General features: G+C 49.2%; 16 protein-coding genes across 53 annotated transcripts in view; 9 read left to right on the top strand and 7 right to left on the bottom strand.

The window, feature by feature from the left end:
• MYO9B (myosin IXB) overlaps positions 1 to 31,497 on the top strand; it is a 56,125-nt gene extending 24,628 nt beyond the window's left edge. The window contains exons 4-43 of one of the 12 annotated variants that reach the window (XM_064733964.1): positions 1,394 to 1,488; positions 2,752 to 2,814; positions 2,937 to 3,036; positions 3,168 to 3,268; positions 3,474 to 3,603; positions 4,546 to 4,635; positions 4,879 to 4,995; positions 5,261 to 5,395; positions 7,174 to 7,295; positions 7,831 to 7,972; positions 8,214 to 8,409; positions 11,197 to 11,272; positions 11,670 to 11,759; positions 12,775 to 12,885; positions 14,024 to 14,063; positions 14,523 to 14,645; positions 15,083 to 15,163; positions 15,278 to 15,388; positions 16,233 to 16,355; positions 16,832 to 16,981; positions 17,099 to 17,265; positions 17,787 to 18,743; positions 19,256 to 19,322; positions 19,651 to 19,781; positions 20,401 to 20,558; positions 20,666 to 20,844; positions 21,304 to 21,402; positions 21,892 to 22,068; positions 22,548 to 22,589; positions 23,114 to 23,225; positions 23,309 to 23,379; positions 25,488 to 25,686; positions 26,261 to 26,389; positions 26,960 to 27,065; positions 27,698 to 27,829; positions 28,873 to 28,996; positions 29,441 to 29,488; positions 29,960 to 30,096; positions 30,339 to 30,466; positions 30,615 to 31,497. In XM_064733964.1, the coding sequence (XP_064590034.1) occupies positions 1,394 to 1,488; positions 2,752 to 2,814; positions 2,937 to 3,036; positions 3,168 to 3,268; positions 3,474 to 3,603; positions 4,546 to 4,635; positions 4,879 to 4,995; positions 5,261 to 5,395; positions 7,174 to 7,295; positions 7,831 to 7,972; positions 8,214 to 8,409; positions 11,197 to 11,272; positions 11,670 to 11,759; positions 12,775 to 12,885; positions 14,024 to 14,063; positions 14,523 to 14,645; positions 15,083 to 15,163; positions 15,278 to 15,388; positions 16,233 to 16,355; positions 16,832 to 16,981; positions 17,099 to 17,265; positions 17,787 to 18,743; positions 19,256 to 19,322; positions 19,651 to 19,781; positions 20,401 to 20,558; positions 20,666 to 20,844; positions 21,304 to 21,402; positions 21,892 to 22,068; positions 22,548 to 22,589; positions 23,114 to 23,225; positions 23,309 to 23,379; positions 25,488 to 25,686; positions 26,261 to 26,389; positions 26,960 to 27,065; positions 27,698 to 27,829; positions 28,873 to 28,996; positions 29,441 to 29,488; positions 29,960 to 30,096; positions 30,339 to 30,466; positions 30,615 to 31,051 (5,796 nt within the window). In that variant the 3' untranslated portion in view covers positions 31,052 to 31,497. Of the gene's footprint in view, positions 1 to 1,393; positions 1,489 to 2,751; positions 2,815 to 2,936; positions 3,037 to 3,167; positions 3,269 to 3,473; positions 3,604 to 4,545; positions 4,636 to 4,878; positions 4,996 to 5,260; positions 5,396 to 7,173; positions 7,296 to 7,830; positions 7,973 to 8,213; positions 8,410 to 11,196; positions 11,273 to 11,669; positions 11,760 to 12,774; positions 12,886 to 14,023; positions 14,064 to 14,522; positions 14,646 to 15,082; positions 15,164 to 15,277; positions 15,389 to 16,232; positions 16,356 to 16,831; positions 16,982 to 17,098; positions 17,266 to 17,786; positions 18,744 to 19,255; positions 19,323 to 19,650; positions 19,782 to 20,400; positions 20,559 to 20,665; positions 20,845 to 21,303; positions 21,403 to 21,891; positions 22,069 to 22,544; positions 22,590 to 23,113; positions 23,226 to 23,308; positions 23,380 to 25,487; positions 25,687 to 26,260; positions 26,390 to 26,959; positions 27,066 to 27,697; positions 27,830 to 28,380; positions 28,564 to 28,872; positions 28,997 to 29,440; positions 29,489 to 29,959; positions 30,097 to 30,338; positions 30,479 to 30,614 lie in introns of those variants that run through there. The other 11 variants (XM_064733972.1, XM_064733963.1, XM_064733970.1 and 8 more) reach the window with 11 other exon arrangements.
• A 427-nt stretch (positions 31,498 to 31,924) lies between these two features.
• Positions 31,925 to 37,365, top strand: USE1 (unconventional SNARE in the ER 1). Its single transcript, XM_064733975.1, has 8 exons — positions 31,925 to 32,094; positions 32,253 to 32,302; positions 32,831 to 32,909; positions 33,583 to 33,735; positions 33,917 to 33,935; positions 34,631 to 34,661; positions 34,900 to 35,062; positions 35,246 to 37,365. The coding sequence occupies exons 1-8, from the start codon at positions 31,957 to 31,959 to the stop codon at positions 35,426 to 35,428; spliced, it is 816 nt and encodes a 271-aa protein (XP_064590045.1). The 5' UTR covers positions 31,925 to 31,956; the 3' UTR covers positions 35,429 to 37,365.
• A 5,889-nt stretch (positions 37,366 to 43,254) lies between these two features.
• INSR (insulin receptor) lies at positions 43,255 to 106,455 on the top strand. Its single transcript, XM_064733994.1, has 21 exons — positions 43,255 to 43,532; positions 51,679 to 52,230; positions 77,612 to 77,927; positions 80,782 to 80,927; positions 81,705 to 81,849; positions 82,090 to 82,304; positions 84,581 to 84,707; positions 85,389 to 85,639; positions 86,486 to 86,653; positions 87,282 to 87,483; positions 93,117 to 93,385; positions 93,952 to 94,094; positions 95,003 to 95,162; positions 95,470 to 95,569; positions 95,814 to 95,881; positions 96,857 to 97,086; positions 97,308 to 97,418; positions 98,292 to 98,451; positions 99,442 to 99,571; positions 99,775 to 99,909; positions 100,959 to 106,455. Exons 1-21 carry the CDS (start codon positions 43,448 to 43,450, stop codon positions 101,311 to 101,313), a joined length of 4,068 nt encoding a protein of 1,355 aa, XP_064590064.1. The 5' UTR covers positions 43,255 to 43,447; the 3' UTR covers positions 101,314 to 106,455.
• Positions 106,456 to 111,037: 4,582 nt separating this feature from the next.
• ARHGEF18 (Rho/Rac guanine nucleotide exchange factor 18) lies at positions 111,038 to 161,021 on the top strand. Of its 5 annotated transcripts, none has more exons than XM_064734086.1 (31): positions 111,038 to 111,164; positions 116,237 to 116,373; positions 116,672 to 117,171; positions 118,722 to 118,923; positions 119,560 to 119,674; positions 120,305 to 120,362; positions 120,563 to 120,607; positions 120,891 to 120,971; positions 121,317 to 121,422; positions 121,935 to 122,109; positions 135,480 to 135,547; positions 136,968 to 137,031; positions 139,852 to 139,996; positions 140,704 to 140,816; positions 140,976 to 141,116; positions 141,577 to 141,827; positions 142,573 to 142,698; positions 143,914 to 144,031; positions 144,872 to 145,120; positions 145,912 to 145,988; positions 147,682 to 147,860; positions 148,199 to 148,290; positions 148,595 to 148,783; positions 149,786 to 149,917; positions 150,872 to 150,987; positions 151,378 to 151,434; positions 151,930 to 151,977; positions 152,555 to 153,022; positions 154,039 to 154,363; positions 156,059 to 156,181; positions 156,274 to 161,021. In XM_064734086.1, exons 1-31 carry the CDS (start codon positions 111,089 to 111,091, stop codon positions 156,432 to 156,434), a joined length of 4,737 nt encoding a protein of 1,578 aa, XP_064590156.1. In that variant the 5' UTR covers positions 111,038 to 111,088; the 3' UTR covers positions 156,435 to 161,021. The 5 variants fall into 5 exon arrangements, with proteins under 5 accessions (XP_064590156.1, XP_064590157.1, XP_064590159.1 ...); XM_064734087.1 differs by having other exon boundaries at positions 111,065 to 111,164; positions 136,971 to 137,031; XM_064734089.1 differs by lacking the exons at positions 111,038 to 111,164; positions 116,237 to 116,373; positions 116,672 to 117,171; ... (5 more) ...; positions 121,317 to 121,422; positions 121,935 to 122,109 and adding an exon at positions 129,007 to 129,064.
• A 6,038-nt stretch (positions 161,022 to 167,059) lies between these two features.
• On the bottom strand, positions 167,060 to 171,570 carry LOC135458932 (ectoderm-neural cortex protein 1-like). Of its 5 annotated transcripts, none has more exons than XM_064734422.1 (3): positions 171,482 to 171,570; positions 168,919 to 170,713; positions 167,060 to 167,531 (listed from the first exon to the last, which is right to left on the bottom strand). In XM_064734422.1, the coding sequence occupies exon 2, from the start codon at positions 170,696 to 170,698 to the stop codon at positions 168,929 to 168,931; it is 1,770 nt and encodes a 589-aa protein (XP_064590492.1). In that variant the 5' UTR covers positions 170,699 to 170,713; positions 171,482 to 171,570; the 3' UTR covers positions 167,060 to 167,531; positions 168,919 to 168,928. The 5 variants fall into 5 exon arrangements, with proteins under 5 accessions (XP_064590492.1, XP_064590493.1, XP_064590494.1 ...); XM_064734423.1 differs by having other exon boundaries at positions 171,508 to 171,564; XM_064734424.1 differs by having other exon boundaries at positions 168,919 to 170,708; positions 171,482 to 171,521.
• Positions 171,571 to 174,343: 2,773 nt separating this feature from the next.
• On the bottom strand, positions 174,344 to 177,962 carry PEX11G (peroxisomal biogenesis factor 11 gamma). Of its 2 annotated transcripts, none has more exons than XM_064734418.1 (5): positions 177,831 to 177,962; positions 177,051 to 177,227; positions 176,759 to 176,937; positions 176,168 to 176,218; positions 174,344 to 175,322 (listed from the first exon to the last, which is right to left on the bottom strand). In XM_064734418.1, exons 1-5 carry the CDS (start codon positions 177,894 to 177,896, stop codon positions 175,097 to 175,099), a joined length of 699 nt encoding a protein of 232 aa, XP_064590488.1. In that variant the 5' UTR covers positions 177,897 to 177,962; the 3' UTR covers positions 174,344 to 175,096. The 2 variants fall into 2 exon arrangements, with proteins under 2 accessions (XP_064590488.1, XP_064590489.1); XM_064734419.1 differs by having other exon boundaries at positions 174,344 to 175,319.
• Positions 177,963 to 183,127: 5,165 nt separating this feature from the next.
• On the top strand, positions 183,128 to 193,505 carry ARRDC2 (arrestin domain containing 2). Of its 2 annotated transcripts, none has more exons than XM_064734396.1 (8): positions 183,128 to 183,429; positions 190,214 to 190,280; positions 190,372 to 190,519; positions 190,858 to 190,960; positions 191,200 to 191,456; positions 191,599 to 191,758; positions 191,988 to 192,139; positions 192,225 to 193,504. In XM_064734396.1, the coding sequence occupies exons 1-8, from the start codon at positions 183,174 to 183,176 to the stop codon at positions 192,276 to 192,278; spliced, it is 1,197 nt and encodes a 398-aa protein (XP_064590466.1). In that variant the 5' UTR covers positions 183,128 to 183,173; the 3' UTR covers positions 192,279 to 193,504. The 2 variants fall into 2 exon arrangements, with proteins under 2 accessions (XP_064590466.1, XP_064590465.1); XM_064734395.1 differs by lacking the exon at positions 183,128 to 183,429 and adding an exon at positions 188,671 to 189,042 and having other exon boundaries at positions 192,225 to 193,505.
• Positions 193,506 to 204,797: 11,292 nt separating this feature from the next.
• On the bottom strand, positions 204,798 to 209,067 carry IL12RB1 (interleukin 12 receptor subunit beta 1). The gene is made up of 13 exons (XM_064733981.1): positions 208,902 to 209,067; positions 208,670 to 208,818; positions 208,173 to 208,215; positions 207,964 to 208,062; positions 207,792 to 207,886; positions 207,488 to 207,713; positions 206,532 to 206,702; positions 206,346 to 206,453; positions 205,862 to 206,002; positions 205,644 to 205,787; positions 205,450 to 205,546; positions 205,305 to 205,377; positions 204,798 to 205,190 (listed from the first exon to the last, which is right to left on the bottom strand). Exons 2-13 carry the CDS (start codon positions 208,793 to 208,795, stop codon positions 204,798 to 204,800), a joined length of 1,716 nt encoding a protein of 571 aa, XP_064590051.1. The 5' UTR covers positions 208,796 to 208,818; positions 208,902 to 209,067.
• Positions 209,068 to 213,483: 4,416 nt separating this feature from the next.
• MAST3 (microtubule associated serine/threonine kinase 3) lies at positions 213,484 to 243,679 on the top strand. 3 transcript variants are annotated; one of them, XM_064734538.1, is made up of 28 exons: positions 213,484 to 213,586; positions 217,060 to 217,091; positions 227,561 to 227,649; positions 227,883 to 227,955; positions 228,125 to 228,145; positions 229,871 to 229,949; positions 230,896 to 231,053; positions 232,514 to 232,589; positions 233,427 to 233,636; positions 233,722 to 233,823; positions 234,319 to 234,451; positions 234,948 to 235,015; positions 235,338 to 235,423; positions 235,544 to 235,752; positions 236,035 to 236,173; positions 236,380 to 236,512; positions 236,614 to 236,779; positions 237,013 to 237,114; positions 237,356 to 237,478; positions 237,794 to 237,903; positions 238,047 to 238,192; positions 238,513 to 238,733; positions 239,645 to 239,845; positions 239,929 to 240,155; positions 240,238 to 240,360; positions 240,471 to 240,607; positions 240,900 to 241,084; positions 241,192 to 243,679. In XM_064734538.1, exons 1-28 carry the CDS (start codon positions 213,548 to 213,550, stop codon positions 242,211 to 242,213), a joined length of 4,410 nt encoding a protein of 1,469 aa, XP_064590608.1. In that variant the 5' UTR covers positions 213,484 to 213,547; the 3' UTR covers positions 242,214 to 243,679. The 3 variants fall into 3 exon arrangements, with proteins under 3 accessions (XP_064590608.1, XP_064590606.1, XP_064590609.1); XM_064734536.1 differs by lacking the exons at positions 213,484 to 213,586; positions 217,060 to 217,091 and adding an exon at positions 220,615 to 220,841; XM_064734539.1 differs by lacking the exons at positions 213,484 to 213,586; positions 217,060 to 217,091 and adding an exon at positions 220,615 to 220,841 and having other exon boundaries at positions 241,449 to 241,956.
• Positions 243,680 to 244,755: 1,076 nt separating this feature from the next.
• On the top strand, positions 244,756 to 265,326 carry PIK3R2 (phosphoinositide-3-kinase regulatory subunit 2). Its single transcript, XM_064734108.1, has 16 exons — positions 244,756 to 244,911; positions 251,794 to 252,517; positions 256,646 to 256,738; positions 257,108 to 257,170; positions 258,101 to 258,232; positions 258,423 to 258,624; positions 258,893 to 258,978; positions 259,249 to 259,354; positions 259,441 to 259,539; positions 259,667 to 259,847; positions 260,034 to 260,159; positions 260,402 to 260,544; positions 260,749 to 260,925; positions 261,148 to 261,219; positions 261,416 to 261,586; positions 262,148 to 265,326. Exons 2-16 carry the CDS (start codon positions 252,178 to 252,180, stop codon positions 262,338 to 262,340), a joined length of 2,184 nt encoding a protein of 727 aa, XP_064590178.1. The 5' UTR covers positions 244,756 to 244,911; positions 251,794 to 252,177; the 3' UTR covers positions 262,341 to 265,326.
• A 776-nt stretch (positions 265,327 to 266,102) lies between these two features.
• Positions 266,103 to 269,115, top strand: IFI30 (IFI30 lysosomal thiol reductase). The gene is made up of 7 exons (XM_064734247.1): positions 266,103 to 266,300; positions 266,916 to 267,095; positions 267,535 to 267,609; positions 267,684 to 267,779; positions 267,856 to 268,008; positions 268,849 to 268,917; positions 269,001 to 269,115. Exons 1-7 carry the CDS (start codon positions 266,166 to 266,168, stop codon positions 269,064 to 269,066), a joined length of 774 nt encoding a protein of 257 aa, XP_064590317.1. The 5' UTR covers positions 266,103 to 266,165; the 3' UTR covers positions 269,067 to 269,115.
• A 1,054-nt stretch (positions 269,116 to 270,169) lies between these two features.
• Positions 270,170 to 274,068, bottom strand: LOC135458868 (la-related protein 6-like). Its single transcript, XM_064734294.1, has 5 exons — positions 273,950 to 274,068; positions 273,688 to 273,865; positions 272,718 to 272,916; positions 271,440 to 271,735; positions 270,170 to 271,036 (listed from the first exon to the last, which is right to left on the bottom strand). The coding sequence occupies exons 2-5, from the start codon at positions 273,852 to 273,854 to the stop codon at positions 270,451 to 270,453; spliced, it is 1,248 nt and encodes a 415-aa protein (XP_064590364.1). The 5' UTR covers positions 273,855 to 273,865; positions 273,950 to 274,068; the 3' UTR covers positions 270,170 to 270,450.
• Positions 274,069 to 280,161: 6,093 nt separating this feature from the next.
• RFX2 (regulatory factor X2) lies at positions 280,162 to 369,723 on the bottom strand. 6 transcript variants are annotated; one of them, XM_064734227.1, is made up of 18 exons: positions 369,594 to 369,723; positions 318,051 to 318,160; positions 311,011 to 311,100; positions 309,210 to 309,289; positions 306,880 to 307,156; positions 301,369 to 301,443; positions 295,743 to 295,924; positions 294,411 to 294,530; positions 292,530 to 292,645; positions 291,265 to 291,383; positions 290,877 to 290,989; positions 288,478 to 288,629; positions 287,173 to 287,270; positions 285,071 to 285,220; positions 283,961 to 284,169; positions 283,004 to 283,157; positions 281,535 to 281,577; positions 280,162 to 281,230 (listed from the first exon to the last, which is right to left on the bottom strand). In XM_064734227.1, the coding sequence occupies exons 2-18, from the start codon at positions 318,153 to 318,155 to the stop codon at positions 281,139 to 281,141; spliced, it is 2,175 nt and encodes a 724-aa protein (XP_064590297.1). In that variant the 5' UTR covers positions 318,156 to 318,160; positions 369,594 to 369,723; the 3' UTR covers positions 280,162 to 281,138. The 6 variants fall into 6 exon arrangements, with proteins under 6 accessions (XP_064590297.1, XP_064590301.1, XP_064590298.1 ...); XM_064734231.1 differs by having other exon boundaries at positions 307,054 to 307,156; XM_064734228.1 differs by lacking the exon at positions 301,369 to 301,443.
• Positions 369,724 to 386,401: 16,678 nt separating this feature from the next.
• ACSBG2 (acyl-CoA synthetase bubblegum family member 2) lies at positions 386,402 to 410,390 on the top strand. 6 transcript variants are annotated; one of them, XM_064734571.1, is made up of 15 exons: positions 386,402 to 386,500; positions 392,187 to 392,319; positions 394,282 to 394,361; positions 394,903 to 395,144; positions 397,331 to 397,419; positions 397,964 to 398,084; positions 398,522 to 398,602; positions 401,244 to 401,393; positions 402,706 to 402,882; positions 404,020 to 404,201; positions 404,912 to 405,145; positions 405,612 to 405,829; positions 407,052 to 407,191; positions 408,007 to 408,253; positions 409,152 to 410,390. In XM_064734571.1, the coding sequence occupies exons 2-15, from the start codon at positions 392,216 to 392,218 to the stop codon at positions 409,262 to 409,264; spliced, it is 2,178 nt and encodes a 725-aa protein (XP_064590641.1). In that variant the 5' UTR covers positions 386,402 to 386,500; positions 392,187 to 392,215; the 3' UTR covers positions 409,265 to 410,390. The 6 variants fall into 6 exon arrangements, with proteins under 6 accessions (XP_064590641.1, XP_064590637.1, XP_064590640.1 ...); XM_064734567.1 differs by having other exon boundaries at positions 394,900 to 395,144; XM_064734570.1 differs by lacking the exon at positions 386,402 to 386,500 and adding an exon at positions 389,602 to 389,667 and having other exon boundaries at positions 394,900 to 395,144.
• Positions 410,391 to 410,748: 358 nt separating this feature from the next.
• MLLT1 (MLLT1 super elongation complex subunit) lies at positions 410,749 to 449,429 on the bottom strand. 5 transcript variants are annotated; one of them, XM_064734574.1, is made up of 12 exons: positions 449,271 to 449,429; positions 443,599 to 443,779; positions 440,718 to 440,800; positions 428,491 to 428,634; positions 426,897 to 427,022; positions 423,864 to 424,408; positions 419,153 to 419,250; positions 418,175 to 418,286; positions 416,681 to 416,780; positions 416,418 to 416,489; positions 415,083 to 415,154; positions 410,749 to 414,429 (listed from the first exon to the last, which is right to left on the bottom strand). In XM_064734574.1, exons 1-12 carry the CDS (start codon positions 449,280 to 449,282, stop codon positions 414,301 to 414,303), a joined length of 1,674 nt encoding a protein of 557 aa, XP_064590644.1. In that variant the 5' UTR covers positions 449,283 to 449,429; the 3' UTR covers positions 410,749 to 414,300. The 5 variants fall into 5 exon arrangements, with proteins under 5 accessions (XP_064590644.1, XP_064590645.1, XP_064590642.1 ...); XM_064734575.1 differs by lacking the exon at positions 449,271 to 449,429 and adding an exon at positions 446,980 to 447,094; XM_064734572.1 differs by lacking the exon at positions 449,271 to 449,429 and adding an exon at positions 446,666 to 446,946.
• A 19,909-nt stretch (positions 449,430 to 469,338) lies between these two features.
• On the bottom strand, positions 469,339 to 482,810 carry ACER1 (alkaline ceramidase 1). Its single transcript, XM_064734462.1, has 6 exons — positions 482,718 to 482,810; positions 474,374 to 474,488; positions 473,531 to 473,669; positions 471,850 to 471,987; positions 470,552 to 470,689; positions 469,339 to 469,507 (listed from the first exon to the last, which is right to left on the bottom strand). The coding sequence occupies exons 1-6, from the start codon at positions 482,808 to 482,810 to the stop codon at positions 469,339 to 469,341; spliced, it is 792 nt and encodes a 263-aa protein (XP_064590532.1).
• Between the last annotated feature and the right edge of the window lie 19,957 nt (positions 482,811 to 502,767).

Here is a 502,767-nt window from a genome sequence, read left to right as displayed (position 1 = left end):
GAGGTCTTAATTTTTTTGTATTTGTTTGAGGCTGATTTGCACTCTCTACCTGTGGTCGTTTTCCTGGGTTTTTTTGAATACACAACTTTGAAATTCCTTATATAAATAACTTTATCAATGAGATATTGATGTGCTGTCTCTCTTGAAGAAAAGTTGTGTTTAATGTGAATTATTTTCTCTGGTAGCAATCCATGGGGGAATAGCTTGTGGTTTGTGACTTTTGTATGGAAGAGGAGATTTCATGGTGGTTGTGCTGAATGTCTTCTCTGAGGTCTTAATTTTTTGTTATTGTTTGAGGCTGATTTGCACTCTGTACCTGTGGTCATTTTCCTGGGTTTTTTTGAATACACAACTTTGAAATTCCTTATATAAACAACTTTAATATATAAATTCCTTATATAAATAACTTTATCAATGAGATATTAATGTGCTGTCTTTCTTGAAGAAAAGTTGTGTTTAATGTGAATTATTTTCTCTGGTAGCAATCCATGGGGGAATGGGTTGTGGTTTGTGACTTTTGCATGGAAGAGGTGATTTCATGGGGGTTGTGCTGAATGTCTTCTCTGAGGTCTTAATTTTTTGTTATTGTTTGAGGCTGATTTGCACTCTGTACCTGTGGTCGTTTTCCTGGGTTTTTTGAACACATAACTTTGAAAATTCCTATGCTAACTTCATAAATGAGATATTAATGTTCTGTCTCTCCTGAAGAAAAGTTGTGTTTAATGTGAATTATTTTCTCTGGTAGCAATCCATGGAGGAATGGGATGTGTTTTGTGACTTTTCTATGGAAGAGGTGATTTCATGGGGGTTGTGCTGAATGTCTTCCCTGAGTTCCTGATTTTTGTATTTGTTTGAGGCTGATTTGCACTCTGTACCTGTGGTCATTTTCCTGGGTTTTTTTGAATACACAACTTTGAAAATTCCTATGCTAACTTCATAAATGAGATATTGATGTGCTGTCTTTCTTGAAGAAAAGTTGTGTTTAATGTGAATTATTTTCTCTGATAGCAATCCATGGGGGAATAGGTTGTGGTTTGTGACTTTTGCATGGAAGAGTTGATTTCATGGTGGTTGTGCTGAATGTCTTCCCTGAGTTTCTGATTTTTGTTATTGTTTGAGGCTGATTTGCACTCTGTACCTGTCCTGTACCCCTGAAAATATCTAAAATTGTTATTCCCTTCCCTCAGTCCCACCAATATTAATGCAGGGGTGAAATAACAAACACAGTTCTGTGAGAAACTTCCTAGGCTGCCTTTTTGTGCTGCAATTCCCCCAATATTCTGATTTATTCTGGAAGCCAGCAGGAATCTGAACAATGAACACAAGAGCTTGGGAAGCTGTGCATTGACACATTCAGTTTGATTGAAAATGAATTTATTTTGCTTTATTGCAGGCATTTGGAAATGCAAAAACAGCACATAACAATAACTCCAGTCGTTTTGGGAAGTTCATTCAAGTCAACTATTTAGAGAATGGGATTGTCAGGGGGTAAGTACAGGGTGAGCTGGTTCTGGGGTGATCTCTGGGCTTTTAGGAGCTGGGGAGCCTCTGTGGGACACAAAATGCTGCCTTGTTGCTTATAGGAAAATAACTTGGTGCTGTGGAGTTGAAAATTCTGTAAAGTGAGCTGTGTGGAATTGTCAGGTGATGCTCAATATTCTGATTTTAAATATTCTGATTTTGAATATTCTGATTTTGAATGTTCTGACTTTGAATTTTCTGACTTTGCTGTACAGCTTGCCCATGTTAAGGATCTGCTGCTCTGTCTTTGCCTTCATGGTAAATGAAGCCTTTCTGCCCTCTCCATTTTGCATTTAAAAACAGAAGATCTGGATTTTTAAGAGGAATGGAGAGAAGTGAAATAGATTTGAGGAAGCCATTTTAAAGAAACAGTTTAAACATCAGCTAAAGAGATAAAGAAAACGATAAAATTACTTAACCAAATGTGTGTGCTTATATCTGAAGGTCTTAAAACATGAGATATTTAATGCCTACATTTGCTGGTTCTGAGGGATTGTGGAGAAATCCCTGACCTTGATGCTCCAACGTTTCTTTTCTTTGATTTCTTCTCATTTTCAATTTTTTGAGTGACTGGGAGCTCTGTGCCACATGTGCCTTGAGTTTTATTCTGAATAAATTTAACATATTTTCAGACCCAGCCACACCAGCTCAGCAGATTGCTCCAATTTGAATAAACTTGTTTTGTCTTCAGCCTGAGGAAAAAATGCTCAAACTTTGTCCTCAATCCTTGTGCCCCTTGTCAAGGACTTGGAATTCTTGTTTAGGTTACTTTGTCACCCTGGAGGGGTTTGCTGGCTGCTTCCATTCCAGGCTGATGTTTTCACTGACATAAAAATAAAAAAAGCAGATTTATTGGGGTGAGAATCAGGCAGATATCTGGGATATTTCTGGGGTTTTGCCTTGGCTTGCCTTGTCAGATAAGTGTTAATAATTCAGGATAACACATTGTTACCACTCTGGGGGTCTTGTTTCAGCATTTCCTTGCTTGGTCTGCCTGTTTTAAGTGATCTCCATTAAACCCAAGCACTGCAGAGAGGAATTCCTTGGATATTCCTTTCTTCCAGAGCCTACTGAAATTCTTGGTTTAGATTTCAAGCAGTGTCCAAGCTCTTCTCTTGCACATTCTAGTGCAGATCTCATTGTTTGAACTCTCTTGGCAGTTGCTGTCTGATGTTTTTGAGGTCTTTTCTCTTTGCCCTCATGGTTATTTCATTTGCTGTGCCTCCTTAGGGCTGTGGTTGAAAAATACCTGCTTGAAAAATCTCGTCTGGTTTCTCAAGAAAAAGATGAAAGGTAAGAGAGAAATGCAGTTTTCCAAGAGAGTTAAAATCAATTCAGCAGTTTGAGAGCATTTGAATTATACAGAATAAAAGAAAATCCTCTATATTTTCATGAGAAATGCATTGACTTTGCAGGAACTACCATGTCTTTTATTATTTGCTACTTGGAGTCAATGAGGAGGAGCGTAAAGAATTTCACCTCAAGCAACCTGAAGATTATTTCTACCTCAACCAGGTAATCTGTGCTTTACCAATGCATTGATAAGGGTTGGTCAGAGATGAAAGGAAGGAAAATAAATTGTGCTGGGCTTTTTGTGATGTTTGGGTTTCGCTCTTTGCCTTTTTTTTTTGGATTTCTCTTTGCAGCATAACTTGAAAATTGAAGATGGGGAAGATCTCCGACATGAATTTGAGAGATTAAAACAAGCCATGGAGATGGTTGGCTTCCTTTCAGCAACAAAGAAACAGTAAGTGCAATTCTGTTAGCTTTGTTACTGGCATTTATTGCTCATGGCTTGCAATGTAGGGATCAAAGTAGTTCTGTAGGGAATGAGGAGAGCTGAGTGTTTGAGATTTTACAGCCTGATTATTGAGGCAGAATTAGCTCTGCTAACCTGTCATAATGAACTCTCTTAAGAAAAATTCTGACATAATTCAATTTTTCTTCCTTAGGATCTTTTCAATCCTTTCAGCAATTCTGTATTTGGGCAATGTCACCTACAAGAAGAAAGCCACAGGTCGGGATGAAGGGTTGGACGTGGGACCTCCTGAAGTGTTGGACATTCTCTCCCAGCTGTTGAAAGTAGAGTATTTCTCTTTAGCATTAATTAATTAATGCTGTTAATGCTAATTCTCTGTATTAATTAATACACCTGTTTGTCATGTTCTGCCTCAGCATTTCACTCAGCTATCCCCATTGCTGTATCTAAATCTCCTTTGTGATCCAAAAAATTGATCTTGTGGGATGGGAAACATGAAATTAGTGAGATTAATGCTAGATCTTTTTAGTATTAATTAATTAATACACCTGTTTGTTATGTTCTGCCTCAGCATTTCACTCAGCCATCCCCATTGCTGTATCTCAATCTCCTTTGTGATCCACAAAATTGATCTTGTGGTAGGGGAAACATGAAATTAGTGAGATTAATGCTAATTCTCTGTAGTATTAATTAATTAATACACCTGTTTGTCATGTTCTGCCTCAGCATTTCACTCAGCCATCCCAATTGCTGTATCTCAATCTCATTTGTGATCACAAAATTGATCTTGTGGGAGGGGAAACATGAAGTTAGTGAGATTAATGCTATTTCTCTGTAGTATTAATTAATTAATACACCTGTTTGTCATGTTCTACCTCAGCATTTCACTCAGCCATCCCAATTGCTGTATCTAAATCTCCTTTGTGATCCACAAAATTGATCTTGTGGGAGGGGGAACATGAAATTAGTGAGATTATTTGGGTTAGAGATGGAATATAACCTGCAGCATGGAAATAGAATCTGTTGACTCACCAATCAGAGGTGAGCAAGAACAGATTCAGTGTGGGAATGTGACCACAGGGAAACATCTGAATGAGTGAATGTAAACAGGATAATTTAAACAAGTTGTAGGACTTGTAAAGCTGCTGATGGATGATAAATGTGGCTGTGTCAAAGAGCTTCTCTGGAGAAGTTGCATGTCCACTGCTGCAGTCAGGTAACTCCCTCAGGATGGTGACAGCAGCTCTTGTTCTCTTGTTTTGAAGGTTAAACGTGAAATCCTGGTAGAAGTGCTAACAAAAAGAAAAACTGTGACTGCTAATGATAAGCTTATTTTGCCATATAGTCTCAATGAGGTGAGTATAAAAGCACTTGTGGAGTGATTTTAAATAACTGAAATTTGCTTTTTTGGATTAAAAAAGCTATTATGGTACACTTTAATTTTTTTTAATTTTTTGTGAGGGATGGTTGGAAAGTTTGAATTAAAGGCAAATTGTGGTTTATTGATCTCTGCTGGGGTTGTAACCTGTGAGTGACACTGGTTTGAAACAGAAATGATTATTTTTTAAACAAAGTCCTGAAAATTGTTTGATCTGCAGGCAATAACAGCTCGAGATTCCATGGCCAAGTCCTTGTACAGTGCTCTGTTTGACTGGATTGTTCTGAGGATCAATCATGCACTCCTCAACAAGAGGGACATGGAGGAATCTGTTACAGTAAGTCCCTCACAAACCAAACCTTTGCAGGCACCTAACAGTCCATCCTAGACATGATATATTGTGATATCTGGGATCAATTTTAATACTTCTCAAGCTCATGGTAAATTTCCTGGTAATATTTAATCATCTCTGTTTTCAGAGTACACAGAACTATTAAATATTTAAAATTTTTCAGCACAGACTGCAGTGCTTTCTGGGCTGTTTATCTGTTTTAAAGCACTGGATGACAGATTGGTAACTAGATTTCCACATCTCCTTTTAGTGTCTGTCCATTGGTGTACTTGATATTTTTGGATTTGAAGATTTTGAAACCAACAGTTTTGAGCAGTTCTGCATAAATTATGCAAATGAGCAACTTCAGTATTATTTCAATCAGCACATTTTCAAATTGGAGCAGGTAAGAAATAAGAGTGGCTGAAGTGAAACCTGTTTTTATCAAGTGTTTGTGTATTATGCAAACTTAGCCTTTACTCTGCAATTGCTTGAATATTTCTGAAAGTCTTTATTTTTAAAATTTCTTCTTTCACTGCTGCTTGTTCTTTTACTAATGGGGTTTTTCTTCAGAGGGCCAAGTTTCTGCTTGACTGCAAAAACTAAGATAACATCCAGGTGATCCCAGACAGAATTCAGCTTAAACTGTGAACTTTGGTACTGGAAGTCTGTAGGTGAGGGGTTGGATTTGGGTGTTTTTGTTTCAATGGTTGGGAAACAGCTTCTCTTATTTTTAGCAGTCTGGAAGTGTTTAATAACCAGTTTTTGCTGCCTCTCCCACCCAAGTGCATTTAGGGGGCCCAGCTGTGATCCTGGCTGAACTCCTGGCCTGTGGGGATTGACTGGTTTGCAGGTGCTGTCACCTGACAGCAGATCCTGTCCTGGACTGGGTTTTGCAGGGTTTTTTTTGCTCCAGATTTGTTTTATTTCTGCTTTGTGCAGAAGTGAGGTTCTCAGGTCACTGCTGAAAGGACTCATTCTCTAGTATGTGGTACTTTGTCAACAACTTTAGGCAAGCATTTTAAAGAAAATAAAATTACCTAACATCCAAACTCTGTGTGTAAACATGATGTTGAGGTCCCTGTTTTGTAACTTAGGACAGAATTGGTTATCCAGGCTGCCCAGAGTAAATAGTTACATTGTCTTCTTTTTTTTTTTCTAATGCCATTTTTCCAAATAAGCTTAATCCTTGAATGACCCATTTCCTGTATCTCTTGCAGCCTGAGGGCCCTCAGGGAGATCTCTATATCTTTTTAAAGAAAGGCTTTTTTGTCTGTGCAAAATAGCATTTCAGTTCTGTAACACGGTGTGCACTGTGCTGGGCAGACTGAATTCCACCTACTTAAAAATAATGCATTTATCATCATCATCATCCAGACCATGAGAGGTGCTCTTTGTCCTTTGTTAAACATAAAACTTCCTTAATTTTCTGTGTGATTCTTATTTTAACTTTTTCATTTTTTTTTACTTTATTACCTTATCATTAGCTTTTTCCTGTGGGTATTTGCAGCATTAAGAAAATCTGATATTTTGCTTTTGTATCTTAGTGGGAAGATTGTCTTGTCAAGCATTTGAGGGATTGTCATTTCAGCAGGAGAGCTTCATGTTCTCTTGTCAGGGAGCTCCAAATGCTCTGAGCCTCAGCAACATCCATTGCTTCCTGAGGGAAGTTCTGGTGCTGATGTTCTGCAGGCCTTCACTGCCTGTTTTGAAACTTCTTGTTATTTTCTCTGAGTGTGCAATATGAAAATTCTGGAACTTGATATTTAACTACTCTCATTTCCCATATTACAAAAACCATGGAAGAGCAAATAAACTCAAGCTCCTCCTCTGTGTGTGCCCAGTTTTGCTGGAGTGCTGAGGATGCAATGTCTGACTCCAGGCCCCTGGGCTGGTTGCTGGGAAGGCAGAGCACAGCACAACATTCCTTTCACAGCTTTGGTTTTGAAATAGTTTCACCCCAAACAGACCCTGCTGGGTGACGTGCCTGAGGACCTTTGATCTGTGCCACTGTGCCTGTTCCTCTGTTCTTATTTATAAATTCTCCTTATTTTTGTCTCTGCTGCCTGAACTAACAAACTCCACTGGCTGTGCCTGTCCAAGGCTGTGTTTGAAGCACTTAAACCACAGGACATCAAAGGTCAGGGCACTGTACTGACAAAGGAATTTTCTTGAGCCACACAGGAGGAATATAAGAGTGAAGGGATCACTTGGCACAATATTGACTATACTGATAACGTGGCCTGCATTCACTTAATCAGCAAGAAGCCCACTGGTCTCTTCTATCTTCTGGATGAAGAAAGCAAGTAAGGAACAAACATCTGCAAAAACATGTGGCAGGGAGGAGGGAAGGACTTTGAAAGGACAAAAATACATTGTGGGAAGCAAAGGGTTATTTATGACTCTGATTTACTCTGGAGTTTGCTTCTAATGACTCCAGTATGGTGGTGAAATACATTGATGCTAAAACTGAACTTTGGTCTATGCAAACTTAGGAACTTCCATGTTTGTGGTTTACCATGGAACTGCAGTTACAGTAAAATGCATGGCTGTAAGTCTTTGGAGCATTAAGTAGCAAGTGTGGTAAATAGTTAATGTGGTGCAAACTAAATTTGGCTGGTGAAGTGGGAGGAAACACTGAATTACACTTGAAACCTCAGAATATTCTATGTGTATGGAGCTGCTTGGTTTGGGTCCAGAAACTGAGCCCACCTTTAAAATTCAAAGCAGGTGGAAAGATCTTGGACAATTAATACTTTCCACAAGCAACAATAGATGTTCATTCTAATAAAAATACCTGTATTTGAGAAATAGCTGACCTCTTTTGTCTTGTATTCCCAGTTTTCCACATGCCACCAACCAAACTCTGCTGGCAAAATTCAAACAGCAGCACGAGGAGAACAAGTTTTTTGTTGGAACCCCAGTGATGGAGCCTGCTTTTATCATTCGCCACTTTGCTGGCAAAGTGAAATACCAGATCAAAGTACGTGGTGGATCTGATGGGCACGGAAATTCCTTGTCTTTCTGGGAGTTTTTTGTCAGGATGTAGAAAATTTGGGAATGGGCTGGATCAGAAGGGTTCTTAGAGGTACTTTGGGTTTGTTTTTTGGGGGATGGCGGTGGTGAGTGGATGGTAACGCTGACTGTTATTCTGAATAAACAGAATAACAGTCAACCCAGGGAGCTTCTGGGAGCTGTTGTGGTTCCATGTGGGTGTTTTTCAGGATTTCAGGGAGAAGAACATGGATTACATGAGGCCTGACATCGTGGCCCTGCTGCGCAGCAGCGACAGCGCCTTCGTGCGGGAGCTGATCGGGATGGACCCGGTGGCCGTGTTCCGCTGGGCCGTGCTGCGCGCTGCCCTCCGTGCCGTGGCCGTGTTCAACCAGGCCGGCAGGGACAGGGCCCAGAAAACTGCAGGTGGGGCTGGGGAGAGGCAGGGATGGACCAGGGAACAGCAGGGGATGGGCTGGGGAATGGCAGCTGGGGCTGGGGAACTGAGGAAGGGAAGGGGTGGGATGGGGAAGGGCAGGGATGGACCAGGGAACAGCAGGTGGGGCTGGGAAGGGCAGGAATGGACGGGGGAACAGCAGGTGGTGTTAGGGAGCAGCAGGGATGGAACAGGGAACGGCAGGTATGGAACAGGGAAGAGCAGGAATAGACCAGGGAATAGAAGGTGGGGCTGGGGAAGGGCAGGGATGGACCAGGGAACAGCAGGTGGGGCTGGGGAAGGAGAGGGGTGGGACAGGGAAGGGTGGGGATGGACTGGGGAATGTCAGGGATGGACTGAGGAGTGTCAGGGATGGACTAGGGAATAGCAGGTGGGGATGGGAAGGGCAGGAATGGACTGGGGAACAGCAGGTGGTGTTAGGGAACGGCAGGTATGGAACAGGGAAGAGCAGGAATAGACCAGGGAATGGCAGGTGGGGCTGGGGAACTGGGGTGGGATGGGGAGAGCAGGATGGACAGGAACAGAGGTGATGTGCTGCTGGAATGGACAGCTGGCTGTGGGACTGAGGAATGGAACGGTGGTGATTCGTGGGCAGGCTGCGGCGATGTGACCAGGACAGCAGTGGGGCGTGGGAAGGACAGGGCTGGAGGGATGACGGGGAAATGGCAGGATGGACTGAGGAGTGCAGGGATGGACCAGGGAATAGCAGGGGGCTGGGAATGGGCAGGGGTGGACAGAGGGGACAGGGCAGGTGGGCTGGGAAGGGAGGGATGGACCAGGGAATGGCAGGGATGGACCAGGGAACAGCAGGTGGGGCTGGGGAAGGAGAGGGGTGGGACAGGGAAGGGTGGGGATGGACTGGGGAATGGCAGGGATGGACTGAGGAGTGTCAGGGATGGACTAGGAAACAGCAGGTGGGGATGGGAAGGGCAGGAATGGACTGGGGAACAGCAGGTGGTGTTAGGGAACGGCAGGTATGGAACAGGGAACGGCAGGTATGAAAGAGGGAAGAGCAGGAATAGACCAGGGAATGGCAGGTGGGGCTGGGGAAGGAGAGGGGGACAGGGAAGGGTGGGATGACTGAGGAGTGTCAGGATGGACAGCAGCAGGTGGGGCTGGGAAGGGAGGGTGGACAGAGAGGGACCAGGAAATGGCAGGTGGGGATGGGAAGGGCAGGGATGGACTGGGGAACAGCAGGTGGGGTTAGGGAGCAGCAGGGATGGACGAGGGAACGGCAGGTATGGAACAGGGAAGAGCAGGGATGGACCAGGGAAGGGCAGGTGGGGATGGGAAGGGCAGGGATGGACCAGGGAAGGCAGGGGATGGCTGGGGAAGGCAGCTGGGGCTGGGAATGAGGGAATGGAAAGGTGGTGGGATGGGGAAGGTCAGGGATGGACCAGGGAACAGCAGGTGGGGCTGGGAGGAAGAGGTGGAGGGCTGGGAATGGCAGGATGGACGAGGAGTGCAGGATGGACCAAGGAATAGCAGGTGGGGCTGGGGAAGGAGATGGACAGGGAAGGGGGGGGACTGGGGAATGGCAGGGATGGGTTTGGGGAATGGCAGGGATGGACAGGATCAGGAGGGTAGGACACAGGGGAGGAGCAGCAGGATAGACCAGGGAATGGCAGGTGGGGATGGGGAGGATGGACCAGGAAGGGAAGGATGACCAGGGAAAGAGGTGGGCGGAGGAGGGTGACAGGAGGGATGGTGGGAAGGCAGGGATGACAGGAAGGCAGGATGAAGGAACAGCAGTGGGCTGGGAAGAGAGGGTGGACAGGAGTGGGACTGGAATGGCAGGTGGAAGGAGTGTCAGATGGACAGGACAGCGTGGGTGGGAAGGAGGCTGGAAGGAGGAAGAACAGTGGTGGACAGAGGCTGAGGAAGCAGGGTGGAGGAAGGCAGGGATGGAAGGTGGCAGCGGGTTTGGGAGCAGGATGACCAGGAAGCAGGTGAGGACGAGTGGACAGAAAGAGAAACATGAGTGGGGTGGAAACAGAGGAGGTGACCGAAGTGATGGAGATGATGGACCAGGTGGAGGAGCAATGCAGTAGGGGGCTGAAAGCAGGTAAGGCATGGGGAATGCATGCTGGGACTCAGGAACTGGCAGGATGACAGGGAATGCAGTGGGTAGGAATGCAGGTACAAAACAGGGTGGGGAACGCAGGTAGGGCACAGGAAGGTGCTGGTAGAGCTGGGAAGTGCAGGTTGCAAGAAATGCGTCTCTGAAAATGGTTAATGCTCTGCATATGCTCTGAAAAGGCAAAATTGAGCTGTGGGCAAAAACTCATCAAAGGAACTGCATGTTGGTGCTGAAGGCAAACTGAGTGTGGAAAATGTTTAAATGGTTAATTAATTGGAGGGAGGTTGAACATTGGTTACTATAAATGAGCGTTCCATTCAGCTTTCTTTCCCCAGTCAGTGCAGCATTTCCAGCAGGCTGGGACAGACTTGAGGGCCTATTTTTGAAAGTTGGAGGTGGTAATTCTGATATTCTCATCTTATCACTAATTTTGACCTTCCTAGACCTCTGAGAAGTATCAAATGAGTATTCAGGGTTAATAACTAAATTTGAGCAGCTGCAGCTTCCTGTCTGGTAGATGGGACCTTGAACAGCCAAGCACTGTGGCTTGATAGAGGACTGGATAAAACTCCAGGCCCTTGGATGATTCTTTCCTTGCTGAAGTTGGTGGTTTTTGGGGGGTTTTTGCCTGCTCATATCTTTGTCAAAATGCAGGTTTTTGGTTATTTCCTGACAGGAGTGGTACGTCAAGGACCCAGAGTTCCCCTTGGAGAACTCCAGAGATCCAACACGCCGGTAGAAAAAGTTTATCGGTGAGAAACAATCCCTAACCCCTGCAGGGAACAGCTGAAGTGCTGAGCTGGATTTTCATAGATCTAATCTCAACTAGATCTTTCCACAAGGAAAGCAAGCTTTATTTCTTCTGTCTTGTTTTCTTTGGCCTTTTTAATACCATCCAAACAACACTCTGGCTTATTTTATGTGAGACCCAAAGCCACCACATGTTGGGGACAGCCTCACTTCCATTCCCCACTGGGTTTTTGAGTTCTCTGTGGTTGCTGTGTGCAGCTTTTAGCATTGTGTGCTCCTCTGCAGCCAGTCTGGGTCACTGGAGGGGGCAGAGGCAGGGCCAGTCTTACAGAACTGTATCTCTGTAGGGAGATTTGCCTTTCCATGGATATTTAGGCTTTGTACATGTTCCTTTTGCAGCCTCTCAGTGCTCGATTTCTCATTTGATTGTTCTGAGGATTTCGATATAAATGCTTTCCAAGACATCATTTCTTTTTGTGAGAACAAGAAGTAAGTAGCAAAAGGCCTGAACTGCCAGGCCAGGGAGGCACATTTCCAGGACACAGTGACTTTCTCAGTGTGCTCTGGGTGACAGTGAAGCCATGGAGCACTTAAAGTAGTGACTTCATGCTGCTTCCTAATTTCTGCATCCTGGACAGCCTCCATCCCTTGGGGAAACAAAGAACTAAATATCCAATTTGTGTGAAAGGATTGGTCACAGCTTACCAGATCTGTTTCCTTGGGATGTCTTAAATATTCAGAAAAGTTCAGAGGTACCCAGGGAAGCCACAACCCTGTGTAACAATGCTGCTGCCTCTGGGAGCAGCTCAGAATGGGGAGAGCACCTAAGAGTCAGAAGTGATTCTCACACTTCTGTTATTTTTGGTTTGTGCCTCTCTGGAGAGTAAAGAAGGTAAGTTCTGTGCCAGGACACAGCACTTCACAAGAGCACAGTGCATGCTTGAAGAGTGGGACATGCCATGAATTAAGGACCATCCCAGGCTTACTTTGAAAAGCTAAACATGAATAAGTTTGGAATGGAAATGGAACCCAAAATTTCTTCAAGTACCCCTCTAACAGTTTGTTTATAACTTACTTTTCTGCTGTAAGTGTTTAAGTAGCCTCATTTTAGTAGTCTAATCTCTGTGTAAAAATGTTTACTCTTGGTTATAAAGAAGCTTATATTAAACTGAAAAGGTTCCTTGGCTTAACCATAACCATTAACCTCTCTAAATTTCCCTTCATTTTTTGAATTGATGGCTCAAGAATTGACATTAGAAGGTAGAATCAGAGAGTAAGTTGAGTATGAGACTGGCAATTAAAATTTAGAGCACTGATGGAGTAGAAAGTGCTGACTTGTCATCCAAATCATTCATGTTTAGGAAAAAGTAGCCTGGGATTGACCTGCTGCATTTTGGAGCACACTTGGTGATGGAACCTTTTGGGGTTTTAACTCCTTTTTTCCCCCTCTCTCACGGCTGTGTATCTCTGTTTGCCACCTGTGTTTTGCTGTGGATCATTTTAGAGACATGCATGAACAAATCATCGCCAGTATTAAAGGACTGCCCTGGCAGGGTGATGATCCCTGCGAGCTGCTTCGGTCCCTCAGTCAGCTTCAACACCGCTCCCACCTCCTGTGAGTGCTCTGCCTATGGCTTTGCAAGTGCAACAAGAACCAGGCAGTTTCTCCACTCCCTAAAAGTGATGCTTGTGCCAAATTTGTCTTTTGAAAAATGCCAAACAAGACAATTAAAAAGAAAACATCCCTTCTGGTAGAGAACGCCTTGCTTCATTGCATTAGCTGGAAGTTAAACCCATTTCTCATGTGAACTTGCTTTAAAAGCTCCAAGTATAATATGTCTATAACATATTATAGACATATAATATTAGACATACTTGGAGCTGTTAAAGTATATGCTTTATATACTTAAAGCTTAAAGTATAAGCTTCCAAATATGTCTATTATATGTCTATAACATATTATGTCTATAATATGTCTAATATGAGCTTATTGTTACAAAATATTCAATAGTGAGATCTCCCTCAAGGTGTGACAAATGTTTCCTGAAATTCAGGGTGCTGGTGCTGGATGTATTCCTGGGTTTAGAGCCTTTACATCTGCAGTTCTGTGTGTGTGTAAGGAAATTAATCTGTGCTGTACAAGTAAATGTAAACTGGGTGGTTCAGAGCAGAAACCTGCCCTATATCACAGAGTTAATGTGCTTAGAACCAGCATTTGAGCTGCAGCTTTCTTTGTGAGAGCTTCCCCTGCTTCACCTTCTGTGTGTGTCCTGCTCAGACATTCCAGAGTCCCTGTCCTGGGACATTCATTGTCCAACTGGGAGCACTTGGGTTCTTCCACAGAGCTCCTGGTGCCAGCAGCTGTAACTTCTGAACTGAGCACTTCTATTTGCTAGGCCTTGTGTTGTAATGAGTTTAATGACCATACTAAAGAGAATAACTCACTCTAGAGTCACCTGTCCATCAATGCGGGTTTGAATAGCTTTAACTTCAGATGTAATGTTTCACTTTTGAAAGCTTCCAATACCTACAGAGTTTATTTAAGAAAAAGAAATTGTTCTTGTTGCAGAGCAGTTTGCATTTCTTGCATTGATGACTTGTAAGAATAATGCATGAACACACCCTGGTGCTGTTGTGCTCATTTTCTTCTGTCCTTTACCTTGCCTCATAAATTGCACCAATTTATGGCTTGCTGAAATAATCAAAAATCATGTGCATTTTTTTTTCTTAAATTATCTTTAATATTTTCACAGGAAAAGTAAAGGTGTCAAGCAAAAGCAGATCATTCCCAAGGTAATCAGAAAATTTAGATTTCTCTTGCGTGTGGGCTTTTTTGCACTGTGAATTTCATTTTGATTGACAGAACTCACTTCACCACTGTTTTATAGTGTAGGAAAGTTGTGTAATTTATCCTGACAAGCTGAAAAGTAGGTGAATGTTCTCTTTAATAAGAATTGTTTAATTAGACAGATATGAAGATGTCATAAGTGTATAAAGTAATTTCCAAGTCAGGGAAGCAAATGCAGTGATTGTGTGATTCCCGTTGTTCACCTTACACTCTTGGGACAGGGCAGTGAAACAGTTTCACTCCTAAGAAATGTTTTGACCCAAAATAGAAATAATCATGAAATATAACATGTCACTGAATGTGGAACTCTGGGTAGCTGGTTTCATTCTGACTCATTTCAGAGAAAATATTTCCCTTTTAGTTGAAAGACTTGCAGTTTGTTGATTATGAAAACTTTTTTGTAGAACTTGCTGGATTCCAAATCTCTGAAGCTCATCATGAGCATGACTCTGCATGACCGGACTACAAAGTCCCTTTTGCACTTGCACAAGAAGAAGAAGCCCCCCAGCATAAGTGCCCAGTTCCAGGTGGGTGACAAACCTCAGGGAACAGCCCCTGCTGGGCTGATCTGGGCTGGTCTTGCTTGGAAAACCAAGTGGGTTTTATTCTTGAGGTTTTTTGAGGTGAGGTTTATGCTTGATGAAAGTCAGAGTACATTTTGAGATGCCATTGATGCCATGAAATGTCAGTTCTCTACACTGATCATCCTTATATACAGATCTAGTGCTACTGTGAGAGCACGAGAGGATGTTCAAACCCTGCTTGAAATTCTCTTGAGAAAAGCTAAAAGCAAATACCAAACACAGGGATGTGCTGAGCAATATGGCAGAATCTGTTTGGATTTTGTACAGCCACGAGACCTGAAACAACCTGATTCCTGAGGGAAAAGCTATCCTGCTGTCAAACACCAAATCACCATCAAAATGCTATCCTGAAGAAAAACTTTTGTGACTTTTCATTTCAGTCTTCACTGAACAAGTTGCTGGAGACCCTGGGCAGAGCTGAGCCATTCTTCATCCGCTGCATCCGCTCCAACGCAGAGAAGGTGAGGCTGCCTCAGGCTGAGCTGCCTGCTGAGATCCAGGCCTCAGCCTTGGAATCTCTGTTTCTGCTCAGGCTCCTCAGGCTCTCACTGCTGTTTTCTGCTGGTCCTTTACAGAGGGAGATGCTCTTTGATGAGAGCTTGGTGCTGCAGCAGTTACGGTACACGGGCATGCTGGAAACTGTGCGGATCAGGAGGTCTGGCTACAGTGCCAAATACACATTCCAGGTACGTGGGAGCTGGAAGGGAGTTGTGCTTTCAGGAATGTCACAGAGAAAAAATGAGGGCCTTTGTTGGGGCCGAGCCATTTGTCGGTGAGGGGAGACTCAGACACTCAATATGAGTGATAAGCAAATTCCGTTTATTGAAGAGAGCATCAGACACTTATACAGCGAGTAATAAGCTTATGAATATTCTGTAAGCTAAGCAATCTATTGGTTAAACTATACCATCAACTCTTCCTCATTCCTTAGGGGGGTTACATGTCTCTTTTCTCATGCCTCTTTCACTGTTTGTTATCCTACCACAGCTAGGCCCAAGGACACTGCTATCTGTGCAGGTGCCGGACTTGGAATCAGCCACGACTTTGTACTTTTCCATTTTCTAGCAGCTAAATTCCCAACACAGGAATATCTGAAAACACATCTTGAGTGTCTCTTTGTATGAGGCTCATGACCACTTGGGATGAGCTGTAAAAATGCACTGAAGTTTTGAGAGAGCCTGCATGGTAAAAAGTCATAGTTAAACTGTTGTGGGTTGTCTGCCAGTAAATTCCCTTCACACAACCAGGAAGAAACATTCTGAGTGCAGTCATGCTGTCTAATGTGGGAATTAGTTTTCTGTAAAAAACTCTGTAGGTTGAGAGATCACATCCAGGTGATCTTTCCCATTAACAGAGGCTGACTGTAGCCTGCATTTTACATGGAGAAATAGCTCAGTTTGTAGTGAGAGGTGAGTATTTTCAGAACCCTGTAGCTTCATTGTCTTAAATAGATTTCTATTTTAGAGCTAAAACTCCAAACTTGGGAGTTGCTTTCTAACTTTGGTCTCTTGCTGTCTCTGTTTTTTACAGGAATTCATTGACCAGTTTCAGGTGTTACTGCCCAAAAATGCCAAAGCCTCCAAGGAAGACATTTGTGCTTATTTGAATAAACTAAAACTGAATGAAAACTACTATCAAATAGGGAAGACCAAGGTCTGTGAAACTTTCTGTAAGGCAGTAAGAACCACTGCTGTACACTCCAAATTCAGTGCAGTTCATTTAGAAATGTTACTCTTCTCTGTTTTATGTACCCAGATTGGCTATTTTACCTCTTGCAAGTGGTGACACAGAGGTTATACCTGACCCCTTGGTTTTGATGCCAACCTGGTTTTTTGACTACACTACAAATCCATGTTATATAGATAGTTTGGGAAATCATTGCTGTTGGCATTTGTCAAACAGATCAATGTTTACATTTTGAAAGGGTTCTGTGATTTGAAGGCTGTAAGGACAGGTACAAATTTTAGAATCCAAACTCTGAAATTTAAAAGGATTTTTATCTTTTGGGCAAGCTGTCAGCCAGTAAGGTTTGGTGCAGTGGTACCAAACCATTACCCTATCTGTTATTATAGTTCCAGTGGGGGCTGAAAGGAGTTAACTCCTTGATGAACTTTCCTTTAACTGAACAGGTTTTTATGAAAGAGGCTGAACGACAGATACTACAGGATACACTACACAAAGAAGTGATCAGGAAAATCATCCTCCTTCAGAGCTGGCTCAGGATGGTTTTGGAGAGGAGACGCTTTCTCAGGATGCGGCAGGCAGCCGTTGTTTTACAGGTATCTTTGAGAACACCAATAACTGTTGTTATTTTCCTAATAACAACAAACCAACCCTGTCATGGGCACTCCCCACCTCGAGGCAGCCCTCCCTCAGCTCAGAACGTCCCTTTGCAGGCGTGCTGGCGCTCGCGCCGTGTCAGGATGGCCCTGCAGAGGAACAACGCTGCCATCGAGATCCAGGCGGCCTGGAGGCGCCACCGGCAGAGGAAACGCTTCCTGCAGCTCAGGAGGAGGATTTGTCTCCTGCAGGCCCTGGTCAGGGGGCACCTGCAGAGGAAGAGGTAAAGGGGAAGGAGCAACGTGGCATGAAAACATCAATTCATCACCTGGCTTCACCTGCCAAGCTCAGTTTGTGTGGTGGGGTGACTTAGTCAACAACTTGGTAAATTGTTGCCCAAGGAAGTTGTGGTTGCCCCTGGAAGTGTCCAAGGCCAGGGTGGGTGGAGTTTGGAACACCCTGGGATAGTGGAAGGTGTCTCATCCCCATGGGAATGAGATGATCTTCAAGGTGCCTCCCAAGCCAAACCATTCTGGGATTGTATGAACTTTAAGGCAGTTACTGCCTTGTGATATTTCAGTCAGTATCAAGTGGTCAGTGGAGTGTGGACACTGGATAAGTGCTCAGGATTTCAGCTTTATTCAGCTCAGCTGCACTGGTGCTGCCAGTCCTGCCACCTCCCTGCAATCCCAAACTGTAGTTTGGGTCTGTGCTGCTCTTTGAGCTGCATTTAAGCAGTTGGTGGGGTTTTTTTGACCCCTGGGCATTAAGGATTTGTGTTTTCATATTAAAAATTCTTAACAGATACCAGAAGATGGTTCTAGAAAGGCAGAAAGCTCAAGAAGAGCAGAAGGAAATGCAGGAAGATGAAGACAAAGAGCAAGATACGAGCAAGACGTCCAACATAGATGAAGATAAGAGCAAGGATGAGCAGAGTGAGCCAGCAACAGATGTGAAACACGAGTCAGAGACAGATCACGCTGTTGAAGATAAAGATCAAGCTCAGAATGAGCAAGCTGAAAAGCTGAGCTCGTCTGAGAAAAGCCAGAAGCACACGGTGGAGGGCTCGGAGAGAGTGAGCAACAGCCGGGAGAAGCGGGAATCCCGTCGGCAGAGGGGGCTGGAGCACAACGACTTGCAGAACAAGCATGCGCTCCTGTCCGTGGAGGGACCGTCTGCATTGTGCCACGAGGAGCAAACTGTTTCTGAACAAGCCCTGGAAAGTGCTCCAGAGACAGAGAAATCCACAGCACAAGAAGATAATGCCCTTCAGGGAAGCAGTGAGGGAGAGAAAAGTCCAAGTGAAGAAAAAACTCTTTCAGATACTCCACCATCAAGTGAGATAAAAGAAAGTGATTCTGTTCCTGAGCAACCACCTGGATCAGAGGCAGAGGACAGGGCAGCTGATAGAACAAAACCACAACAGAATCAAAATAACCAAATAAAAAGCAGCCAAAGCTTTACCTGCCCTGAAAGGCCCACAGATCTTGCACTGAAAGTTCACAGCACACTGTCTGCTGGTGGCAGCTTTCATGGCCCTGCTGACTGCTGGGCAGAGAGAAACAGGAGGCAGAGGGCAGCCAAAGACCTGGACAGCAACACTTCTGCAATCCAGAGATATGTGGATGACCCAGAGAAGCTAAAGTACAAGAGAGAGAAGTGGAAAGGCAAGAGGCAGTCTGACTCTGGCCAGAATGATGTGCTGAGTCAGTCTCTGGATGGAAGGATACGTGTGGATAAGTCTCCTCAGGATCAGCTAGAGTAAGGGCAGCTTCCTTTTTTATCACTGATAAAACAGGTATCTGTAATGTTTAAAAATCAATGGAGGACTCCTGAGAGCCTGTACATTTGGGCCATGTTGTGGGAGCACATGGAGCTGTGAGCAACTCCTGCTTTTCCTTGGCTCCCAGCCCTGCAGTGAATCTGGATGGGCAGAATGTTTTCAGAAGCTCACAAAAGCTGCAAAGCCTGCCTGGCTGTATTAAAAGAAGGAGTCAGGGCATTAGTTGAAATAGTGTCTGGAGTTTATTTTCATGTGTCTTTTACCCATTGAAAACAAGGTTTTAGTGACCTGCAGCTTGCAAGCATCATCCCTCTGATATGGCAGGAAATCTGACATTCCCATGCTTTTTCACTTCTCCAGTACATTTTGCATGTAAAAGTAAATTGCAAGGGCTGACTCAGATGTAGTGTTGATATGTGGGTTATTTAAAAGATGTGAAGAGTCCACAGACTTTATTAAAATATATATTCTGAAACTTCTCTTACTACAGGAAGAAGGGGAGTTCAGCTTCGTTAAGTGACCTTTCAGCACTGGCCCAGACTGTTGCCATGAACCAGGTACTGATGCTATTGTGCATATTTATACTTAATTATTGTTTATAAATATTAAAGATTTGTGAATAATTGTCTGTAGTGTATTTGTGTGGCTTCAGGTTGATTTTGGTTTTGTTTGATACCAATGTAAAAACAATCATCAGGAAATATTTGAAAATATATTTTTTAATAAATGGATCCTTGATCAAAGCATTGGCTCTTGTATTAGGAAGCTAATATTGGATAAAGTGTTTTGTCTTGATGAAGTAAACTTCACCATTCTAGCTTTTAAACCATTTAAAGAATCTGTGTCACTCAAAATGCAGTTTCTGACCCCTCCTCTCTCCTGTAGCTGTCACCAGAGCCAATTGAAGAAGAAAAAGGCAACAAGAAATGCCCTGTGCAGAAGAAGCCCAGTGACCACTTCCCCAGCTCGGACACGGCCATTCCCATGCAGCCAGCGAGTCAGCAAGGGGATGCCAAGTATGGCTTGTGTGTGTGACTGACCTGGCTTTCAGAAAATGGAAAAAAAATAGATTTTCCATTGATTCTTGAGTTGGACACCTTGATTGTGCAGAGCACAAGCTGGGATCAGCTACACCAGTGGCTGTGTTGCTGCTTCGTGTTGCCCTGAGTGTGATATCTGAGCCTGCTGAGGAACAGATTCTCTGCTTGCATAACACTTTCTGTGAAGTGGTTCTTTTTAAAATAAGAACCAACTTACAGCTGGGATTAAAGGTTCATGTAGTGTAATACAACACTAGTAGAAAAGCTGAAGAGCCCATCAAGCATGTAATGCTGCTTCCCTAGCCTGCTCCAGCCTCTGGCATTCTGCAGCCCAGAGACTTCCTGAGCCAGAAGTGATGTTGTGGATATGTGAGGGGCTGTGTGTGTGCTCTGGTCTTGTAAATACCAGAAACTCCACGAGTGCTTTCACATTGTCTTTCCTTTTTTTTGTGCTGCTCAGTTTTTCTGCAGGTTGGGCCTTAAATATTCCCCATAGTTGTGAATCCTGTGGTGGGTTATTGTTAAGAGCCTGTTCTTGTGGCAGAGCCAGCTTCCATTCCTAACGGGACAGACTTGTATCTGCTTTTGTATTCAGGTCTGCTTTCAAAAGCCCTTTGCGGAGACTTTTGGGGAAAAAGCCAGACAAGAAAATTGCAAAGGAGAGTCCTGATGTGATTGAGGAAGGAGATGGCCTCTCCCTGGTGTCTTGTGTCCTCTTTACAGACACAGGAGGTGTCCAGAAAGTTTCAGAGGGTGAGTTTGGTGGTTTAACCCTCAGCACAGTGCATCTTCCTGTGAGGAAACAAATGCTGCAGAGTTCCCTCACCCTGCCTGAGCATCCAGATCCCTTTCTTTGGCAGGTTCCTCGGGGCAGCCAGGCCGCCCCCAGGCTGGGAAGGAGAGCAGCAAAGCCAAGAAGAACAGAACCATAAAGATCAGCAAGATCTCCAGCGCGTCCCAGAACTGGCGCGCGTCCATGGTGCGGGAGATTGCCAACGCCAACGAGCTCAAACACCTGGATGAGTTCCTCCTGAACAAGGTGAAAGCTCCCAGCCATGAAAATTCAGACCTTTGTTCATTGCTTATATAGTATTTTCAAGCCTGCTGGTCTAGGTGCAAGTTGTGTTATAATTTAAAGAAAAGGGAATTGATTGGATGGTTTGACTGAGTTACTCTGCATCCTTCTGTTCTTTTCCTCAAGTCACTGAATGCATAATATTGCATTAAATACAATACAGGGCATTCATGTTAGTTCTTTGTTTACAAATGAGTGGGCAGCAAAACTTGTATTAAAAAACCAGCAAAAGTTGTAAATAGAGAGTTCTCTAATGCCCAGCTATCCAACTCTACTGTTTTGTATCATCAGCACAGGGCATTAAAAAAATGTTGTTTTAAATAATTGGACTGGTCACAAATGACTAAGCCCAGCCACTGAAGCTTAACTCTGTTCAGATGTTCTTTTTTTAACAAAATCTGATGCAGATGTATTTTTTTCTAGATCAATGACTTACGCTCCCAGAAGTCTGGTGTTGAATGTTTGTTTTTTGAAGCCACAGAGAAGTTCAGAGGAAACATCAAGACCATGTACTCTGCTCCTGTAAGTAGTAAGTCTCAATCAAGGGAAGTTGGCAGGCAATAAATGAGTTGAGTGTGCAGGTTAAAGGCTTGGCCTGCAGCTCTTCAACAAAGCACTTCAGCAATTCTCAGCACAGAATTCAGAGCTGAATGTTTGACTCATTTTACAGCTCTGCTGTAATTTCAAGCAGCCTGCTTTGTTTTCCTTTGCTCATTCACTCAGCCATAAATTTATTTTTAGAAATGGATGGATTTTGCTGTCTTCAGCCTCCTAATGCTGAAGAGAGGAGCCAACAGCTTTTCCAATATTCTTCTGACACTGCCTTGTGTCAGCCAAGTGCTGTTGGACAGTGCAGGAGGGAAGTGTGTTAACTTGTTTCTGTCATGGGCTGTTATCTTTGTCTTTGATCATGGCTGTGCTTTTTCACCTCTGAGCTTAAGTACATGAAAATATGAAACTGTCTCAACAGTATTAAAAAGGAATGTCTGACAAGTATTTTTCCTTCTTTAGAATGGACAAATCCATGTTGGCTATAAAGATCTGGTGGAAAATTACCAGCTCCTAGTTACAAACCTGGCCAAAAAAAGGGAAGAGAAAGAAGTCAAGCTGGTTTTGAATCTCTTTCTATCCCTTCTGGATGAATTCATTAGAGGATATACAAAGAAAGAGGAACCTGAGCAGCCCAAGGTATGAAAGTTGTTCTGTTGCTGGTTTATGGTGTGATGAAACACTGTTGCTCTGTTAATTTAGGGGACCTGTGTTATCTCAAAAACCTTTTCCATGGCATTCTTAATTATTTGGGAAACACTTGCCATACACACATCATGTGTGTAACAAATTCTGATTGCTGTTACACCTTTATGGAATTGTTGTTTTTTAAACTTAATATTTTCAGAATCTGAAAGTGTGCATTTTCTTTGGTGAAAACATAGGAGTTCTCTGGAGGTTTGAGAGATGGAGTTGCTTTGTCATCAGGCAGTGAGCTCAGTTGGTTTTTAGGAAGTTGATAGTGTGAGCTCAGACAACCCTCAAACCCAGCTGAAGCTGCAGGATAGTGTCTCAAGGTCTGGAGGTGAAGTAAAGCCTGGGAAACTCAATAAAGGGAGAAAAAAGGAATGGGATGTCTGAATTTCAAAGACTAAGGCCAGTTTTGTTTCCCTTTGCAGCAAACCAAAGCCCAGAAGAAGAAACGGAAGCAGGATCGTGCAGTAAGTGTTTTCTTTCTGCAATAACCCAAGTCCTCAGGTGCACTCACAGAACACAAACACCCTCTGAAGAGCTTGATTTTGTACTGACATTCTGGTTTGTTTTGCATGCTCATTCACTTACCTCTTTTATGAAGATGTGACAATACAAAACCAGTTTTCACAAAGCAGAGATCTTTCTCATGCAGTGATAGGTGGGATCAAGCATTTTCTTGCTTGTCCATAGCTTCTTTTAAAGTCTAAGGCTTTTTCAAGCATGGGTTGTTTAGAACAAATACTAAATATTTATAACAAAACTACTACAGCTCTTTTACTGATGAACTTTAAGGCAGCAAGTCAATTATGAAATGTTCCAGCAAACTTAAGTTCCTTAAGATAGGGTGAAATTTGGTTTCAGGGTGAAATGATTGTAAAATAAAAGGTGGAAATGGATGGTTTTGTTAATAATAATAGGCTTTTATAAAAATAATAATAATAATTTTTAAAAGGCAAGAAGAGTTCACTGGTTCCTTGCTGTCTCTCACCAGATTGAAGAGCACAATGGCCACGTGTTCACAAATTACCAAGTGAGCATCCGGCAGTCGTGTGAGCACTGCTCCTCCTACATCTGGCCCATGGAGAAGGCCTGTCTGTGCAGTGGTGAGTGAACAGGCCATGTAGAAAAGGGGATTTAGGGTACAAAGTGTGATTTAGATGCTTGTAACAATTGCTCCTTTCTCTAGTGTGCAAGCTGACTTGTCACAAGAAGTGCATGTCCAAAATCCAGAGCAGCTGTACCTCTTGTGGGAAAAAGGTAAGGCCTGTGGATGTGGGATGGGGTTCTGTGCTACCAGAAGTGCTGCATGTAAAATCCTGCATTTATTTCTCAGTAAATGAACAGTGGATGCCCAGATACTGAATAAAAATGGCTTAAACAGTTCCCTCCTCAGTGAGAGAGGGACCCTCTGCAGAAGCAGCATTCTCCTAGGAGGTGATGCTTGAGCTAATTTAGGAACCCTTCTCACAGAGTGTGTGTGCAGTGTTGGCCAAGCTGATAAAGCAATCCTGCAGTGTGAACCATAAAGGCTCTTTATTGCTGCAGCTCAGCAAATCTGCCTTCTGATCCAAGGCAGAATAAAGCACTCAGCTGTAGCTTCTGGAAGCATGAGGGGGTTGTGGCAGGAAGCCATGGGGCAGGGAGGGGGCAGTGAGCTCACGGCTGTGTCACCCCCAGGGCTCACAGCTGTGTCACCCCCAGGGCTCACACTGTGTCACCCCCAGGGGCAGAGGGCTCACACTGTGTCACCCCAGGGCTCACACTGTGTCACCCCCAGGGCTCACACTGTGTCACCCCAGGGGCAGAGGGCTCACACTGTGTCACCCCCAGGGCTCACACTGTGTCACCCCAGGGCTCACACTGTGTCACCCCAGGGGCAGAGGGCTCACACTGTGTCACCCCCAGGGCTCACACTGTGTCACCCCAGGGGCAGTGGCTCACACTGTGTCACCCCAGGGCTCACACTGTGTCACCCCCAGGGGCAGTGAGCTCACAGCTGTGTCACCCCAGGGCTCACACTGTGTCACCCCCAGGGCTCACACTGTGTCACCCCAGGGGCAGTGGGCTCACACTGTGTCACCCAGGGCTCACACTGTGTCACCCCAGGGGCAGTGGCTCACAGCTGTGTCACCCCCAGGGCTCACACTGTGTCACCCCCAGGGCTCACACTGTGTCACCCCAGGGCTCACACTGTGTCACCCCAGGGCTCACACTGTGTCACCCCAGGGCTCACACTGTGTCACCCCCAGGGACAGTGGCTCACACTGTGTCACCCCAGGGCTCACAGCTGTGTCACCCCCAGGGCTCACACTGTGTCACCCCAGGGCTCACACTGTGTCACCCCCAGGGCTCACACTGTGTCACCCCCAGGGCTCACACTGTGTCACCCCCAGGGGCAGAGGGCTCACACTGTGTCACCCCCAGGGCTCACAGCTGTGTCACCCCCAGGGCTCACACTGTGTCACCCCAGGGCTCACGGCTGTGTCACCCCCAGGGCTCACGGCTGTGTCACCCCAGGGCTCACAGCTGTGTCACCCCCAGGGCTCAGAGCTGTGTCACCCCAGGGCTCACACTGTGTCACCCCAGGGCTCACGGCTGTGTCACCCCAGGGCTCACACTGTGTCACCCCAGGGCTCACACTGTGTCACCCCAGGGCTCACACTGTGTCACCCCCAGGGGCAGAGGGCTCACACTGTGTCACCCCCAGGGCTCACACTGTGTCACTCCCAGGGCTCACACTGTGTCACCCCAGGGGCAGAGGGCTCACACTGTGTCACCCCAGGGCTCACACTGTGTCACCCCAGGGGCAGAGGGCTCACACTGTGTCACCCCCAGGGCTCACACTGTGTCACCCCAGGGGCAGAGGGCTCACACTGTGTCACCCCAGGGCTCACAGCTGTGTCACCCCAGGGCTCACACTGTGTCACCCCAGGGCTCACACTGTGTCACCCCCAGGGCTCACACTGTGTCACCCCCAGGGCTCACACTGTGTCACCCCCAGGGCTCACACTGTGTCACCCCAGGGCTCACAGCTGTGTCACCCCAGGGGCAGAGGGCTCACAGCTGTGTCACCCCAAGGGCTCACACTGTGTCACCCCAGGGGCAGAGGGCTCACACTGTGTCACCCCCAGGGCTCACAGCTGTGTCACCCCCAGGGGCAGAGGGCTCACACTGTGTCACCCCAGGGCTCACACTGTGTCACCCCAGGGGCAGAGGGCTCACACTGTGTCACCCCAGGGGCAGAGGGCTCACACTGTGTCACCCCCAGGGCTCACACTGTGTCACCCCAGGGCTCACACTGTGTCACCCCAGGGCTCACACTGTGTCACCCCAGGGGCAGAGGGCTCACACTGTGTCACCCCCAGGGCGAGCAGGACACCGAGTCCCTGCGGGGACACTTCGGGGTGTGCGTGAGCGCCCTGACCAGCGAGAGGAACTCGGTGCCCGTGGTCATGGAGAAGCTGCTGGAGTACGTGGAGATGCACGGGCTCTACACTGAAGGCATCTACAGGAAGTCAGGATCAGCAAATCGCATGAAGGAGCTGAAGCAGATGCTGCAAGAAGGTCCAGGCAGTGTTGACTCTTTGCATGTCATTGCATGATATCACTTTTCCCTGCAATTCTCTTCTACCTGAAAGTATCTGTCACTTAGTGTTTAAAAGCAGCTTTTTGCTGACTGTTCAGCTGTATTAGTTTTGTTGGCTGCCAAAAGCTGTTTAATACCTTTAAATTACTATCTTCTGCCTATTTTTAACTTCTGAATTGTCCACTTAGTAGGTATGAAATATTTGTAAAGTTTCTTTGCACTGCTGTACATACTGAGTGTCCAAGAGGCCTCCTTACACGTCATTTGGGAATTTATGATCATGGTGTTTGTATTCTAGCAAGATTAAAATCTCTTTTCCTGGATGTTGAATTCCAGAGTGGCTTTGATAGAAGCTGTGAACCTCATGTTCCCCAACACCTTGGCCATCATGTTATCAGATTTATCAATTCAATTCAGAAGTTAAAAATAGGCAGCAGATAGTAATTGGGATTCTGTGAACAGGAGATTAGAATGTTCCTAATCTCATTTCTATGGGGTCTCATTGTGTGCATCAAAGGAATGAACTGCTCTAAATAAAACATTTCATTTCAGACCCAAACTCAGTGAAACTGGAGAATTACCCTATTCACACCATCACAGGGATCCTTAAGCAGTGGCTGAGGGAATTGCCAGACCCACTGATGACCTCAGCACAGTACAATGATTTTCTCAGAGCTGTAGGTAGGTTTAAAAACCATTCTTCAAACATTTCTGCTTTAACTCATTGTGTCCTTGGGAAAAGAAATTCTTAAGATGCTCATGCTGACTAAACAGCTCCTTCCAGTGCACTTAAAACAATGATTTTAGACATTTTACATGAAACACTCCTCAGGGAATTTCTCCTCTAGCTTCATCTTGGATTCTTTTTTTATTTTTAATGTGTCACTTACAGCTGCTCTTTCTAAAAACAGAATAAGGATGTCAACAAGTTTTCTTTCAGGAAGGGTTTTTCTTGTTATTCTGAACGAGATCTGGATATACAGATACTTTTAATACCTAGATTCTTTTAACTTCAGTGGGATTAAGGCACCCTAGATGGTGTTGGAGGTCTTAGTGTGACACTTGATGATTGCTAACAGCAGCAGCTCCTGAAAATGCAGGATAATTGCAGTGCCATGAGGGGGACTTTACCAGTCAGTTATAATAGTTGCTAAATGAAATGACAGTAAGACTTATCAGAATTTAGGAATTTTAAGCTTTCCACTAGCCTAGCACAGCAATTAATATCTTGTGTTTTCTCCCTTTGTGCAGAACTGCCAGAGAAACAGGAGCAACTCTGTGCCATTTACAGTGTCCTGGAGAAGCTCCCACAAGCAAATCACAATACCTTGGAACGACTCATCTTCCATCTTGTCAAGTAATGAGTTTAATTTCTTCATTTGTAGAGAAACTGTGATTCTGAATGCTGCTTGAAAACTTTCTAAAGTGTTAAACACCTTCAGTGTCAGTGTGGGGATTGTGCTGCTGCTTTGGAAATGAAGGAATTGAAGCTGGTAGTTGTGCTCACAAACAGGTGTGTGGTTACTTCTACACCTGGTGTATTTGGATCAAACCAGGGAAGAACAGCTTTGAGGACAAGGTAGATCTCAAAGCCTTGGTGAATCATCCAAGCACCAGGATTTAGACAGAGAGCTTGTAGTGAACTGAGCATGAACATAGGCAAGTCCCAGGAGCAGGGATAAATGGTGCTGGGAAAGGGCTGCTCTTACCCAAGAAACCTGGGGATTTCCAAGCAGCCCTCTGAGCATGGGCAAAAGGGGTTTTTGAAGAGAAGATGCTGAATCACCAACATACTTTTGAGAAGCTGCCAGACTGGCTTAGCCTGGGTGACTTCCTGATAGTAGAAGGTATGAAATAATTGTAAAGCTTCTTTGGGCTGCTGTACATACTGAGTGTCCAAGAGTCCTCCTTATGTCATTTGGGAACTCTGGCACGGGTGTTTGTATTCCAGCAAGGTTAAAATCTCTTTTCCTGGACGTTGCATTCCAGAGTGTCTTTGATAGAAGACGTGAACCGCATGTCCCCCAACGCCTTGGCCATCGTGTTTGCTCCGTGCCTCTTGCGCTGTCCCGATACCTCTGACCCCTTGACCAGCATGAAGGATGTCTCAAAAACAACCATGTAAGTTTTGGCAGCTGCTGAGAAGCAGTGTTTTGGAATGGGATGGAAGGTCAGCACCACTAGCTGGATTTGCTACAACTTGATTCGTATCACGCTGAGATGCTGAGGTTCAGGAGTTGTTGAATTCTGGCTCTGCCAGTGCTGCCAGCTCATACACCCCTCTCAGACCTTCCACCTGTCTCTGTTTTACTAAGCATGAAGTAGCATGATCTATAAGTCTTTACTATCAGGTTTGTGTTTTACATCAAGAGAATCTATTTTTTGGGAGGCTTGGACCCTAATTATCTATTTTGCTGAGATACAAGCAAAATAGATAATTAGGGTACAAGCCCCCCAAAAAATAGATTCTCTTGATGTAAAACACAAACCTGTGTTTGTGTTTTACATCAAGAGAATCTATAAGTATAAAAATCTGTAAGTATAAAAAAATACTTACAATATGATATAGAATTAAGCTGTTTCCTGCATACTTAGAACCCCTGATGATCTCTTTGTTCTTTGAATTGAAGAAGGTTCTGTCCTTGACCCTCTCTGTTCTCCTCACCCTCCAGTAACTCTGGCTGTGAGAGCCCCTCACCATCCTCACTGGCCTTACCTCTGCCTCCAGTGGAAACAGAGTTTGAAAAATGGCAGCTTTTTGTAACTTCTTACTGACCCTGGGGCCATAGAGCTGGAGAAGGGCAGTTGCAGGCTCGCTGTGTCTCTGCCAGCCTGTGCCAGCCCAGGGACAGCAGGTAGAGGCAGCTGTGGTCATGTGTGTGTGCTCACCACTGTGTCCAGCCAGCATGGGAGGCTCTGGTGATCCCAGGAGGAACATGTGCCATTGCCTGTCACCATTACCTGTCCTGCTGTGCCTGCTGTGTTGGACTCTCACCTGTTTCCATGCAGTGCTGCTGTGAGGGGTGGGCTGGGACACTGTGTGACACTCCAGCCACGTGTGTGTGACAAACACCCCCAGCCAGGAGCAGCATCCCACCCCACCATGGCTGTTTCACAGCCTTCAGGGTATGAGGCAGCTCAATAACACCTTGCCTTTCTCACAGGTGTGTAGAGATGCTCATAAAGGAGCAGATAAGGAAGTACAAGATAAAAATGGAAGAAATCAATCAGCTGGAAGCAGCAGAGAGCTTTGCTTTCCGACGGCTCTCGTTGCTTCGGCAGAACACGGTAAGTGTTGAAATAAAACTTCCAAAATAAATAAAAATTCCAAATAAAACTTCCACCAACTTCTTGGGGAGGGAGTGCTACTTCTCCTGTCCATCCATTCAGTGAGTCAAAAATCAGCTAGAAAAAAGCAACTGCCCAAAGCTGTAGGTAGGAGCTCATATTCAGCTGCACTGAAGTTCTGATAAATGAAGGGTGCAGGGGTGGGAATCTGTTTTGTACTGGTCAAAATCTATTCCTATGTAATTCTGTCAGTGGAGCTAAGATTGAGTGTCTGATATGGCAAAAGAGTTCCTTCACTCCAGAGTTGGCTGGGGTGCAAAAACATGCTGGATTCTAGGAGGGAAAATACACTTACTCTTTGTTTTCGTTGTACTGATTAATACAAACCAAACTGTGTCTGATCAGAGGCTGCATATAGTGAATTTGGTCTCCATCTCTCCCTAGCTCTGGCCTATAAAACTTGGGTTCTCTTCCCCTTATGAGGGGAAGCTGGTATGTACAACTGCCTGGCTCCAGTGCATGGGTGTTTCTTGTGGTACTCTTGCATGACTAAAATACTTACACAGGTTGTAACTCAGTTTTAAACACTCTTGAACAATCAGGACTGCATGTACTGGTGCAACTTCCTCCCCAGACTGCATGCAGGGCTGCTGGGCTCTTCTGTCATCACCTGATATTTTATAAACACTGTGTGTAACTTACATTGGATGTCATAATATTACTCATTAAGTGACTACTAAAACTAAGCTGAGCCTCACAGCTCAAAAAAAGGTAACAAAATCCTGGATATCAGGTGAATAGGAAATTTTCTTACTTTTTGAAACATTTGTGTGGGTAACTAACAGCTCTTCATCAATTCCATCAGCCTCTCCTTTGACCCACTCATTTGTCTTCCACTCTGAAACTTGCAAGTGGGTGTAGCTGCTTGTGACTGACAAGTGTTAATGTGAATCTGTCTTGCAGAGTAAAAGTTCTCAGGTCAAAGGAAGTGACAGTGGCACCTCAGAGCTGGACTCTGTGCACGAAGAGGAGGATGTTTCTGAAGCCAACCGGGAGAAGGAGATTCTCATCGATCGCATACAGTCAATAAAAGAAGAAAAGTAAGTCCCCTTTACCTGGTCAGGCCATGCCCTTTGCATGGAGGTAAAGCAGGATACCTTTTGTCCAAAATTATCTAACTCTGTTCTGTAAGGCCTTGATGAGGGGGAAAATGAAAATACAAAGCATTAGCTGAGAGAGAGCACCATGAGCATTAATAGTTAATGGCTCCATGCTTTAGCTCTGAACACGAGCTGGGTGAAGGTGCTGGTGTCAGAGGTGCTGCAGCCTGTGTTTGGTGCAGGGAGGACATCACTTACCGCTTACCTGAGCTCGACCAGCGAGGCTCTGACGAGGAAAACGTGGACTCGGAGACCTCTGCGAGCACAGAGAGCCTGCTGGAGGACAAACCAGGCCGGGTGGATACCGAAGGTCAGTATTAAGGTAGTAAGTGCTTTTTTTTATTCTACATCTTTCATTGCATACAGCCAAGTGACCAAGCATTATCTGGTCACAGTGGCTCGTATTGAGTTACATTTTAGGCCTGCTATCAGTCTCTAAGTATCTTCTTTCTTTAAAGCAATTATTGGATTAGACTGCTGTGCTCAGAGCTCCAGCGTGCCTGCCAAAGACATTTGCAAAGTGCCTTCTCTCCCGCAAACCTCTTCAGATTCTTACTCTGCACCCCTGGCTTCAAGGCGCAGATACTCCTTAACACTGTCCAAGATTAAAGTGCCCCGTCGAACTCCAGTGATGCCAACAGCAAACATAAAACTTCCTCCCGGGATGTTCAAATGTACAGAATCCCAGGACGAGGCTTTCTCTGAGGAAGAGTGTCAGAGGGTGCAGCGGAGGGAGCAGCCAGCCAGGCGGACTGACAGCATCCACTCGGTGTACATTGCACAAGGGTCTGCACTGGCCCACGCTCAGGAACTCGGGGATGAATACGAACCCACAGCAAAACTCAAGCGCAGGTTCTCAGACCCCTACTCTCACATTCCCTGTGTGGAGAAGTGAAATTCTTCAGCGCTCTGGACTCTTCTTGAAGTTGACCACAGCTTTGGCTTTAACCCTTTGAGGGCTGTGAGCTTGTTCATGGTCTTTTAAGGGGCTGCGGGGAAGGCAGCCCAGAAATGTACAGTACTGTAAGGGTTAAGCAAGGTTGTTTAAAGCAAATATTCTCCACTTTAAATTAAAACCTTGCAAAGAAGGTAAAGCATCATGTTGAATAACATGGATCGAGTGTACAGGAACCAAGCCCCCCCATTCCGCTGCTGTGCCTTTTCCATTTGCCTTACAATGGGTTCTCACGGGACCAACAGTCAGTTTAGGTCAATGTGTGTTGCCTTAATGTTTTGTATGGTTTTATGACAATTTTCTCTATGGTTTACAGAGCTGGTAATAGCCTTAATTGAGACCAACATGTATAAAAACGTTTATTAAAACATTGCACTTTTAAAAAATACATGTGGTAGTTGATCGATGTCTGTCTAACAAGTAATTTAGTCCGAAGGAAGCCTTTACTCGGGGTACTGTTTTTATTAAGTAGCGAATAAAGACGGGGGAAAGGGAAGCTCTGACGCTGCTGTGGTGTCACAGGGGAGGGTTTTGGTGCTCCTGGAGCAAATGCTGGGTGTGCTGTGCGAGCCGCCTCACCTCTGTTCGGGGACACACCTGAGGGCGAGCTGCCATCCCACAGCAGCGCCTTGAGCCCACGGCCATGCCCCGGCCCCTCACGGCCTGCACCATCTTGGAGTGAGGGAAGAGCTCAGCTCGGCCACAGCGCTGCCCCGAGCCGCAGCTGCCTCTCCATGCTCGTGTGCACTCCTTAGATTTGGGGGAGGTTTCTGGGTTTTTTAAATAAACCGGGGCGGTCACGGCCCGCCCGGCGCTTCCCGCCCCTCCCCGCGCTCCGCCCCAAGATGGCGCCCGGCGCTGAGGGGAGTTCCGGTGCCACCATGGCGGCGACGCGGCTGGAGCTGAACTTGATTCGGCTCCTGAGCCGGTGCGAGGCGCTGGCGGCGGAGCGGCGGGACCCCGAGGAGTGGCGGCTGGAGAAGGTGAGGCCGCCGCGCCCCGCCCGCCCCTCTGCCCCGCAGCACCGCGTCCGGCCCCTCAGTAACCGAGACGGGAGCGCTGTGGTGTTACACCCACAGCCTTTGCCGGACAGGGGATTTCTCCTTAATGCTGTCACTTAAAATCTTGTTTTTGCCCTCAGTATGTGGGTGCTCTGGAGGACATGCTCCGGGAGCTGAAGAAGCAGTCCAGGTGAGCGCCCTAGCCCCTGGGTGCCTGTTGTGGGTTTGTGCCAGGGGGAGGTTTAGGTTGGACACCAGGAAAAATTCCTTCAGTGAAAGTGGTTAAACACTGGAAAAAGCTGCCCAGGGAAGTGATGGAGTCACTATCCCTGGAAGTGTTAAAAAAGAAAGCAGATGTGGCACTTTGCAATATGGTTTAGTGGGAATGGGGGGATTCAGTGGGAGGTTGGATCTGGTGATCTTGGAGGTCTTTTCCATTAATGACACCGTGATTCAATAATCTCTTACCTGTAAGTCAGCCATAGCTCACAATCACTACAGCAGTGTGTCTTCCCTGTGGAAATACATATTCCTTGAGCCCTCCCTGCTTTGGAAAAGGTGATTTGCAGAGGATTTACAAGTGTATTCCCAACCTGAGGCTATTTCTGCTTCTTTGAAAAACCATGTGGCTTTTTGTTATTATTTCACTTGGAAAGTAGAACACTAGAAAACGCTGATAACTTGTGATTTTGATGTTGTTATCTTTCCATTCCAACAGCAAGCCAGCCCCTGAACTGCTGAATGAATACTCTCGCAAAGTGGACTTCCTAAAGGGACTCCTAGAAGCTGAAAAATTGGTAAGATTTACTAGTTCAGCTTGAAAAGAGACATTGGTAGAGGATAAAGGAGCCGACTCTTAGCAGGGATTAATCCTAATTGGGAGCTCCCACACCTCAGGGGGCTCCTGCTGATAGCCCCGGGAGAGGTGCCAAGGTTACATTTAAAGGGAGCTGGAAACCTAAAGTAGATAACATTTTACTGACCAATAAGATAAATTAAGGTGTGAATACTAGGAAATGGATATTTAGGAGAAACACTTGGGGGGTTGACCTCTGGCCTCTGGCTGATCACTTGATGTCCTAGACTGAAAGTTCTAGATGGAGAGGATGGGATGCTGAGTGAGTGACAGAGAGCCAGGGTGGGGATTTGGGGAAGGGAAGGGATTACACGGGTAGAGGGAGGGGATACAATCTGGGGTAAACAATTTGGGAAAAATACGGGGATACAAAAACAAAACTATTACAAAGTATAAAAACACACTACAACAGGGAAGCAGCTGTGGGATACAAAAACAATACTAATTAGAGAGTGGGATAGAAACCCAAAACTAATTACAAAATATTACAAAGTATAAAAACACACTACAACAGGGGAGCAGCTGTGGGATTGCACCCCCGTCCCTGTGGGTCACACCCCAGCTGCCTCACACTGCACAGTGTCACATCCATGACTGCTTTTCCCCACTCCCAGTCTTCATCCACAGAAAAGGCTCTGGCCAACCAGTTCCTGGCCCCGGGGCGCACCCCGACCACAGCCAAGGAGAGAACCCCGGCCACCAAAACCGTGCACCTGCAGACCAAGGCGCGCTGCACGGGCCAGATGAGGAGCGAGCTGCTCGGCACAGTATGTTCACTGCTTCTTTACAGGCTGTCCTGCTTGTGTGCAGCTGCCTCACAAGTGTCCCAGGCTGGGTGGGGAGGCACCTCTTTATCTCTAAATCCTGGGCACGGGCACTCTGCCAGGCCTGTCCTTTATCACTGACCCTTTGTAATCTGCTCTTTTGGTTCTCTTTCTCCTCCCCCAGGACCCCCTGGCTGCTGATGGTGAGTTCAATCTGTTGGTTCCTCCAACTGTGTATTACAGAGAGGGGAAGAGGGAGGTCAGGTATTCAGTATTTCCCCAAGTGTACTTTTAATTTAGTGCCTCACTTCTTTTCAAGACAACAGATTTTAAAAACAAAACCCCTGACAGATGAAAGCAGAAGCGTTGTTATCAATGGTGGCAGGGACTTGCAGGAAGCTCTTTTTGTAGCATTCATGCAGAAACAGACATTCTAATTACAGAATTAGCAGGGGCAATTTATTTTGTGCCTGTTCCCTTCTGCTCTGAGCAAACCATGTGATCCTGGGTGCTTTGAGTAGGTGTTGTTCAGTTCCTCTGGAATACACAGCCATGTTATTCACGTAGGGAACTGGGAGGAATTAATTTGAGGTTTCCATGGCTACTGTTAGAGCGGCTGGAGCTGGGCCAATCTAACGTGTCCTGAAAGAACACCGAGACACACGGGCTGAAACCCTGCCCTCAGGGATGTGATTCAGCTGGGGTTTTTCCCCTCTTTTGATGTTCTGTGTCCTCTTTTCCCTGCAGAAAGCAGGTAGGCATTTGCCACCCATATTCCTTGGGGTAGAGGCTAAGTAGGATTTGGATATCCAAAAATCCCTTAGAGGAGACTTGTTTTTTCAGTCTGTGATTGCATGAGAATTTATAACATGCTAAGCACTTTTTATTTTTTTTCCAGATTCTGAGGAGTTGAACATAAGGAGGCGAAAGTAAGTCAGAATTTCTCATTCCAGTGCTCAGGGTTTTGGGAACTGTTTTCCCAATGACCTTTAAATCCCTGATTTGCTTTAAATTGGGTAAAGTGTCTGCTTATAGAGACCAAAATACAATGGCTTCAGTTGACTCAATGGGCTTTGTTGTCTTGTAGAGATGTAAAACCTGAGGAAAACCTGTGAGATCAACCCACAAGGAAATGTAAATCCCTTTTTTCCCCTGGTGCTCTTGCAGAGGCCTCCCATCAGACGAGAAGCAGTCGGCAGTGGAGCTGGATGCTGTGCTGCAGCATCACCAGGACATGCAGGAGAAGCTGGCTGAGGAAATGCTCAGCTTGGCTCGCAGCCTCAAAAACAACACCCTGGCTGCCCAGAACGTGATCAAACAGGACAACCAGGTAGTGCACGTTGAGCTGTGGCCCCTCAAGTTTTGCAACCCACAAGGTTCAAGTGCTGATGTGTGAAATCCTGCAGCTTGATTCCTGGTGGGATCAGAGTGGATCTGCAGCTGAATCTTTTCTGTGTTGGGGGAAGCTGCCAGAGCTGTGAGGCTGACCCTGTTTGCTCTCTTTGCTCCACAGACACTGTCACACTCCCTCAGGATGGCAGACCAGAACTTCGAGAAGCTCAAGGATGAATCCGACCGCCTGGAACAGCACGCCAAGAAATCTGTCAACTGGCTGCTGTGGATAATGCTAATTGTAGTTTGTTTTATATTCATCAGCATGATTCTCTTCATCAGGATTTTCCCCAAACTGAAATGAAAATTTTATTTTACTTAAAGCTGGCTGTAGTGCAGTGGGAAAGCTCAGCTGGTGTGAGAACTGTCACAGTCTTAGAGGCTGTGCAAGGCCTGCCTTGCATCTCCCAGTGGAGGAAGGCTTTCCTGAGGAAGGCTTTCCACACTTCCATTCTTGTTTACTTGGTGACTCTTGTTGCCTCTTGCAACAACAGTCAACCTGGGAGGTAAGGATGAGAATTTACACTGAGCTGCTAACAAGTTCTTCAGTGGATAAATACATTTTTAATGTGTTTGTGACAAATGTTATGGCTCCTAAAAGGCATTTAGTCAATACAAAGTTAAATAACAGTTGAAGTCTTACATTCTTTCCTGTGTTCACAGCTTTTCTGTACTGACCTAGGAGCTTGCTGCCAACAGGATATTTAATTTCAGTTCTGTACATACACAGCTGCAGTGTAGAAAGAGAATTCTGCTGTTCAGGTGCTTGCTTGGCTCAGATTCAGAGGACCAACAGGTAAAACTCTTCTCAGGCTCACAGTTTGCCCAGATGGGTATTTGGGACTTGGGACTTCACCATCATCTCCAGCTGAGATTACTACAGGACTGGAGCTGCTTTCTGTGCAGTGTTTGCCTCCCTTTTGTGTGTGCAAATGTTCTCACTTCTCATTGTGGTGTTGGTGCTGTTCCATGAAGGAAACGCCGTGACCCTGCCACCTTCCAGGTGTACACACAGTGCTGCAGGTGGCACAGACCTCACCTGTGCAAACATGCTTGTGCTGCAAGATGAGGGCAAAGGAAGGTGGTGTCTTCAAGATGGAAATAATAATTTTAAAATATTCAGCTTTTCTTTTTCAGCAAATTATCCCTGTTGTCTTAAGAGTTCACTAAAATAAAACAGAGAAAAAAGAAACTCATATTTTTCAAACACTGCTGCTGCTAGAAAAACTTGGAGACTGTAGTAAAGCAGGGTTTGTGTGACAGCACAATGTAGTATGCCACTCACTCATGGATTATCAAATGGATAATTATATTGTGAAGTAACAGCTTTTAATTCCAGGTACTCAGATATCTGCAATGTACTCCTGTTCTACTTACCTTGAATTTAGAGAAATTTATAGTTGTAGCAGTCAATTTATGGACATTTCTGCTTTTCCCAGTTGTTTTCCTTCATCTGTATGTAATGGTTGACATTTCACTGTGCTTCATTAGTCAATGCTGTGTCACCAAATTATTTTTTCAATTCTGATTGTTCACTACTTTCCCTGCAGGCATTTCAGTGCCAAGCTCTTCTCTTAGAGGCTGAGTGTGATGCTGGAATGGTTTTTGTGTGTGAGATTTTGGGATGCAACATTAATGCTTCATTGTCCATAACACTGTCCTCTTTATTACTTGAAATAAATTATTTTTTTCCTATTTTACAAAAGATTTGGTGCATCACTGCAGACAAGTTTAAAGCTGACTTTTGCTATCAGCAAAATGGATTGCCTGTAACTTTTTGGCACTTATAAATTAGGAAATTTTTGATTGGAAAGACATGAAAGGGAGCTGCTAGTGATAGCTTGTCTCCAAGAAAACATCCTCTACTCCAAGTCACAGATATTGATTTACAAAGAAGCCTGCATGGAGTGAGTTCAGAAACCACTTAACTTTGCCCATTGACATTTCATGGGTGTTTGTTGTGTTGAATGAGCACCAGGAGTGAACCCTGAACACTTTTTGTTATCTCCAGCAGCCGTTGAGCACTGAGCCTCTGCTTCCTGGGGCTTCTCTCCCAGGTGGAAAAATGTTCCCTTCTCCTCCCAGCCCAACGGATCCCTGGCCTGCACACAAAGGCTGGGTTGTTGTCTTTGCTTTTCTCGAGTTCATTTAGCAATTGCAGTCATTCAACACCACTTTGAAGATGGGAGCCGGTGCTATTTAGAATAAACAATGACTCAGGGCTTTGTGACATTTCCCAGATGAATGACAGTTTTTATTTTTGACTGACCTGTGGGGGGTGGTGGATGCTCTGCTGCTCCAGCCCTCAGCTCCATTTCGTGGCACAGGGCTCTGTGCAGAATAATACATCTAGAATATGTATAGAAATGGCCTTCTGTGAGAGTTGCTTAACTTTCCCAAAAGCTTGGGAAATCCAGATGGGCAGATGTTTATCAGGCACAGGGTTGGGCCTTGCTTGGTTTCTTGGCAGACTACCTGCTTTGAGAGAGCAAGGAAAATTAAACCAAAACCCTTTTGGAGGCTTGGGTCACGTCAGGCCAGTGGATGCAGAGGTTCAGAGTCTGCAGCAGTGACTCTGGGTCAGTCTGAGCTTTTCTGGCAAACACCCTTGGTGGCAGAGGCTGTGTCACAGTGCTCAGTGTTCAGCAGCGTCCTCAGCACAGATGGGATGGGCTGGAAGGATCCTTCACAGGAATGGCAGGAGCAGAATGCCATGGCTCCTGTGGCTGGGCAGTGCCAGGTTTTGGGCACGTGCTCCCTTGGCTTTTCTTTGCAGCCTGAGGGGCTGTGAGCAGCTGTCCTGCCAAAAGGGAATATCCCATGGAGAGTGAAAAGGAGGGAGTGGGCAGAGCAGGTTCTGCTCTGACTGTTCCCTGTGTGACACCCAGTGTCACCTCATTGTCTGCTGTAAACCTGCCATGAAAGCTCAGAATTGAGTCTTGTGATTTCTAGTTACGATTTAGTTTATTTTACAAAGGAATTGTTCCCTGTGAGGGTGGTGAGGCCCTGGCACAGGGAGCTGTGGCTGCCCCATTGCTGGAGGTGTTCCAGGCCAGGCTGGACGGGGCTTGGAGCAGCCTGGGATAGTGGAAGGTGTCCCTGCCCATGGCAGGGGTGGGATGGAATGGGCTTAAAGATCCTTCCAACCCAAACCATTCTGTGAATCCAATCACAAAAACTGTAATGGCAGTGCTAGAGCAGCTCGGAGCAGATACTGAAATGTCACAGTCTGCAGCAGAATTCCCAATGTAATTCCCGAGTGCCAGGGCCTGGCATGGGGCTGGCTGGGAGCTCCTGTCCTGACCTGCCCCACTGCTGGGAATCTGGGAGCACTTGTGTCCCACTGAACGGGAGTGACATTAAACCCAACGGCACTAAATCAATACCACCTGTCACATGATGCCACCGTGACATTTCTGGCATCAGCTCTCCCTCTAATAGGAGCTGGAACTGGGAAGCAGCAGCAGTTAGTGAATAATGGATCAGATACGCCTGATTTGTAACATTTACAGAGGGAGGGCGTGTCTCCCAGCGACAGAACAAACCGGTTATCAAACGGGAACTGGGAGTTCTGACTCGTCCAAAACACAAACCCTGAGCAGTGCAGAGCACACAGCAGGGCTTGGGAACCCTGGTGCTCCCTCCAAATTAGACTCTGGATCAACAAAAACAGGCATTAGTGTCAAGGAATAACCGAGGAAGGAGGGGCTGGGGTGCCTGTGGCCGTGCTGTGGTCACTGCCCGGCACAGGGTGGCTGATGGAGAGCAGGGAGCCTGGCAGGAGGTTGTGCCAAACACACCTGGGGCTGCCTGAGGTGAGCAGGGAGGCTGTAGGGAAGGATGGAGGTCACATCTGTCTGGCTGTCTCACATCTGGGCCCTGCTCGCCAGACCCAGGTTGGGAACGCTGACAGTACTTTGGTTTGTTCAAGCTGAAAACTTTGATGCTGAATTAGAACGAAAATATTCTTACAAGGAATTAAAATTAAGTTGAATATTGCATCTGCCTCTGTGACACCCAAAAATCAAACTCACAAAAGCAGAAACTGGACAAAAAAAAAAAAAAGCTAAAATGAGGCAGTGCTGCAGTTGGCCATGAAGAGCTGGAATTTCCATCCTTCATCTCCAGGGTCTTTGACCTGCATGTAGCAGAGAGATGCCCTCTGCCATTTTCACCCTGGCCAAAATTTGTATTTGCTCATGTAACAATAGAATTCTCCAGAAGGATCTGACAGTGTTTCCTGTTCCAACAGTAAAAAGCTGAGAATTCTGTCCTCAGCACATAAAGTGACCGGATCTCCATCCTCTGAGCCTTCTCCCTGACAGAAGTCACTTATCGGATTTGGTGTGGACGGAAGGAAGGGTAAGAAAGGAACTCTGTCAATCCATGACGTGAAATATTTTATATTAAAAGCTTTGGCCGAGGGTTTTGTGTGACTCTAAACAGGATGAGATAATTTTCCAAGGTCAGCTCTCCTGTGCTCTCAGTGTTGGGCTTAGTCACTGAGAAGTCAATCCTGTAAACCTTCACAGCAACATCCTGCCAGTGATGCAGAGACTTGGCTGTTGTTGGCTTCTGCTGCATCTTCAAAGGGCAGGAGGCTGCAAAACGTGCAAATTGCCTGGTGAGAAATGTGTGAGCAGGAAAAGGGCCTGGCAAATCAATAAACACAGAGCAACCCCAGCCATGGGGTAACTCTTCACCCAGGCAGTTGCAACTTGTTGTTAAGAGAAGGCCACAGTGAACTGGTGGAGCAGAAAGGGGGAATTGTGCCCTCAGCTCAGCCCCAGGCTCCTGTGTGGCTTTGGCTCCTGAACTGGTTTTAAGCAGTTTAGTTCTTAAACCAGAATTGGTACCAATGAACCTTCTTGGTGAGTCAGCTGCTCCAAAGCTCCTTTTGGGCACAAAGTTTGGGCTCCTTGACTATTCCAAAGCTGGTTAATTAATGAGGAACTTTAATTTGTATGGTTTAAGACACACAGCCTGAAACCCACCCATGTGTTCCAGTATATAGAAAAAAAGATGTGTTGGTTCTCAAGGTGTGAAGCTCTCAGCAGCTCCATGAATTGGTACCAATGAACCTTCTTGGTGAGTCCAAAGCTCCTTTTGGGCACAAAGTTTGTGTTCCTTGACTATTCCAAAGCTGGTTAATTGCTGAGGAACTTTAATTTGTATGGCTAAAACCAACCCATGTGTTCTAGTATATAGAAAAAAAGATATGTTGCTTCTCAAGGTGTGAAGCTCTCAGCAGCTCCACGTGTTGGTGGTTGGGAGCTGAGCTGGGTTCTCTCTCCACAGACACTTGTGACAGTACAGGGATGTCAACATTGAAGCTGCTTCACAAAGTCATTGTCCCCACCTGTTTGTGCAAATGTGGCTCCTGCTCCAGGGATGGGCTGCCAGTGCTGAGCAGCACTGATCTGCAGGAGGATCTGGTGGGAACTTGGTACTCTTAGGATGGTTTGATGTGGAGGCATCTGTAGGACAGAGCAGCAGACTTTGGACAAGGCCTGCAGGGACAGGACACAGGGAATGGCTCCCACTGCCACAGGGCAGGGCTGGATGGGAGATTGGGAATCAGGAATTGTGGAATCCATCCCTGGAATGGATTTCCCAGAGCAGCTGGGGCTGCCCCTGGATCCCTGGCAGTGCCCAAGGCCAGGCTGGGCAGGGCTGGGAGCAGCCTGGGACAGTGGGAGGTGTCCCTGCCATGGCAGGTGTAGAACGAGATGGTCCCCAAGGTCCCTTCCAACCCAAACCATTCCATGATTTAAGTAAGGAATGGATCAAACCAAAACAAATAAGTCTTTGTATGGTCAAACAGATGGATGCACTCTATGGCAAGTCTCTCTGTACTTATTTTCTCAGGAGGATTCAGATCTGAACCCCCATGTCTGTGATTGTCACAGTTCATAGCACTTATCCCTGCTTATTTCCAAGCTATTTTAACCAAACCATAAAACATCTGTAGTGAAGAGGAAGAAATGTGACTGTTGCCAATATTTAATATACCAAACTGGTGATTTTAGTAGCTTCTTGAATCAGGAATAAAAGAAGAGCCTGCATTGCAGCTATTAGAAAAAAAAAAAAAAAGAGTAAGCAGGTGTTGGCTTAGTTTCTAAGCGCCCACATTGCTCCTGTTGGTTTATCTGATTGCAAACCAAGTGCACTGTAGCATGATGAATATGTAGCAGTGAATGTATGGGAAAGATGCTGGAAAGGTTGCACCCTGATGTTCTTAATCAGTAATTAGAAACTAAAAATAGTATTTTAAGGAAAGATAATAAATCTGTAGCCTTTAATCCTCATGTGCCAATGCGTAAGCTGATATCATTATTACATGAAAGGCAATGAGAACAGAAGTGAGTAAGCAAGAGCAGGTTGCTGTTACAGTCCCAGTAAAAATTCCACACAGCCCGAGCTGTCCAGGTGATGTTTGGCTCTGTCTGTTTTATGCAAAGTCTACACTCATAAAGCAGGTTAATTTGCAAACAGAGAATGCATACTTTTGTTGTTTATTTCCATTCCTTAACTGCCCTTACTTCCTGAAGCAGTCAATGAGTGGGGTTCCAAGTCTCTCTGCACTTGCCAGCTGGAGGCAGCAGCATGGATTGGGAAAAAAGGACAGAAATGGGGGAAATGCTGTCCCATGACTGTGGCTCTGATACGTCAATGGGCTGAATCAACAGCTCCTGTGCTGTGCAGACACACATCTGCTGTGCTGATGACAGAGAAAGCATCCCCACTTAAGCAGAGCCTTTCATCTCAGCATTTAAATAGTCTGCAAATGCCAAGATGTAGTTATTGCTGCACAGGTACCATCCCAGCTCATCCTGCTTCCTCTGCTCGAATCAGGCTGCCAGCCTTACCCTGTCCAACAGGGAAACCTCAAACAACGTCAGGGGCTGAATCACAGCAGCACAGCCACGGTTCCACTGACCAGCCCTCCCCTCATCCACACTCTGTCGTGTCCCTGGCACAACTGCAGGGATTCTTTACCTGGAAAAGCAATGCAAAGTATTTTAAATAGGGTAAACTCAAGGTGCAATTCAGTGTCCAGACAAAGGGACTGAGGCACAGCGACCTGCTGGTCACCACTGGCCTGCCCAGGGGCTCTTCATGTCAGGCAGAAATGAAAGATCTGTTGTAAGCCAAAGATGGTGGGATAAAAATGTTAAAAAATGTCTATTTGCCAAGCATTTTTGAATTAAAAAAGGCTTTTTTCTCCAGCAGTTTAAAACTCATTTGTCTCGCAGAAATGGCTGAAAGCAAGAGCCAGATAAAATTACTGGAAGTTGCCAGGAAACGTACTGTCATGGCTTAGTGCGAGTGCAGCGCAGAGATGATTAAAAAAGGCACCAAATGGTGAATCCCACTGGAAACAGAACCAGAAAACCAGAAATCTACAATGGCTTTTTGGGTTCTGTGATACTAAAAGCAGTGGCAGTGGTGGACGGTATCCTCATCCCAAGCTCTGTCCAGCTCTGTGGCAATTCATCCTTTCCAAGAGGAGGAGAAGGGACATGGGCACAGCCAGGGCAGCAGCCTGGGCTGTCAGCATTGGGGACAGAATCCCGGAATGGTTTGGGTTGGAAGGGACCTTGGGGACCATCTCGTTCTACCCCTGCCATGGCAGGGACACCTTCCACTGTCCCAGGCTGCTCCCAGCCCTGTCCAGCCTGGCCTTGGGCACTGCCAGGGATGCAGGGGCAGCCCCAGCTGCTCTGGGCACCCTGTGCCAGGGCCTGCCCACCCTGCCAGTACAAATCTTTCCCGTAATCTCAAACCTAACCCTACTCTCCTTCCATTTGAACCCACAGCGAGCTGAGGCTCCTCAGCTCCTGCGTTTCCCTCATTCAGCGCTACCGAGGCCACAGCGGCTGCTCGGGCAGCGCCAGCAGGGCTCACAGCCGGCCTGCACGGGTGGGCGGACAGCAGGACGGACGGACAGATGGCTGGTTGGACGGACGGATGGCTGATGGGTGGCTGATGAAGGGTGCCTAGAAGCCGCTGCCGCCGCTGCTCCTCCCCCGGCCCGTCCCGTCCCGTGCCCGCGCTCCGCGCCGCCTCTTGCGGCCGCCCCGCTCGGCTCGCAGCTGACGGGGGCAGCCCCTTGTTTACTGGCCGGGGCGCCGCCGCCAGCCCGGCCTGCGCTGGAAGGGGCCGCCGGGCCGGGGCCGACACCGCGGGCAGGGAGGGGCCCGGCGCTATAAAGGGGCTCCGCGGGGGCTCCACCGGCGATGCTCGGCCGGGCCCGGCCCCCGCGCCCGCCCCGCGGGCTCTGATTCGCGCCGGGCGGCGGCGGCCGCGGCAGCGGCGCGGGATGGGACCGAGAGCGGCGGCGGCGGCGGCGGCGCTGGCCGTGGCCGTGGTGCTGGGAGCCTGGTGCGGCCGCGGCCGCGGCGAGAGTGAGTCGGGGCCCGGCCGGGAGGGTTGGGGGGCGGCGGCGGCGGCGGCGGCGGGGAGGGCCCGGCCCCGCCGTGCCCTTTGTACCTGCGCGGGGCCCGCGGGCAGCGCGGCCGCGGCCCGGAGCGCTCCCGGGTCACCTTCACCCCCGGCCCGGGGAGGGCCCGGCGGCGGCCGAGATTGGAGCGGGCACGGCCGCGGGGAGGGAGGGCAGCGGCTGCCCCGGCGCGTCCCGGCCCGCGGGGCCCCGCGCGGGCGGGCGCTGGGCCGGGGTCAGCGGGGGCCGCGCCCGGGGCAGGCGCGGGGAAGGGCACGGGCCCCTCTCGGTGCCGCTCCCCGGCTCCTTCCGTGGGCACTTGCCCCGTCCCTTCCCCGATTTCCCCGATTCCTCCCCAGGTCCCCTGCCCAGTCCCCTCCCCGGGCCCTGACAGGGTCTGTTCCTCGGTTCCCTCCCCGGTCCCTTTCCCGGACCCCTCTCCGACCCCTTCCCTGGGTCCCCTCCCTCGATCCACACCCCGGTCCCTTCCCCGATTCTTTCCCGTGTCCCTTCCCCTCTCCCTCCCCGGTCCCTTCTCGGGTCCCTTCCCTGATCCCTTCCCCGGTGCCCTCCCCAGCCCTGTGCCCCCGCCGCTCCTCGGCTGCCTCAGAACCGGCTCCGGTTTCAGGAGGGTTTAGTGTGGCCAGACGCGGAGGTTTTGTCTTTAACCACTTTTAGGTAGTGTGCCAAATCCACAGGTATTAAGATGGGAGAGCTCCGGGGGGAGGCTCTGTGTGTACACAGGGGCTTGTAAAATACAAGACAGGGGAATAAAGATGTTGTGTTGGAGGTCACAAGCTTGTTAAACCCACGGCTGGCTCGAGGTTAAGCCTTACGAGCTGTTTTGATGGGCTACGTTAAATAAACTTGCTCAGGAAATCCTTTTAATGAGAGGTTCTTTAATTTAGGTGATTCTTACAATTTTTTTGACAAAAGGAAAATATTTATTTAAAGACAGCTAACTGGATCCGTGGGTCATGTCTCCCATAGAAAATCTACCTGTTGGCTTTCCCATCGGAAAAGGCAAGAGCAAGAGAATCAGTTCAAGTAGAGACAACACAGTGATGGACATTATTGGGATATGTATAGGATCCAGGGAATAAAGCAGCATGTTCCTGTAAGACAACCTCTTCTCTCAGCAATAGGACAAGTCATATATTTCAAAAATAACCCAGTTTCTTCCCTGACACGTTTGAAACCTCACAAGAGGCCGGTGACACTGTGTTACCTTGGGAGGGTCAGCCCCAGCTGCTGTGGGCAAACCTGCCCTCCTCCAGCAGAGATGGAAAAGGCAGTTGACATATAGCACTAATAATAAATAAATACGTGTGCAACTGGAGTCCAGCAGTTCCTAATTTGAAAACACTATTATTATTACTGCCACAGCACAGCCTGTGATTTGGTTATTTATTTAAATCATATTTGCTTTTTGGGGTTCAAGCGTGTTTGTGTTCTAAACTCCCTGATCTTTGCTGTGTTACAGCGTGGTAGGAAAATGTACTCTTGAGTTCATGGATGGAGGAGTAGGGGCACAAGACAGCAAAGCAAAGCGTGGGCTGGAACATTTCCGTGTCATTTTTACCATGCAAATACTTGATGAAGTACTCTACAGACAGGGTTCTGATGATTGAAGCTGATTTGAAAGGTTTTGTGCTGTTTGATTCCATTTTCTGCCTCAGTTTTCTGGGAATGGTGAGATCACGGAGCAGCGCGGTGGGGACGGAAAACAGAAACAAAAAACCAGGGGGGGAAATGCGCGTACGAGAGCTGCATGAGCAAACAGGTTGTTCCCTGAGCAACGGGGCTGATGGAGGCAGCTTTCTTGGAGATCTGTGCCCTGCGTTCCCTCTGAAAGCCTCTCCAGGGACAAAACTCCCCCCATCCATGGTTTTTCCTTGTGCCCTGTGAATTCCTCTCCCCTCTGGTGCCTTGAGGCAGAGCTGGGGGCAAGCAGCAGGTGGATGGAGGTGGTTGAGCAGAAAAATGGGGTGGATGGTAAAGTTCACATTGACAGCCAGATTATGAGTTTCTCCTCCTCAATCCATCCCCTTTTCCTAAATATTTTAGGAATACTTCAAGTGAAAACACAATATTCACACTAAGCACTCTTCCTCTCCTACATGTGGTTAAGGGTAATTGTTGAGTTCAGGAATTACTGACAGGAGAGGGAGAAAGGGTTAAGGAAAGAAAGCCTGACTTGTGCATAAAATGAAGATCCATATATCTCGTTTTGGGAAGAAAGACAGTTTTGTGTATTTTTTTTTAATGACTGTGTAAACATAATGCAACTTCTTGAAATAAATCTCGCACATGACTCATGCCTGTCAGTTCATTAGCTCTGGTATTTGGGGTGGGATTTACCTCACCTAGTTTTAGGCATCTGCTAATGGAGCAGCTTCCTTTGGGCTCCTTTTCTGGTTAATAGAAAACTGATCAATGCAATCATGGATGTTTGGAATGCTCTTCCTCCCCTCCTGAACTCTTCCCCTAAATTTGGGTGCTGCCCATGTGCTCCAGTACCTGCTGCTGATCTGAGTTGGGAATGCAGTTGAGAGATCTCTGCCTAAATCATCCTGTGGGACAAATTTCCCTGTGAATTGCTGTAGTAGCACACTTCTAAAATAGGTTACTTCTTAGTTAGTATCATATCTGGCTGATACAGATATTTTTGTGCTCGTAAACTCATTAAGAAACTGTTCCCTTGTCCCACCTCAAGCCTGTGTTAGAGACTCAGTCTAGAATGAATTTTTTATGAAAATAAAAGTAGAAATACAGGAGAGAAAAGTAGGAGAATAAAGTAGGAAAAGTGAGTGCAGAAGGGCAGGGCTGTACCAAACCCAGCGTGTCCTGTCTCTTTTTGGGGACAGGCAGCACCGTGGCCGTCTCTGAACAGTGTAAATAAAACCCCAGAGCTTTCTGGAGGTCATTTTTGGGGTGAGTGCCTTGTGGAATATCAGTGGTGCTGATATGGGCGAGGTGTAGAACCTGTTCCTGCTGCCTTTGGAGCAGGGAGGATCCTCAGGAGCGTCAGCCCCAGCACAGACCCCGAGTTACCCCGAGTTACCCCGAGGGTGCTGTCCTGGTTATCTCTGCGTGGAAATGGGGCAGGACAATCCTGTTTGCAGTTTGGGTTCTGAACCAAATGAGGGGAGCACAAACACAGCCCAAACCAGGCTATAAAGGGCAAACTTTGAGGGGTTTGCCCTCGGTTTGGGCGGTGAGAAGCTTCACTCATTTCTTTTTAGATTCACCTTTAGCCAACCTTTGTTCCTTAACACATCTTTTCAGAATATTTGGGGTTGTTAGCCTTTGGTCACCTTTTCTGTGAGGAATCTGTGTCAGGATGGGAGAGAGGGAGGTTTGGACCCTGTGGGGATGCTGAGGTGGTTGAGTTTTGTGGAGATTGGAAGATCTTTGAGGAAGATCTTTGAGCAGCTTTTGGGCTGTTTGGAGCAGGAGCAGCATGGCTCATGTCAGTGGTGATGTCCAGAATCTTGAAAGGTCCAGGAGCAGAGTGATTTAATTTGGTTTTGAGGCAGGCAGTGTGTCAGGCACCTGAGATATTCCCTGAGGTTTACAGGGGCTCATTTTGGAGTCCATATCCAGTTTGTTCAGCTCCAGGTATCTGAGGTGCAGAACTGAAGCTGAAAAAAAAATCCATATTTCACAACGGTTTTTATGTGTATTAAACAATTGCTGCAGGCTAGGAGCTGTCACACAGTCCTTCCCTCTAACCTGGTACCAGGATGTTTTCCTGTCTCAGCAGTTAATCCCAAACACCCAAAAAAGTACAAGAAATCCCAAAAACCACCCAAAATCCCAAAAAAGTCCTTCTCCCAGTTCCCCAAAGCCACTTCTAAAAATCAGCTTTATGTAGAATTGCAATGCTTTTGACCCAAGCAAGTGTAAATTTTTTTTTTTTGCAATAGTTTGTTTATTCAGTAGGCAGCAGACTACAAAAAAGAAAATCAGAATGAACCAATAGTTACCTCAAATGGTTTGTGATCCTTCTGTGCCAGATTCCCCTGATCTTGATTGTTAAAGGCCAGAGCTCTGAAGCAGTGAATCATTAAGGTTTGCTCTCCACATGATTTACTATAAACAAGGTTTAAGTTCCAGCTATTCCCCTGCTTAGACTCTATCTTGAAAACTTAACCTCTGGCATCAGATCTGGTTTCTTCATTCAGGACTTGGAGGTTGTTACCAAACCAGTTTGTCCGAGAGGCTTTGGCATCTTGGGATTTATTTGTTTGTTTGTTTGTTTTTTGAAGAGCGTGGCTTCAGCTTGGTTTTCTGGGGGGGCTGGTGGAACATGTGTAGGATGATTTAGTAAATTTATTTTTTTTTTTGGTAGCAGGGATGGAGCTGTGCTTCCTCTGGCAGCTCAGAGCTGTGCTGCTGTTTCTGCTGAAATTTAGGAATTTATGTCTAGTGGGGGTTTTGCACAGGAGCAGCTTTGGGCCTACTACTGGAGAATCAATTTGTGATTTTTTTTTATTTCCCTGAAAGCTGATTTATGTGTTTTTTTGAAACCAGGTTGTCTGTGTTATAATTGATGGCTCAACTTTGCTCTCCTTCTTCTGGGATCAAACCTGCCTTGCCTTCCTACTGAATGGTTGATTAATTCCCCTGTCCTTGCAGAAGAAATACTATCAAGAGAAGCTGTGGAAAAACACTTATTACTTTGCTTAAAACTGCTTCTTGTTGTCTTGGTAACAATAAATTTATGGGGTGACTTAAGCTGCTACTGCATGAACAGGAGATAGAAACTGCTGAAAATTCAGAGGCATGAAAAGATGGAGAAACCTCCAAGTAAAAAGCCCATTTTGTTTCAGATGTTCTTAATTCCTCATTATTCTCTTTGATCTTTGAGGTGTTAAAAAGAAGGAGCTTAGATACCATTTATCACTTAAAAGCTAAATTGAAGTAGAACCTGAAAAATAATTAAGTGTGATTTTTCTCTAAATGTGGGAAAAAGCAGCTGATGAACCATGGCTGTTGTACTTCCAGCTCTGCTAGATCTGTATTTTTATTTCTTCAAAAGCTTCACTCATTTCTTTTTAGATTCACCTTTAGCCAACCTTTGTTCCTTAACACATCTTTTCAAAATATTTGGAGTTGTTAGCCTTTGGTCACCTTTTCTGTGAGGAATCTGTGTCAGGATGGGAGAGAGGGAGGTTTGGACTTTGTGGGGGTGCTCAGATGGTTGAGTTTTGTGAAAATTGGAAGATCTTTGAGGAAGATCTTTGAGCAGCTTTTGGGCTGTTTGAGATGCTGAGGTGGTTGAGTTTGGAGATTTGAAGATCTTTGAGCAGTTTGGGGTGTTATGGGCAGGAGCAGCATGTCCTGTCGATGTAGTCCAGCTTGAAGGTCCAGGAGCAGAGTGATTTAATTTGGAGTTTTTGAGGAGAGGAATGAGAGCTGGGAACTCCAGGGCTGCAGTGACCAGCAGTGCCAGGACACAGGGAATGGCTCCACTGAAAAAAATGAAATTTAGATGAGATCTTGGGCAGGAATTGTTCCCTGGCAGTGCCCAGGGCCAGGCTGGGCAGGGCTGGGAGCACCTGGGACAGTGGGAGGTGTCCCTGCCATGGCAGGGCTGGCACTGGATGGGCTTTAAGGTCTTTCCCAACCCAAACCATGCTGGGGTTCAGATCATCCTCTCAGAATCCTTGCTGCCTGTGGATCTGTTCCTCTGCCAGGCAGGACCCTGAATTTCCTCAGTGCTGGGCGCCCACCATGGGTGGCTCCTCCACACCAAGTTCCTTCACTCTGTTCCTGCACAAAAGGAAAATTTCCACAGCCTGAAAAAGCAGCCACAGCCCTTTTGTTCTTAAGTGGGGAGGGAAGACACTGAACCAGCTGTAAACAAAAGAGAGAATCCTTTGGTGGATGCAGTCTTCAAAAAGGAAAAATTCAGGGAGAATCCACCTGGATTTGAACATTGACTCTTTCCTCTTTGTGTGAAGCTCACCAGCTACAAAACCACCACGTCACAGCTCCACGGGATCACCCAGCCCTACAAAACTGACGTGGACACAAACATTTCACAGCAAGGATTGTCTGACTCCTCCTGGTTTAACACAGGGGTTAAAACCGAATTCTGTGGTGTGGTTGATGTTTTTATGAAGTTGGTTTCAAAAGCCAGGCTTTTCCTGGCCATCCCTCAGTGCAGATGCCCCCAGCCCTGCTCAGGGTGCCACTGAGGGTGCAGGGTTTGTGTCCAGCCCCTGGGAGTCACCTCATTCTGCCCAAATTGATGAAAGGCACAGGCAATTGTGCTCGGGGCATTCATGCATCCCTTCAGCCACAGCCTCGAGCTCTGACTCTCACAAGTAATTCCTGCTCTGTATTTTTTGACCTTTCCTTTCCCTGTCCATTCCAGCAGGCAGTGCATTTATCCTGTGGTGGCGGGTGCCACCCCAACACAGCTGTGCACCCCAAAAATAATAATTATTAAAAAAAAAAAGAACCAAGATGTTGCATTTTGAATTTATCTGGTAATTTTAGCTGCACTGGTGGCTTCAGTTGAATTCAGTCTTTCAGTTTCTTACGTGTCCCTCTGTTACTTCTCCTTTCACTGACCTGACCTGCCATGCACTTGCCTCTTTGGAAATACCAATGTTATTTATTGCAAATAAATATCCAGAGCATTTAAGCTGAATCTGTTGCTCTCCCAGGTCTTTAATCCCAGGTTGGGATGTGCAGCAGTACGTTTTGGGGCAGAGATTTGTTGCTGGCTGGTCATCAGGTTCCTTTTCCCACTTTTTCCAAGTACATCCTTAATCCTTGAGGCACCGTGTGCATTGGCTTTTTTCTTCCAGAAAGCAATTTATGAAATGGCTTGGATATAGTGCCAAAAAATCCCATTGGGCAATAGCGTTGCTGCAAATCCCATATTAGTATTGCCGATTTTTTTTTTCCTTGCAGTCAGTGGAGCAAATTTTTGAATAATTAATTAGATATTTGCATAGAATTTGGTTTTAACCCTTGTGTTAAACCAGGAGGAGTCAGACAATCCTTGCTGTGAAATGTTTGTGTCCACATCAGTTTTGCAGGGCTGGGTGATCCCTTGGAGCTGTAATGTGGTTTTATAGCTGGTGAACTTCACATATAGTGACACAAAGGGGAAAGAGCCTGAGTTTTCTGTTCTTAAGTGGGGAGGGAAGACACTGAACCAGCTGCAGACAAAAGAGAAAATCCTTTGAGTGGATGCCATCTTCAAAAAGGAAAAATTGAGGAAGAATCCACCTGGATTTGAACATTATGGTCTGGTTGATGTTTCTATGAAGTTGGTTTCAAAGGGGTTGTCACAAAAGGGTTTTTGTTTTGTTTTGTTGTGCTGTAGGGGCGTGGGGCTGCAAATTTCCTTCTTGATTTCTTACCTGTGCTTAGAGTTGAAAAAATATTTCCCTATTCAAACTTTTTCCTTTTGCTGGTTCCTGGATTCCTATTATTGAGTTTACCTTCTAATTTATGCTCCATGCATTTGTTCACTTTGCCAGTTCTTTGGTTCCTGCTTCTATGAAATAAACTGCCCAGGTAGCCAAGAGAGGGAGATTTGCACCCTTGAGAAAATAATCACCAAAAAAAACCCCAACACCTCATCTGAAAAGAATGCTCAGGGCAAAAATTACTAATGTAGTAAATTACTCCTGTCAGCAGAGTCTGGGCAGGAGCGTGGGCTGTGCTCCTGTGCATTTCCAGGTTTTTCTGCTCCCTTCCCAAGCTCTACCGTCTCTGGCCATTATTCTTTCCCATCTTCCCCTCCCTGCAACCATTCTGAATGCCTCCCTCTAATCCCCTGGCATGAATTGCTCAATCTGAGATGAGGTAGGTGTGGAGAAAACAGCCCAGCCATCTCTTCCCTTTGTGATGTCCCAGCACTGCAGTCGTGATAGAGGCAACAGGCAGGCACTCAAGATGGCAGAAAAAATGATGAAATCCTCTTGTTTTGTAACTTTATACCAGGGAATGTTCCCCACTGTGTATTTCTTAACACTTAAAGCTTGAGGGCCACAAGTCCCCAGCGGAGCTCGGTGCGGTCGGACAGAACCGAGAGTTTGGAAAACTCCAATAATTTAATAAATGAATTCTCCTTTGCCTACCAGTTTGCAGGAGCATGGACATCCGAAACAACCTGACCAGGCTGAACATGCTGGAGAACTGCACCGTGATCGAGGGCCACTTGCAGATCCTGCTGATGTTCAAAACCAAACCCGAAGATTTCCGCGAGCTCAGCTTCCCCAAGCTGACCATGATCACAGATTACCTGCTGCTGTTCCGTGTCTATGGCCTGGAGAGCCTGAAGGGCCTCTTCCCCAACCTCACTGTGATCAGAGGGACTCACCTGTTCTTCAACTACGCCCTGGTGATCTTTGAGATGGTTCACCTGAAGGAAATTGGCCTCTACAACCTGATGAACATCACCCGGGGCGCCGTGCGCATCGAGAAGAACAACGAGCTCTGCTACCTGTCCACCATCGACTGGTCCAGGATTTTGGATTCTGTAGAAGACAATTACATCGTGGCCAACAAGGATGACAAAGAGGAGTGTGGAGATGTGTGCCCAGGCACTGTGAAAGGGAAGAGCAACTGTCCCCCCACGGTGATAAACGGGATTTTCATCGAGCGCTGCTGGACGCACGATCGCTGCCAGAGAGGTCAGTGCACGCTGAGGGGTCTCAGGTGGGGCTTTGCTGTCAGATTTTGACCTGTCAGGACCTGTGAGGCCCTGATCCAGGCTGGCCCTGGATCCCTGGAAGTGCCCAAGGCCGGGTTGGACAGGGTTTGGAGCAGCCTGGGATGATGGAAGGTGTCCCCCCATGGCAGGGTGGCACTGGATGGGCTTTGGTGTCTCTTCCAACCCAAACCACTTTGGGGTTCTTGGAGGCCTGACAGGTGCCTCCTGACCTGTAAGCACAGATTGGGCTGAAAATTGACCTTAAAAGAGGAACAGAAAACCTTTGGGATGGGTTTGAGCAGTTCTTCCCTCTGTGTTTATAAGGCATCCAGAATTCTGGGTTTGGTTCTCCTGCAGAGTCAGGAGCTGCCCAGAATTCACCATTTTAATGGACTGTGAGTGTTTTGGATAACACTTGGTACTCTGAGTGTCTTTATTGAGGTTTGGGGAGGGAATGAAAGTCCAGACTGACTGAGAGGCTGCAGCAGGTGGAAGCACAACAGTGGGGAAAAGTCTCATTGAAATAAACCCCATTCTGCAAAGGGGCAATTCCATCTTCACCAAAACCTTCCTGCCATAAAAAGGTGTAAGATGTGGGGATGAGTGAGCAACATTTGCTCAGAGAAGAAGCTGGAGTCAGACCTGAAGGAGAAAAGAGGACCTGGATGGGGTAGAGGGTGAAATAACAGAGCTTTGAGCCCAGGGCAGAAGCTGTGTTCAAAAAGCTCACTGCTGTTGCCACCCCAAATGTATTGGAGCTGCTTTTAATTTCATACAGATTTGTTTTTTTCCAAACTTGGAACTGACCTTAAGCTTAGCTTTAATTATATATTGGCTTTGATTTATGTTCAATCTGACTTGACAGGGAGCAAAGTGAATTGAGGTGAGAGTGACACATTTAGGGTTGTCTGCCTTTCTGGAGGTCGTGCATCCAAACGAACCAGTGTGTCCTGAGACGAAATTAGGAAACTTGTGGGCTGCACAGAAATTCTTGCCAAGCTTTAAAGGGCAGCTCTGAGTGCTAAGTGCCAAATTTGAGGAGGAATTCCTCCCAGTGTGCACAAACTAATGCAATTAATGTGGTTTCCCCTCTGCTACTCCTCACCCCAAAATCGTCCAGCTTCCTTTTAAAGCAAGTGGTTATTTTTTGTGGCCAGAATAACAGGGTATGAGCAAGAAGATGCAAGTGTGTACGTGTGTTCCTTATTTTAAAATGAAAAATAAGATTGTAAGGCATTTTATTTATAAACCTTCAGGTATGCAGTTACATCAGCACTGAAACCTGGTTTCTTATGCATTTCATGTGCTGTGTTTGCTGCTGTTTCATAAGGGTAAAGGTCTAATTGGCACTTTTTTATTGCCTAGAACATAATGCCCCAAAATTCCTGTGAATTTTCTGGGGCTGTTTTGGAACAGACCGGAATGGATGGTTTTCTCTTCTTTAAAAACTACCTATTTCCATAAAACCTGGAGAAATGTAATATTTTAATGATAATATTTTACCATTGGGGCAGAAATGTGAACTCCTGAGCCTCTGATGCAAGAGTTTGTTGGAGGGCACCTGTCCAGTACCTGCCTCAGCTCAGACTGTTTGACCCAGAAATTGAGATTTTCATCAGAAAATGGTTTCAAAAAGCAATATATACAGATGCTCTGGTTCTATGTGTCCCTTGCAGAAGGAACAGTAGGGAAGCCACGCTCCTGAATATTCCCAAAATCCCTGTGAATTTTCTGGAGCTGTTTTGGAGCAGAGTGGAATGGATGGTTTTCTCTTCTTTAAAAAACTACCTATTTCCATGAAACCTGGAGAAATGGAATATTTTAATGATAATATTTTACCATTGGGACAGAAATGTGAACTCCTGAGCCTCTGATGCAAGAGTTTGTTGGAGGGCACCTGTCCAGCACCTGCCTCAGCGCAGTCTGACCCAGAAATTAAGATTTCAATCAGAAAATGGTTTCAAAAAGCAATATATACAGATGCTCTGGTTTTGTGTGTCCCTTGCAGAAGGAACAGTAGGGAAGCCACGCTCCTGAATATTCCCAAAATCCCTGTGAATTTTCTGGAGCTGTTTTGGAGCAGAGTGGAATGGATGGTTTTCTCTTCTTTAAAAACTACCTATTTCCATGAAACCTGGAGAAATGGAATATTTTAATGATAATATTTTATCATTGGGGGAGAAATCTGAAGGAATAGTAGGGAAGCCATGCTCCTGAATATTCCCAAAATCCCTGTGAATTTTCTGGGGCTGTTTTGGAATGGATGGTTTTCTCTTCTTTAAAAAACTACCTATTTCCCTGAAGCCTGGAGAAATGGAATATTTTAATGATAATTTTACCATTGGGACAGAAATGTGAACTTGCCTCTGATGCAAGAGTTTGTTGGAGGGCACCTGTCCAGTACCTGCCTCAGCGCAGTCTGACCCAGAAATTAAGATTTCAATCAGAAAATGGTTTCAAAAAGCAATCTATACAGATGCTCTGGTTTTGTGTGTCCCTTGCAGAAGGAACAGCAGGGAAACCATGCTCCTGAATATTTGGGCAGTGACTGGAATGCACTTCCCAAAGCACTTAACAAGCCAGGCTTATCTTTGTTTGAACGCCGCGATTTGGACTTTAGTTTTTTTGGTGGCCGCTGTTTTGCACAGGCTGGGATCTGAGCGATCCCGTGCCTTGTGACACCTGCCCTGTGCTTCTGCTGCTGTTTTGACAGCCTGAGAGGGTTTTTAAACCTTTTTTTGTCTGTTTGTGAGCAGCCTTTGGACTCTGAGCGCACGCCAGTGGTGGAGATTAAGTGACATTTATTTAGCCAACCTGCAATCGCTGCCTCTCTGTTCTCCTGCCAGCCCTAATGTATCCTTAGCATGTGTAATTGTTTTGTCAAGATTATTAAAAGCTTGTGTGAATTGTATTTTGGCTTTCCTTAGCCTGAAGAGCCTCACAGCAGCTCCCAGTTGTTGCAATGTATTTGCAAGGGTGCAGAGGATGCACCAGCCAGGCTGCTCCTGGGTTTGTTGTTAAAGCCTCAAGAATTGGTCAAAGCTGTTAGAACAAAAATTGTGCTAAATTAAGAAAGAAGAGGCTGAGAAACTGAATACCAACACCACAAAAACGAGTTAGCAGAAAACTGTAAAACACCTAAACTATAACCAATCATATACTCCAAAAAATGCAAACAAAACCCAAAACTATTAGAACATAAATTGTGCTAAATTAAGAAAGAAGAGGCTGAGAAACCGAATACCAAGACCACAAAAACTAGTTAGCAGAAAACTGTAAAACACCTAAACTATAACCAATCATATACTTAAAAAAATACAAACAAAACCAAGTGAAAAAGGAAAAACACCAATTGAAAAATATGTATTTAGTAGTTTAAAAAATCTATAACGATATTATAGAAACAATAAACAGTAAACAGCTTCTACTTGACCATATTAATTGTTTAAAATTCCTAAATTTCCTACAATACCCAGTACCCAGGGTATTAATGTAATGAAATCTTTCCCTCTTTGTTTCTGCAGCTTATTTGGGGATCTTCAGCAGCTAATGCCGTGCTGAAGTCTCCTGGCTCTTTGGATTTAAATGTATTCTCTTTAATTTTTTCTGTAAAAAAAAAATTGTAACCAATCATATACTCCAAAAAATACAAACAAAACCCAAGTGAACAAAACAAAAACACCCATCAAAAGGTGTATTTAGTGGGTTAAAAAAATCTATAAAAGTGTAATAGAAACAATAAACAGCTTCTACTTGTTCATATTAGTTGTTCAAAAGTCCTAAATTTCCTACAATACCCAGAGTATTAATATCATTAAATCTTTCCCTCTGTGTTTCTGTAGCTTATCTGGGAATCTTCTGCTGTACTCAAGTCTCCTGGCTCTCTGGATTTAAATGTATTCTCTTTAATTTTTTCTCTTTATCTTCTAACCAGAATGAAATGCAGCAATTTCGGTATCATTTTCAGAGGGAACTTTGGTTTTGTGTGGAGTTTTTAACCCAGGTTATTTGTACCCCTGGTTTGTTTAATGAAACTTGGTGTACAATCTCCTGGTTCTGCTTTGGTTTTTTATTTTTTTTTTAATAATTTTCTTGCATCTCTGGATGGGAAGTTGTTGCACTGGGACTGGGAAAAACCCTTCAAGGATATGTAAATATTGATTGTTTTGATTTTACAGAGTGGGTGTCAATTGACAGAGACAAATCCCAAGCTGACTGGCTTTTCCAGCTTGCTGAGCTTGGAGTCTCGCTGGAAAATATTAGGAAATGGGCAAGAAATTTGGGAGAGCACCTGTGGGAAGGCTGGAAAATGAATTCCCTGACAGGAGGGGACAGCCAGGTGGGGATTGGTCTCTTTTTCAAGGGGTAAGGGACAGGATGAGAGGAAATGACCTCAAGTTGCTCCAAGTGAGGTTTAAATGGGAAATTGGGGAAAAATTCTTTGTGGAAACGGTTGTGAAGCATTGGAGGTGTTGGAGTTCCATCCCTGGAGGTGTTCAAAGGCAGTGAGGGTGTGGCACTTGGGGACAGGGTTAGGGATGAGAATTTGGGATTGGGGACAGGGTAAGGATGAGCATTTGGGGCACTGGGGTTAGGGGTGAGCATTTGGGATTGGGGACAGGGTAGGGATGACAATTTGGGATTGGGTGACATGGAGTAAGGGTGAGCATTTGATGAATTGGTTGGGGACAGGGTTAGGGATGAGCATTTGGGATTGGGGACAGGGTTAGGAGTGAGCATTTGGGATTGGGGACAGGGTTAGGGATGAGAATTTGGGGACAGGGTTAGGGATGAGCATTTGGGATTAGGGACAGGGGTAGGGATAAGCATTTGGATGTGGCACCTGGGGACAGAGTTAGGGATGAACATTTGGGATTGGGGACAGGGTTAGGGATGAACACTTGGATGTGGCACTTGGGAATGGGGGTTAGGGATGAGAATTTGGGATTGGGGACAGGGTTAGGGATGAGCATTTGGGATGTGGCACCTGGGGACAGGGGTAGGGATGAGCATTTGGGGACAGGGTTAGGGATGAGAATTTGGGGACAGGGGTAGGGATAAGCATTTGGATGTGGCACCTGGGGACAGGGGTAGGGATGAACATTTGGGGACAGGGTTAGGGATGAGCATTTGGGGACAGGGTTAGGGGTGAGCATTTGGGATGTGGCACTTGGGGACAGGGTTAGGGGTGAGCACAGTGCTGCTGCTGCTGCTGCTGCTGCTGAGGATTGGATTTGATCTCATTTGATCTCAAAGATCTTTTCCAGCCCTGAGGGCTCTGGGGTTCTCTGAAGGGTCTGGTGTGTGTGTGGGAAGTGGCACATTTGGGGCAGGATTGGGGTCCTGGTGTCCCCCATCTCTCCACACCATTCCCTGCCCTTCCCCTGCCAGCTCTCTGTGGTTTGCTCCACATTATCCCTCCTTTATTTAATTATTCCTTTATTTAATCAGTGCAAATATCCCAGTTGACTCCAAAACTAACTTTTCAGTTCTAGCATGGAATTATCTCCAAGGCACACATCCAAGCCTCTGAATCATCCCTGTAGCTACAATTCCAGCCTGGAATTTTTTTTTTTTTTTTTATTTTCAGTTGGTGATAACAGTGTTCAGGACAACAAAGTAAAGGATCCTCTTACAGACACTGGAGCAAAGGTTGGGGAGGAACTGAAATCATTTGTGGGCAGCTGCACCCTTGGAAAAGGCAGTGCAGTATTGAGAATTCTGTGTCTGTGAGCAGGGATGTGTAGGTGGATGCACCATGGATTGAGATCCCTCAGGATGTGCTTCTTCAGAGTTTTCTTTTTTTTTTTTTCCTCCTCCTAAATCACTCATGTTGGTGTGAAAACCAAGTCAGTTCAGTTAAGGCCAACTCATGTTATATTTTGGGTAGGCAGGCAGGGAAATGTGTAGTCTGTTTGGAATTTGGGTCTAGCCTGATGCTGTTTATGGCAGCCAAGTGCTGTTCCTGTTCTGGGGGTTTTGTCCCTCTTCCCTGACATTTTTAACAGGGTTTTTTTTCACAAACACATTCATTTTATTGCCATCAAAATGTACTTCTTGGTCCTGCACTGCAGAGAGCGTCTTTGCTGAAGAATGCAGACAACAAAAATGCTGCAAATGCCACGTCCTAGACCTCGCTCTGGATCTGCCAAACATGATTTTCATATTTCGCATTTTTTCCACGTCTTTTTTTTTTTTTTTTTCTATATGTCTGTCACTCCTCTTGTGGAAGGAACAATTCCCTCTGAAATAGGATTTCCTGCCAATTCTCCCTGCAGTCAGGCTGCTGTGTCCATACAGAACTTGGAGCAGGCTGATGGCTTTGACAGTCTAATTATAAAAGCTGGTTCAGCCTTTTATTGCTTTTTATTGGTCATGTGGAAGTGGAGGAAAGCAATAGGAAGGAAAAGTGGAATGGCCAAATAAAAATTACCAACAAAATTATCTGCAATATCAGACAGTGAAGGGCCACATTCCTGGGATGTAAGGATGGATATCTGAAATAGTTTTTACGGGGCCAAGAAGTGATAGGAAAAGGGGGAATGGTTTTTAAAATAGAAGAGGAAATATTTAGGCCAGATGTTAGGGAGAAATTCTCTACTCAGAGGGTGCCCAGAGCAGCTGTGGCTGCCCCTGGATTCCCTGGCAGTGCCAAGGCCAGGCTGGAGCAGCCTGGGATGCTGGAAAATGTCCCTGCCATGGCTTGATGGGCTTTCAGGTCTTTCCCAACCCATTCTGAGATTAATTTTATTATTCTGTGAACTATAGGTTCGTTCATTAGAAGGTAAGAGAGAATTCAAATTCTCTTGTTCATCCTGAATGAAACCTTTGGAGGAATCTGTTACCTGCTTCATCTTGGGGCTTCTTGCCACCAGGAAATTTGAGTTATTATCAATGTGTGCCATTTCAGGTCTATCAGTAGATTTTCCATCTATTATCTCATTTTTTAATGATAAAAACAAAAGTTGTTTCTCCATTAGTGCAGTTTAGAATTTGTGGCAAAATATTGACTTTGTGGAAAGTAGATGAAGCATTTTGTGTCCATTGAAGAGGATGTAAAGCAGCAGATGGAAAGGATGACAGTGTGGAATAATTGACATGCAAAGAGCTGCTAAAGAAAGGTTCTGTGTGCAAATAAGAATGTTCTTCCTGGTTTTGAGTGATTTTTGGGGTTGTTCTGTGCAGAGCCAGGAGCTGGACTTGATCCTTGTGTTTCCCTTCCAAATCAGAATATTTTACGATTTTTTTTTTTTTTTTTTCTATCATGTTGGGAAACAGGTCTAGAGACAAAGGAATACAACAGGATCTCTCTTTAATTTCCCTGTGATTTATCTGGGGAGAATTGTGGGACAGATAAGGGACAGGTAAGGAACGGAGGAGCTGCTTTGTTCCCAAGCACAAGCAGCACAACAAAGCCCTGAGGAAAACACTGAAAGCCTGAAATGTCTTTCAGCTGCTGTGAACCAGCACCGAGCACTCTCAGCCAGACCAGTGCCAGCAGAAATTCTGCAACTCTGAACTTCTTCAAGGCAGGTTTGAATAGCAAAGTTCAGAGGTGTGTGTGGGAAACGCTTTGTGATGTTTACTTAGGTAGAAATATTACTTAGCAACAGCTTCCTGTAATTTTTATGTGCTGGGAATTTCTGTAACCACCAGCTTGGTTTTTATTACCTTTGTATGGGAAAGGGGTCTCGAAGCACTGAGCACACTCAGCCAACCTCAAGGGCAAAGATATTTTTAAAGCTTCAAACACAAAGGAAATTTTTCCAGTTGCTACTACACGAAGTGGAAGTGCTCCTTTTATTTGGAGATCTGATAAGGGTTGCCTTTTTTTTTTATTTTTTTTTTCTTTTCCCTTGCTCTGACAAATGCCAGATGGGAACTGACACCGGATAATCTCACTGGGGTGTCTGAGCTGACCCTGCCAAGCTCCACTTTTATTGAGGGCCCACGGCTGGGGCAGTGGTGATGCTTTGCCAGCACTGAGACATCCTCAGCTAATTCACTTGAGCTTATTAAGAGTAGTTAAGAGATTTATGGTGCTTGGGGGTTGTGATACAGCCCAGAGTTGGGGGAGAAGGGGCGGAAACAATCCCTCCTATAAATGAGTGTTTAAGGATGTGCTGCTTTGGAAACAGCAAACAAAACTGGGGGAAAACTGGAGCAGCTTTTCTGCACTGAGCTGGGTGATGCAAGGCTGTGGGATTTTAAAATAAAATCCTTTAATATAAAGGATTTTAATATAAAGGGTGAGAAATCCCCACAGGTGCAGCTGAGCTGATGTTTCATCAGGTTCCTCACTGCTGCACCTTTATTAAAATTGGGGTGGGAAGTGAAGATTTCCTGCTCCTGCCCCAGTTCCAAACCAGCACTTCAGAAGGAACTGTGTGACCCATGTCATCTTTAGAAATGTAAATACACAGAGGATTCCTCCCCATAGCTGAGAGGTCTGAATTCCTGTACAAAAATCCTGTCAAGGCAAAGGTTTTTGAGGAGTTAAAAAGGAGAATGATATAAAATATCATATTATATATATATAATATATATATATAATATATAAAATATATAAAATATATTATATATATAAAAATATTAAAAATAGCTGCTATTTTAATTCTTTCACCTTAGCCTTTCCCAAAACCACTTGTTCTTTGGGTTGGTGTCTGGGCCCTTGAGGAGTCTCAGAGGAGTTCCGTGCAGTGGTTCAGCACTGAGGATACTCACGGTGTTCTTAAATCTCTGTCTGATCCTGGCATTGGCTCCTTGGCACTTCCAAGAGTGCTTTAGGAAGAACTTTTTCCCCCTCAACAACAGTTTTAAGTTACCTTTTTTTGCTTAAACAATGGAACCTGCACTACCCCTTGTTAGATAAAAAGCAGGAGACCTGACAGACACAAATTTTGGAAAATGCTGCTGGCTTGGGTGCAAGGGGAAAGTCAGAGAATGTAAAAATAAAATAAAATAAAAATAATAATAATAGTGAGTGACAGAGTTAACATGTGCTGGTAGTGCATGAATGGGAGAGCAGGAAATGGTTCACCTGGTGTGATGTGTTTGCTCAGGGAGGAGGAGGAGATGTTTCATTCAGAGCAAATCCTGCTGATGTTCAGGGTGCTTGTGTGTTCTGTGTGTTTTCTTTCCTTTACACCTCCTTCATGAAGGCAGGGCAATGAAATTCTGCATTTTAAATCTTTTCATTAATTGTAAACTATTCTAAATTGTAATTCAGATGTCCCTTCCTGGATTTAGGCAAAATGAGCAGAATAAATGTAATCTGTGTGATGGGACAACAGTGTCTGATTTCACAGGGAAGGGACTGGAAATCTTTGTTGTTCAAGGCTGTGAGGGGATTGTGAACTGTTGGGTCTGTACAAAGAAGTGCATTCAGAGTGTGTGAGCAGACCAACTGAAATATGTCACTTGGCAAAGCTCTCTGAAACATCTTTTCCTATCAGGAATTGGATTTGACAGGGATTGCCTCTGTAAATAATTGCTGCGCTTAAAAAAAAATCCCAACAAAACACAAAAAAAAAAAGGTCAAAACCCCCCAGGTGTGACCAGCACAAAGATTATTTCTAACTGAAAGGTTGAGGATTTCAGGACCTTTTGATTAATTACAGAGCTGGGGAATAACCAGCCGTGTCCTGGAGGAAGCAACACTCACCCTCCTCTCAGCTTCTAACAATAGTTGGGTACAAGTTCAATGATTAGGCTTCCCAATTATATCCTATAATTGTCTGCAAATTCCCATTGAGGGATGTGAATGAACTTGCTGGGATGTTTATGCTGCTTAATTAAGGCTGGTGGTAGGTGGGAAAGAAAAGAGAAGAAAAGAAAAAAGAAAAATAAAGAGAAGATAAAAGGGAAGGGAAGAGAAGGGAAAGGAGGAAGGAGAGGAGAGGAGAGAGAGGAGAGGAGAGGAAAGGAGAGGAAGAGGAAGGAGAGGAGAGGAGAGGAGAGGAGAGGAGAGGAGAGGAGAGGAGAGAAGGAGAGGAAGGGAGAGGAAGGAGAGGAGAGGAGTTGAGTTGGGTCAGGGGAAATTGTGGCTGGGATTGCCTGCTTGGGATGAGCCTGTAGTTATTCCAATTCCTGCTTTGAGCCCAGTTTTTGTCTGGCATTGCATAAGAGTGCAGGGAGATATGGATCCCAGCCATTGCCTTGTCTTTATCTCGGATTTTTGGCTGAGGGTACCGGGGGGCACGGGCTGACGTCGCTGCAGGTTGTGGGCCTGGCTTTCCTTTTGCCTTGTGACATGGAAAACAAACACAGAATTCACTTTGGCTCCTGCAGTGCTCCAGTGCTGGCTGAGGGCTTTAATGGATTTGTGTGAAGAGTCTGGATTCCTTGTGAATCTGGGTTTAAACTGACAAAACAGGGCAGGACACTCGGCTCCTGTTCTTGTCCAGAAAGTTTTATGGCTGGAATTGGATGCTCTGTACTGAGAAGCTTCTGTACCCTCAGTAGGAATTCCTTCATTTGAGATGGTGTTTATTTCCCTGCCTCCTGGGCACCTTGAGGGGTGCCTGAAGGCTCTGAGGAAGATGATGCTTTGAAGGAAATCCCACCTAAAGGATGGAAATAAAGTCCAATTAGAATAGCACTCAGCAGAAAGTTGAGATTAATTCTCTTCAGTTTGTTCCTGAAGAACTCAGGGTGTGCATGCTTTTGGTGCACTCCAGAAAGAGAAATGTGATTTTAATGGTGTGTTTCAGGCCAGAGGTGCCCTTTTCCAAGGATGCCAAGAGCTGCTGCTCCATTGGAATTGTAACTCAGGCAGTTTCAGCTTTTGCAGAGCTCAGCTCCCACTCTGCATTTGCTGATGCCCTGGGTGAGCTGTCAGGAACTGTGACCCCTCTCAGGAATTATGCCTCATTCATGGGCATAAAAGGGTGGCAGATATTTAGCAATATTGGTCTGATAAACAGTGTGTAACTTTCAAGGTCTTTTTAGTCAGTTTTCAGTGCAGTTTGGAGGCTTTTGGACACATTGAGTCACTTTGGGATCAGTGCTGCTGTGTGGCCACACTGGAATCTCAGGGCCCTGATGTGATGAGCTGAGCCTGAGCTCAGCTTACAGCACAAGACTGATGGTTTTAAGTCAAAGGAATGGTTTTAAGTGAAAGGAATTTCGGGAGCAGGTTTGTCAGAGGTCAGAGCAAACGCCTGTGACGTCTGTGGTTCTGCCTTGCTGCTCCCTCCTGCTCCTCTCAGCTCACTCTGCTCTCACCCCTGGGCACAATTCCTCGTTTAGTGGCTTTTAAAATGTGAATTGTCTGGGATAGGGAGGGAGGAGCTTGGTCCCAGCGTGTTCATCAAAGCAAAGCCTGTTGGGCTGCAGGGTGTGAGGAAGGGAAGGGAGCAGGCAGGTGTGGAGCTGTGCAGCCGTAATTTCCAGCCCGATTTTTGGATGTTTTTCTCTGGTTTTGTGGCTGTGGGAGTTGAATTATGCTGAGGGCACACGGGATTATTGCACTGCAAGGCTCTGACCCCATCAGCTGGGGTCCAGGGCAGGAGTTTGGGCTCTCCACAGAGCAGACACTGTGGAGAGGGAGGAGTTGGGTGCTGGGATGTGATGTTCTCACACAGCATTTTGATGACACAGAATGGGGCTGGTTGCTGGCTGATTTTTGCTGGCTGATTTTTGCTGCCTCATTTTCCCCCATGGATGTGAAGACCCCAATTCTGACCCAGGTCTTGCAGGGATGGATTATTTGGGGTCTGTGGCAGAGCTGCTGAACTTGGCATTGACGCTTTCATAACGTGAGTGACACAACATCAGTTCTGAGTTGTTTGCTCTGAAATATCTGCAGGAACTGAGAGTTCACTCAGCAACCTGCAGGGAAAAAGTCAAGTTCCAGCTCTTGCACTGACCTGGGCACTGGGAAATCCCTCACACAGAGGCTGCAGACAAACTCTGTCCTATCAGCAGCGTTTTGTGATTGATAAAGTACATAAAGAATGTTTGCACTTGAAGGTGGGCTTGATTAGAAAATCTCAGGAAATGTGCAGGAGGCTTTATCCCCGTGTGTTGGTTTTCCAGGAGTAAGGCATGTGCAATCCCACAGACATCACAGGATAGCAAAGCATTTTTCTGTTTCCATTTGCAACTTCATTAAGCACATCCATGTTGCGTTACGGCACTGCAAGGATTTTAATACTTCATGAGCAATGAAAGGATTCATTAAAATTTGAATATCAGACAAATGTTCTTCTTGTCTTTTCTGCAAAGACAATCCAATTATATTCTCTGGGTAGTGCAAACATAGAGCAGGGATTTAATGAAATGAACAGGATTGGTTTTTTCTGGTCTTTGGTCTCTTCTGAATGTCATCTTTCTGAAGTCAGGCTGATGTGTTTACATAGCTTCAGTTTGGGATGGAGGAGTCCAAGAGCTCCCTCTAAGTACCCCTCAAAAGCTCCCAAAAGCCAGAGAGGAAATGGAGCTCCTCAGTGTGATGTCTGTGTCTGAAAGTCTCGCCCAGTGGAGCCTTAACAGGGCTTAAAGGAATAAAGCTTTTGTTTTAAAACAGTACTTGAAGGGAAGCCTTTAAAGCTCAATAAACTATTTCTCTGTTCATTCAGTTCTGTGGATTTTAGGCTCTGGGAATCTGAGCACTCTGTTTCTGGCAAGGGGAGCACAGCACACAGGACAGTCTCACGTGGAGACTTAAGGATAAAACAATTTATATATGAACTGGTGCTTTCTATGACACAACTTCTCACCTCATCAGCATCTTTACGATAATTAAATTAGCAAAATAAATGCCATGAGTAGATTTTCCTTAGGCTTCTCCTCCACACTCCAATAACCTTATCTCCAGAGCTGCTTAAATAATTTGTGTAGTGTTTGGCTGCTCTCTCAGCGCTTGGATATCGAGTTTCTACTCCACAAAACCAGTCCATTGGAGCTGGGTATCTGCGTGGAGTGTCAGTTTTTGTTCTGGGAAACATGAAATGTTCTGCTTTGGGCCTGTACAGTGTGTGAATTTGGTGGGTGTGATAAGAAAAACGTCCCCGTGTTTTGCATGGCTCCAGTGGCTGAAGGAGGAGCAGCCTCGTGATGCTCTTTGCTCATCAGCACCAGGGAAGAGTTGTTTTTCCACATGCTCTAATCTGTGATAACAAAAAGAACTTCAGATTGTGTTTTTCAAAGGCGCTGTGGGTCTCTCAGCGCTCAGATTTGCCTGTGGCTCTCTCTGCTGTGTGTCTGTGCACCCAGAGCCTGATTTGCAGTGGCTCTGGTTCAGATCCACGCCTTGTTCTGCTGCTGGAGGAGGCTGAGCAGGACCCAGCAAGCAGCTGGAACCATGGATTTGCTTTCCTTTGGGGGGTTCTGCAGAGGATTTGAGTGCTGGATGTTTTTTGGGGTGCTGTCAGTCTCTTCCTGGCACTGCCATAAACCTCAGCCAGATGATGCCGGAAGGGATTCAAGGCAAAATTTAACTTTAATATAGATTTAGACAAACAACCAACAGAAATATCTTAGGTAGGGTATTTGAGGTGGCCTTGGACCAGGTGGATGGGCTGGGTGGCATCTCCAAAACTCCTTGGGCTCCCTTCCATTGGCAGATTGATTCCGGAGCCAGCAGCTCCGAGCTGAGCCTTGAAACCTCTGGGGTTTGGTGAGGAAAAAGGCTCTTTGTCCCTGGAGAAACTGATATGGCTTCAGGTTACTTGTAGAGGAGAGTCCCATCTCTTTTTCTTGCTTGATAATGCTGATTTGTGTCATTTTTTCTCCCAGAGGTCTCTCTCCATTGTAAGGTGATTTCCCCAGTCCCTACCCCATGAGGGATCTGCAGGTGTGTGGCTGTGGCATCAATTAGGGAGCTCTGAATAATCCTAATTGCTCAGCAGTGGACAATGCTGATGGCAGCTGGTGATTAGACCATATCTGAGTGCTGTGCTGATAAAGTGAAGGTTTTTAGCACCGTGGCACACGCCTGCAGGGGTGGGGATGTCAGCAGATCCTGTTCCTCCCGCTGGCCCAGCATGGATAATGGGATTTTCACTGCTCCTGCACTTCCCTGTGACCTCAGTGACAGTCACTTTTATTTTAAGAGCTTCCCAGGTTGTGAAATAAAGCAGAATTTGTGAAATAAAGCAGAATTTTCACAATTCTGACCATTGACAGTTGGACCCATCAACTGTTGTAGAAGGAGGATTGAGAATCCAAAATCTCCTGAGTTCAGGGTAACTCTGGATGATTCAGTTCCCCTGTTGTTGGCCTTGTTGAGATGGCACAACTAGTTTGGCATTAAATGCCTTCAGATTACAACTTTCTCTTGCGTAATTCACAAGGAGAGATAGATTAATGGCCTCCAAGGGTGGCTTGTGCAACGCAGCTAATGGTTTTTGTACTCATCTCCAGTCGTTTGGTTTTCCTCAGGGTTGTGTTTGTGTGACTTTTGGTCATTTTGATCATTTCTCATTTGGCAGCTGGGTCAGAGCAGCAGAGGGATGTGGCACAGTCACAAAAAACTCCAGGGATCAGTGTGTTTGTAAGGAGAAGCTCTGGGAAGAGCCAAGCTGGAGAATTTGTGCAGTGCCACATTGGTGTACAGTGAATTACTTGAAAATGGGCATTGCTGGTATGCCAAGGATGACGAGGGCGAGTAGTAAATAAAAATACATTGCACATTGCTTGGCTCTGCAGGCAAACAGTATCTATTTCAGTCCTGCTAAGGAAATTCTTATGCCTCGAAATAAACTGTGGCAAGCGTGCGTGGAGCTTTGGGCAAACAGGGGAGGGTGTGCAGGGGAATGGGCAGGAGGCCACAACTTGAGGAGACAATTTTATACAGAATTGATGGATTTGATACTGGTTAACAAGTTACTGCATCTGTTTCCCCTTTCCACAGTTCGGATTTGCTTTGGGAAGAATTACTGTGGGGTCAGGGGAAGCTGAAGTGACACCTGTAGATGTGTGAAAGCTCAGGAGGAAATCAGTGGAGGATGGATTTGTCAGTGCTCCTGGTGAGCTTAAATTTGGGCAGTGACTGTGCACTGAACAGTTCGTGCACCCTGATAATTTCAGAAAAAAATCAAATATTTTTAGTAGAGCCAATTAACTCTGCTTCCTGGTGAAATTCACTTTTCTTTGCACTCAGGTGCTGCTTTGCCTTTCTCTCCTCATCCTCTCTGGAAGGTGAGGCAGGAATGGGGATCTGGAGCAAGGAAGGAGGATCTGGAGTGATCCCCTTCCTTTTCTCTCTTTGTTTTCAGTCTCGTCACCCACAAACACAAATTTGGTTTCAGTATCGATGTTTACAATTCATGACTGCGCCATGAAATCTGCCCAGATTAAAATCTTAACCTCTGCCTGACATTTCTGTGTAGATCATTAGTTATCAGCATAATCTCCTTGTGGTTAATCTTATACTTCCTCCCATTCCATTGCCTTTCTCAGTTATGGACAGCTCCATTTTTGCTGGAAGCTCTGCCTCTGTTTTGGTGTAGATTTGTTGTTTTCTGTGCTGGGATTACGTTTATATAACGTATCTAAAATTCCATCTTTCCTCATCCCCACGTGGCAGCATAGCTCTCGTTCTTTCATGCCTTGTTTACTACAACATCCTTCCCCCTGGCCTTGAGGAAAGGAATCTTGTCCCTCCCTTATCTCTGCAGAAAGCAGAGCTTGGATGTTTTGCCTCGTGCCCTGATCCCATCATCACTCCTCATGTTCAGGACGGGCTTTGTAGGTTAAAGTAATAACCTGGGTTTGGAAAAATCAGATGGACCTTGCTCTTAAACCATCACCAAGCCCTTGTGTGTATCTCAGTTTGTCTCTTTTCTCACATAGAACCGTAGAATCATGGAATATCCTGAGCTGGAAGGACAATCACTTATTTTTAGGACATTCCTGGATCACTTTGCTGTGATTTGGGGCTGCAGTGAGTGAGCAGGTTTGGCAGGAGCAGGTTAAAGTGAACAGGGATGTTTACAAGATGCTGTACATAGGAGAGTAATAAATAGTTAAATATTAACAGGAAGTTTTCATGAGGCTCCCAGGTGGCATCAACCGTTGGATGATAACACCAAATCCTTGGGTTGTAATAAAGATTGAAATTTAACAAACCATAACAACAAAAAAACCACAACATTATTGTTGTGAGTAAAATTACAATCAAAGCTTTACAGGGAAATGCCCCAAATTAACACTAAAAATTCTGGTCTTGGTATAAATTACAACTCATCTCTTCTGCTGTACAGAATGAAATACAATATTTTGCCTGAAGATGTGGTGTCAGTTTTGGGGCAGGCATATTAAAAAAACCCCAGCTGCCAAGCAGAGGTGGGTGGGTGGTTATTTCTGATCCCTTACACTAAGCTCCCATGTCATTTTGAACACAAAGTACAAGGAGCAGGCTTGACCTGCTTGCCAGAGAATGGCACAACAGCACTGTTGTAGACACTGGGTGAAGTATTTACAGCTCCTGGTCGCTATCCTGGTGTGCACTTTGTGACACTTGTCCCACCTCTAACAGTTGCTGCTGTGTTTTCAAATCAAACTCTGTGTTTTGGCACTTGGGACTCAACTGCCAACAGCTTTGCTTGATTCCTGCAAGTTGTTTGTACCTGCATGGGGAATCAGCTCAATTGAAAGGTGCCAGAGAATGAAAACATTGAGTTTTAATTTCTTTATTCTTTTTTTTTTTTTCAGTGTGAGGTGCTTTGCTCTGTAAGTCCAGGTTTGCAGCCGTGGTGTGAACACCACTGCCTAAAAAGGACAAAAGGAAAATGTTTCTTTGATCTTTGTTCTGTCTGGGCAATATTAGGGATACTTGGGTGGGAAACATCCAGGTCTCTGTGTAAATAGTTGGGGTGACAGAGCAGAGCAGGAGTGGAAACCTTCAAGGGAGAGAAACAGAAAGGTCTAAAAAATCCATGAAAGTGAGAGCCTGTCCTGAGGGTGCAGTGGAAGAAGATGAGGGTTTTCCATAGCTGACGTTTGTAGCCCAAGAAGTTCTGTCCCCAAAAATAAGAGATGATATTGGTGTTCCCTAAAAATAAAAGATGATATTGGGCTGTCAGTCTCCATCCATAAAATCTGAATTTGCACAGGAATTGGCGCACCTGTGCCCTGTGCCTTGGTGTGCAGCTGGAGAAGCTCATTTGCAAAGGTTTTCACTGAGAAGATGAAGAATGCGTGACCAAAGGTATCATGGGTCCATTGAGGTTGCTGACTCCTCCAAGTTTCACCATATTGAGATTATTTACATATATTATATATATTATATAAGCAAAATGTGTGTGTTTATGTATGTGAGAGCTCCTCTTACCCCGTTTCCCATCTTGCTTGTCATAACTCACATAGGAGCAAATATGTATTTCCAGAGAAATGCCCCAGCAGCAGGTGTAGTGCAGAAGATAATAAATACTCCTCAGTTTAAACAGCAGAAGGTTGGCACAGAGGAGGCTGTTTCTGGAGAGTTCTCCTGTTATCTGCCCCTTTCCTCTGTAAACAACTGAGCTCAACCTTTCCCGTATCTCCATTCAGCAACTTCTTCCACTATCATGGCAGGACAAGGTGGCACAAGGCTCCAAACTCTTTTATCTGGTCTAAACTCACATTTGCTGATCTGTGGAAACCCAGGACATTGGGAATATTTCTCTGGCTGCTCTGGAGTGCCCTAACCCTAGAAGAGCTCTGACTTGGACCCTCATTCATGGATAAAGTTTCCCAGACTTCAAGATAGACCAAAATCCACAAAAGTCTGAAATAGGTTACAGAGAGTAGTGTAAGTGCATCACTTGGTGAGAAATTGAGGTTTTGGGATTTTTAGTATGTTGTGGATGGAAGCAAGATGGAGGGCATAGGGTGTCATCCTTCTCCATGCTTCTTCTTCCTTCTTCTTCATGGGCTTGGGTGGCACTGTGTAATTGGGCAGAAATTCCACATTGCGGGCTCTTTGGGATCAGTTATTGGGTTAAAAGGGAAAATAATCCAGGTGTGAGTTCTTAATTGGATAGTTTAGTCTTAAAAGCCTTTGTAACAAGACATTGTTGGCCATTTTGTGCCTTGCTGCCGAATTCACAGTTGAGAGACTGTTTTACTGATAAGAAACAATAAACTCCTGAGTCCCACCATGAACTACCATCTCAAGTGCCTTCACTGATCCTCACGGCTCCAGCATCCCCATGGGTTTCATCTGTTCCTGGCTGGAAGTGCTGGGTTGGAATATCTGAGGCATTCCGTGTAGCTCCAGTTGAGCACGTAATTTGTGCAAGGCTTGGGAGGAGAAACTTTTTTTTTTTTTTCCTTGTCCTTACTGATAGATGAGATAAGAGGTGTAATGTTGTCCTGAGAAATGTCAATGGGAAGAGTTTCCTTGACGTTGTAGTAAGTGTGTTGTTTTTGGAAGTCACTGTCCATGGGAAGGGAGGCACCTGCAGTTAATTTTATCTGTTCCTGTGTAAATACAGACCTCCTAACGTTCCCAGCTCGCAGTTCAGAGGGGTCATGGCATTATGTACTGTAATATCTTATTTTATAAATAACACTTCATTTTAGTGCTGATTGTAAAATCTGGGATTTATTTGGCACTTGCTCCTTCCCGACCTGGTGCTGAGAGCTGCAGCCCTTTGTTGTGGGTTACAGCCCTTGAGTCAATGCCTTTTGGAAGGGCTGTTCCTTGGTTGTTTTGGGGAAAAGGAAGGGATGAGTGAGTGTTGTTAGAGCAGCTGAGCTCGGGGAAGAAGTGACATTAAATTTGCTTGAGCATCTCGTGATTATTTCCTGAATTTTGCTTGGGCGTTGCCGGCAGGATTTTGGTATCACCGTGTCAGCTTCCTATTTTTTGTGCTCTTCGAGTTACTCCATTTATTTTGTAGGCTCAGGAAGGGCTGGGGGAGCTGCTGTTGTTTGTCACCAAGGCGATCTAAAGTCCTTGTGCTTTTTACAGTCCACTGGAGCTCTCCGGCCCTGTCCCTCCCAGGCACGTTTCTGCTGCTCCTGCTGGGCTTTGGGGTTTAGGTTTCTGCCTCTTTGGCCTCTGTGACATTAAGAAATAATTGAAGGAATAAGCCATAATGCAGTGGGCTTTGGGGTTTAGGTTTCTGCCTCTCTAGCCTTTGTGACATGAAGAAATAATTGAAGGAAAAGCCACAATGCAGTGGGGTTTGCAGTACACTGGTTTTCTTGCAGCAATCCTCTGTCTACCCACTCCGCTGTGGGTTTTAGGTTTATTTTTTTACTTAGTCTTCACCAGACACAGTTTTGCTTAATTTAATAGCTGTTTTCAGCTTTATGATACATTGATGCACTGGGATTAGGTGTTGTCTTTTTTCTATTGTTGTGAGTAAAATTACAATCAAAGCTTTACAGAGAAATGCCCCAAATTAATGTTAGATTCTGGTCTTGGTCTAAATTACAAGTCCTCTGCTGTACAGAATGAAATACAATATTTTGCCTGAAGATGTGGTGTCAGTTTTGTGTTCAGAACAAATAAATGCTCACAAGAAAGTAGATGATCATGAGTGAAAAAATTAAAAATAGGTTTAGGGATAAAAATTATGTTTACAGGACAAATGGCACTTAACAACTGCCTGAATTAGGGGTCTTCTTGACTGGAAAAGAAAGAGTGAAACAGCAAAAGCTATAGAGTAAAAAATACAGTGTAAATACAGCAGGATTTCATACATGATTTTCTAAGGAGTAAAACCCATATGGATTTCCATAGCAGCAGTGCTGCTCAGCACTTGCAGCAGGAAGCAAGCCCAGGCTCTGTAGTACTAAATTAAGATCACATGCTTGCAACACACTGAGGAGTTGCTGCCGGGGGTGATTAGTGCTTGGGTTTCCTTTTTATTTTTTCTTCCCCTTTCCTTGTTGGTTTTGTTTTTGTTTAGAACCACAAGAACCCATTGCTGCAGAGGTCGCTGCTGGGACTGTACCGTTAGGAAATGAAATTACAGTTCCCTCTGCAGCCCTAGCTCAGGCAGGACTCTGTGTGTGTGTGTGTGGGGATAAATTTATGTGTCACATCTCGCAGCCATTTACAGTAAGAGGGGGAAAAAAGCCACGGGGACGTGCAGATCCTGTTTCTGTGGGGCTCTGTATGTGTGCCCATCATCTAACATGACACCAACCCAGCCCTGGCACCAAGGCAGATGTGGCACGGCCAAAAAAAGCCATTTTCAGCCCAAAAAAAAAACCATTTTCAGCCAAAAAAAGCCATTTTCAGCCGTGGCAACGCCACGCTCCCCTCCAGCTTATAAACACCCCGTGCCAATTAAACACCACAAAAGCCACGGCAGCCCTTCAGCTGCATGAAATGGCATGAAATGCATGGGGCTGGTGGTGCTTTGGGTGGTGGTGGCAGGCTGGGGAGCTGGCAGGGTTAAGGCTGTTTGCCTTGTGCAGATAGCGGGCGGTTGGCTTGGATGCCTCCCCTGCTCAGGCAGCAAATGCATTGGCTGAGGTTGAGGGCGGTTCTCCTGCCGCAGTTGTTTTGTGTCCTGGACTCCCTTGGATCTGGAGCCTCCTAATTGCCTTGTCTGTAATCAAAATGAGAGTTTGTGTGAGCCAAAGGAGAGGAGTGGTGCGAGGAGAGTTGGACGCCAGACACTCACAGTGGCCCAGCTTGCCTCCACTGACCCCCATCCACACACACAAGGCTTGTTATTTCACCCTAAAAAAATCACCTTTATTCACAACAAATCAGTCCCAAACCCATGTGGTGCCTGGACAGCACATGTGCAACATCTTGGTGTTGATGTGTGTGGTTGAGAATTTGTCCTTAATGAACCATATTCCTCTTACCCAACCCAAACCTGTGTAAACACCCCCTTCAGCTCACCCAGGATGTTGCTATTAAAACAATCCCAAAGAACAGCAAAATCCCAGAGAAGAAAAAACAGAGAATCCCAAAGGAACAGCAAAACTTATCCTGAATGGTGTTTTCCCCCTCTTTTTCAGACAACTCACCATTTTATTAACAGAAAACAAGAAAAAACACCAAACACCAAAGTTTTTAACAGCTTAACGCTTAATTGACTTGCCTGTTAAATACCTGGTTACCTGTGCTGGCTGGGGAATGTGTTTACAGTCTCGGGGAGGGTTGTTTCCACCTGGAGCACGGGGAAGTGGTGAAACACTGAGAGATCCATCCGGAGGTGGAAATTCCTTTGCGCTGACTCCACGGCCGCCTGTCCCCCCCAGCCGGGCCCCAGCAGCACCAAGAAATGTCTGTTTGAATCTCTAATCAGAGAGCTTGGGGAAAGGCATTGTTCCCTCAGTCTTGGGAGCCACTGCTAGCAGCGAGTTAAATATTTATACACCCCTGGAAGGCTGGACAGGTTGGAGCTCCTCGTGTCGCTGCGTTTCTCCACGGGTTTGTTCATGTCAGGCTCTTGGGCAGATTTGGGATGGGCTTTGAAACACCCAGATCCTACAGGTGTGGTGAGGAGGTGTTGGGGTCTTGGGCATCTTTGGGACAGGGGTTTTAAGCACCCAGTTCTTACAGGTGTAAGGAGATGTTGTGGTCTTGGGCAGCTTTGGGACACGGGTTTGAAGCACCCAGATCCTACTGAGGTGGTGGTGAGGAGGTGTCATGGCTGTGCTGGGCAGCTTTGGGATAGGGTTTTTAAACACCCAGTTCCTCCAGATGTAGTGAGGTGGTGTTGGGATCTTGGGCATCTCTGGGACAGGGGTTCTAAGCACCCAGTTCCTCCAGATATGGTCAGGAGGTGTCATGGTCTTGGTCAGCTTTGGGGAGGGGTTTTAACACCCAGTTCCTACAGGTGTTGTGGTCTTGGGCATCTCTGGGACAGGGGTTTCAACACCCAGTTCCTCCAGAGGTGGTGAGCAGGTGTTGTGGCTGTGCTGAGCAGCTTTCTCCTGGTCCGTGGCCCCACAGCAGTTTTTGTGGTGCAGCGTGGTGGCTTCTGCCCCTACCCAGAGCAGCTGTTCCTTTGTCCCCTTGCTTGGGCCTGTGGATTTCCCTTTGGACTTTCTGTGAGGAATGGAGGGAGTTGATTTTTTATTCCCTGTGCTGATTTTCCAAAGTCTCCCACAGCCTTAACCAGAGGCTGGGGGCTGTGGATGTCATGTCTGAACCTCTCCTGAGCCTCCCCACATGCCAGAGCTCCCAAAAGCCACCTTAGAGTCACAGAATGTCCTGAGTTGGGAGGGACCCACAAAGATCCTTGAGCACAAACACCCCAAAAATCCCACCCTGAGCATCCCTGGGAGCATTGTCCAAACATTCCTGGAGCTCTGGCAGCCTTGGGGTTGGAACCATTCCCTGGGGAGCCAATTTTTTTGTGCAAAAAATCAAATCTCTGTGTGCCATAGCAATTATTGGGGTCTGCAGACCTTAGTGGAGAAGGGTAATGAGGTGCACAAACCTATTCACTGTTGACCTGCAGTGAAAGCACAAAGTGGCAGCAAAATCTCAAACAAAATCCGTGGTTTTGGCCCATCTGAGTGACATAACCTGGAGTAAGAGTTGTAAGAAGATGCTCTGGAGAGGTTTTACACAACTTGAGGTGCTCTCTAGCATGCAGACTTTGATAATGTCATGGCATCTGTTCAGGATCTTGGGTAATGAGGATTTGCACAAAATGGTGATTGAATTTCTGGTCTTGAGCACTTAATGGAAAAAGAGCTGTTGCCTTGGGTGCTTTGCTTTCTTCGAGCTGTCTTTGAGACATCAAAAGCTGGCGGAACAGGAAAAAGAGAAACGTTAAGAATGGTTTAAAAATAGTTTAATTGTATCTTCTGAAAACCTTTGGAGTGGGGACTTTAGGCGGTTTCTGCCCCTGTGAATACTTGCAGCTGAGTTCAAAATGTGTAAATAAGCACAGGGCTTTGAAGATTAGTTTCCATAACAAATTAAATAAAAATATTGTGTGACAGAATGTTAAGTAGGTGCCATGTGTCACCGGGTGCTTTGCATGAGGGCTGGCTTTTCCCAATTACCTGGCTGCTCCTTGGGAAACAAATGCTGTCTTTTGGATACTTTAAACTCTGAGCTTGAAAGAGGCAGGGGAAAAGTCCCTTTTTGAGGAAGTGCTGGTGAGGAACACTGAGAGCAGGATTCCTTGCAGGACATCTCTGTCTCAGTGGAGATGTGGGAGAAACAGCCCAGGCTTTCCCCCTGCTCAGAAACCTTGATATTCCAGCTGGAATTAGTAAATTTGATAGTGCTTTGGACTAAAATCTGGAATTTTCTGTTGCAAATATTTCTAATAAACTGCAGGCAGGACATCTGTTGCTAGACTCTGTTTATCTGTGTATAACAATTTCGAATATCCATGTATAACCATTTAAAATATCCATGTATAACCTGGCTTTTAAAGCAAGCTTCTCATTTTATATTTAGTCTAATGCAAGGTGTTACCTGCAGGTTGCTATTTGACTGTTGCATTTCAATCAAATACTGCTTGTGACAGGTTCACAAAATAAGACCTGTTGCTAGAAAAGTGCAAAAAGTTGGAAAGGAAACTAATTCGAAACACATTCCTGTGCTTTTTGTAATGGATGAGTGATGCACAGAGAAAACACCTGCACTGAAAGACAAACACAGAAGCAGTAAGATGTTTGAGATTTGTGGTAGAATTTCAGCTTTATCCATTTTGTATTTCTTCAAGGGATTTATCAGGCTGGAGGAGAGCAGAGGTTGCTCATCTTTACTACCTCATCTAGTCCTGCTTATTCCAAGAATGGCATTAACAGCTTTAACACACTTAATTCTGCAATCCCCTGACATGGGCTGGAGGGGGATTTTCTTCTTAACACAGCTGGGGGTTGGATCATCCCAACATGTTGTGCTGTGGCTCCCACATGCTGCTCCTTTGGCTGGATAAAACTTGACCACATTCCACTGCTGGTCTGCTCAGGTGCCTTAACCAGAATTTAGAGATAATATTTCAGAAGAGAGATAATATTTCACCTCTGGACATCACTGGGTCAGGATAAAATAAATAATAAATAAGTTAATAACGCCCCTCCTGCCTGGACACTGAGTATTGGACAGAAAGCTGGGGAAATGTTGAGGCAGATGGTGTTAATTCAGGATTTATTGCTGTCTCCCTTCTCCAGGGGGGCTCAGGCAGGACATCAGGAGATGCTCAGGTGTTCCCTCAGACAGAGCACTCTGGTTTGGTGAGGACAAGGAGTGTCTTGATCTGCATCTTGGCAATTCACAGCCGCATCTCAAAGGCTGTGAGGATAAATCCAGGTCCCTGTCCCCCATCTAAAGCCCTTCTTCCTGCTTCTGAAGCCCTGCTTGGCACTGGTGTTGGCTCTCGGAGTGCTGATTTCAGCTCTGTTCTCTTTCCTGACATGGAGTTCTTGGTGTGTTCTGGGTTACAGAGTTGGGTTTGATCATTTCAGCCTCATTTGGACCTCTCAGACTGAGCGTGGAGATGCTGAAGGACAGGACTGACCTTCCCCTGGAGCTTCCCTGGCTCTGTTCATCCTGCCCTCCTCCTCCTCCTTGAGTTACTCATGAGTTGCTCTGCTTGGTTTGGAGTTCAAAGCCCGAACCGCTCGTTAAAGCTGTTGTGGGGTGCTAAGTAATGAGTAATTAAAAAGAAAACCATAAAAACCTCAAGCAATAACACTCGTGGGTGCCCTTCTATGTGGACCTGTTGGGAGAGCTACTGAAGAGTTCGTGTCGGTGCCAGGGCTGCCTCCAGGAAACCAGGGACAGGGTGATAGACAATGGGAAGCAAATCCTGATTAACATGAAGGGTTGTGTAAAAGTGCTGTTGGACATGTGTTATTGGCAGTACTGCTGTAGGAAATTTGGTTTTTTAAACTGAGAAACAAGAATTTTCTGGCTGAAACTGGCTGTGCCAGGCTGGGAAGCTCTTGGTGTGGTGTCTCATCACTCCTGAGCTTCAGAAATGACACCAGGGATCTCCTGGAGGTCTTTGCTGGACTGAGGGAGGAGGAAAACTTGGTTTTTTTCTTTTGAAGATGAGCATTGATGGTTGTGAGGATGAATGGTAAGACTCCTCAAAAACATTCTTGAAATGTGGAATTTACACAGAAAGGTGGAGATGAGGCAGAATTTACACTGTCGAGTGGAGATGGGGCAGAATTTGCAGTGAAAGGTGGAGATGAGGCAGAATTTGCAGTGAAAGGTGGAGATGAGGCAGAATTTACACTGAAAGCTGGACATGAGGCAGAATTTTCACTGAAAGGTGGATGAGATGAGGCAGAATTTGCTCTGCCAAGTGGAGATGGGGCAGAATTTTCGCTGAGAGCTGGAGATGAGGCAGAGGCTCCGTGGCTGCCCCTTCGCACAGGAAGCTCCCAGGACAAGCAGGACCAGGTGCCACCTCTGTAACCTCTCAGGTCCCACGTGGGCAGGCTCTCAGTGACACTCACCTGCCTCTGGTGTTTCTCCCCAGTGTGTCCCCCTGCCTGCAAGTCCCAGGGCTGCACGGGGGACGGGCAGTGCTGCCACAGCGAGTGCCTGGGCGACTGCACGGAGCCCAACGACCCCACCAGGTGTGTGGCCTGCAAAAACTTCTACCTGGACGGGAGGTGTGTGGAGAACTGTCCCCCTGGGCACTACCGCTTCGAGGGCTGGCGCTGCGTCACCTTCAGCTTCTGCCAGGAGCTGCACAACAAGTGCAAGAACGCCCGCGAGTCCGGCTGCCACGTCATCCACAACAACGAGTGCGTGCACGAGTGCCCCTCGGGGTACATCATGAACTCCAGCAAGTGAGTACCTGGGCTGCTGGGAGAAAATTGGGGCTTGGGTGGGCTTTCCTCCTCTTTGGACACGGGGTTTGGGTGGTGTGTCAAGAGCAGGAGTGTCATTCTTGTGCTGAGAGTGACACAGTGTCGTGGTTTGACACAGTGCCCCCATGAAAATATATTCTCCCCAGTGGCTGTTGTGAGATGTGACCAGAAATAGAGCAAAACAGGCTCCAATTCAGGAGTAAAGGACAAAAACTTTATTAACTTACAATATGTAAAAGAAACAAACAGAACTCAGAATGAAAATTTTCCAAAAACGTTCCTCCTCCCCCCACCAAATTCCCAGCACAGCACAGTGAGACAAAACCTTGGATTCTCAATCAATTTACCACCCCTCAGGTAACCAACTCTCAGTTCATCACCACCCTTCATATAATCAATTCTCAGCTCATCAAGAAGAGAGGAGTCCCTCTTGTACCATAGGCTTCCCCAGGAAACGCAGTTGAAACTTCTTTATTCAAGAGAACCACGTGGTTTTTATAGAATGATAGCATACATTCTATGTGATTGGCTAATTAACAAAAAACATCTTCTGTAAGTAGAGCTTGAGACTCTTAATCTCATGGTTGTGGGTTTGAGCCCCACGTTGGGCACCACCTGTAAGAGTTCAGAGTTGTGGGTTTGAGCCCCACGTTGGGCGCCAATGTAAGAATCCATGTCTGGATGAGCTGTCTGGGTCCAACCCGGCTGGCTGGAGACCCCAGCCCACAGGATCTTACATAGGTGAAGACAAGAAGTGCTCTTCTCCAGGTGGGGATGAATTTACAGTAAAAGCTGAAGATGAGGCAGAATTTGCACTGAAAGTGGGAGATGAGGCAGAATTTTCACAGAAAGGTGGACATGAGACAGAATTGGCACTGACGAGTGGAAATGAGGCAGATTTTGCACTGAATGGTGGAAATGAGGCAGAATTTGCTCTATCAAGTGGAGATGAGGCAGGGGATGAATGTCCTCTATTTAGATGGAAAAACCCACATGGGAAGCACTCGTGACTCATGGCAGGAGACTTTTATACCTGGGGGAGTGCAGGGCAGAGGAAGAGGACCACAGCCAATGGGATACCAGTGAGGAGGGGTGAGAGAGGGACTGACCAGGGAAGAGACCACCAGTGCTGATAATTAGTGGGGGGAAAAGGGGAAGAACATGTGGTCATAGGATACAAATCATGTGAAAAGCAAAAATTACCAAACACCCAGTGCAAACAACTAAATAACTGTTTAGTGCAATACAACAATCTTCCTCATACACCATCCTTGAGAAGAACAGACAGAAGAAGTAGAAGAACACCACCTGCAGATTGTTTATACATAACAAGTTATCTCATCCTTACAACTCCCTAAAAATTCTCCCAAGCCACTGTGAGAAACGCTCGCTGTTTTTCTCTCTCTGTCCCATGGCATCCACACAGGAGTTGGAGCAATCACCTGGCCTGCTTTAATATGATTTACAAACTAATACCTTGCTAATTCAAGCCATTAAAAGCTCTCCCTGCCATGGGCTGGTAGTTTATTCTTCCCTTGCTTGCTGTCAAGTTTGGAAAAAGCGAGAAAGGGAGATGGAGAGAGGACAAGGAAGAGCATCCACAGCGTGGGAGGAGGGAGCTGGGCAGTGGATTTAGCAACCCCGCTTCCCTCCCCTCTGGAGCAGCCTCAGGCCAGGGAGCCAGGCTGGAAAAGCACAGCAGGGAGAGGCCGTGGCTAATGAAGAGAGCACAGCGTCCTCGGAGTGCTCGTTCTCAGAATATCAGTCCCTCATCCCTGTAATTACTTTCATTGAGCAGGTTCAAGCTGTGCCAGACATAAATGCACAATGTAACAAACAAGTGTAGCACGAATCAAAGCAGGGAACAGCCATTCTGCCTATTCCCAGGGGGTTTTGACAAAGGAATTAAATAATTTATGGTGCTGAGCTGTTTATCACTGAAAACTTGGTTGTTTGTCCCGCATTACCATTCTAGATTGTGGTGAGTCAGATTTCCTATGAATATTGGTCTCTTTGTGCTTGCATGTATTTGCTCCTGCCATCATAATTTCAGGGAATTCACTCTTAACAGGACTTTTTATGCCATTTCCTGTTTTGTTTTTCCAAAGAACCAACAAGCAGCCCCCAGAGTGGCTGTGCTGCTTGTGCAACAGCCCCATGGCCCCTCCTGTGCTGTTCCAGGCTGCTGCCAGTGGGACCTCACAGCTCTGCTCCCTGCTTTTCCTAGAGCATTTCTTTCTCTGAGCTAGTTGGGAACACATTCTTGTGGTGGTGTGACCAGGGCAAGCCATCAGCTCGTGCTATTTAAGCAGTATTTCCCCAGAGCACAAAGCACATTCTTGCCTTTTTTTAAAGCAACATTGTGTGCAGTCCTCAATCAGAGGATTCCCAGATGCAGGGCCAGCTCTGCACTCATCAATTACACGTTTGGTTAATGATTTTGAGATGAATGCTGGGCTGGGATTTATTATCTTGAAAGCCCTGGGATGGTGAGCACTGGGCAGCATCCTAGCCAGTTGCCTCTTCATAATAATTCAGGTCACTTCATTTTGTTTTGTAGGGAGGGATGGAACAATTCATGTTTGAAGTGACAATTTAAGACCATTTAAATTTATCAGCAGTTATTTTCAAGGCCAGGTTGGATGGGGCTTGGTGTGGAAAGAGGTTGGAATGGGACGAGCTTTAAGATCCCTTCCAACCCAAACCATTCCACAATTCTGTGCCTCTCTTTGGAGTTCCTAAAAGCGAACCCCACGATGATTGATCACTCAGCTTTTGGGCACTGCTGGGGCCATCCTGCCTGACCCTGCTCCCCTCCTGTGCTGTTTTGCAGCCTGCACTGCACGCCCTGCGCAGGGCCCTGCCCCAAGGTGTGTGACTTTGGCAAGGAGAAGACCATCGACTCGGTGACGTCGGCGCAGGAGCTGCGGGGCTGCACCGTGGTCAACGGCAGCCTGGTCATCAACATCCGCGGGGGAAGTAAGTGAGGATGGCTGGGCAGCCAAGGAAACCCCCTCAGCCTCAGAGGGACCCAGAGCAACCAGCACAAAGCAAAGGCTTTCATTTGACTGTTTTTGTTAATTGATTGTTGCCGGTTCTCCTGAATTAACGTAAAGAAATTAAATATTAATGTTTATTAATTGTCGCGTTCGCGTTCTCTGGAAAAATCCCTTCGCCCAGGATTTTTCTCCTGGGAGGCTGAGAAGCCTCAGAAAAAGGAAAACAATTCTTATCTCATTTGCTTCTCCTCTGTTTTGCTCATGTGGAATGTGTTTGGGAATTGTTTACCCACAGATGATTGCTTAATTGGTTTCTGGTGTGAATTATTTTTATTCTTTGGCCAATCAGTGCCAAGCTGTCAGGACTCTGGAGAGAGTCACAATTTTTCATTATTATCTTTTTAGCATTCTTTTTAGCATTTTAGCATAGTAAGTATCCTTTCTGTATTCTATAGTATAGTACAGTATAGTATAGTATAGTATTCTTTAATATAATATAGTATCGTAAAATAATAAATTAGCCTTATGAGAACATGGAGTCAGATTCATCATTCCTCCCTGCCATGAGGATCTCAGCAAATACAGTAATTAATATTGTTAAATATGAATGTTTGGGCTTTAATTGTTTCATATGAATGTTAATTGTTTCATATTAATATTGATTAATATTCATGTTAATTGTTTAGCATTCATGTAATATGTGGGTGTTTCTCTCTGTGATACCAAATAACTCTTCCCAATGTTTTCCTCTCTGTAGATAACATAGCAGCTGAGCTGGAAGCAAACCTTGGCTTGATAGAAGAAATCTCAGGTTACCTAAAAATCCGCCGCTCTTACGCCTTGGTTTCCCTTTCCTTTTTTCGGAAACTCCATCTGATCAGAGGAGAGACACTTGAAGCTGGGTGAGTTCTCTCAAAAGATGCTTTATTTGAATGTTTTGAAGAACCAGGAGTGCCACTTCTATCAGGGTGATTTGTATTGGGAAACAATTCCCAAGTTGTTTTTAAATGTTCTTCTGCCCGTGCCTTGTGCCCTGCCAGGGCAAACAATTTGCATTCATTTTTCTTTGGTGCCTGAATTAGTGCAAAAAGAGTTTTCCATGCATCCCCTCCCAACCCATGTTTTCATTCTTCTGTTTTCAGGAATTATTCCTTTTATGCCTTGGACAACCAGAATCTTCGCCAGCTCTGGGACTGGAGCAAACACAACCTCACTATTGCACGGGGCAAACTCTTCTTCCACTACAACCCCAAGCTGTGCTTGTCAGAAATCCACAAGATGGAGGAGATCTCTGGGACTAAGGGGCGTCAGGAGAGGAATGACATAGCCCTGAAGACCAACGGGGATCAGGCCTCATGTAAGAGCCTCAAAATAAAGCTTTGCTTCCCTTTCCTCTCCCTCTGCCTTGCTGTCCTCATGCTGCTCCTTCTCCCAGCCCAGCCCATGAAGCTTTCCATCCCTTTCCATCCCTTTCCATCCCTTTTCATTCCTTAGGTAAAGCAACAGATGTGCCCCTTGCCTGTGCACTCACTGTCACTGTGCCACAAGTAAAATTCCCCACAGGATCTCCCTCTGTCACCCTTGGTCCCACAAAACCCTGGAAGGTTTTTGGGGCTGGGAATGTCTTTATTGTGTCTTTTTGAAGAGTTTAACACAGTGTAACCTCAGCCCAGGCTGGGACTTTGTGTTACTGCTGAGTACCTGATTAATAGTCATAATCTGCTTTTCCCATGTCATGAGGCAACATGGAATAAACACAGGAGAAACAGGATTTCCACCCATCCCTGCAGCCACGTGAGGCAATTGCCATGACAACAGGCAGGGAAAAATTTCCAACCATTTTTGCAATGCCTCTCTGAGGTTTTTCACCCAACAGCTTTCTTCAGGAACAACGATCAAACTGCTCCTGTGTCAGCAAACAGCACAGGGTGGGCTTTGAAGTTGTGCTGCTGAAGATGGGGTTCTGCAGACAATTATTTTGGCAGCAATACTGCAAGAAATGCAGTCCTTCTGCACCCTCAGTCCTGCTGTTTGTTCCCTTTTTGTGCCACCAACAATCCCCTTTCCCTGTTTGTACCAGGGCTCTGTTGTGGAAGTAATCAGGGGTAGGAGAATCCAGCTCTGTTCTGAGCTGGTGGTGTCTCTCTGCTCTGATTCATTCTCAGCCCCACAGAGATTCGCCTGCCCACAGGAGCAGGAGCATGTGCAGGTGGTCATGGGCCCCTTGGAGCTCAGGGTGTTCTGTGCAGGACATGGGGACAGAGGCAGTGACCCCTCCATGCAGCTGGGTTGTGTCCTGGGAGATGCTGGGGCAGGTATTGCCACCAAAAAAGCCCAGCATTGACTGAACTGGGATTTCAGACCCTGGCTCACAACCTGCAGTACAGCTTGGGCATCCTGTGGCTTCACTGTCCCTCTGCTTTTGGGGACAGCCCTGGAAGAAGAGCCCAAGATCCTTCCCCGCTCAGAACATTCCAGGATTCTGTGATTTCTGATCCTGTCCTCGTTGCCCCTCGTTGATGCAGCTGTTTGTGAACAGACCTAAAAAGTGAAGATCTTTCAGTTGACTCAGTTTCCTGCTCTGGTTTCCCACATTTCATCACCACAGGCAGGCAGGCCAGCACAGAGGGAGAGGGGAATGCAATGGCTGTGACCTGAAACCTGGCAGGAGCAGTGAAAAACACACACGGAGCCTCTGGGGCACCACAGCTCCAGCTGGGCACAGGCAAGAGCACAAGGAATCAGCTGTCTGTAAAGTTCATCTCCTCCCATGGGACACTGAAAGACTCTTCCCACATTGGGGATGAACCTGAATTTGGGTAGATGCAGCTCTGCCTGTGGCTCCTGGGCTGGTGTTTGGTGTGAAGGCAGCTGGAGGAGACAGTTTTGCATTTCTCTTTGCCAGCTTTACCCTCACCCTGCTGAGCTGGTGTCTGTGCCACCCCCACCTCAAACCACAGCTTGCCAGGTTGTTTGGCTTTTTGTTTGCTTTTACATTTCAAGCTCAGCTTTCACGTTGGCAGCATCCTGTTTACTAAAAAAAAAAATAGAAAGGGGGAAAAAAACCCGCCCCTGTTTGTTCTGGATGTGGTGCCAGTGAAATAAATGTTCTTCCTCCTGTTGCAGCTATTGCAGGAATAGCAAATTCAGTCAGAGCCACTTGAGCTGGGGGCACAAAACCTGTCATACCCTTGAGCTCCATCCTCCTGCAAACACCCTCCTGTTTGCAGAGGGACCTCACTGCTCCTGGGCAAGGCTGGAAATTTGTCTGCATTGTTTTTGTGGCCTCTTGCCTTCTGTGCAAACCATATTGCTGTGCAGATCATCATCAATTGTGAAATGTGTTGCCTTTAGATTTCTCACTTTGTAGAATTTAGTTGAGCTCTTCTTCAGAGTCATTTTCATGAAATCATAGAAAAATTTAACCTTAGGAGGGCATTGATACCAGCCACTGATTTGAGGTAGGAATGGCTGCCAGGTAAGATAAGGTTTTACTGGGCAGCTCTTCTCAGTGCCAACATCCTCACATTTATCTTAAACTTCTAAAATAATTAAAAACAAAATTTAAATCATGTTCGATGCTTCATTTTCCAGCATCAATAAAACTCTTGTCACTTTTCTCACTTGTTACAGGTGAAAACGAACTGCTGAAATTTTCTTCCATTAGGACTTCTCATGACAAGATCCTGCTGAAGTGGGAGCCCTACTGGCCCCCTGATTTCCGTGACCTGCTGGGGTTTATGCTGTTCTACAAGGAGGCGTAAGTGACCCCTCAGTGGCCTTGCTGGGCTGCCACCAGCAGCAGCTGCCATTCAGAGCTGGATGTTCAACCTGCTGGATGGGCAAAGCTGTTCAGTCTCTGATTTTGTGGCTCCTGCATCAAAGTTTCCAGTGATATCCTTCTGTAAAAGTGTTCATTGAGATCCCTGACTTGTGCACACAATTCCTCATTTAAGAACAATCCAAACTTTAGTTATTCCTGGTGTTCTAGACACACATACTCAAACCATGGAGTTTCTCATCTCCTCACAGTTCCTCATTTAAGAACAATCCCAACTTCAGTTATTCTTGCTGTTGTAGACGCACATACTCAAACCATGGAGTTTCTCATCTCCTCACTCTCTCTGTGGAATGCTGAGGGTTTTATCCCCTTTGAGGTGGGAAAGATTCTTGTAGAATCAAGGTAACCAAGCTGATTTTCATAAAGCTCACAATAATCAGTCTGGATTTGGTTGTTGGGGTCATGTTGGGCACAGATCCTGCTTTGTGATGCTGTTGGAGGCCCAGGTGACAAAGCTCCCAATGCCTCCCTTTCAGAATAAATACAGTGAGATAATTTTACTTTCTCTGAAGGGTAAAGGGTGATAACTTCCATGTGTCTTTAGAAATTTTAAGAGCTTGATTGAGGATTCTGTTAATTGGAGCCTTCTCTTTCCTCAAGTCCCTACCAGAACGTGACGGAGTTTGATGGCCAGGACGCCTGTGGCTCCAACAGCTGGACAGTTGTGGATGTGGATCCCCCACCTCGCTCCAACGAGCCCAAAGCCCAGACCCAGCCAGGCTGGCTCCTGAGGGGCCTGAAGCCCTGGACACAGTATGCAGTGTTTGTGAAAACCCTGGTCACCTTCTCCGACGAGCGGCGCACGTACGGCGCCAAGAGCGAGATCATCTACGTGCAGACCAACGCCACGGGTCAGTGCAGCACCCCTGGGCTGAAACCAGGCCTAACTGAGCCTGCCTGGGGGTTAGACAGGAGATTTCCCACTGCTCTGCTTCGGTGGGGAGGAATTATCCAGAAAATTTCCCACTGGCCTGGAGGAATTATCCAGGAAATTTCCCACTGCCCTGCTTTGGTAGAAAGGAATTATCCAGGAAATTTCCCACTGCCCTGCAGGAATTATCCAGGAAACTTCTGACTGCCCTGCTTTGGTAGGAGGGAAATATTCAGGAAATTCCCACTGCCCCTGCTTTGGTAGGAAGGAATTATCCAGGAAACTTCCCACTGCCCTGCAGGAATTATCCAGGAAATTTCCCACTGCCCTGCTTTGGTAGAGAGAAATTATTTAGGAAACTTCCCACTGCCCTGGAGGAATTATACAGGAAACTTTCTTCCCACTGCTCTGCTTTGGGAGGGAGGAATTATTCAGGAAACTTCCCACTGCCCTGGAGGAATTATACAGGAAACTTTCTTGAATTATCCAGGAATTATTTAGGAAGTTTCCCACTGCTCTGCTTTGGGAGGGAGGAATTATTCAGGAAACTTCCTTCCCACTGCCCTGCTTTGGTAGGAAGGAATTCCTAAACCAGGGGAGTGATTCCAGATGGTGCCAAGGGGCACCTCTTCCATCCAATTTGTGTGGCCTCGTTAAGATAAGGCTGGAAGAGGCTCCAGGATGATCCAGCCCAGGCTGGAGGAGCCTGCTGGGTGCCAGGGAATGCTTGATTGCCATAGAAAGGGGAATTTGCCATAGAAATGGGAATTTTCCTGTCCTGGCTCTGAGGGCAGTGCAGTGACCTCTGTCTCTTGCCCACCCCCAGTTCCGTCGGTCCCGTTAGATCCCATCTCTGTCTCCAACTCCTCATCCCAAATCATCCTCAAGTGGAAGCCTCCCTCAGAGCCCAACGGGAACATCACACACTACCTGGTGTACTGGCAGCAGCAGGCAGAGGACAGTGAGCTCTATGAACTCGATTACTGCCTCAAAGGTGAGTGCCTGCATTCCCTCCAGCCCTTTCCCTCAGTCTCTCCCACAATTGGGGTTTTCCCTTGGGGGTGCTCTGGGGTCCTGCTGGATTCAGGACTGTTTTTCTGGAATCAGCTTTGTCCCTCCCTGTTCTCTTACATTAGGTGCAGCTGCCAAGGTATGTACAAAAGGTCTAAAAATGTTTTTAAAAAGTAATCACATGTTTTTTCCTTTGGGGAATGTCCCTTCTGCCCTTGCTCCTTTTAAACTGAATTATGAGTTTAATAGCAACAATGGAGATAATAAAAATTTGGGTGCTGTTGGAGCTCAGGGCCAAGTTAATTTCTGAAGGCAGCTGGTGCCTGGTTTGGAATTCCTTGAGAACACAGAATTGCACTGAGGACTTCCAAAATCTCACCTGCTGCTCTGTGTTACCTGAACTGGTATAAAGCAGCATCCAAGCTCCATTGCAAAACCAGCATTTTTAAATTAAATTCCTGTCAGAAAGGAGGGAACTGTTCAGCCCTGGATGAGAAAATGGGATGCCCAAATGTGCCATGAATCCTGTGTACACTGGTTTGGGATCTTTGTGTAGGATCAAACATCTGCCAAGACAGGCACAAGTGACACTAAAGCTGTTTTGTCCCCAGGATTAAAGCTGCCCTCAAGGACGTGGTCTCCTCCTTTTGAATCTGAAGACCCCCAGAAGTATAACCAGAGTGAAGCTGAGGATGTCAGTGGGGAATGTTGCTCCTGTCCTAAAACAGACTCCCAGATCCAGAAGGAGCTGGAGGAATCTGCTTTCCGCAAGACCTTCGAGAATTATCTCCACAACGAGGTTTTTGTGCCCAGGTGAGAACATCAAACAGGGCTCAGGGGCAGGGAAATGTAATTGAGGATTAAATAAAAATACCAGCTTGGACACAGCAACATTGCCAGGCCTCCATGAGCCAGCTGGATATGGGTGTTGGAATAGGGAGAGCAGAGCACCTACCACACATCTTCCTGCAGATTGGGAAGCTCCTGCTTTCATTTCCTGTCCCTAAATTCTCCTCAGCTCAAGAATAAAGTGAGAATCCTTAACAAATAGCCTGCAGCTCATCTGGCATCAGATGATGCCAAAAATAGCGATTTTCTTTTCCTGTCTTAAAATTTTGTGGTCAGGTTTCTCATTGAGTTGCAAAGAAAGGAGAAGGGCAGTGTACCAGGCCACAGCCTCGTCCTCCAGCGTGGTATTTGTGGTCTCCCTTCACTTAGTGTGGGAAATGCCTCCAATACCATGAGGAATGTGAGTGCCTGGGTGGTGAATGTCCTGTTTGCAGTGGCACACTTGGTGTCACATTAAGTGGTGTTGAATGTCTTCACACTTCATCTGCAGCCTTGGGGAGGAAGTGCTGGGGAGCAGGGTAGAATCTGTGGTGATTTACCCTCTTCCCTCTCATGCCTTTTGTGTTCTGAATTTATTCTCTGCTTGCTGCCCTCAGCCAGCAAAGCTGCATTTGCAGCTGCCTGACGAAAGCTGGGTCACTGCACTGAGCATTTTCCCTGGGGTTCCCTGCCCTGGTGCCTGCACTCCTCACATGGAAGCTTGAGCAGAACCCCTCATTTTGCTGTTGGTGCCCATCAGGATGAGCTGCAGTGTGCCACAGGGTGCCAGGACATGACACACTCCAAAGCAGAGGAGAACCAAGCCAAATGCAAGAGCCAAACTCCTCCTGATGCAGGCAGACAATTCTGACACTCTGATTTCTTTTTTTTTTTTCCCATGCCCAATTTTATTGTGCAGCCAGGCCAGTTTCTGGGGTGTATATTTTAGGAAGAAACCAATCACCAGGATGTGCCACCTTGTCAGCCTCCTGAGGAAGAAATCCCCACATCCCATGGCCAGCTAATCCTCTAAAACAAGGCAGTGCTGGAGAGGCCTCTCTGCTGCCACGTGCCCTGCTTGTCCTCCCTGGCAGGCTCCAGGCTGTCAGCACATAAATCAGAATTCTTCTTCCTGTGAATGCTGTGCCATCACCTGCTCACAGAGCCTGGCAGGGAGCAGGGAGTGGGGTTTAATTTACTTCAGGTGCTTTTTTTGTGGCTCCTGAGAGTTCAGTGACCTCTCCTGAGGCGCTGTGTGGCCTCTCCTGGAGAGCAGGAGCTTGCCAGCCACGGGAGGAATGTCAGGGGTGAGGCCAGCAGGGAACAGGAGATGCCAGGGCAGCAGAATCACAGCAGTTTCTCCCTGATATCTTCTTGTTTTCCATGTGCCATTTGTGCCCTCCTGCCCTGCTCCCAGCGATCTGATCCCTGGGCAGGATCCAGCCTCAGTGCAGGGCTGATCTCACCCTCTGGAAATCACAGTTCCTTCCCCCTGGGCACGTTGATTACCCACTCCAGGAGCCACTGTCACACCTCCTGGGGCTCAGCTTTCTCTGGCGGTGACAAAAAGCCAAACTAGAAGTTCAGGAATGTTCCTGTGCTCAGGCAGAGCTGGCAGTGCCTCACTCCAGGTCCCCTTTGGGGCTGAGCAAAGTGGCCATCTTTGTTTGTTTGGTGCTTTGTTTCTTCTTTCCTGGGTTATTTGCTCTCATTTTGGAGGAGTTCTGCTCAGGTTGGAGCTCAGGGATGGATGTGTGGAGTCTCCATCCCTGGATGTCCAGCATGGCCCTGAGCTACCTGCTCCAGCTGCTTTGGGTCAGGAACTGGGCTCAGACAATCTCCTGAAGTGCCTCCAGCCTCAGCCCTCCATGATTCTGTGGGGAAGATTCAGAAAAAGCCTTGAGAGTCAGAGAGGAGCTCAGTGGCTGCTGTTCAGGGTGTCATTCCAGGTATTCCCTCCATTCCTTCACCACTGCAGCAAGAGCAGCCCCAGTTCTCTGTCTCTCTCTGTCACACACATTTGTGCCGTTCCCAATATTCTTGGGGAGCAAGATCTGAGGAATGACTCACTTTAAAAGTTATTATTTTCCTCTGTGTTTCCCAATTCGGTTCATTGTACAGACAAATCTACAATGCTTTGGCTGGGCCAGCAGACCTGGGGCAGTTTCAGGGCTTTGGAAAAGCTTGGCTCAAGGTTCCAAAGGCATTTTTGGAATCCCCCAGCACAGGCCATGCTGTGTGTGCTGAGGTGTCACTTCCAGCCCCCTCACACCTCCTGGTCACCTGTGAGGACAGGAGGAACCTGGACCTGAGGGTTTCACCCTGGAGCTGCTGAGATGGCCTCAGTGCAAATTACACTGGAACAACTCTGAGAAAAATCAGATGTTTGAAAACACAGAGAATTTGGCAAGAAAATTGCTGCAAATCCAGGATAATAAATATGGGAAGATTGGGGATTTACAGCTTCAAAAGCTTTTCTTAACTTACTGTGACTTGAGAAGGAAGGAATTCTTGCATTTTACTCTGTGTTGCATCAGTGGTCAAATTACTGTTTTACTTGTGAAAAACAAAATTCCCTTGAACACGAGGATCAGCTGAATTCACACTGGATAAACAGAGGGTGTAGCTTTGCTTTTATGCAAACCAGGTCCTGTTTGACCATAAAGAATCCTTCCCAAGGAGGGAGGTGGCATGACCCAGAGCTGGGTCCCTGAACTCTGCCCCATCCTGAGGGGACACAGCACCACACAGGCTGAGGGAACAGCAGCTCCAAAAGGAGTTAATTAGTAATTAAGAAAGAGAAAACTTAAAACTGGAATGTGTTTGTTGAACCTGCCTGTAGGATTGATGGGGGTAGCATGGTGGGGACAGACAGAGATGAGAGATCTCTGCAGGCAGGTCGTGGAAATTGCATTTATTGCAAAGGGCCTGGGTGCAGGGCCCTGCTGGGAGCTGCAGCCACAGCTCAGAGCAGGCCCCAAAGAGGGAGAGAGAGATAAAGAGAGTGGTAAAGAGAGAATGAGAGAGTAAAAGGAGGATCAGAGGGTGAGATTCGTTACAATAAATCTTCTTCTGGCCTTGGAATTTGGGGTTTATTGCAAAGGGCCTGGGTGCAGGGCCCTGCTGGGAGCTGCAGCCACAGCTCAGAGCAGGCCCGAGAGGAGAGAGAGGTAAAGAGAGAGAAGGCAAGAGTGTGGTAAAGAGATGAGAGAGTGAGGAAGAGTAAAGAGGGTAAAGAGAGTAAAAGAGGATGAGGTTCCTGTTACAATACAATAAATGTTCTTCTGGTCATGGAATTTGGGGTTTATTGCAAAGGGCCTGGGTGCTGGGCCCTGCTGGGAGCTGCCAGGCACAGCTCAGGGCAGGCCTGAGAGGAGAGAGGGGGAGAGAGGATGAGAGGGTAAGAGAGTAAGAGGGGTAAGAGCTAAGAGAGCAAGGTTCCTGTTACAACGCAATAAATCTTCTTCTGTGTTGAATATTCTAATTCTCACTAACCAGTCTAGTACAAGATTCAAATCTTACAGCATTTACATACAGCTTATAAGAATCATTACATTGCCATACTGTATTACATTTTAAACCTTAAAAACTCCTCTTTGGGCCCCTTCTGTCAGGCTGGCAGGGTCTGCTCTGACCCTTGGGCCTGTCTGCAAGCAGAGGGTGTTGTTCCATCAAAAGGGGATTACCTTCAGCCAGCCTCACCATTGTTTTCCAGACATTTGCCTTTTGCTATAGGAGGAGAAACAGCTCCAGAGAAGGTGGCAGAGACCTGTGAGAGCAAATCCCCGTTGGGACTGGGGCTGGCCATGGCCTGGTGGTCAGAGGTGGCAGTGGAAAGTTCAGTTCAGCAGCAAAGATTTGCTTCAACAGCTTGTTACATTTTTAGAGCCTGGAGATGCCTCAAGTGTGGGTTCAGATCAGGTCACTCTTTGTACCCTTTAATAGCTGCACACACATGCACACACACACACAAAAAGATCATCACCCCCTTAAAATACATGGTCTGGATTTCAACTGGCATTAATTCCTTTTGTGTAACTGAATACAGTTACTGATTCACCACCTTGGTTAGTTCCTGACCTGGAATTCCCCGTGGCAAATATGTGGCAGCACATAAGAGTGTTAGATTGAGCACTTTTGGAACAGTGTTAAATTGAGCACTTTTGGTTTGGTACTGATCCCTTCTTCTTTTTTTTTTTTTTCTTGCCAAGAAAATGAAATTTTTGCATGTTTCTTAATTCTCTTGAATTTATTCTGTTTATTTGCTGGCAAAACCTGGTATTAAAGCTGGCTGGTGGCACTCAGGTGCAGACAGGGAAGGTGACATGGTCACACTGCAGGTGCTGGTTTTGCAGGTGAAAAAATCACATTTTCAGACTGAAATGCAATAACCTGAGCAGCAACATTTGGTTAACAAAACCACACAGTGAATATGTAATCAGAATAATGAGTTCTAAATGGATGCCTTGAAAAGAACTTAATAGATTTGATCTCTTGGGGAAAATTTAAAATGCTTTGTGTATCCATCGAGGTTCAGCCTTGGAGGTGAGAGTGGCAAATATATTCCAGAAAGCTGGGACAGTGGCCTTTTGCTTTATAAATGCAAGTTGGTGGCACTTGGGACATGTGGCACATCTGAGGTCACTGAATGGGGCCGTGGTGTGACCTGGTGTGCTCAGGCTGCAGCTCCAAAGCATTGCAGCCCTGCCTGAGGCATCTGTGAGGCAACCTGGTAACGTTAGACCCAGCTGGGAGACCCAGGGGAACTTGAATTCTCAAGCAAACACTTGAAGCTTGGGTTGGTTTATTTTTATTTTATCTCCCTGTGTGCAGTTGTGCAGATACAGAATTTTGTAAATGTGACGGTGTTCACAGGGGTTTTTGGATTGGGGAAGAGATGAGGATCTGACTCCATGTTTCACAAGGCTTGATTTATTATTTTATGATATATATCACATTAAAACTATACTAAAAGAATACAAGAAAAGGTTTCATCAGAAGGCTGGCTAAGAATAGAAAAGCAAAGAATGATAACAAAGGTTTGTGGCTCGGGCTCTGTGTCCGAGCCAGCTGACTGTGATTGGCCATTAATTACAAACAACAGCATGAGACCAATCACAGATGCACCTGTTGCATTCCACAGCAGCAGATAACCATTGTTTACATTTTGTTCTTGAAGCCTCTCAGCTTCTTAAGAGGAAAAATCCTGAAGAAAGGAATTTTCATAAAAGTTGTCTGCGACATGTAAAGATGCATGTCTTGGTTAAAAAAAAAATATCCTGAATTTCTTTGTTGCTTTGCAAATATCAGGACATCTCAAACTCTGCTTTCTGGCTGGTGCCTTTTGCTGTAGGAGGAGAAACAGCACAGGGAAGGCAGAGGGAAGCAGGGAACGTGGCAGAGACCTGTGAGAACAAATCCCTGTTTGGCCATGGCCTGGTAGTCAGAGGTGGCAGTGGAAAGTTCAGTTCAGCAGCAAAGATTTGAGTTTGGAGTTTTCAGTGGCACTCAGAGTTGGTGTTTTCAGTGGCTCAGCTCTCCCATTCGGACCCCTCCTGCCCAGCTGGATGTGTTGGCACTGGCTGTGACACTGACCTGGTGCCCGTGTTGTCCAACAGGCCATCGAGAAGACGCAGAGACCTGGGCTCCGTGGCCAACGCCACCGTGGTGTTCCCCACCATCCCATCCTCCCCCAACAACTCAGCAGCAGCTGAGGGTGCAGAGGAGCAGAAACCCTTTGAGAAGGTGCTGTCCAAGGAGTCGCTGGTGATCTCGGGGCTGCGCCACTTCACCGGGTACCGCATCGAGCTGCACGCCTGCAACCACGATGCCCAGGAGTCCCGCTGCAGCGTGGCAGCCTATGTCAGTGCCAGGACCATGCCTGAAGGTGATTCTGTCCCTCAGCCCTTGGTGGTTCCTCCCAAAATGCTGCTTTTCCCACAGGAGGCAGCTGCAATATGTAAAACAGGGCTGTCCGTGTGTCCTGGTGTGTGACGGTGTTCACAGGGGGTTTAGGATGAGGGAAGAGATGAGGATTTGACTTTATGTTTGAGAAGGCTTGATTTATTATTTTATGATGTATATTACATTAAAACTTTACTAAAAGAATAGAAGAAAAGGTTTCATCAGAAGGCTAGCTAAGAATAGAATAGAAGGAATGATAACAAAGGCTTGTGGCTCAGCTCTCTGTCCGAACCAGCTGACTGTGATTGGCCATTAATTACAAACAACCACATGAGCCAATCACAGATCCACCTGTTGCATTCCACAGCAGCAGATAATCATTGTTTACATTTTGTTCCTGAGGCCTCTCAGCTTCTCAGGAGGAAGAAATCCCAAGGAAAGGATTTTTCATGGAAAGATGTCTGTGACATTGAAGGGAAAGGAGGATGGGTGAGGTGTGAATTTTGCCCAAAGCCATAAAACTAAACCTGATCTTGAACTTGGTTCTAGCTAAGGCTGATGACATTGTTGGCCCAGTGTCCCATGAGCTGGTGGAGAAGAACACTGTGCACCTGAAGTGGCAGGAGCCAAAGGAGCCCAACGGCCTCATTGTGCTCTACGAGGTGAACTACGGGCGCCTTGGGGACACCGAGGTGAGAGTTCTGTCACAGCACCTTTGGTGAGGGGTTCTGGGGTCACAGCACCTTTGGGGGGAGGCTCTGTCACAGCACCTTTGGTGAGGGGTTCTGGGTCACAGCACCTTTGGGGGGAGGTTCTGGGTGCTGCAGGAGCCTCGAGAACCTTACAAGGGAGCACTGGATGCTGCAGGAATCTTGGGGAGCTGTCGGGGAGCTGTCAGGGAGCCCCAGGTGCTGCAGGAGTTTTGGGGAGCTGTCAGGGATCCCCCAGGAGCTCTCAGGAAGCTCTGGGTGGTGCAGGAGTTTTGGGGAGCTGTCAGCGAACTCTGGGTGGTGCAGGAGCCCGTAGGAGCTGTAAGAGAGCTCTGGATGTTACAGGGGCCCCCAGGAGCTGTCAGGGAGCCCCAGGTGCTGCAGGAACCTCCAGGAAATTCTCAGGGGTCCCCCAGGAGCTCTCAGGAAGTTCTGGGTGCTGCAGGAGCCTCCATGAAACTCTGAGGGAGCCCCCAGGAGCTGTCAGGGAGCCCTAGGAGCTGTCAGAAAGCTCTGGGTGTTACAGGAGTTTTGGGGAGCTGTCAGGGAGCCCTGGGTGCTGCAGGAGCCTCCAGGAGCTGTCAGGGAGCCCCAGGAACTGCAGGAGCCCCTGGCAGCTCTCAGGGAGCCCCGGGAGCTCTCAGGAAGCTCTGGATGCTGCAGGAGTTTCAGGGAGCTCTCAGGGAGCCTGGGATGCTGCAGGAGGCCCAGGAGCTCTCAGGGAGCCCCGGGTGCTCTCAGGGAGCCCCAGGAGCTGTCAGGGAGCCCCGGGAGCTCTCAGGGAGCCCCGGGTGCTGTCAGGGAGCCCCAGGAGCTCTCAGGGAGCCCCGGGAGCTGTCAGGGAGCCCCGGGAGCTGCGGGCTGAGCCTGGCACTGCCCTGTCCCCACAGGAAGCCCATTTCTGCGTGTCCCGCAAGCACTTTGCCAGCGAGGGCGGCTGCCGGCTGCGGGGGCTGCAGCCCGGCAACTACAGCGTGAGGATCAGAGCCACCTCCCTGGCGGGCAACGGCTCCTGGACAGAGCCCACCTACTTCTACGTGGCTGATTACTGTGAGTTCAGTTCATTTGTGGCTTCTGATCCCTGACAGAAACTCGGTTATTGCTGCAGGATGGGGTGCAGCAAGCAGGGAGTCACTAAATGTTTACCAAATACATCTGTTGTCAAGAACCTGAATTACTTGGAAACACATGGCTTTTGTTTATTAGTCCTCATGCTGACCAGCCCCACATTTTGATGTGAAATTGCTTCTAGTTTTGTATTTGTTCCAATTTATTGAAGGGGGAGATTTTATTGAGGAAAAAGTTTGTATTTTGGACTTGTATATATAATATCTCCAACTCTCTCTTTCTCTCCTAGTGAATGCTCAGCCAAATATTGCTGTTATCATTGTTCCTATTATTTTTGCCATAATAATTGCTGGAATTATTGGAGCTGCTTATGTGCTTGTGAAAAAGAGGTGAGTGCACTTTCCTCTTGTTTTCACCATAAACACCAAAATTTACATGCAAAAGTTTTGCTGCTTTGTTGGGAGTCAGTTTTTGTTTGGTTTCTAATTTCCATAGTGATTGCAGCATTAATTTAAGTGCAGGAAATAGTTTGTGCCATATGGGGACAGTTTATTTGCTGCATGCTTTGGGGATTGATCAAACTGCCCTCACCTCAGAGGCTGCAGAGTGCTGAGGATTTTGTGTCTCTTCCAGACAAACTGAAGGACCAACAGGACCCCTGTATGCATCCTCCAACCCTGAGTACATCAGTGCCAGTGATGGTGAGAGCAACCAGGGCTTCTTTGTTGTGTAATCGTGCAGTCAGTACAGCAGGATGGGCTGGGAGTTGTTTTTGTGGGGTTTTCTGGTCCTTTTGTAGAATTCACCCCCCCTCAATCTGGCAGCACTACCCAGAGCTGCTGTGAGAGTGTCTTTCAGAAGATGCTCTGTCACTGACATATTTTATGAAAAATCCTTTTGCTAAAATATTTTCTCCTGAGAAGCCTCAGAAGCAAAATGTAAACAATAATTATCTGCTGCTGTAGAATGCACCAAGTGCATTTTAATTAATCCATGTAAGTTATTTTTACTTGATAACCAATGACAGCCACCTGTGTTGAAGCTGTGAGCAGTCACAAAATTTTCCCTTTCCTTTCCTTTTTCCTTTCCTTTCCTTTCCTTTCCTTTCCTTTCCTTTCCTTTCCTTTCCTTTCCTTTCCTTTCCTTTCCTTTCCTTTCCTTTCCTTTCCTTTCCTTTCTCTTCCTTTCCTTTCCTTTCCTTTCCTTTCCTTTCCTTTCCTTTCCTTTCCTTTCCTTTCCTTTCCTTTCCTTTCCTTTCCTTTCCTTTCCTTTCCTTTCCTTTCCTTTCCTTTCCTTTCCTTTCCTTTCCTTTCCTTTCCTTTCCTTTCCTTTCCTTTCCTTTCCTTTTTCCTTTCCTTTCCTTCCTTCCTTTCCTTTCCTTCTTCCTTTCCTTTCCTTTCCTTTCCTTCCCTTCCCCTTCCCCTTCCCCTTCCCCTTCCCCTTCCCCTTCCCCTTCCCCTTCCCCTCCCCTTCCCCTTCCCCCTTCCCCACCTTCTGATAAAATCCTTTCTTCTATTCTTTTAGTCTAGTTCTAATATACCATTTTCTTTTAATATAACATATATCATAAAATAATAAAGCCTTCTAAAACATAAAGTCAACATTCCCATCGCATCCTGAGCCCGCTGCAAGCAGCCCCACAGTGCTCAGCTCAGGATGTCCCCCTGTGCCCACAGTTTATGTCCCTGACGAGTGGGAGGTGCCTCGGGACAAGATCACGCTGCTGCGGGAGCTGGGCCAGGGCTCCTTTGGGATGGTGTACGAGGGCATCGCCAAGGACATCGTCAAGGGAGAGCCCGAGACGCGCGTGGCCGTCAAGACGGTGAACGAGTCGGCCAGCCTGCGCGAGCGCATCGAGTTCCTCAACGAGGCCTCTGTGATGAAAGGCTTCAGCTGCCATCATGTGGTAAGTGCTGGGCGCCTCAGCACGCAGCTCTGCAGTGCCTGCAGAGCCCAGCCCTCAGCTGGCTTCAGCTGATCCATCACAGCTGGGATCTCTCCCTGCTGGATTCGCCGTTCTGCCCAAGTCGTTTCACTGCTGCTCTTTTTAAACCTGTCAGCCTGACAAGGCCTGGTTTCACCTCTGTTTGGACACAGCCTCAAGGGAATTTCTCACTCCTTTTCCAGGTTCGCCTCCTGGGAGTGGTCTCCAAGGGACAGCCTACTCTGGTGGTGATGGAGCTGATGGCACATGGGGATCTCAAAAGTTACCTGCGCTCTTTGAGACCCGAAGCTGAGGTAAAGACAGGAGAGAGGGAGTCTGCTGTGGAACACGGACTTGATTTGTCTCGTGGGCTTAGTTGTGAATTGCAGCCCTGAGATATGCGAATGAGTCAGAGCTCTTCAGTTTTCAGTCTTGAAGTTGTTTATTAATTCTTATCTATAAAATTTTCTTTCTGCCCAGCTGCGATCTGCTCAGTAGGGCAGCCACAGGCACTCTCTGTGTTGTCTTTTTATACTGCAAACTACCTATAACATATTTACACTTAATTCCCAATACCTATCACCTGTGTTAGACAGTGCACTTCTACTCTAAACCAATCCCAAAGTGCCAACATCACTGCAGAAAATGGAGGTAGAGAAGAAGAATAAGAAGGACTGGACACGCCCAAGTCCCTCCATCTTGTCCCCAAAACCCCCATTCCAAAAATCCTAAAATCCACCTTTTCACCTAGTAATAATTTTATTATTATATTGTTTAAACTTCTGTGACTTTCAGGTCCTTATACAAAGCTGGTAATTTGCTCCACAGGTCATAATCAAATCCCCAGGTGTTCTGGGCTGTGTGCCAGGGTCTCTGAGCCCCCTGGTGGGGTCCCCAGCAACTCTGGACACCCAGAGGGATGTACTGAGTTCTGACAGATTTGGAGTTTAATACTTTTTAATGTAATGATGTTAAGCTGAAAAAGGGTAAATTTGATGTGATTTTGGGAAGACATTCTTGTCTGTGAGGGCAGGCAGGGCCTGGCACAGGTTGTGCAGAGAAGCTGGAAGTGTCCAAGGTCAGGTTGGAAGGTTGGAGCAACGTTCCCTGCTCATGGCAGGGAGCTGGATGCTGTTTAAGGTCACACCTAACCCCCACCTTTCCGTGACTGTGATTTTTCCTGGCAGAACAACCCCGGGCGGCCGCCCCCGACGCTGAGGGAGATGATCCAGATGGCGGCGGAGATCGCCGATGGCATGGCCTACCTGAACGCTAAGAAATTCGTGCACAGGGACCTGGCAGCTCGCAACTGCATGGTGGCAGAGGACTTCACTGTGAAAATCGGGGGTAGGTGCTGCTGGTCCCTCCCAAGCCAGGCCATTCTGTGATCAGGAGATGGTTCTGTGCATTGTGTTTGATGTAAAAGCAAATTGGTAAAACCAAAGTGTCGAACATGGGTGATTCTCGCTGTCTGCCTTTGGGAAATTGCAGCACTTTTCCCTCTGTTTCTTCCCTGTGACAGAATTGTGTGGACTTCAGTAACAACAAATCTCCTGTAGAGCCAGAGCAGCTTTTCTCACCTTCTCTATTCTCCCCTTCTCTATTCCCTGTACTTTTAGGACCTCTGTCCTAAAAGTTCATTACCTTTCCAGCTTAAACTACCTGGGCTTGTCTCACTAGTCTTTGCTTCTGTGAGAATTAAGACAAAGAAGGAGTTGGGTACAACAAACCCACTGCTGATAATCCTGTCATTGGGTCAGGTGGCTCTTAAAAGTAATTTAACCCAGTTTTAAACCCAAACTCTTTTAGTAATAAGTAAATACAACATTTCAGAATAACCTGGAACCCCTCAGTAGAAGATGATTCCTAATCCTGGGAGAATTAAGATGTAGACTTCTGGATGGCTGAATAATCAGAAAAGGTGCTGGTATAGAACAGGGTCTCCTCCCCCTGCAGGGTTGAAGAATGTGGTGTTAAGGTTACGGTGATTTTATGCAGCAATTTTTTTATGTGGTGATTTTTCAGAGCTCTCTGGAGTTAAAGCCAGGGCAGTGTGATTTCAGACAAAGGGAGCTCTGTTTTACTTACAGAGGATGAATAAAATAATGTTTAGAATAGAAGCTGTCACCAAAAAATTTAACTCTGGAGTCTCTGTTGTGACTCCGTAGAAAAAAAATGCAGGAAAAGGGAAATGTTTTGATCATTAATCACGAGCTGACAGATGACTGCAGGCTGGGCTTTGGCAGTGGGGGTAACGCAACATCCATCTGGAGATGCTGCACAGGAGAAGCAGGATGGAGGGAGAGGAGTTTAACACATCCCCATTGCTCCCCTCAGACTTTGGGATGACCAGGGACATCTACGAGACGGATTATTACCGCAAGGGGGGCAAGGGGCTGCTGCCCGTGCGCTGGATGGCCCCCGAGTCGCTCAAGGATGGGGTGTTCACCACCTACTCCGACGTGTGGTAAGTTGTCTCTGCAGTCCCAGATGCATTCCAGCTCAGGAGCTCCTTGTTTTAGTTTAAACTGACTCGCTCAGAGCACAGACAAAACAAAGCCGTTGTTTTGAAACACTTCCATGAAAATATAGCCGTGTTGTTTAGAAGTTCGTTTTCCAAAATAACTCCAGGATGTTTTGTTCTCACCAGGAGATTTCTCTCTCCCTTAGGTCATTTGGTGTTGTCCTTTGGGAAATAAGCAGCTTGGCAGAGCAGCCGTACCAGGGACTCTCCAACGAGCAGGTGCTGAAGTTTGTCATGGATGGAGGATACCTGGATCAGCCAGACAACTGCCCAGAGAGGCTGTAAGTGCCAAGCAGGGACAGCCAGCCCAGCTGCACTCTTTGCCTGGAGTGTGGCCCACTAAGATGGCCTGACCTGGGCCACCTCTTAACCCTCCTTGATCAGGGAGGACAAAACCAGACTTTAGTGAGGCATCTCCACAGAAATTCCACCAAAGTGTCCTTAGTGATCCAGGGAAGGGGCTGCCCAGGGAGGTTTGGAGTCCCCATCCCTGGAGGTGTCCAAGGAGGGCCTGGATGTGGCACTCAGTGCTCTGGGCTGGGGCCAAGGTAGGAGTGGATGAAAGGTTGGACTTGATGATCTTGGGAGGTCTTTTCCAACCCCAGTAATCCTGGGATTCTCTGTGAGGAGTCACACTGGAGCAATTGTGAGGGAAAGCAGCTCTGGCTGGGAAAGGGAGCACAGATGGTAACTCTCTGGTTCTGGTAGCCTCTTCCCCCAGCTGCTCCTGGCCAAAACAGCACTCCCAGAGTCATAAAATAAACATGTTTTGTGAGTATCCCTATGAAAAAAGCCTGCTGTGCAGGACATTTGTCTGATGGCCAGTTACAAGCTCCAGTTTGAGACTCTATTTGTATTTGTGAGTTGTTTCTCCATGGTGTCTGATAACGTGACCTCTTGCTGCAGGCCTTTCTTTTGGGTGGGATGTTTACAGGACCTCTGTCCTCTGCCCAGCCTCCCATTTTCCTTGAAGTTTTAGGAGCTTTGTTATCTTTCAGGCTGAGTTAAAATTAAAAGGGAATTAAAAAAGGATGACCTGGCTGTAAGTGCATGTGCACACACACACACAGAGGCTGCGAACCACAGCCCTGTTTCCTTCAGCAGCCAAGTTCAAAACAATTGAAGGAATCGGAAGGAATTTTTAATCTAGACAGAAATAGAGAAAAAGGAGTGTCAGGATGCACAGGCAGATGTGGAGGCTGGAAAGAGAACAAACAACCTGGGGTGTCAGAGGTGTGGTGTGGGTGGAGGGGGGTCTGCCATGGGTGCCAGGCTTGCTGTGCACGTGGGATTGTTTGTGCTGCCCTGACTGTGCTCTGTGCTGCTGCAGGCACAGCCTGATGCAGATGTGCTGGCAGTACAACCCCAAGATGCGCCCCACCTTCATCGAGATCATCGAGATGCTGAAGGAGGACTTGCACCCCAGCTTCCACGAGGTCTCCTTCTTCTACAGCGAGGAGAACAAACCTCTGGAGACCGAGGAGTACGAGATGGACTTCGAGAACATGGAGAGCATTCCCCTCGACCCCTCCTCGTACTCCCAGAGGGACAAAGCGCTGGGGAGGGACAATGGACCCTCCATGGCCCTCAAGGGCAACTACGAGGAGCACATCCCTTACACTCACATGAACGGTGGCAAGAAAAACGGGCGGATTCTCTCCATGCCCAGGTCAAGTCCTTCCTAACACTTCCTGTTTGGCCCAAGGGTTGTGTCTGCTTTTTTCCCCCCCTCCACAAATCTCAGGACTCTTGTTATTGCTGCCACAGTGTATGACACACATCTACAAACTCTTCAGATTTTTAATCATCTTATGATTAATTTTTTTTTTTTTTTTTGCCAAGTTGACTGGTTGTCAGTGGACTTATCTGTGAACATAAATGGAAGAGGTTTCCATGGCTGCTGTCCCTTCTGTAACCATGGTTTCACAACAGGAAGCGACCGTGTGAGTTCAACTGAAGGAGAAGCGTCCGCGTTTGCCAGCAGAAGACGTGAAGTTCTCTGGTGCCTGAGCTCCAGCCCAGCAGCGCGGAACAAGAGATTTCCAGTAGAATTCCAGGCTTTTCAGGCAGCCTCTCCACTACAGCTGAAGGATTCAGCACATCAGTCAGATCCTCAGATTGACCAATAGCTGCTGCTTTCATACTTTGTTTTTTTTCAAGGGGTGAAAGCCCCGGGGTGCGTGCGTGGGCGTGTGTGTGTGCGTGTGTGCAGTATCAACATGTGGGGTGTACCCGATAGCAAAAGAGACATTTCTGGTTTTGTACACAACTTACAGCGCTTTCAGGCACATGGTGGGATTCTCGGGGTGTCCTGCACAGGGCCAGGAGTTGGATTTGATGATCCTGGTGGGTCCTTTCCAACTCAGCATACTCTATGATTCTCTGTTCTCACAGGAGCTTTCCTCTTCTTGGAAGTGTGTACTTATCTTTTTTCCCCATTTCCCTGGAGGGACTGAATCCTAAACAGATTATTTTTATACTGAGGACTCTTGAGAGCAGGTTTTCTCTCATTAACAAATGAGGAAAACGTGCTGGGAGCTAAATGAGCAGAACTCTGAGATTTGTGGGTACTTTCAAGACCAAACGAAGTAGGAGTCCCCTGACCTGAGACACGGAGTTTTCTGTCCTTACAGCATTGAGTATATATATTGTTTGTTGTAACATATTTAAAGATGTCTTTAGTTTAAATTTTAACTTCATATAAATTATTGACTGTTTATGATCCTTTTGGGGCGGGGAGAGTTTTTGGGGGATTGTTTGGTCTTAAAGTGGTCCAAAGATTTCAGAATGAACTAATTTTAGCCTTGCAGGAGCGATGAAGCACATGTTCAGTTCATACTTGACAAGGCTTTGTAATAGTTTCATGATTTATACAACACAGTCAGCTGGCTCCAGTCGAAGCCCCATCTTGGGTGTTGGGAGCTGAAGGACACAGAACATCCTGGCCTCAAGTCCTGCTCCTCCTCTGCCCCCGTGTCCCTCGCTTTGCCTTCGTGCCGCAGCTGCAGCCGGCGAGAGAGGACGAGCACGAGCTGGAGCTGAGGAAGGGACACTGGAGGGGAGAAGCACAAAGCTCTGGGCTCTGCATCCTGGAGGTGACTGTGGTTTGGGGCCTCTCTGCTGCTGCCAGGCCTCTCCAGCCTTGTGTTCCCCAAGATTCCCACTGCACAACTCCTGGGATGTCAGCGCTCGCCATCGGGACTGTGCTTTGTCGTGCTGGTGTTGAAGAATAATGGTGAAACTCAACCAGGGCTGGTAGCATGGAGCTGACAGGAGCAGGGGAGGAGGATGCTGGATGTCACAGGCCCGTGGCATGCAGGAGGTGCTGAGAGATGCTCAGTCCTTCACTTCTCCTCGGGGAGAAGTCCTGGATGTGTTTTGTGCTCTGTGCCAGGACAAAGGAGGTGCTGTGGCTCGGGAGGGCAGAACGCTGGGCTGGGCAGTGCCTCCAGCCCGGGCAGTGCTGCTGCTGTGAGCGAGGCAGAGGGGCTGCAGTCCGTGGGGATGCAGCTGGTGCTGGAACCTCTGCCCCCAGCTGCTTCTGGCCAAAACAGCACTTCAGGGTCGTAAAAGGGGGCACAAGAGACTGGGCAGCACCGGGAGCTGTTGGGCCCTTTGCTGCTGGAGGCTGATGGGTTTGGCCCAGGTGGAGGGTACAGGTTGCTCCACAAATTTGGGTGGAAAACACAGTCCAGACATGGGTGAGAACCTTTGGATTTCAAAAGGCCTCGTTTACATTTCTTCTGCTTTACAAAGTTGTAACTGTTTAGCAGCTCTATACTACACTGCAGGAAAGAAGACATATTCTCACACTTTTCTAAGGAAGAGAAGTTTTTCTTATTAGAATTTTTTATTTATTTTAATATATAAAACACTGTAAAAAAAAAAAGCAACAAGCAATTAGTTTTCTTAAACACACAGAACATGTAAATTTGTATCCGCAAAATCTTGGCAGGTGGATGTGGTGGGATTATTTTTGTCCTGTTCTGGTGCAGTCTACCTCAGTGTTTCTTAAGGATATTTTTTAATACTACACACCTCTAAACCTGTTTAAATATTCTGGTCTGGACCTATTGTGGATCAGGGAAAATCAGTATCAGCTGATTCCAATACCAGGGACCATTCATGAAGGGAATGGGAAGGAGAATGGCCCATCACTGTTGATCCCTAATCTGAACAGTAGTGGCCAATGAACCCATTTACAAATTTGGATCTGATCTCATCCCTTAGTTCTGTTGTGATAAAAAAAAAGAAAAAAAAAAAGAAAAAAAAAAAAAGAACAAAAGATCCATTTAAATGTTTGGACTTTAGTAAACTCATGACCTAAAAGGAGCAGGCTGCTTCCTCCTGGATCAGCATGTGCCAGCATGGAGCAGGGACTGGGACCAGCCCTTGCTGTTGGGGTTGCATTGGGGTGGCCTGGTCACTGCTCTTCTTGCTGTGCACAGGTGACCCAAGGTCCTGCCAGTGACCTGAAACAAACCTTTCCCAGCACACCCTTGCTTTGATACCATTTCCAAGGGCAGTGATCATAACTGTGGGAATAGAAGAACTTTTACCTGAAGGAACATTGGAACCTTGTATTGGTGTGGCTTTTCCCCGTGGTTGATACTGGTTGGCCCTGTGAGTACACATGGTTTGAACACTCGGATGGCTGAGCCAGGGGTGTGTGCTGCTCCATGGACAGGCAGCCCCCTCCCGTGGCTCAGTGTCACCTTCACCCTGCACCAAACGGAGCAGTTGTTTGTACCCAGCACTGTGTGAAGGTCACTCATCCTTCCTACCTTGTGCCCAGGGGAGGGAAGGCGTGTGGTACCGGTGGGGAGGGTATCCTGTTTCTCCTCTGTAAAACAAATAACACTAGTGGTTGCTGCTCGTGGCTGCTACAGATCACATTCAGCTGTAGAATTAAGAAGAATAAATGAACATCACCCGCAAAGCCCAGCTCTCACTGCTAGAAAATCCTTCCTTGGCTCACAGCCGACACTTCGGTCTCTGCTGCTGGAAGATCCTCGTCCCAGGGATGCCCAAATGCCTCACTTGGATCTCGCTGATTCCTGCTCAGAGAACTCCTGCAAGTGGAGACTCAAGTGCTATTGAAACCTCTGGGGCGCTGCCAGGGCCCCCAGCCTGGGCAGGGGGGCTGTGCTGAGCCTTCCTTGGGGGAGCTGCTGCTCTCTGCTCCAGCCACATCCTTGTGGGGCAGGATTCCCCAGCTGCAGAGGAAGCTCCACACTTGCTGCTCCTGCTGCTGCTTAGGAGGAACCAAACACTGGTGCAGGAGGGCAGGTGGGATGGCTGGAGGAGGGCAGCCAGCAGTGGGAAGCTCTTTCTTTCCTTGCATTAATATTTGTTGGAGGGTTGGCTCCTGCCCTTTGTGGGCAGAGAATGCCCCACTCACAGCATGAGGCAGCAGGACAGACCCCTCAGCCTGTCCAGGAGCAGCTGGAGCCTCCTGGGCACAGTCTGGCACCAGAAATTCACTCTGGTGAATCAGGCAAAGCAAGAAGCTGAGCTCTGCTGAGCTTTCACTGAGAAAACGTCTGAAGTGCGAGGCTGGAGAGGTTTCTCAGAAAGGTTTCCACATTAAACTCAATTGCCACTTCCTGAACGGCTCTTGCCAATCTGGAACTTCTCTGGCAGGCCAGCACAGCACTGCAGAGCTTGGCTGCTGGGTTAGGAACGTGTCTGTCTTGGCTGCTTGTAAATACTCTATTGTGTTGTAAAATAGAAGAGCTCAGACATAAACTCTGTGCCAGCACTGGGTTGGGAAAGGTGATGGGAACTAGACCACGCTGCAGCGATGATGGTAAAGCAGCTGTGTGGGTATCAAGAGGCTGCTTTTAGGTTGCTAAAGGGTACTCTTAATTTATGGGTAGTTTTATCTCTTTCCTCCTAAATTTGTATTATAGCGATGGGACACTTTGCTTAATTTTAGTCTGTTGGCTATAGTGTTGGTATCTCTTTGGAAAAAAAAATATCTCAAAAGTCGCTTCTTGTGTTACTGAGCTGACTGTGCTGAAGGCAAATAGGAAATGACAGGAGGGAGAAAGGTGCTGAGCCTCTGCTTTAGAGGAGGGAGGGAGGGAGGCAGTCGAGTTCCCTCTCAAAACCACTGTGACACAAAGACGGACCCTGAGGTGTCCTGGGCCCTTCCCGCTACCAAGACTGGAACCTCGTTTGACAAGCCAGAACGTGAAATATCTTTGTGCCATAAAACCTTACTGTCAAGGCTGTGCCAGGTGCTCCCGTGTGGGATGGGCTCAGAGCCTGAGGGAGCTCAGAACTGCAGATGAACCCTGAGATCCTCCGGAACCCCGGCCCTGCCCAAGGAGCCGCCGCCCCTCGGAGTGTCCTGTGGTCCAGGGAAAGGAACTGCTCAATGGGTTGGAATCAAGAAATAGTTACTTCGTGAAATTCAACGTAAGATTAGTTTGGTATTTGTATGAACTTAATGGAATTTGGCCTTTTTATTACCTTCTGCTTGGCTCTGTGTTCCCTCTGCTTGGATTCTGTCCGTGAGTGTCGGTGTAAAGCCTTGACGTGTTCAGCCTCGTTAGGAGCATCACAAGAGTGAAGCCAATCATCCAGCTGACTTTTGGAGGAACCTGACTGTTGAAAAGCAACTCTAAAGTTAACCATTTTTAGCAAACCTGCTGTCATTAAATGTGTATTTCTTTTTAAAATGAATTTGCTTGTCCTTCTCAGAAGGAAGCACTTATTCTTGCAGTTTGGGCAAATTCACTGCAGCACAATGCAAGCTGTAAGGGGACAGGTAGAGAAATGACTTTTTAAATATTGTATAATAAAGTTAGTATTAACTCCTATGGTGTTGTTACTTTTTTGCCAAGAGATTTGCAATCAGCTAGAAATTCTGTTCCTGGTAGTGGTTTTGTGCCCACTCCCAACTGGTGGTGTTAAATAATTTCCTTTCTCAGCCCAGAAGGATCCCTTGGGAACAGGGTCTGGTGGCTGGGAGGACCTGGAAAAGTCCTGGCAGCTGAAGAGGAGCCATCAGTGGAGGTTAAATATGGACTCTCAGCTGAGCCCCAGCCCCTGGTCAGTCCCAGCAGCACCAGTAAATCTTGAGCTGAGGGCTCTTTACCTGAGAGCTCTGAGCTGGGCTCAACACCAAAGCTCTGTAAATCCAGACTCTCCCAGCAGCATTCCAACGCTTCCACCATCCCCACTTCCAGGTCTTTTCCCTTAACTGAGTCCCATGAAAACTGATGGAGAATTTTAGAAAGGCCACTTGTAAATCTGCAGAGGTAGAGTGTTGTTTGAGCAGGAAAAGCATTACCTTTTGCTGTAGTTAGGGGAATGATTTTATTTTTGGATTATCAACACTGGTTTGTATTTGAGGACCCTCAAGGATGGGGGAACTGGACATCAGCTTCATCCAACACAGCCCAAAGCAAACGCTCTCTGCTTCACTTAAATAAACCACAGATGGTTTCAGTTACATGTTAGGTGATGTTCTGTGAAGTCTTGAGGTTTTTATTTTTTTCCCCAGTTCATTCTTGCTGCTCCCACCTTTCTCTCTGCGTATCTAAGGTTCCAGAAAACAAATAGTACTGCAGATACCTCTTGTTTGAAATAAAGGATCAAATGTGCCATGATTTTTTTAAAAAAGGAAGAAAAAAGAGAAAAACCTTCCCCCTTGATTTATTTTTTCAGTGTTTTCATATCTAAGAGCCAAGCAGTGACATGTACAGAAAATCTTTGAATAGTAAAAAAAAATCCTTGCTGTGTGTCGGAATATTGAACAATTAACTGTTTATATTAAAATTCTGAATAAATTATCCAAGAATAACTGTTCATTTTGTGTCTGCTGTCTGTGCAGCACTGAAGGCTGCTTTGCTGTGGAGAAAGCAGTAAATTCATACCTTGGAATAAGTTGCAAAATAAATGGTGTTAAGGAAAAAACCAAAACCCACAGCTCAACCAACTGTAGGCTTGTAGTGTGAAGGCAGTGGAACTGCTCTACCTGATGGATCTGGTGATCCCTGTCCTCACCTCGGGGCTCTGGGGTGATGCCTCTGATGCCGTCAGGTGAACTTTGATGCCAGGATTCCTTCTGGAGCATGGAGAGCCGAGACTGTGATGTAATTTGTTATTTCCTGGGCACGGAGCAGGTGCTCCCTCCTCGGAGGGAACAGACTCCTCCCTCCCTGCCGGTTTTAAAGCATCAAAGGCAGAGGATCGGCCCCACCCTGCCCTGTGGTGGAGCTGCTCTAACCGGGTGTGCCCCAGGAGCCTCCTGTCCTGCCCAGGCCCCTCTGGGGGTGTTTCTGACTTAAACCTGGTTTTATTTCACCAGAGCCAAGATTTCCCTCCTGATGGGCTGCACCAGCGAGGTGAGGGCTGTCCCCTCCTGTCAGGGAGTTGTGCAGAGCCTGAAGATCCCCTCGAGCCTCTATTTCTCCAGGCTGAGCCCCTTTCCCAGCTCCCTCACAGGACTGACTCTCCAGCCCCATCCCCAGCTCCGTTCCCTTCTCTGGACCCCCTCCAGCCCCTCCATGTCTCCAGTGAGAGGCCCAGAACTGGACATAGCACTCAAGGCCCCACCAGTGCCATTTTTTTTTCCTAAGCCTATCCAGGATTCTCTCACTGTGAGAATGATCATAAACAAACTGGTATTTTAAGATGTTTCGGAGTTGTTTGTTCTGGCACAGGCTTGTTCTCTGGGGATCCTAAAATGCAAAAATAAACAAAGCCACAAAATTTGAACTTGCTGTCCCGGGAGGTTTGCTTCCCTCTGGGCTCTCTGGGATGCTGTGGGGAGGCTGCTGAGGCTCAGACTGTCCTGGTGCCATTATCCCTCATCACTCTTGCAGGCTGCCTGCACAGCTCAGCTTTGGCACCCCCCAGGCTGTGTCAGACACGTGGCGGGAGGGAAAGAGCTCTTGTCCTTGTTTGAGCCAAGGACAACTCACCATCCCATCAGCCAGAGCAGCTGCCTGGTGCTCAGGAGCTGCCCCGATCTCTGATGCTCATCGAGCTCTTGTGGACTTCAGAGAAATTAAACCTTAATTCCTCTTTGCTCTTGTGGTTTCCTGGAGCACAGGGTAATTGCTATTCTAAATGCTGCCAAAGCTGCGGTCTCTGAGTAATTGGAGTGTGAGTGGTTCTTGTTCTGATTAGGGTTTGGCTGGGGCTGATGAGTGCTCGGGGCTCTGGGATGAGGAGCGTCTGTGCCTCAGCCCACGGGGCTCGTTGGGAAGGAGGGAATGGCTGTGCCAACAAACCCGAGCCTGGACAGAGCAGGGGCTCTGTCTGCTGGCCAAGAGCAGGGCAGGGGCTCTGCTTGGAGCTGAAGCCTTTGTCTCTGTCCTGTGCAGGTGAATATGGTCAGTACAGGCATTTCTGTGCTGTGCTATCACTTCACCCTGTGTAAAACAAACCTGCCGGGCTTTGTGGTCCCTGTTGCTCCACAAGGTCAAACCATGACAGCAAAGACCAAGGACTCGTTAAGAGGAGCCCTGTGTAGGAGGCTAATGAGCCATGGAGCCCAGGGGCTGGGCTGGGCTGGGTGTGCGGGGTTCTCAGGGCACACACAGCGGTTTTTCCCCGAAGGGAACAGGAAGCTGTTGCCTCAATAGCTGCTCCTCGCAGCCATCGTGACTTCAGGGCTGCCAGGGCCCCTGCAGCGGCTGCCTCAGGGTCCAGAGCCCTCCTGGTGGCTTTGCTGGACCCTTACAGAGCCCTGTGAGGGTGGGTTAAGCAGCTCTGGGGCACGGCGGTGGGAAGGGCAGCATGGGGGAGGTGGGTTTGTTTGTGCTCTCAGAAAGGGGAAGCGGTGAGAGGGCTGAGCCAGCGGCCCCCGTGAGCAAACCGCCCTCATGGCCGCTGCTTCCCCCGTGAGGCTCCGCTTCCCGCTCTGCTCCAGCGGCTGCAGGAGAAGCCACGGCTGTCAGATGTGAGGATCCTGCACGAGGAACCCGCCACAGAGATGCCTCCAGCCCTCAGGGTAAGTGGCTCTGTGCACAAGCTCCATCCCACAGCAGCGGGCTTGTCACTCACCTTCCTCAAGGCCTTGTGAGGAAGCAGCTTGTCGTGAAGCCAAAAGTCCCAGGGCTGGGTTTGGTGCAGCTTCAATGCAAAACATGGGCTGGGGAGGCTCAGCTGCACGGGGTTTTGCTCTGCTGTGAGTGAAGAGGAGGAGATGAGGTCAGGGTTTAACCCCCAATGCCATCATGGTGGGCTCTGCGGCAGTGCTGGGCTGCCTGGGCACCCTTTGGGTGCTGCTCTTGGCTCCTGCTGCTGCTGTGCCACAGCTGAACGTTTGCAAAGATGCCCTGGCACTGCCCACAGCTGGGTTTGGGCTGTGCACAAGAGGGGTCCAAGCCCAGGACCCCCAAATTCCACTCAGGACTGGGCTGGTCCCCAGTGTTATCAGGGAGATGGAAGCACAGGGGATGTAGACAGGGCTGTACTGGGCAGGTGACACTTTGGGGGTTGTGGCCAGGCAAGAAAAATGCTTTTTGACGCCTGCTTTTGGGCATCACCAGCCCAGCCTGGGCTTCAAGCTGTGGAGGTACCTGTGGGCATTCCCAGACTGGCTGGGCTCTGCTCACCAAGGCCACAAGCATCAGCTGAACTGCAGGGAGGAGTTTTGGCCCAGCCCCAGAGCCCAGCAGCTGCACTGGGGTAAAACCTGGCTTCTTCAGCCTAACTGAGGGGTTGGGAGCAAAGTTTGGAGACTGGGATGTGGGACTGGTGCCAGCTGGGAGTAATGGGTTTGGAGGGTAGGGAGTTGGGTCTCTTGGGGCAGTTTGGGACTGGTCCCACCTTCCTCCCTCAGGGAGAGCTGAGGAGGGCTTGGAGAAATGCCCTTGCCAGGGACTGGGACTTGCTGTGAGCTGCAGGATGATGCTGATGTTGCAGATGGACAGGGTTTCTTGCAGTCCCGTGCAGAGGTTCTGCCACAGCACTTGAAAATGAGAAAAAAGTGTAAATAATGAATCTTCATAAATGTCTTGGAAAGACACCAAGCCCTGTCGGTATCAACGCTGACCCTTCACTGAAGGTGAAAGCGACTCTTAGCCAGGTGAGAAGTGCCTGAAAGTGCTCACAAAGCGTCTGTCATGCTCGCAGCCATGAATGGAGCAGGGAGGTTTTGGCAGAGGGGCTGTGCTGTGTTAACAGCTTGTTTTCTGTTTCTGTCTGCAAGCCTGAGCAGCACTCGGGGGCTGTGTGTGCCCCGAGGCCACTAATCCCCCGGCCCAGCTGCAGGAAGTCCCTGACCTGCCACACAGGTGGGAATGCCAGGGACCAGGAATGCCTCTCTGGCTACAGCTTCCATCAGCTGATACTTCTGACAAAACACTTGGCTCCTCCGCTCCCCCCTTGGCAGCCCCTGGGCTGCAGCCTGCAGCGCTGCCTTAGAGCGCGCTGAGCTCTGCCGTGCTCCGTGCCGGCGTCTCCTGCTCGGGGCTGGACCTTGCCCGGGGCTCCCAAATGTCAGACTCGCTGCTCAACCACTCCTGGCCATCGTTTTCCAAGCGCTGGAAGAAGAGATGGTCCTTTAAGCGAGGTAATGGCCTGTGGGGACAGGGGCTGAGGGGGCTGTGGCAGGGACAGCTTGTGCTGGACTGAGCAGGTACCACAGAATCCCAGGGGCACAGGCAGAGCTCGTCTGGAGGTGCCCCCACTTATCCCTGCAGGGGACACTGCCTTAAGCGGTGGTTAACACTTTTCCTTGCATTTAATCTTCTTTTCAAGGCACATAACTGCCTCCAGGAGCTGGGTAATGGGTTAAATATCAGCCTTTTGGTTTTGTAATAAGTTTGTTTCGTGGCTGGCAGTGAGCTGGATGTCCCGGTGCTTGCAAACAGCTGTCTCTGCATGCTGCCTGGCCAGAGTTTGGTGTTTGAGCAGATGTGGGGGAAAAGATTTCTTCAGTCTTTCAGTGAGCCCCAGTGTCCGGAGCCCTGGCGGTTTGGGTGGCCCTGGCTGGGCTTCGCTGTGTCCAGCAGCAGGGCTGGGAAATGGCAGCAACTGGTGTCAACTGGCCTCATTTCTGCATGTGGTGCCGTGACTTGGAAAGAGGGAAGTGAGAGCCCCAGGAAGCAGGACATTTGCAGTCCTGGAGGAGCCAGACACTTGTGTGAGCAAACACTGCCTTCAGGCTGATGCTTTTGGGTACCGTTACCTGCAGCATCAGAGCTCCTGCTCCTCTTTCTCCTTTGTTATTCCCCACCCATTCCCAGTTCTCTTCTGGTGTGGATGTGCAGGAGACCAAGATCCAAAGTGAACAGTTTGGGGGAAGGTTAATTCAGAGCAGGACGCAGGGGGTCCTGCAGGCTCTGATGTGTGGTGAGCCCCAAGCCCCAGCTGGGTGCCCCGCTCCAGCCATGCCTGCTGGGGGGGTTGTGGGCTGGCTGGGATCACTCAGGTGAGCTGATTTCACTAACAAATGAATCAGCCTCACCGTGCTCCCGAGCACTGAGTGCTTTGCAGACAGCCCGGGTGCAGCCGGCTCCCTTCAGCAGGTGCTTGCAGAGCAGTTTGTCCTGTTGGGGTTTGTGCTTGGGCACAAAATGCTCAGGTCTCACTCAGCCCCTCTCCCACACTGATATTCTGTAGTGTGGCACTCGCTGGTCCATGTGGGCCCTTCCCTCAGTGCCCGGGAGGGAATCAGAGGGGCTGCAAATGCCCCCAGCCCTGCTGAGAGACAGCAGGGAACTGTGCCAGCCCCCTGCTCCTCTGCCCTCCGTGCCCAGGAGCCTGGCCCCAGCAGTGTGGTGATAAGGCAGTGCCTCTGTACAGTGTGTTACAGTGTGGGACAGCTTATCTCCCCCTGCTCCTGCCCAGAGCCAATCCCACAGCTGCCAGGGCTGGCCAGGAGGGGCCCACACCAGGCAAGGGGCTGCACTTCAGCCCATCTTGGCACAGGGAGTTCAGCACTTGCTTTCCAGAGGTTTCTCCCTACAGCTCTGCACCCCCTGCAACAAGATACGTGAAGGGCAGCTGGTGCAGGGCCAGGAGGGCAGGGGTGGGTCAGGGGAAGATGGAATCATTTTTATTTCATGTCTGTGATGCTCTCCATGGTTTCCCAACAGTCTCTATCCCTGACTGCTGGGAAATGCCCAGACATTCTTGTCTTTCCTTCCTCCTGGGATTGTTTCAGGGAGCAGAACTGCCCAGTGCCTTTGTCCTGCCACATTTGGTGTGGTCTCTCCCCAGTGGGAATGCAGACAGTGTTTGATGTTGGAGGATGTGACTGGTGTGGCCAGAGCTCACATCCATGTTTTCCTCCACCGTGTCCCCTCCCAGCGCCAGCCTGGCTCCAGGGTCACTCGGGGACATGCAGCATGCTGCCCCAAGCCAAGGGACAGGCAGGTGAGGGTGGCACACTGCTGGCAGGGCTTGCTCCAGTGCTGGCTGCCCTGGTGCTGTCACCTGCTGTGACACTGGTGGGTGCAGCTCCAGTGACCAGCCTGCCTGAGGGGAATCAGCACAGCCAGCTACAGGAGGGAGGGTTTGACCAGAGGTCCGAATTGGAATGATGAAAATCTCTGTTGGGATCCCAGCGGCCTTGGGCACGGTTAGAACAGCATGAAGCCTTCTTCCTTGAGCCAGAGCAGCTCAGCCAGCTGATCCTGCTGTCCCCACAGCACCAAACCCCCTGAGACCATCCCAGAGTGTCACATGCCGTGGATGCCTGTCACTGCTTCCTTCCTCCCCACACAGCAGCCCAGAGTCATCATGTTTCACCCGTGGGAAGCTCTGGCAAAGTGCAGGAACCATCTCAGCCCAGCAAGCGATGCTTCCTCTCCAGCTCTGCCCTGGGAATTCCTCTGAGGAGGCTGCTCCCTGCAGCAATAACCTTTTATGGTTTCCAGCCAGGGACGAATTAAGCAACTGCAATACCTAATCTGCTTAATGTTCTCCTAAAGCAAACAGCATTTGTTCTTGAAAGTGTCATTTTGTTATCCCATCTCCAGCTTCAGCTGAGGAAAGGTGACTGCTGCTGTCTGCCAGAGCCTGGGGGGCCAACATTCCCTGTCCCCTTGCCACCATGCTGGAGCCTGGCTCCTTCCAGACAGATTCAAGGGTGGAGTATGGGAGACTCGAGGTGCTCCAGAGTTTGCCACACTTGCTGGCACATTGGCGACCACCTTGACCATTGACATGGGGATGTCCACAGCCCCCAGCCCTGCCTCCTTCCTGTGTGCTCTCCATGCTGACTCAAGGTGCTCCAGAGTTTGCCACATATGCTGGCACATTGGTGACCACTTTGATCATTGATGTGGGGATGTCCACAGACCCCAGCCCTGCCTCCTTCCTGTGTGCTCTCCATCCTCAAACTTCCTCACCCACCATCCCACAACCCCGACACCTGCAGGCATTTCTCCTCCATCACCCCCTTGCCCACGCACGGTGCCAGCCCAGCCTGTGAAGAGGGAGCCCAGCAGTGCCTGGTGCTCACACATTGCCTAAAATGGTGTCCCCAGAGCAGCCACCGCCCGCCCGAGCGCCGCTGCCCCGACCCCGCGCTCGCGGCGCCGCTGATTTATCGCGTGTTGAACCAAGTGTCTGAAGCCTCCGAGCAGGATTTAAGTCCTTTGGTGGGTCTGGACCGGGTCTGTTGACTGCAGCCCAGGCCTTGGCCAAATCCTGAGCCCTGCATGGCACAGGCAGAGCTCAGGGAATGTTTTCCAGGCCTCCGAGGAGCTGACTCTGTTCCAGGGATCCACTTTAGGGCTGCACGGAGCTCGGTGCCGGCCCAGAGTAGCCTTGGCGGGATGGCTGGACACTGCTTGGGAGGAAAAAACTCCTTGTTTTAGTTAAACCTTCAGCCCAGGGCTCTGGCCTGTGTCAGGCCACAGCCCTTGTCAGCTCCTGCTGCCTCCCAGGGCTTTGCTGCTCTCCCTGTGGGTAGCTCACTGCTGAAGGGATGGAGAGAGCAGGGAATCTCCTTTTTCTTCCTTCCTTGGATTTGTAGGAGGGGAAGCACCCTCTGTCCTGGCCTCCCTGGGATGTTCCCCACCTCCTGGTTGCTCTCCATGGGTTCATTCTACCTTAGCCATCATCCCAGCCTGTTTGGGGGCTTCAGTGGTTTTCACTGTCTGCTGAGAGTTTTGGCTGCTGTTTCCTACAAGCTCATGCCAAAATCTGTTCTCATTCAAGGGTGTATTAACTTCAAAATCCTGATTTTAGGTTGCAAGCTGAATCCAGGTGCACTGAAGAAAGCAAAAGGTGATGTTTAATAGCTCACTAAATCTCTGCCAGTTGCAGATGCAGCTCAGGGATATCCTGGGCAAGAATTGGTCTATTCATAAAAAATGTCATGTGAAGTAAATTTTACAGCCTTGCTAGAAAGCCTGTTTCAAATTTTCCCTGGTCTTGTAGCTAGAAACCCCTTAATTAAAATAGTGCCTTCAGAAGTGTTTTCTTTCTATATTATTTATAGTCCTTCACTTGAAACCATCACACACATTTGAACACACCAAATGCTCCTTAAAACAGAAAATCTGGCATCTGCAGTGTGCAGCAGGATCCAAGGAACAAACCTCCAAACTCTCCCTCACGTTTGCTGCCTTTTTTTAGTTGGCACCACGCAATTCCTGGCTGAATTGTGTAGCTTTATAATCCACAGCAGGATGCAAGCCTTCCAAGAGTGTGTTTTTTAACAACGTCTTCCTTACATTAATGTTTTTATGCTGGATTTTCCTGGAGTGTGATGGGTTTCTAGCAGTTTCCTGCTGGTTTTTCCCATTGGATAGATACGGCTGCTTACAGCCTCTTGCTGTTCTCTGCATCTTCAGAGATCCACCACAGTGCTTCAGCCAGCAGCCTGGCTTTTTTCCCTTTGCCTCAGCCTTTTGCCTCAGCTGTGTGTGTCTCCAAGGGATAAAAAGGCTCCATGAGTAATGCAATGGTTCAGGGATTGTGGCTAAGGTTTACAGTGTGTCTCGCTCCACAGGAATGTGCTTCAGTCAGCTGCACCATCTATTGTACCACAAACACATCCAGGCCTTGGTTTGTTTCTCAGTGAGTTATCAGATGGAATATGGACACTCAGGTTCACACTCCTTGCCTGGGGAAAATCCAGAGGAGTGATCCAGAACCAGGAGAATGATGTGCTTCTGGTATTGCTCTGCATGTTCAGGGTTGTCTGGAGCCACCAATTTGCCTCCCAGTATCCTTTATTACCCACCCACCCAGGCATCCTTTATTCTTTATGGATAAAAATAAAACCACCATCAGTATTTTTATTCCTAGATTTCTGATTCAAAGGTCCATAATGTCAATAACAGACATCAAAATGTGATTAATTCTTTTACTGTGGAAAAAGCCTCTGCAGCATAGGACACCCTATGAGGGTCTGGCTGGGACAGTGCAAGCCTGGTCTGTCCCACATGCTGCAGGGGTGAAGTTTCTGTAGAGGGATGAGGTTTCTGCTGGCAGGAAATCCCTGCACCAGGTTCCTACAGGATCAAGGCTGCTGTGATCTGGAGATTGCCTGGCACTGCCTGTCTAGGAAGGAGCAGAGGGCACGTGGAGCATTTCAGTGCTGCCTGATGTCACCTGTGGGTCACAGCAGGTTTTCCATCCCTAACAGATGTCTGGTTACCTGCTGAGACCTTCTCTGTGTTGCAGGGTCTGACTGCAAGCCGTGCTTACGGGAATTCACTGACCACCACAGCCCTGCCTTGGAGTATCCCACCCCCAAAAGCTTCCTCCCATCCCTGATCGCTGAGGATGATTCCTTCTGCACCAGCATGGCCAAAGAGAAGGCAAGTGTCCTCTTTGCTGCTGCTACCACCGTGCAAGGCAGAGGCCAGGGGCAGCAAACTGGGTGGTCAGCACCACATGCAGAGGGGTTTGTGGTGGAGTAGGAATGGGGGAAAGTGGCACTGATGCAGATTGTCAAGGAATACAAGGTTATGTTGCTGTGAGGGACAGCAGGGGAGGGTGACTATCAGAAAGTCACCTGCAAGTCTGGCTCTGCTCTGCACCCCAATTTCTGCACAGGGGGTGTCCCCTTTGCAGGGTAGGTGTGGGGCTCTCAGAGGATTTGTGCTGCCTTTGCAGGAGGACTCGTCTTCCACAGAGCTGGATGTGCCAGCAGCAGACTTGCACAGCAGCACGGAGGATCTCCTCTCAGACTCTGCTCTCCAAGGCACAGAGTATTACAAAGATCTGGGACTCCTGAGCCAGCCGTCTGCCAAAACAGCACCAGACACAGCAGCACAGCCAGAACAAGGATCCCAGACTGTGTCTGCCCTTCCCTCATTGGAAGAGAGACCAAGGGCTGTGAGCAAACTGTCTGTGGATGTTGCTTTTTCCAATCCCGTTTCCTGCTCGGTACGTTATGGCGAGGCCGACTGTCGTTTTCTGAACAAAGGCCACCTGTGCTCCTGTGCAGCCATGCCAGAGGGTGGTACCAGCACTTCTGAGCATCCTGCAGAGGCAGACAACGAGCTGGACCTGCAGGAGGCCCAGGATTCCTTCCCCACGCTGGTGAGATCGATGTCCACGTCCCGCAGGCACAGCTGGGAGAGCCCTGTGTCACCCGTGGACTGCAGGCGCAGGTACGGCGGGACTGTGAGTGGTATTTGATGTACACGGTGCAGGGAAGGTGAGAGGCTGAGCATCACAATGCCCACAGCTCCAGATGCTGCTGGGCGGTCTCCTTCACCTGTCAGCATCTGCCAGAGCAGCTGGACACCCACTGCTCATGTTGGGGGCAGCAAGAGGCTTTAATGTCTTCTTGGAAGCAGGAAGACCCTCTTTTCCTGGTCTTTTCCATGGTGTTGGGGCTGAGAATCTGTTCAAAATTCCCTCCCTCTTTTCTGTCTGGAGGGAATATTGAACAGCATGAGTTGCCCCGATGACCTCCATCCCCTGGCTCAAAGGGAATTTTTCCCATCAAAGAGGGATTAAAAGAGCTCTGTCAAATCCTTTTTCTTCTTGTCTGTGAGGTGGCTTGGTGGGGCCTTTGCCAGCCCTCTGCCCTCCATGTGGCTGCAGAGGAGGTTGTGTTTGTAGGCTGTGCTGAGCCCTGGCTGGGAGCAGAGGCAGGCCTGGCATTCCTGCCATCCTCTGCCCCTGCCACATGAATGCCTTGAGCTCCAGGTTCCTCCAGGAATGCTTTCCCTGCTGACAAATGTATTGATCTCCCAGCTGACTGGGATTTAGGTGCAAGCCAGCAAGGACTATTTTTATCTCTCCTCCTTATACGGTACCCTAAAATTATCTCAGCCTGAAATCTTGGCAGTCCTTTATCAAGCTCAGACTTTGGTTCTCAGACCCATTGTTGTGCCATGGATCATTCACAGTTTATGCTGTAACAGGCACTGAGTAACGGTGGCACGGAGTGGCTGTCGGTGTCGGGGACACGTTCTGTCTCCTCGCTGGGTGATGGAGCACGTGTGAGCAGGAGGCCAGGGAAGGGGAATACACCCCACTGTTCCCTAAGCAAACATTTCCTGAGCTTGCCTGTGGCAGCAGAATGAAGTGACAGTGATCTGCAGACAGAGCCCATGCAGAGACTAAGATTTTCCACTGAGCTTTATCCATCATTTTGCTTCTGTGTTGTCACTGCAACAGCACCTGGTGTGCAGGACACTGAGGCACTGGCCCACCCCTCATTTCCTAGAAAATAACTTTTTCCTTCCACAAATCTGGGCCCTGGTGGGAGCAGGATTTATGGCATGATGCCACATGGTGATGTGATAAACATCATCTGCCACTTCTAAATGCCCAGAGGGACTTTCCTGGATGGCAGCTGACAGGGCAGCAGCTCTGGGACAGGCAGGACAGGCTGCTGCCAGGGTGGCTGCACAGTCTCAGGGGTTGCTAAGAGATGAGTGTGAGCCATCCAGCACCAAACATCCTGGGTGACCAGGGAGCTGGGGACTCACTGGTGGCAGCCAGAGAAGCTGTTTTTAACAGGCTCAGGACTTGGTGTCCAGGCTGACATTTCCTGCCAATTCCTTTCCCTCTGCCTGCTGTGGGGAGCCTCCTTGTCCCAGCTGCATGAGGTTGTTAGGACCACTCAGCCAGGCGCATTGCAGGGCTGTGCCATGCTGGGCACAGTGTGCCAGGTCTGCTCTGAGGCTTCTTCCTGCCCCCTGATTAGGTTCAGCCTGGATGTGACAGAGCTGGGCAGTGACCCAGAGCAGGACGATGTGGAGAAGAGGAGCCTGCAGCCTCATGTGTCCCTCCAGCTGCCCAGAGGGGAGCGGGGAGCCTGGAGCAGCAGCCGGGGTGGCACAGTGATCAAAGTGGAGATAGAGCCGCTGCGCCCAGACCTCGTGGCCACCCCCAGCCTGCAGGAGGTGGTGAGTGTGGAGGGCTGGGCACGGGGGCTGCAGGGCAAGCTGAGGGTGCACAGAAGCAGCACACACAGGTGTCAGCTGCAGGCTGGATTCCTTCAATGCCAGCGTGGAACCAGGAGGTCTCAGCAAGGATGGGCTTTTTCAGATAAACTGCCCCATCCTGTGGGATAAAGGCCTGGGAGCTGCCTATAGTACAGCCCTCTTTTCCCATATATTTAGCTGGAATTTCCCTTCCCTTGTGCCTGCTGCCTCTTGTCCTGTCACTGCAGCTCTAAGAAGAGTCTGTCCCCATCTTCTCTCTAATCAGGTAGTTGAAAACAGCAGTGCCACACACCCCCACACACACATATCCCTTACACACTGCTTTGCTCTGGTGAATACCTTTAGATTCAATTAATATTAAAAAGACAATTGCATCACAGTGCTGCATGTCCAGTAAAAGTGAGAAGTGACTAAGAAGGTTTCAGGCACGAGTGTCACTTGTTCCAGCCTTCCTGGAGCCAACAAACAGCTGGGCCTAATGGGCTGCTGCATCATAACTCTGACAAAACAAGAGGGAAAGGCTGAGGAGTCAGCTGGGATGGAGGCTCCCTTGGTGCACAAAGCACCAAAGATTTCTGTGACTTTTTACTTCTCCAGAAATGTGTCAGCAACGGGAAGAGACTGAGGTCCAAGTCTGTCCCATCAGCCTGTGAGACCATTGCCTCCCCCCAGATACCTCACAGTTTCAACACTTCTCTTCCAGCTGTGGAAGGTTGGTATAGACTTTATGCCATTAAATGGGTTCAAGGTGTGATTAAGAAGATAAAAAACTGGAGCTGTAGCCTCTGGAAGTGTGGACAGCCTCTGCTTTCCCTTCCACATGGTCCCAGGAGCTCCTGAAATACAAAGCCAAGCTGGTTCTGAGTCTGGCCCTGGTTAGCAGCACAGTCTCAGCTCAGACATGCCCATCCCCAGTGACACATTGCCACATAACCTCCCTGTGCCCAGTGCATTGGTCACTCCCTAATCAAGTCCCACCTGAGAGGACTGCCCCAGAGAAAAGTGTGGTGATTTCAGAGCCTGGGAAGTGGAGGGGAGGCTGGCTGTCATGGGGAAGGGCTCTGGGGTGGTACCATTGCTCCCCTACTGCAAGCAGGACCCTCAGGAGCAAATATACAGACTGGGGAGGGGAGAAGTAACACAGAAAAGTGATCTGGCCTTCACTTCCCTCACAGAAATGTAGAGCAGAATCTCCTTCCCTAACTGCTCCTGGCATTTCCTCCTCACCAATCAAGGCAGAGTGGGAGCCCAGCACAATTAACAGGATCCAGTTGCATAGGTTGCAAGGTGGTGCTCTGCAAAGGCAAACCAGGATCCCTGCTGAGAGCATTTTGTGTTTCAGGTGTTGAACCCCCTGCTCTGGAGATGCTGGAGAAGGACCACGTGTCCCCAGACCACGTGTAGGTATTGTCAGTCCTGGCTGGTTTGAGATGAGGGAGATTTTTGAGTGTATTTGAGCTATTGGGAATGCAATAGCAAAGGAGATCCCACTCTGTGCTGGGCCACAGCTGGGCAGTTGGTCATAAACCAGCACCTGAGGCTTTGTGGGGTGCAGAATGTCTGTACAAGGATATTTTCTAATCCCTTACTTTTCTTTTAGGCTAATTGTCCAGAAGGTACTTCAGGAGCTGAAACATTACCATGGGTAAGTGTGTTTGGGACAGAGATGTGTGGGGAGGTCACAGGTGTGACTAAGCCACGCCTGGAAAAGGACATTTGGTCCCTTGAGGGGCAAATCCCCAGGGTACCTGAATCACTGATTTATTCCAGTCAAACCAGGGTAGAATTGCAAGGAAAAGGGGCACCTTATGTACCTCCTCAGTAACTCTAAAAATGTTCCTGCCCCATCCAGAAAATAAGAGTTTCAGCTGACCCAGAAGTTCTGCTCTTGTGTTCTTTGCTGTGTCTGATGCCTTTTCCCTGCCCAGGGCGAAGCAGAGAGCTTGTGTGCAAGAAGGCAGCGATTCTTCCCAGCAGAACCTCACTTGGTTTGAGTTCCTGTCTAATGAGTAAGTGAGACAGTGGGTGACACACACTTTGTGTTCTGAGAACAGACTGATTTCGAGTCCTGTCCATCTAAGCTCTACTGCCCTGCTAACCCTGTGTGCAGGACACTGGTATCTGCAAGGGTTCAGCCAGGAGTGTGGTGCTGAACAAAATTGCACACATAGCTTGAAAGTTCAGCTCCTTATTTGCAAGTGACATGGCTGATGCCAAACCAGATCCTCCAGGAGATGGAAAGCTCATACTTGGGGTCCTAAAGTAATGCTTCAATGAACTTCATCAGTGATCTCCCTAAGCTGGGCTTGGTCAATGAATTTCCCCTTTTTTAAGGTATTTTGGTCTCCTTTCAGAAACGAGGACAGTGGGAAGAGCGATAAAGCAGAGAAAGGCACAAAGGTGATGCGACGTCTGAGTTCCCTGAGGAGCCGAGTCACTGGATCCTGGCAGAAGGATAAGGTGAGAGAGAGAGAGATGTTGAATTTGTGGAAGGAATTGTTAAATTCTTCAAGTAGAAAAGGGGATCTGACCCTATGGAACAGTTAGCTGGATGGCTTTGAGATGGCTGAGGCCTCTATGTTGGCCAGCAGATGCACTGTGACCCCTAAAGCAGTAGTAGTGCATGGAACTGAGTGATCCCTGAATTCCAGCCCTCCTTGCTCCTGGGCCTGTTCTGGGTGCTCTTATGTTGCTCTGGCACTGCTGTGCACAGCAACGAGAGTGCCTTGGCTGGGTGACTGCCTGGATCTCTCTTTGTGGCAGGAGGAGCCTGCAGAGGGACAGCCAAGTGTGCCCTGCCCTTCATCACAAATGGACTTAGACTAGAGGGGCTGGCCTGAGGCTTGGGAAGGCATTTGGGAAAAGCACTGCCATCCCACTGTACCTGCTGCCCACCAGCTCTCTGCTCATTTGTACAGTGGGGAAAGGAATGTGTGGGCCTGTGACTGAGCTGTGTTCTTCTCTCCTTCCAGGGTAAGAACAAAGAGCAGCTCAAGGAGAGAGAGAAGGAGAAAGAGACAAAGGAGACAAAAGAGAGGTGTAAAGATATCAATGGGCACCAGCTTGTGCCAGGGGTTTTCTCCAGTTGCACCAGCTGCTCACTGTGTGCCAAACCTCTTGGGAATAAAAGTGGTCTGCAGTGCCTGAGTGAGTATGGCTGTCACTGCCTGGCTCTGCCCCAGCCTGCACTCCCTGCCTGCCCTCCAGCCCAGGCTGTGCTCCTGCCTAACCACCCCTGGATTGCTTCACTTCTCTGCCTGCCTCCACTCTACCCACCACTCTGCTTGGCCTGGCTTGGTTGTTTCTCCAAATAGTCTAAATGATCTCTGAATCTTGCCTGGAAATATTTTTCCTCATTTTCTTTGACCATTTCCTGCCCTTTTCCCCCAAGGAGGGCTCTAGATCAACTTTTCTTTTACTAATTTTTTTTTATCATGAAGTTCTGCTTTGCCTGAACAAATATCCCAACTACCTGAGTGTATCTGGATCTTTTAGGCTGTTTTTCACAGCCTCGGTGATGTCTCAGCTCAGCATCTGCCCTTTGCATGTGCACAGGGATTTCTAGAGCATCCAAAATTTTATTAACTAACAAAAAGTCGAATGTTGCCTCCCAGGATGTGCATGGGTGAGACTGGTGCTTTTCAGCTCTAAGCAGTGCCAGCATGCATGGGCCTCTGTGCTCCCACTGCATCCACTGAGGCATGGCTTTGGCTGACAAACCCTGTCCTTCCTCTTTGGGGCAGGTACTCAGGGCACTGAAGAATGTTTTAATTCCCAAGGGATTGTCTGTGGGCAGAGAAAATTTTCTGGAAATGAAAGGATTGCTCTCTTTCTCCACCCTGTACCCTCAAGCAATGCTTGCTCTCTCAGAGGCTCTTAAGGTCAGTAAAACCTTTCTGGGCCATAAAGGGACTGATTGCCCTCGGACATGTGTGGTGAGAAATATATTTTCCTTTCACAGCAGCTGGAGGGAAACTGAAAAGGGGCACAGAGCTGGCTATTAGTGAATATTTTTCAGGCATCACAGCAAAAAGTAGGAAGCAGGGAGCTGAATAAGAATTTTGTGGATATTTAGAGAGAACAGAAATTTAATGGGAGGAGGCAGAGTTGTGCCTTGTCATTCCTGTGTGAGGAATCTCCCAGCCAGAGGCTCTGTTTGCAGTCCTGCATGCTGCTTTACAAAAATACCTTAACCTGGGAATATACAGACAGCCCTTGATACCCATGAGCATGGAGCCATGCTCTGTATGGCCTTGGGAACTGTGAGGGCATTTAGTGAGTGATTCTCCCCTGGACAGCCCTATGGAGATTTGTGACCTGGAGTTGGAGCTAGTTGTTGAAACAAGAGTGTGGCTCAGCATGGCTTGTCCATCATAAATACACAGGGACTGTACATGAGTTATGGCAACTTTCACCTTGTTTTCCAGCCCTCCCATAAGGAATCTGTGTTCTGTCTTGTGAACGTTCAGGAGAAAAGCTCTGAGGTGGCAGAGGCACTGGTTTGTGTTTGGGACTCTGTGACATTTCCTTTGGCTCTTGGCTGCCCAGAGCAGCACAGCTTGTTTTGTAATGTTCCCTTTGCAGTGGTTTGAACCGAGGCCGAACAATCGGGCAAAGTTCTGAGGTGTCTGTTAAAATTAATGGCCTGTCTGTGGTGAGAGATGGGCTGGGACTTGTGGTGTGACAGCTGATGGCCTGAGAGTGCCTATATTTGGATGATGCTGAGCTGAAACCTTTGCGAGCTGCTGCTGAGCTGGTAGCTGATATCAGCAGCTCCCGTTACTGCAGCTCGGAGCAGTGTGTGGGCTCCTGAGAGTCCCTGACAGAGCTCTGGGACAGCCAGCTCCGTGGCCACCGGGAAGGCAGAGCAGCAGGATTTCAGAAGTGTGAGCAGCTCTGTCAGGCTCAGCCTGAGCCGTGGCTGCTGCCAGGGTGTGAGGGCATTGGCAGCGCCTCTTGTTTTCTCCTCGTGGGCTCACATTTGCCCATCTGAGAGCCTTGGCCCCCGGCCAGCCCTCGGCCCATCGCTGGTCAGGTGCTGCTGTTGCTGTTGTTGTCTCCGTGGTATTTTTAACTGCAGCACCACCACGTGGTCCGAGGCAAAACGGGCTCGTGGAAAACACAGGAAAAGATGGTGCTTACAGCAAGGGATAAGCTGGAGGGGGAGGAACGATGGGAGAATCATTGCAAGCCTGAGATCTTTTCACTGTCCAGTAGACACAAAAGGTCTGGTGACTTTCCCTGGCTGTGACGAGCTGGAGGAGTGAGAGCTCTTCCTATTAGAGATACTAACAGTAGGAGGAATTCTGCATTTAAGTCAGAACAAAAAAACATTGTTCTGTTAGAAACATGTGTGAGCTGTGAAGGAAGTGGGCAGTTCGGATAGCCTGGTACATGGTAACTCATTTCTCTCTCCCACTGATTCCTCCCATCTATCCTCACCCCACACAAGCAGAGTCTCCCAGGGGAGAAGAAGGCTGTGCTGTGTGCTGAGAGTAGCGATTCAGGAGAGTCTCTCAGAGTCTCCCAGGGGAGAAGAAGGCTGTGCTGTGTGCTGAGAGTAGCGATTCAGGAGAGTCTCTGCAGCTCACAGATGTGCAGTTAGGAGCCTGCTAGGGATGAAAAACAAAGAGGAATGATTGCAGACACAGGGATCTCGACAGCAGTGGCCACCCAAACTCTGCTGTTGCGTAAACTATGAGCTGAGTCCCGAGGTTTATTGTTCACCTGGAAATGAGAAAGCTCCTCTTGAGCCTTTGCTATCACGGGTGGAGAAGGTTCTGTGCCTAAATTAATCCTCTGTTATAAACACGCTTCCAGAGTTTATGCAACAAGAGTTAGACGAGTCCCAGGGAAGCCCTGACAGGAGGAGAGCTCTCCAAGCAGGCTGTGCCATGGAGGAGAGCCAGGGATATGCTGTGGAATACAGATGGAAGGAGGATTGCTTCCCTTGAGCTTGAGCACTGGGGTGGAGGTGGGACTTCTACATCTCTAGCTGAGAATCAATCTCTATTACTCATGGGAAAGACAGAGCCCAGGCCCCCACAGGGGTGACAGATTACCATCCTCTTCTAAGGAAACATAGCTGCGAGCAAACTTTGGCCGGCTTCAGACAAACTCCTCTTCTTTAAGAGAAGGTGCTCAGTTTAATGAATCTTCCTGAACAATACAGGCTGTGCTAGACTGTCCACCTGTCCTAGGCTGACCCTTGCTGGCTGCTTCAGGGCACTGGCTGATCTCTAACTGGTTGCTGTAACAACTGGTGTCCAGGATTTATTTAAGGCGCATTGTGAAAGAGGTTTAGGAAACCATTTCCTTTCTCACAACGAGAAAGGGAGAGGACACAGATTTCTGCAGTTTGTCAGGCAAACATCCTCCACCCATGGCGAAGGAGAGGCCAGAATAGCTTTTGGTTTAGACCTGAAATTTGGGGTGAAATTCACCTTTCACTTGGCACTTGTGCCTGCAGGGTTTTGCTTTTGGACTCCCAATGCAGTAACAATAAGGTGGTACTAATAGGTGAAGGATAGTTTTGGCTTATGGTAAGGAAGAATCACTTGATTTCCTATCCTGAAATTTCTGCTCACAGCCCACACAGAGTCCTGAGAAATCTGAAAAGCAGCAGACAACCTGGAACTCTGCATTTCCGTACAGCGGCACAGCTGCCAAAAATCTTCTGTTTTGGGGGGAAAAAGGAGGTTTGGCTGCTGTAACATGATGACAGTGATAAATGGACTGGGAGTCCCACTTGGAATAAACTATTACTGACAGGAGTCCAAATAAACAGAGGCAAAACTAGAGTGGCTGTGGGTTTAGGTGGTTCTGAGCCAATGGAGCAGGATCTGAAGCAAATGTGAAAGCGGCTGCAGCGCTGGTTGCAGAGGAAACACTGACTGAGCTGAGTGTCCTGACACAGAGCTGGCTCAGCCGGCTCCAGAGGGCTTAGAAAAGGAAACCAAAGTACATCCTCTTCTCAGTGCTTCTCCTTCTCGGCTTTTCACTTTCTTTTTCTTTCTGGGCAGTAGTACCTCGATCTAGAACATCTCCAAATGCTGCTCCTTCCATTCCCTGATAAAACCTCAAGATCTTGTACGCTCAGACTGACAAAAGGACAGTAATCAATCTGAGACACATTCAGCAAGAAATCTTTTGCTATTACAGAATTACAGAGGATTAGACAGCTGGTACCCTTCTCTTCTTTGCAATCCAAACCTTAGCTCTAAGCTACAGTCTTGGAGCTGGCTGCTGTGCCAGATTTTGCACTGATTTTGTGACGATGCCCTGAGGCTGCACAAGCACAGCACGTTCTCTCCATGACAGCTGCAGTTGGGCAATCTGCAATGCTTTACTTTTATATTACAGCAAAGCACGAAGTTTGAAGTGCCCAAGGATTAATCAGTCACCAAGTGACAGCCAGCTGTTTACTCCCAAACTGCTTTGTGTAATGATCATTTCTCTGTAGTGGTGACAGGCCCCAATAAACAATTGGGACTGCAGTGTACTCAGTCCTGTAGAGAAGCAGCACAAAAGGGAACATTTTGGAAAAGCTTGCAACTATGAGATGAAGATAAAAATAAAATCGATTAAACAGGTGGCAGGGTGGGAACCAGAGATCACATTGGCCCCATGGCAGGATTTCATCACATCTCCAGCCCAAAAAGTGGCAGGTTCTTTCAAAGCAGTATGGGGAAAGCTGCAGGGTAGATTTTGGGAGGGAAATTTGTTTTGTAATCATGAATATTGTGTTTTCAAGCTCGACAGGCAAGTAGGAAATGTGTGATTTAAAATATGACAAACTTTCGATCAGTACTGTAAATCCTCAGAGTGAAATTGGGAGGGGAGGTTGGGTGAGCTCTTCCCAGTTTTCCTGCCTGCGCTGAGTACTCCAGCAGCCCTGTGCTAGTACATCAAACCTTATTGGTGTCAGGGAAAAGGTGTTTTTTCCAGCAAGCAGTTTGGTTCTATGAGTCAATGCATGGATCTCCTGCTAGGGAAGATAATTCCCCTTTCCTCTCATCATTTGTCTGTGCAGGGGTCACTGACAAAGGCCTGGGCAGGCACTGGCTGTTGAGAGGCAGATAGGGAAGCCAGCACCTGCCAACCCTCCGGGCACTGCAGCCTTGCCTTGGCAGGGTGTTCATAAACACTCCAGCACGTTGGGATGGCAAATCCCACCGGGCTTTTAATAACAAATTATGTATTTCAAGTCGCAGGCGATATGCAGAAACATACGAAGTGCCGTGCTGAAGGTGTCACTGGGGTGTCACATACCGTCCATTAGAGGCCTCTTTAGCCTGGGAGGAATTGTGTGCCCTCCCTGAGGGGAAAGTGTGGGCTAATAGTGGTGGCTATGTGCCCTCCCTGAGGGGAAACGTGGGTTGGAGGAGGCATGTGTCTTCCCTCAGAGAACTTATGGTTTCTGGGCAGCCATGTGTCCTTCCTGAGGGGAAAGTGTGGGCTAATAGTGGTGGCCATGTGTCCTTCCTGAGAGGAAAACATGAGTTAGGAGGGCCATATGTCTTCCCTCAGAGAACTTATGGTTTCTGGGCAGCCATGTGTCCTCCCTGAGGGGAAAGTGCAGGCTGAGGATGCTCATGGTGTCCCTGAGGGGGACATGCAGGTTGGGGACCCTGTGCTCTTCCTGAGAGAAAATGCAGGCTATGGATGGCCATGCCCTGCAGTAGCAAGGAGCAGGCAATGGATGGTCGTGTGCCCTCCCTGAAGATGAAGCACAGGCTGAGGATGCTCATGCCCTCTGTGAGGGAGATGTGTATTGGGGCCCTGTGCCCTCCTTGAAGGAAAGTGAGGCTTGTGGGTGGCTCTGCTTCCCCTGATGGAAAGCTCGCAGCTGGAAGGACTGTGTGCCTTCCATGAGGGAAAAGGACACGACAAGGGAGACATGTGCCCTCCCTGAGGGTAAAGCAAGAGCTGTGAGAGGCTCTGCCCTCCTGACGGGCAGGAGCAGCTGCAATGGCTGTCTCCTCCATGGGGGGAACGAGGGCATCAAAGGATGGCATGGAGGGACCCGTTCCACCCTGAGGAATGTCCTCCCTCATGGAAGGCAGAGGCTGTGGGTTGTTGTACCCATCAGAAGGAAAATGCAGGCTAAGTGTGTCATCCCTGAGGGGAAAGCGTGGGTCAGGGCTTCGTGTGCTCTTCCTGAGGGAAGGAGCAAGCTAAGGGCGGCTGTGTGCTCTTCGTGAGGGAAGGAGCAGGCTAATGGTGGCCATGTGCCCTTTCTGAGGGGAAAGGGTGGGTCAGGGCTGTTTCTGCTCTTCCTGAGGGAAGGAGCAGGCTAAGGGTGGCCATGTGCTCTCCGTGGGGTGCAGGCATGGGCTGCAGGTGCTCATGGCATTCCTGAGGGGAAAACACAGATGTCCGTGTGCCCTCCTTTAGAGAACCTTGTGGGCTAAGGATGCTCATGCCCTCGCTGAGGGGTAAGAGTGGAATATGAATGGCCAGTGCCTTCCTTGAGGGAAAAGTTCAGGGTTAAGAGTGTCAATGTACCCTGAGAGGAAAACACGGGTTAAGGGTGTCCGTGTGCCCTCCCTGAGAAGAAAACACGGGTTAATGGTGTCTATGTGCCCTCCCTGAAAGCAAAACACAAATTGAGGGTTTCCGTGTGCTCTCCCCGAGAGGAAAACACGAACTGACGGTGTCCATGTGCTCACCCGGAGAGGAAAACAGGGCTTGAGGGTGTCCGTGTGCCCTCCCTGAGAGGAAAACACGAACTGAGGATGTCCGTGTGCCCTCCCTGAGAGGAAAACACAGGTTAATGGTGTCCTTGTGCCCTCCTTGAGAGGACAACACGAGTTAAGGGCGTCCGTGTGCCCTCCCTGAGAGGCACATGCGGGCTGCGGGTGCTCTCCCTGAGGGGAAAGCGCGGGCTAATGGTGTTTCTGTGCTCTCCCTGAGGGGAAGGCACGGCCCCAGGCTGTCCCTACGCCGTCCCAGAGGGGCCGGGACCCTGCCCGGCCGTGCCGCGGCGCGCAGGCGCACCCTCATTCCCATTTTTCCTTCCGGGACACGGGGGCGTTTCCTGTGTTGCTGTGGCGGCGGCTCCCGGGACCGAGAGGGAACCGGCGGCTCCCCGGGGAGTCCGGTAAGAGACCGGGCTGTCAGCGCGCCCGCCGGCCCCTGGCTCCGCTCCCCCGGCCCCTGCGAGCCCCCGAGCACCGGCACCCCCTGTCCGGGCCCGCGGCGCGGGGACCGCCCGGCCCCGGTCCCTGTGCGGGCAGGGGGGCTCAGACGGCTCCAAGGGGTCCCGGCGTTTGGCCGGGGCAGCGACTTGATCTTCGCTTTGCCCCAGTCCCGACCTGTGCAGCTCAAGGCTCCAGCTGCGGGACGGGACGCAGCTTGAAAGATGCAGTGTTTATCGTAGAAAGCTCTTTCGAGGGCTACGGAAGGAGTGAAAAATGTTGCTGTGTGCGGTAGGGAGGCGAGCGGCTGGAGCCTGTGTGAAACTCAGGCTCTCTTTATGCCACAGCTTGAGTCTGAGCATCCTTGTGATCATTATATATCCCGCACCTCGTCCTCTCGGTTATTGCACACATTGTGTGTGCTGGTGCTGCAGCAGCGAGAAAAGTCTGGGATTTGCGTGAAGAGACCTTAAATGCGTTAGGGAAAAAGTGGTGAAAACTTAAAATTGCGAAGACTGACCCATTTTAAATATTCCGCATCTCTGGCTCCTTGGGGAGAGGAGCGGGAGATGGTATCAGCGTAGCTTTTGTGTGCTGAAAGGAAACGCCAGCAGGAGCCAGGAGTGGTGATGGATTTTGGAGGAGGAGCAGGGAAACAGGCAGTGATTCGATCAAACAGCTTTCTGAGTGTTTCTGCTGCTGTGTTTGGGTTTGCTGCTCTGATAAAGAAGCATAATTTCTGAATATTATTTGGAGATTTGGTGTATTACCAAGAGAAAAAAAGGCTGTTTCTTAGTTGCTTTTCACTCCCCTCTTAAGAGTGTTTTATGGCAGGCTTGTTTATTTGGCCCTTTTTGTTTAATTTTATAAAGGTAATAGTTTCTCTTTGGCAAGGTAAAATAAAAGAAACCCGTGAAACATGGCTCTGAGACAGAAGCCATCAGACATTTTGTGTTGTAGTTCCACCTACTGTTTACCTATGAAATATTTTAAATACCTTTTATGATTGTCATAGTTGCTGCTTCAGTTCTGTAGCGTAGACTGGGGGAAGGGTTCAGCGTGAGACAATTGAATTGAGACTCTTCTTTCTTTTAGGATAAATGCAGGTTTTACTTGGCAATGTTTAAAAAACAGAAGTATCGGTTGTTTGTGTGTTTCTGTGCCTAAAGAAAACCCTGTGGCCACCAGAATTTGCACTGCTGGGAATCACAGAACCCCTCTCTCTGCTTCATCCGACTGATATTTTGACAATAAAACCAGATACAGTGAGCAAGTAATTATAGGTTGTTTTGGAGACAAAGAGGAATGCTCTAACAGGGAGGCTGAAACTTGATAATTTAGTGCTGTTGCTCTCTGGTGTGGACTGTCTCTGTTTCAGAATGTGAAGTATCTCATCTCCCTGTACCCTTCCAGTTTTTGGTTTCTGCCTCTGCATATTAGACAAGTGAGAAAACAAGTAAACACCGACCACTGGAGCCACTAGGACAAAAATTAAATCTGCTCCGAGTTCCTCAGGGTACCTGACCTGGATTTACCCAACACAGAAACTTCCTTGTGTTCCACTGAAACTCCTCCTCTTTCCTGAGAAGTTTGATCCCAGTCACTCTGCATTTTCTGGAATGCTGTGGTGGTTTGAGATGTTCCTTGGCCGTCATGCTGTGCATCTCTGTTTATAAATGCAGAGTTGATTATGTTCAGTGTTAATCATTCATATCATATCAGGGTTGTTTCCTTTGTCAGTTCAAGAGGGAGGAGTTCCCTGTGTGGTGTAAGGATGAGGAAGGAGGGAAGAGATTCTTTTTGATCCCTGAAGCATTGGACAGTTAAAAAGAGGGAAAAAATATTAAAATTACTAATTCATAAGGAAGTAATTAATAAAATTACTAAAGTTTCATAAGGAAGCTATTTAGTCCTTGGCTCTTTTCAGCTGATTGGATTTCATAGGTGGTGAATATCCTTGAACTCCTTGTTCATTAGAAACACTCTTAAAGTCTGTCCCTGTTTGAACTTAGCTGCTTTAAAGTGGTTTGTTTTTAATCTGTCATTTAAAAAATAAACAAAAAAAATAATCTTTGAGATAAAGTCAATAGATGAATTTTAGATTAATCACAGCATTTTTGTCTGTGAGTTGTTGTTTGCAAATGGTCTTTTAAGAGTTATTTTATTGGGCAGTACCGTTCCAGACCAAAGGTCAGGGTCATAGTGCTCATAATGTCTGGTGAGTCATAGATTTGCCCTGGAAGCCAATTCTGGAAGACATTTATAGGACATTGGCAGTGTCTGATCCCCTGGAAGATATTCCAGCTGGGGGAAAATTTGTCTTTGCCTGCCCCTTTCCAGCCAGGTTTGTTGCCCTCTCCTGCTGTGAATGGGGTGATGCTTTTGGGTGTTGTAATGGCCAATAAAATGCTCCTGGGCTGTAAATGACTTTCTGTGAGCCATTGGGAAAACATCTCATTAATAAGGGAAATGTTTTTTATTATACCAGATTATAAATTCATTACCCTCAGCCATGAACAGGATATTTTCTGATGTTTATGAGCCTTTTAGTCTTAAATATTTCTTTTCTGGTTGGTCCTTGCTTTAGTCACTCATTAGGTCATCTTTGGCACAGAGCCCTGCAAAATGCTTCAAGTGAGTGACAATCCCTGTAGTAAGCAGATCTGGGATAATGGGATGCTCCCAAAATTCTCAGCCTTGATTCCAAACCTGCTGATTAAAGGCCAGGAACAAACCTGGTGGGTTTGCTGAGTTTCCTGCTGTGGGGTTCAGGTGTAGCAGGGGTGCTCCTGTCGCCATCCAGTCAAGGGGACCCAAATCCTTGGAGACCTTTTTCAGGTGTTGGCACTTTGGTGTTGGCAGCACTGGCCAGAGCTGCAGCCCTCCTGCACAATCTGTCTCAAGATGAAATTCTTCCTTTGGAGGGGCTGTTTTTCCCTGCCAAATTCATCTTCTTGCTGTTCTGTGAGTGATTGAGGGAGGAGAAGACAAGGAAGAGCCTGGCTGCAGTGCTCTGAGTTTTATCTCTGCCTTTCTCAGGAATATCTTCTGTGCCTCTCCCATTTGGGAAGAGCCTGCTGACAGAACCATTCTTTTTTATTTTTCTAATTTTTTTTTGGACCCTCCCAAATTCTTGATCTAAATAAGACCAAATTCTACTAATGTTAAATGCAAAAAAAAAATTTTTTGTCAGTTTGAGTTTACTGATGCTGCTTTACTCTGGATGACTGGAAAATACAGAAATCTGCTATTTCTATACACCTCTTAGAGATCTGTTGTTTCTTTACACCTGTAAACAACCCTTCATGTGTATTTTTGCTCTTACCTCCATGTGTGCAGGTTCCTGGCCCTTTTTTGCTGTCCCTCATTCTTCTCTTTGCTGTTTTTTCACCCCTGCAGTTCTCTGATACCATTTTCAGAGAGGCTTAATAAGAATGCAAAGTAATGATCATGAATGCAAAGTAATAATAATAAATGCAAAGTAATAATAATAAATGCAGAAATCTTACATGCTTTAAAAGGAAACCACAGCCACTGGTATTCAGAAGCTCCTCGTCCTGAATTAGAGTGGCCTCCCTTCAGCACTGCAGAAATGTTGAATAGAGGAAGCTGGAGCATGTTTTAGAAAATGAATTATGCTTATAAAACAGTCTTCTGGCAGGTTTCAGATTTCTCTAACGTGGGCAAAAATAATGCCACTTTGAAATCATTAAATAAATGCATTTCAAATAGTCTCAGGGAGAAGCAGGCCCTTGGATTCAGCTGCAGCTTTTCTGTAGCATTTTGCTGTTTTCTAGCAAGTTCTGCACTGTTGTGTAAAGAACCTTTAGCAGTGGAGGGAAGTCATACACAGCACTATTAGATATGTCAGCTGATTAAGTGAAAAATGCCTACTGAGAGTGCCACAAGCTGTTCTCTTTACCAGAGCAAGGGCATGATTTTAAAATTGAAATATGTTTTTAAGTGAGATCCCTGTTACAGTTACCTTAACAAGGAACTTGAGCTTTTCAAGTGAAATTTGTCCTACTAATCATGGATAGGAAAACAATTACTGAATGCAATCACTGAAAATGGGTAAATGTTGGGGAATATGAATATCTAGTTGAAATTTATGTTTCTAGATGATTATATTAAAGAATTCTAGATGAGTTATGATTTCAGGGCTGTGGGAAGGCAGTGGCTGCAGGAACCTGGGGCATCCATGGGGCTCCTGTTGTGCCCTGAGGGGACCCCATCTGTGAGCAGCTCTTGAATCCAAGCCAGCCTGACGTCATGGAGAATTTTCTCTGTTTCCTTTTGTGTGGTGATTTTTGTCCCACAGTTCGTTTCTTTGTCTCAGGAGAAAAGGGATTTCCATTGTCACCCCCTTGTTTGTTGTTGAGGCATGTCCTTTTACAAGCTCTGCGTTCCCTCGTGGTAGGTGGAGGCCTTATCATTGCTGAAATAATGAAAATATTTGTTATTCTCTACACAGTTTTAATAAGTGATAATTTTGATACATTTTTTCTCCTGCATTTGCAGAGGCACATACATTTGAAATTAGATGTGGTGCCTTTTGGTTTGTGGCATAGGAATATCCCAAATAAGAGAAGCTGTGGGAGGTGGGAGTTTTTGTGGAGTTTTTTTTGTGTGTGTGTGGCAGAACTCTGCACTTCATTTCCCACACTTGGGCAACTTGTATAACATGTGAGCATCTTGCAGGTCTGTGCACTCAGTTTTGTTTTTATATCTTTATTAATTTATTTGTGTTTAAAGCCAAGCAGGTATTTTGGTCTTCTTCTCTGGCTTTTGCTGAAATTATGGAAAACACAAATGAGCATCTCTAGGTTAGCCAGGAGCCTTAAAGCAGATCCCCAATCCTGGCACCAGGCAGGGGTGGTTCTGAAGGAACCTTAAATAGTTTTTCCTCTGTGCTTTAAACATAAACTGGATTTTCTCTAACAGATATGATGTTCATCTTTCCAGTTTTGCTCTATTTCTCTTTTAAAGAGAGAACACCATGTGTCTGGAAAAGGCAAATCCTGGTGTTCTTTACTGAGTTTGGTGTCTGGAAAAGGCAAATCCTGGTGTTCTTTACTGAATTGTTGGTGTCCTGCTTTGCTTTTGATGAAGGCATATTTTATAGATTGGCAAAAATGCTGCAGAAAATATTTGGCACTATCAGTTTCCCTTCCTGTTTTCCCAATAAGTAGTTATCAGGAGGTAAAAAAAAGGAGATTGGATTTTATTATACTAGTATTATACTAGTAATACTAGTAATTACTAGTATTACACTAGTAATAATAGCAAATCCTTTACTGAGTTTGGTGTCTGGAAAAGGCAAATCCTGGTGTCCTTTAGAGTTGTTGGTGTCCTGCTTTGCTTCTGATGAAGGCTTGTTTTATAGATGGGCAGAAATGCTGCAGAAAATATTTGGCACTATCAGTTTCCCTTCCTGTTTTCCCAATAAGTAGTTATCAGGAGGTAAGAAAAAGGTGATTGGATTTTATTATACTAGTATTATACTAGTAATAAGTATACTATAATATATATAATATATATATTATATATATATATATGTATAATATATGTATAATATTACACTAGTAATATTATACTAGTAATAGCAAATCCTTTACTGAGTTGTTGGTGTCTGGAAAAGGCAAATCCTGGTGTTCTTTACTGAATTTGGTGTCTGGAAAAGGCAAATCCTGGTGTTCTTTACTGAGTTGTTGGTGTCCTGCTTTGCTTCTGATGAAGGCTTGTTTTATAGATGGGCAGAAATGCTGCAGAAAATATTTGGCACTATCAGTTTCCCTTCCTGTTTTCTCAGTTATCAGGAGGTAAAATAAAGGAGATTGGATTTTGTTATACTAGTAATAGTTTTATGGCTTTTGGGTGAGAGGGCTGCTTTGGTGCCTGTATCTGGGAGCAGTTCCTTTGTGCAGCTGGAAGGGTGGTGATGCTTCTTGTGCTGGTAATGCTCTGATGCTTCTGGAGGATGTTTTGATCTTTAATTTACTGCAGTTGCTGCAACAGTCCATGCAGAGAGGCAGCTCTTCCTGTGGAGCCAAAGAATTGCTGCCCCCTTGATTGGAATCAGTTCTGGATGGAGGGACATGGAAATGTCCTGTGCAAAATGAGGAGAGCTGCTCCTGCATCCCAGAGTGGCTCTGGGTTCTTGCGTGTGGGAATTGCACTCAGTGCTGCAGTCTCAGTGAAAAAACTCAAGTTTGGTGTAAAATCCAGAGCAGAGCATGCACAGCAAGGATGCTTGCCACAACACCTGAGCTTACTCTGCCCCTCTTCCAAAATGAAGATCCTTTGTGTGCCATTATTCCTTTCCCTAGACAGGAAAGAAGAATAATTAAGACTTTTTTGTGTGTGTGTGCATTGCAGATTGTGCAGTGAATGTCCACAAGAACTGCAAGAATTTGCTGACTGAATGCAGCAGCATCAGACCCAAGGTGGGCTTTAACATTTATTCTTTTATAATAACAGTTATTATTTGACATGATAAGTTCAATTTATTTCAGTGGTTTGATTTACATCAGTACAGGATCTTGCCCTACATCTTTGAGGCATTGAGTAGTTACTAACTTGTTATTATAGTAATTAATGATAGAGTGTGGAGGGAAATTAAAGTGAAACATTTTACTGCTATACTGTGAAGTCCTTAGCCTGTGTCCCAAACTGTGACTAACCCTAAGAGTGCTCAAACGTTTTGAGGAATATAATTGAATTATATGGTACCTTTAAATGTTCTGTCCTCTCAAAAAACTGATGGAAGAGCATGAAGGGTGGAGGGGAATCTGGTTGTAACAGTTGCATTTTATTTCTAAGCTGGAAAATGCAGAATAAGTGATTTCATTTGGGAACTATGATGAACTTGGTCTTGCTATGCTGTTTATTTTTTTATCTCTGTCACCATGGTGCCTGTGATTGCATGCAAGGTCAAGGTTGTTTCACATAGATGTCTATCTGTTGGGTTTTTTGTTCTGCTATTGGTTTTGGAAATCATTTCCTCCTCCTTATAACTAATAATACTTGAGGGAGTTGTAGTTTGTTTTAACCTGCAAGTGCTGATGATTTCAGAGGCTGATAGCAGATCAGGGAGTTGTGAGGGGGGAAAAGAGAGAGCAGAGCAGCTCAGACCTGAGCAATCAGAGGTTAGAGGAAGTGTGTTCAGCCATTGGTGATATGGAATGGAACTCTTCTGAGGGCAGAAATGTTCTTGTGGGGGTTTTGATAAATCATTTTAAACATCTCAGGGCATTGTGAATTTTCCTTTTAAAACAAAAACTTCACTTGCTGTGCTGCTTTCCTTTCCACTCTTCACCACCACCCAAAACTTCATGCTTGAATCAGCCCTGACAAACCACTCCTGAAGAGAGCAGGGAGGGAGTGGTGGCACAAAATGGGGTATTAAAATGGTTTTTAATATCCTAGTGTTGCAAGAAGGACAAAGTTTAGCAAAGATTACCAAAGACACAATTTGAAATGGACAATCTGAATTTTGGTTGAAAGTGGCTGGATTAGTTTAGTCAGTATTGCAAGAAACTAAACTACAGCAAAGTGAAGGCTGTCAACATGAAGGGGTTGCTTTCATCTCAGAAATTAATTATCATAGCTTTAATTCAGCTGTACTTTCAGTTTTGGTTCTATTTCATTCAGATTTATACTTTGTGGAATTTAATACAAAGTGTTAATGTCTCTATGTCATTCATCTGACACATGAAAAAATCAAAGCTGTTATTGTGTTAAATCTTTTATATTCTCAGTGAACATCTTCACTTACAGTTAATGCAATGGGATGGGAAAAATCTGATTCATTTTGCACTGAAAGTTTGGTGTGGATGTGTAAGAATATTGTATTTTTTCCTATAGCAGAAAGATTTGCAGCACAGACCTTCTGGATCTCCACAAAGTTCGCCCCAGTGCATTTCCCCAGGTTTGTACTAAAGAATGATTTCTGTGCTCAAGGCTTATCTGTTCAATTGCATTTTTTTTTTCTTTAATATGTTTTAAAGGCTATACACGGTGTGTTATTGAAGTATAGAGAAGGTCTCTTTTAATAAGATGGTTTCATTTTTTTTTCTATTGGGAATGGCTTAGAGGCTCCTAGCAATCTCCTGTGTGTTTTTATCTTTTTATCTTTTTATTTTTCTTTATACCTTCTTGCTGTGTAACCTCAAAATATCATGGTGAAAAGGGATCAATAAGCTCGTTTTTCATTGATTGTCTATTCTCTGGCCTCTGAAAAGACTAGAACTGTGAACTTTGTTTTACATCAGATTTTCATAATTGTCTATTTAAAACTTGCCTGCAGCTAGTGGTTGCTAGAAATCTCTAAGACAAGCTAGCACTAATGGTCTAAACATAAATCTTTGTTGAAACAAAATGAGGAAAAAGGATCTGGGAGGAAAAAAAAAAACCAAGAAGAAAGAGCATCTGTGCAGCATAGGCTTTGAAATATCTTTTTGCTCCTGGAAGAGACCATCCCAGTCACAGGTGTATTAAATGGCATTTTAATTTTCCAAGATGTTACATTAAGAGAGGAGGTGAGTGTCAAACACAGCTGTCTTGGATGTCTGAGCACCACTCTGGGTGTTTTCAGGTACCATTTGCATTGCAAGGTCTCCTCTTCATGAAATGACTCTCCCCAAGAGGCAGCACAGGAGATAATTGTTATGGAGATAAGTGGCTGCTTGCATTACCCAGAATGGGTCTGTGCATTCAGGAGAAAGGGCAGGGACTAAAATAAGAAGCAAGGGCTGATGGCAGTGGGAAAGTTGTCTGTAGGGCTGGAGTGTGTGAGGGGAGCAGCGATCGATGTGGGCACAGCAGTGTGCAGACAGTGCTAATTGAACTCAGAAAATGGCTTGTGGGCCAGGCAGCCTCTGCTAGGCAGCCTGTACTCATTTTCCTTGCACAAAAGCAGGAGCTGGAAATTAAAGGAACAGCTAATAGCCTGGGCATTGTATGTTGTTGGCCACAGCATAACCCTGCAGACTGCAGTGGCTAGCAAAAAAACCCCAAAGATATTGTCTCAATGGAAAAGAAAAATTCATTTTTAGAGAGGTATAAACTGTGCTGTGTGTCCCCATCCCTGTCCCCTTGAGATTTTTAGGACTGGCCTGTCCTTGTGTAACAGAACTTTATGTTCCTGACTTGAGGAGCACAGAAAGAGAACTTGATGGCAAATAATTTCAATATTTCCCCAAATGGAAACACAGGGACATTGGTTATTAAGCCTTTGTTTAAGAAACCTGACTGGGCAAATCTTTCAGATATTTAATTAGTCTCCTTTTGGAGATGGAAAGGACTCAGTTTACCCAGTTTGTTAGACTGATAACATACTGTAGCCAGGAGGTTTCAAACCCAAATTGGTTCTGGGAAAAACATTTCCAGCAGGAAAAGATGTGGTGATATAATTTCTGTGAAATGTCATTGATGAGACCTCCCCTGCAGCCCCAAAACAATTCCTCTGTCAATGAAGATTAAATGAGAGAGAAGCAGGTATAGAGCAGGGATATGAAAAAATGTGGAAAAACCTGTTTCATGACAAGAACCACAAATACCTTGGTTTAACTGTGCTTCACTGAGGAGGCAGAAGTGAAAGAGAGAATTCTTGGTGAAGGTACACCAAGGAGGGCAGGCTGGAAAGGGGAACTTTTGGGGCTGGGTGGACAGGAGTGTTTTTGCTAGAAAAGTGAGTCATAATCCTTATTTGGGAACTGGAGACCCCTTGAACTGCTCCAGCAGCAGCCCCTGGTCCAGGGAGAGGAGCTGGGTCTGTCCCTGCAGTGACAGAGCCCAGGGATCTCTCAGATCCCACTCCCATGTCCTTAAAAGCTCTCTGAAAAAGGGCAGCCACAGACCTTGGCAGGGATCAATTCTAAAGATTGTCTGGCTGAGTCTTCATCTTTGACTCCCCTGAAGCTCCTTTTTTAAAAGGATGTATTTTGTCTCCCGTTCCTTATCATTTATTACAGACATTAGTACTAAATAATTGTATCCATTTTTTATAAGTCTATTACAGGCTCCCACATATTGTGTAATAGTGATTAAAGTTTCAAATATCTTTCCAGTTCATAGTCTGTCTAGATTTAAAAAGCATTAAAAAGCTGCAGTATTAAAATTAAATTTAGCTCAGGTATCTATTATTTGCAGTGTGTGTGCATGCAGATATAAATTGCTGTGAGCATTAAGCATTGCAAAGAACTTGTGGGTTTTTTTCTGTGATCTCTGATTTTCCTTGTTTGCCATGAAATGTTCTGTGCCCTTATACGGTGGGGTGTGAATAATTGTGTGTAGGTTCTGGTGTTTTACTAAAGGAGAAGATACTTTGCAATTTCCACACTAAATGGGCACAGTAGGGACCAATTTCCTGCACTTCAGACCTGCTGATTTAGCCAATACAGTAAGTTAAGTGGCAGCTTTACATTTCTAGAAGGATCACAGGTAGTATAAAAACAGAGCATCTCTGGGGCCACTTTACTGTGCCAGGTCTGAGGGCAGCCAGTGGCGAGCATGGGGAATACAAATTCAAAAAGCAGCGGCAGAAGCAATGCCATTCCAGCTCACCCCGAGCTGTCTTTTTGTGGTTCCTTTTCAAGAAAATGGAATGAGAATGTTTTTTTGGACAACGAGCTGCTGACATCCAAGATCCTGTCAGTTCTGCGGCCGCATTCCGAGCGAGGGCTGCGAGCAGGCGAGCTGCAGTGCACGCCTCATTTTCTGAGCACCAATTCCATTTTTGCCTCTTTAGCCACTTCTCTGAAGGAGCAGCCCCGAAGTCTCCTCCTGGGAGCGGATGGCACCCCAGCACTGTCCCGCAACCTCGGGATGACTATCGCCCAAAGGGGACATTCCCAGCCTTCACTGAACGCTGCTGGAGCTGTTAACAAATTCGGGTGAGTAAAATGCTTCTCTTCTAATCCTCTGGCTTCACATGTCCCCCACCTTCCCAGTGTAAAAAGAAAAATGAGAATTCACGTTGTGTTTTCAAGCTCAAAGAGTTTTATTGAGTTTTAATTCTGAAAGTTTTTTTTTTTTTCCTTTCTTTTTATCTTTAATCCCTCTGTCCTGTGTAAAATACTGCAGTATTTGAGTGTTTCTGTCCTGGATGTATTTGTCTTGAGAACTGCTGTGAAATTCAGTGATCTCCTCCGAGTTCAGCTATTCTAGGCTGGGCTGGTGCTGGCTGGTGTAGGAGGCAGCAGTGTTTTAAATTGCTGAATACCTTCATTAAAATAGTAGGCAAACTCAAGGCTATCTGCTGTTTTAAGTAGCTATTTACTTTTGATGTGCCCCAGTTATACTCCCTTCCCAGTGAAAGTGCCCTTTGTACTCTGAACTGGCTGTGGCTTGTCACCAGGTGATGTCCTTGTAAACTGTCATACCAGAAGTTACAAGCTTTGCTCATGCTGCTCTAATTAAACTGCAGTATTTCAGCGTTGGAGTTGCTAAATTAATTTCACTGTTTGAAGAGTGCAGTGATATCTCTTATTTATTTATTGTAAGATAATTGCACTGTAGTTTAGGGAAGATGCTTGTTGAAGAAGTTGGACTTTTTAAATTTTATTTTAATTGTTCTGGTCTAATTTTTTTGGCCATTTAGGCTAATTTCAGGAGACATGGATGAAGGGGATTCAGGCTTTGTAAAATTTAAGCAGACTTCAGATGACGTTATCTCGCTTGCACCTTCAACAACAGACTCCATTTTTCTGGAAGGTATGGAATTTCTGTGCTTTTCAGGATTGTTATGCAACTTCTCCCATGGGTTTGAAAGCAGCATTGAGGTGTTTTTCCCCTTGTTGTTACTGATGGTAAACAGAGATATGGTGAGAAACAGTTGAATAATAATTGAAATTGAATGTGCTTTTGGTCTAGATGCATATTCTGTGTCCCTCCGGAGTGAAATAGAAACAGATGCTCATGAGTTTGAGGCAGAGTCTTGGAGTCTTGCAGTGGAACAGCCTTATGCAAAAAGGCAAAGGAAAGATGTTATCAAAAGGCAAGATGTCATTTATGGTAAGAGTATTTGTTATTCTTAAAGCTTTTTCTGTTTCGTAGTGCCACTGTTGTGATACAAAGCAGAAATCATTTTTGTTGGTTCCCATTTTGACTTGTGCTGGAAAACTAAAACTGAGTGAGGATTTTGGAGTCTGTTACCTGCATTAAAGTGTGTAATTCCTTGTGTGAGTGCCTTTAAGCATGCCATGGGTTTCAGCAGGGCTCTGTAAGCAGCAGAGCCCAGCTGTACAATTGGGGAACAGCCCAGCTGCCACTGGGAGATGTCCTTAAATAAGCAGGGTCAGTCACTGCTGGGCTGGGACATTAGCAAGGCAAATTTAAGAGCTTCACATGAGTGATGCAAAGACTGTAGTGAGGAAGATGATGGTGGCTTTCAGACTCTGCTCTTCTGTCTCCCTGCTCACTGCACAGCTTATAAATGACTTTTGATTTTATTTCTGTATTTCACTTTGCCCAGAACTAATGCAGACTGAAATGCACCACGTTAGGACACTGAAAATAATGCTGAAGGTGTACTCCAGAGCCATGAGAGAGGAGCTGCAGTTCTCACATGCAGTCATCAACAAGCTCTTTCCCTGTGTGGATGAGCTGCTGGAGATGCACGGGCAGTTCCTGCTGCAGCTGAAGGAGAGACGGAAGGAATCCTTGGAAGAGGGCAGTGACCGAAATTATATAATCCAGAACATTGGAGACCTCTTGGTAAAACAGGTGTGAACTCAATCCTGCCAATGATCTTGACACTCTAGAGCTTCTAAAAAGCTGCCTGTGAGGGTAAAGTTGTGTGATGCAAAGATTGATTTCATCCTGGTTTATGGTTCTCTTCCCAGTTAATGTGGGAGCATGACTCTCAGGAATAATTCTAGTCACAAGTAACATGAAATGGTCATTAAATGTTCTTTGGGCATGCATATATATACCATATACCTTGTGGGATATGTGGCTTGTTTGCTTCTATTTTTCATCTATTCCAAGAGTAAAATAATATATTCCTAGTGTCCATTCCAGATTTGACTCTCCTTCAGATAAAGCCAAACTTCTTCATTCTGATCTTTTAAAAATGCAGTCAGGATCCTTTGGAATCATGGCAGTTTTAGTCAGGATCCTTTGAAATCATGGCAGTTTTAGCACCATTCTGGCATGGAGTGGGTGCAACAATTTCTGTCATATATCCTGACCATTTTTTTTACCCTTCATATTTTACAGTTCACAGACTTTTTAAGTGCAGAGATCCAGAAATCCTTTTTTTGAAATTCTCATAATTACAACCATCATTTAATATTTGGTTATCTTGTGGTATTCCAAGCCCTCACATGTCACACTGCATAAATGTCTCATTTCTGGTACAGAAGAAATTAAAATAAATGTTTTAGAAACTATATTGGACCTGGAGTTTATAGTGGAGGTTAGTTTGCTCTGCATGATTCATGTCTTTCATTCTTCTATTTCCAATTAGTTTTCAGGTGAAAATGGGGAGAGAATGAAAGAAAAATATGGTGTATTCTGTTGTGGGCACAATGAAGCTGTCAGCCATTACAAAGACCTGCTCCAAAGCAATAAAAAGTTCCAAAACTTAATAAAGGTAAACAATAACCAGAAGTCTCCTATTCTGACTATGCAAAATATACTTCACTGCTTTGGGCTTTGTTTTGTACTTGAAGTTCCCTCAGATGTGAATGAGCAGGGTTAGAGGCATATTCTCATTATTTGGTGGGTTGTGAGCTTCTTGTATTTTAGATCTTTTGAGCTACTTGGAGACAAAAGCACAATTAGGAAGTGTTACATTTGAGGCAGGCTCTTGAGAGCACCCAGGACTGGGGAATAGAGTATTTGTTCAATTCAGGGCTCTGTCCTGCTGTGTGGCCATCAGGATAAATTGCTTTGTTAATAAATTAAATCAAATCAATGATAAATGCTGTTGATGAGCTGCTGTAGGAAAAGCAGAGACTCTTAGTCAGGTTTTGCTCACGCCATCATCTTTCCAAAGGCAGAAGATTCACTCCAGGGTGGTTTGCTGCACACTCTGATGTGCAGTTAATAGGAAGGGCTGAAGAGACACAGCCCAAGTGGAAGCTGTAACCTGAATCTCAGGTGGCTTTACAGAGGCCTAAATATTCTCATTTTCCAGTCACCAGTAAGTGATACTGTGTGAACTTTCCAGCTTAGCTCTGTACTTACAGCTCGTCTTAGCCTTTAAAGTGAGAGCCCTTCACTTCCAAGGAGCTAAATAAGTGACCAGAGTTTTAAAACATTTAGCCCCAATGCTTGTAGAGAAAGATCTTGGTGCTGTGTTCTCCTGCTGCCAGGTGTGTGCTGTACCTGCAGTCAGATTAACTGGTGCTTTACAGTCCTCCCTTTCTCATCAGGAGTGTGCTTCTGTAGGTCAGGCTATAGGGGAGCATACAGTGGTAAAATAAACACTTAATTCCTTCATTATTGATCTAATTTGACTGGTAGGTGGTTAGGTCTGATTTTAAAACCACAGAACTTTTCTATGTATTTAAGGTCTGACCCTGTTATAAAGTGTGATCAGTTAGCAACAGGCAGACAGTTCAGATTTGGAAGTTTCCCTAATTGACTCCACATTTACTTAACAGTAGTTGAAAACAGTACCTGAGATATTTTCCAGTAATAAAGACAATTTTTGAATGTTATCAGGATTAGTAGAAGAGTGCAGCTAATTTCATGGTGCTGTGTCTAAGGTGCAGAAGTGTTTTGGGGCAGAAGGCATGAGAATGGAGAGGGAGTTAGAAGAGCTCCATGCTCAATGGTGTGACGAGTTTCTCTTGTTTTCTAGAAAATTGGGAACTGCTCCATCGTGAGGAGGTTGGGAGTGCAGGAGTGCATCCTCCTGGTCACCCAGCGCATCACCAAGTACCCAGTGCTGCTGGAGAGGATCATCCAGAACACAGAAGGTGGGATGGCTCCTCACAGTTGGCTCTTGGTCTTTTTTCTGCCATGTTTTGCATGTTCTTACCTCAGACAGGCTGCTACCTGCTTGCTCACTTCTCTGTTGGCTGATGATGCCAGATCAGTCTCACCTCAGAGGGTCAAGAGAATCAGAATGGTTTGGGTTGGACCTTGAATTTCTTCTCATTCCACCCCCTTGCCATGGGCAGGGACACCTGCCACTATCCCAGGTTGCTGCAAGCCCCATCCAGCCTGGCCTTGAACACTTCAAAAATAAAATAAATGACAATGACCTGCCACAGCTTCTCTGGGCACCCTGTGCCAGGGCCTGCCCACCCTCACAGTGAGGAATTTCTTCCCAATATCCCATCTAACCCTGCCCTTTGTCAGCTTAAAGCCAACCCCCCTTGTCCTCTCACTCCAGGCCCTTGTTAAATAGTCTCTCTCCATCTTTCCTTCAGCTCCCTTCAGGCCACACTTAGATCACTCTGAAATTTCTCTTCTCCAGGCTGAACAATCCCAATTCTCCCAGCCTCTCCTCAGAGGAGAAGAGAAGCATTTAAAGTCTGCAGCCACAGATAGTAGTGGAACAGCAGGTTTAACCCACAGTAGTTAAACCTGTTGGTTCATTAGCTTTTCAGAGCTTTAGGTTATTACATTTTATTTTTAAATAAATAAAAATTTTAATAAAATAAAATGAAATTTTATAATAAAATAAAATAATAATTTTTAATTAATTTTTTTTTCTTAGAAAAGTCCAGTATGAAACCCTTATGCTAAAATACATTTGGATGGCTCATGTCTTGTATTCCAGAGTTGAAAATGTGGCTTCTCTTTTCCCTTAGCTGGAACTAGAGATTATGAAGACCTGACCCAGGCCCTTGGTTTGATTAAGGACACCATCAGCCATGTAGATGCCATGGTAAATGAGTGTGAGAAGGGGCAGCGCCTCAAGGAGATCATGCACAAAATGGAGCTGAAATCATCTGGGAAATGCAAGAATGGGCTTTTGTTCAGGAAGGATGACATGGGCCAGAGGAGGCTCCTCCTGGATGGGATGCTGTACTGGAAAGCTGCATCAGGGAGGCTCAAAGGTACAGCACCAGCAAGGGCACAAACACAACTGGGAAACAAGATTTATGTTGGGGTGGTTTTTTTTAGTAACTGTTTATTACTGATCGATTGGGTATAAAATAAGATGACAATAACCTGCTTGTTTAATAGGATATTGGAGGAAATAGCACTTGTTCTATTCTTGGCTTGTCCAATAAGCATCTCTGTAATGGTGCATGATAAGTTCCTTATGCTGCTTGCTTATTATCTGGCTGGTCTGCTTCCCAATTCAAGAGGGAAGTCTTCAGATGGATGACAAAGCTTTGAGTCATCCTGACTTAGTCTCCTGTGGAAAGGCATTATCTCTGCTTCACACTTTGCAAAACCTGTGTCATGTCAGCTGCATGACACTTAATTCTGCATTTGCCAGAAAATCAAAGCAGTGGCCATCAGGGAATATTTGAGCAGCTTCATTGCTCAAGTGTTCAAGGAGAAGCTTCAGTGGCACAGTGAGTGCAGCCAGGAGTAGGTGGGACCCTGAGTGGCTGCATTTCCAGAAGAATCTGCTGTTTGGAGAGATGTGTTCCCTCTGGAGTCCATGTGTAGGATGTGTGTGTGGGTGTTCTCAAGCTTTAAATGGGCTCTGTTTAAATCAGCTGCTGCTGCATGGTGCAGCCTGACTGGGGCCAGCCCAAGTGGAAGGCAGTAACAGACCCAATATTGAAAATGTGACATGCAGGAAATATAAATTAAGTGATTTTTGAGTCTGGACTGGTCTTCCTGCTTTGAAATATCACTTTCTTTCCTTTTTTTGTCTCTTTTATTATTGTAGATATTCTGGCAGTCCTGCTCACTGATGTACTGTTGCTCTTACAAGAAAAGGACCAAAAATACACATTTGCATCTGTGGTAGGTATTGTTCTCTTTATTTAATACAGGCACTTAAAGGATTTATGAAAGTGACAGTAACTACAGAAGAAACACAATTAGGGATGTTAGATACTTGTTATAGGAGGTTCAGGAAGAAAATTAAATGAATAAACCAACCAAGTATTATGGAATCATTTTTTCTGAAGGAGTTCTGGTATTTGTTGAATCTTTCCCCACTCTCCCAGTGCAAACCAGTATTTCCTTGCTTTGGCCAGTTGTAGCTGCCACATCTCCCATGGTTTTCACTGTTCCTCTTCTTGTGCTGTGACTTTCACTGAACTTTGTTAGGCTGAGACTTTGTACACAATGTCATGGACGTTGCACATGCTAGAGCTGTGCTTTGGAAAACTTGCAGATAAATCCTGCTTCTGTTCAGTGTGCAGGGAAGGAATCTCAGTTAGGGACATGGTAACTGTGGTCACAGTGCCCTGAGATTTACTCTGGGCAGAGAACTTTCCTGAAAGACATGCAATAAGCACTAAATGCAGAAGTTATTACTGCAGGCTCCAGAACATTCAGTGAATTCACTTTTCTAGGGCATTTCCACAGGTGTCCTCAGAGCAGTTAATTTGTACATTTTGTCCTGATCTAGTTCACTGATGGCTGTTGTAGAACCTGTAACAGAGAAATTCTTTTATGTAATTGTTTTCTTGGATGTATTTTTTTTTTCCAGACATTAACATTAGAGCTGAATTCTAATGGCAAAAGCTATTTTGGTGACCTCAGGGCTGTACAAACAACTGCTTTTCAATTACCCTTCTCCTAATGCACAGAACAGGGTGCTGTGTGGTGGATGGTTTTTTTTCTTCTGGAAACATGCTCTACACTTAGTCTGACCAATTTTTTTGCATCTCTGTATATATGCAGTTCATTTGAAATTTAATATCAGTTCTCCATAAATAAATCAAGTGAGAGGGAGCAAATGGATCTGCTCAGTGATTCTGTTTTTCCAGTGAGCTCTGTTTGTGGCTGGAGTTGCAGCACAGCTGCTCAGAGGAGCTGGCAGAAGCTGCTGCTCCTGGTGTTTGCTTCACACTTCAGTTCTCTTATCATGGCTCTAGATTATTCTGTGAAGGTTCAGCAGTCACAGAGAGCTGCTTTATCCTGGGAAGGAACTTTCTAGGCTGCATATGTTGGAGCTCTGCTGTAGGAAGCCTAGGCAGGTTTTTAGTAACTAATATCCCTCCTGTAAATGTGTTTTCACTGCGAAGGCTGACAGCTAATCCAGTTAATCCTCATTATACAATACACTACCTGTCACCTGGTGTCATTTTATCAGGGTCTGACACTCTCTAACACCTCTGGTTTATTTCTTTTAAAACCTCTAACACTTCTCTCCTTTCAATTCACAACGTGTCATTAAGGTTTTTGTTTTCTTTTTCAAATTTTGGGGTTGCCTCCTTTTGAGCAAAAGTTTTTGAGCCTGTTCTTGACTTGTGGGAATCATTAAATTGACACAGGCTTTGATGTTCAATCAGGTATCAAGACCTCTTGTTTCTGACATGCATATTCTTCATGTTTTCATTGATCAAATGACAACATCAGAAGTGTCATGTGAAAAAGTCAGAGTTATTCCATGATGTTACAGCTGCTAGTGGCTCTGGATAAATAGGAAGGAAACACAATTCCTAAAGAACACATCTAATGTACTGCATTGTATTTTATTTTACAGGACTCTAAGCCACCAGTTATCTCACTGCAAAAACTGATTGTGAGAGAGGTAGCTAATGAGGAAAAGGCAATGTTCTTAATTAGTGCTTCCTTAAAAGGACCAGAAATGTATGAAATTCACACCAGCTCCAAAGAGGAGAGGAATTCCTGGATGGCACACATCCGCAGGGCTGTGGAGAGGTAAGGGAGGGGGAAAGCAGGACCCTGATTTCTTGCTTGTCTTCTACTCACAGGTGTAACTTTATCTTTAAAATCCATTTAACTCTCCACAAACTTCCTTCCTGTGTGCAATTCTGTTTGTGTTCATTGAGAAGAAATCACTGGTAAAGACGAAATAAAAACTACTCAAAGACTTTATCACTCACTGATGTCAAATACAAGAGGGCTTTGGAAAAGGGAGGGAGTTTGGCAACCAGGATAAACCACAACTGAGGCAAAAGCTTCAAGTTGAATCCTCAGATGGTTTTAAATTATCTCACATGCAAATCCAACATAAATCTGTCTTTCCCTTTGGACAGCTGTCCTGATGAGGAAGGAGGTTCATTTAATGAACCTGAAACAGAGAGGAGACTGGCTGAAGCAAGAGCTGCAAAGTTAAAAGATTTTCAAGGTAATGACTTAGTTACATATTCTACAAGCTGCTTCTCAGCATTATTTGTGATTTATGGCTGTCTAATTCTTTATCAAGATCGAGTTTCTCCTTCATATGTCTTTCAAGGTGGTGTAAGATTCTGTAGAAATAGTGACTAAGGAAGTCTAATAAGCTTTGTCTGCTCCATAAGTTTTCTCCTTAACTATTAATTACATCTCTGTGTTTGATGCTCTGGCCATAAAATCAAAGATAATCTCCCAAATTGAGCACAGTCCTGTGACAGTGACAAGAAAGGCAGGACTGAATTTGTTTCTTCCTTCAGAGCGTTTGAACATGAAAGATGACCTGATTCTGCAGAGTCTCACTGAGAAACAACAGATTTATCTGGAAATGTCTGAGGTGAATGGCTTTGAAGACCATTCCCAAGGATCCCGAGCCAGGCTGCTCCTTCGGGGGGATATCTCAGAGAATCTGCAAGGAGAGGCAATTCTGAAATCTGCAGTGACTGAAGGTGAATGGAATGTGGGAATGTGTGGGCATTCACTCAGGTGCTGGGGTGGGGATAATCTAAGTACAGGCCCTGAAAATCATCCTGTAATAACATAATGCTTTTATGTAACACGGTGCAGACTTCCTCATTCTCAGAACCAACCTGCAGGAAAGGTGAAGTGCATTTGTGGCTTTAGGTAGAAGACCTGCACAGCTTGGATTGTTTTATTTTTAAGGGTCTGTGACAGTGTTCACAGGGGTCTTAGGATGAGGTGAGAGATGAGGATCTGACTCCATGTTTCAGAAGGCTGATTTATTATTTTATGATATATATTACATTAAAACTATACTAAAAGAATAGAAGAGAGGATTTCATCAGAAAGCTAGATAAGAATAGAAAAAGAAAGAATGATAACAAAAGCTTCTGTCCCAGACAGAGAGTCTGAGCTAGCTCACTGTGATTGGCCATTAATTAGAAACAACCACATGAGCTAATCCCAGATCCACCTGTTGCATTCCACAGCAGCAGATAATCATTGTTTACATTTTGTTCCTGAGGCCTCTCAGCTTCTCAGGAGGAAAAATCCTAAAGAAAGGATTTTTCATAAAAGTTGTCTGTGACAAGGGTCAACCAATGGAATCTTAGGACAAGTCTGTTCAAAAAGGGTAACAGAGTGCTCTAATAACACACAGTCCTGAAATGTAATATTATAGCAGGGTTATCTATTAAAAACAGCCTGTCTAAAGATAGTGTGTTTACAAAGAAAATAAGCCCAAAGATAGTTTCTACTTAAAAAAAGGAAAGAAAAAACAAACACTCAAAACTTGATAATCTTAACTTGCAATTAAGGAAGAGCTCATGTTCATATGAAGAGTCTGTCATGCAGAGCTACTCACAAAGGAAAATTCATCAGTACTGGAGGATATCTCAGACTGCCTGAACTTACAGTGGACTCATTAGCTTGATAACTTGTGTTGCTGCATAGACATGGCTGTTTACATGACATGTTCTCCTCTTCCCCAGCTGAGAATCTCCAGGAGTTCATCTTCACTCACTTTGGCAGTGCCTCCTGTCAGCCTGAGGATGGCTCAGCACTCCCCCGGAGAGCAGAGACCTTTGGAGGATATGACAGTAGTCCCTCAATTTCAAGTAAAAGTAAGAAAGGGAACACTCAGAATTTTTCTGATCTTTTTACTGTGATTACTGTACAGAGAATAAGAACAAGGAATTGAGGCTCTCATGTAAGGAGGCTTCACCAGGCTCTAAAAAGGAAGATCAGAGCAAATCTCCAGCGTGTTTTACTCCTGATCCCAACACTAGAGAGCAGAGTAGGGCTCTCAGTGTTATGCTAAGGGTGTTACTCTAACCCATTCTTTATAATTACCACAATTCCACACAGAACTTTAATTTTGTTTAAAAAAAAAAAAAGCCTGGCCTGAAAACCTAGAAAATTTGAATTCAGCTGCCTGCTTTCATTATGTCATCAACACTTTTTCCCACTTTGTATCTGCACAGTCACAAGAGGTTTGCTGAATCCTTAATAATATAAATTGTTCTTTTGACACAGATTTATCAGTTAATTAATGAAATAAGAGGAAAGACCAGCTACTATTTTTCTTCATTTTTGCTTCATGCGTTAATTGAAAAAGTGAATGGCCCTTATTTCACTGGTTGTTAATCTCTAGAAGTCTCCATACAGCTGTCATGTACTTTTTACAAGAGAGGGTCTATCTCTCCTTGCCTCCTTCCACACTCACAGTGGTGCTGCAGTGACTGCAGTGTTCCTGCTGACCAGTATTCCATGTCATGAACTTGCAATTCTGGGAGCTGATTATTTTCATGCAGACATTGTGGTTGCTTCGCTTAAAATAGTGTAAGGTAATTTGAACTGACCCTCCCTATTTATCTTAACCCGCTCTTCTCAAGTTTTTAAACTTTTTTGAGCAGCCCTGTGTGTCAGTGTAGCCTGATCTTCCACTTGGGATCAGCATGGAGAAGCCATGCAGTTGCATTTTGGTTCAAAGTCACCAGGTTTTTCTGTTCTGGCACTCCCTGAGTTATCCCTGAGTTGTGCTGGTGTGAGCTCCTCATACTCCTCTCCTCTTTCAGGTGGCAGGAAGAGCAGTGGAGGTGACCAGAGGCAGTGGGACTGGAGAGGCCCTGCACTGAGTTCAGATGTGCAACTCCATGACCCCTCTTCTGATGCAGAAGAAGGATCTCAAACTGTATGTTGAGCTTATGAGGAATTTAAATGCTTTTTTTTGTGTGTGTTTCCCATCATAATAGTGGTGCAGAACAGATCTCACAAAGTTAAAGTCATAGCTGAAAGGTCTGGACTGGAGCAGCTTTGTCTGTAAAATTACTTAAATCTAATAATAATATTTTGTGGGGCAACTTGGTAGCTCAGCACTTGAGAGGCAACATAATTCAGTTTTCCATTTGCTCATTTGATGCTGTCCCATTAACACAGCTTTAATCACCACACTGCTGTTTCAGCTTGGCTTATGAACTCAATATTTTTGATGATTGTCCCAGCAATCCCAGCCCTTTCTGGCAGCACTGCCAGTGCCCAGCAAGTGTCCTTAGCACAAATGTTGGTTTTGTTTCCCTTTCAGAGTGATGGGACAAGGCTGGATGACAGCAGTGGTGCTCAGCCCACCGTAGAGTCTCAGGTATGTTATTTCTGCTGTGAAGAAATCCAATGGCAAATAGCCATAGTCTAACAATAGCATGTAAAATCAAACGAAACCACCTCCAAAACTCAGTGTTTGTAACGTCTGTGGAACCCAGCACATTAACAGCTCACTGGCCAAACTTGCCTCTGAATCCCTGTGAGGTTTGTGCCTGTGCTGTGATTCAGTGCTGGGGCACAGGAGGAAGTGATGGCTAAACAGTTCAGGTGAAGAGAAGATAATGAAGATGTCTCTGTGGAATCCCAGGGAGATTTGCTGGGCACTGATTCACATATGCACAAGGATAATAAACTGAAATTCCTTGTGCCTGCATATTAGCTTTTGCTATGCTAGAGTGTTCTGGTGGCCATGCTTCCATTGTGTGTCTTTTTATATGGATACCATGAATTTTCACTGCTAAAAATTTTTTTTAAAAGTCTAAAGCCTCAAAACAGAGTTCTGCTCAAGTGCCTAATGTTTTTTCCTCCTCTTCAGCTTGTCCATAGGATACAGACACTGTTGCAGTTGCTCTTCAGTCTTCAGGTAAACCACTATTTACTATCCAAGAGATTTGTTAGGCACTAAATGTAATAAAATTTATGCAGGTATGGAGAGGAGCTACCTTGAAAATATCCCCTAAAGCTGCAGTGAAATGCAGAATTTACACCTTATACTCAAGGAAACTGTGCCTGATATTTTGGAGGAAGTGTTAGAGCTGTTGTCTTAAGTAATTATTTCCTTTTTCCTGCTCACTTAATTCTTTTCCTGCTTTGAGCTTTGTCTGCTCTCTGTGCTCATTGTTCATACAAGTGTGTATGAATTAGTCATTTTAATGTTACCTTGCCTTGTATGTTGCCTTAATGATACAATTGCCTTGTGATCAGCAATATTTTGACTGGTTTGATTCAGAGTAACAACTCTAGGTGCAAGGAATGTTCCGTTTGACATAAATCAGCATACTTTATTTGCTTGGCCATCTTCAATATCGTGTCAATCAAAGCTAGAATTAAGATATGCTCTGGGAGAAAAAGCCTCTCTAACCATACCTGCTAGATGCTGTTGTCTCCTGCTTAGCTGTGCCTGTTTTTTGAAGCTGAAGCTGCACTTTTACCCCCTGCAGGCTGTGATATCTCAGCAGGACAGCTACATCGAGGTGCAGCGAGCCACCATGGCCGACCGGGAGAAGCAGTACCGGCTGCAGTCCACCCGGGGCAACCTGCTGCTGGAGCAGGAGAAGCAGAGGAACTTTGAAAAGCAGAGGGAAGAACTGATGAACGTCCAGAAGCTGCAGAGCCAGCTGAAGCTGGAGCAGCAGCGCCTGGAGCGGGAGAGGAGCCGGCAGCAGAGGGAATTTGAGCTGAAGGAGGCGCAGCTGCAGGAGCGCGCCGAGGAGATGCGGCAGCTGCGGGAGAGGCTGAGCCAGGACAGGGAAGAGCTGGAGAGGCAGAGGGAGGCCTACCAGCACGACCTGGAGAGGCTGAGGGAGGCCCAGAGAGCTGTGGAGAAGGAGAGGGAGCGCCTGGATCAGCAAAAGAAGCTGAAGAAGCAGAACACGGTGTCAGGCACCTTCTCCCCAGAAATGGGCCAGGTGAGGGGTTGGTTTTCTCAGCTTTATTCCTGTTAACCTGCTTGATTCTGGGTGAAGGTTGCACTTGCTGCAGCACCAGCCTGTTCTTGCTTTTTGCTGGGCTACTCAAACCATCACCTGAAGTGGCTGGTGATGGTACTCTCAGAGAGACCAGTGTCTGTGAAGTTCCACCCAGATGTCTGGCAATGAGAATATATTTTAAAAAGATAGAAATGAAGAAGTTATTTTCAATTGGGGCTGACTGAGTAGTTTTCAAATTCAGAAACTGTCTGATTGCTGAAGCTGTGCTGCATCAACAGCATTTTGTACAGTTGATTTCTAAAAATATTTCTTGTGTTTTGAACAGAAACTTGGAGGTCTGATTAAATTGATTCACTGAAACTTTCTGTGAAAGTCCTGCTTTCACTCTCCTCTGTCATCACCCCATGCAGTCTGCTCTTTCCTAGGTGCAGTCTTAAGCAGTTTGGAGCTACTGATGTTCTTTTCAGTGTCCAAAGTCATCTTGCTCTTCTTCCTGTTCTCCAAGAGCCTTTAGGCTTTGTCTGTTCTGCTCTGCACTAGGAAATGCTTTGTGTCCTTGGGGCTGGGGATGGTCTCTCCTTGTGCAGCTCTGCTCTTTCCTAGGTGCACTGTTAAGCAGTTTGGGGCTGCTGATGTTCTTTTCAGTGTCCAAGCACTTAAACCTTGTCTTCTTTCTGTTCCCCAGAAACCTTTGGGCTTTGTCTGTCCTGCTGTGCACTAGGAAGTGTTTCGTGCTCTCGGGGCTGGGGATGGTCTTTCCTTGTGCAGGTCTGCTCTTTTCTAGGTCCAGTCTAAATCAGTTTGGAGCTGCTGATGTTCCTTTCAATGTCCAAGGACTTAGACCTTGCTCTTCATTCTGTTCCCCAGAAACCTTTGGGCTTTGTCTGTCCTGCTCTGCACTAGGAAGTTGCCTTCGGAGCTGGGGATGGTCTCTCCTTGCACAGGAGAGGCTGAAAATCCCCATTTGCCTCAGAGTGCCTTTTTCCCTCTTGCAGAGCCAGATGATCAGTCACTCCATCAGCTTCAATGGAGAAGGGCTGGAGCCCTCTGCAGCTGGCTCCAAAGCCTCAGTGAGGGTGAGCTCGGTGGCCGGGCTGGAGTTCCTGGAGCGGCCGGAGCTGGCGCGCAGGGACAGCACCACCCTGGAGACCCGGCCCTCCCTCAAGAACGAAGTGCCAATCCATCTCCTGAGTGCAACCAACCAGATCCAGAAACCAGCTGCAGTCCAGCAGCAGATCCCCACCAAGCTGGCCACCTTCACTAAAGGAAGCAAGGAGAAAGGTGGCAAGAGCAAAGCATCTCATAGGACAGACAGTTCGGGTATGTGTGGTTTTAAGTCCATTTAAATGTTTCTGATTTCCACCAGGATCACAGAGAGACTGAACCCTGCAGTTAAACCTCTGTATGAAACCCAGAAATTAATATGCTACAAGTTATTAGTGTGTTTGCTGCAGTTAAAATCTCTTAAACTCCTAAAATCCTGTTAGCAGTTCCATGTCTATATTATCTGAATTGGAAATACAACCCAAAGGGATGATGCTGAAAACAGAGCTGTGTATTCCAACACAACAGAATGGTGGTGAGAGGTTCTAAACCTGGATGCAAAATCTTCTTGTCTAACTGTAGAGTTAAAGAAAAAGAGCAAAACCAAAAAACCCCAAAAATAAATAGGAAGCTGTTGTGCATGAGTGAAATGTTTTGAGGCTGGCTTAGCCTTTTCTTGCAGTCTGTCCAGAGTTGTAGTGACATTGAATGCAGTGCTTTTCTTAGCACCAGTCAGTCATTAAATACAGACCTCCAGGCCAAAATTGAGATGCTGTGTGTGTTGTAGAGTTGAAAGGGGCTAATTTTGTCACAAATAGAAGCAAGTAAAAATGCAGTCACCCTGTCCTGGTGTAATTTCTGCTTCTAACTGCTGGGTACTGGAGTAGTGATCTTTGCCAATGACAAACACACTAAAAACCCTTTTATCTCTCCCACTTAAAGTAGCCCCACTGCCAGCTTAGGGGAAAGGCCTGTAATTTTAAGTTACAAAATTCTCTTTTTAGCATTGTGCTGGATTCAGAATTGGCAAGCTTGTCCATCACTCTGCACTGCCACAGAGGAGTCAGGGCCAAACCTGACAGAGATCAGGGAGAGTGGGTTTGGCCCATTGCAGAAACATCTGTCTCTGTCATGCATAAAGTTTAGTGCTTTTGCAAACTTGCTTATGGTTTTGCACATAAATGAAGCCTGGATCCTCTTACCCTGCATACCAAATGCTGGTAATATAAAGTTCTAATGCCACATCTCCCCAGTTTATTTCTAATAGCTCTTACATAATGGTCTCTGCACTGGAAATGGACTTAATGGTGTTTTTCTGTAGTTTATATGAAAGGTATAAACCTCTAATATATTGGTCTCTGTTCTCTTGTGAGCATTAGTGGGCTTCATGCTTGTTATGCCCATGTGTTGATCTTAGAATAAAATGGAACAAAACTTTCTGTACCAGAGGCAAAAATGCTGTATATTGAATTTGGGTTTTGTGACATGCAAGGAATGTGTACTGAAAGAGAGAAGTTCTTTAGATCCAGAACAGCTATTTTATGAACTGCTTTCATTGTTGGAACTGAGGAACTGGGAGGCTGTAACACCAGAATCAGTGGGCTGTGCTGCTGAGCAGCTGTGAGACAGATGGAGAGCAGAGACAAAAGTTCATCACAGCTCTGCGTGTTAGAAGTAGCACAAATGGCCATTTGCTCTTTGAATTCTACAGACAAAGATTTTTTTCTCTCTGCTGTGCTTGGAGATACTGGGTTTTAAATCTGAGATTGTCAGTAACTGAACCAGAAGTATCAAGGAAAAGTATTCATTATTTAAACAGCTGAAGAGAAAATTTCAGTAGGACCAGCTCTTTGTTGTTTTGCAGCTTTCTTGGGTGTGTAAAGGTGTCAGTACAGTGGCCCATGAATTCAGCAGTGACATTTGTGAAGTGCTGCTTGTCTCTAATGCTAATTTATGAAATGTTTTCTTCAGCCTCTGTTGATCAGAAGCAGCTGCTTCCCCCCAGGCTTGCAGGACGAGAGGAGGCTGTGCTGAGAGGCAGGAGGTCAGCGAGCCCGTCCCTGCCGAGCAGCCAGAGCTCTGCATTCCAGCCAGGTATGCCTTGGCCAGCCTGCCTGTGCCTGGAGGTGCCTCAGGCTCTCTCTGCAGTGTCATCAATGTGTCTTCTTCCATTTTTTCCCCTCTAGAACTGTATGGCCCTACAGATGCTCAGCCAGAAGCACTTTCATCTGCCTCAGCGACCCTCTTCAAGCCCAACAACGTTCAGGTTCAGCCCCTGGTGCCCTCTCAGCCCAGTCTGTTGAATGTGCAAGATGATACCAGCAAAGAAGATGTCATTTTCTTCTAATTGTTTGCATTTGAAGAAGAATCACCTGCCACACTGGTTCAAGAACTCAGGCCCCAGTGTGCACGGTGGTGGAGACCCCACATGGATGGATGTCTTCTGATCCCTGCCCGGTTACTACATCAAGGACCAGACCAGGATTCCTGTCCTGCTTTGAGGGCACAGTAGTAACAATTTGCTTTTAAATTCTCCAGTGTGTTGACACATGGCATGGCTATATCAATTCAGAGCATGTTAAAATTCTGACATTTATTGTAATGTGCTCTTTTTTGGAGAATGTAACTGCTCATGGGCACCATCTTGTAAATTGTTATCGGTGATGTTGAACCAGCCAGATTTTTATGTAAAAAAGTTTTAGTAGTAGGCCCCAAAATGGCTGCAAATTTTTAAATCTGTTTTCCCAGGTCCAGGTCAGTAATGGGTTGTGTGTTGGTAAGCAGGTGACAGCAAGCCAGTCCCCTCCCTGCCAGGTGTGCCAGGCACTGTGAACCCAGTGGTACAAGCCCTGTGGCCAGGGACAGTGGAGCAGAAGGTAAGGTGAGCTTCTGGCAGCATCCTCAAGGGGCAGGAGCTCCACCTGTTTGTGGAGGAGAAGGGTTGGACGTGTGAGAATTCACAGTGAGGATGAAGAGTTGGACTGAATGCACATTTCATTGGCCACCAGCATCACTGGGATCTGGCTCCCTGTTGGGGACAGCAGAACAGGTTCCCAGGCAAACTCCTGAGTTGGTTCAGAATGAATTTAGAGACTTGGATTTTGTTCTTTGCTGAAGACATGTCTAAGAAGTGTTCAAATGCAGTAATTTATTGTCTTGTTTAATCCTGTTTTCTGCATCCTTTGTTTGTCTGTTAATTTGTTGGGACTTTACTCCCAGTACCAGAAGATATCAAAGCTGCTGTTGCTGCAGAGGCTTCTCTGCAGCATCATGTTAGGAATGAAGGGAATAAGAACTGTTTGGTTTTAGAATTAAAAATAATTATAATAAAAAAGTACTCTTAGCTAAACCTGTGTTTAGCTGCTTTCAGCTAAACCAGCTTTGATACCTCTTGTGAAATGGGTCAGTTCTTGATCGTGGAATGGTGGTGACATTAAGTGTTCTGCTCAAAAAGGCATTATTTCCCTTTGTAGTAATTTGCACAGTCAGTTTGTGTTGTGTTTTTCACTCTGTGTCCCGGATTCTTTTCCCACCCTCACCCAAGGATGTGTGTTCTGGTGTGTGTTGAGTGTGACTGGTCAGATACTGATGCACAGGAGAGATTGTTACAGAATTAAAGGAATCAGGATCTCAAAGCTTAAAATCTTGGATTAATACCTGTCAGGACATGATTGTTAATAGCTTTTTTAAATACCTTTAACTGATTTAAAGTGATTTTAGCAGCAGTGGATGGAAGGTCTGGTCAGTTCTCCATCCAGTCTCATGGCAATGGATCTGGTGGTGTTTGCCAGTCTCCTCTGAGCTGTCCCTGTGTGATGTTAATGATGTCTTCAAGGCCATAACTTCTCCTTGCTTCAGAGTTTTAAAATTATTTCAGTAGTTGCAGTGCAAGAAACGTTATCAATTTTCAGCGGAAAACAGCAGCAGTTTATATTTTCAAGTGGTGATAATTTGGGTTATTGCCTTCAGACAAGAACTTGAAGAAAGGGGAAAGATAAGCTACAAAATTCTGAGTAGGTCTTAGGGACAAGCACTCCTGCTGGAACAGTTCTTGGATTTAAGGGTCTTTTTCTTTGCTGAGTGGTGCTGGTACAAACCTGAGTTCAGTGAGAGGAAGCTCCAAACTGAATGGCTCATTACAGGATTGGGGATGCTCCCCCTGCCCCAAACAAGTGAAATTGGACACATTTGGCTTTAATACCAAAGGACTGCTTGGTAAATCAGCAGCATTGCAGAACCTGGAGTAAATCAGCAGGAAGCAGAGTGGGACTGCTCCACTGGTGATTTTGGGATACCCTATGTTTGATGATTAGAACAGAGTTCCACTCCATATTCAGTTTTTACATCCCAAAAGCTAGTTTGGAATGGAGGGGAATTCTTAAAATCAGTGTAACTCCTGATCCATGCAGCAGTGTGGGATCCTGCAGCTCTGTAGGACTGGCACTGATTTTTCCACTGGGTAATTGAATTGTGCACACTCTGGCCCCCTGTAATTTCCCCTGCAAGCTCACAGGGATGTTCTCTCCTTCATGCTGTGGTTTGGGCCACTCCTAGTGAAAACTCAATGCCCCCACTGCCTTAAATTACCAGGTTTTCAGGAGTTTTAGCCCAAAGCTAAGTTGCATCAGTGGAGTAAATCACCTCAGCCAAAAAGGGATGTCAGTTTGGGTGCTTGGAAGCAAATTTTGGAAACATTTATTTAGGTTTATTTTGTGCCTGTCCAAAAGTATGGGAGGGAGTGTTGGAAGGGCTGGAGGAGTTCATTGGCTGCTTTCTCCTTCTGTGCAATGAACAAATTTGAGTATAGAACAGTGACACGTGCAAAATAAAGTCTGCAGTGAGGTCCTATTTATTTTAATATTTTATCTTTAACATTAAGTTTTTGAATACTTCTTGTCAGCAGTGCTTGAAATAAGTTTTGGCTGTTAACAGATGGACCCAGGCCTGTGACAGGCCAGGCTGTTGGCTCAAACTCCAAAAGCCCCTTGGAATATGGGACCTTAGGAGTCATTCTCTGTCCTCAGTGCACATGTCTGGCTGCAGCTCCTTTGTGAAACCTGTTTGCACCCTGAGGTGGTGGCTTCTGTCACCTGGCTCAGCCTGGAGAAGGTTTTGGAATCAGCAGGTGCTGGGATACCTCACTGCTGCCAGGGTGTGGGCAGGGATCCATGCAAGGCTGAGGGAAGCAAGGGAATTATTTTCTTTTAATGAATCGTGGGTCTCTTCCCTTGTGCAAAGCTGAATCTGTGAAATTGTTAACAAATCACTCCAGTTGAGTGAAATGGTTTTGGACTCTTCACTCAAATCTTCTTCCTAGAAAAAGAACTCTTCTAGGTGAGTTAGTTTGCAAAGTACTGCTGTGTCCTGGGCTCAGTAACCTGCTATTGATTCTGAGTTACATCCTTCCTATTGGACTTTTTGATCACTTCAGCTAAAACTTTCCTTTTAAGTGATTTCTGAGGATTAGACAGTTCAAAATTCTGTGCCTCCCAGGTGCCTTTTGGCTTCTTTCTGAGCTGGGGTGTGGAGGAAATGCCAGCACGAGCTTTGAACTGCCGCCCTGTTTGCTTGGTGTCCCAGCCTTAAAATTTATCAGCATGTTTGTCCTTCAGTATTGTGATGTTGCAATGTAGAGGCCGTTTCTATGGTTCTGATTTCAATTTGAACTCTGGTGTTACGGAGGCTTCCTCTTCCTCTTCCCATCTGGAACGTGGCTCCGGGCTGAGGACGCCTCCATGGCCACTAGTGCTGAGCACAGCTGCCCTGTGTGTGTTGTGGGTGCTTCCCTGGTTTTTCTCTGTGCTGTCTGTGCATTGTGGCTGTGGCATGTCCCACGAGTTGAGGTCGCTGCTCATCCCCCAGCGTGAGGCAGAAGATTTGGTGTTCCTAGAGACGCTTGCTCACCCAGGTACTCGCCTTCCTGCACAGCTAGGAGTCATTCTAAATCATTTGCAGGCAGCTTTGTCTTTCTGAGTAGTGGTCAGATGATTCTGCGTACATGGAGCTTGGTGTTTGTCATTTGCATTTACAATGAGAGTTGAAACTTAAACTAGGAAAGGATTAAAAAATACTTCTTGCATTTTACTTCTAACTCTGCGGAATGGGAGCCGAGGCTCCCCGGTGCTGCTCAGTGGAGTCCCTGTGTGTTGTGCCCCCCATGCAAGGGAGTTTGGAGATTTTGTTGTCTTCCCCAGCAGTTCTCACATTTACCAGGAAACAGATCTGCATGCCAGGTTACACAAGTGCTGTAGGCAAAGCAAAGCCTTCCCCCTGCTCTCTCTTCGAGACCAGACCCAACATCTTCGTAACCACTGGCGACTTCATCATCCTCCATCATCTTCAAACAGCATGTGTGAGCTCTGGTTCATAACATTTGTGCCATGTTTATAAATCAGTTTTTTATATTTTTGTACTGAAAGAAATTGGAGCACTTTAGAAAAGTTGATTTCAAATTCCATTTCTGTCTGTAGCCGGAAGGAGATCTCTCATGGGTGTAGATCCTGTTGGCATAACTGCGTGCATCTCACTCAGAGCTGTGAACTCTCTTGACACTCTTTAGTCTTAGGTCTGGTTTCTAGGCCCACCTTGCACTGTAAAGATTTAATAAATAATCATGGTCCATGGTTAAATTGACCATTTTGTTGGGGAAGAGTTTGGTTTTGTTTTTTCGTTAGGGTGTAAACATTGTAAATATTTCCTTTACTGTTGATACTGCAGTAGCAACATCTTTGTAGTCTTTATTTTATTTGTAAAGTTGATGGTTAAATGTTAATATTCTGTTGAATTGTGCACTCTTGATTAATTGTAAACATGATCTTAGCACACCAAATGATGATTTTTACAATGATTGCAATGTTTCTCCACTGAAGGATTTCAGAGCTGCAATAGGACTGAAACCAACTTCTAGCAATAAAAAAAAAGAACATTTAAAAACTCTCTGCCTTTATATCTATATAATTATTTATTGTTGTTTTCTGTTTGAATGAAGATCAAAGCAGCTGCAACTTCTCACGTGCTTCTCATTTGCCACAGGAACAAAACTGTGACGTTTTTCCAAAGGAGAGGACAGAGCACAGGAGATATTCAGTGCAGAAATACAAATAGCTGCAGCCCTTGGCAGTGAGTGAACACCTGAGGGAAAGATCAGCTGCTCCCAAACATCTGAACTCTGCTGGTTAAGTTGCTTACATTAGCATGGAGGTGCTTTGCATGGTGCCAGCCTGAGAACATGCCTGGCTCTGTCCCAGGCAGTATCGGTTCCCACTTGGAACAAGGAGAACAAAAATAGAAACTTTCTCCCCGGTGCTCGTGCCAGTTTGGCAGCCCCATCCCAGAGCCTGGGGCTGCTCTTCCCAGCGCTGAATTTCCTGCTGAAATCCCCACTGCTGGCACAGCTGGCAAGCAAACCCAAGAGCTGCAACCTCCAGTCGTTTCTAGAGAGCAGAACAGATGTAAAACCAGGGAGACAGTGGGAGAACAGGGCCTTGGATTGGTGCTCTCAGGGAGGAGGGAGGGTGTGCCATTGGAATCCTGCTGCAATCAGGGCTGAGGAAAACCCTGAGCCAGGGTTTGATCTGCCTGTCCCTGCCTTTGGGGCTTATCAAAGCACTTTGGGGGTCCCTGGGCCTTTGTGTGCAGGAGCAGTAAAACAAGGCAGCGTTTGTCAGCCTCTGAAGTGCTTGTGACATCTGGGTTCTGACGCACACTGGAAAAACAAAATTTTTTTCTACTTTTCCACACACATAAATAATCAAAGACTTCTAGACAGACCAGTGTTTAAAGTTTGGTCTTTATGGGAGCTGTCATGTGAGAGAGAATGACGTCTCAAAGTGAGTGTGTGTAGAAGCTTTTGCTTGTGCTCTTTTTAGGAAAATATTTCTTCCATCTGTGGAGCTCCTGGGAGTGAGCCACAGTGCCTGCTGGAGATCAGGCACTGCCTCTGTGCTCCCAGACCTCGTGTCTGTGCCACCACAGCAAGGCCAGCCACCTCAGGTCCATTTCTAAATACTTTTTGGCAGCAAGAAGTGGAATCAAAGTGGTTTTGTGGGGGACAGCAGGGAGGGAGAGCTTAGGAGAGAAGCTAAGAGGAGCTGCACTGCGCCTTGTGCAGTCAGAATTGCAGGAATTGTTTCCAGGAAGGCAAGAGAAGCCTGGATCAGGGAGATGCAGGGTTAACACGGCCAGGAGGGATCCCTGCAGCACCGATTCCCACTGGGAGCTGCCCGGCTGCAGCAGCCAGAGCTCAGCAGAGGCAAGTTTAAATCCCGGGCAGAATTTGCATGTGTTAGAAGCTCGGTGCTGCTGCAGCCGTCCCGTTCCAAGGTGTGTGGGTGTTGCTGGCTCGGTGTTTGCCCCAGCAGCAGGGCAGACACGCCTTGGGCATGGCAGACACCTGGGGTGGCGCTGGTGACGCTGTCGCTGCCGTGTGACACGCGAGGCTGTGGCTCCAGGCCGGGTGTGACCTCAGGACACACACAGCGCCCTCAGAGCCCTCACACCCCGCTGTCCCCGCCCTGCCGTGCCTCCTCCCCAACCTGCAGCTAATTAACCCGAAACCCAAACCGCATTCTGCTGCGGATGAATCACGCCGGGGCCATGGGCAATGACCAGCTTTATGCTAAACCTCCCCCTTTCATGTGGGTGAGACGAGGCTGATGGTTCCCATGCGTGCATCTGGGATTCATCTGGGAGCCAGATGCTGCAGGACAAACATGCACAGGGGATGTTGGCTCCACAGTGGGAATGTGCTGCTTGCTGCCTTCCCCTTCCCTCTGTGACTCAAATCCGGTTTCGTTTCTCACCCCAGCCATGGGGCCAGCCCAAGGCTCGGCAGATGGGGGGTGTGGGGCCTGTCCTGCATTGTTTGCTGCTGCTGTGCCCGTGGGATCTGGCAGAGGATGAAAGCCAAGCCCTGCTGGAGCTGGCAGTGCTGGAGTGTGTGACACAGGGTCCCCACTCTGGGGCTGTCACAGGCACTCAGGCTCAGGCAGAGGAACATCACTTTGTTCTGGGGCTCTTTGTACAAGGGTCTGGAGTGCCAGGACACAGGGAATGGCTTTAAGCTGAAGAAGGGCAGGGATGGATGGGATATTGGGCCAGAATTGTTCCCTGGCAGGGTGGGCAGGCCCTGGCACAGGGTTGTTGCCCCTGGATCCCTGGCAGTGTCCCAGGCCAGGCTGGACAGGGCTTGGAGAACCCTGGGACAGTGAAGGTGTCCCTGCCATGGCACTGGATGGGCTCTGGGGTCCTTCCAACCCAAACCATTCCATGATTCCCTGTGCACAGGACCATGGAAACTCCTTGCAGACAGCACAGTGTGGATGTGCCTCTCCCGTGTCAGAGCAGCAGCTGATTCATTTCTGTGTGGAGCAGTGTCTGGCCAGACCTGAAGCCATCCCAGAGGACTACACATGAAATGCAGATCTGCCAGGGAATTTCAGGTGTGCAATGTCCCTTTTCCCTTCTGGAACATTGGAAATCATGAACAAAACCACATTGTGTGTCATTATGTTTTTCCTGGGCTGCCATTAATTATCCTTGTAAGATGTGAGGTGGGTGTGCTGCAGAACATTTCCATGATCCATATCCCATCTTAACCAGGAAGGGGAATTTCTCAGCCACTGCTGTGCTTGGAAGGGAGAAGAAAGGCCACAATGCTGTCTTGGTTCTTGAGCAGGAGGCACCTACAAAGCCAAGCAGCAATTCCCTTAAAATCAACCCTGTCTGTCTGTCTGTCTGTCTGTCTTGTGGCCAGGAGGGAGCTGGATCAGTCTGTTTCTCTGGTTGTGGTGGCTTCTAGGCTTTGTGTGAGAAGAGGAGCATCCCATGGGACAGTGATGTCCCACTTGGAATGTTTTGCCTTTGAGCCTCGTGATGCCCACGTGGCATCACATCTTCCAGGTGTGACTTTGGGCTGGGGTCTAACTCCTGCAGCTGGAGGTGCAGACACAAAGTGGGGAATCTGAGCTAGGAGAGGTCTAGGTTTGAGATATGCTGATATTCTAAATGAATTTTATTAATGGGGGATGAATTCTATTAGTGGAGGAATTCTATTAGTGGGGATTCTATTAGGGGGGATCTGAGTGGGAATATAGTGGGAATTCTATTAGTGGAAATTCTGTTAGTGGGGGATCTGAGCTATGATCTGAGCTAGGAGAGGTCTAGGTTTGAGATATGCTGATATTCTAAATTAATTCTGTTAATGGGGGATTAATTCTATCAGTGGAGGAATTCTATTAATGGGGGATCTGAACGGGAATATTTTGGGAATTCTATTAAGTGGGAATTCTGTTAGTGGGGGATCTGAGCTAGGAGAGGTCTAGGTTTGAGATATGCTGATATTCTAAATGAATTCTGTTAATGGGGGATGAATTGTATTAGTGGGGGAATTCTATTAATGGGGGATCTGAGTGGGAATATTGTGGGAATTCTATTAGTGGGAATTCTGTTAGTGGGGGATCTGAGCTAGGAGAAGTCTAGGTTTGAGATATGCTGATATTCTAAATGAATTCTATTAATTCACGAGGATTTCTACCCAGCAACCAAATTCACCTCTAAACCAAATTCACCTCCAGCTCAGCTGGCCTGAACCTTCCTGGCGCTGGCACTGAAGCAGATCCAGCATGGAAATGTCAAACTGGGAGAACAGGTCTGCTGGGACAGCTCAGGCACGCAGCAGTGAAGCTCCCTGGTTTCCCCAGGGCACTCCTGGAGCTGGGAGCTGGTTCCTGCCAGCAGGAGGAGGAGCAGGAGGGACAGGACGGGGAGGGTGAACCCAAGCAGAGCAGCCCGGGCTGGCTGTGTTGGAGCTGCCCAGGTGTGCTCAGAGCTCTGGTTTTCCCTGACAGGGGTTGGATTGAAAGGAGGGAACAGCAGCAGCAGAGCTGGGGCTCCCTCCCTGTCACGATCCATCCTCACAAACGGGGTTCACGATGGTTCGTGGATTGATCTCAGGGTGCAAAGAACCGACACGGTACAAGGGGGTTTGCAGTGATAATCAAAACAAATGCAGCTTTATTGAATGACCACAGCAAAATGGGATAGAGGGATAAAGGGAGAGAAGAAAGAGAGAAAGAGAGAGAAAAGAGAGAGAGAAAGAGAGGGATATAGCTACCAAAAGTAGAGACAAAGTCCTTTGGTCCAGTCCAGCCGAGGATCCGCCTATTATGTTGGGGAGATCTCAAAATCTCCAGCTAACTCAGAGATTTTTATTATGATAATTCTATTGGAAATTGTGAGAGGGTGGGGGAAAACAGATACAGTAAGGAACAGATATAACAGGTAGTCCATGCTCTCAGCAGTAAATGAGAGCCATTGTCTTCTTGGTCCCGTGGTCACAACCTGCAGGCAAACATCTCGCTTTGGTCAGCTTGCCTCCCCCACACACCTCCCCGGGCTGGGGTTTCAGTCCCATCCTTGGAAGGAGCAGAGGGGCCTTTTCAGACGGTGGTTCCGTGTCTCAGTCCTTGATGGAGAGGCTCCTTCCATCTCAGTCTGTCTGTCTGTCACGGTGGGTGTAAAACAGGTGAGGGTCTTCTGTGGGGAGACCACCTGAAACTCAGGAGAATCCAGCCAGGCCGAGAGGTGGGACAGCCCCAAAGCTGTTGTTGCAAAAAGGGCACAGTGCCCCCCTTCTTCTTCTCATTGGGTCAGTGTAGCACACAGCAAACAACAGCAAAAACAAGAACTTAACACTGAGCTCTCAGCTCTCAGGCCTTTGGCGTGTGACTTTCTCCTTCAGAGCCAGAGATTTTAGACAGGGGGTCTTCTCTTCAGTGGTCCCCAATGCCAATGGTGAGGCAGATGAGGGATATTTCTGACAGACTCTCACTCTCCCCCAGCTGAGAACGCCCTTACCTGGCTGAGGGGAGGCCCAGCAGACGGATCTGTGCTGCTGGAGGCTGCTCCATCCCCGAGCAGGGGGCGGCTGTGGCGGGCAGCCAGCGTTGATTGCTTGGCAGCATCAACCAAACAAAACCAAACCAAACAGCTGCTGATGAAATGGCCATGAATGAAACCTCCACTCCTCCTGCTCTGTCCAGCCCTCGGGAGGAGCTGGAGGTGTAACAAAGGTGAGGCAGCTCCTGGCTGGATAACAGGGCTGGAGATATTCCAGACAGAGTCCCGTGCTGTGATTTTCCCTTCTTGGAAGGTACAGCCAGGCTGGGAGCTGCTGATGGTTGGATTCCATGATCTAAACAGCCTTTTCTCATCAAAATGAGTCTGTGTCCCTGCTGCTGCTGCCTGTGGGCTCCTCTCCCTGCAGCCTGACAGCTCCTGTTGGGCTCAGACAGCCATGGAGAGGAGGCACAACAAGGGTGCAGGAAAAAGGCCCAGCCTGGGGGCTGAAAATGGCAAAAGAATCAGAGAAGGGGGTGGAAATGAAGCTGATGCATCTGCTCCAGCCCCCAGCAGCAGGGCAGCTCCCTTCCTTCCCTTCCTGCCAGCTCTTGCCTGTGCAAGCAGCTCGGAAGAGTTGTGACATTGATTTATTTAATTCTGAAATAATGGATCACACCCAAACCGTGCTTCTGTGGTGAGACAGTTGGTTGTACCTTTGGTGCCTGTTTCCTCTGACCATGCTGGTTCCTGTCTCACCTCCTCCCCTTGGCAGAGCTTTCCTTTCCCAGGCACTGAAGCACACCTGCCCTTTGGGACAGAAGGAGCAGCACCTTCTCCCATTCTTTTGGATAATGAGGAAACCCCACTCTGTACACAGTGACCAGGAAAGGGCAGAAAATACCTTAATCTTTGAAGTTTCGAAGAGATTTGTGTCTCCTTCAAAGCCAGAAGGCAGTGTGAGATCTGAGCTTTCCTCAGTCCCAAGTTACAAAGGCACAGGAAGATCTGAGCCCTTGATTTGCACTGCAGCAGGGAATGCTCCTCACTCTTCTACTAAATATGGTCTCAAGTGTGGGCTGGGAAAACTGCACCTTAAGCACACAGAACAGGCAAGGGACACGGTGGATTTTATTCAGATTTATTGAAGCAGCTCCAGGCTGAGTAATAAACACACAAAACTGCTGTATAAAAAAGAAATAAATGTGCAGAACCAGCCCTTGGGCAAAGTACTGTCACGTGTTCTGACATCCCAGGCTGCTGCTTGGCTGCTGTGAGTGCCAGCAGTGCAGTCCTGCAGCTGGCCAGGAGTCTCCTTTCTCCTTTCTAGCATCTCTGAAACCAAAATAATCCCTCTGAGATCACACGAGTTAGGAGAACGCTTGGAAACCGTTTTGCTGTCTCAGGGGACAGCACAAGCTGCCAGCCCAAGGAGGTCCTGTCCCCTCCCTGGCCTGACCAAGGGTTTGCAGAAGCAATTCAAAGCCAGAACTGAGTTTCCTGGAGCCCTGCTGGTGGCACCCAGCTCACAGAGATGCTCCTGCTGCCCGTGTGTTCCATCTGGGTCCTCATCAAGGGAGGCACTTGGCAAAATCAGGTGAGAAACCTGTGGTGCAGAGCAGAGCATTGTGAGAGCAGGGCACAGCCACCCCAACCCCTCTCCTGAGGCCTCAAACCCCAGAGAAATCCCAGCCGTGCCTGCCGATTCCCCTCCACAGCCAGGAATTTTCTAAAGGTATCACTGGGTATTTTATTACAGTAAATAATTTTATTTAGACAGCACGACTCCTGCGAGGAGAAAAGGAAAACCCTGCAGGGTCTGTGATTCACTGGCATAGTTTCTGCCAAAAGCCTTTAGAAAGATTTAATTCCAGTTGCAAATGTTGAAAGTCAATCTCTGTGTAGCAGGAAAGCAATGGCATGAAAGGGACACCAGGGAATAATTAGAAGCAGAGAAACCCTGTGTTTATACATAGACAAGGCTTGTCTTATAAATGCAATTACCCACCATTCTGGGACTAAGTCCCAGCTATAATCTTGTTCTGGCACCAGCTCACAGCCCTGGCGTCCCACAAGACATTTGGGTGCCACTGGCAGATTAAGTGTGGCACCAGGAGGAGCAGGCTGTGCTAAAAGCAGCAGCTGGAGCCGGTGGCACCACGGGGTCTGTCCCAGCTCCTGCAGACAGCCTGCCTGCACAAACACCAGCTCCTGCAGCCTCCTGACCCAGCCACGACACCCAATCCCTGCATGCAGCATTCCCCAAAATCTCTGCACGGGGCAAGATGCCAGGTTGAGAGTCTTGTTATTTACACTGATCCTTCTCCCTGCAGCGATTCAGCACCTAGAGAGATCTTCTCTCTCCTGCAGGGCTTTTAGATCCCACCATCTCCTGCAGGGCTTTTACATCCCACCATCTCCTGCAGGGCTTTTATACCCCACTGTCTCCTGCAGGGCTTTTAGATCCCCCAATCTCCTGCAGGGCTTTAGATCCCACCATCTCCTGCAGGGTTTTTAGGTCCCACCATCTCCTTGAGGGCTTTTAGATCCCCTAGTCTCCTGCAGGACTTTCAGATCCCACCATCTCCTTGAGGGCTTTTAGATCCCACCTCCTGCAGGGCTTTTAGGTCCCACCATCTCCTACAGGGCTTTTAGATCCCACCATCTCCTGCAGGGTTTTTAGATCCCACCATCTCCTGCAGGGCTTTTAGATCCCACCATCTCCTGCAGGGCTTTTAGATCCCCCAATCTCCTGCAGGGTTTTTAGATCCCCCAGTCTCCTGCAGGGCTTTTAGATCCCACCATCTCCTGCAGGGCTTTCAGATCCCACCATCTCCTGCAGGGCTTTGAGATCCCACACTACCAGCCTGGAAGTTTAGGAGCCAATACTCATACAAGGCTCTTCTTTAGGACAACTCCAGTCCAGAGCCACATGCATCTTCCCCTCAAATTTTAACCTGACACGGAGGAGCTCTTGACCCACAGCTATTTACCTCGCAGGTCTCAGGCTGACAGGTACTTCCAGGTGCTGACGAAGGCGGTGGGGATGAGCGAGTAGGGCACGGTGGTGACGCTGCTCCACGTGTCGGACGAGGGGTCGTAGCAGTCCAGGGTTTTGCAGCGCTGCGCCCCGCAGTAGCCGCCCACCACGTAGAGCCTGTTCCCCGAGGTGACGGCGCGGCAGCTGATGCACTTGGCGGTGACGTCCCCAAACTTGGACCACTGGAAGGTGTCGCTGTGGAAGCGGTAAGCGGAGCTGGCCGAGAACTCGGTGTCACCGCCGATGACGATGACGTGGCTGCCCACCACGGCGGCGGCCGTGTAGCGCCAGGGCTGGGGGCAGCTGGCGGGCACCGTCCAGCGGTTCTGGCATGGGTCGAAGCACTGCACCTTGGGCAGCTTGTTCTGGTTGGCGCTGGTGCCCCCGAAAACAAACAGCTTCATCTTGGCTCCCACCACGGCGGCGTTGCTGACGCCTTCCCGGAGAGGAGCCACCAGCGACCACTTGTCCAGCTGAGGGTCGTAGTGCTCCACCTGCTTGAGGGACACGGAGGGCGAGGCCGGGAAGGCCCCGTTGGTGGCCGTGTGTCCCCCCACCACGTACAGGCAGTGATCCAGCTCGGCGGAACCGTGGCCAAACCGCGCCACCAGCATGGGAGCAGCTTTGGCCCACTCGTCGTGGAGGGTGTCGTAGACCCAGACGTCCCTGGAAGCGCCGTTCTCGGAGCCCTTGCCGCCGGTGATGTAAACCTTGCAGCCGATGGCGCAGGCGCTGCACTCCTTGCGGGGGCTGGGGATGTCGGCACGAGGGATGATCTCGCTGCTTTTGTGGTCCAGCATGTAAATCTTGTCGCACATGAAGGTCTGGCCGCCGAGCAGCAGCAGGGCCTGGCTGACCTTGCGGGGCCGGGCGCAGCAGCCCGTCACCAGCCCGTCGTTCTGCAGGATCTTCATTTTGCAGCGCACGGCGTCGGCCACGATCTCCTCCCCCAGCTTGTGGCTGGTCACCAGCTTCTCGCAGGCCACCTGCTTCCTCAGGTAGGACTCGGGCAGCAGGGCCAGGCGCACGGAGCGCAGCAGCTCGGGCAGAACTTCGTGGCGCCGGGGCAAATCGTAGCGGATCCAGCCTATAACGGCTTCGTAGACCAGAGTCTCGTCTTCCACCTCCAGCTCCTCGCTCTCCACCAGCTCCAGCAGTTTGTCTTTGGGCAGCCGGAGGAAATCCTCAGTCTTGCAGAGCGAGGTGAAGTTGGCCAAGGCCATCCTCCAGGACAGCTCCAGCAGCCGCTCACAGCAGTGGGCATCGGACAGCAGCAGCATGTTCAGGCAGTTCCCAGGGTAAAGATTCTTCTCCAGAAAGTCAGCAGAAGCATCCCGGATATCCTGGAACTGCAGCATGTCCCCGGCCTCCAGCAGGGACTCGGCGTTCTCCTCGTTGATCAGCACCCGGGCTGAGTAGGCGTAGTCCAGCAGCAGCTCCAGCACCTCGGGGTGCAGCGAGTCGTGGAAGTTGACCTCGGCATCCCTGCTCTCCTTCAGGCCCCCGCTGAACATGGCGTTGAAGTAGCGGCTGCAGGCGGCCAGGACGGCGCGGTGGCACGGGAAGCTCTGGTTCCCTGCCCGCAGCACCACGTCGGTGAAGAGGTTCTGCTGGCGGAGCAGGTTCAGCTGGGTGAGGAGGCTGTCGGCGTGGCCCGGTTTGTGGAAGAGGTGGATGTTCATGGAGCCCGAGCTCGAGCGGGATTTCCGGTTCTCGTGGCTGCTGACGGACATTGTGCTGAGGCTGCTCTGCGGGGCAAAAGCGGCGAGTCAGCACGGGCAGCGCGGCCGCGGGGCCGGCACAGCACGGCCGGGAGGAGCGCGGTACCGGCCGGTAACGGGAGCGCGCTGGGGCCGTCCCGGAACGGGGCACCGGGAGCGCCGGTCAGCTGCGGGGCACCGACCGAAACGGGGTACGGGGAGATCCCGAACCGTGCAGCGCACGGGCCTCAGGTAGTACCGGGGAGGGGGCGATGTGCGCCTCCGGTGATGCCCGTGCCCAGCCCGCCCCGCGGTCCCGCACCTGGCTCCTCTGTCCCGCATCCGGACCCGCTGTCCCGCGCCTGACTCAGTTATTCTGCACCCGGCCCCGCGGTTCTCACCTGGTCCCGCACCTGCCCCCGCGGTCCCACACTTGGTCCAGGTGTCCCTCACGGTCCCCCCTATGCCGTACCCGGTTCCGCGCGGTCCCCGTTACCCCGCACCCGGTCCCGCACACGGTTCCGTATTCGGCCCTACACGGTCCCTGCTATCCCGTACCCGGTTCCCTACCCGTTCCTCTACAGTCCTCGCTGTCCCATACCCGATGCCGTACCCGGTTTCTCACTGTCCTTGCTATCCCGTACCCGGTCCCCGCTATCCCGCACCCGGTTCCGTACCCGGTCCCCACTATCCTGCACCCAGTATCTCGTACCCGGTTCCGTACACGGTCCCGCCCGGTCCCCGTTATCCCGTACCCGGTATCCCGTACCCGGTTCTGTACCCGGTCCCCGCTATCCCGTACCCAGTATCTCATACCCGGTTCCGCACTCGGTATCCCGTACCCGGTTCGGTGCCCGGTCCCGCCCGCTCCCGCTCCGCTCCGGCTCTGCCGCCGCCCCTCCGCCGCCGCCGCGTGGCCGCCCCGCTCCGGCCCCGCCCCCCCGCCTCGCAGCCAATCAGCGCCCGCGGCGCGCGGCACTCTCTCTTTGTGAATGGGAGGCGGGGTCAGCCGCGCGCATGCGCAGTGCGCTGATCCCCGCCCTGCCCGCGGGCAGCGTGGCCGAGTCCCCTCCCCACGTGCGCCGCTGTCCCCCGGTGTCCCTCGGTGTCACCCGGTCCCAGCATCGCAGCACGGCCCGGACATCGCAGCACGGGGGCCAGGCCGGAGGATCTGAGGCTCCCGGGTTTGCCAGATGGAGCCACCCCGCCATAAAGGGCCATAAACGGGGCAGCGGCGCCGGGACCGGCAGCGCCCTTTGGATCCCGGCTGCTGACAAAGGCAGATCCCGGCCGGAGCAGCCAGGCCTGCTCAGCAAATGTTCATGCGTGGAGCATGTGAACAACGCCAAGCAGTTGTTTGTAAATTTTTAAAAGTTATAAAAATAGTAATAGAATTAGAGTAATAACAATTTGGACAATTTGAATTAGGACAATATGAGACAATAGAGACAAAGAGTTACAGACAGTCCGGGTACCTTTTCTGGGCAGCATAAGCCCGAAAAAGGACACAGTTAACAAAGGATTAACGCTTAAAAATAATAATCTGTTGCATATTCATACACCTCATACATGATGCACAAATTCCATTCAAACACAGGATTCTGTCTGGTCATCATCAGCTACTTCCTCTGAATCATAACAGCACCTTCGAGGCAGGAAGAAGTTCGTTTCTTCTGATAAGAGAGCAATAAATTCTCTTTCTCTGAAAGATTCAGGTGCCCTGTGGCTGCTATCTCACTGCGAGTCCTTTCTTTAATAAAAGTATCTTACACAGCATAGTTTCTATTTTAACATTTTGTTATAACCCAAAACTATATTTACCACACTACTTAAGAGAATTAATACGGCATAACTTTCTAGCACAACACATATAATATTTATTTTAATGTTTGCAAAAAGCCCATCATAAAATACATGCATTTTTCACAGGCCACATTGGAAAAGAGAAGAAAATCACCAAGTTTTGGGAGGATCGGGTCTGCCTGCACAAGTCCTTTTGCTAAAAATGAGTGAGTGCTGCCCTGGAGAAGCAGCAGACACCACAGGTGTTTAAACCCTGTGTGTCAGCAGGGATCAAAACCACCTCAAGAAAAAAATACAAATCCCAGAAATTCTGAATTACCCAATTTTGATTTATCTCTGCATGTTCCAGCTGTAAATTAAGGTCATTTGCTGAGGAATGGATGAAGCAAATGCACTGGAAATGCACTGTAGACTGCACTTAGAGCAGTTTACAGTTTCCTTTCTCTACATTAAAATTAATGCATGGTTAAGATGTTTATTAATTTGGCATCAGAGGTTATTCAGGATTTCTTGTTTTTTTTTTTTTTTTTTAAATTGGCAGAGCTACAATTGTCCTGTATAGCATTAGTATTAATAGTATATGAATACTTAATAGTATTGTCCTGTGCTGAGCAGTCCAGTGAGTCCTGGAGGAATGATTCAATGGGGTTAAGAACACCAAGAGAAATCTGATTTATTAACTGCAGCAGGAATCACCACAGTGGGTGACAGGACCAGCAGGGATCCCCCTGTTCAGACACAGGACTGAGAAAAGGAGAGAATAAACAAGAATAAACAAACTCCAGGTGAGCCCTGAGCTGCACCAAATCCTGCCAGTGTGGCAGCAAATGCCCAGCACAGCCACATCCTCAGGGACACTGCAGGGTGAAGGTCCAGATAAACACCAAGGGCAAAGGATAAAGAGTTTGCAGGGCTCCCTGTGCTCTTTGAACACAGGCAGGACACAGCTCCCCGTGCCCAGCCAAAAGCAGCCCCACACAGCAAGGTCACAGCTCCTGGAAGTGCAGCATGTGCTGTGCTGGGGGCAGGGACACCACAGTAAGCACAGCTCCTTCCAAAGGATGCATTTCCATGGCAGGCAGGCAGGGACTGGGAATTACTGCAGCAGGAGTGTGAAAAATGCATGTATTTTGTGATTGGCTTTTTGCAAATATTCAAATGAATATTATATGTGTTGTGTTAGAAAGTAATGCTGGATTAATTCTCTTAAGTACTGTGTTAAATATAATTTTAGGTTACAACAAATTGTTAAAATAGAAACTAGGCTATGTGGGATACTTTTTTTTAAAGAAAGGACTCTCACTGAGATGGCAGCCACAGGACACCTAAATCTTTACACCTAAATCTTTCAGAGAAAGAGAATTTATTGCCCCATTATCAGAAGAAATGAACTTCTTCCTGCCTCGAAGGCGCTGTTAGGATTCTGAGGAAGAAGTTGACACTGACCAGACAGAATCCTGTATTTAAATGGAATTTATGCATCATGTATGAGGTGTATGAATATGCAACAGGTTATTGTTTTTAAGGGTTAATCCTTTGTTAACTGTGTCCTTTCTCGGGCTTATGCTGCCCAGAAAAAGGTACCTTGCCATCCATAACTCTTTGTCTCTATAGTCTCATCCAAATTGTCCAAATTATTATTACTCTAATTGCATTACTATTTTTTATAACCATTTTATTACTATTAAACTTTTAAAATTTAAAAAAAACTGATTGGCGTTTTTCACAAGGAGGAAGGCTGGTGGCACATGTGGAGTTGCAGCTCACACAGCAACAATGCTCTGGAGCTTTCCAGAAGCAAAGAGAAAGAACTTCTCCCTGTTATCAGGAGGAATGATCACTCAGGGCCACCTTTGAAGCATTTGTGTCGTTTATTATTGGCAACGCCCAGAACTGGAACTGCAAACCCCAGCTCGCTTTGATTGCTCCTTTGAAAGGTGATTTATTAAAAAGAAAAAAAAAAAGCAGGAAATTTATGAAAACAGCTCTGTTGGAGGCTGCTGGAGCCTGGTGGAAGAGCTCCACCCGGTGGCATCGCACAAAGGCACAGCTGGAACGGGAATTTCCACTCCCAACATTTCTCCTCAAACGGACAGGCAGGTTAGGAAGGTCCACGCTGCTTCCAGCAGCAATTCCTGCCCCTCTCACCTCTGAGGAAACACAAACAGCACCCTGCTGGCTCCTGTCTGAGCCCTAACACCAATACCTGGAGAATTCCCAGCACAGGGGTCCCACCCTGGCTCAGGTGCAGCCCCCAGCCCAGAGTGGGAGCTCCCAGGGTTCTTCCCTTACCAGTTCTCTGTGACAGAACCGTGGCCACTCTGCTCCTTTAAGTGGCAAACAACACTGGCAGGTTGCATTTATCTTTTGGGACACATAGAAGCAACTTTCCCCCTCAGTTTTACCCATTGTTGATTGTCAGAGGATTCACCTGAATTATTTTTCTGATGAAGAATGATAAAAATTATCAGCTGCAAAAAATCTCCTCTGCAACAGGTATCTGGATTCCATCCCAATTATGGGATATCTGGAAGGACAATCATCAACCCAGGAAAGTTAAACTACACCCTGCTTCACCAAAGGCACTTTTACCATGTGAAAACTGAGCTTGTGAAGCTCAGTTCTGGCTTATGCAGCTTCAGAATTTGCTCCTCTTGATGCCTGGTAGATTCCAATCAGGGAGGAGATGGTGCCCAGGAGTCCAACCAGCCATGGGGGGAACCTTCCTGCCCAGAGGAACCCTGGAGGCAGCCAGTGGATGGCATTGCAGAGATCTGCTGTGTCCATGAGGATGCTCAGAAGTTCAGCCTTCACCTGGGCTCTCAGCTTCTGCTGCCTCTGAGGTGAAGGGCTGCTGGGAGAAAAGGTGGAGTTAGTGACAGTCTGTCAGATTAAACCTTTTCTGACCCAGAGAGGGGGTACTGAGAGGTGTTTTAACAACTTTTAGTCCATTTTCAGTCTCATGTGAAGGGTGAGACAATACAGATGTTATAATTCACACCATCACCATCAGAAATTAACTATTTCCTAATTACAATTTTTTATAAACATTTCTTGGCCTATCAGCTTTAGCCACACCATGCTGTAAATGCCTTAAAGCCAATCAGCCAAAATTACCCCTCATGGGTCTTACTACAATGCATCTTTCATAGTTCTATTTCTCCAAAATATCTAATCTTATTTACAAAACCATCCTTTGAAACTTTCTAGTTCCATTTCTCTCTCAGCAATGTCTGTGCTGTTCCCTGGCATTTCAAAGTCAGCATTTCTTATCTCAAGGTTTGACACTGTGTGAGCCTTCTGTCAAGCTTTGAGAATTCCCTCCAAATCCATTTCCCACATTAATCCAGCGTGTCCTCAGAGCTTGTGATGGCCACAGATGAGAACTGACAGGAAGGATGGAGAGGGACTTTGGGACAGGACACAGGGAATGGTTTCCACTGCCAGAGGGGAAGGGATGGATGGGATATTGGGAAGGAATTGTTCTTGTGAGGATGGGGAGGGGCTGGGATGGAATTCCCAGAGCAGCTGTGGCTGCCCCTGGATCCCTGGCAGTGCCCAAGGCCACGTTAGAAGGAGCTTGGAGCAGCCTGGGATGGTGGAAGGTGAAAGGGGGTGGGATGGGCTTTGAGGTCCCTCCCAACCCAAACCACTCTGGGATTGCCTGATCAGCTCTACAACCACAGAGGGAAATCCTACCACTTGTGCTGCCTCAGTTTTCTTCTTAACTGGAACAAAATCCTCAGCGATCTGAAAAGCACAGAATTATTTCTCCTACAGCACCAAACACGAGGAGTTTTTATGTTTCCCTTTTTCACAACCAGTTCCAGTGAGGAAGAAGAGCACCTCCCCCAGCTTTGCCAGGGCAGGATCACCCTGGTGCCCATCCTGTACTGCAGGATGCCCAGGGCAGGGCAGGATCACCCCCCAGTGCCCATCCCATACCGCAGGATGCCCAGGGCAGGGCACAGTCCCCAGGATGCCCAGGAGCAGGGCACAGCCCCACAGTACCTATGCTGTACCACAGGATGCCCAGGGCAGGGCACAGCCCCCAGTGCCCATCCTGTACCACAGGATGCCCAGGGCAGGGCACAGCCCCTCGGTGCCCATCCCACGATGCCCAGGATCAGGATCACTCCCCAGTGCCCATCCCATACCGCAGGATGCCCAGGGCAGGGCACAGTCCCCAGGATGCCCAGGAGCAGGGCACAGCCCCCAGGATGCCCAGGGCAGGGCACAGCCCCCAGGATACCCAGGAGCAGGGCACACCCCCCGGTGCCCATCCCGTACCGCAGGATGCCCAGGAGCAGGGCACAGCCCCACAGCGCCGTGCTCCGTGCCCACCAGCGCTGGGAGGCGGCTCTGACGATGCCGACATCGGCGGCCCAGGCCAGGTGCTCGCAGGGGTAGTACAGCTGGTTGGCCACGTTGGAAAGCACCGAGAGCCCTCGGACCAGCGCGTCCTCACCCTGCGGGAGGGCACAGAGCGGCACATGGGGCACGGGAGCACCGGGAGCGCCCCGGAGCACCGGGGCCGCTCTCACCTCGGGGCCCGGCCCGGGAGCACCGGGGCCGCTCTCACCTCGGGGCCCAGCCCGTAGCTGCAGCTGTGCCGGAGCATGGCCAGGTCGTCGAAGAGGCGCAGGGCGGTGCGGCAGGAGCTGAGCTGGGCAGAGGCGGCCAGGAGCCCCCCGGGCAGCCCCCCGGGACCGGGCAGCGCTGCCCCCGCCAGCTGGCAGCCGTAGGACAGAGCCCGGACCTGGGGACGGCACGAGAGGGTGCTGGAACCGGGGCTGCTCGTCCATCCATCCATCCATCCATCCATCCATCCATCCATCCATCCATCCATCCATCTTTTCTTTCCCTTTCCCTCCCCTTTTCTTTCCCTTCTCTTTTTCCTTCCCTTTCCTTTCTCCTTTCCTTCCCATTTTTCCTTCCCTTTCCTTCCCATTTTTCCTTCCCTTTCCCCTCTCCTCTCCTCCCCTCCCCTCCCCCCTTCCCTTCCCTTTCCTTTTTCCTTTCTCCTCTCCTCTCCTCTCCTCTCCTCTCCTCTCCTCTCTCTCTTTCTCTTTCTCTTCCCACTGTCCTGTACTCCGGGACTCCCATTCCCGTTTCCATCCCGTCATTTACCGATAAAACTCGGATTGTTTGTGCCCCCTCCGCCTTCGGTCATTCCTTTCCACCACCAGCACTTAGGAATCCCTCAGGTGCTTCATTCCCGTTAAAGGTGGGTCACTACAGTCCCGCTACCGGCGGGCTCAGACCCCTTCCCTACTCACTGCTCTGTACCGGGGGGGGCTCAGACCCCCTCCTCACTCACCGCCCGGTACCGGGGGTTCAAACCCCCCCTCCCCTCACTCACCGCCCGGTCGCGGCCCCGGTGCGTCTCCAGCGCGGCCACGAGCCCCCAGAGCGCGCCCGCCGCCATGGCAACACTTCCGGGTGTGAAGTCACGTGCGGGCGCGGGGCACGCCGGGAAGGAGGAGGAGCTGTCGCCATGGCAACGCGGCCTGGCTGCCCCGCGGCCCAGCCGGGCCCTGCCTGTGAAAAATGCATGTATTTTATGACTGGCTTTTCGCAAATATTCAAATGAATATTATATGTGTTGTGTTAGAAAGTAATGCTGTATTAATTCTCTTAAGTACTGTGTTAAATATAATTTTAGGTTATAAAAAATGTTAAAATAGAAACTATGCTATGTAGGATACTTTTTCTAAAGAAAGGACTTGCAGCAAGAACGCAGCCACAAGAACGCAGGACACCTGAATCTTTCAGAGAAAAAGAATTTATTGCCCCATTATCAGAAGAAACGGACTTTTTCCCACCTTGCTCAGTTAGGATTCAGAGGAAGAAGTTGACACTGACCAGACAGAATTCTGTGTTTGAATGGAATTTATGCATCATGCATGAGATGTATGAGTATGCAACAGGCTGTTGTTTTTAAGGGTTAATCCTCTGTTAACTGTGTCCTTTTTCAGGCTCGTGCTGCCCAGAAAAAGGTACCCGGACTGTTGGTAACTCATTGTTTCTATTGTCTCATATTGTCCTAATCCAAATTGTCCAAATTATTATTACTCTAATTGTATTACTATTTTTATAACCATTTATTACTATTAAATTTTTAAAACTTTTTTTTCACACAGCTGCTTCAATGGGTCCAGAGGCTGGGCACAGAGTCACACTCACACTGCTGCTAATTAAAGCTGTAAGAACCACCTGGATATTTTGCCTATTTATAGGAGAGTATCACAGAATCAGAACATCCAGAGCTGGACCGCACAGGGATGATCAGTGCAGCCCCTGTCCCTGCACTGACACCCCAACAACCCCACCCTGAGCACCCCTGAGAGCTCATGGAGCTCTGGCAGCCTTGGCACCATTCCCTGGGCAGCCTGGGCAGTGCCCAGCAGCCTCAGGGGGAAGAACATTTTGAGTAAATCATCCTTTGAATAAATAAATTTGATTTCATGAGACAGGATCATGGCACTAAGCAGAGTCACTCCCAGCCAAGCTTTTGCTGCTGGACTTGAGATCCTTGTGGGTCCCTGTAGCTGTGATACTTTCTGAAAAATCTTTTCTTTAAGATTTTTCCTCCTGAGAAGCCTCAGGAACAAAATGTAAACAATGATTATCTGCTGCTGTGGAATGCAACAGGTGCATCTGTGATTGGTCTCATAGAGTTGTTTTTAATTAATGGCCAATCACAGTCAGCTGGCTCAAACTCTGTCTGAGACACAAACCTTTGTTGTTCATTATTTCTTTTTCTATTCTTAGCTAGCGTTCTGATGAAATCCTTTCTTCTATTCTTTTAGTATAGTTTTAATATAATATATATAATAAAACAATAAATCAAACCTTCTGAAACATGGAGTCAGATCCTTGTCTCTTCCCTCATCCTAAAACCCCTGTGAACACCGTCACAGGTCCCTTCCCACCTGGGATATTCAGTGATTCTGGCTGTTCCACACTTGCTGTATCCTCAGATGCTGCAGTTATCCCACCTGGTGCACCACATCCTTGTCCCAGTCTCGTGACTCACCTCACTGCAATCTGCTGTCAATCCCTTTGCCACTTCCTTACGTAAAATGAATAAAATTAATTATTTCTGGGACATGAATCAGTGTCTTGATCTTTCATCATCGCTGCATTTGTTTTTAAAAGTTGTTTTACATTTATTTTTGGGAGGAAGGAAAGGATTTTGATCAAAAGCTGGGCTTATGCAACCTCAGGAAGGGATGTGGTTAGAGCTGGTCATGGAAGGCATTAAGAAAATCCTCCTGTGACGCTGCCTCCTGTTTGTCCAGCAGTTCACAGAGAGGTCCCTTCATGCCATGGATCTGTGTTTGAGCCATTTGATTTGCTAAATGTGGAACAGATCACAGCTGAATTGGTCTTTTCCTTGGCCCTAAACTTCTGGAGCAGCTCCATAACTGCCATATGGAGTGACGTTCCCATAACTGCCATGTGAATTCCTTCATTTGCCTCCTCACCCTGAGAGTTGTTTTCTGTTTGGGCGAGGGTTTTGAGCAAAGTGCTGACAACAGAACTGGCCTTTTCCTGTCACCAGGGGAAATGCACACAGGTATCTGTGACTGCAGAGCTTTCCTGGTGCTGCCTCCTCATTTACTGCCTCCAATTTAAGTTTTGTTTTGATTCCATCTGTCAGCAGATCAAAGTTCTGTCAGAACCACGCCAGCCATGCTGCAAAGGGACTTCCCAAAGATGTGCCACAGCAGGCCCAGCCTTACCAGGCTTTGATTAACCACAGGAGAAGTGAGTTTATACCCAGCAAAGCTCCAGCCTCCCTTTAATTCCCCTTGGAGTGTGCTCCTGAGCTGCTTGAGATGGACCAGTGAGCACCAAACCTGTCTGCTCCAGCCTCAGGTGGGAGCAGAGTCATAGATGAGAAATATTTTGAAGGCAGAGGAAGGCAACCAAATCCCTAAGGCTGGGAGTGCTGGAGGAGGTAGAAGGGACTCAAGTCCCCCCACAGAGGGTCAGAGGAGGAAAATTGTCATGGCTAGAGGTGTCCAGGCAGGGAAAACACCTCAGAGAAAGCTGAGCATGTGCCAGGTACCAGAGACAGAGGATGCTGCAGCTGCCCTGGTGGGGTGACCCTGTAGGTGACAATACTCAGATCCTGGGGCTGCCAGGCTTAGTGGTGCCACCTGCCCCTCTGTCAGCCCCATCCCAGTGAATTGAGAGCTGTTTTATCTCCTCAGGTGAAATGCTCTGCCCAGGAGGGCACAGAACCTCTGTGGGGCTGAGCAGAGAGGAGAGTTCACACCCAAACCCACAAACCCACTGAAATCCAACAGGCAAACTCCCAAGGGAGCTGTGTCCCCATGGGGACCCTGGAAGGGCCCTGTGTCCCCATGGGCACCCTAGAAGGGCCCTGTGTCCCCACAGGGACCCTGGAAGGGCCCTGTCCCCAGAGGAAGGTGATGTCCTCCCTCCTCCAGCACATGCTGACGCACTCTGAGCTGCCCACACGGCGTGGGCTCTCAGAGCCATCCCTGAGCTCTGCTCTTGGCCCGGCTCTGTGTTGTCACAGGGAACATCTATTTCTCAGCTTGAATGAGGACACAAGGAGGTGTTGTGACAGCAAGAATAAACACGAGGAGATTAGCCCAAAGGCGTGGGTGCCACATCCCTCAGCATGGCAGGAGCCACGGAGAGCCTCTGGGCAGGCCTGGGGTGGAACAGAGCAGTGAGGACATCAAACAGAGCCAGAGGCAGCACCAGGGCTGCCTGGGGGGTGGGATATTCCCTTATTTTCTGTTTGGATTTTGGTGTCAAGGCCTGCAGCCAAAGGTCAGTGAACAGTAGGACAGCGGGGCTGTGATGAGCAGGCTGTTTTCCCAGAGGTGAGCCCTGTGTTTTTGTTGAGCTGCTCACTCACATGGATTTCCTGAGTGCTGAGCTTGCACTAACTCTGTTTGGGATCGAGGTATATTCCAGAGGGATCAGTGGGGGCTGGCCAGCCCTGTCCCTTGGGGTTTGAGCGAGCAGGGTGGCTCACCTGAACTTGAGAAGCTTTTCTCAGCCTTTTCATGCACATGGCTTTGATTCCTCAGGACCTCTGAGCACTGGGTGGGGAAAATTTCACAACTGCTTCACTCTGTGTGTGAGCAGTGCCTGGGCCCACGAGCCTCGTGCTTTCCTGGATGGATTTGACTCTATTTTTCAGGAATGAGACAATCCCTGCTCCACACGTGCTTCAAAGGAGCCGTGCACTCACATCTTCCAAGTGCACACAGGCACTCCCATCTGTCCCTAAACACCTCCAAACACCTCAGTTGCAACATTTGGTGGAGTAACAGGGACTTGCATCTGCTCCAGCTCTGCCCCATTACTTTGATGTGACCCGGAGGTGGCACTGCCACCTGTGCTGCTGCAGGAACGGGCACGGGGAGAAGTGCTGGAATCACCCTTGGAGGCACCAGCTGGCTGGCAGAGCTGTTGCTGGGAGTCCCTGTGATTATTCACATTCTTTTTCACGTGGATTTTAGTGCAACTTCAGACAGGGAAAGCAAAGCTGCTTTTTGGAGCTTTCTAAACTCCTCTCCAATTCCAGCAGTGCCCCAGGAATGCCTGAAGCAGGAAGGCCAAGCAGGCTTTCTTTGACTCCTCACTGTGTGAGATCTGCCAGCACATGATGATCATCATGTATCTCCAACTCCCAGCCAGAAACACCAGACTTATATTGGTAATTCTAAAGTTGATAAATCTGACCTTATATTGATAATTCTAAAGTTGATAAACTTGACTTTCAAGAGCTAGAAATCCTAGGCTCATTAACTATGGATACCTGTTATTTCTTTCATTTCCTAGGAGAAAACATTTAAATGTTACTCCTTATCACCCACTTTATAGCAATATGACTTCTTGGTGTAATCAAATTAAGCTTCTTACATATGACAAACCTTGCAGATCGTTTTAGCAAACTTCCAATTTGATTTCCTAAAGGAATTTGGCTCATCTGTGGAGACAGGGCCTGGCAAGGTATACCCTCAAAAATTTGATTTCCTAAAGGAATTTGGCTCATCTGTGGAGACAGAACCTGGCAAGGTATACCCTCAAAAATAGATGGTGGCCCAGCTCATCTGTGGAGACAGAACCTGGCAAGGTATACCCTCAAAAATAGATGGTGGCCCGGCTCATCTGTGGGGACAGGGCCTGGCAAGCTATATCCTCAAAAATTTGATTTCCTAAAGGAATTTAGCTCATCTGTGGAGATGGGGCCTGGCAAAGTATACCCTCAAACACAAATGGTGGCCCAGCTCATCTGTGGGGACAGGGCCTGGCGAGTTATACCCTCAAAAATTTTATTTCCTAAAGGAATTTAGCTCATCTGTGGAGACAGGGCCTGGCAAGATATACCCTCAAAAACAGACAGTGGTGGCCCTTGTGCCACCCCTGGGACAACTTTGCTGGCTGTGCGTGTCACCCCTCCCAGCACGTCCCCGTGTCACGTCGCCGGTGTCTGTGACTCAGAGATAAGATGGAGGCCTGTTTTTTTCTCCCTTTAAAAACACATCCCTCGTCACTACAGGACACGAGTCCAACGCTGCAGCGCCGCTGCAAAACAGGGGCTCGGTCCAACCCCCAGGGAGGCCTGCAGTGATAAATTCAGGAATTTTGGTGCAGCTTTTTCTGTTCCTCCTTCCCCTGGGCAGCTCCTGGAGCAGTGAGGGCAGCAGGGATGCAGCTGCCGGGGCGCGTGCGGAGGCTGGAGGTGCAGCTGGAGCAGGGCAGGGCCCATGGCGGTGGGGAGCGGCTGCACGGGCGGGTGCAGCTGGAGCTGAGCGGGGCACTGCGGGTGCGGGCGCTGGAGGTGTGTGCCCGCGGCCTGGCCACCGTGCACTGGCTGGAGAGCCACAGCATCGGCCTCAACATCGTCTACCGCGACTACACGGCCTGCCAGACCTTCCTGTACCGCCGGCGGCAGCTCATCCACGGTAGGGCCGGGGCACGGGGCGGGGGACTGTGAGAGGGTGTGGGGTTGGGATCTCCTTGAGTGGGTCTGTGTGCCAGGGTGTGGGGTTGGGATAGTCTTCGGTGGGTCTGTGTGCCAGGACATGGGATTGAGACCTCTTTGGGTAGGTCTGCGTGCCAAGGCATGGGATTTGAACCCTCTTGGATGGGTCTGTGTGCCAGAACACAGGATTGGAACTCCCTTGTGTGAGTCTTGGGTGGGTCTGTGTGCCAGGAGGTGGGGTTTGGATCTCCTTGAACGGGTCTGTGTGCCAAGGTGGGGATTGGAATCCTCTTGGGTGTGTCTGTGTGCCAGGGTGTGGGGTTGGGACCCTCTTGGACAGGTCTGTGTGCCAGGTGTGGGATTAGAACCCCCTTGGATGGGTCTGTATGCCAGGGCATGGGATTGGAACCCCCTTGGGTGTGTCTGTGTTGGGTTGGGACCCCTCAGGCTGCAGGTGTCCCCTCAGAGGCTCCTCTGCCCTGTGGGTGTTGCTGACCCACACAGAGCTCCTTGCCCTTCTTCTCACCTTGTCCAAGGGTTGCTCTCTCTCTGCTGCTGGTTTCCAGGAGGCCGATGGCAAAGCCAGGGCTGGGGAACACCAGGGATTTGTGGCTTTTGTTGTGTTTGCACAGGGAAGAGCAAACACGAGTGTCTGTTCACAAGTGTGGAAAGAGCACTTAGTGCCTCAGCCAATGTTTGTTTTCGGGTCCCTGATGCTGGGGCCGCGTGCCCAGCTGGCACGTTGCTCAGATCTGCTGCAGGAGGACAAGCCACTGGCATGCCACAAGCCATTCTTTGTGTGCTTGGCATGAAATGATCCAGAGCTCAGGGATATGGGATGTCTCACTGTCCATCCACTCATTAACTCTGGCTTTTCTTAGGAACATGCACGTCTTTTATCCTCCCCTCCAATAACAGGGTCACAGCCATCCCTCTGTTGCTTTTCCTCCCTCTTTCCCTGTTTCTTATGGAGATGGCTGTAGGATTTATGCTGAGGGCATTTCAATGTGTCAGTGGCCAAGTGCAACCCAGAATGGTGTCAGCCCAATCTGGCAAATGTAGATGTTACAGGAATAAACTGGAGGGATGGAAAGAGGACTTGAGTTGGCTTCCTGGAGGTTTTCCTGTCTCTGGACTGTACTGTAAAGGTAATTTTCTCTATTTCTGGATAACTGTGCCATGCCATCTGCTCCAAACACCTGCACTGCTCTGGAGTTTGTGTCTTTTGGCAGCAGCTCTTCCATGCTGTGCCTAAGGATGTCCCCTTGGCAGCTGCACCTGTACAAAGTGTCCAAATCACAATTAATCCCTTCTCCAGCAGTGAAGCTCCTGAGCACTTGGTCATGCAGTTCTTGGTCTGTGTCCCATTAGCTCTGAGGTGACAGGGTGAGTTTTATCCCCCATTATCCCTGCAGAGAGTATCTGTAGGGAAGCCACAAGCTGCTGCCAGCACATTTGGATTTTGCTGCTGGGGCTGTGAGCTCCAGGAGCCCCTGGAGCCTTCTGGGGAAGGGCACTTGGCCAAGGGCTGCAGGAATTGCAGGAACTGCAGGAACTGCACCTGTACAAAGTGTCCAAATCACAATTAATCCCTCCTCCAGCAGTGAAGCTCCTGAGCACTTGGTCTGTGTCCCATTAGCTCTGAGGTGACAGGGTGAGTTTTGTCCCCCATTATCCCTGCAGGGAATGTCTGTAGGGAAGCCACAAGCTGCTGCCAGCACATTTGGATTTTGCTGCTGGGGCTGTGAGCTCCAAGAGCCCCTGGAGCCATCTGGGGAAGGGCAAGGGCTGCAGGAATTGCAGGAGCTGCTCACAGGCACCCTGCACACCTGCAGCCTGGAGCTGGTGGCTCCTGGCCCTTCCTGACTGCACAGGGACTGCCTGGAGAGCAGAGAGCCTCACCAGAGCTTGGATTTTATTATCTCTGTCCGCACACAGATTCCTGTTCTGCCTTGTGAGAGGGACACGTGCGATCACCGGGGTGTTTTATGGGAATGAACAGCAGAGAGGGGCTGTCCTGCAGCCAAAATAACTTCCTTAGGATCCTGCTGTCCCCTGTTCTGTCCCCAACAGCAGCGTGAGGGCCTTCCCGATGTCAGCTGGTGAGAAACGTGCCACCATCCGCCAGCCAGGCCCTGTGACTGCTCCTTTCTTGTTGCTTCTCCACGAGATCAGCCGTGTGTGCGTGGTGTTTAAAAAGCGCAGGTTTTGTCATGGTAACGAGGCAGTGCAGAGGAGGGGAGCTGGGCACAGATAAGCGCCCTCCCTCCTGCTCTCCCCTCAGCTGAGTTTATCTGCAGTTTCCTGGCAGGGTGGTGAGTGCTGGCGCTGGGGTGCTGCGCTGAGAGACAAGAAAAAAGTGTGCAAGGAGGATGTTCAGGCAGGGCCTTTAAACGTGTGTTGTGTAATCCTCTGAGAGAGGGAGCAGGGGGAGAGGAACACACGGGGTTTAATGGGCAAAGGCAGCACAAGGAGAGCCCTGGACTCTTCTGTGTGAGATGATGGGAGGATAGAAAACATAAATAATTGTTATGCAGTGATCTTTTCTCTCTGAGGATCCTGCAGCACTTCCCAAAGGTGTAGTTCCTGCCCTGGTGAGAGGCAAACATCCAGAAGCCATTTTATTTTCAGAAGAGTTCTGGCATCAGGGCTCTCCTTCCTTTGTGGGGTGGTCTCAATCAGCACCTTAATCCTTGTTCCTACACAGCAATCCCAAATCTGGCTGGTTCCTCAGCCTGGCAGCACGTGTTTGTGGCAGGCTCTGCTCTGTCCCATCTCACCCCCATACTGGGCTGCTGCCTTCTCCATTTACCTGCTGCATTGCCTTCTCCTGTGACTCCGAGAGCCACCAGGTCGCAGCAGCGTTTCAGGGAAGGTACAGCCCCCCATGAGCCGGGCAGGCTGTCAGCTCCTGTCCTGCAGGGAGCAGCTCCAGCCTGGCCAGACTCTAGATGGGGCTGAAGAGTTGGAGATGATGCCCTGAGCGCTGTGCCCGGCCTGGCTGCGCTTGCTGTGGGCACCTGAAAGGAAAGTGCTCCCCACCTGGGGATGGCAGGAGAGAGGAGAGACCCTGTCTGGGTGTGGGGGTCCCAGAGGGTCAGTGAGGGGCTGCCCTCCCTCCCTACATGGCACAGCTGAGGGCATCGCGTGCCACGGGAGGGAGGTTTGGTGTGGTTTAGTTTGGTTGGGTTTAGTTTGGTTTGCAGGGATCTGCATCCCGTGGGCGAGGGCTGAGTCACAGCCTAGGGGTGTGTGCCGGGAGGAGGAGGAGGAGGAAGAGCAGGATGCCAAGCGAAGAGAGGGGCCCAGCCAAGGCTCCAGCCCCTCTCAAGAGCCTCCCCAGCTCTCATGTCACTGCAGGGACACCAGGCTCTTTCCCAGAGCTGGTGTCATCAGTGAACTCTTGCTGTGACGTGCCTTCCTTCCTCCTTTCCCTCTCCCTCGGAGCTTTTGCTATGATTCATGTTTGCCCGTGGCAGCAAATGGCCGTGCACATAAAACAAACCACAGTCCCCTTCCCCTGGGGAGGGAGGCAAACAATTCTAGTTCGGCCTTGGAAACAGCTAAAAGCAGTGCCAGGCTTCAGCCCAGCTCATTTTTTCAGAGGCTGTGATCAGCCGAGTTCAGCACAGCAGGTCCTGCCCGGCATGGCTGGGAGCAACTCAAAAATCCCCAAAACTCAGGCGGCCAAATGCTGAGTAACATTTTTAATGCCTGTTCTGTCTCATCCCTGCCCTGTGCTGGGGGTGCAGGGCTCTGGTGCTCCAAAAACATGACATTCATCCCCAAAGTGGAAGTTTCTAAGGCATAGATTCCTTTCTCTTCCCTTTTTACAACATCTCAGGGTGCTGCTGATGGTGATGTCCCCCCTGGGAATCCCCAAAACTCAGGCAGCCAAATGCTGAGTAACATTTTTAATGCCTGTTCCGTCTTATCCCCTGCCCATGCCAGGGGTGCAGGGCTCTGCTGCTCCACAAACACAACAGCCATCCCCAAAGTGGAAGTTTCTAAGGCTGCATTAACACTTTTGGGGGCACAGATTCCCGTTCTCCTCACTTTTACAACATCTTGGGGTGCTGCTGATGGTCATATCCCCCCTGGGAATCACCAGTTCCCAGTTTCCACTGTTTTACCCCAGCTGAGCACCAGCATGGAGCTGCTCCTGCCCATCAGTGATTCACTGGTTTGGGACACATCCCAGATCTGTGAAACTGCGGCTGTTGGGACACCAATCCCAGCAGGATCTGGTGGAAAACTGGCGCTCGCCTGGTTAACAAGCGCAGGGATTGCTCACCCTGTCGTTGCACAAGCTGAACCCCAGCCAGTTCTTGATTTCTTAGAACTGAGTGATGTCCCAGGCGTGTGTCAGGAGCCCAGATCCAGCTGGGGCCGGTTCCCAGCCCTGGGAATGGCTCCTGGGGAGGGAAGGATGTGGGTCAGGGTGGGGTGTGGAATCCCCCCTGACCACAGCCCTGGGAATGGGGATTCTGGACAAAGATGGGCTGGGATGTCAGGATTGGAGCTGCAAGGGGAGTTTGAGGGGCAAGGATGGGAGCCAGAGAGGAGTTTGGAGGGCAAAGAGGAAGGTGGAGGGGAAACTTGGGGGACTAAGATGGAAATTTAGAGGAAGGTTTGGAAGTCAAAGACAGGGTTTTTGATGGGCAAGGAGGGGAATTTTGGTGGGCAAGGAACGGGGATTTTGAGGGGGCAAGGTTAGGAGCTGGAAAGAGTTTGAGAGGCAAGAATGGGAGCTGGAAGGGGATTTTGAGGGTCAAGAATAGGAGCTGGAAGGGAGTTTTGGGAGGCAAGGGTGGAGTTGGAGAGGGATTTTGAGGGCCAATAGGAGCTGGAAGGGAGTTTTAGGAGGCAAGGATGGAGTTGGAGGGAAAATTTGGGAGGGGGCAAGGATGGAGCTGGAAGGGAAATTTGTGAAGCACGTAGAGAAGCTAGAGAAGGGTTCAGGGCAAGGATGGGAGCTGCAGGGACTCTTGAACGGCCCGGCAGCAGACAGGGAGTCTCCCCCGAACCCTGCAGCGCTCAGCCCCTGCCCAGCCCCTGTCCCGCGGCAGTCTCGGTGCGGCCCTGGGATAAGTCGGGGAGCCTGGCTGGGACCAGCCCCGGCCCCGCACGGTCCCACCCCGCCGGCGGAGCTCCAGGGGCCGATCCGCACATGCTCCCTGCCTTGTTTTGCTGAGCCCGGCCCGGCCCGTCCCGCCCCGCCGGGGCCGCCCCCGGCCGCGCCGGCCGCTTAAAGCCGGGCTCAGCCGAGCCGAGCCGGGTTCAGCCGCATCGCGCCGGTCTGGGCTGAGCAGCGCCATGATTTTCGATCGCCTCAAACGCTTCTCCATCGTGCTGGAAGGCGCCGAGCGGGACGGCCCGGCCGCCTTCAGCCCTGGGCAGGCCGTGTCGGGCCGCGTGGTGCTGGAGCTGGCGGCGGCCGCGCGGCTCGGGGCGCTGCGCCTCAGGGCCATGGGCGCTGCCCGCGTCCACTGGACCGAGTCCCGCAGCGCCGGCTCCAGCACCGCCTACACGCAGAGCTACAGCGACCAGGTGGAGTTTCTGAGCCACCGAGACACGCTGATGGCACCGCCAGGTACGGCAGACCCTGACCCGGGGAGAGCTCCGGGTGCGGAGCCCCTCGGGTGGGTGAGGGCAGCGGGCACCGCAGGGCCTGGGACAGCGCGGCTGTGGGGCAGCCTGGGCTGTTGGGGGCTCCAGACACCCCCACCAGATGAAGTCGGGGTGCATGGCACGCCAAAACTGCAGGGATTTGGGTGCCTGGGCTGCTGAGGGCTCAGACACCCCAACTGGCACAAACCGGGGTGTATGGCACCCCAAAACTGCAGGGATCTGGGTGCCGGGGCAGCCTGGGTTGCTGAGGGCTCCAGATACCCCAACCGGCACAAATCGGGGTGCATGGCATGCCAAAACTGCAGGGATGTGGGTGCCTGGGTTGCTGAGGGTTCCTGATACCCCAGCCAGATAAAAGCAGGGTGCATGGCACCCTAAAACTGCAGGGATCTGGGTGCAGGGGACAGCCTGGGCTGCTGGGAGATCCAGACACCCCAGCCAGCACAAATCGGGGTGTATGGCACCCCAAAACTGGAGGGATTTGGGTTTCAGCCTGGCTGCTGAGGGCATGACACACGGACAAGCTGAAATTTGGGTGCCTTAGGGACTGAGTGCTCTGTGGAGGTCCCTGCAGACCCTTCACCTTCTGGTGCACCCCGAAATCTTGGGGTGCGCAGCTGGATGATGCTGCTATGCAGGGCACCTCGGCTGGGGACAATAGTCCTCCCTTTCTCTGAGCTGTTCATGGCAGGGAAGCAGCATTGGGAAAGTGTGGAGGCTCAGGAGCTTGTTTTGAGCAGCCTTAATGAACCCTTCAGCCCTGGAGTGGAAACTCTTGAGGGGCATGGGGGCTTGGCTCCCTCCAGCTGGGCATCTTGGGCTCTCACTGCAAAGCTGTGGGGTGAGGTGGCTGAAGGTGAGGATGAAGGCTGTGGGCTGAGGGTGAAGCAGAGCCCACCTGGGGAAGCTGCCCAGCTCTCCAAGGAGGTGCCCCTGGGCCGTGCCCGTCTGCAGACGCACGGAATGCAGACAGTGCCCAGCTCTTGTGTCACAGCTGCTGCGGCTCAGCCCTGGCAGAAACTCTGCTGTGCCCTCGTGCTGCTCCTTGCTGGGTGCTGCACACCTCTGTGACCTGCCTGGGGAGGAGGTTCTGGAGGAGGGAGCTAATCCTCCTCGATCTGTTTTGCCCACAGACAATGGTGAGGCCACAGTGCTGCAGGCAGGAAAGCACGAGTTCCCCTTCACCTTCCAGCTCCCTGAGTAAGTTGGCATTTTTGGGGGGAGAGGGTATCTTGAAAATGTGGTTGTTTTGAGTAAAACCCTTTTAAAATTGTTTATTGCTCGTGCCCAGGACCTTGGCCACCTCCTTTGAGGGGAAGCACGGCAGTGTCCGCTACTGGGTGAAGGCCAAGCTGCACAGACCCTGGTCAACAGTGAAGAAAGCAAAGAAGGAGTTCACTGTGATTGAACCCATCGACATAAACACCCCTGCACTGCTGGTGAGCTCCCCCTGCTCCACCCCAGGGCTCTGATATCCAAAACTTACCCAAGGAGCCCACAGGGAAGGTGTCTGCCTCCCCTTCAGCATCACAATGCAGGCCTGATTTGCAGAGGGAATATTTCCCCCTGTAACTTGTGCCCTCCAGCCTTACCTGGGCTGGGGAGAGGTCAGCTGTGCCTCTTTGGTTTTGGAAACTTTAATGCATTGCAACAGCTTCTTGCATCAGATACCTGAGAAGTTGCTGATGCTCCCCAGCAGGTTCTTGGTGCCAGGGAGGTGATTGCTGCGAGTTTCATCCTTAGTTACTAAATAGGCAAAATATTTCCCTTTCTCCAGGCTCCCCAGGCAGGTGCTAAGGAGAAACTTGCTCGTGCCTGGTACTGCAACCGTGGCCAAGTGTCTGTGACTGCCAAGATTGACCGAAAAGGCTACACCCCAGGTGAGACAAGGTGCTGGGGCCCTTCTCCACCCTCAGTGAGTCCAGAGGAGGGGGTTTGGGTCCCTGGGGGCTGCCAGGAAATCAGAGAGCTTTAGTGTGGGCAGCATCCTTGGATGAACCCACGTGCCTGCCCTGTCAGACAGCGTGGCCAACCCTCATTTGGGGGTTGTGCATCAATTCTTGAGGCAGAACTGGGCTCTGCCTCCCCTCCTCCAACAAATGTGGGTCTGTTTTGGCAGGTGAGGTCATCCCCATCTTTGCTGAGATCGACAACTGCACCAGCCGGGCCGTGGTGCCCAAGGCCGCCATCATCCAGACCCAGACTTTCATCGCCCGGGGCACCAAGAAGCAGAAGAAGTCAGTGGTGACCAGCATCACTGGGGACCCCATTCCAGCCGGGAAGAGGGAGGTGTGGCACGGCCGGGCGCTGAAGATCCCGCCCGTGGGGCCGTCCATCCTCCAGTGCCGCATCATCCAGGTGGAATACTCCCTGAAGGTGAGGGAATTCTGCAGGGATCCCCCCTCTGCCCCTCCAGACTGGGAAAACACCACCAGGCTGAGCTTCCCTGCTCTTCCCTGTCTCCAGACTGGGAAAGCACCACCAAGCTGAGCTTCCCTGCTCTTCCCTGTCTTGGCAGGTTTGTGTGGATATTCCTGGGACGTCCAAGCTGCTCCTTGAGCTGCCTCTGGTCATTGGGACCATCCCCCTCCATCCCTTTGGGAGCCGCACCTCCAGCGTCAGCAGCCAGTACAGCGTCAACCTGGACTGGCTCAGCACCATCCCAGAGCAGCTGGAGGGTGAGCATCTCCTTCTCCCTGGTCAGGAGAGTGAGACACAAAGTTCTCAACTGGGCCAGTTTGGCTTTTTTTTAACCTAATTTTTTGGTTGTGGTGCTCGATTTCCTGGGTTCCTTCCTCAGGAAACTGAGAGGCTTTGGGCAATAGTGGGTTTGAAGCCCTTTTACCTGAGTGTCCCCTATTTATGGAGAGTGTTTGCTCTTCCCTGATGGCTCTCCTTTCTCTGCAGCCCCCCCTGAGTACTCAGCAGTGGTGTCCAGCCCCGAGGCCGAGCAGAGCCTGGCTCCCCCGTGCCGCAGCGAGCTCGGGGACATCCTGGAGGGTCCCTTCTTCGCCTACATCCAGGAATTCCGCTTCCGACCACCCCCGCTCTACTCAGAGGTGATTCATCCCTCTGGGCTGGGAGGCTGCTGCAGCCTGGCATGTGCCACTGCTCAGGGTTTTGACTGTGGCCTTGGCTCTGCAGGTGGATCCCAACCCGGTGTCGGACGGCATCCGCCCGCGCTGCATGACCTGCTGAGAGGGGCGCTCCGGCTGCGTGCGGCAGCGTGACGATCCCTGGGGATGGCAGCTTGCAGCCTCACAGCACTGGGGTCTGGGAACGGGCACGTGCCACCCCGACCCTGCTCACAGCTCTCGGCCACTCCTGTCGTCACTGTCCCCAGGCCCAGAGCCAGCGCGGGGCCGTGGCCCCGGCACGGGTAGGAGAACACGAGGAGCCGGGTGGGACACGCGGGGTTCAGAATTGCCCTGGGATTTTGGGGTTAGAACAGGGAATTCGAGCCCAGATTGCTCTCCCCTTGCCTGCAGTGCCGTGCTCTGAAAACTTCTGTCAGCTCCTGTGTGGAGAACAGGAGCTTGGAGGTGTTTCTCAGGATTACTGGAGAGTGTTTGTTTGGATGGTGCTCAGGGCTGGGCCCTGGGGTGATGCAGGTGCTGCCCTTTGCCTGTGGCTCGCCAGGACTGCAGGTCCCCAAGGCAGTGAAAGGTCCTTTCCTGACTGGATGAAATAGAGGGCTCAGCCACTGCTGATAATCTTTGCCACAAGCCTGTGGGTACCTGTGGAGTGAATGGTTTGAGCCACTTAACCAAACTCTAAAGGCCTCCAAGGGCTGATACAAGGACTTGGGAGATGAATTTAAGATCTGTGGCAGTGTTCTGGTGCCATTTACTAAGAACAGGAAAGCGGGTTTGTGAGTGTCAGCACCAAACCTGCACAGTGTGCTGGTGCCTCCCCCAAGATGGGGCTGAAACCAACCCTGAAACTGTGGTACCAGCACAGGGGGCTGGAGCTGTGCCTGGTGGCCAAGGAAGAGAGAGGGAAACCCAGTGTAAGGCTGGTGGCAGCCACAGGTGCTGATGGAAAGTGTGGAGCTGGGATGAATCCTTCAGGGCTGGGAGTCCTTGAGGCATCAGAGGCCCACAGCAGCAGCCTGTGCTCACTGGGTGGGAACCAGTATGGGAAGGGTGAGCTGGGTGTTGTGGTCAGGAGCCAGGGGCTGCCCCTGCTCACTGCAGGAGGCCCTGAGCAGAGTTTGGGGGCTGAGGACCTTTGCATTCCCTCACTGAGACAATCCCTGGCCGTGCACAACTGATGCCAGCGTGCCTTGGGCTCTGTGCTGGGGTTGCTCAGATGAGTCTTTTGTATCTGTGAACACTTTTGTAATGACCATTCTTTGTCTCTACTCTTTTTGTACGACTTTTTGGTGGGGAGATTTTTGTCTGAAATAAATTCTTTAAACCAGAACTGTTGCCTGGATAGTTTTCTGTTCTTCCTGTTGTCTGGAGCCATGCTGTGGCTGTTGGGATTTGGAAGTCCAGCTCTACCCTGTGCCCAGTCCTGCACTGGGATTGACTGGGTCACTCAGCCAGCACTGCTCCCCACAGGTTTGGTCCCTTGAACCTCCAGCTCCTCCACATCTGGGCAGTTTGGGCACTTTTCCTCTTACCTGCAACACAGAGCTGCGAGCAAACCTGTTGTATTTTTCCACACTTGCTTCCTGTTTACGTCCAGGCTCTGGGAGGACAGACACATTCTCCTCCTTCCTGGAATCCTGGCAGGGACCCAGCAGGTCCAGCTGGGAGCTGGGACACTCCTGCATTGGCTCAGCCAGTCCCAAGGAGGGTTGGGATCAGCCCCATGCTGTGCTGGCTGGGAAGAGCAGGGAGGCTTCACCTGCTTCCTTGGGCTGGAATTTGGTTTTTCACAGCATTTTTGTGCTCCACATCCCCACTGGGCTTAGCAAATCTTGGTGCATGCAAGGCAGGGTTTGCATCAGGCCTTTAGTTTTGTCTTCCATGGATTGTGCTGCTTAAAAATGCTGCCACTGGAATGTGATTTTTCTCCCCCACTTTTATTTATTTTTTTTATTTGCTGAGCTGCTCAGCCCCGCAGCTGCATCAGAGCACGTGCTCCTGCCCTGGGCCAGAGGAGAGAACTTGTCCCTGTGTTTGCCTGTGAGAACCTGGTGCTCCTGCAACCTTTATTCAAATCTGCTTTTTATTTGGCATCCCTGGCGCTCTGATTAATTTTCCCCGGGGGAGGATTAACCAGCCTCGCAGGGAATTTGTTTGCATCCCCGTTTGGGGGGATCGTGTCTGGATCTGCCGCTGGCAGCAGCAGTGCCTGGTGTGCTGTGGCCTCTCGGGGCTTTCTTGGTGACATCAAAGGGGACACGAAGCACAGCACTCCACCCCCCAGGTGAAGATGGCCCCGAAGGCAGCCCTGTGATCCCAGCCTGCCACAAGGGAGCCATTCTGTGCCATCAGGGGGCTGCTGGTCAGCCCTGCATCATCTGCCCCGGCTGCACAAGGGGCTGTTTATTCCCGGGGCCCGAGGGGGAGGCGAGAGCCCAGCCCCCCGTGCCTGTCCTGCCGTGTCTCTCTGTGAAATGAGTCACACGGTGACGGGGACAGGCCAGCAGGGCCGGTGGGCAGCGCTCCCGGTGCCCGTGTGGCAGCAGCGATCTGTCCAGCTGGGATTCTTGTCAACGCCTCCAGGCTTTTCCGTACAGTCGGGCAGTAGCGCAGCGAGGTCGGGGGGCGATGGCCAAGCTGGGGCTCCTGCCAGGAAAGGGCTGCACTCATCCTGAATCCTGAATCCTGAACCCTAGAGGGGCTAAAAATACCTCGTCTGGACGTTTGGAGCCAGGGCACGGTGCGGACCCTTCCAGGCAGCGCTTTCACAACTGCTGGCAGCGCTGCAGCCTCCTGTTGTTTATCCGCCCCGGCTCCAAAGTCCTGATTGAGCAGCCCGGGCCGATCCAGGTTTATTGGCACGGGGGGCTGGGGCTGCCCGGGGGGCTGCGGAGCCGGAACGGCCCCGCGGCAGCACCGGGACCGACCCCGGCCGGGAGGCGCGTGATGCAATTACAGTGCCGGGATTATTTATAGCTCTTGGCCCCGTGCGCTGGAAAATGCTGCCCGGACCGTCCGTCAGAACCTGCTCCTTGCGAGGAGCACGGAAACCACCCCCAGCCCAGCTCTGCTCCTCTGGCTTGTCAGTTTTGCTTTTCAGTCCCAAAACTGTGGGAGACTGAAATCCCAAAATTCCGGGGGCCTGAAATGCCAAAATTCCCCCGCAGGGCTGCTGGGAACCCCCTCCCCAGTGCAGCTCACTGCTCTGCAGGGACACCCCGATCCTGCTGCCCCTTTCTGCAGCATTTTGGGGCTCCCCCAGCCCCCGGAGGGTGCTCGGTGCCATCACGGTGGCTGAGGCTGCTGTCCGGTGACCGGGGGTCGGTGGTGGGGGGACAGTGACACGCCAAGCCTGTGGCCGTCCCGGCGCTGCCAGGGACAGAATGTGCCGGGGCTGGCTCAGCCCTGCGAGGGCCGGGATTAACTGAGCCGCTGCTGCCTCCGGCCCGGGCTCCCGTCCAGCTCCCAAAACAAGCACAGCCTTCCCCATCGCAGCTGGGCTGAGCCCTGCGGGGTGCAGCTCACCCCAGAACTGCCCAGGGGCACCCACCGGGGGCTCATCTGTTTGTTTGCACGGGAATGATAAATCCAGGTTTTGGCTGGAGTGGAATGGCCATGCACTGGGGTCGAGGTTCAGGCACTGCCCAAATTCAGCATCAGGGATGCTGGGCTGGCAGCAGGAGGCTCAGGAGCGCTGGGACCTGCCCAGCCCGGGTTACAGGGGACTCCAGCAGCGCCAGGCCTTGCTTTGGGTTGGCTCCAGGGCTGAGCCTTGCCCTGGCAGCATCTTTGGGGTCGGGGCTCTGAGGTTCCCCCTTGTGCAGCGCAGCTCTGCCAGGGCTCCGGGAAGCAGCCGCGCACCCGACATGCCGGGGCGGCATCGCTCTGCCCTCCGCCCGCTGACTCAGCCGCTGTTTGCCGGAGCTGCTCCCGCCCACGGAAACCGCAGGCAAAGTCCCCGCATCCCAGCACTACCGGGGCTTTTCCCGCCGGCTCGACAGGAATCGCAGCTTTTCCCCAGCCTGGTGCAGGCAGAGAGCCCCTCTGGCTGGGGAGAAATGCTGCAGAGAAGACGCAGGATTTTTTTTTTTTTATTCCGAACCGGTTTTTTAATGGCAAAAAAGGGGGTCTGGAGTGGCCTGGTGGCCGTGCTGCACGTGCCACATGCCCCCTGTGAGCATGGTGCCAGCAGCATGGTGACATCACCGGGCCACGCCACAAACCCCGATAGTGGCCGGTGTCGTCTTTGCAGCAAACCGCCACTTTTATTCACTATATCAAAACCAACCCCTTGGGTTTTTTTTGGGTCTGACCCCTCATTTGGGGTCCCTCACTGTTGGCACTGCCCGGCCCCTTTGCACAGTCACTCCTCGCTCCCTCCCTTCCTCGGGCAATGGAAAATTTTTGTGACTTTTTGACTTTCCTCCAGTTGTTTGGGAGCGAGGAAGGGGCCGGTGCCGCGCACAAACATGTCTATGTATAAACACCGGGGACCGTGCCAGGGCCGGAGCCGCCGGCACCGGACCCTCCCCACGGAGCCGGGTGTCCCCTCTCCTGCCCGGACCCCAGACTGGCGTTCCATGCTCGGTGACCCAGAGCCGTCCCCGAGGGGACGCAAATATTTTGGCTTTGTTAAAAAAAACAACAATAACAACGCTTAAAGAAAATAAATCTTCCCCTCCGGGGTCATCCAGCGGCGGCACGTGATGTGTTGGCACACAAACAGCGAGCTTGGGGATGGGGCACGGCTCCCACGCCACGCGTGAGTGGCACGGCCGTGCCCTGTGCCAGGGATGTGGCACCATGGACTTTGCTCCCAGCGCTGCTCCACACCCGGCTGGGGCTGCCAGCACTCCCAGGAGCCGCTGCACAAACCACAGAGGAGTCACCGAGCAGCCACGGGTGGGCTGGCATGGCCAGGGGGACGTGACGCGGTGACATCCCCCACTGTGTCCGATGTGGCACAGTGACATTTCCCTTCATGGCCAGGGGAAAGTGGCACGGTGACATCCTCTGCCATGCCCAGGGCTATGTGGCACGGTGACACCCCCCAGCATGCCCAGGATGTGGCATGGTGACATCTCCTGCCATGCCCAGGTGGATGTGGCACTGTGATACCGCACGCTGTGTCCAGGGGAACGTGGCATGGTGACATCCTCTGCCATGCCCAGAATGTGGCACTGTGACACCTCCCACCATGCCCAGGGGGATGTGGCATGGTCAGTGACATCCCTCGCCATGCCCAGGGGGATATGGCACGGTGACATTCCCCACCTTGCCCACAGTGACATCCCCAGCTGTGTCCAGGATGTGGCACGGTGACATCCCCAGCCATGTCCACAGTGACAATTGCCATGCCATGCCCATGGGGATATGGCACTGTGACATTCCCCGCCGTGCCCAGAGGGGATGTGGCACGGTGACACCGCACGCTGTGTCCGATGTGGCACGGTGACATCTCCACAGTGCCCAGGTGGCTGTGGCAAGGTGACACCCCACACCCTGACCCCTCAGATAAACCCTGTTCGTGTGGCACCAGGGGCACCTCAGTCACTGCTCTGTGTGTCGGTGGGGACACAGCTGTCCCCAGCTGAGAGGCCGGGAGTGCGTGGCTGTCACCCTCGCTGTCCCTGTCACCTCAGCCGTGACGGGACAGCCTTGTCAAACCCCACGCCTCTGATCCTTCCTCCCACGCCCCAACCTCAAACCCTTCACAAACCGGGTTGAGCTCCTTTTTTCTGTCCTATCACCCTGCAAGAAACAGCAACAAAAAACCCAACTCATCCCAAGCTCAGTTTCGGGAGGAGAAGGCTCCAACCACCACCAGCATCCTGCAATGAGCCCCCTCCCCATTTCCCAACCACCCGAAGGCGGTTATCTCTAAATTCGCGGGGTTATCTTTAAATTCACGGGGTTTTGTGAGCAGGGAGAGGGATTTTCCTGCTGAGCAGCGCTGTAAATGCCACCGCATCCCGGCCAGCGATGGAGCAGCGATAGCCCGAGGGGTCCGGGCTGGTTGGAGGTGGCTGTGCCGGGCAGTGCCGGCTGTGGTGCTGCGGACAGACCCGGAGGGGCTCCAGCCGGTTCCCTCCGCTTTCCCGGCGGTTTTGGCGTGTGAAGAAATGAGGGAGAGTGAATCTGCCTGCAAAGAGCTGGTAAACACCCTGCGAGAAGGGAGGGCTGCTCTTGCTCCTGTGTTTATCTCTGCAAAGCTGGGATGAGACAGATGGGGGAGACTGCTGGAAAAAGGCGATTTTTGGGGGGGCTCGCTGGTTATCGGATTGTCCTTAGCTCAACTCTGGCCGTCTGCTCGAGCAAAATATGTTTGTGCTGCGAAACCTCCGGCCAAGGGGGCAGGGAGGGAGCGCGTGTGCGATAAGGGCGCAGCGTCCTCCCCTTCCCGATCACCCGATACCCGCGGCCGCCCGCCTCCCGACACCCGGAGTTTATGATTCCTTTTACTACTATTGCAAAGTTCCCGTTGAAATAAAAAAGAAACAAAATGGAAAAAAAAGTAATATCCCGTAATTCAATAGCGGCTGCCAAAGCCTGGAAAGCTCCGGCCGTGCCAGGGGCTGAGCTGGCCATGCGAGAACATTGAAACTGCAGGAAAGAAAACGCTTCCTGCCATGGGCAGCCGGGGAGAAGATGGTTTTGGTTTATTAACCACTTCTCCCCGCTGGCATGCTGCGGCTCGCAGCATCCCCGAGGGGTTTGCACTGATCTGAGCATCCCCCAGGGCAGCTCCGAGCCCCTCTGGGTGCGGGGGGAAGATCAAAAATTCACTTTCGCTGCTGTTTGGAGTCGTTTTCCGTGGCTGGGTTTGGAAACAGCCGCGGCCCGGGTGAGGCTGCTGCAGCTGACGCGAGCAGGAAAGAGCCGGGGCGGCCCCGGGGCCTGTTTGCGAGGCAGAACCGAGCTGTTGTTGTTGTTGTGACACCGGACTGGTTGCAAAACGCCGCCGCTGAAACCCCCGTGACTTTCAAAACAAGCTGAGCCCAGCTGTCTGTCCACATGTGTCCGTCTGTCCAGCTGTGGGTCCTGCAGCCCCTTCCCCCAGGGGAAATAACCCAAAGAATTGCCTGTACCAGCAATTCTTGGGGTTATTTTCTGGGAGAGAAAAGAATCCCAGAAGCGTTTTTTTAGCGAGGAAAAAACCCCAATTCCCCAGCAGCAGAAGTTTCCTACCACAGAGCTGGATATCCTGCTCAGAGGGGCTTTGCAGTGCTTGGGGATGGACGAGATGAGCTGTCAGCAGCCTTTGAGTTCTGCTTCAAATAAAATAATTAATAGAAAAATAAATCCCAGGGATCAGTTTGTTTACTTAGGGATTAAGTCAGCTAATCTGCCTGGCAGCGGGTGGCATTGTGGAGGTGGTGGCACTGGTGGCTTTTTGCCCAGCAAATAATCCTGCCCCTGGCCATGGCTGCTGGTCAGGCTGGGCTCAAACTTCTCCCTGGCATCAGCTTTTCTCCAGGATGGGGTTTGGGGAGCAGGAAATGGTGCTGGGTGCAGGGAAAGCGTTGGGAGAGGGATGGATGGATGAGGGAAAGGGATGGATGGATGAGGGAGGGGGTGGCAGGATTGTGACCTTCTCCTCTGCCCCTGTTGAAGCCAGGCTGTGGCTCCACAGGGCTGCTTCCCCGAGGCTGGAAAACAGGTTAGACTTCTCAACCTGGGAGCAAAACAACTTAATCTGGTGTTAAATTATCAGTCTGGGCCTGCAGGGATGGACCTCTGCTCCTGCAGGGGCTCAGACACCCCAAGAGCTGATGCTGATGGGGCCTCAGTGAACCCCTGTGGTTATTTCATGCTCCATCTCTGAGATCACACCCCCAAAATCAAGAGGAAATGGCTTCAAGTCACACCAGGGAAGAAATTAGGAGAAATTTCTTCATGGAAATGGTTGCCAAGCCCTGGCACAGGCTGCCCTGGGCAGTGGTGGAGTGACCAGCCCTGGAGGGATTGAAAAGCTGTGTGGCTGTGGCACTTGGGGACATGGGTGAGTGGTGGATCAGTAGCTGGAACTCGATGATCTCAGAGGGCTTTTCCAGCCTTAATGATCCTGTGATTCTATAAAATCTGGGAGCCAAGAGCAAATCCCCAGGCTGCCCAACCTCCCTGCAGCTCCTTCCCCAGCTGCTCCTTGGGATGCAGGGCTGAGTTTTCCACTCCACAGGAGCAAGTGAAGCCAGGTCAGTCCATGTGCACATGTCCCTGGTGCCATTTCCTTTTGGGAACACAGCACAGGGACCCTGTGAGAACAGGGAGAAAAGGGTTTTTCCTTTTAGGACAGGGATAATTGTCACCAGTGGTGTGTGGGCACTGCTGGGTGTGAACAGGGGACCCCATGGAGTGATTTTGGGGTGGATGCATCCTCATGGCACCGGGCTGAGCTTTGTTTTCCCTGCTGGGATGGGTTTTGGCTGCTTGTCCCAGAGCTGTCCCCTGTTGGTGTAATGAGTGCCCTGCTGGGTGTAATGAGCTGTGGGTGGCAGTGGCTCCTGCCAGGCCTACCCAATGCCCTGTGGCACATCTGGGTGCTGGGCTGGGGTAGAGGAGCTGGCAAAGCCACATCCTGCCTGCCAAAGCTGGCCTTGGGTCACCAAGCTCAGTGTGGCGCCTGGGGACTCATTTGGGAACCAGTGCTGTGAAATTTAAACTAATTAGCAAGTCCTGAGCTGCTTTCTAGCACTAATTGGCAAGCCTGGCTTGATTAGCTTTCCCTGGCACGTCCGTGGCTCCACGTGGCAGAGCACTGCCCAGCATGGGACACTTGTGGGGGAAAATGGCACAGGGACACCGGTGGGGACAGAGCCATTGGTGGGGACAGGGACAGGGCCATCCCTGAAGGGTCAGAGGGGATGTGAGTGGCACCACGGATGGGATGGGACCCCATGAGGGGGGTTTTGTGTCCCCTCCCTGCCCTGGGTGTTTTTGATGCCTGGCTGTCCTGCTGTGACCTCGTTCCATGGCTGCAATGATTAACTGGCACGGCTGGCACCGAGCCTGGCCATGTGTTTACTGCTGCCACCCGAGCGTGCTGAGCTGCCGGTGACCCTCAGCGCTTCTCCTCTTCGCTCTGACCCCCAAAACCCGCTGTAAACAGGGGCTGGGGCTGAAACCCGAGCGTGCCTCCCTGTCTGTAACCAGATACTTCCTCCACATGAGCCTGGTGTGCTCTGAAGAGAGCCTGGCATCACCCAAATCCCAACAAAATCCCTCAATCTGATCTCTGTGCTGGGTTTCTGCCTGGCAGGATGCCAGAGCTGCCCCCTCCAGCCCATCCCCAGGGATTTGGGGGGCTGGAGAGGCACGGGGGGCTGGCACAGCCTCTGCCACACAGGCAGGGAGGGAGCGGTGGATTTGTTCTGCCGAGAGGTTGGGAATCGCCCTGGGGACGTGGGGCTGGTGCCACCTCGTGGCTCCACCGGCAGCTGAGCCGGGCAGCGGTGACACGGCACTGGTGACACTGCACTGGTGGCACGGTGATGGTGACACTGCCTGGTGGCACTGCATTGGTAACACGGTGATGGTGGCATGGTGATGGTGACACTGCACTGGTGGCACCTCACTGATGGCACTGCCCTGGTGACATGGCCCTGATGACACAGCCCTGGTGGCACGGCACTGGTGACACTGCACTGGTGGCACCTCACTGTGACATGGCCCTGGTGGCACAGTGACTGCACTGGTAGCACACTGATGGTGGCACTGTCCTGGTGGCACTGTACTGGTGGCACCGCACTGATGGCACTGCCCTGGTGACATGGCCCTGATGACACAGCCCTGGTGGCACGGCACTGGTGGCACTGCGCTGGTGGCACGGTCATGGGGTCCTCTCGTGAGCTTAGTTGTTAATTGCTGCCCCAAGATGTGCAGGATTTCTCTGTTTCAGCCCGCGCATCTAAAGGATGAGTCAGAACTCTTCAGTTTCTGGTCTTGAGGTTGTTTATTAATTCTTATCTATAAAAATTTCTTTCTGCCCAGCCGAGATCTGCTCAGCAGGGCAGCCACAGGCACTCTCTGTGTTGTCCTTTTATACTACAAACTACATATAACATATTTACACTTAATTCCCAATACCCATCACCTATGTTAGACAGTGCACTTCTACTCTAAACCAGTCCCAAAGTGCCAACATCACAGCAGAAAATTGAGACCAAGAAGAAGAAGAAAGGCTGGACACACCCAAGTTCCTTCATCTTGTCCCCAAAACCCCCATTCCAAAAAGCCTAAAATCTACCTTTTCACCCTGTGATAATTTTATTATTACATTATTTAAACTTCTGTGACTTTCATGTTGCCATACAAAGCTGGTAACTTGTCCCAGGGGTCACAATCAAATCCCCAGGTGTTCTGGGCTGTGTGCCAGGGTCTCTGAGCCCCCCGGTGGGGTTCTCAGCAATTCTGGACACCCAGAGGGACTCACTGAGTTCTGACAGGGTCCCATCTGGTGTGACGGTGTTCACAGGGGTTTTCAGGTGAGGGAAGAGACGAGAATGTGAACTCTATGTTCAGAAGGCTTGATTTATTATTTAATGATATACATTACATTAAAACTATACTAAAAAGAATAGAAGGAAAAGTTTCATCTCAGAAGGCTAGCTAAGCTAAGAATAGAAAGGAAAGAATGAAAACAGAGGTCTGTGGCTTGGACAGAGAGAGAGAGAGCCAGCTTTTCTGTGACTGGTCATTAATTCTAAACATCTGCACGAGACCAATCACAGATGCACCTGTTGCATTCCACAGCAGCAGATAACCATTGTTTACATTTTGTTTCTGAGTCTTCTCATCTTCTCAGAAGGAAAAAAATCTTAAAGAAGGATTTTAATGGAAAGATATCTGTGACAATCTGGATGGGACCCCAGCCACGGGAGCTCATGGCAGCCCCGCATCCCTGGAGCTCTGGGAGTGTCCCCACAGCCGAGCCCCCATCCCCGGGCAGGTCTGGCTGCAGGAGCCGCCCCGGGCTCCGTCTCCACCGGGCCCCGCCGCGGTTTCCGCCCGCGGGCGCCGCTCTGCCAGCGCAGTTTGAGCGAAACACTCTGCAAAAAGCACGAGTGGAGCCACGAGCAGCAGCGAGGAGGCCGCGTGTCGGTGCCTCACACACACACCCCACACTGTGAGCCTGGAGTTCCCCGTGTGACCAAACCCACGGCGCTCTTGGGTTTTGAACATTTCTTTTCTTTTGCTCTGTCAGCAAGTAAACACCGCCGCTCCAGGCACAGCAAACCACAGATCGCTTTTCATCTCCTTTCTGTCCCAGATAAGGCCCCGGGCGGCGGCGTGGCCCCACGGGAAGGGGCTGGGGGGATCACCCCCATCCTGGCTGCCTGGCTTGTCCTCCCCAGCCCCGTGCATTGAACCCCGGCTCTAAATCCTTGCTGTAATCTGCTGGGGTCAGGCGAGGAAAAACCATCTCAGCCCTGCTGTTTGGTGCAGTTATTTTAATTTTTTAATGTTTGTATTTAATTTTTTTCTGGTTTTTTTTCGCAGTTATTTTTTTGCGGGTTTTTTTTTTTTGGGTTTTTATTTTTTGGGTTTTTTTTGGTAGCTGGTGTTTAGTGCTGGGTTTTTTTGCATCCCCACCAAGATGCTGGTTTCAGAGGCAGCAGCCACCTGGGATGAAGTTCTGCATCTCCTCCCAATTCTGGCAGGGAATACCCTTGATCCCGGCCAAACTCTGCAGCCAAACCTTTGCTCAGGTTTTATTACCACTGAAAGGTTGACACTGGAAATTGCGAGGCAAAAACCAGTCCTGGTGCAACGCTGCATCCAGAGGTGTCACCTTCTGTGCCCTGGAAACCAAAAACCCCCCTGGAAGTGCTGGTGCCACCCTCAGTGTCCCACACAGACACTCAGCACTGCAGGGATCACCCCGTGCCCGTCCCCGCCGCTCCAGCCTCCCAATGGCTGTGGCACCTCCTCTGGCCTGGGATCCCATCCTTCCTCATCCCTGATGTCTTGGTTTGGAAAGACAGGAGTCTGCTAAGGAAGGCAGGAGCCTTCCCTGAAATGGAGAATGTAAACCCTCCCCACCCCTCTGAATTGCTGTAAATTTTAACTTAAGGGGCTCTCAGGCAAAAATATGGGAGCAGGAAATAACAGTTCTTTAATAGGGAAAGGAAAAAAAATAAAAGGATTAAATAAACAATGCAGTACACTAGAACAACACTGACAGAGTCAGAACACAACCTGACACCCTGTGGGTCAGGGTGTTGGCAGCAGTCCCATTGGAATTGTGGCTCAGCCCTCCTGCAGTGTCAGGGCTGGTTCTGCTGGAGCAGGATCCTGTAGGAAGGTGCAGTCTCTTCCTCTGAAGATCCAGTGGCAGAGGCAGCTGCTGTTCCTCTGGGGAATCCAGTGGAGAAGCCGTGCTGGTGTTCCAGAATCTCCAGATTATATCCAGGCAGGAATGCTTGGCTCCTCCCTCTGGGCTCACATCTCCCAATGGGATGCTGTAGTTCTTATCAGCCATGCAGTGACATTCCATAGTCTGTTATCAGCAATGTCCTCTCCCGAGGGAGGAGTGATTGTAGTTACTCAAAGGCAAACTGCCCACTTGACAAAGATAATCTGCCATACAGATGGTAATGGAAAACATCTTGCCATGCAATCTTCAACACCTGATGATGATGGGCTTGTCGGAGATGAGCAGGGCAATGGGGACCAGCGGCTGATGCAGCTCCTGCCTTCCCTCTTCTTCCTCCTCCTCCTCCTCTCCAGGTGGGTGCCCAGTGCTGCCGTTGCTGCTGGAGGGGGCAGATCCCACCGGGCTCAGCATCTCCTGCCTGCGGTAGGTGAAGGGCAGCTCCTCCCCGCAGCCCAGAGGGGACATCACCACTGTCACCGGCTTTTCCACCGCGGGGCCGGGCTGTGACACATCAGGGGGTGGCACTGCGCTCTGGCTGCCCGTGTCAGTCCTCTCCTCGCTGGGATTCTGCTCCATCAGCAGCAGCTCGGCTGGGCTGAACCTCTCCGAGGGCTCCAGGAGGCCGGTCCGGGGCTGGCCCTGAGGGTTGGGTGGGTGTGGGGTGGGACATCCCATGCCAGGGCTGTGCATGGGTGTTTGGGGGTGTGGGATCTGCCCCTTCCTGCACCTCCCACCTCACCTGGCCCATCTCACCTGTTCGGCCGAGAACTGCGTGGCTTTGGTGCCCACGGGCTTGGGAAGGGGTGGGAAGAGGAGGCGGCGAGCCCTGGGGAGGGAGCGGTTGGTGAGGGGATGGGTGATGCTGGGGGTGGCTTTGGGGACAAGGGGATCCTGTCACCTCCTTTTGCTCAGGTGGTAGATGGCAGCTGCAGCGGGAACACCAAGCCAGATGCCCAGGTAGCTCAGGTTGCCTCTCCACGGTGCTCCCTGGGGACCTGAGGGTGGGGATGGCTGGGTGGTGGCATTCCTGCCCCCACAGGGACACAGGAGATGTTTTGGGGTGAGGAGAGGGGATGAGGTCTCAGCCATTACCCAGCACCCTGGTCTGGAAGGGCCACCAAGCCCTGCAGGCGCTCTCGCTGTCCTCTGTCACCTCCCAAACCCCCACCCTGTAGCCTGTGCCAGGCTGGAGGTTTTGGAGGGTGTAGTTCGATGCCGTGGCCTCCACTTCACTGTCTGGGCAAACAAAACCCAATGTGGGGCAGTCTGGCACCTCCTCCTGCTCCGGGGGATCTCAGGGTGCCACTCACAGGTCACATTGTCCCCTTCAGCCACATGGCACACGAGGTACTTGGCCAGGGCGCCTGGGCAGGCAGCCCGTGGGGACGGCTCCCAGCGGAGCACGGCCTCCCTCTCCCCCGTGCTGATGTTGAAGGGCACATCCAGCGAATCTGCGGGCAAAAAAAACATTTTTGAGGGTGGTTTAACAGTGGGGATTATTTTGGGAGCGCCCCTTCTGGACCGCAGCCAGGTGCGGATGCTCCCTGCTCGGATGCTCCACGTTTGGAAGCTCTGTGCTGGGATGATCCATGTCCGGATGCTCTGTGTTTGGATGCCCCATGCCCGGATGCCCCATGTTTGGATGCCCCATGTTTGGAAGCCCCATGCCCAGGATGCTCTGTGTTTGGATGCCCCGCACTCGGATGCCCCATGCCCGGATGCCCCGTGTTTGGATGCCTCATGCCCGGATGCCCCATGTTTTGGTCCCCCATGCCCCGATGCCCTGTTCTCCACGCTCACCATTGCCGCTGTAGTGATGCCACAAAGCGAAGGTGGCCCAGCCCCTCTCCGTGTCCCAGCCATGCACAGCCAGGCGGTGACATCCCTGCTCTCCCAGCACTCCTGGAGGAACCAGGGATGCTCCTTAGACCCTCTGACCCCAGCTGGAGTGGACAGCGGGGTCTTGGGGCTCTCCCTTGCCTTTCTGCGTGTGGGTGCTGTTGGCAGGGAATTCCTGCGGGATGCAGACTCCCTGTTCCGGGGGCTCTGGCAGGGTCTGCTGCTCGAAGCAGAAAGCCTCGCCAGGCACCGGCGCTTCCCAGTGCGCGGTCACGGTGCTGCCGGCCACGCTGATCTCCCTGAAGCTGAGATCTGGTGATGAGAGCCCCGTTATTTAGTGCAATACAACAATCTGGGGTGAAACGGGGGATATTCGGGGTAGTCGGTGTTATAAGTAAAAAATCTGCCATTTTTTTTTTAAAGGTTGCAGAGTGAACCAGTTAAACCAGTTACTGCCAAGGTGGAGTTCTACCTGTTTATTGTTGTAATCACCGGTCATTTTCATTAATTGCTCCTTTTGTTTCAGTATAACCCTGCCTAAAGCTAAGTTGATGGCCTTTCTCTCCAAACAGTGAGAGAAGGGGATATGGAGGGGGGATCAGAGGGCATGCAAAATTACCTCGAGACCAGCATGCCATGGGAAGCCACCCCACCAAACTTACCGAAAATACCCCAAAAACAATGAGCCAACACAGAATTAAGAGATCAGAGTGATGTCTGGAAGTGAGGAACAAAGTACCGAGCCTGCCGAAATGCTGAGACCCTTTGTTGCCCCTCATCCTGAGCAAAGACCTCAGCTGGAACCAAGACGCCGAGACTACAAAACTAAAAAGTTGTAACATGGGGTTGATCCCCACTGTTCTTGTGAGGATGCGACCCCCAGCTCTGCTCTTTAGTGGACAGAGCTGCACATTTCTCCTCCGAACTGCTTCTGGGAGCGATAATGGACAAGATGTGGACCTGTTGAGCCTCCCAACCTAAAGCTGATCACTTCTAATAGAGGCATTAAAAAGGAGCAAAAGCCTCCTGCCCTGTTTATTTCAGTTAAGAATAAACAGCGCCCTGAGGGCAGCCGGGGGAGCTCAGCATCGCTGTACCTGCGCTCTGCCCTGCCGGCACACGGAGCTGCCGTGCTGGCCCGTGCCCCGCGGCGTTGTTGGCGCTCAGCAGGATCTGGTACTCGGCCCCGGAGAGGGTGAGGTTGTGCTCTGTCACCTCCCTGCCCAGCTTCACCGAGCCCTCCTCAATGGACTCTGCACAGCCACACCCCACCATGGTGATGTCCAGCTTGTAGGTGACGTCCTTGTGCTCCATGAGGACTGGCTGGGGAGGAAAAGGGGGTGACTCGGCGGGTGAAATGGTGGGGGACACCCAGGAGAGCCCCCAGAGATGCTGCTGTACCTGCCAGCTCAGCCTCAGCGCCCGCTGCCCGTCTGTGCCCAGCTTGCCCAGCTGATGGCTCAGCACCGGCCTCCTCAGGATTGCTGCAGGAGGAACAGGCCTGACTGAGCCACCAGCATTTCTGGGAGCTGCTGGGATCCCACCAGGCTCCTCTCCTCCTCCTCACCCTCAGAGATGTTGCTGCTCCAGTCGCTCCAGGGGCTGCTCCAGTGGGGAGGCTTGTGCCGGAGCTGGACCACGAAGGTGCCATTGACCCCCAGGGCACAGGTCACTGGAGAGGGGTGGCAGGGTCAGCTGAACCCTCCTTTCCCCAAATTTTGGCCTTCACAGGCTGCTGGTAACACCCCCAGGGGATGCTTGTCCCCAGCAGGATAAACCAACCTGAGTTTTCTTTAGTTGTCACCATCACTGTCTCACATGTCACCTGCAGAGAGAACCAGGCATGGGGACACCCTCCCAGTAAAACCAGTACTTTACTGGGGCATCAGTGCTGCCCTGTGATCCCCAAGCACCCCAGGGGCTGGGAGAGCCAAACAGTGCAGGGGACAGGGTCTCCTCAATCCTGGGACCCTCCTGGCAGCAGCTGAGAGGGATGAGGGGTCCCAGCTGTGACAGCTTCATGGGGACAAGCATCTGGATTTGATCCATTGTCGTCATTACTATAATCTGGGGTTTTGCCTGTGTAATCCCTGAGAATCCTGTTATGGGCAGCAGCAGGATCCCATGGCCAGGCAGAGCTGAAACCCAGGGAAACAGATGGGACACAGCTGGGTTTGGGGGGGCACAGTGACATCACTGAGCCCCCACACTCCCCGTGCTGCCGTGATGCTCCTGGCTGTGCTGTCAGCCACTGCCAGCCCCAGCAAACAGCATTTTACCTGTGTCCAGCCGCTGTCTCCCACCCTCCAGAAGCGAGCCTCGTGCTGTGGTGGCTGCTTCAGGCTGTCACACTGTGGCTGTGGCACCCTCACCCTCAGCTGGCCACCGCTCTCGGAGAAGGACATCCCAGTGAGTGGATCCAGTTTGACTGGAAAGATGAGGCGGTTTTGGGTGGTTTTGGCAGTTTTCAGTGCCAGCACTGGCTGCCAGCCCTGCCCCTGGGGCACTCACCAGCCCCGTTGAGGTGCAGGGTGTGGTTGGGGGTCCTGCGGACCTGGTTCCCCCATCGTGCCTCCACCCAGGCCGTGGTGTTATCAAAGATGTACACTTGGCTCCACGAGAGGATGTAGCTGGTGGCCGTGCCCGCCTCAAATCGCCTGCACTGGCCGTGCTTCTCAAAGCTGGGGAGGGAGCGGGCACAGGGTTGGCACAGGGTGGCACCCGGGGCTCCCCCCATGCGCTCCCCCTGCCCGCCGCTCACTCACCAGAGGTTCAGGATGTAGGAGGTGCTGCCGGCGGGGCCGAGGGGCGGCCAGGAGCAGTGGAAAGGCTTGAAGGTGTTGCATTTCTTCCAGCAGGAGACGTCGTGGGCTGCCAGGGTGCCTGCGGGGCAGGGCAGTGCCTGGAGGCTCCTGCACCCCAACTCCATCCATGCATGGAGGGGAGCAGCGGTGTGGCTTTGCCCATGTTGCTCAAATTGGGAATTAAAGCAGCAACACCAGATATTCTCACCCCAAACCCCCGTGTTCCCGTGGTGCTCAAACTGGGAACTAAAGCAGCAACACCAGATATTCTCACCCCAAACCCGCTGTGTTCCCGTGGTGCTCAAATTGGGAATTAAAGCAGCGACACCCGCGATTCTCACCCCAAACCCCCCATGTTCCTGTGTTGTTGCTTGCCGTGTTGCCCAAATGGGGATTCAGAGCAGAATTAGAGCGATTTTTACCCCAAGCCCCCCGTGTTCCCCCTCCCCGGTGATGGGGCCCTGGTCGGTGCCGCTCGCCCCATTGGGGATTCACCATCTTTACTCCATCTCTGTGGTTTTGGGTGAATATCTCCATCTCTCTCTCTCTGGGAGCTCCCCAGGTCTTTATCGCCCCCGAATCATTCATTGAAAGTCTTCTGAAGTTATCTCTCATCTCCCAACACCGCAGGAGCACTTACCCTGCACCAGCGCCGCCAGCAGCCAGCTCAGCATCGCCCACCGAGCAGGGCTGTGCCACACCGGGGCTGTGCCACACCGGATCGGGACTGTGCCACACCGGGGCTGTGCCACACCGGGGCTGTGCCACACCGGCTCCGGGCTGTGCCACACCGGATCCAGGCTGTGCCACACCGGGGCTGTGCCACACCGGACCGGGGCTGTGCCACACCGGGGCTGTGCCACACCGGGGCTGTGCCACACCGGGGCTGTGCCACACCGGATCGGGGCTGTGCCACACCGGGTCCGGGCTGTGCCACACCGGGGCTGTGCCACACCGGACCGGGGCTGTGCCACACCGGGGCTGTGCCACACCGGCTCCGGGCTGTGCCACACCGGATCCAGGCTGTGCCACACCGGGTCCGGGCTGTGCCACACCGGGGCTGTGCCACACGGCTCCGGCTGTGCCACACCGGGACTGTGCCACACCGGATCGGGGCTGTGCCACACCGGACCGGGGCTGTGCCACACAGGGCTGTGCCACACCGGACCGGGGCTGTGCCACACCGGACCGGGGCTGTGCCACACCGGCTCCGGGCTGTGCCACACCGGATCGGGGCTGTCCCCACACCGGCTCCGGGGCTCCGCTGCCCTTCCCGGCTCCCCAATCCCCCCGTACCCTCGGCCGTGCCACAGCCCCGGTGCTCAGCGCTGCTTCCCGCCCTTGGGGTTTCCTCTTCTGCCGAGTCCGCGCCGTTCCCAGGCGGGGCAGCGCCCTAGACGTGAGTGCATGCCCCACTTTTAGCAAAAACAAAAGAGAAAGCGACCGAAATATCCCCCTTTTTTGGGCGGCACGGCTGCCGGGATGGGGCCAGCCCGGCGTGTCCCGGCCGCACCACGTGCCAGAAGCGCAAGGTAAGCGAAAGATGAGTCTTGGGGGTTTTGGGTTGGGTTTTTTTGTGTTTTTCATTTTCTTTTCTTGCACGCAGAGTGTTTCTGTCTGTGAAAAACGCCAATCGCTGGTTTTTAAAAGTTTAAAAGTTTAATAGCGATAAAATGGTTATAAAAATAGTAATACAATTGGAATAATAATAATTTGGGCAATTTGAATTAGGACAATATGAGACAATAACAACAATGAGTTATGGATGTCCGGGTACCTTTTTCTGGGCACCCGTTAACAAAGGATTGGCCCTTAAAAACAACAGCCTGTTGCATATTCATACACCTCATACATGATGCATAAATTCCATTCAAACACAGGATTCTCTCTGGTCAGTGTCAACTTCTTCCTCTGAACCCCAACAGCGCCTTCGAGGCAGGAAGAAGTTCCTTTTTCCTGATAAGAGAGCAATAAATTCTTTTTCTCTGAAAGATTCAGGTGTCCTGTGGCTGCTATCTCTCTGCGAGTCCTTTCTTTAAAAAAGTATCCTACATAGCATAATTTCTATTTTTTATAACCTAAAATTTTTAGGTTATACATTTTATAAACTTTTTCTACAATATGGGTTATACATTTTATACAAATTTTTATACATTATAGGTTATACATTAGGTTGTACATTTTATACAAATTTTTAACATTTTTATACATTTTTAAACATTATAGGTTATACATTTTATAAAAATTTTATACATTTTTTATACATTTTTGTACATCGTAGGTTATACATTAGGTTATACATTTTATACAAGTTTTATACATTTTTAATACATTTTTTACAACCTAAAACTATATTTACCGCACTACTTAAGAGAATTAATGCAGCATCACTTTCTAACACAACACATATAATATTCATTTGAATATTTGCGAAAAGCCAATCATAAAATAAACATTTTTCACATGGTGCTCTGCCCGTAATGGGGTGAATCTCCAGGTTGGGATTCTCTGTGTTTTTTATTTTTGGGGTGTTTGTTGTGTTTGTCCCCATCGTGAGAACAAAGCCGCAGTGAGCGGGAGGCGGCAGCGGGGCCGTGTGACGGGCGGGTGACCCGGGCGGCGGGGCCGGGTGGCACCGAGGGCCGGGCACAGAGTGCCCTTGTTCCCGCAGAAAGCGGCTCCTTGTGCGGCCCTGCCCGGGGCCGGAGTGTCCCTGAGCTGGGACAGCGTGGGCACGGCCGGGGTGGGGCACACAGGGTCCCCTGGCACCTCCGTGTGCCCTCCCTGTGTGTGCCCCCCTGTCCTGCCCCGGGTGGGGGTATGCAGCAAACTGGGCCGTGCTGGGCTTTGCTGTGTGTGCAAGAGCACAACTGGGCTGTGCCATGCTGTGCCATGCCAAGCTATGCCATGCAGTGCCATGCTGTGCCATGCTAAGCTATGCCATGCAGTGCCATGCTGTGCCATGCAGTGCTGCCCCAGGCCACACACTCTGTGCCAACAAAACCTGACCTGGGCTGGGCCACATCAAGGTCTCCACCCCGGCTGTGCCAGCCCTGGGCTGTGCCATGCTGGGCTGTACCATGCCAGGCAGACTGTGCCAGCTCCAGGCCATCATCTGTGTGCCAGAGCTCTTGTGCTGGGCTGGGTCAAGCAAAAAAGGCTGTGCCAGGCCTGGGCTGTCCCATGTTGCTCTAGGCTGTGCCAGGATGTGGCAGAGTCTGCAGTGCCAGGATGTGGTGAGCCAGGCAGACTGTGCCAGCCCTGCCAACACCATGATGGGCTATACTGTGCCGTGCCATGCCACACTGTGCCACACTGGGCTGTACTGAGGCAGGCAGACTGTGCCAAATCCAGAATGTACCATGTCCTGTCAGCCCCACACCCTGCCATGCCGTGCCAGGCCTGTGCCATGCCAGCCTCATGTTGTGCCAGGCCCATGCCATTTCAGCCTCATGCCTTGCTGTCTGATGTTGTGCTATGTCATTCCAGCCCTGGGCAGTATGGGTCTCATGACATGCTGTGCCATCTCCAGGCCATGCCAGCCCTGTGCCATGCCGTGCCAGCCCCTGCTGTGCCATGACCAGACCATGCCAGCTCCATGCTGTGCTGTGCCACTTCATGCTGTGTTGCTCTGGCCCCATGCCGTGCCAGCCCCATGCCATGTTAGCCCTGTTCTGTGTTGTGCCAGCCCCATCTTGTGTCAGTGCCGTGCCATGCCATGCCATGCCATGCCAGCTCTGTACTGTGCCAGCCCCATGCTGTACCGTGCCAGCCCCATGCCACACCAACCCCATGCCACGCCAGCCCTGAGCCGTGCTCTGCCAGCCTCATGCTGTGCCAGCCCCGTGCCAACCCTATGTCGTGCCAGCCCCATGCCGTGTCAGCCCCATGCCATACTATGCCAGCCGAGTGCTGTGCCATCACTGAGCCGTGCTGTGCCAACCCCATGCCAAGCCAGTCCCATGCCATGTTAACCCCGAGCTGTGCCATGTCAGCCCCGTGCCATGTCAGTCCCGAGCCGTGCCATGCCAGCTGAGTGCTGTGCCAGCCCCGAGCGGTGCCGTGCCAGCTCCATGCCATGCTATGCCAGCCCTGAGCCGTGCCGTGCCAGTCCTTGCTATGCCAGCCCTATGCCTTGTCAGCCCCGAGCCATGCCGTGCCATGCCAGCCCCGTGCCGTGCCGTGCCGTGCCGTGCCGTGCCGTGCCAGCCCCGCGCTCGGCGCTGATGCGTGTCCGGTGACGCGGCGTTGCCGCTGGGCGGCGCCCCGGGCGCACCGGCGGGGCGGACCGGGCGCACCGGGCGGAGCGGCCGCAGCGGGAGGCGGCGGCGGCGGCGGCGGCGGCGCGGCGGGATGGACGAGCCCAGCATCCTGCGGCGCCGGGGCCTCCAGGTGAGCACCGGGCACCGGCAGCGCGGGCGGGGGCGGCGGGAGCGAGCGCGGGGAGCCCCCGGTGAACCGGGGCTGGGGGCGCGGGAATGCGAGGGGTGGGCGCTGCGGGGGCGCGGGGGGCGGGAGCTGCGGGTGACACGGGGGGTGCTGTGAGTGAGGGGTGGGTGCTGTGGGTGAGGGGTGGGTGTTGGGGATTGGAGGTGGGTGCTGGGGGTGACACGGGGGTGTTCCGGATGCGGCTCTGCGAGGGGTGGGCGCTCTAAGTTGGGAGGTGGGCGCTCGGGGGTGGGTGGGTGCCGGAGGGGAGCTGTGGGTGCTCAGCGTGAGTGTGAAGCCCCCATCTGAGCTGCGTGTGCAAAGGTGGGTGCTGCGGGTGAGAGGGGGGTGCTGTGCGTGTGCCAGGGGTGGGTGCTGTGGGTGCTGTGCGTGTGCCAGCGGTGGGTGCTGCCGGTGGGAGTTGGGCGCTCTGCAGGAGTGAGAGGAGTGGGGGGCTCTGCGTGGGGGCTGTGGGTGACAGGTGGGTGCTGCGTGTGAGCGCTGTGGGACAGGGACAGGAGCCTGGCAAGGTCTGAGCCCCGGCTGTGCCATGGGATGTGGGTGAAGGGTACCCAATGTGTGGGGGCTCCCTCCCGATGCCCAGCCGCTGTGCCAGCCCCTCTCTGGGCCCCTCTCTTGCCTGGCATTCCCTCAGGCAGAGGGACGCCCACCCTCCTGCCCACCCTCCTGCCCATCCCGCAGGATGCCCGGCGCTCGCTGCCACGCTCGGAGGGTGATGATGACCGGGCACCCCCCGGCTGGCAGAGCCGAGCGCTGAGCCGGATTTTCCGGCTGACCTGACGCCTCCATCCCCATCTGCAGTATCCGGGGGGCCCGGGCGGAGCTGTCGGCGCGCTTGGAGGATGGCACGGCGCTGCCTTCATCCGAGCTGGCAGCTCCGCGGGCAGCTGCGCTCCGCTGGGGGAGAGGGAGCCGAGTGCGGGAGCTGCCTCCCCGCGGCTGCCGTGGACAGAGCCACGGCCCTGGGCTGCGGGACTCGGGGCTCTGAGTGTCGTTCCTGGCAGTCCCGGGAAGGGCAGAGCCGTGGGACCCGGCTGAGTGCCCACATGCCCATGGCAGGAGGGGTGGGAAGGGGCTCCCATAGGGGCTTAATCCCAAAGGGCTGAGCAGCAATGCTGTCCCTGATGCTGCCCCAATGCCATCCCAAATGCTGTCCCTGATGCCATCCCTGATGCCATCCCAATGCCATCCTCGATGCTGCCTCAATGCCATCCCCAATGCTGTCCCCAATGCTGCCCCAGTGCCATCCCTGATGCTGTCCCTATGCCATCCCTGATGCCATCCTGGTGCTGTCCCTGATGTTGCCCTCACAAGGATCAGCTGCTGGTTAATCCTGGCTCCCACTGAAGGCACAGGCACAGTGCTGTGTGTGGGGCACCCTGTGGGTGCTGCCTCTGTGACATTTCCCCCACAGGGGCCCTCAGTGCCACCGGGGGGTGCTCTGGGTGTCCCTGGGGACACAGAGTGGCCAGAGAGCCCCTGGCAGTGAGGGATATTGGCTTCTCTGAGCTCTGGCACCCAGAGATGGCTGTGGGTGAGCACTGGGGACAGTCCCCTGTCCTGCTGTTCCATCTGAGCAGTGAAACCCCAGCGTGCCCCCACTCTGCCCCCTGCTCTGCCCAGGGGCTGGTGGCCTGTGGCACAGCTCCAGGGGTGACTGGGGACCAGGCTGGGTGACAGCAGGGCTGGCTGAGGCTGCTGGGGGCTCCCCTTCCTTGTAAAGACCCCAGATCCCTTCACTCTGCCCAGGCCTGGGTCAGCCTGTGCTGGGTGCACAGGGACACCCACACCCTGTCCCTGTCCCCATCCCTGCACCCACAGAGGTGCCCCATGGCACCCCAGGGCTGACATGCACCCGTGGGCCCCGGGGCTGCCGCGTCCCTGTGCACCCAGGCATGATGTCACCCGTTGCCATGGCAATGCTGCTGCATCACTGCGTTGCAGCGCGCCCCAATCCCGGGATTTCCATCCACAGGGGCTGCGTGGCGTGGGCAGCAGGATGGGGCACGGCTAGCCCGGGCTTTGGGGGTGGGTGGGTGCTGCTGGGGGCCCCCACAGGGGTGGCAGCAGCTCCAGCCCGCAGGGAGCTCCGTGCCTGTGCCAAAAATGGGTCCGGGCTGCTCAGGGGTGCCCACAGGAGCAGGGCAATGATGGGGCATTCACCAGCACCTGCTGCTGCCACACATCCCTGCATGCCAGGGTGTGCCAGGGCACACATCAGCCTGTCCACGTTGTGTGCTGGCAGAATCTGTGACGCTCTGTGGGGTGACAGGTGGCACAGGGGTGAGGACAGTGCTGGAGCAGGATGGTGCCCAGCACACCAGGAGGATGGCACTGTCATGGGTTCCTGTCCCCAGCACACCAGGAGGATGGCACTGGCATGGGTTCCTGTCCCCAGCACACCAGGAGGAGGGCACTGCCATGGGTTCCTGTCCCCAGCACACCAGGAGGAGGGCACTGGCATGGGTTCCTGTCCCCAGTACACCAGGAGGAGGGCACTGGCATGGGTTCCTGTCCCCAGCTGCCCTTTGGCCCTTTGCACCACCTGTGAGCAAACAGATCTCACAAGAAATATTCCCAGAGGCTGGAAAAATAAATAACCCAGGGGCTGCTGGCTGCTTCCCACTCCCGGGCTGGGGGGACGAGGTGGGGACAGGGTGAAGCACTGGGCCCATGGGTGCTGCTCCAGCTGGGCCCATGGGTGCTGCTCCCACTGCACCACCCTCGTGCCATCACTCCTGGGCCTGCCCATGGGACCTGGGGACACTGGAAATGTCCTCTTATGCTGGCCTGGGGTGATTTGGCACCCTCACCCTGGGCAGAGCTGTGGGACATGGCAGAGTGCCCACATGCGGGAGGGGTGGGAAGGGACTCCCAAATCTTAATCCCAAAGGGCTGAGCAGCAATGCTGTCCCCAGTGCTGCCCCAATGCCATCCCTACTGCCACCACTGATGCCATCCCGGTGCTATCCCTAATGCTGTCCTCACAGGGATCAGCTGCTGGTTAATCCTGGCTCCCACTGAAGGGACAGGCACCGTGCAGGACCAGCAGCCCTGGGGACACTGGGAGATGTCCTCTTGTGCTGGCCCGGGGTGATTTGTCACCCTCACCCTGGGCACTGCGAGTGGGGATGGATCCTGTGGTGACACTGTGTGGCAGTGGGGGTGCTGCCAGGTGTGTGGGGTGGCTGGCAGGGCTGGCAGGTGGCACCCCGGGTGCTGCCAGGTGTGTGAATGGGGCTGGCGGGGCTGGCAGGGCTGGCAGGTGGCACCCCGGGTGCTGCCAGGTGTGTGAATGGGGCTGGCAGGGCTGGCAGGTGGCACCCCGGGTGCTGCCAGGTGTGTGGGAGTGGCAGGGGTGACAGGTGGCTCCCAGGGCCACATTCTGACCCCACCTCGCGCTTGTCTCGTTGCAGAAGGAGCTGAGCCTGCCCCGCCGAGGAAGAGCGTAAGTCCCGGGCTGGGCCACACGGGGCAGGGGCGGTGTCACCGGGAGGGTCACACCTGGGGACACAGCGCTGCCACCGTGCTGTGGGAGGGCTGCAGGGAGGGCTGGTGAGTGGCACCAGGCAGGGATGGCTGGTGAGTGGCACCAGGGCTTGTCGTCCCCAAATCTGGAGGGGCACCATCATGTTCTATGACACTGGAGGGAGCTGATTGTGCATATCTTGGGGTGTACTGGGATGTACTGGGGTGTACTGGGATATGCTGTGGTTACCTGGCATGTACTGGGGTGTTCGTGCTCTGCTGTAGGTGTGTTGGGGTTCTAAGCAGTACTGGGGTGTACTGGGGTGTGTTGGGGTGTTCTGAGCAGTACTGGAGTGATCTGGAGTGTACTGGGGCATACTGGGGTGTACTGGGGTGTACTGGGGTGTGTCGGGGTGCTCTGAGCAGTCCTGGGGTGTACTGGGGTACACTGGGGTGTATTGGGGTGTGTTGGGGTGTTCTGACCAATACTGGGGCGTACTGGGGTACAATGGGGTGTGATAGGAGCTGCTGCAGAGCTGCCCTGGGTGTTTGTGCTGGGGATGCACGGCAGGAGCACCAGGGCGATGTTGGGGATGCACTGCAGCCATACCGGCACGGTTGGAGCATCGGGGCTGTGCCGGGGCTGTACCGGGGCTGTACCGGGGCTGTGCAGGCATTGCGGTGCCTCATCAGCGGCACATCCCGGGAGCGCTCCGGATCGGTGCCGCCGCTGGACCGGGTTGAGTGCGCGGGGGTCGGGGGCTGCCGTGCCGCGCCGTTCCGTTCCGTTCCGTTCCGCGCCGTGCCGTGCCGCGGGGGCGGGCCCGGGCCCGGCGGGCCGAGCAGGGATCCCCGTCGGTGCCGCCGGTGCCGCCCGCCCGCCCCGGGAGGAGCCGCCCAGCGCGGGGGCCGCCGGGGCGGCGGGAGCGGAGCGGGAGCGGGGCGATGGTGGCGGTGTCGGGATGAAGTCGCGTCGGGACAGGCTGAAGATCCCCTCGCTGACCTTGGAGTGAGTGGGAGCCGGGGCGGGGCTCGCTGGTACCGGCACCGGCACCGGCACCGGCACCGGGGGAGGGCGGCGGGACCCGGGGCCATCCCATCCCGCTGCTTCCGTGTCCCTACACCTGCCCCATCCCTCTCCGCTCCTATCCCGGTGCATCCCCACCCCGAGCCGCCGGTCCTGGTCCTTCCTCCCGCAGCCCCAGCCCCGGTGACAGCCACGCCGGAGCACCCGCTGTATCCCCATCCTCAGCCCCCGCAGTGTCCCCTCTGCCCTCTGAGCTCTGCCTCAGTTTCCCTGCCTGACCCTGTCCCCAGCCCTGTCCCCTCCGCTCTGGTGTCACCCCCAGCGCTCTCCATCAGCGCTGATCCCCCGCCGGCCCCTCTTGCCTTGCAGCCTGTCTCCGAGCAGCCAGAGCCCGACGCTGCTGAGCCCCTGCAGCCCCTGCAGCCCCTGCAGCCCCTTCCTAACCCTGCACCCCTGCAGGTAAGAGCGCCCCAAACCCGCCCTGGGAACCGCCAGCTGCAGGAAATGAGGGGGGAGAGGTGGAGATGGGGACAGAGAGGAGGGTCCCCTCCATCAGGGATGTCCTGGGACACCCCAAAAAAGGTGTGACTGTCTTTGATGGGACACACGGAGTGATGTGGTTGGGGTCTGTGCCAAGCCCTGCACACCCCAAAACCAGCCTGGCTTTGTTCTGCTGCTCTCTGGTCCGTTTTGGGGGTGTTGTGACAGCAGCTCAGGCTCTGAGCACCCCAGTTGTGAACGGGGACTTTGAGAATGGAGCAGGGTGGGACCGGGGATGGCGCCTCCTTTGTCACCTTTTCTGCTCCGCCACGTGTTGAAGATGAGGAGGGGCTGCCTCGGGGCTGGGTTCCCCTCTCTACTCCTCCCTCTACCCTCCCCCAAATGCCCCAAGCCCTTTGTGGTGCCCTGCGGTGCAGGCGGTGCCCGTGCCCTGTGCCCGGGGACAAGGTGCACCAGCTGTGCTGGCACTGCCGGGCACAGCCCGCCCTGTGCCCCGTGGCACCCGCGGCACAGAGCAGCACCTGCCCGGCACCCAGTGCATCCGTCCGTCTGTCTGTCCGTCTGTCTGTCTATCGGGGGGAGCAGCTGGTGGCGGCAGGGCGGGATCTGGCAGCAGCTCTGGCGCTGCTCAGCAACAGCAAAGCCGTTTGTGGGCAGGAGGGCAGGAGGCTGGGGCTGCTTGTGCCCTGTCTGTGCCCAGGTGTGCCCTATCTGTGCCTTGGTGTGCCCTGCCTGTGCCCTGCCTGTGTCCTGCTTGTGCCCTGGTGTGTCCAGGAGTGCCCTGGTGTGCCCAGGTGTGCCATGCCTGTGCCCTGGTATGCCCTGCCTGTGCCCTGCCTATGTCCTGCTTGTGCCCTGGTGTGCCCTGCCTTTGCCCAGGTGTGCCCTGCCTGCTGGCACGCTCAGCCGAGGCCCTGAGGAGTTTTTGGGGTGCTGATGGTGACAAGAAGGGGGATGAGGATGGGGACAAGGCCAGGCAGTCTGTGCTGTTGTCTCATGGCTGCAGGGCAGGAGCTAAAGGGAAATGTGCTGCCCCCCGCCCAACCAGGATTTCGGGCTGTGGCACTGGTGAGTGTGGCAGTGCCACCCCACACAGCTAGGGAGGTTCTGGTGGCCCTGGTGTGCCACCACGCAGGAGGGTGAGTGCCACTGGCCCTGAGCTGGCATCTCCCTGACTGAACTGTGGGCAGGAGGGTACAGGGCACTGCCAGCACCCTGTGGGTGCCCTCAGAGGGCACATCCCGTGGCTGGCAGGGGGCTCTCAGGAACCCCCAGGCTTTGGGGCTGCCCTAAATGCCTTAGGGGCTGATATTTGTACCCCTTGAAGGCACCAGGAGCAGTTGTTGAATCTCCATGGTAATCCTGACCCCATTTTGGGGCGCTGCCCCATCTCTGGGCTAATCCTGACCCCATTTTGGGGTGCTGCCCTCTCTCTATGGTAACCTGAAGCCCATTTTGGGGTGCTGCCCCATCTCTGGGCTAACCATAACCCCATTTTGGGATGCTTCCCTGCCTCTATGGCAATCCCAATCTCCTCTTGGGGTGCTGCCCCACCTCCAGCCCAACCCTGACCCTATCTTGGGGTGCTGCCCTGCCTCTGTGGTAACCTGAAGCCCATTTTGGGGTGCTGCCCCATCTCTGGGCTAACCCTGACCCCATTCTGGGGTGCTGCCCCACCTCCAGCCCAACCCTGACCCCATTTTGGGGTGATGCCCCCTCCCTCCCGTAACCCCGACCCCGCTTTTGTGCCGCTTCCTCCTTCCCGTGCTAACCCCCCCCACCCCCACTTCCTGTCCCTTTTTGGGGGGTGATCCCCCCCATCTCCATGGCAACCCCGACCCCGTTTCGGGGCGCTGCCCGTTTCCATGGTAACCCCGTCGCCGCCGGGCGGGAAGGGGCGGGAGGCGGCAGCGGGAGGCGGCGGCGGCGGCGGCAGCGGCGGGAGCGGCGGGAGCCCGGCCCCGCTCCGGCCCCGCTCCCAGCCCCGCTCCGGGCCCCGCACGGTCCCGGGGGGAGCCGCTCGGTGCCGGGGCGCCGCTCGGTACCGGGGGAGCCGCTGGGTGCCGGGGGAGCCACTCGGTACTGGGGGAGCCGCTCGGTACCGGGAGGGGCGGCAATGTCGGACCCGAGCTGCTGGGGAGCCGCCCCGCCCGGTTACCGGGGCCAGCGGGCGGCCGGAGCCCTCCTGCAGCGCTCCAAGAGGTACCGGCGGCACAACCGGCACCGGGGGAGGGCACCGGGGGCAGGGGATCGGGGCGGGAGCGGAGCCGGGGCCGTGGTTTGGTGGGGGGGATGCAGCGGGGTCCGTGGTTTTGGGGGGGGGGGCGTTCAGCGAGGGGGATCGGGTCCGTGGTTTGGGGGGGCTCAGAGGGGATGCACTGGGGTCCGTGGTTTTGGGGGGTGATCGGGGTCCATGGTTTGGGGGGGTTTCAGAGGGGGTGATCAGGGTGTGTGGTTTGGGGGGTTCAGAGGGGCTGCACCGGGATCCATGGTTTTGGGGGGTTCAGAGGGGGATGTACTAGGGTCCGTGGTTTGGAGGATTTCAGAGGGGATGATCGGGTCCGTGGTTTGGGGGTGTTCAGAGGCGGTGATCAGATCCATGATTTGGGGGGGGTTCAGCAGGGGATGCACTGGGGTCCGTGGTTTGGGGGGGCTCACTGGGGGATGCACCAGGATCCATGGTTTGGTGGGGTTCAGCGGGGGTGATTGGGGTCTGTGGTTTGGGGGGCTTCAGCGAGGGATGCACTGGGGTCCGTGGTTTGGGGGGGATTTGAAAGGGGGTGATCAGGGTCCGTGGTTTGAGGGGGGTTCACTGGAAGGGACTGGGGTCCACAGTTTGGGGGGGTTCAGCAGGGGATGCACCGAGGTCCGTGGTTTTGGGGGGGTGATCGGGGACCGTGGTTTGGGGGGGTTTCAGAGGGGGTGATTGGGGTGCGTAGTTTGAGGGGGTGGATGCACCAGGGTTCGTGATTTGAGGGGCACAGGACACGCCACCGTGCATGGGGGGTGGGCACCGGTGTTCGTGACTGGGCGGGGGGGATGTGGGCATGTGTCTTTGCACACGTGGTGTGTGGGTTTGGGGGTCCCCACACGGTGGGGGCTGTGGGTTTGGGGGTCCCCACACGGGGGATGTGTGTTTTTGGGGGATGGAGCACAGTGTATGGTGTGGAGGAGGCCATGTGTGGGGTTTGGGGTGGTGTTTTAGCACCTGGGAGGAACAATGGGGTGTGTGCTTTAGGGGGGTCTGTGTGCATGGTGGGATGCTTGGTTGGGGAGGTGGGCACCAGGGTGTGCACGAGGGTGTGTGGTTTTTGGGGGGCTCTCAGCACTGGGGAGTTTGGAGGGGCTGTGCATCACAGCTGCATCTTTTTGGGGGGTGATGAGCAGTGAGGTAACACCCTCCAGTTCCCCAGTGTGGCAGGGTGGGTTGGTTGGGACCCCAATGCCACAGGGGATGTGGGGTTTAGGGTTCCATGGGATGTTGTGGGGTGCTCTGTGCCCATCCTTTGTGTGTGTGGGTTTGGCAGGGCTGTTAGAGGGAGGACCCTTGTGATCCCCTGTGCCAGGGTGGACACTGCTGATGGGATGGATCCCATGTGGCAAATGGCCCCAGCCAGGGTGAGGGGTCTGGAAGAGTGGGAAGGGTCCAGAACCCCCACCCCCTTTGTTATCAGGGCTGGGGAGTGCATTAATGGGGTGCATTAATGGGAGGCAGTGGGGCTGCCCCATCTCCCCAGCTTCAAACCAGGCCTGACCCAGGCAGGCTGGTCCCCAAGGAGGGGGACAGGAGGTGCAGAGCACCCTCTGAGCCCCCCAGGTGTGGGTGGTGGAGGTTGGGAGCTGCCCCCAGCAGGTTTGGGGTGCTGCAGGTGGCCCAGGCATCAAACCCTGGCGAGGCTTTGTGTGCTGAGGGGTTTGATGGGTGCGGGGGCAGAGCAGAGAGGTTCCCATTGTTGCTGTCTCTCAGTGTCACCGTGAGCTGGCACAAAGCAGCACGGTTGCTTAGCAAAGGTATCCATCCATCCCATCCCAGGCTCACCTGGGCTGTGGGAATTCCTGCTCCCAGTGCATGAAGACAGCCAAAAAGGGCCTTTAATAATTAAGAAAAAATGTTGGATGGGGTTTTCCAAGCTGGGATGGCTAAGCTGGGGGGGCTCAGGGGGAGATGTGTAATTGGAAAGATGATCTAGGCAGTCATCTGTCTCCAGCTGAGCATGATGAGGCTGTAATTCTCGTGAAGGGCAGAGGATTTGCTCTTCTTTCATTGGTATTCCTAGAATCCACGGTGAGGAGCGCTCTGGCCTATTTAACAGAAAGCATATGATGTTATTTAGTGAGATTAAGAGGTTTTGAGGGATCCTAATTTCCCGTGGGGGATGTGGAGATGGCCGGTGCAGGGCAGAGGATGGTGATGGGGTTCTCCTTCTCCATGGATGGCTGTTCTCACCTCAACCAGCACAGGAGCACGGCCCAGCAAAGCTAACAGGTACAATTCCCTCCCCAGCACCCGGAACCCGCGGAGCAGGGATGGGCAGGGATGCACCTCAGGGTGCTGGGCAGGTTCTTGAGGCTTTTTGTGCAGTGCAAAGAAATAAATAATTCTATACCTGTAGGATTGATGGGGGTAGGATGGTCAGGATAGACAAGAGATCTCTGCATCCAGGTCTGGAATTTGGGGTTTATTGCAAAGGGCCTGGGTGCAGGGCCCTGCTGGGAGCTGCAGCCACAGCTTGGAGCAGGACTGAGAGGAGAGAGGGGTAGAGAGGATGAGAGGGTGAGAGAGTAAAAGGGGTAAGAGCATAGAAATGTAAGAGAGCAAAGTTCCCGTTCCAATACAATAAATCATCTTCTGTGTTGAATATTCTGATTCTCACTAACCAATTCAGTCAGCCACACCATTGTTTTCTCATTCAGTAACTAAGGGATCTCAAAGCTTGCTTTCATTTCAATCTCGCTTTCAGTTTCCATATTCTCAAAATCTTTTGCCAGGCAATCATATTTATAAGGCTTTCCTGTTTCATCTTCCCCCAACACACACCCAACTTGTTACCCTGTGGTTCCCTCTGAGGATTTAGGATTTTGCTCTTGGGTGTTGCTTGGTGCTCCAGGGTGGGTTCATGGGAGCACCTGCAGTGGTTTATGCTGGGGTGGGATGAGGGTGTGGTAGGATCTGTGCCATCCAGCATGTTCCATTTCTCTGTCCAGACCCTGGTTCTCACCCCAGCTCCATTCCAGCCCTGTCCCAGCCCCATTCCTGGAGGCAGCAGAGTTCAGCACTGACACAAGTCATGGAGGACAAATGTCATGAAGAAACTTTGGATGCAGCTGCTTGCTTCAGCAAGTTTCGAAGTTAAACATGAATTTATCCCACTGGAAAGCAATTTCTTTTCCAGGACATGGTGATCCATGGCACTTCCCCAAATCTCCAGCTCCACACTGGAGCTGTTGCGGGGTATGGAGCCAGCAGGGAAAGGAGCTGGGAGCACAGACACGTGCTCTCGGTCACGCAGCAGGAGCAGAGCCTGCTCTGCCCTTTGAGATTGTGCCTGCTCCCTTATCACCGTCAGACCCCGCCCTGCTCCCTCCACCCCGCACCCACTTTGTCCCAAACTGGTTCTTTTCTGCCTCGGATTCACCTGCCTGCAGTGCCCAGCACCGCACTGGTATCTGCCGTATGTATCTCTGGCAAGTTTTAGGGACAGATCCCATGGGAGATCAGCAGGAACTGCTGTCCCTTTGTGATTTTCCCTGCCTCACCCATGGTGTCCCACAGCCCTGGCCCCGAGCCACCCATCCCTGCTTGCCCAGCTCCTGTGCCAGCTGAGTGTTGTGTGTGCAGAGCATCCCAGGAGCTGCTCAGGGCACCAGCTCCAGCTCAGGGAGTGCTTCGACAGCACCCTCAGGCCCAGCATGGTGTCTGTACAGAGCCAGGAGTTGGGCTGGATGATCCTTGTGGATCCCTTCCCACTTCAGGGTATTCTGGGACCCGGAGGAGCTGCCAGGTTCTGCTCCATCCCCTGCCCCTGCACATCCCATGGCGCTGCTGCAGTGCCCGTTCCTCCTCCCAATGTCTGACACACGATTTTACCCCAGCCTTTGGGGTCACACAGGCTGTCACACACTTTCCACACCCCCTGAAACAACTTCTGGATGGCAGCAGCAGCGCCAGGGCCAAGGCAGCCTCAGCCTGAGCGATGCTGACAGCGATTTTCCACTCCATTTTTGGTCCCAAACGTGCAGCGAGGTGATGGAGGCAGAGCGGGCAGCAGCCCCAGCAGCTGTCTGTGCCCCGGGGCTGGTTTGTAGGCCGAGGTTTCTGTGCTGGAGGGATGGGAAGCAGCTGGAGATGATGTGTCAGGCGCAGGGGGGGTGACAGAGGCGCAGGATGGTTGTGGGAGCGAGGGTGGAGCGCGGAAACAGGAAACGCCGGCCGCGCTCTGTGTCACCCTGACGGGAACTGCCTCCACTAAAGGTTTGTTTTCACTTCCAAAATGAAAGCCAGGCAGGAGAGGTGAGCCCCTCACCCCCCAGGCTGTCCCCTCTGCAGTGTCAGAGCTCTTGGAGCCCTCCTGGCTCCTAAACCTCTTCCTGTGCCCCTGCGGTGCCGGGGCAGGGCTGCTCACCCTGCCTCAGTTTCCCATCCAGCACACGGGGCTGAGGCTGTGGGTTCTGGCTGAGAGTTTGCAGCTCTGCTTGGGGTTCAGGCCTGTGTTTAAGTGAGAAAATGAAACACTGAAAGCAGGAAGGAGAGCAGGGTTAGATGGGGTGTTGGGGAGGAATTGTTCTCTGGGAGGGTGGGCAGGCCCTGGCACAGGGTGCCCAGAGCAGCTGGGGCTGCCCCTGGATCCCTGGCAGTGCCCAAGGCCAGGCTGGACAGGGCTGGGAGCAGCCTGGGATGGTGGCAGGCATCCCTGCCCATGGCAGGATGAAGTGATCTCAAAGTTCCCTCCCAGCCCCAACCATTCTGGGATTCTGTGATTCCAGGAAGGGGGAAATAGGGAGGGGAAGGTTCTGTCTCCCCCCAACATCTCAGCTCAGCCCAGGTGCTGAGAGGGAACCTCTGAGCCCTCCATGGTCACTGCAGCTCCAGGTGAGCTCAGAGCAATCACAGGATGTGTGTCCTGGGGGACACCCAGAGACCCCTCGTGCTGGGGCAGAGGAGGGGTTTGGGTGGCCCCAAGGACCTTCCTTGGTGGCCAAGACCTTCAAAAGAGTTTGGGGCTCCTGGGTTTATCTCCACTAAAACCTGAGCAGGAGGAGCCCTGCAGGGGAGAGATGTCAGAGGGAGGGGAGGGGTGCTGGATGTCAGACCTGGAGCTTTGTCCATCTGTGGGGAGCTCTGTCCATGTGTGTGGAGCTCTGTCCATGTGTGTGCAGTAACCTGTCCATGTGTTTGGAGCTCTGTCCATGTGTCTGGAGCTCTGTCCGTGTGTGTGCAGCTCTGTCCATGCATGCAGAGCTCTGTCCACATGTTTGGAGTTCTGTCCATGCATGTAGAGCTCTGTCTGTGTGTCTGGAGCTCTGTCCATGCATGTAGAGCTCTGTCCACATGTCTGGAGTTCTGTCCATCTGTGTAGAGCTCTGTCCATGTGTCTGGAGTTTTGTCCACATGTGCGGAGCTCTGTCCGTGTGTCTGGAGCTCTGTCTATGCATTTGGAGCTCTGTCCATCTGTGTGGACCTCTGTCCATGTATCTGGAGCTCTGTCCATCTGTCTGGAGCTCTGACCACCTTGCCTGTCCATCAGTGTCCTGCACACCCACCTGTTGGTGCCTGTTGTGAGTCACTGTCCTTTACTCCCTGGCTGCCCCTGTCACTCCCTCCTGTTTTTGGGATCCATGGAGAATGCCCTCTGTTCCATCTCACCCCTGGCTGCTGTGGCTGTTTGTGGCCGTGGGGTGATGTTAAAAGCTGCCCTTTAATCAGCAGCATCTCTGTGGGTTCCTGTTCCCAGCTGGGTGAGGAAACTCGGTGTCTTTGAGGAGTCTGCAGCCTGAGGAAGCGGAAGGAGGGGAAGGGGAGGCTCCTCCTCGTGCCTGAGCCTCTGCTCTGGGCTGTGGATATTTGCAGCTTCCTCTTGGCAGAGTGGAGGAGAACTTAAATGAGCCCATAATGCTTGAAATGTGGGAGTGGGGTACAACAGTGGGGAGCAGCAGTGGGAATTTTAGAGGCTCTTGCAAGGCAAGACTCAGGGCTGAAAGGAAAGGAAAACCAAAATCCCTGTGAGGATGGAAACCCTGTGAGCTGGGAGGGTGGGAATGGAGATGGGGATGTGAGGATCCAGCACTTGTGGATGTGGCCTTGCAGAGATGCTGGGCTGTGATGCCAGGATGGGATTTTTGGGGAGTTTTGGGGTGTCAGGTGCTGGTGCTGCTTTTCACCTGGTGCTGGTGCTCGTGGCTCCCTCCTGCTGCCAGACAGGGGCAAAATTCCCACAAATTCCTGGAGACTCTGGGGCTGTCCTCTCTGCTGTGACATGGGGGCCACCAAGGGCAGGGGGATTTATGGGAACTGGGGGCATTTTCCATGCACTGGAGAGGTCAGGCTGTGGCTGCTGGGCATTTCCACTGCTTCCTCCTTTTACATCCCTTTTTCTATTCCTGCCTGGGGCTCTTGCCCAAGGAGCCTCCTTCCTCTGCCCTCCCCAGTGAGCCAAAACCAGAAGTGGGACCTTGTTGGGACAGTTCTTTGTTAAAAATAGCCCTGTGTGCCCATCTCCAGCAGCAGCCCTGGGCCTGGGGTGGATCTTCCCTGTGGCAGGAGATCTGTAATCAGTGGGGTGACAGCAGCAGTGTTCCCTGGCACAGAAATTCATGTGCAAGCAGATATTTATTTATGTGCCTGAGCCCATCCAGCTCTGGCTGTCATGGATTCCCTAAATTTTTTTAATTTCCTAAATTAATTCCCTCTCTTTCTTCTCCAGTTGCCGAAGCAGCAACAGGAAGAGTTTAGTGGTGGGCACCCCCTCTCCGACCCTCTCACGGCCTCTCTCCCCTCTCTCCGTGCCAACAGGTAAGGGATTATCCCAGTGGATGATCCAGCATCTCCCAAAATTACCCAAATATCTCAAAACTAACAAGATGCAGGGCTTCAGCACCTTGTTAGCAGCAGTGGGCTGGCTCCAGGTGCCTTTTCCAGGGTTGGGAAGTGCTTTAAACACTTTCCCCTGAAGGAGCAGCCTGAAGCACTGTGGACATGGTCCTGGGGTGGGTTTTGGGATGAATTTTCCCCTTTTCTCCCTGCAGCTGGGAGCAGCCCCTTGGACAGCCCACGGAACTTCTCTGCCAGCACCTCCATCAACTTCCCCTTCGCTCGCAGGTGAGCTCCCAGCCCCAGAGCAGTGAATATTCACTGTAAAGATCATTCCCCCTCCAGGGAACTGTTCTGTTGATCTCAAGTGACTCGTTTTGCCTTTGTTTTTGCTTTTCTTCTGCCTGCTTTCTGGCCTGGTGCTGTTTCCTCTGCCATGTTCCTCCTGCCACCCCAGCCATGCTCCTCGGACTGACAGGCAAGTACCAGGGATGGGCATGGGCTGCATTTTGGGGAGGTGTCTGCTCCACATCATCAGGGACCTTCTTTTCTAAGCGTTCAAGGCCAAGCTGGGCAGGGCTTGGAGCAATCTGGTGGAGTGGAAGGTGTTTCTGCAGGTGGCAGGGAATGGGACTGGTTCTTTGAGGTCCTTTCCAATGCAAGCCCATCTGGGACTCTGTGATTCTTTATTTGCATCCCTGTGTGGGGAATTTTGCACCAGGACTGTGCTCCCTGCAGCTCTGGGAGCAGAAATATCTCTGTTCCCATGGCTGGGTGTTCAGCCCCATCTCAAACTCCTGCTGGATTTTCAGAAGATGTCCAGGGATCTCTCATCCAGATCTCCACAGAGGCAGATCCTGCTGCATGCCCTCTGTTTAACTAATTAATTAATTACACATGGAGGGCGGGTGGCTGATTTTAAGCCATCGATTGTCACTGGAAACAAGCCTGAGGCTCTGCTGGTTTGCACACTTGTACCAGAGGGAGCAGCCAGGCTGTGGGGTCAGGAGTTTGCTGGAGCTGCATGTGGCTCCCTGCCAGCTCCTGCTGTCCTTGACCCCACAAGGGAAATGGCAGTGGGAGGTGAAGGGCCTTGTCCTGACCTGGATGTGTCCCCATCCCTTGGAAACATCTCCAAGAGGAAGCATTTGCCTGCGTATGAGCAGTTCCCTTCCTGTTTATGGGCAGGCTCTGCTCCCCGGCGCCTGCTGTCTCAGGATGAGTCTTTGGGAATCCCAGTTTGTCACTGAGAAAACTCCCAGCAGGCTGAATTTTGCTCTAATTAAAAATCAGACTATTGCAGGCTTTTTTTTTTTTTTTCCTGTGTGAAATGAATTCAATGGAGCCCCAGCTCTGTCTCTTCACAGTGACCCTGTCCTCACCCTATGCCTATGCCTGGGGGCCCTGTCCACACTATTTGCAGCCACATGCGCCCTTACCCAAAATGACATTAAAAAGATCATTGCCTTCTCCACTTCAACTAGGGTTAATAATAGTTACATTTGGACTAAACTTCTCTGAACTAGCCTTCCTTCACATCTCAACTCACACATTCTTCAAAGCCATGCTTTTCCTGTGCTCAGGCTCCATCATTCATGGCCTAAATGGTGAACAAGATATCTGAAAAATAGGAGGACTCCAAAAGATACTACCCACAACTACTGCATGCCTTACCATGGGCAACCTTGCCCTAATAGGAACACCATTTCTAGCAGGATTCTACTCAAAAGACTAAATCATCCTACCTAAACACCTGAGCCCTATTTTAACCCTTCTAGCCACATCATTCACAGCAGTGCACACGATCTGCATGACCGTATTAGTGCAGACCAGCTTTGTTCAAACTCTCAGGATGAGTCTTTGGGAATCCCAGTTTCTCACCAAGAAAACTCCCAGCGGGCTGAATTTTGCTCTAATTACAAATCAGACTCTTGCAGCCTTTTTTTTTTTTGCCCTGTGTGAAATGGATTCAGTGGAGTCTCAGCTCTGACCCTGCTGCCTGCCACTGTCCCTGCAACAGCCCCCTGACCTGCAAACCCCTTATTTCACCCCATCTCAGTCCATTCTGAGCAGAGATTTCAGGGCTTTATTCCTCAAAACACCCCTGTGTTCTGTTCCCTGGTTTTTGGCTCTGCTGTTGTTGATTTGCATTTCGATGTTGGGTTTTTTCCCCTGTGTGTGATTGCTGTGTTTGCTCTGGCAGGGCTGATGGCAGAAGGTGGTCACTGGCTTCGTTACCCTCCTCTGGCTATGGGACCAACACCCCCAGCTCCACGGTCTCGGTAACATTTGCTTTCTCATGCTAGCAGATGATAAGATCCTAAACCCCTCTGATTTTTGGTGAAATGCCTCCAAAGCTCCACGGTGCTGGGTTCTAAAGGGCCATGTGCTTTAGCTGCATCCTGCTTCCCAAATGAGCTTTTGAGAAACACATAAGGCTTGGCTGTGGGCTTGCAGCAACCCTGGGGGTTATGGTGTCCCATTAGGGTTAACTTCATCCATAGTGGGGTTACAGCATCTCTGGGTGTTACTCTGTCCTAGGGTTACAGTGTTCCTGAGAGTTACAGCATCCCTGGGAGTTACAGCATCCCTGGACATCAGAGCATCCCTGGGGTTACAGCATCCCTGGGCATCAGAGCATCCCTGAGAGTTACAGCATCCCTAGGAGTTACTGTGTGCTAGGGTTACAGTGTTCCTGGGCATCAGAGTATCCCTGGTGTTACAGCATCCCAGGAGATCTGAGCATCCCTGGGTATCAAAGTATCCCTGGACATCAGAGCATCCCTGGGAATTACAGCATCCCTGAAAATTACAGCATCCCTGGGTATAAGAGCATTCTTGGGAGTTACTGTGTCCTAGAGTTACAGTGTTCCTGGGGTCACAGCATGCCAGGATATCAGAGCAATCCTGGGAGTTACAACATCCCTGAGCATCAGAGCATCCCTGGGAGTTACAGCATCCCTGGGTGTGACAGGACTGAGCTGCCTGGGATGCTGGAGTTACAAGGATTGGGGCTCAGTGGAGCTTTGAGTGGGAGAATGGAGGATTTTGGGCTGGCACTGAGCAGTGCAGACCTCCCCAGCCTGCTCCTGTCCCCATTCCACACCCCCAAACCCACCCCATGCACTGCCTGTCAGTATCCCAACCTCCTCAGAGATTTCCCTCACTGCTGGGAAGCACAGCCCCATCACTGATCTCCTTCCTCCCTGTCTCTCTCTCTGTCCCCAGTCATCTTCATCCTCCCAGGAGCGCCTGCACCAGCTGCCGTACCAGCCCACCCCCGACGAGCTGCATTTCCTTTCTAAGCATTTCCGCAGTACGGAGAGCGTCACGGACGAGGAGGGCCGGCACTCGCCCTGCCTGCGCCCACGATCCCGCAGCCTCAGGTGGGACACAGCTCCCAGGACAGGGCTGGCTTGGTTTGAAACACAGGGGTCTGCTAAGAAAGGCAGCAGCCTCCCCTGGAATGGAAAATGTAAACCCTGTCCCTCTGAGTGATCATATCTGAATTGTCATATCAGATATCTGAATTATCTGCACCTGTAACCTCAGGTGGGACACAGCTCCCAGGACAAGGCTGACTTGCTTTGAAGCACAGGTTGTTGCAGGTGTCTGCTAAGAAAGGCAACAGCCTCCCCTGAAATGGAAAATGTAAACCCTGCCCCTCTGAATGATCATATCTGAATTATCATATCAGATTATCATATCTGAATTATCATATCTGAATTATCTGCACCTACAATCCTGCAGCCTCACGTGGAACAGAGCTCCCAGGGCAAGGCTGGCTTGGTTTGAAACACAGGAGTCTGCTAAGAAAGGCAGGAGCCCCCCCTGGAATGGAAAATGTAAACCCTGTCCTTCTGAGTTATCATATCTGAATTATCATATCTGAATTATCATATCTGAATTATCTGCACCCACGATCCCATGGCCTCAGGTGGGACACAGCTCCCAGGACAAGGCTGGCTTGCTTTGAAACACAGGAGTCTGTTAAGCAAGGCAGCAGCCTCCCCTGAAATGGAAAATGTAAACCCTGCCCTTCTGAGTTATTTTAATTTTGAATTTTTTTTTTGTTAAATTGGGTTTTTTTTTGGTTAAATTTGGTTAAATCCTCTTTTCCCTCTGAAAAATCTCCCGACCCTCTTTGCTACCAGAGGCATAGCTGCAGCCTTGCATGCTGCTGGCCGAAATTTCATTAAAATCAGATTAATTATCTGACAGGGGTTTGTAGGTGGTGAGATTTTCACCCAGGAGATGCCAGTTCTGCAGTTGGCACAGCACAGGCTGGGGCAGGGCTGGGGCTGGTTTTAATCACAACATTTATTATTTTATAGTGGTTAATGAGTTGCTGGCTGCTCCTGTGACTTGCTTTGCATAACGGGATCACCAGGCAGAGCCCTGGGAGGGGCAGTGTTGGGTGAGGGAAGGAGGGAAACTGTGTTTAATGAAGGTTGCTGTGTCCACCAGGAGGTTTGGTTGGTTTTTTTGTTTGCTGGTGAGCTGCAAAAATGGTAACAATGGCAAGAAATTGTGGGATCCAGAGGAAGGGAAAGATGAGCTCGTTCTTGAAAGCTGAGGGGATGGTGGAACATCCAGAACCTCTCAGTTCTGGATTTCCAAGTGACTTGTGTTTGGGGACCTGATTAAGCCTCTCTAGACCACATCCCAGGGACCTCCAGTGTCTGGGAGTGCTGGCCCAAGGCTGGTGACTCCTCTTGGATGAGTTTTCACCACTTGGAGCCAGGATTTAGGAGGAGAGACCAAATTGCTCTCCAGGGGCAGTGACCATTTGCACAGCTGTGAATGACCTGACCCTCGTAATGCTGCCCTTCTCCTCCCTCTGCAGCCCTGGACGGACGAGTGGAACGTTTGACAATGAGGTGGTGATGATGAACCATGTCTACAAGGAGAGGTTCCCCAAGGTAACAGCCAGGACTTGAGGGATGAGCGTGTTGGTGCCTCCATGGCATCCCGGCAGCGCCTTCACCTCCCTGTGGGTGTGTGGAATGCATGGGTAGATCATGGGGGGTGTTGGGGACACTGGAGACACAACAAACCTGGGGTTTGTTATCCACACAAGCAGGCACAGGGCTCTGGAGACTTTGGTGGAGCTTTTGCAGTCTGTTGGAAGCTGGTTCCCAGGTGGGGGCCTTGATGTGCATGTGGATATTTGAGCTGCAGGAGGTGGTGGGATGAGATTCTGGATGGCCAAACCCAGTGCAGGAGGTGGGATGAGATTCTAGATGGTCAAATCAAATGCAGGAGGTGGTAGGGTGAAATCCTGACTGATAAAACCCAGTGCAGGACGTGGTGAATTGAGATCCTGGCTGGCCAAACACAGTCCAGGAAGTAAGATGAAATCCTGGATGGTCAAATCAAATGCAGGGGGTGATAGGATGAGATGCTGACTGATAAAAACCAGTGCATGAGGTGGTGGGATGAGATTCTGGATGGCCAAACCCAGTCCAGGAGGTAGGGTGAGATCCTGGATGGTCAAATCAAATGCAGGAGGTGGTAGGATGAGATCCTGACTGATAAAATCCAGTGCAGAAGGCGGAAGGATGAGATCCTGGCTGGCCAAACCAAGTGCAGGAGGTGATAGGATGAGGTCCTGACTGATAAAATCCAGTACAGGAGGTGGTAGGATGAGATCCTGAATGGTCAAACACAGTCCAGGAAGTAGGATGAGATCCTGGCTGGCCAAACCCATGGCATGGGGACGTGTGTTCCTGGCCATCACCATCCTCTCCACCTTGCAGGCCACAGCCCAAATGGAGGAGCGCCTGCAGGACACCATCACCAACTTCTCCCCGAGCAGCACCCTGCCCCTGGCTGATGGGGTGCTGGGCTTCATCCACCACCAGATCATCGAGCTGGCCCGAGACTGCCTGGCCAAGTCCCAGGGAGCTCTCATCACCTCCCGCTACTTCATGGAGCTGCAGGAGAAGCTGGAGAAGATGCTCCGAGACGTGAGTATGGAGGGGCAGTTCCCTGTCTGGTGCCACCTGGTGAGGCCACCAAGAGACACCTGGATTCTGTCTCCACTCCCAACAGGCTCAGGAGCGTTCTGAGAGCGAGGAGGTGAAGTTCATTGATCAGCTGGTGAGGAAGCTGCTGATCATCATCTCCCGGCCTGCCCGACTTCTGGAGTGCCTGGTAAGACATGGAGGCTCCTGTCTTGTCTTTCATGGTCTATGCCAGCCCAGAGAGGAGGCAAAGCCTCCAGGATGCCCCCAGATCTCTGGAAGTGTCCAAGGCCAGGTTGGATGGGGCTTGGAGCAACCTGGAATGGTGGAAGGTGTCCCTGCCCATGGCAGGGGGTTGGAATGAGATTATCTTTAAGTTCCCTTCTGACCCAAACCATTCTGTGACTCTGTGGTTTTCAGGTTTTTTGGTTTTTCTTTTTGGTTGATTTGCTCAATTTCTAAAGCAGTGACCTTGTGCTGTGGTTCCTGATGAAATTTTCATCTCCATTAGTTTTCCTTCCAAGGTCAACTCACAGAGCTACATTTTTTTTTCCATCACCCTTGACCTGGGGAATGATGCATCCGGGGCCTGTCCCCAGTCACAGGTGTCACCTGCAAGGCTTAGAGTGATAATTTAACTTTGCAAAATCTCTCTCCTCAACTGTGCTTGGTTTTCCCCATCCAGGAGTTCGACCCAGAGGAGTTTTACCATCTCCTGGAAGCTGCAGAAGGACATGCCAAAGTTGGACAGGGAATAAAGACTGATATTCCCCGATACATCATCAGCCAGCTGGGGCTCGTCAAGGACCCACTGGAGGGTAAGGAACCACTCTGAGGTCTGCAGGAGGATGTGGACTCCCAGTTTGGCCACTGGTGATCCCAACTGAGCACTGGGGGGTGTCAGGGAGACCTGCAGGGCTGAGCTGGTGTCATGGCAGGGAGGTCACAGCAGGACCAGGACGATGGCCAAGTCCTTCTGGCCAGCCCCACATCCCTTATTATTGCTTCCAACACGTTCAGCAAAGCAGATTAAGCTCAAAAACACTTAATCCATGGCCCTGGGGGGTGAATCATAATCCCTGGAGAACGCAGGAATGACTATCAAAAAAAAAAAAAAAAGAATTATATAAATGTTTAACCTTGTGTTGAACCTCTTAACGTCATGACCTGAATTTCTCCATAGGATAGTTCAAGCAAAGCATGTGGCCAAATCCCCATGGGGTCCCTGGGTTTGGGGGGAGAGTGGTTGGGCAGGGGGTGATTTTGGTGGGTGTTGAGCATGAGGAAAGTGAAAACCACCCCTGTGATCTGCAGAAATGGGGCAGCTGGATCACTTCGACAGTGGGAACACCATCACACCGGAGAACGATGACACCTGTGAGGTGAGCGTGGTCCCACCTGCTGCTTCCAGCTTCCTCCCACCTCACCCCACACCAGAGCTCCTGGCAGCTGTCCTAGACTGGGAGCTGTTCATTTTGGATTGTCCCCAGGGGCGATTGATGTACTCAAGGGGAAGATCTCACAGTCCCTCATTTGGCTTCTTGAGTGGACAGAGCTCAGAGTGGGCTCGATCTGCAGACCATCTCAGGCTTCTGCTTTGGGGTTTGACACTGGGGAGGGCTCTGGCAGAAAGAAGCTTTTGGAGGTGGTACATGATGGTGCTGGGTGAATTCCTCCTTCATTAAAAACCTGTGTGTTCCTCAGAGCCAGCCTTCAATCCCCGTGCCACGGAGGAAGCCCTGCGAGGGGGACTTTGAGACCATCAAGCTGATCAGCAATGGGGCTTACGGGTGAGTTGGGGAGCTCCTATCAGTTGTCTCCATCTGTAAATGACTCCAAAGCCTTTCTTTGTCCATGCCCCACCGAGTGGTGGCTGGAGGATTTGGGTTGAGGTCCGGCTGTTCCTCCAGGGCCGTGTACCTGGTGAGGCACAGGGAGACGCGGCAGCGCTTCGCCCTGAAGAAAATCAACAAGCAGAACCTCATCCTGAGGAACCAGATCCAGCAGGTGTTTGTGGAGAGGGACATCCTCACCTTTGCTGAGAACCCCTTTGTGGTCAGCATGTTCTGCTCCTTCGAGACCAAGCGGCACCTCTGCATGGTCATGGAGTACGTGGAAGGTGAGAGCAGAGCTCGGGGCTGAGTGGTGCAGGGAGCAGGGGAGGATATCAAAGCCTGAGCATCAAGGACACCATCTGGACATCTCCTACCCTGCTGTGCTCCAGGAAAGCACAAGGAGATGATTTTGTGATCCTGATCTCCTTGATGAAGGTGGTGACCATGGTCACCGATGGGAGTATTTGTGCCCCGTGCCAGGGGATCAGCTGCTCAGAGGGGCTGGCTGGGAGCCTGCTGGTCCTGCTGAGCTCGCTGCCTTCCCTGAGCCCCCTGTGTCCCCACAGGGGGGGACTGTGCCACGCTGCTGAAGAACATGGGCCCCCTGCCCGTGGACATGGCCAAGATGTACTTTGCCGAGACCGTTCTTGCCCTGGAGTATCTCCACAACTACGGCATCGTGCACCGGGACCTCAAACCTGACAAGTGAGCCTGTGGGGCAGCTCTGAGCAAGGGTGGGGCTTTGAATGGGGAAGGGAAAGCCAAGAGGGAAGGGCGGAATGGGTTTTGTTCCTCAGAGACTGGTTCTGTGCTGTTGCATCAGGACCAGAGGCCCTGGGGTGCGGCTGGTCCATCTCAGGTCTCCCCAGAAGCAACCAGCAGCATTGTGGGGTGTCTGTCTTCTCCTGCAGTTTGCTCATCACCTCCATGGGCCACATAAAGCTGACAGACTTTGGTCTGTCAAAGATTGGCCTGATGAACATGACCACGAACCTCTACGAAGGGCACATGGAGAAGGACACGCGGGAGTTCATGGACAAGCAGGTACGAGGTCCTGCTCCACGTGGCTGACCTGCCATCCCTGATAACCTCAGGATTTGTTGCAAAGGTCACTGCAGAGGTGTGAGCCCCTGCTTCCCTCACAGGTGTGTGGCACTCCGGAGTACATTGCCCCTGAAGTCATCCTCATCCAGGGCTATGGGAAGCCCGTGGACTGGTGGGCCATGGGCATCATCCTCTACGAGTTCCTGGTGGGCTGTGTCCCCTTCTTCGGAGACACCCCCGAGGAGCTCTTCGGGCAGGTCATCAGTGGTGAGTGCCAGGGACACATTTGTGCTCCCAACAGCCAAGGATCCTCCTTTAACACGTGGGAAGCTCCATTCCTTCCTGTCACCCTCGCTGAGCAGCGAGGAGGCTCCTCAAGCTTTGACTCCCCACTTTGGGAGAGCCCTTCCCCTGCTGCAGCTCCTGGGAGACTTTCCTGCTGCCCAGAAGTGTCCAAACCCTTCCAGCCACCCCAACCCTCTTTTCCTGTTTCCTTGCAGATGAAATTATGTGGCCAGAAGGGGACGAGGCTCTCCCTGCAGATGCCCAGGACCTGATCACACGGTTGCTGAGGCAGTGTCCCCTTGAGCGCCTGGGCACTGGTAAGCATGGCAGCCCCCTTAGGGGCACCTTGTTTCCCATCAAATTTATATGGCTTTGAGTCCAAAGCATGTCCTGCCATGCTGAGGGTGCTCAGAGGAAGTGTCCTGCTTCACAGGGCTCCTGTCTATCTTTTTTAAGCTGTTTGCTCTGTGTGGAGGGCAGACTGTGCTGTTTAGGGTGGCAGTGGGAGCACTCTGGGTCTTGCCCCATGCCCCTGACATGGGTTTCTCTGCCTGGCAGGAGGTGCACACGAGGTGAAGCACCATTCCTTCTTCCTCCATCTGGACTGGAACGGGCTGCTGCGGCAGAAGGCCGAGTTCATCCCCCAGCTGGAGTCGGAGGATGACACCAGCTACTTTGACAGTGAGGCCAAATCCATCCTTCTTCCACCTCTGCCAATCCATTATCCCAGCTGCACTTTGGATGCTCCCACAGGGGATGAAAATCTCCTGGGTGAAGCTGGTCGCTTTACAACCCAAATCACAAAAGAGATACAATCCTCTTTGCAGGCTGCTCACCCTTACCTGCTTCATCCCCCAGAACTCCCCTGGGGTTTGGGGCTGGGCTGTCACCCTTTGGGGCCCTGCTGCAGGCAGCATGTGGGGTGTTTCAGGCAGGGTGACATCCCTTCCCCTCTGGCTGCAGGCAGGGTGACATCCCTTCCCCTCTTGCTTTCAGCCCGCTCTGAGAGGTATCGTCACTTGGACTCAGAGGATGAGGAAACCAACGATGAGGAATCATCAGTGGAGATTGGGCAGTTCTCCTCCTGCTCCCACCGCTTCAGCAAGGTGCTCCAGCCCCTCCTGCAGCATCCCAAATGCTGTGGCACCACAAACAGCGTGGCTGTGCCGAGCATCGCCGTCTTAGCTGACACCACAGCACCCAAACTCCCAAATTTCTGCTCCTTGCTGATGGCTCCTCTCCCTCTCAGGTGTACAGCAGCTCAGAATTCCTGGCGGTCAACTCCACCCTGAGCCTCTCGTCCTCTGACCGGAGTCACTGCGATGACAAGGAGGAGCGGTGGGACCGGCACTCGGGGGATGAGGACAGGAGCAGGCCAGCGGGCACCGAGCCCCGGTGAGTGGCCAGGGGGGCTGCACTGATGGGGTGGGCTCCTGACGGTGCCCAGGGCTTGTGCCAGCCCCAAGGGTTTGTGCCGGGACCAAGGGTTTGCGCACGAGGTGTCGACCAAGGGTTTGTGCTGGACCAAGTTGCACAACTGGGGTTTGTGCTGGGATCAAGAGTTTGTGCTGACACCACGGGTTTGTGATGGCACTGAAGGGTTTGTGTTATTTCTGAGGGGTCAGGGGGATGTGTCCTGGGGGTGCTGCAGTGGCTCAGTGCCATCTGCCTTGCCCACCCTGGGTTATCCTGAGCCCTCCTGCTCTTCCCCACAGCCTGCGCTCCTGGACGTCCGGCAGCTCCAGCTCCCGGCACGAGCGGAGCCGCAGCCCCACGGCACTGCCCAGCACCCTCAGCCTGGACACCATGCCCAAGTTTGCCTTCTCCTCGGAGGATGAGAGCCCTTGTGTGGCATCCAAGCCAGAGAGACCCAAGTTTGTGGTGGGAGACTCGGACGTGGGGACTGGCGGCGCGGTGAAGCAGTCGGCGTTATCTGGTGAGTAGGCTGCGGGCAGCGTGGGGATCTCTGGGGACAACCAGGGTCCTGCAGTATGGAATTAGATCCCAATATTGCCAGATGGAATGTGCCTGGGCTGGTCTGGCTCTTGCTGCTTGACCAAGGGCGGCAGCTGTGGTGGTTTCACCTCAGAGACACCTTTGGCTGGCTGGATATTGCAGCAAAAGTGAGGGTGCCACCTCAAGGGTCTCTTCCCTGACTGATCCATCCCCAGGATGGAGCTGCCTCACATTGGGCGCCAATATATTGGAATTAAATCCCAATATAGCCAGATGGGACGTGCCTGGGCTGGTCTGGCTCTTGCTGCTTGACCAAGGGTGGCAGCTGTGGTGTTTTCACCTCAGAGACACCTTTGGCTAAGCAGGGTGCTGCAGCTGGTACTTGGGACAAGTCCAGGCATGCAGGAACTTAGGTTTACCTCTGGCAGAAAGGCTTTAGGCAAAGTGAAGGAAAAAGAGTCTGATTCTGCTGAAGGGTTTGGATCCAGAGCTTTATTCCTGGCCCACAGGCCCCTGAATGCAGCAACAGCTCCAACAGAATGAAAGCCGCGTGGTTGCTGTGTCTTTTTAACCCCAGGGAGAGGGGGAGGGAAGGGGTAGGGATCCCACCAACCAGGTAAGAAAGGGGAAGTCTCAGGGGACAAATGACATTGGATGGCCCAATGTCCCCCAGGGCTGAGAGGCATCTTTTGAACTCTGCCAATCACACGATGCCCTTGCTGGAATGTTAAGATTGACGGACAGCACTTAGCAGAGGCAAGGGAGGGGTTATTGGCACACCTGGGTAAAGAACCGGGATACTGAGACAGGCGAATACATCACACTGCAACACTGCAGGGCACGGGGTGGCTTCTCCACATCCCCAAACCCTCCCTCCTCCCCTCCATGCAGCCGATCTGGTGAGCCTGAACCGCATCCGCCTGCGGAGCAACAGCACCGGCACCAAGAACTCGACCCCGCGGAGCCTGGAGCCCAGCGGGGGCCGTCGGCTCAGCACCCAGAAGGATGTGCCCGACAGGCAGAGAGCCTCCCTGGGCAGCCGTGTGCCCAAATCTGCCTCCGTCTCAGCCCTGTCCCTCATCATCACCTCAGGTCTGTGTGCTGGCTGATTCACCCTGCTGGATGGCCACTGCCAGGTGGTTTTGCCGGACTGAGGTGGCTCCTTCTGCTTGCAGATGACTTTGGTGGCAGCGCCCTGATGAGCCCCATCTCCCCTCACTCCCTCTCGTCCAACCCCTCTTCCCGGGACTCCTCCCCGAGCCGAGACTCCTCCCTGGCCATCGCCAGCCTGCGGCCACCCATCATCATCCACAGCTCGGGGAAGAAGTACGGCTTCACCCTGCGCGCCATCCGCGTCTACATGGGCGACAGCGACGTCTACACCGTCCACCACATGGTCTGGGTACGTGCCCTGGGGTCTGGCGGTGCTTTAAACCCCAGGAGGGAGCTGGGATCCAAATAAAACCGCTCTGTTTGTGTTGCAGAGCGTGGAAGAGGGGAGCCCTGCGCAGGAGGCCGGGCTGAGGGCAGGAGATCTCATCACACACGTGAACGGAGAGTCCGTGCTGGGTTTGGTCCATCGGGACGTGGTGGAGCTGCTGCTGAAGGTGGGTGACCAGAGCCACTCTGCTCTCCCAGGAAATCAATTCATCATTGGCAGCTGAGGCAGGAGCTGGCTCAGATCTGGTGCTGCAAAGATTTTTTTTCCATCCCCCAGAGTGGGAATAAAGTGGCCCTGCGGACCACTGCCCTGGAAAACACCTCCATTAAAATCGGTCCTGCAAGGAAAAACAGCTCCAAGACAAGGATGGCACGGAGGAGTAAAAAGAGCAGGAAAAGGGATGGCCAAGACAGGTAGGTGAAACTGTGATAAAATGGCATTTATCCCACTGTGTGGGGTACTGGGAGAATGCTGTGGATCTGCCATATCAGGGTGTCCAGGGTGGTCTGGTTCTGCCAACACTGGGTTGGATGCTCTGGATTTGCCATACTGGGATGGCCAGTGGGGTCTGGTCCTGCCTGCACTGGGTTGGATGCTGGGGATCTGCCATATCAGGGTGTCCAGTGGGGTCTGGTCCTGCTGCCATAAGGTCAGCAGACTTGCAACTAACAGCTTTGAGAAGCCAAATTATTCCTATCCCCACAGCAGGAGAAAATCCCTTTTCAAGAAGATCTCCAAGCAGTCGTCGGTGCTGCACACCAGCCGCAGCTTCTCCTCCGGTCTCCACCACTCCCTGTCCTCCAGCGAGAGCCTCCCGGAGTCCCCCACGCACAGCCTGTCCCCGGGTCCCACCACGCCGTGCCGCAGCCCCGCTCCCGACCTGCCCTCAGGTACCCCGGGGGGGGATATTGGCTCGGGGCAGGGCAGGATGCTGCGTGTCCCTCGGGGAGGCCGCGTCCCTCCATCCCTACAGTGACCTTTTCTCTTTGTACGGCAGATGCTGTGTCCCCTCAGAGCACCTCTCCCTCCTCCAGCACCCCAACGTCACCCGCCGGCCACGTGCGCCCCAGCTCCCTGCACGGGCTGGCCCCCAAACTGGGTGGGCCGCGCTACAAAGTGGGACGACGCAAATCCACCAGCAGCATCCCCCCCTCGCCCCTGGCCTGCACCCCTTCCTCGGCCCAGCGCCCGCCTTCCCCGCAGCGCTCCCCGTCTCCGCTCCACGGGTACCCCAAAACGCCCCATTCCTTCCAGGGCAAGACCCTGTCCCCCCCCACCATCGTCCGGCAGAGCTCCCGGCCCCGCAGCGCCGACTGCCCCCGCTCCCCCCTGCTCAAGCGCGTCCAGTCGGCCGAGAAGATCGTCACCATCCTGGCCGAGAAGAAAACCGGCGGCCGCAAGCTGGGCCTGGAGATGATGTCCTCGCTGGATGGGGAGGCCATCGCCGAGGGGGACGCGCTGTCCTACCCCGGGGAGCACGGGTACCACCCCGGCAGCTCCCGGCTGGCCGAGCGGCACGAGCGGGACCAGGAGATGGTGGTGATGCGGCGGCTGAACCTGTCGGAGCGCAGGGACTCGTTCAAGAAGCAAGAGGCGGTGCAAGAAGTGAGCTTTGACGAGCAGGAGACGGCGGCAGGAGGTGAAGATGGTGGCAAGAGCGAGGAAGGGCAGGGCACGGCCGGTGCGGAGCTGCTGCCGAAGCTGAAGCCCGGCACGGTGCCGCAGATCGCGGTGCAGGGCTCGGAGAGCGACGAGCAGGAGCCGGCGGTGCCCGAGTGGGAGTGCCAGGGCTCCTACCCCATCAGCAGCACGGAGCAGCCCAGCAGCAGCATCATCTCCTTGCCCTGGTGGGATGGGTGTGAGCACCGGGACCGTGGCTCCCAGCAGCAGCAGCAGCAGCAGCGGAACTGCGGGCAGGGCTCACCCAGCCACTGGCAGGTGCCAGCACAGGGCCAGGAGCAAACAGGGGCTCATCTCCCGGCTCCCCGGGGCGTGTGGAGCGGGGCCAAGCACGCCTGAGCCCCATGCAGGCACCAGGGATGGCTCAGGCTCCCTGCAGCATCCCCAGCACCCCGTTCTGTGCGGCACATCCATGAGAAAAATGTCCCCGGAGCCACTCTGGACCCTGGCCGGGCCGGCTGTGCCCCGGCACTTGGCCCCCCTGGAAGGCTTTTTGTACTCCCTGAAAGATGCTCATATTTTTATAGAGACGCAGGAGCTTTTCCGGCAGCGGCGTTTCCCCAGCTGGGCCCCAACCTCTGTGTACAGAAAAGGACTCGATGCAAATATTCCTTAATTAATTTATTACTTTTTATAAGCTAAACGGGCAGTGCAGGACTGTCGCAGGGGCCAACCCAGCTCTGGGAGTCCCAGCCTTTCCCGTGCGTCTCCCAGCCCACTGTTTTCTAACCCACTTGCTTTTCCCTACTTTTAAACTCCAGTTCTAGCTGGAAACACTCCAAATCTCCTAAGAACCCCATAACTCTAATATTTAAAATTAAAACAAAACCCCAAATCCACAGCAACATCCCCAAAATGCTGGGATGCGGGGGGGGGGAAATATTCTTTGCATATGGATCATCAGATGATGAACATATGGATAATTTTATAAGCTTATAGGAGGTATAAAAAGGATTTAATTATTTTATTTGGAGATTTTGTAGCCTCCATTTGGCCCTTCCAGGTGGGGAAAACTGAGACATTCCCCAGATGGGAATATCAATGGGACTTTTAGGGTCAGTTTTTGCTCTTTCAAAAATCCCATGATGTTGGTGGGTCAGTGCACATACACTTACAAAATCCCAGTTTAATTTATTTTTTTTTTTAAATTGCCCTAACCCAGTGAGCACCTGTGCTGCTCCACTTGTCATTTGGGAATTTCACCCCTTTCTTTCCCCCCTCGTTGCTCTCTATCCAACAAACAACAGCTCAACCCAGCATTTCTCCCCCGTTTCTACCGTTTTCTGGCCTATAAACGTTTCCATTTGTTGATGCATGTTCTGGCCTCCCCTCCCCTGCCGTGGTTTGGTGACAGGGGGACATCCCTGGTTTGCCAACCCCGCTGCCATCAGGTGTCACCGTTACCCCGGTGGATTTTTTTGGGCTGCGTGTTGGATTCTTTTGTGCACGTGTGGTTTGTGCCAGGCTCCGTATCCCGCTTCTCCCGTTCAACTGGTGCTGTTAAACCCCCCAGAAATGAGCAACCAGAGCTGCTCCGTGTTTCCTTTGCTTCTCCCTCCTCTCTCTGTAGGAAGGTCTTGGGAAGGCAGCGGGGTTTTGGGGAGACACCGGGCACCCCCTGCCCCCTGGCACGGTGGCATGGGGGGCTTGGCTGCACACTGGTGGCGTGGGTAAGGTGGGAAGAGGAATTTTTAAAGTGGGAAATGTCTTAAAAGCCGAGGGGACTGTGTGTTCCTGCCCAGTGCCCGGCTCTGTTCGTACCTTCGGGAAGTTTTATGTTGGATTAAAATCGTCCCTTGCGCTGAGTGTGGTGTCCAGTGGCACTGGAGAGTGCAGGGCAGAGAGTGCCCGCTCTGGGGGTGATGGCAGGGGGTGAACGGGGTGCCAGCACAGCTGGGAGGGAGGGGAGGTGGCCCTGCAGTGGCACTGGGAGGCTGGCACCCAGCCTGGCTCAGGCACCAGTCCCAGTGTGGTGCCAGTGCCCGGAGCAGCGTCCCACACCCCAGTGACCTGTGCCCAGGGCAGTGCCCCGTGCTTGGTGCCACTCCCCACTCCAGGTATGCCCCATTCCCAAATCCATGCCCCATTCCCAAATCCCTGCCTCATTCCTAAATCCATGCCCCAGTCCCAAATCCCTGCCCCATTCCCAAATCCCTGCCTCATTCCTAAATCCATGCCCCAGTCCCAAATCCCTGCCCCATTCCCATATCCCTGCCTCATTCCTAAATCCATGCCCCACTCCCAAATCCATGCCCCATGCTCTGTCCCTGTGCCGTGCCCGGTGCCCCATGCCCAGTGCAGTGCCCCGTGTCCGGTGCTGTGCCCAGTGTCCAATGCCCAGTGCAGGGCCGGTGCTGTGCCCTGTTCCTGGTTCAATCCTGGTTCAATTCCAGTACAATCCCAGTTCAATCCTGGTTCAATTCCGGTACAATCCCGGTGCTGTGCACCATTCCCGGGACAATCCCGGTACAACCCCTATTCAATCCCAGTTCAATCCCGGTGCTGTGCCCCGTTCCCAGTTCAATCCCAGCTCAATTTCGGCTCAATCCCGGTGCTGTGCCCCGTTCCCTGTTCAATGCCGGTACAGTCCCCGTTCAATCCTGGTTCAATCCCGGTTCAATGCCAGTGCTGTGCCCCGTTTCCGGTTCAATCCCGGTTCAACCCCGGTTCTATCCCGGTTCAATCCCGGTGCCCGATGCGGTGCCTGCTCCATTCGCCACCAGGGGGCGCCACCGCGCCCTCCCTCCGGGCTCTCCCGGCTCCTTCCGGAGAGTCTCGCGCGAGGGGCGGGGCCCCGATAGCGATCGGGCCAGGGGAGGGGCGGGGCCGGAGCCTTCGGTCAGCTCCGTCCTCTGTCGTCTGCTCTCGGTTATTTCCGGGATAGATTCGGGCAGTTCCGTTCTCTCTCGTCGGCTGTCGGCTGTTTCCGGGGCGGGTTCGGGCCGTTCCGGCGGCGCTCGGGCCTGTCCAAGGCTCTGCCGGGCCGGAGGCAGCAGCGGGCTGGAGGCGAGCGGCGGCGGATGGGGCCGGCGGAGAGGTGCGGCGGGGCCGGGAGCGGCGGGATCGGGATCAGGGGCATCGGGATCGGGGACAGTGGGCCCGGATCGGAACCAGGCCCAGGGTGGGCGTCGGGACCCCCTGATCGTGAGGCGCCCCGGGGCTTGGCTCTGTCCCTCAAGGGGCAGCCTCGAGGATGTCCCCGGACCCTTCCGGAGCTGCCGGCGCAGGGTGTCCCGCTGCCAGGACACTGCCACTGCCGTGTGGCTTCGCCGTGATGCCGGGGCTATGCCCCCCGGTCCCCCCCAGGGCTGATCCTATGTCCTCCCATTGACGGGGCTGGATCCCCGATTCCTCCCGATCCGTCCCTGTCCCCCCATTGTCGAGGATATGCCCGCCTGTCCGCCCCAGGGCTGTCTCTGTGTCCTCCCATTGCCGGGGCTGTGGCCCCCTATCCCCCCCCCCGTGCTGTCCCTGTCCCCCCCATTGTCGGGACTGTACCCCCCCATTTCCCCTCGAGCTGTCCCTGTCCCCCTCGCTGCCGGGGCTGTACCCCTGATCCCCCCCGAGCTGTCCCTGTCCCCCCATTTCTGGGGCTATGCTCCCCAATCCCCCTCGAGCTGCCTCTATCCCCTCCATTGCCGGGGCTATGCCCCCGATCCTCCCCCCCCCCCCGAGCTGTCCCTGTCCCCTCCATTGTCGGGACTGTACTCCCCCTATTTCCCCCGAGCTGTCCCTGTCCCCCCATTGTCGGGACTGTACTCCCCCTATTTCCCCCCGAGCTGTCCCTGTCTCCCCCATTGCTGGGACTGTACCCCCCATTTCCCCCTGAGCTGTCCCTGTCCCCCCCATTTCCCCATGAGCTGTCCCTATCCCCCCAATGCCGGAGCTGTCCCCCCCACCCCCAATCCTGCCCCGAGCTGTCCCTGTCCCCCCCATTTCCCCCCAAGCTGTCCCTGTCGCTCCATTGCCGGGCCCGGATCCCTCCTGGTTGTCTGCAGCCATCACAGATCCCCCTCTGTGCCACTGTCCCCACACTGGTGACAGTGCAGGGATCCCCCATCACTGAGGGTCCTGGGGTTCCCGTGGGCCTCTCAGGTCCCAGCTCTGTTCCCCCTGCCCTGGGGCAGCTCACACCCAGCGGTTCCCAGGCTGGAGCTGGTGGCCCGGGGATGTGCCAGGTTCAGCCCAAGGGTGGCTTTGCAGGGCATCCCCCAAGCCCTGCTCTGGCATGAGCCCCCCCACTCCTTCCCAGGGAGGTTGGCCATTGCATTTCTTCCCTTCCTGGGGCTGTTTCTCAGCCCCTTGAGGAGAAAGGTTCCCAAGGTCTTGTGCCTCCTGAACTGGGGGTCTGTGATCGATGAGGGGATAAAACCAGGGGGTAAAACTGTGGAGAAAAGCGAGCTGTGAGGAGCTGGAGCAGCCCCAGCGCTGCCTTTCAATGGAGCCGAGGCTGCCTCTCCTCCCATTAATGCAGCTTTGATTTCCCAAGCAGCTCTTGGAGCCGCTGGGGAACTGGCCCTGTGACTTTCTCTGTGAGAGCAGAGAATGGAGACAGCTGAGTAAATATAGCCTAAATCACTGCTTTCCTGGCCATTCCCCCACCCTTCCCCGACATGCCAAGGGCTGCTGTGTCCCCGGGGCTGCACTGGCCTCTGCTCTAGCCTTCCACCCTGTGGGAAAGTCCAGGGCATGGTTTGGTTTCTTTGGTGGCTCTCTTTGACGTGGGCAGCTCGTGCTTCCAGCTTCGTGGCACGGCCTCGTTCCTCCTAAAGCTGATTTCTGCCCCAAACCCCAGCATTCCCAGCTCGCTGGAACAAGGTTTTAGGCACACAGGAAAATCCTCTGTGCCTGCAGTTGGGTCTGGCTTGGACAAAGGCGCTGGGCTGGAAGGGAGAGCGCGGCTCAGCTGGAATGTGGCGAGCAGCAGAGTGGTTTGTGGAGCCAGTTTGGAGCCGTGTCAGAGCTCTGAGTGCCGGGGTGTGTTTACAATGAAAAAGAGTATTTATAATATCGAGGGCTCTTTTAATTCCTCTGGGAATCTCTGGAGCCGCAGCTTGGAGCTAAAGTAGCTGGGTAATGGAAGATGAAAAGCAGACAGAGGAAGGGATGGTGGATTTCTTCTTCTTCCTTCAAGTTGGAAGGTCTTGGCTCTCTCACCAATATCCAAATCATGCTGCTCTATTAACTTGGGTGCTTCTTACCTCGTCGGTTACTTCATGTGATTGCTGAGCTGTGCAGAGCTGCTAATAAATCATATAAATTCCAAATACCCTGGGGAATGTGATTTTAAGCAGATAAGTTAGCAAGAGCAGTTGGATTTTTTTTTTTTTTCATGTACTCAGGTTTTTTTTAGAACTGTAATTTTTTTGCCAAAATCCAGCTCCTGGGTTTCTATATCCCTAAAGCCAGCTTCATGAATGCTCCTAAAATGGAATTAGTGTGTTCTTGCTGCGTGGGGGATGGTGTAAGAGCAGCTTGGAGTGAGGTGCTGGGTCCTTCTCTGCCCACTGCCAGCAAATAAAAGTCTCTGGCCACATAAAAATGTCTTGTAGGCAGGAGGAGAATTTTTGTGAGGTGGTTGAGAAAGAACAAGCTTCAGCTGGAGCAAGGAAGTGTGAGCAGTCTTGGAGTAGGTGTGCAGACTGAGGTGCTCTCACACTGTCCAGCCTTTGAGCAGGAGTCTCTGGGACCTCCAGTGGTCTCCCAAAAGTGAGGAAGCTGTTGGTCATCTTGTTTTATTCAGCTCCTCGTGTCCCTGCTAATCATGACATTGACCTTTTCAGTGAAATATTTCAGATATTCCTTCATTTCCTCAGGCTTTGGTGAATAAAGCAAGATATTTAATGAGACTCAGGCGTGAGTAGGAGATGCTCAGTGTCCCTGGCAGAGGGTGGCTTGTGGCTGTGGGCAGGAGCTGCTGCTGGCTGCCTGGGAAGCATTTTTGGGGAAAAGAAGAGGTGAAAACTGCCTTGGCTGTCCCATGCCTGGCTGGGGCACGGCTCAGGCATAGCTCCCCTCCTCCCCTGCAGCTTTTCCCTGTTTGGAAGGAAATACCAGCTGGCTTGGCAGCGCCGTGGCCAGCCCGGGCTCGGCTCTCCCTGCTCCGCTTCCCCAGGGGCAGCTGCTGGAGCGCGTCCAGCTCCGCTTCCCGCCCGCCCCAGCTCCCTGCAGGCTCTCCCAGCTCCTTCCCCCACTGCTCCTCGTGGCACTGCTGCCTCCAGCACGGCCTGCCTCATGGCTCCAGCCTCGCCAGACCTTTCTCCAGTCATTGTTCCTGCCTGGGAGCTCAGGGCTTTGCTGTGCTGTTTGTCCTGTTATAAATCAGGGGTTTGCCCAGCCCTTGCCCTCTCTGCCACTCGGTGGGCACAGGATGACCCATGGTGTGCTTGCCATTGCCAGCTCCAGGAGCTGAGGCCATCAGAGCTGCCCTGGCTGCGTGGGTCAGAAGGATGTGATGCAGCAGCAGATGTCACCATGGCAGGCAATTCCCTGTCCATTTTTATTCCCATCCATCATTGCATTGTTCTATTTTCTCTTTGTATTAAAGGAAAAGTTTGTTCTTTTTGTCTGTAACTTGCAGTTCAAACTCGATATGGTGTTTGTTTTGCTCTCTGAGGATCTGATGTAACTTGGAGAGGTTGGAGCTGTGTATACTGGTGTGAGCATATTCTTCTTTTAAATATTTTTATGCATTCTTTCCTCTCAGTCTTACTTCAAGTCAAGCTGCACTTTGAACTGCATTTGGAACTGGGTTAAAAAGCACAGGAACCACATTTAAAATGTTAAGATGCTTTTATTTATGTGCTGGGCACAGACAAAAAGACTTGTAATGTGTTTTTTGTTTCAAACCGATGTATTAAACAAAGAAAGTATTGACAGCAGTTAATGAATCGAGGGATTGTTTCTGGGCGCTGAGATAGATTTACCAAAGGTATTTAGCTGTCTGATGCATGGGATTTTCAGAGCAGCCTAAGCAAGTGCTCGCCAGCACAGACACACGAGGTTCCTCTCTGAGAGCTGAGCAAAGCTGGAGCTGGGCCCAGCAGAAATCTTTTGGCGAGGTGCTGCTCTCTCCTGCTCCGAGGTGCGCTTCCAGCCGACAGGCTCGTGCGTGTCCCGGCCTCTCAGCGCTGCCTTCCCTCCAAAGAGCTGTTCCAGGGCTTTGGGAATTGTGTGTTCCCAATCCCCAGAGCTCTGCCAGCTGCTCTCCAAGGGTGCAGCTCAGCCAGGGAAGCCTCTGCAGGACAGAGCACAGCTGTTGCCCCGGAGAGGACGGTGCTGGCACTAACCATGAGGATTTGGGTCTCCTGGGGGGCTCCTCACTCATGTTCATGAGCACTCAGTGCCCACCTGGGCTGAGTGTGAGGAAAGCAGGTGAGGCTTCTCCAGGAATAGCCTGGCTGTGAGTTGTCTGGATTTTTTCGTGTGCCCAGTGACCTGCTGGGACGTGGAGAGCGTGGTGGCACAGAGCTGTGCCTGCATTCCCACCCCAGGGAAGAAGGCTGTGAAGGAGTCAGTTGGAAGAAGCTGTGGGACCTGCTCTTTGGAGACACTCGGTGCTCCAGAGTCACTCTCCTCTTCCCAGCCCTCCACGCAGATCTGCTTTTAAAAGCTACTGAACAAGTTTGCCAGGCCTGAGCGTTTTGTCCTCCCAGCCTCTTCAGCTGCACCGGCTTGTCGGAGCCGCCTGCAGTCGGGGCTGGGATCCACGGGTGGAAGCTGAGGGGATGCCTGTGGGGGAGCCTTGACCCTTGCTGCCTCTGGGTGCTCTCTGGAGTCTGTCCTCTCTGAGAGGAGCCACTCTGGGGTCTGGGAGGAGCTGGAGCTGCCAGCGCCGTGCCCAGCGGCCACTCAGGCCCTTGGCATGCAGACAGTGCCCCCGGCACGGCGACTCCGCTCTGGGGGACCCTGACAGGCAGCACTCAGAGGGGCAGCCAGTCAGCCTGGTCATAAATCTCTCTTTATGCTCTGGATTATGAAGTAATATTTTCCTGGCTAGGGCTGGTTGGATTGGGGAAGTGCGGGCTCTGCTGCGAGTTCCTTGCAGCCACTATCCCAGCACGATGGGAGCTTTCACAGCGGCCGTGCTGGGCTGTGCTGCTTCCCCCGTGAACATCAGAAACCTCTGTAGGTTCTCTCCATGAATTCTGCAGTCTGGTGTTGCTCCTGGAGCTCTGGAGAAGCTCTCCAGCAAGTTGGATCAGGCTCAATCCTGTTCCCCACCCGCCTCTGGCCGCAAGTGCCTCACCTCCCCGCGGGCAGTGCCTGTTCATTCATGGCAAAGACAGCCCGGCTGGGACGCCTGCCCGAGCTCAGGCAGGCGGTGCGGGCTCTGGCTGCTGCACAGGTTTCCTGTGCCATGGCCTCTTTGTGCCTTTTGTCCTTGTCACGGGAAGGAGCCCTGGTGCCGAGCTGGAGAGCCTGGCTGTGAGAGGTGGGGCTGGCTCCTCTCTCTCGGGGGACTCACCCCGATCCCAGACTTTGTGGCAGCACGTGCAGATGTGCTGACACGTGCAGGGGTGATATACCACGTGCAGGAGGAAAGAGGGATTTGTAGCTGATATGAACTGTAAAGTGTAACTGGCCCGGAAGGGTTATTTTGAAATCCTGCAGATCACCACCGTTGGTGCCTGTCACAGAGTCCAACCAGCAGTCAGAGCAGCCCTGGCTTGGTGCCATGCTTGGTTGTTCATGACCCCTCTGGGAAGGGTGTCCTGGCTCCCTTTGCCTCCTCACCTCCCTCTGCCCAGGCTCCCACAGCCCTGAGAAGCACCTTCCTGCTCGCTAATAGTTTTCAGATGAGGCTCAAGAGTTTGAGCTGGGTTTGGTGGTTTCTGGGCCAAAACAGCTCAAGCCTTTAGCAGGATTTTAGCAGCATTTGAGCAGGCCCAGGGTGTCCCTGGGAAGGCTGGGTTCTGGCTGCCCCGGTGCCTTGCAGGTCCGGTCCTCGGCCGCACGCCATTTCTGCGGGAAGCAGAACTCTGGGATTTGCCTGAGGGAAGTGGAAAACTGGCCTGTGCAGCCAGGAGGGGATGGGAAAAGAGGACGTGCCTGGCTGGTGGGAATGTCCCGGCTCGTACATCTCTTCAGCAACATGTTATAACCCAGGTTTATTCTTTTTTGGTGGATTTCTGGGCAGGGCAGGCAGCATATTCAATTTCTCTCTGAATAGCTGAAAGGCAGTTAGGAGCTCTAAGTAGACTTGAAGGCTTCTAAAGATTATTTTAACTCCTTTTGCCTCCATCTCTGCGAAGAGAACCTGTGCCTGCACTTGATGCTGCTGCTGCTGCTTTTGAAAAGTTCAAAAATTGACTTTTTGCTCAGAGCAAAGCTTTGAAGTGCTGTTCTGTGGGAATGGCAGCGCATCTCGAAAGCCTTTTGCTGAAAGCATGGTTAACCTACATTTATGGGCAGCTCCCTTCAGAAGATGCCTTTGTGGGGGATTGCATGGCAAGATGTAAAGGTGAACAGTGAAATTTAATCGATTTAACAAGGGAAGGTTAAATCTGTTTGTTCTGCTCCCATTCAGGGCCTGCAGCTGGTGGGTGCAGGGTCACCCTTTTCTGTATGCAAAAGTTATCCTGCATAAAGGCTGTTTTGTCCCACTTGTTGTCTCCTTGTTTGCATAAGTGCTGCGAGGAGGGTAAGCTGAAGAAGCAGGGGTGAACCTCTTTAAGATGCAGAGCTGGTGCCTGGCTGTAGCAGAGAGGAGGCAGCGTTCCTGCCCGCAGCCACGGGCTCCTCTCTTGCTGTTGGGAGTGTAAATCGGGATTAGCATGCCCTGCTTGGATCCAGGGCTCTGCTAGGTAGGAGAGAAACAAGTCCTGCCTCTCTCAGGTGAACCCTGGTTTGAATGTTGGCGTGTCAGGAGGGTGTGGGGTGCCTGGCTGTGCAGTGACAATTCTTCTTCTCTTTGCAGGCACTGGGAAGGGGAACATAGCGTGCCACGCTGTTCCAGGCTGGAAGCCTACTGTGCTTTTCCTCCCCAGACTCCAAGAGACTGGTTTTTTTGGTGAAACAGACCCTGATCTCGGGTTTCTTTGCTGCATGCCCGCTCACCAGTGCTGGATTATGTTCGTCTCCTTCTCCCTTTGCTCCATAATTTGGCTGAATCGTGGTTTCAAGCTGAGGAAAAGGGGCTGCACCTAAGCGCTCCTGGGCACTCAGACCAGGCTCCTGGGGTGCTGCTTCACACAGAGACAGTTCAGAGAGCTGATGGAGCAGAGCTGCCTCTGAGGGCTCTCCTCTCCCACCTGGAACGTGCTGCCTCACCCTTCAGAGCCCTTCTCCCGCTGCAGAGAGGATGGGCAGCACCGACGGCTTCCAGTACCGCGCGCTCTACCCCTACCGCAAGGAGCGCGAGGAGGACATTGACCTGCTGCCCGGGGACATCCTGGTCGTGAGCAAGGGGGCCTTGCAAGCCTTGGGCTTCAAAGATGGAGATGAGCAGACCCCCAATCAGATCGGGTGGATCCTGGGCGTCAACGAGCGCACCAAGCAGAAGGGAGACTTCCCTGGCACCTACGTGGAGTACGTGGGGCCGGTGAAAATCGCTGTGCCCTCACACCGGCCCCGGGTGCAGAGACCCCTGCCTGCCACACCCGGGGCCACTGGTGGCCGGCTGCCCGAGGCTCTGGAGCAAGGTAAGCCCTGCTGTGTGCCCCGTTGCTCTGGGGCACCTCCACAGTCTTGCTGTGTGACTGGCTTCATAGAAGAGCAGTGAAACCCTCAGCTCGGCAGCACTGGCTTGCCCCACCAGCAGCAGTACAGTTGAGTCACAACCAAAAGCCAGCCTCTCTCAGTGCTGGCCCAGAGGAAAGCACTTTGTTCCTCCAGCTTGTCAATCTGCTCAGCAGAGCTTCCTGGGGCGAGCTTTGTCCCACTCTTACATCTCCAAGATCCTTCTCCCCCTCTGTTCTGCAACCAGCCAGGATCCCCACGGTCCCTCTCCCTGCTCCACTGAGTTTTGCCAGGCTCCCTCCCTTCAGGATAAGTCCTGACCTCTCCCAGCCACCACCTCCCCGCCCCTGCAGCGCCTGGGGCAGTGCTCCCTGCCAAGAGCTGCTCAGCCCTGCTGAGAGACACAATTACTTGTCTCTGGGCAAGAGGAGAAAAGTCAGGGTCTAAAAGAGTTCTTCTGAGAACTGGAGCTAATTGCTTGTCTGCCTGGCAGCCTGCCCACCCCGCGGGTCGCAGAGCCCTCGCTGGGGCCAGGCAGCCACCCTGGGGCTGGGCATGGGCTGTCCTGCACCTGCAGCTGCCTCCAGCCTGCCTGGCCTTGGCACAGACCCGGCCTGGGAGAGCCAACGTGCCTCAGCCCTGCCTGTGGAGCTGTGGCAGCTGCCTGCTCTCAGCCTGTTTGTTTGGCTCCCAGGCACATAAACCCCGTGGCCAGGGCTCTGCAGCCCCCAGGGTTTCCCCCTTCTACTCTTCCATTGTGAGACCCCCACCTGCCGTGCTGAGTCTGGGTCTGGACAAGGCAAGAAAAATGTGAGTCTGTTAGAGTGAGTGCTGAGGAGGCCACAGAAATGCTCCTAGGGCTGGAGGCGGGCTGGGAGAGCTGGGGGTGTTCACCTGGAGAAGAAAAGGCTCGAGGAGACCTTATTGTGGCCTTCCAGTGCTTATGTAAAAGAGGGAGAGAGGCTTCTTATACAGACAGATAGTGATAGGACAAGGGGGAAGTTTTAAATTAAAAGAGGGAGAGATTTAGATTAGATGTTATGAAGACATTCCTGACTGTGAGGGTGGTGAGGCCCTGGCACAGGTTTCCCAGAGCAGCTGTGGCTGCCCCATCCCTGGAAGTGTTCCAGGTCAAGCTGGATGGGGCTTGGAGCAACCTGATCTAGTGGAGGATGTCTCTGCACAAGGCAGGGGGGGTTTAATGGGGGATCTTTTAAGGTCCCTTCTAATCCAAACCATTTTGTGATCCTCTGGGGGGTGACAGCCACACTTGGCCTTCCCATGCCAGACAGATCTCGTGCTGGTGTCCATGGGAGGAGCGGGGTCAGCAGCAGGAGCTGGAGAGTGCCAGGGAACGCTCCCAGCTGGCAGTGCTGCATCCTCCCCGTCCCTCTGTGCCTGGGAGCCACGGCTACCCCAGCAGATGCTTCTGGCTGTGTGAAAACACCTCTGGGGTCTTACGAAACCAGGCTTGTGGGGCTGGTGCAGCTCCCTGCAGCTGCCTCCCGCTCCCGGAGCCGGAGGGGCGGCCCCAGGAAACATCTCCGCAGGGTGGGAATGCGGCCGGGCCCCGCTGCGTTTGGCTTGGCAGGAGAGCCTGACCTGAGTCATCCCGCTTGCAACCTGCCTTTCCAAGAAAGCTGCTCCTCTCAGGAGCCTGGGATGTGCTCTGTGCTGCTGCTCGGTGCTGCTGGGATGTGCTCGGTGCTGCCTGTGCTGCCCTTGCCTGCACGGTGCTCCCTCTGGGGCTGGATTTCTGCCCTCCTCACCTCTCCCCTCTTCTCAAGGGGGTTTGGTCTGGGTGGTCAAAGCCACTGGTGGGGTCTCTGGGAGGTGGAGTAAGATATGTGCCAAAGCTCCTGAAGCACAGCAAAGATAAATTTGGGAAGGAAAGCAAAAGCCTGCCTCTCTGCATCGTGCGCAGGGATGGAGGGTGGGGTACCAAGGCACGTGAGACCAGCTTTGTCCCACTCTTACATCTCCAAGATCCTTCTCCCCCTCTGTTCTGCAACTAATCAGGATCCCTGTGCTCCCTCTCCCTGCTCCACTGAGTTTTGCCCTGTCCCTGTCCCCTGTGGGGCCATCCCCAGAGCCAGCCTCCACTCTGGGCGCAGGCAGGACCTGCAGGGAGGCAGTTCAAACACCCAGAGCCTGCTGCTTTGATCCCTCTATGGGCCATTCACTTAAGAGCTGGACTTGAAGATCTTTGTGGTTCCCTTCCAGCTCAGGATATTCTGTGATACTTTATTTCTGTATTCTGCTGGAGAGACACATTTTTGCAATGGAAAAACCGTATTTGAGCCAAGCCTGTCTTATTTCTTCATGGTGTGCACTTTAGGAGGTGCAGAACCATCTCCTGAAAGCTCCTTCCCTGCTTCCCAGCTCCTGCCCTGGCTGGCAGGGACCCCTGAGCCCCTCAGTGTCCCTCGTGGAGCAGGGCCAGCCCCACAGCTGTCCCGGGAGCAGCGTTGTGCCGCTGGATTTACGAGCTGCTGGTGTTTGCCTTCCGCAGAGAACACGAGCGGAAAATGCGGCTCGGGAATATTTCCGCAGCTGCCCGGGCCGTGCTGTGAGCAGCCTTGTTCACCACGGCAGCCCAGCCCGGAGGCCCGGCAGGCTCAGGAGTTGCTGCTGGCTCCCCGCTCTGTGCCTGACAAAAAAAGACAAGCTGCTGCCTGCTGAAGCAGCACATTCCCGGCCGGGCCACGTGGGCAGCGCCAGTATTTACTCTCCTTTCAGTTCTTCCCAAGGGTCAGGCAGGGAGCTGCCAGCCTGGAAGTTTGCCTGCAGCTTCCCCACACCAACACCGTGCCCAGGAGCTCGCTCCATTGTGGGATTGTCCCCCCTTCCAGCAGCACAGGCCTTTGCAGAGCTGCTGGGTGCCTGACACGTGTCCTTCCCTTCCCTTCCCTTCCCTTCCCTTCCCTTCCCTTCCCTTCCCTTCCCTTCCCTTCCCTTCCCTTCCCTTCCCTTCCCTTCCTTCCCTTCCCTTCCCTTCCCTTCCCTTCCCTTCCCTTCCTTCCCTTCCTTCCCTTCCCTTCCCTTCCCTTCCCTTCCCCTCCCCTCCCCTCCCCTCCCCTCCCCTGGCTGCTGTGTCTCCCCTCGAGCCCTGGGTGCAGGAGGCTGAGCTGGGCGCTCAGTTCCAGCTTGCTGCGCCTTGTGGTGAGACCACACCAGGCGAGCTCGGGTCAGATCCATGACAACGGAGCTGTTTCGCAACGGGGAGCAGCCTCTTGGCTCTGCCTCTGCACAGTGGAGTGTGCTGGGTGTCCTCACCCACTGCGGGCTCCCCAGGGTCTGCCAGGTGCTCTGGACCAGCCTGGAGGAAGCTCCTGCTCGGGCTGGTGCTGCTTTGGAAGGGGATGGAGCCTGGCACCGCTCATCCCTCGGCAAACCTCCTGCTGGCAGCTCCTCAGCCAGGCCTGCGTGCTCCTGCCCCGGCATGCACAGGGGAGGGGGTGCCTGCAGCCAGAACCTCAAGATTTTCTGGAAGTGGCAGTGGAATACCGCCTGAAACAGGGCTGCAGATCCCCCAGGAATGGGGGGATGCTGGTCCCGTGCCACGGGCTGGCTGTGCCCTGTAGCAGCTTGCACAGAGGCTGTGGGCTCACGGGGAGGGGGAGGCACAGGGCCGGTTTCCATGTTAAACGAGCAATCAAGGGCAGGAATTTGCTGACACGGCGTTCTGTCTGAATCGCTGGATTAATCACAGCTCACCACGACGAGCAGAGCGAGCTCCCTGGCCCCGCTCCCCTGCCAGCCCTACGCAGCCCCTGTGCTGGGCAGGGACCCAGCCCTGAGCTCCAGGAGCCCTGGTAACCCCTGTGCTGCCTGCCCGGGGGCGTGCAGGTCCCCAGGGGGGTGGGCTCTGTCTCCAGGCCTCTGCACAGAGCAGCAGATATCTCCCTGTGCACACCCAGTCAGGGCTGGAGCTCAACAAGTGCTGGGCAGGTTGCTTGCAGGCTGCATGCTGTGTTTGCCTCACAGCAGGGGCCACAGCTTTCCTTGCTCCTGTTGGGAGTTGCCTGGGTTGTACCCTGACCCAGCTGTGCTGCTGGTGCTGAGCCCTTCTCTCCCTCCCTCTCCCCCAGGGTCTCCTCTCCCGGACTTGCAGGAGCAGTTCAGCCCTCCCGAGATTGCTCCGCCGCTCCTGGTGAAGCTGGTGGAAGCTATTGAGAAGAAAGGTAAGGGGGCCATGCTGATACACCCCAAAACCCCACAATGAAACCTGAGCTCTGTGGGACACACAGGACGCAGCTGCTCTCATCTTCCTCCCTGGGTTGAGCTGCTGAGGCCCGTGAGGGTGTTTGGGTTGAGCACCTACACACACTGGGTGGGTGCTGGGGTTTGGGAAGTGTTTCTCAGATCCCAGCCTGGATCTGTGCCATGGTGGAGAAATGGGGCCACTGAACCGGGTGTCCTGGGGACCAAGGGGGCTGCAGCAGGGGGTTGGCTTGGACACCATCCAGGCCTGGCCATGCCACAACCATGGCCCAGCTGGCACCGAAACAGTGCCTGGGCTGGAGCTGACAGCAGTGTCCCCCCTTCTGCAGGGTTGGACAGCGAGATGTTGTACAGGACATCTGGCTCCGAACTGAGGCAGGCGCTGAGAACCGGTAAGAACCAGCTCGGCGCGGTGGAGGCGAATCGGCTCAGATGGAGGAGATTAGTGGATGTGACAGCGCCAGCAGTAATGCAATCCAGGCCAGGCTCGCCTGTCCCCGGCAGTTCCTGACTCCCAGCACGCTGCCTCTGGGGCTGGGCTGTCCCCATCCCACCACAGCCTTGTCCTGCGTGGAAGGGATGGGACAGGGGGGATCCCTGGCTCCATCCGTGGGGGGCTGGCTCACAGAACCCCTGTGCCTGTCCCCTGCTCTCCTGATGGGCTGCTGGAGGCTCCTCTGGCTCTGTCATGCCACTAATAAGCAAGGGAGGATCTTTGAGCTTGGCTTGGTGGCTGGAGCCGATGTCTGTGCTCCCAGGGAGCCCTGGGAGCCGTCTGCCTCTCGGCTGGGCTGGGGCCTCATCCGGCACCACGCTGGCGAGTCCCCTCCCGCAGACGTTCCTGCAAACCCCAAGCACACAGTGTTGCCAGGCTGGGCTCTTGGGACAGGCTTTTTGTGCTTCCCAAAATCCAGGCTGTGCTCTTGGGACAGGCTTTTTGTGCTTCCCAAAATCCTGTGTTCGAGGGAGGCGTGTGGCTGCTCAGTCTGTGCTCGACTCTTGCTGGCAGCAGAGAGCAAAACTCTCACCTGAGCTAAGCCTGCCCAGAATTCTTCTGTTGGGGCTCAGAGCAAAGGTTGTGAGTACCCAGAATGATCTCTGCCCTCTCCCAAGGGGAACTGCTGGGGTTCCCAGAGCTAGCTTATTTATGGGGTGCACATTGTGTGTCACATGAGCTGCCTGAAGGCTGCCTGGGCTCCCTCGTGGTGCTAAATGAGCTCTCATGATAGCTGGCTGCTGTGTGATGGTTTCTGGGATGGGTGTTGGCAGCTGGGTGCCCAGTGCTGTGTCCACCCTCCCATGGGAAATCTGTGCCCTGACAGATTGGACCCTGGGTGACCTGGAGCCCCTGGATGTGCACTCCCTGGGCGAGGCACTGCGAGGTTACCTGCAGGACCTGCCCTCCCCCGTGGTGCCAGTGTCAGTGCACGGAGATATCCTTCGCATCCTGCAGGGTAAGGGCCTCCCTGGCTGCCTTGGGAATGGGTGCCTGGGTGGGGTGGGATATTAAAATAAGCCCTGTCCCTATGGGGCCTGGCACACGGCCCCCAGTGCTGACAGCTCTCCTGTGCTGTGACGCAGCCGGAGCGTGGAGAGTGGTGCCGGCTGTCCCAGCTCTTCCCTCGTGTCTTGTTCTCTCCCCAGAGATCCCCCAGGCAGAGAATTGCCGGAAGCAGCTGCTGCTGGCCCTGGAGTCGCCTGCGGTGCCGCTCCAGAACACGCTCACCCTGCAGTTCCTGCTCCGGCATCTGGGGAAGGTATCGCAGCAGGCCGAGAGCAACAGCCTCCACCCTCGGGCCCTGGGAGAGATCTTCGGGCCCCTGCTCCTCCGGCTGCCTGGCGCCAGGTACGTCAGGCTCCTGGTCCCAGAGTGCTCCCAGCTCCGGCCACTGGGCCTGCCAGGACAAGGAGTCCAGTCCCTGCTGGGCTGCACGTGGGATTGAACTGCAGGCAGCACACAGAGGTGGGGCTCAGAGCTGGGACAGAGCCCTTGCTGCCCTGTCAGCCTCAGGTCTGGCAGCTGGGGTGAACCAGCTGACCCCAGGGGATGTGGGAGCAGCGCCATGTTGTACCCCACAACTGCTGTTCTTAACTTGTCTCTTCTCTCCCTGCAGCCCAGAGCTGAGCCCTGACTTCTCCGTGCTGTTTCTGGAGACACTTCTGCAGACAAAGGAGCTGGAGCCAGAGCAGTTGCCTCCAGGTACTGAGATACCCCTTCCCTGGGGCCTGAGGCACTGGCATTTGTGGGTGTGGACTCTCTGCCCCCATGATTGGGTTGCTCAGGGTGTTTTGATGGCCTGGAGGCCGGCTCAAGGTGTTCAGCTGCTGGAGATGTGCCTGGAGCAGCTCCAGTGAACGTGGTGGCCAAGGGGCCTTCCTGTGCCAGTCACTGCAGGGAGGGGGACTCAGGAATTGCCAGTGAGGGGCTGGGATTTGGGCTCACCCTGTTTCCTCCCTCCTCCTCTCACAGCCCTGCCTCCCAAACCGCCGAAGCCGAAGCCCAGCGCAGCCAGCCTGGCCAACGGGAACAACGCGCCCTTGCAGGACGCCGAGTGGTACTGGGGGGACATTTCCAGGTAAGGCAGCTCACACCTGGGGTGCCCTGTCCATCAGCTGAGCCTTGGGGCCACCTCCCAGGCCGTGACCATCCTGTTCCTTGCAGGGAGGAGGTGAATGAGAAGCTCCGGGACACACCAGATGGGACCTTCTTGGTGCGTGATGCCTCCAGCAAGATCCAGGGGGAGTACACACTCACGCTCAGGTAGGGCTTTGGGATCCCCTGGGAGCCTCAGGGGTGCAGCTCGTGGGACGTGTCCCTGTGCTTCCAGGGCTGCCAAGGTCTCTGGCTGGGGTGGTGCTAAGTGCCCTCTGCTCTCCCCTGCATACAGGAAGGGAGGCAATAACAAGCTGATCAAGATCTTCCATCGGGAAGGCAAGTACGGCTTCTCGGAGCCGCTGACCTTCGGCTCGGTGGTGGAGCTCATCACCCACTACAGGCACGAGTCACTCGCCCAGTACAACGCCAAGCTGGACACCAGGCTGCTCTACCCCATCTCCAAGTACCAGCAGGTGAGGCCTGAGCTGCAGGGACATGGCTGGCAAGCACAGCCTGAACCAGGGGTGTTTGTTCATCCATCCCTGCCCTTTTGGTAGTTGATAATGTCCCATCCCTCTCCCTGTGTGCTGGAATGTGTTGTTGTGGGGTTTTGTGGGACCAGCTGGAGCAGGTCCTGACTGAGGCTGTGCCTATGGCAGGACCAGGTGGTGAAGGAGGACAGCGTGGAAGCTGTGGGGGAGCAGCTGAAGGTTTATCACCAGCAGTACCAGGACAAGAGCTGGGAGTACGACCTGCTGTATGAGGAGTACACACGTACATCCCAGGTATGTGGGCACTGCTCTGTCACCCCCTGAGTGCTGGCAGCCACCCTGCTGTGCACAGGGGAGACCAGAGATGGGGCACCTGTTGCCTCATTTGTCAGCTCATGGACAGGCATTCCCCAGAGGATGGGCTTGGAAGAGAGGGATATTTTGCCTGCAGCAAGGACAGAGCTGCTTTGGGGAAGGTGAAACATTTCTGCACATGTGCAGAAATGTTCCTCAGCTTCTCCCTCCCTTGTCCCCAGGAGCTGCAGATGAAGAGGACAGCAATTGAGGCCTTCAATGAGACGATCAAGATCTTTGAGGAGCAGTGTCAGACGCAGGAGAAGTGCAGCAAGGAGTACATCGAGCGCTTCCGGAGGGAGGGCAACGAGAAGGAGGTGCAACGGTGAGCATGGGGGTGGTGGGGGCCTGCCCTGCCTGCACAAGGGCCCCAGGGGCTGCAAGGATCCTCCTGGCTCAGCACAGAGCCGAGGCACGTGGACTCCTTGTCTCTCCAGCAGCATGCTGTGGGCTGGAGCTGGCAGGCTGCCTCCTCTGCCTCCCCCACTCTGGCTCACAGCCTAAACCACCCCCCCCTTATCTCTCCCAGGATCCTCATGAACTCGGAGAAGCTCAAGTCCCGCATCACAGAGATCCACGACAGCAAGATGAAGCTGGAGCAGGACCTGAAGAAACAAGCCTCGGAGAACCGGGAGATCGACAAGCGCATGAACAGCCTCAAGCCAGACCTGATGCAGCTGCGCAAGCTGCGGGACCAGTACCTGGTGTACGTAGTGCCCCTGCAGCGCTTCCCGGGAGCCACCCGCCTGCCTCCCGCGGGGCTCCGCAGCTCGTCGGACCGGCTCGCAGCCCGCTGGGGGCTGGAGCCGCTCCCGCAGCGCGGCCTCGGGGCCCGGCGCTCCCCGGCAGCGGCGGCTGCTGCCCTCTGGTGACGGCCGCGCCCGGGGCTCGCTGCAGCCGCGCTCAGAGCTCTGCTCTCCTCCCCCAGGTGGCTGACGCAGAAGGGTGCCCGGCAGAAGAAGATCAACGAGTGGCTGGGCATCAAGAACGAGACAGAGGAGTGAGTGTCCTGCTTGTGTGCTGTTGGATTTGGGGGATGTGGGAGCACAGGTTCTGCAGCTGGTTCTGCTCGTGCTGTGGGCAAATCCCAGGATGTGTTCCCTGCTAGATGGGCGATGGCAGCTAGCAGTGAGGGGAGAAATGGGGGCCACACACTCAAATTTAAGGAATCTGACCCTGCCTGTGCTCAACTGCAGTCAATACTCCATGATGGATGACGAGGAGGAGCTGCCCCACCACGAGGAGAGGACGTGGTACGTGGGGAAGATCAACCGTGTGCAGGCAGAGGAGATGCTGTGTGGGAAACGGGACGGCACCTTCCTGATCCGTGAGAGCAGCCAGAAGGGGTGCTATGCCTGCTCCGTGGTGTGAGTATCCATGTGTGGGTGGGGTGGGGATGGGGTAGGGTGGGATCCATGGGATGGGATGGGATCCATGGGATGGGATGGGATGGGATGGGTTGGGATCCATGGAATGGTATGGGATCCATGGGATGAGGCCTGATGGGACGGGATGGGATCCATGGGATGGGATGGGATGGGATGGGATGGGATCCATGGATGAGGCGGGATGGATGGGATCCATGGGATGGGATGGGATGGGATGGGATGGGATGGGATGGGATGGGATGGGATGGGATGGGATCCATGGAATGGGATGGGATCCATGGGATGAGGCGGGATGGGATGGGATCCATGGGATGGGATGGGATCGTATGGGATCCATGGAATGGGATGGGATCCCTGGAATGGGGCTGGCCCAGGTTGTGTTCCCACATTGCTCCACCCTCCCCTTGCTGGATGCTGGAGGTGACAGCTCCCATCTGCCTTGGCTTCTCCAGCCAGGGCCAGGTGTTTACACTGCTTTGGTGGCCCTGCTTGTGCTCCCCTGTCCCACTGCTGACCCAGGCTCCTGTATCTCCCTGGCAGGGTGGATGGTGACACCAAGCACTGCGTGATCTACAAGACAGCGACAGGCTATGGGTTTGCTGAGCCCTACAACCTCTACGCCTCCCTCAAGGACCTGGTCTTGCACTACAAGCACACGTCCCTGGTGCAGCACAATGACTCCCTGAATGTCACGCTGGCTCACCCGGTCCTCTCCCAGCCACCAGCCAGATGAGCAGCCCATGCACAACACAACAGCTGCCTTCAGCTTCTCCCCAGGGCGCTGCTTTCTGGCTCTGGACTCTTGCACCCTGTATAGTTGAGTCTCTGTGCTCCTGCTCCTTCAGAGCCTCTTGAGATGTCTGTGACCGTTTCTGATGTCCCTCTTGGTCAGTAGCTGAAACCCGTGTTTCTGATGGGACAGAAAGGCTGGGCTGTAGATTTGCAGTGGCCTCCAGCCTCTAGGAGGTGGGATCCAGTTGTGATTGAATTGCTGGGGGTGAGCACAGCCCCCTCCCCTTCCCTGACAAGCAGGTCAGATCCCCTTCTTGCTGGCAGGTCGCCCCGCTACGCATCACTGTAGAGCTTTGGTTCTTGATTCCTCGGTGCTGGGACCGAGGGGTTCCCTGCCTGGACACCCGAGGAGGCAGAGGAGGAGGAGGCTCCACTGAGTGTGTGCATCCTTCTCTCTCACTTCTCTGAGTGGCCTCGCAGGCTGTGATGGTGTCTGGTACGAGGGGTGCTGCTCTTGCATGCAGAGACACATTTAGGAAGGAGAAACCTCATCCTCAGTGGGGCTCCCTGGCTGAGATCTTCGCTCCGTGCTGTGCCCCACCTGGCCACCATTCCCTCTTGTCATAACCACCTCTGGAGTGTTGCTGCCTGGGCTGGGAGGATCTGCTTGGCCACGAATCTCCCACCTTAGCTGTGCCAACGAAGCTGTGAAACCCGTGTTGGTACCCGTGTTTTCCTGGCAGGATCTGTGGCATGCACAGCTCGTTGTTTCCGGCCGGTCTCGGTGACTCTCTGCACACGTAACCCATTGAAGCTGACTGTAGCTCTGTAAATATGGTTCTTTTTGTGACCAGCTGCTCCCCTGGTGCTGGTGTTTGCTGAGCCCCCAGTGCCACCCCCAGCGTGGGCAGCAGCTGCCAGGCTGGCACAGCCCCGGGCCCTGCAGCTGAAGCAGGAGAGGGCTGCAGTCCAACGCACACTACAAGCCCTACCTGCAATGAAGGACCTCTCTGCTGCAGGAGGACACATCTGTGGGGCCCAGGGCATGCTGAAATGTATCTGCATGATGGTGAACTATGTATGCAAAGCACTTAAATCATGGGTACTGTATGGGGCCGGGGCAGGGCTGCCCAGCACAGCTGGCTGCTGCAGGCAGGGCGCTGTGTCCGAGCTCAGAGGGCCCCAGGGCAGCCCAGGTGGGTCTGGAAGAGCTTTAAAAGCTGAGCTGAGAGTTGAAGCCATGGTGGCATTTGCTTTCCTGGGTTATCTCAGCTGCCTGGCTGGAGGAGAGCATTCTTGATCCTCTTGATTTTCCAGAGTGGCTCCTTCCCTCTCTGGGGCTCCTCCTTGGGACAGGCAGGTGGATGCTGTGGAGTTTGGCACTTCTGTTTCCCGTTGCAGCTTGGGTTCTGCTGGATCCATGGGGTGCTCTGTGCTCATGCTGTGCCTGCATCCTGTCCTTGATGTGCCACCTGCACTGTCCCTCCCTCCCTGGCCAGCTCTGCTGCTTTGCCTTGCTCCGGGCTTGTCCCCAGATCCTTCTGGAGCTGGGGCTGCTGGAGCAAACATCCCATTCCTGTTGCTTGTGGCAGCTCTCCTCTGCTCAGCTGTACAGCCCCATTCTGTGTTCTGCATGTTCTCTCCAGGCCCTGGGCCCTGGTTTTGGGTCTGGTTTGTCAGTGTTTGGTGCTCAGGTGCAGGCAGTGGGTCAGGACAGGCTGTGCTTGGCTTCGGGGATCACTTGGGAAAAGCTGCCAGGGATGAGTAAGGGAATAATTTGGGACTTGGGCACGTGAGAGATGAGGGCACGTGGGCCTGGGGCAGGGAGGCTCAGTCCTCACAGCTCTATCCAGAGTTCTCCTGGGGCCTGTGGAGTGACCAGGGGGCTGCACCAACACTCCAAAGCTTTGACAGTGTTCCCCACCCTTTCAGCCTGGGGACTCTGCTGGTCCTGTGCTTGTCCCTGCACTTCCAGCACATCCCCAGATCCCAGGACAGGCTGCAGGCAGATGGGATCCTCAGCCCCTCATCCCATGGGCTCCGCGTTCCACCACCACCCCTAAACTGAGCTTGGGGCCACTCCTGCCTGGGGGATTGCTCCCTGCCCATGCCAGGACCTGCTGAGCATCTGGAAGAGTCTCAGCTTGAAGCTGTCACCTGTCAACACTCGCTTGCTGCTCACCTGGCTTTGCTGCCCAGGGAAATTCCAGCTTCACTTTCTCCTTTATGTGTTTTTCTCCTTTTGGCTGAATTTCTGTTGTTCTCCCCGTGCTGTCCCTTCCTGCTGTCCGGCCACAGCCCAAGGGGGGTCACAGTCACCCCTCCTGCAGCACTGCCTTCCTTCCCTGCCTGCTGGCAGCCTGTCCTTGACAGGGCACTGCTCACAGCGTCCTGTGTACGACGAGGAGGAAGATGCCCTTCCCCAGGGCTGCCTTTCCCTGACGGTGCTTCCCCCTGCTCTCCCCGGGCTGGGCTCCCTCAGCATTAAAAGCTCCTTGTGATTTGTCCTTTTTGCTGCTTTGGCTCGTTCTGAACCCGGCCGTGTTTTGAGGCTGTGCTTTGCTGCTTGTGACGCCCGCGTCCCCCAGCCGAGCCGCACACCCGCGTCCCGTGGGTGCCACATGGCTGTCCCTGCTCCCCAGGACACAGTTTGGGCCTTGTCCCTCCGTGTCCCTGCTCTGGGGGGGCTCCCCCGTGTAACCCCCGAGGTGCCAGTGGAGGCTTTGTGCTCGGAGAGGACGCGGTGGCTGCGTGAGGTTTTAGTTTCTAGGTATATGCAATAAAGAATAACCTGCCCCCCGAGCTGTCCGTTACCAGCAGTAGTGCTCTCTGCTCTTTCTGTTGATGTTTACTAATGTAAACCCAGTATTTGTTACTGTAAGAGGAATTTTTTTTTTTGTACGGTACTTCGAAAAAACCCACAAAAAACAACCAAAAAAAGAAAAAAAAAAGGAAAGAAATAAACAAAATAAACAGAGTTAATGAAGGAGGCTGCTGGATTGCTGTGGGAGGTTGTGCGGGGGCAGGAGAGCGGTGGGGCCGGGCCCCAGTTCCTGGGCTGGGTGCAGGATGTGACCCATCGCGCCAGGATTGTGCACACCGGCTTTGTAGGGCTGAGAAGGGGCCGGAAACAGCGGCTACAAACGGGGGAACCGCGAGGTTCCCGTGATCGAACTCGGGATATCTCGGGCTGCAGCCCCGTCCCGCACCCACCGCGGCTGTGCCGACACCAGCCCCGTTTGCTGCTCGGGGAGCTCCACGCGTGGCTGCTCGGGCCGGGTTTCACTGCCAGAACCCGCGGGGAGCCGAGTCCCGGTTCCCTCGGGGGCAGCGGGGACCGATCCCAGCCCGCTCGGGGCAGCGGGGACCGATCCCCAACCCGGGGACAGCGGGGACCGATCCCAGCCCGGGGACAGCGGGGACCGATCCCCATACTCGGGGCAGCGGGGACCGATCCCAACCCGGGGACAGCGGGGACCGATCCCCAGCCCGGGGACAGCGGGGACCGATCCCCTTACTCGGGGACAGCGGGGACCGATCCCAGCCCGGGGACAGCGGGGACCGATCCCCTTACTCGGGAACAGCGGGGACCGATCCCAACCCGGGGACAGCGGGGACCGATCCCCAACCCGGGGACAGCGGGGACCGATCCCAGCCCGCTCGGGGCAGCGGGAGCGGCGGCGGCGGAGCCCACGTGGGGCGGCGGCGTCACGGGAGGCGGCGGCCGGGGCGGCAGGAAGGGCAGGCAGGGCCGGAGGGCGGGCACTGCCCGGCTTTAAAAGTCCCCGCTGGGACGGGCTCATTTCCGCGTCACCCCGGCGTCCCGATGGCCCCCGCGGTGGCGCTGCCTGTGCTGGTGGCCCTGGTGGCCCTGGTGGCGCCGGGGCTCGGCGCGGCCCCCGGCTGTGATCACCCTGCCCACCGCTGGTGCAGCTCCCGGGACACCGCTGTCGCCTGCCAGGTCAGAGCTGCTGCTGCTGGGGCTGGGGACAAGGGCAGGGTCACCGGGACGCGGGGTCACCTCCTGCCTGCCCGGGGACGCGGGGACAGGGCTGGGGCAGCGATGCCTGGAGCGAGTGCCAGCTGCGAGTGTCGCTCAGGCTGTCGCATCCACAGGGATGCTCAGAGCCACACGGGCACCACGGCATTCCCCAGACCTCCCGGGAACGGCTGTGGTCCAGCAGAACCCTGCCCGCATCCCCTCTCCAGCTGCCCCTTGCACTTCTGCTTTTTCAGCCTAAAACCGCTTTTTGGCTTATTCTGCCCCAAACAGCCGGGTGCTGACAGTGCCGTGTGAGCCCCACGGGGCTGCAGCTTCCCCCTGGCACTGGGTGCTGGGCCATCCCCCCACCCAGGCACATCCTGCTCTAAATTTATTTTCCCCTGAAATGTTTTGGGGAAGTTCTGGTGGAAAGCCCCAAAAACTCCCAGCCACTCTCACTTCCCTCCAGCCCTGCGCGCCCTCATCTCCCCCTTCTTCCCTGCATCCCGGAGCTTCACCCCATCCCTACAGACACTAGAACGGGGGTGCAGCACCCATACCCCCCCGTGCACCCCGAAACCCTCCCGTGTGCAGGTGCAGAGCCGCTGCCCGAGCCTCCCGCGCCCCGCGGCCGCGCCCGTGCAGCTGAGCCTGTACTACGAGAGCCTGTGCCCGGCGTGCCGCGAGTTCCTGGTGCTGAAACTCTTCCCCACCTGGCTGCTGCTGCCCGATGAGATGCTAAACATCACCCTGGTGCCCTATGGCAATGCCCAGGTAGGAGCCTGTGATGGTGTTCACGGGGGGTTTCAGATGAGGGAAGAGATGAGGATGCTGACTCCATACTTCAGAAGGCTTGATTTACGACTTTATGATATATATATATTACATTAAAACTATACTAAGAATAGTAGAATAGTTCTCATCAGAAGGCTAGGCTAAGAATAGAAAAGAAAGAATAACAAAGGTTTGTAGCTCAGACAGAGAGAGAGCCAGCTCTGCCGTGATTGGCCATTAATTCCAAACATCTACAAGAGACTAATCACAGATCCAGCTGCATTCCACAGCAGCAGATAATCAATGTTTACATTTTGTTTCTGAGGCTTCTCAGAAGGAAAAAATCCTAAGGGAGGATTTTTAATGAAAAGATGTCTGCGACAGGAGCCGGTGCTCTCCCTGGTGGTGCCGGCCCTGCTCATCCCTCTTGGTCCCACAGGAGAGGAACGTCAGCGGCAAGTTGGATTTCCAGTGCCAGCACGGCCCTGAGGAATGCCTGGGCAACATGATGGAGGTGACGGTGCCCGTTCCCACAGGGCTGGCATGGAGGGGTCCAGTGTCCCCTCATCGCCCGCCCTGTCCCCCCAGGCCTGTCTGATGCACGAGGCCAAGAACTTCAGCACCTACTTCCCCGTCATCTTCTGCCTGGAGTCGGGCAGCTCCGTCACCAAGAACCTGGAGGCTGTATGTCCCCTCCCCGCCCCTCACTGCCCCTCGTGGGGGATGTCCCTGTCCCCCTGAGTGTCCCCTGTGCCCGCAGTGCCTGCAGATCTACGCCCCCGAGGTGGACAGCGGCCGCATCAGCGCCTGCGTGCAGGGGGACACGGGGGTGGCCCTGATGCACCACAACGCCCAGCTGACCGAGGCTCTGGATCCTCCACACCAGTACGTGCCCTGGATCACCATCAACGGGGTAAGGCAGGGGGGCACGGGGTGCCAGGGGGGCTGGGACACCCTGGGGCTGTAACCATGGCTGTTCACCCTCTGAACACAACACTAAAATCTGACCAGTCCAACAACAAGCCCCCACTATTCACCATCCCCTCATCCACCCATAACCCCAACACACCCCCCATGACAAGCCCCACCATCACAACCAGCCCTATCCCAGTTCCCCATTCCCAACCAGCAGGTTTAGGATGGAATCTTTTCCCTGAGCACTTGTGACAAGCAATTCTCTCTGGAATTTCCCTGCTTGCCCCAGCAAGAAGCCATTCCCAGCTGGGGTCTGGGGGGTGAAATTCACCACAAGGACAAGGGATTCCTAATCCAGAGAATTTTCCTCCCTACCTGTAGAACAACTCCTCAGTGCCAGGGCCCTGGCTGGGTGATGGGCACCAGAATCTAAACCTGCCATAACCAACAACACCCCAACTACCCCAAGCCTCTGGATAAGGATCCGCCGCCAGTGACACTGAATAAACAAACACTACCAACATCCCCCCTAAATAAACCATAACAAGCACCAAAGAGACAAAAGAGACCCCCAAACTTACCAGTCAACCACACCCTGCAACCACTGCTTCAACCAGCCCCAGCACCCCGTAGTAAGGGGAAGGTTTAGGTACAACTGCCAACCCCCCTAGAACAAAACACAGCCCTAAAAACAAAACAAATTCTGTCATCAATTCCTGCTCGGCCTCTCTCCGAGATTTATGGCCTGAAAAGCCATTGTTACAGCCCCAGCCCCATAAATCTGGGACCCATATTCACGGCCTGAAAAGGCCCCTGACCTGCCCTTGTCCCCCCACAGAAGCACACGGACGAGCTGCAGGCACAGGCCGAGGCCTCGCTGCTGGCGCTGGTTTGTCACCTCTACCAGGTGGGACAGGGCTCTGTGGGGACAGCAGGGCTCGGGGACACGTCCCTGTCCCTGCTGGGGCTCTCATGGCTGCTCTCTGGCAGGGGGAGAAGCCTGAGGCCTGCGGGGGCTCCAAGGCCCCGAAGATCCGGCCTGGCTGCAGGCGCTGAGGGAGCGCTGAGGGAGAGGCCAATAAAAAGGATTTTTTATGGAAAAGCAGCAGGATCTGGAGTGCTGTGCTGGGGGAGCTGGGAGGGGGTGTTGTGCCCTGGCACAGTGGGAAGGGAGAGGGGCTGGGCACTGGGATTGCCCTCCAGACCTGGGGATTTCCTGCTCCAGAGGGTCACAAAGAAGCCCTTGAAGATTCCCAGGGAACTCTGCTGAGCACCAGAACATTTCCTCTCTCCAAGTCTTGGGAGGCAGCTCCTGTGTCCATCTCTCTCCTTGCAATGACAGCATTAAACTCAATAATAATTTCAGGAGCACTGGGGCCAAGACCATCCCAGTTGCCACCAGTTCCCCATTCCCAACCAGCAGGTTTAGGATGGAATCTTTTCCCTGACAAGCAAACTTCTCTGGAATTTCCCAGACCTGCTTGCCCCAGCAAGAAGCCATTCCCAGCTGGGGTCTGAGGGGTGAAATTCACCACAAGGACAAGGAATTCCTGATCCAGAGAATTCTTCTCTCTACCTATAGAACACCTCCTCAGTGCCAGGGCCCTGCCTGGGTGAGAACCGGAACCCAAACCTGCTTTGTTTTCCATCCTCCTCATCCTCATCCTGAGGCTCCTGACTGCAGGGGCTGCTCAAAGCTCTCCTCACATGAGGTGTGAGACTCATCCCAGCTCTGGGCACAGCCCAAGGGCACTTGCACACCCTGAGAGCCACCTGTACCTCCCTAAACCCTTTCCCAGAGGAGCTGGGGAGGCTGTGGGAGCAGGAGGGACACAAGAAACCCCCAGATTCCATCCTGAGAGATGCCAGAGAGCCTTGAACAGCCAAGAGCAAGGAAAAACCATGGCCCTGCCACCACAGCGTCACTCTTGTCTCAGGCTCAGCCAACCTGGGCACCCCCTCAGTGTCCCCACCACCGCAGGGACAGCAAGGGAGGGAACTGCAGGCAGGCAGGGACCCTCCTTCCCTTGTCTGGCTGCACCTCAGGCAGCAGCAAGGCCTGGAAAGATAAGGGGAAAAAAAGCTCAAAAAAACCCAAACAAAAACCCCAAAAAAACAACAAAACCCCCCCCAAAAAAATCACACCATCAACCAGAGAGTGCCTGGAAACTTCATCTCTCTTTATTGTTCATTTCTCATCCAAAACCTGGACCCCAAACCCAGCTCTGGGCCCTGAGCAAGCACAGTCTCACTGGCATGAGCACAGCACAGCTCCTGCTGCTGCTCTGCCTCGAGCATCGCCCGTGCCCCAAAACTTCTGTGCCCTGGCTCAGCTGCTCTGCCACTGCCCACAGCTCGCAGGACCATAGGAAAGCCTTCCTCTCGAGAGAAGAAGGGAAAAAGAGACAGTGAGAACCCCCAGCCCTGGACTGAAGGATTCTCAGCGCCGCAGGACGAGCTCTTCTCTCCCGAAGCTCTGGGTGCCCTCAGGGCTGCGGGGCAAGGGCAGGACCCCATCCCACAGGCTGAGGGGCTTGGACACCCCCTGAGCATCACTGAGGGAATTTTTGGGACAGAGCCCGCTGCTCCAGGGTGTCCAGGACCCCGCTGCACCCCCGGGGCAGCTCTCAGTGCCCACCCCGAGCTCAGGGAGGAGCGAGCCGGGGAAGCTGCTGGAACGCCCCGGTGTGAAATCGCCGCCAGACCAGGCCGGTGCCAGCAGCTCCTGGTCCAGGAGGAAGGACAGCGACCCTGCAGCATCACCGGGCTGGGGAGCGCTGCAGGGCAGGGAGCCCTCCCTGGGGCTGCGGGGGATGCTCAGGGCCGCCGGTGGTGGCACCTTCCAAGCCGCTCTCTCCTCGCTGAATTTCTTCTTGCCTCCCTTCCCGCACAGCCGCACCACCCTGATGCCGCCGTGCCAGTCGCCCTGCCCGAGGCTGTCGGCGGCGCTGCGGGCGCTCTCCAGGCTCTCGTACTCCACCAGGGCACAGCAGCGGCTCAGCAGCTCCGGGAACCGCGCCGAGTACCTGTGTTAGTGGGCAGAAACACATAATCACCCAGGGATTATATGCAGTGCTTTTTGTTAAGAGCTCTGGGTGCCAGGGGTATATTCAACCCAAATCTGACTCTGATCATACATCCGAAATGATAATGATTTTATACTCTATCATTATATAACTTTCATGTTAATTATTAAACTTATATTGTTCTATTGTATACATAGATTTAGCCCCCCTCTGAATTTCCAACATAGCTTCTCATTATTCTTCTTATGGCTATATAATAATTATATTTAATTACTAAACAATCATCACATCTAACAATTACATAACTTATCACACTGCTTACGCAGGTGCAGTTGATCTGGGAAAACACAAAGCTTAACATTTTAGACTCCATCTTTAACATTTTCCAGGGCCCCACCCTCACCTGCGCACGTCCGAGGGCAGCTTGCGGCCCGGCCGCAGCAGGCGGATGGAGGCGATGGCTCCGAAGGGGCTGAACATCCTGGTGATGGTGTCCAGGAAGGTTTTCTGCAGGGGCAGGTCCTGCTCCCGCGGCTGCAGCTCCCAGGCCAGCAGCAGCTTGCTCGGGGGGACGCTCAGCAGGTGCTCGGGGATGGGGAGGCGCCGCCGCACTTTGGTGCCCTCCTTGTTCACCTCCAGCAGCGCCGAGAACTTGAGGGCGTAGAGGGTGAGGCGCCAGTCCCGGGTCAGGTATTTCACCTGGGCACACAGGGGGTGGAATGCCCATCACTCTGCATCCCCCACAGGGGCAGGGAGCACCCTAAACCCCCTCCAGGCAGGCTGGGACCCCACACAATGTCCCCAGAACACCCTAAACCCCCTCCAGGCAGGCTGGGACCCCATAAAATGTCCCCAGAACACCCTAAACCCCCTCCAGGCAGGCTGGGACCCCATACAATGTCCCCCAGAGCAATATTCTGTGTGAGCAGAACAGCAGAGAGACATCAGGGGACTTGGGGGCCATTGATGTCTATCCTCACAGTTTTCCTGCCACAATGCATGCAGGATTTAATACATTTCTTCAGCAAGCAACCTACTCAGGAACACTCCTGTTGTTCCCAGAATGGCAATGTAGTCTAATGTGTGTTAGCAAGATTTCATAAGACCTAAGTCAATATCAAAGTGAAGGGTCACAGTATAAATGTTGTTGTGGGAAAAAGCTTCATCTTCAGGTTTGAACATTGCTTGGTTAGGCATAAAAGTACATATTTACCTCATAGAAAGTGAATAATTTCTAATAGTTGTTAATAGTGCTGAGGTGGTCAGAAATCTTAGGAAAAAGCAAAAGGTCTCTCCAAAGGAAAGCTCTCAGCTGTGTGGGTAAGTAGGAGCTGAGACTCGCTTGTCAGCTGGGTAAAAACAACACTTGCCCTGGGCATGAGGAACAGCCCCAGCCCGTGCCCACCAGCCTTGCCCAGAGGACAGGGAACATCCTGTACTTCTGTGTGAGCAGCTTTGGGGTCTGCTGACAGCCCCAGTGTCCCCCAGGCTCTGGCAAGGAGCCACAACTTCCCCCTAAGCCACACCACCAGCATTTCCCTGGGTGGTTTTTGTTAAGGAGTGATCACTTCCATGGGTAGAAGAGGTGAATCCAACCCTGGGGATGATTTCAGGAGCTTTCCCTGCTCCCCTGGGCACTGAGCTCCCCACACACCCCACAGGAGGCACCCCCAGGACCCACCTTCTTGAAGGATGTCAGCAGTTTGATGCTGACAAAGCCCATCTTGTTCTTCTGCACGTGTTTGAGCAGGAAGGCGTCCCTGGCCAGGTTCTCATCGGACAGGTAGAACTCCACCTGCGCCACGATCCTGCGCAGCAGCTGCGGGTCGGGGCCGGGGCAGGAGCGCTCCAGCAGCGCCACCCCCGGCTTGCAGCGGCTCCTGGCACAGAAATGGGGACACAGGGCTCGGCTGCTGCCCAGGCCACCGTGCTGGGACAGCAGAGACACCCGGGGACAGCCCCAGCCTGGCCCTGGGTATGCGGAACTGCCCAAGCCCACGCCCTGGGTACAGGGAATAACTCCAGCTCATACCCACCAGCCTTCTCCTGGGTATGGGGAATTACTCCAGCCTTGCCCTGGGCACAGGGAACAGCCCCAGCCTGTGCCCACCAGCCTTTCCCAGGGTCCAGGGAGCCCACCAGTCTTGCCCTGGGTACAAGGAATGACTCCAGCCTGTGCCCACCGGCCTGGGAACAGTCCCAGCCTTGCCCTGGGTATAGGGAATGACCCCAGTCTTGCCCAGGGTACAGCTGCTTCTGGAATGTTCTACCCCTCTGATTTCCCCAGCCTTGGGTATGGGGAACAGCCCCAGCCTGTGCCCACCAGCCTTGCCCAGGGGATAGAGAATGACTCCAGCCTCTGCCCACCAGCCTTTCCCAGAGCCCAGGAGCCCACCAGCCTTGCCCTGGGTGCAAGGAATGACTCCAGCTTTTCCCTGGTTATGGGGAGCAGCCCCAGCCTTGCTCTGGGCATGGGGAACTGCCCCAGCCTTGCCCTGGGCACAGGGAATAATTCCAGCCTGTGCCCACCAACCTTGTCTCAGACACAAGGAGCAGCCCCAGCCCAGCCTCAGGAGCCTCCCAGGCTGTACCAAACACAGCCCAGCCGTGTCCCTCGTCCCACCCAGGCCAGGGCCCAGCCCTGCCCGTACCTGGTGCTGTTCTCCACGGGCTCCTCGTGGCCGAGCAGGGCGAGGGAGCAGCTCCAGGGGGCACAGAGAGGCCGAACCAGGGGGGAATTCCTTGGTGCAGGCACCAGGGGGCTGCAGCTGGGCTGGGAACCGAGCCCCAGGGCCGCTCCAGGGCCACGGGAGGACATTGTCCCTTCACCTGGGATGGGACACACAAGAGGGACAATGCTGGGACAGCCCTGCCAGCACAGGCAGGGGGTGGGCGATGGTTGTGTGTCCTTACCTGCTTGCTAGCAATGGGAGGAAAGTCTAAGCTCTAGCAGAACATCCCAAACACCCCAAGGCAGCAACTCCCAAATACCCCAAAAGCTCCCAGAAAAAGGCAAAAAAAAAAAAAAAAAAAAAAAAAGAAAAAAAAAGAAAAAAAAAGGGAAAATAAAAAAGGGAAGAGAGAGAGAAAGCCCCTGGGGTGAGGAGGGTGTGGGTTTATAAACACAGCCTGGAGGAGCTGCAGGGGTGGCTGTGGACCTGCCCCCACACTGCTGCTCCAGGTGAAACCTGTTTGTGGTTAAAGGGCCCCAGCTGAGCCCTGGGATCAGCCAGGCTCCTCCTGCCTCAGCTGCAGGGCCAGGCAGGGCTGGGCCAGCAGAACCCGTCCCCTCTGCTAGCCAGGGGGGCAGAGAACTGCAGCACGAGGCCTCTGTCTGTGCCTCAGTTTCCCTGCCTTGTGCAGGGACAGTGACAGCCACAGGGAGGGGAGGGAAGCCTCTGTCCAGGGAATCCTTTGGGCTCCCAATCGATCCTTTGGGCTCCATCATCTTTGGCTCCCAGTCAATCCTTTGGGCCCCAATCGATCTTGGCCCCCAATCATCCTTGGGGCTCCCATGATCCTTTGGGCTCCAAACATCTTGGTCCCAATCGTCCTTTGGTTCGATCAATCCTTTGGGCTCCCAATCGATCCTTTGGGCTCCCAATCGATCCTTTGGGCCCCCAATCGATCCTTTGGGCCCCCAATCGATCCTTTGGGCTCCCAATCGATCCTTTGGGCTCCCAGTCAATCCTTTGGGCTCTCAATCGATCCTTTGGGCTCCCAATCAATCCTTTGGGCTCCCAGTCAATCCTTTGGGCTCCCAATCGATCCTTTGGGCTCCCAATCGATCCTTTGGGTTCCCAATCGATCCTTTGGGCTCCCAATCGATCCTTGGGCCCCAATCAATCCTTTGGTCCAACAATCCTTTGGCCCCAATCGATCCTTGGCTCCAATCAATCTTTGGGCTCCATCGATCCTTTGGGCTCTCAGTCAATCCTTGGTCTCTCATGCTGCGAGGCACAGAAGGCAGAAACATCCTGCAGGATGAAACCTCCTGCAGAAACCTCCCCAGGCCAGTCAGGGATGGAGCCCAGGGCAGGGCAGGGACGGGGAAGGGTCTGGAATGAAACATCCCCATGACCTGAGCCCCTGTTGGGCACCAGGGGGAGGTGAGGGTGGTGACACTGGGCTGGGGACAAAGCCAGGGCTGGGGGCAATGCCGGGGCAGGGGGCTGTGGAGCTCAGTGCAAACTGCAAGTTGTGATGCTGGGAGCCCCCCAGAGCCTCTCCTGGTGTCCATCAGGGCCTTGGCTGATGTTCCTGTGCCCACATGGACAGGCCAAGGGCTGCACTGGGAAGGGAAGGTGCTGTTGCAGAGCAAATGATGGGAGGAGTTGCAGGCAAACAACAGGAGGTGGCTCTGGTTCCTGTTTTCAAATCCCTATTTTTGTGTTGGTTCGTTTTGAGAACTTCTCTCATTTCCCTTCTCAAGTCCCTGTCCCAGAGGCTTCCTACATGTGGGGCTGTTCTGTGGCACTGTGGGGACAATCCAGGGGTGCCATCCCAGCCAGGGGACAATTCCCAAGGGGACAAATAGGAGGTGAATTCAGGGCTTATCCCAGCAGCCACACACAGATTGGAGCTCTCCAGGGTGTCCTGGCTGTCCCCAAAGCAGCAGCACCCCCAGGCTGGTGGCCCTGCAGTGTCCCTTGGGCTGTGCCACCCTGCCCAGCTGTGCAGTAATGCTGGAGCTTGTGGGGGCCTGGAGAAATTCAGGTGCTGAAAGCAACTTTTGGACCATTTTTGCTTGGTTTTCATGGACTTTGTCCTGTCAGGAACCCAAAGTCAGGGCTGGCAGTCACAGGTGGTGCAGAGAAAGGGGGAGATCCTTTCCCTCCCTCCTCCAAAGCCCAAATGATGCTCAACCACCCCAAAGCTCCAGGGAAGAGGCTCCAGGAGCTCTTTCCTTGTGCCAGGCACTCCAGGCTGTCCTGGCTGTCCCCAGAGCAGCAGCACCCCCAGGCTGGTGGCCCTGCAGTGTCCCCTGGGCTCTGCCACCCTGCCCAGCTGTGCAGGTAATGCTGTGATATAGAAATTATCAGTGCTGGAGCTTGTGGGGGCCTTGAGAAATTATGGTGCTGAAAGCAACTTTTGGACCATTTTTGCTTGGTTTTCATGGACTTTGTCCTGTCAGGAACCCAAAGTCAGGGCTGGCAGTCACAGGTGGTGCAGAGAAGGGGGAGATCCTTTCCCTCCCTCCTCCAAAGCCCAAATGATGCTCAACCACCCAAATGTCTCAGGAAGATGGCTCCTGGGGGCTCTTTACCTTGTTCTGCCCATATAAATGAGGAGCTGTCCTGTTAGCAGCAGCACCCCCAGGCTGGTGGCCCTGCAGTGTCCCCTGGGCTCTGCCACCCTGCCCAGCTGTGCAGGTAATGCTGTGATATAGAAATTATCAGTGCTGGAGCTTGTGGGGGCTTGCAGAAATTCTGGTGCTGAAAGCAACTTTTGGACCATTTTTGCTTGGTTTTCATGGACTTTGTCCTGTCAGGAACCCAAAGTCAGGGCTGGCAGTCACAGGTGGTGCAGAGAAGGGGGGAGATCCTTTCCCTCCCTCCTCCAAAGCCCAAATGATGCTCAACCACCCTACATATTGTGTGCATAACAGGAATTTGTGCTTAATAGATTCATTTATGCTCCTCTTTGGACATGTAGGTCTGCATTAGACTTGAAATTCTGCCCATATAAATGGAGGAAGGTCATGTCTGTATGAGCTATTGTGTATTGCTTGCAATAACTGAAAGCTTGACATCTTTGCATCATTTTGTAACCTTCTCCAGGAAAAAGGAGTTATTTGCAAGCCATGTATTCTTCCTGGATGGCTGAGTTTTCCAAAAATGCTGAGTTTAAATCTTTACAAAGTACAGGTCAGGAGTTAATATTGTTTTGGTTATTTACAACAGAAGTCTCTTGACTCTGAAATTAAGGGTTGCCCTTCTGGGATGAGCCACAGGGCTTGGCAATGTCCAGCTGCTTCTGGAACGTTCTACCCCTCTGATTTGGTGGCACCTCCCCTTCTCCTGCCCCCTCCTGGTGCTCTCTGCTGCCTGGGAAGAGGTGGAACACAAAATCCTGGGATGCTGGTGCAGAAATCCCTGCAGGATTTGGCATCTGGGAGGGGCTGAGGATGGGGGTGGAGGTGCTGACAGGAGGATTTTTGCAGTGTTTGCTTTGTGGTTAAAGGCAGATTTTCCTCAGGGTCAGGAGGTGCTGCCCAGCTCCTCTGGGGGAAATAATCTGAGATTGCCAAAGGAAGAGGCTCTGTCTGGTGCAGAACATCCCAAACCCCCCAAGACTGGGCTTGTCCAGAGGGGGAGTGAAGCAGAGGCCCCCAGAGGCTGAGGCTGAACCTTCCTGACCCAGCTCTTGTCACATCCTCACTGCCCCCATCCTCTCAATTAGTCTGGAAGCTTAATTAGAAAATCCTCCCATGGCCCTGTGCTCAGTCTGATCCTCTCCTCCCCTTGTCACAGACATCTTTTATGGAAAAGCCTTTCCTTAGGGTTTTTCCTCCTGAGAAGCTGAGAGGCCTCAGGAACAAAATGTAAACATTGATTATCTGCTGCTGTGGAATGCAACAGGTGCATCTGTGATTGGTCTCATGGGGTTGTTTCTAATTAATGGCCAATCACAGTCAGCTGGCTTGGACTCTCTGTGCAAGCCACAAACCTTTGTTATCATTCTTTCTTTTGCTATTCTATTCTTTGCTGGCCTTCTGATGACGTCTTTTCTTCTATTCTTTTAGTATAGTTTTAATGTAATATATATAATAAAATAATAAATCAAACTTTCTGAAACATGGAGTGAGATCCTCATCTCTTCCTCATCCTCAGGATATAAAATAAAATAATACCATATTATTTTATGATATATATTACATTAAAACTATACTAAAAGAATAGAAGAAAAGGTTTCATGAGAAGGCTAGCAAGGAATAGAAAAAGAAAGAATGAAAACAAAGGTTTGTGGCTTGCACAGAGAGTCCGAGCCAGCTGACTGTGATTGGCAATTATTTAGAAACAACCACATGAGACCAATCACAGATGCACCTGTTGCATTCCACAGCAGCAGATAATCAATGTTTACATTTTGTTTCTGAGGCCTCTCAGCCTCTCAGGAGGAAAAACCCTAAGGAAAGGATTTTCCATAAAAGATGTCTGTGACACTGCAGCATCTCCTGGCACCTCTCAGGGACCTCAGAAGAAATGGGACCACGGCACTCCTTGTGCAGGCCTGAGCACTGGACACACATTTATTGCTGTTCAGCTTTAGTGGGGATTCTGTGGGGGGGTTTGGGTGCTGCTGCAGAGCTCCAGAGCATCTCCCCTGCCTGCTGGGCTCCCTCAGGGGCAGAGCTGAACCCGAGGCCCTCAGAGGCAGCAGGGCAGCTCAGACTGGGTTGCTCAGTTGTTGTTTCAGACTCTCTTATCTCCTCAGCAGGATCCCAGGTGTGGACTCTGACCCAGGGGGGTTTCATGGTTCTGTACAGCTAAATCTGCCTCTCTCACTTCTCTCCTGCCACTTCCATGTGAGACATTTACAGACAAACACCATCCTGGCATGACAGCACGGGGCAGAGAGGATGTGCCACTGCACACACTCTGATTTCAATGTGTTGTTCCAATGTTTGAAAGTGGCACAGCTGCCTTAGTGCCTCTGGGAATGAGAAAATCAGAGATTTGGGTAGAAGATTCTCTGCTGGGCAATGCACACGAGACCCCTGGAAAAGCTCACACTAAACACTGCAGCACCAGAAACCATAATAATAATAACAACAATAATAATAAAAGCTATTTATGACACAGCCTTTATTCACAGAGACATTTGCCCCAGGGCTTTGTTTTACAGATTCCCCACCTCCTCTGCCCTGCAGCCCACAGCACCCCCGTGCAGTCCACAGCACCCCAGGGCAATCCATGACCCCTCAGGACATGGGAAAGGGGATAAACCCTGCAGAGCTCAGCCCCATGTCAGCACAGACCCCTCAGGACATGGGAAAGGGGGGACAAACCCTGCAGAGCTCCCCCAGCTCAGCACAGACCCCATAGGATATGGGGAAGGGGATAAACCCTGCAGAGCTCCCCCAGTCAGCACAGACCCCTCAGGACATGGAAGGATAACCCTGCAGAGCTCCCCAGCTCAGCACAGACCCATAGGATATGGGGAAGGGGACAAACCCTGCAGAGCTCCCCCAGCTCAGCACAGACCCCATAGGATATGGGGAAGGGGATAAACCCTGCAGAGCTCCCCCAGCTCAGCCCCACAGGAGCCACCCCACAGGAAAAGGGATCCAGAGAGGGAAATGCCAGGGGGGTGCTGGGGGTCTGTGCCAGCCCCTCCCCACCTGGGCTGGGCCAGGCTGAGCCGTGCTGGCCCCCCTGGAGCAGGGCAATGGGACCAAGGCCCCCCTAAGGCACTGCAGTCACCCCCTCACCCCTGCTCCAGACCCCCCTTCAGCCTCAGAGCAGGACGTGGGGTGGGGATTTCACAAACCCCAGGATGTGGGACCGGTTCCTGTGTGCCTGGGCACCGTGGAGGGTGGGGATGGACATGGGATTGCCATGGGATCATCATGGGATTGCCATGAGATTGCCGTGGGGTCACCATGGGATCACCAAGGGATTGCCATGGGATTGCTATGGGATCTCCATGGGATTGACATGGGATTGCCATGGGATCATCATGGAATCATCATGGGAATCACCATGGGATTGCCGTGGAATCTCCATGGGATCATCACGGGATCGCCATGGGATCATCATGGGGTCACCACAGGATCACCAAGGAATTGCCATGGGATCATCATGGAATCACCATGGGATCCCCACAAGATTGCCATGGGATCACCATGGGATTGCCATGAGATTGCCATGGGGTCACCATGGGATCACCAAGGGATTGCCATGGGATTGCTATGGGATCTCCATGGGATTGCCAGGAGATTGCCATGGGATCATCACAGGATTGCCATAGGATCACCATGGGATTGACATGGGATTGCCATGGGATCATCATGGAATCATCATGGGAATCACCATGGGATTGCCGTGGGATCATCATGGATCACCACAGATTGCATGGGTTGCCATGGGGTCCCACGGATCACAAGGAATTGCCATGGATCATCATGGAATCACGATGGGATCATGGGATCATCACAGGACTGCCATGGGATCACCACAGGATCACCACAGGATCACCATGGGATTGCCATGGGATCATCATGAGATCACCATGGCGTTGCTATGGAATCATCATGGAATCACCACGGGATCATCACAGGATTGCCATGGGATTGCCATGGGATCACCATGGGATCATCACAGGACTGCCACGGGATTACCACAGGGTCACCACGGGATCACCATAGGATTGCCATGGGGTCACCATGGGATCACCATAGGATCACCATGGGATTGCCCCAGGCAATCACGGCACGTGGGACAACGGGCACGCTCTGCCTCCAGCTGCCACTGCCTCGGAGTCCTTTGGTATCTTGAGTTGGCCTGGTGGCATCCCAGGAGCATTGGGGTGAAGAGCCAGGCTGGGGAGCCATGGAAGCAGGTGGGAATGCTCATCCCATAGTCCCAGAGCACGCTGTGTCCGTCGGGATGTGCAGCCTGGCGCCTCTCCCGGGGGGGACAAGGGACACCAACTGCCCTGTGCTCCCCGTGCAGAGATTTGGCAAAGCAGAGCCAGGACAGCTGGTCTGGAAAGGCTGCAGGAGAAGGGCTGGGCATTTCTCCTTCTTCTTGGGCACTGATTGGTTCAAGTTTGTATCACAGTGAAGTCTGAGACGTGGGGAAGGAACCCAAAGCACCTTCCCTGACAGAGCCAGGACAGCTCCTCCAGCCAGGCACATCCCACCTGCTGCTGGCCACAGAGAGCAGACTCTGGAGCTTCTCCCTCCCCTCTGGAGGGACACTGGCAGCCAAAACCGCCTCAGCCCATCCTCAAACACGAGTAAACATCAAGAGAAACTAAGAGGCACTATAATAACGCAGATCCGGGGGGCGCCGGGCTTGGCACGCCCCGCCTGGCTCCGGAGGGATGGCTCGGTGCAGCCCAGGTGTCAGATGTCCTGCAGGGTCCAGCCCAGGGCTCAGATGTCCTGCAGGGAGTGGCCGGGCTCGCTGCGCTCCCGTTTCACCAGCGGCTCCCCCGGGTCCCCCTCCGTGCCCAGCTCGATGTCATCTGCAAAGGACAGAGCTCAGAGCAGGGCACGGGGCCACCAGAGCTGCTTTCCAGCAGAGCAGGCTGCAAGAGGCAGCTCGAGGGTCCCCAACCCTCCCAAACCATCCCAACCCTCCCAAACCATCCCAACCCTCCAACCCTCCCAAACCATCCCAAACCATCCCAACCCTCCCAAACCATCCCAACCATCTCAAACCATCCCATGTCTCCAACCTGCCCAAACCATCCCACTTCCCAATCCTCCCACACCATCCAACCCTCCAATCCTCCCAAACCATCACTCCCCAGCAGGGAGGGCAGGTACCTTTGTCCAGCAGTGTTGGGGACAGGGATGTGAGGTCACCAAACTGAAAGAAAAAGGAGTTTTGGGTCAGTGAGGCTTTGGGGAGCTGAGGTGTCAGAATTTCAAGCACCCAGGAGAGACTGTGAGCATTGGTGGTGGAGAGCAGAAATGAAAACCAACCACAGCTTTTGGGGAAAAAGCCTTTTGCTGCCATTTAAACCTCTGGGCAAACACCACACACAACAATCCAGGGCAGGGTTTAGCTCTGGAATTAAGGGAGAATGAAAGAATGGAAATTTTTGCATCTCCCAGGTGATGACCAAGTGCTGCTACAGTAAAAGTGGTGCCTTTTCTCCAGCCCTTTCCACCTCTCAGGCATTTCCCCTCCCTGCAAAGCCTTTGCAGTGATGTCTGAGAGAGTTTGGCCATCCAGGATGTGGAACCAGAGAACTCCTTGGCTCTGGAGGTGTGGTGTCCCTCTCAATGACCACGTCTGAGACACCAAATTGCTGCAACAACAATTTTGGAAAGTCATGGAAAGCTGGGCAGGAGCTGAGGAGAGTGGGAACTGCAAAATCCAGTGGGAGTGGGAGGACACCTCATCCTTCTTTGCTGGGAAGAATCAGCCTCCTCCTGGAGAGCAGGAATATTGCAAGGGTTGAATGGAGGAAAAGCCTGAGGGATGGGAGCCAGACTCTGCCTTTCCTGTTCTTTTAATACCACTGAAGGAGGAGGTTCTGCAGGGAACAGTGGGAACTCAGCACTGCAGCTGGAGCAGTGTGGGAGGGCAGGGAAGGCAGAACCAACAGGATTTGGTGGCTTTGGTTTGCCTGGATCCCTCCATGAGCTCTGTGGAAGCTTCAAGGGGCAAATGAGATCAGTTTTGGGCATGTGGGCTCAGTTCTAAACTCACAGTAGTTTCAGCATTGCTGTCACAGGTTCAGCTGGGGCTTTTAACTCTGTATTTCAGAGGGAAAAACTGGATGTGGCCTCAGCTAGGCAGGACAGGACCTGCCTGCAAGCCAGGCACCAGAATTACTGTGAACAAAAAAAACCCCAAACCCTCACAAACAGCCCAAACAACCCCATCATCCTCTTCTTCACCTCAAAAATGGAGGGAGTGGCTCACTGTGCAGGTAATGCTGGAGCTTACAGAGCCCTGGAGAAGCAACTTTTGGACCATTTTTGCTTGGTTTTGATAGACTTTGCCCTGTCAGGAGTCCCAAAGTCAGGGCTGGCAGTCACAGGTGGTGCAGAGAAGGGGGGAGATCCTTTCCCTCCCTCCTCCAAGCCTCCAAATAATGCTCAACCACCCCAAACCCACCAGCTCAGGGAATATGCTCCAGGAATTCTTTCCTTATGCCAAAACAACTCAATAAATAATTTTTGTTGCAAAACAAGCCGAGGGCGCAGCGTGCTGTGTGAACCAGCGGTGTCTTTTGAGGAGCTGCTCCTTTTGGGTTGGTTTGTAGGGAATAAAGGGCTCTCACCTCTCCCATGACAGCAATTGGGGTCTCCCCTGTTGCCTGGGCCACACGGTGCTCCACCAGGTAGAACATGTACTCGTCGTAGAGCAGGCGGATCAGGTGGAAGGAGCCAAAGCTGGCGGCGCTGCGCAGGGTGAGGTCCCGGATCACCATGGAGCTGGGAACGGGCAGGAATCACAAATTTGGGATGAGTTTTACATCTCTGCCATGGCTGATGTGAGTTCTGGATCCTGGTGGTTCTGTGGGACCCAACACTCTCTCTGCCTCTGACCCAAAAGTACCAAAACAGTTTAAGAAATCTGGTTTATGGAGCATCCTATCCCCATCCTGAAGGGACACCAGAACCACAGTCAAGCAGAGTTTAATGGAAATAAAGAACTTGGCCTTGGCTTTAAGAAATTCAGTTTATGGAGCATCTTATCCCCATCCTGAAAGGACACCAGAACCACAGTCAAGCAGAGTTTAATAGAAGTGAAGAACTTGGTCTTAGCTTTAAGAAATTTAGTTTATGGAGCATCCTATCCCCATCCTGAAGGGATAGGAGAACCATATTTAAGCAGAGTTTCATGGGAGTAAAGAACTTGGCTTTGGCTTTAAGAAATTTGGTTTATGGAATACCTCATCCCATCTTGGCCTTGGCTTTAAGAAATTTGGTTTATGGAATATCTTATCCCTGTCCTGAAAGGACACCAGAACCACATTTAGGCAGAGTTTAATGGGAGTAAACAACTTGGACTTGGCTTTAAGAAATTTAGTTTATGGAGTATCTTAACCCAACCTGGCCTTGGCTTTAAGAAATTTAGTTTATGGAGTATCCTATCCCCGTCTTGAAAGGTTACCAGAACCACATTGAAGCAGAGTTTAATAGGAGTAAAGATCTTGGCCTTGGCTTTTCATGGAGTTCTTTACATGCCCCAAGGTTGATGCAGAAATACCCCCAAAATAAGAAAGAAAATGTACCTGTAGAAAGACCACTTCAACAGGAACTGCCTGGCTGCCTTGGGGAAGCTGGGGCTGCCCTCGTGATGCTTCAGCACTTGAGTGACCACATTGTCCAGCCAGCTGGCCCACTGGTCCAGAGAGCTCTGCTGCTGCAGAGTCAGCTTGAAATCCTGCTCCAGCTTCTGCACCATGCCCTCCTCACACTGGCACACCCACGAGGCCTGCTCCTGATCAGGAGAAAGAGTTCTCAGTTACTCATGCCCTGCTCCTGTTTGCCTTATCTCTCTCTTATGACCACAATCACTCCTCCCTCAGGAGGGGACATCTGCTGATAAGAGGCTGTTGAATGTCCCTGCATGGCTGATAAGAACTACAGCATCCCATTGGGAGATGTGAGCCCAGAGGGAGGAGCCAAGCATTCCTGCCTGGATATAATCTGGAGATTCTGGAACACCAGCCAAGCATTCCTGCCTGGATATAATCTGGAGATTCTGGAACACCAGCACAGCTTCTGCACTGGATTCCCCAGAGGAACAGCAGCTGCCTCTCCCACTGGATCTTCAGAGGAAGAATCCACCCTTCTACAGGATCCCTGCTCCAGCAGAACCACCCCGACACTGCAGGAGGGCTGAGCCACAATTCCAATGGGACTGCTGCCAACACTCTGACCCACAGGGTGTCAGGTTGTGTTCTGACTCTGTCTGTGTTGTTCTAGTGTACTGCATTGTTTATTTTATCAATTTTTTTTTCTTCCCTATTAAAGAACTGTTATTCCTTCTCCCATATTTTTTGCCTGAGAGCCCCTTAATTTAAAATGTATAGCAATTCGGAGGGAGCTCTCTCAGTGTTGTTTTGCTTTACTGCATTGTTTATTTTATTGTTTACTACATTACTCTGTCAATGTTGTTTTAGTTTACTGCATTGTCTATTTTATCCTTTTATTCTCTTCCCTATTAAGGAACTGTTATTTCCTGCTCCCATATCTTTGCCTGAGAGCCCCTTATTTAAAATTTATAGCAATTTGGAGTGGGGGGGGTTACATTTTCCATTTCAGGGAGGTTCCTGCCTTCCTTAGCAGCCTCCTGGCTTTGGAAACGAGGCAGTGGGGAGCAGGGGGTCTGTGGGTACCTGCACGTTGGCGAAGTCCACGCGGTTGAGGTCGCTGAGCATCTGGTTGATCTGGGACGTGTTCTGCAGCACGGCGCGCGCCGCCTGCGCCAGGTGGTTCAGGGACGTGTACCTGCGCAGGGTCTGGGCAAAGGCACTCACCACCCCCACCTGCAACACAGACAGTGGCTGCAGGGGGACACTGACACGTTTTAGGGAAACCCTTTCGCTAGGATTCTTCTCCTGAGAAGCTGAGGAGCTATCACTGGCTGTGGGCTATGTACAAATCACCAACAGGATGGGACTGCTGGAACGTGCCTTGAGCTGTTTTATTTTCCAGCATCAGTCTCATTTCATGGTGATGACAATGGGAAGATGCCAGCAGCTCACATCCCAAGAACTTAATGTCACAACTCACTTTAAAAGTTTTTTGACCGATCACACAAAGCAAAAGCACATTGACAGTATTTATATCTGTATAGTATATATTCTATATTGACAGTAGTTCTATCCAACCACTATAAGCACACGTGCCTTTGGTTAAACAATGCTTGCTTATTTCAAATACAATACCAGCTTGTGAGCCTTAAAACACAACACACAGAGCTCCATTATTAAGATTAAAACTTCTTAATATCTTGCTAGATAAACTTTTTTGTACCTTAGGGAGTTATTCTAGACAAGTGTTAACACACAGACCATTGTTCTATTTGTCTTTGCTTTTCTACATTTTACATAATTTTTCTGCTGACCTATCTCATGGCTGCTGCTTAGCTCTAATCACAGTTCTCTGTCTCTGAGGCCTGCCTTTTGCAGCTTTCCCAAAACCTTCTGAATTTATGGATTCCCACAAGAAGCCTCAGAAAAGAAATGTAAACAATAACTATCTGATGGTTGTGGAATGTAGTCTGGAGATGCTTTACCAACAGGTGCATCTTTGATTGGTCTCATGTGGATTGTTTTTAACTAATGGCCAATCACAGTCTAGCTGTGTCAGTCACAAAATTTAATCATTCCTTTCCACCTATCTGATGTCTCCTTTCTTCTATTCTTTAGTATAGTTTTAGCATATAATTTTCTTTTAATATAATATATATTGTTAAATAATAAATCAGCCTTCTGAAACATGGAGTCAAGATTCTCATCTCTTCCCTTGTCCTGGGGACCCTCCAACACCACCACAGCATGGCCAGTACTGCAGTCACCAGCCATAGAAGGGCTCAAAAAACGTGTGGAGGTGGCATTTGGGGACATGGTTTAGTGGTGGCCTGGGCAGTGCTGGGGTTGTGGATGGACTCAAATCATCTTAAAGGTCATTTCCAACCTAATCCTTGTGCCAGGCACTTGGAAAAACTCAGTCAATCCTTGGGCATAGGTGGTTGTTAAACATGTTGAGGGCACAGTGTGGTTTGTGAATCAATGGTGTCTCTTTAGGTGCTGCTCAGTTTGGGTTGGTTTGTAGGGAATGAAGGATTCTCTCCCATTACATCTCCCTGGTTGCCTGGGCCACACAATGCTCCACCAGGCAGAACAGCAATGGAAGGACCCAGACCTCAATAATTCTATAATTCCATTATTTATTCTCTTTAAGCTACCAGGTTTCCTCACTCTGCCTCCAGCAGAGATCACCATGGTGGGAAGAGGCAGCAAGAATCCCCGGATTTGGGAGAGCAGGAGCCTTGGGGCAATGCCACTCACTCCTGTGCTCTCCAGGCTTTTCCAGCCTCATTCCAGAGCAGAGATAACAGGGAATGGTCCCGGCCCCAAGGCTGCCAGAGCTCCAGGAGGGTTTGGACACCACTCCCAGGGATGTTCAGGGTGGGGTTGTTGGGGTGGCTGTGCAGGGCCAGGGGTTTGTGATGATTCCTGTAGGTCCCTTCCAGCTCAGGATGTTCTGTGGCTCTTTGATTTTCTCCCACAAAGCTTTATCTGCAATTTCAGGGCACAGGAACAGCTCCATGGACAGAGCACCATCAACTTCTGGTACAAAGGAACTTCCCCACCCATCCTCCCACTGCTGGCTGATTTTGGTTCACAATCAACCACTGCACCGTGCCAGGTGGCCAAACCCCAGCAGGAACTTCTGCAAGGTGCAGACACACCCTGGGCCCATCTCTGCTCACCTTGGTCTGCACGACCTGGGGGGGGAATTCACTCATGGCATTCATCAGCCACCCTTCCAAGCTCTTGGCAAAGTTCCGGATGGCCTGGGTCAGCGTGCCTGCAAAGAAGGCTGCAGAGTCACAAAGGCTGCTCTGGGGCATTTTTGGCTACCATTTTCTGCCTTAGGACTATAGGGAAAGCCCAGCCTGTGGTCTGGTTAGCTGAGATGCCAACTCAGCGTTAAGGAAATCAGCTGGGTTGATACACCCAAATTATTCTTTGATATTATTACTCAAACTCTTCTTCTTCTTCTTCTTCTTCTTCATTTTTATTTTTAATTTTTTAAAATTCTTACTCTTATTCTTATTCTTATCCTTATGACAGTTAGACTTAATGATCTTAGAGGTCTTTTCCAACCTAAACATTTCTATTTTTTTATTATTCTTATTTTCTTTTGTCCTATTCTTATTCTTACCTTACTCTTATCTTTATGACAACTGGACTTAATGATCTAGAGGTGTTTTTCAACTGAAACATTTCTATGTTTTTTTTTTAAATTATTATTCTTATTTTCTTTTGTCTTATTCAATTCTCATTCTTATTCTTATTCTTGTCCTTATTCTTATCTTATCCTTATGACAGTTAGACTTAATGATCTTAGAGGTCTTTTCCAACCTAAACATTTCTACGTTTTTTAAATTATTCTTATTTTCTTTTGTCTTATCCTTATTCTTATTCTTACTCTTATTTTTATGACAATTGGACTTAATGATCTTAGAGGTCTTTTCCAACCTAATAATTTTTATGGTTTTTTTATTATTTTCTTTTGTCCTTTTCTTATTTATGGCACTTCTGAGCATTTTTCAAGCATTGAAATTCTCTTTTCAGAGACACCCTCATGCCCCAGCTTGTGACAGCTCTCAGAGGGACATTTGGGAATCCAAATCAGACAGAACACTCTCAATAGCCCATTATTAATCTCCCAAAAAATTGACCCCTAATTTCCAGGAGTGCAGTCAGGGACAGGATGGTCCTGTGCGAGCAAAGACCTCCAAGAAGCCACAACCCAAAGAACTCCTATATATCCAAACTGTGTTTTTCACCTGACTCCTGGCCAAAATCAGGAGATGTGAAATGCAACACACCAAATTTAAAAGGCAGGGGAATTCCCAGGGGGTACAAACCATCCCCCCAGAGCAATGCTGCAGGAGGAACACTGCTGTTGCCATGATGTTTTAGCCAGGATAAACACTCCAAGTGGGATTTTACAGTGGAAATCTTTATGGGAAGAGAGATCAGGCTCAGGTGGGGCTGTGGGTACTCACTGGGCACTGGCCTGAGCACGTCAGGGATGAGGATTTCCACCAGGGCCTGGTACAGGATGTGGTCACAGCTCCTCATCCACTTGAGGATGGGCTCGTACTTGCACAGGGTGATCAGTTTGTCCTTTGGGAGGGTCCCTTCAGGCTCCTCTTCACTGCAGGAGGAGGAGGAAGGAGACAGAATTAGCAGCAGGTTTGCATTCAGTGTTTTCCCTCTGCCTCTGCATTCCTAACTCCAATTTTCAGCAGAAAAAATCATGTTTGTGTGCCTTGCAACCTCCCTGTCCTTGGGGCCAGAGCTTGGAGCAGTTTTCCCTCAAATCCCCACTCCTGGTGTTCCCTTTTCACCTTCACAGCCTCTCACACCCCCTGTTCAGTGGGAGCTGAGCTCCAGCACTGCCAGCTCAGCCAGCAAAGGCTCAGCTGGATCCTCCCAAACCTTCCCTCCCCTCTGCTCTCACCCTCCTGAGCCACAGCACTGGGGACAAACACTTTGCAGCCACTGTAGGGGCAGATGAGCTGATATTGAGAAGTTTTCAAGGTGTTTAACCCCTCCAAATGCTGAACATTCTCAGAAGGCAAGATACTGAATGTTGGATGAAAACAAAATATATTGTCTGTAACTGAATGAGGTCAATCCAGCTTGCATTATTTTCACTTTGTAGGCGAATAAAGGCACAAGATATTTGTTACAAAAAAGCAGAAAGAGCTGAAACCTGAATTCACTGCCAGAGCTGCTCACCCACACATTATACTGAGAATTGGGAATTTGGAAGGATCTTTCCCCATGGAAAGGATATTTTTGCCCATCAAAATCACTAAAGCCAAGCCTTGGACATGCTCTAAAGGGGACTTTGAGCCTCAGGCTGAAGAATTTTAGTGGTGAACTCCATGTGGAAAATCCCACATGGAGAAACAGGTCAGGAAACCTGCTGTGAACCTGCTGTGAAGTGCATCCATGTTCTGCATCTTCTCATGCTTTCAGTGTGCCACCTCCCTAAATTTGGGGTTTGTATTTATATTTATGTATTAAGAAGGGGAGGGAGTGTGTTATTCACCTCTCTGGGTTAGGGGCAGAGGTGTGAGAGCCCTGCACAAAAGCTGCCTCCAGTTTTCCCCTGTGTACCTAGAAACAGCTCTTGGGGTGTTGCAATCTGCCTGGGAACTGTTCCCTCAAAAAAAAAAAAGAGATTTTAAACCAAGCAAACACAGCTGCAGTGACTCCTTGCAGGAAAATATCCCCTGGGTAACATCTACAGGGCCATATTTACTGATTTTTGAGGGATTTTTCCTTATTACTCAGTGTTTTACCATTTTTCTTCTGAATAGAAAACCTTCACCTTTATAGCCTCAATAAGAGTGGACAGATTGTGATAGAAATTTTAAGAATTTTTTCAATTTTTTCTGCATTCACTTATTTCCATTCCCCTGGCAGCAGCTCCCAATGCATAAAGGATGAGGAAGAGGCACAGCAACGAGCCAGGCAGGAGTGAAAAGATGAAAGCAGCTTTGTTTGCAATGATCTGCCTCAAAACACGAGGCACTGACAGGTCTGGGCAGGCAGGCAAGGCAGAGAGTCAGTCTGGAAACCCCTAAAATTTGAGCAGGGAATCCTCAGAGAATCCCTAAAATCTGAGCAGGGAATCATCACTGGGGAAAGCAGGAGGTGCAAGGGACATGGATGAGAGGAATCAGCCTCAAGTCACCCCAGGGGAGGTTTAGATTGGATATGAGGGGAAATTTCTTCACTGAAAGAGTGGTCAGGCATTGGAAGAGGCTGTGGTGGAGTCACCATCCCTGGAAGTGCCCAAAAAAGGTGTGGATGTGGCACTTGGGGACGTGGCTGAGTGATGATCCAGAGAATTCATAGAATTCACAGGTTGGAAGAGACCTTAAAGATCATCAAGTCCAACCCAGCTCCAACACCTCAAGACTGGTGAGGGCTGATAACTTCTATTGTGGAATCAGATGGAGGGGAATGAGAAGCTCCTTTTGAAAGCTCTGAACTTTGCATTATAATATTAAACACTTCCAACTCCCTTTGGCACAGCTCTGCAGGGCAGAAAATACTCCCAAATCCTCCAAAGCACTCATTTATGCTGATTTTCTGCTGGTTTATTTTCAGATGCCAGCAGGTGCTTTGGAACAGCAAGTGCACAACCCTATAGCTTGCTTTTCTTTTTATTTGGTCTGTCAAAATGCAATGACTGAACATCTCAGACAGGATTTTCTCCCCACATTAAGTTTCACTTGAAGGGCATAGATTTGTACCTGTAAGATCATCTACCTAAAATCTTGGCATTGAAGAAGAATGAGATTTAGGCTGAAAAAGACTAAAAAAGTTCATTAATGTTAAAAAGAGATGAATCTGTAAGGAGTGGAGCAGGAAAGCAGGGGAGTACCTGGAGGGCAGAGCAGTGGGGCCATCACTAGGGGGTGCCTTGGGACTCCAGAAGGATTGCCACAGCTTCTCGATGTAGTGGAACTGGAGGTGCATCACAACATCCAAAGTGGCCTGACAGCAAAGAACACCACGGGGTGAGCACTCAGCTCCAGTGCTGCCACCCACAGGAAATAATTTACATGAAAAACAGCAGAATTGGCACTTTTGTAGTGATCAACTTAACAGAAAACAGGTCACACAGGGAAAAAAATATCAATATTTGAGTTGTAATTGCTGGCAAATGAAGCATTCCCATCTTTTCCTAAGAGCTGGTCACTTGAGTGATGTCCCATGACAATTAATAAATTAATTACAAATAATCCCCAAAGAATATTGCACACAATCACCTCACAGTGCCTCCTGTAGAGAACCTGCAGAGTTTTCACGTCGTTCAAGGTGAAACCTTCTTGTAAGAGGACATTGCCAAGATCAGGGGCTGGGAACTCAGGAAAGACATGGGTTACATCTGGGAACAGAAATTGGGAGAGATGGGGAGGGTCAGGAAAGCTCAGAGCACAGCTGAGCACAAGGTGCTGCTCTCACTCTTTCATGTTCCAGCTGGGATGAGAGAGGAAAAATGAGATAATTTACTCATTTCCCTGATTTGTGCTGAGAAAAAGCAAATAACTACAGCCCAGTGGGGTCAGTGGGGAAAGGAAAATGGTTCCTTTCTGCTTGTAATAAAAGAAATAAGAAAACATTATCCTCATTTACCATCCACTAGAATTTCCCTGAAGCCTGGAAATGTCTCTCTGTACAATGAGGAATAGAATTGGGCAGCAGAGGTGTCAGGAGCTGGGATTTGTGGTGGAGACACAGATCCAGGACCAGCAAATCCAGAGAAGGTCAATATGGATCATCTCCACCCAAATCCCCACTGCAGCCTTTGCAAGGAAGGGAATTGCTTCCCCACTCTGGCCAGGACCTCCAGTCCTCCATGGAATTGAAATAAATCAGATGGATTTAAAAAACACTAAAAATGAGGGACCTAACAGACCCATGGGCTTGAGGAAAAAACCTTCCTGGGGAGACAGGAGTCAGCAGATAAACTTAGCAAGTGTGACACTACAAAAACCTATAGAACACATCCTCTATATATAAAATACAGATATCTGAAAAAATAAAATTTATACATATATATACATAAACATATAAAATATAGAAAATTATATATATAATATATATTATGTACACACACTATAATATATATAATTTATATAACATAAAAATTAATATAATATATATTTATATTTACACACTATAACACATATAATTTTTATATAACATTAAAATTAATATAACATATATTTTTATCTATACACACTATAACACAATTTATATATAACACAAAATTAATATTATGTATATTTTTATATATACACACTATAACACATAAAATTTAAATATAACACAAAAATTAATATTATATATTTTTATATATGCACACTATTATATATATAATTTATATGTAACATTAAATTTTTAAATATATTTATATATATATATATATGCATATATACACAATGTAGTTTTTTAGATAAAACCTTCCCCTTAAAACCCAAATCCCTGATGTGGAATAATTAATAACTGATCACCAAAGGGGGTTCCTCACCTATGAACTGCTGGTGGTGCTGGCACTGAGCAGCCACTGACTGCTCGGGTGTGGTGTGGGCGGTGCTGTTGGATGCACTCTCTGCCATCCCATCCATCTTCTGGGCTGCTCTGTACCTGAATTCCATCAGAATTAGGATGGATTAGGATCCACACAGACAGGAGAAAACACCTCTGTGTTATTTAGAACACAGATCTGTGAGTTCATGGAGTGGTTGGTACATTCAAGGCAAACATGAGGAGGGCTGAGAATTTATATTGTGAAATCAGATGGAGGGGAAATGAGAAGCTCCTATTGAAAAGCTTCCCCAAGACAGAATTAAAGGGGCTAAGAAGTTTGGTGACACCAAAAAATCCAAAAAGAGAAGCAGAGCTGCAGTGGGGTCCAAGGCAGACTGTCTCAAGCACTGACTTTTGCACTTACCTTCTATTTAGGAGCTTAAAAAATAAATTCTGTTCCTTCTGCACTTCAGCAACAAGAAGTGCCTCATGCTTGTCGTGGTTTGACCAGGAAAGAGTGGGAATTCTGGGATGCTGTGGTCAAACCAATGGATGTTCTGAGTTTCATACTGACACCTGGTGTAGCCAGTGGGTTTGGACACACCTCCGAGAATACACAGGGGTTAAAAGCAGGGCACTGCCCTTGGCACTCCCTCTTGGGACATCGGCGGCGAGGAGGTCAGATCTCCCCCCACCCCCGTCCAGCCTTGCTGCTGGGCGGGGGAGGGGCGGCCATGCGGTAGGCCCGGGGCCTGGACAGAGATGGGGTTGAGGGGCTTTCAAGGATGGAAGGGTGGAGGAGCCCCAAGAGACATCGAGACATCGGGCAGCCAGCCCCCCCCCCCCCCCCCCCAGGAGAGAGAGAGAGGGCCGGCCCAGGAAGAGAAAAGGGGGGGGAAAAGGGTGCAGCCCGGCCGGCCGCAGCAGCAGCACGTGTGGGAGTATCATCTCGTCCCAGGACAGACAGAGACTGAAAACTTTTAACCCTTTCTTGCATGATTGGGGCCTTGCAAAAATGCTAATCCTCCTCGAAGCTGAATAAGAAGGGAGATAGGAGATGAGATGAGACAAGGACCTGGCCCGAAGAATGTGGAGATGATTGGATGGGGAGAGATGATTTGGAGTGGCCTTTTGGCTGGACTTTTCTTGTGGCTATGGACTCAGTTGTTCCTGTGACACAGACTGCATTTTAGGGGGAGGCAGTGCCTCAAAACCAGGAGGGTTCTTCATGAGGACCCCCCGGCCCCAGGGGGTTGGAAAAATATGGGGGGGACAGATGTCCCAAAAGCAGAGACTGTGCCTTTTTGGAGTGAGACAAGGCATCCTTGAAAGACAACCCTAAAAGCAGCTCTGGCCATGTCTCAGTGGTGAGAGCACTGAGCATGGAAGGAAGATGTCACAAGCGGCAAAAGGACTTTCCGGGCGGTGCCGAAGTGACAGGGAAGCACACGAGGTTTCAGTGTGTTTCCAGGAGAAGCCTATGGAACGAGAAAGACTCCTTTCCTCTTCATGAACTGAAGTTTGAGTATACTAAAGTGTGGGGCCAAGGCTGGGCAGTTGGTGTTTTGGGAGAATGTATTGGATTGGGAAAGTCAGGGAGTGGGGAGGAGGAAAGTTTTTTTTGTAAGGTTTTCAATTTCTTTTTTTCTTTTCCTTATAGTCTTTCCCTATTTTTTTGTAGTTTAGGTAATAAAGTGTTCTTTATGTTTAAGTTGGAGCCTGTTTTGCTTATTCCTGGTCACATCTCACAGCAGACACCAGGGTGAGGCATTTTCATGGGGGGCACTGGCTCTGTGCCAGGCTCAAACCATGACAATGCTCTATGGACTGAGCAGATTCTCACACCTGCTGAGTGTTTTGGGCAGGGTTTGGGAGCACCTACCTTTGTTTCTGGTGGATGGGCTGCTGCCTCATGGCCATGTACTGCGTGTCCTCCTGCAGGCGGTTCAGCGGCGACTCCGGCTTCAGGCGGATCCCATAGTAGTGATATTTGGAATTTCCCCTGCAAAGATCAACTTAGTCACTAAAAAGGGCATTGTGGCCCTGGCTGCTTGGACAGCACACCCCATTTCAGGCAGCACATGGCTGCCAAGCACTGCTTGAGTGGCTGAAGGGATGAACTTGGTGCCTCAGGTTTGAGTTTTTATATTTTTCAGATTCTGTGCTGCTTTAGTGGGTGGGTCTGGGTTTCACCTGAGGGGATGGTGAGCTCTGTGCACAGAGCAGGGAGACAAAACAATTCCTGCTCCAGCTGGGCACCAAGGACAAATGATCCAAATCTCAGCCCAAGAGCACAAACACTGTGGGCTGGAGAGAGAAAAACAAGGAGGATGGGACTGCATGGGCCAAAGCTGTAACTGGACACTTAACTCCATATGCAAATGGAGCAGAACTTATAAAATTGTGAGAGACCCTGTGACCAGTTGTCCATTTTTGTGACCATTTTGGTTCATCTTGGGTGTAGCCCTGGCTGGGCTCTTGTGCTGCCCAAGGTGGATCCACTGAGGCCTCCTAATAAATCCCTGCTTTATTAATTAACTCTGTCTATTCTCTGTTTTAGTTCAGCCTTCACAAGGCATCAAACTAATGAAATGCCATCATTCCCTGGAAAATTTAAACCCACATGTGGCCACATGCAGTGGCATTTATTCCTGCAGATCCCAGAAAAGAAACACCTGAACCTCCTAAATATCCTCAGCAGCTTCTGAGTGCACCAGAGATGCTGCAGGAGAGTTGCTTTTTATTTCTTGTCCCAGGTTGATAAGGAAATGAGTTTTTGGGAGGTTGTGGTCAAACCAATCAGTGCTCAGATTTCAATATTGGCATGTGGTGTGGCCACTGAAGACGTGGATACACCTCTGAGGGACTCCTCTCTCCTTGATGAACTGAGAGTTGATTATCTGAGGGCTGGTGATGAACTAACAGTTGATTATCTGAGGGGTGGCAACTAGATTGAGAATCTAAGGTTTTATTTTGTGCTGGAGTGGAAATTGGGGAGGAGGAATGTTTTGGAAGGTTTTCATTCTATGTGTTTTCCTTTTTACATATTGTAAGTTAATAAAGTTTTTTTTTCCTTTATTCCTAAGCTGGAGCCTGCTTTGCTCTATTCCTGGTCATATCTCACAGCAGACACTGGGGAGAATATATTTCCATGGGGTCACTGGCATTGTGCCAGCATCAAACCACGACAGATTAACTGCAGATTGGCACCAACCTGGTGCCCAGGCGCCGTGTCCTCAGCCCCATGAAGACGGAGCGGATGAGCTTCCCGAAGGAGGCGGCGTTGACGGGGTCCAGTTTGTGCTCCTGGCAGTGCCTCAGGTAATGGTTGTACAGGGAGCTCCGGGGCAGGCTCACACCCTCTGCTGTCTCATAGTTATCCAGCAGCCACTGCAGCTTCAGGCAGGGAAAAATAAAAAAACAACATGCAAGTCTGAAGAGAGCTGAGAAGTCAGGCAGGGTCGATGTTTAAATGTCCGGATGTTGAAGTTCAAGAGAACTGAGTAATTAATTTATATGTGTTAATTAACAGAAATTATAATTTATACAACTTTGTAGGATAGCAAAAGTCAGTTTATAGGATGGTAAAATCCCCCAGCACAAACAAAACCAGTCAGATTTTTCATTAAACCACAATCCTGCTGCCACCTCAGTGTCCACCTCGGGTTCAGATGAATTCCTGCAGAGCCAAAATAAAGCTGTAAAAATTCACATTTTCCAAGGAAAAGAGATCTTGAGATACTGCCTAAGAGAAATAAATTTTAGGGGAAGCAAATTGATGCAAAGTCTTTATTAATTGGAAGATTGGCATGTCTGCAACTGCTCCCTTAACAATAAAATTAATGGTTGCCAAAGCAACCTTCAAAATCTGAGGGAATCCATCTACTTTGCAAAATTTACTGTCTGAACTCCTGACATGGCTGTTGATAAAAATTTGCAATTAATATAAATTATTTATACCAAGATAGTCTGAAAGGGCAGGTCCAGCACATGGTGTCAGCACAGGAATTCAAATGCAAAGCCCCCAATCTCCTTTAATTAACTAAATGACTTCAGCACCAATAAAATGAGAGTTGCAATAATTGAATTTTGGAAGGAATTGGACGTACACATGGACTAATATCAACAGGGTGGGTAAGAGCCCTTTCAGTGTCATGAGGGGTGTCTGGGATGAACATTTTGCAGGCTTCCCTCTCCCTCCAGACCTCCATCCCTGCACCAGAATCATCTGCATTCCCACCAGAACAGGGCAAAACAGATTTGGGTTGTGAAATCCAAATATCAGCCACAGCATCTCCATACAACTGAAAGTCCAAGCAATTATAGGAACTGAGCATGGATTTAGTCTAAAAATCAGGGGGATTTGCCAAAGCCCACGGAGCTGCACCCAAACCCTCTCCAATCCCACCATTCCTCTCTCTTCTCCCATTTTCTCTTGGTGACACTCCAAGGTCCCAGTTCACCACAAGGCTGGAGTTTTACATCAATAATTCTTTCAAACACAACCTGAGCTGTGTGATGACATCTCTGGCACCTCCACTGAGCTGTTCCTGTGTCCCACCCTGCTCTCACACAGAGCCCTCAGGGTGTGCTCTGTGGCTCTCCTGCACACACCCACACTGAAACTGCTGCTGCACAAAGGCAGCTGCATCCAAAACTGTAGTTAAAACTATTCCATTCAGTCTGGAGAGGAGAAGGCTCCAGGGACACCTCAGAGCCCCTGTCAGGGCCTGAAGGGGTTCCAGGAGAGCTGAAGAGGGACTGGGGACAAGGCCTGCAGGGACAGGACACAGGGAATGGCCTCCCACTGGAAAAAGTGACATTTAGATGGGAAAAAATCCCATTTAGATGGAATATTGGGAAGGAATTGTTCCCTGGCACAGCTGGGGGTGCTCACCTGGAGAGGAGAAGGCTCCAGGGATACCTCAGAGCCTAAAGGGCTCCAGGAGAGATGGAGAGGGCCTGGGGACAAGGCCTGCAGGGACAGGACACAGGGAATGGCTCCCACTGCCACAGGGCAGGGCTGGGTGGGAGATTGGGAATCAGGAATTGTGGAATCCATCCCTGGAATGGATTTCCCAGAGCAGCTGGGGCTGCCCCTGGATCCCTGGCAGTGCCCAAGGCCAGGCTGGGCAGGGCTGGGAGCAGCCTGGGACAGTGGGAGGTGTCACTGCCATGGCAGGGGTGGCACTGGGTGGGCTTTAAGGTCCCTTCCAACCCAAACCATCCCAAGATTTGTCAGCTGGAGCTGATCCAAATCCAACCACAAATTCCCATGGCTGCACCCATGAGCTTTGGTGGACTTTGGAGCTGGAAGGAAGAAAAACCTCCCGGCCATTTGTCCCTCTGTCCTGCTTTTCAGGAGCCTCCTGTCCCCCTCCCACCTTCCTCCAGCTCCACTCCACCCAGGGCACTCTTTGAGGAGATCCCTTCTCCAAACCCCACAGCTCCAATAAATGTTTTGTTACTGATCCATAATGACTTTCCTGCTCCCACCTGCAGCACAGACACCCCAGGAAGCCCCAAAAAGTCTTTCTGTGGCCCTGAGCCTCCCCCAGCCATTCAATGCTCTCTAACAAAAATGGACCCCAGTGGTTTTGCCATAAAACACCAGCAGGAATTCAGTTTTTAAGCTGTCCACATCTATGTTAATTTTGGCCCATCCCCTATGTTTAAGAGATTATTGCTTAAGATCCTTTCAAATTTTTAAAGCAGGTATTTTATTTATCCTATGGAAGGTACTGAATGTGCATCAGCTATTTATCCCCTAAATCTTAATCCTTAAGCCTTAAAAAAAATATAAAAGTTGTGTATTGCTATAGAAAATCCAGATACAGATAAACCTTCTCATTTAAATTTGATCCTGGGCATTTTTATTCTAATCTCTGATATTTCTAGAAGATTCCCTTCATTTCCCAGCTTCCTTTTCCTGCAAATGTCTTTTTATATTCCCTCAAACATTGCAGAGTTTCACAATATGAACTCCCACTATTGAATTAGAAATTTATTATGAAGAACACAAAAGAGCTTAAAACAGAGATCTGTCAGAATATAAATAATTTTCCAATCGTGATTTTTGTTCTTCCTGCACAACTAATAACACATTGGGCACTTAAAATGAGAAAATTAACAACTCTTTCCATCTGAATCTTTTCTTCTGTTTGCTTTCTGAATCTTGTTCTGTTGTGACAATCAGATATTTCTGATTATTTCCCCAGTTTATTTCTGTTTATGCCATGATCAGGTTCAATAAAATCACTCCACAGCCATATGCTGCTGTGGTTTTTATTGGCACTACAGGGGAACATTTAATTTTCATTTCTACCTTAACTTTATTTCTATCTGACTGTTTGAAAAAAAAAACCACTGACAAAAACCTTATCCTGGTTCGATCCAAGGGTGGAAAAAGCCACTCATGCGGCTAATGGAGAAAATAATATTTTTTTGAAGGTGCAGGTTTGGAGACATTTTCTTGTGGCTACTTCTATGAAATATAAAAAAGAAACAATTTGTGGGTCATATTTAAGGTGTTTTTAGCTGGGACCATGAGCAGCAGAGCAACCAAGGCTGGGTGGGACAGAGCTCTGAGCATCCCTGGAGTATCCAAGGCTGGGCTAGACAGAGCTCTGAGCATCCAAGGCTGGGCTGGGCAGAGCTCTGAGCATCCCTGGAGGATCCAAGGCTGAGTAGGACAGAGCTCTGAGCATCTCTGGAGTATCCAAGGCTGGGTGGGACAGAGCTCTGAACATCCAAGGCTGGGTTAGACAGAGCTCTGAGCATCCCTGGAGGATCCAAGGCTGGGTTGGACAGAGCTTTGAGCATCCCTGGAGGATCCAAGGCTGGGCTGGATGGAGCTCTGAGCATCCAAGCTGGGCTGGGCAGAGCTTTGAGCATCCCTGGAGTACCCAAGGCTGGGTTGGACAGAACTCTGAGCATCCCTGGAGCACCCAAGGCTCGGTTAGACAGAGCTCTGAGCATCTCTGGAGTATCCAAGGCTGGGTGGGACAGAGCTCTGAACATCCAAGGCTGGGTTAGACAGAGCTCTGAGCATCCCTGGAGCACCCAAGGCTCGGTTAGACAGAGCTCTGAGCACCCTGCTCTGGTGGAAGGTGTCCCTGCCCATGGCAGGAGGTTGAAATTAAATAAGAATGGGTTTTAAGGTCCTTTCCAACCCAAACCATCCTGGTCCAGCTTCCTGCTTAGATCAGGGTACCCTTCCATGGGCTCAGGTCCCTCAGTTCCTCACTCAGAGGAGCCCTAAAAGAACCCCCCTGGGCAATGGCACTGCAGCTCCTCCAGCTCTGGAACCGCCTCATCTGCTTCCCCAGTGTGCTGTGTCCCCTCCAAGCACTGCTCATCTCCCTTTTTATTCCCACATGTCCCCAAACACCTCCCTGAGCAGGGACATTGGGGACAGCAAGGACCTGGAGGGTTCCTCAGCCCAGGAGCTGCACTTTGTGCCTGGAGCTGCACCTTCAGAGGGACCAGCTGGGGCTGGATGTGTCACTCATGCTCAGGAAGGAGTTTTTTTTGTACCCACACATGCTCTGGAAGGAGTTTGTTTGCTCCAGAGGTTGCACTTAAACCTTAGGCCAGACTATGAACCACGACCCAGAACCAGGGACACCAAATTCTGCACTTCCACCCTGCAAGACCAGGGTGGGGAAGGTCTGATCAGGGGCTGGACGAGGCCCCCACTCCATCCTGCATTTTGTAGTCAGTGAAATCTCTTTTCTACCTTTTGCTTTCCTTCCTCTGCCCTTTTCCTGATTTAATTTCCAACTTTGTCCTCGATGAACAAGAAAAATCCTGCAGAGCAGCACAATCCTTGTGCAGAACTTGAGGAGTGCCCAGCCTGAGGTGGGGAGGGATGCTCAGAACAGGAACTGCCTGATCCTGCAGGTTTTTTTCCCCAGTTACAACCAGAAACCTTCACTCTCCACCAGCTGAAATAAAGTTTGAGCTCCCTCAGGAGCCCTGGCCTGGAGTTTGAAATCAGAATAAATAATCAGACTGGTTTGAAGTTCCTTTTGTTGTCTCAGGGTGAAGTAGACAAAGATTTTTCTTTTTCGCCCTAAGAATGACAACAAACCAGCCCCCAAACCCAGAGAAAACCTGTTAGAGCAGAGAAACACCACTTTGTGCATGGGATTTATGGGTGCAGGACATGCTTGAGCTCCATCCAAACACAGGGAAAACAAAGTCCAGGAACCCCAACATGACCTGGATCAACCCAAATCTCACCCAAGCATGTGCTCAACCCTCAGTGTTCCTGCATGGGAGCCACAAACCAGGATGCAAAGGCCCAGCAGAACAGTGGGAATATCACACAAAGCAGGGAAATCCTTGGCACAGTGAGAGAGAGGCCCAGCACATGGATTTAGCACAGCATTGTGACAGGAATGGGCTTCCTGAGGCACAGAGAGAGGGGAAAAAGGCATTCAGAGGCTTTTGGTTGAGGGGCATCTGTCACAATTCACACCAAGTCATGCCTCTGCATTTACAAGTAATTTTCCAGCCACGTTTCAGTTCCAATAAAAGGAAAAAGAACTTCCTCCAATGTGTTTATCTGATTGCCAGCAATTTCCATTGCAAGGCAGATGAAATAAATAAACACATTTATGTTTATTATGAATAAATAACAGACTCCTGAGCATCTCAGCAGCAAACATTATCACATGGCACTTTTTGCAGCCTAATTTTCCTTGGGAATGGGCTGCTTTGGGCAGCACAGCTCAATCACAGGCTGCTTTTGAGTGCCTCATGCTGTTGAATACACCAAAGAAATAATTCTCCTACCAAAGCAGGGGAAAAGGTTGTAAATTCTGATTGTAACTTACATGGCTGTTGAGCAAACTGCTTTTGTGTGATGTTATCCCTTCATTTTTTTGTAGGTTTTCAATCGCCATTTCAAGCTAAAGAAAAACGTGCACAGGAGAGAGAGAGAGAAAACAAAAAAAAAAAAAGGAAAAAGAAAGGAAATCAGATAGTTAGCAACAGCCAGGATTATTGTTTCTTTATTAATATTTGAATGATTAATGCTTTATATCAACAAGCTGGTGAAAAAGAGGCAAACAGATGTGGATGGAGCTGCAGAGGCGTTACTGGGACATGCAAATGGAAACACAGCAGGGATCCCCACAGGGGTGACAAAGCAAGGCTGGGGGGGTTTATCTTCCACTAAAAGCACTGCCTATTTATATAAAAAAAGCAATTTTCCTCCTCTTTTTCCCTTCCTGCTGAGAGCAAACCATCACCAGGCAGATGCACTGCAGAGATTGGTTGCAGAGTTGGACCCAGGCTTTCCAAGGAGAGCTGGCAATAATGACTTGGTCACCTCTTAATATTTTGTCAAAAAATCTAAAAAATTAACTAAAATTGGGGTGCAAGGAGAGTGCATGAACTGGAATGGCCAGAGATTGGCTGCAGAGTTGGACCTCAGTTTTCCAATGAGAACTGGCAATAATGACTTGGACACCTCTTCATATTTTGTCAAAAAGCCTAAAAATTAAATAAAGCTGAGGTGCAAGGAGAGTGCATGGACAGGAATGGGTGAGGGCTCTCTGCTGCTGAGAGCTGCAAAGGGAAGAAGGCAGAGCCAGATTTCACTTGGGTGATTTCTCCCCCAGAAGCCAGGCTGGAACATTTGGTGCTGCCTGTTCTGGTTTCTGTTGATCTCAGAGCAGCCAAGGTGAGATTTCCTGGCTCTTGAGGAGCCCCTGACCCCCTGGCTGCCTCCTGCTCCCCTTCAGCCCAGCTGTGGATGCTGCCTTGTGCCTCAAGCCTCTCCTGAACCCTTCTTGTCTTCTCCATTCTGCTGCTGGAGCAGAACCTGGGCTCCTTGAGCAGATGGCTGCTGGTCCCAAAACTCCAGTGCTCCTCTATGGGAAAAAACAATCCTCAAACCTCCCCAAACCCCACATCAGAGCCTGGCAGGAGCAGAACCTGTTTGTTTCCAGCAGATGTTCCCTGTCTGAGGTGTCCCAAACCCTGTTGGCTGTGCCCAGGCAGGACAAGGACACAGAACCTGCAGCCAGAGCTCTGCTCTGTCCTCATTTAACACTTTGAGGGCACACCCACAAAACATCTGCAGATGACGTGTCCCTGTCCATGGCCTCCTGCCTGCCCTGACTCAGCCCACAGTGGAGATCAGATAAACCCAGCCCTGCACAAAGCCAGGCTCTGTCACAGCAGGGTGGCAGAGCAGACATCAGACCCAGCTTCTGAGGTGACATCCAGCAACCACATCCAGGTGTGAAGGTGGCATCACCTCCAGCACAGTCCCTTGGTTCCCACCCCAAAGTGGAACTGCTTCTGGAGGGGTTCTCCCTAAATTCAGGCTCAGATTGGTGGGGTCTCACTGTCTCACTCAATTCAGGCTCAGATTAGTGGGGTTTCACTGCCTCACTTCTCCCCCAATTCAGGCCCAGATTAGTGGGGTGTCACTGTCTCACACCTTCCCCAATTCAGGCTCAGATTAATGGGGTCTCTGTCTCACTTCTCCCTTAATTCAGGCTCAGATTAGTGGGGTCTCACTGCCTCACTCCTCCCCAATTCAGGCTCAGTCTAGTGGGGTTTCACTGCCCCACACATCCCCCAGTTCAGGTTTAGATTAGTGGGGTCTCACTGCCTCACATCCCACCCACTTCAGGCTCATATTTTTGGGGTTTCACTGCCTCACATTTCACCCCAATTCAGGCTCAGATTAGTGGGGTTTCATTGCCTCAAACCTCATCCAATTCAGGCTCAAATTAGTGGGGTCTCACTGCCCCACATATCCCCCAATTCAGGCTTAGATTAGTGGGGTCTCACTGCCTCACATCCCACCCAATTCAGGCTCATATTTTTGGGGCTCAGATTAGTGGCGTCTCACTGCTTCACCCCAATTCAGGCTCAGATTAGTGGGGTTTCACTGCTTCACCCCAGTTCAGGCTCAGATTAGTGGGGTTTCAATGCCTCAAACCTCTCCCAATTCAGGCTCAGATTAGTGGGGTTTCAATGCCTCACACCTCCCCCAGTTCAGGCTCAGATTAGTGGGGTTTCAATGCCTCACACCTCACCCAATTCAGGCTCAGATTAGTGGGGTTCCATTGCCTCACACCTCACCCAATTCAGGCTCAGATTAGTGGGGTCTCACTGCTTCACCCCAGTTCAGGCTCAGATTAGTGGGGTTTCAATGCCTCAAACCTCACCCAATTCAGGCTCAGATTAGTGGGGTCTCACTGCCTCACCCCATTCAGGCTCAGATTATTGGGGTTTCACTACCCCACACCATGATGTACCACGAGGAAGCACAGCCTGAGTGCTGACACAGCCTTCAGGAAATGACTCAGAGGCAGAGGGAGACCCAATTTCCTTCCTCTGCCTGCTCAGGGGTTGTTTGAGCAGCAGCTCTGAGGCAAGCCCAGAAATGCTGCCTGGCTTGTGCTGTTGGCAGATGTCCCATCCAAAAGGACACCTTGCATCTGCAATAAAAACTGTCACAGGGGAAAAACCAAAAACTCTTGAGCAGCTCTGCAGGAAGGTGAAGAGCTCTGAGGCCCCACTTGAGGGAGGTCTCAAGGATTTCCTCTCTTGGTCCAGACTAATTTAGGTGAAGATTAATAGTGCAGTGCTGGCACAGATATTGAATGTTCCCTGTGCTGTTTGAGCAGAACATTGGTGCTCCAGCACAGAGGGAAGGTTTCCTAAGAGCTTTCTTGAAGTATCTCAAGATTTTTCTTTGGTGCACCAAACATCTCTCAGCCTCCTGAGGACCACTGCTAATCCTGGAGTATCCCAATATTTCAATTTTCCTCTGGAGGTGCCCTCCTTGCCCTCAACACCTCCAATCCCTCTCATTCCCCATCTCTGACCACTCTGATGTCCATCTCCAAGGCCAGGGCAAAAACCCTTTGGCTTCCCTGGCTCTGCTTTCCTTTCCTCCCACACAGCTCCCAGTCCTGCCCCAATCTGGCCTCTCTGTCACCAATATACTTTCAATTAACCTTCCTCTATATTTCCTAGTATCAAAAACAATAACCAACTGTCATCATCACTCCACAACCACCCCCAAACAGACACAGAATTAACCCCAGAACTAACCCCCCACAAAAAACCAACCAAAAATACAAACCAGCCTTTCCCAGTCTCTCTTTAGGCTGGACATTAAAACAGAAAATAAAGTTCAAATGGATTTGGTTCAGTTCCTGCTATCCTTAAGCCACCCATCCCTCCTGGTGGTGCCCCTGGATCCCTGGCAGTGCCCAAGGCCAGGCTGGACAGGGTTTGGAGCACCTGGGACAGTGGGAGATGTCCCTGCCATGGCAGGGCTGGCACTGGATGGGCTCTAAAATCCCAAACCAAATTATTCCAGCATTAATTCCAAGCAGTCCAGGCTCTGCTCCAGCCCCCTCTGACCCTGGTCTGAGCTGGAAGGACAGACAGCCACACACAGACACAGCTCTGCATTACCTGCCAGGCTCTTTCCCACCTTTTCCATCCCTTCCTCAGCTATTTTGTGTTAAAATACCTTCAGAAAGCTCATCTGTACATGCAACAGAGTGGATTTATCTCAGATGTATTTCTATAAAGGTCACTTTCTAAATCTCTTTTTTTTTGTTTTGTTTTGCAGAACAGCCTTATCTCATGTAATAACCATCAACTAAATCCATTCATGGGATATTTCTACTGACATATTTTCCACTTGGGCATTTATATTGTGCTCATCACCATGGAAATTACAAAAACCCCAAACAACAACATTTTAAAAATCCCCCAAAAATCCAAGAGTAAAGTTGTGCAGTTTTGTAAGATGCAGTCCCACACAGGTGATGCTTCCAAATAATAACTTTGAGTAAAATCCAAATGCTCCAGTGCTAATTTTTTACTATGAACAGTTAAAATGCACACACAGACAATTCTCACCCAAGAAAAGAATCTCAATATCTGTCATTTTCTCTTCCACCCAAACCAAGGACTTTTCTCCTATGCCTACCCAAGAGCAGAGCACAGGATTAAAGCAACCTTTCAAGGCACAAAGATTCAAAAACCATAAAATCTATATTCAAAAACTCAGTGGGAAATAAAGCACAACTTAACAGGCCAGATTTACATGAGTTCTCGGTAGCAACAGCTCCTGTTTTTCTCCCTAGTGATGCTGCTCACATTTGAAATTCTGGCTACATACCCTGAATTACACCTACATTAGTATTTATATTTATATTTGAATGCATAAACACACAGAAGTCTGCAGAGGGAGGTGAGCAGGAAATGAGCTGCAAACACTCCTGGCAGCTGCTCAGGGCTGGGAGATTCCCAAATCAAAAAGCCCTTACAGCAAAAAGGCTGTTTTGGGTGAAGAGCTGTAACCCTCAGTCCCACACAGATGTGCTCCAGCACCTGCCACAGCTGGCAGCTGGAGAGACACCCTCCAAAGAGAGAAATCAGAACTTTAAACCATTTCTGTTTGATCAATATCACTCCTAAAAGACATTTTCTAAACATATGGCAAGGGCAGAATACACAGTGGTGTAGGAGATGTATACACAAAGGGTTTTTGATCACTGTGCACTCAGCATGATCAGCTTGAACATAACTTATGTTCACACCTTCATCATTCCTCAATTGTCTCTTAATCCAACAGAGATTAGAGAGCAAAACCGAATTAACCTCTTGTTAATTTGTTAATTAATCCCATTTTCTCCATTTCCAAATCAAATTAATAATAATAATAATTATCCAATGGGTTAAGGAAGATTGTCCCAGGTCTCTTCACAATTGAAGACATATTTCAATATTTTGGGTAAGCATGTGAGACGCCTCACTTATAGAAAATGTAAATAGAGACAAATTTACAGTAGAAAACAGGGCCAAATCATTAAAAACCAAAACGTAAATACAGACAAATCTACAGTAAAAAACAGGGCCAAATCATTAAAAACCAAAATGTAAATAGAAACAAATTTACAGTAGAAAACAGGGCCAAATCATTAAAAATCAAAACGTAAATAGAGGCAAATTTACAGTAGAAATCAGGGGCCAAATCATTAAAAAACAAAATATATTGTTTTGGAGGGAAAAAATCCAAATCAAATGTAATCCTTTATTAATATTTGAATGATTAATGCTTTATTAATATTTGACTGATTAATGCTTTCTGTTCTCTAATGCTGCTGATCATTTCAGCGATCTGAGCGAGAGGGACAATCCAAACTGAAAAATAAATGTATAACACCAGTGTCTATTCTCCCCCTTGCACTCATAGACATAAACAACGACAATGCCAGGTCAGTTAAATTTTCTGAAGGCTTTTCAGATCCCTTTGGAATCATTGCTGGCCCCCTTGCTGAGGTGCCTGCAGGGCTACATACCGTTGCTGGAGAGGAGCGTGAGGTGTGAGACAGAGAATGTCTAGAGTTCTCCAGCCCCCCATGAATGAGATAGGCTCCCGAGCCGGAGAGGATCTGACTTCCCCCAATGTCCATGGTGATGCCCACCATGTTGTGAGAGGGAATGGCTGTAGGAGAGGATGTCGCTGTAGTCACCTGAGCTCCTCCTCCTCCTCCTCCTCCCTGCGCTTCGAAATAGGGCGCGGCGCTGGCGGGGGCGTAAATCTGCGCCTCGCTGCTGTACGAGTAGGCAGCTCGTCTGTGCAGGGGACAAAAGAGAGGGAATCTGTGCTGGACAGCTTCAGAAAGCTGGATGAGTGTCAGGAAACCCCTGGTGTTAAAGGTTAACCCTTGTGTTCGCCACTGAGATTATTCTTGTTCGCAACCACGTAGGTATGGTAAGGTGGGAACAAGAAATATACCATACCTGTATCAACCCTCAGTTGTCCCCTAATCCAGCAGAGAATAAAGAGCAAAACCAAATTAACCTCTGTAATCCCATTTTGTCCATTTCCAAATAAAACTTTTCCTGTTCCCACTGTAAGACTATTCTTGTTGTTCACGACCCTGTAGGCATGGTAAATTTGGAACAAGAAATATACCACACCTCTATCAACCCTCAGTTGTCCCCTAATCCAACAGGAACTAAAGAGCAACACCAAATTAACCTCTGTAATCCCATTTTGGACATTTCCAAATAAAACTTTTCCTGTTCCCACTGTAAGATTTTTGTTGTTCACGACCCTGTAGGCATGGTAAATTTGGAACAAGAAATATACCACACCTCTATCAACCCTCAGTTGTCCCCTAATCCAGCAGAGAATAAAGAGCAAAACCAAATTAACCTCTGTAATCCCATTTTGTCCATTTCCAAATAAAACTTTTCCTGTTCCCACTGTAAGACTATTCTTGTTGTTCACGACCCTGTAGGCATGGTAAAGTGGGAACAAGAAATATACCACACCTCTATCAACCCTCAGTTGTCCCCTAATCCAGCAGAGAATAAAGAGCAAAACCAAATTAACCTCTGTAATCCCATTTTGGACATTTCCAAATAAAACTTTTCCTGTTCCCACTGTAAGATTCTTCTTGTTGTTCACAATCCCAGAGGCATGGTAAGGTGGGAGCAAGAAAGTCATACCAGAATCCAACATTCCTCAATTGTCTCTTAATCCAACAGAGACTAAAGAGCAAGACCAAATTAACTTCTTGTTAATTAATCCCATTTTGTCCATTTCCAAATAAAATTTTTTCTTCTCCCACTGTAAGATTCTTCTTGTTGTTCACAACCCCATAGGCATGGTAAGGTGGAACAAGAAATATACCACACCTCCAACATTGCTCAGCTGTCTTTAATCCAACAGAGACTAAAGAACAAGACTGAAATAACCTCTGTAATCCCATTTTGTCCATTTCCAAATAAAATTTTTCCTGTTCCCACTGTCCTTGCCCACATCAACAGATGTTGGTAAAAATTATTTTGATTTCTTTTTTTTGAGAAGTAAGGGTAAATTATCCAAATAAAAAAATGAGTTAACTGTTTGAGCCAAATGACTTATAGAAAAGGAAAAGGGGGGTTTGTTACAGATAAATAATGTCATAGTTGGCTCTTACAATTAAGAGATAGATATTTTGTAGATGAGCCATGTGGCTGACAGTCACAGGGACTCCCAATGCTGAAAACCTTTTCCTTATTCAAAAAAATATTTTAAAAATTATTTAAAAATTTATTACATTCCTTATTTAAAAAAAAAAATTCTTTGTTGTAATTTTTGTTAAGGTTTAATAAAAATTTGAAATTGTAAAATTGAACAGTTGTTTCTGACAGTGGGAATGGGATCAGCACAAGCTCATGGTGAGGGCAGCTCCTCCTGAGGACCTGGGGTGAGGAAGGCCAAAAGGAGGCACAAAATGGGCACAGCTGGCAGGAGGAAGAGGAAATTCTAAGAATGGAGAGGCCCTGGCACAGCTGTGGCTGCTCCATCCCTACAATGCCCAAGGCCAGGTTGGACAAGGCTTGGAGCAGCCTGGGATGGTGGAAGGTGCTGGGGAGTTGGAAGGAGATGGGATTGAAGGTCTTTTCCAACCCAGGCAATTCTGGGATTCTTTAAGTCTATAAAATCTTCCAACAGCCCCTCTTTCCTCTGGAAGTTCCATTCCTAAAACTCCCCATGGCACCATGCAAAGTTTTTAGACAAATTTCATGACCAGGATTCCCTGGAGAACAATCCCTCCATGAGGAGAACACCCCCAGGGCTGGAAATCACCCTCACACCCAGCACAGCACCTGAACAGCTCAGGGAGGTTCTTACATGGTTCCATTGGTGTAAACAGCTTCTCCTCCTTCCACATACTGCACCTGGGCTGGATAAACGTGCTGCACAGACTGCACCTGCAACAGGCACCAACAGGGCAGGGGGTGCTCAGGAAGTGCTGGGTGAAATGCACAGCTCCAACCTTACCTTGACACTCTGCCTTTCTTTAAAAAGAACCCAGAAAAACAAAACAAAACAAAACAAAACAAACAAAAAAAACCCAAAACAAAACAAAAAAAACCCAAAAAAAAACAAACAAAAAAAAAAAAACAAAAAAAAAACCAAAACAAAAAAAAAACCCACAAAACCCCCCCCCAAAAAAAAAACCAAAAAACCCCAAAAACCCAAACCAAACCAAAAAAACCCCAAAAAAACAAACACAAAACAAACAAACAAAACCAACCAACCAACCAAACAAAAAACCCCAAAAAACCCTCCACCCAACCCACAAAAAAACCAACCCCCCCCAAAAAAAACCACCAAAAAAACCCCAAAAAAACCAAACAAAAAACCTACCAAAAAACCCACCAAACCAAACAAAAAACCCCCAAAAAACAAAGCCAAAAAACCCCCCAAAACCACCAAACAAAAAAACCCCAAAAAACCAAAAACCCTCAAAAAACACCCAAAATCCCCCAAAAAACCCAAAACAACAACAAAAAAGAACCCTGAAAATCCCCAAAACCAAAAAACCCAAACAATAAACGAGAACAACAAAACAAACCCAAAAACCCTAAAAAACCCAAAACAACAACAAAAAAGAACCCTGAAAATCCCCAAAACCAAAAAACCCAAACAATAAACGAGAACAACAAAACAAACCCAAAACCTCCCAAAAAATAAAAAAACCCAACAAACCCAGAAACCCTCCCCAAAACAGAACAAAACAAACACTAAAACAACAACAACAACACAAACCCAAAAACCCCAAAAAAACCAAACAAAAAACCATCCTGCCTGCCCTTCCTCCCCTCCATGCTTAGGAATGCCAAAGAAAAGGAGGTTTTTATTTTCAAAGGTCAAGTTAAAATAGATAAATAAGGTCTGGGGCTGACTAACAGGGCTGAGCTCATTCTGCAGCTTTTCCATCAGAGGGGAGCCTGACAGTGTCCAGCTGCACCCCAGCCCCTTTTTTTGTTATTCTGGGGGGAAGGATTTGCCCCCCTGAAATGGAGAAAAAATAAATAAAATAAAAAATCAAATAAAAAATCACAAAAAAAAAGATAAATTAAGAGGGTCAGAATTTTTTTCCCCCATGAAATGGAGAAACCAAATAAAAAAATCACTAAAGGAAAAAAATTACTAAAGATAAGGAGGTCAGACTTGCTGTTCACATGGAGCAGCACCACATATCCCTGGTTTCTTAGGAAACAAGCCCTGGAAAAGGCAAAGTTCAAATAAATAAAAACACTTGCATGGCTCTCTGGCACCAAATCTTCCTATGGAGTCACATGCAGGCAGTAAATTTGTTTAATTAAAAAAACAAACAAACATTTTGCCTCTAAAAAACATCTTTACTAAAAGATTTAATTTTAATTTAACTTTGATTTAATAAATGCTTTTAAATTGAAGTTGAAAGCATCCATCAAATCTTCAAATACATGAAAGACAACTGCTACAGCAAAGGTTTTTTCCTAAACTTCAAACATCTTGAGAGTTTCTTTTGTCAAAAAGAAAGGAGGAGAGAGCTGGAGAAAGTGATGCCAGCTCTGTGAGTGCCCACAAGTCTTTAATGAGGATGTTTTTGGATGTGGCAGAGATTCAGAAGTGGGACTGGGGACCTGGCTGGGTTCATTACCTGCTGTGGAACCTGCTGGACTCTGGGAACAGAGATTTGCTGCATCTGTGCCCCTTTGGGAGCAGAGCCTGTGGCCTGGACCAAAACCCTCTGCAAGGAAAAGATACAGGAAGAGACAATTTCAGTCCATAACACAGCTGAGCCAGGTGCTCCCTCCCCAAATTTCATGGCCAGTTTGACACCAACAGCAGCATCCTGTGATTTGTGTCCCCATGGTCCCCACCCTCCCAAGGTGCACCATCCTGAGCTCAGCCCCTGAGTTTGGGCAAATTTCTGTCAGGAATCATCTCCAAACCTCCACTGAAGGATGTAGCAGCTCATTGATCAGCTCAGCCCCCTGAATTTGGGCAAATTTCTCTCAGGAATTATCTCAGTTCATTTATAAGTTCAGTCCCCTGAGTTTGGGCAAATTTCTGTCAGGAATCATCTCAGTTCATTTATAAGTTCAGCCCCCTGAATTTGGGCAAATTTTTCCCAGGAATCATCTCCAATCCTCCACTGAAGGATGTAGCAGTTCATTGATGAGCTCAGCCCCTGAATTTGGGCAAATTTTTGCCAGGAATCATCTCCAAACCTCCAGGAAAGGATGTAGCATTCATTGACAAGCTCAGCTTGTCATTCAACTGCTGAATTTGGGCAAATTTCTGCCAGGAATCATCTCCAAACCTCCAGGAAAGGATGTAGCTAATAATTTATATGCTCAGCCCTCTGATCTGACCAAATTTCAGCCAGGAATTATCTCAGTTCATTGACAAGCTCAGCCCTCTGAATTTGGGCAAATTTCTGCCAGAATCATCTCCAAACCTCCAGGAAAGGATGTAGCAGTTCATTGATGAGCTCAGCCCCTGAATTTGGGCAAATTTCTGCCAGGAATCATCTCCAAACCTCCAGGAAAGGAAATAGCAGTTAATTCATAAGTTCAACCCCTTGAATTTGGGCAAATTTTTCCCAGGAATCATCTCCAAAACTCCACTGAAGGATGTAGCAGTTTATTGATGAGCTCAGTCCCTGAATTTGGGCAAATTTCTGCCAGGAATCATCTCCAAACCTCCAGGAAAGGAAATAGCAGTTAATTGATAAGCTCAACCCCTTGAATTTGGTCAAATTTCTGGCCAAATTTCTCTCAGGAATCATCTCCAAACCTCCATGGAAGGATGCAGCAGTTCATTGATCAGCTCAGCACAGCTGAACAAGGATCTCTCCTCACACATCCACATTTGGCTGCAAAGTTCCTTCTCCTGGAGCTGCTGAACCCAACCAAGCTCTGCCTCCTGCAGCAGGAAATCCCCCCCAGCTCCTGCCAGCACCAAATTCAGGGGGTTCTGCTTCTCCCTGCTTGGCCACCAAGGGCACGGGGACATTTTGTGGTGCTGGTGGCTCTGTCACCTCCAGCATCCCCTGTCTTACACTCCATTTTTTTTTTCAGCACATCTCAGAGTGCTCAGCACCTTCAGATGCAGCAAAACAAACGTGGGGATGTGGGGATGGAGAGAGAGGATTCAGTGGGAACACAGCCAAGCATCTCCATGGCCTCTTAAACCTTCTCCAAGGAGATAATTCCTTTAAAAACACCCAGGAGATTTGCCCTGGGCTGGAAAAAATCCCAGGGAAAATCCTGGGAGAGAGAATTCTGTCTCTCTTTGTTCTGAGAATGCAAATACCACATGGGCCAACAGAATAAAGAGCCAGAAAATCCCAGAAACAACCTTGAGACTTAGTGGCTACCTGGATATTTATGATGGATAATTAACTTCCATGGATAACTACCATGGATATTTATGATGGATAACCATCATAAATAACTCTCATGGATAACTACCATGTATATTTATGATTTTTAGCCCTCTCAGCATATCTGTGTAACAACCAGAAATCCAGTTCTAGCAGAATTCCAGGTTTATGACAATTGCCCAGATCTCCAGGCAGCTGCTCCAGGCTGCATTCCCTGGAGATCCTACACTCATTTCAGCCATCTCCTGGCCTGTTTTCCCTCACCAGTGCAGGATGGGGACATCACAAACCCTTTTTGAAATCAGACCTTGGCAGTGCCACCTACATCAAAGACTCTTTCCTTTCTCTGTCACAGACATATTTTATGAAAAATCCTTTTGTTAGGATTTTTTCTCCTGAGAAGCTGAGAGGCCTCAGAAATGAAATGTAAGCAATGATTATCTGCTGCTGTGGAATGCAACAGGTGCATCTGTGATTGGTCTCATGGGGTTGTTTTTAATTAATGGCCAATCACAGTCCAGCTGGCTCAAACTCTCTGGTCAGTCACAGGATTTTATTATCGTTCCATTCCTTGCTGATGAAATCCTTTCTTCTATTCTTTTAGTATAGTTTATTATTTTCTTTTAACATAATATATATATCATAAAATAATAAATCAGCCTTCTGAAACATGGAGTCAGATCCTCATCTCTTCCCTCATCCTGGGACCCCTGTGAACACCACCACAATTGGTGACCCCGAGTGAGGAACATTCCTTTTCCCTTTTCCCGTATCCAGCTGTCTCAGACCCTCTGGTCAGTCACAAGATTTTATTATCATTCCTTTCTATTCCTTTTTAGCCTTCTGATGAAATCCCTTCTTTTATTCTTTTAGTGTAGTTTTAATATATCATCTTCCTTTAATATGATATATATAATAAAATAATCAATCAGCCTTCTGAAACATGGAGTCAACATTCGCATCGCTTCCCTCATCCTGGGATCCCTGCCAACACCACCACATTTCTCCTCCTTTTTGCCCATTTTCTGGCATTGCTTTTGCCAGATGCCACATCCCTGGCTCTGTGCTCTGCTATCACCTTCCAGCCAAGATAAGGAATCATCCCCACCTGGAAGGTGAGGCCACCCTGCTCAAACCCACAGGGGCACCAGTGCTCCACAAGGGTTTCAGCCTCACACCATTCCTGCTGCCAGCAGCTCATCCCCAGTGTTTCTCTGTCCTGCTGGTGAGAGGAAGGCTCTGCATGCTCCTCCTCTTCAGCAGTCTTCACTATCCCCTGGATAGTCCTTAATCCAGCAGTTCCATTCCAGAGGCTGCATGGGTGACTTTATAACCCAAAGGTTTTCCAACCTTTGTTCACACCCAAATCCACTCTGTGATCCTGGGGACACCTGGCACTGCTGTCCCCAGCCCTGCCACACCAGCAAGGATGGGAGGTGACAGCAGCACTCTGCATCACCCCATGACTCCTGGAAAGTCAAATATTCCTTCAATTCCCAATCTTGAATTGTTCCTTTCCATCAGCATCCAATGGCAGCTGCTGCTCCCTTGGGAGTTGGAGAAGAATGAAGCTGAGTTACACCCACCCATCCTCTCATCCCTCCAGCTTCCTGAGGCAGAAATTTCTTTTGCAAGTTCCCCAAAAGGCAGAAAAAGGAACAAAAATGAAGCAGTTTCACTGAACCCTTCCCATTTTGCACTGGGTGGTTCCTGTTCATCGCTTGTGTCCTGTTGGGCCTCCCAAATGCAGCATATTCATGGGCATTACCCTCAAATCCCCCTCTGCAAAATGAAATGTTGGGGTCTGCCTAGCCAAGGAAGAGACCATGGGATGGTTTGGGTTGGGAGGGATCTCAAACCCCACCTTGTAAAGCTTGGCAGAGCTCAAACCCACAGGACATCACCTTTATTAACATGCTGTCCCCACTACCACAAGGAGCTGATTAAAAACTCTCTCCTCACTATCAAAATTTGGGATTAAAATCAACTGGCACAAAGTGACTCCCTTGAACACCTAAATTAAACCCCAAAGCTTGCAGAGGGATTGGCAGCACTCAAACTCACAGGACATCACCTTTATTAAGAGGTTGCCACCACTACCTCAAGGAACTTATTTAAAACCTTCTTCCTACTATCAAAACCTGGGATTAAGATCAGCTGGCATGAAGTGACTCCCTTGGGGACCTAAATTAAACTCCAAACCCCACCTTTTAAAGATTAGCAGAGCTCAAACCCACAGGACATCACTTTTATCAACAGGTTGTCCCCACTACCTCAAGGAACTGATTAAAAACCTTCTCCCAACTACCAAAACCTGGGATTAAAATCAGTTGGCACAAGGTGACACCCTTGGGAAGCTGAATTAAACCCCAAACCCCACCTTTTAAAGCTTGGCTCTGCTCAAACCCACAGGACATCACTTTTAGCAACAGGTTGTCCCCACTACCTCAAGGAGCTGATTAAAAACCTTCTCCCAGCTATCAAAAACCGAGATTAAAATCAGCTGGCATAAAGTGACTCCCTTGGGCACCTAAATTAAACCACAAATGCCCCCTTTTAAAGCTTGAATGTGAATTGGACATCAAACCCACAGGACATCACTTTTATCAACAGGTTGTCCCCACTACCTCAAGGAGCTGATTAAAAACCTTCACCCCACTACCAAAATCTGGGATTAAAATCAGTTGGCACAGAGTGACCTCCTTAGAAACCTAAATTAAACCCCAAACCCCACCTTGCAAAGCTTGGCCGAGCTCAAACCCACAGGACATCACTTTTATCAACAGGTTGTCCCTGGGGTTAAAATCAGCTGGCACAAAGTGACCCCCTTGGGCACCTAAATTAAACCACAAATGCCCCCTTTTAAAGCTTGAATGTGAATTGGACATCAAACCCACAGGACATCACTTTTATCAACAGGTTGTCCCCACTACCTCAAGGAGCTGATTAAAAACCTTCTCCCAACTACCAAAACCTGGGATTAAAATCAGTTGGCACAGAGTGACCTCCTTGGGGACCTAAATTAAACCCCAGAACTCACCTTGTAAAGCATTGGGAGCACTCAAACCCAAAGGACATCAATTTTATAAACAGGTTGTCCCCAGTACCTCAAGGAGCTGATTAAAAACCTTCACCCCACTACCAAAATCTGGGATTAAAATCAGTTGGCACAGAGCGACCTCCTTAGAAACCTAAATTAAACCCCAAACCCCACCTTGCAAAGCTTGGCAGAGCTCAAACCCATAGGAGAACACCTTTACCAACAGGTTGTCCCCACTACCTCAAGGAGCTGATTAAAAACCTTCTCCCAGCTATCAAAAACCGAGATTAAAATCAGCTGGCATAAAGTGACTCCCTTGGGCACCTAAATTAAACCACAAATGCCCCCTTTTAAAGCTTGAATGTGAATTGGACATCAAACCCACAGGACATCACTTTTATCAACAGGTTGTCCCCAGGACCTCAAGGAGCTGATTAAAAACCTTCTCCCAACTACCAAAACATGGGGTTAAAATCAGCTGGATCAAAGTGACCCCCTTGGGAACCTGAATTAAACCCCAAACCCCACCTTGCAAAGCCTGCACATGGATTGGGAGTGTACAAACTCACAGGACAACATTTTTATCAACAGGTTGTCCCCACTACCTCAAGAAACTGATTTAAAACCTTCTCCCCACTATCAAACCTAGGGTTAAAATCAACTGGCACAAGATGACACCCTTGGGAACCTAAATTAAACCCCAAACCTTTTAAAGCTTGGCAGAGCTCAAACCCACAGGACATCACTTTTATCAACAGGTTGTCCCCACTACCTCAAGGAGCTGATTAAAAACCTTTACCCCACTACCAAAATCTGGGATTAAAATCAGTTGGCACAGAGTGACCTCCTTAGATTAATTAAACCCCAAACCCCACCTTTTAAAGCTTGGCCGAGCTCAAACCCACAGGACATCACTTTTATCAACAGGTTGTCCCTGGGGTTAAAATCAGCTGGCACAAAGTGACCCCCTTGGGGACCTAAATTAAACCCCAGAACTCACCTTGTAAAGCATTGGGAGCACTCAAACCCACAGGACATCACTTTTATCAACAGGTTGTCCCCAGTACCTCAAGGAGCTGATTAAAAACCTTCTCCCAACTACCAAAACCTGGGGTTAAAATCAGTTGGCACAGAGTGACCTCCTTGGGGACCTAAATTAAACCCCAAACCCCACCTTGCAAAGCCTGCACATGGATTGGGAGTGTACAAACCCAAAGGACACCACTTTTAGCAACAGGTTGTCCCCACTACCTCAAGAAACTGATTTAAAACCTTCTCCCCATCAACAAATCCTGGGATTAAAATCAGATGGCACAAGGTGACACCCTTGGGAAGCTGAATTAAACCCCAAACCCCACCTTTTAAAGCTTGGCCGAGCTCAAACCCATAGGAGAACACCTTTACCAACAGGTTGTCCCCTCTACCTCAAGGAACTGATTAAAAACCTTCTCCCCATTATCAAAAAGTGGGATTAAAATCCTTGGTACAAAGTGACCCCCTTGGGAACCTAAATTAAACCCCAAACCTTTTAAAGCTTGCACATGGTATGGCAGTGCTCAAACTCACAGGACAACACTTTTACCAACAGGTTGCCCCCACTACTTCAAGGAGGTGATTAAATACATTCTCCCCACTATCAAAACCTGGGATTAAAGTCAACTGGCACAAAGTGACTCCCTTGGGCACCTAAATTAAATCCCAAAGCTTGCACATGGATTGGCAGTGCTCAAACTCACAGGACATCACCTTTACCAACAGGTTGTCCCCTCTACCTCAAGGAACTGATTAAAAACCTTCTCCCCATTATCAAACCTGGGGTTAAAATCAGCTGGTGATCAGATCACCATCAAAATCAGCTGGACCAAAGTTACCCCCTTGGGGACCTAAGTTAAACCCCAGAACTCACCTTGTAAAGTCTGCATGTGCATTGGGAGCACTCAAACCCAAAGGACATCACTTTTATCAACAGGTTGTCCCCAATACCTCAAGGAGCTGATTAAAAACCTTCACCCCACTACCAAAATCTGGGATTAAAATCAGTTGGCACAGAGCGACCTCCTTAGAAACCTAAATTAAACCCCAAACCCCACCTTGCAAAGCTTGGCAGAGCTCAAACCCATAGAACACCTTTACCAACAGGTTGTCCCCACTACCTCAAGCTGCTTAAAAACCTTCTCCCAACTACCAAAACCTGTGATTTAAATGCATCTTCCAGGGGAATGAGGGCTTTTCTCCATGGTAACAGCATCCCCAGCTGTGCATGCCTTACCTGCTGCGAGGCTGGCACTGCCTGCACCACCGGTGCCTGCGCTGAGCCCGACGGGTGAAGAGCCACAGAAGCTGCTGAGTCTGATCCACCCTCTGGACTCTGCATGCTCCCTGTGGGGACAGCACGGGGACATCAGAGGGGACAGCACAGCACAGCCACACACCCCCAACCCATTGACAACAGCGCTGAAATCCCAGGGGAATATCCAGAGGGAAAGGAGGCAGCTCCCGTCCTACACACCGGGCTGGTTTTAGTCCCTGGAGCTCATTTTAATGCAGAATTATGTGAAGGAAAAAAGAAAGTTGCACAATTGTTTCACAGAGAGAAGGAAGGAACAGAAAATGCACTTCTATATTTAACTGAAAAGTGGTGCTGGAAAATTATTGTGTCACAGTGAGCATCACACATGATTGGGAAGAGTAGGGGAATATTTTTAAAAATAATGCTTTCTCCCCCTCTGCCTTATCACGTTTAACTAGTGCCAAAAAAAGCTTTTAATCAAACCTAAATTTTAGTGGGAAAATGGGGTGGGCAGCTTGGGTTTATAACCAGAAAAAAATCAAGGATGAAGAGCACAAAATTCAGCAACATTTTGGACCACTTGAAGAAGCATCTCCACCATCCCAAAATCAGCATCTCCACATTCCCATCACCCCAAAATCCCACCAAGGACCCCAGAGAGCCCCAGCATCACCCTCCAGTGCCACAGAGCCCTGATGGTGCCCTCAGCATCCTCAAATCCTCAGTGCCAGCTCTGGGGACACCAAGGGATGCCTTATCACATTTAACTGCTGGAAAAAATGCTTTGAATCCAACCTAAATTTCAATGGGAAAATGGGGTGGGCAGCTTGGGTTTATAAGCAGAAAAAATCAAGGATGAAGAGCACAAAATTCAGCAACATTTTGGACCCCCTGAAGAAGCATCTCCACCCTCACAAAAATCAGCATCTCCACACTCCCAAATCAGCATTTCCACCCTCACAAAAGCAGCATCTCCATTTTCCCATCACCCCAAAATCCCACCAAGGTCCCCAGAGAGCCCCAGCATCACCCTCCAGTGCCACAGAGCCCTGATGGTGCCCTCAGCATCCTCAAATCCTCAGTGCCAGCTCTGCCACCAGGGAGATGCCTTATCATGTTTAACTAGTGCCAAAAAAAGCTTTTAATCAAACCTAAATTTTAGTGGGAAAATGGGGTGGGCGGCTTGGGTTTATAACCAGAAAAAAAATCAAGGATGAAGAGCACAAGAACAGAAATTCAGCAACATTTTGGACCACTTGAAGCAGCATCTCCATCATCCCAAAATCAGCATCTCCATTTTCCCATCACCCCAAAATCCCACCAAGGACCCCAGAGAGCCCCAGCATCACCCTCCAGTGCCACAGAGCCCTGATGGTGCCCTCAGCATCCTCAAATCCTCAGTGCCAGCCCTGGAAACACCAGGGAGATGCTGAGACAGCACACAATGGCATTTTGAGAGGTTTTTTGTGGGGTGGGGGAGCCTTTTTTCCTCATTTTTCTTGTGAAACTTCCTGCTTAATAAACTATTTTAGGAGGGTTTCTGCTGTCACTTCAAAATCAAAAGGTTAAAGACATCCAGATTTTGGGCAGTGCCATTTCTGCTTTCTTGGCCTCACTGCTGAGCCCCTAAACAACATTATGATGGCTTTTATTTCCCTTCTTCTGCCATTATTTAAGTTTTTCCCTCACCTTTGGGCAAGTTAAGAGGAAAAAGGAAAAATAAGAAACTAAAGGACATTGGAACTGCTCATTTGTGTTCAAAAGAAATGCAAGGAGGGTGTGAGGTTACAGAATTTACCTGCTTATTCCTTCAGCCAATAAAACCAATAAAACAAATAAAACCCCCCAAATATTAAAATTCTCCAAAAAACTGCTTTTTAAGGGTTTTTTTCCCCAATACTTCATACCCCCATTAGCAAATTACAATTACTCTCCAAACCATCCTAAAATCCCAGAGCTTGCAAATAATTTTTCTCACATCTGGGAGAAAAAATAGATACAGAACTCAAAGTCAGAGCTACCAGATTAATCCAACAAGGCAGAGAGAAGGGAAATTAAATCAATATTTATTCCTGTGTCCCCCCAGCTGCCCTCAGCACCCCCATCCCTGCAGCTCTGCTATAAAAAGGCAGCACCTGCCTCTCCCCATCACTGCCTCTGCCTGGGCTGCAGCCAAAACCTCCCTGGGAGAAGGTTCCAGTTTGCAACAGCACCGTGGGATCAGGAAAATAAAAATTCTCCCAGTAAATTCCTGCTCCTTTCCTGCTCCAGCCATGAATTATTGGTAATTAAACACTGGGGAAGCATTGCTGAGTTTGGGATGTTCAGGTGGAGAAGCTCAGGCAGGAGAGGGGGCACTTTTACCACATTTAACTTTTCCAAAAGTGTTTCTTTTCTGTCCCTAATTTTTCCAAAAGTGTTTCTTTTCTGTCCCTTGTGCCCTGGGCTTGGTTTGCAGCTCTGCAGGGGTTTCTGAGTAATGGTGAGGTTACAGAACAAAAGTGGAAGAGTTGACAAAGATATTTTAATTATCTATTAATGGTTCTGGCAGGGTCTGCTCTTGGCATTTTAGGTCTGCACAAGGTCTCTTTTGAAGTGGAGCTATAATCAGAAATGAACACTTAGAAAAGATGGAATTGGACTTTGAGGATCCTTTTAAGTCCCTGCCAAGCCAGAATATTTCCTGATTCTCTGATTCAAATCACATCTGATTCAAATCACCAACAACTCATCTTTGCTGGCACATTTTGGCTCCTGCTTTCCCTCAGTGGCCAGAGAGACGTGGGCAGGGTGGAAGGTGAATTGTTTGCTGCCAGAATAAATCCCAGAGTGATTTTCAGGTTTGTGATGACAGCCAGACACAAAGGAAATCTGCAGATGGCACTTCCAGACAAGGCAGACAGACAGACAAGTCCTGGATTGCCAAACCACGAGGAACAGGACTTGTTGTTATTTTATTTATCACCGCAACATCCTGGAGAAGGAATAATTCCCTTCTCATTAAACCACCCTGCACTTCCTGAGAGCTGCACTCAGATCTGTGTGTGCCATCTGCTGTGGGCAATTTGTGCTGATGAAAGGCTGAGAGCACCCCAGAATTCCTGTGCCCCCAGAAACCAGCACGGGGTGCCAGAGCTCTGTGCTGCCCTGGCACCACAGCTGGCACCGCCAGAGGGGGCACAAGGGGTTCAGGGAGGAGAGGAAATGTGGCACCCAAAGCCTTGATCCTTCCCCTTCACTTTATTATTTATCCTTTATTATTTATACTTTATTATTTATCCTTTATTATTTATATACATGAGTACTTTATATCTTTATTATATAAAGTATAATTGTATATTTTTACATATATTAAATATAAATATATAAATATACTTTATATAATAAATATATATAATGTATAATGTATATATTATACAAATATATTATATATAAAGTATAAGTATATATTTATATATATAAGTACATATTTAAAGTATATATATTATAATACACTTTATATATATAGTATATAATATATATAATATACTTTATATATAATATTTATATATAAAGTATATTATATATTTATTATTTATACAATAAATATATATAATGCATAATATATATGTTATAGGATATAATATATTATATAAATATTATATATATATTATATACACTATAATTATATATTTTTATATATAATTATATATAATTATATATTATATATACTTATGTTATTATAGTATATAATAATATAAGTATATATATAAAGTGTTTATATATTATTATATACTTTATATATATAAAATATATAATATACTTTATATATATTTATATATAAAGTATATTATATATTATTTATATATATAAATACTTTCTATATTTATTATATAAAGTATAATTACATATTTTATATAAAATTATATATAATATATATTATATATACTTATATTATTATAGTATATCATGATATAAATATATGTATAAAGTGTATATATATTATTATATACTTTATATAACATTAATATATAAAGTATATTATATATTTATTATTTATATATAATTACTTTATGTATATTTATTATAAATATAAATACTTTATTATTTATATTTTATTATTTTTATTTTTCAAGAATAGGTCACATGAATGAGAGGTGGGACTGGCATGGTTGGTTCTCAGGGGGTATTTACAGAATTCACACAATTCCAGAATCACTGGGCTGGGAGAGACCTCCAAGATCATCGAATCCAACCCAGCCCCAACCCCACAACTGAACCCTGGCACCCAGTGCCACATCCAGGCTTTGTTAAACACACCCAGGGATGGGGACTCCAGGCAGAGCATTCCACAACTTTATCACCCTTCCTGTAAAAAGTTGAAAGAATGATAAATTTTTCCTAATATCCAACCTATATTTTCCCCTAATAAGGTTTTTCCTATAGGATAGGATCTCACCAACTTCCTAATATCCAACCTATATTTTTTCCCTAATATCCACCCTGTATTTCCCTTGGCACAGCTTTGGGCTGTGTGCTCTGGTTCTGTCAGTGCTGCTGGAGCACAGGCCCCTTTCAGGAGCTGCAGGGAGTGATTTCGGTCTTGTATTTCCATCACAGATTGGTTTGGGTTGGAAAGGAGGTTAAAAATCATCCCATCTCACCCCTGCCATGGCAGGGACACCTCCCACCGTCCCAGGCTGCTCAAACCCTGCCCAGCCTGGCCTTGGGCACTGCCAGGGATCCAGGGGCTGCTCTGGGCACCCTGTGCCAGGGCCTGCCCACCCTCACAACCAGCAATTCCTTTTTCATTTCAAATTTCTCATCTAACTCTCCCCTCCTTCACCTTCAAGCCATTTCCCTTGTCCTGTCCCTGCGTGGCTTTATCCAAAGCCCCTCTCCAGCTCTTTCATTGGCACTTTTGTGTGGGATCTCAGCACCTCAGCACTGAGGTGCCACCGAGAGCACCCCTGGGGGGCTCGGGAGTCCTGGAATGTTCCAGAAGTGTCTGGTGGCTGGACTTTGATCCTACACAGGAGACGACACCTGTATGAGGATAGGAGGATTTCACCGGGGTGAATGGTGAAGGGATCAGTTAATTAGAGGGTGAGACACAGGGTTTAGGATTTCTGTACGGGGGGTTTAGAGAAGTAAGATGGAGGAATTGGGGCGTGTCCTGTCCTGTCCTTCTTCTTCTTCTCCTCCATCTTCTGTGGTGATGGTGGCACTTTGGGATTGGTCATTACTAAAAGTGCACCGGGCAATAAGAATAAATGGTATTGGGGAAAAATGATAAATATTGTACATGTAACAATGGGTATAAAGATAGGTGACTGTCCGGAGGGCAGGGAGTGTGCTCATGGCTGGCTGCTGAGCAGAGCTCTGTCGGGCCGAAAGAAAATCTTTTAGATAAACAATTAATAAACATAAAAACCGAAAGAAGAACTGAAGCCTCTTCTCGTTCTTTGATACGCGGGCTGCCCCAAGGCCACTCCGGGCCTTTCCAGGCCCTTCAAACAGCCGAAAACCGGACACTTTTGGACACTAAAAGCTGCTCCAAGGTCTCCTTACACTGGATTTATTCAGCACTGGCACCATTCCCCTCATTCCCCAGGCTCTTTTGGGGTACAGGAGATGCTGCTCCATCCCCTCCTCAGCACCTGAAGTAATGATGGCTGGATTCAATGATCTTAAAATTCTTTTCCAACTGAAATTATTCTATAAATACATCCTTCAGGCATCCAAAATCTGATTTAATGTTTCCTGTACCTCTAGGCAGTCATTTTGCTGTTGGATTTTTATGCCCCACATTTAAATCCCCTTTGAGGAGAACTTGTTAAACCCATTTATGAATGGCAAGGACAGCAGTGGATTTCTTACCCATGGAGGTAATAACACCCACCAAGCTTTATTGGGAAGCTTAAATTTAAGTAGCTATTAAAAAAAAAAAATCACTTTATCCCAGAGGTGAAATAATTGATTGTTCTTAAAACTAACAAAAAACTCACTGAGGATCTTTTCCTTTCCCTCATTTCTATCCCAGTATTATATTCCATTTCAAAAAGTCCTGCCAGAAATAAAAGGATGTAATAAAGGAATTTTATCCTTGAAGGATCTCCTCCTTTCCCCCCACTCCCCCTGCAAATCTGAACATAGAAAATATTTTGAAATGCTCCTCTTATCTCTGTTTCCCCAGCGTTTTGGAGCTGCTTTAGGCCGGAGAGATGAACAAAGGCAAGGCCATTTACATGGAGGCAGGGCTGCCTTATGAATGAAACATGGTTCACATTGTTTCCATGCTCACCAAAAGTGGTAAAAGCAGGCATGGAAGAAGAAATAATTGCTCTTTTTTTTCATAGCTTGCTCTATTAAGCTTAAATGGAGAATTACATCAGCCAACAAGGGCAAAATCCATCCTAACCCCTAAGGAAAGTATCATGTGTGAGAGGTGAGATTCAGAAAAAAATCAAATTTTTTGTGAAAATCAAAATTTTTTGTGAAAATCTCTCACAGAGCCAGAATCCCACTCCATTTATTTTGATTTAATCCCCATACCATTTCACTTAGCAATTTTCTTTTTGTCATTAGCCACCCCTCTGCTCTAAATTTGGATCCTCTATTTTTTTGACCTTTAATTTCTGCTTCCTCATCTCCCATCCCAGGATTATGGGATGGATGAAAGGTTCATATCCCCGAATTTCCATCCCCCTGACCCCAAGGAGTGTCCAGGTGCTTGCTCTAGTCAGCTGAAATGGAGAATTCCATCAGCCAACAAGGGCAAAATCCATTCTAACCCCTAAGGAAAGTCTCATCTGTGAGAGATGAGATTCAAAAAAATATCAAAATTTTTGTGAAAATCAAAATTTTTTGTGTAAATCAAAATCTGTGACACGACCAGAATTACACCCCACTTATTTGGATTTAATCCCCATGCCTTTTCACTTAGCAATTTTCTTTTTGTCATTAGCCACCCCTCTGCTCTAAATTTGGATCCTCTATTTTTTTTTCCTTTAATTTCTGCTTCCTCATCCCCCATTCCAGGATTATGGGATGGATGAAAGGTTCATATCCCTGAATTCCCATCCCCCTGACCCCAAGGAGCATCCAGGTGCTTGCTCTAGTCAGTTTTAAATGGAGAATTCCATCAGCCAACAAGGGCAAAATCCATTCTAACCTGTAAGCAAAGTCTCATGTGTGAGAGATGAAATTCAAAAAAAAAAAATCAAAATTTTTTGTGAAAATCAAAATCTGTGACAGAACCAGAATTACACCCCACTTATTTGGATTTAATCCCCATGCATTTTCACTTAGCAATTTTCTTTTTGTCATTAGCCACCCCTCTGCTCCAGATTTCGATCCTCTATTTTTTTTACCTTTAATTTCTGCTTCCTCATCCCCCATCCCAGGATTATGGATATGGATATGAAAGGTTCATATCCCCGAATTTCCATCCCCCTGACCCCAAGGAGCATCCAGGTGCTTGCTCTATTAAGCTTAAATGGAGAATTCCATCAGCCAACAAGGGCAAAATCCATTCTAACCTGTAAGCAAAGTCTCATCTGTGAGAGATGAGATTCAAAAAAATATCAAAATTTTTGTGAAAATCAAAATTTTTTGTGAAAATCAAAATCTGTGACAGGACCAGAATTCCACCCCATTTATTTTGATTTAATCCCCATACCATTTCACTTAGCAATTTTCTTTTTGTCATTAGCCACCCCTCTGCTCTAAATTTGGATCCTCTATTTTTTTTACCTTTAATTTCTGCTTCCTCATCCCCCATCCCAGGATTATGGGATGGATGAAAGGTTCATATCCCTGAATTCCCATTCCCCTGACCCCAGGAGTGTCCAGGTGCTCTGTGTGCTCACAGTGATATTTTCACACTGAAAACCTGACTTTTTATCAGCCCTCAAGGCTTCTCCTGCTTTTCTTTTCTTTCTAAAAACCCCTGACAGCTCTCAGAGCTCAGTTCTTGAAACCCACCTTGCCTAGGGGAGGATTTGTGGCTTTTTTAGGAGTGGCAGAATTGCAGCACAGGGAAAAGGAACCATCCTGCTCAAGGTCACGGAGCGAGCTGGCAGCACCAGAAATAGCACCCACAAGTTATTAAGGTTTATTTATTTTTTTTTTTTCCCCCTGAATTTCCTTTCCTGTCCCTGCTGTTTGCTTGGATACCCGGCTGGCTGTGTGTAAACACAAGGTTTCCAGCAGCCCTCCTTATCTGCCTGATTCACCCAGTGGTGATGCAACCTGGAATCCAGATGTCCTTCCAGGGCCCTGGTGGCTCCTCTGACATCACCAGCAACTTAAAACTTGTCTGAAATGCCAATGTGCTGAATAAATCCACTCCAAGGAGAACTTGGAGCAGCTTTTTAGTGTCCAAAAGTGCCTATGAAAGAGCTGGAAAGGGATTTTTACAAAGCCGTGCAGTGACAGGACACAGGGGGAATGGCTGTAAGGTGAAGGAAGATGAGCAATTTAAAATTTGAAATTGAAATGGAGAATTTGAAACATGAAATGGAGAAATTTGAGATTAAAAGAATTAGAAACTTGAAATTGAGAAATTTGAAATTGAGACATTTGAAATTAGAAATTGAGAAATTTGCACTGAAAAGGGAATTGCTGGCTGTGAGGGCGGGCAGGCCCTGGCACAGGGTGCCCCTGGCAGTGCCCAAGGCCAGGCTGGATCAGTTTGGAGCACCTGGGACAGTGGAAATGTCCCTGGCATTGGAATAAGATTTTTAAGGTCTCTTCCCACCTAAACATTCTGGGATTCTCACCAGGATTTTATTCCTCCTGCCCCATCTGCTCTCTCTGTAGAGATTTTAGCTGCAGATTTATTTTCGATTCTCACCGAGGCAGGAATTTCCTCCCTACAGAATCATACATTTCTATTAGTGCTGCTTTCAAAACATTAAAATCGTTGCTGTTCCAGTGAATCACTTGCTCATTTGAAGACAAAACAGATCATGAACTATTTGATTTAATTTGCTTTTCAAAGCTTACTTGGTTGGTCATCCTTTGATCTTATTTAAACTTTTCAAATTCTTTTATTACATCCTTTTATTTCTGGCAGGACTTTTTGAAATGGAATATAATACTGGGATAGAAATGAGGGAAAGGAAAAGATCCTCAGTGAGTTTTTTGTTAGTTTTAAGAACAATCAATTATTTCACCTCTGGGATAAAGTTTTGGGGTTTTTTTATAGCTACTTGTATTTAAGCTTCCCAATAAAGCTTGGTGGGTGTTATTACCTCCATGGGTAAGAAATCCACTGCTGTCCTTGCCATTCATAAATGGGTTTAACAAGTTCTCCTCAAAGGGGATTTAAATGTGGGGCATAAAAATCCAACAGCAAAATGACTGCCTAGAGGTACAGGAAACATTAAATCAGATTTTGGATGCCTGAAGGATGTATTTATAGAATAATTTCAGTTGGAAAAGACTTTTAAAATCATTGAATCCAACCATCATCACTGCCAAGTCCACAAAATTCCACAGCTTTTAGTTCAAATTAAGACCTAAAAGGTGGGAAAAGTTGATTTTTCCAGGTGAAGCTGCTCTAATGAGGATTTTTATTTCTGGTTTTCTTCAAGCAGGGAACAAATGCCCAAAGCTTTGGCTCTCCAGGTAAACCCAGGCAAACCTGAATTTCTAAAATTCACCAGTGCAGGTTGTCAGACACTTCCCGTTGTGAGAATTGAAAATAAATCTGCAGCTAAAATCTCAACAGACAGAGGACTGAGAAAAGCTCAGCTCCAGCAAGATTTGTATTTATTGGACTTGATTTTAGAGGTTTTTTCCAACCTTAAAAATTCCATGGTAGAACTAAAGCTGTTCCATGCAGCAGAACTGCAGGAAACCTGGGGGTGGATGGGATTGCCAAAGGCATTTTATTCAGGGAAATTCACCTTAAACTAATACAGCAAATAACTTTTGTTCATCTTTAATATTATTATTATTATTATTAATTCCTGATATTAATATTAATATCAGGAATTAATGAGGTTTAGTGCAGCTGGCACAGTTTGTGCTCCACGTTTTCCTTTTGCTGTCCAGGGGGTGAATTACCAGGGAATCTCATCCAATCCCATGATACAGCTACAAATTTTTAATAAAAACCTCCTGATATCTGTTATTTTACTGGAATTTTACTGCAGTTTAAATTAAAAAAAAAAAATATTTTTTTTAAACTATTTCTCATTCACAACACCAACCTGCAAAGATCAAAATTGAAATCCAGATTTTTCCTTTTTTTTGGTTTATTTTGTGCTTTTTTTTTCATGCTTTGAAAGGAAGGCTTACATTTAAAACTAATTATTTGGTTATTGGAATTTTTATTCAGGTTTAGTTGGCCTGGGGCTTAGATAAATGAGAAAACCAGAACAGCAGTAATGGAATGCAGGAGAAATAAAAATGCTATTTAACCATCACATTCTAGATGGGCTCTAAATGGTATTTGCTCCCCTGACTGCAGAAAAAGGAACCAGAGAATTTGCATTTAATGGTTTCACTACTGAGAATTCTCAACACTCTCAAAACAGACTGAAAAATAATAAAAGCAATGCAAGGAATGGCTGATTTTGATTATTTTCTAGCAGATGCAAGCATCCATCTACTTCATCCAGAACACTCTAGGCCACAGTTATTTTCCTAAAGAAAACTTCCTTAAATATTTTCCATTTCATTCAATATTTCTGGCTCGGTGTCCATGCAATAACTTGCCCTGAAAAGGCATTGGTTGTGCTTGAAGCAGGGCACAGAAAGGAAGTGTTCCATTCTTTGGAAGGAGGAACTGCTTTATTTGATGTGAATGAAAAGGATCCAGTGACTTCTCCCTCCTCTGAGGCAAATATTTGTGTTAAACCCAGCCTGGCTCCTGCCTCACACCCATCCTTCATCCCTGCTGCTCATGAGACCTCCAAGGAATAACAGGCTGTGTCATCATTTAAAAAATATATTTTTTTTTCCTCTTGTAAAGAAATCTCCATAACCTTAACAAGAAGGACTTTTTCCTTTCCTTTTTTCCTTTTTCCCCTTTCCTTTCCTTCTTCCCTTTCCCTTTCCCTTTCCCTTTCCCTTTCCCTTTCCCTTTCCTTTCCTTTCCTTTTTCCTTTCCTTTCCTTTTTCCTTTCCTTTCCTTTCCTTTCCTTTCCTTTCCTTTCCTTTCCTTTCCTTTCCTTTCCTTTCCTTTCCTTTCCTTTCCTTTCCTTTCCTTTCCTTTCCTTTCCTTTCCTTTCCTTTCCTTTCCTTTCCTTTCCTTTCCTTTCCTTTCCTTTCCTTTCCTTTCCTTCCCTTCCCTTCCCTTCCCTTCCCTTCCCTTCCCTTCCCTTCCCTTCCCTTCCTCCTTCCCTTCCCTTCCCTTCCCTTTTCCCCTTTCCCTTTCCCTTTCCCTTTTCCCTTTTTCCCTTTTTCCCTTTTCCCTTTTCCCTTTTCCCTTTTCCCTTTTCCCTTTTCCCTTTTCCCTTTTCCCTTCCCTGCTTTCTGATGAAATCCTTTCTTCTATTCTTTAGTATAGTTTTAACATATCATTTTCTTTTAATATCATATATTTCATAAAACAATAAATCAGCCTTCTGAACCACATCATAACTTTGCCCCTTCCCTGAGTCCTGGTAAGAAGAGGGGAATGGAAATGGGAAGCAAAATGCAACTTGAAAAGAAGCTTTCTGAAGACACCACTCATTACACTGCTTCAAAATTTTATAAACAAGAGAAGGCACCAGACCCTGCCACTGATTAAGTTAAATTAATTTAAAACAGAAGCAAACACTGCTTGTCTACGAGCTCCAGTTACCTGGAAACACAGATAAACCCAAAACACACTTTTCAAGGGCAGCAGGCACTATAGTTGGGGTGGTTTTTTTTTTTCCAGAAACCTGGTCCTCATGGAAAAATACAAATCTGGAAATGGCTTTTATTAGCAAGTTAATAATACACTGAAATACAAATATACACCCAGTCTTTAATTAGATTTCACAGAATTAAGTCAAGTAATATATATACACACACATAACTGTTGTGTAACAGCAGTTCTCTAATCTCTGCTGTTTCTTTAAAAGTAACTTTGAGGACAGAAGAGTCAGGAATGGATCTGTAATTTGGAGTTTCCTTTAGAGCCAGATGAAATTGAAGAGCAGAAGCCACAACAGTTGAGGGGTTGCTGGCAAAATCTAAATCCCATGTGCAGGAATCTCAGCCATGGGCTAAGCATTGTAGGGAAAATCCTTCCCAAACAAAAACCTGGCCTGTTTTCTTTTGGGTTAATAACCTGAATGTAAGGTCATATTTACAGGAAAATGGACATGTACTCCATGAACCAGCCTAAGAACTAAAGAACTGGGTCATCTTTGTAATAAAGCTGCATTCTTCTTTGCAGATAAAAAGCTGATGTTGCAAGAAGAAAGAAGCAGCAGCAAAGCTGTGACAGAGGGCAGTGCCCAGAGCTCCATGCCCAGCCCTGACACAGCTCCAGCCCCTCCTGGGCTACTCACAGACTCCCCTGCACCACTCACAGCTGTTTATTGGTCAGAAAAGTTCAAGAAATTCCAGATTTTTAGTGTAGCAAACCCTGTCAACAAGTGGAACTCCTTATTTCATTCCTATGAACCACCCAAACCTTGACTTCAGAGAAGTTTTGCTGCAATGATGGCAAATGTCAGCTAAGAAACAACATCTGGGTATCTGCTGAGCAGTGAGGACGATTTCACGCCTGGAAAGAGGAATTAAAAATCACATTCCAGTGCTCTCCATGTCCAGGCTGTAACAAACACATTGGTGCTACCTGATGGAAACAAGCACAAGTTCTGGGCTTGAATGAATTGTTTCCCATTTTTTTAATATGTGCACTCTAGGGGGCTGCCCAGGACTGTGATTCAATGGGGGAAATACAATTTCTGAAAGCAGAAATAGTCTGAAACAGAATCCCAGCATGGTTTGGGTTGGAAGGATCTCAAAGCCCATCCAGTGCCATGGCAGGGACACTTCCACCATCCCAGGCTCCAAATCCCACCCAGCCTGGCCTTGGGCACTGCCAGGGATCCAGGGGCAGCCCCAGCTGCTCTGGGAAATCCATTCCAGGGATGGATTCCACAATTCCTGATTCCCAATCTCCCACCCAGCCCTGCCCTGTGGCAGTGGGAGCCATTCCCTGTGTCCTGTCCCTGCAGGCCTTGTCCCCAGTCCCTCTGCAGCTCTCCTGGAGCCCCTTCAGGCCCCAAAAGGGGCTCTGAGGTGTCCCTGGAGCCTTCTCCTGTCCAGGTGAGCAGGCCCAGCTCTGCCAGAGAACAATTCCTGCCCAATATCCCATCTAAATGGAATTTTTTCCCATCTAAATGTCACTTCTTTAGTGGGAGCCATTCCCTGTGTCCTGTCCCTGTGAGAAAACTGTGCCCAGGAAAAACCTGGCACAGAAGCATTGCCAAGGTTCCTTTCCAGGATTATCTCAAAGTTTCCATCATCAGCCAAAGCAGAGTCTCTGTTTCCTTGTCCCTGGTTCCTTGTCCCCTGCAGGCTGTGGCTGCTCCCAGGACAATCCCAGGTACAAATCAACCTCCTCTGCCTGAACTGGGCTCATTGTGGAGCAAGGAGCTGCAAAGCTTGCTGCTGTTTTTTATAGCCTGTCCTATGGCTTTTATAGCTTGTCTGACGTCAGGGCACTATGGAATGTGTCACTCACTGGAAATGAATTCCCTGAGATCAGTCTAACTCACACCTGTAGCTCACCAGCCCTCATTTTTGACTCCCTTGGGCCAAACAACCCTTCAGTGGTTTAGGACCAAGCAGCTTTTGAGAATTTCAGTGGGAGCAGGAGATTTGCTGCAGTATTGCATGGAGAATTGATGCAGGATTCCATGGGGATTGGCTGCAGGATTGCATGGGGATTTGCTGCAGTAATCCGTGGGGAATTGCTGCAGAATTCCATGGGGAATTGTGCAGTATTCCATGGGGAATTGTGCAGTATTCAATGGGAATTGGCTGCAGTATTGCACTGAGAATTGATGCAGTATTCCATTGAGATTTGCTGCAGTATTCAATGGAGAATTGTTGCAGTATTGCATGAGTATTGGCTGCAATATTCCATAGAGAATTGCTGCAAGATTCCGTGGGGAATTGATGCACTATTGCATAGAGAATTGCTGCAGTATTGCATGGGGAATTGCTGCAGTATTCAAAAGGTATTTGCTGCAGTATTCCATGGGGATTGGCTGCAGTATTGCATTGAATATTTGCTGCAATATTCCATAGAGAATTGCTGCAGTATGCATGGGGATTTGCTGCAGTATTCCATGGAGAATTGCTGCAGGATCCTATGGAGAATTCCTGCACTATTCCATGGGGATTTGCTGCAGGATTTAATGGAGAATTCCTGCAGTATTCCATTAATATTGGCTGCAATATTCCATAGAGAATTGCTGCAAGATTCCGTGGGGAATTGATGCACTATTGCATAGAGAATTGATGCAGTATTGCATGGGGAATTGCTGCAGAATTCAACAGGTATTTGCTGCAGTATTCCATGGGGATTTGCTGCAGTATTGCATGGAGAATTGCTGCATTATTCCATGGAGATTTGGCTGCAGTAATCCATGGAGTATTGCTGCAGTATTGCATGGAGAACAGATGCAGGATTCCATTGAGAACTGCTGCATTATTCCATGGGGATTGGCTGCAGTATTGCATAGAGAATTGCTGCAGTAATCCATGGAGAACTGCTGCAATATTCCATGGGGATTTGCTGCAGGATTCCACAGGGATTTGCTGCAGTATTCCATGAGCATTGGCTGCACTATTCCATGGAGAATTGATGCACTATTCCATGGGGATTTGCTGCAGGATTCCATGGGGATTGGCTGCATTATTACATAGGGACTGACTGCAGTGTTCCATGGGGAATTGCTGCAGTATTGCATGAAGAATTGCTGCACTATTCCATGGGGACTGGCTGCAATATTCCGTGGGGATTTGCTGCACTATTCCATGGAGAATTGCTGCACTGTTCCATAGGGACTGGCTGCAGTGTTCCATGGGGATGTGGGGTGGCTGCAGCAGCTGATTCCAGCCAGCACAGCAGGAACTGCTGCCAGCACAGCCCCGGGTGTTGCTGTTTATTTACACAGCACCACTCAGGAGCCTTGTGGTGCCTCACAAAGCGAAGCAGAAGCAGCAACAAACACAAACTGGGGCTGTTTGGACAAGAGATGACTTTGTCTCAGATTTTACAGCATCACTGGATCTGGATCTCCAGAGGATCCCACCATGGGATGAACTGGGAGTTTGTACTTTGGGAGGCAGAAGAGGAGAAGGAAGAGGAGGTTCCAGGTTGTCCCAGCTCAGCACAACACAGGGAGCATTGCCCTGACCAGGAACTGGTGGAACTGGGAGCAACCACCAGGAAAATCTGAGCTCTGCTCCTGCACTGCACAGAAAATGGAGTCAGGGAGAAGAGCCCTGGAGAAGGCTTTGGACAAGGCCTGCAGGGACAGCACAAGGGGAATGGCTTCAAACTGCCAGAGGGCAGGGTGAGATGGGATATTGTGAGGGAATTCTTCCCTGGGAGGGGCTGGAGAAGCTGTGGCTGCCCCTGGATCCCTGGAAGTGTCCCAGCACTGGGTTTGGAGCAGCTGGGACAGTGGAAGGAGTCCCTGCTATGGCAGGGGTGCCTCTGGATGGGCTTTGAGGGCCTTTCCAGCCCAAACCATTCCATGATTCTGTGATCTCCAGCCACTCCTCAGCCACATGGGGTGGCCCAAAATTAAACTCCCAGCAGATCTCCAGCACTCCATGGCCGTGTTCAGTGCACATTTCAGCAAGGGACATCAGCAATTGCTTCCCCACCACTGTGAGGACAGGGAAGGATTTTTCTGTGGGAATTTAAAGTTCATAAAGCTGCTGGTGACTGGCACAGATTCCAGGACTAAACAAAACCCCAAATAGAAGATTGAAACTATCTAGAGACAGGCAATTCTCCCTGGAAAGGCAAAGAGAAGGATGCTGTAGGTGTCCTAGAAACGCAGTTTGGGAATATGGATTTGAATATTCTGCACTTGGAGAACAGCACTGGTGGATTTTTGGTGAGGACAGCAGGAAGACAAATTGTATCCTACAGGAATGGGAGGAGATAAGGGCTTCAACAGCTCCACACTGCTCCAGCAGCTCCCACTGGCCCAAAGAAAGAGAATTGGCTGCTACAGAACTGGAATTAACTGAGCAACATCATTTATCCAGGCAGTAAATTCCTGTGGGCAGAGTTTCTGGCCTGCAGAATGAGTGGGGCTTTGTGACAGGCAGCTCACCCCAGCGACCTTTCTGTCTCTGCTCTGGCTGGACAGGGACTCTGATGATCCCAAACCCAGCTCATCATCCCCAAACCTCACCTCACCCTGACATCCCCAAGCACCTCATCCCAAACCTTGTGTGATCCCACCATCTCTAAATCCCACCTGATCCCAAACCTCAGCTGATCCTACCATCCCCAAACCCACCTCATCCCAAACCCCACCTAAGCCAACCATCCTCAAACCTCACATGATCCCACCATCCCCAAACTCACCTCATCCCACCAGACCTAAACCCACCTTTTCCCAAACCTGACCTCATCTCACCATCCTCAAACCCCACCTCATCTGAAACCTCATCTGATCCCACCATCCCTAAAAGCCACCTGATCCCAAACCAACCTCATCCCATCTTCAAACCTACCTCATCCCATCCCACCAGCCCTAAAACCACTCGTCCCATGATCCCCAAACCCACCTCACCCCAAACCTCATGTGATCCCATCATCTTTAAAGCCCACCTCATCCCAAACTTCACCTGATCCCACCATCCCCAAACCCACCTCATCCCACCAGCCCTAAAACCACCTCATCCATGATCCTCAAACCCACCTGATCCAAAACCTCACCTGATCCCACTGTCCCCCATCCCACCTGATCCCACCATCCCTAAAACCCCACCTCATCCCAAACCCATCTCATCCCTCCATGCCTAAACCCACCTCATCCCCTCATTCCCAAACCCCACCTCATCCATGATCCCTAAACCCCACCTGATCCCAAATCCAGCTCATCCCACCATCCCCAACCCCACTTGATCCCACCATCCCTAAAACCCACTGCATCCCACTAGCCCTAAAACCCACCTCATCCCATTATCCCCAACCCCACATCATCCCACCATCCCTAAAACCCACCTCATCCCATTATCTCCAACCCCACCTCATCCCAAACCTCACCTGATCCCACCATCTCTAAATCCCACCTGATCCCAAACCCACCTCATCCCACCATCCCCAAACCTCACCTCATCCCCTCATCCTGAAACCCACCTCAACCCAAACCTCATCTAATCCCACCACTCCCAAACCTCTCAGGCCACCATCCCCAAACCCCACCTGATCCAAAACCTCACTGATCCCACCATCTCGAAACCCCTCATCCCCTCATCCCAAACCCCACCTGATCCCACCATCCCCAGACTCCACCTGATCCAAAACCCCACCTGATCCCACCATCTCCAAACCCCACCTGATCCCACCATCCCCAAACCCCTCATCTCACCATCTCTAAATCCCACCTGATCCCACACCCACCTCATCCCACCAACCCTAAAACCACCTCATCCATGATCCCCAAACTGACCTCATTCCAAACCTCACCTCATCCCACCATCCCCAGACCCCACCTGATTCCAAACCCACCTCATCCCCTCATCTCAAACCCACCTTATCCCAAACCTCATCTGATCCCACCATCCCCAAACCCCTCAGGCCACCATCCCCAGACTCCACCTGATCCAAAACCTCATCTGATCCCACCATCCCCAAACCCCTCATTCCCTCATCCCAAACCCCACCTGATCCCACCATCTCCAAACCCCACCTGATCCCACCATCTCTAAACCCCATCTAATCTTGCCATCCCCAACCCCACCTCACCCCAAACCCACTGCATCCCACCATCCCAAACCCCACCTCATCCATGATCCCCAAACCGACCTCATCCCAAACTCACTTGATCCCACCATCCAACCCCACCTCACCCCAAACCCTCATTCCCCCATCCTCATCCCAGACACTCCCAATGCACCAGCACAAACAGGGAACCCTCAAACCCTTCTGAACCCCAAACCGGGGAGGTTCAAGGAAGGTGAAAATCTCCTTTACCACCCCCGATCCCCCCGAGGCTCTCCGGGTGCCCCGCCCGGAGCCGCGGCCGGCGGGAGGAGGACGCGGGGGAGGAAGGAGGGAGGAAGGAAGGAGGGAGGCCGCGATGTTTGGGGACCAACAGCGGTTGCCAGGGGTGACGCCGTCCCCTCCCGCTCTCCTCCCGTTGCCAGGCAACGCGGGCAGCGTTTCCCAAACCAAACATCCCCATCCCAAATATGTCAGAGGGTATTTCAGGAGCCCGCCGGGGCGGGAGGGACAAATAACGCGGTTGCCATGGCAACTGCGGGGGGGGGCCCGCAGCGCCGCCGCTTTGCTTTGCTTTGCGTTTGTTTGATTGAATTGTTATTGCAGAATAAACGGATTAGCGGGGACGGGGGAGAGCTGGGCAAGGCAGATGCTCAGGAGGGAAATAGTTTTGTGCTTTCTGTTCAGTTGTTTTGATTTTTTTAAGTAATATTAAGGAATATATTAGTTAATTAATATATTAAAGAATAAAAATATTAAAGAAAATATTCCTTTAAAAATAATAAATATAATAAAAATAATAAATATTAAAGCATTTAATATATTAAAGATCATATTAAGATTTTTTGGACATGGGTATAGATGCTCAGGAGGGAAATAGTTTTGTGCTTTCTGTTCAGTTGGTTTTTTTTTTAAGTAATATTAAGGAATATAGTAAGTTAATTAATATATTAAATAATAAAAATATTAATTTAAAAATAATGAATATAATAAAATAATAAATATTAAAGCATTTAATATATTAAAGATCATATTAAGGTTTTTTGGACATGGATATAGATGCTCAGGAGGGAAATAGTTTTGTGCTTTCTGTTCAGTTGTTTTATTTTTAAGTAATATTAAGGAATATATTAAGTTAATTAATATATTAAAGAATAAAAATATTATTTTAAAAATAATAAATAGAATAAAATAATAAATATTAAAGGATTTATTATATTAAAGATCATATTAGGATTTTTTGGACATGGGTATAGATGCTCAGGAGGGAAATAGTTTTGTGCTTTCTGTTCAGTTGGTTTTTTTTAAGTAATATTAAGGAATATATTAAGTTAATTAATATATTAAGAATAAAAATATTAAAGAAAATATTCTTTTAAAAATAATAAATATAATAAAAAGAATAAATATTAATAAATATTAAAGGATTTAATATATTAAAGATCATATTAGGATTTTTTGGACATGGGTATAGATGCTCAGGAGAGAAATAGTTTTATTCTTTTTGTGTTCAGTTGGGGGTTTTTAAAAGTAACACTAAGGAATATATTAAATTAATTAATATATTAAAGAATAAAAAGAATAAAAAGAAAAATATTCTTTTAAAAGAGTAAATATTCCTTACAGAACAAATAGAATAAAAAGAATAAATATTGATAAATATTAAAGAATTTAATATATTAAAGAATATATTAAAGCTAACATTAAGCTTTTTTGGAGCTGGGTGTAGATGCTCAGGAGAGAAATCTTTTTGTTCATTTGGGTTATTTTTAAAAATAATATTAAGGAATTTGGGGTTTTTGGAGCTGGGTGTAGATGCTCAGGAGAGAAATCTTTTTGTTCATTTGGGTTATTTTTAAAAATAATATTAAGGAATAATATTATTTATTTATAAATTCCTTCATAATATTAAGGAATTCAGCTTTTCTGAAGCTGGGTTTAAACTACCCACAGCGATTCTGCACCCCCAAACACACCCAAGTCCCTCAGCAAGTTCTCTTCCAACTTATTATTATTTTTTTCTCATCTATTTGTAGATCCCTCTAAGTTTTCCTGCAGATTTAGATCCCTCTCAGCCAGGGTTTAGCTGACTTAAACCAGGTTTGCTTTTTGACTCCAGGCTGGAAATGACATTTTGGGAGAGGGGATGTGTGGTTTTGGAGCATCCTCGGATTTGATAAAGAAGAGAAATTAATCAAAAGGATGTTTCCTTTTAGTGCCATGAACATGGAAAGCTAATTTAAATTCTCCACATCGATTTTTTCACAGTAGAATTTGAGGCAATTAATCATAAGCAAAAAAAAAAAATGTAGAGACACTTGGAGGATTTTAAGAGAGCTCTCTCTGGGGGAAATAAAAGAGAAAAGCTTTTGTTGGGCTGGTGGGAACATCATTGTCCTGGGTGCTGTGGGCTGATCTAACACACAAAATTCTGCTGTGCTTGCTGATCATCACTGGCTGCTGCCACAGCTTCCAGACATGGCGCACAATTTATATTTTCAGCTTTTAAATCTGAATTTCGGCAGCGGCATCACTTCAGTTCAGCTTGGCAGTGATCAATAAAAGCTCCTCACTGGTGGTTTCCAGCTCTGGGGGCTTTCAGGGCTTCCTTTGGTGTTTCTGCAGGTGATTTATTGCTGATTATAGAATGAGAAAGTTTGGAAAAGACCTCCAGGATAAAGGCCAGCCTTGGATGGAATGCACAGTCTGAGGCATTCACCTCTGTGAGATGCACGTCATAAAAAGCTGGAATCACATCCACTGGATGAAAAATAAAAGTCACAATCCTGAGCACGTTTTAAATCAAGATTTGGATTTTTAATCCTTAAAGATTTTAATGAGGCATCCCCATCTCTGAGATACACATCACAAAAAGCTGGAATCACTCATCCACTGGATGAAAAATAAAAGTCACAATCCTGAGCAAGTTTTAAATAAAATCTTCCTAAATTCTAGTTCTTTAAGGATTTTTAAGCCTTAAAGATTTTAATGAGGCATTCCCATCTCTGAGATACAAATCATAAAAAGCTGGAATCACTCATCCACTGGATGAAAAATAAAAGTCACAATCCTGAGCACAAGTCTTCCAAAATTTTGGTTCTTTAAGGATTTGGATTTTTAATCCTTAAAGATTTTAATGAGGCATCCCCTTCTCTGAAATGCATGTCATAAAATCCTGGAATCTTTCATCCACTGGATGAAAAATACAAAGTCACAATCCTGAGCACGTTTTAAATCAAGATTTGGATTTTTAATCCTTAAAGATTTTAATGAGGCATTCCCATCTCTGAGATACACGTCATAAAAAGCTGGAATCTTTCATCCACTGGATGAAAAATAAAAGTCACAATCCTGAGCATGTTTTAAATCAAGTCTTCCCAAAATTTTGGTTCTTTAATGATTTTTAATCCTTTAAAGATTTTAATGAGGCATTCCCATCTCTGAGATACACGTCATAAAAAGCTGGAATCATTCATCCACTGGATGAAAAATAAAAGTCACAATCCTGAGCACAAGTCTTCCAAAATTTTGGTTCTTTAAGGATTTGGATTTTTAATCCTTAAAGATTTTAATGAGGCATTCCCATCTCTGAGATACATGTCATAAAATCCTGGAATTACTCATCCACTGGATGAAAAATACAAAGTCACAATCCTGAGCACGTTTTAAATCAAGATTTGGATTTTTAATCCTTAAAGATTTTAATGAGGCATTCCCATCTCTGAGATACACGTCATAAAAAGCTGGAATCATTCATCCACTGGATGAAAAATAAAAGTCACAATCCTGAGCACGTTTTAAATCAAGTCTTCCCAAAATTTTGGTTCTTTAAGGATTTTTAATCCTTAAAGATTTTAATGAGGCATTCCCTTCTCTGAGACACAAATCATAAAAAGCTGGAATCACTCATCCACTGGATGAAAAATAAAAGTCACAATCCTGAGCACAAGTCTTCCAAACTTTTGGTTCTTTAAGGATTTTTAATCCTTAAAAATTTTAAGGATCTTTAAAGATTTTTTCCCCTCAGCTATTGCTGACCCAGCCCCCAAACTACTCCTTGGTCTTTTAGCGTTTATTTCCCACTCAGGAGGGAGAAGAATAAACCCAGAAATATTCCCTGTACAAGAAGAATTAACCCAGAAATATCCTGAAAGAGGTAAATAATCTTATGGTGGGGATATTTAGAGCAGCATTCAACAGCATTTATTTCCTTCTCAGGAGGGAGAAGAATAAACCCAGAAATATTCCCTGTACAAGAAGAATTAACCCAGAAATATCCTGAAGGAGGTAAATAATCTTTTGGAGATGTTCAGAAAGCAGTTACTTATGGAAGACAAGAACAACTTAAAAATGACAACTGGAAATTATAAAATCATAATTTAAAGACTCTGCCTGGCTAAGGGATAGCACAGACAGCACCTCTGAGGTGATCTGAGAGCATTTCAACTCATTAATGAAAAAATCAATCAAACCAAGCTCATTCAAGCCCTGCCCATCCCACCACTGCTTTAAGGCCAACTTCAGCACCGCAGCCTCCAAAAGGGGTGAAAATGGTGAAAATCTGCTTTGGCACTGGGACGTTTGGCCAAGGGAAGGATTCCAAAAGCGAATTCTGGCCACAACAGCAGAAGCAGCAGAGGTGGACGTGACCAAGCTCCTGAGAACTCTGCTCTCACTCAAAAAAAAAACCTGAAAACCCTTAAATTCCCTGTGTGGACCCCCTTGCAGCAGAATTCCTGCAGGATATCTCTGCTGGCACTGACCCAAGAGCCATCAGCTCCCCTCAGGGTGTAAAAGAGCCCAGCTGCCCTCACAGAGCCACTTCATTTATTCCAAATTCAATCCAAGATGCTTCTCACTTCATTCCTTTCTCCTAAGTGCCCTTTTTCTCTGCTTTAATATGCTAAAAATTACTGCTGGGATGAGGAAAACACATGAAAATGGAGAGTTCACACCTCTCAAGTGTGGATGGCAGGGGAGGTTTTTAGGATTCCAGTTGCTGGAGTCCTGGAACTCCCACGAGTGCCTGACAAGGAAAAGGGTTTCCAGCTTTCCAACTTTTACTGAAAGAAAAAATAAAAAAAAAAAGGCAAGAGAAGAACATGAATTCAGAAAATCACTATTTAAACTGTCAGCCTTCCTTATTTTTATCTCCTAGTGGGGTTTTAACCCAGCTTTATACTTTGGGGAATTTCTGGTCTCATGGTGAAGGAGTTTATTTGCACTCACAGAGCAGCTCAAACCTCCTCTCCTTTCTTTTTTTTTTTTTTTTCCAAAGTTTCTTTCTACTTTTGCTTTTCAGAAGATGAAATGAACTTTTTGCAGGGAGGAGAGCAATGTGAGGAGTGTTAAGTGTGACTGCAGGAGCTATTTCCAGTCTCCACAGCATTTACTGAGCAGTACATTGAAGAGGCCATGAAATGCTAATGATCTCCAGACTGCCAGAGATACTGTCCTAAAAAGAAGGAAAAAATCTCTTTGAGAGGTTTTTTTTCTTTTCTTTTTTTCTTTTTTTTGCCTATTCCATCTCCAGAAAAACCACACAAAACTTTAACACCTCCTTTTGGCTAAAACTCTCCAAGTTACACTTGAAGAAAACCAAAAAAGAAAAACCAGATGGGGGTGGGGGAGTGCATAGAGATGATCCAGAGCTAAAATATCCATTAGTGGTAAATTCCCTCCCAAAAAAAAAAACCCCAACTGGGCGGCATGGGTCAGATTCCACCCTCAGACCCAGGAACCAGCTCCAAATTCACATTCACTCAGCTCTTTTTATTCTCCTGCTTGTCTAAGTGGCTGCTAGGCAACCCCAGCAGCATTGCTGCTCATATGCATTAAGTATTAACTATTATTTCATTCCTTCCCCCCTTTTTTTTCCCACAAAAAGGCAGCAAATTCGTGGCAGATCATTCTTTTTCCCAAAAGGGGAATGCTGGCTGAAAATGGAGCTGTGGAAAGGATGGATATTGCCAGTTTAGTTCCAGGCTGGGATGCATCCTGCACAACCCACCTGGAGCTCCCCTTAGGGGATAAAATCTCATTTTTGGTACATCAGGAGATGCAGCTGCTCCAAGAGAAGCTCTGGAGGGAATTGCAGTGCTGCCCACGCAGAGAGCCAAAAATTCTGGTGTCAGTTTGGTGAAGCAGCAGCCACCCCCACTGCTGCAGCCCTCGGTCCATCTGAGGAGGGAATTCTCCACCTTCCAGATGTGGGAATTCCACATTCCAGATGTGGGAATTCTCCTGATGGACAGCAGGAAGGATGCTGCTGCTGCTGCCCTGCCCAAGGCAGGGTTTGAGCCACAATTCAAAGATTTCTGCTCCTCTCCCTATGAGGAGCAGCTGTGGGAGCAGCATCCCCATCCTGCCAAAGGCAGCTCTTCCACTCCAGTGAAGAAATAAAACATCAAAATTGGGATGGGACAGAAGAAAACAGAAGCTGGTGGTTTTTAGAAATGGTTAGGGTGGTTCAGCTCAGCACAGAAATTCCATGATGCTGAATTCAGCCTGGTCCCTAATGTTGGTGACAATCATTACAACAGAGGAGCAAGGTGCTGCTCAGCACAACAAAACCTCAGGAAAATGAATTTTTCACCTGCAGGAAGACTCCAAGAAGACCCCATCCCTGCCAAAGGCAGCTCTTCCAGCCACTCTGGCTGAAGAAATAAACATTAAAATTGGGATGGGACAGCAGAAAGCAGAAGCTGGTGGTGTTTAGAAATTATTGGGATAGTTCAGCTCAGCACAGAAATTCCATGATGCTGAATTCAGCCTGGTCCCTAATGTTGGTGACAATCATTACAACAGAGGAGCAAGGTGCTGCTCAGGACAACAAAACCTCAGAAAAATGAAAATTTTGCCTGCAGGAAGACTCCAAGAAGACCCCATCCCTGCCAAAGGCAGCTCTTCCAACCACTCCAGTGAAGAAATAAACATTAAAATTGGGATGGGACAGCAGAAAGCAGAAGCTGGTGGTGTTTAGAAATTATTGGGATAGTTCAGCTCAGCACAGAAATTCAGTGATGCTGAATTCAGCCTGGTCCCTAATGTTGGTGACACTCTAGGACAACCATTACAACAGAGGAGATGCTCAGCACAACAAAACCTCAGGAAAATGAATTTTTCACCTGCAGGAAGACTCCAAAAAGACCCCATCCCTGCCAAAGGCAGCTCTTCCACTCCAGTGGCTGTTTTGGCTGAAGAAATAAAACATCAAAATTGGAATGGGACAGCAGAAAGCAGAAGCTGGTGGTGTTTAGAGATGGTTGGGATGGTTCAGCTCAGCACAGAAATTCCATGATGCTGAATTCAGCCTGGTCTCTAATTTCGGTGACAATCATTACAACAGAGGAGCAAGGTGCTGCTCAGTACAACAAAACCTCAGAAAAATGAATTTTTCACCTGCAGGAAGACTCCAAGAAGGGAGAGGGAAGATGCTGCCAAGCAGAGCCCGGCACTCTTCCAGCCCAATGACATTTCTGAGTAATTACAAACCCTTAGGATGCATTATAATGTTAATTTTCAGGCCAGTTGTTGTGGAGAAGTGTGATTAGATGTTGTGTAGCTACGATGCAGACTGGAAGGAATGCTAAGAATGCTTTCACTCTCTGAAGTGAGCAGCACTGGACTAAACCCTTTTCTGACCCACAGATGGGGCAACTGAGAGGTGTTTTATAAACTTTTATTCCATGTTCAGTCTCATTTGGAGGGTGAGATAATACAGGTGTAACAATTAATGCCATCACAATCAGAAGCCAACTATTTCCTAATTGCAATATACTATAAGCTAGGTTTCTATAGGATATATGGAGTTTTTTTTACTTTCATTCCATAATATAGTTTTACTATAACATAGGTTTCTATAGGATATATAGAATTTTTCTTTCCTTTTTTCCATAATGTTTTCACTATAAGCTAAGTTTCTGTAGGATATATGGGATTTTTCTTTACTTTCCATAATATATGTTCACTATAAGATAGGTTTCTATAGGATATATGGACTTTCTCTTTATTTTCTTTCCACAATATATTTTCACTATAAGCTAGGCTTCTATAGGATATATAGAATTTTTCTTTCCTTTTTTTCCATAATTTATGTTCACTATAAGACAGGTTTCTTGGCCTATCAGCTTTTGCCACACCATACTGCAAATACCTTAAAACTAATAATCTAAATTATTCTTTGTGGGTGCTAGTACAATGCATCTTTTATAGTTCTATTTCTCTATTTACACCTGAGATAATACAGGTGTAACAATTAATGCCATCACAATCAGAAGCCAACTATTTCCTAATTGCAATACATTATAGGCTAGGTTTCTATAGGATATATTCTTTACTTTCTTTCTACAATATATGTTCACTATAAGCAAGGTTTCTATAGGATATATGGAGTTTTTCTTTACTTTCATTCCAAAATATATTTTCACTATAAGCTAGGTTTTTATAGGATATATGGAGTTTTTCTTTCCTTTTTTTTTCCATAATGTTTTCACTGTAAGCTAGGTTTCTAAAAGATATATGGAGTTTCTCTTTATTTTCTTTCCACAATATATTTCCACTATAAGCTAGGCTTCTATAGGATATATAGAATTTTTCTTTCCTTTTTTCCATAATATATTTTCACTAAAAGATAGGGTTTGCCACACCGTACTGCAAATGCCTTAAACTAATAATCTAAATTATATAAATATATATATAAATATATATAATACATATATAATATATAATAGATATAATATATATTATATATATATATAATATATATAATATATATAATATATACAATATATAATATATATATACACATAATATTTTTATATATATATTTATATATATATATATAATATATATAATACCCTAAATTATTCTTTGTAGGTGCTACTACAATGCATCTTCTATAGTTCTATTTCTCTAAAGTATCTAGTTTTACTTGTAAGGCCATTCTTTAAAACTTGTTTCTAGTTCCATTTCTCCCTCAGCAATGTCTGTGCCATTCCATGGCATTTCTAGGTCAGCATTTCTTATCTCAAGCTTTGCACACACTGTGTGAGCCTTCGGTCAAACTTTGGGAATTCTCTCCAAATCCATTTCCCACAAGCAGGAAAGGAGCAGGAGCTGGAGCAGAGAGGGGTCCTGCAGGAGGAGGTTCAGGGATCAGCCCCTCTGCTGCTGCAGGAGGCTCCAGAGGAGCTGCCAAGCAATGGAAATGGGCACAGAATCTCAGGATGGTTTGGGTTGGAAGATCTCAAAGCTCATCCAGTGCCACCCCTGCCCTTTCACTGCTCCACAGAAGCTGCCAAGCAATGGAAATGTTCATAGAATTTCAGGTTGGAAGGGAATTTAAAGGCCATTGAGTTCCATCCCAGCCATGGCAGGGACACCTCCCACTGCTCCAGAGGAACTTCCAAGCAATAGAAATGGTCACACAATCCCAGGATGGTTCAAGCTGGAAGGATCTCAAAGCCTCAGGCCACCCCTGCCCTTCCACTGCTCCAGAGGAGTTGCCAAGCAATGGAAATGTTCACACAATCTCAGGATGGTTCAGGTTGGAAGGGACCTCAAAGCTCATCCAGTGCCACCCCTGCCATGGCAGGGACACCTTCCACTGCTCCAGAGAAGCCTCCAAGCAATGGAAATGTTCACAGAACCCCAGATGGTTCAAGTTAGAAGGGACGTTAAAGTCCATCCAGTGCCACCCCTGCCCTTCCACTGCTCCACAGAAGCTGCCAAGCAATGGAAATTTCACAGAATTCCAGGAGGGCTCAAGTTGGAAGGATCTCAAAGCCCATCCATCCCAGCCCTGCCATGGCAGGGACACCTTCACCGTGCCAGGCTGCTCCAAATCCCGCCCAGCCTGGCCTTGGGCACTGCCAGGGATCCAGGGGCAGCCACAGCTGCTTTGGGAATTCCATCCCAGCCCCTCCACACCCTCTCAGGTGACAATTCCTGCCCAATATCCCATCCAGCCCTGCCCTCTGGCAGTAGAAACCATTCCCTGTGTCCTGTCCCTCCACAGCATCTCCAGAAAAACCGGGCACAGAAGCATTTCCAAGGTTCCTTTCCAGAACACAGCTCAAAGTTTCCACCACCAGCCAAAGCAGAGTCTCTGTTTCCTTGTCCCTGGTTCCCTGTCCCCTGCAGGCTGTGGCTGCTCCAGGACAATCCCAGAACCGGAGTACAGCTCATCCTCCTCCACCTGGGATGGGAAGATCCCACTGGGGTCACTCCTCACATTTTTCAAACAAAGAAATGAGTATTTGCCTCAGCTGGGAGCAAATTTATGATTTATGCCACCAGCCCAATTCAAGAATCCAGGCTAAGTATTTTCTTTAATACAGGCCAGGCAGAAAATGTTTGTTTTTTCAAGTTATCAGAGGTTCCTTATGTTCTAAACAATGCTATGTTCTTATATTTCTTATATTCTAACCAATATCAATTGAGGACAAAAATGTTTGTTTTTCAAATTATGAGACATTTCTTATGTTCTAACCAATGTTATGTTCTTATGTTTCTTATGTTCCAACCAGTATCAGTTAGGGTTGAAAATGTTTGTTTTGCAAATTGAGTTTTTCAACATTTTCCAAATTATTTCAAATGATGAAACTCAAAATATGAGTTTCTTATATTCTAAACAATGTTATGTTCTTATGTTTCTTATATTGTAACCAATCTTATGTTCTTATGTTTCTTATATTCTAACCAATATCAGTTAAGGATGAAAATGTTTGTTTTTCAAATGATGAGATTTTTCATATTTTTCAAATTATGAAACTCAAAATATGATTTTCCTATGTTCTAACCAATGCTATGTTCTTAAGTTTCTTATATTTCTTATATTCTAACCAATATCAGTTAAGGATGAAAATATTTGTTTTGCAAAGTATGAGAGGTTCCTTATGTTCTAACCAATGTTCTGTTCTTATATTTCCTATGTTTCTTATATTCTAACCAATATCAGTTAAGGATGAAAATGTTTGTTTTTTTAAATTATGGGATTTTTCATTTTTTCATATTTTTCAAATGATTTCAAATTATGAAACTCAAAATATGAGCTTCCCATGTTCTAATCAATGTTATGTTCTTACGTTTCTTATATTTCTTATATTCTAATCAATATCAGTTAAGGATGAAAATGTTTGTTTTTTAAATGATGAGATTTTTCATATTTTCATATTTTTCAAATTTTTCCAATTATGAAACTCAAAATACGAGTTTTTTATGTTCTAACCAATGTCATGTTCTTAAGTTTCTTATATTCTAATCAATATCAGTTAAGGATGAAAATGTTTGTTTTTTTAAATGATGAGATTTTTCCTATTTTCATATTTTTCAAATTATTTCAAATTATGAAACTCAAAATATGATTTTCCTATGTTCTAACCAATGCTATGTTCTTAAGTTTCTTATATTCTAACCAATATCAGTTAAGGATGAAAATATTTGTTTTGCAAAGTATGAGAGGTTCCTTATGTTCTAACCAATGTTCTGTTCTTATATTTCCTATATTTCTTATATTCTAACCAATATCAGTTAAGGATGAAAATGTTTGTTTTTCAAATGATGAGATTTTTCCTATTTTCATATTTTTCAAATTATTTCAAATTATGAAACTCAAAATATGATTTTCCTATGTTCTAATCAATGTTATGTTCTTACGTTTCTTATATTTCTTATATTCTAATCAATATCAGTTAAGGATGAAAATGTTTGTTTTTTAAATTATGAGATTTTTCATATTTTTCAAATTATTTCCAATTATGAAATTCAAAATAGGAGTTTTTTATGTTCTAACCAATGTTATGTTCTTATGTTTCTTACATTCTAACCAATATCAGTTAAGGATGAAAATATTTGTTTTGCAAAATATGAGAGGTTCCTGATGTTCTAACCAATGTTCTGTTCTTATATTTCCTATATTTCTTATATTCTAACCAATATCAGTTAAGGAGGAAAATGTTTGTTTTTTAAATTATGAGTTTTTTTCATATTTTCATATTTTTCAAATGATTTCCAATTATGAAACTCAAAATAGGAGTTTTTTATGTTCTAACCAATGTTATGTTCTTATGTTTCTTACATTCTAACCAATATCAGTTAAGGATGAAAATATTTGTTTTGCAAATTATGAGATATTTCTTATGTTCTAACCCATGTTCATATGTTTCTTACATTCTAACCAATATCAGCTGAGGATGACAAAAACTTTTAAAAAGGTTTTAAAGCACGACAAACCCTGTTAAAAAGGTTAAAAAACTGAAACAAATCTCTTTATACACAATACACAATCTCTATATACAATGCCTGCCCATTTTGCAATGAAGAGAAGCAAAACTACTAATTTGAATTTTTTTTTTTTTAACACTAATGTCACAGCACATTTGCAAGCAGAATCAGGCATAATTTCATTTCTGCAACCTACCCATTAAAAGGGCTGCCAGATTTGCTATAAATTTTCCTCTACAAAACAAATTGATTAAATGCAGACTGAACTGGAGTCCCTAAAGCTTTGTCACAGCAAACTTCACGCAGCACTTTTGTCATTTTGCAGGTGGAAATCCATCAGAACATTCATTTTCAGCCTCATTTTCAGCACCTCGTTACTCTGCAAAATAATATTTTGAAGCTATGAATAGGATCTAAATTATTCAGGGATGGGAAAAAACAAATCCATCTCCTCTGGAAAGGAAAGCAGCAGCTGCTGAGAGCAGAGCAACTTCTCCCAAGGCCAAATCATCAGCAATGCAAATACCAGTGGGGAAATGCAGCAAAGAAAAGGTTTTCTAGGAATATTCTTGCATGGAAAAAGGATTTTGGAACATTTAGGGTAGAAGAGACCTCCCAGAGCATTGAGTCCAAGCTGGGACTGATCCCCAGAGTGATTAACTTAAATTAATTTTATAATAAAATTGTAAAGTTCAAATTAATTTTTATGATTTAAAATTTTAAAATTAGTTAAAATTCAATGAATACATTTAAAATGAAATTATTCAACATTCAAAATGAATTTTAAAATAATTAATTAATTAAATTTCATAAAAATAATTAAAATTATTGCCTTAAATAATTAAAATAATATAAACTTAATTTAATTAATTTAAAATCTGAAGTGTTTACATATCAATATACAAGACCACATATCAGGTTTTAAGAATTTTTTACAAATCCACTTCTGCCATCAAATGAGCAGAAAAGGCAGAGGGAGAAGGAATTTCCTCAGCATCACCTGAGGTTCTGACCCAGTCACTCCTGGAACTGCTTTTCCATGGATATTTCAAATACCAAGCTCAGGAGAGTTTAAATAGGGACAGGGAAAGAAGGAAATTTGCACAGATTTAATTCTCTGTGTATACAAGGGGAAGAAATTTGTAGCATTCTTCCCAAAAAGAAAAAGGAAAAAATTCTGTAGGAAGGGCAGAAAGGACAGAGCATGAAACTCCACTTTATTCTGTTTTTGAGGTGTTGGGGTTTCTACACCATCCACTCTCCTGCCTGAGTTGCAGAACTTCAGAAGGATCAGAGGAATCAGCATTCAGGTTTTTCACTGCACTAAGGATTTACTCTATTTTCCTTTTGAAATTAGGAATTGTTTATCAGCCCATTATTGCTCTCTTAACTTTGCCTTGTGACTGAATTGCATAAAGTTGTATTTTAAAAGGTACAACCTAACTAAGCTGACATTATTATTAATTAATTATCACCCTATGCCATTCCATAGGGTAAATCCCTTCTTTGCAGCATTCCTCCCAAAAAGAAAAAGGAAAAAAATTCTGTAAGAAGGGCAGAAAGGACAGAGCATGAAACTCCACTTTATTCTGTTTTTGAGGTGTTGGGATTGGGGTTTCTCTACCAACTCTCATCCCTGAATTGCAGAACTTCAAAAGGAGCAGAAGAATCAGCATTCAGGTTCTTCACTGCACTAAGGATTTACTCTATTTTCCTTTTGAAATTATGAATTGTTTATCAGCCCATTATTTCTCTCTTAACTTTGCCTTATGACTGAATTGCATAAAGTTGTATTTTAAAAGGTACAACCTAACATTAATCTGACATTATTATTAATCTTACCCTATGCCATTCCATAGGGTAAATCCCTTCTTTGCAGCATTCCTCCCAAAAAGAAAAAGGAAAAAAATCCTGTAAGAAGGGCAGAGAGGACAGAGCATGAAACTCCACTTTATTCTGTTATTGAGGTGTTGGAATTGGGGTTTCTGTATCAACTCTCCTGCCTGAATTGCAGAACTTCAATAGGATCAGAGGAATCAGCACTCAGGTTTTTCACTGCACTAAGGATTTACTCTATTTTCCTTTTGAAATTAGGAATTGTTTATCACCCCATTATGCTCTTATTGCTCTCTTAACTTTGCTTTCAGTAAATTGCATAAAGCTGTATTTTAAAAGGTACAACCTAACATTAATCTGACATTATTATTAATCTTACCCTATGACATTCCATAGGGTAAATCCCCTCTTTGCAGCATTCCTCCCAAAAAGAAAAAGGAAAAAAATCCTGTAAGAAGGGCAGAGAGGACAGAGCATGAAACTCCACTTTATTTTGTTTTTGAGGTGTTGGGATTGGAGTTTCTGCATCAACTCTCCTCCCTGAGTTGCAGAACTTCAGAAGGATCAGAGGAATCAGCATTCAGGTTTTTCACTGCACTAAGGATTTACTCTATTTTCCTTTTAAATTATGAATGTTTCTTTATTTCTTTTTGAAATTATGAATTGTTTGTTTATCAGCCCATTATTTCTCTCTTAACTTTGCCTTGTGACTGAATTGCATAAAGCTGTATTTTAAAACCTAACACTAATGGGATATTATTATTAATTAATTATTACCCTATGATATTCCATAGGATAAATCCCTTCTTTGCAGCATTCCTCCCAAAAAGAAAAAGGAAAAAAATTCTGTAAGAAGGGCAGAGAGGACAGAGCATGAAACTCCACTTTATTTTGTTTTTGAGGTGTTGGGGTTTCTACACCATCCACTCTCCTGCCTGAGTTGCAGAGTTCAATAGGATCAGAGGAATCAGCATTCATATTTTCCACTGCTCTAAAGGTTTTAATCTATTTTCCTTTTGAAATTATAAATTGTTTATCAGCCCATTATTGCTCTCTTAACTTTGCCTTGTGACTGAATTGCATAAAGTTGTATTTTAAAAGGTACAACCTAACTAAGCTGACATTATTATTAATTAATTATCACCCTATGCCATTCCATAGGGTAAATCCCTTCTTTGCAGCATTGTTCCCTAAAAATGTTCATGAGCTACACTTCTAAAGAAGGAAAAGGAAAAAGAAGGAAGGGCAGAGAGGACAGAGCATGAAACTCCACTTTATTTTGTTTTTGAGATGTTGGGATTGGGGTTTCTCTATCAACTCTCATCTCTGAGTTGTAGAACTTCAATAGGATCAGAGGAATCAGCACTCAGGTTCTGCAATGAACTAAGGATTTACTCTATTTTCCTTTTAAATGATGAATTGTTTATCAGCCCATTATTGCTCTCTTAACTTTGCCTTATGACTAAATTGCATAAAGCTGTATTTTAAAAGGTACAACCTAACATTAATCTGACATTATTATTAATCTGACATTATTATTAATCTATGACATTCCATAGGGTAAATCCCCTCTTTGCAGCATTCCTCCCAAAAAGAAAAAGGAAAAAAATCCTGTAAGAAGGGCAGAGAGGACAGAGCATGAAACTCCACTTTATTCTGTTTTTGAGGTGTTGGGATTGGTTTTTTTTCACCATCCCCACTCACCCTTCCCTGCTCTGTGACTCACAGCTCTCTATGGGCCAGGAGCTGTGGGTATTTATGAGCCAAACGTGTTCCAACAGCTCAGAGAATTTTAGAAACAGCTTCCAGCAGCTCTGGGGAGCCTCAGAGCAGCAGTAGCCAGGAAAGACCACGGGGCTGCCAATTTTAACAGCAGAATGATTTGTTCTCTTAAAAAAAAACCAAAAAACCTTCACCTTTCATTGGCTCCTTTATTTACCACGGAGAGATTTGGGTGGGGAACAGAGCGAAGAGTTTCTTCTGTGCAGCCAGATGGAATTCCAAACCCAGTTATTTAGGCAGGGAGTTAAGGGGAAGATGTCAAAATATGTTTTCCATTAAGGTAAGAGCGGAAAACACGAGGTTTAAAATGCAGTATACAAACAATTCCTGCTCTGCTACCAGAGCCTGAGCCAACAGGAGGGATCTGATCACCAGAGTTAGCTTAAACCAACAGCAACAGAGTTGTAAGGCAGAAATTTGGTATTTTATTCTGAAATATTTGCTTGGGGTGCTGCTTGCCATCAGACTTCAGTCAAAATAAGCCTTAGCAAATGAGATGTTAAACAATCCCATCTGCCTGTTTCAAAGGCAAAAAAGCCAAGTAGATTTTGTTAATCCTGAATTTCCAGTTCAGCCTTCCAACTGAGAAGGGACATTTTTTGCTCTTATTCACCACGTGGTGCTAAAGTGAATGGGGTTAGTGGTATAGGGCAGCAATCAAGACATTGACAGCAAATTTTAACAATCAATAGAACATTGAATTTATTATTTTTTGTTTTACTGGAGAAGTTTTACTTTCTGCAGATGGAAGGGAGAAAAAAAAAAAAAAAGAGCACCATCAGCTTCCCTGCTTCTGCACTTAGGTGCTGTGGCAGAAAGAACTCCAGAAGGAATAATTCTCATTTTTCTGCACTCCAAAGCTCCAGAGGGGGGGGAGGAGGATCAGCGAGGGAAGGAAAGGAAAGGAAAGAGGGGAACAAGAGAGGGGAAAGGACAGGGGACAGGGAAAAAGGAAAAGGAAGAAAGAGGAGAGGGGGAAAGGGAAAAAGGGGAAGGGAAGGGAAGGGAAGGGAAGGGAAGGGAAGGGAAGGGAAGGGAAGGGAAGGGAAGGGAAGGGAAGGGAAGGGAAGGGAAGGGAAGGGAAGGGAAGGGAAGGGAAGGAAGGGAAGGGAAGGGAAGGGAAGGGAAGGAAGGAAGGGAAGGGAAGGGAAGGAGGGAAGGAAGGAAGGGAAGGGAAGGGAAGGGAAGGGAAGGGAGGGAAGGAGGGAAGAAGGAAGGGAAGGAAGGAAGGAAGGAAGGAAGGAAGAGAAGAGAAGAGAAGAGAAGAGAAGAGAAGAGAAGAGAAGAGAAGAGAAGAGAAGAGAAGAGAAGAGAAGAGAAGAGAAGGAAAGGAGACATTTAATGAAATGGTGTTTGCAGCCTGGCTCTCCAGTCTCAAAGGGCCAAAGCTGAGGCTGGACAAGGGAACAGATTTTTAAAATTAAAATCCTGTGTTTTTACATTATTGGACCTTATTACTGCCTATATCCTCTAACCAACCTGCTCCTGTTTTGGGGGGAAATCATTCTTCCAGGGAACAGCCAGTAGCCCAACTCTTATATTAACTTTCTGATACAGGGAAAAAATTAGTAAAATTTTTATAAACCTGAGCAAGAACAAGGTATAAATATCACTGCAGAGTGGCCACAGGCTGTCAGTTGTCACCAACTTCCATTCACTGCTGTGCTATGATGGTTATAAACCTGAAGTGTAAAGTGGAAATCCATCCACAGACAATTTACTTTTCCCCAGCAGAATATTGCATGATGTTGTGGCTAATCACATAATTCAATCCTCATGTATTCAGAGATCACTCAGAAATCAGGAGAATGCATTCAAAACCTTCACTGTGTGGAACATTTCATTGCCCAAACATCACAATATAAATTCAAGCAAGTAGCTGCCAAAAGAAAAAGTCAGAACAGAAATTCCTTAATGATTGACTAAGGAGAGACTCATCACCAAGGAATTAAGTAATTCTTAGGGGAAAGTGAATTAGAATTGCAGTGTATGATGTATTAATTATTTGGTGGCAGTTGAAGAAAAAAGCTTGGGTTTTAAGGACACAGCTGGAGGAATTTAACCCATGATATAAATTGCCTTTTTAAATGTGCAAAAAGAGAAATCTGAGTTTCACTGGGTCCTGCAGGCAGAGCAGTGTGGAACAGAAAGTTTTACTCATCTGCAGTTCATTTTTATTCCAAAATTCCCTTTTTAGAGCATTCTGGCTGTGTGTTGATCTGGATTGTAAAACAACTTGAAGAGTGATTCTGGAATCACTTCAGCAAGAAATGCCCCAACCACTATTTCCTCCAAATTTCTGTAACTAAACCATTTCTCCAGGGGTTTGTTGGCTGTTTTGTGAATTTTTTCTGCAGGATCCCTGTCCCCAGCAGGAAATTTTTAAATAGGAAAATCCTCTGGAGAGAGGTTTTTCCTGGGGGATCATTTTCAGAGCCAGAAGGTCCCTTCCAACCAAACCATTCTGGGATTGTCTAAGTGCCTCTGCATGAAATGTTCCAGGAGGGCACAAAACAGAAAAATAGTGGCACCATCCCAAAAGAAAAAAAAAAAAAAAAAAAAAAGGAAGCAGAGCAATAATGACACCATCCCCAAAAAATGTGTGTCTTGTTTTGATCAGTGAGTAAAGCTACAAGCACCTGAGGCTTTCAAAGCACTTTAGAAATATTAATCCTTTAAGAGTTTGCCCATCTTAACTTTCTGGGTTCTAGGAGAAAACAACAACAACAGCACAAAAAAAATCTACAAAAAACCAAACAAACAAAAAAATACCCAAACAAACAAAAAGAAGGAAAAAAAAAAAGAAAAAAAAAAGAAAAAATCAAAACAACAGGGATTGAATTATTCCCTACTGGAAAATGGAAATGAAAGCACACAGCAAATAAAGCAGAATTTCCCAAACACACTCTGAAGTGCCAAAGGATGTGGATTGTGGAGCAGAAGGAAATGGGAATGGATAGATCAGAGATTAATTTGTGCCTCAGGGGACTCCTGACACAGGGAAGTCTAAGGTGGCACAAAAACCCCAGTGAGGATGGAGTCCAAAGGCCAAGAGATGAATCAGAAATGTGGAATAAACACCCTTGGAACTGCACTTGATCATAATTTCCTCTTGGATATACACAATGTGTCTGTACATGTATGTATACAGGTATATTTAATATATCATTGAGCATAAATATGTAGGAAATAACCCAAATCCCACAGACACTGACACAGCTGCAGCCCCAGGGCCTGAAAACCCAGAGATTTTCTTGTGACAGTCACACCCTCAGATGTTTTGATATGAAAATGTCTCCTTTCAGTCCCCAGCAAGGAAGTGGTGATTTTGATTTTCACAACCACAGAGTCTGCAAGGAACCTGTGGGGCTGAAGCCAAAGCACATTTCCCCACAGGGCAGCAGTCAGGGATTGCAAAATCCTGAGCATGATGAGGGGGATCAGGTTTGTATGGCATGAAAAGGGGCAGAAAAGGACAAAATGGTGCACAGAGAGACTCTGCAATCCATTCTCTGTTGCGATCACAGAATCGTGGTGATGCCTCAGGTCTGAGCTTTTCTATTTTTCAGGTTCTGTGCTGCTTTTGTGGGTGAGTCTGGGCTTCACCTGAGGGGATGGTGAGCTCTGTGCACAGAGATAAAACAATTCCTGCTCCAGCTGGGGACCAAGGACAAATGATCCAAATCTCAGGCCAAGAGCACAAACAATGTGGGCTGGACACAAGCAAGATGGGACTGCATGGATTAATTGGATAATTAACTCCAATATGCAAATGGAGCAGAACTTACAAAAGTGAGAGACCCTGTGATCAGTTGTGTATTTTGTGACCATTTTGGTTCACCTTGGGTGCAGCCCTGGCTGAGCTCTTGTGCTGCCCAAGACGGATCCATTGAGGCCTTTTAACAAATCCCTGCTTTGTTCTTTAGCTCTGCCCAGTCTCTGTTATAGCTCAGCTTTCACAAGGCATCATTGGAATGGTTTGGGTGGGAAGGAACCTTGGAGAACATCTGGCCATGGCAGGGACACCGCCCACCATCCCAGGCTGCTCCCAGCCCTGCCCAGCCTGGCCTTGGGCACTGCCAGGGATCCAGGGGCAGCCCCAGCTGCTCTGGGAAATCCATCCCAGCTCCTCCCCACCCTGCCAGGGAACAATCCCTTCCAAATACCCCACAAAAATCTCCCCTTTTCCAGTGGGAGCCATTCCCTGTGTCCTGTCCCTGCAGGCCTTGTCCCCAGTCCCTCTCCTGGAGCCCCTTCAGGCCCCACAAGGGGCTCTGAGCTCTCCCTGGAGCCTGCTCTTGTCCAGGTGAGCACCCCCAGCTGTGCCAGGGAACAATTCCTTCCCAATATTCCATCTAAATGGGATTTTTTGCCATCTAAATCTCACTTTTTCAGTGGGAGCCATTCCCTGTGTCCTGTCCCTGCAGGCCTTGTCCCCAGTCCCTCTCCTGGAGCCCCTTCAGGCCCTGCCAGGGGCTCTGAGCTCTCCCTGGAACCTTCTCCTCTCCTGCCAGGGAACATTTCCTGCCCAATATTCCATCTAAATGGCATTTTTTTCCCATCTAAATGTCACTTTTTCAGTGGGAAGTTGTTCCCTGTTCTGTCCCTCCATCCATTGTCCCCAGTCCCTTTCCTGGAGCCCCTTTAAGGCCCTCAAGGGGATCTGAGCTCTCCTTGGAGCCTTCTCCTCTCCTGCCAGGGAACATTTCCTGCCCAATATTCCATCCAAATGTGGTTTTTTTCCCATCTAAATGAATTTTTTTCCATCTAAATGGGATTTTTCCCATCTAAATTTCCCCTTTTCCAGTGGGAGCCATTCGCTGTGTCCTGTCCCTGCAGGCCTTGTCCCCAGTTCCTCTCCTGGAGCCCCTTCAGGCCCTGCAAGAGGCTCTGAGCTCTCCCTGGCTCCATGGGCTTTATCCCTAATTAACAGGGTAATTAACAGCGTTATTAACTCAAACAGCCTCGAGGTTCCTCACTCAAGAGGAGCAGAGCCCATCCCAGCAGCCCGGGTGACGCAGCTGTGCTGGAATGTCCTGGCACAGAATAATTAAATAATTAACCCTCCTTCCTCGGTGTGAGAAGATCTCTACTAATTGAAATTAAATTCTCTATTCATTTACTCCATTTATTTTAATTACTAAATTTCAATTAAATTGCTACATTTAAATTAAATTACTAAATTTACTAAAATGACTAAATTTAAATTAAAACTCTCTACTAATTTAAAATTTATCAACTATACAAACTCTAAAATAAGAATTCAATGCTATAATACTTAATAATTTATAAGTACTTAATAATTAATAAATATATTAATAATATTTAATAGTATTTAATTAATAATGAATAAAATTTATCAACTATTACAAACTCTAAAATGACAGTTCAATGTTATAATACTTAATAACTATATAATTTAATATATATTAATTATTTATGTAATCTAATTAATTTCTAAGTATTATCAATTTCTTTAATAATTGATTATCAATAAATTGATAATAATAATAATTATCAAAGTATTATCAATTTCTTTGATAAGTATTATTATTATCAATTTCTTTGACAATCAATTTTTTCTTGTCACTACATACATTATTTTTACTCTAATGTTTCCTCATAACAAAAAATATTAATAGTAACGACTCATGTCATAAACACAGACCCCAACATATCTCTGAGTTACACCAGGAGTAGCAACAACTTTGCTTCTGCAAGCCCAGCTCAGCTCAGAGGGGTGCAGGACAATGTGACAGAGGATGTGCCTAAAATATGAGGGTGAACTTTGCATTTCTGGTTTGAGGGGAGCTGTTTCTTCTATATTTTTCATCTAGAAAAATCTACATTCTGCATGCAAGCCCCAGGTTCTTTAAGGGGTTTAAAGAAATATTTTGTGGAGGATATTTCACCTTCCTGGCAGGTGGAAGTCTTCTAAGAGTGGTTCACATCTGTCACATTAAGGAGAATAAATATTTGCTAGGAAGAAGGAAGCTCTGAAGACCAGCCTGGTGACCAGAAGCCATTATTTCTCTTCTTATTTGTACCTATTAAAGAAAAATTTCCTCCCATGATTGGTCATTTAAGGTCATGAATATTTGAAGAGATCTGTGTTTCATCTCCTTTGGGGGGAAGGGTGGGGGTTTGAACAGCACAAGAAATTGTTTAAATGCAGGACAAATTAAGCAGAACTAGTCCATGTGCACTTATTCCACATTTCACAGCCCAGAGGTGAATTTTGAGTTGTTTTTTAGACTGGACCATCCCAGACAGCTCAGGGAAGGAGGAGAAAAATATCCTTGCACAGAGCAGCGAGGTGACAGCGCTGACAACAGCAGCTCCAGCACCCCCAGAGCCCGGGCTTATCTCCCAACTGCTTCCTCCCGGCTTATCAGAGGCTGCACAACCTCCCTGCTCTGAGGGCCTGGCTAACAGAAACATCAAACAAGAGCCTGGCTAACAGAAAATATCAGACTGTTGGTGAGAAAGGCCCCAGAGCTGCTGGAATATCCAGCTCTGTGCACAACCCATCCCTGTTTCCCATGAGCTGCACAGAGAAGGGTGTGCACACTTCATTGTCCACCTCGCCACACATCTGCAGGAGCCTCCTGCTCCAGCCTTCTCACAGAATTCCAGAAAATCCTGAGCTGGATCCCACAGGGATCATCAGTGCAGCTCCTGGACCTGCACAGGATTCATCACTTCATCCTCATGCTTCCAAATGAGTGGGGCACTTCCAAAAGAAAGAGCCCAAACCCCACCCTGAGCAGCCCTGAGGGCTCTGTCAGTGAGGGGCTGGGAACACAAACCCTGTGAGGAGCAGCTGAGGGAGCTGGGGGTGCTCAGCCTGGAGAAAAGGAGACTCAGGGGTGCCCCCATCGCTCTCTGCAGCTCCTGAAAGGGGCCTGTGCTCAGCTGGGCTGGGCTCTTTCTGCAGCAGCACTGACACAACCAGAGCACACAGCCTCAAGCTGCACCAATTTCGGTTGGATATCAGGAAAAAAAATAGGTTGGGTATTAGGAAGTTGGTAAGATTCTATCCTATAGGTAGGACATTAGGAAAAACCTAATTAGGATATTAGGAAAAAATCAGCTCAGCTCAGGATCAGATCTTGGAGAAAGCCAAGAAGGGAACAGAAAAAGAATCCCAGAATGGTTTGAGTTGGAAAGGACCTTAAAGCTCCTCCTGTTCTGCCTCCTGCCACCTTCTCACACCCATCCAGGAACACTCCCAGGAAGCCTCAGCTTCTCTGGGCAACCTGTGCCACAACCTCTTCACTCACAAAGGGAAAATTCCTTCCTGATATTTCATCTAAACCTGCCCTCCTTCAGTTTAAGCCATGGCCTTTCACATGAGTTGATGCTGTAATCCAACAGCACCTAAAACATGAGAAATCCTGTGTGCAAAAGCATCATCAGATGCTCAGGTGCTCCAGAAGACACTCATCCATCCTAAATAACCCTCACAAATCAGGGGAACACAATAACTTCCACCAGCACTGCACTGAGGCCATCACTATTGCTGTGTAGCACTGCTGGATGTCTAAGATATAAATAAAATAAATAAGAATAAAATAAAAAAAAAATAAAAAAAAATAAAAAAAAATAAAAAAAAATAAATCGTGCAAAAGGGCAGGGGCAGTGCAGGGTTTTACCTGCCAGTGTGAGGCTGCTATATAATATGATATGATATGATATGATATGATATGATATGATATGATATGATATGATATGAATAATAATATTTCAGTGCACAAGGGCAGGGGCAGTGCAAAGTTTCACCTGTCAGTGTGAGGCTGCTTTATCTAAAACCTCCAGGACTCTCAGACACCAGAGGTCAGGAGAACAAGAATAACTGATATCATTCCCTGGGCAGGGTGAATGTTTAATCAGCTGTGTGTTAAGCCAGAAATTCTCCAGAACAGTTCCAGGGTTGTCATGGTGGCAATGGGATCTTAAGCTGATACAAGGAACAGTCTGACAATGACTAACCAGGTGGTTGTTAAGGAAATTGCTAATTCTGCTGAGGTTGTTTGCCTATAATCATTCCACCCCCACTTTTCCCCCTTCTCTCCTCTTCCCCTGATGTTTCTTGTCATTCTTAACTAGTGACACCTCCAGAAGAGTCACCCTTAATTCCAGGCTCCATTCAGCAGGACCCTTTACCTTGTGTTAACCTCAAAGAACCACCAGCCACGTAATCCCAGACAAATTCCTGAATTCCTGGTGTTTCACCCCAAACATCACCCTCATGCTTCCAAATGAGTGGGGCACTTCCAAAACTCAGCCATGGAGGCAGAACCTGGATTTGCTCCTGATGTGTGGAGCCCACAGGGATTCCCCCAAGCATGGCTGCAAAAGGGATGTTTGTGGGTTTGGTTCCTGATGGAACAGGGAAAATGTGCACTCCAAAGATCATTGGGAGAGAAGTGAATCCAGCCAGAATACTTTTCTCTAGAAGAGATGGAGGAAATTTAGTTTTATGTGCCAAAGTGCAATATCAACCCTAAATTTCCTCTTTTTCAGTTTCAACCCATTCGCCCTTGTCCTGCCACTCCTGATTCAGACATGCTGAACACAAACATCAATTGCTGGGATTTGAACTGCTCTGAAAGGCCTGGAAGGTGAGCCCTGGATTTGAGAGAGAGCCAGGAAATCTCACAGAATCATGGAATTATTTGGGTTGGAAGGGACCTTAAAGCTCATCCCATCCCACCCCTGCCATGGCAGGGACACCTTCCACCATCCCAGGTGCTCCAAGCCCTGCCCAGCCTGGCCTTGGGCACTGCCAGGGATGAGGCAGACACATCTCTGGAAAACCTTTGGCTCACCCTCCTGACAGCAAAGAATTTCTTTGGTTATGAACCCTAAATTTCCTCTCTTTCAGTTTCAACCCATCCCCCTTGTCCTGCCAGTGCTGATTCAGAGATGCTGAACACGGAGCCATCCCCTGAAGCTCTGCTTTGTTCCTGCTCATGTTCCACCTTTTCTTTGCCAGGATGAGACTTTGTAAGGATCAGAGATGCCCTGAAGAAGTCAGAGCATGGAGTGTCATCCTGATGCCTCAGGTTTGAGCTTTTCTAATTTTTACATTCTGTGCTGCTTTAGTGGGTGGGTCTGGGTTCACATGAGGGGATGGTGAGCTCTGTGCACAGAGCAGGGAGACAAAACAATTCCTGCTCCAGCTGGGCACCAAGGACAAATGATCCAAATCTCAGCCCCAAGAGCACAAACACCGTGGGCTGGAGAGAGAAAAACAAGAAGGATGGGACTGCATGGGCTGGGGCTGGAATTGGACAATGAACTCCAAGATGCAAATGGAGCAGAACTGATCAAAGTGAGAGACCCTGTGATCAGTTGTGTATTTTGTGACCATTTTGGTTCATCTTGGGCGCAGCCCTGGCTGAGCTCTTGTGCTGCCCAAGGTGCATCCATTGAGGCCTCCTAATAAATCCCTGCTTTTTTAATTAACTCTGTCGAGTCTGTATTCCAGCTCAGCCTTCACAAGGCATCAATGGAATGGTTTGGGTGGGAAGGAACCTTGGAGAACATCTGGCCATGGCAAGGACACCTCCCACTGTGCCAGGCTGCTCCCAGCCCTGCCCAGCCTGGCCTTGGGCACTGCCAGGGATCCAGGGGCAGCCCCAGCTGCTCTGCAAATTCCATCCCAACTCCTCCCCACCCTGCCAGGGAACAATTCCTTCCAAACATACTACAAAAATCTCCCCTTTTCCAGTGGGAGCCATTCCCTGTGTCCTGTCCCTGCAGGCCTTGTCCCCAGTCCCTCTCCTGGAGCCCCTTCAGGCCTTGCCAGGGGCTCTGAGCTCTCTCTGGAACCTTCTCTTGTCCAAGTGAGCACCCCCAGCTGTGCCAGGGAACAATTCCTTCCCAATATTCCATCTAAAGGGGATTTTTTTCCATTTAAATCTCAGTGGGAAGCCATTCCCCGTTCTAGGTCAGCCTTCACAAGGCACCAGCCCTGCCAGGGGATTCAGGGATGTGTCTCAAGCTGCTCAGAGCCTGCACAAGGTACCTGCTGCTGTTTGTCCTCACACACATCCACACATCCTGCACATGAAGCCAAAGAAAAACTCCCTCACACAGGAAAAAAATAAAAAACTGTGGAACCTGGATGGTGGCAATATGCACCAGTGAGCTCATCAGGGAGGAATAGCTCTACAGTCAATGTAATTATTATTTCTGTCAGCTTCTTGCTGAGGATTTCTTTCAGATTTGGGACAAGAAAACAAAGCATTTGATTTTTGTTTGCATATTCTTTATAAGAAAGTCATTATTGGTGCAGCATTGTGTGACCTGTTCCTTTGACTGCAATGTTCTGTCATTAACCTCTTGCAAAGTTTCCTCCCACGACACATTTGTACAACTCTGAGACTTCTCTGACATTTATTAAGCTCAGAAAAACAAATTTCTGATAGAAATTTAACTCAGGAAAAAAACCCCAAACTTATGAATTGCCTTTAAATGACTTTTTAAATGCCTTCATTTGGGATTTCTACAGCTCTTCACTCCTGAAGACATCAGGAAATACCCATGAAGTTGTGTCTGGGTGTTGGGATCTCAGTGAAAGGTTCTTCTGTGATTTTATCACCAGATCAAGGAACCAAAACAGTTTCTAAAGCTCTGTTTGGGAAACTTCTTGCTCCTGTTGCAATTTAAAATACACCTTTTAATTTTATTGCTGGGCAGACACTGCCTAACCCCTGCAGTGACATAAGTGAGCAGGAATACTGTGGGAAGAGGAAGAGTTTCTCATTCACTGACATGAAATCACATGTCTAGACATAACCACCTATTGTTTTAACAACTCAGCTGAATTAACAACATCTAAACTCCTCTAGAAATCACCATCTTTCATAAAACAAAGCTGAAAGTAAGTTTGTTTTTTTCTCCTTCTCCCCCTACAAATAATTTGTGTATTAACATGTCCTGAAATAATTTCTGAAATGCAAACATTGCCACTCCTCATAAAACATCACCAAAAGCTGAAAGTGGGGTTGTTTTTTCTGCTTTCCCCCCTGAATAAAAATAATTTGTGTATTAATATGACCATTAAATAATTTCCTCTCTGTGCTTTGTGTGCTAAGAAAAGGGACTCTAGAAGTGCCCTGTACAAATGGATTCCTCTTTGCTCAGGGAGTTAAGGCTTGTGAAGGAAGGTTTTGTTATCTATTTATGAATTTATGGATAATTATTCCATGAACTGCTTGGATTCCTCTGTTTAGAGGCTCACAGTTTGTGCTGAAGGAAGATTTTGTCATCTATTTATGAATTTATGGATAATTATTCCATAAACTGCTTGGATTCTTGTGTTAAGGGGCCCAGAGTTTGTGCTGAAGGAAGGTTTTATCATCTACTTATTAATTTATTGATAATTAGTCTATAAACTGCTGGGATTCCTCTGTTAAGAGGTCCATAGCTTGTGCTGAAGGAAGGTTTTGTCATGTATTTATGAATTTATGGATAAATATTCCATAAACTGCTTGGATTTCTCTGTTTAGGGGCCCATAGTTTGCGCTGAAAGAAGGTTTTGTTATCTATTCATGAATTTATGGATAATTATTCCATGAGCTACTTGAATTATTGTGTTAAGGGGTCCATAGTTTGTGCTGAAGGAAGATTTTGTCATCTGTTTATGAATTTATTGATAATTATTCCATGAACTGCTTGAACTCCTCTGTTTAGGGGTCCATGGTTTGTGCTGAAGGAAGGTTTTATCATCTATTTATGAATTTATGGAGAATTATCCCGAAGCTGCTGGACAGACGTGGGAAGGCCGGCACGTTCCCAGACAATCAGCTGGATTTGTGTGTTTGAACAAAAGAATAAAGACTTGCCAGCCCAAATAAGACAAAACAACAGGACTGAAAGGGCAGATTGCAGACAGAAACCTCCCCTTGGTGCGTGTCCAATATCGGCACTGCAAACCTGGATCCCAATGGATCCCAACCCGGATCCCAATGGATCCCAATCCCAATGGATCCCAGTGCAGACCCTGGTTGATCCCAATGGATCCCAACCCAGGTCCCAATGGATCCTGATGGATCCCAACAGATCCCAGCCTGGATCCTGATGGATCCCAGCTCAGATCCTGATGAATCCCAGCCCTGATGCCAATGGATCCCAACCCAGATCCTGATGAATCCCAACCCAGATCCCGATGGATCCCAACCTGGGCACCAAAGGATCCCAGCTCAGATCCCGATGGATCCCAGACTGGATCCTGACGGATCCCAACCCCTGATCTCGATGGATCCCACCCTGGATCCCAATGGATTGCCAACCTTGATCCCGATGGAGACCAGCCCTAATCCTGATGGATCCTAACCCAGCTCCCACTGGATCCCAAGCCAGATCCCAATGGATCCCAGCTGTGATCCTAATGAATCCCAGCCCTGATACCAATGAATCCCAGCCCAGGTCCCAATAGATCCTAGACCAGGTCCCAATGGATCCCAACCCCGATCCTGATGGATCCCAACCCAGCTCCCAATGGATCCCAGCCCTGATCCCAATGGATCCCAGCCCAGATCCCGATGGATCCCAGCCCTGATCCCGATGGATCCCAGCCCTGATCCCGATGGATCCCAGCCCTGATCCTGATGGAACCCAGCCCTGATCCCAATGGATCCTAACCCAGCTCCCAATGGATCCCAAGCCAGATCCCAATGGATCCCAGCCGTGATCCTAATGAATCCCAGCCCTGATCCCAATGAATCCCAGCCCAGATCCCAATAGATCCTAGACCAGGTCCCAATGGATCCCAGCCCAGATCCCAATAGATCCCAACCCCGATCCTGATGGATCCTAACCCAGCTCCCAATGGATCCCAGCCCTAATCCTGATGGATCCTGATGGAACCCAGCCCCATCCCAATGGATCCTAACCCAGCTCCCAATGAATCCCAGCCGTGATACCAATAGATCCTAGACCAGGTCCCAATGGATCCCAACCCAGATCCCAATGGATCCCAGCCCTGATCCCAGTCTGGATCCCAACCCCGATCCTGATGGATCCCAACCCAGCTCCCAATGGATCCCAGCTGTGATCCCAATGGATCCCAGCCCTGATCCCAATAGATCCCAACCCCGATCCCAATGGATCCCAGCCCAGATCCCGATGGATCCCAGCCCTGATCCTGATGGAACCCAGCCCCGATCCCAATGGATCCTAACCCAGCTCCCAATGGATCCCAGCCGTGATCCCAATGAATCCCAGCCCAGATCCCAATAGATCCTAGACCAGATCCCAATAGATCCCAACCCCAATCCCAATGGATCCCAACCCCGATCCCGATGGATCCCAGCCCTGATCCCGATGGATCCGAATCCCCGGGGCCGGGCGGGCACGCCGAGCTCCCGCTGGCCCGCACCCAGCCCTGCACCGCTCTGGCATTTGTTCCGAGGGAGGCAGCCAGGGAGGGAGATGCGGGGTTAAAAATAACTCGGCACTTCCAGCAGAGACCGCCGAGAGCGGGCGGGCCCCGCCTGTTGAATCAGCACCGAGCGCGGGCTCCGCTTTTAGCTCGGCTCGAGCGGGGGAAACGGGCTGGGATCCGCCAAAGCCGCTCTGTGTACGGCCCTCATGGGCAGGGAAAACACGCTGTGATGAAACGTGGCAGCTGTCGGTGCTCCGAGGTGTTACAAGCACGGGGTTATTTAAAGACAATGAGTGGCGCCGACTGTTCTGCAGTACCGAAGTTATTTTGGGGCAGAAAGTGGCTTTTAGTGGCAGGGAATACTCTCAGCTGGAGGATTTCCCCCAAAAGCCAGGAGAAATGATGTCATCTCGATAGTTACAGAATTCCAGAATCGTTTGGGATGGAAGGGAGCCTAAATCCCACCTTGTTCCACCCTGTCCCATGGGCAGGGACACCTTCTATTAGCCCAGGGTGCTCCAAACCCCATCCAGCCTGGCCCTGGGCACTGCCAGGGATGGGTCTGATGGTGTTTTCACACACAAAATGACACAGAAAGTGTATTTCTGATGTACCTTCCCATACCTGACACACAATTTAACACCAACTCTCTCTAGACCACACTCAGCCTTAAATCCTGGGATGGGTGACCCCATCCCTCCCTCCCAGCCCAGCTGCAGGGGCTCAGAGTGGAGCCAAGTCCCTTGATGAAGGAGATGCCTCCATTTATAGGCCAAATCTACAAATTTATATGGCAATCCTACAGATTTATATGGTAATCCTACAGATTTATAAATCGGTCCTACAAGTTTATATGGCAATCCTACAGATTTAAAGGGCGGTCCTACAAATTTATATGGCAATCCTACAAGTTTATATGGCAGTCCTACAAATTTATATGGCAATACTACAAATTTATAAGGTGGTCCTACAAGTTTATATGTTAATCCTACAAATTTATATAGCAATCCTACAAATTTATAGGGCGGTCCTACAAATTTATATGGCAATCCTACAAATTTATATAGCAATCCTACAAATTTATATGGTAATCCTACAAATTTATAAGGTGGTCCTACAAATGTATAAGGTGGTCCTACAAGTTTATATGTTAATCCTACAAATTTATAAGGTGGTCCTACAAATTTATATGGCAATCCTACAAATTTATAAGGCAGTCCTACAAGTTTATATGGCAATCCTACAGATTTAAAGGGCGGTCCTACAAATTTATATGGCAATCCTACAGATTTAAAGGGCGGTCCTACAAATTTATGTGGCAAGTCTACAAATTTATATGGCAATCCTACAAATGTATAAGGTGGTCCTACAAGTTTATATGTTAATCCTACAAATTTATAAGGTGGTCCTACAAATTTATAAGGTGGTCCTACAAGTTTATATGGCAGTCCTACAAATTTATATGGCAATCCTACAAATTTATAAGGTGGTCCTACAAGTTTATAAGGTGGTCCTACAAATTTATATGGCAATCCTACAAATTTATATGGCAATCCTACAAATTTATATGGTAATCCTACAAATTTATATGGTAATCCTACAAATTTATAAGGTGGTCCTACAAGTTTATATGGCAGTCCTACAAATTTATATGGCAATCCTACAAATTTATAAGGTGGTCCTACAAGTTTATATGGCAGTCCTACAAATTTATATGGTAATCCTACAGATTTATAAGGCAGTCCTACAAATTTATATGGTAATCCTACAAATTTGTAAGGTGGTCCTACAAATTTATAAGGTGGTCCTACAAGTTTATATGGTAATCCTACAAATTTATAAGGTGGTCCTACAAGTTTATATGGTAATCCTACAAAACACTCTTTGAGAGGGCTAAAGGAAAAGACCCCAGGGCGCTGCCTGCAGTGTCAGCCCCTCTCCAGGTGCTGCAGATTTCTCCCAGGAGCAGAGCTGGCTCTCGGGGGCTTTGCTCCTGAGAGAGGAATTAATGAGATGCAAATGGCTCAGCAGGGGGATGCAAAGCAGGGGTGGCTGTGAGGGACCCGATTCTGCCTTTCCTCGGTGGCACTGGATGCTCCCATCCCCATCCCCACCGGGATCATTCCTGTTCTGCAAGAAGCAAGCAGGGACAAAGAAATTCCAGCTGTCAACCCCTTCTGTCTGCACTTCCAGCCTTCAGGCCAAGATCCTGTTGTTACCTGAGAAGTCAGATTCTGATTAAAAAGATGAGCAGTTCCAAAGCTCGTGGTTATGGGAACAGCTCTGACAACACCAACTCCAAAACAACAAACCCCTGGAGCCTGCCCACAGCTGTGTAACCCCAAGGCAAATGAAATATATCTCACAGAATTCCAATCCATCTCCCCTCCTTTGGGACAGCAACACTGAGAGGTAAAGACACAGCTGGATGTGTTGGGTTTAAAAAAAAAAATTAAAAATGAGATTTTCATGTATCCAACACCTCTGTAGTCCTACAAGGTCCTGCTTTGGGGGTTTTGCCTCAGCAGCCACCCAGAAATCAAATTGTTCATCCCAAACCCTCTCAGCAGACGCAGTCAGAGGATGATTCAACCCATCCTGAACGAGGTAACCACGACAGAGCCTCCCAAAATGCCTCCCCTTCTACAAAATGTGCCACTTTAAAATAAAACCTGAGACTGAACTGATCCTGCACTGGCTGAGGCAAACTCAGACTGAAAAGTGAAACAGCAGAGGCAGGGAGGGAAGCCCAGGAGCTTAAGATTGGTATTTAGAGACTGATTTTTTTTTCTTTTCTCTAAGCCAGACGTTACTTTCTATTCTCAAATGATTTGTAAGCAAGATAAAGTTGAAAAGTTTGGGCAGAAGCAGATGAAAAAAGCCTCGAGTAAATGATTCCAAAGCTGAGCTCTCAGTTTAATCTACCAGTTAAAGCCTCAGTTTAAGTATATTCCAAATGCAAAAAGGTAAAGTAGATTTAACAATATTCAATAAAATTATTATTAATTCTGCTTTTTAATTAGCAAGTCTCGCCTCTTTCAACAGCAAAGCCAAAATAAAGGCTCGGAGTGCTATCTAAGCAAAAAGAATGGAAACATTTAATCAGACAGCGGGAACTCACGCTTGAAACAGGCACGTCCACAAAATCCCACTCTAACAGGAGATGAATCTTGTTTCACAACACACTTTATTCAAAACCAACAGCAGAAACCACATCAAGAACAGACGGCGGATGCTTGCAAACAGCTCTCGCTGCGATTTCCCCTCGTTTCTAAGCCCGGCTCGAGAAAAGAGAGCGCCGGGATCTCCCGGCTCTGGCAAACTCCAGGGACGAGCGGGAGTTGAAATCACCTCCCTCCACCCCCAAAGAGGAGGAGGAGGAGCGCAAGGGGGGGACGGGGACAGCATGGAGAGGGGGACGGGACAGAGGGACAGCACGGAGAGGAGGACAGCGGGAAAAAAAGGACAGGGACAGCATGGAGAGAGGGACGGGGACAACGTGGAGAGGGGGAGAGAAGGAAGAGAAGGACGGGGACAGCAGGAGAGGGACGGGGACAGCATGGAGAGGGGGAGAGAAGGAAGAGAGGCACGGGGACAGCGGGAAGAGAGAGATGGGGACAGCATGGAGGGATGGGGACAGAAAGAAGAGAAGGACGGGGAGAGCAGGAAGAGAGAGACGGGGACAGAGGGAAGAGAAGGACCGGAACAGCATGGAGAGAGGGACGGGGACAGCACGGGGAGAGGGACAGAAGGAAGAGAAGGACGGGGATAGCAGGAAGAGAGGAACTGGAACAGCGGGAAGAGAAGGACGGGGACAGCACGGAGAGGGGGACAGAAGGAAGAGAAGGACTTGGACAGAATGGAGAGAGGGAGAGCACGGGCACAGTGCTGAGCGGTACCGACTCCAACCCCATCGGGCCCCCTCCCGACCCTGAGCGGACACTTTGGGGCCCGCGGACCGGCTGGGACCCCCGGCAGCGCCGCGTCCCCGCCGGGGCCGGGAGCGCGGAGTTCGGGCAGCCCCGCGGAGCCGGGAGCGGCGGATCGCGGGCCCGCGGCCCCCCCGCCGGCCGGGCGGTGTCGGTTCCCGTGGCCGGGCGGGGCCGCGCTGCGGGCGGTGCCCCGGGGCAGCGGCCCCGGCCCGGGGAGGGGGAGCCCGGGGCGGTTCAGCGGCGCCGCCTCCGCCGCTCCCCCGCTCCCAACTTTCCGAGGGCGGCGCGACCGCCGCCCCCCGCCCCGGCGCGCAGCGGGACCGCGCATCCCGCGCCGGGACAAGCCGGCTCCGCGCCGCCGGCCCCGCGGAGGACGGGGAGACCGCGCACATCCCTGCACCCCCCCCCCCGGCCGCGGTCCCACTTCCAGCCCGTCACGGGGCGGCCCCGCTCACCTGCCGTCGCCGCCGGGTGCCGCGGGCTGCGCTGGGCTCCGGCCGCCGGGGCCGCGCGTTGCCGCCGTTGGCAAGTAACAGTCTCCAGGGCTACGGTCACTATGGCGCCGGGCGCCGGGTCTCGAGGCAACTGTTGCTACCCCGGCCCCGCGCGTCACCGCCCGACCCCGCCCTGAAGAGGCGTGCCTGGCGTTTCTCCGCTTTCTATTGGTGTAGCGCCTGCCCGTCACGCGAAGAGGCGGGACTCGTGGAGGGAAAACCAATGGCGTGGCGGAGGGGGCGTGGCTGGCGGTTGGCGCGCGGTTTGGCGCCTCGGCGCGGGGCGGGGCCGAGTGCGTGACGCGCGCGCGCGCGGGCGCGGGGAAGCTGTGAGGGGGGGAGAGGAGGCGGGGCCTGCGCGATGATTTCACCTCAACAACTCACCCAAAAAAAAGAAAAAAAAATTTAAAAAAAGTTTATTTCTCCGCTGTTAAACATTCCAAAGGGCGGGTTGCCCTTGGGGTTGTTGTGGAGTATTTTTTGTCACCAACTCCACGTGACATCAAGCCGTCGTCATGGCGACGGGGCGTGACGTCACCGACAACAACGGGTGGGAGCGGGCGGGGTTTGGGGCGAATTGGGGGAATTTCGGTGAAATGCTGCTGCCCCCCGAATTGGGGGAATATCCGGGAAATGCTGCTCCCTCCAGGGCTCGGGGGGATGCGGGGACAATCCCTGGGACAGAAAATCGTCCTGCACGGACAGACGGACAGACGGACAGAGCCCCGCGCCGGGACTGCGGCACCAGGACCTGGAACTGCCGGAGAACTCCAGAGAGAGCCACGGGGGTGCTCCGGGCTGGGGGTGCTCACATGGGGGAGGAGAAGGATCCACAGGGAGAGCTCAGAGCCCCTTGAGGGCCCAAAGGGCACAAGGCATGGAGGGACAGGACACAGGGAATGGCTTCCACTGAAAAAAGTGAAATTTAGATGGGAAAAAATCCCATTTAGATGGGATATTGGGCAGGAATTGCTCCCTGGCCCAGCTGGGGCTGCCCTGTTGGAGAGGAGAAGGCTCCAGGGAGAGCTCAGAGCCCCTTGCAGGGCCTGAAGGGGCTCCAGGAGAGCTGCAGAGGGACTGGGGACAAGGGAAGGAGAGACAGGAAACAGGGAATGGCTTCCACTGAAATTTAGATGGGAAAAAATCTCATTTAGGTGGGATATTGGGCAGGAATTGTTCCCTCTTGGAGAGGAGAAGGATCCAGGGACACTTCAGAGCCCCCTGAGGGCCCTGAAGGGGCTCCAGGAGAGGGCCTGGGGGCAGGACACAGAGAATGGCTTCCCCCTGAAAAAAGTGAAATTTTGATGGGAAAAAATCCCTTTTAGATGGCAAAAAATCCTATTTAGATGGGATATTGGGCAGGAATTGTTCTGTGTCAGGACAGGAGAAGGCTCCAGGGAGAGCTCAGAGCCCCTTGTGAGGCCTAAAGGGGCTCCAGGAGAGGGACTGGGGACAGGACACAGGGAATGGCTTCCCACTGAAAAAAGTGAAATTTAGATGGGAAAAAATCCCTTTTAGATGGCGAAAAATCCTATTGCGATGGGCTATTGGGCAGGAATTGTTCCCTGGCAGGAGAGGAGAAGGATCCTGGGCCCCCTCAGAGCCTCTTGTGGGGCCTGAAGGGGCTCCAGGAGAGGAACTGGGGACAGGACACAGGGAATGGCTTCCTGCTAGAAAAAGTGAAATTTAGATGGGAAAAAATCCCATTTAGATGGGGAAAAAATCATATTTAGATGGCATATTGGGCAGGAATTGTTCCGTCTTGGAGAGGAGAAGGCTCCAGGGCCACCTCAGAGCCCCTTGTGGGGCCCAAAGCGGCTCCAGGAGAGCTGCAGAGGGACTGGGGACAAGGCCTGGAGGGACAGGACACAGGGAATGGCTCCCACTGAAATTTAGATGGGAAAAAAATCCCATTTAGATGGGGGAAAATCCCATTTAGATGGAGCATTGGGCAGGAATTGTTCCCTGGATCCCTGGCAGTGCCCAAGGCCAGGCTGGGTGGTTCCTCATCCCTCACATCCCATCCTGTTTTATTTTGTCACTGAAACCCAGCCCAGGCTCTAAGTCACTCTCATATTTTTTGAATGCAGGTGCTGCCAAGGAAAGCAGCGTTTTTTATAAAGCTTTACGAAATATCTCTGTTTGTGGGTTTTTTTTGGGGTTTTCCCCTACAGTTAAATTCAGCAGAATCCCCACCACTTGCTCTGAAAAATCCCCATCAGGTATTTCACCATTTCCAGGATTGCTTTCCTGACATGCAATTAAAAAAAAAAAAAAAAAAAAAGCTTTTATGATGTATTTTTTCTGCAACGTTTTCTGAAAAGTATGTCCCAGCCTCAGCCAAGGAAGTGTGTGGAATTTGTACCCATGGAGACTCCAATAACACAGCCTGCTCCAAACACCACAGGATTATTACTTTTCTTACCTAACCCTTCTGGAAAGGAGTTACTGGAAAAGGAAGTGACTGAGTGAGGCAATTTAAATTTTAGACACTGGGTAGAGAGCAGATTTGGGGTTGCTATTCCTGCTTTTGGGAGATTACCACCAGAATTACACTGGAAAAATTCATGGAGTTGTGTGTCTGACCCCTGTGGACACACTGAGTGAGCTTTGGAGAAGCTCCTCTGGAAAATAATTTTTATTCTGAGTAAGCTTTGGAGAGGCTCCTGAGAAAAATAATTTGTATTCTATTTTATTATTTTTCTTCTAATTTATTTCTATTTTATTTTTGTTTTTATTTCTATTTTATTTTTAAAAATATTTTATTTTTAAAGTATTTAATTTTTATTCTATTTTATACATAATTTTATTCTTAATCGGTTATAAATGCTTAAGCCATGGATATTTTAAAAGAACAACTTTTAGGTGTGACACATCCAGTAAAAGATAAAATAGATATGGAATAGTTTTTAAAAATCACCTAGAACAAATAAACATCCACCTTTACTCCTGGAAACTGAAACCAGATTAATAGATTTGCCTTAAACACTCCTGATATGTTTGAAGGTTGTTCTCATTCCTTCCCTCAATCTCTTGTTTTACAAATGAAGAAATGAAGCAATCCTCTGGTTTTGTGGGGTTTTTTCCTAAAAAACCCTCAATAAAAAGCTATTTTTTAATCCTGTGGTCACCTTTTCCTGCTTGAGCAGGAATAAATGCATTGGGTTTGGCCTCCCTGAGTTGCACCACGCTGATTTTGAATTATCACTCAAATTTCCCACGAGCTGAATGAAATTCCTCAGCCCCACGTGTTGCTGCAGCTCCGTTACTTTTATTTTTTAGGGCACAATTCCCCACTGAACAACAAAAATAAACATAAAACACATTTAGGTGTGCTCCTGTTCTTCCTCCTGAGTGAAACCCAAAGCACAGGTGCCAAAAACATCCTGAAATTCTCAGAATCACATTGGGGCTGGAAAAAACCCTCTGAGATCTTCAAACTCACCTCAGCATTGCCCCAACCCTGTCCCCAGGTGCCACAGCCAGTTCTGAACACTTGATAATGCCTGAAATTTTTGATAATGCCTGAAATTTTTGATCATGCTCAGCACAGCACCTTTGGGAAACCCTGCAGCCCATGGGAGTCAGGCAGAATCACCACAGCACTTTTATTTTTAATTATTTTAAATTTACTTTTAATTTTCTGCCACCTCTTGTGCCAAGCTGATCACTGGGATGAATTTTTCTTTGTTTATTTTCTGTTCATGAGCCAGATCTCGCTCCTCTCACACAATACCAGGGGCTGGGGAAGGGGATTAATTTCTAAAAGTTGTAAAAAGAGAGAAGTTTGATTTTTCTCTTCCTTCTCTTTTCTCCCAGCTTGCTGCAGCTGTCTCTGCTACCCACAGGAGGGCACGTTCCTCAAAGCAAAACTGGAATTCAGCTCAAACCCAAAGGATCTCATTGATTGACTTGATTTCACTAAAGGGAGGTTTTAACAGAAAAATAATTTTCTGATGAAAGCAAATTCCTTGTAAAGGTAGCAGGATCCTTTGAAATATTGTGTTTATCCATGAAAAATGTTGTTGTTTTAGGTGCTGGAAATGAAACCTGAAATGAAACTATTCCTTTAAATTGTTTCCTGCATGGAAAAAAATTCCCAGAGGGTTAAAAATAAAAGAAATTAAAAAATTGCTTTTGGGATTTTTGCTTAAAGAAAAAGTTTTAAATGGGAAAATCCCCATTCCAAACAGGGACCAAACAGCACGTGGGAGATTTCTGTGTGAGCTTCCTCCCATGCTTGGAGGTGTTTTCCAACTCTAATGATTCTGTATTCCAACCGTAATAATAACCCTAATATATTATATAACCTAATATATTAATATATAATTAATATTTATATATTATATATTATATATTATATATTATATATTATGTTATATATATATTATGTTAAATATATATATATATTATATAATATATTATATAATATTATATATAATATAATATATATAATATATTATATACTATATATTATATTTATTTTATATATCATATTATATTATATTATATTATATTATATTATATAGGATATAATATATAGGATATATTATATATATTATATTATATTATATATTATATATTATATTAATATAATTAATATTAATATATTATATAACCCTAATATATTAATATAACCCTATATCCGTGCTGTGTTTTGCTGCTGAGTGAGCTCAGTGCAGAGCGTTTGGGGGCTGAGCTGGTGCCTCTCTGTGTCCCTGTCCCCCAGCACCCTCCCCTGCAGGCTGTGAGGATCATCTCATCTGTCCTTGTGGATTTCCCCTCTAAAATATCAACCATAAAATGAAATTTCAACATCATTTCATTCCCAATTTGTGGTGCACATAAACAGGCCCTGCTTTTGCAGGCAGGGAATCACTCCAGAGCTGCATTTAGGAGTTAAATCTCCATTTAATCTCCATCCCGCTTATTTCCAAGGAAATTCCAGTGCAAACTGCAGCTTTTTCCTGCCACACTCCTCGGGCACAGCCCTGGCTGAGCTCCTGCTCCAAGCACAGCCCCAGGGTTTTGTTTTCTGCCCCACAAACTCCACCACAGCAACATCCTGCATTGCTTTGGGCTGGCCTGGGGAGGAGGAATCTGTGGAGTGTGGCTGTGCCAAGGAAATTCCAGGCTGGAATTTCCCTGTCCTGCTCTGCCCAGCCTCTCTCCAGAAGGACAAGGAATTCCAGGCTGTTATGGGATCATTTTCCAGCAGGACAGGGAATTTCAGGCTGTTATGGGATCTTTTTCCATCAGGAAAGGGAATTTCAGGCTGTTATGGGATCTTTTTCCAGCAGGACAGGGAATTCCAGGCTGTTATAGGATCTTTTTCCATCAGGAAAGGGAATTTTAGGTTGTTATGGGATCTTTTTCCAGCAGGACAATGAATCCCAGGCTGTTTTGGGATCCTTTTCCATCAGAACAGGGAATTCCAGGCTGTTATGGGATCTTTTTCCAGCAGTACAATGAATCCCAGGCTGTTCTGGGAGTTTTTTCCAGCAGGACAATGAATTCCAGGCTGTTATGGGATGTTTTTCCATCAGAACAGGGAATCCCAGGATGTTATGGGATCTCTCTCCAGCAGGACAACAAATTCCAGGCTGTTATGGGATCTTTTGCCAGTAGGACAATGAATTCCAGGCTGTTATGGGATCCTTTTCCAGCACCAATGAATTCCAGGCTGTTGTGGGATCTTTTTCCAGCAGTACAATGAATCCCAGGCTGTTATGGGATGTTTTTCCATCAGGAAAGGGAATTTCAGGCTGTTATGGGATGTCCCTTCAGCAGGACAGTGAATTCCAGGCTGTTATGGGATCTTTTTCCAGCAGGACAATGAATCCCAGGCTGGTATAGGATGTCCCTCCAGCAGGACAATCAATCCCAGGCTGTTATGGGATATTTTTCCAGCAGGACAGGGAATTCCAGGTTGTTATGGGATCTCTCTGCAACAGGACAACAAATCCCAAGCTGTTATGGGATCTTTTTCCAGCAGGAAAGGGAATTCCAGGCTGTTATGGGATGTCCCTTCAGCAGGACAATGAATTAATTCCAAGCTGTTATGGGATTTTTTCCAGCAGGACAATGAATCCCAGGCTGTTATGGGATCCTTTTCAGCAGGACAGTGAATTCCAGGCTGTTATGGGATGTTTTTCCATCAGGAAAGGGAATTCCAGGCTGTTATGGGATGTCCCTTCAGCAGGACAATGAATTAATCCCAAGCTGTTATGGGATCTTTTTCCATCAGAACAGGGAATTCTAGGCTGTTATGGGATTTTTTCCAGCAGTACAATGAATCCCAAGCTGTTATGGGATGTCTCTTCAGCAGGACAATGAATCCCAGGCTGTTATGGGATCTTTTTCCAGCAGGACAGGGAATCCCAGGCTGTTATGGGATGTCCCTTCAGCAGGACAGTGAATCCCAGGCTGTTATGGGATCCTTTTCCAGCAGAATAATGAATTCCAGGCTGTTATGGGATCTCTCTGCAGCAGGACAATGAATCCCAGGCTGTTATGGGATGTTTTTCCAGCAGAATAATGAATTCCAGGCTGTTATGGGATCTCTCTGCAGCAGGACAATGAATCCCAGGCTGTTATGGGATCTTTTTCCCGGAGGACAATGAATCCCAGGCTGTTTTGGGATGCTCTGTCCTGTCCTGGCAGTGGCCCAGAGCATTTTTTTCCTCAGCCTGGAAGCAAACAGGTGAGTGTTGAAAGTGGGAGAAAGAGGAGAGGATGTTCAGCCCTTCCTGTGCTCTTTTTTCCTGTCTCCCTTGGGTTTCATCCCAACAATCCCAGGCAAAGCTTCCCTGCACAACGTGGGATTTGGGAAAATCACTCTTCCCAACCTCACATCTCCCCCCTAACAAGTTTTTTAGCCCACCTAAAACCCCAAATCCTCTCTTTTCTCCCACCCTAGAAATTTCCTTTTATGAAATTTAAAGACCAAACGTTTATCTGCAGTTTTGTCTGTTTGGTTTGGCTGTAGCTGCCTGGAAATTCCACAAAAAAACTCTGGATAAAGTCATGGAAAAAAACCCACAGTGCCTGTGGGGTTTTTGTGTGCCACTCCCTGCAGCTCCCGAGCCCACAGGAGGAGGATGTGTCCACAGCTGGGATGAAATCAAGGGCAGTCAGACTGATATGACTGAATCCACGTGTAATTCTGTGGAATTAAACCCTGAGTGGCTGAACAGCCCCTGTGCAGGGTTTAAATGGAATTTCTGCACAAAGCACAGGTTTGCTGGGGACAGAGACAGAGACAATACCAAACAACACATTCCATTTTCAGAAGGCTTCTACAGTAAAATCAGAAGGAAATGATTGGTATCTGATTCCATTGACTCAGAATGCTGAACAATAGCTTTATTAAAATATACTATATTACATTAAATTATACTAAAGAGATACTGTCACTGTCATATTTTCTGAAGAATCCTTTCACCAGGATTTATTCTCCTGGGAAGCTGAGAAGCCTCAGAGAAAAAGGAAAACAATATTATCTCCTTTGCTTCTCCTGTGTTTTGCTGCTTTGGAATGTGGTTGGAGATTGTTTATCCAACAGGTGATTGTTTGATTGGTTTCATGTGAATTGTTTTTACTTAATGACAAATCAGGGCCAAGCTGTGTTGGGACTCTGAGGAGTCAGTCACGAGTTAGTATCTAATAATTAGTATCTTATAATATATAAGTATATGTTATAAGTATATATATAGTATCTTATAATATATAAATAATTATATAATATATAATACTATAATAATTAGTATCTTGTTAAGCCTTCTGTAAATATCCTCTCTTATTCTTTAGTATAGTTCAGTATAATATAATATAATATAATATAATATAATATAATATAATATAATATAATATAATATAATATAATATAATATAATATAATATAATATAATATAATATAATATAATATAATATAATATAATATAATATAATATAATATAATATAATATATAACATAAAATAATAAATTAGCCTTCTAAGAACATGGAGTCAGAGTCTCAATTCCTCCTTTGTCCTGGGGACCCTGAAAATACCACAAGATACTCTACTGTACAAAGAATACTAAAGAAAACTCATGACTGTCTCCAGACAGCCAGGACTCAGCTTTGACTCAATTGGCCAAGGAATCAAAACAATCTTCAATAGAATTTAATTGACAAATTACTTCAGGTAAAGAATCTTCCTAACACATTCCACACGTGTAAAACCAACAGGAGCAGGAAGTAGAGATAAGAATTGTTTTCTCTTCTTCTCTTTGTGCTTCAGGAAAAAACCTGAGGGAGAATTATCCCTCTCTCTGTTCAGAGAATGTGAATGCCACAGTTTCAAACCTGTTTTTATTCTAGCATGCATGCTTTTTATACCTTCTTACAAAACTCATAGTTTTACACTTTACTCATTGGTTACAAGAGACAAACAAAGTGTTTATTGGAATAGCTGCAGGTTTCTCTTATTTCTCCTTCTTTCTCTCTTGGTTTCTCTGTCAATGACCTTGGTAGGAAATTCTTTCAGGGGTGAACATGGATCCTCTGATCAAAATTCTCTCTGGCTCCCAGAAGGGGCTGTAAAACCTCTCATTTCCACAGCTCTCATTTCCCCAGGTGCTGGAGCAGAGTGCCCAGGAGCCCTGAGGGAGGGCTGGGCAGGATCAGAGTGAAGGCCTGGGAGATGTGGTGGGAAGGGGGCACAAAATCAACCAAACCCACAGTGATGGCACCTTCAGCACCTGCATGACAGCGAGGAAGAGCCCCTGGGGCACCTGGAGAGAGCCTTCCTCACCACATTGGTGTCACAGAGAAAAATGAGGGCCTTTGCCGGGGGGTCGAGCCATTTGTCGGTGAGGGGAGACTCAGACACTCAATATGAGTGATAAGGAAATTCCGTTTATTGAAGAGAGCATCAGACACTTATACAGTGAGTAATAAGCTTATGAATATTCTGTAAGCTAAGCAATCTATTGGTTAAACTATACCATCAACTCTTCCTCATCCCTTAGGGGTTCCATCTCTCTTTTCTCATGCCTCTTTCACTGTTTGTTATCCTACCACAGCTAGGCCCAAGGACACTGCTATCTGTGCAGGTGCAGGACCTGGAATCAGCCACGACTTTGTACTTTTCCATTTTTTAGCAGCTAAATTCCCAACACATTGGTGCTCCAGAGCCTTTCGTAGCTCCATTTCCTTCCCTGGACATGCTCCAGCCCCTCGAATCATGGGGGGCCCAAAACAACCCAGGATTCAAGGTGTGACCCCAGGATCTGAGGTGTGACCCCAGGATTTGAGGTGTGACCCCAGGATTTGAGGTGTGACCCCAGGATTTGAGGTGTGACCCCAGGATCTGAGGTGTGACCCCAGCACTGGGGACTGGCACAAGCCAAGTCTGCTTCTTGGTCCCCTGGGCACACTGCTGGAAGCTTGGAATGTGAATATTGAGCAAAAAAGGTTTGGTTTGTTGACATGGGGAAGCTCAATATCCTGGTGGCTGTGAGTTTCTTAAACCTTTGTAACTGTTTCACTCCGGTGAGTTTATGTTTAAAACCCACAGCAAGTGGTAATTAAGTGGCCCTGTGGATTATTAACATTTCAGGCTGAATTGAGGTGCAGAGGTCCTGCATGTCACTCCAGCTCAGTTAACTGTTGGAACTCTGACTTTCTCAGTTCTTAACAGTTGGAACTTGTTGGAATTTCAGACTTTCTGTGCTGACAGGCACTGACCCCCAAGAGAAAACTGCATTGACCTGAGGCCGTGGAGAAGCTTCCAAAATGGAATGACAGAACTGGGATTGTGGGTGTGGAGTTTGAATAGAAGTGTGTGATATCACAGGGTGGGAATCTTAGATTGAAGGTTTTAGAATGGGCTTGGGGGGAGCAGCCCATTGCTCCAGCAGCAAGGGGAAAGACAGAATTCCACTTTTACTGAAGATCTGGAGGTGCAATTGGATTTTTTTCTCCATGAACTTCTGTATCCATCCCATTTTAGAGCAAATGGCTTTCCAGCAAATTCCTTTCCAAAACTGGGATTACCTGCAGGCACAGATAGTGTTGCAGTTTGGGTTTTAAGTTTAATGTTCAGAGGATATAGGCATGACCTCTGAAGTGAGGTGATATCTAACATCAAACTAAGTAATTATATGGCCAAGAAATTCTAATTCTTCGCTTTTCAGGCTTTATAAATATGTATTTCACACACTACACTTTGCATATTGCATAAACAGCCTTTGCCTGCTCTGTGTTGTCTCAAAATCCATGAGTGTGCAGTTTTTAATGAATTAAAAAAAAAAACCAAAAAGGAATTTATGTCCATGACAGGCCAGGGTAAATAGCTTTTGTCCTGTTTTATTGATGAGAATTGCAGAAGAGTCATTTAATCATAGAGGCAGATAAAGGTCACTTATCAGCTGCTGTGTCCTGGTGATGAGTCCTTGGCTTTGTTGATTTATGACAGTTGGGAGTTGGATATTAATCTAAACCATAATTTGGTGGGGATGTTACTCTGTGTGTGTCTTTTTGTTGTATTTGGGTGCTTTTGGGCTGTGGTTTTTTGGGGTTTTTCCAGTATTTCCCACCCCTATTTGCTGTAGACCATTTCACAGGACCAGAAAAGATGTTGCAAGTCCTTGATGGGAAAGACACCACGAGCAGTTTAAGCGTGGAAATGACTCAGGTACAAAGAGACTCTTGTGTCTGTGGTTTCCAGCCTGTTTCCTCATCACATCCATCTTCTGCTGTCCAGCTTCAAGTGGAAATTGCTGAAATATTTTATTGCCCTCCATGCCCTGTTATCTTCCAAGTCAACGTCCTGAGGTGCAACAGCTTGGGTTGAGTCACTTTGCCAGTCTAGAGCTGGAATTTGGGAGTGTTATCAGAGCAGTCCTAGCCCAGAATAGCGCCCAGACCCAGTGCCAGTGATAAAAGCGAGAATTATGTAACCTGTGTTGGGTAATTCAGATGGGCAGACAGGGCTGGCTCTGTGCAGCTGAAGAAGAAATTTCCACTCTGTGTGTCCACAGCTGCACCAAGAGATGATGGTAGGAAAGGAAAGAACAAATGGAAATTTCACTGGGCTGATGTTCTGTAGGGCACAGGAAATCTGTGGCTGAGGCAAAGAAGCAGCAGCAGCCACATGTCTCACTACCAAACCTGTGCACCAGAGTTCCTACCCTCAATGATGTAATTTGACATGCACAAATGTGGAATATCACAGCCCCAGATAAATCTGAATTTATCCTGGGCCTCTTATCCTGATGTTCTTCTTTGTGGGAAATGAATTTGTAGAGAATTTTTAAAGCTCAATAGAAGGTTTACATCGTATGTATTTGCATGTAAATTTTGAGATAAGAAATGTAAACTTAGATATGTTATAGAATAAGACAGGAATTGTTGAGAGAGAAACAGAATTAGAAAACCAGAATTAAAATATATACATGAATATATATATATGATATAGGATGATATATATACGTATACATATATACATATATATACACATATATATACACATATATATATATGTGTATATATATATATATATATATATATCATATATAGATATGATGAGTCACCCTATATATATATATATATATACACATATATATATGTGTATATATATATATATAGACTGAAAATGGAATAAAAATTTTTAAAACACCACTCAGTTACCCCATCTCTAAGTCAGAAAAGAGCACAATCCAACACTTCTGTTGTGGGGACAGCTCTGTCCCTGCTGGCATCTCCCCCTGCCTTTGTCATGTGAAATACCTGGAATTGTCAAGGTGAGGCAAAAACATGAAGGCATCATGGAATTATTTAAGTTATAAAAGACCCTTAAAATCACCAAAGCAGATAATTTAACACTGCCAGCCCCCACTAAACCTTGTCCCTAAGTGCCACATCTCCACATCTTTTAAACCCCTCCAGGAGTGTGAATACACTTTGGAAAAATTGACTTTAATCACAGAGATAAAAATGTGCAAGATCCCAGCCCAGCCAGCTCAGACACTGCTGTAACTCACCCAGGACCATCAGCTGGAGGTTCTTTGTGTGTTCTCACTGCAGATTTCCCAGCAGGAACAAAATGTTGGAGGTTTTGGTTCTCCCCTCGAGGTCCAGGCTGTGTTATCAGCAGAGCTCGAGGCTGCTGAACCTGCAGCCACCTCCTGTCCCCTGACCTTGTGGCACAAGGAGTGACAACCCAGCCAAGGCAGCTCACCTGGGAAAGTGTGACATTGGACTTCTAATGAAGTGACTTTATGTAATAAATTCAGATTCAAACTCATATAAAGTAATAATGAAAGAAGTTCATTTCTGTAATGTCTTATTTAGGTACATGGAGGTAATGAAATATTCCAGTCTATTGCCATAGTTTAAGTTTTGTATTGCATGAGGGATACATGACATAGGATTTAATGAGATAGTATTATATTATTATTATTATTATTATTATTATTATTATTATTATTATTATTATTATTATTATTATTTTGCAGCATTTTTTCACCAAAGCAGGAGAAGAAAATAATACAGATAGGTAAGAGACAGAGATAACTGTAACTCCAGGTATAGACAATAAACTCATTTTCCTATCTTACCTCCACCCTGTTGCACTCCTTGCATTTTAATCTACTTTTTCTACACATTTTTATTCCAGTTAACATTACTTTCTGGAGACAAAACCATATAATATAAATACCACAATAGCCCAAATGACCTGGAGGTGACACAGGGACACATCCAGGTGGCTTTGGGATGTCTCCAGAGAGGGAAACTCCACATCCTCCATGGGCAGCTTGGTCACCCTCAATGTAAAGAAGTTTTTCTTCATGGTGAGGGGTTTGTCTTGTGTTTTAGTTTGTGCCCATCACAAACTAAATTATTGCTTATATATTTATATAGAATTTATGGGATCCTTTCAAGCTGCATCAAGGGGAATTGAGGTTGGATATCAGGAAAAAGTTTTTTACAGAAAGGTTGATAAGTTCTGCAATGGCTGCCCGGGGAGGTGGTGCAGTCCCCATCCCTGGGTGTGTTTAACAGAGCCTGGATGTGGCACTGGGTGCCAGGGTTCAGCTGAGGGGTTGGGGCTGGGTTGGATTTGATGATCTTGGAGGTCTCTCCCAACCCAGTGATTCTGGAATTGTGTGAATTCTGTGCATTCTCTCCCAGCCCTCTCTTCTCTGGGCTAACCAGGCCCAGCTCCCACAGTCCCTCCTCACCACAGAGATGCTCCAGACTCCTCATCATCTTTGTGGTTTCACTGGATCCTCTCCAGTTGCTCCTTGTCTTTCTTGAACCATGGAGCCACAACTGGACACTGCTCCAGATGTTCCTCACCAGGACCAAGGGCAGGATCACTCCTGCCCTGCTGGCCACACTCTTCCCAACGCCCCAGGGTCCCACTGGCCCTCCAGGGCTGTAATTCCCTCCCAGGAGTTTCTCTGCAGAGTTTCTCTCCCCAGTCTCTCCTGGTCCTGGTTCCTTCCCTTTCCTGGAGCTGCTGGGGCCACCCAGCCCCTGTTCCTCAGGAACCAAGAGCTCCACAGGGGTTAATCCTGGCAAGCACAGGAGCTGTTTGAGCTGAGGCCACCCTGGTGCATTTGCTATTCCAAGCTCAGCAGCTCCCTGCTTGTTTATAAAGGGCTGTGCTGTGTTATCAGCAATCAATAACAACTCTGAGCTGTCAGCCCCTCTCCCGCCTGGGCCAGGGGTGTCTGAGGATCACCTGTGCCCATCTCTGCTCTTCACCACCAGCCTGGTCCCCTTTGGCCCCAGAACCAGCAGGGTTTCAGCAAACAGCACAGGATTTACCTTGGGAGTGATGCAACCTCTGTTTGATGGACAAGGACATAAACCCCAGCTCACCCCAGGTAATCTGTTGGCTCAGGGAATGGCCAAAAATAGATCTGGTGACTCCTGCCTCTTGAGTTAACCTTTGGGCTGTGCCCCTGGAGCTCTCCATGCTTCACTGGGAATGAATTCCCCGTGTCAGCACAGCAGGGCCTGGCTGAGGACCAGGGCAGGCTGGGGAATGAGAGTCAGGAATCTGAATTTTACAGATCTCACCAACTTCCAGTTGCTGTTCTGTCTTGCTTTTCAAAATAAATTCACCATCTGAGTGAGAATGAAGCCAGGTCTTGACTGAGGACCAGAGAAGGCTGGACTATGAGAGTCAGGAATCTGAATTTTACAGATCTCACCAACTTCCAGGCTGCTCTATTCAAAATAAATTCACCATTTGAATGAGAATGAAGCCAGGATCTGACTGAGGACCAGGGCAGGCTGGAGTATGAGGGTCAGGAATCTGAATTTTACACATCTCACCAACTTCCAGCTGCTGTTTTGTCTTGCTTTTCCAGAATAAATTCACCATCTGAGTGAGAATGCAGTCAGGTCCTGGTTGAGGACCAGGGCAGGCTGGAGAATGAGGGTCAGAAATCTGAATTTTACACATCTCACCACCTTCCAGGCTGCTCTCTTCAAAATAAATTCACCATCTGAGTGAGAATGGAGCCAGGATCTGACTGAGGACGAGGGCAGGCTGGACTGTGAGGGTCAGGAATCTGAATTTTACACATCTCACCAACTTCCAGCTGCTGTTTTGTCTTGCTTTTCCAGAATAAATTCACCATCAGAGTGAGAATGGAGCCAGGATCTGATTGAGGACCAGGGCAGGCTGGAGTATGAGGGTCAGGAATCTGAATTTTACACATCTCACCAACTTCCAGGCTGCTCTGTTCAAAATAAATTCACCATCTGAGTGAGAATTGAGCCAGGGTCTGGTTGAGGATCAGGGCAGGCTGGACTGTGAGAGTCAGGAATCTGAATTTTACACATCTCACCAACTTCCAGCTGCTGTTTTGTCTTGCTCTCCAGAATAAATTCACCATCTGAGTGAGGATGGAGCCACCTTGGAGGGGCTGCAGAGAGGTGAGGAGGCTGAGGGGCTGCAGGGGAAGGCTCAGAGTGCAGGGAACAGCAGGAACTGGAGATGCCTGGGCTGGAGGACAGCTCAGGGCTCCTGAGGCTGCCCTGGCCCTGCTGTCCTGCTCTGCTGGAGCTGTTTCACAGCTGCAATATCCTCCAGCTGCAGCCTGACCTTCTGGCAGGAGCTGCCCCAATTCCATATTCCTTAGGTTTGCTCATCAGCTGTGAACCAAACCCTCCCCTCCCCGGGTGAGTGGGAGGAGGCAGAGAAGAATTCACAGGAAAAAAAAAAACCCAAACAATGGCTTGGAATTCTTGGTCTGCAGCAGGAAAATAGCAGGAATAATTCATTTCACAGCTACAGCTGTTTTCCTTACAGGATAAACAAAATCCTGGCTTTTCTGCAGCTTTATCAGCCAGGAATGACTGAGAACAGTTACATGGATCCACCTGATCATAACTCTGAAAAATACAGTAATAAATAAATCAATATATAGTGTTGGAGACCAGCTAAAACAAGGAAGAGCCAGGGAGGGCAGGAGATGGTGGAGCTGCCACCAGATCACAGGTTCTGATAAGGAAGGGAGCCTGGAGATCATGGCCAGAACTTGTGCTGGATGGAAAAAAAAATCTTTTTGGAACACAAACGCTGTGAGGAACAGCTGAGGGAGCTGGGGGTGCTCAGCCTGGAGAAAAGGAGACTCAGGGGTGCCCCCATCGCTCTCTGCAGCTCCTGAAAGGGGCCTGTGCTCAGCTGGGCTGGGCTCTTTCTGCAGCAGCACTGACACAACCAGAGCACACAGCCCCAAGCTGCACCAAGGGAAATACAGGGTGGATATCAGGAAAAAAAATATAGGTTGGGTATTAGGAACTTGGTGAGATCCTATTCTACAAGTAGGATATTAGGAAAAACCTAATTAAGATATTAGGAAAAAATATATGTTGGATATCAGGAAAAATTCATCATTCTTTCAGTTTTTCATGGAAAGGGTGATAAAGTTCCAATGATTTACAACCTTTTCCAGGAAGAATTTTTCCCTGTTGTCCAACAAAAACCTCCCCTGGTGCAACTTGAGGCCATTTCCTCTTGTCCTATTGAATCTTGCCCTTAACCTTCCTTTATTTTATTTTAACCTTTCTTAACCATAACCTTACTTTATTTTAGGGGGAAAACAGCTTTCAGAAGGATTCAGATTATTTTGTCAGAGCATTTTCAGACTGCTTTCCTCCTTTTCCTTAAAACTTCTGCTGGATCAGCCCACACCACCACAGGTGCTCCAGGTGTCCAGTACAGCTCATTCCTGGTGTTGGGAACAGCCCAATCCTGGTGTTGGGAACAGCCAGATCTCGGTGTAGGGCACAGCCCAATGCTGGTGTCTGGCACAGCCGATTCCTGGTGTCCGAATCCCGGTGGAACAGCCCATTCCCAGTGTTGGGAATAACCCAGTCCCAGTGTCCTGCACAGCTCATCCCTGGTGTTGGGAAGCGCCCATTCCCGGTGTTGGGAACAGCCCATCCCCCGTGTCCAGCACAGCCCATTCCCGATGGAATAGCCCATTCCCAGTGTTGGGAACAGCTCAATCCTGGTGTCTCGCACAGCCCAATCCCGTTGTTGGGAACAGCCCATCCCCGGTGTCCCGGACAACGCTCCGAGCATTGACCGCGGGTAACCCGCGCCAGGGAGGAGGGCGTAGTCTAGCTGTTATTGACAGCCTCCTCCTCCAATCGCGCGGCGATGCGTCTCTCCCTAGCGCCGGGGGGGCGTGGCTTCCTCTCTGCCCACACCATATTGCCCAATGGGGTGTTTCAAACGGACTGAATGGGCGGGGCAATGGTTGTTTGGCCACGCCCCCCTGGAGGGCGGTTAAAGGCGCCGCCCAGCGGCGCGCGGGAGCCACTGAGGGGCCGCGTGCGCTCCCGCCGGGCCCGCAGGTAACGCGCGGTCCTAAAGCCCGACCCGGCCGGGGCTGAGGGGGGGACGGGGGTCCGAGCTCCGCACAGCCCCTCTGGATGTCCCCAGCGGTTCCTGCTGTGTGGGGGATCCCCCACTATGGGCATCACAGCCCGGCAGGTGCTTCTGGTGGTGTCCCGTTTGGGGATGTGTGGGTGGGCGGACAGCGAGGGGGGAAATTCTTGGTGGTTTTGGTTAAATGAACGTATGGTGCGTTGGAGTTTCCCCCGGGAGGTGGTCTGAGGAGAAGGGATGTCCCTTCCTCTGTGCTGTCCGGGAACCCATCGTGAGGGACCGTGAGGGGTCCTCTGAGGTGACCTGAGAGTTTGGGGTGCTCTGAGGTGTCCTGAGAGGTGGGAATGCTCCATGAGGTGACTTTGGGGTGCTGCACGAGGTGATCTGAAAGTTTGGGGGTACTCTGAGGTGTCCTGAGAGTTTGGGAATTGCTCTGTGAGGTGACCTGAAAGTTTGGGATGCTTTGAGATGTCCTGAGAGGTGAGAATGCTCTATGAAGTGACCTGAGAGATCAGGGATGCTCTAAGAGGTGACTTTTGGATGCTCCACGAAGTGATCTGAAAGTTTGGGATGCTCAGATGTCCTGAGAGGTGGGAATGCTCCAAGAGGTGACTTTGGGATGCTCCACGAGCTGATCTGAGAGTTTGGGATGCTCTGAGATGTCCTGAGAGGTGGGAATGCTCCAAGAGGTGACTTTGGGATGCTCCACAAGGTGATCTGAGAGTTTGGGGTGCTCTGGGTGACCCCAGAGCTCGGGACACTCCTGTCCCAGCTCCCAGCCCCGCTGTTCTCCCAGGGCACGCAGAGCCACGTGTGGGAACCAGCAGGAAAACAGGAACACAGAAAATCCAGGGATTTTATAGCGGTACACACAGAAAACACAGCCCTGAGCTTTCCTGCTGGGCCTTTCCCCGCTGTGCAGAAATTCAGGGAAGAGGAGCTCGACTGGGTGAATTCACCTGAAAGAAACATCCCTGGAGGAGCAAGGAGCCTGCAGGGAGAGTTCTGGGGCTGTCTGCTGACCAAGCCGTGGTCAGTGGGCAGATTGGATGAAAGTTTGACAAGAAAGTCTCACAGATATGTGTACTTAGCAGAAAGATTTTAAAATGTTGAGTCTGATGAAGGAATAGAGATGGAAGCAAGTTTGATATAGAAGAAAAGAATTGCTGAGCCAGTCTTACTGGATAACCAAGGAGGCAAAGGGTGTGTTAGCTAGAAGGGGTTTTTATGACTTAGAGCAAAGAATAAACCTACTTTAAATAAGATGTTTTTACCAAGCAGAAAGATAGCACAGGCAAACAAGTCAGCAAAGTTGCAAGTAGAAAAAAGGTCTCAGAATTTTCCACTGCAAGAAAACCAAAAAACAACTTCTAGCTTAAACTGTAATGTACTGACTTTTAGTGATTGGAGAACAGTAACATGAATATGGTAATTATAGTAGTTATGATAGGCTATAGATAATAGTTAAGGTATAGATTGGTTCTACTGTATTAAGATGCTCAGCAAAGAAAAGTATATAATGAATTGTAACCAAAAGAAAAGTATATAATGCAATGTAACCAAAGAAAAGTATATAATGCATTGTCACCAAAACCAAAGGGTCTCCAGGCCTGCCTGCAGCTGGAGCTGGCAGCTGTGGGCACAGGCTCTGTCCCCCATGACCCTGGGCTGCTGTAACATCTTAGATGTAATAAACTGCATTTTGAAGTGCTGCCTCAAACAAGATGATGTTTTTACCAAGCAGAAAGACAGCACAGGTAAACAAGTCAGCAAAGTTGCAAGGAGAAGAAGAGTGGGGTGCCTGTGTGCACTGGTGACAGTCACTCATCATCCTAACAGAGGCTGAAATTGCTTTTCCTCCTGTTTTCTGCACTCCAGCATCAGGAGGGCATAGGGCACTGTCAATGACAAAACCTTCAGTGCTCAGGAAGTTTTTATCAGCGCCTCTCCTAAAAACTGAGTTTATCTATGAGGAAGAAGTGTGAGTCGCTCAGCTTTTGTTTCCTCACTTAGTGACTCTTGAAAGGAACAGAAAGTCCCAGGTTTCAGTTTTGGTGGTGATGTGGCAGCCTGGAGCTGCTCTGGACAGGAGCAGAGCGGATGTGGTGCCTTAACCGGTTAAAAGAGATCCGACACAGGAAACCGAGCGGGGCCGCGCTGGAAAATGTCAAGTGGCTGATAACGCGCTCGGAAATTTGAATTTGAATTGGTGTTGTTGGAGCTCTGTGTGTGTTTTAGGTAAAGGTGTGTCCAAAGTTGGAAATGGAAACTCCACTCCTGCCCTCTTCACTGCCACAAGTTTGCACTTTATTTAAACCTTTGGTTTGTCAGTGAAGTGGTTCCAAAGAAACACCCCATTCCCAGTTCTTCTGGGTCAGCTGCTCCCTCAAAGCAAAAGGCGTTTTTATTTAAATGGTTTAGGATGTCAGGCAGGCGTAATTAAAAGGGAGGTTTCTTCCCGCAGGTTTTTTGTTTGGGAGTGTGTCCTCGGTGTTCCTGAACGCTGTGGTACATCAGGTGTGCTAATTCCTCAGGAAACAATGGGGGGTGGGAACATTTGGTATCCAAGAGTTACACCGGGCTCTGGTGAACCATGGAATGGTTTGGCTTGGGAAGGACCTTAAAGATCATTCCCTCCTAACCCTGGAACTTGTGTGTTTAACATTGCTGTGTTTGTAACCCACATCAACCCACCTTCAGGGAGGGAAGGGCTGAGCAAAGCTAGGGAGGCTCTGTATATATTGGGAAATATTCTTCTAACCTGATTTATTGGATAAAATGCACGGCTGGTTTGGGAAGCTGCACAGATCTCAGTTCATGTGTGAGTGTACCCCGGGTTGGGCACAGTGAGAGCAGAGCTTGGGGTAGGCTCAGTTGGAAGAGTTTTTCCTTTTGGGTGCCTGAAGGTGAGGCAGAAATGAATGGAAATTTCTTCCATGGAAATGAAACAGGGCATGGAACACCTCTGCTGTGAGGGAAGGATGAGAGAACTGGGATTGTTCAAGCTTTGGGTGAGCTTATTGAAGACCTGAAGGGAGCCTGAAAGAAAATGAGAGACAGAGACTGTTTGAAAAGGCTGGAGTGCCAGGACACAGGGAACGGCTCCCACTGCCAGAGGACAAGGATAGATCAGGTATTAATAGGAAGCACTTCCATGTGAGGGTGGGCAGGCCCTGGCACAGGGTGCCCAGAGCAGCTGGGGCTGCCCCTGGATCCCTGGCAGTGCCCAAGGCCAGGCTGGACAGGGCTTGGAGCACTCAGGGACAGTGGGAGGTGTCCCTGCCATAGCAGGGGTGGCACTGGGTGGGTTTAAGATCCCTTCCCACCAAAGCCACTCTGGGATGCCACAATTCCCTGGCAGCAGGAGTGAGGACACCTCATCTTTTCCCTTGGAGCTTCATTGCTGCACTAAGGCACAGTTGGCAAGGGAAACTCTGTAATTAGTGCAGAGGGCAGAGCTTCCCTCAGGGGTGCCCTGAACCCCCCCTTGTGGGCTGCTGGGAAGGAAAGTGGGAGCAGCATTGTGAAAGGAGTCACGAGTGCTGGCAGCTGCTGCCTTCTGTCCATTCTGGGCTCCTCTTGGTTTGTCCTTGGGCAAGAGAGGCCGTGGGGACAGCTTGGGGCAGCGAGAGAGGCCGTGGGGACAGCTTGGGGCAGCGAGAGAGGCCGTGGGGGGGCACCGCGGGTGGGTTTGGGCTGCTCCAGGCTGGGAAAGGATCAGCTCCGGGCCGGGCAGGGGAGCAGCTCCAGGCAGGGGAACCAATTCTGGGCCGGGCAGGGGAACCAGTTGCAGGCCGGACATGGGGAGCAGCTCTGTGCCGGACAAGGGAAGCAATTCTGCGCTGGGCAGGGGAACAGCTCCAGGTCGAGGAGGGGAACCAGTTCCAGGTAGGGAGAGCAGCTCCGGGCTGGGCAGGGGAACCAGCTCCAGGATGGGGAATGAGCTCCGGGCCGGGCAGGGGAACCAGCTCCAGGCAGGGGAGCAGCTCCGAGCTGGGCAGGAAACAACTCTGACCCGGGCAGGGGAACGAGCTCCAGGCAGGGAGAGCAGCTCCAGGCTGGCGAACGAGCTCCGGGCCGGGCAGGGGAACCAATTCTGGGCCGGGCGGGGGAGCAGCTCCGAGCTGGGCAGAGGGAGCAGCTCCGGGTTGGGGAACGAGCTTTGGGCCGGGCATGGGAAGGGAAAAGAGCTCCGGGCTGGGCAGGGGGAGCAGCTCCGGGTTGGGGAACGAGCTTTGGGCCGGGCATGGGAAGGGAAAAGAGCTCCGGGCTGGGCAGGGGGAGCAGCTCCAGGTCGGGGAGGGGAACCATCTCCGGGCTGGGGCAGCGGAACGAGCTCCGGGCCGGGCAGCTCCGGACTGGGCAGGGAACAACTCTGACCCGGGCAGGGGAACGAGCTCCGGGCCAGGCTGGGGATCGAGCTCCGGGCAAGGGAGCCAGCTCCGGGCAGGGGAAGCAGCTCCGGGCCAAGCAGGGAACAGCTCCGTGCTGGTGAATGGCTGCTCCGAGCACGGGGCTTTGGCTCCAACCCCACGTTCCCCCACTGCCCATGAACCCCTCGGGTGCACGGCAGCGCCTGCCGCTTATCCGTGCGCTCCAGAGCTGGGTTTTTTACAGACATCCCCCTCTCTCTGCTCGTGAATTAAACTATTTCTGGCGTGGTGACTCGCAGGCTGTAGCAGAGCGTGGCGTGAGCGGCAGCGTGTCCTTGTGCAGATGAGTAAGCGGAAAGGGGGACGTCCCTGAGCCTTCCCCCTCCCGCTAAAGGCAGGAGGCTGCAGCGTGCTCGCTCGCATTTATGACATAAAAAGACTTTTTTTTATAAAAAGACTTTCCTGTTCCTCGTGGAGGCGAACATGCCCCTCGCATCACACGATATAAACGCGTCTGTCTAAAGCAGGTACAAAATAGCAGCCTAAAATCCACTACTTAGAGAGATCAAGGATAATGAGATTCGCCTCCAATCAGCTTGAAATCCCTTGAAACAATTAAAGCTCAGCCTTGGCGACTCATAAGCACCGAAGGCTTTTGATGAGTGTGAACCTTAAATAAAATCAGCGTTTAGAAAAACGATGAAATCCCCCAAGACAAAGTGCTGGGAAAAAAAAAAAAGGAAAAAAAGAAGAGAAAAATACAGTTGGAAAAGGTTATTTTGATGGGAACAGGGTGAATATGAGGTGTCCCCCTAGAGGAACCGAAATCCCCGGTGTGCCGGGCGGGTGTGGGGCCAGAGCCTCCTTAAGAGGCGGCGGTGTGGGGTGACGAGCCGCTTCCAATTGCGAGGCAGCAGCACATGACATAAGATGCTCCAGATCTGCCTCCTGGGCGCTAGTTTAAAAATAAAGGATATTACACCTCGGTGAGGGGAGGCTGCGGGACCGGCGATGCGCGGTGAGGCTGCAGGGATCGAGCTTTTGGGACAGCGTTTGGGGCAAAAGAGTGTGGAATTTAAATGGTTGGGCTCGTGGTGCTCTCGGGGAGCTGTGGGTGTCTGGTTCTGCCGTGGGGTTTTGCAATGCCCGCTGAATTTCCTGTTGTTTGCTGCAAATGCAGCCTCTTTGGGGTTGCCTGGCTCACGTCAGCGAAGCTGCTTTGCTGTGACGTGGGGCTGTATTTTTATTTTTGATTTTTCCAACGTGTTTTCTCTTGCAGGGACAGTGCTGTGTGAGTCAGACGCCAGGATGGCACTTGCAGAACCAGTCTCCTCCGTGGCTTATTGCAATTCAGCTCTTCAAGGCAGCTGCGAGGTGGCAGGGGAAGATGTGCTGCTCAACTCTTCACCCAGGTTGGTCTAATTTAGGATTTTATTTGGGATTTATTTGCCTATTTGGTATTTTATTTACCCTGTTTATATAGAATTGTATTCTACCATGCTTACTTTGATTAATTAAAATGATTTTGGAAGAGCCCTGCCTCTGCAGGGAACATCATGTGCAGTCCCTACACTGATCTCAAACTCCTGCTGGTAAGAGGCTGCTTGGATTTACAGACTAAAGAGCAGATTAGGGTCTGTATCTCACCACAGCATAATGAGATCTAGCTGATTAAAACCTCTTTACCTAAATTTTTTGGGGTTGCATTGAGCTACATGTAAGGAGGAGAAAAAGATTACTTGATTGGCTGTAAGGGAAATAGCTGGGGCTTTTCTGCTCATATTACTGGGTCATTTGCATGCTTTGATCATAAAAGCTGGTGGAGAAATGGTGCAGAACTGTTGCAACTGAGGATTCATTTGTGCTGAAAAATGTTCTCAGTAATGAGGAGGGAACACGGAGATGGGATCATCTCATAATCCCCTAGGGGGAAATAAAGAAATTATTTACTCAGCCCTGGTTGCTGGCCTGCAGATTAGTTCAGAGGAGCAGTTCTGCTTTAGAACAGGACATGTGATCAGCCATGTCACATCTTCCCTGGGCCTTGAAACTCCTCATATGCCCAAAGCAGTCAGAAATTCAGAATAAATGTAGATTAGAGGGAAGAGACTTCCCCTTACCCTGACATTCACACAGTGCCTGTGCTGGTTGTGTTGTCTCTGGCCTGGCAGAAAGGAATTAAAGATGGGATTTGATGGAAGCTCTGCCTGGCTGGGGCTGAGGGGTTTGTGTGTGCCCAGAGGAGCTCTCAGCTGTGAGCAGTGTGACTGTGATGGGCAGAGTCAGGGCTCTTTGTGCCCCAGAGCTGCCCCTGCAGTGTTTGGGGTGATTGTGATGTCAGGGCCCTCCTGGAAGAGCCTGGGCTGGGTGCTGCAGGTGCTGCTGTTGAGAAGGGAAAACACTGGCCTGGAGGAACAACAATGAGTGATGGGCTGAGGCAAAGGGCCTGGTAGGGCCAGGCAGGATGGAAACTTTGGGTCTCTGCAGTGAAATTTTACTCAGCTAAAGCTCAGACATCAATGGTCCTGGCAGGGCATTGCCCAGGGCAGCTGCCTGCTTGGAGGGTGGGATTCCCAAATCTCACTGGCTCTGGCTTCCAGCTCCTGCTCTCATGTGGGACATGAGCCTTGATTGTCCCTGACCCTCCTCACTGGGGCTGTGACAGTCCAGCTTGGACAGGGATGGAGTAGGAACAGTTTTGCAAGCAGGCAAGTGGTGCTTCACCAGCTGCTGCAGGGCTGAAAGTGAAAGGACAGCTCAGCTGGGAGGAGTGGCTGAAGGATGGGGATGAGCCTGCTTCTGTTTCTTCCCAGGCATCTGGTGGGAGCCCTGCTTTTAATAGGAATACCTAAAAGCAAGATTTGCTGTTGAATCAATTTCCTGCTCTTTTACAGGAAATCTCTGTGGGTTTCCCCATGGGGTGGCTGCAGAGTGTCCCCAGGGCCTCCCCTGTGGCTGACTCACATCTTGCCAACAGGAGATGAGTTCCAGACCCAAGTGTCCCTTCCTGCCCCCCTTCTCCTCCTCCTCCTCCCAGCTGCAGGCTCTTTATTCCAGGCACCTGGAACAGCCTTTAGGAATTAAATTATGGCTGGTTTTAGGATGATGTTTATGCATTCTTCTGCAGCTTGTCTGCAATGAAAGCTGCAATTAGGACAATGCTTATGTGTTCAAAACCAGCAGAGGCAGAGCTTGCACACTCTGAGGGAGCTGTTCCATTGCTGGGGCCATGCAGGGCAGTGAATTAATAAAATCACCTGCAGAATATCAGGGATCACTCTGACATCTGAGTGACATTAAGGGATGGAGCCAACCTGGCTGTGGCAGGCAGCCCTCAGTGCTCTCATCCAGGGATAATTCATTTTGCCTTGCAGAACTGCTGAGCCACACAACAGCCAGCCAGGGGAAGATTCCAAGATTGAGGACTATCAGGTGAACTCACTCGGTCCCAAAGGTGAGTGCATGGAAATTTGGGGGCTGTGGGGTGCCTGAAATTATTATTGCAATGAGAGAGGGATTTGTCAAACCATGACAATGGAAGAAGCAGTTCAGGTTGCAGGATGGGTTGTGCAGAAGTGTCTGGAACTCAGATTTTAAAGCATGAGGGTTAAATAGGCTGTGCCAGTGCCTGGTGCTCATCTGCCAGGTACCAGTGTCCTGCTTTCAGTCCTCCTTAAAAGAAAAAAGTTAAAAATAGCAGAGTATAACATGCAGAAAACTATCACCTTACCAGTACAAGAGCCTTAGGGCAGCAGAGCAGGTTAGAGGGGATATAAGTGGGAAATATTAACATAATTTAAAAGTGCTCTAGAGGCTTCTGTCTAAAATACTGGGGCTCACATGGCAAAATTGCCAAAAGAAAGGGTCAAAAAAGGTGTGTGGGAGGGGGTGTAACAACATTTGCTTTCATATGCTTGAGACTTGTTTTTGTATTGTTGTTATGGCAGCAGGAAATTTGTAAATCTAAAACGCTGAACACTTTCCTTTCAAAGCAGCCCCCTCCTCTCCTGGCTCCAGCATGTGGACAACACGTCGTGATGGGGAGGTCAAGCTGAGGATGGAGGAGCAGGGCCCTGGCAGCGAGGCCCCAAAGACTGTGCACCAGCTCTTCCAGGAAAGTGTCAGCAAATACAGCAACTTTTATGCCCTTGCATCCAAAAAAAATGGCAAGTGGGCAAAGCTGACGTATAAGATGTACTATGATGAGTGCTGGAAAGCAGCCAAAAGCTTTCTGAAGGTAAGAGTTTGTTGAGTTCTCTTTGGCATGTTCACAGAATCCTAAAACCAGCATGGTTTGGGTTGGAAGGGATTTTAAAACCCATCCAGTGCCACCCCTGCCATGGCAGGAACATCTCCCACTGTCCCAGATGCTCCAAGCCCTGTCCAGCCTGGCCTTGGGCACTGCCAGGGAACAATTCCTGCCCAATATCTCATGTAAATCTCTCTTCTTTTAATTTAAAACTGTTCTCCCTCTTCCTACCACTGTGTCAAAACAAAACAAACAAAACACTGTGTCAAAACAAAACAAAGTCAAGTTTAATGTTCACTCATTTTAGTGCTGGAATGGCTGCAGTCAAGTCTATCTTAAATCTGCAAATTCCCTGAGTGCAGATGAATCTTAGTGACAGGGAAATACCTGAACATGCTATGGACACCTTGGTATTTCATTTTTTTTTGACAATTGATTCCACATTTAACCAAGGGAAAAAAACATGTAAGGAAACATTTCAAGTGAGGTGTTTGAGGCCTGGAAAAGTTCATCTTTCTGAGAAAAAAAGGGATCTTAAAAACCAGACTTAAATGTCCCACATGGCCCAGCCTTTTGCTGGTGCTGCTGGGATTAGGAGACTTGGAAACAGAAACCAACAATACCTGTTTGTACTGTTGGGATCAAATCTTACCTCCTCAAGTTAAGGCCAGCCTGGTTTTACTGCTGTGGTGGGATCTTCTACTCTGGGACAAAACCAGAGTCTGGCTGAGGGAGTTAAAAACTGGGACTCCAAGAGCTGGAATTTCATAGCCAAGTGTGGCTGCCACTGTCTTGGGACTTGTGCTGCTCACAGTGACCCCAGGATGTGTTGGAAATCTCTTTTCCCAGCCTGGCAGTCAAAAAAGGAGTCAGAGCTCTTCAGTTCTTGCTTTCAAGGTTGTTGATTTTGCTTCTTATCTATAAAATATTTTTTCCTGTCCAGCTGAGGTCAGCACAGCGAGACAGGGGCACTCTGCCTGCCCCCAGGGCGGTGTTATCTTTTTATATTAAAAACTACCTGTACAATATTTACCATAACTTCCCAATATCTATCACCTATGTTAGACAGTGAGCTTCTACTCTAAACCAGTCTGTAAGTGCCACCATCACAGCAGAAGATGGAGGCCAAGAAGAAGGAGAAAGGCTGGACACACTCAGATTCCTCCATCTTGCCCCCTGAACTGCCATTCTAAAAACCCCAAAAATCTATTTTTTCACCCCATGATAACTTCACTAATATTCTACTTAAACTGTTGTGGTTTGCTGATCTTCCTATAAGGTTGGTAATTTGCTCCATGGGTTATAATCAAACCCACAGATGTTTTGGGCTCTGTGCCAGGGTCTCTGAGCCCCCTGGCAGGGCCTTGGCAGTCCAGGACAGCCAGAGGGATGTCCTGAGTTCTGACACCACTGGAGCTTGTTGCTCTGGCCATTATTGGTATTTGCCATTCCCAACTTGTGCCACCATCACAGCAGAAGATGGAGGCCAAGAAGAAGAAGAATAAGAAAGGTTGGACATGCCCAGATCCCTCCATCTTGCTCCCCTGAACCCCCATTCTAAAAACCCCAAAAATCTATTTTTTCACCCTGTGATAAATTCACTATCATTCTGCCTAAACTGTTGTGGCTTGCTGATCTTCATGTAAGTTTGGTAATTTGCTCCATGGGTCATAATCAAACCCACAGGTGTTTTGGGCTCTGTGCCAGGGTCTCTGAGCCCCCTGGCAGGGCCTTGGCCATCCAGGACAGCCACAGGGATGTCCTGAGTTCTGACACCACTGGAGCTTGTTGCTCTGGCCATTATTGATATCTGCCATTCCCAACTTGTCCCAAATGTCCCAGGAGGTGCTGTCTGGTCTGACTTCCCCTCTCACCTCCTCATTCCCAGCCCGAGGTAACTCCCTGGAATGCAGGTGGATGTCCCTGTGAGTGAATTCCTGTTGGTGAGCCTGTCTTTCCAAGGGCAGAGCTCAGCAAATCCCCATTTTCCTGCCCACTTACAGTGGGACAGAGCTGTGAAACTTCCACTGGTTCCATTCTGGCTCCTGGGGGTGATTCAGTGTGAGAACACGAGCTGTCCCCTCAGTGCTGTGCTCACAGCAGAGGTCTCAGATGCTCCCTGAGCTTTGGCCAGAGGAGAAGCAGGATGCTGTAATGCCATCTCTTGTTTGCAGCTGGGGCTGGAGCGTTTCCATGGAGTGGGCATCCTGGGATTCAATTCTGCTGAGTGGTTCATTGCTGACATTGGAGCTATCCTTGCAGGGTAAGGCTCTTGTTTCTTGCCATGCATTTTGCTTTGGCAGGCACAGAGTGACTGCAGCATTCACATGAGAAGCAGGTTTTGATTAAACCCCAGTCAAACAAACAAACAACACCCCAAATCCAATTGCTTATATTTGGATTTAATGAAGGTAGATAGAAGCTGAACTATTTCATAATGAATTAATGAGACAAAAATGAAATACTTTTTTTTTTTTTTTTCAGCCAGCTGCTTCTCTCAAAATAAGATGATCAGTAGGTTAATCCAAAAGCATTCTTATCTACACAGGGATTAAGGAAATGCCAGAGAATCTCATGTCTGGACTGTGATATCTGCCTTCCACATGAGATATTTTGCTCCCTTGCTCCACTCTTGACATTTCCCATGCCCCAGAACAGAATCTTTCCTCTTGGAATTAAGCTCTCCCCTTTTTGTTGTCATTTTATGAGATATTGTCCTTAAAGTTTTCTCTCTGAAATTTGCCAGCAACTCTGCTTGTCCTCTAACTCTGTTTTGCTTTTCTGTTCTGTTTTTTCCCCTTTTCCAGGGGATTTGCTGTTGGGATCTACACTACAAACTCTCCTGAGGCCTGTCATTATGTAGCAGAGAACTGCAGTGCCAATGTCATAGTGGTGGAAAACCATAAACAGCTGCAGAAAATCTTAGAAGTAATTATGTTTTTTAAATGGCTGGGGATTACAGCAACCTGTTGACAGATGTGGGAGGGTGAAATGGTGTGGGAGGGGAGTGCTGGGTCTGAGAGCAGAGATGAATTCCTTGGTGTGCTCCCTGCTCCAGCCAGGTGAGCTGTCACTGCCTCTGTGTCTCACAGAAATTAAGTGGTGCTTTCACTTCTTAAAAACCTTGGGCTTAAAATTGAAGAAGCCAAAATGAACAACTGAGCATCCTCTAGGTTGTCTGGCACCCTCCCAGCTCAAATGATGACTGTTTCTCGTGAGGCAAACCCATTCTTTAGGAGCACAGATGGGATTCTCTTGGCTTTGCATAAAGTGGCAAATCTGAGGAGCGTGCTGAGTGAGGTTACAGAGGTCTGAAAGGCACAAGCAGCATTTGCTCCTTCTCACAAATCTCCCTTTTTCCACAGATTGAACACAGACTACCTCATCTGAAGGCCATTGTCCAGTATGGGGAGGAGATCAAAGAGCAGAGACCAAAACTGTACTCGGTGAGTCCTGGGTTTCTTCACAGCTTTTAAGTGCTGGTTGTGTTCAGCTGATGGCTGCAAGTACCTGTCCCCTGCCCTGGGGCCTTGAACATCTGGGGACATCCCTGTCCATGGCAGGGCCTTGGAATGAAATTTTAAGGTCCCTTCTAAGCCAAACCAGCCTGGGGTGCTGTGGCTGTGATCCCCTGAGCTGTGTTGAATTTGGTGGACAGGAGGTGTGTGCAGTTGTGCAACCTGGATAATCCATGTTGTAAGGGACTTTGCCAGACACCTTGAGCCCCACAGTTACTCCAGGGAGTTGCTTCAGAGCTGTGAAGCTGCTGGGGGTGGGTCTGGCTCCTTTCTGCTTCTCCCTGTGTCAGCCAGGAAACCCTGTGGGGTGGCAGTGTGGGTTCACAGCCTCTTCCAGGGGTGTGGACAGGGAGAACGTCCTTCTCTGGGTGTGTAGCAAAGAGTTGTTGGGAAGGATGAAAGTTTGACAAGAAAGTCTCACAGCAGAAAGATTTTTGGATGTAGAATCTGATGAAGGAATAGAGATGGAAGCAGGTTTTGATGTAGAAGAAAAGAATTGCTGAGCCAGTCTTACTGGATAACCAAGAAGCCAAAGGTTATGTTAGTTAGAAGGGGTTTTTATGACTTAGAGCAAGGGATAAACCCACCTCAAACAGGAAGATGTTTTTACCAAGCAGAAAGATAGCACAGGCAAACAAGTCAGCAAAGCTGCAAGTAGAAAAAAGATCTCAGAATTTTCCACTGCAAGAAAACTGAAAAACAACTTCTAGCTTAAACTGTAATGTACTAACTTTTAGTGATTGGAGAACAGTAACATGAATATGGTAATTATAGTAGTTCTGATAGGCTATAGATAATAGTTAAGGTATAGATTGGTTCTACTGTATTAAGATGCTCAGCAAAGAAAAGTATCTAATGCAATGTAACCAAAAAAAAAAGTATATAATGCATTGTAACCTAAACTAAGGGTCTCCAGGCCTGCCTGCAGCTGGAGCTGACAGCTGTAGGCACAGCTCTGTCACCCACCACCCTGGACTGCTGTAATGTCTCAGATACAATAAACTGCATTTTGGAGAGTGGCCTGGAGTCCCACATCTCTGATTAAGGCTGTTATGGTGGCGCCCAACGTGGGGCACCATCAGTAAGAGGGATTAGTAAGGCCCTGAATGAGGGATGTGGGTCTGCAGGCCTGCCTGCAGCTGGGGCTGATAGATGTGGGCACAGCTCTGTCACCCACCACCCTGGACTGCTGTAATGTCTCAGATACAATAAACTGCATTTCGAAGAGCTGCCTGTAGTCCCACATCCCTCATTTAGGCTCTAACAAAGAGATCCATTGTTCCTGTGGGTGATACCTGGTCCCGTTTTGGCTGTTGTAATGGCCTGGGAAGGCTCTGGATGGCCTTGGGGCAGCCCGTGCTCCAAAGGAGTCTTCAGGTTTTTCAGTTCTTCAGAGTTGTTTATTAATTCTTATCTCCAATATTTCCTCCTGGCCCGACAGAGGTCTGCACAGCAAGCCAGCCACGAGCACACTGACTGCCCTCGGGGCGGTTGCTTATCTTTATACCAAAAACTACGTGTAAGATATTTACCTTTTCCTCCCAATACCTTTCACCCTTATTGACAAGTGCACATTCAGTAAGAACCAATCTCAAACTGCCATCGTCAGCATCAAAGATGGATGACAAGAAGAAGAAGGACAGGACACGCCCTAATTCCTCCATCTTGTCTCCTAGAACCCCCCTGTACCGAGATTCCAAAACCTGTGTTTTCTCTATAATTAATCTATCCCTTCACCACTCATCCCCGTCTGATCCTCCCATCCTCATACAGCTGTTACGTCCTGTGCAGGATCAAAGTCCAACCACCAAACACTTCTGGCAACGTTCCAGGACTTCCGAGCCCCCCAAGGGTTATCTCGGTGACTCTGCACATCAGGAATGCTGTGCTGAGTCCCCACAACACCTCACAAAGGGGCTGTGTCCGGTTTTTGGCTGTTTGGATGGACTGGAAAGGCCCGGGGTGGCCTTGGGGCAGCCCGCGTATCAAAGGACGAGAAGAGGCTTCAGTTCTTTTCTCGGTCTCGGTGTTTATTAATTGTTTATCTAAAAGATTTTCTTTCGGCCCGACAGAGCTCTGCTCAGCAGCCAGCCATGAGCACACTCCCTGCCCTCCGGGCGGTCACCTATCTTTATACCCATTGTTACCTGTACAATATTTATCATTTTTCCCCAATACCTTTTACCCTTATTGACCAGTGCACTTTTAGTAATGACCAATCCCAAAGTGCCACCATCACCACAGAAGATGGAGGAGGAGAAGAAGAAGAAGGACAGGACAGGCCCCAATTCCTCCATCTTACTTCTCTAAACCCCCCTGTACAGAAATCCTAAACCCTGTGTTTCACTCTCTAATTAACTGATCCCTTCACCATTCACTCCGGTGAAATCCTCCTATCCTCATACAGGTGTCTCCTGTGTAGGATCAAAGTCCAGCCACCAGACACTTCTGGAACATTCCAGGACTCCCGAGCCCCCCAAGGGTGCTCTCGGTGACACCTCAGTGCTGAGGTGCTGAGATCCCACAGGGCTGAGCTGTTGTGTTGTGTTGTCTGTTGTGTTCCCTGCAGTGGAAGCAGTTCATGGAGCTGGGCAGGGACGTGCCGGACGAGCAGCTCCGCGAGGTCATCGCCAGCCAGAAACCCAACCAGTGCTGCAGCCTCATCTACACCTCGGGCACCACGGGGCAGCCCAAGGGGGTCATGCTCAGCCACGACAACGTGAGTGCCCAGTGCCAGCCCAGGGCTGCCCAGGGAGAGCATCCTGAGCCGGGAGGGACCCCCAGGTGTTGTGTTTGTGGGGTTCCCACAGGGAGGGAATGATGCATCTGACTCCATGCTCTTAGAAAAATTCAAATTTCTTGTTTTATTTAATTAATTATTTCCATATATTAATACAAATAATTCATTATTAAGAGTTTAATAATATTAATATTTATATTATTTAATGTGATTTATATATTTCTATTAATTTATATATAATTATACATAATTAAATATTCTAGATATAATTATATAATATATAATATATAGAATTTAATTATATACATTATACAATATTTATAATTTATGTATATATTTATATATACATATATAAATTATAAATATTGTATAAATAAATAATTTTCTATAAATTATTTCTTTAAATATAATTTATAGAATTAAATTTATACAATTATATATATAATTATATATATAGTTATTATCTATAAATATTCATATTATTTCTATAGATATTTATGCTATTTTTATTAATAATACTATTAATTAATAATTTTATTAATATTATATTGATTTAATTTATTATTTTATGATAGTATATTATATTAAAGAATGCTATACTAAACTATACTAAAGAATACAGAAAGGATACAGACAGAAGCCTAAAAAGATAGTAAAGAAAAACTCATGACTCTTAGCTTGGCACTGATTGGACATTAAGTCAAAACTTAAGCAATTCATGTGAAGCCAATGAAACAATCACCTGTTGGTAAACAATGTCCAAACACATTCCAAAGCTGCAAAACACAGGAGAAGCAAATCAGATAATTGTTGTTTTCATTTTTCTCTGAGGCTTCTCAGCTTCCCAGGAGAAAATCCTGGGCAAAGAGATTTTTCAGAAAATGTGACAGTGACACACAGGGGTGATCAGTGCCACCCTGTCCCTGCACAGCCACCCCAACAAGCCCATCCTGGCAGCTCCTGCAGCTCTGGCAGCCTTGGCACCATTCCCTGGGCAGCCTGGGCAGTGCCCAGCAGCCTCGGGGGGCAGAACCTTGCCCTGAGCTCCATGCCAAGGCCTGGCACAGCTGCAGCCCTTGCTGGGCTCCTGTCCCTGTGCCAGAGCAGAGCTCAGCCCCTGCCCCTGTGCCTGCCCTGGGGAGGAGCTGCAGCCCCCGAGGAGCCTCCCCTCAGTCTCCTGGGCTGCAGCTGAACCAGCCCAGTGCTGCTGCTGAGATCCCAGGACGCTCTGGCTGAGCTGTGCTCTGTGTCTGTGCTGTCCCTCTCTGAAGCCCCTCTGTTGCTGTTGCAGCTGACGTGGACGGCGGCGGCGGCCGCGCGCTTCATCATGCTGAGGGACGCCCGGGAGAAGCAGGAGGAGGTGGTCAGCTACCTGCCCCTGAGCCACATTGCTGCACAGATGTGTGACATTTGGGCAGCCATGGCCCTCGGAGTGCAAGTTTACTTTGCCCAACCAGATGCATTGAAGGTAAAAAAAAAATAATAAACTTACACTCTTCCACCTGCTTGAGCTGGGGTGGGTTCTGTTGCCAGCCGGGGTCTGTGTACAAATCACAAATGGGATGGGGCTGCTGGAACGTGCCTTGAGCTGTTTGATTTTCCAGCATCAGTCTCATTACATGGTTATAACAATGGGAAGATGCCAGCAGCTCACATCCCAAGAACTCAATGTTACAACTCACTTTATAAGTTTTTGGACCAATCACACAAAGCAAAAGCACATTGACAGTATTTATATCTGTATAGTATATATTCTGTATTGACAGTGGTTCTATCCAACCACTATAAGCCCACGTGCCTTTGGTTAAACAATGCTTGCTTATTTCAAATACAATACCTGTTTGTAAGCCTTCAAACACAATGCACAGAGCTCCATTATTAAGCTTCAAACTTCCTAATATCCTGCTAGATAAACTTTTCTGTAGCTTAGGGAGTTATTCTAGACAAGTGTTAATACACAGACCATTGTTCTGTTTGTCCTTACTTTTCTACAGTTTAAATAATTTTTCTGCTGACCTATCTCATGGCTGCTGCTTAGCTCTAATCACAGTTCTCTGTCTCTGAGGCCTGCCTTTTGCAGCTTTCCCAAAACCCTCTGATTTTGTGGATTCCCACAGGTGCTTGAAACAAGGCTGTGTTATCTTGTGGTTCTCTCAGCTTTCCTAACTGGCTTTACTTTGCCCACTGACCAGCTGCCCCTGTTGGTTTGACTGAAGCCTGAGCTTTTGACTCAATCACAAACTGGGAGAAGCTGACCCAGCACTTCACAACTGGGATCTGCTGAGTTCTCACCTGACACCTGATGCCACATCAAGAACTGGTTGAGCAACAGCCTCGTGTTTGCTCTGCCCACATTGCACCATGGCCCCAGCTAAACCTGAGTCCTGAGTAAAGGATTCTTGTGTCACTGAAAGCATTGACCCTTGCTCCCTTCACAATTCCCACTGAAATGCCTCAGGGGTTCTCTTCTCTTGGTGGTGCTGCAGAAAACAAACAATTCCTCAAAACTCATGGCAGACTCCCAAGTTTTTGTTAGTGACCAATACTGACCTGAAGTCTGCAGTGGGTCACTTCTAAAAACTGCATTAAATCCTGCTTCTCTCAGGGCAGCTTGGTGGAGACCCTGCGAGAAGTGAGGCCAACTGCTTTTCTGGGGGTTCCTCGTGTCTGGGAGAAAATGGAAGAGAAAATGAAATCCGTGGGCATGAAAGCCTCAGCGATCCGACGGAAAGTGGCAGCGTGGGCCAAGGGAGTGGGGCTGCAGACCAACCTCAAGAAGATGGATGGGTAATTATGAGCTACATCTCAGGGATGCTGATGAGTTTTTAGGAGAACTTTGCTGTCAGATCAGGGATTTTATTCCATCCAGGGGTTATATTCCATATATTCCAGGATTTTATCTCATGTGACAGACTGTAGTGGTGTTCGCAGGGGTCCCAGGATGAGGGAAGAGATGAGAATCTGACTCCATGTTTCAGAAGGCTGATTTATTATTTTATTATATATATTATATTAAAAGATAATTATGTATTAAAACTATACTAAAAGAATAGAAGAAAAGGATTTAATCAGAAGGCATGAAAGGAATAGAAAGGAATGATAATAAAATCTTGTGACTGCTCACAGCCTTGACACAGGTGGCTGTCATTGGTTATCAAGTAAAAACAATTCACATGCTGGGTAAACAATTCTCCAAATCACATTCAAAGCAGCAAAACATGGAGAAACTGAAACTTCTCAGCTTCTTAGGAGAAAAGATTGTAATGAAAGGATTTTTCATAAAATATGTCTGTGATATAAGAGCAGTGTAACTTGGACTCGAGGGGGAGCAGCAAGGGTTGGAGGGGGAAATAATCCATTATTTTACTGAATGAACTGAAGTAGGATGAAGATAAAAGGATGAGGGGGAGGAGTTCTGTATTTTCTATGAACTGAAGGAGGATGAAGATGCGAGGAGGAAGGGGAGGAGCTGTACCTGTGTCCCTTTCCTGGTGCAGGCGCTTGGACGAGCCGGTGAATTTCCGCCTGGCCCGGCAGTTGGTGTACAGGAAGGTGCGCAAGGCCATCGGGCTGGAGCGCTGCACCAAGTGCTACACTGGGGCTGCCCCCATCACCAGAGAGACCCTGGAGTTCTTCCTGAGCCTCAACATCCCCGTGATGGAGCTCTATGGCATGAGTGAGAGCTCTGGGCCCCACACCATCTCCCTCCCTCACGCCTTCAAGCTCGGCAGGTGAGCGCCCGCCTGGGAGTTCTGCCCCTGGCACGTCCGTCTGTCCTGCTGCAGCTCATCCCCACAGCCCTGCTGCCACTGGGGATATGGGATTGACCTTGGCTGGCTTCTGTGGGAGCTGGGGAAGAAGGAAAAGTTGGTAACTCCACCCTGCCCTTCAATGACTGAAGGGTTCAGGGTGTCTTGGAGCAGCTCGTTCAGTCTGCACAGTGAAAGTTTGCTGCCAAGGACATAAATCTGGTGTTGAGAGCAATGAGTGCAAGCCAGCAGGTGTGTGAGCACTGATCTCTGCAGTAACAACTCTTTCTGCAGCTGTCCTCACATGAGCAGATGCCTTTAAAGCTCTTTGCTGGAACTCCTGTGCTAAAAAGCTGCTGGGCTTTGTTCAAGCCCTCCAGCTTGAGAGGTGCTGCTGAACTTCTGCTTGAATTCAGTTTAAAATAAATGAATCCTTGCTGTGTTTCAGCTGTGGGAAGGTGCTGTCAGGGTGCCACACCCTGATCCATAAACCAGACATGGATGGCATTGGGGAGATCTGCTTCTCAGGCAGGCATGTCTTCATGGGCTACCTGAACATGGAGGACAAAACCAGAGAAGCCATTGATGAGGATGGCTGGCTGCACTCAGGGGACCTGGGCAAGCATGACAAGGATGGATTCCTCTTCATCACAGGCAGAATTAAAGGTGACACATCCCCTGACTTTGTCTTGGTGTTGTGCAGCACTGTGGAATCAGTGAGGTGTCGATGTTGGGAAATGAGTGATGATGGTGATGATGATGAGTTGGCCTCATGGAGCCCAACTGTTCCCTCAGCACTGCCAAGGCCACCACTGTGTCCCCATGTCCCCAGTTGTCCCATCTTGTAAATCCCTGCAGGGATGGTGACTCCAGCACTGCCCTGGACAGCCTATTCCAATGCTGTGAAGAAATTTTTCCCAATATCCAGCTTAACCTGGATATGGGGAAAAATCCAAACCTCCTCTGGTACAGGGGGTGCTCTGCTGGTTGTGTGGCTGTGACTTGCACAGAAGAATATTCAAATCCTTCTCATCCTGGAGTTTCCACTGGAATGTGGCTGCAGGGTGGGAGGAGAGGGGCAGCCTCTGGAGCCAGGGTGTGTTTGCAGAGTGAGGGACAATCTTCTGATTTCAATTCTCTGATTTCAATCTTCTGATTTCAGTTCTCTGATTTCAGTTCTCTGATTTCAATTCTCTGATTTCAATTCTCTGATTTCAATCTTCTGATTTCAATCTTCTGATTTCAATCTTCTGATTTCAATCTTCTGATTTCAGTTCTCTGATTTCAGCACCAGTGCAATTGGTGCTTTGTGGGTTTGTTTTATCAGCAGCTCAAAGTTTCAGGAGCTTTGCAGGGTGACCTCCAAGGAAAACAGCAGCTTAACACTCTTGTGCAAGTGCCTTGGGGCAATGTGGCTCTTGGGACAGAGTTTGGGCAACCCCAGACAAAGCCAAGGTCACTCAAAGCTTCAGCCCTGAACAGAGGGAGGTGCAGCTCTGAGGAACAGGAGATGGAGCTGGGGCTGCCCTGTGCTCTGCACACACAGGAACCTCCTCTCACTCCAATTTCTGATAATTTGGGTGCCAGCTTAGGAGCTTTAGAGGCTCAGCTGTGCCAAGGGGCTCAGCTGCATTGCCAGGCTGCAAACACCCAGGGCAGCTTTGGCTGGGCTGAGTGGGAGCAGCTCCTGCTCCTCTTGCTGCAGTCAGGGATCAGCTGGAAAAGCCCTTTAAAATGTTCCAATCCCCACATTTCTGAACGTTTTTGGGGATGGTCACCCTGTGACTGTCCCAGACTCCCTGTTGGAGCCAAAGGAGCAGTTGAGTTGTTGCAGATTGTGGGAAGGGAAGAAGCTCCAAGCATTAATCAGGATTTGATTGTTTTCCAGAGCTCATCATCACAGCAGGAGGTGAGAACATTCCTCCTGTTCCAATCGAGGATGCTGTCAAGAACGCTGTTCCCATCATCAGCAATGCCATGCTGGTTGGAGACAAAGCCAAATTCCTTTCCATGCTCCTGACACTAAAGGTAATGGCAGAGAGGATGGGGATCCACCACCTGTGCTGCTGAACCTGAGTCACTGCAGGGAGGAAGAGCTGTGACACATTTTTGGTGTCTTGTGGAGCACAATTGGCTGCAGCTGAGCTGCCAAGAGCAGCTGAAAGCACAGAGCTGTCACTGCCCAGGCCATCAGGCCCTGCTGCTGTTCAGGGCAGCTTTTGCTGTGCCACAGAGGGCAGGAAAAAACAGAAGGAAAAGACCCAAAAGTGAGGCTGGAAAAGGAAACCCTTCTGCTCTCCTCACCTCCTTCAGTCTCTCCCAGAGCAGTGTGGGAGGTAAAAAGCTGTCAGGGATTTCTTTGTCAGATTCTGGATTTAAAATCCACCAGGACACAGCTCTGGTGGCCTGTGCTGACTGTCAGGGTGGGAATTGAGAGCAGGGCCAGCAGCCTTGGCCTGGGCAGGAGATCTGAGCCAGGCCCTGGGGGTGGCCCTGCTGCTCTTGTCATGGCTGAGGGCTGTGTGTGACCCCAAAACTGCTCCTGCACAGGGCAGGGAAGTGAATTGTGCTCCAGAAAAGGTCTGGAAAGCAGAGATTGGCTTTGGACAGAGATTAACTTTGGGCAGCACAGGAGGAATTGGGCAGATGGCTCCTGAGCAGGCACAGACCTGAGGGTTTATCTGTGTTTGTGCCAAGTTTCCATTGGCAGCCGGGGTTGGATGGGAGCTGAGGAGCTGCTGGGGCTGGAGTGGGGCAGGGAAGGGACCCCAGGAGCTGTCCCAGGGCTGAGGCTCCTGGTGCAGAGCCTCAGGTGCTCAGTTCCTGCTGTGCTTGGCCTGCAGTGCGTGGTGGATGCAGACACGGGTGAGCCTGGGGATGAGCTCAGTCCAGAAGCTCTGGCCTTCTGTCAGAGGCTGGGCAGCAAGGCCACCAAGGTCTCAGAAATCATCAGCAGCAAAGACAAGGCCATCTACACTGCCATCCAGAAAGGGATCTCTGCTGTCAATGAGAAGGCTGTGTCCAATGCCCAGAAAGTGCAGAAGTGGGTCCTGCTGGAGAAGGACTTCTCCCTGTTTGGTGGAGAGCTTGGTGAGTGTCTGGGTGTGCCCTGTGCCCCTTCCCTGGTACTGGGCATCAGCACAACCACAGCCCCAAAGCACAGAGCTGCCCTGGCCTTGCCTCCCTGTGGCTTTTCCATGTGGCACCTTGGGCTGGGGTAACCTGGGGTGAATTCCCAGTCCTGCCCCACAGCAGAGTGCAGCAGCACTCACCTTGTGCTGTGGAGCATCCTGAGCTGGGAGGGACCCTCAGGGATGCTCAGCCCAGCCCTGTCCCTGCCCAGCCACCCCAAAACCCCGCCCTGAGCACCCCTGGCAGCTCTGGCAGCCTTGGCACCAATCCCTGGGCGTGGGGCTGGGACCTGTGACCGTGCTCACAGGGGTTCTTGGGTGAGGGCAGAGATGAGGATCTGACTCCGTGTTTCAGAAGGCTTGATTTATTATTTTATGATATATATGACATTAAAACTATACTAAAATAGAAGAAAAGGTTTCATCAGAAGGCTAGCTAAGCTAAGAATAGAACAGGAAGGAATGATAACAAAGGTTTGTGGCTCGAGCCCTGTGTCCAAGCCAGCTGACTGTGATTGGCCATTAATTAGAAACAACCACATGAGACCAATCACAGATCCCCCTGTTGCATCCACAGCAGCAGATAACCATTGTTCACATTTTGTTCCTGAGGCCTCTCAGCTTCTCAGGAGGAAAAACCCTAAGGAAAGGATTTTCCATAAAAGATGTCTGTGACAGGGACCATTCCCTCTGGCTGCTGCTTTGGCTCACAGAGGAAGGGAGGGACGCTCCATTAAACCCAAGGAGAAGTTCAGAACTTCTCTCAGGTCCCTGTTCCCGTGTTCTGCCTCCCCTCCAGCCCCGCTGGCTGCTCCCAGTGCTGCTCTCCCCTTTAACCCTTTGCTGGCTGCCCACAGGCCCCACCATGAAGCTGAAGAGGCCGGTGGTGGCTCAGAAATACCGGGACCGGATCGCTCAGTTTTACACGGACACCGAACCCCCCTCGGGGGAGGCCTCGGCCCGGCCATAGGGCCCGCCCTGGAACCGCCCCCAGGACACTCCAGCTGCCCACGAGGGATTCCCCGGATGGATCCTGCTGAAATAAAGAAGCTCAGCCTTCAGGCAGCCCCTTTGCTGTCCATGTCCTGCAGTGTGGTGAGCGTGGTCCTGCCCATGTTCTCCTGTGTCTTGTGTCCCTTGCTGAGATGTCCCAAATATCTCAGCTTTGTATTTTTTATTTCCATTTTTATAAGGGCAATATGATGTTTACCTGAAATCCCTGGGATCTGTTACGTTCTAACCAAAGTTTTCTTTTCCTGAGATGAATGTAAAACAGGAGCTGCAAATCAGGAGCTGCCCTTTTTCTGCTGAGGGAGAAAAGCAGATTTCATTTTCCAGCAGTGTCCTCACTCCCTGCTGCACGTTTCCCTGCATGCTGATGGCATCCTCATAATTTTAAATCTCTTTCCCCACAAACTATTCCTGTCTGAGATGACAAATGCTGTGTGTGACTACACACAGCAGTGGAGGTGGAACCTCACATGAACTGGGCTTGTCTGTGCAATATTTTGAGTTTGTTTTACCTTTTTGAGTTATAATGAAGCCATAAATTGTATTGTTGAAGTTGTATCCATGGCTGGTATTCTAAGAAGTGATTTACTCCAGGGATTATTTATAAGGCTGTGTACAATGTGTGAAATGTGTCTGTATTTTACAATTCAGGGATGTTGTGGGGGCTGAGGGGCTGCAGCTGTGCTGGGGGACGGGGCTGTGCTGGGAGCTCAGCCAGGTCCTGCTCTGTGCTCAACCAGCCCAGAGCTGTGGAGCTGCTGCAGGGAGGGCTCAGCCTGGCCCAGCCTGGAGCTCCTGTGCAATTCCAGCAGGGAGGGAGGGCTGGGAATGGCTCAGGGCACACAGGAACCCTCCCTGGGCAGGGAGAGCAGCCCAGTCTGGCTCCAGTTCCATTGCCCTGGACAGCAGGAGCACAGGGAGCAGCGCTGGTGTCACAGCAGTGACAGAATGAAAGCACAGCTCTGCCGTGGGTCAGTGGAATTGCAGAGCCTGAATGCACTGCAGGACCTGCAGCTCCCCTGTGTGCTGAGCTGGCTGCAGTTGCTGTGTCCAAGTGAAATAAACTCCTCTGGTTGTGTCTCTGAGCTCTCTCTGGTTCCTGGCACGGAGCAGGGGGGGTTTGCTCAGGCAGGGAGAGCTGAGCTGTGCCCAGGGCACCAAGCACAGGGACGGTGCCACCCTTGACCTGTGCCAGGGCACTGCCCATGCCAGGCTCTGTCCTGCAGGGGGGACCCTCAGATCCCACGGGAGCTGCCCCACACAAACCCTGCTCCAAGGGCAGGGACCCCTCACTGAGCAAAGCTCTGCTGGATTAAGGGACACTGGAGTCACCCCATGTTTAAAATAATTCCCTTTTCCTTGGCTGTTCCTGTGCCATGAGGGGTTTTGGGAAAGCCACACTGCCATCCCTGGAGAAACAACACAACTGAAAAACACTTCCAAGTTTTACTTTTCCATCTTACTTTATTTCACTTTTTCTAGAAAATTCCTCCATAGTTCCACAAATTTAACAAAAAGTTTAAAATTCAGGACAAACAATCCTGTAACGTATTACAAACATGAGTTTTTTTGTGTATTTTTTTTTTCTTTTTAATCTTGCAGTTAGTCTTGGCTCAGCTGCATTTCTTCCAGCTGAGTGAAGAACTTTTCTCCCAACACAACTTTTAAAATCCTCAGGTGCTGAGGTATTTAATACCTCGGCTCTAGGCAGAAATACAATTAAAAATTCTCTAGAAGTTGAAGTACTTACATTTTTCTTTAGGAGTGCAAACTCATCTTGTCAGTTTTTGATGGCTATCAAAGGAAAGCAACACCCACCTGGGTCCTTTGAGCACTGATTCACCTGTGCCAGGTGCACCAGGGGAGTCTCAGCAGGGAGGAGCCTCCTGGGAGCAGAGCTGGCTCCAGCACATCCCCAATGGAAAAGTGGAGCTGGAGCCTCTCTGGGCTCTGCTCCTGGAGAGGCCCCTCCTGGAGGGACGTTTTAACTCTCTCACCATCAAACACGGTCCAAGATGTGACAATGAAACTGTTTCTGGATTGTTGCATCAATGCTCGGCTCCTTCTGATGCTCCCAGGGCACCCCACGATCCCACAGGGGGCAGAGATTGCACTTCCATGGCTGCAGCCGGAGCTCAGGCGGCCTCCCCTGGGCACAAACACCCAGCTGGGCTCTGCTGCCAAGCCAGCCTTCCTCTCCTCTCCTCTCCTCTCCTTTTATTAAACTTTCCTAATGGTCATGTCAGTAATCAAAGCCTCGAGGCTCAGCACACGGCAGAGCCAGGGAAAGGCTCCTGACCCTCCTGGAGGATGGAGGAGCCGAATCCCGAGCCTGCCTCCAACACGATTCCAGCTCGGGCTGCCAGCACTGGCTGTGCCGGCAGCAGCACCACAAGGAACAGGGAAAAGGAACAGAGGCAAAAGGAACAGAGTCCTGCCCACTTTCCTTGGAAAAACCATTATGGCTACAAGTCAATTTGGGATTCTTTTTTTTGTTTTCTTCCTTTTTTAAACAACGCAAGCTACTACACATCCTCGAGGACCTGAAGCAATGCCCACAGCAGCACTGCCCCCTCCTTCCTAGAGTACAATAATCCATCCATGCTCTCAAGAGTGACACAAGAACAAACACTTTATCCACAAAAACCTGTACACGGCATGTTCAGAACAGCGTTCAGCCAGCCTAGAGGGAATCACACAGGGACCTGCAGGGGGACACAAGGTGAGGCCCAAAGTGACCAACCCTGCTCTGCAGCCACCCCTCCTGTGCTCCCCACGCTACCACATACCCCAAAAAACATCAACTCTGTAGAACAACTAAGTACTTGCAAAAACCTTTTAGTAACAAATCAGCATGTGCACACAATGGAGAGGAACTATTGCTGGGGAACAATCCTACCTCGGGTTTTCAGGGGTGGGGGGATTATAAACAGTCTAAAAAAATCCATGTGTAAAATACTTCTTATAAAAACCAAACGAAATCCCTATCAATGCTCAGCAGACTGACCAACAAAGTCACTTCCAGGACAGGACGATGCCATGGCAGGCTCAGAAGAGCCTCCTGCAGGTGTGCCAGGGGCAGGGTGGCACCTCCAGTGCCTTGAGGGCAGCTCTGGAGCTGGGACAGTCTGCGAGCGCTGGCACTGGAGCTGCAGGAGGAGGGGGCAGCACTCAGTGGAGCTGGGGCTCAGCCTGGCCGCCCTCAGTGCCACCAGCCCCACGCCAGGGTGCCAGTGTGGGCACAGCCCCACAGGGACACAGGCTGTGACCAGGGTGGGTGTCCTGCTGCCACCTCCCCCTCTGCTCCCTGGCCTTTCCATCCAGCCCTGGCATCGCCCAGCAAGAAAGAAAAGAGCTGAGATCACTGGCGTGACAGGGTTTGCACCCAGCATGAGCTTGAATTCCATATATATATATATATATACACACACATATATATATATATATACACACACACAACACATGAAAGGTGGTACAAGGACAAAATTAATGGGAATCGGGTCAACATGACCCAACTCAAACAAGCTTATCATCATATTGCCACTTCAGTTGATTAGTTGCAACATTTCCATGATAAAGAAAGGGGGAACCCAAAACAAGGGACAGCAAACCTGGAGGGGTTCAGCCCTCCCTGGGCAGAGCAGAGGGGCTCCCACACTGCCTGTGCCCCATTTGGCAAAGCTTCCAGAGCCCTTGGAAAAACCAGCAATTCCTGGGCAAATACTGAATGTAGGGAGCAGGAGTGTAACCCAGCTTGGAGGGAGGGCTGGGGTTGCCCATGCCCACCTGGACAACACTTGGAGGTCAATCCTAGTTTAACTAGAAATCCAGGGAGGGGCTGCATTAGTGTTTCTGTTTCTGCCTTTTCCTGCACAGGCAGGGGCTGGGAGAGGGAGGAGGGAACAAAGCCAGCTCCACTTTGTGTTTTATTTACATCAGCATCTCCCAGGTGTGTCCAAAGATTTCAGCTCTCCCTTGTTTTGGTTTTCCCCAAGTACAGCCACTACTATAGGGGCCACTGTAAGGAGATTCCTCTTTGAGAACACAGAACAAAACCAATCACATGTTTTGGCAAAGTTATCAAACACTGACAAATGGAAAGACGATGGGTGAGCCCCTTCTGGAGCATGGGATGCCTGGAGGTTGCTGTCCAGCTTCCTTACACTACAAATTGTCCACAAGAGTCAAATCTTATTAAGCGCCTTCCCCTGCCAGAGCCATAAAAAAACAACAGAAAAACACACCCTTAAGATCATAAGACCCAACTAGGCCCTTCTTATACATACAGTACATACATATATATAATATATATATATAAAATATACAGCTTACAGTTTTGGAGTCCTATTACAGTTAAAGCAGACTGAAAGGAGTGGGACTTTGTTTAGGAGCTCAGATCAACAAACAAGACATCTCCAAAGCCCAGCAGGAGACAGAAGGTTCCAGAGGCCTCCTCACTGAGCACAGAGGGTCCTGTCCCCACACCAGAGGGTGATCCCAGCTGGGATGGAGCTGGAATTGAGCCCCTCTCCCCTGCAGCAGAGCAGCAGGAGCCTCCTGTTGTCCCCAGTGTCCCGGCCAGCTCTGACAAAGCCGATGTCACCCCCAGGGCGCGGGGCAGAGCTCCAGGGGAAGGGAACAGCATCCACGCTTCCTCAGAGCTCAGAGATGCCTGCAAAATGTGCTCTTGAAACACAGTTGCTCCAAGGGAAACCGAAAAGGTCGCGCTGTGCAGCCTAAGTGCAGCACGCCCGCTCTGCTGGGGCCTGGCCCACAAAGGCAGGGCTGGGCACAGGCTCAGCAAGGCGGGCGCTGGTTTGAAGCCTACAAGAAAAGTGCAGCTGGCTGAGCATTCCTAGAGCATGGCTGGTCTCTAAGGCAGTGCTTCTTCGGGTGAGGCAGGAGGATAAGAAGGCCTAGTTCCATGGGGTGGTTTCCTGGTACCAGTGGAGGGGATGTTGGGTGAAGAGCAGAGCCAGCTTGCCAGGCCCAGCGTCATGTGGCCACGGCCTCCAGGTAGCTCTGCAGCTTGCGGACGGTCGTCTCATCCAGGGAGAAGAGGTCAAAGTCAAAGGTTGTGTTGGTGACGTTGAAATGCCCGGTTTCCTCAATGAGATTCACGATCTGGAGAAGGGGGATGGATGTGAGTACAGCACAGAGGGTACAGAGCCCAGCCAGGCTTTCCCAAAAAAAGCAAACCAGCTCCCCCTGCCTGCCTGACCAGCTCAGCCTGCAGAGGGATGTGGGCAGGTTTCCTTTTAATCATAAAATAACAGAATATCCTGAGCTGGGAGGGATCCCCAGTGCAGCCCCAGTCCATGCAGAGCAAACCCAACAGCCCCACCCTGAGCAGCCCTGGGAGCTCCTTGGCACCATTCCCTGGGCAGCCTGGGCAGTGCCCAGCAGCCTCGGGGGGCAGAACCTTGCCCTGAGCTCCATGCCAAGGCCTGGCACAGCTGCAGCCCTTGCTGGGCTCCTGTCCCTGCCCCTCCATCTCCCCCCAGGAGGAAGCTGTCAGTCAGCCCAAGCTGTCAGTCAGCCCAGGAGATGCCCCTTTGGGATTGCCACCAGCACGGCAGAGGGAAGATGCCCACACCACACTCCAGTACCGTTTCCAACAAAGCCATTGCATGCACAGCTGATTTTAGTTTTCACTTGGTATTTTTGCTTTCAAAGCAAAGCAGAAGCTGTGTGGAAGGGCCTGGCTGAGCCCCTGGACCCCAGATGCAGGGACACAGGGACACAGGGACACAGGGACACAGGGACAGGGTCTGTACCTGCTGGAGCACGTTGCGCTCCCGTAGTGCCATGAGCCGCCTGTGGAGCTCCACCAGCTCATCCGTGTAGGCCTGAAACACAAACAGGGACACCTGGAGCTGCCAAAGGGACCTCCCCAGAGAGGATCACAAGAATTTGAGGCCATTTCAGATATTCCCAAGTTTTCCCTACTGTTTTACTGCCTCCTCCTCCTTCTCAAGTACTTCTCTTAAATGCAAGTGCTCTGAAGGCCTTTTATTGTTTGTTTATTTAATGACACCCACACCTGTAACCAGCTCCAAGAACTGGGCAGAACCTTTAAGGATCTCAGTGAGGTGAAGTTCACCTTGGTGACCCTCAGTGTGAGCTCTTCATCAGTGGGTTCTCCTAATTAACTCCAAATTACCTGAAAACATCAGTGACCAAAACCCAGCAATCTACTGAGCAATGATCTGCATCTGTGTAAGGAATGTATGTAAGGAAAAATCCTTGGAGTGCACTGTATTCCCAGGTGGTTTTACCTAAACCACAGCAGGAAATGAAGGATTGCTCACAGGCTCAAAATGTTGGTTGTTCTTAGGTAAGAGTGGTTTGGTTTTTTCTTAATTTTAGGGTTTTTTTAGGCAACAGGTCTGTATCAGCAAAACTGATTTACAGACTCAGTGAATCACAGAATGGACACTGCTCTGCCCTCCCTGGAGGCAAGGAAGGAGGGAATTTCATTGAACAAACAAAGGCTCCAACTAAACCTGCAAAGCAGAGCATCAAATAATCTTTAATTTAGAAGACCAAAGCCAGATGAAAGTGCCTTTTAATGAAGTGCCCCAGTGACCAGGCCATTGGTTCAGACAAAGGGCAAACAAACACAACAATTTCAGCATTTTGCCTATGAACACCCCCTGGGGCTCCAGCTATTTAATGTACACAATTTCTGCAGTGTCACTCTCCAAAACCTGTCCTTTCAACATCTGCTTTTTGTTAAACTCAAGCTTTTACCCTGCTGAGACAGAACAATGAACAGGCTGGGCTGATTCAGGTGGTTTTGTGCACAGTGAGGCCCAACCATCCTCTGATTAAATCCTTAATCAGAGAATCCTGGGATGGTTTGGGTTGGAGGGATCTCAAAGCCCATCCAGTGCCACCTCTGCCATGGCAGGGACACCTCCCACTGTCCCTGAGTGCTCCAAGCCCTGCCCAGCCTGGCCTTGGGCACTGCCAGGGATGCAGGGGCAGCCCCACTGCTCTGCCCACCCTCCCAGGGAACAATTCCTGTCGAAATCCCATCTAAATTTCATTTTTTCAGTGGAACCCATTCCCTGTGTCCTGTCCCTCTAGGCCCTCTCCACAGGACACACCTTGTCATATGTTCCCTTCTTCAGGATCTTCTCTGGCTTGTTACAAGACTCTGGGCTTTTCCTTCCAGATGCCTGAGGGGAAAAGAAAACCAACCCAATGAGCTCAGGAAACATGGGGGTGTCACAGCAGAGAGCTGGAAAGGGAGGATCACCTGCCAGCTGAGGACAGGACAGGGAAAATGTGGTGCAAGGAAGGATTTCCAAGGCAGGGCAAACAAACACAACCATTTCAGCACTGGGAAGGGGAAGCAGGGGTTTCACACCTTGTTGTTTGCTGGGGGCAGCTTCTGCCCAGGAGGGGGCTCCCGGCTGGGCGGGCACGAGTCGGCGCTGTTGTCACTGTCACTGTCACTGAGGCTCAGTCTGAAAAACCAACAGCACACATTGAGCAGCAACCTCAGCACCAGCTGAGCCACAAGAGCTCAGTGAAATTCTCTTCTTTAGCACAGATTGCTGCTCTGGCTGGGAGAAAGGGATTCTTGCAATCTCCAGTGAGCCATTTTGCCTCAGGGAGCTTTGGGTGCCACATTACAGGCACCAGTTCAACTCTGGCATTCAAAAGTCCCCCAGAACAACTCAGCACCACTTCATTTCCAACAGCAGCTGTTCAGGAATTCCTCCCAGTGTTACAAAGTACCTGCATGAGAGCCTCACTGATACTTCTATAGGCAAAAAATGCATTTTGTGTTGCTGCTGGTGTAACCTCTAAGATTTCCTATTTATTCTCATTCTCCTTTGGCCCTACAGATATGACAGGTATCCCACCTGTGGTGAACCACACTGGTTATCCCCTAAAGGTTTACAAAAATACCCTTCAAATTATTGTTTCCTTGATGATCACAAGTGCAATAATGGACATTTGTTTGTTTTGGTAACCACCAGCAGCATTTCCAATGTGCAGCTGCTCTCTGGGCCAACATTTGGGTTCAAATATTCACTGAGACTCCAGGTTTGGGCAGTAACAGCATTTCCTGAGGGAAGAAGGTGAAGTTCAACTCTTTCCAGGGTGTGGGGCAGGAAACAGCAGTCACTGAGTGCAGAGAGTGGAGCAGCCAGCACAGGAGGGCAGAGAGAGCCCTGTGAGCCCAGAGCAGCACACTCTGGGGGCCCCACACTCCAGCAGCTCTGCAGAGACCTGAGGGTCACAATGAGGGGGCTCAGTCACTGACCCTGCCAGCCCAGCTCAGCACCTCCCAGAGCCCTCCCCTCTCTGTGCTCTGCAGCCAACCCTGCTGTCACCACTGTCACACACATCTTTTATGGAAAATCCTTCCCTTAGGATTTTTCCTCCTGAGAAGCTGAGAGGCCTCAGGAGCAAAATGTAAACAATGATTATCTGCTGCTGTGGAATGCAACAGGTGCATCTGGGATTGGCTCATGTGGTTGTTTCTAATTAATAACCAATCACAGTCAGCTGGCTCAAACTCTGTCTGAGACAGAACCTTTTGTTATTATTCTTTCCTATTCTATTCTTAGCCAGCCTTCTGATGAAATCCTTTCTTCTACTCTTTTAGTATAGTTTTAATGTAATATATATCATAAAATAATACATCATAGCTTCTGAAACATGGAGTCAGATCCTCATCCAAAATTCCTGGGAACAGCATCACACACCAGCTCTGTGCTGGGTGACCCCACACATCTGCCCTTCCTCCCCTCCCACACAGAGCCCTTTGATTCCTCCCTGAAAATGAGAGCAGCCTAAAATGCAGAGGGTAAAAAGCAACCCAAGAGCCCTGCAGTGGATTTGTTACCACCTGGAATCCCTGCTGACAGGGTTTGTTTTCACTGCTGCCTCCTCTCCCGAGGAGCTGTCGTCATCATCCGACTCCTCGGACTGCAGATCCTCCACCATGGAGCGCAGGGGGCCTGGGCACAGGGACAGCAATTCAGCACCAGGGCACAGCCAGCACAGCAAAAACCTTCACAGCCCCACCCAGCCAAAGCTAAACCCAGCCCCAGCACAGCAAAAACCTTCACAGCCCCACCCAGCCAAACCTAAACCCAGCCCCAGCCCAGCCAAACCCTTCACAGCCCCACCCAGCCAAACCTAAACCCAGCCCCAGCCCAGCCAAACCCTTCACAGCCCCACCCAGCCCAGCCAAACCCAACCCAATCCTGACTCTCTGACACGGGACTGGCAAAGGACACCCTGTGCAGCAGCTAAAGCAGAGCTCACAAACTTTACAGCTCCTCCCCTCCCAAAGGAGAACAAAAGGACATTTTTCATGCCTGTGGGGTTGATTTAAATGTCACTGGAGACAGGAGCAGCGCAGCATTTGCTGCATTTGGAACATTTACTGTGCTGCCAGTTTCCCTCCCTGGGTTATCAGTGGAGGGATCTGAGAAAGGAGCTGTTACACACTGGCAAAATGATGAATGGCACATTTATAATTTTTAATAAAACAGAGATGAGATTGGAGGAGAACTGTTCTGGTGATTCTACAGATCAGGCAGCAGCAAGACATTTATAAAGTGAGGCAGAAACCAAAGCCAAAAGGGAAAGAACCAAATCCAGAGGGATTCCCTACTCATAAATTAGCTGCCAAGAGAAGAAAAATACTTGTTCATGATGTTATAACATTATTGCCTTTTCTTGCTGAAGCATCACAACTCCAACACATGGCTGCATGCAAGAAACTGTATTATTATAGTGCTGGAAAAGCACATTTAATTCTCCTGAGCTTTTTAAGGTTACACAAGGAAGGTTTGAACAAACTGTGCTGGGAACACACCTTGACTGTGGTTCTGAGATGGCTCGAAATCAGAGTCAGAGCTGGAGTCGGAGCTGGAGCTGGAGTTGGAAGGGCTGGACTGGACAGACTTAACCCCCCATAAAAGGGAAACAAAAGAAAAAGAATCTTAATCTTTCTAATCCAGAAAACCAGAGCACAAAGCACTGTGAGGCAGGAGCATCACCCATCACTGAATACAGTTCTTGGGGTTACAGAAAAAAACCCAAAATGTGAGGTGAATAAAAACAACATTTATGGAATCTGGCAGGATATAGCTCAGCAATCCTGGGAGCAACATCAAACCCCTTCACACAAGAGGTTCAAACCCCCCAAATGATGATAAACAGTTAAATTGAAACCCTTGCTTTGAAGTGTGACAGATTAGCAGTACAGAACCCAAACCTACCCAAACCCTCTTAAAAATTGTATTTATTGTACCCACCAAGGTTCCCTTGAACCTCAGAGTGATCACTGACCATGGAGCAGAGTCAAGGAGTGGTTTGGGTTGGAAAGGACCTTAAAGATGATTTAATCCAAATCATCATCCCAGGCTGCTCCCAGCCCTGCCCAGCCTGGCCTTGGGCACTGCCAGGGATCCAGGGGCTGCTCTGGGAAATCCATTCCAGGGATGGATTCCACAATTCCTGATTCCCAATCTCCCACCCAGCCCTGCCCTGTGGCAGTGGGAGCCATTCCCTGGGTCCTGTCCATCCCTTAGAATCAGTTTATTTTTCCTGCAGGCTCCTTCAGGCACGGGAAGGCCACAAAGAGGTGACCCCAACACTTCTCCAATCAATCCCAGTTCTCTACCCCTTTCCTCACAGACATGGAGATGTCCATCCCAGCTAGCTCACATGACTCCAAAATTAATTCTAAATTATTATTATATCCTAAACCCAGTTGTCTCTACAGCAGTTTGAGTGATCCACTGGCTCCAACATAACAGAGATCAACTCAACCCTTGTGACCCAAATTTGTGTGTCAGAACCTGGCAGAAACAACGGGAGCATCCTGTGCAGCAAGAGTGAGTGAAAAGTAAATTAATTACTGCTAACAGCAGCATCCAGGAAGGAATTTTTGGTAAGACTGGGAAATTTTAATCACAAATCTGATACTGGCAGCAATCACCTGCAATATCTTTGAGAACCACCAGAGGGCAGAAGAGGCCACAGCAACTCCCTCTGCCCCCAAGCAGCTCCTAAAATCCCCTAAAATGAGATTTTTGGTACTCAGTTTAAAGATTCTAGTTCTAGTTTAAAGATTCTTCAAGTACTGTAATATCTCGCATTTTTAGAAGTAATTCCCTGGAAATCAGCATTTCAGTTTCACTTTTTCATTCCTAGGAATCCACTTACTACTCCTGATGCTGAAGAATCACACATTGCCACTGATAAATAATTTGACACAGGAAGGGTTAATACCCTAAAAACCTTGAGACAGGCACAGAGAGGCACAATCCCTGCCCTGTTGACACTGTCAACAAAATATTGGCAAGATTTTCATTATTTCACTGTAAGAAGGGGGGAAATGTGTGAAAAATGGTATTAAACCCCTTGGGAAGGGTTCAGGAGCAAAGGAGAATAATTCAACAGTTCCATTATCAGGTCTGTTGGCACATTGAAGCAGATCTGGCTGTTTAGGGAAATTCCAAGATGGAAGTGGAGAGCAGAGAGAACAGAGTGCCCAGAGGAGCCCTGGCAGTGCCCAGGGCCAGGCTGGGCAGGGCTGGGAGCAGCCTGGGCCAGTGGGAGGGGTCCCTGCCATGGCAGGGGTGGCACTGGATTATAGATAAGGTCCCTTCCAATCCAAACCATGGTGGGATTTTATGAATATTTTCAAGCTAACAGAGCACAGCTCTTGCATCTGACCCACAGCTCCAATCCTACATCCCTCATTCCTGATCATCTGCAAGTCTTCCCTTAAAAAATCCCTTAAAATTAACTGAACAGGATCTAAGCAGCAGCTGTTGGAGATAACCAATCTCTCCTTTTGCCATTTAGGCCATCAGCTCTTTGAGAGCAGGATGCAGATGGACACACTCAGTGACTGTCACTGGGATGTGACCGAAGCAAAAAGCAACCCTGCCTCCCATCCCTGCCTCCCCTTTTGTCAGCACCGAGGCAGCCAAGCATGAGGCCAGTTCAGGGAACTGGACTTGGTGGGGGAAGGAAAAAAAAAAATTAAAAAAACCTCAAAAGAATCAAGGCCAAGGAGCTGAAAGAGCAGGAGAAGCTGTGCAGTGTCCCCTCTGAGCAGGGCTGCTCCTCTCTCTGCACACAAAGATGGCAGCTGGGAGGCACCGCGGAGCTGCAGCCCCGAGTGTTGCACAATCCCCGGGCTGCAGCAGCAGCGCTGATTGAAGTTTCCAGCCCTGCTCCACCCCCACTTCAGTGCTGTGGCTCCCACCGGCCCCGCACAGCAGGGCCAGCAGCAACCCTGGGGCAGAAGCAGTGCTGGGGACAGGGACAGAGCCCGGCTGCTGCTGCCAGGGCACTCTGCAGCTGGGCTGGGCTCAGGTGCCACAGGAACCTCTGCCACCGCTCCCTGTCTGTCACACAGAGTGTCCCCAGCACCAGCTGGGCCAGCCAGGACACTGGGCAGGAACTGGGACAGGACAATGGGGCAGCGAGGACACACTGGGGCAGGGGACACTGGGGCGGGACACCAGGCACACACTGGGGCAGGACACACACTGGGGCAGGGCAGGGACACACACTGGGGCAAGGGACACTGGGGCAGGACAGCAGGACACTGGGGCAGGGGACACACACTGGGGCAGGAAAATGGGGCAGAGGACACACACACTGGGGCAGGGGACACACACTGGGGCAGGGCAGGGACACACACTGGGGCAGGGACACACACTGGGGCAGGGGACACACACTGGGGCAGGACAGCAGGACACTGGGGCAGGGACACACACTGGGGCAGGACAGGGACACACACTTGGGACAGGACAGGGACACACGGGGCAGGGCACAATGGGGGCAATGGGGGACACGACACACACTGGGGCAGGGACACACACTGGGGCAGGACAGGGACACACACTGGGGCAGGACACAACTGGGGCAGGGGACACTTGGGGCAGGACAACAGGGCAGGCACACTGGGGCAGGGGACACACACTGGGCAGGCACACCTGGGCAGGACACACACTAGGGCAGGGACACTGGGGACACACACTGGGCAGCAGGACACACTGGGGCAGGGACCACACTGGGGCAGGGACACACTGGCAGACACTGGGCAGGACACAAAATGGGGGAGGGACACACTCGGGCAGGCAGGGGACACACACTGGGGCAGGGCAGGGACACACACTGGGGCAGGACAGGCTGCAGCAGATGCTCAGCCCCACGGTCACAGGCTGTGGTTCCAGGGACAGCCTGGCAGCACCAGCAGCTCCCACTGGCACCAGAGGGGCACCAGAGGGGATGGGGACACCCAGCTGGCACCAGAGGGGATGGGGACACCTCAGGGACAGCAAAGGACACTGAGGGATGTGCACAGTCACAGGTTTGCAGGGAGGGGTGTACATCTGGAACTGAAATGTGGGGCTTGCTGAGCACTTGGGTAAAAGGCTCAAAGGAGAGAGGAGCTGCCTCTTCTTAATGCCTAAGGAGGAAATTTATCCATGTGGGAAGTGAAGTGATAAAATCCCAGAATGGTTTGGGTGGGAAGGGACCTCAAAGCCCATCCAGTGCCAGCCCTGCCATGGCAGGGACACCTCCCACTGTCCCAGGGGCTCCAAGCCCTGCCCACTGCCAGGGATGGGAATTCTCTCAGAGTGGAATTAGCACTGCCCAATAAACTCTTCTACTGAGAGTCCTGCAGGAAAAACCCTTCCTGAAAAAACACATCAGTATTGTTGTATCACAGTGCTGATTAAATCATAATACAAACTGTCCCTAGAAAATTAATCTTAATAAAATAAACCTTTCTTAAAGTGGTCAGGAGGAACCAGTTCCAGAATTCCCATGACATTATCCTGTGAACCCTATTACAAGATATAGGGCTCCTTTATAACAAATATACAAGTGAAAAGTAGCAAGAGTTTGGATTTGTCTGTTCCTTCTTGCATTTTTTTGCCTTCTTTTGGAAAACACTTTTTAGAAAACAGAGGATGAGGAATGTTCTCGGTTGTAAAAAGGAAAAAAAATATTTAGACAGCTTTTAAAAATAGTAGTACAAGAACATAATTTGTTTTATGTTTCACAACACAACTTATTTAGATTTAGTGGCATGTGGTTGCATTTTGAGCTTCAGCCAATGGCACATTTCTTACAGGCCATGACAGGAAGAGGGTCTTTATTTACATTTTAATACTGGGGTTTTTTCATTACCAAAACTGAGATGATTTCCTTCTTTTCTGAAATAAGATCACATTCTAAACCACTGCCATCATGGAAGTGTCTCTGTATCTCTTGTAGCTCTGCAGATGTCACTGCAAGGGATCAATGAGGGACCATAACCTTCAACTCTGACTTTTAGGTAACTGTCTGCAGATAAATCTCAAAAAGTTTGTACAGGAGGAACATTTAATATTGACTGGAGTTTCAAAGAAGAATTTTATTTGAGATGCAACCCAATCTAAGCATTTCCCAATCTGCTGCTCTATCTTCTCTGAGAGATTATTTTTATATCTTTTCCAGGCAGGGATTTTACATCATCCTTCCACACTCTGGTAAAGAATAAATCCCTACTCACCTCTGACTTGAAAGAAGTTTCATCCTCTGAGTTTGACTCCTCCATCTCCACAGGCTTTTTGATCTCCTTGGCCTCGCTCTCTGATTTTACCTTTTCCACTTTGGCATTCATCTTCTCCTTGGTTTGTTTCTTCTCTGGATATGAGGAAGACGAGGTTCTGGGAGATGTCCCCAGGATATTCTTCACCCCTTTGGAGCTACTCTTTTTTTGTTTTTTGGCACTAGGCTTTGGTGACTCCACGTTGGAGGGCCTCTTGCTGGAAGACTTTAACTCCGGCTGTGGCCCCCCCTTTGGAGAGGTGTTCTCCAGTTTGGTCTCCTTCACGGCCAGTTTTGGTTCCTTGAAAGCAGCTTTTGGAGGTGCCTTCTCCTCCTTAGGCAGTTTGTTCTCAGTTGGTTTTCTGGAGGAGTCCTTCAAAGGCTTGTTCTGTTCTCTCTCAAGGTCTTTGGAGGAGTTTTTGCTCTCAGAGTCTTTCCTGGGCCTCTCCCTGTGCTCCTTGGTTACTTTATGTGGCTTGGATGCTTTGCTACTTTCCTTGTTTGCATCCTAAAATTCAGCAACAGAAACATGCAAGCTGGGTATGAAACTGCAGCTCTGCACAGAATGATAAAACACATCCTCATAAATCACATGGCAATGTTTGTTCTGTGCAGAAATCCACCCCCACATGCCCAGGTAAACATCCACATTTCCCTCAAGCTGCTGCACACACACTGACAATGAGCATTTCAATATTTAGGAAAGGATAAAACATGTTCTGCTCCTTTCCAGGCTCTATCAGAGGTCTAGAAACATCCACAGGTGTTTAATTCAGGTAAATGTCCACATTTCCCTCAAGCTGCTGCACACACACACTGGCAGTGAGCATTTCAATATTTAGGAAAGGATAAAACATGTTCTGCTCCTTTCCTTTCCTCTGTCAAAGGTCTAGAAACATCTACAAGTGTTTAATTCAGGTTTAGCTCAGGTAAATGCCCACATTTCCCTCAAGCTGCTGCACACACACTGACAATGAGCATTTCAACATTTAGTAAAGATGAAACATGTTCTGCTCCTTTCCAGGCTCTGTCTAGAAACATCTACAGATGTTTAATTCAGGTTTAGCTCAGGTAAATGTCCACATTTCCCTCAAGCTGCTGCACACACACTGGCAGTGAGCATTTCAATATTTAGGAAAGATGAAACATGTTCTGCTCCTTTCCTTTCCTCTGTCAAAGGTCTAGAAACATCTACAGATGTTTAATTCAGATTTAGCCCAGGTAAACACTCACATTTCCCTCAAGCTGCTGCACACACACACTGGCAGTGAGCATTTCAACATTTAGTAAAGATGAAACATGTTCTGCTCCTTTCCAGGCTCTGTCTAGAAACATCTACAGGTGTTTAATTCAGGTTTAGCTCAGGTAAACACATTTCCCTCAAGCTGCTGCACACACACACTGGCAGTGAGCATTTCAACATTTAGGAAGGATAAAACATGTTCTGCTCCTTTCCAGGCTCTATCAGAGGTCTAGAAACATCCACAGGTGTTTAATTCAGGTAAATGTCCACATTTCCCTCAAGCTGCTGCACACACACACTGGCAGTGAGCATTTCAACATTTAGGAAAGGATAAAACATGTTCTGCTCCTTTCCTTTCCTCTGTCAAAGGTCTAGAAACATCTACAGGTGTTTAATTCAGGTTTAGCCCAGGTAAACATTCATATTTCCCTCAAGCTGCTGCACACACACACACTGGCAGTGGCCATTTCAATATTTAGGAAAGGGTGAAACATGTTCTGCTCCTTTCCAGGCTCTGTCTAGAAACATCTACAGGTGTTTAATTCAGGTTTAGCCCAGGTAAACACTCACATTTCCCTCAAGCTGCTGCACACACACACTGCCAGTGAGCATTTCAACATTTAGGAAAGGATAAAACATGTTCTGCTCCTTTCCTTTCCTCTGTCAAAGGTCTAGAAACATCTACAGGTGTTTAATTCAGGTAAATGTCCACATTTCCCTCAAGCTGCTGCACACACACACTGGCAGTGAGCATTTCAACATTTAGGAAAGGATAAAACATGTTCTGCTCCTTTCCAGGCTCTATCAGAGGTCTAGAAACATCTACAGGTGTTTAATTCAGGTTTAACCTGAATGCAAACACAGATGCCCCTCTCAGGGCACCCTGGAGGAAGGGAAGCAGGGGAATGTTGTCTCTTTAGCAACTGGCAATTTTCACCAGAGTTCATCTCAGAGCCCTTTATTTCTCTGCTGTGTTTTCCAGTGCTTAATTCCTGACCAAAATTAAATCAGCCACTAACAGGTAAGTCATCTTCACTGTGTTTCATAACATCAGAAGGCATAACTGAAGTGCCAGAGTGTTCAGAGCCCTGAAGAACATGGCTATCAGAATTGAATTACACTGGGAAATGAATTGTTGTTAATACCTGTGACTGTTCAGGCTGACACAGTGCATGTAATCTGCTCCAAAATACATTGCTTGGGGATTGTTTCCCCATCTAGGATTATACAAAAATAGCTTCAGTACATAAGGGAAAAAAAGAAAAATCTTGAGGTTCTGTGGAAGTGTCAGGGCCTGGCTGCTGCTGGACACAAACACCCAGTGTGGAAAGCACCCATTGGAGCAAGTGAAGTGTTTGATGTTCTCTCAGCACTGCCCTGAGGAAGAGGAAGGGCTGACTTGCCAAGGGGTGCAGGGCATGGCAGGCAGAGAGAGAGCCCCAGAACCCATCAGGGACACAACCAGAACCATCAGAGAGGATTTCATCTGCCTTTAAGGACGATACAATCCACCAAAAATTCCCAGTCTGGCACATTTAATTTTCTTTTCAAAACTTCCCTGGAGAGAAGTCTATCAGATCATAAAAAAGCCTCCTAGAGGCTTGGCAAGTTCCAGACCATTAAGTACTGAACTGCAGAGTACAAGGAGGTTCAGAATTAGCAGCAGCCAGGAACAGCTGCTGAACAAGCTCTCAGCAGGCTGGCCTGAAAGGCTCCCTCACCTCAGGCTGACCCAAACATGTGCTGCACTGACCTTTGACCCATGGGAGGGTTTGGTCTTCTTGGGATCAGAGAAGGCAGAGAGAGGTATCGTGGGCAGCATTGGATAATCAGGACTTGGCCTTGAAACAGTCTCTGCTCCTTCTGGCATCACCATTACCTGGGAATAAAGAGGAGGGAAATTATGTCTGCACAAAGTCTCACGGACTATTAACTATTAACACATGATTATGTTAAGCCACTTGCTCAATTAACACACTATTATTCATCTTTTCAATGTTTTTTTCCTCGCCTGCTTAAAGGCCATAAAAAGATATTGTCTATGGAATGCTCAGTTTCAAGGCAACTCCTCAAATACAGAATATTAAACTCACAAAACTGAAAGGCAGCAATGCAATATCGAGTGTCTTTCCCAAAGGGAATGCCAATATTCTGAGCACAGGCAGGCAATAAAGCTCTGGACAAGAACTGTGTGTTCTGCTGCAAATGCTCTTCCCCTGAAAAAGGCAAGGGAGATAAATCTGGAAGGAATGAGCAAGATTTCCTTGGTTTAGGAAAAGCTGAATTCACTGTTTCAGGGGAAAAAGGAAAAAAAACACAGCTTGGGTCTCTCCCTTCACAAAATCCTAACACCAAGCACTGAGCTCCATGGAACAATTCCTTTCTTATATTGTCAGGATAATTCTGTGAAAAATTGCCACCAGAGAAAAGGCATCCAAAGCGATTGACAGCTGAAACACCTCAGTACACAAGGACTGAAACACCATCCTGTGAAAATCCTGGAGAGCAGAGGATGTTCCAGCCATCCTAGGGCTGAAATGAGCACCTTCCTCTCTCTGCCCAGTACAGGAAAGCACTGGCACACAGTGAACAGGAACCATGGATTGGAAAGGGTCTTAAAGCTCATTTTATTCCACCTCCCATATCCCAGGCTGCTCCAAGCCCTGCCCAACCTGGCCTTGAAATTCTCTGGCTCATTAAAAATTTCTTGCACTTTGTGGTTTGGACTGATTTGCCCAGATGTTGCATTTATTTGAGGATCATCCTTTAGTCTATCCCTGCTCAATACCTTTCCAGATATGGAAATGTTCAGTTCCTGTAGCAACCCATTCTCTACTGGGCCTTCTAGAGAATACCTGCTTCCCACCCCAACCTGTTTTCACTCCATATTATCCAATTTTTCAATAATTTTTTTTATTATCTAAGCCACAAGTAGCTGATGCCAGGTTTAGAGGTCATTTATTGACCAGGAAGCACTAACTATTAAGTTAAAAAAATAATAATAAAGAATGGTTTGAAAGCCTCTCTCTTTCCTTGAGCTTTTCTGTACTGACCCAGCTCCTGGCACCAGGCAACATCCACAGCAGATCCCACTTTCCAGAGGGGTTTTGAGGGGTTTTCTGCTTTGATATTAATTCTCACATTTAAATTGACAAAAGAAATGTCACTAATACACACCAACAAAGGATTTGTTCTGCTGTAAGTGTTGCAGTTCTATAACCACCAGTCAAAACTGGCTGGGTCATCTTTTAAATGAATGTAGAAAACTGCTTGAAGCCTGCTGGCCTTAAAGAAACCTCAGAACAAAACAAGCCCACTCCTTTTAGGATCCCAAAGTGGGCACTTACCCCTCCAGCCCTGATGAGTTTGCGCCTGAATTCCTTGGTGGGGTTGTTGAAAGTCAGCTTCTCACAACGAAGGTGGTTCACAGGTGGGTTCCCCTCCAGATTTAGGAACAGGTCATATGTGAAACAAACCTTTTTGGGCTCCTCCTAAAAACAAGAAAGGCTTTGGGAAACTGGAAGAAGCTTGGCAAGCACACTAAGCCTGGGGATGCGAACAGTCACTCCTGAAAATCCCAAATAAACCACCGAGTGTTGCATTCATGGAGTTTTTCACCATGAGATCAGAGAGCTGGAAATTAAACTATTTGTGCTTGAGGTTAACATTGTTCATCAGGAAGTCAGGCATGAGGCTTCTCACTGCAAAAGCAATGCATGGACACAGATTTTTGACTGAAAATTGTCTGCTTAAAGCTGTTCAAGTCTGCCCAGAAAAGCAGATTCACAAGCTTTATGCACTACTGTTTTCACCAAAATTCAGATCCTATCTCCTTTGGGAAGCACTAACTCTAAGTATCAATATTAAGAAAAGCATAATCCTTTTTGAGAGAAGGAACAACTTCTGAACTCCCAGGATCTCTGCAGGCACCGAGAAAAGATTAAAGGCAATGGGAAAAGGATGGCTTGGTTTGGAAAATCCTTTTCAATATGCATATTGCAGGGGCTGAATGGGAAGATATGCCAGGCTTTTGAACTTTCCAAGGGCACTTTCACCCAAGCAATCCAGAGTTTGTGGGAGTGCTGGGGGGATCATCTGCGCCTCACTGCCTCTGCTCCACCCGCTGCGTTTGCAGCACAGAATGGAAGAAATCCCTCTCTTTTTGCTCTAAAATTGAAAATACTCTTCTTGTGTATTACAAATATGGACAGGACACTGCCTGGGTGTTTCTTGCAGTTTGATTTCCAAGCTGGAAATGCAGGAGAGGAAGCCCAGTGAGGGCAGCAGTGCCCTGCACATTTCCATCCATGCACCCCACGTGCCCCATTCCCTGTACAGCACAGCAGTCTGTTCCAGAACTCCCTCCCAGCAGCTCCATTTCCTGCTGCAGTGGCATTGCTGGATGGGAACAGGCACTGCACTGGGTTTGCTGAAAATAGGCTGAAACAGCTTCAGACCACCCCAATTCCTGCAGAGGCCATTGCTTGGACAAACTACACCTCTAACAATGCAAAGGGTGGTAGCTACACCTGGTTTACATCAAAATCAGTTCCCTGAGCTGATCTAGGAGCTGAGTTCTTGGATCTTCACCCTCAAACAGGAGCAGGGTTTGGTCACAGAGGAAATTCAAGGGTGTAGCTACCACCCTTTGCACCTCTAACAATGCAAAGGGTGGTAGCTACACCTGGTTTATATCAAGATAGTTCTCTGAGCTTAACCAGGAGTTGAGGTCTTGGATCCTCACCTCAAACAGGAGCAGGGTTTGGTCACAGAGGAAATTCAATGTGCAGGAGAGGAAGCCCAGTGAGGGCAGCAGCGCCCTGTACATGTCTATCCTTGCACCCCATGTGCCCCATTCCCTGTGCAGCACAGCAGTCTGTTCCAGAACTCCCTTCCAGCAGCTCCATTTCCTGCTGCAGTGGCATTGCTGGATGGGAACAGGCACTGCACTGGGTTTGCTGAAAATAGGCTGAAACAGCTTCAGACCACCCCAGTTCCTGTAGAGGCCATTGCTTGGACAAACTACACCTCTAACAATGCAAAGGGTGGTAGCTACACCTGGTTTACATCAAGATAGTTCTCTGAGCTTATCCAGGAGTTGAGGTCTTGGATCTTCACCCTCAAACGTGAGCAGGGTTTGGTCACAGAGGAAATTCAATGTGCAGGAGAGGAAGCCCAGTGAGGGCAGCAGTGCCCTGCACATTTCCATCCATGCACCCCACGTGCCCCATTCCCTGTGCAGCACAGCAGTCTGTTCCAGAACTCCCTCCCAGCAGCTCCATTTCCTGCTGCAGTGGCACTGTTGGATGGGAACAGGCACTGCAGGCTCTCAGCCATTAGATTTGCTGAAAATAGGCTGAAACAGCTTCAGACCACCCCAATTCCTGCAGAGGCCATTGCTTGGACAGACTACACCCCTACCAATGCAAAGGGTGGTGGCTACACCTGGTTTACAACAATATCAGTACCCTGAGCTCATCTAGGAGTTGAGGTCTTGGATCTTCACCCTCAGACAGGAGCAGGGTTTGGTCACAGAGGAAATTCAAGGGTGTAGCTACCACCCTTTGCACCTCCAACAATGCAAAGGGTGGTAGCTACACCTGGTTTACATCAATATCAGTTCCCTGAGCTCATCTAGGAGCTGAGTTCTTGGATCCTCACCCTCAAACAGGAGCAGGGTTTGGTCACAGAGGAAATGCAATGTGCAGGAGAGGAAGCCCAGTGAGGGCAGCAGTGCCCTGCACATTTCCATCCATGCACCCCACGTGCCCCATTCCCTGTGCAGCACAGCAGTCTGTTCCAGAATTCCCTCCCAGCAGCTCCATTTCCTGCTGCAGTGGCATTGCTGGATGGGAACAGGCACTGCAGGCTCTCAGCCATTAGATTTGCTGAAAATAGGCTGAAACAGCTTCAGACCACCCCAGTTCCCCTTGTTGGTGCAGAAGCCATTCCTTGGACAAACTACACCTCTAACAATGCAAAGGGTGGTGGCTACACCTGGTTTACATCAATATCAGTACCCTGAGCTGATCTAGGAGTTGAGGTCTTGGATCCTCACCCTCAAACAGGAGCAGGGGTTTGGTCACAGAGGAAATTCAAGGGTGTAGCTACCACCCTTTGCACCTCTAACAATGCAAAGGGTGGTAGCTACACCTGGTTTATATCAAGATAGTTCTCTGAGCTTAACCAGGAGTTGAGGTCTTGGATCCTCACCCTCAAACAGGAGCAGGGTTTGGTCACAGAGGAAATTCAATGTGCAGGAGAGGAAGCCCAGTGATGCCAGCAGTGCCCTGCATATTTCCATCCATGCACCCCATGTGCCTCATTCCCTGTGCAGCACAGCAGTCTGTTCCAGAACTCCCTTCCAGCAGCTCCATTTCCTGCTGCAGTGGCATTGCTGGATGGGAACAGGCACTGCATTGGGTTTGCTGAAAATAAGCTGAAACAGCTTCAGACCACCCCAGCTCCTGCAGAAGCCATTGCTTGGACAAACTACACCTCTAACAATGCAAAGGGTGGTAGCTACACCTGGTTTACATCAAGATCAGTTCTCTGAGCTGATCTAGGAGCTGAGTTCTTGGATCCTCACCCTCAAACAGGAGCAGGGTTTGGTCACAGAGGACAGTGTCATATTAACATGCTGCCAACACCAGGTATTCAGACCCTCTTTTGGGAAAGTCCTGAGGAATCCACACACTCCTGAAAGGAGTTTACTAAAACAGATACAAGGGAGGAAGAATAAAAATCCTTGCAAAACACCCTGCCCTGTCATTTGCCTGTTTTCCATGCCTGTTCTCATTAACTGAATCATTAGCGAGCTCTGCGTGTGCGCTCGCTGCAGTTCAAACAGCAGCTGCACAGGGTCCCTCAAAGCCTAATAAACTGAAATGAAGGATGAATAGAAATCCAAATGTGGCCTAATAATGGCTTCTAAAATGCTTTCCCTGCTTTACAACAGAGTAAATAATCTTGGCTCCATCAGCAATCGCAGGCTTTGGTCAGGAGATGTTTTGCCATTACCAGCTCTGCTTTGTCATTTGCCCATTTGCTTTCCAAGCAGGAGGGAGGCAGCAGATCCCTTTCCCTCTCACCTTGGTATCTCATTTTTCTGGTGCTTTTTTCACCAAAAATTGAATTGAATTTTTTGTAGAATTAAGACATTTTTTTAATGTGATATCCTCCAGCTCAGAGATCACAACTGCCCTGGGAATGAGCCCCAGCAGAGTGCCCTGATCATTAAAATCTCCTTTGTATCCCCCAGGCCATAAGGAGCCCCCCACCCCTCCCTCAGTGAATAGCTGAGATTACAGCACTCCTAAAAGAACCACCACAAAACTCTCAAAGCAAAAAGCTGCAAATAAACATTCTTTCCTTTACTGCCCTCACTGCCCAGCTAATGATTACAGCTCAGGCCACTCCAAAGCTTAATCCATCCGGTCCTCCCTAAAAGGTTCTTCCCCCCAAACAACCATCAAGGGGAAGAAGGGGGGGAGAAACCCAAGGAAAATCTCTCTCAATTGACCCAGACCTAGCCATCCTCTGACTTGAAATCAAAAGGCTGAGTCCACAGTGCCACACTTCAAAGCCTTTCTCAATGACACGTTGGGATCCACACATCCTGCTGCAACTCACAGGAGGTTCTTTCTCACCCTACAAACAATCCTACACACCCTTCATGTGCTCCTGCTTCAGCAGCAACTACACAAACAAGCTGAGCTTTGCTCTTAGAGAATTTAATCTTCTGATTTTCAGATGTCAAACAAACAGAAAAACTGACAAGGGAAGAGACTTTGCTGCTCCCAAGAGCATGAGTTTTGCTAAAGGGCCCTATAGCCAAGAAAAGCTTTTAAAAGGGTTGTTCACAGCTATTTCTAACTGGTAGATGTGAATTGTTTAGATTCAAACCCAGTGGCTCGTTTGGCCATGAAATGGTTAAGCTGGTGCAGGGATGTCTCAGCAAGGCACCTCAGAACCTCACTTTGCATCTGCCCCTTAAATCCCAGGATGCCAGAGAAGTAAACTCCAAGTGAGCAGCACAAAGCCAGGGCTTTTATTTGCAGCTGCTGTAAACTTCCCTTCATCCAGTGAATCCCCCAATTCCACCTCCAATCTCCTGAGCTGGGTACATTAGGTTTTATTTTTACTGCTTCCTGTCTGCACCGCCTGCCACTGAGCTGTTATGAGCTCTGAAGCTGCTTTATTTTTCCTTTGAGTTCTGAAGTAATGGGTTAAAGTTCTTTTGGTATTTTTTTAAGAGAAGGAATTTTTGAAAGTCTTTTGTTAAAATTTCCTTGTCTTGTTTTTTAAGGCAGGGTGTGCCCTTTTGCCACTTAACACAAATCAAAAGAATTTCACTGGTAGCGTGCGCATAAAGCTCATAAATCACTTTTAGAAAGCCATAAAACAAAATTATCTACAAAAATCTAGCACACCAAGGAAGCAGGCTCATGGTTATTCAATAACTATAACATCGAACACCACTTCCCTTTTGCCATGGATCCAGCCTGACAGAGGCATTTATCCACAACTGCAGAAATGAAACCAAACCCTCCCAGGCTGGTCCAACCTGTCTGACTGCTCCTGGGGCAGCTTCCACACAGGGCACTGCAAAGGGAACAGCCCAATATTCACATTTTGAAATAATCAGCCTTATGTTCCACTCAGGAATCCATGAATCAATGTTATCTTTTGGGAAATTCTCCAGGGTTAAGCATTTAGGACTTTCCTCCATCAGACTTTCATTACTTTGCTTGAAAATCAGATTTTCCTAATCTATATTTTATTATATATATAATAAGTACAATAATTATTTGAGTATAAATGATATAGATGAGTGTAAATATATCTCTTTATCTACTCACTACTCCAAGACAAGCACTTAATAATTTACTAACTCTTACAAATACATGATGTGAAGCTGGCATGGCTGATAAAGCTTCTGTCTTTGCCACACACTGCAAATACATATATATCTTAAAAAAAATTATAAATATATACATATAAATATAAAATATATATATAAATATATAAATATACATACACATAAATATATACAAATATACATACGTATATACATATATGTATATATATACACATATATATGTATATGTATATATACACACATATATACATATATATACATATATACACATATATATGTATATATACACACACATATATATACATATATATATGTATATATACACACACATATATATACACATATATACACATATATACACATATATACACATATATACACACACACACACACAGATATATATATATATAAAAAAAATTAATTTTTTTCAGCATCTGGAGGTGCCTATGGATGTGCCACACTGAATGGCTTCTCAAACAAACACAGCCCAGGGTTTGGCCCTGCTCAGATAAAATAATGGGTAAATGAATAATCCAGCCTAATTTCTGACAGAAAAATGTAAAAGCAAAGATTTCCCTAAACAACAGCAGCAGGATAAAAGGAATTGCTGCAGGTTTGGGAAGGAAGATGGTACAGCACAGACCTAAAATGTTTCCCTCTTTCAGCAACACTGAGTAAACTTCAACAGGGTAAAGTTACTCATCCTCTCCTCAGCCCTGGGCACATCCTGCCCAAAATGGCAATTTCACTAAAATCAAATGTCTCCTGCAAACACAGGCTCTTCCCCTTCCTCAGGAGTATTTCCCAGGCCAGTCCCCTCCTGAAGGCACAATCCTGACACCAGTTTGGGCTGATCCTGTTTCACCTCCCCTGCCATATGTGCAGCCCACCTACAACGTCCCCACCGAGTTCCTACTCTGATACACAAATAATTCTCCCCTTTTTCCAATATTTCTCTCTATTTGTTTTCTACATCACCTCTACAAAGGTTGCAGAAGGGATAAAATATGCTTATTTTTCTTTTGAACCTCACTGGAAAAAATCAAACGAATTTTTTCTGCTTTCTTTGCTTATCTCTTTCTCACTAATAGGAAAAGCCCAAGTTCCATGTATCCATTATGTAAATCCTGCAAGGCTTTTATCTCTAGCACTAAAATTAGGAGGTAGCATCTTTAAAGAGACTTTAATACAACATCTTATCCATGTTGCATTAATATCATCTGCCTTATATCAGAATAACATGAAAATCTACTAGACCTTTAGCTTTGTGAGGAGGATTGATCTAATTTGATTAGGATGCAAAAAATGTCACAGGGAATGAATACCAAAGCCAGACCTGTATTACAGCCTCCAGATTACAACGTGTACCACTAGAAGAGATTTATTTGGAGACAACAATGAAAAAAAAAAAGCCTCCAGACTGTTGAAATTGAGGGGGAGAGGGAAGGGGAAGAGCAGGAGAAAAACAGCAAGGCATTTGTTGTAGGGTTTGTATCGATTCGAGCAGCAGAAGCCACTCACAGCAGCCTCGTTACAGGAACACAAAGGATTTCAAAACAAAAATAGCACACTAACATTTCCAGTCCGAATCATCTGCTGTCATTAGCCAACTCGACTTCCAAAAGCTTTATCAATCAACCTGCTGAGCCCCTGCCATTTGTTTTTCAGGATCAGTTACAGCAGCAAAGGCTCTGCCAGTGTTAAAGGAGAGCACGAGAGCTGGGGCTGCCCAGGCTCGCTGCAATATTCCCAATTGATATTCTGCAATTCAAACAGCAGAGCTGAGAAAGCACTGCTGGTGGAGGAGCTGGATTGCAGCACAAGGACAAACACAGGCCAGCAATGCTCACAGAGGATAAGAACACCTCTGACACCTTTTTCACACTCTGCTGACACTTCCCCACCCCACAAAAAGGCACCGAGGCTGCTGCTCCAAACACACACAATGATAACAAAAAGGGAGTACTCCAACACAGAGTCAATGGGCAATTTTATGCCAAGCTGGTTAAAAAATCCCTGATGAAGTTAATGAAAACAGCTCTTAGGAAAGCTGCTCCTTCCCAGAGCACAGGTTGGTATTTCTTTAGCCAAAGCAAAGAGCACAGGGGCTCTGACAGCCAGCATTTGTCATCCCAGCAACAAATCAGAACAGGGAAGGAAAGGGATAAGAAAGGAGCTTAAATTGTGGAAAAAAACCCATTTCAGCCAACCATGGCAAAGATCAATCTCCACAGCCTGGCTCACTCCCTCTTTAAATCCTTTCTCTTCTCACCTTCACAAAGCTGAACATGCATCAATAAACAAATCCCAAAGCCTCTGCACGTCTGGTTTCAGCTGAGGACACACACCAACAAAAATGTGTCAGATTGTGAGGAACATATGGCCTCAAACCCACCCAGTCACCTCCAAAGAGCCTTTTCACCCCAATCCCAGACCAATCCATAGCAGCCACTTGCAGAGAATTACTCAAGGATGAGTCCCAAATGCTGTAATCAATTCACAATATCTGCTGCACTCACACCAGCTGATCCCCACCAGTGGCAACAGGTTACAGACATCAAAGTGAGAACAAGGTCTTGAAGTAATGAAGACTTTATTTGGAGCTTTAACACCTTCTTTAATTCAGGAGAACACAGGCTGTATCCTAAACCTTTGCCATTCCTCCTCCTTTCCCTATCTTTTTAATTTTTACTATATCCCAGTCTTTGCAGAAATATTTACCTCTTGCATTTCCTTCAACTCCACTTACAGAAAATGATCAGAGCTCTTAAAATTCCCAGATGGCATCACATCATTGGGCAGAGGAGCTCAACTGAATATCCTGAGCTGGAAGGGACCCTCAGGGATGATCAGTGCAGCCCCATCCCTGCACAGCCACCCCAAAACCCCACCCTGAGCAGCCCTGAGGGCTCTGTCAGTGAGGGGCTGGGAACACAAACCCTGTGAGGAACAGCTGAGGGAGCTGGGGGTGCTCAGCCTGGAGAAAAGGAGACTCAGGGGTGCCCCCATCGCTCTCTGCAGCTCCTGAAAGGGGCCTGTGCTCAGCTGGGCTGGGCTCTGTCTGCAGCAGCACTGACACAACCAGAGCACACAGCCCCAAGCTGCACCAAGGGAAATACAGGTTGGATATCAGGAAAAGGTTTTTTACAGAAAGGGTGATAAAGTTCTGGAATGGCTGCCCAGAGATGGAGTCCCCATCCCTGGGTGTGTTTAACAAAGCCTGGATGTGGCACTGGGTGCCAGGGTTCAGTCAAGGGGTTGGGCTGGGTTGGACTCGATGGTCTTGAAGGTCTCTTCCAACCCAGTGATTCTGTGAATTCTGTGTCCAAGCACTCCTGCAGCTCTGGCAGCCTTGGCACCATTCCCTGGGCAGCCTGGGCAGTGCCCAGCAGCCTCGGGGGGCAGAACCTTGCCCTGAGCTCCATGCCCAGCCCTGGCACAGCTGCAGCTGCTCCTGAGGTCCTGTCCCTGCTCACCCCTCAGCTGAACTCCCTGCAATCCTTAGTTCACGGCTGAATCTGAAAACACATCTTTGTTCCATCTTCCAGCACATCACTGGAACATTTTTCCACCTTTTCCCTCAATCACCCCTTGGCCCAATTAAATAATGAGAGGTGCTGCCTGAAACTCCTTAATTAGCAATTTGTTAATCAGCTTAAAAATGGAAAAGAACTTCTCCAGCAAACATGCAGCTAAAAAAACAGGGCAAAAATGAGTGTTTTGAAGATCTGTAGATTTGAAAAACAAGTCTGCAACTCAACCTGTTCTCCTATTTATTTGTCATGTTTCTGAAGACCAAAATGTCAGAAACAAAGAGCCTTCTCCTAAATTAACAGCTCCTTCCATTGTTTCCAGGGAGAACAGAGCCCACCTATTTCCCTTATTTATAAAAGGCACCTCTCTGCTCAGTGCTGGGGAACAAGTCTGCAGTCACGTGTGTGGAGAAACAATGAGGAGTGATGACCCCAGTGGGTGTGAAAGCAAGTTCTAGGCACAAAAGCTGCCAGCTCCACACTCCATGAGAAGCACAGGAATATGAGGGACAGAAGGAAAAAGAAAACACAGGAATGCAGATGGCAGTGACACCTCTGAAAAGCCACAGAAATGAGGGAGATCTGAGATTTGTGAAAGAAACCATTGGAGAGCTGCAGGGAAAAGGGAAGAGTGGGGAATGGCTGGGTGAAAATAAAAGGGAAGTGTAGAACTAAAACACATTTCACCCTCTCAGGCATTAGAGGTTCCACTTTTAAGGAATCAGCCTGGAGAAGTTGACATTTTTTGGTCAGGAGTGTAAAGGATCTTGAACCTGACTTAAGCCACCATTTAGTGCAGATGGAGAATTTTCTGTTTCCCATCTAAAACCTCAGAAAAGCCACCAGAAGTAGAACTACTTCAAGCTTTTGAGGTGTTTTTGTTGCACTCAAGTGTTTGCCAAAAAAGCTGCTTTTATCAACAACATCCACCTCCCAGCCCCTGCCTGCCATTCTTCTTCTTTTGGTTTACCCTGCCCACCCAAAAAACGACTTGTGGGCAAAACATTCCCAGGTTTAGGAGGACATTGTGTCTTCTGTGGCCCAATCCAATTATCTGGCTTATTCCTCCAAGCCAAAAAGTGGGGTCAGAGCATGTGGCAGGCCAAGAACCCAAAATGCTGATTATTCACAGTGACACTGCCAGGAGAGCACCCTGGGCTGGAGTGGGACAGGAAGGAAAAGCACAGACAGGTGTTTGTGGGAGGCTCCTTCAAGCTTTTGAGGTGTTTTTGTTGCACTCAAGTGTTTGCCAAAAAAGCTGCTTTTATCAACACCATTCATCCCCCAGCCCCTGCCTGCCATTCTTCTTCTTCTTCTCCTTCTGGTTTACCTTACCCACCCAAAAAACAACTTGTGGGCAAAACATTCCCAGGTTTAGGAGGACACTGTGTCTTCTATGGCCCAATCCAATTATATCTGGCTTATTCCTCCAAGCCAAAAAGTGGGGTCAGAGCATGTGGCAGGCCAAGAACCCCAAATGCTGATTATTCACAGTGACACTGCCAGGAGAGCACCCTGGGCTGGAGTGGGACAGGAGGGAAAAGCAGACAGGTGTTTGTGGGAGGCTCCTTCAAGCTTTTGAGGTTGCACTCAAGTGTTTGCCAAAAAAGCTGCTTTTATCAACACCATTCATCCCCCAGCCCCTGCCTGCCATTCTTATTCTTCTTCTTCTTCTGGTTTACCTTACCCACCCAAAAAACAACTTGTAGGCAAAACATTCCCAGGTTTAGGAGGACACTGTGTCTTCTGTGGCCCAATCCAAGTGGGGTCAGAGCATGTGGCAGCCAAGAACCCCAAATGCTGATCATTCACAGTGACACTGCCAGGAGAGCACCCTGGGCTGGGACAGGAGGAAGAGCAGACAGATGTTTGTGGGAGGCTACTTCAAGCTTTTGAGGTGTTTTTGTTGCATTTAAGTGTTTGCCAAAAAAGCTGCTTTTATCAACACCATTCATCCCCCAGCCCCTGCCTGCCATTCTTCTTTTGGTTTACCCTGCCCACCCAAAAAACGACTTGTGGGCAGAACATTCCCAGGTTTAGGAGGGCACTGTGTCTTCTGTGGCCCAATCCAATTATCTGGTTTATTCCTCCAAGCCATAAAGTGGGGTCAGAGCAATGTGGCAGGCCAAGAACCCAAAATGCTGATTATTCACAGTGACACTGCCAGGAGAGCACCCTGGGCTGGGACAGGAGGAAGAGCAGACAGATGTTTGTGGGAGGGCCAGGGAAAGGAGGATGGGAAATAAATAGATTGAGGCTGTTCCATGTGCTCTGCTGTCAACACACCTGGGTAAGGGCTCTGAGGGGGTGGGAGAGCACAGATTCCAGGGATGTGGCTCAACATTTTGGGTTTAGTTTACCTCAGTTCCCTCTTAGGGATCATAAGCAAAACATTAGTTTTTATTTTATGATTTAAGCAGTAATCAAACCCAGAAACATCCATTATTCATGTTTAACAAAACAATTTAACTGCAACTGAGGTAATATGAACACAAGTGCCCAATTCCCTGTTTTCATAACCTACAGCATGTGACCTCTGTGGTAGACTTAAAGCAAGCAATAAATCCAAATTTTAACTTTCATATACTTGCTGGCAATGCATCTTAAGACTTAAAATATTTAGTGTTTTCTTTCTGGAAGAGCACTGAGCAAGAACAAGGATATCTTTAAGACAGCTCTAAATACTTGTGCTACACATGCAAATGTTTGTCTTGGGCCTCTGCAGATTTCATACCTATACAGTTAAATTTAACAAGCTTGCAAATTCAAAAGCAGATTTTTAATATATCGAGAATCAACACAGTGTTTACAAATATTTATAGCATCCGTGTCTTATGTTTATTTACTTCCATATGTACATAAAATATTTTAAATTGCTTTAATATCCTCCATGCTAAAGAAGCTACAAGTGGCACAATCTCTGCTCAGAATCTCCAGGACCATCCACTGTCCTGGTATCACCTTTTTATCCAATTCCATTTCTGCCAAAAGCTTTCTTTTGAAGTCTGGCAGGAGCTTCCAACTCCCAGTTAAATTCTATTTATTAGACTAATAAAAAACACACACATAAAACAGTCACATAATTTAGAGTCTTTCTGTCAGGCAGTTTCAGGCTCTGGCACAGCTCAAAACAATTAGAAGAGCAGAAATCAGATTCTACCTTGTTTTTGAAGTGCACTTCAATGGGCATAATGAAGCCAGCGTAGCCAGACTCCTCCACCTTGTAGGGGGGCTCCTTGCACACTGAAAGAGAACAAATAAATGTGAGCTTGGAATTCAGCACAACTTTATTTGAGGCAAAAAGGAGCTGCAAGAGGAGAGCTGGGCCTCTGACAGCTCAGGGCACAGTTAAATCATTGACCTTTGTGGAAAAACCCACACAGAATAAGATGGTGGCCACAGGCTTAGTTAAGAACATGAAATCTGTTCTTGGCTCCTCCCATGGAACGGAAACATAAAACACTGCAGGCCCGAGTCTCAGTGAGCTCCTTCCCCTCCTGTGCACCCAGATACAATTACAGCTCTGGGCAGGCCCACAACAATGCAAACTGCCAGCTCCAAGTGCCTGGCAAGGAAAGGCCAAGACCCGAAAAGTGGAACAGCACAGAAAGAAAAAAAAAACTTTACTTTGATGCCCATAATTCTGAATCAAAACACTGCCACACACAAGCAGGGGATGATTTTTTCCTTGAAACACTCCCCAGTGCTCACAGTTGGGTAAGAGCCACGCTCCAGGTGAACAAACCTGAAGGGCAGGTGAGCACTGCTATTTATTTCACACACAAGGAAACACGAGGAGGAAGGTGAACCAGTTTGCTGTTAAGGTCAGAGCTGCTTAGTGCAGAAACAGCAATTAGAAAAGTTAATTGCTTTTCAGAAATTAATCTGCATGTCCCTGCCTCAGTTTCCCCTGTCCCGCTATCTGCTGTGGGTTCATGCTCCTGAATTTTGCTGTTATCCATTCCAGGATATCCAATTTGAAGGATACCAGGATCATTTCACTGCTCCATTTCTTTGGCCATGAAGTAGCAGCACACAGCAGCTGCCAGGAGAAACATGAGACCCACACAGATATTCTCCCTCCTCAGGAACTGGATGCACTTGCATATAATTTATGCACTACAATATATGTAAATAAAGTCAATTAGGTAATTAGAGGAATTCAGTGCAAATCTTTTGAGTTTCTCTTAAGAATTCCAAGTAATTAATATGATTAGGAAACAGTACATCAAACCTAAAAGCACACAAATTATTTGCCTTTAATGTAGCTGTATTATCCCCTCCCAGCTCTAAGCACTTCTACCATCATTAAGGTGCTGGAAAGCAGCACTCCAGATACAACTGAGAAAAAAGGGCATCCCTAAAAATAACAAAAAACCTCTAGACTTGCTTTAACTTGAATTTCATACAAGAACCCTGTCATTTAGAGGGAAAAATCCCAAAGCAAAGAGCGGTGCCAATATGGCAGCAGGAATCCTAAGCCTGTGTGCCAAGCAGCCTTTGTTCCTCTGCCACTCTGTTCTGACAAATTCCAAGGGCTCCAAGAGCAATCTGCCAGCAGCACGAGCCCACCTTCAGCAGCAGGAGCTGCTCCAAGAGGGCACCATCTGAAAAACCCTTCAGAAACACTCAGGACTAGGAGAGCAACTTGAGGTACAACCCAGACATGCCTTGCTCAAAGGCACACTGGAATTAGGAACAAGGAAGTGTGGAAATTCAGGGACTGGGAGAAAATACCCCTGGAAAGGGAGATGATGCAGCAACTGATTGAGCAAAGGCCATGGTTTATACTGCCAGAGGGCAGGGATGGATGGGAGATTGGGAATCAGGAATTGTTCCCTGGCAGGGTGGGCAGGCCCTGGCACAGGGTGCCCAGAGCAGCTGGGGCTGCCCCTGGATCCCTGGCAGTGCCCAAGGCCAGGCTGGGACAGTGGGAGGTGTCCCTGCCATGGCAGGGCTGGCACTGGATGATCTTTGAAGTCCCTTCCAATCCAAACCATTCCATTACTCTATGTGCTATCCCAACACAGTTATTTGTAATAAATGAATTACACTACAGGACAAGAACTGTAACCCACAGGTTGTATTTTCATTCTATAAATCAGCTTTCAGCTCAGTCCTGCACCTGCTTGTCACACATCAGTTTGAAGAGAGCAGTTTGAAGGAGATTTTATCAACACACCCCTGTGAATGCTGAGCACCTCTCAGCTCCTTTCTTTGTGGAGTCCCACACATCCCCAAGGTCACAGGCTGTCCAAGGCACCCTGAGTGTCCTGTCCTGGAGCACTATTGTCAGAAATGCACATTACAACAATTCTCAGGGGCAGCTTGTCTTTCTTAAAGCACTAATGCTGCAGCTCCAGTTACACAATCCTACACAGAGGGAACTGCACTGCCCCTGAGAAGGGCAATTCCTGCTCCTCCACCTCAACCTCATGGGCTCCTGCTGCCCCAGGCCAACAATAAGGTTCATTTTGCTACAGAGTCAGAAAACAAAGTCAGAAAATAACACTCCAACCCAACCACAACGACTGCACTGGGCTTGCATGGGGAATGTACAGCAAAGACACCATCACCCCACAGCAGCATTGATTTCTGCTGGGTTAAGGCTGCCTGAACTGGCATCTGAGACTAGAAATTGCAACAATCTGCAAAACTCTCCATAGCCAGTACACATCTGAGCCCAGAGCATCTCTCATGTGCTTCCAGCTTTTGCTGGTGAATTCTAACAAATCAAACCCATCTTTCCCATTGTGTAACATGAATTATCTTCTGCTGTCACTTGTGTCTTGAGAACCTGCACATACTAAATGCTTAAATAAGAGGAGAAAGCAGCTCACCTCCTGCCCTTTCAGCACAAGAAAGGTCCCATTCTCCCTGACCTTCCTCAAGCTCAGTGGGGAAAGGTTCAAGCTGGAGTGCACGCAATGGATATTTCTCTCCTTTTTAAGGAGCTATTTCACAGACAAGTGCCAGTTGAACACAACCTCGACTTGCAGAATGCTCTTTCACAGAAATAAAGCACACCCAGCCCCTCTGACCTCGCTTGGGTTTGGGGAAGCTCTCGTGCAGCCGGAAGACGACGCGCTCCACGAAGTGCTGGATGTCGCACTGCTCGGGGCCCCGCACGAACACCATCCAGTCATGGGTGAAACCTTCCGTGGTCGGCTTCTTGCGCAGCTGGGCCCGGTGCCCCAGCTCCAGCTTCACCTGCACCGTGCACTGCGAGGGGACAGAGAACACAAAACCATCAGCAGAGACAACACAAAACCATCAGCAGAGACAACAACACAGAACCATCAGCAGACACCAACCCAAAACCATCAGCAGACAACAACCCAAAACCATCAGCAGAGACAACACAGAACCATCAGCAGAGACAACACAAAACCATCAGCAGAGACAACACAAAACCATCAGCAGAGACAACACAGAACCATCAGCAGAGACAACCCAAAACCATCAGCAGAGAACAACACAAAACCATCAGCAGAGAACAACACAAAACCATCAGCAGAGAACAACACAAAACCATCAGCAGAGACAACACAGAACCATCAGCAGACAACCCAAAACCATCAGCAGAGACAACACAGAACCATCAGAAGAGACAACACAGAACCATCAGCAGACACAACACAGAACCATCAGCAGAGACAACCCAAAACCATCAGCAGAGACAACACAGAACCATCAGCAGACACAACACAGAACCATCAGCAGAGACAACACAGAACCATCAGCAGACAACAACACAGAACCATCAGAGGAGACAACACAGAACCATCAGAGGATAAATGAGCTTTGCTTGGTCGTATCTTATGCAAGCTGTTCCAGCTCCAGAGCTCAGTCCCCAAGGGCACTGGGTGCCAGAAGCCAGCTCGCTCTCAGACCAAGGCTGCGGGTCAGCCCCTAGCAAGCAGGGAGATATTCAGCTCTTAGTGATCAGGCAGCTCTTGTGATTTCAGCTTTGCTTGCTAGGTAGCTTTTCCCTTGGCCTAAGGCTCCAGGAGAGGGTAGAGAGAGGAGAAGCAGAAGGCTCTGGCTGTTCCACGAGTATGGCTTTATTGTAGGGGTTTGTGAAGGGTCTCAGCTCTTCTTCTTCCGAGTTAGTAGGGGTACAGTGTGCTACTTTTATACCCTTGGCCTGGATCCAATCCTGACCAATGGCAAAGGTGTTAGAGTGACCATAAGTGACCAATAGTAGGGTTTAACACAATATTGCTTTACATGGCTGTAGGGATAAGGTACAAGGCGGATGTCCCTGGAGACAGGAAACTTCTTTGCTGCTGTGTCAGCATTCTATTCTCTAAGGGGCCCTGGCTAAACCTGAAGGGTTTACTACAAGAGGAGACAACACAGAACCATCAGAAGAGACAACACAGAACCATCAGCAGACAACAACCCAAAACCATCAGCAGACAACAACCCAAAACCATCACCAGACAACAACCCAACACCATCAGCAGAGACAACACAAAACCATCAGAAGAGACAACACAGAACCATCAGCAGACCATGCAAAACCATCAGCAGACAACAACCCAAAACCATCAGAAAGAACAACACAGAACCATCAGAAGAGACAACACAAAACCATCAGCAGAGAACACAAAACCATCAGCAGAGAACACAAAACCATCAGCAGACAACACAAACCGCGCTGAAGACACCTCACCCCCCCAAGGAACACAACACCCCCATGTGAGGATCAACCTCAGGCTGCAAACCGCTGTTAAGGACAGCCACTAAAATAACTCCCAGCACCATTTCATACCTATTTTCTTCCTAATATTAACATTGCAGAGAAAGCAGCTCTAAAAGAAGGATTGGTTTCTCTGCCTCGCTTATCAGTGAAATTGTCAGCAAAGTCCTAATTGAGGAATCTTTATTTCTAGAAAGTGTCAGAGACAGAACTTGATGTTCACAGCTTGCGGAATTCACAGCACTGACAGAAAACTCGTCTTGAAACAGGAAAAATCAGATCGTGAATTGGTGGTTTATGATATTCTCTAGAATATATCACTCACCAGAAGAAAATGATGTTTCCTGTATGGTTCTAAATATATTTTATTATCTCACTTTCAAAGACCAAGTTAACATATCTGCCTGTACGATGTCCAACACTATATTGACCTAATTCTGATTTGCATTCCTGAATCCTACTCTGACCACTGAGTAACAGAGAAGGTGTATTCCACATCAGGCTCAAAGCACAAAAATCCCATTAAGTGCCTTAAAAACCAAATGAAATTAATGGTGAAAATCCACATAGTATTGCAGACTTCACAGCCAGCAGAAAGGAAATGAATTAAACAGATGTAACAGAGAAAAGGCAAATGGGATTCAGACACAAGATAAATCAAGGCAATCTTAGAGCCACGTTTGTAGACAGACAAAAACACTCAAGGTACCCAACTTTTGTGCAGATTTGTTACACAAACCAGAGCAGCAGCAGTGATTCCAACTAAATCTACTAAAATCCAGCTTCAGCACAAGGGGGCTCATAGAAAAAGAGGCTGGTTTTAGTCCCTACCCCATTCTTCACTTCAGGCTTGAAAATAAGTGTCTTGCTCCTCCTAGCAAGTCCCAATTACCATTGGGAGAGGCAGCATTATTTGTCATTACCTATATTACATGTTGACCTGGAGCCAAACCAAGGGCATGTTAGACAATGAGCAGGGAAAGAGAAAGCTTCCCGAGCTCCAGACAAATGTTTAGGGAAAGCATCATCCTTATTTTCCCCCTGACAAACTGCAGCAAGGAGTGTGAGCACAATTAATGCTCACTTTGCATCTCCAAGCCGAGATTTTTTCCCAGAGCATGGTGAATACTTGCTGGAAAAGCACAAGTGACTCCATCTCAGCCTTCTTGTCTTTGTAAAAAGCTCTCACAGGAGGTCTGCAGAGCACCAGGCATCAAAGCCTGACCTCCCAAATTGCAGTCCAGTTCCAATTTCAACCATAAGCCTTAACACACTCTTGCAGGCAGCTTAAATCTTCACAGCAAAATACCTCCAGCCACCCAACACATCAATCCTAAGGCTCGGGGACAAACTCATCTCATTAATTCCTTCACCATTATTGCTGCAGCATTTCTTTGGGATACCTTCCTCTGCAAGTTCTCTTGGCAGGCCATTTTTTCCTGTTCTTAAGGCTTATCTACAGCAGCTCCACCTCGTTCCTGCGCTAAGAACCGAGCCTAGGGCCGGCTGCTCTTTCATGTCGCATTAAGGGCTGAGAAGAAAGGCAAGGTGCGCTTCCCTCCAACGCTGCAAAAGCATTGTGGAGCCAGCCTGCCGAAATCCTCGGCTCACATCGGAGCGTGCCTGCAGGCCGGCTTTATCTGGGATGCTTCCCACAGCGCTCACATCCCCTGAGCCAGCCTGTGCCGCAGCCTCACGTTATCGATTCCGTAATTACCCTTTAAATCCTGCTACTGTTGCCAGTTACTACCCCTCTCCTGAGAAGTGCAAATGACTGTCAGGCTACAAAATCTGCCTTTCCGAGTTGAAACGGCTGAGAAATTGGAGCTGAGAACCAGATGGGGCTGTGTGGAAGAGACCGAAATTAAACATAAAAGAGAACTGTTTAACTGAGAGTGAAAGTTGTACTTGCTGCACTCCTCACACCCTGCTCCAATTAACAATCGCTGTGAATTAAGCCAGAAGTTGAAACACATTTGAAAATAAGATCTCCCAACATAACCAGCATCCAAAGTTGCTCCGCTGAAAATGGAGGGTTTTTTCCTTTTTTTTTGCCAAGCGTGTCTCTCAACAAAGGGAAATCAGGATCCTATTCAAACAATTTGTAATAATACAAAGGAGCCTGCTTTCAACTTCTCAATAAACATTCTGAAGGCTGCTCTGGTTTTTGTTTGATGTGCTAATTGCCTGAAAGCCATCAGCAGCTCCCATTCCCGCTCCTGCGGGTGTAATCCGGGATAGCGGGGCCGGTTCCGAACCTCAGGCCGGTACCTGTTACCCTCACCCCGCACACAAAAGGTTCCCCCCATCACCTCAGGCAAACTTCCCGCACGCATCCTGGATCCCCCCAGGCCCGCAGGGACTCTCCGGGTGGCATTAACCCTTCCCGGTGGCATTAACCCTTCCCGGCAATAATCCCAGGCAGGAATTTGCGGGAAATGCTGCTCGCACCCCCCGCCGAGGGCGAGGCTGCAGCGGCCGCACACGGAGGGGAGAGGCTGAAACCCCCCCAAAAGGGTGTGGGGAGTGTCCCCCCATCAATGGATTAGGACCCCCAAAATATGGGGTGGGAAGGAGGAGTCCCCATCAAATGAAGGGTGTGATGTGCCCCCCTAAATGGGATTAGGGAGGAGGTGTGTCCCCCAAATGGGGCATGGGGAAGAGGTGTGTCCCCCCAAATGGGATTGAGGAAATGATGTACCCCCCGAAATGGGGAGTGTGGAGGAGGTGTGTCCCCCCAAATGGGATTGAGGAAATGATGTGCACCCCGAAATGGGGAGTGTGGAGGAGGTGTGTCCCCCCAAATGGGATTGGGGAGATGATGTACCCCCCCCCAAAATGGGGGGTGTGGAGGAGGTGTGTCCCCCAAATGGGATTGGAGAGGGGGTGTGACCCCCAAATGGGACTAGGGAGGGGGTGTGACCCCCAAATGCTGGGTGAGAAGGAGGAGTACCCATCAAATGAAGAGTGTGATGTAGCCCCCCAAATGGGATTGGGGAGATGATGGACCCCCCCCAAATGGGGGGTGTGAAGGAGGTGTGTCCCCTAAATGGGGTGTGGAGGAGGTGTGTCCCCTAAAATGGGATTGGGGAGGGGGTGTGACCCCCAAATGTGGGGTGGGAAGGAGGAGTCCCCATCAAATGATGTGCCCCCCCCAAATGGGATAGGGGAGATAATGTACCCCCGCCAAATGGGGGGTGTGGAGGAGGTGTGCCCGCCCAAATGGGACTGGGGAGATGATGTACCCCCGCCAAATGGGGGGTGTGGAGGAGGTGTGTCCCCCAAAAGGGGCGTGAGAAGGAGGTGTGCCCCCCCAAAATGGGATTGGGAAGGAGGTGTGCCTATGCAAAAGGTGCGGGAAGGAAGAGCTGTGCCCCCCAAATGGGATTAAGGAGATGCGTCCCCTAAAAGGGGAGTGGGGAGAAGCCACGCACGCTTCCCAAATGGGGGGTGGGAAGGAGATGTGACACCCCAAAATGGATTGAGGGGATTTGCATTCCCCCAAAAGGGTGTGGAAAGGAGACGTGCCCCCTAAGTGGGGGTTGTAAGGAGGAGGTGTACCCCCACAAAGGGGTGCGAGGAGGACGTGTGCTGCCCAAAGGGGATTGGAGAGGAGATGTGCCCCCGCAACAGGGTGTGGGTAGGAGGAGGTGTGCCCCCCAAATGGGACTGACGAGGAGATGTGCCCCCCAAAAGCGACTAGGGAGGAAGTGTGCCCCCCCCAAAGAGAATGGGGAGAAGGTGTCCCCTTTAAAGGGTGTGGGGAGGACATGTACCCCCCCAAATTTGAGGGGCTGGGAGGAGATGTGCCCCCCAAAGAGGGTGTGAGGAGCAGATATACCCCCCCAAAGAGGGGCGATGCCACCCAGCCCCCCCTTCCCGAGGACAGGAGCGCCCCCCCCATTCAGGGCCCATTCCCGGGGGTCCCTCCCCTACGTGCCCCCCTCTCTGAGGGGGGGGCGGCACCGCCCCACCCCTCCGGCAGCGCGCCGCGGCCGCTCCCCTCACCTGATTGTCCATGGCTGGGCACAGCAGCGCCGCGGGCCCCGCTCGCTCGCTCCCGCCGCCGCGGCGGTTTCGCTGCCCGGTCGGCGGGGCGGGGGGGGAGAGAGAATCTCTTCCCCCGCTCAGTCCACGAGCGAAGCCGCTCTGTCCGTCCCCCCCACCCCCCTCCCCACCGCCTCGGCCGCCGCCTGCTCGGTCGCGGCCCCTCACGGCCCCGCCGCCCGCCTCATTGTGTGTCACTCACAGGCAGCGCCAGCCCCGCGCCCGCCCCGCGGAACCGGAAACCGCCTCAGCGCCACAGCGGCCCCCGCGCGCCGCCAATGCCCGCGCGCCGCACGCCGCGGGGCGCGGCCCCGCCCTCCTCCCCATGATGGACAGGTGTGTTCACCAATGAAAGGCAGGCGGGCTGCGGAGTGGGCGGGCCCGTGGGCGGGGTCAGCGCTGTGGGTCAGGCGGGGGGCGGGAGCGGGGTCCGGCCGCCCCCCCCAGCCCCGTGTGGGGCGATGTGGCGGCGGCTCTGCTGCGGCCGGTGTCCTGGTGCTGTCCCCGCTTCTGTTCTCCTCAGTGTTCCCCTTAGTGCACAGCCAACACAGGGAGCAGGCGTGTGGGCCTCGCCGTGCGCTCCCGGCCCCGCCATCCCGCCCCTTCTCCTCCCATCCCGCCCTCGGTCCACGTTTCCCCCGGCGATGTGTTAATTCCCGACACGAATGAGGTGGGAACAAGGAGGAACGAGGGAAGCCGCAGGTCCCAGGCCGGGCAGGGCTCGCCTTGTTCTCTGCAGCCTCGCTCCTTCCTGCGCCTTTTTTCTCTCCTTGTCTCCCTCACCTTTCCCCGTCTCATTTTTCCCCTCGTTGTCTTTCATTTTCCCTCAGTGTTCCCCTTTTCCTCCTGCCTGTCTCGTTTCCCCTCAGTTTCTCTCATTTGCTCTTGTTCTCCCCCGTTTTCCCTCACTCCTTTATTCTCCCTTGTTCTCCCTCATTTTTCCTTTGCCCTCTCTCGTTTCAATTGCCCACACTCTCTCTCATTTTCTTTCCATTTATTTCCTTTTTCCTCTCAGTCTCCCTCATTTCTTCCATCAATTTCCCATATTTTCTTTCAGTTTCCATTTTACCTTTGGTGTTCCTCCTTTTTCTTTCTGTTTTGCACCTTTCCCTCTTTTTTCCTTGGTCTCCCTCATTTTCTTTCAGTTTCTCTCATTCCCCCCCACTCTCTCTCATTTTTCCCTCACTTTTTCTCATTTTCCCCCTAATTTTCTTTCAATCTCCCACATTTCCTCTTAAGTTTCCATTTTCCCCTTGTCTCACCCATCTTCCCCTCAAGTTTCCCTCCATTTATCTCCTTTTCCCTTTGGTCTTCCTCATTTTTTCCCCTGAGTCTCCCAGATTTCCCCCCTCAGTCTTCCTAATTTCTCCCCTCAGTCTCACACATTTCCTCTCAGTTTCCATTTTCCTCTCGATCACCCTCATTCCCCTCATTTTTTCCCCTCAATCCCCTTCATTTTGCCCCTCAGTATCCTCTTTTCCCTTCACTCTCCCTCATTTCCCTTCAGTTTCTCTCCTTTTTCCCCTCACTCTCGCTCCTTTCCCTCTCAGTTTCTCTCTTTTTTCCCCTCGGTTTTTCTCCTTTTCCCCCCTCACTCTTCCTCATTTTCCCCTCAATTTCTCTTCATTTTCCCCTCACTCCCCCTCGTTTTCCCCTCAGTTTCTTTATTTTCTCACCATTTTCCCCTCAGTTTCTTTCTTTTTTCCCCTCACTCTCCCTCATTTTCCCCTTGGTTTCTCTCCTTTTCCCCCTCATTTCCCCCTCAGTTTCTTTCTTTTTTCCCCTCACTCTCCCTCATTTTCCCTTCACTTTCTCTTCTTTATCCCCTCACTCTCACTCCTTTTCCCCTCAGTTTCTCTCTTTTTCCCCCTCATTTTCCCCTCAGTTCCTTTCTTTTCTCTCCTGACTCTCCCTGATTTCCCCCCTCAATTTCTCTCTTTTTTCCCTCATTTTCCCCTCAGTTTCTCACCTTTTCCCCCTCACTCTCGCTCCTTTTCCCCTCACTTTCTCTCTTTTTCCCCCCCTCATTTCCCCCTCAGTTTCTTTCTTTTTTCCCCTCATTCTCCCTCATTTTCCCCTCAATTTCTCTCCATTTTCTCCTCTCTCTCCCTCATTTTCCCCTCAGTTTCTCCCCTTCTTCCCCTCCCTCTCCTTCACTTTCCCCTCAGTTTCTCTTTTCCCCCTCACTCTCGCTCATTTTCCCCTCAGTTTCTCCCACATTTCCTCTCACTCTCGCTCCTTTTCCCCTCAGTTTCTCTCTTTTTTCCCCTCATTATTCCCCTCGGCCTCCCACATTTCCTCTCAGCTCCCATTTCCCCTTCACTTCCCTCACTTCTCCCCTTTGTCCCTCATTCCCCTGCAGTTCCCTTCCCCTTCCCGCCTTCCTTCCCCCTCTCCCCCCTCTTTCTCTTTCTCCCTCCCGAGTTTCATCCTTTTTTTTTTCCTTTTTAAGAATTTTAAGTGACAACTTATACCTCTCCATTTTACCAGCCCGAAAACAACTCCGCGAAATCATTACAAACGCAATTGGTGACTGTTTCCGAGCGAACTCGCTCAGAATTTTTCCCCCGTGCTGCTTTCCTGTTTGAAATAGTTTGTTGATCTCTGCGAGGCAGCGGCAAACCCCCCGTGTTAAGCCAATAACTCTGTGTGCCGCTGCCTCATCGCCACAGGCAAGGATTAATCGGTTCCCAAATCGTTCTAAAGAGCCACTTTACCTCATCAACCTGATAGAGGGATATTAGCCAAGCAAAACGCTTCACCGCTTCAGTTAACAACAACAACAACAAAAAAGAGCCTGATTTGGGTTCCTTTAAGTGCTCTGGTTTTAATTTTCCATGTTTCTGTCTGATGCAGTCCCAAGAGACATCTCCTTGGACAGTCCCTTTTCTTCTCCACTGAGAAAGGGCCTCTTTCTCTGGGAGTTCTCATTGATATCTTTAATTGTGGACATTATTCCCATGCACGTGACTCTCGGGTCTAAATCTTTTTATTTTCTACCTCCCCATCTTGGCTATTCACTCCCAGCCTCATCACAGTCCTTGGTGGTTACGCGCTCCCAGGGCTGAATATTTCCTGGGAATGTCTTCATCTTTCCCAAGTTTGCTCTTGTTCTGCTGAATTTCCACCTTGTGCAATGAATTTCCACCTTGTGCAAGAGAAGATGTTCAGACACACCAGACCCTGAGCTTTTTCTTGAAAAATTCCTCATTTCTTCCTGTGAAATGTTGTTAAAATTTGCTTTTTGTTTTAATTTCCTTCAATGGCAATTTTTCCATGCTTTTATTTTTGCTCAGCCTTGTGTTAATGGTTGTTTTTGTGCTCTCCCAGTGCAGGACACAGCTTCTGGTTTGGACTCCTCCAGCTTTCAGGGGCAGGATATGAGCAAGAACTTGGACACTTCCAAGATGGGGAAAACACACACCCAGGTGCCTCAGCTTCTCTGGCAGCCCAATAATTGGGCATTCAACCACATTTTTCCTGAAAAATTTGGGGTGTCCTGTTTAGGGTAAGCACTCTTGCTCCAAGCACTCTCTGCTGGGACAAACAATTGGAGCTGGACTTTGCTGGTCCCTTCCAGCTCATCCCACTTCTGGTTTGGAATGGGTCACTGTTTCAGCTTTCAGGGGCAGGATCTGAGCAAGAACTTGGACACTTCCAAGATGGGAAACCCACACCCAGGTGCCTCAGCTTCTCTGGCCACTCAATAATTGGGCATTAAAACACATTTTTAGTGAACAATTTGGGGTGTCCCACTTGGGGTAAGCACTACCTGGTGTTCCAAGCACTCTCTGCAGTGGGACAAGCAGTTGGAGCTGAGCTTTGCTGATCCCTTCCAGCTCATCCCACTTGTGGCTTGGACATGGTTCACTCCTTCAGCTTTCAGGATCTGAGCAAGAACTTGGACACTTCCAAGATGGGAAACCCACACCCAGGTGCCTCAGCTTCTCTGGCAGCTCAATAATTGGGTATTAAAACACATTTCTACTGAACAATTTGGGGTGTCCCACTTGGGGTAAGCACTACCTGGTGGTCCAAGCACTCTCTGCAGTTGGGACAAGCAGGTGGAGCTGGGCTTTGCTGTTCCTGTGGATCCTTTCCAGCTCACCCCACTTCTGGTTTGGACACAGGTTGCTCCTCCAGCTTTCAAGGGCAGGATCTGAGCAAGAACTTGGACACTTCCAAGATAGGGAAAACCCACAGCCAGGTGTCTCAGCTTCTCTGGCAGCTCAATAATTGGGCATTCAACCACATTTTTCCTGAACAATTTGGGGTGTCCTGTTTGGGGTAAGCACTACCTGGTGCTCCAAGCACTCTCTGCAGTTGGGACAAGCAGTTGGAGCTGGGCTTTGCTGGTCCCTTCCAGCTCATCCCACTTCTGGTTTGGAATGGGTCACTGTTTCAGCTTTCAGGGGCAGGATCTGAGCAAGAACTTGGACACTTCCAAGATGGGGAAAACACACAGCCAGGTGTCTCAGCTTCTCTGGCAGCCCAATAATTGGGCATTCAACCACATTTTTAGTGAACAAGTCGGGGTGTCCCACTTGGGGTAAGCACTACCTGGTGCTCCAACACTCTCTGCTGGGACAAGCAATTGGAGCTGGACTTTGCTGGTCCCTTCCAGCTCATCCCACTTCTGGCTTGGACATGGGTCACTCCTTCAGCTTTCAGGATCTGAGCAAGAACTTGGACACTTCCAAGATGGGAAACCCACACCCAGGTGCCTCAGCTTCTCTGGCAGCTCAATAATTGGGCATTAAACCACATTTTTACTGAACAATTTGGGGTGTCCCATTTGGGGTAAGCACCACCTGGTGCTCCAAGCACTCTCTGCAGTTGGGACAAGCAGTTGGAGCTGGGCTTTGTTGATCCTGTGGATCCCTTCCAGCTCAGGATATTTGATGAAGTGGCGTGAATGGATTAATTTAAAATGTGCTGGGGTGGCTCTTTACATTCAACTGCAAAAACACTCAAGGAGAGAAATTCCTAGAACCAGCCTTTGCTCTGCTAGCAGTTCCCAGCCTGAACTGTTTCCAGCACAACCACTGATCAAACCCACCCCGATTTTCTTTTCAAGCTCCCCTCAAAAAGAAGGAATAAAAAAAAAAAAAAATCACAGCCAAGGGTAGAAAATTTGCCAGGCTCTTTGGGAGTTTTGGGGATGCCAGAGCCAGCAGCCATCCAGGCTTCTCCAAACTCCTCATTTTGCAGGGAGATCTCGAGCTAACGAGCTGTCAGCCGAGTGCCTTCGCACCCGAGGCAGCCGTGGGCTGAGCTCCTGCTTCTTTATACCTATTCCAGCAACTTCTGGGCTTTGCAATCAGCGTCTGCAAATCCAATTAGCGTTTTTCTTTGTGGCACTGGATGCTGGCAGAGATCCGCTGTGCTGCTGCCATCTACAGTAGGGCCAGTGCCAATGGATAAGAAACACTCCTTATTTGCATATTCAAATATGCAAATGAGACACGACAGCTCTCCTTCATTTTTGTTTGGGGGTGCTTTTTTTTTTTATTTTATTTTTCTTTCCAGAGTCTTGCCTCAAAGATCCTTGTCTCAGACTGAAAGGTGTGTGTTTAATCTGGCTTGGCCCATGGTAGGGGGACCATGCCAAGGGCTGGTTCTGTCCCGTGAGAGTTGGGGATGATGGAAAATAAAGTGGAAAAAAGACTTTGCACTGCACTTATCCCTGCCTTGGCCAGGGATGGGAACGATTTCGGGGGTGTTTTCCCAGGTTCCAGCCCTGGGAAAGGACAACACGTTCTTTCTCTCTCCTGCTTGTGCACACTCAGATGTTTGGACAGGGCTGTTCTTGGAGAGTGTGAGCAAAGGAGGCAGCAAATGGGGCACTGAGATCAGGTGAGTCCTGGTGGGCAAAGTCCTGACAGAGCAGCACTCAGGTGTCCCCACAGCCACCAGACTGGCAGAGCCCATCCTGTTCTTGGGATGATCTGAGCAGCAGATGATCTTTCTCCCTCCTGCCTGTGCACACTCAGATGTTTGAGCATGGCTGTTCCTGGGGAATGTGAGCAAAGGAGGCAGCAAATGGGGTGCTGAGATCAGGTGAGTCCTGGTGGGTAAAGTCCTGATAGAGCAGCCCACACTCAGGTGTCCCCACAGCCACCAGACTGGCAGATCCCATCCTGTTCTTGGGATGATCTGAGCACCTGATGATCTTTCTCTCTCCTGCCTGTGCACACTGGGATGCTTGAACGTGGCTGTTCCTGGGGAATGTGAGCAAAGGAGGCAGCAAATGGGGCACTGAGATCAGGTGAGTCCTGGTGGGCAAAGTCCTGACAGAGCTGCCCACACTCAGGTGTCCCCACAGCCACCAGACTGGCAGAGCCCACCTAGCCTTTAGGATGATCTGAGCAGCAGATGATCTTTCTCTCTCCTGCCTGTGCACACTCAGATGCTTGAATGTGGCTGTTCTTGGAGAGTGTGAGCAAAGGAGGCAGCAACTGGGGCGCTGAGATCAGGTGAGTCCTGGTGGGCAAAGTCCTGATAGAGCAGCCCAAGTGTCCCCACAGCCACCAGACTGGCAGATCCCACCCTGTTCTTGGGATGATCTGAGCACCTGATGATCTTTCTCTCTCCTGCCTGTGCACACTGGGATGCTTGAACGTGGTTGTTCCTGGTGAGTGTGAACAAAGGAGACAGCAAATGGGGCGCTGAGATCAGGTGAGTCCTGGTGGGTAAAGTCCTGACAGAGCTGCCCACACTCAGGTGTCCCCACAGCCACCAGACTGGCAGATCCCACCCAGCTCTGAGGATGAAACAAAACTGCACCTCGAGGCACCTCTTCCCTCCCCTGGCTCCCTTTCTCTGCAGGAACACACTGACCCCTCACACACAGCCCCCACCCTCCCCAGCAGCCCCTCCTCATGCAGCCCAAAATGCCTGAATTGCTCATTTTCCAGCAAAAATTCATTCCTGTAAGTTTAGCATCACAGTGAGGTGGGCTGTACATCAACCTTACATCGACTGCAAGTCCCTGTCATGGTTTCCTATGTCTGTGCTTGTGGCTTGCCCTTCCTGTCTCTGGAGGAACAAGTTTGTTTCAGTGTTTTTCATCATTCATTATTATTTTCTCATTACTAATTTAGTTGCAGCCTTCCCTGCTTCCACTCTTGCACTAAAACCACGACTTCTGTGGTCAGACTGGGCTCTGAGTGGCTTGGACACCAGCCAGGGAACAAGCAAGGCTGATTCCAGCACGGAAAGAACCAGGCAGTGCAGGAAAATTATCATCTTGTAATAGCTCGAAAGGATTTAAAGATTAGGACACAAACCTCGCGTTTGAGCAGGGTTTCTGTGAGAAAATTCACTCTCCCACTTTGTGCAATGTGCTTGAGTGGAAAGATCCTCAGGTTCTGGGTGTCGGTGACTTCTCTGACAGCTGCAAAATGATTCCAGTGGCCTTCACCCACTTCTGCAAAGCCAAGTGCTCTGTGGTGCTCCCAGGATGAGCAAATCTACAGCTGAAACCCAGAATTGGTGATATTTAAGTAAAAAGGGGCAGAGATCTTTCTCCTGGTGTGGACCAAGGCTTTGCCAACCACAGCATCAGCTCCTTGTGTGCTGCCTCTGAAAATGTCCTGACCCTGAAGCTGAGGGAGGGTTTGGTTCCTCTGGGGGCACCTGGGCGCTGCTCTGGTCTGTGTCTGGCACAGGGTCACCTCAGGGTGACAGGGAGAAGCTGTGAGTGAGGGCTGCAGCCACGCTGGCTCCTGGGTTGTTAATCAACACTGGGATCCCTGCAGGGAATCCTGTTTCAATCAGCTGTGAACCCCAGCAGTGTTTATTCTTCTGAGAAATGATTTTCTTGTGCCTGGTGTCTGCTTTCCCCTTCTGCAGTTCACACTCCACACTGCAGCGTTCACAGAACATATTTAACACTGGTGGAGTGTAGCAAAAGCCCAGATTGTTAATAACCAAAAACTCTGATTGCCAAAAAGATACTCCTAGCAACTACTAGCTGCATCTGGGAAAAATTACAGACAGCTTGGAAATTCTTTAGCTCCTTATTAATGAAGGACTTTGTAAAAAAACCCAACCCACACTGTAATACAGTTTAGTTTAACTAAGTTCTTTTGTGCCTGAGGAAAATCTAAATTATAGCATGCTATAGCTACTGAAAAATGCAGAAGGATTTAAATGTACAATAACCCCCTGAACCAGAAGGAAGAGGGAAAATTTTCTTAGTAAGTGGGAACACAATGAGAATTTATTTTATTCTTTCTGGGTATTTAGTGCTGGTGAAAAGAGCCAGATGAATAGTCCCAAACACATCACGTCCCTTGCAGATGCAACATGGGCAGCACAAACTGGAACTGCTCCACCAACGTGACCCAGTTCTGAATGAGCAGCACCAGCTTGCTGGGGGAGAAAGGAGCCTGTCACCATTCAGCCCCTGACCCCTCTGCTCCAGGCTCTTAATGAAGGGGCCTCATTAACACCAAAGGTGAGCTTGGCATTATAATGGGCTGCTGAAGTGACACCCATCAATCCTCCATGCTGCCTATTGAGGTGAGGCCGCCTTCTGTGGGAACCCAGAACATCCAGGAGGGCCAAGACCCTGCCAGGGGGCTCAGGGACCCTGGCACAGAGCCCAAAACACCTGGGGGTTTGATTGGTACCAACCTTGTGTGAAGATCAGCAAGCCACAACAGTTTAGGTATAATAACAGTGAAGTTATCATGGGGTGGAAAAGTAGATTTTTGGGGTTTTTGGTATGGGGGTTCAGGAGGAGAGATGGAGGGAACTGGGTGTGTCCAACCTTTCTCCTTCTTCTTCTTGGCCTCCATCTTCTGCTGTGATGGTGGCACAAGTTGGGAACAGCAGATATCAATAATGGCCAGAGCAACAAGCTCTAGTGGTGTTGGAATTCAGGAAGGGAATTCAGGACATCCCTCTGGCTGTCCAGGATGGCCAAGACCCGGCCAGGGGCTCAGAGAGAGACCCTGGCACAGAGCCCAAAACACCTGTGGGTTTGATTATAACCCATGGAGCAAATTACCAACCTTATATGAAGATCTGCAAGCCATGACAGTTTAGGTAGAATAACACTGAAGTTATCATGGGGTGGAAAAGTAGATTTTGGGGTTTTTGGTATGGAGGGAACTGCGTGTGTCCAGCCTTTCTCCTTCTTCTTGGCCTCCATCTTCTGGGTGATGTTGGCACTTTTAGATTGGTTTAGAGTAGAAGCTCACTGTCTAACATAGGTGATAGATATTGGGAAGGAATTGTAAACATAGTACTCGTAGTTTTTAGTATGAAGACATAACACTGCCCTGGGGGCAGGCAGAGTGCCTGGACTGTCTTGCTGAGCAGGACAGGAGAAAGAATTTTATAGATAAGATACAATAAACAACCTTGAGACCGAGAAATGAAGAGCTCTGACTCCTTCTTCAGGCGCTGGGCTGGGAAAAGAGACTTTGGAACTTTTCTTGGGGTCACTCTGAGAAGCTAAACATCCCGACAGGGAATTCCTCTGGTGCTCTGCACACAGGGGTCAGCTTTGGCCAAGTGATGTAAGAGCCTGGCCAGACCTGCCACAGGGAGAATTTCAGAGATGTGTCCCAGACTGAACACAAACTGCTGGCACGAGGATGGGCCCAGGCACCTCATGTGGCCGCTGGAGCAAACACAATTTGGGACAATGGCAGAGAGGGAGATTCACTGCTGAAATCCGTGTCTGCTCTGCACAGGGCTGCCAAAGGCTTTGAGAGGTGCCCATGTGCTGAGAGAGAGGAGCCACCTTGTGACTGGGGACTGTCACCCTCGGCAAGGGAAACTTCAGGCTACTGAAAAATACCAGATGATGGGGAAAAAATAGCTTGAAAAATAGCACATGACAGAAGGAGATCAGTGGAGAAGTCTGACCAGCACCAAAGTCTAACCAGACCAAAGTCTAACCCTGCTGTGCTCTGGGTTGAAGAGCTCAAAAAGTGAGGAGGGATTGGCTGTGGCTGCCCCATCCCTGGAAGTGTCCAAATCCAGGTTGGATGGGGCTTGGAGATACCTGGAATAGTGGAAAGTGTCCCTGCCCATGGATGGGTGGCCCTGGATGGGCTTTAAAGTCCCTTCCAACCCAAACCATTCCATGATTCTGCAAATACACTGAGACAGGAGCTCTCCCAGGCCCTCCCAGTGCTGGGAGCTTCCTGGGGCTCTAAGGTGGTGCTCCAGTGGCTGCATCCTCATGCTTGCCCTGCTTCTGAGCATCCTGAGCTCTTCTCACCTTGTGTGGAGCCTTTTCCTCTTGGCACTGCAGCTTCTGCCATTTCCAACCCCCGGAATTCAGCCTGGGGGCTTTGAGAGCCACTGCTGTTTTCCAGCCTGATCCCCAGCCTGGTGCTGTGTGATGCTCTCTGCACTCAGAGCACATTGTGAGACAAAACCAGAGCTCCTGGAGCTGCTTTTCCAGAGCCTTTAGAATCCCAAACCTCAGCCTGGAGAAAAGGAGGCTCAGGAGGGACCTTTTGGTTCTCCACAGCTCCCTGACAGCAGAGTGCAGCCATGTAGGGAGCAAGGAACAGGGCAAAATCCAGCCTCAGGTTGGTCCAGGGGAGATTTAGGTTGGATATTGTGAAAATTTCCTCACAGAAAGGGTTGTAAAACATTAGAATGGGCTGCCCAGGGCAGTGGTGGAACCACCATTGCTGAAAGTGTTCAAAAAGCTTTGGATGTGGCCCCTGGGGACATGGTTTGAGTGGTGGTGCTGCTGGGTTAGTGGCTGGTTCAATGATTTGAACCACTGGGATTGAATGAAATTATTAAGAATTTCTGCCTTTTTTTTTTTTTTTTGGTGGATTCTGGGTCAGCTGCTCCCATAATAGATTCCACTAAACTGTTTTGGTTTTTTTTCTAGAAAAAAAACAAAACAGTTCAGTCTGCACAGCAACTGCAGGACATGGTTTAAGTGGTAGTGGCACTGAGTTAGTGGCTGGACTCAATGATCTGAACCACTGGGATAATTCTGGGATTGAATGAAATTATTAAGAATTTTTGCTTTTTTTTTTGTGGATTCTGGGTCAGCTGCTCCCATAATAGATTCCACTAAACTGTTTTTTTTTTCTGGAATGGTGTAAAAAAGAGCTTTCACCTGTCTGCACAGCAACTGCAGGACATGGTTTAAGTGGTGGTGGCACTGAGTTAGTGGCTGGACTCAATGATCTGAACCACTGGGATAATTCTGGGATTATATGAAATTATTAAGAATTTCTGCTTTTTTTTTTTTTTTCCTGTGGATTCTGGGTCAGCTGCTCCCATAATAGATTCCACTAAACTGTTTTTTTTTTCTGGAATGGTGTAAAAAAGAGCTTTCACCTGTCTGCACAGCAACTGCAGGAGGGGTTTAAGTGATGCTGCTGCTGAGTTAGTGGCTGGACTCAATGATCTGAACCACTGGGACTGAATGAAATTATTAAGAACTTTTGCTTTTTTTTTTGTGGGTTCTGGGTCAGCTGCTCCCATAATAGATTCCACTAAACTGTATTTTTTTCTGGAATGGTGTAAAAAGAGCTTTCACCTGTCTGCACAGCAACTGCAGGAGGGGTTGCCACATATGCAAATGCATGCAAATGCCCCCTGCTCTACCTGGCTCAGGTGCTGTGCCAGCTCAGATAGTGCCCCACGCTGCAGTGGGGGCTATGCCAACGTGCTGTGACTCAGGGCATTTGGCTGGCACTGCCATGCTGAAATTCAGCCCACTGAAACTGCAGATTTATCAGTGCCATCGCTACCTGTGAGAGACAGGAGTGCCCCTGATTGCAGCAAAGCCATTTTTTAGCAGCGTGGCACATCTCAAACACCCTGGAGCTGGATTTTGTTGCACAAAAGCACAGCCAGTGCAGTTTCAAGGGAGTCAGGCTGGAATATAAAGTGACAAACACATGTGACAAAAACTGTTTTGACCAACACAGGGAGAATTCAGAGCTGTCACTGTGGAAGCAAAGCTGTAACAAATTCTTTCCCTTTGTTACTCAAATAAACCAGGTAATTCCCTCCCATGAGTGAATCCTCTTCACTTATAAAGTTATAAACCATCAATATTTAAGCTGAATAAAGGATACAATCCATTTGGGCCCATTTCACACAGTTTTGGAAGGGCAACCAGTGCAGGTGCAGGCTGCTTGATTTGGGTGCCTGGGCATTTTTTATAGGCCAGGAGATCTATTTTAAATCGGTGTGAAATGTGTCACAAAACATCTGACATATGTGGGAAACATATTCCTGCACAGTCTGAGCAGGGTGTGAGGTCGCTGGGGAACAGCTTGAAAACAGCAATCATTTGCATATGGATATAAAGTTATTTATTTGGTGACACCATCCCAGGGGAAGAGGGGCACGGCCCAGCTCTCTGCAGGTCACAGGCAATGTCAGGGGTGTTGAACTTGTGAGGAGCAAAATCATGAGGGCAAATCCAAATGGCTGAAGGGTTTGTGCCTGGAAATTTTTATTTGATTCTCGTAAAAATGTTTTGTGGTGGGTGAGAGGCAGAAAGAGGACAATTAAGGTATTTTTCACCCTTTGCTCTGTGATATTTTAAACATTAAGATTCATAGAATCACAGAATGTCCCACATTGGAAGAGACCCACAATGATCATGAATCCAGCTCCTGATTCTGCACATCCCACCCTGTGCATCCCTGAGAGAGTTTGGCTTGGAAGGGACCTTATAGATCATCTGATTCCAAATCTCAGTTGGAATTAATCTATATCTTTTTCTGCTTGTGAGGATGGTAAATGTTATTTAATGTTAATGGGCAAATCGTGAAGCCTGATAGGATGATTCATGATGAACAACACATGCAACTTGTTGCCATTTTTGCTCTGTTTCACAGATTTGTGGTTGATTTCCCTTGTCAGTGCTCTGGTGGATGGTAATACTTGGCAATATTAGGATAGCAAACAGCAAAATCTCACATATATTAATTCCTGCGTTCTCACACGACAGATCTTCATTGATTAATTTTTAAATTGGTCCCAGAAAGCACTTAGTGAGATATTGAAATTTGCACTTTATTGGCATTACATGGCACTATTCCTTGCTCCAGCTCAGCAAAATATATTCTTAAGTGTAAGTGCCATTGATATCAATGGAATTATTCATATTCTTAAAATTAAACATATGCTTAAACATTTCAGGAAGCTGAGACAGCTGGTCTCTTGTTGAAGGCCTATCTAAATAAATGCAGCATCTACAGCAGATTGTGAAATTTATAACCCCATGCACAACTTAATGTTGAATATTTCAGCATTTCAGGTAAATCTTTGCCTTTTGTTAAATATTTGTGCCAAAGAAGCAAAGTGGGACATTTCAGGACAGTCCAGTTTTGTGTTTGAACACATCTGTGAAGAACCTCTGCAGGAACAGGGAGAGAAACAGCTGAATGTTCATAGAAAGTGAACCAAAAAAATAAAAAAATGGAGACTGACCCTAATTGAAACCACGTTTTGAGCTGTAATGGGAAGGCACAGAAAAATTAATCCTGCCATTTTAGGTATTTTGATAGCAGCCATTAGTGGAGAGTTGGAGTTATTCAAACCACTTTGCCAGACAGAAGGGAGCTGCTTGTTTTTCTTCTGCCAGCAGCAGTGAGAATGTCTTCCCAAGTGGAACCAAACCACGGGGGTTTATAGAAACAGCTGAAGAGATTATTTGATCTTTTGATTAAAACCTCATTTTTGGGTCAGCTGGTTTATTTTCCCAGGTAATGGCTGTGCTTCTCCTTGCCCACATCTCTGTGATCCCTGGTTAAACCCAGCCCTGGCTGGGGGTGCAGCTCAGACAGAAGAGGAAAAAAGAAAAAGAAGGAAATGCAAAAAGAAAAAAGTGACAGAGCATTCCCTGGAATATAGTGACAATATTCCCTGATAAAGTGACAATATTCCCTGATATAGTGACAATATTCCCTGATAGCTTCCACCTGCCCAGAACAGCCAGCAATATCTATGAAATCCTGGCATTTATGGTTCATTTTGTCTCCTAAGAAAAGTGGACAGTGAGGATGTAGGGAAAACAATGAGAAAGAATAAAAAGGAGTGTGTGAAGTGGGAGGGACAGGACTGCCAGACCCCAAGCTGGAAATCCTCTGTCAAGCCTCAAAAGTTACACTGAGTTGAAAGGACAAGACTTTTAAAAGTAATAATTCTTGGAGCTCTTATCTCTTTCCTTCCTGGGTTTCTCAGCCCTTTGTGTTCACGGTTTCAAACTTTTGGCTGCCGCCGTGGGAGATTAAAACTGAACATAAACCCAGTGTTGGTTTCACCTGACTCTAAGTCAGTCCTGGAGATTGCCAGGCTGGCACTAAAATCCCAGGACTTTGTGACATCCACTCCCTGTTTCAAAACTACCCTGTCCTTTCTCTCTGAGACACTTTACAAATAAAGATCTTTTCCAAAAGGCATAAGCGACACTCCAGTGAAGCAATTTCTTTTCCTGGCACTGCTAAGAGCAGGGACTGAGTTATTATTAATTACTTTTGCATTATTTATGCAGGTCCTTGAATGTGCAATATCTTTTACAGATAAATCACCCTGCCTTGAAAAGTTTCCAGTCTGCCAGCCAAATCCTGGGAATCTGAAACAGCAGCAGGCAACTGGTGCAGCAGAACAGGTAAATGTTAATCCTTGATGCTGCAGGACTGGTGCCTTATCAACGTTTTTCTTTCATTTGTTTTGCAATTGCACCAAACAGACTCAACTGATGCTGTTGTTTCCCAACCTCTTTAATCTGGTGTCACTTGACAGGAGCAGCCTCCATCCTCTTCCTCATTCCCACTCCTTCTCTTGCCTCTCTTCTTTTTTTTTTTTTGTGCTGCAGTGGAGAGCCAAAGCAAGGACATGGCAGAATTAGGAGAGGTTTCTTTTTGGCCAGTCCCAGCCTGTCTCCCTGTGCATGGGTGTCTCTGTCCCTCTGGGAGCCTCTCAGGAACCCTTGGCCAGTCCCGAGCCAGCAGACATTGAGGGGACAGCCCTGACACAGCAGAGAGCAGGGAGACCCTCTCTGTGCCCCGAGGGTGCTGAGGGCACCTGGGCTGGTGCCTTTGCAGCAGAACAGACACCAGAGACATGGGTAGATGATGAAGGGCCGACTCTCAGCAGGGGTTAATCCAAGGTTTTATTCTAGAAGTCCCAAAGGAGCCCCTACACCTCAGGGGGCTCCTGCTGAGAGCCCCGAAGATGTGCCAAGGTTACATTTAAAGGGAGGTGGAAACCGAAAGGAGATAACATTTTATTAACCAATAAGTGACTTCTTCCTCTTCCTCATTCCCACTCCTTCTCTTGCCTCTCTCTTTTTGTGCTTTATGCTGCAGTGGAGAGCCAAAGCAGGGATGTGATGTGGCAGAATTAAGGAGAGGTTTCTTTCAGGCCAGTCCCAGCCTGTCCCCCTGTGCATGGGTGTCTCTGTCCCTCTCAGGAACCCTTGGCCAGTCCCAAGCCAGAAGACATTGAGGGGACAGCCCTGACACAGCAGAGAGCAGGGAGACCCTCTCTGTGCCCCGAGGGTGCTGAGGGCACCTGGGCTGGTGCCTTTGCAGCAGAACAGACACCAGAGACATGGGTAGATGATGAAGGGCCGACTCTCAGCAGGGGTTAATCCAAGGTTTTATTCCAAGAGTCCCAAAGGAGCCCCTACACCTCAGGGGGCTCCTGCTGAGAGCCCCGAAGATGTGCCAAGGTTACATTGAAAGGAAGGTGGAAACCGAAAGGAGATAACATTTTATTAACCAATAAGTGACCCTAAGATATGGATACTGGGAAATGGACATTTAGGTCAGCCTATAGAGAAACACTTGAGGGGCTGACCCCTGGCCTCTGGCTGATCACTCCATGTCCTGACCAAAAGTTCTGGATGGAGGGGATGGGATGCTGAGTGACTGACAGAGAGCCAGGGTGGGGATTTGGGGATGATCTCATCCCAGGAGAGGGATAACACAGGTAAAGGGAGGGGGGTACATTCTGGGATAAAGCATTTGGGAAAAATACGGGGATACAAAACAAAACTACTTCAAAGTATTACAAAGTATAAAAACACACTACCACACATGGGGCTTTGCAGGTGCTCCTGTCCTGTGCTCAGCTGGTGTCACCCCTGTCACACCCACATGGCCCAGGGAGCCCTCACAGCTCCCCAGGGTGTCAAGAAGGGCCCACTGCAGCCTCGAGGAGTTCCCCATTCACTGTTTGGCCATCCCTTCACCCCCTTGACAGCTTTTAGGGTGTTTGTCAGCTCTGCCCCACAGATGCAGCCGTGGCTCCCTGGCAGGAAGGACAGAGCATCCCCAGCAGCTCGGGGGCATTCTGGAGGGGCAAACCCAGCCTCAGATAACCCTGTGCAGATGCCCAGACCACCGTCACAGGCTGCTCTTGGGGCTGCTTTGCTTTCTCAGGCTGCAGCCCTGCTCCGAGCAGGAGGCCCAGCCTCGGGCACTGCCGCCCTTTTAAAGCTGCTTTGTGGGTTTCTTTTCTTTTCTCTCTCTCTTTTTTTTCTTCCCTTCCCGCAGGTTCCCAGGGCTGGGGATTCAGCTTCTGGCCTCATCCAGAAATCCCCGAGGGTTTCACATCCCCACGAGGCCTCTCAATGTCTTGATCTGCTTGAATAGGCATTTTTAACGCGGCCCCGGCTGTCATCGGGGCCTGTTACAGTCACTCAACTGCAGCAACATTGTTCTCCCGGCAGACACCTCCCTTATTTCCATACTGCACGGGGGGATTTGGCCGCTGGGGCCGAGCATCCCACCGGGGCTGGCTGGCTGGAGGTGGCCAATTAGCCCTGCTTGCCCCCAGCCCAGCACTGCATCCCCCAGCCCGTCATCCCCCAGCCCTGCATCCCCCCTGTCCAGCCCTTCATTCCCCCGGTACTTCATCCCCCAGCCCTTCATCCCCTTCATGCCTCCAGCCCTTCACCCCCAGGCCATCCCCCAAGCCCTTTATCACCCCCAGCCCTTCACCCCCAGCCCTTCATCCCCCAGCCCTTCATTTCCCAGCCCTTCATCCCCCCAGACCTTCATCCCCTTCATCCCCAACCCTTTATCCCCCCAGCCCAGCCCTTCATCCCCCAGCAGCCCTTCATCCCCCAGCTCTTCATCCCCCAGCCCTTCATACCCCCAACCCTTCATCCCCCCAGCCCTTCATCCCCTTCATTCCCCAGCCCTTCATTCCCCCGCAGCCCTTCATCCCTCAGCCCCAGCCCTTCATCCCCCAGCCCTTCATCCCCCAGCTCTTCATGCCCTTCATCCCCCAGCCCTGCATCCCCCAACCCTGCATCCCCCTGGCCCTTCATCCCCTTCATCCCCCAGCCCTTCATCCCCTTCATCCTCCAGCCCTCCATCCCCCCCTAGCCCTTCATCCCTCAGCCCCAGCCCTTCATCCCCCAGCCCTCCATCCCCTTCATCCCCCAGCCCTTCATCCCCCCAGCCCTTCATCCCCCAGCCCTTCCTCTCCTTCATCCCCATCCCTTCATCCCCCATCCGCGGGGCTGCTGGCTGCCGTCCATCCCCGCGGCTCCTGCCGGAGGTGAGGGTGACCCCCTTTTCCTGTGCCAGGGGCTCCCTGGCAACGCCGCCTTTTCTTTGGCAGCGGCTCCTCCACCCCCTGGCGGGGCCGGGGGCTGTGAAAGCCCCGCTGCACTTTTGAACTTGCTGCCGGCGCGTTCGGGGCCAGCGGCGGCGGGGCCGGGCCCAGCGGGGACCCGGTGCAATTGCCCAGAAGTTATTAATAGGCTGGGGAAGAATGTGAGGATGGGCCGGGGAAAGGGTGAGGATGAGGAGGGGGGAGAGAGGCAGGGAGGGTCAGCGAAAGGGAGACGGGGTGATGAGGGGAGAGAAGGGAGCGATGGCATGCAGGGGAGACAAAGAGGCAAAGAGACGGGATGGGCACCAGGATGGGCACACAGGGGCATGCACAGGCTGGAGGTGGCAGCTCCCAGTGCCCTGCTCCTTGTGCAGGTGTCTGAGGGGTGGTTGTGCTGCAGGAGAGGGGTCTGACTATCGCTGGCCAGGGGCTGTGTACAAATCACAAACGGGACGGTGTCACAGACATCTTTTCATTAAAAACCTTTCCTTAGGATTTTTTCCTTCTGAGATGCTGAGAGGCTTCAGGAACAAAATGTAAACAATGGTTATCTGCTGCTGTGGAATGCAACAGGTGCATCTGTGATTGGTCTCATCTGCTTGTTTGTAATTAATGGTCAATCACAGCACAGCTGACTCCGACAGAGAGAGAGCCACAAACCTTTGTTATCATTCTTTCTTTTCTATTCTTAGCTTAGCTAGCCTTCTGATGAAATCCTTTCTTCTATTCTTTTAGTATAGTTTTAATGTAATATATATCATAAAACAATAAATCAAGCCTTCTGTAACATGGAGTCAGATCCTCATCTCTTCCCTCATCCTCAGACCCCTGTGAACACAGGACGGGGCTGCTGTGGAATGTGCCTTGAGCTGTTTTATTTTTCAGCATCAGTCTCATTATATGGTTATAACAATGAGAAGATGCCGCCAGCTCACATCTCAGGCCTTTAGCAGCTTTCCCAAAACCCTCTGATTTTGTGGATTCCCACATCTAACCCCAGAGAACAGAGGGACCAGGCCTGCGAGCCCAGTCCATGGCAAGGCATTCCTGTCCCAGGAAGAAATATCGCTCGGGGTTCATGAGCCAAATTTGCCATCTAGTGGCCCTGGGGACCATTGCAGAGGGACCATTGCAGAAGGCACTGCCCGTCACTTTCTCCTCAGAGATAAAATCCAGAGTGCTTCTGTTGCTGTTTTACTCACCGGGGCCCAAAAATGGTCCCTGGGGTGACATTCCCTTGGTGTGGCTGTGTTGCAGGGAGCCACCCTCAGCCACGGGACACTCTCCTGTTCCCCAAACCTTGCTGCTCACAGTGCCAAGCTGAGCCTTGTGCTGGGTCTGGGTGCTGGCCCAGCCTGCAGGGACTGTCCCTGACAGCACCAAGGCCTGGCACAGCTGCAGCCCTTGCTGGGCTCCTGTCCCTGTGCCAGAGCAGAGCTCAGCCCCTGCCCCTGTGCCTGCCCTGGGGAGGAGCTGCAGCCCCCGAGGAGCCTCCCCTCAGTCTCCTGGGCTGCAGCTGAACCAGCCAAGTGCCCTCAGCTGCTCCTCAGCCCTTCCCCAGCTCCGTGTCCCTCCTCTGGGCACTCTCCAACAGCTCTGGGTCCTTCTGATCCCGTGGTGCCCAAAGTGCCCCCAGCACTGGAGCTGAGGCTGCCCCAGGGCAGAGCAGAGTGGGACAATCCCAATCTCCTTCTTCAGCCAGCTTTGACCATCCTGGATCCTTTTCTCATCCTGCCCCCACACTGCCCTTCCAGAAAGCAGAGGAGTCTCCAAGTTACCTTTGAGGCCTTTGGAGACTCAGAGCTGGGGAGGAACATGGGGGTTTGAGGCAGGGCACCCCAGGACCTGGGCCAGCAGAGCCTCTTTTGGGCTCTCACCCAGGATTTCTCTTTATGAACAGCCCTCCCTGGGTCAGAGAGAGCTTTGTGTGGCTCACTTTTGGCTCACAACCCTGTCTGTGGTTGTGACTGGCAGACAAGAGGATGCGGTGCAGTCAGAGGGGAAAAAAAGGCATCAGTATAAGTCAATGTCCACAGCTTTAATGCACAGCTGTCCTGAGTAAAACCACATACATCAATAAATAGAGGTAATAATAATAATTAGAGCAGCCCCAACAAACCCAGCTGTCACCAGTTTGGCTTCAGTGTTGTGCGCTGTGCCCTTGTCAGCAAGGGCTGCTGGTGCTGCACTAACACAGAGGACACAGAAGCAGCACCGTGTCCCTCCCCACTCATGGGGAGCTGCTGGAGGAAACCTCCAGCTCCCTGAACACCAGTCTGGGCAGAGCCTCCTGAGGCACCTGTGGGCTCCCTCCTTGCTTCATGCCCAGCATCACGAGGCCTCAGCTGCTCCCTGCCCCTTGCACTGCCGGAGGAGCAGGAGGAACACAACCGAGTGTGAGCATCACACACAGCCCGTGCCCAGGGAGGCCTGAGGGCACCCCAGAGCTCTAGCACTGCTTGTGGGGCTCCTCCAGGGTGACATAGGGCACCACAACAGGCCACGAGTCACTGGGCCAGTATTCCAGCTTCGGCTTGAATGAGGGCATCTCGTAGCTGACGTCGAAGTAGATGACCAGAGGGCAGCAGTACAGCAGGGACAGGGCTATCAGCACGTGCCTGCCAAGGAAACCAAAATTGTGGGTTGGACAGAGGGTCATGGCATGGTCACCCTGAGGCTGCAGCCCCCAAAGGTCCCAGGAGGGCTGCAGGGAGTGTGGGTCCTGCAGGGTTTGTGCCTAAAGGGAGATCCTGGCTGAGCTCTGTGAGCTGGGATGGGGACAATTCCTGGTGCAGTGGGGCTGGGGTGGCAGAGGGGACTCATTCCAACCATTCCCTATTTCCTGACTTGTCTGTCCCAACCACCCCAGTGCTTTGTGGGGATAGATCTGAGTGTGCAGCACTTGCCTAGAGGGAGATCCTGGCAGAGCTCTGTGAGAGCTGGGATGGGGACAATTCCGGGTGCAGCGGGGCTGGGGTGGCATAAGGGACTCATTCCAACATTCCCCATTTCCTGGTGCAGCATTTCCCATTTCTGGGGTGGCATAAGGGACTCATTCCAACCATTCCCCATTTCCTGGCTGCATTGTCTGCAGGGAGTGTGTGTCCTGCAGGGTTTGTGCCTAAAGGGAGATCCTGGCAGAGCTCTGTGAGCTGGGATCAATTCCTGGTGCAGCAGGGACTCATTCCAACCATTCCTCATTTCTTGGTGCAGTGGGGCTGTTGTGGCATAAGGGACTCATTCCAATCATTCCTCATTTCCTGGCTTGTCTGTCCCAGCCATCCCAGTGCTGCTTTCTGGGGATGGATCTGAGTGTGCAGCACTTGCAGCCCCACCTGGGCAGGCACTGAAATGTCAGGTCCAAACAAAGCTCTGCCTTTCAGTTTGGCTGCTGAAAGAACGTCTAGAGCAATGTACTTCTCACAGCAACTTGGGAGCAGCCACAGCCCTTTGAGAGCTCACCTGGAGGGATTTCTGGAACCATTTCACTTGCAAAACACTGCTTGGGTGGTGTGGAGGAGGAGAGGGACATTAAACAGTGAATCCTTGGGCTGGGTGAGGAGAAACACCAATAGTGACAGGAAAGGGGGAGAGGGTGGGGAAATAATTTTTCTATTCCTCTGCTGTGGGCCTTTCAGGGCTGGGGTTCCTGGATTCCTTACCAGAAGCTGTGGAAGTAGGGGAAGTTGATGGCCTGCCAGAGCCAGCAGAGCCAGCGGTCACTGATCCAGCTGGTGATGGCCAGGGCCCACCACATCACCATGACCGCGGCCATCCGGTGAACACGCTTGTCATTGCACCTGCAGGACACAGAGAGGGACAGGGAGCACAGAAATCATGTTGGGAGGAAAGGGAGCTGTAAACAGGGCTGGTTCCTGCCTGCACATGCAGCAGTGCAAACCCCAGCAAGCTCCTTCTGGAGAGTATCCCACAGGAGCTGGGGAAGTGTGGCTCTGGGGAGAGGATTTCTGACATTCTGGGGTGAGGATGATGCTGGGAGATGCCAAAACACTCCTGTCTTTCTCTCCACACCCTGGTGGGTTCTTCCAAATGCTCCACAAAGGGGAAGGAGCTGCAGAGATGGCAGCCAAGGGGGAGAATCATGGACTCATAGAACTGTAAATGTTAGAAAAGACCTCTAAGATCATCATGGCCAGCTCTTAACCCAGCACCACCAGCAGGTTCAGCACAAAACCCTGTTCTCAAATGCCACTTCCACAGGGCACTTTTGGAAACTTCAGAGGGCATTTTTGAAAACTTCCAGGGATGTTTTCAAAAATGCCCTGTGTTTGAAACCTTCCAGGGGTGACGACTCCACCACTGTCCCATGGGTTTTCAAAAACTTTCAGGGGCGATAATTCCACCACTGTCCCATGGGTTTTTAAAAACTCCCAGTGGGGAGAAATCACGGACTCATAGAACTGTAAATATTAGAAAATACCTCTAAGATCATCATGGCCAGCTCTTAAACCAGCACCACCACCACATTCAGCACAAACCCTGTTTTCAAATGCCGCATCCACAGGGCATTTTTGAAAACTTCACAGGGCATTTTTGAAACCTTCCAGGGATGATGACTCCACCAGTGTCCCATGGGTGTTTGAAAACTTCCAGTGGTGATGATTCCACCACTGTCCCATAGGTTTTTGAAGCCTTCCAAGGGTGATGATTCCACCACTGTCCCATGGGTTTTTGAAACCTTCCAGAGATAATGATTGCACCATTGCCCCATGGGTTGTTGAAACCTTCCAGAGATAATGATTGCACCACTGTCCCATGGGTTGTCCCCATTCTGCCACCTGTGCCAGGTGCCCTTCCTGTACCCCACTGCCCTCTGCCTGCTTCCTCCCAAGCGCACGTGGCTGGTGGAGACTTGGGCTCAATTCCCTGTTGAGGACAGAATCATTGCCCAGCAGGAGCACAGCTGGAGCTGCAGGTACCCCCTGAGCCCCCTCCTTACTTCTTGAGCTCCTTCCAGGTCAGGTAGAGCAGGTGGAAGGCGATGCAGTTGAGCGCGTAGGCGTTGAGGGTGGGCTTGACAAAGGACATCAGGGTGCTGATCACGGTGGTGATTCCAGTCAGCCAGAAGAAATGTCTCCTGAGGGGAATGGGGACAGAGTGTCAGTGTAGGGGACAGTAAGGATGGGAAAGGTCCTGAGAGGGGCAAAGCTCCTCCAGCACCTCCCTTCTGTCTGCATGTGGCTGATCTCAGTGTTTTTGGGGTCCTGCAGGGAGGGTGAGGTAGCAGCTCCCAGTGAGTGTTTGACAGACCCAGGGGCTGCTCCTGCACTCTCCTGGTGTGCCAGGGGTGAGGCACAGGCATGAGGCACAGGCAGGGAGCTCTGCACAGGGAAGGGCTGTGCAAACACCGCTCTGGGCTCCCCGAGCAACAATAGGGCTCAGAGGGGCCTTTCACATGCAAATCCCTTCCCAAGTCCCTGCTCTCCCCCAGCTGGGTCTCCTCGGTGAACTCCTGGTGACCTCCTGTTCGCCATGGGAAGATTGGAGCAGGTCTGTGCAAGGAGCTGGGCTGGCTCAGGGGGCTCCAGCCAGGAGGGAGCATCCTCTGAGCAAAGCCCTGCTGGGTTCCCGTTCCTGCTGGTGTCACACACATCCTTTATGGAAAATCCTTTCCTTTGGATTTTTCCTCCTGAGAAGCTGAGAGGCCTCAGGAACAAAATGTAAACAATGGTTATCTGCTGCTGTGGAATGCAACAGGTGCATCTGTGATTGGTCTCATGTGGTTGTTTCTAATTAATGGCCAATCACAGTCAGCTGGCTTGGACTCTCTGTCCGAGCTACAAACCTTTGTTATCATTCTTTGCTATTCTATTCTTAGCTAGCCTTGTGATGAAATCCTTTCTTCTATTCTTTTAGTATGGTTTATATAATGTATGTAATATATATGTATTATATATGGATGTATATATGTGTATATACATACATATATATTACATACATGTAATATATATAATAATATATGATAATGTAATATATATCATAAAATTTAATATATATAATAAAATAATAAATGTAATATAGATTATAATAAAATAATGAATTTATTTTTTATATATATATATATGTATATGTATATGTATATGTATATATATGTATATATATATAATAAAATAATAAATCAAGCCTTCTGAAACATGGAGTCAGATCCTCGTCTCTTCCCTCATCCAAGAACCCCTGTGAACACCGTCACATGCTGGTCCATGCCCTCCCAGTGGCCCCATCCTTTCTGCTGGGCTCCTCCTTGAAATGAGGGCTGTGACCATCCTGTCCCATGGGAGACCCCCTCAGCCTTGAGAGAAAGCTCTCTGTGGAAGACAGAGGATGCTGGAACAGATTGACAGCACGAGTAATTGAATGCTAATGTTCAGGAAGGTTTCATTTCCTAATTAATTTTGAAATTCTCCATGCAAAGTTTTCCCCTGCAGCTAGACAAACACAAACAGCTCCAGCTGAGAGGAGAATTTTGACTTTTCCTCTGTCAGGAGGACCTGATCCTAAAGCACTTCAGGGACCTCAGGGCTGACCCCTTGCAGGGGAACTGGGGGATCTGTGGGTCACTACACCCCAGTGTCAGTGTCCCATCCCTCCCTCAGAGCCTGACCGTGTCCCTCTGGTCATACCTGGTCTTGATGCACTTGGGGAAGTAAGCCTGAGGGTACCAGAAGGAATAAGCCACAGCCAGCGTCCAGAGGATGGAGAGCTCATCCAGGAGCTGTCCCACGTAGCTCAGGGTCATGTGGAAGTACATGGAGAAGAGACCTGCAAGGAGCAAGGGCACCTTGAGATGACAAAGCTCCATCTCCCACCAGCCCTGGGAGGTTCTTGGGGGCTGTTCCTGAAGACCCACCATTCCTCAAAATCCATTCCTCAAGACCCACCATTCCTCAAGATCCACCATTCCTCAAGATCCACCATTCCTGAAGACCCACCATTCCTAAAGACCCACCATTCCTCAAGATTCCTCAAGATCCTCAAGATCCACCATTCCTCAAGACCCACCATTCCTCAAGATCCATTCCTCAAGACCCACCATTCCCGAAGACCCACCATTCCTACAGATCCACCATTCCCAAAGATCCACCATTCCTCAAGATTCCTCAAGATCCTCAAGATCCACCATTCCTCAAGATCCACCATTCCTGAAGAGCAGGGTGTGGATTTTGCTGTTCAAGGTGGGTCGGACTGAGTCAGCCCAGTCACACCACGTGGATCACAGGGCTGGAAGCTGCACATCCACACCTGGCAGCAACCATGGGCTGCAGGCTTCAAACTCACCTGGCTGCTTGGCTGCCCACCCAAGTTTTCCCTGTGATTTGGCCACTGAGACCTTCCAAAGACCTCATGTTGGTTATTCTGGCAACCTGTGTGAGTTTTCTTTATGCTTTGGCCACTGAGACCCTCCAAAGGTCTCATGTTGGGTAGTTTGGTGACTTGTCTGTTTTTCCCACAGTGCTGGCACCCACCTACGAGGATGAGCAGCCCTGAGACAAAGTAGAGGGGCACAGCCTTCTTCTGGCAGTACTGCCTGTTCAGGTACAGCAGCGCAGGGGACAGCAGAAAGAAGCTCACATTGCTGATCTGAAAAACAAGAGGCACACTCAGCTCCTGTGTGACCGTGTTCACGGGGGGTTTATGTTGAGGGAAGAGATGAGGATCTGACTCCATATCTCAGAAGGCTTGATTTATTATTTTATGATATGTATTACATTAAAACTATACTAAAAGAATAGAAGAAAAGGTTTCATCAGAAGGCTGGCTAAAAATAGAATAGAATAGAATAGAATAGAATAGAATAGAATAGAATAGAATAGAATAGAATAGAATAGAATAGAATAGAATAGAATAGAATAGAATTATAACAAAGGCAGCTGTCTCGGACTCTTTCTCTGAGCCAACTGTGCTGTGATTGGCCATTAATTAGAAACAACCACATGAGACCAATCACAGATGCACCTGTTGCATTCCACAGCAGCAGATAATAATTGTTTACATTTTGTTCCTGAGGCCTCTCAGCTTCTCAGCAGGAAAAATCCCAAGGAAAGGATTTTCCATAAAAAGATGTCAGCGACACTCCTGTGCAAGCCCCATCCCACCAGGTGGCTCAGCATCTCCTGATCTCCAGCAGGAAGCAGGGGTTGTTCTTGGCACAGGAGAGGGCAGAGGTGTTTCTGCAGAAGCCAGGCTGGAACTGGAAGGGCAGCTCTTGCTGGGGCAGCCAGCAGTGGCTGCAGACACCTCTGCCCTCCCTCTGAGCTGCTGTGTCCCTTTTGGGTGATGCTGGTTTATCTTCATCTGCCTGCTGTCTCCAACAACTCCTCAGTTTGCATCCATCTCCCTCTCATGCCAACCCAGACCCTCCAGGAGCTGCCTGGATGGCTCCTGACCCTTCCAGCCACCCTGTGAGGGGTTGGGAGGGTGTGAGGAGCTCAGCCAGCACAGCAAAGCACGGTCAGCAAAACATCCTGACCCGGGAGTGGGTGTGGTGGGGAGCAGCAGGATGAGCAGGACAGCAGGAGGTGGGGACAGGCAGCACTGAGGTGACATCCTGTGGTGTCAGGTGTGAAGCCACCTGGCCTGGGGAGGAGAGGTGTTCTGGACACTGCTAATTACATGAGGTCATCAACCTCCCCTAAATACGCCTGGCAAATGAACACAGAGGAATTATCCTGCTCTGGTTTCCAACTCTGCAAAATTCCTTATTTGTCTGACTTTGATTAGTCTGGGGAGGAGGGGATGGTGCTGAGGAAGAGGGGATGGTGCTGGGGAAGAGGATGGTGATGAGGAAGACAATGGTGCTGGGGAGGAGAGGATGGTGTTGGGGAAGAGGGGATGGTGATGGAGAAGAGGAGATGGCTGAGGAGGAGGAGAGGGTGCTGGGGAATAGGGGATGGTGCTGGGAAGAGGGGATGGTGCTGAGGAAGCAGATGGTGATGAGGAGGAGGAAACGGTGCTGGGGAGGAGGAGATGGTGCTGGAGAGGAGGGAATGGTGCTGAGGAAGAGGGGATGGTGCTGAGGAAGAGGAGATGGTGCTGAGGAGGAGGAGGGGATGGTACTGGGATGGAGGGAATGGTCCTGAGGAAAAGAGAATAGTGCTGGGGAGGAGGGGATGGTCCTGAGAGGAAGGGATGATGCTGAGGAAGAGGAGATGGTGCTGGGGAGGAGGGGATGGTGCTGGGGCTCAGCCTCTTGCTGGACTGGCTGAAGGTGCCAGTGCTTCAGAGAGACGACATGTCACATTTAATGGCCAAAATGTGGGAGCTGGGGAGGAGCAGTGAGTGCCCAAAGCCCGGACCTGTCTGCTGGGCCAGGCCTGCTCCACCCTGCAGCACAGGGCAGGGAAATCTGAGCTAATTAAATTACCTCTGTGGGTTCTTACCTTGCCTTTTCCACCTGACTTTACAAGCTCGGGGAAGGGATATCAGTGGGAAGCACGGCCTACCCAGTGAAAATGGTTGTTGCTTATGAAAGGTTGGGATTGTGGCGCTGCATTTACCTGCCAGACAGCTCTCTGGGGCTCCGGAGCCATCTGCTCAAGTGCCATTTGGCAAAGCACCAGCGTGACTTTTATCTCAGCCTCACAATCCTTCTCCTTTCATCTTCCAGCTCCGCGCTGACCCAGACCCCACCCCTGGAATTTGGCATCCACAGCTGGATTCTCCCCCCTCAGCAGCACCAGGTAAACTGCAAAATCATCCCAGGGATCCCCTGGGACCCCAGTTTATGCTAACAGGGCTGCAAATCACCGGGATGCTGTCATTTCTCTGGAACACACCCTCTCCTATTCCAGAGGGAAACACAATTCATGCCTAATGCGAGGTCTCTATTCCCTTAAACACCGCAGATTCATCTTGATTTTCACTAAGGCTTCCATGAGACAAGTTGATGCTCCCATTAGCAGCAGCTCTCGGGGCTGAATGGATTTGTTTTGGATTTGTTTTCCATAGGTGCTTAGAGCCAAATCCCGGCCATGAAATGAGAAGCGCTGCTCCCACTTGCACCCTCGAGGTCAAATTGTTCAGAAACGACCGAGAAATCAAACAACAGCCGAGCTTCAAACATTTCTTTTCCCTTGAAATGATTAAGGAGGCTTTTGGGAAGGCAAGGAGAGGGAAAACGCTTTGGGGGAAAGGCAGGAGAGTGCAAGTGCCAGCACGAATTCAGTGAGGAAACTGAAGGGAGAGGAGAGCCCCGCATCCCCGAGCAGCGGGCATTGCAACAGCGCCATTAATTACATGATAGCTGCGTTATCACTTCATTAACTCGGGACGAGATGTGCAAGATCAGATAGCAGAAGGGAGGGAGAGCCGGGGGAACCGTGCCAATAGGGTCAGGGAGATAAACGGGATTCCGAGTTTGGGGAACAGCTCCCACCCCCGTGGGGGATGCGGGGTTTTCATCACTTCGATTTGTAAATGCTGACTTTCTGTCTTCCCTCTGGGATGTGGCAAGCTCTGTCTCAGATGTGGTTGGGAGGGTTTTGCTCCCAGGACAGACATTGGAAGTTTTTCTGCAGTTTCTGCTCAGGCTGGGACCCCCTAGCACAGATTGTATTTCAGCTTCCCTGCTTCCCCTGCCCGAGGAGATAAGGGAGTGGTTTTGGTGTGATAGCACATGTGAGAGACCCCCTGCCTGAGCTCCCACTCCCCAGTAAATGTGAATTATTGCTCCAGCTGCCTCAGCTCAGCCCAACTATTTACTTCTTTTCCTAGGAGAGTGCATCCCTCTGATTGTCCAGAGTTGCCCAGAACCCCGTCGGGGGGCTCAGAGACCCTGGCACGCAGCCCAGAGCACCTGGGGATTTGATTTGGATCTCATACAGCTTTGTATGACCACCTGAAAGTCACAGAAGTTTAAATAAAGTATAATAATAAAATGATCACTGGGTGAAAATGTTGATTTTAGGATTTTTGGTGTGGGGGTTATGGGGACAAGATGGAGGAACTTGGGCATATCCAGCCTTTCTTCTTCTTCTTGTTCTCCATTTTCTGCAGTGATGTTGGCACTTTGGGATTGGCTTAGAACAGAAGTGCACTGTCTAACATAGGTGATAGGTATTGGGAATTAAGTGTAAATATGTTATATGTAGTTTATAGTATAAAAGGACAACACAGAGAGTGCCTGTGGCTGCCCTGCTGAGCAGATCTCGGCTGGGCAGAAAGTAAAATTTTATAGATAAGAATTAATGAACAATCTCAAGACTGGAAAGTGAAGGGTCCAGACTCGTTCTTCAGTTGCATGGGCTGAGACAGAAACATCCTGCACATCTTGGGGCAGCAATTAAAAACCAAAAACCCAAGAGGAGAGAAGAGAAGCTGGGATCAGCAGCACAGCTCAAATTCTGGAGCATGAACAGGATCATTGGGAAGAGCCCAAATTCTGCAGCTCCAGCCTGAGACAGAGGGACAGAACCTTCACCTGTGACAGGTGAGATCAGCCTCTGATGGGGGTTGAGGCAGGAGGGGCTGGTTTGAGCACAGCAGCAGGGGCTGCTCCTCACTCACAGAATTCAGAGAATCCACAGAATCACAGAATTCACAGAATTTACAGAATTCACAGAACTCACTGAATCACAGAATCCACAGAATTCACAGAATGAATTCACAGAACTCACAGAATTCACAGAACTCACAGAATTCACAGAATGCACAGAATGGGTGCTCCAGCCAGGCACTTTCTGCAACGGAAGGAGATTCCTGGCAGGGAAGGATTCAAGCGTTCATTCAGGGAAGGATTCCAGCCTGAGACAGAGGGACAGAACCTTCACCTGTGACAGGTGAGATCAGCCTCTGATGGGGTTTGGAGCAGGAGCTGCTGGTTTGAGCCAGAAGACAATAAATGTCTGGGTCGCTGAGTCACTGTAAATGCAGCTTTGCTGCTGAACTGCATCCAGCCATGAGCCACCATGTGTTATTAGCTACCTCAAGGTGCTGTGTACATTCTTTTCTCATACCCCTGGTGCTTGTTTCCAATAAAAGCATCCAAGGCAAGCAGGCCTGAGAGAGTGTGGCTGGCACAGAGCAATCCCCAGCAGCACATTTGGCACAGAGCAGCTCTGCTCCAGCCCCAGGCAGGGCTGGGAGGAAGACATTGAAGAGGATGCTCTGTGAGGAAAGCCTGCTGATTTACTGAGGCTTGGCTGGGTTCCCAGCTGGCCTAAAACTCCAGAAAAATGAGGTAAATATTGGTATAATTAATTCAAGGCAGTAACAATTGCAGCAACCTGAATGTGGGGAACAAATGAATGGGGGAGAAGAAGGGAAGATGCAGGCTGGGAGGATCACAGCTGGGATGGTGTCCTGTCACAGACATCTTTTATGAAAAATCCTTTCCTTAGGATTTTTTACCTCCTGAGAAGCTGAGAGGCCTCAGGAACAAAATGTAAACAATGATTATCTGCTGCTGTGGAATGCAACAGGTGCATCTGGGATTGGTCTCATGTGGTTGTTTCTAATTAATGGCCAATCACAGTCAGCTGGCTTGGACAGAGAGCCGAGCCACAAACCTTTGTTATCATTCTTTGCTATTCTATTCTAAGCTGGCCTTCTGATGAAATCCTTTCTTCTATTCTTTTAGTGTAGTTTTAATGAAATATATATCATAAAATAATAAATCAAGCCTTCTGAAACACGGAGTCAGATCCTCATCTCTTCCCTCATCCAAGAACCCCTGTGAACATGATCACAGTGCCCTGAGCCCCAGCTGGCCCTGCAGGATGCAGCCAGCAGAGATAGCCACAGATCTCTGCCTGGCCAGAGCTCTATAACCCTTTCTATCATCTAGATTTTGATGATTCTTTAGGGCACATCACAAGGAGCCTGATCCTTGGGGGAGAACCCAGAGCAGGAATGGAGATCCCTGTGCTGCTGCTGCTGCAGGGGTGAGACCCAGGCAGTGCCAGCCAAGGATGGGATGTAGGCAGTGCTGTTTGAAAGAGGGACCCAGGCAGTGCCAGCCAGGCTGCAGGAGGGTCCCAGGCAGTGCCAAACAGGCTGTGCTGGTTGAAAGAGGGACCCAGGCAGTGCCAGCCAAGGTTTGGATGTAGGCAGTGCCAAACAGGTTGTGCTGGATGAGGAAGGGACCCGGGCAGTGCCAGCCAGGCTGAAGAAGGGAGCCAGACGGTGCCAGCCAAGGAAGGGACCCTGGCAGTGCCAAACAGGCTGAAGGAGGGTCCCAGGCAGTGCCAGCCAAGGATGGGATGTAAGCAGTGCCAAACAGGTTGTGCTGGGTGAAAGAGGGACCCATTCGGTGCCAGCCAAGGATGGGATGTAGGCAGTGCCAAACAGGCTGTGCTGGCTTAAAGAGGGACCCAGGCAGTGCCAAACAGGTTGTGCTGGGTGAAGAAGGGTCCCAGGCGGTGCCAAACAGGCTGAAGGAGGGACCCAGGCAGTGCCAGGCAAGGATGGGACCCAGGCAGTGCCAACCAGGCTGAAGAAGGGACCCATTCAGTGCCAGCCAGTCTGTGTTTTCAGGAAGGGCTGATGCCCATCTCAGTGATGTTCCTGCCCAATTTTGGTGACAAGGCCTGGCCCTGAGCACAGCACAGCGTTGGGGCTGCTGTCAATGCTCAGATAAGGGCAGATTTCAGGAGGGTTTGCTGCTCTGCCACCCCTTGTGTGGGCAGGGGTCACCAGCCAGCCCGAGGCTGCCGTGGCAGGGTTGGATTCCTCAGGAATCACATCCTAACACAGAATTGTTTCCCTCCCTTCCTGCTGATCTCCTGAGCCTGGCAGAAAGTTCAGCAGTGCAGGGACCATGAAAAGCTCTTTCTGTGCTGAGGAAGAGGTGCCCAGTGTCACACAGAGGAGAAAAGGGCAAATTCAACTGCTGGGAAAAAATCCTGCAGGGTTTGCTTGTCCATAACCCTCCCTATGTTATACAAATATAGACATTGCCCTCTTGCAACATACAATTATATGGATTCTGCCTGGGAATTCAGCATTGAGAGATCCTCGTTTTTTTTCTTAATTGTATGTCAATATTTGCCTTGGTATTGAAATCAGACCTATTTCTGTTGGGCTACTTCATCACACAAACATCACTAAACTTTTTTTTATCAGGTTTTTTTTTTTTACCTGCTTCTTCACTGATGCTCTTGCATCTCTGAGTTGCAAAATTTCAAGTTCTCTCTCTCCCTCAGTATCACATTCCTTTTTATCTGCATTGAGACATGCAATGAGAGTTTTTCCTCATTGTTCCTGAGCCCCACACAGTGAGAATTCATCCCAGGGGTGTGGAATGGGAACCTGGGACGTGGCTGTGGCTCCTCCAGGACTTGGAACCTGGGTGAGATGTTCAGAATTTAGAAACCTGTGCCACAGAATGAGCCAGGCAGCTGAGAGTTAATGTTTTATGGGAATTACAGGGCCTACAAGGATTAGTCATGCATCTGGCTACACCAGCTGGTGTCCAGCAGAGGAGTCAGGCACTGAAGTGCTTTTGAAGAGCTCCTGAGATAGCTGTTGGTGTGATAAGAGCTCTGAGCTACTTTATAAGCCTGGTGTCAATGGTATCTCAGCTCCTGTTTAAAAAATGCTGCCTTATGTCTCAAACTAGGATATGAGGCAAATTTGCCTCCTGGAAGGAAGGAATTCACACCAAAACCAAACCCTTCACTTTCAGGCAGTCAGCCCCTCTGCAGCGTTAGCAGCCACTCAAACCCAGAGGCTTTGGGCACTTCCAGCTGAATTTACAATGGTTTGGGTTGGAAAGGATGTTAAAGATCATCCCCTCCACCCCTTGCCATGGGCAGGGACGTGTTCCACTCACACAGGTCGCTCCAAGCCCTGAAATCTGAGATGCTGATGCGAGTGTTGAGTGATTTCTGCATCTCCTTGCTCATTTCCCTGCTCTGCAGCTCTGAGCCCATGCAGCAGCAAACAGCACAGAACACCCATCTGGGTGCCACAGGGAAGCAGGATTTCCTCTGGACTGGCAGATCTTTCTTTGCTGAGTGCCCCAAAGAGCAGTGAGCACACACAGCCCTCTCCTCTGAGACCCTGGAGCCTGCAGGACTCAGGCTGGGCAATTATTGTCATTACAGGTAATTTATTAAAAACAGGAAATGCTTTGAAAAAAAAAAAAAAAGAGGAAGAGCCATTTCCATGAGAACAAGATCTTCTAGTGTTAGGCAGCAATAGCCAAAAGCTGTAAACAAGGCCTGTGGAAGGCTGTAAATCCACATGCCTCACACCCCTGGCAGCCTTTAATTGCTGTGAGGGAGCAGGACATGCTTGGAGAGGCTGCTTATCTCCAGCCCTGTGCAGGCTGATACGGATGCTCCAGCCAAAGCACTGGCACTGGAGGCAGCCTGGGTGATAAAGGATCACAGGAGGTGAAACTGGCTCATGCTCTGAGCCCAGTTCCGTGTTCCCAGCGCGCCTGACACGGTTCATGGCAGCGCTGCCTCTCGTTTTGCCACTCCTGAGCGTTTAGCCGGGATATGCGAGCCCTGTGTGGGGCTTAGCCCGGCTGGCAGCGGAGCTGCAGGACTGGTATAACAGGATCTCACAGATCTGGGCTGTGAGGGAGCCCTGCCAGAGTTTTCTCACTGGGAATCAACCCCACACACACATACAGCACTGAAATGCCCCTGACCCCAGCGCGTTTTGGGGAACAACCATTGCAAACAGCAAAAATCCCCTGATTTACCTGAAGCTCAGAAAATGCTCCCCACACACCAGCACCCTCCAGCACCAGGAAGCTCAAAGGAGCGAGGAGGAGGACAGAAAGCAGGGATGTGCCGTGCTGTGGGGGTCCCAAAAGCAGCTCCTGGGTGCCTGGAACCCCACTGTCCCCGAGGCACTCACGGTGTTGTAGTACTCGGCGATCACCGCCGAGCGCACGAAGTTGCTCTCACACCAATCCACCTCGGCACTCTGGTAGGAGAAAATGCTCGGCATCCTCAGCACCCTGGGGGAAAGGAGAGCAGCAGGTCAGTGCTGGGCACGGGGGAGCACAGGGCTGCACACACAAAGGGGGCCCTGCTCCTCACTCGTGTGGCACCAGCACAGCGCCTTACCCACCTACCAAGGGCTCATCATTCCCAACACACATCCTACTGCTCAAGAGTTCCTCTCTCCCCTCGATTTGCAGGAGTTGCAAACTGCCCCAGAAAATGCTCTTGGGCTCTGAGGATGGTCACCAATCCATGGCATTAACATCTCTCATCAGGTGCTGCTGCTGCCACGGGACTCTTCCCCATTTCAGCCCAGCGCTGGTCACCTCATCTTCTCCCTTCTCCTCACTTTCTTTGTGACTCAGACCTTCCTGCCAGGAAGACTTCCCTGTGCTCTGAGAGTTACCTCTGGGGAGTGGACAGCCCTGCAGGGCTGGTGCTCATTGGCTCTGTTCTCCAATGTCATTCCTCAGCATCTTCCCAAGGGCTGGAACTCGGCTCGTGGGAGCTCAGGCCTGGAGCTCCAGCACAGAGCCCGGGCATCGCTGCAGTGCTGGGGCACTGGGAGCACTGGGAGCACTGGGAGGCGCCTCTTTGCTCTCAATTGGGGTGCACTCCCAGGCAAAGTCCACCACTGGTTTAACGTGAGAGGGGTTGGAGTTTGACACCTGCAGCAGGTTCTCAACTGCCAGACCCAGCCTCTGGCAGCGCTGCAGCTTCAAAATGGGATTCCAAACAAACAAAATCTAACCTTCTGCCTGTTTTATTCCCCCATGTCACCCTGGTGATTTTCTAAACCTTAACATTCTTGTAGCGAATTTTCTCACACACTTTCTGTAACTAACTCATTGTTTTGCACTCCTTTATAGAAGAAGAGAAAGTTGATAGATTGTTAGTTTGACCAGTGTCTTTGGAGAGGTGGCACTGTCACCCTCCAATCCACTGTCACTTATAAAAAACTATAAACGCTAAAATCAAAAAATAAACTTCCCTTTTCCTTCACCTTAAGAACAGCAGTGTGTGCTTGTGTTTTTTCGTGTCCTATAGTGACACCCCCATGTTAAAAACTTTCCTGTCCTCATTGTTTCTCAGCACTTTCATCAATTTAAAAAAGCACTTTTCATTATTTTGATCAGAAGTTTCCTATTTGCTCTATTTTTTTTCAGATCCTTGTGACTTTAGAGCTGTTTTTGAAGACAGCTGCCAACCTTAGAGGCATCTGGAAGCACCACCAAACCCATGTTAGCTGGATTTTTGGTACAAAACAGAGACAGGGATCCCCTGGAGCTGAGCAGTTCAGTCCCTGGATGCAGTGTGGGACTAACCCAGCCATCCATGCTGCTCCAGCCCTGCAGAGTGAGCAGCTTTGGGGTGACACCAGGCAGGTGACACTGCCTCAGTGGCATCTCTGAGCTCCTGAGACATTTCTGGCAAACAGCTTTTCTTTGAAAACTTTTAAATCTCTAATGCAGGGAAGGGAGGTTTGTCTCAAACCCACTCATCAGTTGATGATGTTCTTGAGGAGAAAATCCTCGTTTGCAGTGGAATGAGCTGAGCCACTGCCATGTCCAGCAGTGCCCTGGGTGTGCAGCAGGGTGAGGCTCCCACAGCTGCCTCTGCCTCCCTTCCCAAGCAGTTCAAAGGGAGGGAACACAGGAGTGCAGCACAAACGAGCTCTGCTGCAGCTCCTGCTCCGACCAGCCCGACCGACCCGGGGCTGAGCTCTGCTCTACCCATGGCCTCTCCTCAATCCAGGCTGGCTGGGATCACATCAGGCAAAGAGGTGCCAGGCAGGAGGGTTTGAGGGCTGAATCTTCACCCTCCTGGGTTTCCATGTGCTCCTTCACACCCCAGGGACTCTCTCCTCATCCCTCATCGCTTCTACAGCGATGCAAGGTGAACAAACAATCAGAGACAGGATGGCAAATCCCAGGTCATGGATGAAGAGATGTCAGTGGAGAGATGGTGAAGGGATGGAGAAGGAGAAGGTGAAAAGAAGAAGAAGAAGAAGAAGAAGAAGAAGAAGAAGAAGAAGAAAAATGGAAGCAGTGATGGAGTGCCCAGCACTGGCTGCTGGTGTCTCCTCCCAGCCTGCCTTACCTGGGATCCCTGGATGGACCAGCACTGCTTCCACACGCTCTGGGAGCTCCAAGGTTTCCAGCAAAGCTGGAGCAGCAACCTGCCCTGCCTCTCTAGCTCCGGAGGAATGCCCACGGTGTGAGCTCACCAACAGCAGCCGCCAGAAAATCCCCTCTGTCCGTGCCTAGGGAAAGAGCTGGGATGGGACAGGAGTCATGTGCACCCTCCAGGCAAAGCTGGGTCCCCACAGGAAACATTTTGGCTGGAGGGGTTTATATCCGTGCCCCCAGATGGGCAGGGGCAGGGAGGCAGGGCAGGCAAGCGTGAGCTGGAAGGGTTGGAGGAGCAGGGGTGGAAATGCAGCCTGAAATCATCGCAGTGCCCCCGGGCAGGCTCCCTGCGCAGGCGCCGCACCCAAACCTGGCCCTGCTTCTCCCAGGGGAGGGAACATCCACACAGCATCCAACAGCATCCAACAGCATCCACACAAACTCCCCTGCACAAGCAGAAAACCCAGCCCAAAGGTTTTCACCAGAAAGTGTTGAGCAAGGCAATGCTGCCTCTTTAAATTCAAGCCCCTTCTCCGCTTTTCCCCCAAATGCTGTTTTATTATTATTATTATCAAAAAGAATGTTGTTATCAGATCTCACTTCTTCTAGCAGGTTTATTTTGTTGTTTAGTTAAAGAACTATCCGAACAGGACACCTTTGGGTGACTGCTTTGCAAATATTTTCCTCCTGGAACCTCATTCAGGCGTTCAAGAAATTTGGCAGCAATTAAACTTTTCCCCCCCAAAACAACATTTTTTTTCCCTCCGTGTAGAGTTGACAGAAATATGTTGTTTTCTTAAACATGAAACTTATTATTTGGCCACTGTTTCCTGGTGGAGACACCACAGGCAGGGTGAGACCAAGCTCTAAGGTGTCCCTGTCCCTGTTCCTGTCCCTGTTCTTGTCCTTGTCCTTGTGCCTTCTGAAGAGTAGGGATCAAGCCTTTGCCATGGGGAGAAGCTCTTTGGGAATTTCAGCCATTTATTTTGCTTCTCCTGTGAAAAAGAGCATCCCTGGGCTGTGCCAGGGCTTACAAAAGCCTCACAAATCCACCTGGCTTTGGAAATGAGGGTAATTAGCACAGTGTTGCACCATGGTGGAGCCTCCGTTACCTGTCACCAAGTCCAGGATTAGTGTCCTTCTAGGACAAACTTGGAGCAGAGGATCCGAGGGGATCCCACAGAGCTGCTCCCACCCCTGGATGGTGAAGGATTTGGGATGGATTTGCTTTTTATTCACTTGGACTCTGCAGGCAGCACACTGAGCTCCCAGGCTGAAAGGGGCTCCCCAGTTCCTCGGGGAATCTTGTCACAGACATCTTTTATGGAAAATCCTTTCCTTAGGATTTTTCCTCCTGAGAAGCTGAGAGGCCTCAGGAACAAAATGTAAACATTGATTATCTGCTGCTGTGGAATGCAACAGGTGCATCTGTGATTGGTCTCATGTGGTTGTTTCTAATTAATGGCCAATCACAGTCAGCTGGCTCGGACTCTCTGTCCGAGACACAAACCTTTGTTATCATTCTTTCTTTTTCTATTCTTAGCTAGCCTTGTGATGAAATCCTTTTTTCTATTATTTTGGTATAGTTTTAAAGTAATATATATCATAAAATAATAAATCAAGCCTTCTGAAACATGGAGTGAGATCCTCATCTCTTCCCTCATCTTCAGACCCCTGTGAACACGGTCACAGAATCTCAGTGAGAAACAAGTGGTAACTTGCTCATCCCACTGGGAAGGTGGCAGAGATGGATTTGGGATGAAGATCCCACACAGGTGATGCCTGTTCTGTGTGAACATCTTTGAAAAGAATGAGTTTTCCCACCCCAAAACCTCTTGGGGTGAGCAAAGTGTCCAAGCATCCCTGCTACATCCTGTGCCAGCAGTGGGTGAATAACTGGGGACGGTGTCACAGCTCTGCACTGCCCCTGATTCATCAATAACTGGGTCATAAAGGGAGCTTGGCTTCCTGCTGAGTCCTCACTGCACACTCCTGCTGATGTTTACATCCTCTGCCTGTGGTCAGCAGGGCCTGGGGTGCTGAGGATGCTGAGGATGCTGAGGATGCTGAGGATGCTGAGGATGCTGAGGATGATGAGGGTGGGCTGGGGACAGGAGGGTGCCCAGGGAGCACAGGGTGAAACTTCTGGGCCTTGTGAGAGTAACACAGAGACCTCCCCAGTGCTGGCTCTGCTGAGAGCCCACCTCAAATCCTGGAGGGAAATTTGGGCTCCTCATGATGAGAAGGACCTGGAATGTGTCCAGAGCAGGGAACAGAGCTGGGGAAGGGTCTGGAGCTCCAGGAGAGGCTGAGGGAGCTGGGAAGGGGCTCAGCCTGGAGAAAAGGAGGCTCAGGGGGCCCTTGTGGCTCTGCACAGCTCCTGACAGGAGGGGACAGCTGGGGGGTCAGCCTCTGGTATCTGGCGACAATCAACAAGACAAGAGCAAACAGCCTCAAGTTGCTCCAGGGGAGGTTTAGATTGGAAATCAGAGGCTTTTTCTTCACAGCAAGATTGTAAAGCATTGTAATGGGCTGCCCAGGGCAGTGGTGGAGTCACCACCATCCCAGTTCTGCTGCTGCTGCTGCCAAAAACTGGGAAAAGGGGACGGTTTGGGAAAATCCAGTTGCTTAACTCGAGGCTGGTCCTACCTGCTCTGTCCTGTGGCACTGTGGATTGAGATTTCCACCCAAACTGCTGCTGAGGAGGGATTTCTTTAAGAGATACCAATGACAGGCACTGTGGTTCAGGGCCACGTGTGTTTATTTATGGCTGTGGGCAGAGGGGCAGCGGGGCAGGGAGGATGAGGTGGGAGTGCTGGCATCCCACATTGCCACTCAGCAGGGTGAGTCACAGCCCTGGGGTGCATGGAGACAAAATGACTCTGCTCCATCCTCACAGGGCGAGCCAGGAAGGGAATTCAGGAATTCTGGATCATTTCTGCCCTGCTGCAGCACTCTGTCCATGCCCAGGAAGCCTCCATCCCACTGCCTTCCTTCTTAGCTTTTAATACTTCAAATCCAGAGCTGCAATTTCCTGCTTCCAGGTATAAAACCACAGGCAGGTGAGCTGGGAGCTTTGCTAATGCTGAACAGTCAGGTAATCCCTCTCCTTCCTGGCTCCAAAGGGCAGCAATCTGTCCTCTGCCTGTGTAATATTCTATATTTTGTGGTAATATTCTACAGCAACAAGGTTCTATTTAAGTAGGTGCTGGTTGGGGAAAAAAAAAAAAAACAGCTTGGAAGTTTTTCACAAATTGTGGTCAGGAAGAAATAACAAGAGCAGCAGGAGAGGTGCTGATGCTGGATGTGCCAAATGGGAGCATTTGCCTCTGCTGCTGCCTCAGAGCCCCTCAGTGTCAGAACTCAGAAAATCCCTCTGGGTGTCCAGAGTTGCCAAAAACCCTGTCGGGGAGCTCAGAGACCCTGGAATGCTGCCCAGAGCACCTGGGGATTTGATTTTGACCCCTGGAGCAAATTACCAGCTTTGTATGAGGACCTGAAAGTCACAGAAGTTTGAATGGTGTAATAATAAAATGATCACAGGGTGAAAATGTAGATTTTAGGATTTTTGGTCTGGGGGTTGTGGGGATAAGATGGAGGAATATGGGCATGTCTAGTCCTTCTTCTTTCTTCTCCTTGTTCTCCATTTTCTGCAGTGATGTTGGCACTTTGGGATTGGTTTAGAGTAGAAGTGTGCTGTCCAACATAGGTGATGGGTATTAGGAATTAAGTGTAAATATGTTATATGTAGTTTGTAGTATAAAAAGACAACACAGAGAGTGCCCTGTGGCTGCCCTGCTGAACAGATCTCGGCTGGGCAGAAAGAAAATTTTATAGATAAGAATTAATAAACAACTTTAAGACAGAAAAGTGAAGAGTCCAGACTCGTTCTTCAGTTGTGCGGGCTGAAGCAAAGGCATCCTACGCATCTTGAAGCAGCGAATATCAACAGCAACCCGAGACCTCAGGAGCAATATCCCCACTCCTTTCCCTTCTGCAGAGCTGCAAATCTCTCTCTGTTTCCTCAGCAGGCTCCAGGCAACCAAAATCCAGCAGCGGCAGCAGAAAGAGCAGCAAAGGCAGGAGCACCCCACGCCAGGTGTGGCTTTGGAGCCTCCAGTGCCTGAAACACCTGCTGGGTGCAACACCTTGTGCAAGTCAGCCTCCACAAGCCTTGTCAGGCCCCACAGGGCTGGTCCCAGGGTCTCAGCAATGAGAGACTCCCCAGCAATCCCTCAGCACTGAGCAATGTCCCTGAGCAATCCTGCGCTGCAGCCCAGGAGGCTTTGTCAACCTGAGCACCCCGGGCTTGTTTTGAAATCCTGGCAGGTTCCAAAGCAAATGCCATAATTGCTGATGGTGGCAGTGAGAACAGGAGTGATTAAAGGACATTCTCCCAGCGCTGTCATCTGTCACATGTGAGGTGTGAGGAGAGGCTGGGGCTTGTGTAACTCCCATGTTGTCTGACAACATGGTGTATATCACAAGTACGGAGTCAAAGTACATACTTTCTAACTTGCTTCAAGTGAAATTTAATAATTTCATAACTTTTCGGGGAAACACATGGTTCATCCTTGATCAAATGCATGTATTTTGTAGCCCATTGGAGAGTGATGGTTATCAGCAATTTAACATTTAGCTATCCCCCTTAATCCTGCACTGAATGACAAATTGACCACTGGGAGCTGCTGGGCCTGCAGGGGCTGAGCAGAGACCTGCCCCACTCTCCTCTTCTTGGAGAATAAAATATCTAAATCAGGAGATTTCATCAAGAATCACCTTATTCTTGGCCATGCACAGCCCTGCCCCACTCCCTTCTCCTTCAAGAATAAAATATCTAAATCAGGAGATTTCATCAAGAATCACCTTATTCTTGGCCATGCACAGCACAGCCTGGGTTTTCTCAGCCCCAGGGCTGCCTGGAGTCCCAGAAGGTTTTGGATTTAGCAGCTGCAGATTTTTGGAGGGAAAAATTTTAGCAGCCACAGGTTTTTGGAGCCCAGAAGGTTTTGGGTTTAGCTTGCCCAGGGATGCTGTCATTCCAATGTTAAAAACCAGGATATTAGAACAAACTCTGTAAATTAGGGGCAAGTGTAGCTCTGACTGAGCAGTGCTGAGGGAGGTTCTTCTCACCAAACCTAACCCCTGCAGCCAGCAACTTTATTTCATAAAATCCTCAAATAGCTTGAGCTGGAGGCACCTTGCAGCCCATCTCATCCCCATGGGCAGGGACACCTTCCATCACCCCAGGCTGCTCCTGGCCTTGAGCCCTTCCAGGATGGGACATTTGCTGGAATGTTGACTCTGAAGAGATGAGAAAAATGGAAAGGGATGCAGAGATGTCAGAACTCAGAAAATCCCTCTGGATGTCCAGAGTTGCCAGGACCCCCTCAGGTGGCTCAGAGACCCTGGCACGCTGCCCAGAACACCTGTGGGTTTGATTTTGACCCCTGGAGCAAGTTACCAGCTTTGTATGAGGACCTGAAAGTCACAGAGGTTTGAATAGTGTAATAACAAAATGATCACAGGGTGAAAATGTAGATTTTAGGATTTTTGGTATGGGGGTTATGGGGACAAGATGGAGGAACTTGGGTGTGTCCAGCCTTTCTTCTTCTTCTTCTTCTCCTTGTTCTCCACTTTCTGCAGTGATGTTGGCACTTTGGGATTGGTTTAGAGTAGAAGTGCACTGTCTAACATAGGTGATAGGTATTGGGAATTAAGTGTAAATATGTTATAGGTATTTTGTAGTATAAAAGGACAACACAGAGAGTGCCTGTGGCTGCCCTGCTGAGCAGAAAGTAAAATTTTATAGATAACAATTAAAAAACAACTTCAAGACTGAAAAGTGAAGAGTCCGGGCTCGTTCTTCAGTTGCGCGGGCCGAAACAGAGACATCCTGCACATCTGGGGGCAGCAATTAACAACCAAAAACCCCAGACAGAGAAAGTTCCTTTTAGCTGGGGCTGAGGCTGCAGCTCCCCATCCCAGCTGGCAGCAGCTCAGGGCAGGAGCTGTGCTGTCCCACGCTGCAATCCCAGAGTGGTGCAAAGCTCTGGCAGGAGACCCCGGTGCTTTGTGCAAGCCCTGGGAGAGATTTGATAGCAGAGACTCAACAAGCAGCCCTGGGAACCTGAGACTCCTTCAGGCAGGGCTGTGCCTGAGCTCCCAATGAGGAGCCCCCAGCCCCTCCGTGCTCCCTGGGCACAGAGCAGGAGCTGCTGCTTCAGGAAGGGGAATTAGGGCCTGAGGAGGTTCCTAAGAAGGCAGACACAGGTTTGTCTCCTGCCCCATCTTCTGGTGGTCAGTGGTTTAATATTTCCTTAGCTGGAGGTCCTGGGCAATCCTGTAACCTGTCAGGACAGGCCAGTCCTGCCCAGGCTTATTTGAGCCTTTTAAAGATTATTTTTATGGTCATAAAAATAATAAACTTCGCTGCAGAGCTGATAAGAAGAGGAATTGAACCTACAGCAGCAAGGTTCTATTTAAGTAAGTGCTGGCTGGAAAAGCACCTCCTCTTAGAATCCTGGAATGGTTTGGATTGGAAAAGACCCTAAAAATCTTCCAATTCCATTTTCTTGTCATTGCAGGGACACCTTCCACTGTGCCAGGCTGCTCCAGGCCCTGTCCAGCCTGGCCTTGGGCACTGCCAGAGATCCAGGGACAGACACAACACTGCTGCTCTGTGCAACTTGTGCCAAGGCCTCATCACCCTCACAGGGAAGGATTTTCCTGTAATATCTAAATATGGAGCATCACCCCAGGGACACTGGGCGTCACCCAACAGGAATCACAGAATCCCTGGGCTTGGAAAAGCCCCATCAGGCCATCAAGTCCAACCTTCAACCCAGCACTGGCAAGGCCACTGGTAAACCTTGTCTCCAAGTGCCACCTCCACAGATTTTTTGAATCTCCACAGGTTTTTTGAACCTCCACAGTTTTTTTGAACACTTTCTGCCACAGCAACTCCACCACTTCCCAGGACAACCTGTTCCAGCGCCTGGACACCCTTTCCACAAAGGAAATCTTCCTAATACCCAATTTGAACCTCCCCTGGTACAATTTGATGGGCCACCAGGTGTCTGATGGGCCAAACTCTGTGGAGAACATCCTTTTCCTGAACATCCACCCTAGCTCTGCAGAAATGTTTCCTTCATCCACTTAATAACTTCCCGATTCTTCACTACCTTGTTACTCTTTTAATTCCTGCCTTTCCCTGCAGAAAATAAAACCCATCTCCAGCTAATAAAACCAACTAAACCTTGTCCCCAAGTGCCACCTCCACAGGTTTTTTGAACACTTTTCGCCACAGCAACTCCATCACTTCCCATGGACAACCTGTTCCAGTGCCTGGACACCCTTTCCACAAAGGAAATCTTCCTAATACCCAATTTGAACTTCCCCTGGTACAATTTGGTGTCTGATGGGCCAAACTCTGTGGAGAAGATGTTTGGGAGTGCTCCTTTTGCTGAACATCCACCCTGGCCCTGCAGAAATGTTTCCTTCCTCCACTTAATAACTTCCCGATTCTTCCCTACCTTGTTACTCTTTTAATTCCTGCCTCTCCTTGCAGGAACTAAAACACATCTCCAGCTAATAAAACCAACTAAATCTTATCCCCAGGTGCCACCTCCACACGTTTTTTGAACCTCCACAGGTTTTTTGAACACTTTCAGCTATGGGGACTGCACCACTTCCCAGGACAACTTGTTCCAGTGCCTGGACACCCTTTCCACAAAGTAACTTTTCCTAATACCCAATTTGAACATCCCCTGCTACAATTTGATGGGCCACCAGGTGTCTGATGGGCCAAACTCTATGGAGAACATCCTTTTCCTGAACAACCTGGCCCTGCAGAAATATTTCCTTCCTCCACTTAATAACTTCCCGATTCTTCACTACCTTGTTACGCTTTCAATTCCTACCTCTCCCTGCAGGAACTAAAACCCATGTTCAACTAATAAAACCAACTAATCCCAAGAGTTTGAGTCTTCAGGCAACTCCTAGGTGAAGCTGAAGGGCTCAAAATAACCCCTGGCTGCTGCAACTCCCTTGACTTCCTGCTTGCATCAGGATGGAGTTTGGCACCACAACAGCTCCAGGGTGTGAAATCAGCCCTGAGGAGAATCTGGAGGCTTTCAGGGGGGATATGGGAGACTGCAGGAGGTGCAGGAGGGAGCCTGGAGCTGTTTCCCAAGCCCAGCTGGACCCTGAGCAGCTCCTGCCTGCCAGGAATTCTCCCACACCTGGGAGGGAGGGTGAGAGCCTTGCACAAGGCTGGTGACAGAGGAGGAGGAGGAGGAGGCTGCTCTGGCCTCCAGGCTGAGCCCGTGCCTATCTCCCCTGTTGTTGAGACTGGGAAACTGGAATGGGAACTGGGAGAGGGAGGCATCCCACCCACAGTGTGCCTCTCCCTGTGCTGCTCTTTCCCAGAGACAGAGGTTTCCCAAATCTCATTTTCATGGCCTGAGCTCTCAGTGCAGGCAGGGAGCAGAGCACAGCAGCCCCCTCAAGCTCTGGGACCAGGGAGGTGATGAAGAGGAGCTCCAGCTTGCCCAGGGATGCTCTCACTCCAATGTTCCTCCTGCAAAAAATCAGAATATTAGCACAAACTCTGTGAGTTAGAGGCAGTGCTGTGGGAGTGTCTTGGTTTGGAAAGACAGGAGGCTGCTAAGGAAGGCAGGAGCCTCCCCTGAAATGGAAAATGTGAACCCTCCCCACCCCTCTGAATTGCTGCAAATTTTAAATTAAGGGGCTCTCCGGCAAAAAGATGGAAGCAGGAAATAACAGTTCTTTAATAGGGAAAGGAAAAAAAAAAGATAAAATAAACAATGCAGTACACTAAAACAACACTGACAGAGTCAGAACCCAACCTGACACCCTGTGGGTCAGGCTGTTGGCAGCAGTCCCATTGGAATTGTGGCTGCAGCCCTCCTGCAGTGTCAGGGGTGGTTCTGCTGGAGCAAGGGGGTTCTGTAGAGAAGGATGGATTCTTCCTCTGAAGATCCAGTGGAAGAAAGAGGCAGCTGCTGTTCCTTTGGGGAATCCAGTGCAGAAGCCGTGCTGGTGTTTCAGAATCTCCAGATTATATCCAGGCAGGAATGCTTGGCTCCTCCCTCTGGGCTCACATCTCCCAATGGGATGCTGTAGTTCTTATCAGCCATGCAGGGACATTCAATGGCTGTTATCAGCAGATGTGCCCTCCCCAGGGAGGAGTGATTGTGGTCATTCAAAGACAGAGATAAGGCAAACTTCCCACTTGACAAAGATAATCTGCCATACAGATGGCAATTGAAAACATCTTGCATTGCAATCTTCAACAGGGAGCAAACACAGAAATTCTCCAGACAGCTGCAAGCCCAGGCCAGAGAAGGGCAAGACCTCAGGGTTTAGCTGTCCATGGCCATGCTAAGCAGAAATGCCCTGAGCAGGCTGAGATGCAGCTGGAGCACAGCCCAGGTGGCAGGAAAGTGGTGCAGGGACAGGACAGGGTGATGTGAGTGCTGCTTCAAACCCCATTTGAGAGCTGCAAACCCTAAAGTGGGGACATTTGAGGATCCTACACAGAAATCCTCCTGCCTGTTTGCTTGAATGTGCCGTAATCCTGGACTTTGGTGCTCCTGGGGTCCCTGGAAATGGCATCCCAGCAGATGCAGCATTCTTTAACCCTAATCAGGGGTTAAAGAGGCACCTGGAGTCCATTTCCCACCTGTGCAAGCTCCTTGGGACAGAAATTTTGTGTTGGTTCCTCTACAGAGAACTCAGAGCTCCTCAGCAGGAATTGCCATTGTGGTTGTTCCTGGTGTTACTGCTGGGTCTGGCTGAGCTGAGGGACATTATAAAATCAGTAATTAATTATTAACTAATTGTTGCAAGTCTTGCAAACAGCCTGGGAGGTTCTGGGGGAAGAGGAGGTTTCTCTGTGTTGGTTCCTCTACAGAGGATCCAGAGCTCCTCAGCAGGAATTGCCATTGTGGTTGTTCCTGGTGTTATTGCTGGGTTTGCCTGAGCTGAGGGACATTATAAAATCAGTAATTAATTATTAACTAATTGTTGCAAGTCTTGCAAACAGCCTGGGAGGTTCTGGGGGAAGAGGAGGTTTCTCTGTGCAGGTTCCCTTACAGGGGATCCAGAGCCCCTTGGCAGTGCCACCAGGAGTTGCCATCGTGGTTGTTCCTGGTGCTGCTGCTGGGTCTGCTGAGCTGAGGGACATTATAAAATCAGTAATTAATTATTAACTAATTGTTGCAAGTTTTGCAAACGGCCTGGGAGGTTCTGGGGGCAGCTGGAGGTGACAACTCCGTGTGCAGGTGAGGTGGGGACAGCGCCCTGTCAGTGCCCCTGGGCTGGCACTGCTCAGGTCCTGGGGACAGTTTGGGCTCCTCAGCGACAAGGAGGACATTGAGCAGGTCCAGAGAAGGGTCTGGATCACCAGGAGGGGCTGAGGGAGCTGGGAAGGGGCTCAGCCTGGAGCAAAGGAGGCTCAGGAGGGACCTCGTGGCTCTGCACAGCTCCTGAGAGGAGGGGACAGCCCAGGGAACAGGAACAGGAGAGGGAATGGCCTCTGGCTGGGCCAGGGGAGGTTTAGGTTGGAAATTGGGACAATCCCTTCCCAGGAAGGGTGGGCAGGCACTGGCACAGCTGCCAGGACAGTGCTGGAGTCCCCAAGCCTGGAGATGCTCAAAAGCAGCGTGGAGAGGGGAATTGGGGTACTGGGATTGAGGCGCATGGGGAAAAGGGGATCTGGGGACAGTGGCACTTGGGGACAGGGCCTGGTGGTGACTGTGGTGGTGCTGATTAATGGTTGGACTCTGCAGCTCCTGTTTGGGGACTTTGGTGCCACCCAAACCCTTGGGGCACCTCTGCCTCATCCCGAGTCACAAAAAGGCACCTGGAGGTCCCACACTGGCAGTCCCCAACTGTCCCCACCTGTCCTCACCTGTCCCACCTGTCCCTACCTGTCCCACCTGTCCCTATCTGTCTCACCTGTGTCACCTGTCCCTACCTGTCCCACCTGTCCCATCTGTCCCCACCTGTCCCAGGTGTGTCTCCAGGACCCCTCCATGCCTCAGATGTGGCCAGTGCTGGATGCCACCTGTGGGGAGGCTGGCGCTGCTGGGGGGTTTGGGGGTGCTGAGAGGCTTTAGACGGATTTTAAGGGGTCCTGATGGAGTTTTGGGGTGTCCTGAGGGAATTTTGGGCGGTCCTAGGGGTGTTTTTAGTGTCCCTTGTGTGGGGAGCAGCCGTTATCCCAGAGCACGGCACGGTGCCCGGGGTGCCCAGCCGTGCTCAGACCCCTCCTGCACCCCAATTCCCGCACCCCAATTCCCCCGGGACCCCCGAACCCTCCGGGACTCCCCCAGGCCCGGGGTCCCCCCCATGGCCGGGCTGGTGCTGCCCCCTGCGGGTGGCGGGGCCGCGGTGCAGGCGGAGAGCGGGAAATGGAATTGAGATACGGGGATATGGGATGGGCGTATGGGAATTGGGGTACAGGAAAAAGGATTGGGGTAGGGGGAAAGGGGTTGGGCTATGGGAATTGGTGTACAGGGAAAGGGATTGGGGTATGGGGATTGGGGTACGGAAAGGGATTGAGGTAAGGTAAAAGGGATTGGGGTAGGGGGAAAGGGGTTGGGACACGGGGAAAAGGGATTGGGGTACGGCAAATGTCATTGGGGTACGAGGAAAGGGATTGGGGTACGGGAGACGGGGTATGGGGAAATGGGATTGAGGTATGGGAAACGGGGTATGGGGAAATGGGATTGGGGTACGGGAAAAGGGGATTAGGGGTACGGGAAAAGGGATTGGGGTACAGGAATTGGGATTGGGGTATGGAGAAGGCGATTGGGGTACAGGGAAAAGGGATTGGGGTACGGGTAAAGGGATTCGGGTACGGGAAATGGGATTGGAGTATGGGAAAGGGGATTGGGGTACGGGGAAAGGGATTGAGGTACAGGGAAATGGGATTGGGGTATGGAGAAAGGAACTGGGGCACAGGAACTGGGGTACAGGAAAAGAGATAAGGGTATGGGAAAATGGGATTGGGGTGTAAGGGAAGGGATAGGGGTATGGGGGTTGGGGTATGGGAAAGGGATTGGGGTACGGGAAATGGGATTGGGGGACAGGGCAATCCAGGTATAGAACAATCCCTGCCATGGCAGGAACACCTCCCACTGTCCCAGGCTGCTCCCAGCCCTGTCCAGCCTGGCCTTGGGCACTGCCAGGGATCCAGGGGCAGCCCCAGCTGCTCTGGGCACCCTGTGCCAGGGAACAATTCCTGCCCAAGATCCCATCCAGCCCTGCCCTGTGGCAGTGGGAGCCATTCCCTGTGTCCTGTCCCTGCAGGCCTTGTCCCCAGTCCCTCTGCAGCTCTCCTGGAGCCCCTTCAGGCCCTGCAGGGGGCTCTGAGGTGTCCCTGGAGCCTTCTTTTGTCCAGGTGAGCACCCTCAGCTCTCCTGGAGGACGCAGGACACCTGGGGGATCCTTGTGGCTGTTTTTAGGACAGGAGAGCTGTGCTGGGCAGCTCCTTGTAGCACAGCCAGGGCTCCCCAGGGACTCTGAGGACACACCAGGCCAGGAGTGAAGCAGTTAAACTCTGTATAAAACACAGCCTGGTGATGTTGTGTTGTATAACAGACAGATAATACGTTGTTTTTTCCCAGCATCTGTGCTCCAGCTTGCCTGAAAAGCTGCAGACCTGAATTTCAGCCCCTGTCAGCAGTTCCAGTCCAGCCTGGCAGCGCTGTCACTGCAGTAAATTACCGGCTTGGGTTAATCTGCCCAAGAGCTGGGAACCGAGATCCCTGCAAATGCATCTCCCAGACACCCCCTGTGAGCTGCAGCTTTAAAATCCATTCAAGGGTGTGGGAGCATCAGGGGTAGGATGGTCAGGGTGGATGGAAATGAGAAATCTCTGCATCCAGGTCTGGAACTTGGGGTTTATTGCAAAGGGCCTGGGTGCAGGGCCCTGCTGGGAGCTGCAGCCACAGCTCAGAGCAGGCCCCAAAGAGGGAGAGAGAGATAAAGAGAGTGGTAAAGAGAGAATGAGAGAGTAAAAGGAGGATCAGAGGTGAGGTCCCGTTCAATACAATAAATCTTCTTCTGGCCTTGGAATTTGGGTTATTGCAAAGGGCCGGGTGCAGGCCCGCTGGGAGCTGCAGCCACAGCTCAGAGCAGGCCAGAGGAGAGAGGGGTAAAGAGAGAGAAGCAAGAGCGTGTAAGAGATGAGACAGTGAGAAGAGTAAGAGGTAAGAGAGAGTAAAGAGGATGAGGTTCCTGTTACAATTCAATAAATCTTCTTCTGGTCATGGAACTTGGGGTTTATTGCAGAGGGCCTGGGTGCAGGGCCCTGCTGGGAGCTGCCAGCCACAGCTCAGAGCAGGCCTGAGAGAAGAGAGGGGGAGAGAGGATGAGAGGGAAAGAGAGTAACAACATAAGAGAGTAAAAGGGGTAAGAGCATAGAAAAGTAAGACAGTGAGGCTCCCGTTACAATACAATAAATCTTCTGTGTTGAATATTCTGATTCTCACTAACCAAAGGGGTTAGTCTAGTACAATATACAAATCCTATAGCATTTTCATACAGACTATAAGAATCACTACATTACCATACTGTGCTACATTTTAAACCCTAAAAACTCCTCTTTGGGCCCTTCTGCCAAGCTGGCAGGGTCTGCTCTGACCCTTGGGCCTGTCTGCAAGCAGAGGGTGTTGTTCCATCCAAAGGGGATTGCCTTCAGCCAGCCACACCATTATTTTCCAGTTGTTCAGTAACTGAGGGATCTCAAAGCTTGCTTTCACTTCAATCTCGCTTGTAGTTTCTATATTCTCAAAATCTTTTGCCAGGCAATCATATTGATAAGGCTTTCCTGTTTCATCTTCCCCAACACGGGGGAAGCAGAGCCGGGTTTTATTGGAAGGCAAACAGAAAAACTCAGCTCGGGCCCAGGGGAGGGCAGATAAAGCCACCCATTGTGGCCGGGGAGGGGGGACAGGCCATTGTTCGCTACAAAGGACAGGAAACGAGCCTCAAAGGGGACGTGAAAGAGCCTTCAAACAAATGCAGATCAGCGAGCGGGGATGGCTCCGAGCATCTCCCGGCAGCGCTGCTGCGGGGCTCGGGGCGGGACCGGGGAGCCCTCGGGTGCTGGAGCTGCCTTTGCCCCAGGATGGAGCTCAAAAGGGGCCTGGGATCACCCCGAGCCACCCATTGTGGCCGGGATGGATGGTTGTAGAATCAATCAAGGTTGTAGAATCGTCACATCAAGGAATGGTTTGGGATGAGAGAGATCTTAAAGTGCCACCTCTGCCACGGCAAGGTCACCTTCCACTGTCCCAGGCTGCTCCAAGCCCTGGCCTTGGCCTCATGGTTAGACTCGATGGTCTTAAAGCTCCTTTCCAACCTAAAAAATTCCATGGTTCCACCCCCATTCCCTTTCAAATCCCTTCATTCCCACGGAGGGTGATTGAGCTGGGCAGGATGCTAAGAGTTTGTCCTTACCTCAGCCTTGGGCTGCTCTCCTGCTCCTTCAGTGCCCCCAAAACTCATCCCATCCTCCATCCATCCATTCCCCAAAACTCATCTCACCATCCATCCATCCATCCATCCATCCATCCATCCATCCCCAAAATGCATCCCATTCTCCATCCACGCCAAAACTCATCCTATCCTCCATCCATCCCCAAAATTCATCCCCTTGTCCGTCCATCCATCCATCCATCCATCCATCCATCCATCCATCCATCCATCCATCCATCCCCTCTGCCCAGCTCCCCACAGCCCCAGATCTGGGTGGGTTTGGGGTCTCTTTAGGGCCCCCCAAGGATGGGGAGCTGCTGTGGTGCCTCTTTCTGGCTGGAGAACTGGAGCTGTGCTCAGCCAGAGCAGCCCCAGAGGTGCCAAAAACGCGTTAAAGGCGATTTTTCTCCCCTTTCAGAGCAGATAGCCCTTATCAGCTCTGACAAAGCCTGGGTTTGGTCCCTTTGGAGCTGAGCTGAACGTTCTGCTCCTCCCAGTGACAGCAGGCTGGTGGCCCACAAAGCCATTTCCTGCCATGCAAGGCAGCCTGGTGGCCCTGTGCCAGAGGGGACAATGAGGGACGGTGGGGCCTGGCCTGGGAGCCCTCGTGTTCCTGTTTACTTGGAGCCTTGCTCATGGATCAGAGAGAATTCCCTGACTCCTTTTTCAGGGATTTGGGGTGCAGTGCCCAAATCCTGCAGGAATGTGGGGTTCCTGGCATTGGTGGCTCTGTGTCACCTTCCCCAGCCCTGCAGGGGGGTCCCATCAGCTCTGTCACCTCCTGGAGGGACAGCAGGGCCCGAGGTCACCTCCTGGGCCATGGCAGTGACAGCCCTGCTGTCCCTGTGTCCCTGTGAGGCCAGCAGCGTTCCAGGAGGGCCAGCAGGGCTCTGAGTGGCCCTGTCACACCAGGGAAGGGACAAACAGGGAGGGAGGTCCCGCTGTTATCTCGTCCTTCCTGCAGCCAGAGCCCGACACACACCCTGCCCTTATCAGCACTGCCCGGGGGCAGGGAGGGGCTGGGACAGCGACAGCAACAGGGGGACAGGAACGTGGCATTGGGATGGGAGAGTGGCACTGGAGACAGGAAAGTGGCATTGAGGATAGAAACATGGCCCTGGGGATGGGAAAGTGGCCCTGGGGACAGGAATATGACCCTGGGGATGGGAAAGTGGCCCTGGGGACAAGAACATGGCACTGGGGACAGGAATGTGGTACTGGGGACAGGAAATGGAATCAGAGAGTTGCTGAGGCTGGAAAAGCCCTCTGGGATCATCCAGTCCAACCATGACCCCACACTGGGAACATGGCACTGGAGACAGCAAAGTGGCAATGGGGACAGGAATGTGGCACTGGACAAGAACATGGCACTGGGAATGGGAAAGTGGCACTGGAGATGGGAATGTGGCACTGGGGACAGAAAAGTGAACTGGGGATGGGAAAATGGCCCTGGGGGTGGGAATGTGGCACTGGAGACACCAAAGTGGCACTGAGGACAGAAACATGGCCCTGGGGATGGAAATGTGGTACTGGGGTTGGGAAAGTGGCACTGGGGACAGAAAAGTGACACTGGGGATGGGAAAGTGGCACTGAGGGCAGGAATGTGGCCCTAGGAATGGAAATGTGGCAGTGGGGACAGGAAAATGGCACAGGTGATGGGAACGTGGCACTGGGGATAGAAAAGTGGCACTGGGGACAGGAATGTGGCAGTGGGGACAAGAACATGGCCCTCGGGACAGGAACGTGGCACTGGGGACAGAAAAGTGGCACTGGGGATGGGGAAAATGGCCCTGGGAGTGGGAATGTGGCACTGGGGATGGGAATGTGGCATTGGGAACAGGAAATGGAATCAGAGAATTGCTGAGGCTGGAAAAGCCCGCTGGGATCATCGAGTCCAACCATGACCCCACACTGCCAAGGCCACCACTAACCCATGCCCCCAAGTGCCACATCCACGCCTCGTGTGACCACTCCAGGGATGGTGACCCCAGCCCTGGCCTGGGCAGCTGTGCCAGGACCTGGCCCCCCTTCCTGTGAAGGGATTTCTCCTGATCTCCACTCCAAACCTCCCCTGGGGCAGCTTGAGGCCTTTCCTCTTGTCCTGTGCTTTGGACTCAGGAGAAGACCTGACTCCCACCTGAGTCACCCTCAGGAAGTTGCCAGAGGCACCTGGGGGTGGGAGCAGGGGATGGAGAAGGGATTGTGGTGCCTGGGGATGGGGACAGCCCCTGGGGACTGGGAAACACTGCCTGGAGGTGGGAATGTGGCTCTGGAGACTGGAATACAACACCCGGGATTGGGAACATGGTGCTTGAGGAAGGGAACACAGCTCTGGAGATGGAAAAATGGTACCTGGGCACAGGAAAGTGGCTCTAGAGATGGGACCATAGCTCTGGAGATGAGACCATGGTATCTGGAGATGCCACCATGGTATTTGGCAATGGAAATGTGGCTCTGGAGATGGAAAAATGGTGTCTGGAGATGGGACCATGGTATCTGGGAATGGGAACAGGACTCTGGAGAAGGAATCCTGCTTCTTGAGGAGGGGAACATGGCTCTGGAGATGGGACCATGGTATCTGGGAATGGGAAAGTGTCTCTGGAGATGGAACCATGGCTCTGGAGATGGAACCGTGGTTTCTGGGAATGGGAATGTGGCTCTGGAGAAGGAACCATGGCTCTGGAGATGAGATCATAGTATCTGGAGATGGAACCATGGTATTTGGGAATGGGAATGTGGCTCTGGAGACTGAAACACAATGCCTGGGGATGGAACCATGGTATCTTGGAATGGGAATGTGGCTCTGGAGGAGGAATCCTGGTCCTTGAAGATGGGAATGTGGCTTTGGAGAAGGAATCATGGCTCTGGAGAAGGAATCATGGTATCTGGAGATGGGAACATGGCTCTGGAGATGGGACCATGGTATCTGGGAATGGGAATGTGACTCTGGAGAAGCAATCCTGGTTCTTGAGGATGGGAACATGGCTCTGGAGATGGAACCATGGCTCTGGAAATGGAACCTTGGTATCTTGAGATGGGAACATGGAATCTGGGAATGGGAACATGGCTCTGCAGAAGGAATCCTGGTTCTTGAGGATGGGAATGTGGCTCTGGAGATGGAACCATGGTTTCTGGGAATGGGAATGTGCCTCTGGACATTCAAACACAAAGCCTGGGGATGGGAACATGGTGCTTGAGGATGGGAACATGGCTCTGGAGATGGAACCATGGCTCTGGAGATGGAACCATGGCTCTGGAAATGGAACCATGGTATCTTGAGATGGGAACATGGAATCTGGGAATGGGAACATGGCTCTGCAG

Source organism: Zonotrichia leucophrys, chromosome 28, assembly GCF_028769735.1.
Source record: "Zonotrichia leucophrys gambelii isolate GWCS_2022_RI chromosome 28, RI_Zleu_2.0, whole genome shotgun sequence".
Taxonomy (NCBI): Eukaryota; Metazoa; Chordata; class Aves; order Passeriformes; family Passerellidae; genus Zonotrichia; species Zonotrichia leucophrys.
Note: the sequence above shows the minus strand (reverse complement) of the source record. Positions and strands in the feature narration are given on the sequence as shown.

Excerpts from the sequence above, each read along its gene's own strand:
- USE1 (XM_064733975.1), top strand. The coding sequence starts at position 31,957 with ATGGCGCCCGGCGCTGAGGGGAGTTCCGGTGCCACCATGGCGGCGACG. Across the intron at positions 34,662-34,899 it reads TTGAACATAAGGAGGCGAAA|AGGCCTCCCATCAGACGAGA; the intron begins GTAAGTCAGAAT and ends GTGCTCTTGCAG. Across the intron at positions 35,063-35,245 it reads TGATCAAACAGGACAACCAG|ACACTGTCACACTCCCTCAG; the intron begins GTAGTGCACGTT and ends TTTGCTCCACAG.
- INSR (XM_064733994.1), top strand. The coding sequence starts at position 43,448 with ATGGGACCGAGAGCGGCGGCGGCGGCGGCGGCGCTGGCCGTGGCCGTG. Across the intron at positions 43,533-51,678 it reads CGGCCGCGGCCGCGGCGAGA|TTTGCAGGAGCATGGACATC; the intron begins GTGAGTCGGGGC and ends TTTGCCTACCAG. Across the intron at positions 99,910-100,958 it reads GACAACTGCCCAGAGAGGCT|GCACAGCCTGATGCAGATGT; the intron begins GTAAGTGCCAAG and ends GTGCTGCTGCAG.
- ARHGEF18 (XM_064734086.1), top strand. The coding sequence starts at position 111,089 with ATGTCAGACTCGCTGCTCAACCACTCCTGGCCATCGTTTTCCAAGCGC. Across the intron at positions 111,165-116,236 it reads GAGATGGTCCTTTAAGCGAG|GGTCTGACTGCAAGCCGTGC; the intron begins GTAATGGCCTGT and ends TCTGTGTTGCAG. Across the intron at positions 156,182-156,273 it reads GAGCTCTGCATTCCAGCCAG|AACTGTATGGCCCTACAGAT; the intron begins GTATGCCTTGGC and ends TTTCCCCTCTAG.
- PEX11G (XM_064734418.1), bottom strand. The coding sequence starts at position 177,896 with ATGGCGGCGGGCGCGCTCTGGGGGCTCGTGGCCGCGCTGGAGACGCAC. Across the intron at positions 176,938-177,050 it reads GCTACGGGCTGGGCCCCGAG|GGTGAGGACGCGCTGGTCCG; the intron begins GTGAGAGCGGCC and ends GCCCTCCCGCAG. Across the intron at positions 175,323-176,167 it reads AAACTGAGGCAGCACAAGTG|CAGCCCTTCACCTCAGAGGC; the intron begins GTAGGATTTCCC and ends CTTTTCTCCCAG.
- ARRDC2 (XM_064734395.1), top strand. The coding sequence starts at position 188,766 with ATGATTTTCGATCGCCTCAAACGCTTCTCCATCGTGCTGGAAGGCGCC. Across the intron at positions 190,961-191,199 it reads CCGAAAAGGCTACACCCCAG|GTGAGGTCATCCCCATCTTT; the intron begins GTGAGACAAGGT and ends CTGTTTTGGCAG. Across the intron at positions 192,140-192,224 it reads CACCCCCGCTCTACTCAGAG|GTGGATCCCAACCCGGTGTC; the intron begins GTGATTCATCCC and ends TTGGCTCTGCAG.
- IL12RB1 (XM_064733981.1), bottom strand. The coding sequence starts at position 208,795 with ATGTCCTTCTCCGAGAGCGGTGGCCAGCTGAGGGTGAGGGTGCCACAG. Across the intron at positions 207,887-207,963 it reads CGACTGGAGCAGCAACATCT|TTCCTCCTGCAGCAATCCTG; the intron begins CTGAGGGTGAGG and ends CAGTCAGGCCTG. Across the intron at positions 206,003-206,345 it reads CTACAGCGGCAATGGTGAGC|ATTCGCTGGATGTGCCCTTC; the intron begins GTGGAGAACAGG and ends TTTTGCCCGCAG.
- MAST3 (XM_064734536.1), top strand. The coding sequence starts at position 220,756 with ATGTCGGACCCGAGCTGCTGGGGAGCCGCCCCGCCCGGTTACCGGGGC. Across the intron at positions 234,452-234,947 it reads CGTCAAGGACCCACTGGAGG|AAATGGGGCAGCTGGATCAC; the intron begins GTAAGGAACCAC and ends TGTGATCTGCAG. Across the intron at positions 236,513-236,613 it reads GGGAGTTCATGGACAAGCAG|GTGTGTGGCACTCCGGAGTA; the intron begins GTACGAGGTCCT and ends CTTCCCTCACAG.
- PIK3R2 (XM_064734108.1), top strand. The coding sequence starts at position 252,178 with ATGGGCAGCACCGACGGCTTCCAGTACCGCGCGCTCTACCCCTACCGC. Across the intron at positions 252,518-256,645 it reads GCCCGAGGCTCTGGAGCAAG|GGTCTCCTCTCCCGGACTTG; the intron begins GTAAGCCCTGCT and ends CCTCTCCCCCAG. Across the intron at positions 260,545-260,748 it reads AACGAGAAGGAGGTGCAACG|GATCCTCATGAACTCGGAGA; the intron begins GTGAGCATGGGG and ends TATCTCTCCCAG.
- IFI30 (XM_064734247.1), top strand. The coding sequence starts at position 266,166 with ATGGCCCCCGCGGTGGCGCTGCCTGTGCTGGTGGCCCTGGTGGCCCTG. Across the intron at positions 267,610-267,683 it reads GCCTGGGCAACATGATGGAG|GCCTGTCTGATGCACGAGGC; the intron begins GTGACGGTGCCC and ends CTGTCCCCCCAG. Across the intron at positions 267,780-267,855 it reads TCACCAAGAACCTGGAGGCT|TGCCTGCAGATCTACGCCCC; the intron begins GTATGTCCCCTC and ends CTGTGCCCGCAG.
- LOC135458868 (XM_064734294.1), bottom strand. The coding sequence starts at position 273,854 with ATGTCCTCCCGTGGCCCTGGAGCGGCCCTGGGGCTCGGTTCCCAGCCC. Across the intron at positions 272,917-273,687 it reads CCCGTGGAGAACAGCACCAG|GAGCCGCTGCAAGCCGGGGG; the intron begins GTACGGGCAGGG and ends TTTCTGTGCCAG. Across the intron at positions 271,736-272,717 it reads TGCTGACATCCTTCAAGAAG|GTGAAATACCTGACCCGGGA; the intron begins GTGGGTCCTGGG and ends CTGTGTGCCCAG.
- RFX2 (XM_064734227.1), bottom strand. The coding sequence starts at position 318,155 with ATGCAGAGTCCAGAGGGTGGATCAGACTCAGCAGCTTCTGTGGCTCTT. Across the intron at positions 292,646-294,410 it reads CCCATCCACCAGAAACAAAG|GTACAGAGCAGCCCAGAAGA; the intron begins GTAGGTGCTCCC and ends GATGGAATTCAG. Across the intron at positions 281,578-283,003 it reads CAATTGCTGTCATGGGAGAG|TTTGGTGACCTCACATCCCT; the intron begins GTGAGAGCCCTT and ends TTTTTCTTTCAG.
- ACSBG2 (XM_064734565.1), top strand. Across the intron at positions 395,145-397,330 it reads CAGCCAAAAGCTTTCTGAAG|CTGGGGCTGGAGCGTTTCCA; the intron begins GTAAGAGTTTGT and ends TCTTGTTTGCAG. Across the intron at positions 405,830-407,051 it reads CATCACAGGCAGAATTAAAG|AGCTCATCATCACAGCAGGA; the intron begins GTGACACATCCC and ends ATTGTTTTCCAG.
- MLLT1 (XM_064734572.1), bottom strand. The coding sequence starts at position 446,695 with ATGGCCTGCCAAGAGAACTTGCAGAGGAAG. Across the intron at positions 424,409-426,896 it reads AACCCTCCCATGGGTCAAAG|GATGCAAACAAGGAAAGTAG; the intron begins GTCAGTGCAGCA and ends GCTGAATTTTAG. Across the intron at positions 414,430-415,082 it reads AGCGCAACGTGCTCCAGCAG|ATCGTGAATCTCATTGAGGA; the intron begins GTACAGACCCTG and ends CCCCTTCTCCAG.
- ACER1 (XM_064734462.1), bottom strand. The coding sequence starts at position 482,810 with ATGCCGAGCATTTTCTCCTACCAGAGTGCCGAGGTGGATTGGTGTGAG. Across the intron at positions 470,690-471,849 it reads ACCTGGAAGGAGCTCAAGAA|GTGCAATGACAAGCGTGTTC; the intron begins GTAAGGAGGGGG and ends TGTGTCCTGCAG. Across the intron at positions 469,508-470,551 it reads CCCTACTTCCACAGCTTCTG|GCACGTGCTGATAGCCCTGT; the intron begins GTAAGGAATCCA and ends TTTCCTTGGCAG.